General features: G+C 39.7%; 3 protein-coding genes and 1 long non-coding RNA gene across 6 annotated transcripts; 3 read left to right on the top strand and 1 right to left on the bottom strand.

The window, feature by feature from the left end:
• Window positions 1-119,628: 119,628 nt before the first annotated feature.
• On the bottom strand, window positions 119,629-429,969 carry DYNC2H1 (dynein cytoplasmic 2 heavy chain 1). 2 transcript variants are annotated; one of them, XM_081098791.1, is made up of 90 exons: window positions 429,603-429,969; window positions 428,776-428,946; window positions 428,258-428,393; window positions 427,213-427,331; window positions 425,638-425,782; window positions 424,682-424,914; window positions 420,015-420,143; window positions 419,798-419,911; window positions 419,568-419,679; window positions 419,225-419,349; window positions 417,987-418,162; window positions 407,693-407,888; window positions 405,091-405,186; window positions 400,218-400,370; window positions 399,504-399,602; window positions 398,065-398,204; window positions 397,752-397,980; window positions 396,070-396,197; window positions 393,512-393,627; window positions 392,722-392,849; window positions 390,143-390,292; window positions 389,267-389,472; window positions 388,159-388,314; window positions 387,955-388,069; window positions 387,632-387,802; window positions 385,740-386,122; window positions 382,642-382,774; window positions 382,426-382,543; window positions 375,797-375,909; window positions 373,613-373,732; window positions 370,620-370,770; window positions 368,676-368,881; window positions 367,105-367,287; window positions 366,344-366,526; window positions 364,767-364,990; window positions 363,690-363,805; window positions 350,893-351,092; window positions 349,690-349,954; window positions 347,615-347,822; window positions 347,049-347,178; window positions 345,389-345,544; window positions 343,993-344,252; window positions 342,867-343,113; window positions 341,134-341,285; window positions 338,693-338,837; window positions 336,978-337,080; window positions 336,261-336,428; window positions 330,369-330,499; window positions 329,002-329,250; window positions 326,358-326,466; window positions 323,762-323,875; window positions 322,542-322,684; window positions 318,159-318,243; window positions 311,944-312,098; window positions 310,423-310,560; window positions 306,228-306,341; window positions 305,505-305,665; window positions 304,186-304,309; window positions 303,271-303,392; window positions 300,801-300,887; window positions 293,318-293,444; window positions 291,677-291,818; window positions 291,000-291,109; window positions 286,260-286,280; window positions 284,263-284,361; window positions 282,613-282,736; window positions 271,794-271,957; window positions 269,825-269,944; window positions 268,642-268,776; window positions 266,867-267,010; window positions 261,782-261,871; window positions 253,410-253,475; window positions 251,396-251,446; window positions 249,892-249,969; window positions 243,512-243,643; window positions 242,435-242,507; window positions 229,681-229,841; window positions 226,085-226,210; window positions 222,760-222,870; window positions 220,187-220,342; window positions 213,425-213,500; window positions 209,956-210,164; window positions 201,137-201,241; window positions 193,854-193,970; window positions 176,725-176,934; window positions 162,967-163,056; window positions 134,095-134,204; window positions 133,088-133,169; window positions 125,659-125,775; window positions 119,629-120,457 (listed from the first exon to the last, which is right to left on the bottom strand). In XM_081098791.1, exons 1-90 carry the CDS (start codon window positions 429,795-429,797, stop codon window positions 120,299-120,301), a joined length of 12,939 nt encoding a protein of 4,312 aa, XP_080954917.1. In that variant the 5' UTR covers window positions 429,798-429,969; the 3' UTR covers window positions 119,629-120,298. The 2 variants fall into 2 exon arrangements, with proteins under 2 accessions (XP_080954917.1, XP_080954918.1); XM_081098792.1 differs by lacking the exon at window positions 286,260-286,280.
• LOC308524396 lies at window positions 182,671-185,279 on the top strand. Its single transcript, XR_013996404.1, has 3 exons — window positions 182,671-182,748; window positions 183,289-183,372; window positions 185,245-185,279. It is a non-coding gene; the product is annotated as an uncharacterized lncRNA (long non-coding RNA).
• Window positions 429,970-441,001: 11,032 nt separating the features above from the next.
• ZW10 (zw10 kinetochore protein) lies at window positions 441,002-476,483 on the top strand. 2 transcript variants are annotated; one of them, XM_081098794.1, is made up of 16 exons: window positions 441,002-441,176; window positions 444,554-444,688; window positions 450,900-451,001; window positions 451,182-451,259; window positions 452,101-452,260; window positions 453,533-453,685; window positions 454,359-454,550; window positions 459,726-459,889; window positions 460,481-460,663; window positions 463,932-464,170; window positions 467,057-467,128; window positions 469,640-469,809; window positions 470,664-470,794; window positions 471,360-471,491; window positions 472,251-472,453; window positions 475,249-476,483. In XM_081098794.1, exons 1-16 carry the CDS (start codon window positions 441,072-441,074, stop codon window positions 475,367-475,369), a joined length of 2,340 nt encoding a protein of 779 aa, XP_080954920.1. In that variant the 5' UTR covers window positions 441,002-441,071; the 3' UTR covers window positions 475,370-476,483. The 2 variants fall into 2 exon arrangements, 1 of the variants encoding a protein (XP_080954920.1); XR_013996405.1 differs by having other exon boundaries at window positions 441,034-441,176; window positions 472,300-472,453; window positions 475,249-475,650.
• Window positions 476,484-493,202: 16,719 nt separating this feature from the next.
• Window positions 493,203-502,291, top strand: TMPRSS5 (transmembrane serine protease 5; the record flags this gene model as incomplete). The annotated part of the gene is given in 16 exon segments (XM_081100346.1): window positions 493,203-493,273; window positions 493,631-493,701; window positions 494,157-494,189; window positions 494,192-494,350; window positions 497,112-497,213; window positions 497,216-497,246; window positions 497,456-497,474; window positions 497,557-497,651; window positions 498,711-498,781; window positions 498,784-498,817; window positions 498,819-498,874; window positions 500,696-500,749; window positions 500,752-500,866; window positions 501,059-501,128; window positions 501,132-501,239; window positions 502,193-502,291. Coding segments are annotated over 16 exon segments (1,188 nt in total).
• Between the last annotated feature and the right edge of the window lie 74,425 nt (window positions 502,292-576,716).

Genomic DNA, 576,716 nt, shown 5'->3' on the forward strand with positions numbered 1-576,716 from the left:
GAGTTTTTCCTCAATGTCATTTCCCTGTTTCAGGATCTCACTCAGGGTACAACTTTACATTATCATTATGTCTCCCTCCTCTTCTCTAGTCTGTTACAGTTTCTCAGACTTTTCTTGTCATTGATAAAATGAAATTTTTGAAGAGCTCTAGTCAGAGTGTTTGCAGAAACTCAGTTTGGTTTCATTCAATGTTTTCTCGTGTTTATACTGGAATCATGGGTTTCAGGGAGAAAGACTATAGGTATAAGGTGCCAGCTCATCATTTATATCAAGATGATATGCTATTGACATGACTTATTACGGATGATATGAGCCTTGATCACCTGAATGAGATAGTTTTTGCCAGGTCTCTCTGTAATAAAGTTACCACCACTCCTTAACCCTTTCCAAACTCTACTCTTTGGAAGCAAGTTGTTAAGTGCAATGTGGCTGGCTCACATGAGGAAGGTGAGGAGGTAGGCAGGGGTGTGGGGGAGCAAGAGAAGATGAAGAGGAACTAAGCCCTACTTCTTGGAGGTGAGGCATGCCTACATAGATTACCTGAAATTCTTTTGTAAGGAAGAATAATCTCTTCCATTTATGCATTTATTCAACCATTTACTTTTATTTACTATGGACTCATGACTATTTTAGACCTTAAATTATAGTCCAACATACCTTATTGCTAAAATTATTCTAGCTTTGGCCTTTGGGACTACTCATTTTATTTTTGAAAATGTATATTTCTGTAAACAGAGATTTTTGAAGGCTGAAGAAGTTTCAAAGTTTTATTTTTAGAAGTAAGAAGAGATGAAAACTTTGTTTTATAGGAAATGCAAGTTCATGTAATCAGTATGAGCAGTTGATAAAATTAGAAGGATGAATTTTTAGCTTTGTGTATTTATATTTAATAAGAAGGGACAAATAAATCCTTGAATATTTTATCTCTGGTAATTTTCCAATTGGGAGAAAGTATATTAAAACTTCTGATATTATATATCAACTGTAATTAAAAAATTACCAAATAAAAACTTCTAAGAATAAGTTGCATACTGCCACAAAAAATATTTTTTTAGAGTAAGTGTATCCAAAAATGTTGGATATAGTGTTTTGTGTCATTAAGACAAGAATGCAACAAAGTTTAGGAGAGGGAAATATTTAGTACAATATTTAAATGGAAAGGCATTGTTTTTCAGTGGTTTTCACACTGCAGGTCACAACCTATTAGTTGGTTATGAAACCAATTTAGTGGGTCTCAATCAGCATTTTTTTCCCCAAAATTCAAAAAATTCTAATAGATATTAGAATAGAAAATATCAAAGTACATTTATTAGGTTTCTACAGAGAAATAGACCAATAGGAGAAACACATACCATATGTGTGCATATATATTTATATGTATACTAGAGGCCTGTTGCAGGAAGATTCCTGCAAGAATAGGGCTTCCTGAGACCACAGTGAAGCAGAGAAGAGAGCAAAGCCCACCGAGGAGGGCTTCGCTCCCTTCTCCGCTGCCTCGCTCTCTCCCTTCTCCACTTAGCCCTGGGCTCCCTCCCTTCTCTGCCACCTGGGCTCTCTCCCTTCTCCGCCACTTTGCTCCCTCACCAGGTCATGGACCCAAGGCCCTGATCCTCTGGGCAGCATCAGGCGCTGCCGGCCCCGCCTCGCCGGGTCAGGAGTCCGGGTCCTGGGTCCCGAAGGCAGGGTCGCACGCTGCTGGCCCCACCTGCAGTATGCAAATCTTTGTTGGCAGTTAATTTGCATATTGCGCTGATTAGCCAATGGGAGGCGTAGTGAAAGTATGGTCAGTTATCATGTTTGTCTATTATTAGATAGGATATATATGTAATGATATCAATATAGATCTATATGCATCTACTTACAGAGATGTATTTACTGTAAGAAATGGCTCTCATGACTAGAGGCTATTAAGTTCAAAACCCACAGGGTGGGCCACTGGCTGAAAGACCCATCGGTTCAAGTTGCAGTTTGAGGCCAAAGGCATTCTGCGGGCAGATTTCCCTCTTCCTCAGCAGAGGTCAGTCTTTTTTTTTTTTTTTTTTTTCATTAAGGTCTTCAACTTATTAGATGAGACCCACAACATTATGGATGGTAATCTGCTTTACTCAGAGTCACCAATTTAAATATTAATCTCATTCAGAAATATCAGAAGAATATTTAGGCAATTAGAAGAATATTTGTTTTTAATCCTCACCCAAGGATAACTTTTCTATTGGTTTTTAGAGATAGTGGAAGGCAGAGAGGGATGGAGAGAGAGAGAGAGAGAGAGAGAGAGAGAGAGAGAGAGAGAGAACAAAACATTGATGTGAGAGAGACAAAACTTTTTCTTTCCTAAGTATGGATTGTTTTATCTTGATGTTACTAGCTTCAGTGCCTAGCCAGGTGCCTTGTACAAGTAAACATCCAATGAATATTGGTTAAACTAAATTACTTCCATTGACAGGAGTACTGTAATAAAATGAATTATTTTGAGTGACTCTTACTGGTGACATTTTATGTACATTTTTTCATATTCTCCCAATGACTATAAAACAAGAATTATTTTATAAACCAGAAACTAATGCTTAGAAGTTACAAAACTAGCCTATGGTTATACAGTTGAGAGACTACAGAAATTTGAACTCAAGACTGTATATCTTCTAAGCAAATTTTCTTCCCTTTAAAGAAGGGATATCAAACAGGTCCTGACTCTGTGCTTGCTTCAGGCAATTTTGTTGAGAAGTAAGCATTTCCATGAGGCCTCAGCAGAGAGAGGAGTCTTGTCAGGGGAGCAGAATAAAGTATGCACATTTGACATCTTGGCTCCCCATTATATTGTTACAAAAATGGCATGCAAGATGGAGTGAGCAATTTACTCAAGGTCAATGTTCAATCTGATAAAGAGAGAATATTAAATTCACCAATATTCAGGACTGAATATAAAATTGCATTGTTTATTTCTTTCGGGATCTCATTAGCACTTCAGGCAAGTAGTTCAGTTGGGTGTGGGCAGACAAGATTGAGAAATATAACCTTGTCTGGGGAAAAAAAAAAAGGGAAAGGAAAGGAAAATAACTTTTATGATATTTGTTTGTTTTTTCCTTTAAAGCTATCACAGTGTCTTATGCACAAACCCTGTATACATGAGAGCTTAACTCTAAGGCTCTCTTTGGAGTCTATGTTACAAGATTAATTTACAAAAAGATTATTTTAATAGTTCAGCAGAAAAAAAAAATAATGCCTATACGTGAGATCTATGCCGTACTCACATTATCTCAAGTTCAATTCCACAATAAGTTACTAGATATTTCTTTCAAGCCCTAGGATATCTTTTTCCCTCTCCCTGTGTTAGACCATAAGAATTGCTATTTCACCCTGCATATATTTTCCTAATAAATGGCTTATAAATGCGAGAGAACCACTGCAGTTTCCCAGGAGAAAGATTACCTGCAGCCACATTTTATATCTTTTTCTTGCACATTTCTATTCTGTGCTATTAAAGAGTTTGTAGCCCTGGCCAGTTTGGCTCAATGGATAGAGCGTCGGCCTGCAGACCGAAGGGTGCCAGGTTCGATTCTGGTCAAAGTACATGCCCGGGTTGCAGGCTCGATCTCCAGGAGTGGGCATGCAGGAAGCAGCCGATCAATGATTCTCTCTCATCACTGATGTTTCTTTCTCTCTCTCCCTCACCCTTCCTCTATGAAATAAATAAAAATATATTTTAAAAAGGAGTTTGTAAGTTTCTTTTAAACTGTGAGGCTGACTTTAGGTGTGTGCATGGCAGCACTGCATGTCTTCATTGATAATCACAGAACTTTACAGGCAAACTCATTCACCTCCTTGAAATACATGAAGGTGAAATTTTCAAAATATATTAAAATCCATGTCATACATTATTATTCCTACAGTGAAAGCCAAGCAAATAATTAATTGAATTTTCCAAATATGCCCATTAGGAGTTTATCAAATGAGGCCTCTAGTTTAACAATCCATCTCAGGTGAATGATGAGGATGGTGCTTTTATACAAAGAATAGTATTTTACTTCTCTATCAGTATTCACTTATGAGGTGAAATGTGAAAACATCATTGAAATTAATATAATTATCACTTATAAAGCTTACCTCACTATTTTCCATTTCATTTCCTTTAGGAAGTCTTACCTAAAAAAACAAATAGATTCAGTAGACAACCAAGAAAAGAGAGTTGGATGCCAGCTTAGCCAGTAAGAGTGCTGTTATTGGCACAGAACAGGCACTGCTTGCCCATGCCTGTCTGCTTACACAGGTTTCTACATAAGCTATCTGCTCATAGGACCTAGAGGTTATTGTCCTAGCTCCTGTGTACTCTCTTTTACAAACATGTAAAAGGAAAATGGAGAACGTTGTCAACTACAAAAGGTTTATTAATAAAATAAAAATATGAATAAAAGTAGTGTCCTTGCTCAGGCAGTTAATACACATCTGAGATGGCCTACACCCACAAGTGATGGAGGAATTATCATCTGAGATATTTGAAACAAGACTGGCCAGAGCTCTTGGGAAATACTTTATAATAAGGCCAAACAGGTAGAGAGGAATATATAGAGTGATTTTTTTCTTTTGTTCATTGGTGGCTAAGACCCATTTTATAATTCCCATTCATCCCTCCTAAATCAAGATCTGAGAAAAGTCATTCTGATAAAGAATAGCTCTTTAAAGTTATTTTTAAAAATTTAAACTCAGGAGCTGTGGGGACCTGTTTAGAATACACTGTATGCTCAAGGCCAATTAGAGTGCGATGACTTGTCCAGGGTACACCGGATGTTCAAGGCCACTCTGAGCATAGAACTCTTAATCAAAGTGTTCAAGGCTGAGATGCTATACACAGGTGCAAGGACACAGCAATCTCACAGTACACTGCCCAAGCATGCCCTTCTGTAACCCAAATGATTGATGTCACTATTTGACGGAAACCCACAGAGCACATCACAATTTATGAATAAGTAAATGAGCAGTGTGATTTAAATAAGTAATTAATTTATATTTATCACCCATTACAGGGGTCACAATAGTTCTTAAACAATACCTCTATGAAAAATGAATAAGAAAAAGCTTGTAGAAATATTGGTATTATACACAGAATACCATAAGAGCTCAATAAATCTCAGTTTGTGTGTCTTCTTAAATGGTGCAAGTGTTTAAGTTCAAGGCAGGGCTCAGTGTGAACTGATAAAATTGCCACTCAGAATAGAAGCCAACTTGGAAAACTTGGTAGGAAGCCATGAGTTTTCTCTGATCCTTCTTTCCATCTTTATAACCTTGGAAGATGTTTGTACATCTTTTTAGCATAAATAGAAAATCAAATAAGAGACCAGACACAAGCTGTCATCTGACCTCTTGATACACTATGCCCAGATCAGTAATGAAGAGAAGTTTTAGCTTTGCAAGGATATTCAATAGTGAAAGCAAGTAAGAGGGATTTATTCCCTCTTCTGTAGAAAAAATTACATTACTTAGTATTCATCTATGCATGGTGGAAAGTACGTTATTAATGCTGAAAGTAAAAAATACATATATATTTATTTTTAAGTTTTAAAACCTAAGCTAGTCAGAATCCCAAGCTAATAAGAAATGAGCCTTGATGAAAATAAAATATATTCATTTTATTTTGAACTTCTGTATTATTCACTGAGTTTGTTTCTATGGGACATATAAAGATATAATTGTATTAATATTAATAGCTCACATTTATTGAGTTTTTACTATGTCGTTATTTCATTTGATCTTCATAATAATGCTATGAATAAGGAGACCTAGAATCCAGTGATTAAATTATTTGCTCAAGGTTACACAGTTAGAAAGTTGCAGGCTAGGATTTAAGCCGAGCTCTGTTTTATTCTAAACCTAGTATTTATTTTAATATTTTTATTTATTTCAGAGAGGAATGGAGAGGGAGAGAGAGATAGAAACATCAATGGTGAAAGAGAATCATTGATTGGCTGCCTCCTGCATGCCCCCTACTAGGAATTGAGCTGCAACACAGGTATGTGCCCTTGACCTGAATTGAACCTGGGACCCTTCAGTCCACAGGCTGATGCTAGGACATAAACCTAGTACTTTTAATCACTACATTCTACTAGTGAAACTACCAATGAATGAATAAATAAGCAAATAAATGAATAATTCTGACAATTGATCGTTTCATTGACATTATTCTTTCTTCCCCTTTATTGATTAAGATATTACAAATGTGTCCTTATCACCCCAATGTCCTCTCATCCCCCCAATCCTGCCCTCACCCTCACCCCCTGTTGTCCACATCCATCGCTTATGCTTATATGCATGCATATAAGTCCTTTGGTTGATCTCTCCCCCTCACTCCCTGGATATCATATTTCTTATTGCAAAGGTAGCTGCATAAGGCTGTTCCTTCAATAGGATTGTGATGTAGCAGGCATGATATGATCAGCACATCCTCAAAAACATTGACTCTAATTAAACCAGCATAGCTGGGCATAGTTTCAAGGGTCCCAAAGATTAAAGGTAAGATGCCCTTCTTATTTTTGTGCAGAAGCCCGTCATAAATACTCCTCTTGACAAAAGTACAATCATTTCAACACTCTAGGAATCCTGTTATTAATCACCTCTCCTTCAACCTAAATGCCCTTTGTATGCTAATTTAAAATTTCTATGATCTGTGCCCATAGCCCATTCTCTACGCTGCAGAAAGAAGGGTCTGTGGTCTTCTAAGGGTTGACCTTGCAACTGAGACCAATATTTCAATGGGAAAAGGTGTCAAAATGAACCTAGAGTTTGTTCACATCTTTCAGATATCCTATATTACAGAAAGAAAGAAGGGTCGGGGATTCTTTCTGCCAGTGGATCTGAAACTATTGGGATTGTGTGTGTCATTTGCATTTATACAAAAAACCTTTCTTGAACAAATTTAGAATACTTTTTCTCCTCTATTAAGCATATGAAAACTTTCTCTTTGTGGATGTTGATTTCCACTTCCCACTTCCTACCTCCACCTCAAATTTAGAGTAGATTTGGTCTCATCTCAGCAGAGAAAAGCGTAAGGGGTCTAGGGAGGTAGGGTGAAGATGCTGTCCCTCTTACTTTGCCAGAGCCCCGAGTGCCATGTTTGACAGCAGCTCCGGAGCATGCCATTCACATGGCACTTTGTGTGAATAATGCCCCTTGCAGATGTGCAATGTAGTTGCCCTGCCGTGAACTGTCTTAAACCAAACTGTGAAACATGAAGTTTTCCAAAGGCCCATCTTACCTCTTATTCTGTTTCCTTCTTTCAATCGGTGATGGTCTCTCTCATTCCCCATCCGTCCTTAGCAGTCAGCATGTGTAGTTGGCCCTGGCTTCATTCGTTGAGCTGTGATCTTAGGTAAGTTACTTCATTTCTCTTTGCTTCAGGTCCCTGGCTGTAAACTGAGGTCAAGAATAGCATCTACCTCATAGGGTTGTTGTGAGTACTAAAATGGTAAAAGTAGTACAACTGGTGTGGTTCAACGGTTGAGCATGGACCTATGAACCAGGAGTTCACAGTTTGGGCACATACCAGATTGTGGGCTCAGTCCCCAGTAGATGGCATGCAGCAGCCAGCTGATCAGTGATTCTCTCATCATTGACATTTTTCTCTCTCTCTCTCCCTCTCTGAAATCAATAAAAAATATATTTTTAAACAAGGGGGGTGGGTAAGGTATGTGAAGTATCTAGTTCACTGCCTGGCCTTCAAAAGAGTCCATGAATGCTAGCTAATTTTACTGCTATTATCATGGTCATAACAACCATTCAGTTGCCCAACACCACGTACTCAAAACACAAGGAGGTCTTGGCATCCTCTAGTGAAGATAAATGTGCCGGAAGCCGGTCCATCCTTGCTGCTTGACACAGTCGTTGCAGGGAAGAAACATCTGCACAGCATATGTTTCAAGGGACCTGGCGTATATGGCATACTGTTCTTAATATGTTTGCTTCCCTTCTTGGCACTATGTGTTTCAACCAAGGTCACCTCTCTGAGAAAGGTTGTTTCCCCAGGTAGGGATTTTTCCCTGAAGTTAGGGAGGGAATAAAACCTCTTAACTAAGTGCCAGGTGGGTAGTTAATCACTTTAACTATGAACAGTCACGCTTAAGCTACATAATCTTTACTCCCTGGAATGAAGATAAGAAACGCCCTAACATTTGGAATAGAAATTGATAGGATTAAAACCAACTGGTATAAATACAGATGTAACAAAACAATAAAACACAGAACCTGGCTGGAGAACCTAGTGAGAGAACTTGGCTGGGGAACCTAGACAGAACTTGGCTGGAGTTCCTGGCTATAGATCCTGGCTAGGCTGCTGATCAACTGAACGCTGTCTCTGTGTCATTCCTTCTTCGCTGACTCCATCCACACCTTTGGGAACCCCTGGACCTGCTGGGGTTGGATCCCAGCATAAATGGAAAAGTTAGTCAGCTCTAAGGGTTCTAATAGATTATGCAGCCCCATCCCTTTACTTATTTTAAGTAATCTGAAGCACAGAGATGACAAGAAATGCCCTAAAATACATAGCTGGTTATAGGACTGGAGACAAGAACGGAGGTCCTCTGCCTCACAATCTAGTACATTTTTCACTGAATCAAACATTTGGTGATATTGCCATGTGGCCAGCAGGCTTCAGTTATCCAGCCTTCAATCAAGAACAATTTCAATCAGGCATATGTATTAGGCTGATTATAATCAGCTGCTAGGAAACAAAATTCTGATTGATCAACTCATTTTCATCTTCTTCTCCCTAAAATGGGATTAATGAGACACACTTTGACTTATAAATTCATAGCAGTGAAAGGCAAGGGAGGTTAGTTCTGGCCGACTCTCCCAGGTCCCTGAAATGCAGGGCTCACTCTTAGCTGTACCCCCCATTCTCCTGAAGCCAGAGAAAGGGAAACAAACCTGTTAACCTAGGGGTTGTCACATTCAGAGTTGTGTAGTAAGATTCTCTTTGTCTCAATTAATCTCATTGCTCTTGAGAACTCAGTTTAAAATCTATTTCTTCAGAAATTTTTCTCCAACCTCTAGACTAAGTTAGTTCCCCCCTCCCCACCACTACCACTAACATTCCACAGCCTCCGGGGTAAATAAAAAAGGAGTGCTATCTACACTATTTTTACTGGGAGATATTTTTGAAAGGGATCATATTATCACATATTTTCAGGTTGTTTTCCTTTATAACATTTCACCAAAGAATTCTGGTGTTTCTCTGGTCACTGACATGGTGGAAGGGATACAAGCCTAAATTTGTTATTCTGTTCTTTGTCTAACCCCTTTTTCTGTCTTAGAACCCCACATTGCATTTAGTATCCTTGTTATTTAATTAAAAAGCTTGACCCTTTTCATTTTCTGTGATTTGTAAAAATCTTTATTTCTAGCACCTTATCATATGATATTTGCACTGTTTTGGCTACTTCCTTTTCTTAGATTTCTATTCTATTCATTGTGGGTTTTTTTATTTGAATCATTCACTTTTGTCCCCAATTTGTGTAGACTTTATACAAGTGATTTTATAATTATTTAATGATTATTACAGAAATTTTATTTTATTTTTTTTTAAATATATTTTATTGATTTTTTTACAGAGAGAAAGGGAGAGAGATAGAGAGTTAGAAACATCGATGAGAGAGAAACATCGATCAGCTGCCTCCTGCACACCCCCCACCGGGGATGTGCCCGCAACCCAGGTACATGCCCTTGACCGGAATTGAACCCGGGACCCTTCAGTCCGCAGGCCGACGCTCTATCCACTGAGCCAAACCGGTTTCGGCTATTTACAGAAATTTTAATAAGCATAATTAATAGCCTAAATTTAATCAGTGTTAACTCCAATCAGTTCTGTCCAAAATGGACATTAATATCTCTAGGGATTCTAATTCTATCTTGTTTTCAAGCTGCCTAATCCCTCTTCACCTCAGTTTCATCATTTACTAGTATTATCTGGGGCTGATAATGGTGCCTAACTCATAGGGTAGTGTAGGGATTAAATGAGCCAATATGCATCCAACTTTGGTGGCATGTCTCCAAATCTTTCTGTCTTATTTTCTGACTACAGGCTTCTTTGACTTTATTTCTGTGTTGGTGGGAGCTGGAAGATGACTAGTGACAAAGAGTAGAGATGGAGAGAGATTGCACTCTAAGACAGAAAACTCAGAGTGAAGAATTTGGTATGCAACCTTGCCGTGAATGAATACATGAGTGAAATGAAGCAACCATCTAATAAACGCAGGTTCCAGCCAGTCCTAAGAAAAAAAAATCACCCACCAGGGGTGGAGACTTGGGCAGGGCTGCGTGGTTACCAGAGGAAGGGTGTGACTGAATATCCACGTTGAACACTGGGCAGGACTGAGATCCTGTGGCTGGAGGGTGTGTGGCAGAATTCCACAGTAGGCTGCAAAAAAGGTAAAGAGAATGGGTCTACATTCTCCCTGTTCCAAGAAACAAACAAAAAACGATGGTGTCTGTGGTCAGGGATAGGACAATGAAATGCTGAGAATCCACCTCACCATTAGCTTCTCTGTGACATTCAGATAAGTCACAAGCTCTCCCTCCCTTCCTCTTTCCTCAACCTGCTACCTTCTCCAGTCTGCCAGGCTGGGGGCCTTTATTCTTGCTGACTGAACACTGCTCCTTCATCTTGCTAATGATTGCTACCCTTGTATAAGGTTTTCAGCAAGCTCTCTTCCAAGACAATTTAAATTAATTTTGCAAATAAGATTTCACAGAGCATGCATAATATGCTTCGATGGGATCAAAACATATTACATTTACTCTATAGCAAATTAGCAAATTAGCTTTTGCACAGATTAGAAGTTATTATTTTACTTATGCATTTCATTACTTTTCTCTCTTTTTTTAAAACTATAAAAGCTGCCTGAATGATAGCAAGTGTCTTGAATAATACAACATCTTATCATGTTACAGCTCAGTAGAAATTTTTCAGACACATGCCACATGGGTAATACTGAACTATGCAGTTGTACAGAAGTTCATTAAAGGCAAACTTTTAGAAAAAAGGCAGAAAAGAAAATCATATTTTATGAAATATACTTGTAGAGTCCTGGGCTCAGAGTCTAGGAAGAAAAAAAATGAATCTTAGGCTTGTAAGAGTTTTCCAGGGATCTTTAACTCGTTTTGGCATTTATGACAGCCTCATAACTAAGAAAACACTGTTTGGTGTCTTATTCTGTTTCAAATAAAATTATTTTAGTACTTGAAACTAGAATGTGAGCTACAAAGGTACACAATGATACACAACAGAGCTGGTGCTTGCTATTAGGCCTATCAACTTGCCCTCACCACAGCAGATACAAAACATAGCTTCCAAGAGAAGGCAGCTTCCATTCCTGTGATGTCTGCTCTGTGTGAGCATTGGTAGAGCTCGTGAGCATGGTAAATGAGGGCAGCTATTGACTTCCGGTTGTTGTGTTGCTGTGATTTTGGTGCAGTCCTAGTTAGCTATCTCTCTAACTTGGCAAGTAGATGTGATCTATGGCCTCCAGGGAATGGCAGTAGGGTTTCTTTCTGAGTACTGGCTTTGAAGAACTCAACTGTAACCTAGAAAAGAAAGGTGGGTTATGAAAGGCAGGCGGAATGAGAAGTAATGGTTTTTTTTTAAGTTCTTTTTATTTTGGTACAGGTGTCTATTAACATTCCAAACATGGGCACAGCTGCTTCTTCTAGCACTCCCTGCAGGAAAACATTTTTGTGCCTATGATCTCTTCAGGTTTTGAAAGGTGCTCATCCTCAATCTACTAATATAAGATGTCTCAAAATAACACTGGTAGCAGAACAATTTTTTCCCTAAGAAAAAATTGCTCATGAAAACTGGGAGTTGTGTGGTATTGGGTATTCAGAAAGAAAGAAATTTTACTCTACCCTTCTAGGTTCTTCTGGCTGGTGGGAGAATTAAATAGACATGAGACAGATTGTGAGAGAATAACCAAATTTAATTACTTACATTTATACATACAGGGGTTCCATAGGATACGGGACCTAAGGGCAAGGTGGGCAGTTGATGCTTGTATGCCATCTTGAGCTTAGGAGAAGAGGGTAGTGGTTTGGGACTTGACAGGGAAGACAATTGACATGGAGATGGAAAAGCAAATGTTTGGCCACACAGAGACAATGGGTCACACAGTGGACTCCGATCTCTAGGCCTCGCCAAGTCTCCCTAACACACCTATTTCATATTATGCTTTAGTTATCTGTGGTGACAGCTTCCTTCCTGGAATAAGCCCTCTATCTAAAATATTTTAGGGTCAGAGAACAGAAATAAATAAATAAATAAATAAATAAAACTTTTAGGCAGTAAATGGAAGGTCAGTTTCTTTCTGAGTCTTTTGTTTCTTAAAAATAAAAAAATAAAAACTTCATGCCAGAGATACACATGATGGGGTGGCAAATTTTGCCTCCCTACAAGTGGGAACAAAGCCCCCCATACCCCATCCCTCTAACTTCTTAAAAAAAAATCTTGGATTTATTTCTTAGCTATGAGACCTTCGGCAAGTTACTTAAACTTTACAAGCCTCAATTTCCAATCTGTAAATGGGAATAAAATAATGTGTCAACCTATGTTGTTGGCACCAATTCAATGCCCATAGGAATCCCTAATTTGGTGTGCACTGAAGAAGGAAACTTTATTTGGTACGAACAGCTCCACAGTGATACAGCACAGCTGTGAAAACAGCACCGCTATGGAACAGTTTAATTTGAGGGCTAAACCTCTCTTCAGGAGGCAGTTCTACTCTGTTCCACAATGGTCTGCTCCCATGAGACACCTTCAGCAGTTCAGGTATATACACACTGAGTGGCCAGATTATTATGACTGGCCAGATTATTATGACCACCCCATCAGTACTTCATTGACACTTCCAAAAATACTGAATATTGAAAACTTCCTAAGCAAATACTCTCAAGGTTTTATTATTATTATTATTATTTGCATAACTAATTCACTTCATTGTACTGATGGGGTGGTCATAATAATCTGGCTGGTCATAATAATCTGGCCACTCAGATTATATATACTAATATATAGACATGTATTATATATTAGTATATATAATCTTCATACAAGAGAATTCTGGGTGAAATTCTTGGAATCTGTCATCCTCTGGGTCCTAGGTGCTCCAGAAGCACTCAGGAATGAGCCTTCCCATCCCTGCCAAGCTATAATTAATAATAATGGGAACATAAATACATCATTGTAGAACTTTTATCTTTTAAATGTGAGAATAGGAAAAGAAAATAAAGTAAATAATTACTACCCCTCTTTCCTCTCTTTTTTGGTTTAATGTTCACATGCCTCTGTTAGAAAAATTCTAGAAATCATTAGACTCAGCATTGGTACTCTTGACTATAGGTACAGTCTACCAATGCTATCCAATATAATTTTTTGCAGTGAAGGAATGATCCAGTATTTGCTCTCCAAAATGTTAGCTATTAGCCACATGTGGCCATTGATGACTTAAAATGAGGTTAGTATAACTAAAGAATTGAATTTTGAATTTTATTTAAATTAAAGCTTAAATTTAAATAGCCACATATAGCTGGTGTCTCTTGGGCACCAGATTAGTTTTGCCTTAGTGACTAAAAACCTAAAGCAAAGAAAGACTGACATTAGGAGGGAATCCATCTATTGCTTCTACTTTGTTTAAGTTTATTTTTTTAAATATGTTTTTATTGATTTTTAGAGATAGAGGAAGGGAAAGGGATAGAAAGATAGAAACATTGATTGGCTGCCTCCTGCACGCCCCCTACAAGGGAATGAGCCTGCAACCTAGGCATGTGCCCTGACCAGGAATCAAAACAGTGACCTCTTGGTTCATGGGTCAATGCTCAACCACTGAGCACACCCGCCAGACTATTACTTCTACTTTTATCTGTTAAATTGGTCTGGCCCTCAGGATTTATAGACAAAATAAGATTATTGTTCGCTACAATTGTCACATTTCTAAGCAGTGATATTCCAAACAGGATCACATCATTGTACCATTTTTACAAGATTTGACATCAATATTTCAAAACCCAACTTATTAGAATTGCTTGATTATAGTCACTTCCATATGAGAATGTTTACCAATAGGACTAACTTATATTCGAATTATCGGGCCAAGGTACTCAATTGGAGAGATGTTTATACCGGTGTATTCTCACCCTTCCTCCTTTCCTTGACACACCAAAACTTCCATTGTCTATTCCTAAAACACAACTCACTATCTTAAAATGTTTTTAAGCTGCTGAGACCTATGTAATACTTACTAGGTCACGCCCTATTTTAGGACAAATGTCTTGCCTACCCATCTTCACATTGTAAAAGAGAAGATACAAGAGTACACTGAGATTTGTATTGATATGTAAAACTTATTTTGCTAAAAATGAGGAAACTAGCTATTGAGGTGACATCTGTGAGCTGGCGCATTAGAAGGTCTCATGCCATGCAGGTGTGGAGCAAAGTGTACCCTGGCAGGAATAGGGCATTAGAGATGCGGCACTGTATCAGGCTGGCACCAAAGTGGTCTATCTGAAGCATGTAAAAAGTATATACTAGAGCATGCTCACGGCAGTAAACAATTGTCCTCATTCACATGGTGCGAAAAGGCCATTCAGTGACTAGCAGGTTTACTATAGATGCTTTTGGAAGAGACACTGCTACGCTGTTGCATAGTTGTGATTATTTATGTTACTTGTATTTTATTGGAGCACTTTAATATTTTGTTCTTTTGAGCATACACACCAAAGTTCTAGAATTCAAAAATGTGTGTACAAAAAAAACATGCAAACCATTATATATAATAGCTATATTCTCCCCCAAAGAATCATTCTCTGTCATTCTCTGAACCAAATCCATTCTTTTCATCCTTTCTTACAGAAACACTCAACCTCAACTCCCTGCAATTTATTCCCAGAACTTTACCTCTCTCATCTCTCCCCCAAAAACAAGGTCTCCAGCAGATGGGCCAGTAGCCAATTTCTCAGCAATCCTGAGCCAAAAAAAAAAAAAAAAAGGCATAGTAGAGGCTTTCTTAGTAGAAAGTAAAAGAATTCTGTATCCCAGTCATAACTCTTACCAGGGTGTTGGCAAAACAGGATGAGCCGGTGGATCTGGGAGCACCTTTGAATACACACCATTTCCCTATGAAGATATATGGACCCAGGTGCTCCAAAGGGAGGATATCATAAATATCTGTGCATATTAAGATAACTGTGTATATCACCCTGTAATAGGAGAGGGAGGAGCAAAGGCTGCAGGGTAACTGTTCCGAGAAAGACTTCCCCTTCCCCACCTCCCAATGACCTCCTTCCCCAAATAGGAGGGGAACCTGTCCTCTCAGAACTACATAGAAAGAGTCCAAGGAGCCCTTGTCAGGCGTGGAATTGGGGGTTTTGAGGACAACAGAGTCCAGGGGCCACTCAATTGTATTCTCATTTTTTTATATTTATTAAATTATTGCCTCCTTTTCCTAGTTCACCCTTAAATACTGTTTTTTATGATGCTGGAGCTGGGACTCAGAACACTACATTTCTGTTTTGTCAATGGGCCCCCTATTAGACTCTGCCAGTAGGGGGCAGTAGCTGAGGAAGACTGGCCTGCAGGAAAAGGGACAAACACAGGCAGTTTTCTCTTTGCTTCCTGTGGGCTCCTGTAGCCTCCCTGTTACCAGTAGAGTCACCTCAGGAATGTTCTTCCAAGAAGCAGAGGTTCCTAGTAGCCGATGAACCCATTTGGGGATTTTCCAACATTTGCAGGAACCGCTTCATCATGCCTACCCCCTGCCTAGAGACAACAGCATCAGGCGAGCTGTGCCCTCTCCCTGGAGACCTGGGGCTCAAGCCCACAGGGCCTCTCCTTAAAGTTTCCAATAATCCCAACCCTTTATCTTTGTTCCTTCAGCCCTAGGGGTCATATCTGCCTCCTGCAGTTGCCATTCTCTGAGTTTTGTATTTACCCATTTGGTTACCTCTTTATATCTACTTAACCAATTGTTGTATTCAAGTCTCTCTGATCAAGTAACAGGAGTAGTTTCTGTCTCCTGACATTTCAATGAATTCACAGAAGCACAGATAAACTAAAAGTTAATGATTCCTTTTCTAGAGTGACAAGCTGAGTGAGTAGGCTAAGCCATGTGGTGGCTGTGAGTCAGCCGCAGTGGTTGAAGAAGTCCGTGATGACATTCAGTGACATGGAGAAGTCACATGAAAGTGTCCTGAGTTATATGATACTAGAAGCCCAGTGCACGAAAATTCGTGCAAGAGTAGGACTTCCTTACCCCAGTTGCCAGCACCGGCTTCCCTCCAGCACCTGGACCCGGGCTGCTTCACTCCAGCCCTGGCTTTGTCCAGAAGGACGTCCAGAATGACACCTGGAAGGATGTTCGGTCTAATTAGCATATTACCCTTTTATTATTATAGATTTGGGTTGTCTGTTTACTTGTCTGTCTTCTGAACTACAGGCTCTGCAAGGGGAGCAGTAGTATCCATCCATTCTAAGCTCTATCCCAGTGCTCTTTTATATTCGTTGAATAAATGAGTGAAAAGAATTAAACAGTGACATTTTGGGTGATAACTAATTTAACAATATAGCCAAGGATCTCCCTCTACAATAAAAGTCTGAAAATCAGGCTAAATGAAATATTAAATACTTAGTGCAATTCTAGATGACAGCATTTTAACATGTCTAAGGATCTCCCTCTAAATGAAAGTCTAGACTAAATGGAAAAGAATCACTTTAAATATTTAAAGGTGGACACTCCATGTTCCCTTTTTGTGTTTCCAGCATGTCTGCCTTCTCTGTTTCCAGGCATAGTCAGCTGTCTGGGGCCAGTCTTGTAGCATTATTAATTACCTTCCAACATCATTCAACTGTAGCAGTCTTGGCAATCTTATTATCTCAGAGGGACAAGGAGCAAAGATTAGTTGTTTTATCATTTAAGTAATGAGAATTTTACACTTCTCTAAAGAGATTTATGAGAGTAATTAGTCTAAGCAGGAGTCCCTAGCATGAGTGTTATTAGGTGTAATAATTAACCCTAGTGGGGTGAGTTGCTAACAACTTAACAATCATTGAGGATGGCATGAAATGTCAGTTTCAGGCATTTGCAAATACATATAAATGTGCCTTACTAAAAATTGTTTATTAAAACACTAAATATAATTATAAAATTATCAATAAAAATAAGGGGTCAGCAAACTTTATATTTTTATATCTAATCATTCGCTTAGTTTTTCATGTTAAAATACAATTATTTGTCAAAGAAACTGGGGGATGTATTAGTTTGAGTGCTGGTCTTGAATTTAGATCCCAGCTCTGCCAATTATTGAATCTGTGACTCTGGATAAGTCCTTCAGCCTTCTGAACCTCGCGATTCTTCGGCTGTAAAACAAGGAACTGAACTAGATATCAAAGGCCCTTTCCAGCTCTGGCCATCAGTAACTATAGACGACACAGACATTGCTTAAATCAGGCACTCGGAGTTAGTGCCTAGGCCATCCAGGTTATGAACTGAGTTCTTGACCCCTAAAGAGAAAATAAAATTAGGATTTACATGCCTGCAATCTTTATATATACATGATCTTATTTACACTCCTTCTACTAGGAATTATGTCCCTATTATATAGACAAGGACACTGAAGAAACTTGAGGAACTTGCAGATAGGTAAAAGTTTGAGTTAAATAAAATATGTTTAAATATCAGTTCCATTACTTTGTGGATGACATCTGTGAATGGGGATAATCATGTTTTTGCCTTGAGATCCCTAAAAAAATGAGATAATGCATGTTAAGTTCTTAGAAAAATATGTCTCAGAATAAACATTCTATAAGTGTTAGCTATTATTATGATTGTTTTTAAGGTTATAACTACAAAATACCAGTCAAGTTTTGAACCAATGTCATTTTGGTTACAAACCCCATTATACCATCTTGATAAACTGAGAGCTTGGAAAAGTTTTGTGTGTCTTTTTAAATTACTATGCATCTCTCTCTCCTGTTTTGAAACATAACTAATAGGTGAATAAATTAACAAGCATTGGATTTATTGTTTGTTTTAAAACACAAGCAAACATCTCCATGATACTTCATATTTCATTAAATCAGAATCTGTAGTTGATAAAAGGATAGCACTTTTAAGGGCATGTTTAAACAAATTAATCTAAATATAAAACAACTAAAATACTAAAATTTAATTTTAGTTGTTTTGTTTAATTTAACAAGGCCTTTAGTAACACCATAGAAATTACTGGACTTAATTGATAGGGGAGGAGTCTATTGCTTGCTTGCTGAGTAGTAGGCAGCGTGTTATCACTTTTAAACAATGTACAAGTCATTTGCCTGGTCTTTCCCAATTTTGGTCTTTTTCTGAGCCACAAAATGCAGAAAATTATTGGACTGCTTATCTCTCCATCTTCCTAAAGGTGGTATGTATATAACTAGTACTTCAGCAAATTTCATTTTTGGTATTTTTTCAAAAATGGAAAATCTATTCCATCCCACATGCTGTTCTTACAATGTGATAGTGATAGTCCTCCATTGAGAGATGGGATCTACATTTTCTCCTCTTGAATCTGAGCAGGTCTGTGTCTACAGCAGAAATGATGCCATGAGACTTCCAAGGCTAAGTCACAAAAGTTTTTCAACCTTCTTCAACTTGCTTCCTGGTCCTCGTGGAAGCTTATCCTTGGAACTCAACCATCATGCTCTGAGCATACCAGGCAGTCATGTAAAGCTCATACATAGGTATTCTGTGATAACCAGCTGAAATCCCAGCCAACACCGTGTGCCAGACCTGTGAGGCTTTAAGATGACTCCAGCCTTCAACCTTTGAGATACTCCAGCTGACTCTAAGAGGAGAGGGACACGTTGTTTACACTGAGTACTGCACAAATGCAGCTTTGTGAGTGAAATATATAACAATGATAAGAATAAGTATCATTCAAGATGCATTGTATTATATACAATTGGTACCTTAAGGCAGTACAGCTCATTTTTTACTCAAAATCAGTTGAGTAAGCATTAGACAAATGATTATTCTTCTCGAAGACATTATTTTCTTCTACAGTGGTCTTATTCTTCATGCAGAAGGAAAAATAATTTTTGTTCTACCCTTCTAAGTTCTTCTGGCTTGTCTAATAACCAAATTGGCATGAGACAGATTAACAGGTGAAAAAGCACCAAATTGATTATGTACATATGGGTATTCTGTAAGAATATGAAACCTGCAGGCAAATCAGGCAGTTGAGGCTTATATGCCATTTTGATCTAAGAAGAAAGGAGGGTAGTGATTTGGGGCTTTAAAGAGCAGGAAGAAAATTCACATGAAGATGAAAAAGCAAATGCTGGGTAAACAAATATTTGCTGGACCATCTTTAACAATGGGATACAGAGAGGACTTTGATCAAACTGTCTTTGCTTGGTTCCTCCCTGTCACACACTAGTTCATAGTGAACCATAGTTATTTATAACTAGAGGCCCGGTGCAGAAAAATTTGTGCACTCGGGGGCGGGGGGGGGGTGGGTGGGGAGTTCAGCCCGGCCTGTGCCCTCTCACAGTCTGGGACCCTTCGGGGGATGTCCACCTGCTGGCTTAGGCCCGCTCCCTGGGGGAACGGGCCTAAGTGGGCAGTCAGGCATCCCTCTGGCAGCCTGGGAGCCCTCAGGGGATGTCCACTCGCCAGCGAGGAGCAGGCCTAAGCTGCAGTCGGACACCCTTAGCTCTGCTAAGGAGGCGGGAGAGGCTCCTGCCACCACCACTCTGCTGGCAGCCGTCAGCCTGGCTTGTGGCTGAGCAGAGGTCCCCCTATGGGAGCACACTGACCACCAGGGGGCAGCTCTTGCATTGAGCGTCTGCCCCCTGGTGGTCAGTGTGTATCATAATGACCAGTCATTCCCAGTCATTCTGCTGTTAGGGTCAATTTGCATATTACCCTTTTATTATATAGGATGATAGCTCCCTTCCTAGAGCAAGAACACTATCAAAATTCTTTAAGGCAGTTAGGCAGAAGGTCAAAGGTTCTTTCTGGGTCTTTTGTGCCTTAAAAATAACCTACTTACCATAATCAATATTTTTTTAAAAGACATATTTGGGGGTAACAAACTTTGCATCCCCTCAACATTCATATAGTTATATATGTAAAAGATGTAAGCTAATGCTTTGAGAGGAAAAGAAATTCTGAGATTGATTTTAACTTTAAAAACTTTAGAAGATATTAGATTTTTAAAAATACCAGCTTCAGCATTTTTGTGGTCTTCTAAAAAAAAACAAAGAAATAGACTGGTATGATATGAAGTAACCCAAAAGACTTAAATGACCCCTGTAATGGTCAGAGGCCAATGAGAAATGACCTTTGCTCCTATCTGATCATGATCTTCTTTACTAACACTGCACTATGAATTTTCAACAAACTAACCCTCTTTCAGGTAATTCCACTTATTTGTTAGTCCTGTTGATGGTTTCTTTCATTGTGCAGAAGCTTTTTATTTTGATGTTGTCTCATTTGTTTATTTTTTCCTTAGTTTCCATTGCCCTAGGAGATGTATTGGTAAAGATATTGCTACAACAAATGCCTGTTATTTTGCTGCCTATGGCTTCTTCTAAGATTTTTATGGTTTCCCATCTTACATTTAAGTCCTTTATCCATTTTGAGTTTATTTTTGTGTATGATGTAAGTTGGTGGTCTCGTTTCATTTTTTTTGCATGTATCTGTCCAATTTTCCCAACACCATTTATTGAAGAGACTGTCTTGACTCCATTGTATGCTCTTCCTTCCTTTGTCAAATATTAATTGAGCACAATGGCTTGGGTGGATTTCTGGGTTCTCTGTTCTATTCCATTGGTTCATATGTCTGTCCTTGTGCCAGTGCCAGGCTGTTTTGAGAACAGTGCCTTTGTAATATAGCTTGATATCTGGTATTTTGATCCCTCCAACTTTATTCTTCTTTCTCAGGATTGCTGTGACTATTCATGGCTGTTTTTAATTCCATATAAATTTTTGGAGATGTGTGAAATATGCCATTGGTATTTTAATATGGATTGCTTTGGCTAGTATGGACATTGTAATGACGTTGATTCTACTACTCCATGAACACGGTATATTATTCCACTTGTTTATATCTTCCTCTATCTCTTTTTCAACGTCCTGTGGTTTTCTGATTACAGGTCTTTTACCTCCTTAGTTAAGTTTATTCCTAGGTATCTTAATTTTTTTTGTTGTAATTGTACATGGGATTGTTTTTTTAGTTTCTCTTTCTGTGAGTTCATTATTGGTATATTAAAAAGCCATAGATCTCTGGGTGTTAATTTTGTATCCTGTTACATTGCTGAATTTATTTAGTAAATCTAGTAGTTTTTTGATGGAGTCTTTAGGATTTTCTGTGTATAATATCATGCTATCTGTGAATAATGACAGTTTTACTTCAGAATATTGACTTTAAATGCTAAAGTCAGACAATATTAATACATAATTCCATCTATAAAATTATTGCCCAGTATCCATCAAGACCTCTTAGCTCAGCATTGTGTGTGAATTTAATTGTATCAAGAAAGGGTGTTGAATTTTGTCAAATGCTTTTTCTGCATCAATCAATATTATTATGTGATTTTTGTCTCTCAATTTGTTTATGTGATGTATAACGTTTATTGATTTGCAACTTATTGTACCAGCCTTGCATCCCAGAAATAAATCCTATTTGGTCATGGCGTATGATTTTTCTAATGTAATGCTGGATCCAAATTTGCTAGAATTTTGTTGAGTATTTTAGCATCTATGTTCATCAGGGATATTGGCCTGTAATTCTCTTTCTTTCTAGTGTCTTTATCTGAATTTGAAATTAGGACAATGCTGGCTTCATAAAAAGAGCTTGGAAGGGTGCCTTCCTCTTGAATTTTTTGGAGCAGTCTAAGAAGGATAGGTTTTAATTATTCTTTGAATGTTTGGTAAACTCCCCTGTGAAGATGTCGGGACTAGGGCTTTTGTTTGCTGGAAGTTTTTTGATCACTGCTTCAATATCATTGGTAGTTATCGGCCTATTCAAGTTTTTTTATTCTTCCTGATTGAGTTTTGGAAGCTTGTATTTTTCTAGGAATATGTCCATTTTGCCTAGGTTGCCCAGTTTGTTCAAGTAGAGTTGTTCATAGTATTTTTGTACAATCCTTTGTATGTCTGCGGGTTGGTTGTTACTTCACCTCTTTCATTTCTGATTTTGTTTATATGGGTCTGAATTTAATTTTAATAGAGTCACATGGCAATGAAGGATTTGTCCTGAAGTGAAATAGCATTTGACAAAATATAAGAAAGGAGTTTGTAAAAGCAAGGGATAGGCCCTGTCTGGGTGTTTCAGCTGATTAGAGTGTCATCCGGTACATCAAAAGGCTGTGGGTTTGATTCCAGGGCAGGGCACATACCTAGGTTGTGCGTTCATCCCTGGTCAGAATGCAACCGATCAATGTTTCTCTCTCACATCAATGTTTCTCTTTCTCTCTCTCTCTAAAAAAATTTAAAAAATCAATAAACATACCCTCAGGCAAGTATTAAAAGCTAGACATGGCTTGTAAATGTAACAGACATGTGAATAGGTCACCTTAATTTGGTTGATTTGCATGCCCATGGCAGATGACAAAGTTTCCAAGGCACTGAGTTCTTTTCCTTTCTCAGTTATCCAGATGGACAGCACCCTTCTTAGCACAGTACTCAGGCAGCCATGATCAACTGCCTAGGAAGACAAGGGAAGAAGAAACCTATTTGTCAACTCAAACAGGTAGTAACTAATAAGTCATTAGTTTGTTCTCCTGGGATGAGAACATTGTTATAGGGTTGTGCATTTTTGGTCCAAGGTCTTCTTCTCTTGATGTTACCCAGTTTTTAAGTGATGATGGTTTTCCCAAAATTCCCAGCACTCATTCCAAACTGAGTGCTACTCTTCCATATTTCTTTGCAAATAAAACAGGTGTAACTTCTACCATATGTAACAATAGGCTGGGCTCTAACAAGTTAATACCAACCAAGTGTTGCCAGAGATATTGAAGGGCAAGATTTCTCTGTCACTAGTGAGGTTCTTGGGGTACTGACTAGACAAGCATTTTCAGAAGCCCCACAGGAAAGTGAGACGTGGAAAAAGACTTTATTTGCATGGAGTTACGTTTCTCAGGTTCCAAAGCCCGTATCCCTTAGTCTAGTCCTGAAAGAGGTACAGCTGGGGGTCCAGCAGGGCCAAAAGGAAGGCCAGTATCCAGAGCTTCTGTTCCATGTTGCAGCTGGGCTCAATCCAGCATTCAGGCTAATTGAAGTCCATCAGTCCATTGTGTGGGTCCCACATGGCCGTGAGCCACATGGATGGATGCAGGGGAGTGTGCCCCCTATATCAGAAGTCCCAAGAGAGCTAGAGGGCTGTGAGCTAAGAGCCAAGAGAGTAAAGTGCAATTCTTTGTCTAGGAGTTTAAATATTCATGTGTAGTGCCCTTGCAGTGGCCACACCTTTTCTGGCCAACTACCTACTCCCAGGTGTGACTGACAGTCAGGTAAGCACCTTCTTTGCTTTGAAGTTTGAATTGCCTTTGTCCAGTCAATGAGCGGGAAACAAACTTGGAGAGTGTTAAATTAGCAAAGCTGTACTGAAAAGGAAAATGGGAGGGCTTGCAACCTAGTTCAGTATCTGGTTAAAACTGCCGTCTTACTTCCCCACTCTGACTGAACTTGGGAGGAGCTATAGAGCCTAACCCCAGGGCCCTGCCACAGCTGACTTGGGCAGAGCTGTGGGGACCCTCAGGAGCCTGCCACAGGAAAGATATATAGGTCAGAGCCACTCCACGAGTTCAGTTCAGGCTTTGGATCCAGAATTCCCCTGGACTAGCCTATATTATCTAATCTCCCCTTTACATCTTTCCCGTTAAATAATAACCATATTATTACAATGGTATAAACAAGGAGCCAGTCACATACTACTTAGACTTTCTTTGGTGTCTTTTATTGCTAGGTGATGATATTGTACAATATATTGCAACCAGAAAGAGGAAGAAAGTCAACTATGATATTAAAATTAGAAGAAAAAAACAAAAAACATCATACATTACAAATTGTCTGAGCTTAGGTTACTTCTTTAAGGGCAAGGTGAAAAAATTTGAGTTTTAAAACCATCATATACTGTATACCAGTTGTCAACTTAAGAAAAGTCCAAACCTGTAAGAATTTTTTATGATTTTATTTGAGCCTAATTGATGATAATTGCCGGAAAGCAAAATCTCAAGGGATTGAGAAAATGCTCCAGAAAATGGCAGTTTTACCACTTATTTTATACATCAGAATCAAAGGGGAAGACTTAAAGGGGTTGCATGAAATGCATTGGTGATAGATTAGGGAGGCAGGAGAAAGCAAAGCAGAAAAATCTCTGGGATTGAATAAAAAGTGAAACAATAAGTAGACACATACTTCTTTTACATGGATGGAGAAAGGAGAGTTAACAGTTAAAAATAAAGATGATTAGAACAACGGGGGAATTTGTGGTCTCTGAGCTGGTGCAGTGGGTGTGCTTTGAGGAGCAGTGGGTGGGGAAAGGAAATCACTTTTATGTTATCAGGTATGTTATCTTAGATGCAAAAAGACAATAGACAGGCTCTGTTAGGATGAAGATTGACTTTTGTTAGGGATAAATACCACCCTAGAACATGACTACTTACCATGAACTGCTTTTTGTTAGGAAGTTTTAATTTCAGAGCATCTTATGTGGTTATTTTAAAAGGTCTCTGAGTTTGTAAATAAAATGCAGGTCTTCCCTGAGCTTGTCAGGTTTAGTATGTGGCCCCTCTTTCATCCACACAGTGCTTCTCCATCAATAACAATTTCAATTTTGGAATGACACAGACAACCCAATAAAAATAGCAAAATTGTTGGTGTTTCCTTTTAAAAAAAAAATATTTTTATTGATTTCAAAGAGGGAGAGGGAGAGAGAGTAGAAACATCAATGATGAGAGAGATTCATTGATCGGCTTGCTCCTGCACACACCAAACTGGGGATCGAGCCAGCAACCGGGGCATGTGCCCTGACTGGGAATCGAACCATGGCCTGTTTCATAGGTTGACGCTCAACCACTGAGCCACACCAGTTGTGCATTGGTGTTTCTTTTCAATATCCTTATCTTGCTTTTTTCATTGTTTTTTGATCCCCACATGCTCAGAGTTCTTCTACCACTAGTATCCATGAAACCCCAAAGCAGGGTCCTATAAAAAAATGGGGAAGGGAAGTAAAGAAGAAAAAAAAATCATCATTTAATCTCTATAACTTTGTTATAATTCCATAAAATAACATTTTCATGTACATTTTTAAATTAACTTAAGAAAATATGGTTAGAACCTCTGACATCTTGTTAAAACCCTGGATGATGATAGAGTACAATGATGGTTAGGGGAGTTTATTGGTGTGGAAAGGGGAAATGCTCTCTGAATCTTGATTCTGATTGTTTCTGAATAACAGTCTTACTTAAACATGTCTGAATAAGAAATATTACTATGGAGTTTTATCCCTCTCTATGACTTTATATCTGTTTGCCTTTATTTTTAATAAATTTTATTAAAAAGAATATTCTTATAAGGATTGTTATCTAAAATGTAGTTTACAATCCCTTTTTTTAAAAAAAAATATATATTTTATTGATTTTTTTACAGAGAGGAAGGGAGAGGGATAGAGAGGTAGAAACATCGATGAGAGAGAAACACCGATCAGCTGCCTCCTGCACACTCTCCACTGGGGATGTCCCCGCAACCAAGGCACATGCCCTTGACCAGAATCGAACCTGGGACCCTTGAGTCCACAGGCTGACGCTCTATCCACTGAGCCAAACAGGTTAGGGCTACAATCCCTTTTAAGAGAGCTGCTTGTCCTTAGTGACTTTCAGTAGCAAATCAGCAATCTATTTCATAGGCATGTGTGTAGCTGCTTTTAGTTTGGATGTTTTGAATCAGGTAGAATTGCCAAGCATTCATATCCCTGTGTCTGGTTAAAGTCATTCCATGGAAAAGAAAGAGAATCTGTAATGTGAACAAAACCATCAGGCGTTGATCTACCATTACCTAGAGCCAGTGGGCTCTGAATGACCACACCTGGAAAACACAGTTATGACGGGTTAGAAGGGCCATTCTGAGAGTAAAATGATAAAATTTCTAAGACACCTCTTGCATGTGTTCTCATCTTAATTAGCTAGTTATTAATCCTATATAATAAAACCCTAATATGCAAATCGACCAAACAGCAGAATGACTGGTTGCTATGATGCACACTGACCACCAAGGGGCAGATGCTCAATGCAGGAGCTGCCCCCAGCCTGCAGGCTCCAGGCCATCCAAGGCGGGTGCCAACAGGGCCCCCTTAATTGCCCCACCGGTCACCCTACTGAGGGAGGCGACCAGCTGCAACAGTGGGGGACAGGGCCGGCAAGTGGGCAGTGCCAGACTGGCCAAGGCAGGTGCCAGCGGGGGCCCCCCAATTGCCCCGCTGGTCACCCCACAGATTGGCCCTGATCACTGGCCAGGACTAGGGCTCCTACCCATGCATGAATTTCATGCATCAGGCCTCTAGTTTTAATAATAGAAAGAGAGCAAAGGGGAGGCCAGACATTATAAGCATGGTTACAGTTTTATGCTCCCCAGGAACCCACCAGTCCATTCCCTGCAGATCACTAGGGGAAGGGATCCAACATAGGGGAGATGGGCACATGCACAGTGATGTCGGGGTGGCATAAGGAAGGTGCTTGCCTGTCAGTCTAGCCCGGGGGAAATATCATTGGCTAGAAGAGTGGAGCTGCTGCAAGCACATGAAATCTTGGAAGATTAAAATCCCCAGGCAGTTCCCTTTCTCTGGCTTGTTCCCTCTCATTCTCACTTGCTCCATGACCCACACTCATCCTTGCACTTGCTGCCATAGCCATTGGCCTTAAGCGGCCGCATAGCCATGAGACCCCACATGCAATGGACTGCAGCTGGGAACACAAGCTAAGCTAGCCAGATGCTGGACGGCATTGTACTTTGATATGGAGCAGAAATACTGGGCAGTGGCCTTAATTCTAGCCCTGATGAAGATACAGCTGGACTTTTTCTGGGACAGATGGAGAGGAGACTTTGGATGGGAGCCCCCTTAATTTTACATCAATAATAAAGCTTTCCATGAAACCCTTCCTCCCTGGGGGCTGCAGGGAATTCTTTCCCCGAAAACACCCTAAGAACTCTACTCCCACAGATAACAGATAGAAACCAGCTCCATCAATTGCAAAGTAAGCAGTTTCATCTGCTCTAATTAATTTGGGAACAAAAGGTAGACGGCACATCCCAAATGATAATAGTCAGAACAAATTCAGCAGCTGCCTTTGTTTACAGGCTGTGTACACAGAGTCAGATGGAAAGATATTTAAAAGAACAGTAAATGGCAAGCAACATGGATAATGAACTGGATTAATGTAGCAATTAAAGTTTATTAAAATGAAGTATTACCCTTAGACAGAACCTGACAGTGATGTAAAAGCTGAGGATCTGCTTTTCAAAACTGAAGTTTAGCAAAGACAATTTAAATTCCCAGGAGGCTGTAAGATCCATTGTGAACATGTATGGCCATGTCGAGACAGTTTAGGTTTAAGAAGTAATCTTAGAAGAGTGAAGGATTGAGAGCAAAGATAATTAAATATTTCTCATCCGGGGAGGTAGGTGTCCCTTAGACAAAGGGTGCCAGGTGTTCTGCTGATAAGAGTCTTCTGGGAGATAATGCTTTGTTCTTCTCATGAGAAAGAAACTTGTAAGTTATAAATACTTTACCTGAAATGCAAAAACCAAGGAAGTTGGAAGTGTAACATGAAAGGGAGATGATGTATAAATTATTTAACAAATGTAAAATGAGGCATCTAGATGTTAAGAGGGGCTTAAGCAAAATTAATGAACCCATTCTTAGAAGGTAGTTAAAATTATCATCTATATATATAAAAGCCCAGTAACCAGAATGGCAGAACAACCGGTCTCTATGACATGCATTGCAGCGGCCAACCGGCAGATATGGGCCCAAATCAGCCCCCCAACCTCCCGCGGCCCCTACCCCTGGCCGGCCCTGCCCCCAACCAGGTCCCCCCACTGCCAGCCAATCTCCCGTGGCCCTTCCCCTCCCTACCCCTCATGCTGTCAAAATGGAACTTAGGCCTTGAAGTTTTTTCTATTACTCATTGTAATATTGGGGGTCGGGAGGAATTTGGTGATGGGGAGGAATTGGGTGGGGATGGGGAGGAAGTTATGACAGAGAAACTAGCATATAAATTTCATCAAATTGTAGTATTACAGTTTATCAGAGTTTTATTATGAGATCTTCCTTTCTGTTAGATGTTTTGCTATTGTACTTGGTTTGCTATCAGTGGTATACAAGCATGAATCAGTTTTATTTTTCTTTAATCACTATCCCCACAAGTGCTGTGTTGACTGCCTTACCTTGGTGTGGTAGGAGATAAAATTCCTTATGCAGAGAACCTGGACTTCCAAGTTACTTTAGGTTCAGTTAAAAATTTCATGGATTCAAACCTTCCCCAACATGGCCATACTCATGGTTTGAGGAACCTGACCTGGTAAAGACGTGTGTTCTGGATTTTGACTCCTCCTTCCTTAACCTTACCTTGAAGTGGAGAGAAGGCTTTAGTCTGCTCCTGAAACCTCTTTCATCCCCTTTCATAGGATTTTGGAAGCTCACAACTCTAGCTATTCATTAGCATCTCCAGGGACCTTTTAAAAAAACATCTATAGCAGGTTCCTCCTCATCCTCATACAACATTTTAAAGGTAAGAGAACAAGGGCAGGTGTTTGTTATTTTAAAAGCTACTGGAATTGTCCTCTATATTAGTTTTGACTGGTTTTCCTGGTACCATTGACTGGTCATTGATATCCTGTAGGTGGCAGGAATCCAACTGGGGTGGCTGGAGAAAGACCTGTGTTGAGTCTTCAGCTGACCTCCCCATTATGTAAAAAGCAGTAGAAGATTTGGCTCCAGCCTGACCTCTCCAAAGCTCCTTAATTCCCTCTTCTGACACCACCAGAGTGCAATCATTGTCCTCTTGGTGCTGAGGTCTTCTTGCCCCAAGTCTGCCTCTCTTAAATGGTAAAAAGGCTCTTCATCACCCATATTCCATAGTGTCCAGCTGAGCCACAAGACACTCGAGAATCCTGCGTACACACAAAGTGGTGAGTGGGTAAGCAGAGAGCCCCCTTCTGCCCGTTCTCCTTACTCTGCCGACTTTCTCTGAGTGCTTTTCCTCCGCTCAAGAGGGTACATTCAACATAGCCTCTGTGTAAGTAGATGAACCAGTGATGGGATACCATGCTCTGCTTTCTGGGGTATCCCAACCTTTCCAACTGATTTGACCAATACTATCTTCCACTGGTGGAGTGGGGAATTCATGATGTTCTGATTCCAAAGCCCAAGATCTTTCCACTAGGCAGTAATGGAGGCACAAGGAAAATCAGAGCACAGAACACAGAAGGGGGACTGTTCAACTGCATGCCAGAAGCTAATTCCAGACAAAGCCTGCCCATGATATAATCTGAGGGGCTCGGCATTTCTCTACCATTTGCCTTGAGCAATTCTATTCTCTTGGCAGTATTTCTCAAGCATAGATACAATCATTAGTTTAGGTATAACACAAAAGTAAAAACAAAAATCTACTCCTTACACAATTACAAAATACTTGATAAAGTAAAAAAAAAAAAAGGCATAGTTCCCTTCTCAGATGTACAGGCAGTGTAATGGGCTTGTCCTTTGGGGAAATTTAAGATATATAATAATTTTTAATGCTTCACAAAGCAATTATTTATAATGTCACTGTGACAGATTTACCCAAATTTATTTTGCAATAGAAGAATATTTGAATAAGTTAATTATTAGAAGTTTGATTTACACTGACAGGAAAATTTTACCTGTGCAGCCTGGCACTAAATCCTAAAATGTGTCCAGACCTGGAAAAGACTTCCAACCAACATCTCCTCAGGTACACAGCAGTGCTTCTAACTCAGGTAGGCACCTGGAAGACCTGATGACCTGTGAGAAGTGGGCAGTTTCGCTGTGGGGATAGCACAGATATAAGCAATCAAAAATTTAACTTTAAGAAGTAGGTATCACACCTATAGGTAGAATCTCACAAATTATAATAATTTCTATTTTAACAATTAGTGAGAGCACTTCTGCTTTTAGTAACAGTAGGCTAGGCCACTTAGACCAATTCTCCTAGAAAAAAAAAAAAACACGTGGAAAACATAAAGAAAGCATTTTAAAATCATTGATACAGTGGGAATAACAAAGCAGACAGAAAAGGACAGTGGCAAGGTTTAGAAAAGGGAGGAAACATGGGGGGAAGACCCCTGCAGTAGTGACTGTCTTCCCCACACAGGTGTCATATCATTTCTGGACGAAGTGACTGGGAGGTTGAGAAACCAATACTTGTGATGGTCAAGCAGGACTTGGGGAAAATTTGTAATGTAGGTCCACCAGGCAGGAAGGACTCTGGCAAATTCCTCAGCTTTAAGTTGGGACCCAGACCGACACCACCTGAAGCCTGTTTTGAATCAAACTGTGTTAAGGTGATCCACATTCATATCTGCCCCTATTGACCATGCCAAAGCAAATGTAAATCCTATGTGGAGAAAGACGACAGCAATTCTAGAATCTCAAATTATTTCTTCAAATTTTCATGGTGGAAAAACACACCAAGACACAGGTTAAAACTGATAAAACTAAAAAATGGAAGGATAATTTTCAAAGCAGCCATGGGAAAATATAAATTAGTATCAAAGAAGCAAATATCCCATCCTTAGGAAACTATATTAAAGATATACTGTCATGTCCTGGCCACTGATTCTCAGTGGTTTGAGCATTAGACAGCCCATGGCAGGGTCTCGGGTTCGATTCCCAGTCAAGAGCACGTACCTGGTCCTGGTTGGGTCATGTTCAGGAGGCAACCGATCAATGTATTTCTCTCACATCAATGTTGTTTCTCTCTCTCTCTCTCTCTCTCTCTCTCTCTCTCTCTCTCTCTCTCTCTCTCCTCTCTTCTTCCCCCCACCTCCCTTCCACTCTCTCTAAAAATAAATGGAGAAAAAATATCTTCAGAAGATTAACAACAATAACAACAAATGACGATACACTGTCAGAAAGTATATCTTATGCACAAGATTTTTCATTGTGGCATTGTTTGTGATAGCAAATAATTAGAAAAGGAACAAATGTCTACTAATGGAGGACTTGCTGAATAAAGCATGGTGCCTGCACAAAATCCTGCTCTGGGACATCCAGACACTGTGTGTTTCTCAATATGAAGTAACACAACATACACTGCAGCCCTTGTGAAATATTCTTGTCAGAAACAGTTGACCCTGAATCTTATTGAGCCCTTAGAGTTGACTTCTAATTTATAGAATATATGGGACTACAGGAACAAATAAATGACACTCCAAGGAAACAGACAAATCTAGAATGTGGGGAATTCTCCAGGGCAATACATTCAGTTCTTCAACAAGACAATGGTATGAAACAAAAAATGTGGTAGGAGGGAGTTTAAAACATAACAACCAAATAATGTTGTGCAACTTTTTTTTTCTAACTGAAGTAAGTCCAAGCCATTTTAAAGACAATCAGGGAAGTTCAAATAATGACTAAGCAATAGATTACATAAGGGAATTATTGATTGTGTAGGTATGATAATGGCATTGTGGTTAAGTAAGAAAATGATTATGTGTTTAGAGATGCATCCTAAAATATTTGAGGGCAAAATGACATGAGATCTGGGATTTGTAAGAAAACTACAAATGAGAAAAGATGAAGCAAATATGGCAAAATATTGATCTTGATAATTGTTGGATCTGCATTATGGTTATATGGATTCCACTATACTCATTTTGTATATATTTTTAAAGTTTCACAGTAAATTTTTTAAGTGAATATGTTTTCCAGAGATAGAACCTCAGAGTGCCAAAACCATTAGCTATTTATGCAGGCATGCATTCCTACTTCAGATACTTGCATATCATACAAGCTGGCTCTAGGGTACAGTGGTCACAGGCTGGCCAGGCCCTTGACCTTACAAGTTTACAGTTTTACGAACATGAGTGGGAAGGCAGTAGCAGGAAGTGAAGGAGTGCAATAACAGTGCACAGGATGTGTTGGGATAACACAGAGAATGCCCAGCCTGGGACTGCAGTGGGCAAGGGGTCAGGATAAACTTCTCAGGGTGTTATCTATGCTGAGAAGTGAAAGATTCGTAGAAATTAGGGAGGTAAACAGTTCTACCTCATCACAGGCCAATGCTTGGCAAGAGAAACTAAGTCAAGACACAAGGGACAGAAAGAAGGCTATACCTGGTCTTTGGTCGCCAAGACCACTTGGAAGAACAAAAGATGGATCTTCCCTCCATTCCCTCTGCACAGCCATTTGAGTTGTTCGTGTGCAACTGCATGCCTATCATCCTGCAAAGTGGACCACTATTTGATGCCACCTATTTTCCTGTGTCTACTCTGCTTAAGTATACACACAGCATCTTTCACTGTACCTCAGTTTTAGCTACTTGGAAAAGAAAACCATGCCTCCAAGGTGACCTCCTCAGGGCCTTCAATGTGAATTTTGCACAACTCATAAAGTTAGTACTTTGAGTATATGTTTCTGGAACATAATCCCCTTTAGTTATACTCTACCTACACAATTATGCATCATGTGGTAACAAATCAACCAGCACAAGCTTTATTTTCTTTATGCAGTTTTGATTCTAACAACAATCCCATGGTAAAAGCACTAACAGACACATTTTAGAGGTGAAGAAATGATAGTTCAGGAAAATTAAGCAACTTGTCCCAAGTAATGACCTAAGACTTTTGTAAATGAAATCCTTTACCAACACCTGCAAATACATACCCACAGCCTAGGTTCATACTTGAAAGGGCAGTTGAAGCAGAAATGTTGTTGGTAGTTGCCAATACTAGGTATGGGGCTGTGATAAGGGGCTGGTAATTCTACGCTAGTTGGAGACTGACCATTGCTACGGGTCTGGAGTATTTGAATAAAATGTCATATGGTCAGGTACAGGACAGCTTCAGAGAAATGTATTGAACAAGTTAGCAACTTGAATTCATGTTTATCTTCCTCACAAAAACATGCCCTGAATTCACAATCTTACTTTTTAGGAATTGTGTATATGAGAATGTCACCTTCCCTTCTATTTCAGTTTGAGTCAACCCTTATGTTCATCTTGCCACTGGTCTTTGATTGGACTTGACTCTCCTGTGTGGTTCATGAATACATGGCATACTAACCTGGATAAATAGAGACACATTCAATTCCCAGAAGCAGAGAGAATGGCAACAATGATTATGTGGTTTAAATAAATATAGCGACAGTAATGCCAACATAATCTATTCCCATGGTGAAAGTAATTTAGAATCCCTGTTCAGACATCTCCTGCTCTCCATCAATTACCAGATCAGCTAGAAATCACAAATTCAACTGAGCCACCTGGATAATTATAGAAGGTGTCCACGCTTGTGTAACCCAGCAATGCTGGGCAGAAGGCAGGGCTGAGAAAACTCCATTGCTGCAAAACAAACTTTCTCCTGTTTTTCTTTAGCAGCCCCATCCTGATGCAGGGAAGCCTGGAATATGTGGCATTTTCATTTTATTTAACACTAGAGGCCCGGTGCACAAATTCATGCACGAGTGGGGTCCCTCAGCCAATCAGGGTCATTGGGGCTGTCTTACCCAGTCAGGGGGGCAGGACTGTGGGAGGTTGGGGGCTGGTTGGCCAGGGGTAGAAAATGCAGAAGGTTGGCCAGTCAAGGGGGAGTGGGGGGGGACTGCAGGAGGTTGGTTGTGGGAGTTCACTGACCACCAAGGGGCAGCTCCTGCATTGAGCATCTGTCCCCTGGTAGTCAGTGTGTGTCATAGTGACCAGTTGACCAGTCATTTGGTCAACCAGTTATAATGGTTGCTTTGGCTTTCATATATATACTAGAGGCCCGGTGCACAAAAATTTGTGCATTCGGGGGGTAGGGGGGTCCCTCAGCCCAGCCTGTGCCCTCTCACAGTCTGGGACCCCTCGAGAGATAACAACCTGCTGGCTTAGGCCTGCTCCCAGGTGGCAGCGGGCAGGCCCAATCCCTAGGTGCAGCCACTGGTCAGGCTCAGAGCAGGGCCGATTGGGGAGTTAGGGCACCGCCCCCTGTCATGCACAGAGCAGGGCGGATTGGGAGGTTGCGATGCCACCCTCAGTCACGCTCAGGGTAGGGCCGATTGGGGGGTTGGGGCACCGCCCCCCTGTCACACTCAAGGCTGGGTCAATGGGAAGGTTGCAGCGCCACCCCCTGTCACGCACAGAGCAGGGCCAATCAGGGGGTTGGGGCGCTGCCCCCTGTCACACACAGAGCAGGGCCAATCAGGGGGTTGGGGCGCTGCTCCCTGTCACACACAGAGCAGGGCCAATCAGGGGGTTGGGGCGCCGCCACTGTCACACTCAGGGCAGGGCCGATGGGGAGGTTATGGCTCTACCCTGTCACACACAGAGCAGGGCAAATCAGGGGGTTGGGGCGCCGCACCCTGTCACACACAGAGCAGGGCCAATCAGGGGGTTGGGGCGCTGCACCCAATCACACACAGAGCCACAGGGCAATCAGGGGGTTGGGGAGCTCCCCCCTATCAGGCACAGAGCAGGGCTGATCAGGGGTTGGGGTGCCACCGTCTATCACCCACAGAGCAGGGCCGATTAGGGGGTTGGGGCACCACCACTGTCACACTCAGGGCAGGGCCGATGGGGAGGTTATGGCTCTACCCCATCACACACAGAGCAGGGCCCGTGGGGGGGGGGGAGTTGGGCCACCGCCCTCTATCACCCACAGAGCAGGGCCAATCAGGGGGTTGGGATGCCACCACTCTCACACTCAGGACAGGGCCGATGGGGAGGTTATGGCTCTACCCCGTCACACACAGAGAAGGGCCCGTGGGGGGGGTGGGGGGTTGGGGCGCCGCACCCTGTCACACACAGAGCCGCAGGGCGATCAGGGGGTTTGGACGCTGCCCCCTGTCACACTGATCCCGGTGCCGGGAGGCCTCACGGCTCTGCTGATCCCAGTGCTGGGAGGCATATTACCCTTTTACTATATAGGATAGAGGCCTGGTGCATGGGTGGGGGCTGGCTGGTTTGCCCTGAAGGGTGTCCTGGATCAGGGTGGGGGTCCCCACTGGGGTGCCTGGCCAGCCTGGGTGAGGGGATGATGGCTGTTTGCAGCTGGTCACCCACCCTTCAGGGTGGGGGTCCCCACTGGGGTGCCTGGCCAGTCTGGGTGAGGGGCTGAGGACTGTTTTCAGGCTGGCAGGTGACTGAAGCTCCCAACTGCTCCTTTTTTTCTTTTCTTTTTTTATTCTGGGCCAGCTTTAGCTCTGGCTGCAGCTCTGAGGCCTCTGCTGCTGAAAGCAGGTATCTGGTTTGTTTGGGTTCTATAATGGAAACACTGTTTCATCTCCAGCTCTGAGATCCTGGCTGGCTGAAAGCAGGTTTCTGGGGTTTTGTTTAGCTTCTATATTTGTAACAATGTTTCAAACTGCAAGCTCAGAGGCCGGCTAGGCAGGCAGGGAACGTTGGTTTCCTCCGTCACTAAAGCAAGCAAGCCTCATGTTAGCTTCAAACTGCCTGGCTGCGGGCCACCATCTTGGCTGGCAGTTAATTTGCATATTGCCCTGATTAGCCAATGGGAAGGGTAGCGGACGTATGGCTAATTACCATGTTTATCTTTTATTAGATAGGCTAGATAGATGTAGCAGCACTCACCAAATCTGAATGCAGGTATGCTACACTAACAACAGCTTCGACTCTGGGTGACTTATCAATGAGGTAATAGTGAAAAGCTGTAAATGTATATCAAATGCTTACTGCACGTACATTATCTCAAGGCACACAGCAATCTTATTATTTCCATTTTAACAAACCAATACACTGAAGCTTAAGATGGCTCAGTAACTTGTTTAAGCTACTAGGTGGCAGATATGGCTTCAAATTCAGATATTTCTTTGAGTCAAGAACCTGTGCGCCAAACAAATAAGTCATGCAGGCCCACGCACAGTATTTAAGTAGGCTTTGTCTCTCTTGCTGGTCTAGGAAACCCAATGCTACAAGTAACAGGAAGCCCAGTAGTGGCTTAAACACCGGGCATTCATTATCTCACTCCACAAGACGTCAGATGCTGGAATAATGCAAATCTTATTCTGAGGCTCCCCAGCGTCATCTCACTCACATTTCTCCCCGTCACTACGGGTGAGCAGTTCCAGCATAGCTGCCAGTGGAGCTCTCCTCCCACAGCATCTTCCAGAGGTTAGGGAGGGCTTCTCCATATGCCTCTCAGTTTTACAGGAAGGAACGTCATTTCCAGAAGTCTCTCTGCAGTTATCTTGCTGTGCAATTTGCCAGGGTGTAGCCCCAGCCCACACTTAAACTAACGGGCTGCCCCTGATAACGACTTTGCCACTACTGGTTTAGTCTTACTGAAATTTATCACCCCAACCCCAAAGGCTAGGGAGAAGCCCCAAGAAACATATGCATTCCTAATATCAGAAGAAAGTGGAAATCTTTAAACAAGGCAGTCCACAGTGATAGGAGGCGGAGAGAATTGTTGAATCGTCAAATATAGTTGACCACCTTCTCCAGCTTCGGCTACCAATACCCATCCATGGCATTCTTTATGCTAAAAATAAAAGCCTCACACTTAACACTCATTCTTCCATTTCCTAAAGGGAGAACTTCTCCAGTCTCATCCAATTTTGCATCTGGCTCCAGGTTCTGAACATCTGGTTGATGCTCGGTTTTCTTTATTGGTTCCATATGTTCAATTCTAGGGCTAAAAGACAAGTTCTCTCCCTGCGACACAAGTGCACACTTGGAGAAATGGAAGATAACTGTCATAAAACGTACATTTGAACGGGGGCATGATGAGAGGCGATGCCGAGAGCCTGGTGCAAACATCACTGCTCATCGGGCAGGAATAGTGAGGACTCTGCCTCAGTAGCACAGTCAGCTCCCAGGACTGCCGTGGGGAGGCCTGGGTCTGCCCCCTGGGAGGACCTCCCTGTCCTCCATAAAACTGGTTCTGCTCTCTAGGAGGCTCATCCTCCTGACCACATTTGAGATGAGCCACGAGAAACAGATTTCCTGAAGGAGGCACGGATGTAGCTGCTCACTTCCTGTTGGTTCAGGTTTTAGAAGCCTGCAATTTGCCTTAGAGGTTGATCCTTCAAGCTGTTCCACGTCGGTATCAGGTTTTCTTCAGAAACAACAATCTTAGCAGACACTTCCAGTCATTGACATGGGTTAGTAACCACAGGTAAAAGTTTTGATTTGATATGGTCGCTACTTTTGAAAGCTGTGTTTCCCATCCATTGTCTGTCCTTTAACCTCTGCACCCCAACCTTCTTCCTCTCTTTTGATTGCATGGTCTCTGCCTTAAAACTTCTGTCTTTGTTGGAGAAGCTTCCGCCTTTATTCGATCTTTGAAGGCAGACTTACCTCTCTTCCACTAAGAAATAATTAACAATGTGGCATAGTTGCAAGAGGCCTGAGGCACCAACCTAATTAATTTTATCTTCTGATAAATTTCCCGTGTTCCTGCTGCTTCCTAAACTAGCTTTAGCTTGGAGGACTGGGGTGGGCAGAAACTAATACTTTTCCAACACTGCAAGACTTCAAAATAAAAGACTCAGCCTGCTCATGTCGGCCTACATGCATAAAATGTGCAAAGCCTGCTCTCTTTCTTTTTGTTTGTGAAGGGGCCACTTTCAGACAATTTGTCTTTCTTGTAGAACCTTATTGAAGGAGCAAAAAAACAAACAAACAAAAAACACAAACAAACAGCCACAAAATCCCCATACATTGAATTTCCTTACATTTCTTCTAAGCTACAGCCAGATCAGAATGCAATCTGCATCCCCAGAAACAACTGGCAGTTGGGCCAAATATTTTGCAACCACATAACAAGTATTTCCAACTTCACAGACTGGCATAGTGCAGCTATCACTGTCCTCCATTCTATCTGCTTCATTTAGCAAACTCTGTATTTTATGGTTTGTTCCTTACAGCTTTCTGGAACAAAATGTATAGCATACTGATGCTATAAACTTCAAATAACAGGGAGTCTAATGAAAACTCGTTGAAATTATATGAGGCTTATTATCTCAAAAAGTCATCCAGTAACAAGATATTTCAAAGGTTATTTTCATCATCAATAAGGTTATCAAGAACATTCCCTCCCTCTTTCTTCTCCACCACCTTCAGGGCGTTTGCAACTCAGCTTACACTAGAATCTGACTTTAATAGCTCCAGGTATTATCTCCCCACAGAGTTTCATCCAGAGGCAAAAAATAAAATAAAATTAATAGCAGTGGCTCAGTGCATTTCTGTCTTCTATCAGAATGGAAAACTTACCCCAAAGAGTCACCATTTTATCATATTGACCAGAATGATATTCTATGCCTATGCCTGTCAAGTGAATGGAATTCTAGTTACTGGTTTGATCAAATCAATATCCATCCCCTTTAACTAGAAAAGGGCCCATAATACCCAAGAATAATTTTTGTTCCCTAGCTGGTTTGGCTTAGTGGATAGAGCATCAGCCTGCAGACTGAGGGGTCCTGGGTTCAATTTTGATCAAGGGCACGTGCCCAGGTTTCGGGCTCCATCCTCAGTGTGGGGTGTGCAGGATGCGGTCAATCAATGATTCTCTCTCATCATTGATGTTTCTATCTCTCTCTCCCTCTCCCTTCTTCTCCGAAATCAATAAAAATATATATATTTTAAAAAAGAATCTTTTTTGTTAAAAACGCAGGAGGAGCAGTTGTTGGGTAATAACCACATTGTCTAATCACCTAAACTTTTATTTTAGAACAGTGTTTCTTAAAATCCATGGAGCTAGTGTTCTGATTAATACAAACATATACCTGCGCCCCGCTCAGACTTAAAATAACAGATACTCCAGCATAAGGTACATTTAACAAGCTCCCAGGTGATTCTTTAGCACATTAAAGATTGAGAACCACTGCAGAAATCTTTGGGATCTCATGACTCCAATTTATATCCTCAGGTCATCTATATAGAACACTGTCCTGGGTAGATGCTCACTGGAGTGTAATTACTGTCCTATCTGGAAATAGATGAACTCTCTTTTCTCTTCATTTGCTTTATATTTTCTTTCCAGAAAATTTGTCTAATTTCTTTATTGCTTCCTATGGAACAAAGTACTTTAGAAACCAAATAAATGCCATTTTAAAGGGTTATGTTAGTCTTTCTTCTACTAATCTTATTCCCAAAAAAGGGGCTAAGTGAAAATATGATTTTAAAAAAACTAAAAAAATAAAAATAAAAGTAAAATAATTCAGTTTTACCTTAGCCTGTTTGGCTCAGTGGATAGAGTGTAGGCCTGCAGACTGAAAGGTCCCAGGTTCAGTTCTGGTCAAGGGCACATGCCCAGGTTGCAGGCTTGATCCCCAGTAAGGATCATTATTGATGTTTCTATCTCTCCCTTTCCCTTCCTCTCTGAAATCAATAAAAATATTTTTTAATCATTTTTTATTTTATTTTTTTAGCTCCCTTCGATGAAAATGGAGGTAGAATCTAGGCTTGCAGTAAAATGGAGGTAATAACATCATAAAAGTTGATAATTTTTTTAATGTTAGTCATTTGATGGCTTCATAGAACATTCTTCTCCAAGGACAGCTTATTTCCTACTCCACTTGTCATGAAGATCTATGTAAGCTCCTCATCCATTATAAATTCCATTTCATGGGGCAGATGACTGTTTTAAGTGCTAACATAGAGCTTACCATATTCTGGGCACTGTTCAAGTGCTTTATTTATACTAATTTAATCCTCATATTAATTATTTGAGGCATGTATCCTCATTATGTCATAAGCCCCATTTTACTGACAAGAGGACAGAGGAAAAGCATGTTAATGACTTAATCATATGGATGAGGTGGGCATTTGAACTTGAAGTCTGGCTGTAGAGACTGTTCTTGCAACCATGATGCTATTAATGCCTCTCAGCTAACACCACAAACTGTTGTCCTATTAACCACTGATGGCATGTGTTGAGTTGTTAAAATTTTGTAACTAGTTTGAAGCATCTAAAAACCAATAAAATACTTCTTAAAATTATGAATTCTGGCCTTTATTGAAAAATCAGAAGATTCATGCTGACAATATTAGGCCAGGAACATCCCATGGTGACCCATAGTTTGATCTGAGTAGAAAATGTCCCCTTCAAAGGTTCCTTCTCCTGTTTGCTAGAGTTTCTCTCACCTCCTGTTACCTCCTGACACTGAGGCTGAGGACTTATGCTCTTTCTTTTATTATTGTAAAGGCAAGAACCCACCGCTCTAGGTAAGAAAGACCATGTAATATAGTGACTCATTGATTCTGGAGCCAGACCACTTGACTTAAACTCCAGATCCAACGTTTATTATTGTACGGTCCTGAGAAGCTACTTAACCTCTCTATACCTCACATTCCTCCTCTGTAAAATTGGGACAATAGTAACATCCATTTTTATATGAGTTAACATATGTGAAGTGTGGGAAAGTGAAAGACGGACTAAGAGCACCTTTGCTTCAAGGAAATGGAAGAGAGTGTATCACTTTGGAAACCTGAAGAATCTTCTGAGGTATAGAGAATAAGGCTCTGTGGTCCATCTTTCGTGTAGTTAGCTTTCAGTAAAATACCCTAGCAGCACGCTTACCAGTCAGTTACTGAACCGCAAGGCTTACGCAGTAAGGTGATAAGGACAAAGAAATGTGTACATGACCAACAGCACGTATTCCAGGAAGACCTTCCCAACACAACTAGACAGAGAGATGGAGACAGCTAGAAAGGTCCCCAGCCCACTTTTTGAATAACCCAATAGGAAACAATAAGACCTAGGTGACGCTTGGTAAGAATGTTAACCACATAGTACTCAACCAATGAAGAACCGGGAGAGGGACTCTCGTGCACTGGGGGTAAATTGCTTGAGGTAACCACCCCAGGTGTGCCTGTTTAGCCAGACACCCCATCTGGCTAGAAAGCTATTAAAAGTTTCACTTTCACCGCCTTGTGTCTCTGAGTCCATTATTTGAATTCAGACAGGTGAGCATGTTTCTCACCCTAGATGATATTCAGTATGCAAACAAGTGTGTGACTTGGCAAAGGCAGATTGAGTCGCATCCCACTGCATGATCCCAGCTCAACTACTAAAAGCAGGGAGGAGGGAGAAAGTCTCCTTCATCATTCTCCAAGAGTTCCCTGTTGAAGAAGCGTTATGTCAGCGCCACCTAACATAACCCAGGCCTACCACAGCGGAGCCAGGAACTCACAGCCAGTCACTCATGCCAAAAGCCAGGGTACCTTCCACCAGGCCTCCCCATCTCAAATCCTACCACCACGTTGGTATTTATTATAAAATGAATTTACTGCACTTAAAATCATGTTTGAGCCACCCAGTGTAAAAGAAACTTTAGTTCACTTGTAAGTGGAAGAGCCATGTTCCTTTCTGACTCCTGGGTCCATTTTTATATCAGCAATTAAAGATTCATTGATTTGTTTGAGGGGATAAACTTTACTCTGTTTCCACATGTTATGCATTTTTTTCGACTTTATCCAGAAGTTTGAAAGGTATCTGATTGGGCCAGTTTCCAGGTGAGGATGCTATAGGCAGTGATGTCAAGGAAGGTCCCAGCTCCTCCTCCTCAGTCACAGCTTCCACACAAAATGACTACAGTGGCATGTCTTTTAGTGGTTTTAGTAGTGTCCGTAATGAGCATACTTTAACTTGTTCCTTTGTCCCAAATCATCTTACTTAAAACATTATCATCCCCAGTTATTTTATTACACTGAGAAACCAATCATTAGAAGAAAATGTCAGGATGTCTAATGCATCCTCATGCCATTTATATTTTCCAAGAAAAGTGTTGGATGAATAAACTCACAGAGCAAATAGCAAAGTCCTAACTTCATAGCTTGACATTTAAGACTCTCCAGAATCCAGTACCACTATATGTCACTCTAATCCTCACATACACCTCAGAGCACCTGGCAGGAGGGGTTTTCTGACCCCATCACTATTATTGCTTCTTCCAACTTATTCCCAGACATTATTGACTCTAGGGAATATTTCTGGATATTTTCTCTTCACCTTCAAAGGGTTTATCATACCCTTTTTTGTTCTAGCTTTTATTAATTACATTTAAAGTATGTAGCCATAGCCTGGCCCATGTGGCTCACAGAGGTGATGATTTGATTCCCGGTTAAGGCACATGCCTGGGTTGCAGGCTCAATCCCCAGTAGGGGGCATGCAGCATGCAGGAAGCAGCCAATTGATGTTTCTCTCTCATCAATGTTTCTATCTCTCTCTCCCTCTCCCTTTCTCTCTCTCTCTCTCTCTCTCTCTCTCTCTCTCTCTCTCTCTCCCCCCCTCTCTCTCTCTCTCTCATCAATAAAAAATATCTAAAAAATTTTTAATTAAAAAGTAAAATGTGTAGCCATAATTCTGTCCCCGCGCCCCCCCCCCCCACCACCACCACCACCACCAAACCAAGAGGTTCCTGATAGCAGAGACTGTATCTTAGGTTTCTGATTAAAATAGATATTATTTAATAATTTTAGTTTTTCTTTTATAATCTATACTTATCACACAAGCATTTTTTCAAAAGAAGTCAAGAGATAGATCCCTTCACATTCTCCTGTAAAATAATCATTGGCTTATTTTCTATTTGCCATTCTAACTTCACTCCAAGTATGTACATAATTTCACAATGATCAGGTGCAGCATAGATACCACAATAAAAATGTTGTATATTGAATTTCAACTATGGGCCATGTGTTCTCTGATGCACGTTATATACGGTATTTTATTAATAATGAGATACGAGCCATGTATCATCATCATTCCCAGGTCAAAGATGAGAGAGCTAGAGCCAGGTAGGCTACGTAATGGCCTAAGGCAAATGGTGGGATAAACATTCAGGCTCCACGCTCTGCTTTCTTGTCCACTGCTCTATACAGCCACTCCAAGCAATCTTTGTAATCTTCCCATTTTACACTTGACATTGCATCATCAATATTTGCCGTATAATTTAGCTTTTAAGGAGTACTTATATCTTAGCAGTCTAAATCATCTCAGAATCCAAAAGACTGTTACAAAAAAAAAAGGGAAAGAAAACACTAACAAGGAATGTCTTATTCATTTACTTCTTCTTAGAACCTAACACAAAACCTGGAATTGTTGAATCTGTTGATTTGATGTGATCAACTTCCTTGCATCTCTGCAGGAAAGCGTAGAATCCTTGTCTAAGAGGAAGTGTTTCTCCAGGGAGACACACACTTCTTAGAAGAGCTGAAGCATGGTTAGCACAGCCTGTATTCCTCCTTTGTGCAGCCACTGCAGGGCACGACACATAACGGGTGTTTAATGTGTGTTCTCCCTCTAATTCACTTCTCTCTCACTGAATCAGTCTTGGCAAAAACCCTGAAATTTGGGACTGATCCAATAAAACTATTTTTACTGTAAACACATACACTGTCCCACTCTTACAAATTCTTTGAAATCACACGTATTTGTGATGTTGGTGAAGTCTTACAAACCATCTTCCCACTGTCTCTTGCCACCTCTTCCCTCTTCCTTAAAGCCACTTGAGGTGACAAGGAGACATGCTAGGGGCCTCTGGTTTGCTGACAGTGCTTTCAGTCATGAGCGTGTTGCTAAAATCCAGCTTTATGAAGTTGCAAGTAACAAGAAATTACCATGCAGCACATCACCTGGAGTGCCATTATGCAAATTTACAGATGGCTCAGCTGCACAGTTTAGACAAATATTTATCATCGCCCTAAAGCCTGTCTTGCGAAGAGAAAACAGGCCAAGTGGTATTCTATCATTGCACATTCCCTATTTTTCAAACCTGGAATGAACTAGGCCATGTTTATCTAGGACGCTAAAACTTTCTGCATGAAGTATCCTATTAGCCTTTCATAGAGGAAGCTAGTTTTAAGGAAACTTTGATTAACCTTAAGAAGAAAGGAAAATAAGAGAGCTGTCTTATTCCCTTGTTCTGAAAGGCACATTGGAACACATGGGTCAGAATCAGAATTACAAAGAGACAGCTTTCAAGCCATCTAAGGTTCTAGGGGGCTTTTCCCAGAGGGGCTATTCTGGGAAAGTTGGACTTCTTTTTACTGCTTATGTACAAAATGTTGCCATACTTTAAATTTGTGGATTTTGGGGGTTGTTGTTACCAAATGAATCAAACATACAGTTGAATATGTTAATTTCAGAACTGTTACCTTGGAAGGTTATAAAGTGATTCCGAAGAGGCTGCCTCAGTCAGGAGAGTTTGAGAGCCCTCCTTGGAGAAGAGCCTTTACAACCTGTGCACTGTTCTCTCCAGAAATGTCTCTGCCATCGCAGTGCCTCAGTATTTGATTTCTGAATCAGTCAAACAGAATCCAGACCCAACTCTCTCTTATGAATGAAGTGACTAATGGAGCTGGATGACACTTTTGAAAAATCAGAAAGTCAAAATCAAAATAAGGGTGGTGCTGTCAGAGCTATTTCAGCGATTTCTAAAAGTAATTCTTGCTCAGAGGCCCCCAAAGACGCCCCTAACCCTGGAAAAAGAGGGTCAGTTCTTTATCTAAGCAGGAAAAAAATTTGGTGTGTTTTTCTCCCATGACTCAAACCAAAGATAGAACAAAAGAACACCGTGTCACATGCCAGGATGCTCTCTGAGCTCCCAGGAGCAGAGATAGGTGGAATGTAACAACCAGACCTGGGTTCAAACCGCGGCTCTGCGACCACCAGCTGGGTTACAGGAGACATGACATAACCTGAGTGTCTGTGTCCTCACCCATAGAATCAGCTTCATAACAAATACCTCAAAGGATGGTTCTGAGAATTTAAATGTGTAAATAAGTGATGGGCACATATTAATCTCTCAACGCACCTTAGCTGCTATAATTATTATTTCCATAATCAGTTACTTATTTTCATTGGAGTCACTGTTCTCATTGCACTTCCTCACTTAATCCATTCTGTTTTACCTAACTTTAAAATTATTGTGCATAAGTACATCTTAATCACCCTTTAATCCTCTTTAAGGGACTTTGTCACATTACATGATAGCAGTTTTATACACAATGTGAAGATTAGAAAACAACGTTGTTTTTAAAAGAGGTTCTACCACCCTCTACACACAAACTACATTCAGGTCTTCAATACTGTCACAGTATACAAGCTAGTAAAAATTTCTAAATAAATTATTTTAAGATTTTGGACAAGATTGATTGGTTTGCTATGATCACAAGAACGAAAGTGTGGACACTGGACCAGACTGCTGGGACAAAACACTCATAATCGCCCTCTAAAACTGGTCATTAAATTGAGTATAAAATAGGACCTACCGTATAGCGCCAGTGTGAAGACTGGGTGAGTAAAAACACTTTACTTATAAGTAAAGAGCTAGTGGTTGGCCTATAGTGAGAGCTTAATGCGGGCTGGCTCTGATTACTGTTGTTAGTGGTCCATGGTAGCAGAGACAATGGGATCAAATTTATGGAAAAAATAGAAAGAGAAATAGAAATAGAGAGTGAAGATATAATTTTACAAAAAATAGGTCTAATTTTGGTATCAAACATAGTTTGTGAAAGTTCTCTTCCCTTGATTAACTGTGGAATACAATGCAGTTGAAACAGGAATTTTTAGGGGTGAAAAGACAGGTTTTAGGAAATTTTAGAAATCAAGGGGACCATGGAAGAAGCACAGGGCTGCAGACCAGCAGAAGGTCTATTTCCATAGAATAGGGAGCTGAAAAGCTGCAGCAGGTACATTTCCATAGAACGAGGGAGCTGGGAACAGCAAAAGGTCTATATTTACAAAATAAAGAGAAGGAAGCCCTTCATCCAGAAGGAGAAGAAGAAAGCCCAAAGGGAATAGGAAAACAATAAGGGGGGGGGGGGGACTCACATGTCCCATGACCTTTGGGCCCAGGAGTTACTATAGTAACCAGTCTAGGGAATAGTGACCAATCAGAGGGGATATCAAGGCACTAGGATCTGTAGCCTTTATAAGCCACAGGAAAAAGGAACTCAGTGGGACACTTTCCCCCTCCCCACATGGGAGTCTATACTTGTTCTTTAATAAACTCCACCTTTGCTATACCACTTTCTGTCTGTGAATTCATTCTTTGACTCCTGACTCTGGCGGACAAAGAATCCAGGTTCCAGTCCAAAAAATTCTGTATCACAGTGACTGACAGGCACAATATGGAGGGTTACACATGCTACAGACATGATGGGGCTGCCAATTGATAGACTCTCAGACTTTACAGCCAAGTCCAACATGCTCACTTTCAAAATCACTCTCAGTATTCATTAGATATCATGTTAAACATTCCCCCCAAATTATGTTTATATCTGATGCATAATAATTAAATGAATGGTTTAGCAGTAAAAAAAAAAATTAATTTGTGGATACAGCAAAAAAAAAAAATATTACACATTTGTGGAAAAGGAGAAAATTATAAACAGATGGGGAGTTCTGCATCCTGAGTGTAAGCCCCAAGTCTACTAGGAATTAGCTGTGTGGCTCTGGTTTAGTCACTTGTCTTCTGGCCTCGTTTCCCTAGCTATTGAAAGACAAAAAAGGGTGCCAGTGTGTCCCAAACTTTAGTCATCCATAAGGACTTTACAAGTATTGCCGTATTCATCTTATACAATGATATCCTTAAAACCATGGTTTTCTTGCATTATTTAAATTTTTATAATACATATTAAAGTAATTACTTATTAAAATTTTTAAAATAATTCCTTCTTATACAATCTAGAAGCATACCTGGTACAATCTAGAAAGCACTCATTGGGAAACATGAGACGATCAGTGAAGTCCCTTACAATTCACAAACTCAGCTGTGCTATACCTGGTGAAAAAAAAAGGTAAGATAAAAAGAATAGTGTAGAAAAAATAATCTTTAGTTTTGCAATAACTGCATGAGTTTTTTTTAATTTTTCAGTTAGAGGAGCTAGAACCAAGCAAATTATTTCTCTCTCTTTTAGTTAAATCTTTATTATTGAAAGTATTATATATGTCCCTTTTTTCCCTCATTGACCTCTTCTAACGTGTGCCTCCATACCCATCCCCCACCCCAGGCTTTCACCACCCTATTGTCTGTGTCCAGGGGTTATGCATATACCCATACCAGTTCTTTGGTTGATCTCTTTTCATCTACCCTCCCTCCCCTGCCTTCCCTCTGAGATTCCACAGCAAATTATCTCTTAATGTGGAAGTTTTCATCTAATCTCAAAGTCAATGCTTTGACCAGCGTATAATAGATACTGTTAGATGCAGAAAGAAAACGGAAAACCCAAACCACAAGATTGTCCAGGGAAGTGACTCACACCCCTCAGCACAAATGGAGGGTGAGATGGCATGGCTCCATTTCAACCTGGAGAAGCGAGGAGGCATATGTGATAGGAAAGGGAGGTTTTCCACAGTAAGAAATGAAGAAGGTGTGAGGACCAGGGGAAAACAAAATGTTTGCTCCCTGCATTCTCCCACTTCCTGTTTCTCAATTGTCATCTTTGTCATATAAAATTTACTGTCTCAAGTGAATCAGAACACCCTAGTAGGTTGTTAATGACCTTCATAAATCAGGTAAATTAGTTCTTTTTTCTTACCATTTTTCTTCTTCATTAATTTTATGATTAATTTATACTGCTTCCCATGCAAGAGCGAAAATAGGGGCCCTCCCTTTTCTACGTAAGGAAAGGCAAATGGAAACCAAATACCTGACCTCGCCTGGTATCTGCTTCTATCCTTCCTGGGCCTCAAGGCTCCGTCCGTCTCTGTCCAAGTTGAGAATTGTCCACAGGACGGTGGAACTGAAACAGGAATTTTAGGGGTAAAATAGGACAGGTTTAGGAAATTAAGGGGACCATGGAGGAAGCACAGGGCTGCAGAGCAGCACAAGGTATATTTCCATAGAATAGGGAGAGCTGAAAAGCTGCAACAGGTACATTTCCATAGAACGAGGGAGCTGGGAACAGCAAAAGGTCTATATTTACAAAATAAAGAGAAGGAAGCCCTTCATCCAGAAGAAGAAGAAGAAAGCCCAAAGGGAATAGGAAAACAATAAAGAAGGAGGGGTTTTCCATGTGAGGTTTGACCTTTAAGCCTAGGAGTTACTATCCTAACCAGTCTAAGAGGATAGTGACCCATCAGAGAGGATATCAAGGCACCAGGATCTGCAGCCTTTATGAGCCAGAGGGAAAAGGAACTCAGTGGGACCCTTTTCCCCCTCCCGTACGTGGGAGTCTGTATTTGTTCTTCAATAAATCTCCACCTTTGCTATACTACCCTCTGTCCGTGGATTCATTCTTCGACTCTGGTGGACAAAGAATCCGGGTTCCAGTCTGGAAATTCCATTTCAGAACCAGAGGAAGAGTGGAATTTCCCCTCTGAGTCTGAGGTGGTCATTTTATAGAAATGCAAAGCTCAGCACTTTGGGATGGAAAAGAAGCAGGTGAGAGGGAGGGCTCTTTGCTGTCTTGTCTGCTGGTTTACTGAAGGGGCCTCAAGATCTCTGCTGCCTTATAGCCTGTGTCACTGAGCATTGTTGAAGAGGACCTGGGGTCCTCCATAAGTTACCTTGTTAGAGCTATGGAAATACTTAATTTACTTAAATAAATATTTAATTTACCAAGGATGGCAAGGAGAACATGCAGAAAAAATGTCAGCCTCTACATCAGTATCAAAGAAAATCCAGCAAAAAGCTAAACCCACAGATGGACCCTAAGAAAGATTTCTCAGTTCTACTCTCTCCACTCAGCTTCCTTCTCTTCCACTGTGCCAATGTCCCTCTAGAGCAGTGGCTCTCAACCTTGGCTGCACATTAGAATCACCTGGGAATCTTTTTAAAATTCTGATTTCTGGGCCTCATCCTCCGGAAATTCTGTTTCTTTGTTACTAATGTTGTGGCCCCACCCCATAACAAAGAAACAGAATTTCCGGAGGATGAGGCCCAGAAATCAGGATTTTAAAAAGATTCCCAGGTGATTCTAATGTGCAGCCAAGGTTGAGAACCACTGCTCTAGAGAATTGTTCTTATTTTTGAACATAAACTTTATTCATTCTAACTTGTGGTTCATCCATTAGAGAGACACTGAAGATATGTGGGTATATTTTTCCGATGGGTTTGTTTTCTAAAATTAGTCACCTCCCATCCTGAGAGTACACAGAAAGGGACAAGTTACATAGTCGAGGTTTCCAAGGAATTCCCCACATTTTTTGTGAGAGGTACATTTTCCTTTCCCAAAACCTTGAAGTTCCCACGTGAGTGCACATTCTAAAGTGCACAGAGATGGTCAGGGCTGTGCATCTCAGAGAGGCCAAGGTGGTAACACCCAATCACCTCTCTCTGCCTTCCCCTCCCTCAGAAACATTCATGATTCATGAGCCTTGGAGGGCGGGAAGGGGGAGGGGCGGGGGGGTGGGGAGGGCGGGGAGGGCAGTTAATCCACTGACTGTGGACCTTTGTCATGTTTCACTCATTTATTACCTAAAGGTAGAGGTCAGTTGATGCCTTCATTTTATAAATGGGGGAAATGAGGCACAGAACAGGGATAGAATTCTTCTTCAAACTCAAACCTCATGTGGAAGTCATTTCTTGCTCTTCATAAGCCTCATAGCTCCCTCTGTCCTAGTACTCACCCTACCATAATACCATGTGACTATTGTTAGGGTTTAAAGGACATATCAAATCCCATATAACTCAGGAAACAAAAAGCTCCAACTGTGAAGAGAATAACATAACAAAGATGTTTGCTGTATTTACAGCAACCAATTCATCACCATTTTCCAAGCAGCACTTGCTCCTCCAAAATTTTCCATATGCCATCTATACTGTCCAAAATGTCTTTTTCCCTCCTTTCTCTTCGCTTGTTAAGCTCCTACTTATCCTTAAAACCCAACTCAAGTGATCCTCTTCTTCTCAGTGAAGCTTCCATTGGCTTTGACCTGGTTCCCACCGCCCTATGTTGGTAAATTTACTGAAGCAGTTATGACAGTGAATTATAATCATCTGTTCCGATGTGTAAGAACCCCACAGTGCAGAGAGTGTTCAAATTTCATCATCATCAGAGGCACACAGCAGACCCAAGACCTTACCGAGTAAACATAATTCCATACTGACAGACCTTTTAACTCACAATAACCTATCAGGCATAGGAAGCAGGTTGTACAAACATCCCCAATTAGAAAACCAAATTAGACATCACTTGAGACTTGTTGTCAATCACTGTTTCTCTTAAATAAGATGCTAATAAATACATCCACAGCCCAGAAGTGCTGGGGGGTTATCATGTAGAATGAAGCATTGATATGAACCAGGAAAAAGGTGGTAGTGTGCAGGGATTTTACACCTGAAGTTGATTTTAGAGGCCACTTTCACCTCTTTTACGGGAAGACCTCTCCACTGCTTTGATAACTGAACACAAACAGGTACCATTTTCTACCTGTGAATACTAACGAGTCACTTCATTATGTTTTTTTCAAATCTCTGCACATAGTGGTTTGTGAAGCCCATTATCTTCTAGCCGTTGCTTTGGCTGGCGTGAGCTTACGTTAGGAAAGAGCAGGCTATCTTTCCCCAGGTGTTGCTGTGTGTGGAATCACTAAGTAGGTAAGCAGCATCCAGTAAAAGAGATAAAGGTTTTATGTGCCTTCAGAGAAGCAATGTAATGTGAGTTCAGGTAGCAGGCCTGAGTTCTGAATGGGCATAATCAATGCCACCCCTGATGGATGACTGCTCTGTGAGACCTTTAAGAAACACAGCAGGACTATGAGAAAAACCATGGAGATGGGAGCAGCAAAATGAAAGATGTAGCTTTCTCTCTCCAGCTCTCAGCATTAGGTCCTGCTGTGCCAATGCTGAGGCCGTAAAACCCTGGCTCTCACCACTGTGGGGAGGATGGTTTTCAGCAGTCATCACTCATACATAGGTAATTACCTCTCCTCACCCTCCATGTCCCGCTTCTGTGCGAGCTCAGGGTGGGGGCGGGTCACTTGCTCCCAACCGTGATATACTGTGTTGTCCACTTTCCTCTCTGTGTGCTGCCAAAGGCCACCCTCACTGTTCCAGATGAAAGATCTTTCTATAATCATGGTAATTGGTGAAGCAATATGGTCATTAGCCAGCACATAATCCTAGACAAATACACTTAATGACATGCGTAGTCACAAAAATTGTGGGCTCTTTAGATCACAATAGAAGAAGCTATTGTTATGTTTCTTTGAAAGGCTTTTAAGATCATTTTCAAACAGCATGGCAAATAGTTTTCAAAAACAAGTAGGCTGCCAACATCCTTTTGGACACAACTGTGTACCCAGCATGGAATAGTGGAAAAAATGGAAAGTCGGGGATCCGAACGCAGCCCCTTATTAAGCCTGTGACTTTTAGTCATGTTATTAACAACTCAGGCCCTGGTTTCCTCAACTGTAATACAGAGCTACTAGTATTTACTTTCTAAGGCTATCATGGAGATGATATCCGTATATACATAATCAAACACAATAAATAGTACCTTTTAACATGATTAGTTATATTATGATTTTTACTTCATTTTCCCCTAAAGTTTACACCTACATCTAACAAACCATGTCCTCTTTCCCTCCATCATCACTGAGTATGTTTGTAGAAGCACTTCTGGGAACTCTAAACAACTTTTAGTTAAATCTTTAAAATAATACCAAACTTCACACACCTTGTAATTTATAATATTAAGGTACTGTCCTACTTTCCTAACAACTTAGATGGTGAGCAATAAACCTATAGGTTGTGGGTAGAAGACAGGCTCTGCCAATAGCTCACTGGAAGACATGAGACAGTTCTGCCAGCAGCATCAAGCAGACAGACCCAAGCAGGGGCTTGGAGCAAAAGCTATGCTGGAAAGCTCTTGGGCTCTTATTTGTGATGTAGTAAGTACAATAGAGACATTATATCACCAAACATTTGTGGTGCATTCTCTATGTGCCAGGTGTCATTCTAGGCACTGGGATTAAAATAACAGAATCAAGTTTGTACTCTTCTAGAACTTTCCTTCTAGTTGAGGGAAAGACAATGAATAAATACACACATAAATACACTTATCTGCGAAGATAAGTGCTACAAAGAGAAGTCAAGCAGTAAACTGGAGCAAGGAATTGCAATTGTGGGTGGGGAAGGGGATGCCATTTTAAGATAACCATTAAAATAGTTGGAAAAACCTCACTAAAAGGCAATATTTGAGCAGAAACTCAAAGGAAATGAGGAAAAATTCAGGCGGATATCTGGGGAGAGTGTGTCTTGCATAGGAAATAGCAAATGCCTTTGGAAATTTTTGAGCAGAAGAAGAACCGAATATGGCATACATTTTTTAAAAAATCCTCTGGACGCTATATTGAAGGTAGATTTTATATCAACATCAGAAACAAGGAGACCAGTTATGAATTTAATCCAGTAAAGGAGATAGGCCATGCCCAAGGTAACAGTGGGAGACATGTTAAGAACTATAAAGTTTGAATGTACTTTGGATAGCCAAAAGGATTTCCCAATGAATTGGATGCAGGGCATGAGAAAGACATGGACAATGTGAACATATTATGCTGAGTATCTGAGAGGGGGAAGGTGTTGTTTACTGAGTTGAGGAAGATTGAAAAAAGAGTAGGTGTGGGGAGAAGATAAAAGGTTCCATTTTAGACATGTCAGTTCAGAAGACCTATTGGACAACCTCAGGTGGCTGTTGAACAAGCAGTTGGTTATTCAGTCTAGAGTCTAAGGGAAAGGTCCAGGATGAAGATGTGGCTTTGGGAGCCATTAGTGTATACATGATATTTAAACCCATGGTGCAAAATGGGATCACCTAGGGAGCGAACAAAGAATGGCAACAGAAGAAATTTGAGAACTCAAACTTTGTTAAGTAGCCAAAGCAGAATAAAACAGAAGCATGATATGATTAGAATCTCCTCAAATCCTATGCAATATATAAGGGGTTCCAGAATTTCTGCATGCTCTGTGATAGACAAGGCGAGGAGTTGGTAATGCTGGATGGTGAACCTGTAAGAAAAGGTGTCTGTACTGAAGGGTGTCCCAAAATTCACGCAAGAAGTAATTTTGATAGAAAACACAAGTTTATAATTGAAAATTGAAAATTTTTTATTGATTAATAAATTATAGGGTTATGTATGGAATAGCATGTCGGGTAAATGGCCTCCACAGCTTTGCTGGCACATATTGCCTGAACAGCCGCATTTTCGAAGAATGGTCCGATGATGCCTCCAGCCCAAAATTCGCACCAAACGGTGACATGTTGTGGATGCATTTGTTTCTCAACAATCACTCGTGGATTTTCTGAACCCCAAGTGTGACAATTTTGTCGATTAACCAAGCCATCAAGATGAAAATGAGCCTCATCGAAATTCAGCCACATTTATGCAAAACGGTCATGGAAAATTTCAACAAAAGAGTGCGTATGTGCCAGCAAAGCCGTGGATGACATTTACCTGATATGCATTCCCTACATAACCCTATACTGTATAATTTATGAATCAATAAAAAATTTACAATTTTTAATTATAAACCTGTGTTTTCTGTCAAAATTACTTCTTGCGTGAATTTTGGGACACCCTTTAGGAACACGCAGTCCCCAGGTGAGAGCAACAACAAGATACTAGTACTAGGGAGACACTCAGCCCCAACCAGCACCAGGTGGGGGACTGAATCCTTAGGCTATGACTCCAGCAGGATCTGACTCAACCAAGAAGGAAAATCTCGCGAATTCATGAGCCACAAATTTAACCATGAGATGCCGGCCGGACACCACTGACCAGAGGAAAGGTGGTACTGTCTGGGCCTAGAAGATGCTCCGAGGGCCTAAGCGCTTAGCTCTGGGACAGCACTTCCCCTCCCCCATGTAGTCACAGAAGCCTCTCTCCATATTCCCAGATCCATATTGAAGAGAAGCAGAAATGGGGAAAGCATAAACACAGATTTATCTAAAAGACTGAATTACATATCAGGTACTATTTAAATTAGCAACTGAGTTTAATGAATTACACTACATTTAGTATCCCTCCTGCCTGCTACCCACTAAAGGAGGGCTTCTTAACATGATTAGATGAATTATGAAAAATACAGGAGCTGTACTTTCTTTGCATATTTAAAGGTGGTATGTAAATTTACAATCAAAGAAATTTATAAAAGTGTCTTGTCAGCTGTGAAGTATTGAGTCTGAGAGGATAGGAGTGTGAAAAGCCCTGAAATGTCATCAGTTTGGGACCCAGAACACATATTTGGAAGTTAGCATAAGCCTGTGGTTAGTTAGGTAAAACTACTAACAGATGAATTAGACTTCAGTACCTGGGAAGATAACAGAATTGAAGAGGAAATAGTAAATAACTCAGGGAATTAAGAGTCACATCAAATATTATGTTACTAGAGGCCCAGTGCACGAGATTCTTGTGGGGAGGAGGGGGGGTACCTCAGCCCTGCCTGCAATGAGGCCAGCATCCCTCACCCCGGCCACTATGGGCACTGCCATATTAGTTGCAGAGTGATAGTTAATTTACATATTACTCTTTTTATTAGATAGGATATGATGTGGTTAGGGCTTTAAAAGGCAACCATTGTTATTTTCCATGTCTTTAATCAAATTCAAACCAGTCAATGCCTAATAAGCCACATTAGCAGAAAAGCCAAGGTTTATCCTGTCTTAGGAATTACCCATGAACCATGGGAACTTAGTCAAAGGAGTGGTACGCCCTGCCTGTCACCCAATCTGCAGACAGCAGCTCAGAAGACCTAGATGTCAGAATACCTGACCAGGCATCTCAGGTGCATGGCAGAGGTAACTGGATCCCATTCCAAAGGTGTGTATTCCACAGGTGGGGCCGAATGCTCCTCTTCTCAGCTGAACACCTGATGTTCAAGTCCAACTGACGGAGTACAATCAGCAACACACAGAGCCTTTTCGAGTTTCTCTAAAGCAAGATTTATAATGGTAAACTGGTTGACAGAATGTGTAACCTAGATCTCCTCCTTCTGGACCAAAGGCACTGATTTCTCCAGCCACCCAGAGGGTTGCCCACTGATGGCTCACAACAGAGTCCCTGCCCAGGAAGAGTTTCTTCTGTCTAGTGTACGCACCTTTCTCGGAGGTGCCTCACACTCAAGGACTGACGAGGGTGGGACATACAGAGACCCAGCCCCCGGGTCTAAATTTGGGTGACCTCTGAGGAGCATCTCAGCTTCGGAGCTGCTCACAGTGAACTACATCCCAGTTCACCTGCTCCCCTGGCCAGCCCTGCTGGGCCTGCTCCTTTACATGTGTTGTTCCCGAGAGCTCTCCCAGGAACCAATCTGAACACAAATCTCCACCTCAGTCTGTATCCTGGAAAAACCATCCCTGACAGGTGGTTGGAGAACTTTTTATTTTAAAAGTCTTACCCAGTTTTTTCCTCAACTGCATCTTCCATTGCCCAGATTCTGTGTTGGATTAGGCTCCCTCTTCAGAAATGAAACCGTTTCCATTCAGTGCTTAATTTTTGGTCTCTTGATCTTCATCAGGAGGCTGTTCTATCTTCCAATGCTTCAGGGATATAGAATAAAGAATCTTATAAGCCCTGATCAGTTTTTCTCACTGGTTAGAGCATCATCTGGAAGACTGAAGGTCTCAGGCTTGATCCCTGGCCCCGGTTGGTTGTCTCTCTCACATTAATGTCTCTCTCTCTTTCTCTCTCTCTCTCTCTCTCCCTCCCTCCATCCTCCTCTCCCCTTCCCTCCCCCTCTCCCCTTCCCTCTCCCTTCCCCTCTCACTCTCTCTAAAAAATCAATGGAAAAAATATCCTTGAGTGAGGATTTAAAAAAAAAAAAAGAAAAAAAGAATCTAACCAGTTTGCTAATTACAGGTGATTTTACTTCTGCCACTTTCATATCTTGTCTCTGTTCAAACCAAATTATTGAACCTTTAGTAATTCCACTGTGGGACTGAGGCATTTGATGGTTCTCCATTTCAGCTTTTTAAGTTACTCTTACAGATTCAGATAAGCTCATAAAGGGAGCCTCAGAGCTGGAGCCCAAAGAGCTTTCCAGTACAGACACCAATCGCCAAAAACAAGCCCCCTCAGGTTACAATCCCAGCCCAGACACCGAGGCCAAGACTGCCCCACTTGCCAGGGGAGTTCTCTCTTCGGTTTTTTTCTTTCTTTCTTTCAACCTCATTAGGAGCCAGGAGCTTCTAAAACAACAGAGAGTTTTTTATAACATTCATTTCAAACATTTCCCAAGTAAAGGATTTGAAAATCTTAAATGTGTGTCTCCCAAGAGGTTTCAAGGATTAAATCAATTTGCTTATTCCCTACCCAGAACTTAGAAGAGTATTATTATTATAGGGGGAGAAGAGCTTATTTGTCGTCTCTGCCCTGCCCATGACTGTAGAAACAGTGCCCAGAAGGTGAGACCATCAGCAACTTTTGAATGAAAGCTTCTTTACTTAAAAATAATTAAGTCCTTCAAATTAAGGGGTCCAGTAAATTACTAAATATCGAATTCTGGCTGATAACCAACCTTTAAATGGCAAATCATAAATCCCTTAATCTACTGCTTACGCTTAATTTCAATTTTAATTTGTTTAAGTTATTCTGCAAGTTTTCTTAGGGAGTTTCAGTAGAAAATATGGGCTGAACTTTTTTCCTGTGGGGAAAAATTAAAGATTTACAGAATACAAACACAATTTAACTGAATAAATTGTTATGAGGTTTCACAATGGTAATTAAAACTAATGGCATAAAATAAACTCATAATCTTTCTGCTAATAATTACCTTGATTGTTTGACTTGTAAATAGCAGTTCATGAATGTTTATTATTGTTCCCTGCAGTGAATACTAACCTACCCTTGGACTTCGCCTGAGTTGTCCATTTTACCTCACTAAATAGAAACATAGAGAACACTAAATAAATAAGTAGGGAGGGAAGAAATATATGGTAATATATGATTTTTGTTGCAGTTTCCCGTAGGAGGCAAGAGGCTGAATTTCATAGCCTACCCCAATCCCATAAATGTGAACTTTCTTGCTTTCTCCACCTTGGTAAACAGTACCATTTATCCCAAGCAAGAGATGCAGAGATTGTCCCAGCCGTCTCTCCCACACACCAAATCTTCCACCAGCCCAGCGTGTGCCACTTTCTATAGAGCTCTTCATCCTTGCTCTCCTCCCAAGTCCCACTTCATTCCCTTCCTCAGGCCCTCTCAATTCCGGAGTCTCTTACATTCTCGCAATTATTTCCAAACTGGCCTCCTGGCTGCTAATATAATCCACTTCTAATTGATCTTTCTAAAATGCAAGCTTGATCAAATCACCTCTTCCCTTCCCTCTGTAAATCTTTCAGAGGTTCCACATTGACCGGAATAAAATCCTTCTCCTTCTCTATACTGTCCTCACCTGGTACTTACATCTCTGGTGTCGACTCTTGAAAATGTACGTGTGATGCTCGCCCCACTGAGCTCCTTATGGTTCTCTGAATACCCTGCCCCCTCTTTCACTCTGTGTCTGTGACACTCCTCCACCCCTGATTGAATGTTTAAGCACTGTCCCCTTTATAATGACCTGCAATCTCAAATCCTGTGGTACAAATACTCTACTTCTGTGTATTACCAAAGTATCCTATTATACGCCTTTGGCTACATTAGCTACATTACACAGCTATTAGCTAGTTGTACTTCCGTCTGTGTCTTTAGGTTCTAAATCCTTAAGGATAGGGGCAAAGGCTTTAATCCACAGTGATTTGACAGGACCTAGTACTTAACAATTTCTCAGTAAAATTCTGTAGAATGAATGAATAAATGCAACAGGATATAAGTGGTAGTCCAAGTTTATATTACTCATTTCCATCTGATATAATTGCCATTTCAGTCAGCAGAAAACTTAGCACAAAAGTGAAAAAGGTGTTGTATAAAATGTTTCACCATGAAGGTATCCTATCTAATAAAAGAGAAACATGGTAATTAGCATACAACCGCTACCCTTCCCATTGGCTAATCAGCGAGATATGCAAGCCAAGATGGCGGCTGGCAGCCAGACAGCTTGAAACTAACATGAGGCTTGCTTGCTTCAGTGACGGAGGAAACCAACGTTCCCCGCCTGCCTTGCCGACCTCTGAGCCTGCAGTTTAAGAAACATTGTAACAAATATAGAAGCTAAACAAAACCCCAGAAACCTGCTTTCAGTGAGCCCGGGATCTCAGAGCTGGAGTTATACATTGTTTCGATTATAGAACCAAAACAAACCAGATACCTTCTTTCAGCAGCTGAGGCCTCAGAGCTGGAGCCAGAGCTAAAGCTGGCCCAGAATAAAAAAAGAAAAGAAAAAAAGGAGCAGTTGGGAGCTTCAGTCGGCCTGAAAACAGCCCTCAGCTCCTCACCCAGACTGGCCAGACACCCCAGTGGGGACCCCCACCCTGAAGGGTGTGTGACCAGCTGCAAACAGCCATCATCCCCTCACCCAGGCTGGCCAGGCACCCCAGTGGGGACCCCCACCCTGATCCAGGACACCCTTCAGGGCAAACCAGCCAGCCCCCACCCATGCACCAGGCCTCTATCCTATATAGTAAAAGGGTAATATGCCTCCCAGCACTGGGATCAGCAGAGCCTCGAGGCCTCCCGGCACCGGGATCAGCGTGACAGGGGGCAGTGCCCAAACCCCCTGATCGCACTGTAGCTCTGTGTGTGACAGGGGGCGGGGCCCCAACCTCCCTATCCGCCCTGCTCTGTTCATGACAGGGGAAGGCGCTCCAACCCCCTGATCATCCCTGCTCTGTGCCTGATAGGGGGGAGCTCCCCAACCTCCTGATCGCCCTGTGGCTCTGTGTGTGACAGGGTACAGCACCCCCCCCCCCCAAGGACCCTGCTCTGTGTATGATGAGGTAGAGCCATAACCTCCCCATTGGCCCTGCCCTGAGTGTGACAGTGGTGGTGCCCCAACCCCCTGATCTGCCCTGCCCTGAGTGTGACAGAGGGCAGTGCCCCAACTCCCCTATCGGCCCTGCTCTGTGCGTGACAGGGGGGAGCTCCCCAACCCCCTGATTGACCCTGCTCTGTGTGTGACAGGGTACGGAGCCCCAACCCCCCTGATGGGCCCTGCTCTGTGCATGACAGGGGGCAGCACCCCAACCCCCTGATTGGCCCTGCTCTGTTGGTGACAGGGGGTGGCGACACAATCTCCCCATCGACCCTGCCTTGAGTGTAACAGGGGGCGGTGCCCCAACCCCCCAATCGGCCCTACCCTGAGTGTGACTGAGGGTGGCATCGCAACCTCCCAATCCGCCCTGCTTTGTGCATGACAGGGGAAGGCGCCCCAAATCCCCAATAGGCCCTGTCTGAGCCTGACCAGGGGCTGCACCTAGGGATTGGGCCTGCCCTCTGCCACCCAGGATCAGGCCTAAGCCAGCAGGTTGTTATCTCCCGAGGGGTCCCAGAGTGCGAGAGGGCACAGGCCGGGCTGAGGGGCCCCCTCTCCCCCCGGAGTGCACAAATTTTTGTGCACCGGGCCTCTAGTCTATATATATAAAAGCCTAAGCGACCGGCCGACTGGCCAGAAGCTATGACATGCACTGACCACCAGGAGGCAGATGCTCAATTCAGGAGCTGCCAAGCTGCAGTCACTTGGCAGCGGTAGTTCTTGGCTGATGCACCTGGAACCAGAAAGGAGGGAGCCTGATTCAGGGGTGCATCACCAGAGAACTGCCTTCTCTCAATCCAGGACTCCTCAGGGGATGTCAGAGAGCCGGTTTCAGTCCGATCCCCACAGGCCAGGCCTAGGGACTCCACCAGTGCACAAATCTGTGCACTGGGCCTCTAGTACATATATAAACCCATCTACAATAAACTCCCAACTGGAAAACATAAGTTAAACAGGCTATCAGAGACCTAACTTCTCTTACTTTCTGCTCCCTCATGCGTGACTTCCAGTCGCCACTTCTGCCCATGAATGAGACAACAGCTAGAGCTGCATCCATTGCATCCACATTGTAGGCAGCCGAATATAGTTTGCCTCCTTCTTTTAAAAACACCTTCCCAAATACCTCACTCAACATTTCAACTATCTATAATAATAAAAGCATAATATGCTAATTAGACCTGACATCCTTCCAGACAACCTTCCGTATGAAGCTGGGGCTGAGAGGGAAGTCCGGGTCCTGGGTGCCTGCCAGCGGCCAGAGGGAGGCACGGGTCCCGGGTGCCAGAGGGAAGCTGGTGTCAGCAGCCAGGTGAAGGAAGGCCTACTCTTGCACAAATTTCATGCATCAGGCCTCTAGTCATCTCATAACAACATAACTCTATTTAGTTACAAGGGAAGAGGGAAAACATAGTTTGTCATTTAGATACTTTGTCCTGGGTATCTATCCTGTGTCACTTTTAGTAGGAAATCTTCATTAATATGATTCATTGATTTACTTATATTATCCATTTAATACTCACAGCGATCTTATGAGATAGTTCTCTGATTACATCCATTTTCATAGATGAGCTTAGGCATCAGGTACAGAAAAGGAAGTCATTTTCCCAGGTCACACAGTTGACATGTGGAGGTGGTTGTGTACCTAGAAAAGGCATTTAAGAAATGTTAGTCCATTGGCTTTAGGGATCCTTATTTCTTATTTAAAGACTGTGTTTATTAATTGAATAAATATTTACTGAGCATTTACTATTTTCCAGATAATATGTTAGGTTCTGGGGAATATATCAGTGAACAAGAAAGATAAGCCCCCCTGTACACATAGAGTTTACATTTCAAGAGCAGAGAACAAAGATTAAATAAACACATAAAGAGATGACAGATTATGAACAGTACTATAAATAATTTAAATGATTTGATGTGAAGTATATCAGTCAGGATAGGCTAGGAGAGTATGCTACAGTAACAAACTGCCTCTACTTGTACAATGAGGGTCAGCAGGAGACTTCTGCTTAGCCGGAGACAGGCTGAGAGAGGCACCATCTCCACACGCTACAGTCACCTAGGCAAGAGAAGAATGTTGCATGTTTCACAATGATAATTAAAACTTCCTACCAGAGATTTGAACATGGCAGCCAACCAGGATGGCAGGGAGGGAGAGAGTATGACAAAGTAAAGGAGTGAGAGGGGAGTGTGTGGACATGTGTGGTGTATGTGTGGGTGAGTAAGGAACAGATACATATCTTAGGAGTCCTGGGGACTGACAGATTGAACTCTCCTAGACAGGGAGCCCCTGTTACTGCTACGGGAACCCCCCGGCTGGTGTGGCTTTGGTGCAGAACACACGTCATCCTGTAGAGGGGAAGCAATGGAGGCCAGGAATGCAGCCACACCAACATCCAGACTGACCTCAGACATCACCCCTGGACCTTTGCAGGAAGCTGCTTGCCAGCCATAACCCATATGGAACCACCACTGTGCCATGGCAGTGAGCAGCAGAGTACCACACCATGGGTCCAAGACATCTGCAGTGAGTGTGAGCCAGAGAGACCTCCCGAGCTACACCTCCTCGCTGGAGCCCAAACCCAGTGTCCCAGGATTCTGTGATTCAGGACCACGAGCTATGAGTGCAACCAGGCTTACCCCACACCTTGCTTCATCCCTGGTCCCAAATCAGAGCTGCAGCTTGATGCATGCTACACTCCTGCCCAAACAGAGCCCTAACCTGGTGCACACCACCCCCAGCACAGACAGATCCATAGCCCAATGCACTCCTCCCTGGCACAGACAGAGCTATTTCCCAGTGTGCCTACCACCATCCCAGGACAATGCAGACAAAGAAACCTGGTGCACCCAGCTACAGGTCAAGGAGCACACTGCAGATGCACTGCCAGAGAGACCTAGGGTGCCATCCTGCCTTGGGTGCTGGGGCTACCCAGTGAATTGCATGCCAGAGGGCTCTGGGTCCTTATAGGGAGTCATACATCAGAGGAACTGTGCATGCACACCACTGACCTCGAGAATATGAAGTGGACAACTGAGGGACAAGAGCTGTGGGGGAAGGGGTTATGACTCAGAGCAGAGACAATAAAGGTGTGAATCTCAAGGCAGACCCAACCTGTGGGCTAGAGAGTCCCAGATCATTAGACCACTAGGGGCTTTAACCACTCAGACTCCAGGCAGGGAGCCCAAGGCCAGGAAGAGACAGCAAAAATGGGAGAAAAAGAAACAACCCCAAGGAAAGAAAAGGAGGAAGCACCAGAAAAGGAACTAAATGAAATGGAGGCAAACAATATGTGAGAGAAAGAATTTAGACTAAGGACCATAGAGTTCCTAAACCTGGATGAAAAAAATCAACAACATATGTAAGAATAAATAGGAAATGAAGAATGATATAGCTGAAATAAAGAGTACAATGAAAGGTTTGAACAGTAGACTAAAAGAAGTGGAGGACTGAATCAGCAAGTTAGGAGACATGGTAGAAAAACACACCCAATCTGAACAGCAATTGGAGAAAAATATTAGAAAGCAGGAGGAGAGCTTAAGGGAGCTTTGGGACAACATGAAACAAAGCAACATTCATACAATAGGGGTGCAGAAGGACAAGAAGAGCTTGTCCAAAGATAAGAAAACCTATTTGAAGAAATAATGACAGAAAACTTCCCTGATTAGGGGAAGAAAAATCACACAAGCACAGAGAGTCCCAAACAAGATGAACCTAAAAAGGTCCACACCAAGACATGTTATAATTACAATGGCAAATGTTAATGACAAAGAGAGAATCTTAAGGACTGCAAAAGAGAGACGGAAAGTTAGCTACAATGGATCTCCCATTAGATTATAGATTATCAAATGATTTCTTAACAGAAACACATCAGGGAAGGGGATGGAATGAAGTCTACAAAGTGATGTAAAGCAAGAGGCTGAATCCAAGAATATTCTATCCAACTAGGCTACATTCAAAATTCAAGGGGAAATTAGGAGCTTCTCAGATTAAAAAAAAAAAAAAAAGACTAAGGGATTTTATTACCACCAAGCCAGCAATGCAAGAAATGCTAAAGGGGCTGTTGTAAAAAGAAGAAATAGAAAAGGAAGAAGTAACACAGGCATAAAGAATAAAAAAGGGTACAAACAAGTATTATTTTCAATAATAATCTTAAATGTAAATGGATTAACTGATCAAATCAAAAGACATCGGGTGGCTGAATGGATAAGAAAACATGACCCGTATATATGATGTCTACAAGAGACCCACCTCAGAACAAGGGACTCACACAGACTGAAAGTGAAGGGATAGAAAAAAATTTTAGGCAAATGGAAATGAAAAAAAAGCTGAGGTAGCAATACTTAATACTTAATACTTAATACTGAATCAGCAAGTTAGGAGACATGGTAGAAAAACACACCCAATCTGAACAGCAATTGGAGAAAAATATTAGAAAGCAGGAGGAGAGCTTATATTTGACAAAATAGATCTCAAAGTGAAGGCCATAACAAGAGATAAGGAAGGCCACTTCACAATACTAAAGGGATCAATACAATGAGAGGATATAACACTGGTAAACATATATGCACCCAATGCAGGAGCATCCAAATACATAAGAAAACTTCTGGGAGCTATCAAGAAGTTTGAGACAATACAATCATAGTAGGGCTTTAGTAACCCATTTACATCACTGGATAAAACTTCTAGACAAAAAATCAACAAAGAAACAGGAATTCTAAATGACTTACTATATCAGATGGAACTAATTGGCATCTTCAGAACATTTCACCCCAAAGCTGCCGAATGTACATTCTTCTCAAGTGCACATGGGACATTTTCAAAGACCACATATTAGGATACAGGCCAAGTCTCTTCAAATTCAAGATTATTGGAATCATTTCAAGCATTTTCTCAGATCACAATGGCATAAAATTAGAAAACAACTACAATAAAAATAAATTTTAAAAAATCAAGCACTTGGAGACTAAATAGCATGCTATTCAAAAAAATGATTGGGTTACCAAAGATATAAAAAAAGAAATAAAAATATCCTGGAAACAAATTAAAATGAAAACACAACAATCCAAAATCTATGGGACACAGTGAAAGCAGTCCTGAGATGAAAGTTCATAGCACTACAGGCCTACCTCAAAAAACAAGAAAAATGGGTAATAAATTATCTAACCCTACAACTTAAAGAATTAGAATGAGGGAAACAAGAAAAGCCCAGAGTAAACAGAAAGAATGAAAAAATAAAGATCATAGCAGAGAAAAAAAAAAAGATCAGAGTAGAAAAAAATGACATAGAGACCAAAAGCACAATACAAAAGATCAATAGAAAGAAGAGCTGGTTCTTTGAAAGGATAAACAAGATTGATGAACTTCTAGCCAGGCTCACCAAGAAGCAAAGAGAGAGGACCCAAATAAACAAATCAGAAATGAAAGGGGTGAAGTAATAACTGACCCAACAGAAATATAAAGGATTGTAAAAATAATACTATGAACAGCTCTAGTCCAACAAACTGGACAACCTAGATGAAATGGACATATTTCTAGAAAAATACGAGCTCCCTAAACTCAACCAGGAAGAATCAAAAAACCTGAATAGGCTGATAACTATGGAAGAAATTGAAGCAGTGATTTAAAAAACTTCCAGTAAACAAAAGCTCTGAGCCAGATGGCTTCACAAGGGAGTTTTACCCAAGAATTCAAAGAAGAACTAAAACCTACCCTCCTCAGGCTATTCTAAAAAATACAAGAGGAAGGAACACTTCCAAGCTCATTCTATGAAGCCAGCATTACCCTAATATCAAAACCAGATAAAGACAACACAATGAAAGAGTATTACAGGCCAATATCCCTCATGAACATAGATGCCAAAATCCTCAACAAAATTCTAGCAAATCGGATCCAGCATCATATCAGAAAGATTATACACCATGACCAAGATTTATCCCAGGGATGCAAGGATGGTACAATATCCGCAAATCAATAAACGTGATACATCACATAAACAAAATGAGAGACAAAAATCACATAATCATATCAATTGATGCAGAAAAAGCATTCAAAAAATCCAACACCCTTTCTTGATAAAAACTCTCAGCAAAGACAGGGATGCCCACTTTCACTACTCCTGTTCGACATTGTACTGGAAGTGCTAGCCATAGTGGTCAGACAAGAAGAAGAAATAAAAGGCATCTGAATTAGAAAAGAAGATGTAAAAACTGTCATTATTAGCAGATGACATGATATTGTACATAGAAAACCCATAAAGACTCCATCAAAAAATTTATTGACCTAATAAATGAATTTGGTAACATAGCAGGATACAAAGATAAGACCCAGAAATCTATGGCATTTTTATACATGAACAATGAACTAACAGAAAGAGAAACTAAAAAATAATCCCATTTACTGTTGCAACAAAAATATTAAGATACTTAGAAATAAACTTAACCAAGTAGGTAACAAACCTGTACTCCCAAAACTACAGGACATTGAAAAAAGAGATAGAGGAAAATATAAACAAGTGGAAGAATATACTGTGTTCATGGATTGGTATAATCAACATCATTACAATGTCTTTACTACCTAAAGACATCTATAGACTCAACACAATTTTCATTAAAATACCAACAGCATATTTCACAGTCCTAGAACAAACTCTCCTAAAATCTATATGGAATAAATTTAAAAAAGATCTCAAATAGCTGCAGCAATCTTGAGAAAAAAGAACAAAGTTGGAGGGATCACAATACCAGACATCAAGTTATATTACAAAGCCACTCCTCTCAGAACAGCATGGTACTGGCACAAGAACAGACACATAGACCAATGGATCAGAACAGAGAACCCAGAAACTGACCCAAACTAGTATGCTCAATTAATATTTGACCAAGGAGGGAAGAGCATACAATGGAGTCAAGACAGCCTCATCAATAAATGGTGCTGAGGAAATTGGACAGATACATGCAAAAAAAAAAAAATGAAAGTTAACCACCAACTTACATCATACACAAACATAAACTCAAAATGGATAAAAGACTTAAACATAGGACAGGAAACCATAAAAATCCTAGAAGAGTGCATAGGCAGCAAAATATTATCTATAGCTAGTAGCAATATGTTTACTGACACATCTCCTAGGACAGGGGAAACTAAGGAGAAAATAAACAAATGGGACTACATCAAAATAAAAAGCTTCTGTACAGTAAAGAAACCATCCACAAAACAAAAAGAGAGCCCACTGCATGGGCAAACATATTTGTCAATGTTACATCCGATAAGTGTTTAATCTCCCAAATTGATTAGGAACTCATACAACTTAACAAAAGTAAGATAAACAATCCAATCTAAAAATGGACAGAGAACCTAAATAGACACTTTTTGAAAGTGGACATGCAGAAGGCCAAGAGACATATGAAAACATGCTCTAAGTCACTAATCATCCAAGAGACACAAATCAAAACAACAATGAGGTACTATCTCACACCTGTCAGACTGGCTATCATCAACAAATCAACAAATGACAAGTGCGGGCGAGGGTTTGGAGAAAAAGTAACCCTGGTACACTGCTGGTGGGAATACAGACTGGTGCAGCCACTGTGGAAGACAGTATGGAGGCTCTTCAAAAAATTAAAAATGGAACTCCCATTTGACCAAGTAATCACACTCCTAAGAATATATTCCTAAAATTGGAAACACCATTCAGAAACAACATATGCATGCCTATGTTCCTAGCAGCACAATTTACAATAGCTAAGATCTGGAAACAGCCTAAGTGCCCATCAGCAGATGAGTGGATTAAAAACCTGTGGTACATCTACACAATGGAATATTAAGCTGCTGTAAAAAAGAATGCGTTTTTACTATTTGCAATAGCATGGATGGACATGGAGAACATTATGCTAAGCGAAATAAGCCAGTCAGAGAAAGATAAGTATCACATGACCCCACTCATTTGTGGAATATAATGAACATAAACTGATGAACAAAAACAGATTTAGAGACACAGAATCATTAATCAGACTGTCAAACTTCAGAGGGAAGGCAGGGGAGCGGGGTGAGGGAACCAGGGAGAGATAAGGGATCAACCAAAGAAGTTGGGGTCGAGGGCAGGCTGGGAGAGATTAATGGGGGGCATAAAGGAACCTATGTAATACTTTCAATAATTAAGAATTAATTTAAAAAAAAAAAAAACTTGCTACCAAGAAGGAATAGATGGACCCATGTCACTTCTGCTGACATTTGAAGTAAGTGAGTCACATGTTGAGGGGACCCTGTCCATGCACAAGGGACAGAGTAGGAAAACATCCTCCTCTGCAGCTGGAAAGACTGGCATCTTCTCCTTTCAGGGCACTTCCCTGAAGATACTCTTTGTCCCCCAGTTGTATCCCCTACTTAGGGTTTTGTTGGGATATTTTCCTATAAACACAGAAAGAGGCGATCATGCCTGGAGTTCCATCTGGTGTACACTCTTCTCTTTACCGTGAGGGGCTTTGATTATACCCTATGAATCTGTCAATACTATCGCCATAATCTCGGCACCACTGGTCACTTCTTCCCCTAAAGCTACCCACGAAACTCCAAAAAAAGCAACTTGTCATTGTCAAACACTTTTCCTAAAAGTCCGGAGATTGTCTGCCGTCACAGTGACTTTAATGTTTCCTAACACTATAATGTCAAGAAAGGTTGTTTCATGGTATGAAACTTTAATCAGGCTCAGCACTCCACTCTGGAGAATGTTTTATAACCACCAATCCATGTTTTTACTGGCAGAAAGTGTCTATGTTCCTTCTGCTTTCTTTGGGTTCAGTAAGAATGAATTGATCATCTCATTTCTTATGGGGCATAATTGGTCTATATCACTAATTTCACTAAATGGTTTCACTACCTGTGTATTATTGTAATTTTTTTGGAAACTGATAAAATTTGTGGAGCCATTAATCTTCTCATGGAATTTTTCTGCTCTTTGAGTCTCTAATGGTTTTCATTATTTTTTTCTTGTGATATACTTCTCTAATTTTTCTTTATTGCTCTGTGGTTGCTGGTGCATTGCTGTTTTTGTAAAGAACTTTTGAATCTTGGTATACCCTACAGGTTTTGTCCTGATTTATATTCATATTTATGAAATGTTACTAAACAGAATTAATTTAAAGTTGCCCAATTTGAAATATTCTAAGTCCTACTTTTTAAAACTGGAATTGTGCCAAGCACTTTATGTCAAACAACAGGAAAAAGAAAACAATAATCTCCATGTTTCATTAATAAAGTGCCAATGCATCAATTTTGTCCTAAAAAGAACTATTTTAGTATTCAGTGTTTGCACTTTGAGATACTTCAGCTGATGTTCTTTTTTTTAAATTTTATTGATTTTTTACAAAAAGGAAGGGAGAAGGATAGAGAGTTAGAAACATCAATGAGAGAGAAACATCGATGAGCTGCCTCCTGCACACCCCCCACTGGGGATGTGCCCACAACCAAGGTACATGCCCTTGACTGGAATTGAACCTGGGACCCTTCAGTTCGCAGGCCGACACTCTATCCACTGAGCCAAACTGGTTAGAGCTCAGCTGATGTTCTTGGCTCAGTGACATGATTCAGCCTGAATTAAATATTTGTACTGCACACTAGTATTTGCTCATCCAATAGCTATTCTCCCTTTCCTTTTTGTTTTCTATAAGCATAACAATGTTTATATATTTAAGGAATCTTAACCTATTCAAATGCACTAGAAGTATTTTTGGTTGAATGTATTGGGGTGACACTGGTTCACAAAACCATGCAGGTTTCACGTGTACAACTCAATAAAACATCATCTGCCACTGCATCAAGTGCCATTGCCCAAATAAGTCTCTTTCTGTCCCCATTTTCTCCCCTTTGCCCACTTCCACCTACACCCATCCCCGTCTGTCTGGCTAACACCACATTGTTGTATGTGTCTCTGTCATATATATAAAATTTTTTTTTCTTAATCCCTTCACCTTCTTTCATCCAGCCCACCAACCCTCCTCCCTCTGACAGCTGTCAGTCTGTATCCAGACTGTATCCATGCCTCTGTCTCTAGTTTGTTTGCCAGTGGTGCACTTACACAATGGAATACTACGCTGCTGTAGAAAAGAAGGAAATCTTACTTTTTGCAAAAGCATGGATGGACCTGGAGATTATTATGCTAAGTGAAATAAGCCAGTCAGAGAAAGACAAGTCCTGTATGATTTCACTTGAATGCGGATCTATTCTCCCTTTTCTTCATAACAGAATGCAGTTACATTCTGGTGAGCAATGTGCCTTTCTAAGAACTACATTTCCCAGCTTCCTTTGTTGCTAGAATAGCTGTATAACCCAATTTGGGGCCAATAGGAAATAAACAGGAGTCACTGGACCTGGCTGCTAGGTAAGCTACTTAAAGAATAGGCTGACTTAGATGCCTTGCTTACACATTTGCCCTTGATCTTTCCCCTCTTCTTTTATAAACATAAAACAGTTGTCTTGGGTTCATAAAATTATGTCAAACACTAAATTTTCTTAAAGGCAAAGATGTGACAATGTGCATATGTGTGTTAAATTTCCAATCTTTCTCTAGTTTTTCCATTTTATAAAGTTCTATAACAATTTTATGATGAAATATCCTGTTGCAATCTTCTAGGTAGAATTTTTAACCTTTCTTACCTGCATTAACTTTGTTTCGTTGGGGTTTTTGTCTTTTAGTTAATCCATTTGTCGTCGTTAATCATACTGAGCACAGCTGTCTCTTCCAGCGGCGTTAATACCAGTGCCTCACTCTGTCCTCAAGGAAAAGACCCTGCTCTGCACTTACACATTCCTCCCAGAGCATGGCAACAGCTACCTATGATTTACTCTGAAAGCCTGAGTACAAGGACTGATCAGACGATCACTGAAGAGTTCCTTGCGTAGGTCGATATTCATGTGGCAAAGAACAGTTATCCAGCAACTTCCGGGATCTCTGGGCATCTCCATTTCTCCCAAGTATAAGACAATTAGGAGATAAAAGTTTTAAAACTGCATAATTGAAAGGAAGCAAGGTGGTAAGTAATTTCCAGAATAAATGAAATAGTCCATCTTCAGAAGCAGAAATTCTTATACCATTTTAAAAGCTTTTATAGCTTCAAAAAATACTTTGATTAAATCAGTTTTGGGTATGATATCATATAAGTTTGTGACCCATTTTTTAATGGAATGTTTGGGGTTATGTCATGAAACTACTATTCTGTGAAATACCTTTTGAAAAAAGATGACATGCAATATGTAGATACTATATTAATGGTATAAAGAATATTACCAACCATTAAACTAGTACTCTTATTCTCAAAGCTAACAAACTGTTCACCTCAAAAAGAAAAAAGAAAAAGACTGTGGTTTGAGGGAAAAAAATGTGTAATACAATAATATTAAAAATGACTTGCAGTTATGAATTCAAATGTAAACTTTAGGCATAAAGGAATTAGGCCATCTTAAGTATTAATTTCTCTATGAAGACAAGAAAGCAATTCATAAGTTTCCATGACAAATGTATATTCTGAAGATGCCTAGTAAAATGACTAACAACTAGGATGTTTCCTAGTCAATGATTTAAATTATTCCTTCATGCTTGTTTCATTATTCCAGAATTCCAGGGGGAAATAAAACTCAATTTCAAAAATAAACTTTGCAGTTTAAAATGAAAGCAGGCAAGCTTTTCCCTTGTGTAGAAAGGGCTGTTTCTAAGCGGCAATGAAATTACTCAGCCTGTCAAAAGACAGCATTAACAGTCAATGCAGGGCGTTTGCTGAACAAATATCTATAGACGCCTCTTCTCAAGCATCTAGTGAACTTACTGGAAAGTTGCAAGAAAAAAAAATCAAAGTGGTGGTAAATGCCTTATGAACCAGAGGAGTTCGGGAAAGATAGCAAGAGCATTTAACTGGAATGAGTAGGAAGATCTTCCTCGCACAGAAGATTGGAACTGGACTTTGAATCATGGCATCAAAGAAGCAGAGACTCTTAGGTTTGGGGATCCAGAGGTGGTAAACTCAGACTTCAGCCGGTAGAATACACAAAGGAAGTGAGCTGAAGCCAGAGCAGCTGGGAATCTGGGAACTGTGGATAAGTATAAAGTGCCTGCTCTGTCGCAGGAAAGCAACCTGCTCTTCGCAAACCAGTTGTTGCCCAATGGGAATGCTGAACCGCTGTCACATATTTTCTGAGTTCCCCCCCCCGTCCCCCCTCCCGGAAATCTAAATTTTCAAATTTTTATGTGAACCTGGACATTAATCTTGAATCTTAAATACTGACAAATAAATCCATCTGCTTTGCAGCCTGATGTAGGCCAGATTTAGCTGTGAGCAACTACTGATTTGCTATGTCCACTTTAAGGTCATCAGGTCCAACACTTGCTCACTTCAGAATCCTTGGTTCTCCTTTCGGCTTTTCCACCAAGTGGGCCTCCTCCCTCCGACGTAATCCCTTCTGCAATGGGAATCTCCATGCCTGGCAAGGCTAGTTGACTCCCAGAACTTTCTTCCTTACATTTGTCCCCAGCACTGTCCTGCTTATACCTATGTGCTGCAGAGTTCTTCTACAAGGGTGCTTACAGGAGTTGAGACAGTCATTATGTTCTTTATAAATAGTGTCTGGTGCCTTCAACTTATATTCACCTGGCCTGGTTTCAAATTTCTACCACTGTAGATACCTTCATCTCGGTGGATTCAGTGATCTGATTTCCTCACTACATAGCACCCGGAACTAAATGAAGTGGTCTATATGAAGAAGGAATGCTATCACCCATGTTTTTGGTTTTATAGGTTACACGAGTCATATCAGTGCATGGAACTAACACACCTCAAATATTTTAACAGAAAGGGGTTTACATAATATAGAATCATTACCTTTGTTGAAGGAGACCACCAGCTTCACTGGTGGGAGGATATGCCAGAGGAACACCAGCCGGCTTCACTGGTGGGAGGAAATGCCAGAGGAACACCAGCCGGCTCCACTGGTGGGAGAAAATGCCAGAGGAACACCAGCCGGCTTCACTGGTGGGAGGATATGCCAGAGGAACACCAGCCGGCTCCACTGGTGGGAGGAAATGCCAGAGGAACACCAGCCGGCTTCACTGGTGGGAGGATATGCCAGAGGAACACCAGCCGGCTTCACTGGTGGGAGGAAATGCCAGAGGAACACCAGCCGGCTTCACTGGGGGGAGGAAATGCCAGAGGAACACCAGCCGGCTCCACTGGTGGGAGGGAATGCCAGAGGAACACCAGCCGGCTCCACTGGTGGGAGGAAATGCCAGAGGAACACCAGCCGGCTCCACTGGTGGGAGGAAATGCCAGAGGAACACCAGCCGGCCTCACTGGTGGGAGGAAATGCCAGAGGAACACCAGCCGGCTTCACTGGTGGGAGGAAATGCCAGAGGAACACCAGCCGGCTTCACTGGTGGGAGGAAATGCCAGAGGAACACCAGCCGGCTCCACTGGTGGGAGGAAATGCCAGAGGAACACCAGCCGGTCTCACTGGTGGGAGGAAATGCCAGAGGAACACCAGCCGGCTCCACTGGTGGGAGGAAATGCCAGAGGAACACCAGCCGGCTCCACTGGTGGGAGGAAATGCCAGAGGAACACCAGCCGGCTCCACTGGTGGGAGGAAATGCCAGAGGAACACCAGCCGGCCTCACTGGTGGGAGGAAATGCCAGAGGAACACCAGCTGGCTTCACTGGTGGGAGGAAATGCCAGAGGAACACCAGCCGGCTCCACTGGTGGGAGGAAATGCCAGAGGAACACCAGCCGGCCTCACTGGTGGGAGGAAATGCCAGAGGAACACCAGCCGGCCTCACTGGTGGGAGGGAATGCCAGAGGAACACCAGCCGGCCTCACTGGTGGGAGGAAATGCCAGAGGAACACCAGCCGGTCTCACTGGTGGGAGGAAATGCCAGAGGAACACCAGCCTTCCTCACTGGTGGGAGGAAATGCCAGAGGAACACCAGCCGGTCTCACTGGTGGGAGGAAATGCCAGAGGAACACCAGCTGGCTTCACTGGTGGGAGGAAATGCCAGAGGAACACCAGCCGGCCTCACTGGTGGGAGGAAATGCCAAACTTTCCAAAGCAATGGCACCATTTGACATGATGGCCTCACATGACAATGAATGAGGTCTCCGGTTTCTGCACATCCTCAACAACACTTGACACAGTCCATCTTGAGTTTCAAATGCTATGTGTTTAAAAATATTGAAATATGCTTCATGTACATAATACCATAGGAAGAGAGATGAATACCACTGTTTTTCTACTAATATGTCCTTATTGAATTGATGACTTCATTGTTATTACAAAACAAAATAACAGTAATTTTTTTTCCTTTCAACCTCAGGGAGCTACCTCATCTGAGGTTTTGTCCCATCCAAGTCCCATCCATAAACTGAATTATCCACAGGTATCAGGTTTAGCCCCCACTACACTTAATTTGGTACAATCTGTTGTCACCCAACAATGGTGCTCCCCATATATAGGATGACATTGAAGGTTAGCTCTTGCTCAGCCCAATTAGGTTCTAATTTCCTCAGGGATGTATCTCCTGAGAGTACTCGCTCATAAACCTGCACAAGATTTTACATCCTGGAGTTTGTCTTCAAGAACCATAAGACAAGAGTTAGCTTCTCTGGATCTGAGTCCCATGATCCTTTAAAATGAGGATAATATGACTTTCCTTCCAGAATCACACTGAGTGGATATTTGACATTCATCTGAACCTTTTTTTCTGGGTTTAATGAATTGGTAGGAAATAAAAACTGTCTCCTCAGATAAAGAGCCAAAAAATGCTAGGTAGCTTGTTTTTCTAAATATCTTTGATGTCAGCTCTCCAAAGTCTTTCCATTTTCTCAAGAACTGGCAATGCAACAATAGCAGCTGCAGCTAAGGTGTTATAAAGCAGAAATGGCCCCAACTTTAATGGTGCAAGCATCTGCTGTAAAGTTAATTTCTAGCATAGAAGTCGATAATGATCAAAATCTAGTTTTTGATAGCAGAGCTGTGGGTTTTTCTCTTCAGAAGTTATGTGGGATGGGTACTATTCCAGGTAGCTTAGTGTTGAGCCTGTTTCTCCAGCCCTCCAAATGGCTCTGTTGTATTAAAAAGGCAGACCCTATCTGTAATACTTTCAACAACAAAGCTTTAAGGGAAAAAAAGGTAGCCCTCTTTAACAACATCCTTTTTCTATTAAGTCAACCAGAGTTAGCATCTGTTGTTTGCAATTAAATATGATTGAGGATTAAATGGGGTAATCTGCGTAAAACATGCGGCATAATGGTAGCTGCTGAGCACACGTTAGGAATTATGATTTTATGGCCCTTCTACTGTCTGTATGGTTTTCAAACCTTGGCTTTGGTCACTAGGAGGAGTACTTGAGTTATTAAATAGAAAGCATCTAGACCTGTGGCCTACCCTTAATAATCATTCAGTATATGTTGCCCTTTAATCATATGACCATCCCTATATATTAAATTGCTCACTCAGGTTGGCTCTGGGCGTTTGGGGCTTGGACTGAACCAAGGTGCCTTTGTCTTTCCAGGTATAGGTATTGATATGGGATCTGAACCCAGCTCTCCTTAGGGAGACCTGATTCCCAAATGTGCAGTGTTCTCTGGTTAACGGACATTCTGGTGCCAAGTCCTGCCATCAGTCTCTGCCCCAGGCATCGGAAGCTGAATGCTTCATAAATAAGAAAATCGATTTCTCTGTTTACACTCCAGTCACATTTGCATTTGAGTTGGAAATTTTAACATTATTTATCACAAGAAAACATTTAAAAATTGTTGTAGTAAAGTTTGTAAATCAAAGATTTGGAACTTGTCTGACGGCTGATTTCCCAGATTTCATTAGGCAAAACCTTTGTTTCCTAAAAGCTTAGCATGTTTATCTTCACTTCATTGAGACCAATGCAAGCTTTTCCAAGATCAGGGCAACAATCTCTGATGTGGGTCTTCATTGAAGACATGATTCATCCATCTTTACTTTCAATTATGTGAATAAGAAAAATATCCTCTATTAAACTGGAGAAAGAGAATCTCTCCAAGTTTAATCTGCTTGCTTTTCACCCTCAAGCAGAGGGTGTACAGAAAGAAGTGATTCTGAGGGTGCTTACTCTGTTTAGAAGTGTAGATTTTAATAGTCAAATGTGTTTCAGAAAGTAAAATTTTCAATTATACTTTTAAGTGTAAGTGTTGCATATGCTTTGAGTAAGGCCTGATTTTCTCCAATTAAATTAATTTTTGAAATTACAAAGTATTATAGTGGGACATTCTGCTCTGCTTCCTCTTTTTGTGAAGTGACTTATACTCCCTCCCACCACCTTCCCCCACCTCCCGGGCAATGACCTGGGCTTGTCCAGTGAATGGTAGTAAGGCTGTTTGATCTAGTGTCCATTACTATGAGACTCATGATAGTCTCTCATCAAAAACACATTAAGCATCACTATAGATGTGAAAGCTGAAAGTTGTCTCCATTTGTCCTATCCCCAAGTATATATTAATTAAAAACTCAAGGAGTAGCCCTGGCCAGTGTTACTAAGTGATTAGATCAGGCAGGGGTCCTCAAACTTTTTAAACAGGGGGCCAGTTCACTGTCCCTCAGACCGTTGGAGGGCTGGACTATAGTTTAAAAAAAAACTATGAACAAATTCCTACGCACACTACACATATCTTATTTTGAAGTAAAAAAAACAAAACAGGAACAAATACAATATTTGTATTTGCATGTGGCCTGCAGGCCGTAGTTTGAGGATCCCTGGATTAGAGCATTGGCCCAAGCACCAAAGGATTAAGGGTTTGATTCCCAGTTAAGGGCATGTACCTTGGTTGCAGGTTCCATCCCCAGCCTGGCCTGGGTGGGTGTGAGAGGCAACCAATCAATGTGTCTCTCTCACATTGATGTTTCTCTCTCTTCCTTCTTTCTCCCTCTCCTTACCTCCCTCCCTTTTACTCTCTCTTAAAAAAAAAAAATCAACAGAAAAATATCCTCAAGTGAGGATTAACAACATGAACAACAACAACAACAAAAAAACCTGACAGTGTAATTTTTGTTTTGGCAACAAACCCCAACACCAAGGTCCCTGATGACATCATTGAACTTATGAATTAATCAGCCTTAGGTTTATCCCACCTCTGGACTCTGTCTTGTGAGAATAGTAAGTTCTGCACTTGAAGCTAAAAGAAATGAACTGATCCACATAGCATTTTTCTCCACCTCCTTTCAACCCTTCCTCACTTTCCTGGTTTTAAATACCCAACACAGACTTCTACCTTTCCTACTTTGTTTATCCATTCAAATATTTATTGAGTGTTTTCTCTGTTTCAGGCACTCTGCCTTCCATGGGCAGCCACTGCATCAGTAATGCTGTCTTTCTTCTTTATCTTCAGCCTTTCCTTCTCCATTTTTTCCTTACCTTCAAGTCTTACCCTGCCCAACCCCTCAAAACAAAGTCTAAATTATACTATAGCTAAGAACTACCTCTCCCTTTTTCTTTAAAGTCAGACTTATTTTAAGAGCTACATATGGCTCACTAGATACATTCTGACTTTTCATTTGTTCATCAATGTATTACATCTGAAAAGACCTCAATATGCTGCAATGTTTACTCTTTCAGAGTCACCAATGGCTCTAAAGTTGAAAAAAATTATTATTTCTTCTTCCCCCTGTCAGCATTCGGCCTCATTGACCCCGGTGTATGCAAAGCCTCTCCTGTATATGCCACATGGCCACTCTCTGATGGCTCTTCTCCCACCCCATGAACTTCCCCTTCAGTCACCCTCACAGGATCATCCTCTCATCCTTTAAATGTTAGCTTTACCTCTTCTCCATCCTCCAAGTTTGCTCACTCTGCAGGCCTCCCCCCTTTTCATTTCCATTCAGATGGAATTTTTTAAATCACCTAATTTCCTTTGTCATATTAAAAAAGTAATGGTTTTGAAAGTGCTTTCAAATAAGAAAAGTTCTTTATAGCTTATCCTGTAAACAACAAAGGATCTTCATCCATGTAGAGGTTCTTTTTTTTAATATATATATTTTTTTATTTCAGAGAGGAAAGGAGAGGGAGAGAGAGATAGAAACATCAATGATGAGAGAGAATTATTGATCAGCTGCCTCCAGCAAGCTGCAACCTGGGCATGTGCCCTGACCAGGAATTGAACCATGACCTCCTGGTTCATAGGTTGATGCTCAACCACTGAGCAACCCGGCTGGGCCACATTCAGGTTCTTTAGGTTATGTTTTCCCAGATGACAAGTGGGAGCACATTTTTGAAAGGAGTGTCTATGGAGTGACTCCTTAAGTAAAGGCGTGTAGAGAATACAGGTGGTCATCAAACTCACTTTGAATTTTTCAGTATCTAAGGATTATATCATCAGAGGACATTTGGGACCATTTGGGAAGCTACAATAATGTTCAAACATGTAATAATTCTGAATAAAATATAATTCCCTGCCTAATTAAATATAGTACTGAGGTCAAAATCAAGAAAGGGAAGTTTCCAGATACCAGAAATGAAGATAAAACAGAAAGCCTGAGAATTAAGTGGTATCAAAACTGAGATAATAATAGGATTTAGGCCTGAACTATAATGCCCTTCCGAGCCAGGGCATGCGTCTCTTGCTCGCTGGCACCATGAAACTGAGCTACCTGTGTAAACTCAGTGGTCCTGTCAGGCTGGTCTGTGTGTAAATTGGATTCTAGAAGATTTCTGTTTGCCACCCAAGAAGAGAACTTGCACATTCTCTATCAAATCAGGGCCCTGGTTTTTAAAAATAACCCTGAGATATTGTAAGATACATGTCTTAAAAAGTAAGCTTACTAAATTAAGTTTTCTGCTAAGGCCTGACCTTTACAGCATCAATACTCATGGATAAATCTTTAGCTTCTGGTACAAAATTACATAAAGCCTGGTGCAGGCCAGGGGCTGTTCATAGGCCCCAGGCTGAGCAAACACAAAACATTTTGTGAGCGCACTCCCACGAATCTCCAACTCCAGAGAAGATAATTAACTGGAACTGGAGATGACATTTAATAAAAAGTTACAAAGCACAAAAATAAATGAACTATCATGACAAGAGATTTTGTATCATAAGACCTGAAGAATAAAATTATATAAAGGGTTTTTTAAATAAGCATGCTGAAATGTTCAAAGAGACAAAGGAAAAAATAAAAATCCTATGAAAGGACAGAACAGGAAGGAAAAAAGAACAGGCAGTTTGGAAAATAACAAAATATAAATTTTATTAGTAAAAATTCAAAATAAGACTCAAATGGTGATTACAGTAATACAATTTAGGAGAGTCAATGAATTGAAAGGAAAATATGAAATAGAGATAAAACTATGAAAAAGCAGTGAACAAACTGAGAAAATGTAATGAAAAGTTAAAGGTGTGTGTGTGCGTGTGTGTGTGTGTGTGTGTGTGTGTGCGCGCGTGCATATGCGCATGTGCATACTTGTACCAGGATATACACACATGTGTATTGAAGTTCCTGAAGAAGTAAATAGAGAAAATGCAAGAGAGGTAATATTCAAAGAGATAATTAAACTAAGAAATTTCCAAGACTTATGGGAAACATGAGTCCCTAGGTTGAAGGCTATGCTAAGATTTGAACAGAAAAAAAACCCACACCTGGACACATAGTAATAAAACAGGAAACACTCAAAATAATGAAATAAACTTTCAAATGCTGATTTTTTTGCTTAAGAAAACAATGCAAGCCACTGGATTATTAAAAAATCCTTCTTCATAGGTGGGAGTTATATCTAGAATTACATTATACTAGAGGCCCAGTGCATGGATCCGTGCATCAGTGGTTTCCCTCAGCCTGGCCTGCGCCCTCTCACAATCCAGGACCCCTCGGGGGATATCAGAGAGCTGGTTTCAGCCCAATCTCCACAGGCCAGGCTGAGGAACCCCACCGGTGCACGAATCCATGCACCAGGCCTCTAGTATGCATATAAGATCTTTGGTTAATCTCTTCTAGCCCTCCCCTCTCCCCACTTCCCTCTGAGATTCATCAGTCTGTTCCATGTTTCAATGCCTATGCATTGAGCATCTGCCCCCTGGTGGTCAGTGTGCATCATAGCTACGGGTCAAATGGTCGAACAGTCAGACTGTCACTTAAGCTTTTATAAATATACTAGAGGCCTGGTGCACAAAAATTTGTGCACTCGGGGGGGGGGGGGGAGGGAGTGGGAGTCCCTCAGCCAGGCCTGTGCCCTCTTGCAGTCTGGGACCCCTCGAGAGATAATAACCTGCTGGCTTAGGCCTGGTCCCGGGTGGCAGAGGGCAGGCCCAATCCCTAGGTGCAGCCCCTGGTCGGGCTCAGAGCAGGGCTGATTGGGGAGTTGGGGCACCAGGGGGTTGGGGAGCTCCCCCCTATCAGGCACAGAGCAGGGCTGATCAGGGGGTTTGGGCACTGCCCCCTGTCACGCTGATCCTGTTGCCGGGAGGCCTCGCAGCTTCGCTGATCCCAGTGCTGGTAATATATATCCTATATATATTACGCTTTTACTATATAGGATAGAGGCCTGGTGCACGGGTTGGGGCCGGGTGGTTTGCCATGAAGGGTGTCCTGGATCAGGGTGGGGGTCCCCACTGGGGTGCCTGGCCAGCCTGGGTGAGGGGCTGATGGCTGTTTGCAGCTGGTCACACACCCTTCAGGGTGGGGGTCCCCACTGGGGTGCCTGGCCAGTCTGGGTGAGGGGCTGAGGGCTGTTTTCAGGCTGGCGGGTGACTGAAGCTCCCAACCACCCCTTTTTTCTTTTTTTTTTTTTTATTCTGGGCCAGCTTTAGCTCTGAGGCTTGGCTCCAGCTCTTAGGCCTTGGCTGCTGAAAGCAGGTATCTGGTTTGTCTGGGTTCTATAATGGAAACACTGTTTCAACTCCAGCTCTGAGATCCTGCCTGGCTGAAAGCAGGTTTCTGGGGTTTGTTTAGATTCTATATTTGTAACAATGTTTCAAACTGCAAGCTCAGAGGCTGGCAGCAGCAGGCGGGGAACGTTAGCTTCCTCCGTCACTGAAGCAAGCAAGGCTCATGTTCGCTTCAAGCTGTCTGGCTGCTGGATGCCATCTTGGCTGGCAGTTAATTTGCATATAGCCCTGATTAGCCAATGGGAAGGGTAGCGGAGGTATGGCTAATTACCATGTTTTTCTTTTATTAGATAGGACATTATTTCTAATAAATGGGGAATTTAAAGTAACTGAAGTTTTACCATGGGTTTACTAATTTGTAACCAGATTTTAGTTTAGTTGCCACATCCTGACTCACTATTTAATGAAGCTCTCTTTGGCCCTGAAACCCATGCTGCCCTGTGGCTTTATACACAAGTCATCTTTAAGCCATGTTACCTGTAGCTGTCCCAGTCTCAACTTATTTGAACTTTGACTAAAAGCTTTTTGAGGGAGGGTGAGGCAATTCCCGAATTGTATTTACAAAAAGGGATATTAAAATTTCCTTTAAGGACCAACACTTGTGCATTTTAGGATCCAACACCTGTTCGTTTTAGGATCCAACACCCTACACAAGACTCTACCTGCTCTGCTCTCAATGGGCCTCTCCTTAATATTTAGCACAAATGATCACTCTCTCCCTTGGTTCCTTTCTCTTTCCAACTGCTGTTTCTTTCTCTTTCCCTTCAGAGACTCCACCTGTGACCATATTACTTTAGTGGCATAGTAATGGGACATCAGAAAGTATTTGTGGAAGAAAAGATAGATGTGAAGGTGAAAAGAAAGATTTTATCTACATTCCAAATTTCTCAGCATAGCATATGTGATTCTGCCTCATCTTAAATCTCATTTTCTATCTACCGTCTTCCTCCATGAAGGTCAAAATTATTGTTTCCCCCTAAATTAATGATGCTGGCACAAAATAAATGTTGGTTGAATGAAGTTTGTTAAATAACTAGCTGCCTGAAACACTATACTCTTGCAACAAAAATTTTTAATATAAAAGATGTCCCATAGAAAGTCTTCCCACGGGCTGACATGGCTCACCCCTTAGCACTGTGGGTCCTGCTCTGTGGTGCCAGGGGAATAGGCGAGCCTCACACCAGCACAATGCAATTATGTGTTGACTGTGGTAGGAAGTTGAGAAATTCAACTTCATTTTTTAGAGAGATGATTATACTTAGAGGAACTGTGGTTCCTAAATTCTGATTGGGCTTTTGTGTAGAGATGTTGGGGGAGACTGTGATATTTTCCATCCAGGAGCTAGAAACAAACAAAAGCTGGTTTTCCTCTTTTCCTCTTCTTTCCTTTCCCCTCCCTCCCTCCCTCCATCCCTCCCTCCTTCCCTCCTTTTCTTCCCTCTTCTAAGCTCTTATTTTGGGGTTGGCAGGTTTGAGTTCATCATTTCTGAACCCCCAGATATTTCTGAAGAACACTGCATAGGTTATAAACGCCTGGACATGCCAATGCTTCATTCTCCTTTTGTATGTTGCTCCTTGGTCATTAGTACTCCAAACAGATGTTCTGTAATTTTTTATTCTTGGCCATAGCCAATCCCCGTGCCCACCCCACACCTGCCCCCATTGGTACATAAAATGCAGAGAGGAAAGCCATGCAATTATGTTCTCGTTTGAGAACAAAAGAGCACTGATTTGGGGACTGACTTTTATGTTATTCTATAACACTGCTATAAGACAAACTAGAAATGACCAGACTGGGATGAACCCCATTACCTCATCAGGGATCCAGAAGGCTGGAGGTGGCTGTCCCAGGGCAGAAACAGGCTGCAGGCCAAGAGCCCTTTCTCTGTCCTAAGTTACCATGAATCAGACAGTTTCTAACCTGTTTTCTTTCTAACCCGTGACCTTTTTCTAGGAAAAACAGAGTCACCTTCTTTCCATGAGCCTGACCAACATGCCCTGAATCTTGGATCACACAGGGAAGAGGGGGTGTGCTCTTCACCTCTCCTCCACCCTCACCTCTCAAGTCTCTTGTCACCAAAGACTCAGAGAAAGAGGACAAGTCAGCTGTCCCTGATGACATGGACCTGCAGCAGATGTCCTGTGATCTCTGGGGGCTGACTCTATATTCTTAAGGTGGCTTATTTCTAACAACCACTCCCCACCACCACCACCACACACCCTTCCCAACCTAGTCTCCGCTGCTTTCTGCTTCCCTGGTATCTTCCTCCTGGTTTCTCATTAGAAGGCTTCCTCTCAACTTTAGAAAGTGTTACCTTGATTTTGTAATCAAGGCCTTCTTCTTATGGTTGAGGTTCTTCTTATGGTTGGGGTTGGAGAAAGAGGAGGAGGGAATGGTTTAGACACAGTTTTCTGGGTAACATCAAGAATCTGCAAATTGTGTTTAACATACGGAATATAAGATTCGTGTCAGAGGAATATTGAAGAACAGGAGGCTTAATGCTTCCCAATACGGACTTCTTTGTGTCAGAGTTGTGTTTGGAGAAATGTGTTATTTAAATGGCTTCTCAGAAAGATTTGCTGAAACCCCAAGGTTTCCTAGCACAACTGATAATCTGCTATAATCAGTGAGAACAGAGTGGAGGCCAGATGAGAGCAGAAGCACGAAACATACTAATGAAATTGCTTTTCGGAACAATACCACCTAAGTGAAAACCCTTATCTTTTGCAGTAATGCTTCTGCCTCCAGATCCCATAAATATAGCCAGATTCTCTGCTGATGCAGAAATGTGTGATTTCCTCCCAACAGCTCGGAGGGCACTCGGCTGTCGCTGCCAGCGCCTGGAAACCTGTTTTGACATTGCAGTTCCTGCTTTACAGTCTACGAGCTGTTCTTTTCAGCTGGGAGTGAATCGTGCTCCAAATGCAATCTCGTTCTTTCATGAAAACACAGTGTTAAAGCTTTTTTTTGCCTCCTGAGAAAGAAGGGGAAAACCTCCCATAGTAAGGACACCCGGGGGAAGATGCAACTGCGAGGTGTATGCTTCAGGGAAATACAGAGGAAGAAAGAGAGTCCGGGCTGTCTTCCTAAAAAAGTTGTAGCTCCAACCAGGGTACCTGGAACTGGCAGTGAGCAGGCATTGTCCACCCCCAAACGCTGAAAGGCCTCACCCAGCACCCCCACTTCCTCAGCCACCAGACTCCTCTGCAACCCAGATGGGTTTTGTTTTAACCTCTATTATGACTGTATCCTTGCCTCCCCACTTTTCCTCTTTTACCTAATTTATCCTCATCAGTGCTGCTCATTTGACTCTGAAACAAATTGTTTTATTATTTTGGCATTCCGTTTTTTCCCCAGTAAGTAATAGTCATCCCAAAGCTGGACCATAATGTTTCCAAAGGCGGGACTGTTTTGTGTTGCTTCCCTGTAGGTCCTCAGCCACAGTTAGGCTGACCTAGGGCAGTGTGTGGTGGGAAGCTCATTCTCTGGAGAGAAAACATTTGGTGAAGCTGCCTGTGTGAAGTCACTGAATGCGGAACTGGGGAGAGATGGGCACAGTCAGCTCTCACAGGGTAACACTAGCTGGCTGGAGCACACCCTGTCTCACCCATACCCCACTTACAGTGAGCTGAGATTAAATTACTGTATTATAGAAATGTAAACTCAAATTTTAGGTGTTTTCCCAAACTTAATTAAACAATTCCCCCCTTGCTTCATCCAAACCCTCTTTGAGTGGAATGGAAAGTAGTCCAACATGAAGTGCAGCTGATTTTATTTTGCTGATTTTTTTTTTCTATTAGGAATATACTTTCTTGGGGTAGATCTGAATCTATAGACTGATGGAGTATCCTTCCCTCACTCCCCCACCCTGTCCCCACTAATCCTATCTCACTTTCCTATTTTAAACTCCAGTGAGATCAACTGTGGCATACTAAAGATAGCCATGAGTTTGCAACATTCCTACCACTGAGAGATAAGATCTTTGTCCCTCTTCCACTGTCACTGCTTAACCATCTATAATAATAAAAGCATAATATGCTAATTAGACAGGACATCCTTCCACATGTCCTTCTGGGATGAAGCTGGGGCTGCAGCTGCTGGATTGAGGCAGCCGCCACAGCTGTGAGGGAGGGATCTAGGCAGCCGCCTATGGCTGAGATGGAGTGATTCAAGCAGTTGCCCACAGCTGCAAGGGAGGATTGAGGCAGCCATGGCTTCAAAGGCCTACTCTAGCATGAATTTCGTGCATTGGGCCTCTAGTAGGTTATGGTAGAATTGACGCTGTGTCAGTCTGAGTCTGAGCCTCAGGAGAATGGCAGCTACCATTTCCTGGTTCTTGGAAATACTTGCTTTTAAACCCACCTGCCATGCCATGAGGAGACCCAAGCAGCCCCATGGTTAGATTTGTGTGAGTGAACCAAGGGCCCTGCCTAGCTGATAGCCTCTATTGACTGAACTCCCATGTGGTAGCCAGTGCCTCCTTGCTAGCAGGTGAGTGAATCCTCTTGGAAGCAGATTCTCCAGTCCGGGTTGAACTGCTCCAGCTAATGCACATGAAGTGGAGATGCGCTAGCCCCAACACATCTTGACCAGTTTGAACATTTATGAGCAAAGTGAATGACCACTGTTGTTTTGAGTCACTAAATGGTAGGATGGATAATCAGAATATTGATCAACTTCCTCTCTCCCACCCCTTTACCACAATTAGCACATAGAATATTATCTGTCTGGAAGGAACCTCTTCCCCTTCCCACTCTTCCTCTTCTTTCCCAGCCCTCCCCTCCCGTCCCCCACCCCCACTCCATCTGGGTTAAGGGTCCCTCTTCTCTGTTCTGTAACACTGTGTGAATCACTTACCATGCCCTTCAGATCTATACATCTTATCTGAAAACTTTGGGAGTAGATGTGTCTTGAAACTTACAATTTTTCATACTTTAGGAAGGTAATGTGGTACATGTAATGGATCTTCTATAAAGTTTGCAGTTGGGTTTACAGCACCACCTTATAATTCAAACCAGTAATAGGCCCTGGCTGGAGTGGCTCAGTTGGTTGTGCATTATTCCTAGAGGGTGTGCAGGAGGCAGCTGATTGATGTTTGTCTCTCTACGTCTCCCTTCCTCTCTCTCTAAGAATTAAAAGAAAAAATTAAAAAAAAAAACAGTAATAGTTCATTCGCGAAATATAAAAGGTTCATATTAAGTGGACTAAATAAAAAAATATAAATAGAAAAAATAAATAGGCTTTAGGAATTTCAGATAAGACATTGTGGACCAGTATTCTAGATTCCAGGTCAATTATCTCTCTCTGGGCATTAAATCATTCAAAGACAGGAAATGCTGCCTATAAATAGCTCTTCTGCCTGACACATTATAAGGTTCCCAAAAGAAAGATGCTGAATTCAACACACACACACACACACACCACCACCACCACCTCTACCACTACCACCACCGCCACCATCATCTCCACCTCCATCACCACCACCACCTCCACTTACACCACCACCACCTCTACCACCACCACCTCCACCTTCACCTCCACCTCCACCTCCACTTCCACCACCATCACCACCACCACCTCCACCTTCACCTCCACCTCCACCTCCACTTCTACCACCACCACCACCACCACCACCACCACTTACACCACCACCACCTCTACCACCACCACCTCCACCTTCACCTCCACCTCCACCTCCACTTACACCACCACCACCACTACCTCCACCTCCACCTCCACCTCCACTTCTACCACCACCACCACCACCACCTCCACCAACACCAACATCACCTCCATCACCATCATTACCACCACCTCCACCTCCATCACCACCACCACCTCCACTTACACCACCACCACCACCTCCACCAACACCAACATCACCTCCATCACCATCATTACCACCACCTCCACCTCCACCACCACCGCCACTTCTACCTCCACCTCCACCACCACCTCCACCTCCACCTCCACCACCTCTTCTACCTCCACCTCCACCTCCACCTCCACCTCCACTTCTACCACCACCACCACCACCACCACCTCCACCAACACCAACATCACCTCCATCACCATCATTACCACCACCTCCACCTCCACCACCACCACCTCTTCTACCTCCACCTCCACCTCCACCTCCACCTCCACTTCTACCACCACCACCACCACCACCACCTCCACCAACACCAACATCACCTCCATCACCATCATTACCACCACCTCCACCACCACCTCCACCTTCACCTCCACCATCACCTCCACTACCACCTCCACCACTACCTCCAGGGTTATTGACACAGCCTATAGTTTTGGAGGCATGTTTATTTCTGGAAAGGCTGCTAACCAGAAAACACCTCGTACCTCTTGTTTTGGACTTATTTGGATCAATTTTCTGACCTAAAAGTTCTCTGGTTAATTTTAATATTTGGTGATGGGTTTGATTGAGAAGGAAAATGAGGTTATCATAAACAATAAGATGAAAATATAAACCACTAGAAAATGAAAACCATGATATATCTATAGGACAGAATTTTACAACTGGTGTGCCCCAGAATGTTTAAAACATGCAATACCTGACTACTTAGGAGCAATGACTTCTCTTCCCTTAAATTGTCAAATAAAACAAATAACAACAGCCAACACAACAATAGTCATCTTGTGTGAATGAATCCAAATTATACCTATTTTTTTGTCAGATCAGCCAAAAATATATTTTTGGTGTGCCACAGAATTTTAGTAATTAGTTTATGTGTGCCATGAGATAAAAGGTTGCAAATTAGTGCTATAATATATAGTAGTTGTTTCATGTCCTGTATGCTACTTAAACTTCATTTAGTATTCATGGATTAGACAAATTTTTTTTTTCAAATCAAAAACTATATTTCACTTACTATGTGCTTCTAGGTAAACAAACTCTCAATGGTAAGGCATTGAATAATCCTCTCAAAAGAAATGATTGCATTACCCATCTCTAGCTCCTTCGCTCAGGTTAATATGCATTATCTCAGTGTTTAATTGAAGATAATGAATTTTTACCACCTGAGAATGAAACACTCACATCCTGGATTTTGCAACGTCATCAAACGCTTAAATATTAGCCTATTAATTCATCTACGAGGATTCCATTTTCATATGATTGATATTTGAATTGTTTAGTGACAAAACCAAAGCTGTGTCAAACTTTTAATTAAATTCATTTTTTAATCATCTGAAGTACAAACAAGAGATGAAAGAAAAGAAATGAAGAATTTATAGAGCTTGAGCCTTTCCAAATTCCATTCATGTCTGAGTAGATTTGAGGAATTAAATGGGAGAGGGGCGGTGCACACAGCCATGATTGAAATGGGCTCCATTTGAGTTTCTTTTGACCTAGGGAAGATCACAGAGTTAGGATTCTTTTGCTATCTTTATGAAAATTGGCAAAGAAAATCACTTACCAACCATTCCTGGCTTGCAAAATCAGGTTAATTAATCAGCATCCTTTAGACCAGGGGTGGGCAAACTTTTTGACTCTCGAGGGCCACAATGGGTTCTTAAACTGGACCAGAGGGCCGGAACAAAAGCATGGATGGAGTGTTTGTGTGAACTAATATAAATTCAAAGTAAACATCATTACATAAAAGGGTACGGTCTTTTTTTTCTTTAGTTTTATTCATTTCAAATGGGCCGGATCCGGCCCGTGGGCCGTAGTTTGCCCACGGCTGCTTTAGACATTGCTAGTTTCATATGCTAATTTATATCAAACAGCTATTTGTAACAGGCTCATTTTTTTCTACACCAGTTGAATATTCCATTTTTTAGTTGAGCTCACCACACACACACACACACACACACACACACACACACACACAAATACATTGGTCCTGGAAATGGTTTCTATGAACTCATGATCACCAAATATCAGGCCTACATGAGTGAAATGAGAACAGGATCTGTATAAAACAGTACAGGCAATGAGAGTGCATAGTGAATGCCTGCCCCACTCTGTACTAGATGCTGTACCAGACATAACAGGTGATTTCTATCACTAGCAATCTTTGTGTTTGAATACCATTTCTTCCCTTTTCTTTTTCATTTCATTTTACATATAGATTTCTATGTGTAGAATTTCAGGAAACCCTTTGAAAGAGCAGTAATGGGAAACCACAGAAGCAGAGTTGGTTATTATCCAAGAAGCTGCAATCTGAAGCTGTTAGTTTTCCTACTTAAATTATTCTAGAATGAGGAACTGACTGTGTGACTGGATATAGCCAGTTACTAGCTCAGCCCCTGTTATTTACCTCCCACACACAGATCATGTCTTGGGTCTCACCATTTTAACCTCAGGATCTACTTGTCTAGACATTTTAAAATCCTTTAGCCACCATTATTTATTATAGAGTCAAATGGAATAAAAGGATATGTGAAGTTGTCATTTAGAAGAAAAATAAATCAATAGAACTGCTAACTATTGAAATCAGTTAATGAGAGTGGTGAATAAAAAATGAAACTGTCTCAAAATTAAGCTTAATAAACCTTTATTGTGAGAGGTATGTATCTGGCTGACATAAAAAGCTGGAGAAAACAGTTTTATATCTACAAATGTATCTGTCACATGTTCTTTCACAAAAGTCACACAAAATGCATAACTTATGTGGCTAGAAAGAATAGACATAAGGGTCAATACATTTGAAAAATGTGAACTTAATACTTAGAATCTTAAAATTTGATGTGTTCAAGCTTCTTCCTTGAAAATTACATTTGTCTAAATGGAATACTATGCTGCTTTAAAAAAGAAAGAACTCTTACCATTTGCAATAGCACGGATAGACCTGGAGAGCATTATGTTAAGTGAAATAAGCCAGTCTGAGAAAGATAAGTATCACATGATCTCACTCATTTGTGGATTATAATAAACAACATAAACTGATGAATAAAAATAGATCCAGAGACACAGAAGCATCGAACAGACCATCAAACCTCAGAGGGAAGGCGGGGGTTGGGGGGTGGGAGGAGACAGAAGTAAGAGATCAACCAAAGGACTTGTATGCATGCATAACCAATGGACACAGACAGTATGGGGGTGAGGGCCTGTGCTGGGAGGGGGTGGGAGGGGGCGGGAAGAGGTCAATGGGGCAAAAAGGAGACATATGTAATACTTTCAACAATAAAGAATTTTTTTAAAAAAAGAAAATTCCACTTGTCTACATGTATCTCTCTCACATAGTGCCAACATCTTTTTCTGGTAAATGAATACATTAATGTTACCTGACAGATTGCAAGTGTAGGGAGATCCCAATAGAAGGTGGATTTCCTGATCACTCCCAGGGTAGCACCAACCTAGAGACCAGAAAACCTATTTATCAAGACAAAGAATGTGGCTTTCTGATTTAAAGATAAGAGTGAATGAATTCAGCTACACTTGTGGGTTTCTTACATTAATTACATTGCTCTTTGACATCACAGTAAAAGTGTGGCATTTCTCCATACATAGAAGGCTCATGGGTTATTTTTGTGTGGTCAAAAACAAGTTTGTAGCCATGCCCAGAGCAGCGGCTGCAATAGCAGGGAAAACGAGTCATATACTTTAGAAAAGATTTTTAATGTAAATAAAAAGATTGTCATCATTTTCAAGTTCCAGATTTGTGGTTAGTTTCTGAGCATACAATGTTTCTATCCTATATAATAAAACCCTAATATGCAAATAAACTGAACGGCAGAACGACCGGTCACTATGACGCACACTGACCACCAGGGGTCAGATGCTCAATGAAGGAGCTGCCCCTTGGTGATCAGTGTGCTCCCACAGGGGGAGCGCTGCTCAGCCAGAAGCCAGGCTCACAGCTGGTGAGCACAGCGGCAGTGGTGGAAGCCTCTCCCGCCTCCGCTGCAGGCGGGCAGTAAGGAGCAAGGGGTCCTGGACTGTGAGAGGGATGTCCGACTGATGGCTTAGGGGAGCAGGCCTAAGCGGGCAGGCAGACATCCCCCAAGGGGTCCTGGACTGTGAGAGGGTACAGGCTGGGTGAGGGACCACCCCCTCCCCCAAGTGCACAAAATTTCTTGCACCAAGGCTCTAGTTTGTTAATATTAGTATATCATAGCTCTCCAGAGAAATAGAACTAATAGGATGTACACTATACAGAGATTAGTTATAAGGAGTTGAATGATGGTGCCCAAGTGGTTCCAACAGCTTCAGGCACCAAGTTGGAGGCTTAGGAGAGCCAACGTTGTGGTCTTAGTCTGAAGGCCAACAAGCTAGAGACCCAAGAAGAGCCAAGGTTTTAGTGCCAGTCAAAGGCAGGAGAAAACTGATGACCCTGCTCAAGGCAGGCAGACAGGAGGAAATTACCTCTTATTTGAGGGAGAGTCAGCCTTTTGTTCTTTTCAGACCTTGAACAGATTGGATAAGGCCCACCACATTAGGGAGGGCAATCTGTTTTACTCAACCTATTGAGTTAAAATGTTAAACTCATTGAAAAACTCCCTCATGGAAACATCCAAAATAATGTTTGACCAGATATGTGGGCATCCCATGGTCCAATCAAGATAACACATAAAATTAACCATCACTATTAGTATAATCTTCCTCTTATAATGCCTTCTGGAAATTGGAAACATGATCAGAGTTGGTGAAGTCAAGTATCCATTCCAATGTTGTAAATAGGAAGAGCTAAGAACCCAGGACTTGAAGAACATGCAGGAGTCCATGGTAATGGAGAGAAAGTCAGGAGAAGGAGAGTCTAGGATTCCAGAAAAAGAGGAAGTCATTGTAGCCTTACCAACCCCTCACATAGCCAATTTATGCAAAGGGAAGAGAAACATTTCAAGTTCACAATTACATTTACAGAGACTAGCTTAAAAATAACAAATCCTTGTACTATAGAATTGACTTGAAATATGCTTATCAGGTAAAGATCCAAACACAAGTCTATCTTAGCATCCTTTTACTGCCTTTATTAAGCATTTACCAAATATAATAATTATATTGTGACTTTGAGGAGATTTATAACATAAATCATAATTTCATTCCCAAAAGTTTCTTCTCTTCAAATCAATAGGACCAATATCACTGCATATAAATTGCTAAATATATTGAATATCACTTTTGGCTAACTATATTGAATATCATCTATTTATTTATAATGCATCATGCAAATGATGCCATATACCAAGCATACAAATTAGGTTGTAGCTTGTTAGACCCTCTTTTAGAGAGTAAGATATACAAGCAGTTCTCATCTTTGTTATGTAATGTGTTCTTAAAATGTATTTTAAAAGTGACATATTCAAAGTCAAAGAGAAGAACTTTGTGCATTTGTGTGTTGGTTATTTCAACAAAAATAAAACATTATAAAAGTCTTGATAATACCTTGCATTTTAGAAACAATGTTCAACACATATTTCCAACATTTCACTTATTTCTAATTTTTAATTTTGTTCCATTTCTTCATAATTAATGTAGTCAGCTTAATTCATTAAGCATCTAATTGAGGCTAAAAAGTCACTGCTTCAGCTTATCTAATGATAATCTCAATTAGGTTGAGTTTATAAGTACTGTGCTATTTAATGCTGGTGTAAGCATTTTCATTTCTCCCATTATACACTTATTTTAATGAAATAATAAGGGCAAACAGCATTGAAATATCCAGATAACTGTACAAATAATACTAAACAAAGACTGCTAACTATGCAATAGCTCAAAATGCTTATCAGCTAAGGGCAAAAGTTTGCGTTTTGATGAAAGGCAGTTGGGTATTAATGTGTAATGTGTGAAAGGGCAGGTTTCAAAGCCTATCATATGGAGGGCCCAGGGAGCCATTCCTTAACCACACCATAAATTCAGCAGATAGTCCATAAGGTATTTACATCTACTCTTGAGGGAGGTGTTTAGGGAACATTGGGTATTTTTATTTCAATAGGATAAACCTCCTCCAGCCATGATTATTCTGAATGGTAAGCACATGCTTTAAAACAAAGATCACAGCTGCACATGTCCAGAATATAAGTTTTAACAAAGTAATATTTATTAAGACAGCAAAGAATAAATATAAAGATTTTACATAGCATGGAGTACTAAATAATAAATTGTAGAAAGCACACCTGTCACAGGATGTCTCACTTAACCCACTGAATCTCCAGTCAGGAGCTGCTGTGCTGGCGGGGAGTGAGCATCGGACACCCACTTAGAGCAACATACCCAAACACAAGGATGCGGTTCGAGAAGCATGTTCTAAAGTTGGCTTAGCATTACTTTGTTTTTAGTGGACAGCATCTCATTGATTTTTAAACTTCAAATAATATGAGTCGGGGGTTTTATGTTTGTTGAAAGAGATTAAATGTTAAGAACTACTGAGAAATATTGCACTATTATCAAACAATTAGAGGCCCGGTGCACAAATTTGTGCATGGGTAAGGTCCCTCGGCCTGGCTGGTGATCAAGGCCTATCTGGGGGCCGGCTGGCTGGGGGTAGGGACCCCAGGAGGTTGGCCAGCCAGCCCCTCCTCCAATCCGGGCTTATCAGGAGGGCTGGCTGGCACGGGGGAGGGGCCACAGGAGGTTGGCTGGCTGGGGGGAGGGGCCACGGGAGGTTGTCAGACTGCAGGAGGTTGGCTGTGGGAGCACACTGACCACCAGGGGGCAGCTCCTGGTTGAGCATCTGTCCCCTGGTCATCAGTGCACATTATAGCGAATGGTCGACTGGTCCTTCTGGTCATTTGGTCGTAACGATTGCTTAGGCTTTTACATACAGATGACACTTCAGGAGCATTTCTAAGTTGCCAAAAAAATTGATATAGGCAGATTTTATGTAGCATATTGTATAAAGGCAAGAGTAACATACAATTTGTCAAAGAATCTACCGGGAATCTTGCCCAGGCCTTGGCACGAGACTAAAATGCAGTATTTTAGAGAAATTTAAACAGAGCTATTCTGCATGAACTGGGAGTAGGTTGGGGGTAGAAGAAACTCCATTGCATAAATGCTGAAATATTACCCCAGATTCATAAATATTTGTCTCTGTCTTCCTATTTTTCTATCAGTCCATCTTTATTTGTCTTATTTTCAAAGTTCCCTTTTCCCACTTGTGAAACCATCAGAGACCTAGAGAGACATAAATGGAGCCTCTTATCTCCTTTTTTTCTGACACATTTTAGCAGAGATGTTTCCTCCACGCTCAGGGTCCTAGCCGTGGCCCCCAACTGTTCAGCTAGCTGGAGGCTGCACACAGAAGTCACAGACTGAACAAAACAGCCCTGACCCTACCCTCATTATGCACCTCTCTTGAGGCTGCACGATGGGAAACAGATGGTCTGGCTGCAAAGCCACAGATGCCAATCAGCTACACCTTCGGCAAACATGTTCTCTCGTCAGGCCTTTCAAATGGCATCTGCTTCTCCCTCCCTGTGGGCATAGGTACTAATTCAAAACCTCCTGTACATTTCCTGTTGCACGTGGAGTTTAACAACATGCTCCCAGAATACAATTTCCAGTCTAAAATAGGCCAGCTTACCCAGGCCAAGACAGAAAGGCAAGCCATCGGACTTAGAGACTAGTGAAGGGCACGTGTATGTTTGGTGTGTGTGTGTGTGTGTGTGTGTGTGTGTGTGTGTGTGTGTGTGTGTGTGTGGCTGCAGTTTGAAAGGAGATGCAGTGAAGCTGAAAGGGGCAGTGACAGGGCTTGTTGCTTCTAGTGTTACAGAGACTGGCCCACCAGCTGAAGGGGAAAATACATAACACTGCTAGACTAGAAGGTTATGGAAGAGAATATACCCATTCATAGGATGTCCAAGAACAGGCAAAACTAGCTTTATGTCATTACACATTACTTTATCTTTTCTAGAATTTTACTTAAACGGAATTATACAGATAAAACATGCATCTTTTTTGGTTTGATTTTTTTCAATGAGCATAATTATTTTCATTCAATTTTTTTAAATTTTTTAATTTATTGTCTAAAGTTTTACATATGTCTTCTTTTTCCCCAATTGATCCCCCCCCCCCCGACCTCAGCCATTCCCACCCTGGGCAAGCCCCCACCACCCTTCATTCATATTGTTGATATCAACAGCTCATTTCTGTTTATTGCTGAGAATTATTGTGTTGTGTGAATATACCACAGTTCATTCTCCCTTTCACCATATGATGGACACTTTGGTTATTTTCAGCTTATGCTTATTACAAATAAACCTATCGTAAAGATTTGAATACAAGTCTATATGTGGACATATGCTTTCATTGCCCTTGGGTAAATACCTAGGAGTGGAATGGCTGGGTAATTGGGTAGGTTTATGTTGAATTTCCTAGAAAAAAAATGTCAAAATGTTCCAATTCACTTAATAAGCAAGATGTTGACCATCTTTCCATGTGCTTATTTCCCATCTGTATATCTTATTCAGTGAAGTGTCTGTACAGTTTTTTTAATCTGTTTTCGTATTGGGTAATTTGTTTTTTTGTTAAGATGTAAGAGTTCCGTATGTATTTTTTAAAGTCCTTTGTCAGGTTTATGTTTTCCAAGTATTTTATCTTAGGTCAATATTTGTTTTTTCATTTTCACAAGAGTGTCTTATGAAGAGCAAATATTTTAACTTTTTATGAAGTCCAATTTAAGAATTTTTTTCTTTTACACTTCAAGCTTTTGCTTCCTTTAACAAAAGCTTCACCACACTCAAGACTACTAAGAATCTCTGTTTTCTTATGTAATTTTATAGTTTTAGCATTTACATTTAAATCTATGGTCAATTCTACTTAATTTCTGTACCCTAAAGATAAGTAAGGTCAGGCTCATCTTTTTTATTTCCTGCATAGCTGTCCAATTGTCCCACACCTTTCATTAAAAATTTCTTTCCTCATTGAATTGCCTTGATGACTTTTTTAAAAAAATATGGACTGTATAATTGCATTTATTTCTGGATCAGTAGTCTGTTTCCATTATCTATATATCTATTTTATTCCATAACAATATTGTTTTTGATAATTATAGCTTTATAATAAATCTTAAAACAAAGTAATGAGTTTCAACATTGTGCTTTTAAAAAATTTGTTGACACTGTTCTAAGGCCTTTGATTTTCTGTACAAATTTTAGAATAAATTCTTAACATTTTTACAAAAAAAAAGTCCTGCTAGTATTTTAAGGACTGCGCTATATCAGTTTGGGGAGAATTGGCATCTTAACAATATAAAGTTTTCTGATCTATAAACATTGCTCCATTTATTTGGGTCTCATTCAGTTTCTCTAGAGAATATTTCTTAGTACTTGTGGACATGTCTTGCTCATATTATGACTACTAACCTGTTAAGTGGGGATCATAAAAGCCCACATCCCTTAAGGTTATGGATTACTTAAGAGAATGTATGAAGAGTGCATCATAAGCACGCAGTAACCCCACCACCAGCGCCACCTGTCGGACAATGAAAAGAAAAAAATATTAAAGATCAGATATTTATTATAAGTGATATTTAACCAAATAATGATTTGGTAAATCTAGTCTGATTCCAAACTTGCTTTCTTAATCACTATACTTTCTGTTTCCTAATCAAAACCAGTGATGCTCAGCCTTACAGTATGCAGGTAGGGTTGTTTGTTAATGGTATTTTTTTCAAGGGTTAACTTTAAAACCTTTCTGAACGTAAGTAGAAGTACGTTTATTGGCTTCTCCAATCTCTCACTTCAGAACTCCACCAATGCACATCCCTTCATCGTCTCTGCTCCCTCCATCACACACCACATTGCAGTCATTTAAATTAAACTCTGTGGTTCTTTATACAGTTACTCTTTCATTCAAAGCAATTCTTTCCAAATGGAATTGCTAGCATAGAACACCTTGTTGGACCTTCTTTAAGGGACTAGAATGGGATGCCTTCATTCTTTAAACATGAAAAGGTTAGAAGAAGATCTGTAGTACATTTTGGGTGATGAATTTCTAACACTACCCCCATAACTTAAATTACTAGTACTTACTATCTGCTATAGCTGAATTGGGCTCAGTTTGAATAATCTATTTAATGCTCTTGATGCCATTACATGAAAAGGGCACATTCTGTTCTTTCATGTGGTATAAATTTCCTCCTTTCTGTGGATCCCCAGGGTTGAGTGCAACAGTGGTTTGTAGGCGCATTTCAAAGGCGTGGCTCAAATGCATGTTTCCCATTTAGAACCTTTAAAAAATTTTTGTCACTGTGTATGTTATGTAGGGTATTTATCTTGAATATTTCTAATGAAACAGAAAATGACTCGTCCGTTCCTGGCAGCTTTGTGTATTGTTAATGTGAAATCAATTTCTGCTTTAGCTATTCTACCAAGGAAAGTAATTGTCTTCTCTTTCTTGATATCTCTCTCTGCTTTCTCAAGGTTACTTTGCCAGTTTCAGGCCTCATGACAGATGGGGGAAGAAGGGAGGGGCCCTCAGCGGTACAACTTTCATCCTCTCTTGGATGAGAAGTTCAGCAAGTTCACAAGGACATATGGTGCTCCCAGAGTCCTCTGGCTTGCTGAGAGCAAGGCCTGGAAAGAAGGTGTGTGGGGCATGTAGTGACAATACAGGTCAGCACAGGGATGCAGCAAAAATAATCTTTCTCCAGAGGATTCAAACTTGACTTCTTGACCATATAATACTCACAGGCTAAGAAAAATTTGGTAAGTTAAGCCTCATGTAAGTTTGCCCCAGATTTCTCACTCAAATACCAAAATGTCATCCCAATTGCACACGGCCAGGGTAAAGACTGAGTTATAATATCCTTAATCCCTTCTCTCACATCTCCTGAAGTTTTCCAGAACTCTGAATCCAGTCATTCTACCTAACTCTATTTTCACTGGGCCATTCAGTCAGTTTATTTTACTATGTACTAGGGATTTCAAAACAAGAAAGTCAATGTCTTCCACTCAGGCATCCATAGCCTAGTTAGAGAGTCAGACTGTGGTCAAACAATTCAGACTTTGAAATCACAGTCTGTCTTTAAATTTTTGCTTCATTACACATAGCTATGTGACCTTGGATAAGTTACTGGTCCAAAAGCCAAGGTGAGAACTCACAGTGAGAGGAGACTGTTTTGGGACATATCTCTAGATCATTTATGGCCAATAGGTCTTTAAGCTTCAGTTTCCTCACCTGTAATATGGAGATAATAAGTCACCTACCTCGTGGACTTGTAGTAAGGATTAAAGGAGGTAATACAAAGTGAACACACCGTACTGCTACTTACTATTACCTACACCACAGAGGGTAAGGAGGCCTAGATAGCTGGTTGAGGATACATGCCTGAGATCCAAGGTAGCAATTGAACTGCAACCACAAAATTTCTAAAGGTAAAGCAGAGGAGAAGGAGGAAACAGATTTGGCAGGATAGTCTTTCTTTTGGAATCCAGCAAAGGAAATAAAAGAGCGGACAGTTTGACAAGTCAATATAGGAAGGGGAGTCAGACACCAGACTGAGGAGAACTCCCCAATGACACAAGAAGAGTCTATATACTCAATTCATTAGGCAGTGGGAAGCCATTAAGTGTTTCTAAGTGGGAAAAGGATATGACAATGGAAAGTTGAGGCAGGTGACCATTTTCAGGGGTGGGGAACCTGTTTTCTGCCAAGGGCCATTTGGATAGTTATAACATCATTCATGGGCCATACAAAATTATCAACTTAACAGTTAGCCTGCTATATTTGGTCAAACATTTAATTAACTCACCCCTGATGTCTTAGCAGGGCCAGACCAAATGATTTCATGGGCCTTATATGGTCCATGGGGCAGATGTTCCCCACCCTTGGCTTAGAGGGTTATTACAAGAATCTAGTAAGGTAGGAGAGAGGCCTGAACCAGAACGAGCAACTAGGTGACAGAAAAGGACAATAATGCTCTAGGGCAGTGGGTGAAATCAGGGCTGCTTGAGGGCAAGGATCCTGCTGACTCATCTGAAGCTGCTTATGGCTGGCAAATACTAATAATTTGACAAATATGTGTTGAATGAAGAGAAGAAGGAAAATAATAAATGAAAAATTAATGAAGATCTAGAGGTAATAAGCGGGATAGTGAACCATAGCATGAAACAATTCAAAATTAGGATGAATATTTTCCTACATCACTAAGGAAGAAAAGGTATTTTTCATTCAATTTCCTGCAGCAGTCAGGGTTTAAAAAGTATATAAGCATATCTGTGTGTGTGCAGGCATGCACTGTGTGCTAGCAGATCATGATTTATAACAGCTGGAGAGTGAAGTCTTGTAAATGGTCATTTATTTAATTATTTATTTATTTATTTTTTATTTTTTTATTTTTTTTCAAGGCAAATCTCTTTACTTCTGCAGAAAGGTGCACACACACATGCTCTGGGAGCACACACACACTGAGCGGGTGGTCTGCTCGGGCTTTTATTCCTGACTCACGTGATCTGTCCCTCACTCTTGATTAGAAGAGCTTAGGCTCCCAGTCTGGCGATTGGCTAATTTAAAGGAAGGGGTTGACCTTTGCCATTTCAAAATGGCGGCCTCAAGGGGAACTGCAAGTCACATGAGCCAAGTTGGCAGCTGCCTAAACTCCCTTCTTTGACAGAAAAGATTACTTGTGTATTCTCACAATTCCCCCCTTTTGTCATTTAACTCTTTTCTTCAAACTCAGCTAACATTCATTGACTTTCATGCTCTGCAGTGTCTAAGAGATTATTTTGATGTTTGGTCAATGTGGTCTCAAACAACCTTTAGATAAGACCTCTCATACATGGGATAATATAACATCCCTTCCATTCTCCGAACCATTGCTAAATCGGAGAAAGGATCCTCAATTCCAGGATTCTCAGCTAACTCATCAGCTAGAGTACCAACCCCTACAGGGCCTTAGTGATGGTTTAGTCTGGAGCTGTGTTGTCAGGGATAAATGTAAAACACAGTCCCCCCAACATTACACAAACTCCTCTTTTTCTGCCAGAATCACATCCAAGGCCAACCTATTCTCCCAGGTCATCCTGTTGGTGGCATCTAGTTGTTCAGCTATACCTTTAGCTGTGTCTTGAGTATAGTTAACAATCCTTTGCTGGTTATGGTAAATATAATTAATCCAGTCCACATTCTTTTTCACAGTGGACTACCAGAACAAGACAGATTCAAACCCTGCGGCAATCTGATTTCTAGCCTTAAACTCGTTTGGCACTCCTCCTGGAACCCCAATGGGATCTGTGTAAATATAGGGATCAAAGGAGCCCCCTGGACTCTCTCTCTCTTCTTCCTAGTCTGTCTGTCTGTTGAAAAGGTTTACAATATGCCAAAATGAAAGGGATAACCAGTTGTATCAGAGCGCAAGTTCCACTCCAACTGCTGGGCAAGGCCCCAAGTAATGGTCCCTCACAACACCACCAGACATCAGCATGGGGTATTGACAGTGCAGAATTATTGGCTTCTGAGGTTACTCAGCCATTTACACATCCAGATAAATTTCCCATAAACTCCCAGTACTGTTGCGCCGATACCTTGAGAGGCAGGAGGTATAGTTTACATCAGAAGATGGGGGCCGGATGGTTTTGTGGAATCCCTGCTCTTTACCTCTGTTGGATGGGAACAACAGGGAGAGAGTCTTACAGGGAGCATTTCCCCAGGCGGTTTCCTCCTGATACAGGGCAAGCACATATTCCATCCTGTTACTGTCTGAAGTCCGTCCAAATGAAAATGGGACCTCTTGGGCCTCTAGCCTTCTTGCTGCACAAGTGTAACAATTGCTTTTATTTAGGGCACATACAGAATATTTAATCTATTCCACCCAGGCATCAATTCCCTTATAATCTATTTCTATTTGCATGGTGGTGACAGTGGCCTAGGGGATCTTGTCCTGTGACATCTATTCCTAAATCTAGTCCTAGCTGAACTTTTGGCCTAAAGGCTGAAATATCCAAGTCATTCAAGTTATCTATAACCAATAACTTAACTGGGTAAGCATGATCCAGATTGTACACATTGTAAGCCCCTGCAATTTTCCAGAGCTCTAAGGCAAATAGAACTCAGTACATGATGATTATTAAGACAGCTCACAGTTTTTAGCATTAATTTCAAGGGGCTATGTCCTGGTATAGCCATCCAAGTTGAGGTGTATCCACCCAGAGAAGCTGGTGTGATGATGGGTCCAACCTCATTCTGCAGTCCAAATAGCAGCCTTTGTGGTGAGCAAGACAAGGCAGAGTCCTTCCCAGGAGGGTTCCAACTTGTTTCCCTTCCAACTCTTGATTAGAATGAACGTAGTCTCCTGGTCAATGGTGATGAACTGGGAGCTCAAGAGGAGGGTTTTGAGCCAGGAGGCCTTCTAACCTATGCGACATTAAAGAAGAAGAGATACCAAGTACATAGTCTTAAGAAATTAGTCCCTAATCTCCATTGTAGGAAGATTTTGAGGCATTCTAGGGCCTATTGCAATCACCTAAGGCCAAATCTAGGTCAAGAAAAAAAAGTTTAACTCCATTTGTCCTTAGGTGTGGTCAGCAAATGACACTAATTGGATTTCTGCTATCTGTCTCCCTGAGTACGTTGATATAAACCAGTGATGGCGAACCTTTTGAGCTCAGCGTGTCAGCATTTTGAAAAACCCTAACTTAACTCTGGTGCCATGTCACATATAGAAATTTTTTGATATTTGCAACCATAGTAAAACAAAGACTTATATTTTTGATATTTGTTTTATATATTTAAATGCCATTTATAAAAGAAAAATCAACCAAAAAAATGAGTTTGCCTGTCACCTCTGACACGCGTGTCATAGGTTCGCCATCACTGAAGGTTATTTGCCCTCTGGTTAGGGAGGCAACATGCAAATCATTTACTCTTAAGTGTCCTTGGTTTAGGGAACATGGGATTTACTAGATAGCTCCAAATTGCTGTTTAACCACCTCAGTTTCCCTATTCTACTTATCCTGGATTACTGGCATGTGTCATTTATATAACTTCCTTTCATCATTTCTCTTTACAAACATTACCCTTCCTCACAAAACTTACAACTTTCAGAACCCACTTTTTTCCTTCAAAATGACACCAAAACCATAATTTCTTTCCAATTAGAATTATTAACCCTTAGACACCTTAATATTTAAGTGACATGAAAGTAATTAACATTCCTCAGATTAGCAATGTATTCACATTTTAAAAGACTTAGAAAGAATAAGATTCAGCCCTAAATGGTTTGGTTCAGTGGCAGTGTCGGCCTGCAGACTGAAGGGTCTCAGGTTCGATTCCAGTCAAGGGCATGTACCTTGGTTGTGGGCACATCCCCAATAGGGGGTGTGCAGGAGGCAGCTGATCAATGTTTCTCTCTCATTGATGTTTCTAATTCGCTATCCCTCTCCCTTCCTCTTGTAAAAAAAAAAAAATCAATAAATTCTTTTTAAATTTTAAAAATAATAAAATACAAGACTTATTCATTAACAGATTCAAATCCATCCTCTGGTTTCTCCATATGAGGCAAATTCAGATTAATATTTCAGTATCCTGTTATTTCAGAATACCTTGATATTTAATAATTTTTACCATTTAACCCAGCAAATTCTATGTTTAGGGGGATATATATATATCACTGATATATATATATCACTATGTTTAGGGGGATATATATATATATATATATGATATATATATATATCATATATATATATATCACTGAAAAGCTTTATCACAAACCCTTTATTTTAGTTACATCAATTTATTATGTCTTAATAATTTTGAGATTTTTAGAGCCAATTATTATTACCCAAGGCATTTTCTTAACAAATTTTGTAACAGGGATTACTCACGGGCTTATTCTTTATAAAATGGGAGTGCCCCTCCACCCCCACCCCTGTTACTTTACAGCCTGCTGGAGGATACTTCTGCAAATCTGCTTCTCCCAGTGTTAGGAGCAAAAATCTCAGAATTGTACACCCCCTGGGGACCTGGGAGTCAAACTTGGATTCTCATTCAAGAATTGCCCACCATCGTGGAAACATTAACCTTGTTGCCTAAACAATGAAGTCCCGCCCTAGCCCGAATTGCTTACTTCCTCATGCCTGTAATCCCTACTTCCCCAGGTCAAACTAAGTCCCCCAAAATATAGAAAGCAAGCAAAGTAAATCGTAACCAAACTTGCATTACAGACACACAGACAGAAATCTCACTAGCTAGGAGTTTCTGGCAACTGACGCCCTGAGAGGCAAAGCAGGAAGAGTCCCCAAGATTAAGAACTCTTGGCAGCTGCTGAGATATTCCTGCCATCTCTGCCACGTGTTCAGCCTCGCCACAGTAGCTGGGTTCCCCCAACGCGGGACATGCTCCACCTTTAAATAATTTAAACCAAACAAAAAAGAGACACAAAACATCAAAGAAACACTCTTATATAGGCATGCATGACCCACAGACAGCACAGAATGCCCTGCAGAAAAACAGTACTAAAGCGGAACACTATTTCCTGTCCATGGTTCTGGGACTACCCTTCCCCAGAACCTCAGCATTCTCCCAATGGACTATTTGTGGAATGTATTCCTTAGGCCTAGAATTTTTGTTTCCTATCCTCAGAAATTCCCTTGTGACTATGTGCTCAACCTCCCATAACGGAGATTCCTCGCACTCCCGAGATCTACTTTGTCCCTCTCTCACCACTTCCCTCATGGGAGAACAGAACCGCAGATCAGAACTCCACACTCATTTTATGTCCAAGACACATACCAATCACATATACCCAACCTCTGAGGATACTCTGTCACCAAAGTAGGACTCAGTTCATTTTCCCTGCCTTGGATCATGCATGAGGTTACTGTGGTTCTTGCTTATTGGGTCCTTCCCATGTTGCTGGCTGACTCTCTGTCCTGAGCTCGCAGGCAGCCGGTGGGTTAATGTCTGCCCCTCATCACTAAGGCTACCACAACTTGGGAGCAGGGTGCAACTCTTCAGGAGAGGGGTCCAATTGCCCCCGTAGTGACAAATGGAATCCTGGACAAGCCCCCAAATTATTAGAAATAAGCCAAGCCCCCAAAATCAGGGGTCCTGGTAGAACACAAAGGATACTCGGGAGTCAGACAGCAAGGCAAATGTCTTTACTCCCGCAGGAGGGTGAGCACGCACAGGTCTGGGAGCACACGCACATCTGTAAATTGTCATGTAAACCCCCCTTATAAATCAGACATTGACCTCTTCTGCATTTCTCAAAGACTATAGCAGAGCCACCTGCTAACTAATCCCTTGCCTTTGCTCTAACTATACTTGACGGCAGTACAATATCCACCAATTTTACACCCTATCCACAAAATTCCACCAAAACCAAACCCCAGGAGGTAAAGGAGAGTTGTTTCTCTCTGGTTTCTTACTAGCCAGGGCCACTCAGATTGCAGCAGCATCTAGTGGTTAGACCCTGGGTGTTCTGCCACATTGGAAAGACCTAGAACTGCCCTGCCTGGGTAACTCAGTTGGTTAGAGCATCATCCTGATACCCCAAGGTTGCAGGTTCAATTCCTGGTCAGGGCACATGCAAGAACCAACCGGTGAATACATAAATATGTGGAACAACAAATTGATGTTTCTCTCTCTCCTTCCCTCCTTCTGTCTTCCCCCCTCTCTAAAAATCAATAAACAATAAAAAGGCCTGGAATTTCAATACTGATGCTTTTTAATTTTGAAAGCATGAATAAATCACTCATTTTCCCACCCCCCTCCACTGTAAGATGGAGATAACATTTCCTGCCTTGACAAGTTCTTGTGGGAACAGAGCATGATGACAATGATTGAGACGTCTAAACTCCAGGCCCAGTTCTGTGTGTTCTCCAAATCCTAACTCGTGTGATCCTGACGCAGGTGCTGTTATTTCCCCACATAGATACAGTGAAAAATAAATATTCAATTAGTGACTCCAATCATTTTTTATGCATTTGATCCCACAGGATGGGGCACCTTTTAGTCTCGCTGCTGTTTATCATGTCACCACAGCCTGTCACTCTCCGAATACAGTGTAGAATCGAGCAGACAACATATTTTACAATTGCTTTAGTACAGGACCTAAATAACTAAATAAGATAAAACAAAATAAAACACGAAAATAAAACATTTATCCTAAGAGCACCCTATTTTTCTTCCTTCGATGATTCACCTAGAGTCCATTGCCCTGACTCTGTGTTGTGTTTTGATGTAACACAATGAGAATATATCACTCCTGAGAGCTGGAGGGCCTGGGGAAGGCAGAACAGCTGGGAGTGACCTGCCCTCACAAGAGAAGCCCCTGGAGCTCAGACACTAGATTATTCTCCCCAGGGTGCCTCCAGGAAAGCAGTGTGGGCACCGGCCTTAGTAAAGGGGACAGGGGTGGGCTTAGCTACAAGTAATAGAGAAGGTGGCTGGAGGCTGTGCACCCACACAAATCCACAGTGACACTGCCTGGAAATATAAAAGCTGTGACCCAACACAGTTCCAGGGGTGACAGGAGAAGGCAGTTCCAAGTCTGGAGAGAGTAGGGCAGGCACAGAGCAGGGAGGCCAGAGGGCCCCTGAGCCCATGAACAAGAACAACCCTTGTTCAGTCTCCGTGACTCGAGTGATCTGGGGATGATGTGCTCCTGGAACTTAAACCCCAGAGATGTAACATTTAAATCTCGTGTTAAATCTTGGGTTTGTGCCTTTGGTTCAGGAGAGCCCAGGTGTTCAGTGCTGCATACGTGTGCTTTCCGTAACAAGGACCTCAGCCTTTGCACAGGTCACGGTTCCCAAAGGGTCCCAGACAGAGGAGAAAGGGAAGAGAGTAACATGCTGAAAATGGCGAGTGGTCCCCAGGGATCTGTGCTGGCTACCTCAGCTTCCCATCCCACATCCTCTCTTCTGGTTCCTTGTGGGTCTGATGACCAGCTTTCTTACCCGATGACTGTGCCACCTTCATTCCATGAGGCAAGTCCTACCCACTGAGGCAACACAGAGTGCAAGGAGCACACAGTCCTGCCTTCCACAGGTTTCTGATTGCCATCCGCTAGTAGAGTGGTGGGAAGAGCACTTGACGAGGAGTCAGAGACCCAGACTCTGGTCCTGATGCCAACACTTTCTAGAAATGAGCTTTGAAACATTTATTAGACTTATTAAGAGGATCAAATAATACTAACAGCAAGCATGTACATAAAACATAATCCATGCCAGGCATTGTCCTAAGTGATTTTTATATGTCACTTGACTCGTAAACAACCCTATCACATATGTACTAATATTACCCCATTTTATAGATAAGAATCTAAGGTACATAAGGATGAGTAACTTGTGCATAATGACAAAGCTGATAGGGAACAGAGGTGGGATTTGAATTCAGATTGTCTGCCTCAAATTGGGTCCAACCACTGAAAACTATAAAATGTCATTGAAATGAGGCATCACTTTCTACAAATTGGGATGCAGAGAGTTGAGGGACATTGAAGAACTGACCATGGCCCTGGATGGTGTTACTCAGTGGTTAGAGCGTGGGCTTGTGCACATAAGGGTCTGGGTTCAATTCTGGTCAAGGGCACATACCTGAGTTGCAGGCTCAATCCCCGGCCCTGGTTGGGGCCCATGTGAGAGGCAACCAATCAATGTGTATCTCTCACATTGATGTTTCTCTCTCTCTGTCTCTCCCCTCCCTCCCTCCCTTTCACTCTCTCTAAAAATCAATGGGACAAATATCTTCAGGTGAGAATTAACAACAACAACAAAAAGAACTGAATGTGAACCAAGCAGCACAGATTCACCAGCACTCGCACTGCAGTGCTCACAGCCTGGAGCAGTGGTTCTCAACCTGTGGGTCGCGACCCCTTTGGGGGTCAAATGACCCTTTCACAGGGGTCGCCTAAGACCATCGGAAAACACATATATAATTACATATTGTTTTTGTGATTAATCACTATGCTTTAATTATGTTCAATTTATAACAATGAAAATACATCCTGCATATCAGATATTTACATGACGATTCATAACAGTAGCAAAATGACAGTGATGAAGTAGCAACGAAAATAATTTTATGGTTGGGGGTCACCATCACGTGAGGAACTGTATTAAAGGGTCGCGGCATTAGGAAGGTTGAGAACCACTGGCCTGGAGGGATGCTGCACAAATTTTCACAAGGGCTTCCAGCTCCTGGCATTTCCTCATAAAAGCAGTGGAGGCGTTTTGAGAGCACTTGCCTTTGCATCGCTGTCCTTGGCAACACAGGCGCAGGTGCCTTACTTAATATGTGCCACACTGGCTTTTTCTCACACAGACTTCCTGCCGTGGGAACAGGGTTTGGAAGTGGTGATTTCATGTCCGTTATCCAAGTAGAAAGAGCATGTCCATTTATGTGTTCTTCGGCGGTTGGCAAGCTCCTTGCCCACATGGTTGCTCGGAAATCAATCTACAGTGAGGCAGATGAGAAGGCCCTCCCTCAGAGCCCAGCAGTCGGAGACAGACAAAGCTTGGCTAGTTGACTGTCAGCCGAAACACACAGGATTTGTTCGTAAGTGGGCCACACAGCAAGGCTAATACAGATTCTGGGAAAACTAACTGCACTGAATTTGCTCGTGTTTCATTTAAATCTTACGTTCAACTCAAAGTAAGACATGGTGGGGTTATGTTGAAAGAATTGAAAAATTATTGCGAAGATGTACAACTTGCATATGGTTACGGAGTCATGCTCATTCGCTTTTTGGAGGAGGTGCATTTGCAGGTGTTGGGCAATTGTATCAGGAATACACCAGTGTTGCTGTTTTGGTAGGTAGAGTTTCACTCAGGGCAGATGTAGATTTAATCAGACCAGGAACAAACAGATTCTTATTTTCCCAAATGCAACACACACTCTCTATGAATAAGTGTTAGGGAGTTGGGCCGGAGTTGGGCAGTGAAGTAGACTCACTCTCTCTCCTGACATGTTTGAAACAAATATTTCTCCCCGACCCCATGTGACCCAATGCCCTCAGGGGCAGCCCTGCCAGTGCTGATGGAACGAGAGGCCTGACACGTGATGGCCCAGATTTGCTTGTCACCTCCAGCATCATTCATCCTGGCCCAGTGCCTGGGCTGCACTGATTTCCTTGGAGTGGCAAGCAAGGCAGAGCTGCAGTCTTGATGCATCTGAGACCTCTCTGCTGGCCCTGAGGCACGGGGTTGGGATGAACTGTGCCTGTGTGGACCCACTCCAGCTTCACTGAGATGCGGGTTGTCAGTCAGCGGTCTCCTGGGTGCTGAATTCTCACTTGAGCTTTTGTATTTAACGGGAAACTCAGAATTCTCTCACACTCTGGGCTTTCAAATAAAGTTCAAATCAGATGTAATTTACAATTTTATAAAGGCTATGCAATATTGTCCATCTCTGTAAGTAGCTCAGAAACAGAATTGCCTTTAATGATAATAACTTCTCATTCTCACATTTGCATTAATGTGTGCCCCTAACAAGATAAAAAACATTTCTCTCCTGAGCACATCCATGCGGGGGTTATGCTCATGCATCTCAGTGTCCCCAGGGATCAAGCTGCCTTGACTTAACTTCTGTTGTTTTAAGGGCAATTTGAATGCATGAGACTCATCGAAACACAGATGTATTCTGCCTATCCTTCCAAAAAACCAGCAGTTAGATTACAACAGGCCCTGATTAATGTGGGGCCTGCGAGGAGATGCAAGCCAACGTGTGCCTAATTGTTTAGCAACAAACACAGGCCCCATCCAAAGCTCTGGAAGTTAGCATTCAAATGTTGCATCAGAACACAGGCACCCAACAGTCCACATATCCTACTGTGTCCCTGTAAGATCACAAGGCTGCTTTTTATAAAATGATTGTTAGTGGAGGTCTGTGGGTTTTTACCAAGGTCTTTACAAATTTCCAGTGTTGCTAGTTTTATACATACATTGGAATTTGATGTCAGTACCACTTAATCAAGCATAAAATCCACATCTGGGTCGAACAATTTCCATAGGAAAGATGTGCTAACACAATACTAAAACCTGTACTAGGTGAGTGTGAGAGTCTTTGCATCCTATTTTAAAAACTGTACTCCAATAAATTCAATTAAAAAAATCCTTTAAACATGTGTCAATATGTAAATTTCTGACTTCAATGTGTTGACCTATTATTGAAAAACAACTGGACTTTCCTAGTAGCCCCTAAAACACCCCAACACCGCCACCTTAACGGGGGTGGGGGGGCCGGAGGGGGTTGTCCCTGTTTATACAACTGCTGATCTGAGAGGTCAAATAAACATATAAACATGAAAATTTTAAGGAGGATCAGTCAGGCGCCACTCAAGCAAACCACAACAATTCTTGAAGCAGTCATACTTTAAGGGAGGGAATTGTTTAAACAGACAAAGGAAACAGACAGGGGAGCTAAGGGAGAGGCTGGGCTATGAGAGCCTGTAAGCTTGAACCACGCAGCCGCACAGCAGCTGGGCTCAGAAGGGCTTGGTCCAATGCTCTGCTGTCATCGTCTCATAATTCTTAACACAGGCTCCTCATTTTCATTTTGCATTGGGCTCCACAAATAATGCAACCGCTCCTGGTATGAATTGCAGAAAATAGCTCTCTTCTTAGATCAAAATGTTCCAATACCAGCAATTTCATATGATTCAACAACATAAAGGCTGTGGAAATGGGACTCAAAACACCGGGAGGAAAGCATTATCTAGCTGGCGCTGGAGTCTCTGAGGGTCCATGAGACTGATTCCGGGAGGGAATAAAACAGATGTGAAAACACTGCCCCCACCAGGAACAAGCCCCATTGCTGGGGAGGACACTGACAGGAACAGCAAGCACAGGAATTAGTGTGTCCCTTTCCCAACTCTAATCTCCCTCTCATGTCCACTGTTGGCAAACTGAATGAGGAGACACCTGGCTCAGGCCCAACTTAGAAAGGGCCCTGACCAGTATGGCTCAGTTGGTTGAGCATCCATCCCATGCACCAAGAGGTCACTGGTTCGATTCCTGGTGAGGACACATGTCGAGGTTACAGTCTGGATCCCTAGTAGGGGCTGTGCAGGTAGCAGCCAGTCGATGGTTCTGAGTCGGGGGCGTTTTCCTGAGCAGGATGCAAGGGTGGTTTCTTTCCCGGGTTCTTGTCCAGGTGGATTGGAAGAATGAAGCCACGGACAAAAGGTGGCAGATTTATTGGAAGCAAGTACAGCCTCCCACGTGGGGAGGGGGTCCCGAAGGGAGTAACCCACTAAGCCCCTTTTCCCTAAGGTTTAGAAAGACAGCAGTGCTTTGTTTCTTGATGCTCCTTCCAATTGGTAGAATATTAATTAGCTTCAAAGCTCAAACCGCACATGGTGGTCCCCTCCTTCTCCCCCGCTTCAGTGGTACAATTCTCCCGTCTCCTGTGAAAACCTGTTTTCCTCTTTCTCCCATTTGTCAGCATTTCTCTATCCCCTGTGAAAGTTTGTCTCCTCTTTCTCCCCACACCCTGTGGCTTCTCCCTATCTTCGGTGAATGGATGGCTTCCTCTCCCCTTATCCTGTGGCACCTCTTTTTTCTCTGTAACTGTATGCCTTCGGGTGGCTCCACACCCCCAACCAACTACGCCAGTGGTTCTCAACCTTCTGGCCCTTTAAATACAGTTCCTCATGTTGTGACCCAACCATAAAATTATTTTCGTTGCTACTTCATAACTGTAATGTTGCTACTGTTATGAATCGTAATGTAAATATCTGATATGCAAAATGGTCTTAGGCGACCCCTGTGAAAGGGTAGTTCGACTGCCAAAGGGGTCGCGACCCACAGGTTGAGAACTGCTGAACTATGCCTTCCTCCCCCATAGGACCCCTAATTCTTAAAACTCCCTAAACCTGCCTATTTTGCCCCTAAAAACTTCTTTCATTTCTCTATCATCAATGTTTCTCTCTCTCTTTCCTTTTCTCTCTCTCTCAAGAAAGGACATATTAAAAAAAAAAAATAGAAGGGTGGGCTCAGAGCCCAGAGACAATAGCTGCCTTAGACAATACCTAACCAACACTCCTCAAAACAAGGAAAGAACAAGAGTCAAGTCCAGAGGAACCTGAGACATAGAGACTAAATGTAACGTGTTATCTTGGATTAGATCCTGGAATGGAAAAGGACATTAGTGAGAAAACTAGTGAAAGCCACATAAAGTCAGTACTTTAGTTAATAATAACATACCAATGTTAGTTTTTTTATGTTATTGTGATAAAGCACCACAGTAATATATTCGCGGTAGGAGAATCCAGGTGTGGTGTGGTTTGTATTTTCTATAAATCTAAAATTATCCAAAATAAAAAGTTTATCTTGAGAAAACATATTAGAACCAATAAAAAAAACAGTTAAGAATAGCATCCAAATCACAAGTTACACGAATATTAGCAATAAAATAAAAATTAAATGTACATACAACAGTACAACTACTAAAATTTTTAGGAAAAAATATAAAATCTATAAAACTAGTGAGACCTGAATATATTGAGTGTGGTGGCATATCCTTGTAAAGGAAGATTTAATATTTTTTAAAAATTACTAAATCTTTCCCAATTAATATATAAATTTAACTCAATTCCAAAAGTACATTTTTATATAACGGTACAGAATGATAATAAAGATCATATTTAATAACTAATTTGAAAATACTGACAATAAAATTTTGAAGAACAAAGGAGACTTACCATGCCAAATATTAGAACTTATCCGTAATTTCTAGTAATAAAAAATATGACTCAGGAATAGATAGAAGTAGGTCAGTGCAACAGGTCAGAATGTCCAGGAACAGATCTAGGTCACTTAACAGATGAAAAAGATGACATTTTGGTTAATTAATTCATATTCAAGCCAACAATTTTCTAATTAAATCAATCCAACAAATATTTGAGAAGTGCATAGTAAGCATCAGATACTAACATACAATAAAGAACATGATAAGCTAAGTCAGTCTTCAAGGATTATTCATTCTAGTAGGTGAGAAAGACAATATGCAAATATGTAAACAGATATACAAAATATTACCAGGTAGTGCTATGAAGAAAAATAGAGCCTGTTAAAACTGAGAATAACAGAGGAGCCAGGATGCCCTCTTTGATGAGGTGATATGTAACAGAGATCTGAGCAAAGGGAATAGTTAATCTTAAAGACATTTGAGCAAAAGGTATTTTTGAAATAGAATAAAGCAAGTACCATGACCCAAAGGTGGGTGAACCTTGTCGTGCTCCAGGAGCAGAGAAGTAAGAAGAGGCAAGAATCACAGAAGAGAAGTTTGGAAATGTTGCTCAGAGTGTGAAATCTCCTGCTTTGCTGGCTTTTACTCTGACTGAAACAGGAAGGTGCTGGAGGCTGTTTGAGTAGAGGAGACTTGACTTGTTTTGTGAAAGAATCACTATGACAGTTTTATGGTAACAGACCATAGGAAGTCAAGAATGAAAATGAGGAGCCCAGGTAGGGATCTATTGCAATATTCTAGAAGGAAAAGGTATCATGGTGGCTTGGACTAACTGTTAGAGATGGTAAGAAGTTGGATTCTCAATATGTCTTGAAAGGCAGAGCCAGCTGGACATATTTATACAATAGATTTAGGATTTGGTAGACAGAGTGAAATCAGGACTGATTCCAATGATTTGGGGCTGAGCTACTGGCTGAATGATACATTTACCTAAGATGGAGAAATTAAGAGTGGAACAGTGTGTGTTTGTTTTAAATTGCTGGGGAGCAGTTGGTGAGTTCAAGTTAAAAGTTTGATTATTTTCTAACATTCAAGATAGATGTTGAGAAAACATTAAATATGAATCTAGAATTCCTAAGAAAGAAGTAAATTTGGGGCTCATCAGTTAGAGAGGAATCCAGACAACTAAGTCTAGCACACCTCCACTTAGGGGTTGAATGGAGAAGGTTCATTTATCAAAAGAGACTAGGAAAGAGGGACCAGTGAGGTGGGACAAAAGGCCAAGTGAGCAAAGGAAGAAGGAAGGATCAATGTGTTAAATTCAGCTGAAAGACTGAACAAGATGGAGACGGGGGCTCAATCTTTGGGTTTAGCGATATTGAATGAGTTTCCTTAAAATATGAATAGCACAACCTGATAATGAGACAACACTGAGTTTATTGCTTTCTGAGTAAAGGAGAGCATCATCTGAATAAATTAAAAATTAGTCGCCCAGCTGGTGTTGCTCAGTGGTTGAGCACTGACCTATGAACCAGTTTGATTCCTAGTCAGGGCATATAACCGGGTTGTGGTCTAGATCTCCAGTGTGGGGCGTGCAGGAGGCATCCAATAAATGATTCTCATCATTGATGTTTCTCTCTCTCTCTCCCTCTCCCTTCCTCTCTGAAATCAGTAAAAATATTTTTAAAAAATTATACATGTGCTCACATCATATACAAATATTTGGATTATCTATTGTGATAAATTAAACCAAAATACACTAACTTTTTGATTAATATAATCTTGAGGTTGTTGTGAAGAGAGAGAGTTCTTAACTGAGATAGGAAACCCAGAAACTATAAAGGAAATAGACAGATTTTATCTCAAACACTGAAAATTTTTATATGGCAATAGACCTCTGAACAAAGCCAAAAATTAAATTTTAAAAAGAGAGGGAGAGAATGGAAAAATATAGTTAGAAAACATATGGTAAGCAAAGAGTTAATAGTACAACTGTATCAGAAAGCCCTTCATATTAGTAAAACAGATACAGAAAGAAATCTAGTACAGAAAACCTGGCAACATACTAGAATAGAAAATGTATGAAAGAGAAATGGCAGATATTGAGTAAATATACAAAAATGTGCTTAATCACACTAATAGTTCTTTTTTAAAAATGTTTTTATTGATTTTAGAGAGAGGGAAAGGGAGAGGGATAGATAGTAACAACTGTGAAAGAGAAACGTCCTTGGCTGCCTCTTGTGCACCCCCTACTGGGAATCGAGCCCACAACCTGGGCATGTGCCCTGATCGGGCATCGAACTGTGACCTCTTGGTTCATGGGCCAATGCTCAACCACTGAGCACAGAGGCACACCAAAAGTCTTTTAAAGCAAATTAAAACAATAATGACCCATTGTTACTACCAATTTGAAACAGTTAAAAAGACTATGATCACATCCAGTACTGATGAGGGTGTAAGAAAATAAACCATCTCATTTACTGTTGGTATAAGGGTGAATGGCTATTTTCTTTTTGTAAATTAATGTGGCAGTATCTGCAATTTGATTCTACAATTTGTTATGGTTATCTAACTTAGAGAAGTAAAAATATATATACTTATAGTAATATTTATTAAAGCATTGTTTTAACAGAAAAAAATAGAAAAAAAAAACATGAATTCCATTAACATAAGACTAATAAAATAAATTATACTAAGTAGATTTAGTTATTTTGCAACCATGTATAAGTAACGACCAGTGAAATGTCTATGATACATTTTCAACAGGTTTATCTATACTAATAAAAGGGTAATATGCTAATTAGGGCAGATGTCTTCCAGACAAAGCCACAGCAGCTGCAAGGCCCACGGCTCAGGTAGCCGTGGGCTCAGGCAGCCATGGGCTCAGGCAGCTGCGAGGCCTGGAGCCACACTCAGGCCTCACAGCCACTGCGGCCGGCAGTGGCAGCAGCAGTGGGGTGATGGGGCGGTGCCTTCCCATGATCAGCCTGGTTGCTTCCCACAGGGGGAGGCCAGACTGTGGCTTAGGCCTCCTAAGCAGTCAGTAGGACATCCCCTGAGGGCTCCTGGACTGTGAGAGGGGGCAGGCCAGGCTGAGGGATCCTCTCCCCTCGCCCCCAGTGCACCAATTTTCATGCACTGGGCCTCTAATTGATGCATAATCCACAAACTACAAAACTCACCCATTTAAAATATACAGTTCAGTGGGTTTAGTATATTCACAGATTTGTGCACCATCACCACTAATTCCTTTCTATTACCTTAAAAAGCAGCACTGTATTCATCAGCAGTCAATCTCCATTGTCCTACTCTCTTACCATCACCAAATCCAGGCAACCACTCAGCAACTTTCCATCATGGTGCTATGATCTGAATGTCTGTGTCCCCACAAACTTCATATGTTGAAACCTTAATGCCCAAATGCAATGGTATTAAGAGGTCAGGCCTCTGGGAGATGCTTAGGTTATGAGAGTGGCATCCTCATGAATGGAATTAGTGTTTTTATGAAGAACAGTCAATGTTATTTTAAAATGCTCCTTGAGCTCAAGTTTTGGTATGTCTAAAATGTGGAGTTTGTCTTCTATGAAAGAGAGACAGACAATAAAAAAGAAGTAAACAATAACTTTGAAGGATGTTGATAAGTGTTGGGGGGAGAGGGGGTGTGAAAGCATGGTGAGAAATAAAAAGTGACAGAGTTGCAACGTTAAATAGTTACCAGGGAAAGTCTCACTGAGAAGGTGACCTTTTGAATATATTCTCATATAACTAAATATTGACAATATTACTGAATTCTTATATTGCATGCAATTTAAATAATGTTAATGAAACAAATGTTAATGTAACCATCATTCAGATGAAGAAATTAAACATTGACAATCAAAACTAATAAATAAAATAAAATGCTCCTTGAATTTCTTAAAACAGATGGCCATAGTGAAAAATGGAGTATGCCTCAAAGTAGCTTCTAATTTAAAATCTGCCAGGAAGCACTTGATTGACAATTGAGGAGCTGAAGTTGTTGGAAGTGAATGGTTCTTTGCCATTATTCCTGGTCATTGATCTGCTACACAGCTAGCAGGAAAGCTCAGCCTCGAATGTGTAATTGACTAAAAACCAATTACTAGGATGACATCTTAAAGCAGTTTTCCGTGTGGACAACAAGAGCCATTGCTAGCACTGCGAGAATCAGAACATTTGTGACAATTAGGAAGAAGCGCCTCTCGGGGACTGCAGCTCTACCCTGGAGGGCTCAGATGGGCAAGCCAGCTGCAAGTTGGATTTTAGGACCCCCAACCCTCAGCAAGCACAGACGGCACAATCAGAGGCAATGGCCCTGGCCAAGCCATCAAGGCTACCAAAGTAAACTAGAGGAAGGAAAAGCAATCTGACTCTTCTGAGAATGCTGAAGAAACAGGAGACAGCAGACACAAATCGGCGTTTCAACCAGTTCTAATCCATCATGTAGGTTTTCGCATGAGACAGAAGAATGAAATAGCTAATCTGATGAGAATACCTGTCATCTATTTTCAGGAAGATAGATCACAGCGACATCATGAAACAAGAAGAGAGCAGGACAAATTCCTTGATTAAAAAAATGCTCATTGGAATCACGAATAGTAGGATTCATGTTTCAAAACCAGATTAATGGAAAAGAAAATACACTCTGTAAAGATGTACAAACCTCAAAAGAAATAACAAAAATGACAAGTCAAGAGTGGATGGCAATGTTACAGAAGATAGGACACGAAGAAGCAACCCAAAATTAATTGAATTTCCCAAAGGATAATACAGAACAAATGGGAAAAATTTATCAAGGGTATATTTGAAGAAAACTCTCCAGAACTTAAAATTACTCTCAAACTTAAAAACTTGAAATCGATATCTAGGTTCCAGAAGGAAAATAATAAGCATCAGAACACATGTTAGTGACATTCTTAATCTTTAAGAAAAAGAAATTCTTATCTTTGAACTAAAATTAAGAAAAAAATTATTTGCAAAAGTGATTTTTTTTAAAGTTACTTTAATATGTCAGCATGACTAGAAGAAACAGGTTTGACATTTCTTAGGAGAGATGTGATACAGTGCTATAGAAATAAAAATAATGAAATTTCTAAGTAGCAGAAAGGCATTGATTGTAAATCTCAAAAAATTTTACCTTCTATTTTTTTAATTCAAAAAAGGGAGTTGCAATCTATAAAGTAATGTAGCATTTGCCTTCACTATTTTGTAAAATTTGTTCCTAAGGACCACAATAATTAACTAATTGCAGAATCCAGTAGGCAGTTTTCACTCCAGATTTTTCTATGAAATTTGACTTTTCTAAAGAATTTGAAAATACTACCCACTTCTTCCTTGAAAAAACTGTCTGCCTCAGATTCTATAACCTCTTTCTACAACAGTGACTGTCAAAACCTGAGAAGTTCATGAGGGGGTAGGAGCAGGGAGGAGGGAATTAATGGGGGAGAGACATCTACACTTTCAACAATAAAGATAAATTTAAAAAAATAGATTCCCAGGTTTCACTCCCAAGTGATTCTGATTCTGAAGCTCTGATCTGGGCCCAGGAATCCTGTCTTTTAAATAAGCACCCCACGTACATTTGAGCCTGCAGACAACTTTGAGAAATGTGCTCTTAGTTCTCTTCCATCCCACTGTTGATTCTCACTCTCTCTTTAGTTCCTCTGACACCAGCCTCCTGAAAACAGCTGGTCTTTAGGGTTTACCCTGATGATGCTCCCCATTCTCTGGTGGGACTTCACCCACTGCCATGCTATCAGTTGTCACTGGTTTGTCAATGACGTCTAAGATCTTTCCTGGGCCTTAGGTTTACATTTCCGTTTGTGTTTTGGACATTTACACACAAATATTCTGCTGCCACCTTAAAATCAAGATGTTCAAAGCCCGATTCATTAATCTTACATCCTTGAACCTGCTCCTCTTCTAACATCACCTGGAACCCAAGTAAGACACATCAGCTTCCTCCACACCCCACAAAACAGTAATCAAATAAATTATTATTTACCATTACAAATACTACGTATAAGGAATGTAAGACTGAGGAGCTATCAGAAGATGTTCCACAAAGAGACAATGAGTATGACTTTCCAGCCTCTCATTTTGCAGATATCAGAAGGGCTATATGCCAGGATGCCCTGCAGTACCTTACAGCCCCCCACACACCACCTCATCCACATGGCAGACTTTTAAGCTCAAATGTCACCTCATCAGTGATGTACTTCATGCCTAACATGGACAGCCTGTCACTCCCTACGTTTGGACTCTTCTTTCTTGCTCTCCTTGGCAGATTGCCACTTTGGTGTCTGTCTACATCCTTGTAAGGAAAAGAAAAAAGGGGTCTCTCTCTCTCACTCTCTCTCTCTCTCTCTCTCTCTCTCTCTCTCTCTCTCTCTCTCTCTCCCCTTTGCTGTGGCCTTCCACAATTTATGAGAAGCACCTGGTAATTAAATCCCAAGATTGTTAGCTCCTCTGATTCAAACAGCCCCTCTGTTCAAACCTGCAAGACAAGATAAGTGACTCTCAAGGCTACAGTTTTGCATCCACCTCCTCCCTGCTGTTTTTACAACACAGGGATAATTGCACCAAGGAGTCTCTAATTGGTAGAAAGTTCCCTTCTCCCCTCCCCTTCAAGCAAGCCTCTTTTGAACTCCTCATAATGTTTACTCTAAGCATGTTTTACAGGCTTGAAGAAAATACTGATAACTCCCTAGGACATCTGCCAGACTGTCTTCTGAAAAACAAACTATTTTCAAGACAGCCCCTGATGTCTGCTCAACCTCAGCCCCAAATCCTCCTCCTTTCCTTGTTGCTTAGCAACAACCAGGGCTTAAAAGGGGAAGCTGCTTTTTGTTTCTTGCCCTATTTTAATTAGCAATGCACAAGCCCTTTGTGGAAAGTAAAATAAACTCCCTCTGCATCTCTTCTTTTAGTTGTGAATTCTTCCTCAGCCTGCGTCACTGGCCAAACCCTAACATTTTGGTGGCCCTTATGGGAGCTGAAATATCCCTGCTCATTCCTGTGAGTGTGCTCGGTTCCAAACGGACGTGTCAGCGAACTCAGCTGTGCTGGTCTCTTCTTTCCTCCAGGGCAGGAGGGCTGGAAGGGTGAGTTTTCTCCTGTGGCATTTGACCAGTTTATCAGCTGAGCCAGTCACTTAACCAGTGTTTCATTTTTCTCATTAGTAAAATGAACATTAATAATGAATCTGATATCTGTGCATCTAGGTATGTATCTATGTGCCTGTCTGCCTATCTACCTACCAATCTATTTATTTATTTACCTTCCTACTTGTCAATCAACCATTTGGAACAGTGCCATGATGTAGTCAGTGCTATCTAAGCCTTAATTATTATTGTAATTATATACCAGAGGCCCGGTGCTTGCACCCTCTCGCAGTCCAGGAGCCCTGGGGGGAGGAGGGGTGTCCGATTGCTGCGTGGGAGAGGCTCCCTTCACCACCTCTTCACTTGCCAGCCACGAGTCCGGCTTTTGGCTCAGTGGCGCTCCCCCTGTGGGAGCGCATTGACAACCGGGGGGCAACTCCTGCATTGAGCATCTGCCCCCTGGTGGTCAGTGTGCATCATAGCAACCGGTCGTTCCGCCGTTTGGTATATTTGCATATTAGCCTTTTATTATATAAGATTGATCAGATACAATCTATTAGTTTTGAACAAAATTCTACAAAGGACAGCTATTTGATTAAACTGTGGTTTGTCTTGTGAAAACAAAATGGACTTTTAACACTTTAAATATAGAAAAGTGTGAGATTATATTTTATAAAATAACTAGAGGCCGGTGCATGAAATTCGTACACGGGAAGGGTGGAGGGTGGTGTCCCTCAGCCCAGTCTGCACCCTCTCCAATCTGGGACCCCTCAAGGGATGTCCGACTGCCTGTTTAGGCATCGGACATTGGACCTACATGGGTAGTCAGACATCCCTCTCATAATCCAGGACTGCTGGCTCCCAAACACTCGCCTGCCTGCCTGCCTGCCTGATTGCCCGTAATCGCTTCTGCCTGCCAGCCTGATTGACGCCTAACCACTCCCCTTCCAGCCTGATTGACGCCTAACTGCTCCCCTGCCGGCCCGATCACCCCCAACTGCCCTCCCTGCCAGTCCGGTCACCCCCAATTGCCCTCCCCTGCAGGCCTGGTCGCCCCTAAATGCCCTCCCCTGCTGGCCATCTTGTGTCCACATGGGGGCGACCATCTTGTGTGTTGGAGTGATGGTCAATTTGCATATTACCTCTTAATTATATAGGATTAGAGGCCCAGTGCACAAAAATTTGTGTACTCGGGGGGAGGGGGGTTGGGAGGGACCCTCAGCCCGGCCTGTGCCCTCTCGCAGTCTGGGACCCCTCAGGGGATGACCACCTGATGGCTTAGGCCCGCTTCCCAGGGGATTGGGCCTAAGATGGCAATCAGACATCCCTCTGGCAGCCCGGCAGCCCTCGGAGGATATCCTCTTGCCAGAGGGGAGCAGGCCTAAACTGCAGTCGGACATCCTTAGCACTGCTGAGGAGGCGGGAGAGGTTCCTGCCACCACCGCTGTGCTGGCAGCCATCAGCCTGGCTTGTGGCTGAGCAGAGCTCCCCCTGTGGGAGCTCACTGACCACCAGGGGGCAGCTCCTGCATTGAGCGTCTGCCCCCTGGTGGTCAGTGTGTGTCATAGTGATCAGTCATTCCTAGTCCTTCTGCTATTAGGGTCAGTTTCCATATTACCCGTTTAATATATAGGATAGAGGCCTGGTGCACGGGTAGGGGCCGGCTGGTTTGCCCTGAAGGGTGTCCTGGATCAGGGTGGGGGTCCTGCTTGGGTGCCTGGCCAGCCTGGATTATGGGATGATGGCTGTTTGCAGCTGGTCACACCCCCTTCAGGGTGGGGGTTCCGCTTGGGTGCCTGGCTAGCCTGGATGAGGGGATGATGGCTGTTTGCAGCTGGTCACACCCCCGTCAGGGTGGGGGCTCCGCTTGGGTGCCTGGCTAGCCTGGATGAGGGGATGATGGCTGTTTGCAGCTGGTCACACACCCTTCAGGGTGGGGGTCCCCACTGGGGTTCCTGACCAGTCTGGGTGAGGGGCTGAGGGCTATTTTCAGGCTGGTGGGCGACTGAAGCTCCCAGCCTCTTCTTTTTTCTTTTTCTTTTTTTATTCTGGGATTAATTTACCTTCTATAGCTGTCACTGGAGCTGAGAGCAGGTTCCAGCTCTGAGGCCATTGCCGGCTGAAAGCAGGTACCTGGGTTTGTTTAGATTCTATAATTGAAACTCTGTTGCCATCACTGGCTGCTCTAAGCTCTGAGGCCGCGCTGGCTGAAAGCAGGTTTCTGGGGTTTGTTTAGGTTCTATAATTGCAACATTGTTTCATCCGGAGTTCAGAGCTGGGCCACGGCAGGCGGGGAACATTGACTTCCTCCATCACTGGAGTAAGCAAGCCTCATGTTCATGTTCGCTTCAGTTGCCTGGCTGCCGGCCGCCATCTTGGCTGGCAGTTAATTTGCATATCTTGCTGATTAGCCAATGGGAAGGGTAGCGAAGTTATGGCTAATTACCATGTTTCTCTATTATTAGATAGGATTATGATGCAAATGTAATAGACATCATTTATTACTGATTCCTTATATATACTATTTTAAACATCTTACCTAAAACATTAAATTATTGTGCTATTATTACCCATAAAAATAAAAACCAAATGAGATCAACAACATAGGGTAACTATACGCTCATATTTTGAACTAACAATAAATTCACCATGTATTTTATTTAAATTTTAAATAATAAATGTTTCTTTTGCTAAGACAGCTTTTATCGCCATTAGATTTTATTGATTTTTTAGAAATAGAGCTGCTCCACACTGAATCCACTGGTCTTGGTTGCCTCCACATGGAATATCCACGTTGGTTACCACACGATCCCTTTCAGCACTTGTGTAAACAGGCAAAGATATGCAATCATCAGGGGAATATGGGCCGTACACACCCTGTTTAAAAAAAATTAATTTTTTTTTTTAAATATAGCAACATACTGTTTGGAAGATGATCATTAGATAACCAAAGAGACAAACACAAAATCCTCCAAATAAGTTTTACTTAAAATTTTATTATGAAGTGTTTTAAAATAAAAATTACTATAATAAACCCCCATCATCCAGCTATAACACAGAAAATTTTATCTATAAATATATACATATGTCTAGAAATAAAACAAAAATATCACAATACTATTATAATATTTGAAAATATCAATTATCACATATCTATTATTTCATTATCCCATAAATTTAAAATATTTTTATTAAAGCCACAATTCAAATAAAGCTCATACTAGCACTTTGTTGACATGACTTCTGAATTTATAGGTTTTTCCTTCCTTGCAATTTGCTGAAGAAACTATACCAAAGATTTCACACATTCTGACTTTTATTGGCTACATTCCCATGGAATCATGTTCACCTATTCCCTGTACTCTTGTAAACTGGATCTGAGCGTAAGCTCATATTCAGATTCAGTTTTTGGCAAAACACTGCATAGGTGGTACTGTATACATCCATCAAGAAGCATATATGTCTGGTTGTCTTCCTTTTTAGATATTAGGAGCCATGGTGATCATTATTACATTCAAGATTATAAAATGATAATTTCACTCTATTATTCCTTCTTCATTTCCAGGCAGGAGTATATTTATAGATAGGAACCTTTACTTACCGATTTTTTCTAATTACCAAGGGACAATTCATAAAGTCTGGATAAATGCTATCTAATTTCCTTTTATTTATTTGTTTTTAAAACAATGTATTTATTTCATAGTGTACTCTAAGGGTGGTATCTGATTCCCTCCTCCCTCCTTTTTTAAAACAGCATTGTGAACTAGTAGATTTGATGCAGCTACTGCTGAGCTTCAATGCAGTGATTATCTTATTGATGTTTAAATTGTCAATCTTTGTGCAGTAGGAACTCTTAAGTTGTCTCCTGGGTTTTTTATGTCCTGTCATCTTTAATAGCTTCCTTGCTTTCCAGTATGTCAATATGATGTAAGCTCGTCTTTTATATTTCCTGTCCCAGAACCCAGTTGTTCATACTCTGAAGATCTTTGGTTCTTTTAATGAGAAATAGTATTAGAGATCATTATCTGGGTTCTGAGCTAGAAATGGTCTATCATTCTTCTAGGATTTTTCAGTGACTGGAGATTAGAAATATGAATTTTAAAAAATCACAAGTTCATAATAGTGTTTCTAATTTTAATCTAGGATTAATGTTTTTACTGAACTTATATAATTGTTTTCATCTAATGGAATATTACTTATTTTTTTAGAGTTGGAGTGAAACTTCAAAGTTAAACTCATTTAAAAATTTTAAAAGTGACAAATCAGAAAGCCATAGAGAATTCACCATGGCAACCTAGTTAGGAAGCAGCAAAATTGTCATAGATAGTGCAGTTGAAAAAAAGTTTTGGCATATGAATATTAGCACCTAAATACTCTGTTATTCTGTTGCTTTTCAGAATGGAAGACAATAGCATTTGTGGAAAGAACTCATTTTTGGGCTCTGGAGGACTTGTCCAGGAGCTCCTGGCCTAAGCAGGCTATGATGAAAGAGAGATTACAACACTCGCCCACCTAATGGAATGCTGAAAGAATTGATAATGTATCTAACAACTCAATATAAAGTATTATTTATCCACATATCTCTAATTCTTTAGACTGCATATACATGCCTTTTCCTTATTCCCTACTAATTTTCAAATCACTAGAAAAAAAATCCCAGCATTTTAGGATCTACTACATGTCACAGATAGCACTAGAATAAAGAGAAATGAAAATCAATTATTTTAAATATTTTCATCAAGAAAAAATATTTTTTTACGTCTAAGTGGGCACTATATGAAATTTCTATTACCTTTTCCAATCCTTTCTCCCTCTCCCTTTCTCTCTCTCTCTCTCTCTCTCTCTCTCTCTCTCTCTCTCTCTCTCTCTCTCACTGACTTTTCTGGTTCTTGATATATAAAATTACTTAAGTCCTTTTGAAAACTCATTTATTCTTAACATTCCTAAATCTTAGTCTGATTTGCATATAATAAAATTCATTCTTTAGGAAGAATCATTGCCCAAATAGATAAAACACCATCTACCCTGAATCTGTCTAATTTCTCTTGGTTTGTATTAAAGATTCTGTGAGTTACTCATGCATTCATTTAACAGTATTTTATATGAAAATGCTGTGTCTAGAATTATACAGGCTAAGCATTTCATATATACTCAGATAGAGAAAATAATAACCTTCTTTGAAGCTTAAAATTTAGCTTAGGAAACAATATATACATGAAATGTATAGTATATAATTTTTGGAAAAATAATTACCTCAGAAAATAAAATACTACTCTGGGATATGTTAATCTTACAAGAATTAATAGAGAGATTCCTGGTTGGGCCTCAGAAAAAAATGTAGGATATGAAGTAAAGGGAATGTTCAACCATTATGAGCTACTGCCTAATCTCTCCCCTCTTCTCCAATTCTGCTTAGATGGCAAAGCTTTAGGATTCAGAGTTTTCTGTAATTTTTATAACACCTTAGCCATTCCTGAAGTTAATATCCTAGTGCAGGGTTTCTTTTGAAGTGCTGCTTTTAAATTCTTTAGCAAATAGCAGACAAACATTACATATTTGTTGGACCGAAACTATCTGAATCTATGAGTGACTATTTATATGCCCAGGAAAAGTCTTAAATTATCTTTTTCTACCACCTGATATTTGCTTTGCTTCCCATAGCTTCCAGGGTCAAAAGTGAAAACAGAAGCATCATATTGAAATGTTCACAATGCTCTTCCTTTCTCCTCAGGAGATTTTCTCTGTCTCTCTTCATTTTAACGCCAAGCCACTTTCCCTTTAAGTCAGGAACTTAACAGAAATGCAAAGTTGTTTCTTTGTGTATTCACTATCAATTTACTGGTTCAGTATATACTTCCAAATCTTTTTAAACCTGCTTTGGGTTGTAGGTGTTTCTGTTTGTTTAAAGTGAGGGTAAAAATATTTACATCAAAACCTACAGTATTTTAAAAGTAAAACACCGCAATTATTTCTTAAGATTTTGCTTATCACTTCTCAAAATCTCTTAAATGTTATAATCTTCTGTAAAAAAAAGTTGAATAGCCTTGCTCTTAGGTCACCAATTAATAAATTATCACAGTAGTGGAGCTAGTACGTGGGCATTCTCGCTGTTAGCACAATACCTGTGTTGCTGGAAGTTTCATGAATGTTGTTTAACTAAATTACATTCTTATGACACAGAACCTTCTTTAATATGTTTATTAAAGATATTACAGACAAAACATAAGGCCCCACTAGGCTGAAATATTTGGATGAAACTAAAAATTTTTATTAATGACTATTAACAAATATATTAAATGCTCAATTAATGCTAAATAGCAGATATACTAGGAAGACTTCAAATAATTCATCTTATAGAACATGTAAACAAGTTAGTTTGATGTAAATAAATTTTAACAATTAAAATCTAGATATTATGATTAATCTTAAATGGTTAATGCATTCATATATCCTACTTTATTAAACCAGAAAGTGGTCCAGCTAGCTCAGTCAATAATGAGGCTAACATTTGAAATTTCATACCCTTGCCCATGGGAAAGTAACTTAAAAGTGCATACGTACTACAAATACCAGGCAATAGGCTACTATTTGAAAGAAGACACTGCACTGACAAAGGCACGTGGTGATATTAGGTATCATTTAGCCAACAAATCAAAGAAAATAACAAAATAAAACAAAAGCCAAAGAAAAAAATCCCCCAAAAAGAAAACAAAATTACCTAGTTTAATTATGTTAACTATTTTACCAATTTCAACTCAATTTTCCAACAATGAGTATTTTGAGAATTTGTTCTGTCAAGAATGTCATAACAATTTCTTTATTACATTATTTTTTAAAATGTATTTTGGTAGAGAAATACTTCCCTCATATTTTTCAATAACATGAATCTAACAACATTGTCTTCATAAATCCTTAAAGAAAAAAATACTACGATGTAGAAAAGATAGTAATTAAAATATTCATTTTTTAAAAATCAGAGTGCACACAAGGCAGCATATATCTTCTAATATACATGCTGATAATACTAGTATCTTAATATATATAAAAGTAATGTATATAGCCCGACTGTCATGACTCAATGGTGGAGTGTCTTCCTATAAACCGGGAGGTCACAGTTCTATTCCAGGTCAGGGTACGTGCCGGGTAGAGGACTCGATACCCAGTGTGGGGCATGCAGGAGGCACCCGATCTATGATCTATGATTCTCTCTCATCACTGATATTTCTCTCTCTCCCTCTCTCTCTCTCTCTCTCTCTCTCCCTCTCCCTTCCTCTCTGAAATCAATAAAAATATATTAAAAAAAATAAAAGTAATGTATAGGTTGCTTATGTGAGTGGCTTATGGAATCAATTTATGGTAGTATTTTCCCGGAAATGAAATTTTTTCTGGAGTTGAATTATCAATTTTGTGTCTGTTGGATCCAATATTCTGTCTGTTGGGTCCAATATGGTTCAGGCTGGCTGAGGACTCCTATGTTACTCTGGGGCTGATGAACCCTAATAGCATTCTTTACTGGAAAGATAGAACACAGGCAAACTGACATCCTGTGGAATGTCAAACCAGGGCATCATCCCAGACTGTTCTATAAGATCAAGCAGTGTTTCCCTAACTGTAATATGTGGACCAGGAGCTCCAGATGAAGGGTGGGATGTAGGTGCAAGAAAAAGTGTGTTAGGTAATCTTTGGCACTCTTTGGAGTATTTCATAGTCTCAAATACATCATGAATTTCCAAGGGCAGGAAATACTGTAGTTATTAAATTTGTTTAATAACTTAGTAAACAATTTTTCACAAAGAACCATTATGAAATAATGTCATCTAGAATAATTTTTGGGATATATTTTGGAGAAAGTCAATGCCCTTTATGGACAAAACCCCCTAGGGAAACCTTAATTTAGACCTATATTAATTTAACCACTAGCATTGAACTGAAATTAGAACAACTTTAGAATCTATTTCATGAACAAATGATATATAAATAAGTGTGAGTATAGGTTATATTATCTTAATGAAAATAGAAAAAAAAATCCAAGAATGAATTGATTAACTTAAAACTTGTACCTACTAAAAATATATTACCTGTGGAATCCAGCCCATAAAACAAGGGAGAACTGATGATACACTTGGAGAATCATGCTGATTTTCAGAAAGTCGATTCCCATCAAAACTGCATCCTTCCAGGCACAAGCCACTAACCTGCCATGGAAACACATAAAACATTAAAGTCTGGAGGAAAAAATGGTGGCTGAATAGGCAGACATGTCGCGTACCTCGTCCTGTGGCCAGACTGGAAAGACAAGTAAATCAGATAACATCCTCCCGGAATTAACAAATTAGACACAGCTGAGGAGACAATTGGCAACAAGGAAGGGCAGAGGATGCCTGGAGAATGGTGGGAACAGAGATGTGGACTTGAGAGAGGCAGCCGGCCAGAGGCCCAGGAGGGTGAGGAGGAAGCTGCTTTGCACCAAAGCTGTGTCCCTTAGCGACAGGTGTAACACTGAATTGTGGAAAGGGAAGGCCACAGGGCTCCCGGCAGCCAAGGAATCAAGCCCACAGCTGTGAAAGGCTGAGCTCGAGGCCTGGAGCAGCACGGTGCTGCGGGGAGAGAAACCTGCAGTTTCATTGTTGTTTTGGTTTTGTCTTTGCTTTTTAATCTCTAAACCCAACACAGGAATTTTCAATTGCAAACACTCGCCCAAGGCCTCAGCACAGGGAGAAAGACACAGACTTGAGGTGCCTGAGGTGGGGATTAACAACAACAGCAACAAAAAGATTAGCAAATCGCATCCAGTAATATATTAAAAAGATCATACACCATGATCAAGTGTGATTTATTCTGGGGATGCAAGGCTAGTACAATATCCTCAAATCAATAAACACAATACATCACATAAACAAACTGAAAGACAAAACCACATGATCATATCAATTTATGCAGAAAAAGTATTTGATAAAATCCAAAACCTTTTGTGGATAAAAATGCTCAGCAAAGTGGGAATAGAGGGATCATACCTCAACATAATAAAAGCCTTATATGACAAACCTACAGCTAATATCATACTCAATGGACAAAAACTAAAACCATTTCCCCTAAGAACAGCAACAAGATAAGGATGCCCACTTTCATCACTGTTTGCTACAGTATTGGAAGAGTTAGCCATAACAATCAGACAAGAAGAAGATATAAAAGGCATCCAAATTGAAAAAGAAGAAGTATAATTGTCATTATTTGCAGATTACATAATTTTGTACATAGAAAACCCTAAAGTCTACATAAAAAAAAAACTACTAGATTTAATAAATGAACTCAGCAACGTAGCAGAATACAAAATGAATACCCAGAAATCTATGGTATTTTTATACACCCATAATGAACTCACAGAGAGAGAAACTAAAAAACAAACAAACAAACAAAAACCAATCTCATTTACCATTGCAACAAAAAATTAAGATACCTAGGAATAAACTTAACTAAGGAGGTAAAAGACCTGTACTCCCAAAACTACAGGACATTGAAAAAAGAGCTGAAGATATAAAGTGTTCATGGATTGGTAGAATCAACATCATTAAAATGTCCATACTACCCAAAGCAATCTATAGATTCAATGCAATACCATTAAAATACCAACAGTATATTTCAAAGACCTAGACCAAACTCTGCAAAATTTATATGGAATTAAAAAATACATGGAATAGCTGCAGCAATCCAGAGAAAGAACAAAGTTGGAGGGATCACAATACCAGATATCAAGCTATACTACAAAGCCACTGTTCTCAAAGCTGCCTGGTACTGGAACAAGAACAGACATATAGACCAATTGAGCTTAACAGAGAACCCAGAAATTGGCCCAAGCCATTATGCTCAATAAATATTTGACAAAGGAGGCAAGAGCATAAAATGGAATCAAGACAGTCTCTTCAATAAATGGTGCTGGGAAAATTGGACAGATATATGCAAAAAAAAAATGAAACTAGACCACCAACTTAAAAAACACACAAAAATTAACTCAAGATTGATAAAAGACTAAAACATAAGACAACAACCATAAAAATCTTAGAAGAATCCATAGGCAGAAAAATATCAGACATATCTCGTAGCAGTATTTTTATGACTACATCTCCCAGGACAATGGAAACTAAGGAGAAAATAAACAAATGGAAGTACATCAAAATAAAAAGCTTCTGCACAGCAAAAGAAACCATCAACAAAACAACAAGAGAGCCCACTGCATGGGCGAACATATTTGCCAATGTTATCTCCAATAAGGGTTTAATATCCAAAATTTATCGGGAACTAATACAACTTAAAAAAAGGAAGACAAACAATCCAATCAAAAAATGGGCAAGGACCTAAATAGACCCTTTTCAAATGTGGACATATGGAAGGCCATGAGGCATATGAAAAAATGTTCAAAGTCACTAATCATCTGAGAGACAAAGAGGTACCACCTCATACCAACCAGAATGGCTATCATCAACAAAAGATAAGTGCTGGCAAGGATGTGGAGAAAAGGGAACCCTTATGCATTGCTGGTGGGAATGCAGACTCGTGCAGCCACTGTAGAAAATATTATGGAGTTTCCTCAAAAAATTAAAAATGAAACTCCCATTTGACCCAGTAATCCATTTCTAGGAATATATCCCAAGAAATCAGAAACACCAATCACAAAGAATTTATGCATCCCTATGTTCATAGCAGCACAATTATAATAGCTAAGATTTGGAAATAGCCTAAGTGCCCATCAGTAGATGGGTAGATTAAAAGACAGTGGTACATCTGCCCAATGGAATACTATGCTGCTGTAAAAAAGAAAGAACTCTTATCATTTGCAACAGCATGCATGGACCTGGAGAGCATTATGCTAAGTGAAATAAGCCAGTCTTAGAAAGACAAGTATCACATGATCTTATTCATTTGTGGAATATAATGAACAACATAAACTGATGAACAAAAACAGATCCAGAGACATAGAAGCATCGCATAGACCATCAAACCTCAGAGGGAAAAGAGAGGGTGAGAAGGGAGCATAAGAGATCAACCAAATGACTTGTATGCATGCATATAAACATATCCAATGGACACAGACAACAGCAGGGGGTGAAGGCCTGTGCAGGGAGGCGGGGGCGGGCTGGGAGAAGTCAATGGGGGAAAAAGGAGACATATGTAATATTTTTAATAACATTAACAAACTTAAAAAAAGAATACCAAGTAAAGTAAGAATAAAAAGAAATAATAAAAACATAAAAATAAATAAAATAAAATTCTGAGGCACACAAAAAATATTTTTTGTCAATCTGACCAAAAAAAAAAAAAAAAAGAAAAAGTCTGAAATGTCAGAAGTGAATGTATTAGATCTTAAAGAAAGGTAACACTTTACATTGTAACTACACATTCCAAATAATATAATAACAAATATTGTAGTATTTTATATGAGAATAAAGAAGACGAAGACCTGGACCAGTGCTTACTGTGAACTTGCTTTAGACTGAATTCTCAATTTTGGTAAAAGTTTTAGAAAAAAATACAAGTTCCATCAGTTATATAAATGCAGAAATATAATGGTAAAAGCCAAAAAATTATTCTTTCTCCAGGAGGGGAAAGAAAAGCATAATTACAGAACAAGAACATGATTGGAATTTTAATATAATTTTTTTTAAAGAACAGAAAAAAAAATTCAGATAATTTGATGCAAATAATTCTTGATATGTCATGCAAAGCTGAAAGAATTAAAAAGAGAAAAAGTTCATCTCTTTTTTCAAATTAATCTTAATATAAATTTAAGAAGTTATGAAAACAAAAATATAATAATTTTGGTGATTCCATTTCATATTTGTTTGTGTTCATTCTTTCAGTTTCTGCTGTATTAATCTATCCCGAGTTTATCTAAAAGCAACAAATGTAAAGTCAGTATTTTTTATTCAGAAACAATCTATGTTCTCATAAACTTGATAGAAAATATAAACAAATCTTACAAAATTACATAGTACCTAAGTTTTAACATACTAAATGAAAGTATCATAAAATTTAGAGTCACAGTTAACACGTAAAGTTAGTAGAGGTAAAATCGTTTTCCGCTATATTACAGTTTGAGAATGGTTTAGGAACAAGGAGGTACTAGGAGAATCTGCCTTGACAGTTTTGAATAGCAAATTTTACAGCTGGGTTGCTGTACCATGGAAAAGAAAAGCAATTGTTTCTTAGTGAAAGAGCTGGGATAAGAATATAATTGGTTAATCCTTAAATTCAATATTCTTCCTATATAGCATTGATGTGATGCTATACAGGCCACTTCAAGAGTTTCTCAAGTCATTTTGCTCCTGAAAAAATGTAAATTTAGTGAGTGCCTAGTAATTTCAGTGCAAGAAACTCCCTAGGTAAGGTAGTTCTTCTAAGGCCTCTTCTAGAAATTTTATTAAGTTTTAAGCTCAATTATTTCAGAAAAGCAATTTATAAAAGCAGTCCCTATTGGTAGTGCCACAACTTGACTATGACCTATGCATATTCTAAGATAGAAACTCCTTTCCTGACCAGGAGGTGGAAGGGTTTCTGGAGACTATTTCAATAATTGGTACCACTGTCCATGCATTTGCTTAATCAGACACCTGGGAAACATTCTTGGCTCCTTCTCCTAAACTTCACACATGCCACCAACTACCACTTCCTGCCACATCTAACAAAGATTTTCTCTCTATATCCTCTATCACTAACCTATTTGAAAATTTCAGTAATTTGCAGATTTAAAGACATTCTTATTGCTGAAAATGCGATGAAAACATATACTAAACTGGTACTATACAGGAGTGGGAGTGGTATCAACAAACTATATCCTCATTGCTACTGGAATTCTGCATTAAAAGAAGAAATAAAAGCAGATAAACCCCAGATATTACTTTTAATACTGAAAAAAATCATTTAGAGCAGCGGTTCTCAACCTGTGGCTCACGACCCTTTGGGGGTCAAACGACCCTTTCACAGGGGTCACCTAAGACCATCAGAAAACACATATATAATTACATATTGTTTTTGTGATTAATCACTATGCTTTAATTATGTTCAATTTGTAACAATAAAAATACATCCTGCATATCAGATATTTACATTACGATTCATAAGAGTAGCAAAATTACAGTTATGAAGTAGCAACGAAAATAATTTTATGGTTGGGGGTCACCACAACATGAGGAACTGTATGAAAGGGTCGCGGCATTAGGAAGGTTGAGAACCACTGGTTTAGAGGATATAACAAATCTCCAGGCAAATGGACTTTATAATATCAAACTCAAGAATTCGGCCAGCTTAACTTCTAGCTGCAACAGGACGAAGCTAAGGAGCCAGCTGTACTAAGTGCAGAAACAACCCTGAAGGAACAGAGCAGAATGTGAACACCCAAGAGAAAAGCATAAGGAAGTGTGGTATTCATCCTGGTTTCCTGGCTCAGACTCATAACCAGATAAAGTGACTTCTTCCCAGAAAGGGAGGAGGAAGGGAGAAAGCAGAGGAGCCTAAGAGCATCCACATTAGTAAATCTCTCTCCACACAGAAGAAAACAATGAGAGTGGGAAATAAGAACTCCCCTCTAACAATATATTTAAAATACCTGGAAAACTGCCTGATACATAGTAAATGCTCAAAAGTATTAGCTATTATTGTTCATTAATCTAATCCATCTCCTAATTTCTAGACATTTATAATTATTTTATATAGTGTATCCACTTAAGTGAGGCAAAATAAAGGTTTGAGTGGACATTATCTGAAAAATTCTGGTCAAAGAAACTTTTGCCTACAATATTCAATTTGCAAAGTATTTTCCAAAATTATGTTAGATCAGCAATTTTCAACCAGTGTGCTGCAAGAATTTTAAAACATCTGCACAAATGTACTATTTGGGTTAAATGAAAATAATTAAGTGAAAGGCATCTAAATGTGCATCTCTGTCATAATATAATTTCCTCTAATTATTTTTGTTTTGCTTAGCTTTCAATTTAACAAAACAGAAACTGAATAAAATCATTAAACAAAACAAAAAATCTATACTCAAATAATGTTAGTCATACTTGAACCTCTGATTAAAACACCTGAAGATTTAAAATAAAGCTTGGTTTTCTTCACAGTTTCAAAACATTTTAAAGGGATAGTGGGGATTAGGTTGGTCACAATTGCATAAGTATATTCCAAATAACTGATTACCATAACCTAATCTACTTTGAAAGGGCTGTTCATACATATAAGGTCTTACTCAACTGTTCTCACCTCTGAAGGGGTTAGCAACAGTAATAGTAGTAACTTTGTTCACTAAAAAGATAATTAAGCCATTAACTTATTTCATATATGATATTGCTTTTCCTGCATACTTCCGATTTTAAGTTGAATTTAACTTGGATTTAACAGTGAATTTCATGATAAACTCAGTTTTATTTTGATAAGTTATTATATGGCTTTATTTGCCAGAACCCTCCTTTTAAAAATTAAAAAATATGTCAAACACACATAAAGTCATAAAAATATTTTAACTATATATTTACTGCTCATTTTCATTAGACTTTAATATGCAGCCATGCTTATTCCATATTCCCAAGCAAATAAACCATAATGAATACAGCTGAAGTCCTCTGATATATCTTATCTTTCCTGTTCCTCTTCTGCTCTCACCTGACCCAGTCATTACCTTGAATTTAGTTTTTCATGATTCTTTAATATACATGTATCCATAAACAATAAATAGCATTTTTTCATATTTCCAATCTGTATGCAAATGGTAACATAATGCATTATACTATTTTGTAACCTGCTTATTTCCTTCATCGAGACTGGTAGGAAGGGCAGAGGCGTGAGAAGGTTGGTCGCACTGTTATGGGTGGTGGTTGAGATTACGGCTATCTCAGCTGCAAAGGCCCTCCCCCCCCCCCACCCCCATGCCGAGGAGTATGGGGTCTCAACATCATAGCAGACTCATCAGCCCTGAGCAGCAGAGCAAGGAAGATGTGCCCACATAACATCTGGTTATAAGACAAGTTCAGCAGTCTTCAGTTGGTCATTCAGGTAGATTGTTTTACATTTTAGTTGTAATTCCAGTTTGTTCCTAGGAGTAGGTGAATGTAACTTCCAACTACTCCAACTGTCATCTTGGATCTCCTGGTCTATTTTTATATGTTACATTTATATATTCTTTATTACATAGCAAATATTAATTGAATTTTAGAAAAGATAATCAAACATAATTTCAAAATTTGTATCATTTTTTTTACCAAAAGCTTTATTTTCAAATATATTGTATCCCTAAGATTCTTATTTTTGCATTAGAAAAGATTATATTGTGTACAAGTTGTTTCATGCTAAATCTTAATTATGCTGATTTTTCACATAGGTAATACAATCTAATCTATCTCTGTGGGTCTTACACTACAAAGACAGGTGACTTTGAAATTGGAGTTATAGAATCTTTTCATCACAGCAGCCAAAATATACATTTTAGACTTACAAAAACATTTAAAATTAGTTTACTACCTTAATCTGCAGCTTGGCCTCTTGCAGTCGACCTTTCCATGAAGCTACAAATTTAAGGCTATCCACAGAACAACCCATTGCCCTATAAAAGTAAAGCATCAATTCAGAAAGAAATAATATTCAGTAAGAATATGAAGATAAATACATTTCTATTTATTTAAAATTTTATAATGTACAAATAATAAAATATCTTAAGTCAGACTTCACACTAAGTTCTTAAAGTTAACAGGCTGTGCAAATTCCTTGAGGATAGGGCCTTTATCATTTTTATATCCTCCATTTTGACCATCAGCCTCAAATTCAGGCATATGATGGGTGTTGAATAAATGTTATTAGCTGAATGGAAATGTTTATAATGATCCTGAGGCATTATAAATTAAGATCCCCCTGAATAACTAAACAACAACTAAATTTTATCCAATATATTTTTGGAAGTGTCTCTTTTTCCCCTCATTCTATCTTATTAAAAATTATGTCTACATACAAGATGATAATCCAAATGTTATAAAAAAATAACTTGATCTTAATCATCAAATACTGTTCCCTATCAAGAAGCCTAATTAGCACTGTCCAACAGAATTTTCTGGAAAGATAAAAACATTTTCAAGCAGTCCAAAATGGTAGCCACTAGCTACATGTGGCTATTTGAGCACTTCAAATATGGGTAATATGACTAAGAAGTTACATTTAAAATAATATTTAATTTTGATTCATTTAAATTTAATTAGCTCCATTAAACTTCTGCCTACCATATTGTACACAAAAGATCTAGATAAATAATCAAAAATTTTAAAAAGTTAAATTTTACCTTTTTTAATTCTAATAAACAAAAGTTATGCCTTTTAACTAGTGGTAAACTGAATTACTAAAGTTAAGTATTAGGAAATAATAATACAACTATCTGGATTTAACAATTACTTTATTTCTTCACAAGGGAATGCGATCAAAAGTGAATAAAGGAAAGTATAATTACCCTCATGGACAAACAACTATTTCATTTTAATTACCTTGCAGTTTCTTGGCGAAGAGCATTGAGGAATGTGTCTGGGTGGAAGAGTTCTGATAGGTCAAGTGTATCGGAGAGAAGAGCCTGTTTTTCAGCTCTCTCTACCCAGCTCTAAAGAAGAAAAAAATACACAGGCATACATTTTAAAACTTTGTAAATTTGAAAGATAAAGAAATCTATTAACGGATTATTATGCAGAGGTCATTTTCATCTTAAAACTAATGCAGTTTCCAAGTGATCTGAAATGATGGGGGGACGGGGAGAGAAAGAATTCCACTGAACATTATGAGCTGTCACAGTTCTGATATAATATCCATTCATCACAAAAAAGCTTCCTTACACAACTTTTTCTTGGTACAAATCTACTCAAAATAAAGCCAAAAAATGAAAATTAATCTAAGATACAGGGTTGCAGTTTGGTTGGCAGGTCTCCCATGACGACTCACCTCTCAAATGTGCACAACTGGGTCTAACTCCAGAGTCCCCAGGGTCCCCAAGTCCTGGCAATGCAAACTGAGCTAGGATTCCAGATCTAGATCTGACAGTCAATTTGCCACTTTACTAAATCAAGTATTAAAGTGGAGAGTAACGTCCAGGAAGAAGTAGTTTTTTGTTAAATGGTGTTTTTAAGTAGTATTTTCTACTTATCTGCCATTTTGTAAATCAAATTACACTCTGGAGACATATACATAAAGTATGTTTAATTAGTATAATAAAAATTGCCATTTGGAACAAATAAGAAAAACAACAGGGAATTTTGTGCAACACTTATTATATGCTTTTCATGTGCTAACCAATTTTATGCTTGCTACAACCCTGAAAATTAGTATTAATACACCATTTCACAATGAGGAAATAGAGCTATGGTGAGCTTAAAGTTGGGCCCAATGTCATATAGTAAGTGCTGGAGCCAGTTATAAACTCAGGCAGCATTATGTGGTTTGCTTTTCTGTAATATTTTCTGGAGGTGCTAATGTACCCTAAGAGGTAGGTAGCTTACTGATGATTGCTGAATCAGTCTGTTTTTCAGTTGATGTACAGAGATGATACCGTAAAAACCATGCAGAATTCTCATTTGCTAAGTAACTCATTATTCATGCTTTATAAACAGTCTGGGGTGGGGGGAATTGTGTTAATTTATCACAATGTAGAAAGTCTGTGTTTCATGTATTGTAACATCCTGTTATAATACATGCATTTACATCTGTCAGCCAGGTCTAGAATGGGAGAAATTAAAATCACCAAAGCTACAGTATTTGTCTTTTATCTTAATGCATTTGACTAGGTCTCCGACATTGTAGCAAAAATGTTCCTATGTCTTTCCAACCAGTTAAAAATAAGAGTTTAAGAATATGTAACAGACTTTAGAAAGAGATCTGTTTAACAAAGAATAATTATTTCTTTGTGGATGTTATCCTTTATGATAATAACAGTTCATAAGTATCTATTTTTGTTTGTTTTAATCCTCACCCGAGGATATTTTTCCAATGATCTTTTAGAGAGAGTGGAAGAAAGAGGGAAAGACAGAGAAACATTGATGTGAGTGAGAGAAACACATCGATTGGTTGCCTCCTGCAAGCACCCTGACCAGGTCCCTGGCAGGGGAGGAGCCTACAACTAAGCAAGGTATGTGCCCCTGACCAGAATTGAACCTTCGGATCCTTTGGTCTACAGGCCGACGCTCTGTCCACTGAGAAAAACCAACTACGGCCCTAAGTATCTATTTTCAATTAAATAATTTAAAATTATGCGTAACAAATATTGTTATTCCCTATCAAATAATTTCATTATATTATCTGTCTTCTATTTTAATTACCTAAACATAGTCAACAAATATGCTTGCATGACCTATTTTGATTGTATGTAATATTTATTCCTGTTATTTTTAAAACAGTTGTCTTAAAAATATTTACTCTATGAATATTTCAAATTACACTATTATTTCATTAGAGTCTTTAAAATTAATTTTGAATTCAAAAACTCCAAAAGCGTGTTTTCCAGGAATGGGTGTTCAAATTAATTAAAAATTAGAGTGTGGCTGATAATCAGATTTTTACTTCATTAAAGTTTTAATTAATATAATTATTTTTCACAAATAAGAGAATGAATTGAAAATATTAACACAGTGATAGATTGTTTATATGCTTATTGAAACATGTAAGATAGGATCATCCTTAATAGTTATGCAAATTTAAAAACTAAAATGTAGTTGTAAAGAAAAGCAAAATGAGGCATGATAATGCTCAAATGTTAGTTGCCAGATGAATAAAATCTTAGTAGGAATGTATTATATCTATATCTATATCTATATCTATATCTATATCTATATCTATATATGCCTAATATGCAAATTGTCCCCATGGGAGTTTGATCAGGAGACCGATCACTCGCTATGGTGTGCACTGACCATCAGGGGGTGGTGTGGAATGAAGGAAGGCCCCGGCTGGGAGCTGGCAGCCAGGGAAGGAAGGCCCCGATTGGCCCTGATCACTGACCAGGCCTAGGAACGAGTTTCATGCATGAATTTCGTGCACCGGGCCTCTAGTATTTCTATAAAGCAATTTGATGAATTGTGCCAAAAAAATGGGTCATATGCTTGCATGACCTATTTTGATTGTATGTAATATTTATTCCTGTTATTTTTAAAACAGTTGTCTTAAAAATATTTACTCTATGAATATTTCAAATTACACTATTATTTCATTAGAGTCTTTAAAATTAATTTTGAATTCAAAAACTTTTTAAAAATTTTCAAGCCATTTTACTCAGTAATTCTTTTTCTTGAAATGTAAATTAAGGGAATAATTAAGAGATTATCACACATTGTTTGCTCATTTAAAATTATTAATAATATTATGAAATTAGAATAATGAGACATCTATATATATTAAAGCCTAAGTGACCATTATGACCAAATGACCAAAAGGACAGGTAGACCAGTCGCTATAATGTGCACTGACCACCAGGGGGCAGACACGCTCAATGCAGGAGCTGCCCCCTGGTGGTTACTGCGCTCCCACAGCCAACCTCCCATGGCCAGCCAACCTCCCATGGCCAGCCAACCTCTCCTAGTCCCTCCCTCTGGCTGGCAAACCTCCCGAGGTCCCTCCTCCCACCCCTACAGCCCTGGCTGGCAGCCGGCAAACCCCAGCCAGCCCTAGCCAGCCTGGCCCCTATCGGGATTGGGTGAGAAGGCTCCGATGGGCCCTGATCACTGGCCAGGCCTAGAGCCCCCAAACATACACGAATTTCTAGTTATAGAATAACATATTGTAGAAAAGAGAAATTAGCTAATAACAAATATTAGCTAGTTAAATTATGGTACATAAATATAATAAAAATTGCATAACAATAAAAATTCATATTTGAAGAATATTTAATGACACTGGAAAATGCTCATGACCCAATGTATTTACCAGCATGTAAAAATGCATACATAGTATGAATCTAATTGTGTAAAAACATTATTTGAATATGTAGAACTAATATTGAAGAAAGCATATCAAAATATATCATTTCAGCTGGGTCTGGCCTACAGCCTATTAATGATGATCTTTACTCACTTATATAATAGCAATTATCCTATCTAATAAAAGAGAAACATGGTTATTAGCGCAGACCACTACCCTTCCCATTGGCTAATCAGAGTGATATGCAAATTAACTGCCAGCCAAGATGGCGGCCAGCAGCCAGGCAGCTTAAACTGAACATGAGGCTTGCTTGCTTCAGTGACGGAGGACTGCAACATTCCCCGCCTGCCTTGCCGGCCTCTGAGCTTGCAGTTTAAGAAACATTGTAACAAATATAGAAGCTAAACAAAACCCCAGAAACCAGCTTTCAGCCGGCTGGGATCTCAGAGCTGGAGTTGATACAGAGTTTCGATTATAGAACCGAAACAAACCAGATACCTGCTTTCAGGAGCGGAGGCCTAAGAGCTGGAGCCTCAGAGCTAAAGCTGGCCCAGAATAAAAAAAGAAAAAAGAAAAAGAAAAAAAAGGAGCAGTTGGGAGCTTCAGTCCCAGCCTGAAAACAGCTCTCAGCCCCTCACCCAGACTGGCCAGGCACCCCAGTGGGGACCCCCACCCTGAAGGGTGTGTGACCAGCTGCAAACAGCCATCATCCCCTCACCCAGGCTGGCCAGGAACCCCAGTTGGGACCCCCACCCTGATCCAGGACACCCTTCAGGGCAAACCAGCCAGCCCCCACCCATGCACCAGGCCTCTATTCTATATAGTAAAAGGGTAATATGCCTCCCAGCACCGGGATCAGCGGAGCCGTGAGGCCTCCCGGCGCCGGGATCAGCGAGACAGGGGGCAGCACCCAAACCCCCTGATCGCCCTGCGGCTCTGTGTGTGACAGGAGGCGGGGCCACAACCTCCCTATCTGCCCCGCTCTGTTCCTGACAGGGGAAGGTGCCCCAACCCCCTGATCGGCCCTGCTCTGTGCCTGATAGGGGGGAGCTCCCCAACCCCCTGATCACCCTGCGGCTCTGTGTGTGACAGGGTGCGGTGCCCCAACCCCCCACCCCACGGCCCCTGCTGTGTGTGTATGACGAGGTACAGCCATAACCTCCCCATCGGCCCTGCCCTGAGTGTGAGAGTGGCGGTGCCCCAACCCCCTGATCGGCCCTGCTCTGTGGGTGATAGAGGGTGGCGCCCCAACTCCCCTATCGGCCCTACTCTGTGAGTGACAGGGGGGAGCTCCTCAACCCCCTGATGGGCCCTGCTCTGTGCATGACGGGGGGAGCTCCCCAACCCCCTGATGGGCCCTGCTCTGTGCATGACAGGGGGTGGCGCCGCAACCTCCCCATTGACCCTGCCTTGAGTGTGACAGGGGACGATGCCCCAACCCCCCAATCGGCCCTACCCTGAGCGTGACTGAGCATGGCATCGCAACCTCCCAATCCGCCCTGCTCTGTGCATGACAGGGGGCGGCGCCCCAACTCCCCAATCGGCCCTGCTCTGAGCCCGACCAGGGGCTGCACCTAGGGATTGGGCCTGCCCTCTGCCACCCGGGAGCAGGAATAAGCCAGCAGGTCGTTATTTCCCGAGGGGTCCCAGACTGCGAGAGGGCACAGGCTGGGCTGAGGGACCCCCCCCTTCCCGAGTGCACAAATTTTTGTGCACCAGGCCTCTAGTCCTATATAATAAAAGGCTAATAAGCAATTTGTCTCCTCGGGAGTTCAACCAGCCAAGAGTTCGACCACCCGCTATGACATGTGCTGACCACCAGGGGGAGGCGCGGAACAAAGGAAGGCCCCAGCTGGCAGCTGGGTGAAGGAAGGCCCTGATTGGCCCTGATTGCCGGCCAGGCCTAGGGACCCTACATGTGCACAAATTTCGTGCAGTGGGCCTCTAGTTTAGTATAAAAATAAAATGCATTAGTAAACTGATTCTGTCTTACTTTGTTTTAATGCTCTGTGTTCCTTGGGAGAAAAAGTGTTTAAGGCAAATAACAAGTAATTTAGATAATTATTGTTCTCAATGTCTTTTATATTCCTGCAACGTTTTTACAGAATTTATTTAGTATAAATTTAGGGGCTTAAGAATCTGAGAATAAATTCATCAAGAATTAAAATCTAATTTATCCAAAATAAAAATAATACAGCTAGTCATTGTTTTGACTGCAGTAAGCCAAACATTAAAAGTTATTAGCATGTTAATAACTCAGGGTATAACAAGCTTTTCAATTCACTGCATGAATTGATGGCAATAAACTGTAGCTCATCAGCAAGGTAAATTATCAGGAATTATACTGGAATTGAAACCTCAGAATCATTAAACAAACAAAATATTTCTTACTGAAGTTTGTTGTACTAACTTCAAGAAATAGTTGGTATACTACTATAGATCTGCCATTCCTCGAGTTTCATTTTTTCCTAACCTCAAACCTGGTTTATATTATTATTATTTACATCTTGTGCATTAATTAGTTTTACTAATTATATTATTTAAACAAAAGAGAAAAAGTAAGTGATTTTACCCCCAAAGTTGAGTCTTTTGAGTTTCAATCTTAAGTCATCTTTGAGTAGACTTCAGAGATGAAAGAAAAAATCTGTCTGGAGTTCAAAAGAACAAGATGGTGTTGAAACAGTTTCCTGAAGCTCTAATCATTTTGATTATATGGTCCTTAAAAAATAATTTCTTGCCTCATGTACTCCATTAATAAGGTGACCTTGTCTACCAATTTTAGAGAACTGTTTTAAAACATGTCTTTAATACATTGTAGTTAAGATTCTATCCATTAATGGTTGGCTATCCATTTACATTGACTTTAATTCCTCATAGCATTGCTCAATTTTGACTTGTTTTGTGGTTTGACTTTTATTTAGCTAAATTAGTATCAAATTTTCATTTTGATCTATTCTTTGACCCAAGAGTTACTTAAAGTAGGTATTTAATTTCCAAATATTTGAAGATTTTCTATAAATTGTTATTTATTTCTAACTTAATATTTTTTTATCAGAGAGCATATTTTCTGTGGTTTACATACATTTACAGTAGATTATTCCAGATTAGTTTGATCTATGTGTAGATCTACTGTGGTAAATTTCTGTGTACTTAAAAAGAATGTATATTCTGCTGTTATTGGTTGTAATCTATAATAATAAAAGGGTAATATGCTAATTAGACTGGACGTCCTTTAGGACAAAGGCAGGGCCGGAGGGAAGCCAGCCCAAGTCCCGATGCCAGAGGGAAGCCGGGGCCGGCAGCCAGGGGAAGGAAGGCCTACTCATGCACAAATTTCATACATCACATCTCTAGTGTTCTATAAATACCAATTAAATTAGCTAATAATGTCTCCAGACCCATCCATACTGTCTCAAAGGGTAAGAGATCCTTCCTTTTTCAGCTGTATAGTATTCCATTGTGTAAATGTACCTCAGTTGTTTTTTAATCAATTCATCCACTGATGGGCATCTAGGCTATTTCCAAATCTTAGCTATTGCAAATAATTCAGCTATAAACATAGGGATGAATATATTCTCTCTGATTGGTGTCTTGGAATTTTTAGAATATATTCCTAGAAGTGGAATCACTAGGTCAAATGGAAGTTCCATTTTTAATTTTTTTGAGGAAACTCCATAATGTTTTCCAGAGTAGTTGAACCAGTCTGCATTCCCACCAGCAGTGTACTAGGGTTCCCAGTTTCTCCACATCCTCACTAGCTCTTGTTCTTTATTGATTTATTGATGATAGCAATTGTGACAGGTATGAAGTGATATGTCGATGTGGCTTTAATTTGCATTTCTCTGATGATTAGTGACTTTGAGCATTTTTTCATATCTCTTGGGCATTTGTATGTCCTCTTTGGAGAAGTGTCTATTCCAGTCCTTTGACTATTTTTTAAATGAATTGTTTGTCTTCTTTTTGTTAACTTGTATGAGTACTTTATATATTTTGGATATTAACCCCTTTTTAGATGTATCACTGCCAAATATGTTCTCCAATATAGTGGGTTTCCTTTTCATTTTGATGGTGGTTTCTTTTGCTATTCAGAAGCTTTTTATTTTGATGTAGTTTCATTTGTTTATTTTCTCCTTTGTCTCTCTTGCCCTAGGAGATGTATCTGTGAATATTTTGCTACATAAGACATCTGAAATTTTACTGCCTATGTTGTCTTCCAGGATTTTTACATTTTCATGGCTTATATCTAAGTCTTTTACCCATTTTGAGTTTATTCTTGTGTGTGGTGTAAGTTGGAGGTCTAGTTTCATTTTTTGCATGTGTCTGTCCAGTTTTCCCCACACCATTTATTGAAGACATTGACTTTACTCCATTGTATTTATTGCCCCCTTGGTCAAATATTAGTTGAGCATAATGGCTTGGGTTAACTTCCGGGGTCTTTGTTCTGTTCCATTGGTTTATATATTTGTTTTTGTGCTAGTATTAGGCTGTTTTCATTACAGTGGTTTGCAGTATTTTGATGTCTGGTATTGTGATCCCTTCAACTTTGTTTTTCTTTCTCAATATTGCTCCACTATTTGGGGTCTTTTTTGGTTCAATGTCGATTTTTGGAGTATCTGTTCTAGTTCTGTGAAGTATGCGTTTGGTATTTTAATAGGGATTGTGTTGAATCTTTAGATTGCTTTGGGTAGTATGGACATTTTAATGATGGTAATTCTTCCGATCCTTGTTTATATCTCCCTCTATTTCTTTTTCCAATGTTCTATAGTTTTCCAAGTATAGGTCTTTTACCTCCTTGGTTAAGTTTATTCCTAGGTAACTTTTTTTATTTATTTATTTTTATTTTTTTGCAATGGTAAATGGAATTGTTTTTTCAGTTTCTCTTCCTGAGAGTTCATTATTGGTGTATAAAAATGCAATCAATTTCTGAATATTGATTTTGTATCCTGCTACTTTACATAATTCATTTATTAAGTCTAGTAGTTTCCTGATGGAGTTTTTACAGTCTTCTATGTATAGTATCATGTCATCTGAGAATAACAATAATTTTACTTCTTCCTTTCCAATTTGAGTGATTTTTTTCTTTCTTGTCTGATCACTGTGGCTAGGACAGCCGTGGGCAAACTATGGCCAGTGGGCCAGATGGGCCCATTTGAAATGAATAAAACTAAAAAAAAAAAAAAAAAGACCATACCCTTTTATGTAATGATGTTTACTTTGAATTTATATTAGTTCACACAAACACTCCATCCATGCTTTTGTTCCGGCCCTCCGGTCCAGTTTAAGAACCCATTGTGGCCCTCAAGTCAAAAAGTTTGCCCACCTATGTTGAATAAGAATGCTGAAGGCGGACATCCTTGTCTAGATCCTGTTCTTAAGGTTTTTCCCATTGAGTATGAGGTTACCTATAGGTTTGTCATATATGACCTTTATTATGTTGAGGTATGATCCCTCTATTCCCACTTTGCTGAGAGTTTTTATCAAAAAAGTGTGTTGTCTTCCAATTTGTATATATGCACCCCTATGTTCATAGGAGCTCAATATACAATAGCTAAGATTTGGAAACAGCCCAAGTGCCCACCAGCAGATGAGTGGATAAGAAAAGCTGTTACATTTACACAGTGGAATTACTATGTAACTGTAAAAAAGAAGGAACTCTTACCATTTGCAACAGCATGGATGGACCTAGAGAGTGCTGTGCTAAGTGAAATAAGCCAGTCAGAGAAAGATAAATATCACATGATCTCACTCATATGTGGAATCTAATGAACAAAATAAACTGATGAACAAAAAAAGATCCAGAGACATAGAACCATGGAACAGACTGATGAATTTCAGAGGGAAGGTGGGGATGGGGTTGAGATGGGGGGAGGGGGAGAATTAACCAGGGAACATGGTAATTGACCGTACCTTCGCTATACCTCCCATTGGCTAATCAGCACGATATGCAAATTAACCACCAGATGGCATATACCAGCTGGGAGCGAAGCAAGCCAGGCGGCCGAAAACAAGCCAGACGGCAGAGGTGGGAGCAAAACAAGCCGGGGGGCAGAGGGAGGCGGGAACGAAACAAGCCAGGCCAGGGGGTCGGGGGAGGCGGAAATGAAACAAGCTGGACATCCCCCAAGGGGTCCCAGACTGCAAGAGGGCACGAGCCAGGCTGAGGGGACCCCCCCCCCACCCCCAGTGCACAAATTGTTGTGCACCAGGCCTCTAGTAAGTATATATACATAGGCCATGGACACAGACAATAGTGTGGCAAAGGCTTGGGAGGGGTGGGTAAGGGGAGGAGGCGGTCAATGGGAAAACAACAACAACAAATAGAACAAAGTGGACATCTGTAATACTTTCAACAATAAAGATATTTTTTTTTAAAAAAAGGGTGCTGGATTTTGTCGATGCTTAAGCCAAGCATATCAAGACAAATATCACATAATCTCACTGATTTGTAGGATATAATGCATAAAATTAATTGACCAACAAAATAAGATCTGAAGCATGAAGGAATAGAACAGACCAACATACCACTCTGTGGGGTTGGAGGAACTAGAAGAAATAAACCAAAGAACTTATATGCATAGCCCATGGATACAGACAATAGTTTGGTAAAGGCCTGTGCGGAGGGGCTGGACTGAGAGGGCTAAAGGGGAGGATGAGGGACATCTGAAGTATTATCCTATGTAATAATAGACAAAGATGGAAATTAACCGTACCTCCGCTACACTTCACATGGGCAAATCAGCGAGATATGCAAATTAACCACCAACAAAGATGGTGGCCGGCAGCCACGCAGCTGAAGCGAGCAGGAGGTTTGTTTGCTCCAGTGATGGAGGAAGCCAAGGTTCCCCATCTACCACGGCTTGGCTCTGAGCTCCATAAGCAACAAAGCTGCAATTATAGAAGGTAAACAAACCCCAGATACCTGCTTTCAGCAGGCCGTGGCCTCAGAGCTGGAGCAGCAACAAAGTTTCAATTATAGAAGGTAAATAAATCCCAGAGTTAAAAAAAAGAAAAAAAGGACAGGCTGGGAGCTTCAGTCGCTGGCGGGCTTGGCCAGCCTGAAAACCCTCAGCCCCTCATCCAGACTGGCCAGGCAACCCAGCAGGGACCCCCACGCTAAAGGGGGTGTGGCCAGCCTGAAAACAGCCATCAGCCCCTCATCCAGGCTGGCCAGGCACCCCAGTGGGAACTCCCACCCTAAAGGGGGTGTGGGCAGCCTGAAACAAATCATCAGCTCCTATCCCAGGCTGTCCAGGAACCCCAGTGGGGACCCGAACCCTAAAGGGGGTGCAGGCAGCCTGAAAACAGCCATCAGCCCCTCACCCAGGCTGGCCAGGCACCTAAGCGGGACCCCCACCCTGATCCGGGACACCCTTCAGGGCAAACCAGCCAGCCCCCACCCATGCACCAGACCTCTATCATATATAGTAAAAGGGTAATATGCAAACTGACCCTAACAGCAGAAAGACTGGGAATTACTGGTCACTATGACACACACTGTCCACCAGGGGGCAGATGCTCAATGCAGGAGCTGCCCTCTGGTGGTCAGTGAGCTTCCACATCTGGGAGCTCTGCTCAGCCACAAGCCAGGCTGATGGCTGCCAGTACAGCAGTGGTGGTGGGAGCCTCTCCTGCCTCTTCAGCAGCGCTAAGGATGTCCGACTGCAGCTTAGGTCTGCTCCCCATTGGCAAGTGGACATCCCCCGAGGGCTGCTGAGCTGCCAGAGGGATGTCTGATTGCAAGCTTAGGCCCAATCCTCGGGGAGCAGGCCTAAGCCAGCAGGTGGTCATCCCCCGAGGGTTCCAGACTGGGAGAGGGCACAGGCCGGTCTGAGGGACCCCCCACCCCCCGAGTTCACAAATTTTTGTACACCGGGACTCTAGTCTATATATATAAAAGCCTAAGTGATGGTTATGACTGGTTGACCAAACGACTGGTTGACCAAACGACCGGTCGACCAGTCGCTATGATGTGCACTGACCACCAAAGGGCAGACCCTCAACACAGGACCTGCCCCCTGATGGTCAGTGTGCTACCACAGCCAACCTCCTGCGGCTGGCCAACCTCCTGTGGTCCCTCCCCCGAGCTGACCAGCCCCAATCACCCCAATCGGGACTGGGCGAGATGGCCCTGGTTGGTCCCGATCATCAGCCAGGCCAAGGGACCCTACCCATGCACAAATTTGTGCACCAGGCCTCTAGTCAACAATAAAAAAACTATTTTAGCCCTAGCCAGTTTGATTCAGTGGACAGAGCATCAGCCTATGGACTGAAGGTCCTAGGTTCAATTCCAGTCAAGGGCACATGCCGGGTTACAGGCTCAATCCCCAGCTGGGGTGTGCAGGAGGCAGCCAATAAATGATTCTCATCATTGATGTTTCTATCTCTCTCCCCCTCTCCCTTCCTCTCTGAAATCAATAAAGATATATTTAAAAAAACATATTTTTAAAAATTAGCTAATAATGTTGTTCAAGGATCCTATATCCTAAGAATTTTCTGTCTACTTATTCTATCAATTATTGAGAGAGATATTTTGAAATCTCCAAATTTAGTTGTGGATTTATCTATTCCTCCTCGCAATTCTAACAATTTTTACTTTTTGTATTTGAAACTTTGTTATTAGATGTGTAAAAGTTTAGTATTACATTCTCTTGAGGACTTGATTACTTTATTACTACAAAATAACCCTCATCTCTTTGAAAACCATTTTGCTTGATATAGTTGCACAAGCTTTCTTTTGATTAGTGTTATCATTGTATATCTCTTTTCATCTTTTTACTTTTAACTTATTTGTGTCTGTATATTTAAAATGCAATACCCAGTACTGGCAGGTGTGGCTCAATTGATTGATCAATATCCCATGCACAGAAAGGTTGCAGAATCAATTCTGGTAGGAGGGCATGCAGGAGATAGCCAATCAACAACATCTTGCAATTATATGATCTCTCTCTCTCTCTCTCTCTCTCTCTCTCTTTCTCTCTCCTCCCTTCCTCCCTCCCCCTTTCTATCTCTCTAAAAATCAATAATTTTTAAAAATCTTTAAAGTGCAATGCCCTGATGCCTAATAGCCATAACAGTTAGATTTCATTTTATCACATCTGACAATTTTTGCCTTTTAGTTGGTAGCTTTGAAAATTAATTCAATGAGTAAAATTATGGCTTTAATAGTAATATTATCACATTAGTAGCATAACATAATTACATAATAGTTATCACAGTAGAAGCCCGTGTTCTTACAATAGCACACAAGGCCTTCATTGCCTGCCCCTACCCCAATTTCCACATCCCTCTACCAAATTATAACCTTCTAACCTTTGACTTCTCTGACCATCTTTTCTTTGTTTGGATTCCTTCAGTCACAATGGCCTCCTTTCTCAAAGAACTCTCTGCCTCCGGTGCTTGTTATTCCCTCAGCTTGAAACTTTCTTCTAGCAGGTGCAATTCCCTTACCTCTTCAAGTCTGTTCAAATACCACCCTATCAAAGATGTCTTCCCCAATTCTACCATTTTAACAAAACTAATTTTTTTAATATGTTTTAACTTTACATATAAAACTCTGTATGCTATTAGTGGGAATGAAAGAAAAGAAATCTGTGGTCAAGTTAAGTCAACACCTGTTTTTATCATTGATTGGTTTAAATTTCCATGAAGACTTGTTTGGTGTTGCTTTGGCTTTTGAGAGAGGCTTCAACATTATATGCTTCTAAATACATTCTGATGTTCTTGGCCAGTGGTCGGCAAACTCATTAGTCAACAGAGCCAAATATCAACAGTACAACGATTGAAATTTCTTTTGAGAGCCAAATTTTTTAAACTTAAACTATATAGGTAGGTACATTGTTATTAACTTAATTAGGGTACTCCTAAGGCTTAGGAAGAGCCACATTCAAGGGGCCAAAGAACCACATGTGGCTCACAAGCTGCAGTTTGCCGACCACGGTTCTTGGCCATTCTCATCTCCATCAGATGTAGAGATACTCTGAAAGCTGCCTTAACCAAAGAAATCTCTCTTTGCTCTACCCCACTCCCAGTGTGGACCTAGCAGGCTGGATAAGATTTTGTATTAATCTACATTTTCCCTCCTAAGGCATAGAAATCATATTTGGAAATGAAAACTTGTTTTTATGGTAATTTAACCTTTATTTGTTTTAAACTCTCCATACGGTACTAACCATTTTATGGAATGTGAATGCCAGAATTATCAGAGTAGAACTGCAGCCATAGGAAAATGAGATGATATTTTCTTGTAAGACATATTTTTAGAAATAGTATTAAATAGACTAGGAAATTTCCCTACACACTGATTTATAAACAGAACTTGATATTGCTAAATGGTATTGTAGAAAAATATATGCACAACATGAACACCGGTATTTATTTCAGTGGAAAAACTATAGATACCACAGTAATCCCCTCCCTTTGCTTATTATTTCTTTAAACTTTATGTCCTAATTTTTCTACACAATATTAGTATTTTCTTCCTGTTTTAACCCTTGGTATAGTGAGTACAGAACCTGCCTCCACAGGGGTGGGAAAGAACATTTTTGATGGATTTGCAAACTCTAGCATTTGTTAGGCATTCTTTATAGCTGCCACTGGTATCTCAAAAGACTAAGATTTATTCTCTATTTATCAGGCAATTGCAAATAATATAAAAAAGAAAAACAATAATTCTCAGTATTTTGGGTCCTACTTTATTGATTATTATCTGGATTGTCAAAAATATGTGGCAAAAATATTTATCAAAAATGTCGAAATAGCAGAAAAAAACCCAACCCAAATTTTTAACAATATAGGTAAGGAACAAACCAAAAAAAACCTCACCCAAATTAATGAGATAATGAAAGCAAACGAAGCATAAATAGTAAAACTAGGTACTTATGAAATTGAAAGCATGTTATACATTTCTCATTGCTTAAAAAAAAAAAGTAGCTATGATAAACCTTTTAAGAAGAACAAGTCTGACCATGTGGTTTAGTAATGAATACAAATTCAGGGACAAATTAACGTTTAATATGAATTTGGTAAGAGCATGATGACTACCTAGAAGGCTTACTTCTTTTAACTCTATAAAGTCCATTGGTCTAATTTTAAAAATCAGAACCACTCTCTGATTGGGTTCTGTTAATGGTCCCTCACACTGTGTAGCTGACTAAAAACAAACAAAAAAACAAGACTGAGAGAGGCTAGTAAGCCCAGCAAGCGGAATGGAGAAACTGAGACACAGTTTGCAGACATCTAGTAAACCCCATCTTCCCTAAACCAAGGACACTTAAGAACAAATGGTTTGCACTTCTCATCCCCAGCCAGAGGGTAATTAGCTTAAATCACCCAACTCAGGGAGACATTTAACAGAAATCCAACTAGTGCCATTTGTGCCAACCACACCACGGACAGATGAAGTTAAGGGAATAAATATCATTCTGGTACATCAGCATAAAGCTAATGAGCATTCTATTCAGATTCTCCCCTAAGACCTCCCATAGATGCCCAACCTTTACACAAGTTCAAAAGGAAAGTCCTAGCCCCTCTTTCCCTCCCAGGAGCATGCTCAGCACCTTTCCCTTTCCCCTCTGCTTCCCCATGGACGTGCCTCTCCTAAACTCTAACGGACCCCACGAGGCTTGTAACCAGGGAGCAACGGTCAGCAGCAGATCATCCTGGGCTAAGCCCCTGAACCTGTGCCAAAGGTCCGCTTTTCTCTGACTCCTTACTGAGCCAAAGCAGCCCAGCCTAGGCCCATGTCCCCACCTCGTCCCTCTCCTGTTGCTTCTTGTATCCTAGGTCCTTCCTTGTGTCACTGTCTACAGCTTTAATAAACATTCTTTAAATATCACCTTGACTTGTGTTGTGAAATCTTTCCTGCACAAAGTCAAGAACCGACACGATACCAGATGGCCTTAGGCAGACCCTAGCAGGGCCAGCACCCCTTTCTGGTAACAAAACCTCAAGCTGTACAAAGGAGCTGAGGAAAACTTCAACATCTAGAACTGTTCTGGAATGAAATAGCTTTTGCTAGCTCCTTTATTTTATTAACTTAATAGACATGGTCTTAACTGATGAGAAACAAAATATACATTTATCTTACCTTTAAAGAGGAAAATCTTTACTCTTCTTCTACAATTAATATATGCACCTATTAGAATACTGGAAAGTCTAGCTAGCAAGATATTTTTAATTTGAAAATAAAAATCAAGACCATAAATCTGGGTTTCTAGACTCAAATGTTTGACTCAAGGAAGTGTTATTTTTCAATAGAATCTTGTGATTTTCTTTCATCACCTTGTAGAGAAAACTTTGGGGAAAAAATTAGATTACCTTTGTTGTTTTATTGACTTTTCCAAAGACAGGAATGAGTTAAGTTGCATGGGTTAAACCCAAACAGGGTTCACGAAGACCCTGAACTACCATGAGAAACATGGTTACTAAGAATGGCCTTTTGCAGAGTACTTAATTTTTAGTGTGACAAACCAAGGATCTATGCAGTTCACCCTATTTGCATGTCTCTTTCTAATGATTAATTATAATTCATAATTTATGATTAGTCCAAGTTCCTATTTAAAGCCAATCCTTTTTTTTTTTTAATCCTCACCAGAGGATATTTTTCCATTGATTTTTACAGAGTGAAAGACAGAGGGAAAGACAAGACAGAGAGAAATATCAATGTGTGAGAAACACATCAATTGGTTGCCTATTGCATATGCCCTGACCAGGGCCTAGGTGGGGAGGAGCCTACAACCAAGGTATGTGCCTTTGACAGGAATTGAACCAGGGACCCTTCAGTCAGCAGGCCTATGCTCTATCCACTGAGACAAACCGGCTAGGGCTAAGGACCTTTTTTTTTTCTTTCTTTCTAAGAATTCTAAATGATTCTAAATGATTTCATTTTTTTCTTGTATTGTTAATTTTTCTAAAATGATTTCATATTTTTTCTTGTATTGTTAATTTTTCCATCTTATTGGATACAGATACGGTGAAATATCCCCCATATTAAAAATCAGACATAACCAAAACTAAATAAAAAACACTCTCTTGGTCCTTTACCCCTTCTGCTACCATCTTATCTATCTGTGCCACCCATAACAAAACTTAAAAAACTGTCTAATCTCACTTATGGTGTTTGACACAGTTGATGACTTTGACTCTTAAAACACTCTTCTTTCACTTCTTTCTTTCAAATATATTTTTATTGACTTTTTACAGAGAGTAAGGAGAGGGATAGAGAGTTAGAAACATCGATCAGCTGCCTCCTGCACACTCTCTACTGGGTACGTACATGCCCTGACCAGAATCGAACCTGGGGCCCTTCAGTCCGCAGGCCGGTGCTCTATCCACAGAGCCAAACCAGTCAGGGCTCTTCTTTCACTTCCTGATCACCTCAGTTTCCAAGTCTTCTGTCTTCCTAACTAGTACTACTTGATCTTCATTATTGACTCCTCATCATTAGCTGGATTTCTCATGTTGGAGTGTACCAGGGCCCACTATCTGGTCAGTGTTTTGGTTTTAAAGACTACCTTTATATGCTAGTAACTCCCAATTTTAAATCTCTTACTCCAACTTCTATACCCTCCATCTAATTCTATGACATTTTCCTCATAATGTCAAAAATTTATCTAAGCTTAACATACTCAAATCGGAACTCTTAATTTGTAAAAGCATCTTCTTCCCTAAGAAACCTGCTCTATCACCTTCAACTCTGGGGGAAAAAAATCAACCAATTGCTCAGGCCAAAACTTGGAAATCATTCTTCACATCTCTCTCTGATGTCCCACAGGCCTAATATAAAAACTCACCATTTCTTTCTTCCCCAGTCTCCTCCCCCCCGCCCCCCCAATTTTCTGAAATCCTCACCTGACGATATAGTTTATTGATTTTTAGAGAGAAAGGAAGAGGAGAGAGAAACATCAATGTGATAGAGAAACATCAACGAGTTGCCCCCTGTATATACCCCGACTGAGGATTGAACCTGCAAACGAGGTATGTATCCTGACTGGAAATTGAACCTGCCACTGTTTGGTGTATGAGACAAAGTTCCAACCAACTAAGTCACCCGACCAGGGCAAAATTCACCATAATTTACCAAAATTTACCTTCACATCCATCACCCTAATCCAAAACACCATCATAACCTCACTTGGATTAATGTATTCTCCATGCACCAACAGAATAAGTGTTTAATCCTCTAATTGCCACCATCCACTGATTTCCCATTCACCCAGACTAAATTTAAAGTCTCTTACCAAAGCCTCCAGGAACCTATGGCATGGTCCCTGGCGATCCAGTTATCCTCATTTCCAGTAGCACTGTTCTTTATGTATATGTTGTAGCCACCCTGGCTTCCTTTTTATTCCTTAAGCAAGAAAAGCACATTCTTTTCTCAAAATTTTGCATTTGCCAGTCTCTCTGCCTAGATTTATTTCCACCTAGATATGTCCATGGTTTTCTTTGTTATTTTATTTAAGTCTCTGTTCAGATATTGCCCATTAAGAGCGGCCTTATTACCTGACAACTCAAACTAAAGTGCTACCCCCTCCTACCCACTCACTTTCCAGCTCCGCTAATCTACATTTTTCATTATAGATTAAATGAAAAGCTTAATGATAACCTAATGATAATGATGATAAATATCAGGCAACATCTGGTATTTATTAGAAATAAAGTCCAAGTTTGCTTCAATATTTGAACAACATCTATTATTTGCTTCACTTTCTGGTTGGCTCAATAAATAAATGCCTACTTTAAAAATGTTCTGACATTCTATAAATCAGCGGTTCTCAACCTGTGGGTCGCGACCCCTTTGGGGGTCGAACGACCCTTTCACAGGGGTCGCCTAAGGCCATCAGAAAACACATATATAATTACATATTGTTTTTGTGATTAATCACTATGCTTTAATTATGTTCAATTTGTAACAATGAAAATATATCCTGCATATCAGATATTTACATTACGATTCATAACAGTAGCAAAATTACAGTTATGAAGTAGCAACGAAAATAATTTTATGGTTGGGGGTCACCACAATATGAGGAACTGTATTAAAGGGTCGTGGCATTAGGAAGGTTGAGAACCACTGCTATAAATAAATAATATAAATATTTGTATAAGCACAAATGTTACTACCCTATCTAATAAGTGTAATAAAGTTACTAATGTCAATAAGGCATGACATTTAGATTTATTTAAAATATTAGATTCTTTACTATCATATTTAGATAGGCAGTTTTATATGCCACTTAGAGTAAAAATAACACCTTATGTGCTTACAGATTGAACTATTTTAGTCTAAATTATAGTTATGTATTTATTATTGCAAGAGTAAATTTTTAAAAATAATGATTATAAAAACTTAACTTTATGTTAAAAAAATTAAGAACTCTATAGAGTTCAACAGAGAAAGAGATTAATAATAATACAAATATTAAAAGAGAATGCAGCCCTGCCAGTTTGGCTCAGTGGACAGAGCATTGGTCTACAGACTGAAAGGTGCCAGGTTCGATTCCAGTCAAGGGCACATGCCCAGGTTGCAGGCTCGATCCCTAGTAAAGAGCATGAAGGAGGCAGCAGACAAATGATTCGCTGTCATCATTGATGTTTCCATCTCTCTCTCCCTTTCCCATCCTCTCTGAAATCAATAAAAATATTTTTTAAAAGAGAATGCAGTAAGTAGATAAGAGTAAGGAATAATGTTAGAAAGATGTTAGTCAAGAAATGGTGATAAAAATTTAACTAACAAAAAGTATAATAAAAAATATTTGGCTTGCTGAAATCTAGATTTTTGTAAAATTGTTTGACATATTTATGTTGCCAACATTAGATAAAATTACTTTTAAGAACAAAATTTATTGTCGGTTATTTAGTTCTACATAACTATGAATACCTCAAGGGGAAGCCCTATCTTGTGAGGATGAAATAAAAGTGAAATATCTCAAAAGGAATATCCTTGCCATCTCAAAATTTCTCAAAGAGGAAAAATATTCTGTGGATATTATCCACAAAAATATTCAGTATAAACAACCTTCAATCCAGATGTATAAACAAAAAGAAAAAAAAAAACTGGGTACATCAAATATTTATTTTTTCACTTATAAAATATCAAAACAAGACATTAAAAAGAATACTCATTTAGGAACAATTTGTTAAATTGAAATTTTGCATCCATGAAGGTTTTAAAAAAAGCTTGACAAAATCATTGATATAGATTAAAAGCATTTTCAGGACACAAAATACGAAGAATTTTGAGATTTGTTGAAGCTGTGGATCCTATACTCAAGGTTATTTCTAGCAAACATATTACTGAAATACATTTTCCTAAACTATTGTACTGTATACAAATAGCTATCAACAGTTGCAAATAGCTATCAACAAAGTGAATGTGAACAGGATGCAACCTGTCCACGTTTCTCTCTCACATCGATGTTTCTCTCTCCTTTCCTCTATCTAAAATCAATAAAATATCCTAAGGTAAGGATTAAAAAAATATAGCTGCACAAACCAAGGAAAGCCTTGAAGCACTATTTTTAAAATAAGGGCAACAACATAGCAGATATTACTAACAGAATCACTCTTTACTTGAAAATTAGTTAGAAACATCGATCAAACTAAATCTTTTACAAGATTACAAGAAAGTAATCTTGCTAGAACCTGCTGATTCTTTAAGGAACCAAACTTGTCATAAGAGTTTAAGTATTCTCTGCATGTTTTCTGCTGTAAAGACCCACTTATTATGCTAGCCCAAGAGGAGGATGAAATTGCTATGCAAGTGATGAAAGCTGAGATGCAGATAAAAATTCAGGGAAGATTTTGTTATGTTGAAAGCCAATTATGTTGCTGTACTGTCACATTTCTAGAACCAAGATTTATCTTCTGTGAACAGAACAAATAGCATGGTTTATGGGATTGCTTCTATAACACTGAGATCATCATAGACCATAGACTACTGTTTAGTATTCTAAACGTGCAAGGTAGTTGGCCATAGGCAGAATTTATTAGCTCAGTGTTTTGAGAAATTACTGTTCCCATATAAAATTTGATGCCAAAAATTTTGTGATACTACTGCTATAGCAATATCTATATTTTACTGGATAAAATTTCAGATATATATGGCAAGTTCATTTTATGATGATAATAATCCAGTTTACAGTTTGGCTGTATATTAATCATAAATCTCAGGTTTTGGGCCATGATGTATTTTTCTATGCAATTCCAATATTAATATACTTATCTGTTTATAGTATCTATCACCTTCACTAAATATAGAGATTCCTGTTGGCAAGAATCTCATGTTTTCTTCTCTGCTGTGAATTTCCAGCACTTTGAGAGGTGGGTGACACATAATAAAAGCTTAATAAATATTCACTGAATGAATAAATTAATTAATATATAAAGAACATACATCTATAGATCTTCTAGTTGAATATAATATGTAAAAATAAGGATGATGGGAGTTTTAGGACAGATACAGACTCCTTTTCCGATTTTGTTGTAAGTCTTTTTATGAATGATTTTATTATCTACTATGTGTAAATACTGTTCTGAGGACTGTGAGAGTTACTAAGATGAGTTGGGAAAATAAAGAGTTTTCTTTTTCAAGAATGCAAACTACTGCAGAACCTTCAAAAATAGAGTAAGGCACCTCAGAAAAATAAATAAAAAACAAACTGTAATTTAAATAAGATTACTCTTAAAATTTTGAATCTTAAGACAAAATAAAAATCTTCAAATGTTAGATTGAAGAGTAGGGTATAAACCAGAATTTTCATTGGATAGGTTTAGATCGAAGCAGAAATCTCAGAAATATATCATGGGTACTATAGATACATCTTGGGGGGTTAAATCATGATGATTGAGAAACATGAAATAGATTTATGTCAGTTAGTTTGAGAATAACCCAAAGATTGACTGAATCATTCATTTATGCAACAGAAATCTATTGAAAAACCTTGTGCAAGCCAGTGTTCTACACTTTTGGATAGAACAGTGAATGAACAAAAATATCTGCCCTTATGAAGCTTCCATTTTAGTGGAAGAATACAGAAAAAAAAAAAGTTAAATGTATAGAATAATAGATAGAAATTTAGGCTATGAAGAAAAGTGAAGGAAAGAGGATAAAAGTACCAAAGAAGGGGCAGGTTGCAATTTGGAATAGGATGATCAAAGAAGGCATCACTGAGAAGGCGATGTGTGAACCAAGACCTGCAGGAGGTAAGAAAACTTTCTGGCAGATTTCTGGGGAAGTGCATTCCAGGTAGAGGAAACAGCAAGGCTAAAGTTCTTCAGAGGGCATGTGCCAGGTTGTTCACTGAATGGCAAGGACACAGTAAATGAGTGAGCAAAAAGGAGGAAAGGAAATTAAGAGGGGCAATGAGCCAAATCTTAACTTGTAAGTTGATGTAAAATTTTTGTTAAATGAATGAGCTGAGAAGTCAGGGGGACATTCTCTAAAGGGGTGATATAATCTGACTTATGCCTTAACCAGAACATTTAGGCTACTTGGTTGAAAACTAATCAGAAAGGGGACAAGGGTGGAAGCAAGGACCAGTTAGGCAGCAGCGGCATTAATAATGACTCCAATCAAGGGAGTAGCAGTGAAAGTGGTGAGAGATATCGCTGAATATGTTTTGAACATAGAGGCAAGATGATTTTTTTCTGGTAGAATGGATGCAGAATACTCAGAAGAGTTTACAATGGTTCCAAGACTTCTGGCCCATGCCACAGAAAGGGTGGAGCTGTCATTTACTTTTCTGGGTATAATTGTGGGTAGTACAAGTCTTTTGGTAAAGGGGTGGAGTTCAGTTTGGAATATGTTCAGTTTGAGATGTTGATTAAACATCCAAGTGAAAATACTGAGTATGCACCAGAGTTAGGAAAGAGCTATAAATCTAAGGATAATCAAAGTTAGAGGGGATTCAAGATTGTGCGATCACTGGATGGAGTATAGGTAGAAAGAATCAGAGGGCTGTGCTCCAAAAAATCCAGCATTAGAGATGATGTCGAAGACAAGCCAGTGAAGCAGACAGATAAGAAGAAAATAGAAGAGTATGGTGACCAGGAGGCCAACTTAAAAAAAGAATTTGGAGGCAGAAGGTGAATGCTACAGTTTGATAAAAACTCCAGCATTTCATCATGAAAGGGCACTTCAGTGTGAATACTCTCATTTTCCATATAATTTTCATAAACTATTTAACTACTCTTGAATTTGATGTTTTATTTTTACCATCTTTAAAACTAGAAATAATATCCACCTCATTATAAATATTACTACATTTAATGTAAAGTGCATTTATGCCTGACATCCAAAATGTGCTGTTCTTACAAATGTTCATTTTTCTCCTTCCATACTTCATTTGATCACTTAAAATTTTTGAATATATGTTTGAAGTGGTGTATTGAAATAAAAGAAAATTACGTGAAGCTCAAATTTAAGTAACTACTATATTTTACTGCTAGGGAAGTAAGAAGAGCTATAAATATGGACCCAAAAAGGGCATAATGAGACACAGTGCTGATTTAGAAATGCTAGTCTGGCTCCTTAGAGATTGTCAGGGTTCAAGAGGAAGAAGTAAGAGCTAGAAGCTCACATATTTTTTACCTTCAGTGTCTTTGAAGTGGGCAACGAAAGAAAAATGCAATGTAAAAAGCGTTTAAAAAGCAATATACGTGGCTAAGGTAACAATAAAAATCTTAGTAGACATTCTAGAAACTATGAGACTGAATATTAATTTGAACAAAAGACAAAATGCAGCATCTAAAAAGAACCTTAGGAAAACACGAGTGAAGGAGGTGTAGGGGCTGATACCTAAACTTGGGAAGAACCTGCTTCCCAGCATTGCAGAGGGGGAGGGCTTTGAAGGAAGCTGCACAACAGCACCATCTGGTACACAGTGCCCTAAACTTAGGCCTAATGCAGACGTAACTCAGGCCATTGCAGGGACCAATCTGGGGGTAGTGGATATAAGGAGACAACCTAAGTGATTCTAGGTTGAAGTACTACTGCTATTTACTCCTATTGTACTGTACTTTCTCCAGCATTTTAATCGTTGTTACTTATTCCGTTATCTTTCTTTCCTGATAAATTGTAAGGATAGTTCATGTGTCATACTGACTGGCGTTTATTAATAACAACAACAACTAACTCTATTTATTACTTCAATCTCCCCAGACTTCAAGGTCCCTAATGGTTGATATAAACAATTAGATCCCATCATAAGAAGGACGGATGGCAGAATTTGGTACTATGTAAATGGACCAACCACTGGCTGGCTTGAGTTGGGCCAAAAACATTGAGTAGACTTGAAGAAGTCACTATAAATTTTGAAATGAAAAACATGGACCCTAAGCAGAAACCCAATAAAAAAAATGAGCATGAAAGCTTGCCATTGATACATGGTACTCCAAGTCGGGTTAGCAAAGGTATAAAGGGGAGATATTTAGGAGTCCACTAAATATGTCTAGAATACTGGGTCTGTTTAGCATATTCAACTCTGTGTAACAGTACAGGGTATTAAGAAAAACTCACATTTAATTAGCTAACCAAGAGTTAAAAATAAGATATACTAATAAAACTTATAGTCTGAAATATTAATAGTTTCATATTTAAGCATGTTACAGGCAACAGCAGTTTCAGTTCCCCTTTTTGCCAGCCTCAATCATAGGCATGTAGCAGATGCTGATGGCTAGCCAGGCCTGCAACTTCCTATCCCCAGATATTAGCAATAAAACCTGCACAGAGAAAAAAATGCTAGATGCTGACACACACACAAGAGAACATCAAAACCACCCAACATCTGGAACATGAAACTACAAGTTGCCAGAATTCTTTAGTTCCCTGCTTCCCACAACCTTCCTATAAAGAAACCCTTTGCCTACCCTGATGTATTAAGATAGGCTTTGGGACAAGAGTCCCCCATCTTCTCAGGCGACTGGCATTTGAATAAATCTTTTTATTTTTTTCACCAGAATCTGTCTCACAAGTTTGGCTTTGGTGGCAGCACGAAGTCAAACCTTAGTTTCAGTTACAACTGGGTACTGGAGATAAAGATCTATGGATCCTAGCTTAGAATCAATTCACGAGCTGGGTTGGAACAAAAACTGGAGATGTAGAATCAAGGAATCCAACTGTGAAAATTTGAGAATACGAAGACAGAGAAAACAATAGCAAATGCTGGCACCATAAGATTTATGAACTGGATACAGGACATGCTGACATTTAAAATGATCAACACAGAAGAATCAGCATATACTGGGGAAATGGGTTATAGGAGCTATTCTGCAGCCCAACAGAAAAACAGAGAGAGGAAATCAGGAACCAAAGAAACTTTCCTAAGATGTTATTTCTGAAGAATAGGCAGAAAATTTGAAGCTGGGAAAATAATTCCAGGATTACAATAGGAAATAACTTATCTAGTTGATTTATTTGTTCATTCCTTAGTTCATTCATCTATTAGCAGACAGTATACTGGATACTGGAAATACAGTGAAAAAAAAAAAAGATCTTGCTCTAAGATCTTACGGAGTGGAGAATATAGAATACAAGACTCTCTTTGGCTGAGATTCTTTGAGTACCTAAGGGTTCTCTGGCTTTCTCTAAATTACCAGCATTCAGAAGAGAGTCTTAAACCTTATTCCAACTAAGATTCTATCCATATTGGGAAATGATCCCTCTAAAGCAGCGGTTCTCAACCTGTGTGTCACGGCCCCTTTGGGGGTCGAACGACCCTTTCACGGGGGTCGCCTAAGACCATCGGAAAACACATATATAATTACATATTGTTTTTGTGATTAATCACTATGCTTTAATTATGTTCAATTTGTAACAATGAAATTGGGGGTCACCACAACATGAGGAACTGTATTAAAGGGTCGCGGCATTAGGAAGGTTGAGAACCTTTTCGCCTTAGAATCAAATATAATTCCTTAATATATTATCATGGCTTAGCCCTTCCTGCCCCTTGAGCTTACTCTTTGAATCTCCCCCCACCCCCAACCCCCCACCCCCACCCCTTCTCACTCTCTATGCTCTCCTTTTAGTTACTTGAAAGCACAAGACTTATTCTTGACTCTGGCCTTTCTCTTGTTTGGCACATTCTTCCCTCTCTTCCTCGCTCGGTCTATTTCTACTAAGTTCTCCACTTAAGCATCACTTCCCTGATCCCATGTAGGTTAGGTGCTCCTGTTATTTGCTCCCACAAACTTCCTTTTCCAGGAAGTTTATTTTTATTCAGTTGTTTATCTCTTCTGATAAACTCTAAGAATAGGTCCTTGGGACATGATATATATATATATTTTTTAATATATTTTATTCTTTTTTTTTTACAGAGAGGAAGGGAGAGGGATAGAGAGTTAGAAACATCGATGAAAGAGGAACATTGATCAGCTGCCTCCTGCACACTTCCCACTGGAGATATGCCCACAACCAAGGAACATGCCCTTGACCGGAATTGAACCTGAGACCCTTCAGTCTGCAGGCCGACGCTCTATCCACTGAGCCAAACCAGTTAGGGCAGATATATATTTATTTTATTTATCATTCTACATTCAGTCACCTCAGCACAGTGTTTGACACCAATATAGGAACTATGGTAAATCAATTTACTAACCACTCCATCTCCAGTACTTGATTCAGAGCATAGCATAAAATAGCTGTTTACAACATTTTTGACTCAATGAATAAATAAATGAATGCCACCCGTAATCCCAGTCAGTCTCACCTTATTTTCACAAAACCTCTGTAATGAACAGGCACTATGCATGACACTCTCAGTAGCTTGCTCTGTTTCTCTATATATTATGCCTTAAAATGAAAGGCTCTGGGATTTTAAACTTCATCTGGAACTGGGCTCAAGCTGCTGTATATCTGTTTGGATTCAGTCTGATCCTTATCCTATATAATAAAGAGCTAATATGCTAATTAGGCTGGATGGTGGAATGACCTTCCGGAACAACCAGTGGGTGGGGGTGGGGGGAGGGGAGAGACAGAGCTGTGAGGCAGCTGGGGCCGTGAGGCAGCCTAGCACGAATTTCATGCATCGGGCCTCTAGTACTTTCATAAGAACCCCAAAGCAGGCATTTTCCTTTAATAATAGGACTTCTAATTTTCCCTGTCTACCATGCTCTCATTCCTTTCTTTCACACCTAAGTAGCTACATTGCTCCTCTAAACATCACCAGCTGCTCTGATATGTTTCTATGAAACAGAGAAAGCACATATGAAAACAAAGCTCCTAGCAGACCCTGAAACGGATGGCAAGTGAGCCCCAAACTTTAAAGCTTAACCTTAGGGAAGTAGATATCTTTGTACATTTATAATTGAAAAAATATTAAGGTCTGAAAACAAAACAATAAAAAGAAACCCTAAGTGGTGATAGAAATAATGAATATTACATATTTCCTGTTTGGAAAGATAGAAAATAAGCTATGATTAAGCCTGAAAGTTATTTGAGGGTTAGGAGGGCATGTCACATTACAATAAAGGCTAAATGGCTATAAAGCTTTTAAGAAAATTACACTATAGAATATTTTTCAGTTTTGATGACCAGTATTCAATACATTCAATATGAATAATCATGTCAGAAAAACATAAAAATGTAGGTAAAATTCTTTTCAATATTAATTTCAGTATCAACAATATATCACTATGTACACATAGTATAAATATTAAATGAACTTAAAACACATGGTGTAATATAGGATACTAGTTGCAGCAAATATAGTTTTTGCTCTTTATAAAAATAATCTAAAAAAAGCAAACAATACTGACATATATATATATGAAGTTATAAATTATCATAGCTGTGCAATTATAACATACAAGACCTTCAGAGAATTTCTACATTCTTCTAAGAACACCCATTGGCTATTTGCCCTTCCTCTCTGCCTTCTCCATTCTCCTTCCCTTCTTTCCCTTCAATTTTTCAGCATTTATTGAAAGATGATGTCCAGGCATATACACAGCAGGCATATACACAGCTAATTTTAATCTCATTTTCATGTCCAGTAACTTTTCCTCCAATAATACAACAACTTAGAGACTGGTTTTACTAGAGGCCTAACAAACATTCAGATGAGTCCCGGCCCCAACAGAGGATCCCATTTGTAGGCTGGCAGGATAGAGTATGAAGAGAAGAAAACAACAAAACACCGCCTGGTGGAGGTGTCTAGACAGATGAGAACAGATGGAATCAAGCTCTGAGGATGAGCCTTCAGCGGCAGAAGGTCAACTTGCTTTGTATTAGAAGAGAAGTGAGGAGGGTGGGTTCAACTTAGGTGGGAAGAAGTGCAGGAATTTTCAGGTGGTCATAGTGCATAGCTTGCATTTTCTCTGTAAAGGGAAGGTGTTCTGCTTAGGAAAAGGGGAAGCAGCATGGGGGTCTTCAGAAAAGTAATGAAGGTTTGAAACCTTCGTTGTGGAAAACAGCAGCAATGCTCAGGGTACACCCAATGCTGAAGCCTTCATATCTGAAGTTTCACTAGTAGAGCTCGGCAGCTGGTGCACTGACAGAGACCGATCCAGTTGAATGGTTCTCAGGAAAGATAAAGCATGGAGGAAGTCAGTGAGGGTCCTGGGGAGAGACTGGGTTAAGTATGGGCTGTGGTTCCACGCTGGCCTGGGCAGGATCAGGAAAGAAAGAGACAGACTGGGAGAACACTGAGCAGGAAGGGTCTGGAAAGTCTAAGGCAGCGAGAAAGTAAGAGGGAAATGTGCTTGTGGTAAAGGAGGGATATGTACCTTCTAGGGCTCAGTGATGCAGCACAATGAGTGATGACAAGGTTAAAGATGCTGACAGGAGTGCGCACACCTAACAAAAGCATGGGTGAAGACTGCTGCACCTGGAAGGACACTAATCAAGTTACTCATATGATATTAGAAGTTGATGTGATTTAAAAAAGGCTGTTTGTGAAACAGGTGCCACAGCAGAGGATGAAGTACTCAGACATCAATGCAAAGCCTCAGGCAAGGGGGATACACTGCATGCACCAACCAACGTGCACCATTTATTATTATTAAAATAAAATCACTCTTCTTCCCTCTATATCATCCCCGTTCTATTGAATTTTCCTGCAGTTACCTAATGGGATCACTCTGAAAAATAATTGATCAATTTGAGGGGAAAAAAAAGAAAAAGCAGCTCTCTATTGGGGAGTGGGAGGGGTTGGAGAGAGAGGAATAACATTCCCTAAAGGAAATCAGTCACAGCTGAGTCAGTTTCAGTTATTCTCTGTATAATCCATCTGTATTGTAGACTTTTCTCTAAATTCTCCAAAATTATGAAAAGACACAAAAAGCAGAAAAAATATACTTAAAATGGTATATAAAATAACAGATGAGAAAATAAAAATTAAATGGTTGTTTATGTACAAAATCATAATATTCTCACTAGTTGCTAGCAAAAAAGTTATCTCAATGTGTGTGTATAATACAACAATTGCACAGTCATGCAGTGAAGTTACTAAGTGATTTAGTCTTACCTGTATTGCAAGGGCACGAGAGACAAGCCCTCGGAGGTACTGTAAAGGGTCTTCTGGGCCTTCCCACTTGCTCTGCCACGTGAGAGGACACTGCAATTTAAAAAGGGTCCAAATTAAGCTTATATACACAATATTATATATTTTCAATAGCCAAGATATGGAAGCAACCTAGGTGTCTTCAGACAGATGAATGGATAAGGAAGCTGAAAGTCAGCCATAAAAAAGAATGAAATCTTATCATTTTCGACAACATGGATAATCCTAGAGAGCACTATGCTAAGTGATAAAAGTCAGACATGGAACAGCAAATACCATGTATATGGTATTAACTTATATGGGGAACCTAAAAAAAAATACAAACAAACTCATATCTACACTAATAAAAGACAAAGATGCAAATTGACCATACCTTCACTATGCCTTAAGCCACGCCCACCAGCCAATCAGAGCGACTATATGCAAATTAACCCAACCAAGATGGCAGCTGGCAGCCACGGAGCTGGAGCAGGCAGGAGGCTTGGGTTGCTCCAGTGATGCAGGAAGCCAAGCTTCCCGCCTGCTGCGGCTGGCTCTGAGCTCCACTCAAGGCAACAAAGTTTTAATTATAGAAGATAGGTAAACCCCAGATACCTCCTTTCAGCCAGCCGTGGCCATGGAGCTGGAGCAGGCAGGAGGCTTGGTTGCTCCAGTGATGCAGGAAGCCAAGCTTCCCGCCTGCTGCGGCTGGCTCTGAGCTCCACTCAAGGCAACAAAGTTTCAAATATTGAAGATAGGAAAACCCCAGATACCTCCTTTCAGCCAGCCGTGGCCATGGAGCTGGAGTGAGCAGGAGGTTTGGGTTGCCCCTGGCGATGGAGAAAGCCAAGCTTCCCGCCAGCCCTGGCCGGCTTTGAGCTCCACTCAAGGCTACAAAGTTTCAATTATAGAAGGTAAATAAATCCCAGAATGAAAAAAAAAGAAAAGAAAAAAAGGAGAGGCTGGGAGCTTCTGTCGCCGAGGGGCTTGGCCAGCCTGAAAATGTCCCTCAACCCTCACCCAGGCTGGCCAGGCACCCCAGTGGGGACCCCCACACTGAAGGGGGTGTGACCAGCCTGCAAACACCCATCAGTCCCTTACCCAGGCTGGCCAGGCACTCCAGTGGGGACCCCCACCCTGAAGGGGGTGTGACCAGCTGCAAACAGCCATCAGCCCGCCATCCAGGCTGGCCAGGCACCCAATCGGGACCCCCACCCTGATCCAGGACACCCTTCAGGGCAAACCAGCTGGCCCCCACCCGTGCACCAGGCCTCTATCCTATATAATAAAAAGGTAATATGCAAATTGACCCTAACAGCAGAAAGACTGGGAATGACTGGTCACTATGACACACACTGACCACCAGGGGACAGATGTTCAATGCAGGAGCTGTCCCCTGGTGGTCAGTGCACTCCCACAAGGGGAGCTCTGCTCAGCCACAAGCCAGGCTGATGGCTGCCAGAACAGCAGTGGTGGCAGGAGCCTCTCCCACCTCTTCAGCAGCACTAAGGATGTCTGACTGCAGCTTAGGTCTGCTCCCTGCTGGTACGTGGACATCCCCTGAGGGCTGCCGGGCTGCCAGAGGGATGTCTGACTGCCAGCTTGGGCCCGATCCCCCCAGGGAGCGGGCCTAAGCCAGCAGGTGGACATCCTCCGAGTGGTCCCAGACTGCGAGAGGGCATAGGCCGGGTTGAGGGACCTCCCCAAGTGCACAAATTTTTATACACCGTGCCTCTAGTGTGTGTGTGTGTGTGTGTGTGTGTGTGTATTTGTTAAAATATCTGAGGATATTTTTCCATTGATTTTTAGAGAGAGTAGAAGGGAGTGAGGATGGGGAGAGAGCGGGAAGAAAACACAAAACATTGATTTGAGACACACAGTTTTTTAAACCCAAAACACTTTTTAATATTAAAACTAGAGGCCCGGTGCACAAAAAATCTGTGCACTCAGTGGGGGGTCCCTCAGCCCGGCCTGTGCCCTCTCGCAGTCTGGGACTCCTCGGGGGATGACAACCTGCTGGCTTAGGCCTAAGCTGGCAGTCAGACATCCCTCTGGCAACCCAGGAGCCCTCGGGGAATGTCCACTTGCAGGCGGGGAGCAGGCCTAAGCTGCAGTTGGACATCCTTAGCTCTGCTGAAGAGGCAGGAGAGGCTCCCACCACCACCGCTGTACTGGCAGCCATCAGTCTGGCTTGTGGCTGAGCAGAGCTCCCCTATGGGAGCAAACTGACCACCAGGGGGCAGTTCCTGCATTGAGCATCTGCCCCCTGGTGGTCAGTGTGTGTCATAGTGACCAGTCATTCCCAGTCGTTCTGCTGTTAGGGTCAATTTGCATATTACCCTTTTATTATATAGGAGTGCCTGGCCAGCCTGGGTGAGGGGCTGTTTGCAGGCTGGCCACAGCCCCTTCAGGGTGGGGGTCCCCCCCTGGGGTACATGGTCAGCATAGGTGAGGGGCTGACGGTCATTTGCAGGCAGGCCCCAGCCCCTTCAGGGTGGGGGGTCCTGCTGGGGTGCCTGGCCAGTCTGGCTGAGGGGCTGAGGGCCATTTTCAGGCTGGCTAAGCCCCCCAGTGGGGACCCTCACCCCATGAGGGTGTGGCCAGGCTGGGTGAGGGGCTGATGGCTGTTTGCAGGCTGGCCACGGCCCCCAGCCACCCAAGCTCCCAGTGGAGGCTGGTTGGAAGCAGGTATCTGGGATTTATTTGTCTTCTATAATTGAAACTTTGTTGCCATGAGCAGACACCTCAGCCAGCTCAGGGCTGGCAGGAAGCTTGGCTTCCTCCATCACCCGGGCAAACAAGCCTCCTGCTTGCTCCAGCTCTGTGGCTGCCGGCCGCCATCTTGATTGGGTTAATTTGCATATAGTCGCTTTGATTGGCTGGTGGCCATGGCTTAGGGTGTAGCGAAGGTACAGTCAATTTGCATCTTTGTCTTTTGTTAGTGTAGATTGAAATCAAAGTAAACTGTACATAAATTTAGGAAAGATTAATAGGCCCTGGCCAGTGTGGATCAGTGGATAGAACATTGGGCCTGTGCACTGAAGGGTCATGTATTTGATTTCCAGTCTAGCGCAGGTACCTGGGTTGCAGGTGTCATCCCTGGCCTGGTAAGGGAGAATACTGAAGGCAACCAATCAGCATGTCTGAGAGACACACACTGATTGACTGCCTTCTGTGCCCTGACTAAGGCCAGAAACAGAACCTACAACCCAGGTTCTGACCCTCACCTTGGAATCGAACCTGTGACCCTTAGGTTCATGGGTCAATGTTCTAACCATTTAGCAACACCAGCCAGGGCAACAGACTCATATTTTCTGAGAATAAACTGATGGTTGCCAGAGGGAGGATGTGTAAAAAAGGTACAAACTTCCAGTTATAAAATAAATGTCACAAAGATATAATATACAGGCCAGGGAACATCCTATCTAATAATAGACAAACATGGTAATTAACCATACCTCTGCTACGCTTCCCATTGGCTAATCAGCAGGATACGCAAATTAACTGCTAACAAAGATGGTGGCCGGCAGCCACGCAGCTGAAGCGAACATGAGGTTTGCTTGCTCCAGTGATGGAGGAAGCCAAGGTTCCCCGCCTGCCACGGCCCAGCTCTGAGCTCCAGAAGCAACAATGTTTCAATTATAGAAGCTAAACAAACCCAGATACGTGCTTTCAGCCGGCCACGGCCTCAGAGCTGGAGCCGGGCCTCAGAGCTGGAGCCGGCTCTCAGCTCCAGTGACAGCTATAGAAAGTAAATAAATTCCAGAATAAAAAATAAATAAATAAAAGGAGGCTGAGAGCTTCAATCACCTGCCAGCCTGAAAACAGCCCTCAGCCCCTCACCCAGACTGGCCAGGCACCCCAGTGGGGACCCCTACTCTTAAGGGGATGTGACCAGCTGCAAACAGCCATCAGCCCGCCATCCATGCTGGCCAGGCACCCAAGCGGGACCCCTACCCTGATCGGGGACACCCTTCAGGGCAAACCAGCCTGCCCCCACCTGTGCACCAGGCCTCTATCCTATATAGTAAAAGGGTAATATGCAAACTAACCCTAACTGCAGAAAGACTGGGAATGACTGGTCACTATGACACACACTGACCACCAGGGGGCAGACGCTCAATGCAGGAGCTGCCCTCTGGTGGTCAGTGCGCTCTCACAGGGGGGAGCTCTGCTCAGGCACAAGCCAGGCTGATGGCTGCCAGTACAGCAGTGGTGGTGGGAGCCTCTCCTGCCTCTTCAGCAGCGCTAAGGATGTCCGACTGCAGCTTAGGTCTGCTCCCCGCAGGCAAGTGGACATCCCCCGAGGGCTTCCGGACTGCCAGAGGGATGTCTGACTGCCATCTTAGGCCTGATCCCCTGGGGAGCAGGCCTAAGCCAGCAAGTGGTCACCCCCAAGGGGTCCCAGACTGCGAGAGGGCACAGGCCGGGCTGAGGGACCCCCTACCCCCGAGTGCACAAATTTTTGTGCACCGGGCCTCTAGTAGTCAATAATATTGTAATAACTTTTTACAATGACAGATGGGTACTAGACATATAGTAATGATCACATCATAAGGTATATAAGTGTTAAATCACTACGTTGTACACCTGAAACTAATATAATATTGTATGTCAACTGTATGTTAATAAAAATAAATTTTTTTTAAAGTGATAAGATGCCACTTCTGAGATTAGGTTACAAAGTACTGTGATTCCTGCCTAGCTCACTCTTACTCTCCCCCTTCCTCACTCTAAGTGAAAAGTTACCGAATTGTGAGTGCCTCATAAAGATGTCCATAGAGCAAAGAACTGATGTGTTCAGTCCACAATCAGAGAGGGCCTGAGGCCTGCCAACAGCCATCTCACAGATGCTCTTAGAAGCTGTGAGATCTGCAGCACTGATTGACCCTGATTGTAGACTTGACGGAGACCACGAGACAACTCCCAGCTAAGCCTCACCCACAGAAGCTGTGCCATAATTTTTTGTTGTTTTGTGCCACTAAGTTTCAGGGCAATTTATTATGTAGGAGTAGATAACTAAGAGAATTAATGGTATCAGTCTCAGGTGTAATACATTAATTCTACCACTGGTAAGTCCTTATTCAGCCATTCAGCATTACTTACTGAGTGCCTACAATGTAAAGGCATTATGAGACCCTTAATGTTATAGAGCTTATAATTTACTGGGGGATAAAGAAAAATATATTATTCAATATAGGAAGAATATTACATAGTGTTGAATTCTATGTAGAGACATACAATATGATAAGTGATATAAGTAATATGACATGATAGTGATATGATAGAAGACTATGGGAATAAAAGAAAAATTGTAGTCTTTAAATAGCAACAGAAGAAAGGTAGAAAGAACCAATAAAGGAGATATACCACTAAAATCCCTTGTGGTGCTTTACTAATGAGTTATAGATCATGTCTGCAGTTCTTAGGATAAAATAATTTAATCAAAGAATTCTTAAAAGAGGTAGCTGAAAAGCTCTGAAAGTAGTATTGGATTTTGACTAAAGGTAGAAAGAACTGGAGGGAACTTTTATAAGCTAACATTTATTGAGTGCTTACTCTCTGTTAGCAACTGTGCTGAATGCTTGATGGGCACCATCTCATATAGTCCTTACAATAATCCTCAGAAGCAGGTGGTATTGTTACTTCCATTTGACAGAGAGAAAACAAAACACAAAGAAACAGCCGGCCCCAACTCACAGGCAGGTAAACGGCAAGTCCAGATGTGCACCCAGGCAACTTGGCTCTAAAGCCGGTTTGCCAGCATCAATACTGCCTTCAACATATTTCCATTTTTATATTGCTCCACCTATACCACACCATTTGAAATTAAACATAAGTGATAATAAATATTATTTGTTACAAATCTACTCAAAATGAGAATTAAAAGTATAATCATGGGCAAACTAAGGGTTAGAATAGGTTTGTTTAACTAAACTTGAAGTTTTTTAACAAATACATGGGAAACTTGAACACAGGTCTAACCCGAAATGTAACATATTTTTGGTATCCCATGTTTTTCATGAAAGATATCATAGAAGCTGAACAGGATATGAGCAGGTTATTCATTTGTTCATTCACTATTTCAAGTTTCCATTAATTGTTTATTCAGCAGGCATCTATTAAATAGCTGCTATTTGGAAATATTTTGTTAGATGCTAGGGATACAAAGTTATAAAACAACTAAAGGCCTGGTGCATGAAATTCTTGCACTGGGGTGGGGGGGTTTAGGAGGGAGGGTGATCCCTCAGCCCAGATTGTGAGAAGGTGCAGGCCAGGCCAAGGGACCCCACTGGTGCATGATCGCGGCCTGGGAGGGATGCGGGAGGTTGGCCAGCCAGGAAGAGACCACAGGAGGGCTCCAGGGCATGTCCGGCCCCACTCACTCAGTCCTGATCGGCTGGACCCCAGCAGCAAGCTAACCTACCAATTGGAGCGGCTTCCCCTGGTGGTCAGTGCACGTCATAGCAAGTGGTTGAGCAGCCTTTGCATATCATTAGCATACTATGCTTTGATTAGTTGAATGGCTGACCGGATGACTGGACACTTAGCATATTAGGCTTTTATTATATAGGATTCCTGTCCATAAAAGGTTGTGCTAAAGGGGGAAATAGAGAACAAAAGAGACAGCTACAGATGATACTGTAAGTTTTCTGATCATGACAAGCACTGTTCTACAAAACACAAAGGTGTACCCACCTTTGGTGTACCCACCAAACTGCGTATAAGGGCAAGAGTCAGGAAAAGCTTTTCAGGAGAGATCATGCTTGAGGTGAGTCTCAAAAGATAAAGAACTTATAGTCAAGTAAAGAAAGACAGCAGGAAAAGGAAGGCACACAAGTAACGAAAACACAAGGGACCTGGAACAATGATTTAAGGAGGAGACCAAGAAGTGTTTGAATGTTGTTTTAAGGAGTTTAAACTGGAAAGCAATGCTAACCTAAATTAAGCTTCACCCAGCAAAGTGACACAATCAGACTTGGGTTTTAAAACGATTACCCTAGTGAACTAGGGAGAGCAGGCTTAGGGGAGTGAAACTGCAGTCAGGGAAGTCTGGAAGCTGCTGTAATATACTAGTAGGCATGGACCAATGCGGACCTGCACGAGAAGGATAGCAATAGCAAGCACTTCTGCAGCGCTTACAGGGGCAGGCACTGTTCTAAGCATTTACTTATTGTTAGGTCTGATCAAATAATTGAATCAATACCCGCTCCCCTAGGAACTGGCCTTTAGACCACTTCACAACTGATTCCATTTCTCTGAGCCACATTCCACTTGCTAAGACCACATTCCACTTGCTAAGACCATTATCCTTCCCCTCCCGACCTTCCCAGGATCCAGATCTTCCCAGAGAATTCTTCACCCAGCAAAGACTGGCTGGAGTCCTTTAAAACTTCTGACTCCCTGTCCCTGCATGCTGGCATCATTTTGGGGCCCAGCCCATCTGGTATCCAGATGACCTAACAAATTTGTAATTCTTTACCCTTTGGGCTTTATGTGTTCCTCCTTCAGCGACCCTAACATTTGGTGCCGAAACCCAAGAGGGTTCCACGGGAAAGGGGAGCCATTGCCCCGGCTTTGGTCACCCTGCTAGGCAATGGCAGCTCATCCTGGACTTACCTCCAAATCCTACCCATGGTGACACGATCGCAGGCCTCAATTAGTCTCCCTCCCTTGTGGGCCCTCCCAAACCAGCCAAGGACGGTGCCAGATTGGGAGCCTCTCCTTTGTCATTGCTGGCCCTCCATCCCACACAGGCCAATTTTCCACAGTCTCCAGTCTTCTGGTCTTCTGCCCACTCACTCTCACTGACTTCTCAAAAGTCCTCTCGTCTCGAAAGTCCTAGCGCTAGGCCAGAAGAGCCCTCAGCCATTCGACTTTGGGTCCTTCTGGACTGGGGATGCCCAGTCTGGAGGGTCACCCCTCATTTCTCATGGTGATCTGTTTAGCAGTGGGGATGCCTACCCTAAACAGTCCCCTTTGGATTTGTGGCCTGTCACTCATCCTCCCTCTCTCGTGGACCACACTACACTCCCACTGCACACTCATGGGGGAGATCAGGCCCAAGCACCTCATTTTCTTTGTGACACTGTTTGGCCACAACATAAACTAGATAATACGTCTCAATGGCCTGAAAACGGCACTTTCAATTTTAACACATTGCGCAATTTATTTACTATTGTTTAAAATCCTCACCTGAGGATATTTTCCCTTTGGTTTTCAGAGAGAGTACAAGGGACAGAGACAGAGAAAGAAACATTGATGTGAGAGAGACACATTAATTGGTTGCTTTCACATACACCCCAGCCAGGGCTGGGGATCAAGCCTGCAACCTTGACTGCAATTTAAGCTGGGACCCTTCAGTCCCAAGGCAGATGCTCTTTCGGCTAAGCCAAATCGGCTAGGGCCACATGGCACAATTTAGAGAACTGCTGTCATCGCAATGGAAAATGGTCAGAGATTCCTTACATCCAAGCCTTTTTCACCCTTCAGTCCCCACCCTCTCTCTGTCAGTCCTGCTCTACCCATCAGATTCTTTTCCTTAACACAAAACATCATACCCCTAACATTTCTAATCTGAATCTACTTTTGACCCAGCAGACCACAGACCTTCACCCCCTTACACATCCCCTCCCTTACCTGATGTAGATTCCGAAAACCCAGACCCTCCTAACTAGCAACCACCTCTCCCCAGGCTCCTGAGAGCCCAAATTCTGAGAACAAGAGCTCCAATACAGACTTTTCCCCACCTAACACTCAATCTCGGGCACCCAAAGACTGGCTTCCTCAACAGCCACTTCTATTCCCACTCCCATTCTACCCCTGAGGGAAGAAGCAGGAATTGAGGGTACTGTCTGGGAATACATCCCATTTTCCATGTCCAACCTTGCACAGACGGAGAGGAATCTTGGGTCTTTATCCATCAACCTGACCACCTTTCCCAAGGAATTTGAGTACCTGACCCAGTCCTATGACCTGACCTGGCAAGACATCTATGACATCCTGTCCTCCTCTCTCACCCCAGAAGAGAAAGAACACATTGGGGTAGGAGCTCGGGACTATGCCCATGGCCTCCACAGACAGGACAAGGTGGCCAACCCAGCTGATGCTGAAGCGGTACCCCAAATTGACCTGAGATGGGACTATCAGGATAATTCTCCAGGGCACCAGCTCTGTAGCCATATAATCACCTGTGTCATTGCCGGACTCAAAAAGGCTGCTCATACTAGTAAGATGGTCAACTATGAAAAACTGGTTTGCAACCCCCCCTCAAAAGGCCTGGTTAACCTAGCCTTTAGTCTTTAATAATAGAGATGAGGAGACCCAAATCAAAAACGAAAGCGAGATCAGGCTAAAGGTGAGGCCCAGAAGGAGGCCTTTCAGCTCCTAGCCACTGCTCTCATGAACCCCAAACGAAGTGCCGGTCCTCCTACCGAGGGTAAGTCAGGGGCTAAACCTCCTTCAGGCCGATGCTTCAAATGCAACAAGGAAGGACACTGAGCCAAGACATGCCCAAACCTGAGACCCCCACCTAGTCCCTGGCCAAGGTGCGGAAGGGAAAGCCACTGGAAATCAGACTAGTCTGGCCCTCCAGGACAGAACTCAGCCAGTCCAGCAAGGCCACCCTCTGGATCCGGTTTGGAGCTTCCAGACCTCCGGGGACTGGCCACTGTAGACTGAAGCTGGCCAGTCCCTGATAAGGCCCCACAGACATACATCATCAGGACAGAGCCTCAGGTAGTGGTTATGCTGGCAGGTAAGCCAACCTCTTTTTCTTTTTAAAAATAATTCGTTATTGTTGAAAGTATTATGTCCCCTTTTGTCCCAATTCCCCTCTCCATCCGCCCCCACCACCTGCCCCAGGCCTTCACCACCCTCTTGTCTGTGTCCATGGGTTATGCATATATGCATACAAGATCTTTGGCTGATCACCTTCCACCCACTCACCCTCTCCCACCTTCCTTCCGAGATTCTGCACTCTGTTCCTTGCTGCTGTGTCTCTGGATTCACTCAGTTCATCAGTTTATTTTGTTCCTTAGATTCCACACATGAGTGAGATCATGGGATACTTGTCTTTCTATGACTGACTTATTTCACTGAGCATGATACTCTCCAGGTCTCTCCATGCTGTCTCATAGGGTAAGAGATTCTTCTTTTTACTGCTGCATAGTCTTCCATGGTATAAATGTGCCACACTTTTTTATCCACTCATCTACTGATGGGCACCTGGGCTGTTCCCAAATCTTAGCTATTGCAAATTGTGGTTCTATGAACATAGGAGTGCATACATTCGTTCTGATTGGTGTTTCAGGTTTCTTAGTATATAGCCCTAGAAGTGGGATCACTGGGTTAAATGGCAGTTCCATATTTAATTTTTTGAGGAAACTCCATAATGTTTTCATTAATGGCTGCACCAGTCTGCATTCCCATCAGCAGTGTACAGGGGTTCTCTTTTCTCCACATATGTCAGACACAGTAAAGAAAATATCAAGTACTGAACTACTTCCTAAATTACATTAATTCATATCAGAAAATATTGAACTTGTCACATTCAAATTTAACAAAACATTAAATTTTTATCGTAAAATAAATGCGACAGCACTGGATTCAGTTTTTGGTAAAACTCATTAGAAAGTGAAATGTCAGAAACTAATTTACTGATATTGTCTTAGTTAAAGTCAGCCTCATCTCATTTGAGTTTCCCCAAACACCCTGAAATATTTCCAAAGACACTATCTACGATATAATTGAAATGTGCTTTGCAAAACACATTTTTCATCTTTTGAAAGAAATTTAACAAATTCATTTTCATGCAAATTATAAAAATGTTTAAAAAATAATATTTCAGAGGCTGCATTTCTTACTTCAAAGTGTAATGTACAATACATAATTTAATAAATTTATAATGATATTGTCTACATCTTACATAAACACATTTTAATTAAGAAATAAGTCAATTGATCCTATCGCTATGCAAAATATGTAAATACTTAACAGATCTTAAAGGGTCAAGGGAAGAGGAAGAAATGTTATAAGGAATTAAACATCAATGACCTCTCTCTAAAATATACTTTGGCTTAATCAAGAAAAGTATTTCTTATAACAAAGCCCATTTAGTTTTTTGGTATCTTTCAATATGATTTAATGTAAGACACATTGTATTACAATCATAGAAAATAATTTAAATTATTCATTTTTTCAAATGCTGTGTTAAAGGTCACCCAGAATGATTGACAGTAGAAGTGAAACAAACAAAAAAAGGGTTTGCCAATTACTTTTTATATTCTTCATTAATATCTTACAGAATCCTCTCGAACTACTCTATTCCATGCCCTAACCACCTGTTGAGATGAACAGAGTAACCTATATGATGTTCCTACATCTATAAAATCATTTTGCACAATACCACCAGATGAATACCCTAAGAGCTATTCTTTACACAATAAAATTCCCCAATGTAACAGTAACAAAAACAGCTAACAGTTGTAGGGTGCTGGCCATCTGCCAGCACCTTACTCATAATTTAATTTAAGTCTCACAACTGTCCCATGAGGTGGGTACCTTTACTACTCTAATTTACAAATGAAAAAAGTAAAGTTAGAGAGGTTTAAGGGACCTGCACAAAGTCACACAGCCACTAAGGGATAGAACAGGATTCAAACAGCAGACCTATTTTCGAGGCCACATTCATAGTCATTTTGCTACATTATTTCTACATAAAAACATCCTTATTGCCTACAGCATTTAATTCACTCTTTTCTTTGGCATTAAAGACCTCAAAATCTAATTTAACTTGAATTTTACTATACTTCACTGTATATCATATTCTTATAGTTATTCTCCTAAATTATTCCATACCAAACAATTTACCCTTAAAAGCATTAGTTCATTTTAAAGAAACAGACTCTCGTGAGTATTTTCCTTTGGTATAAATTTAAGTAATTTACATTTATTATGGTAACAGACCTGCCTTGGTTCAAATCCTGACTCTGCAACCATTCTTTGTGTGAGTCTGGCCATGTTGTTTAACACCCTTCTGCTTCAGGTTTCTCACAATAAAATTGGGATAATAGTAATACCATCTAGTAGTTTTATTGTGGTGATTAAATAGGTAAAGTTCCTCAAAGTCTCAGAATGCTTTCCCACTGGTTTCTTCAGTATATCAAAGAGCTTTCATGACTGATATTATGCCTACTTTCAAATTAAAAACAGATTAGTCATAATTTGTACTATAATACAGTACAACAATAGTTTGATAATCACAGTTGATTAATAGCAATAGTAATCTATAGACAAAGGAAAAACTAATAATGCAAAGCTGATTTTATTTTAAGGTAAAGGAAAAGGAACACAAGGTTGTTAGAGCAGGTCTTTTTGTATATATGGAAAATAATTGGGTATTGTGAGGGACTGACAGTTTCTATACCTCAAAATTCATATGTTGAAGTCCCAATCCCAGATATGCTATTTGGAAATGAGGTTTTTCAAAGGTAATTAGGTCATAGGGTGGAACTCTCCTGAGGGGATTAGTGTGTTCACAAGAAGAGGCAGCAGAGAGCTTGTTCCTCTTTCCCTTCTGCTCACGGAGGGCACAGCAAGAAGACGGCCATCAGCAAACCAGGAAGCGGGCCCCACCAGGCACTAGATGTGCTGGCAGCTTGATCTTGGATTTCCCAGCCTCCAGAACTATGAGCAATAAACTTCTGTTGTTTAAGCCACCCAATCCATGGTTATAGCAGTCCAAACTAAGAAAGAAAACTTTTTCATATTGATGAGAAAGTATAGGAAGTTCTACAAAGGCTATCTTTTGTATTTAAACAGAGAAGGTCTCTCAGGTGGACTATCAGAGGTTTCTCTATATTGAAGTAAACAGCAGGAGAAAACACACAACTGTTTTCTTTCTAGATTCCTACAGAGCCCTAGTGAAATCTTCTCTAGATGCCAAATTCGGTGAAGTTTATATTCTCCAAATAGCTAAAGTTGATCTACTATAAAGATTCTGTTTCTATCCAACAAATCTGAAACAAGTGGATTTTACATTTAAAATGGCCCAATTATTTAGCAAGAGACATGATGATTTCTTTTTTTTTTTCTGCTAAAAGTAGCCTGATTTTCTAAAAGTAGCTCGATTTTCTACTGGGTAACCATCCTTCCCTTTCTTGCAGTGTATGTGTTACAGATGAAGCTGAATCCATCCTCAGCTCCTGGGAGAGGCATTTGGCTGAAGCCCTAGCCAATGGGACCTGTGCACACTCTGCCCCCCGAATCAGTATGGGAATAGACATAAAACATAAGGCATGCAGTTTGGATCAAAGCTAATACCAACATTTTTGTTTGAGTTATGAGGAAGCAGATGTTCTTTTTGTTCACATGGAGCTCAGAAGACATAAGACTCAGGCTGCTAGAATCCATCCTGTATAGAGGGCCTGCCCCAAAGTGAAATCGCACTTGTGCACACACACACACACACACACACACACACAATGACTGGATAGGTAGATATACCAGTATAATACAAGCTGAGATCCTAATGACAATTTTAAGTTCCTTCATTAAGATGACTTAATGACAGTTACCTTGGATTCTTCAGTTACATGAGCCAATTAATTCCAACATGGCTTAAGCTAGTTTAACTTGGGTATGCTGTTTCTATTAACTATGAGACATCTGACAAATATGCACATAATAGAAAGGTGATTTATAAAATAATGAAGTAAAAACACATACTTAGTACTGGCTTACCTTTTGGTTTAATAACGCACTTGCCAATTTCTGTACTTCTGAACTCAGTAAGGTTGTTCCTCTGATGACTTTGCTGAGAGCAGCAAGAGACTGGTGAACACTTTGTACTAAGCGAATGGCATTGAACTGTTCGAGAACGATGAATGATAATATTGGAGATCCTTGTCGGTCATTAGGAGGAGACACTTTCTGATGAATCAGGTTTGAATTCTAAAAGAATAACATATTTATTGAAAAGTAACATAAATCATTGATATATTAAAATATGTAAAGCATTATTAAAACCTTTTGTTCTTCTAACCTGTTTTGAAATACTAGTACTCTTATTTTATGAATGGCCACATTTATGAAATCTGTAAATACACAGAAAGGGAATTCTGAAGTTCACCAATGTTTAAGTGGTAAGGGAGTGGGAACTGAGATAGGGGGTGGGAATTTAGAAAGAAGAACTATATTGAGAAGCAGTAGTCAATACAGTAGGAAAAGTGAAAATAATGGCATCCTATAAGCCAACGAAAAGAGAGCAAAATAGTTACACTCCCACTCCACTAGTATAAAGAGAGCAGAATAATGGCTTTGAAATAAAATGTAAATGGACATTTAATTTGAAAATTATCAGTATACTGGGTGGGCAAAAGTAGGATTACAGTTGTGAGTATGCAAACAGTTGATTTTAGTATTATTATATTATTTATATTACAACTATAAGCCTACTTTTGCCCTACCCTGTACATATTGGAAAACCACACTAAAGATCTTGTACTCAAGATATATATATATATATATATATATATATATATATATATATATATACACACATATAGATATATAGATAGATATAGATGTATAGATAGATAGATATAGATATGGATATGTATTTATTGTTATATCTACACATTAACAGAAGCTCTGATACATGGAATGCCTGGGCCTCTCAAATAAAAAACAAAACTCAAAGAATCCAATGAGACCTGTGCACATCCTGCCCCCAGAATCAGTTATTAACAAACAGTGGTTACGAGGGGAAATAATTACCTTCTTTCAGTTTTCTAAAACTGTCAAAGAACTGACAAGAGATAAAATTGGGAAGTCCTGTTCTCTCACTTGCTATCCATTACCCTAATTTTCCCTACAGACTGCTTACAATCCTAGTTTAAGGATCCCTTCTCTTTGTTCTAATAGTTGTCACATTCATATTTTCTGTGAGAGCACTGTATCTTCTTATTTATTTTCTTAACAATTCAAACGTGTGTTTTTTAAATATATTTTATTGATTTTTTTTTAAAGAGAGGAAGAGAGAAGGACATAGAGTTAGAAACATCGATGAGAGAGAAACATTGATCAGCTGCCTCTTGCACACCCCCTACTGGGGATGTGCCCGCAACCAAGGTACATGCCCTTGACGGGAATCGAAACTGGGACCTTTCAGTCCACAGGCCGACACTCTATCTACTGAGTCAAACCAGTTAGGGCCAGCACTGTATCTTTTTAGCATGATAAATAATTTAATAATACTGTATAATGATCTATTATGGCCACTACCATTAAATAAATCATCATTAAATAAACTTTATTGGTATAAGATCATTTGTAAAGGCAGAGTTTTAGGCTATGAGCTCGAATTTAGGCATTTTTATTTCTATTATTGCTATATTTAAAAAATTAATGCTGCTAAAATAATTTTTGAGACACACATAAATATACATAAATGTACACATTAAAGTAAATGGCAGTAAACTTAAAACTGAATTTAAAAGAAAATAAAAGTATATTATCAAAATTAATTAGATTACCCTTTAGGTCAAAATTGAATTATCTATTTGAATCAGAGCATGCAATAAATAATACTTAACACATCTCCAAACTAAATCAACTAAGTAATAAAAATGACATAAAATTTGTCCATAATCCCTGATATTAAAACAACATCTCTGGAAGTGAATATGTGGTGTTTAAATATTTATTAATCTTGAGCTAAGCAAGATTAGCAAATAATAATTTAGTTTATCTAAAAGATTTTGTGCATTTTTATCCATTATATTAGGCTGATGTGACTAATTTGCACTGTCTGCACTGTTATTTTATAGAACAAGAACACCCAAACTTAAATGATTTATGCAAGATTCTATTTATCTGCAATCCAAAAAAGTACTAAACTTTCTAAGAAGTTTATTTAGGAGAGTAATGATCAACATAAATTGATGAATGAAAATAGACCCAGAAACATAAAAACATAGACTGTCAAACCTCAAACCTCAGAGGGAAGGCAGGGGAGGCTCAAGGGGGGAGGGAAGAGATCAACTGATGAACTCACATGCATATGCATAACCCACAGACACAGACGGTAGGGTGGTGAAGGTTTGGCGGGGAGGGAGATGGGAGAGGGCAATGGGGGGAAAAAGGGACATATGTAATACTTTCAACAATATTTATTAAAAAAATTAAAAACTAGAGAATACTTAAAATTCAAATAAGAGTTCAAGTAAGCCCCAATGGTCTAGGATGTGTAGTAAGTGTCAAATAGACGCTGGATTTCAAAGACTTAAGAAAAAAGGGAGTAAAATATCAAACTAATATTTTATATTCATTACATGCCGAAATGCTAATATTCAGGATATATCAGGTTAAATAAAATGTATTAAAATTAACTCTTCCTTTGAACTTATTTCAATGTAGCTATTAGAACACTGAAGATGACATATGGGGCTACCTTTTGCATTTCCCATCATATTTCTACTGCACAGTGGTCTGGAGACTATCAAGTAAAGGACTGTAAGTTCAGCAATAACAAATAAACAGAGTAAAAACACCATTCAGCTGAGTCTCAAAAAGTGAATGACATATGAAAGATGACAAAAAACTGTAAAGAAAAAATGAAAAATTAGGCAAGCTATAGTATAACCTGCGATAAATTTATAAGTGGGAAAAATATAACACAGCAAAATATATTACAATATTTTAAAAACATAATCCACTTCCTAAAGACCTTTACAAAATTTTAATAAAAAATAATGTAAAATACCCCAAATATTAAAATAAATGTAGGTATTTTACATATTCTAAAAGGATGAAGTATAGAGAAGATTCATAGCAGTAGTAACATGTTAGTGTTACATAATTTTAAGACAAAATATCAAAGTAAATATTATTTATAATTCAAATATAGCTAAAAGCACCATGAGTAAATTACAACATCTAAACTGCATGATTTTTGGTGGAACTACTGAGGCGGAACAGTCATAACTTTAGTCAATTGACTATTTTAAGAAAAGCTTTTTTTTTTTAATGAGTAAATACAATCAACTGAATCATGTACTTTTTTAAAATATATTTTTATTGATGTCAGAGAGGAAGGGAGAGGGAGAGAGAGATAGAAACATAAATGATGAGAATCACTGATCGGCTGCTTCCTGCACTCCCTTTAATGGGGATCGAGCCCGCAACCCAGGCATGTGCTGGAATTGAGCCCAGGACCCTTCAGTCCGAAGGCCGGTGCTCTATCCACTGAGCCAAAATAGCTAGGACTGAAGCATGTACTTTTGAAGGATGGCTTTAACATTTTAAAGTTCATCTTGTCATTAAAAAGCTAAGAATAGTCAGAGAAAATCTTATCTATGAAGCTGCTGGAGGAAAAGGTTATAGGATATTTTAAAACTTAACTTTTATGCAAAGAATATCTTTTAGAATTAAAAAAAAACAGTCTAATTTGGTGTAATTTAGGTGTGAATCCAGAATTTCTGTGTTTTACTGAAATAGTTTTCTAAGTGGGATGTTATTTTAGACAAGTAAAATGGGTGACACACGGAAGTAGTTATATTTATATATATAATTAGATCTTTTAGAAAATGGTTCTCAGAAAGAATTTTTCTCATGAAAGGAAATTCAAGCAACAACGAGATGAGGGGTTAGCAAATTTTTCAGTAAAGTTGCAGACAGTAAATATGTCAGGCTTTGTGTGCCATAAGGTCTCTGGCATAACTACTCAACTCTGCTGCTATAGCGCAATCTCTTTCCTAATAAGTCTCTGGAGTGGAAACAGCCTTTCCTAATTCTAAATCCATAAAGTTCAGGTGGAATTGACTCAACTGAACTCCAGAAATTAGTGTGCAACTTAAAGCATTCCATTTTCCTGACCACAGAGATTGACTCAAGGAAGGGTATGTGGCCAAACAAAATGCAATAGAATTTTGCAGTCATTTTGATAATAAAGACAGGATCTCTATGAAAAATAATGCCAACAGATAGAAGAGCAGGGCATATGTGTGTATACATATATGTATACATATGTGCACAAGTATGTATATACACACGTAGTATATATAATCAGTTTCAGTAAAGCAGCTCTTTCAGAATACTTATAATAATTATATGTATTACACATATAATATATATGTAACTCGGTCCTGATTACATCCTTTCAAGTTCCTTGGGACAAGCTGTGACTAAAACAGCCATGGGTAAACTACGGCCCGTTTGAAATGAATAAAACTATTGAAAAAAAAGACGGTACCCTTTTATGTAATGATGTTTACTTTGAATTTATATTAGTTCACACAAACACTCCATCCATGCTTTTGTTCCGGCCCTCCGGTCTAGTTTAAGAACCCATTATGGCTCTCGAGTCAAAAAGGTTGCCCACCCCTGGACTAAAACCAATTTAACACTTTTTCAGTTATGTGAGACATAAAGTGCCCTTTTTAGGCCTATGCCAGTCTGAACTAGGTTTTCCATCACTTGGAATCTAAAGAGTCCTGATTAATTTAAGTTTAACTAACTCTTGTCCCAAGTATTCATAATCAGAATAGTAAAAATTTTGACATATTTGCATTAAATTATGTCTATCCAGAAGTGGATTTCTGACACAACTGTGGAAAAAAGAGGGTAGGAAAGGGAATTAAAAAAGTAAAGAAAATACTACGAGTTTGGTGAGTTCAAAGAGTTGAAAAATCTATATAGAATTTCTGGAAGCCCATTCCCCAGGACTGGCTGCTTTATTGTTTTGTTTTATTGTCCAGAAACCAGTTATTAGCAAACAAACAGAACTTAGATCTAAACCTCGTAATAACTATTCCTTTTCATACCAAATTATCAGGTGGATCAAAGGAAACCAAAGCATCATGTTTTAATACTCATTTTATTTAGTTTAGTTCCAATTAAAGGTATTGTATTTAAAGCAGAGGTCAACCAGGACAAGTGTGTGCTAATTACCCAACAAACTGTTTAAATCAGAAATGTTGAAGACCTAAAATAGAAGGCAAAATAGCTGGTGACTAGTAGACAAAGGAAAGCCAAGGCTGTGAAAGACTGAGGAGGGGAGTATGCTGAGTTGATGAATGGAAAATGATATTGGAAGCTATTATTACATCTTTCTAAAAGAAAAACGAGAGCCCTAACCAGTTTGGCTCAGTGGATAGAGCGTCAGCCTGCGGACTGAAGGATCCCAGGTTCGATTCCGCTCAAGGGCATGTACCTTGGTTGCGGGCACATCCCCAGTAGAGGGTGTGCAGGGGGCAGCTGATCAATGTTTCTCTCTCATTGATGTTTCTAACTCTCTATCCCTCTCCCTTCCTCCCTGTAAAAAATCAATAAAGTATATTTTAAAAAAAAGAAAAAGAAAAACCGAAAGAAGCTAGCAAGTGAATAAAAAGAAGCTTTTAAAATGTATATTATTGGTTATTATTATATGCCTCGAGAATTTCATAGCTTTTATTTAATATGCTGTAATATTGATTAACACCAAACCCAGTAGTTACCCATGGAGAGAGAGGTATACGACTCGCAGACATCACTGTGAAGAGGACTTTAAGCTTTGTCTGTATCCCGTTTCTTTGAGAGAAAGTCATTATTCATTATAACTTGGGTATGTGAAACAAAATGGCAACTTTTTTTGAAAACTAGATTATATTAAAATGGCATATTACTAAGACTACATTTATTTCTAGGTAAGTATATTTTACAGGCTATCTGCTCCGAAAGGTGGCCAGAGGAATGCTGCTGCTGTTCTGTGAAGCTACCATAAAAGAGGTAATTTAGTAAAAGACTAGATTACAACACAATCTCATATTAAAAGATCTAATGCTGTCCGTAATATTTACAATGCTTAATTTTGTTATGTGAATTTCACCTCATTTAAAATAAAAGTCATGAGTAAAATAATGAATGTAGGGGTTGACAAACAGAAAAAATATAAAAAGAAATTCATCATACAGCACTGGAGATTGCTAGGATGCCAATTCATTACTCTAGAAATTGGTTTTTAAAATTAAGCATTTATCCTGACTTTCTGCTATGAATTTTACTTCATGGTAAATTCATAGTCCTAGTGAAGGTAGGATAGCTCTTCTAAATAAAACTTGAGCAAATAATTTCAGAAGAAATTAGAGAATTAGAAGCTTTGACACCTTATTTTAAAAAATCAATTAAAACTATCAGGTGGAAGATTGATAGGGAAATTTATATTGAGGTGACTGTCACCATTAGAAATCACTGATCAATTAGCATCATGCTAAGTGAGATGAACAGTCATATGTGCCTCTTTTTTAAATATATTTTTATTGATTTCAGAGAGGAAGAGAGAGGGAGAAATAGAAACATCACTGATCTGCTGCCCCTGGATGCCCCCTACCGGGGATCAAACCCACAATCCAGGTATGTGCCCTTGACAGGAATCGAATCTGGGACCCTTCAGTCCACAGGCTAATGCTCTATCTACTGAGTTAGGACATATGTGACTCCGTGATATGATATAGTATAAAGAATTCAGCTTCACCTATGAAGTACTCATGTAACAATCTTAACATACTCAGCCTTCAAAATTAATTTCAAACCTGTCGCAATTTGAGAGGCAGGAGAGCAAGTAACACAACAGCCAATGAAGCAATTCAGCTAAAATCAGAATATCTGGCATTACAGCAAAGACATATGACATGATTTCTTCAACTAGCCAGCATGTGATTTAAAATCCATGATATAAGGAAGGGAAGGGAATTCTAGATTTAGAGAGATATAACATTCATACACAGTATGTAGCAGTTGTTTGGATCTGAGTTCAACTGAACTATTAAAATATAGTTGGAGACAGAACATTTGTACATGGACTTGTATTAAATTAAGGAATTATTGTTTCTTTAGTAGGGTGTGTTAATAACATGGTAGTTATAGAAGATGAAAATTCTTTATTAGGATGCATACTGAAGTATCTAGGAGTGAAAGGATATGGTATATGCAATTTGCTTTGAAATGCAATGAAAATTAAAGCTGTGCTGCGTATTATCCTTTCCACCTCGTTTCCTCTGGGTCTTCTCTACTTAGCTCTGTGACCAGAGGCTGAACTTATTGTTTTATAATAAAGGACCCTTCTCCTCTAGATTCCTTCAGTTCAGCCAGAGGCAAGGGAGCATTTATTATTCTGAGCTACTTGCTTCTGGGATCCCTCCCTGCTGGGCTACAGGATGGCACTGTCCCTCTGCTACTCCACAACCCCAACTGCAGCAGCTCTTGTCAGGCAGCCCCTCCAACAGAGACAGTCACAGCTCTTGTTTGATTAACTGCCCTCCCTGCCAGCTCAGGCGCAGAAGTCTTAGATGTTCACTGCTACTGCTAATCCTAAAATGCTTCACTGTCCCTTAACTTCCTTCACCTTCTCCATTCCTGTGTAAACTGTCCCTGCATTAACTCCTCTTCCATGACAAACACCAAAATATTAAAGAAGACAGTCACAATGAAATTTTTAGTAACTTGGCAATACTAAAAACATACATATACAAATTTGTGGGATATAGTTAAAAATGATAATATGGCTTTCAGTGCTTACAGGAAAAAGAGGGGGTGGGGGAATTACTGAATCAAACAAATCAAGAGACAGAACATTACAAAAAGAAAAAATAGAATAAAAACCAAAGGCAGTACAAATGAAAAGGCACACCCTATTCTTGGAGAGGAGATAATATGCCTCAGCTCCAATCAACCCAGCTTTCTATCCTTTTTGTGTGTCTACTTCTCCTTTTCCTGCTGATGTCCTGTGGGTTCCGCCAAATAGGATTTCTAGAGAACAGAAAGCAGGAGCAGGAACAAAGGAACTATGTCCTTCTGTGGGAACCCTGTTCAGAGTACGCCGGATTGTCAAGGCCAAGTTGCCAAGGCCAACTTACCATAAGCAGGTCCAAAAGCAAGGACACAGTGATTGTACTGTACGCACAGTGCAGGTGTGCCTGTCTGTAGCCCAAGTATTGATGTCACTATGTTGGCAAGAAGCCTCTTTTGTCTAAGTTGGTATAAAGTGTGTTACTGGCCAGCCAGTGCACAGCTACTTGGTTGGGCTACTTCGTGTAGCCCCTATGTTGGAGGCTGCTGACTTTATATAGGGCTGTGTGTGTGTAATGGCTCCTATGTTTGCTGTAACTACTCTGTGTGGCTGCCTGCTTTATGGACTGCTTTGTATGATGGCTCCTTGTTAGCAATGGCTACTTGGGCTACAATAAAGATTCTCGACTTCTTGTACCTTCTCCGTCTCATACCCAGTGTCCGAGGAGGTCCAGTTCCTGGCAGAGAAGGACCTGTTGGCATAGTCAAGCAGGATCAAGGAGTAAGTACTCCCACAATTGGCGCAGTGAGCAGGGTATCTTCCCAGCTACAGCTTAACCCCTGGCAGCAGGTGGTTCCATCTCTTAATAAATCTAGCACCTCTATCATAGTGCAGGCGCACATCAATAGATATTTGATGAATGAATGAGTAAATGAACAAATAAAAGAATGCCGACTCCTTTTTTACCCAAGGGAAAGCTAAGAAAAAGTTAGTAAGTGATTCAGCTAAGATCCTTTATTTACTTAATGGGAAGTTTTTAGAACCTAGATGACTATTATATACTTTTCATAAAAAATTTCTTTTCAGCCCTAACCGGTTTGGCTCAGTGAATGGAGCGTCGGCCTGCAGACTGAAGGGTCCCAGGTTCGATTCCAGTCAAGGGCACGTACCTGAGTTGCGGGCACATCCTCAGTTGGGAGTGTACAGGAGGCAGCTGATCGATGTTTCTCTCTCATCAATGTTTCTAACTCTCTATCCCTCTCCCTTCCTCTCTGTAAAAAATCAATAAAATATATTTAAAAATTTCTTTTCATTGCTTAAGTGTAATTATTCTTTTAAGTTTACCTAATAATTAATCATAACCTGATAATAATGATTTAAAAAACAGGAATGTGGCATTAAGTTGTTTCACTTGAAACATTTACATGCATAAATTTCAATACTCTCCAAAGTAAGAGAATTCCTATATCTAATTACCATATATTAACTTGCCTAGCTTAAAATGTAACTCTTATGGAAATTATTATGCAAGTTATAAATTAGTACTATATAAAAATGGAGAGAAAAGTGAGTAACAGCTGAAAAGGCTTCTATAAGATGCTGGCACTTTATCTGGCCAATATTAGTTTAGCAGATCTAGGAAATTCCAGAAGGAAATAGCACCTGGAAGTCCTCATAGACAGAAACCACAGTGGTCTGTTTATATAACACTGAGATCTGCCTCACTATGGAAAAGGCTTAGAAATAGGTTCTATATGGATCCATGCTGTGAGAAAAAATACTTTCTTCAGGAAAATTAATGTGATAATGATATGAAATATGATTTGGACCAAGTTTACAGGGTGTCCCCAAATATACAGAGTGCCCCCAAAAATGTATATACTTTGAATGATTATAAAGTCAGTGTTTATGAACATACAGTTCACTTTTAAAATTTAAAAGAATCTACAGAAATGAATAATTGTTTTTGTCAATGCCAGTTTTCAAATAGATGACCAGGCACTGCTGATAACTGAAGCAATGGAATCACAAAGATCAAGAATCACTGTTCAGTATTTGCGTGTCCTCAATTCATTGACTGTTGCCAGTTTTATACTGTAAACTTTATCTTTTATATATCCCCATAAAAAAAGGCTAGTAGCACTTTAGGATAAATTTTCTTTGTTCAAAGCTTAATCTGGCTTCATCCGTTATTTCAAATCAGTTAAACCTGAAAAGGAGTGAAAATTAAGTGAATTATCAGCTGTTAAAGTGTGTATACATGTTTCGGGGACATCCTATATGTTAGAAGGAAAGTCAAATTCAGAATTTTCTTCAATAATCCACATGAGAAAGAATTAAAACCTAAATTATGACAATAGCTTCAGGAAAGAGAAGATAGGTAATAGACAAAATATTATAATGATGAAATGTAACACACTTGATAGATTAATTTGGCTATTATAAATTTAATATAATAACTTTGAAAAGAATCTATATTTACCGTGGAAATGAGTCTCCCACTTCAGAATTCTGTCTGACAAGAAGACACGGAACCCAGAAAAAGGCACAAGAAGAATAGGAAATGCCTGGGAGACACAGGTGCTTGGGGACTTATTGAGTGGGAGGATATAATAACCTACCACTGAAGAGGATTGAGTGACATGGTTGCAAAGAGTTTTTCGGTGAAAAACTATTCTTTTCACATTACCTTGATTGGATCACTGTCCACCATATTACCACCTCAGAGCTATAAAAAGCAATATCAAGCACCAGCCATAGACAGCAGTGTCCTTGATGTTACACAGCACACACCCAGCGCCCGTGGGGCCCAGGCTGAAACAGGTGGAAGTGAATAGGTTAGCTTTTGAAATTGTAATTTCTCAGAGAATCAAAACTGAATACATGGCAAAAAAATAAAATAAAATTCACATATATACTATGGTGAAAATTAAGGAGATCAGAGATAGAATATTCTAGACCAAAAATCAGTTATTAAAAGGGAATCATATCAACAGAAAATTCTTCAATAAAAAGACAACTGAGTAATGTTTTCTAAGAGTTCAAAGAAAAGAATTAGGAAGCTAAAAATGGATCTGTAGCTATACTCCCACTCTATCAGTTAAATGTGAATATGAAATAAAGACATCCTCAGATGTAAAAACCCTTAGAAACGTTACTACAGGAAGAACAACATTTTAAAATAATGTTTTGGAAATCAGAGGTTACTCCCTCTGCGCCAGATACCACTGAATCTTTTCATTTCAATGAGAAGCAAATTTTGGAACACTGAGAAAAGTGTTAATGGATTCACATGCTGTTTATTTCTTCATTAAAAGCAATGCTTACATTATATTCAGCCCTCTGCTTAAAAGTAAAACTCTCAAGTATGTAAGGCAGCAGCTCTCAACCTGTGGGTCGCGACCCCTTTGGCGGTCGAACAACCCTTTCACAGGGGTCGCCTAAGACCATCCTGCATATCAGATATTTACATTACCATTCATAACAGTAGCAACATTACAGTTATGAAGTAGCAACAAAAATAATTTTATGGTTGGGGCACAACATGAGGAACTGTATTTAAAGGGCCAGAAGGTTGAGAACCACTGATAGCCATCACAGTGGCCTGAGAATCTCTCTCTCCCTAGTCTCCCAACGACTTGACTTCATTAGCTCACTGAGTAAGTAAAAATTGTTCTCTTTAAACAACAGGAAAGCTCTCTCCTTAATTAGAGAAAGATGAAGAAGCCAGTCCCAGAGGGAAAAACTTACAGCAGGCAACTTCATACATATTCATTCTCACCAGGAAAATTTAAAAAGTAAAATGACTTTTGGCATACCTTACATTAAGGAATGATGATAATAAATCTATCAATATATGTATTCTATTGTTTGTATAAAATGAAGGGATTTGGTGGGGAGCAGGTTGAGGTGGGGTTGGAGACAAAGAATGCTTAGGGTTACTGAAATTGACCATTATAAATATGTGAGTCATAAAAATTAAAAGACAAAGAAGTTTGTGTTAAGTTTTCATGAAGTTAGAACTTTCTGAACTACATGTGCCCACCTCTGTAAGGAAAGAACAGGGAACAATCACCCCATCCTATGAAAATATAAAAGTAAGCTCACATGTTATTGAAGCAACTGTTCCCCCAAGATATGAAGAAGAAAAAAATCATTATTTGTACGTTGTATATTGGTGTTAAATGCTGTGTGTAAGAATGTAAAATAATTAGTTTTATTTTTATATTTTATACTTTTAAAACTGGAATTATATAACATTACTTTTTCCTCTAATATCAGTAAGTATAATCAAAAGAATAAAAATAATGTACTTATTCAGTAAAAATATTAAAATTCAGTTAATATTATATGTTAGTCTAATCTCTGTTATACTTTACTGAAGATAACACAATAAATCTCTAGATTTAGAAGTTTTAGAGACAGTATAAAAAAACAGTATAACAACTATAATAAAGTTAACATTTATTAACTATTAAGTATCAGGCACTATCATAATAATGTATTTAATGCTAATGACAATGTTAAAAGGTAGTAGTTTTCAACCCTAGCCAGTTTTCTTGGTGGTCAGAGTGTCACCCCAAAGTCTGAGGGGTCTCGGGTTCAACTCTGGTCAAGGGCACTTACCTCAGTGGCAGGCTCAGTCCCTGCCCCAGGTGGAGTGAGTCTGGGAGGCAACGAATCAATGTGTCTCACATCGATGTTTCTTTCTCTCTCTCTCCCTTCCACTCTCTCTACAAAAATCAAAGGAAAAAATATCTTCGGGGGAGAATTATAAAAAGCAATACAATAAAAAGCAGTAGTATTCATAAGCCACAGATTTTGCTATTAGGTTTTATACTTTTATAGTCATAATAAAAAATTAAAAAATAATTTACTAGTTAGTGAAATGACACTTTTCATTCAACATTTTTCCTTTGACAAAGGCAACAACAACAAAAAAAACTAAACAAAAATAAAACTGTATCCATCTTATAAATACTTAAGTGACCTGATAAAAAATGTGATTAGATTTCCTAGATTTCTAACTTTCAAAGATGATTTTAAAAAGAACTTTTCAGAATGATGGAGAAAAAAAGTGGTTTAAGATTTCCTTTCAGAATCCATTGATTTAGTGGATAAATAATGAAATTAATGAGTATTCTAACAATAAGGTGTAGGAATCATGAAACTCTAAAAATTTCGTGTGATGAAGCAGTATGCACACATCCACATTCAGACACATACAAGTGTATATGGAATAGTGTACATTTGAAGCACAAAACAAAAACACTAAAAGTAACAACATTTACCAGAACTCACATTTAATCATTCATAAAAATACTCATCATCATTATGCTAGAAAAGTAATTAATTTAAAACAATCTGATTAGTACTTGATTGAAAACCCTTTGCAAGTACAATCTGCTTATGATTCTAAGTGACATCCTTCTAAAGACCTGTTCTTTTATCTAATTAACACAGGCTTCTTAGGTAATTATATCTTTAAGATAAATATTAGAAAGCATATGCTTTTCTTCTAGACTCTTTGTATAGTTATCATAGGGATATCAGATTTCCAAAATATAAAAACCTTAAGAGCAATTTCAACCTAATATTATTTTTTAAATCTGCCTAATAACAGCTAATATTTATTGAGCACTTAACAGAGGCTAGGCACACTTCTAAATACTCAGTATTGACCAATCTACTAATTATAGCAGTCTATTACCCCATTTTACCGAGCAGGCAACTAGGCAAGGAGAGATGAGACAACATGTGCAGTCATATCTAGAAGAGGCAGAGGCAGAATTTTAAACCAGACAGTGGAATTCGATAGTCCATGCTTTACTACGTTATACTGCTTTAAGAAAAAAATGGTCAAATATCTCATTTCTGTCAAAATTTAATAAAACTTTATATCACCTTGAAATGTGGTTTATAATAAACAACAGTAAAACTATATTACACTAAAATTTCAAACTATATGAAACTAAACAAACACTCCCCCGCCTAAGAACTGGAATTTGCTATTCTAAATGGCACACTGATTCTGCCTTCATTATGAAAATGATCCTTATATTCAATCCAAACATATATTAGGAATATTTCATTTTAATCATTTCATTTTCATTATTTCCTCCAAATCCACCTGTTTTGTGTTACCACCTGAGAAGACACTGACTACTTGCTCCCAGTGCCATGACTACATTTTACCCAAAAGGAAATTGAAACATGCTTAGTTCCTACAAGTTGTAAGTACTCCTCCCTCCCAAGCTGAGAGCCCTGGCACCCTATTCCCACAGCTACTGTCTTGCACTCAAGACAACTTCACAAAACTGTAGTGGTCTGTCTTAACTGTTTCTGTTCAAGATTACGATAAAACAAGTTCATGATTCATAATAGCTGCACTTTAACTTCCTTTCTTTAGTTTCAACCAATTTGAACAGAGGTTAAACACATAAAACCAAGTATTTTAAAAAGTACACAATACAAATTCTTTGCAAGATCAAACTTTCTGAAGGAGAAAAAGGGTAAAATGTTCCCTATATGCACGGGCAAGGAACCTCTTTTCTACCAAGGGCCATTTGGATATTTATAACATCATTCGTGGGCCATTCCAAATTATCTGCTTAAAAATTAGCCTGCTGTATTTGGTGAAATATTTAAATAACTCACCCCTAATGCCTTGGCAAGGCCAAACCAAGAGATTTCAGATTTCGAGGGCCTTATACAGGCCTTGGGATGGACGTTCCCCACCCCTGCAGTAAAGGATTATGCCACTAAATCTACTTAGTGCGCCACCTCAAATCCCCTTCCTTGGATTTATAAACAAGGTGAAAGGCTACAAACCAATAGTCCAAATTCGAGTGATGACTTAAACTCACTACCACCTTTTTCTAGTTTCAATTTGAACAACAAATGTACTTATGGCCCTTATCTGAAAATATAGTACTTATGGGTTCCTAATCTGTTCAGCTAATATGAATAAAGAGCTAAAATTTCTGGGTTTTAAGTATTTTTAGGAATCTTCAATAATCTCCAATTATTAATTTAACTAAACTTTAAACGGTCCATACATATTTTTAGCTTACCAATCTAAAACATGCTATAAATGAGAGAGAGAGAGAGAGACCGACCAGCAATTAGTGTGGTAACAGTCATGAATCATCCCTGTCCTGAGGAGGCAGTATCTCAGGTGGAGACCCTGGGCAGGGCAGTGCTCTGACTTCTACCCCTCCCTGAAGTAGGAAACTGATTCTCGCCTGCAGGGCCTGTGGATGGGACTCTTCAGGTCTCCACTTTCTTATGAAGCTCCTAATTCACATAAATCTTACCTATATATATATATATAAAACCCTAATATGCAAATAGACCGAACGGCAGAACAACCTAACAACTGTTTGCTATGACGTGTGCTGACCATCAGGGGGCACACTCAGACCATGGCAGGCATTGGCCGTGGTGGGATGGTGGAGCAGGTGAGCAGGGGCACCAGACCAGGGCGGGGCACCAGTTGCTGTCATCGAGGCGAGCCTCTGGTGGTTACTGAAAATTCTTTATTCCCCCACACCATAGTCCCGCCCGGTGCTTACACCTTCTGCCGACGCTGGCCTGGCTCGGAACCGCTGCCAGCACCTGGAGCTGGTCCCGATTGCTCAGGGCCATCAGTGGGTGTGAGCAGCAGCTGCCGCCCAATCTCCCCTGAGGGCTTCTCCTCCTCCCACTGCTCCTGAGGAGCAATCGAGGCAGCAGCTGCCGCTCACACCTGCTGCCGGCACTGGCCCCAATCGCTCTGCGCCTTCAGCGGGTGCGAGCAGAGCCCGTGTCAGTGCCACGGAGCAGGCGGGAGCAGCAGTGGTGAGAGCAGCGGGGCTGCCAGGGGATCAGGGACTATGGTGGGAGGGGCCAAGCGGGGGCGGGGAGGATGGGTCAAGACCCACCCCTGTGCCCACCACAGCTTCATGGCCCACAGTTCCTTTCAAGATGCACAAATTTGTGCACTGGGCCCCTCGTATTAAATAAATTTGTATGCTTTTCCCTTGTTAATCTGTCTTTTGAAACAGGGACCCAGCTGAGAATCTAAAAATGTAGAAGAAAAGACATTTTTTTCCTCTCCCACATTACGTTGGTATGACTGGATTTTCTATGAAATATATAGACAGAAGTTGCACCTTAAAGCCAGATCTAATATGAGAGAAAAACATGACCAATGAAAATTCAGACATAGAGACAGAAAAAAATTGTAAGAGTTAAGGTGACAAAATCGTGGAGTAGACTTCACTCTTTCTTGAACTTGGAAACTGGGTCAAACAAGTTTACTTATAATTCGGAGGAAAGGAAAGGCTCTGACAGATACCTGGACTGTGACTCTAAAATGTCAGATGAGATCTTTGTAATGATTAGGGTTACTTATACATTAGGTTTTGCTATTTAGTAAGGGATAGACTTAGTCAATTATTCAAATCATTCAATTTCTATCTTATTCTCTAAATGAAAACTGAAAAATTTACATTATTCTCAGAATAAATTACTCTATTGTATAATATAATAAATATACATATGAATACATATGTTTGTATGTGCGAACACATTTTAAGAATTCCATGGAAAATCACCAGAAAATTAAAATTAAATAGCCTGTCAGTTTTTTAAAGTTGCTGAGAAGAAGCTGAGTCTTGACAAGGGGAATATTATCCAAACATCAAGATAAGAGAATAAATTGCTCAAGGAGAAGAACAAACATTTGTGTAAATGTGGTTATTAATTTAAAGATAAGCAAAGGTTGGTTTAAAAAAGAGAGGGTAAATAATAGCAACTTTAATACAAATTGGTATGAAGAATGGAAATCAGGGTCATGACTTCATAGTCATGATAGATAGGCATTTTTATAATATTACTAAATGTTCAATTTACAATATTATATTGTTTAATCCCAGAGAATAAATCCTTATTCAATAGCATTAGCAATTATAATACCCTAAGGCTTTGCCTAGTGAGCAAATATTCTATCATTTTTAATATAACATACTCTACATTATAAAAACAAACTGAATCCAGTTGATGTTATTTTTCCTTAGCACTCTGACACCACTGAAACACTTCCCCTTTAAAAATAGTCAGTGACTTTAAAGAAAGAGGACAGAGAAGACAAGGTGTGACCAAAAATATAGTAGGTATAGAAGATGACATGTCAGATGACTAGAAAAAGACAAATTACACTGGTGACACTGCTTCCTTGGCTGATCGACTTCTATTGCTATTATTTCCCCCATCTAGTTCCAGGACAACATGGACAATTTGTAGATAAAACAGAAAAATATCAGAAGGATATTCCACTACTAACCTGGTTTAGTTTCTTCCAGAGATTGAGGACAGGAGAAAGTTCATTAGACCAGATTTCTCTATCAAATTTGCAACCAGCTGTTACTGCTCTGCCCAAGATCCTCAACTGTGAAATAACCTGAAAGAACAAAATAAATAAACAGCAATAAATGAAAATGACTTCAGTCAAACAGAAATAGCATAGGTACAAAAGTGATACTTATTTTATAAAAGTTGAGACAAATATAAATAAGTTTTAATCCCATTATCTTTGTTCACTTGACTTAGTATTTTACTGACTTATTTAAGTAGATAAAAAACAGCCCTAACCAGTTTGGCTCAGTGGATAGAGCGTTGGCCTTCGGACTCAAGGGTCCCAGGTTCAATTCTGGTCAAGGGCATGTACCTTTGTTGCGAGCACATCCCCAGTAGGGAATGTGCAGGAGGCAGCTGATGGATGTTTCTCTCTCATCAATGTTTCTGACTCTCTATCCCTTCCCTTCCTCTCTGTAAAAAACCAATAAAATATATTTTAAAAAAAGAATCTAAAAGTAGTATGGAGGATCCTAAAAATATTAAGAATAGAGTTACCATATGACCCAGCAACCCCTCTTCTGGGAACTAGCCCAAAAATTTAAAGACATGTATTCACAAACATATTTGAATATGTTCACTGCAGCATTTTTCACAGTGGTCAAGACATGGAAACAACCTTAATGTCCTTTTACAGAGGACTGGATAAAGAATATGTGATACATATATATACAATGGTATACTATTTGGCCATAAGAAAAATTGAAAGAACTAAATAAATTGATTAACAAAATAGATCCAGAGTCATAGAAGCATGGAACAGACTGTTGAATCTGAGAGAAGGCAGGGTGGGTGGGTGAAAGAGATTAACCAAATAACTTATATGCATATATGCATAACTCATGGACACAGACAATAGTGTGGTGAAGCCCTGGGGTGGGGGTGGGGGCAGGAGCTAGTTAGAAGGGATCAATGTGGATAAAAGGGGACAACTATAATAATTTCAACAATGAAGATGAATTTTTTAAAAAGGAAAGATGAAATAGTGCCATTAACAACAAAATGGATGGCTCTTAAGAATGTCATGCTAAGCGAAATAAGTCAGAAAAAGTCAAGAATCATATGATTGATTTACATGTGAGATATAAAACTGAAAGCAACAAAAGAACAAGTAGAAAAACAAACAGAAACTCATGGACACTGACAACAGTGTGGTGGTTACCAGAGGGAAGAAGAGTAGGAGAGTAGTAAAGAGTAAGGGTGTCAAATATATGGATGGAGACAGAAGACTATCTGACTTTGAGTGGTAGACAGATATACAGATGATGTATCATCGAATTGTATACTTAAAACCTACGTAATTTTATTAATCAATGTTACTGTAATAAATTTAAATAAAAACAAAATGGCAGATTATAATGTCTCTTTTTTGAAAAGCTGCTTCTTTAGCCAGAAATCTCCAATTATCCATTATTAATAACCTCTGATCGTTTCTATCTGCTCATTTCTGAAATTCAAATATATTTTAGTTTGATTGGTTAAATTTCATAATTTCAAAATGCTGATAAATTAAAGATAGTTTTTTTGAAAAGATGAAATGATAAGATAGCAAATATCATAGCAAACTGTATAAAATAGTAAAACAATTTTAAATAATTACTTGTTGGTAAAAATAATCAAAAACAGTTTTAAGGCACTGTATTCATTTGGTGTTATCATCTTAATGTTTCTTCTACTCTTAAGACTCGAAAGAAGTATAGGTCAGGTAGTTAAAGCAAGGTAAACAAGTGTTCCCTATTTAGGGCTTTCACTCCTGCAACATCCTTGTTATCAGGTTTTTATCATAATAACCAAAATCAATTCACTCACATTTTCTTTTCTAAAATAGTGTTTAATGACTTCTATTTCAATAACAGAATAAAATTCTATAATAATCTAGAATTTTACCAAGTATGCTAAGTATTACAGATATTGGGGAATGTGTATAAAAATCAGTGAAGTACCCATATTTCTTTGTAAATATGTCAACTAAATATTAAAACTGCTTATCTAACATAAACAAAATAAATCCCCAAACCCAGGCATATGTTTTCCTAAGCGAGTATTTTAAACATCAATATTTGCAGCATGTTGACTACTTTTCTGTTTCACTTTTTGAGAGATGTTGGTTGTTCTTCCTTATTAAGAGATTGGACTATATTTCATATTTTGTTGAGTTCTTGTATTACTGAAGTTTGTAATAAAATATGAGCCATATATCTTCAAAATGAATGCACTACTTAATTGTGAAAAATCCACAATCATGCTGGTAAACTCAAGTTTCTTCTAGAGATTTTGATTGATTCTCTAGTCTTGAAAAAACTGTGGTGATTCAGTGTTTCATTTTCTTTGTTTTTCTGATAAATTATTTTCATTTGCTCTAGCTGAACTCTACAACAGCAACTAATTTATCAACTTTGCTAGACTGCAAAACATCACTAGTTGGTAGTCAGAAGAAGAGCTATTTTAACACTGGAAACATTTTCTATCACTTATTTGTGTTTTAAATTTGTCAATTATGACAGGAAACAAATAAGAATGCAAAGAGATGTCTGAAGGGAAAAAGGTTCAAATATTTCTTATATGTAATGTTAGAACTATTATAAGAATAAAATGTTTGCCAGACTAAAAATGGTCATGTTTTCTGCATTAGAAATATAACAGGTGAGGTTGCTTTTCTTAATCACAGTATCACATTACATTGTAAACTTTAATGAACAGAGCATAAAAAGGGAGTTCAAATAAATAATAAAATATTTTTATAATGAAGATAGGACTATAATTTATAACAATGTACTGGCCATCTTTTGTTTTTAAAAAACTTACATATTTGTCTCGTTTATAAAGCACAGAAAATAAAATGTCTTTTCATTATTCACATTTTTAAGCAATTAAAGTACTTTATTCAATATTGTCATGCACACTGCTTAACAACACGGACATGTTCTGAGAAATTAATCATTGGGGAATGTGTCCTGGTATGAACATCAGAGTACTTACATAAACCTAAATGGCACAGACTACACTCCTACTATGTGTATATACAAACCGAAAGGGTACAGTCTATTCCTCCTGGACTATAAGCACAAGGGAAAACGATGTCATCAAAAGATGCAGTAAACATGAGATGAATGATGCTGTTGCCAGCATAACATGGCATCAGGGAAACAATTTTATAAGTAGAAATAATACACTCTAAAATAATAATAAAAAGTACAGTACAGCAAATAATAAGTCCAGTAACAGTCATTTATTAGTCTTATCAAACATTATTTACTGTGTGGGCTATGCTTTCATAAGACTGGAAGCACAGTAGGTTTGTAAATACTGGCACCAATCACCACAAACACATGAGTAATGTGTTGTGATATGATGGCTACAATGTCACTAGCCAGTGGTCGGCAAACTCATTAGTCAACAGAGCCAAATATCAACAGTACAACGATTGAAATTTCTTTGGAGAGCCAAAATTTTTAAACTTAAACTATATAGGTAGGTACACTGTTATTAACGTAATTAGGGTACTCCTAAGGCTTAGGAAGAGCCACACAGAAGGGGCCAAAGAGCCGCATGTGGCTCATGAGCCGCAGTTTGCCGAACACGGCACTAGGCAATAGAAATTTTTCAGCTCCAATATAATCTTATGGAACCACTAATCTTATGTGGGCCGTTGTGGACCTAAACTTCATTATGCAGTGCAAGATTATACTATTCTTTTAAAATTTTATTCAAAAGGGATAAAATTTCCTATGAACAACATATTTGCATCACTTCTTCCATGTTCTATTCAGACTGAACATAGTGTATTATGCCTTGGTATGTTTCGGGATATCTATAAGGTTGTAGAGAAGATGTCACTCCTATTCCACCTGTCCTCTTCCAAAGAACAATGGAGACATTTCAGGAATACCTCTGTTTTTCCTGAACAATAGGTGTGTTTTCAGACACTAAACCATATATACAATTGTAATTTCCTTTTTAATTTGGATATTATAAAGCATACAGAGAAAATTTTAATCTAACATAGAACTTAGAGCATGGGTTTGTTTTCTTTTGGTACAAACTGTTTCCCTAGTTTTATATTCTTTTCCTTTCCTAATATTCTTTTTAACTAATTTCCACAACTATTGATTTTACACTAGTAAGTTATTTATATTTTTGTAAGTCACCTCCATTATAATTCTTCTGGGAGTGAGAAACAATATAGATTTTTGAAATAAACATATCCCCAATCTACATGAGTAAGTGGATTGTGAAAGAAATTAAGTAAATTATAGTGTTGTCTCAGGGATTATGGCAGACTCAATGTCTAAAGAAAATTTTGTAACAATATGCTTAAAAATTATTAATAAACAGTAATATCATCAAAAAAAACTGTTAAAATTTATGACTCAAGTACAAGAGATATTAAGGGAAATCTTAAAATGTTAAAGCCAAAGAGGCAAAACTAATCTAAGGGGCCATAGGTTGTTTTGCTTGTTTGTTTACTTCATATTTTAAACTACTTTTAGACTTACAGAAAAATGGCAAAAATTGTACAGAAAATTCCCATCATATATTTCACACAGCTTCTCCTAATGTTAGAGCCTTACATTATCACAACACAATGATCAAAATGAGGAAATTAACACTGGTACAATACTATTAACCAAACTACTATAGGTGAATTTTTCCAGAAATGTCCTTTTTCTGTTTCATGAGAATGTCACATTATATTTAGTAGTTATATAACCATAGTCTCGCCCCAAACTGTGACAGTCTTTCCTTGTCTTTTATGAACTTGGCCAGTTACTTTGTAAAATGTCCCTCATTTAAAGTATAAGGTCCACATTTCCAAAGACAGGAAATAGAAATCCAGACCTTGAAAGAGCAGCACCCAATACAGTAATTAGGAAACAGCATGCCCCACAGAGGGAGCACTAGGGGAACTTGATTTCTTCTGCCTTGGCTCTGAGATGATAATGTAGTGTGTTTGAAATACTATAATTATGAACATTCACCACCCAAAAATGTCCACATATCAAAACTTATGGAACTACAATGAATAAAAATCTGGAGGATAATTATAACAGTAAATGTTTATGTTTGAAAAAAAAGCAATGCTGAAAACTGAACAAATTAAACAAATTATGAAGTTGAGAATGTATATGAAAGCAAATAAGAGCAAAAAACTTTTAATAAAATAAAAAATACACACTAGACCAGATAAAAAAGTCGTTTACTAAAAAAGACTAATAAAATTATGAAACTTCTGACTAAACTGAGTGATATCTAGACAACAGATTAAGTAAGGGAAGGAACATTTTACTTTAAAATTATACTATTAAAAGGAATAATAGGGTTAAAAATGGCAGCAGAGTACAGTACATGGATGCTGCACGGACATGCTCCCAGGAACACACTGGAATTACAACTAAAATACAGAAAAACTTCCTGAGTAATCAACAGAAACCTCGCAGGAGAGAACCCTGACACCCAAGGACCGAAAGTGGAGATGGCATAGAGACTGGTAGGAGGGGCGGAGGTGTGAAAGTGCTGGCCTGGTGCCCACAGACAGCAACTTAAGTCCTGGAGAGATACCTCAGCTGTGGGGGGTTGCCACTGAGAACTCTGGGGTCTAATCTCCAACAGAGAGCACCAAACTGAGGAGGGACCCACATAACATCTGGCTCTGAAAAGCAGCGGGGTGCTGTCTGCCAGGGAGAGAGAGCTGAAAATTCAGGCACCCTCTTAAAGGGCAAACGCACAAAATTCCCTGTGGAGCCACCCACCTTTGCTCTGGCAGAGGGAGGGTGGAGTGGACTGGAGCTGTGAGAGCAGAACCCAGGACTGGAGACTCGGGGGATAGAGCTCAGAAGGCCGACACCCCAAGTTTCCTGGACTGAGTCATTCCCTCACACAGTGGAGGACATCTTTCCCACATACACATTTGCCTTGCCTGGGAGGGGGGGGAGGGGGGAGAAGACAGTTGACACACCCTATTGGAAAACACCTTGTCCTGAGACTATTTAAGAGATTAAAAATAACAATTATCCTGCACTAAGGATGTCCAACTGATGGCTGAGCCGGCTTAGGCCCCAGGCTCCCGGACTACAAAAGGCACTGGGCCTCTAGTGAAATATAATTCACAAGAGAACAGTAAGATAGATGCCTCAATCTTTCCCCTTAATTGCCATTTTTCAAATGAAAAAACATTTTTATTTCTTACTAAATGATAAACCATGAAACTAAAAAGTCAAGTTCATAATATTTGTAAGTCGTAAATATAAAATCATTGTGTACATTACAAAATTAAATAGGCTTATAATGTTTTCCAATCCACTTGCTTTATAGAACTCAAAATGTGACAAGTGTTCAAACATAGATTTTACTATAGTTAGAACTCAGAATGTAATACCCTGTGTAAAAAGTTCATACTATATTACCTCTTTTGGTTGATGGTGTTATTTGCAAAGTTGTAGTTAATAAACATGGTCTTGAAATATGAGTTAATATGTTTAAACAGAGGACTAACTCAGAGAAAAGAGCATTGTAAGCTGCCTGTTATCAAAAACTGATTTTTCCGGGAATGTCTGACTTCTCTAATAATTGAAAAATCATTTGAGTCAGGATAACTGCAGGTGCTGAGCATGAGGTACCACATCTGCTGAGTTCATGGAGGCCGTTCAGTGCAATGTTACTAAGAATATTACACCAGGAATTAATCCTCAAATGTTGGCAATTAAAAAAAAATGATTACATTTTAAGAATAAATATAACACATTTTAAAATTTTTGCTTTTAAATTACTGTGGAGTCCATGAAAAATTTCTAGGATGTCAAAATATGCTTAGGAAAAAAAGAATATGTAGCTAGCACTTAAAAAAAATATGTAGCTCTTATAGAAAAATCAATGTTACTGTTATAAAACGCCCTTTTATAAAAGAATTAATTATATAATTAATTGCATGAATTACATTTAAAGTAACTTGAAATCACAGGAATAAAACAAACATATTTTGGATGAAACTGATAATGTTCAATGATATTTTACTAATTTTAACAAATGTATTAAGACAGAACTATTTGGTTCATTTAAAAATTTATTCAAGGTAAGAGTGGAATATATTGCATTAAATAAAATAACATTTTAAAATAAAAATTTGTGGGGTCTATAGTTTTAAATAAATTAATGTTATTTCTTTTAGGCTCAGTAGGAACGTTTTTTCTAAAAGCTCATCTTTTCTTAGGTTACCTGAGAACTGATCATGCGTTGAGAAGAGCGAGCGATATTGGCAGGCAGGCCGAAGAAACTAGGTTTGTCATCCTCTGGGAGCTTTTCAATGACAGCACGATAGTCCTAAATATAAAAAAGGAAAAACAATTTTTCAAAAAAGATTGAACTTAAATCTATTGAAATCCCAGACAATGCTGTGAAGTATTAAATTATTACTTATTAACATACATTTCTAGATAAATCTCGCTTTCAGTTTGTATCATCTGTAAGTAATATTCTTTTTACAGCACAGGTGGACTTGGAGAGTATTAGATAAATGAAATAAGCCAGTCAGAGAAAGACAAAGATCACATGATCTCACTTATATGTGGAATTTAATTAATAGACTGATGAACAAAATGGAACCAGAAGCATAAATACATGGAATAGACTGGCCGGTGCCCAAGTTAGGGGTGACTGGGTAAAGAAGATGAAAGGATTTGCTAAAGAACATATATGCATAACCTATGGGCATGGACAATAGTTTGGTGAAGGCCAAGGGAGGGGAGAAGGGAGTGGGTGGATGTGGCAAAGGCAGGGGAAAAGGGGGACACCTGCAATTATGTCAACATTAAACATTTTTATTTTTTATTTCTTTTTAAATATATTTTTATTGATTTCAGAGAGGAAGGGAGAGGGAGAGAGAGATGGAAGCATCAATGATGAGAGAGAATCATTGATCAGCTACCTCCTGCATGCTCCCTACTGGGGATCGAGTCCGAAAACCAGGCATATGCCCTTGACAAGAATCAAACCCGCGACCCTTCAGTCCGCAGGCTGACTCTCTATCCACTAAGCCAAGCCAGCTAGGGCAACATTAAAATTTTTTAATTAACAGAAAAAGAAATATAGCCCAGCCGGTGTGGCTCAGTGGTTGAGCATCAACCCATGAACCAGGAGGTCACAGTTCAATTCCCAGTCAGGGCACATACCCGGGTTGCCAGCTCAATCCCCAGTAGGGGGCATGCAGGAGGCAACCAATCTATGATTCTCTCTTGTTGGGGGCCAGATGTAAGCTGGCAAGGTCCTTGCACCTGCAGGGGCTAGCAAGGCTGGGACCCTTACCCGCACAGTTTTCCCAGACTTGTTTGGATGGCGATTATCAGTAGAATGAGAGCAACATTTGTAGAATGAGAACAGTCTTTCATAGCTTACCAAGAAGTCTGTAACTATTTACTGAGATATGCTGTACTGAGACCTTGTCCTTCTGCTGTATCTCTCCCTTAGAGATTAAGAGGAACAAAGAATACATTCCTCTTGACAGACCTCCGATTCAGTGCGTTGTGTATAAATAGGATTGTATAGCTAATAAACTCGCTTCAGTTCTTCGAGAATTGGGGTCCTCCCGACCCCGCTTTCCTGTCTTTCTTTCTTTTCTCAATTCCCACCTCCCTGCCTCAGCCCGGCTCAACCCTGTCAGGCTGGCCCTGACAGATCTGGCGCCCGAGCTAAGGGACTGAGGAACTGGGAAAAAGACGGTGAGGAACTCCGTCGGGCTTGGAGAGACGACGTGAGGATCTCCTCCGGATAAAGAGTGCACTCGTTAAGGTAACGGAGGAGCAATTTTTTGATAATCGGGAGTAAAGCATGGGGCAATTAGAATTTAGAGAAAATGCTCTTTATAGGCAAATGTTAAAGTTTATGTTCAATAGTAGAGGAACTAAGGTTAATGACAAGCAAGTAGAAAATTTTTTAAAATTCATTCAGGAGGTCTGCATTTCCTTATGGAATTTAATACGGGATTATTTAGATCCCAGGCATGACCATAATCAACCATCTCTTAAGCCAGAAAAAAGGGAGAAGCCGTGTGATAGCACAAAACAGGAGTCTAAAAAAGACAGTATATTAAAAAGAAATAATGTAACTTTTAAAGATAATTTAACTCCTCAAGATGAGGAGGATTTTGAGGAAGCTGCTGCTCTCTGTCATGATGATAATACAGGTATTGTTCAGGCAAAAGAGGAGGAAGAATATTTTTCTGCTGGAACTGAAGAGGGTAGTAATATAGAGAATATGTTAGAACACTTTTTAGAATTATTAAAGCTTCTTGGCAAGAAAAAGAGAAGCCGCGGGGGCCGTTCCCGCCGCTCTCCGCTGCCTTGTGCAGCACCAGTTCCTAGGAAAAGTCAAACATACAAGTGTTTTACTTGTGGAGGAACAGGACACATAGCAAAACAGTGTCCTTCTAATAAAGGGGTTAATAAAGGAAATGGCAGAGGTCCCAAACAACCTGGACTATGCCCTAAATGTAAAAAAGGAAAACATTGGGCAAATGAGTGTAAATCTAAGACAGATATCCAGGGACATTCTTTGCCTCAACACCAGTCGGGAAACTACCAAAAGGGGCCAGCCCAGCCACGGCAAATAACAGGGGCATTGTCTATTTACCCTCCTGTCCCTGTGCCGTCTCAAGGCCAGCAGGCTGCACAGCACTCAGCCCGCCCCAGAGAGCAAAATAGATACAAGAGCTATTCCGAGCAGCCCCCGGGAGTGCCGGGCTGGACCTTGGGTCCATAGGATTAAGACATTCTGTCTGTCCTGGGTGCTGCCCTTGCCTACTGAAATAAACAAAATATCATTAGATTTAAAACCTCCCACATAGAGAAGAAATGATGATTTCCTTGCATTTCTGATACAGCTACAGCAAATGCCACCGGATCTGAAATTTAAAAATACATCTGGGATTTCTGTACACGTGTAAAGAGAAAACTGGCTTGGAACTAAGGCGCGCATTGTCCGATTTTGGACATTTAGATAGAGTTTCAAGCTAAAATCTCTTTACAAATATACAAAATAAAACCCAAGACTGATTTATTTCCTAAGAAAGATGGCAAAATTTAACCCAAAGAAAAAAAGATGCTGGCTAGATTCTAGCAGCAGGATTGGCATTTCCATAATAAAGAACAGTTTTTAAGTACTAATAAAGAATATTAAAAGGTTAATTTCAAGGCCAAAAAGGAAAGTTAGTAAAATTGTCTCTATTAAAAGAATTTACTAAAGAATATGCCTTAAAATAATAAATTGAATTTAAATCTCAAGAATTATTAAAATATACTAATTATAAAAATCTAAGTAGCCCAGGTAAAAGACGGCTACGCCCTTTAATTAAGGCTGGCTTCCCAAAGCAGTTTCTAATAGAGGAAGGGCTAGCCTCCCTTCCCCCAACAGAGCAGGTAGGCCAAAAATTTCCTGCCAGTGACAACTTTAAAAAAGAGGCTTGCTTCTCAGTTTCCCATCCTTAATAGAAAGAATGTAACTAATTTGTATTTTAATAGTTACCTGTTTTCAGTGAATGGCACCCCAAGGCTTAGGAGTTTACTAAATTAAATTAAATATTCTAAAATAACAAAATGCTAAAATATTAATCTAAATGTCCCTCACAAAAAATCTAGAGGATAGAATTAAATCTATTGATTATATCATGTATTTTTGAAGTTTATTCTTAAAAATGTTACTGATTAAGAAATACTAAATATTTAACTTGCCAGCTAAGAGTCTAAAGTTCTGGTTACATAAATTGGGAGAAATCATATAATTATAATAAAATTTCAACATTTATCTAATTGAAAAAAGAGGATAAATTCTATAATCCCAACCAAAATTTTTAAATACAAAGATCAGTTTTAATTTGATATCTCTTAATAATTATAAAAGGTATATAATCTTTAAATTATATATACACATATATATTTAATAGTTTTTTAAGTTAGATTTCAAAACTATAATCAAGGAATGACTTTAGGACATTTCATGGGCCCTGAAATGTTTTCAAAAGTTTATTCTCTTTTCTTAAATGATTTTTTAATAAAGCCAATTTAATATACTTGAAATCACATAGAAAGCTTTATAAAATAAATATTAATAAATATATATTTTAAGTTTTTGCCTCTAAGAAAGGGCAAAACAAGTTATCTTATTTAATATTTCTTAAAATACAGCAGTAGAATTTTAAGATATAATTTAAAATAACAAAAGCTCATTAATAATTTTTAATATTTTACAACAGCATATTGTACATTTATCCCAAAACAAACTCACAAATTCCTTAAATATTTGGTAGCAACTTAATAAGAACATAAAAGGATTTAATCACTTCCACTGTGTGGAAGGCCCCCTGGGAAGGCACTTAAGCATTCTATATTGACCTCTCTTGACCCTTTTTACCAAAGGGGGTCTCTCTTCCAATTGCCCACAGCTGTTACCTAAGCTCTTTGTTCATACTGAGGTTGTAGCCTCATGGTGGCTGGTACCATGGATCTGTCTCTTGCCCAATGGTGTAAGCTGGGCCCTCTCTAGAGAAGAAATCTGGGTTCCTCATGATCAATGCCGGGGCCCCAACAGCAGGCGAGGGGATCCAAAGGCAGTTACTGGGCATGGAGGCCACAGGGGCATATGCTACCAAGGAGACAGAACTAAACCTCACATCACCCTGCTTGGCCCTGGAGGATGGCTGGTTAGTCAACGACGGGTAAGACCCCTCTGGGAGGGGCAACCTAAGACAGGCACAGTCGCAGGGGGCCTCAGGGGAGAACTTGGGGGTCAACAGAGGTGGGGCAAAGATCCTCACCCCCCCCCCCAACTATACAGGGGCTTGAACACTCGCCCCTTCTGAGGGAGGTCTCCTGCCCCCATGGCTGCTGCGCTTCCCATGCCCAGCTCAGATCGGGACCCAGATAACAGAAAGAGACTTAAACCAGCCGAAATCAGTACCCAGATAACAGAGACTTGGCTAACAGCAAGTACCCTATATCTAAATCTAGCTTAACACCAGGAATGCTCAGGGCCTTCTCAAGGATGCAAAATAATCCTCTCCATTAATATTTACAATATAAACTAAGATTGTTATTAAAGTATTAAATTTGACAGTAAAATAATAGTCAAGTTTTCAGATTAAATTTTACTAATTAATATAAGTAATTATTCATAAAGTATCAGCCAAAATTTTCATTTCATGGACAAATTGCTTAACATACTATAAACCTAAAGCAGTCATATTTTTATACAAAAATTAAAATTTAAAGTTATCTAGACTGCATTATATAATTTCCAAAAACCTCCTAATATTAAAAAATAAAAAAGGAGGGATAGTGGAATAATAAACTGTTAAGTAAATGATAACCTGTTAAGTAAATGCCTTAATTGCTTTAATATTTTTACTTGAAAATTAATTTTTTTCATTTATAATGCTAATAGCAAGACACCCATGAAAATATACATGGTGTCAAAATAAGCCAAAGGAAAATCGTTTGGACAAAAATTAAAAGAATCCCAAGTCTAAATTATAGATATGATTCCTTTATTAACCTTTGGTCGAGAATACATTTGTATATTTTCAGAAAACAACTCCAAGACCATGTGGATTCCTGCAACAGAGAGGAATTATCAGGACTGCTCCAGCCACAGAATAGCAGTGGCCCCGTGAGACAATGAGAAGAGAAGCAGTCCAGAAATAAAGATGGTGAAGACACCTTATCATGCTAGCAGTCAGCAGCTGTGCGTTGCTACAGGTTGCCCAGGACCAAACCAGAGAGGGTTGAACCTGCATTGCCACCATTTGTCCACCATCCAGAACTGAAATATTACTGCTGACATGTACACATAAAAAACTGTCGGACACTGAAACATGAACTTCGCCTAAAAAAACAAAGAAGGGGGATCTGTTGGGGGCCAGATGTAAGCTGGCAAGGTCCTTGCACCTGCAGGGGCTAGCAAGGCTGGGACCCTTACCCGCACAGTTTTCCCAGACTTGTTTGGATGGCGATTATCAGTAGAATGAGAGCAACATTTGTAGAATGAGAACAGTCTTTCATAGCTTACCAAGAAGTCTGTAACTATTTACTGAGATATGCTGTACTGAGACCTTGTCCTTCTGCTGTATCTCTCCCTTAGAGATTAAGAGGAACAAAGAATACATTCCTCTTGACAGACCTCCGATTCAGTGCATTGTGTATAAATAGGATTGTATAGCTAATAAACTCACTTCAGTTCTTCGAGAATTGGGGTCCTCCCGACCCCGCTTTCCTGTCTTTCTTTCTTTTCTCAATTCCCACCTCCCTGCCTCAGCCCGGCTCAACCCTGTCAGGCTGGCCCTGACACTCTCTCATCATTGATGTTTCTGTCTCTCCCTCTCCCTTCCTCTCTCTGAAATCAATTTTAAAAAAAGAAATATTCTTTGTCATTACTACCGCCTCACATTTAAATTACTTGATACTATATTTTCTTATCCTAACTTTCCACATTCAAAGGAACCCTGAATTGATTAAAACAAACATATTTAAGTGGCTACACTTAGTATGTGTAAGATGTTGTGTAGAATGTTTTCAGGAAAGCCCTGTAATTATTTTCGTTGTGACCTACAAGAGTGTAGTTCTGCTTATATCAGAAATAAATATTCTAGCAATCTCTTTCTTTTCATTTATAGACACCCAGAAGTCTATATGCAAACACTCTGGCCTGCAAGCACTGCTCTGAAATCACTTTATCATAGGCATTTCCTCAGTTTTCAGTTAGCTGATGAAATGCACTGACAATCGATCGTTTAATCCCAAGAATTGCCATGAACATTGCAGACATGATTTGGCAAGTGTGCATCTAGATGGGCAAGTAAGAGTATCTATCGACAGGATTGACTCAGTTCGGCCCAAAGATGGAAATCGTTTTATTTTTATGAAGAGACAAGCCATTTTAAGGCAGGTACTGTATATGCATATAAACCGTTCTTGCTAAAGCAACGATTCTTGGTGAAGACACTCATCTTCCGCTCCCTGCACACCATCATCTTTTTCCTGTTCTTGGCAGCTGCCCCTGAAGTATTTCCAGGGAAACAATCAGATTCCAGGAAGCCCAAGACCTAGAAATATGTCCGATTTTGGAAAGACATGCTATGCTGTTCTTTGAAATTATTCCTTTCCTATAGTTCAACATCTGTAATCCTCCACAAGGACTCCAAGCACAATGTGTAAGCATATGCATGCATATGAGTGTAACCTTGTATACACGCACGCATTTGTAAATGTGTATGTGCAGGAGTGTGTGTGCGTTTGTGTTCCCCTATTCCTGGGAAGCTTTTGGATTCCTCCTCCTACCTAGGTCAATTAGAAGGCCAAACACTGATTCTCATAAATCATCCTATAAATATAAAACTATTATTTTATTTGTGTTTATATACTTTGTTCATTTCAAAATAGCTGTGAAATTGTCTCATCTAGACTGACTAGAGCAGCCGTGGGCAAACTACGGCCCGCGGGCCGGATCCGGCCCGTTTGAAATGAATAAAATTTAAAAAAAAAAGACCGTACCCTTTTATGTAATGATGTTTACTTTGAATTTATATTAGTTCACACAAACACTCCATCCATGCTTTTGTTCCGGCCCTCCGGTCCAGTTTAAGAACCCATTGTGGCCCTCGAGTCAAAAAGTTTGCCCACCCCTGGACTAGAGTCTTCTCTTACTTAGGACTCTACACAGACATGTTTCCTAAATAACAGGCAACATCCAGGCTGATTTATCCCCACTTGAACACAAAAGTATATATAACAAATGATAGCATTCATATAAAGCAAAACTAATGTAGGCTGTTAGAAGGAAGCCTAAGGAGGAATTATGGGGAGGTGATGAAGATGTTTCTTTATCCCAGTGCGGGTTACACTCATGTGTTCAATGTATAAAAATGAATTGCAATCCCATGTATGATGTATACTTTTCTGTATGAATTTTGTTTTTCAATGTAAACCTCGAACAATAGAGATGGAAGACTTTTCGAGTACATTTTCTGAAGTAGATAAATGATAAATAAGCATGTGATATATCTATTTGCTCATTCACTCTAAGGTTCTCCCACGAGAAAGTGAACTCGGCAGATGCATCAGAATCCACAATGTCTGGAGCAGGGCTACCACTGGGCAAATGTTCAAAGTATATTACTGAATAATAAAAAAAACAGATGGGATATTTAGTAATATAACATATAAGATATAAGAGTAATATGTTTAATATAGGTTTTCAAGCTTTTATTTTTTGATAATTATATTACTGAAACAAAAATTTTTCTTGAAAAAATGACAGAAAAAGGCACAACAATAGTAGGAGAAAAACTATATAATTGTGTGTATACATATTTATATCTTTGTAATTAATGAACATAGATATAATTATAATACTCTAATAAAAATACTATTTGGGCATTTATACAAATATAGTTTTGAGGTAAAATAAACTAGAATTGAAGTATTTGGACTATATTTAGTACTATTTTCTGGAAAAGGGCGCTGCATTCTAGGAGGTTTTCATAGAATGACTCAAAGCAAAAAGCTAAACCTGGTTAAAATAAATAGACATACACAAAAGTGTTGCTATGAAAGCCAGATAATATCTTATATTTTTAGAGCTGCTTTAAATTTATAAGCCAGTATATGAAAATAGACATTTGTTAAATATTTTTTTAATTTCGTTAATATTATTAAACATATCAGAGCCCTCATGCCTACTAGGAAGTAGCATATTCCCCCACTCCAGATCTTCAGAGAAGTTCTACATTTAAAAATTTTCCTTTGCTACTTCCTTCAAGATTTACCTACACAGTATATGCTATGATCATCAGTCAATCTTCAGTAAGTATCCAAAAGCGAAGGGACACCTAGAGTTTAGAGAATCAGGCTGCATATTGGTATAACAAATAACCCACATTTGTGAATGATAATTACTTGTGCATTTAGAAAGAAACAACATATATTTAACAATATAAGAAATAACACAAGTATATATCTGGTAATAGATTGACAAGGATTAATTTTACTTACCAAAATGCTGCAGGATTTTGGCAGAGATAAGGTATATGGGAAAATGCTTTTCTTGTTCATTTCGTTTAATACATCAATTACTGAAGAATTAAAAAACTGTTTCAGGTATGATTGAAGAACTCTAAGGTCAAAATAGTTATCTATACGTCCTCCATAAATAGCATTTTCAAGTAAACCATGAACAAATTCCCACTGCACATCTTTGGTACCTATAATTTAAAAATACTTTTATTAGCTTCATTTCTCAGATATTAGAAAATTCTTTTAAATATTCTAAAATATCAACTAAATTCCAGACTCCAATTATATGGAAATATAGACTATAACAATATATTTAATTCAGGTAAGTCATTTCTTAAAATGCTCAGTAATATTAATATGTCCATTAATAAATATTATTATTAATAATTAATATTCAATAATCACACAATGGCTAATATTTTTGAGAGATTATTAAATAAAATAAAAATTTCCAAGTGTTTTACATAAATAGATTCACTTAAGAATCATAACAAACAGAACTGTTACTATTATCCAATTATACAGATGGAGAAATTGAGATACAGGGAGGTTAAGTCACCAAAATCAGAAAATCCCATAGATCTGGAGCAGGGGTGGGCAAACTTTTTGACTCGAGGGCCACAATGGGCTCTTAAACTGGACCGGAGGGCCAGAACAAAAGAATGGATGGAGTGTTTGTGTGAACTAATATAAATTCAAAGTAAACATCATTACATAAAAGGGTACGGTCTTTTTTTTTCTTTTAGTTTTATTCATTTCAAACGGGCCTGATCCGGCCCAAGGGCCATAGTTTGCCCACGGCTGATCTGGACTGAAATGAGGTACTTTGAAACCAGAGTCATATTCTTATCTGCCACACAATACTGTTCCTTAAACTGGAAATTCCTTAGAAGAACATATTCAAAACATAATTTTATACAATGATGAACTTAGTTCATAAAGTAATCCAATTAATAGGGAAACTACTAAACACCTTCACACATTATAGTCTCCTCAAAGTCATGATTTTTATAGTCAACTGTCCATTTTCTATTCTAATAGTAAAGTAATGTAGTATAAAAAAAACCACAGGGGACTTTTCTATAAGCTTCCATTTTGCAACAGAGATATCCTCTTAAAAAAATTTTGTTTTCAAGGAGTGATGATATTTTTTCATTGATTTTTAGAGAGACAGACACCTCGATTGGTTGCCTCCCACAAGTGCCCCGACCAAGGAGGAGGGGAGGGTTCAGACCTGCAACCCCAGGTTCTTGCCCTTGACTGGGAATCGAACCCCTGACCCTCTCGTCCACAGATCAATACTCTAACCACTGAGCAATACTTGGCCAGGGTCAGAGATATCCTCTTAATCACATTTCAGTGGTAATGTTAAAATGTGAGAATTATATCTTAGGTATGAGTAAATATAGGAAACACAATTATATTTAAACTAGCTAGTTAACATCACTGCTAGCCTTACTAGTTCAATTTCATTAAAATTTTATAATTCAGAGATTACAAAGGTTGATGCCAGTGTTACTATAGCCTTGGGGCATAGGTGATTTAGGCTGCCTCCTGCAGATCTAGGGCCCCTCTAGGGTAGAGGACTAATTAAAGTTGTTTTCCACCTATATCTTATTATGAATAATGGCTAAGTAGCTACAAGGGACTTCAGCAGGACTTCCCAAGTAAATTCTGATGTTCAGCAAATAATACACTAGTAATGCATATGTCATTCACTCATTCATTCATTCATAAGTAAGTCATACAAGACATACAGAAACATTAATATACCTTTCAACTTAAAAATACAAACAGCCGTCACAGAAAATATTTTATAGAATTTTTATTAAAAATGAAAATACCCATTATCCTCAAGACACATTTTATTTTGTTTAGGATATGAGAAAATAAATAGAACATAAATTATAACATAGCAATAGTAATAAGTCAATCATTACTGATGGCTTACTCAATACATTAAATGTACTAAATGTTAAATACTTTATCTAGTATTTCTCATTTAAACTTCTCACAAGTTGAATCAATTGAAGTAGTACCTACTATTATTCTTATTTTACAGATCAGGAAACTCATACTTAAAGGTCAAGAAACTTGTTGAGATCTCATAGCTACATAATCTCTACATCAACTGCCCTCTATAATTAGAACTTTTTCTCGTTTTTGTATTTAATTCTACATTTGTGGAATTCTCTTAATATCAGGAAATTTTGTAAATATAAAATCATACAGTTAGATTTTTACCATGACATTTAATATTATTTTAAAGTATCTGCCTCTTATTCACAACAACTCAATGATGTGGTAGGCATAAAAATCATGTGATGCTATTAATTCCAATAACAACCTTGAAATATACTGATGAACAAATCATTCAAACTCTGTTCTCTGGTTTCCTCATCCTAAAAGGGTACTAATAATATTTGCCTTATAGTGGTATTATAAAAATCAAATAAATTTTCAAAAGCATTTTGGAAAATTACCAATCTCTGTGCAAGGTAAAGTATTAGTACATATCCTCCAGAAAACTCTCTGTCAAATTAAAACAATAGCTCATGGAAGTCAGGAAAGTAGTTCCCCTTGACACAGCATGGGAAAATGTTGAGTAATGTGTGACAAGAATAGGGGAGGTGCTTTGGGAATGTTGGTAATGCTGTTCACTGATTTTGGATTAGTTAAAATTTATAAATATTTATTGAGTTGAACATTTGTATGTACTTTTCTGATGTACAATTTTAAAAGATGGCTAAATAAACAAAAAACTCAGGATACTATTTGGCATTAACTAATAGTTATTGCTTGATGACGTGGGAAGAAGTAAATAGAACCATCATGTGATTTGGACATGAAAGGAACAGAAATTTTCAAAGCACTGGATAATTGAGGATGAGAAAAATAAAAGAATCCATGGTGACTCATAGGCTTTGAACTAAACAATTACATGAATGGTGGTGCCATTTACTAAAATGGGGCAGACGCAGGGAACAATGGTTTGGCAAGTTTGCAGGTTGGGATGGGGGAAAAGGGATCAAGAGTTCTGTTCAGGACATTTTTAAACTTGAGATTCCTATCAACATAATCTTTTTAATCCATCATTGTCTAAACTCTAGTGTCTCCTTGCCTGGGCCCTACATAATAAACTTCAAGGGCTGTTTCTGTCTTCATGAGGCAGAGAACTGGTGGCCTCAGGGGATTGGATTATGTGATCTTGTTTGCTTTTTGCTTCCTAAAGGCTACAGAGCAATTAGATCTCTTAAGCGTTATATCAAAAACAGTGACCACACTAGATAAGAACTCTCAGAACACAAGCATGGTGGCCAGGACATAAATCACAAAATAAAAAGCAAGTTTTATGAAAGAAAGTTAAGTCACTTTTGAAGAAACCATGATGTTAATGTCAATTTTTTTTCATTAACAACAGATAAAAATTTTCATCACTAGAACCTACCATCAAAGAGCCTGTCAATAATGTTGTAACCAGCCCGAAGATCTGATAAAGAAAACTCATAAAATTTGGTCCAACCCTATATAAAGAAAATTTAAAAGTATTAAAGAACTATAAGCAGTGTTCAAAGACATATATATATATATATATATACACACACACACACACACACACACACACACACACACATATCATAGTCCTTACATAACTTAAAAACAATGTTCAATACATGCTAAAAATCCAATTCTGACAATTTTAATAAAATAAACAATGAAGCTAAAGTAATAGTCATATTTTAAAACAAAAGTATTTATCTCCATAGCATGGAAAATACTTTATAATACCATAAAGCTGTTATCATTGAAATATGTGGCAATAGAGTTAGAGAGAGAACAAATTGGCATAGTAAATTTTGAGTCTACATACTTGGTACACATTTAGTTCCCATAATTTTAAAACTTTATTGTTGAAAGTATTTCATGTCCCCTTTTTTCTCCCACTGACACTATTGATCTCCCCACTCCAGGCCTCCACCACCCTATTATCTGTGTCCAAAGGTTATGCATATGTGCATACAAGTTCTTTGGTTGATCTCTTCCTACACATCCACCCACCACCAGCTTCCCTCTGAGATTGCACAGACTGTTCCATGCTTCTATGTCTCCAGATCTATTTTGTTCATCCGTTTATTTTATCCATTAGATTACCATATGAGTGAGATTATGTGATACTTTTCTTTCTCTGACTGGTTTATTTTATTTAGCATAATACTCTCCAGGTCCCCCTCTGCTGTCTCAAAGGGTAAGAGAGCCTTCTTTTATATGGCTGCATAGTATTCCATGGTATAAATGTAACACAGCTTTTTTATCCACTTATGTACTGATGGGCACTTGGGCTGTTTCCAGATCTTAGCTATTGTAAATTGTGCTACTATGATCATAGGGGTGCATACATTTTTTCTGATTGATGTTTCGGGTTTCTTAGGGTATATTCCTAGAAGTGGGATCACTGGGCCAAATGGTATTTCCACATTTAATTTTTTGAGGAAACTCCATACTGTTTTCCACAGTGGCTGCACCAGTCTGCATTCCCACCAGCAGTGTACTAGGGTTCCCTTTTCTCCACATCCTCACCAAAACCTGCTGTTTGTAGATTTTTTTTATGGTAGCCATTCTGACTAGTGTGAGGTGGAACTTCATTGTCGTTTTAATTTACATCTCACTGATGATTCTGACTGAGCATTTTTTGCATACGCCTCTTGTCCATCTGTATGTCTGCTTTGACGAATACATGCAAAAAAATCCACTTAGGCCCTTTGCCCATTTTTAAATTGTCTTACTTTTGTTAAGTTGTATGAGTTCCTTATATATTTTAGATATTAATCCTTTATTAGATGTGTCATTGCAAATATGTTCTCCCATCCAGTGGGCTCCCTTTTCGTTTTGTTGATGATTTATTTTGATGCAATCCCATTTGTTTATTTTCTCCTTAGTTTCCCAAAATCTGTGCTCTTGAGAAGGTACTTAGACGCAGAATATGTGGGATTTTCAGTAGTTTTTAGACCTCCAACTGGATAGGTCAAATAAATATTTGGCTGTATAAGCTGAGAACTTAGAGAATTAGTATGAGTTGGATGTATAAATTTGGGAGTCACTATCTGGATATTGTGAAAACAAAAGAGACTTAAATTACACTCACTAAGTTATATCCTATCTATATATTTAAAAGGCTAATATGCAAAGTGTCCCCTCGGGAGTTCAACAGGGAGACTGGGAGTTCGATTGCTCGCTATGATGTGATGTGTGCTGACCACCAGGGGGTGGTGCGGAACATAGTGGGCGACCAGTGGTGGCAGCGGGGCACTGAGGGAGTGAGGGAAGAAGGAGGCGGGGAGGTGGGAAGGCAGGGAACCTGATTGGCCCTGATCGCTGGCCAGGCCTAGGGACCCTACCTGTGCACAAATTTCATGCACCAGGCCTCTAGTAACATGCATAAAATAAAAGAAGTTAATTTTGCAAACCAAATATAACCCTGCAATAAGTAATCAATAAATAATCTTAGCAAAAAATAATCTTTTACTAACATGAGAAATAAAACCTGAGTTGAATTAATAGTGGATCTTTACTAATGAAAGTTGGCATTTAAAAAAAAAAAGCAAAACCAAATGAGGAAAATAAGCAAAATAGAGAATTTATAGAAATACATATCTGTATGACCTGGTCTCTATTAATTAATGGTATTCTCTTTATTATTTGCTTTAACTCCAATTTTATGATTTTCATGAGATCAAATTTAGAGTGTTAAAAATATGCCATTTTCAATTTGTGTATATGATAGTGAATTGCTATATTATCTATTAGGGGCATTTGGTATTTATAATATTTATGAATTTTAAAAAATACACATATATTTTGACCCAAACATTTCACATTTAGAAATTGGCCATCAAAAACAAATGCCAAAAGAGGCAAGTATAGGCAAGTATTTTGTAATAGCAAAGATAGAAAAGAATACACATGCTCAATCAGCAATATAAAACTGCTTGAAAATACATTATTGACATAATGAACATAAATATTTTTAAATTAAATATATATATAGGCACTAACACTTAAAAATCTCTAAAATGCATTGGTTATTAAAACAAGCTACAGAACTATATTTGTAATGTGCTGCCATTTGAGTAAAAAAGAACATGAATGTATATAAATACATAAAATATGTTTGTATATTAATTTAATACTTCTTAGGGACACCCCAAAAATAGTGAAGAGTTGATGCCCTGGGAATAGATACAAGATAGCAGGAAGACAGAATGGGGAAGTCTACAGTTTTTTAAATATTTTTATTGACTTCAGAGAGGAAGGGAGAGGGAGAGAGAAACATCAATGATGAGCGAGAACCTTGATCAGCTGCCTCCTGCATGCCCACTACTGGGGATCGAGCCCAGAGCCCATAACCCAGGCATGTGCCCTTGACCAGAAACGAACCCGAGACCTTTTAGTCTGCAGGCTGACACACTATCCAATGAGCCAAACCAGCTAGGGCAGGAAGTCTAAATTTTAATAGCAAACTTTTTCGTAGGTTTTTAATTTGTAGTATATCATTTAATAAAAAATAAAATCTAATTTCATTTTTAAAATACAATTTTTCTTTTATTAAAAATATATATTTTATTGATTTTTTACAGAGAGAGGAAGGGAGAGGGATAGAGAGTTAGAAACATCGATGAGAGAGAAACATCGATCAGCTGCCTCCTACACACCTCCTACTGGGGATGTGCCCACAACCAAGGTACATGCCCTTGTCCAGAATCGAACCTGGGACCATTCAGTCTGCAGGCCGATGCTCTGTCCACCGAACCAAACCGGTTACGGTGAATTTTTCTTTTCTTAATAAAAGTGCATCATTATCACTATACTTCATTTGTCCATCAGGATTAACTGATCCATTAGTGCGAGGGAAAATGTCAGAAAAATTAGGGGTAAAGGCTTTAGGCAGCGGTTCTCAACCTGTGGGTCGCGACCCCTTTGGCAGTCAAACGACCCTTTCACAGGGCTTGCCTAAGACCATCCTGCATATCAGATATTTACATTATGATTCATAACAGTAGCAACATTACAGTTATGAAATAGCAATGAAAATAATTTTATGGTTGGGTCACAACATGAGGAACTGTATTTAAAGGGCCAGAAGGTTGAGAACCACTGCTTTAGAGAAAGGTGGGCCTGGCCATTTCCAACCTCTGTATTTTTTCAGGTGTAATTCCTTCAGCAAGCTAATTATCATTGAGATCCATTGTCTTATTTTGTAAAATGAGAAAATTAAGCATACTCTCCCCATAAATGTAGTATGTAAATTATATGAATTAACACACTCCTGTTATTATTTGCTACTTCATGAGTTTGACAAATTTCTGACAGACTATGTGTTAAGCACTTTTGAACATACACTATTTCATTTAATCCTCACAATAAATATAAGCATAATTATTATTCCCAACCCAAGTCTGTAACTTCATAACCTATGCCCTGATATTGACATGTACCTGAAACAGCGAGAGGGAATAAAAAAGAGGCAGGTAGAGAGGGAAATTTGAGGAAAGATTATTTGAACAGAAGTAGACAAAGTTGAAAAAGGATGGGAAAATTTTAAAGATGAAAGAATGATGCAATTGGTGGCTAAGATAGGCATTTGACAAGCAGGACAAATCATTGGTACCAGCTAGGGCTGCCATGGCAATGTGGTCTGCATGTGGTAACAGGAACAGCTAGGGCCTATGTGAGAAAGAGCCTGATGAATTCAAAGACCATAAAGAAGTCGTGTGTGCCTGAGGTGGAAAGAACAAGTGGGAACAGGGGCCTGAGAGAAGGTTGAAGACATGGGCAAATTTTTCCTTTTGGACCATGGTAAGAAATGTGCATATTTTCCTCCAAATACAATAGAAAGATATTTGGTGGGTTTAAGAACAGCAACAAAATAATCAATTTTATATATTAAAAAATTCTGGCTGCTAAATGTAAAAAGTTAGAAGAGTTGGAAGGCTATCTTAGAAAGTAGTACAGGTGAGAGGAGATAAGGCTTAGAAAAATGGGAAGGAAATATGATGAACTTTTAGAAAGTACTAGTAGAATCAATAGGACCTGATAATGAACTGGATAGGGAGACTAAGAAAACAACCTCAAGAACAATCCTAGGTTACTTTGGAAAATTGGACAGATACATGCAAAAAAAGGAAACTAGACCACCAACTTACATCATATACAAGAATAAACTCAAGATGGATAAAAGACTTAAATGTAAGTCGGGAAACCATAAAAATCCTAGAAGAAACCTTAGGCAGCAAAATCTCAAACTTCTCTCATAGCAATATGTTTATCGATACATCTCCTAGGCCAAAGGAAACCAAGGAGAAAATAAACAAATGGGACTACATCAAAATGGAAAACTTCTGCACTGCAAAATAAACCATCAAGAAAATGAAAAGGGAGCCCACTGTATGGGAGAACATTTTAGCAATGATACATCTGATAAGGGTTTAATTTCCAAAATATATAAGGAACTCATACAACTTAACAAAAGGCAGGCAAACAATCCAATAAAAAAGTGGACAAAGGACCTAAATAGACACTTCTCCAAAGGAGGACACAGATAGCCTAGAGACAAAATAAAAACCTTCTGCACAGCAGAAAAAACAATCAACAAAATGAAAAGAGCACAGTGTATGAAAGAACATATTTGGCAATGATACATCTGATAAAGGGTTAATATCCAAAATCTATAAGGAACTCATACAACTTAACAAAAGGAAGACAAAAAACCCAATTAAAAATGGGCAAATAACCTAAATAGACACTTCTCCAAAGTGGACATACAGATGGCCAAGATACACATGAAAAAATGCTTAAAGTCACTGATCAGAGAGATGCAAATGAAAACGACAATGAGATATCACCTCACACCTGTCAGAATGGCTACCATCAACAAATCAACAAACGAGCTGGCGAGGATGTGGAAAAAAAGGAACCCTTGTGTACTGCTGGTGGGAATGCAGACTGATGCTGCCTCTGTGGAAAACAGTATGGAGTTTCCTCAAAAAATTAAAAATGGAACTGCTATTTGACCCAGTGATCCCACTACTAGGTATATATCTTAAGAAAGCAGAAACAGCCCTGACCGGTTTGGCTCAGTGGATGGAGCGTCAGCCTGTGGACTGGAAGGTCCCAGGTTTGATTCCAGTCAAGGGCATGTACCTTGGTTGCGGGCACATCCCAGTAGGGGGTGTGCAGGAGGCAGCTGATCAGTGGTTCTCTCATCGATGTTTCTAACTCTCTATCCTTCTCCCTTCCTCTCTGTAAAAAAATCAATAAAATATATTTAAAAAAAAAAAAGAAAGCAGAAACACCAATCAGAAAGAATATATGCACCGCTATGTTCACAGCAGCACAATTTACAATAGCTAAGAGATTTGGAAACAGCCCAAGTGCCATCAGCAGATAAGTGGATAAAAAAGCTGTGGCACATCTACACAATAGAATACTAAATGGCTGTAAAAAATAAGGAACTCTTAACATTGGCAACTGTATGGAGGGACCTGGAGAGTATTTTGCTAAGCGAAATAAGCCAGAGAAAGACAAGTGTCAGATGGTCTCACTTATAATATGGAATCTAATAAACAAAATAAACTGATGAACAAAATAGATCCTGAGACATGGAAATATGGAACAGACTGACAAATATGAGAGGGAAGGGGAATGGGAGGGCAGGAAGAGATTAACCAAAGAAATTATATGCATATATGAACCCATTCATACAGACAATAGTGAGGTGAAGGCCTCAGGGAGGGGGGCAGGCAGGAGTAGGGTGAAGGGGGGTCAATCAGAGTAAAAAGGAGACATCTGCAATACTTTCAATAATAAAGATAAATTTTTTTAAAAGTAAATGAATATCAATGCCTTTTATCAAGCGGGATATGCTAAAGAAAAAGCAGGTATGGGGAATTCAGTAGTTGATCTTTGAGATACCTGTTAGACATAAAACTATAAAAATTATGCCTAACAATCACTGAAGGCTTATGATGGTTAATTCATTGTCCTAAACATTTTAATTCAAAGAAATATGAACTAGACTACTATATACAATTCAGGAGATTAACATAATAGATTATGAATCAACAGCCACATTATGAAGTAATCCTAGCCATTTATACTAAACTAAAAAAATAGATATACAACTTATAATATATCCAAGACTAATCCTACTTACCTGTGGAATATAATTTCTTCTCTCTTGACATGCAGCATGAAACCATGCAAAACTGAAGAGAGCATTAGCTCTATGTAGATTACCATTTTTGCTAATTTGCTCAGGAGTCCAAGATTCATAAGTACGCATTAAATTCTTCTTTAAACCTGGAGGTGACTAAAGAAAGGACAATAGACATCATATTATTTAAAAATAAAGTAAAACAAAATAGTATTTAACACATTTGAGAACATATTGTAATGAAAAAAACTTTACAGCATTACCAACTTGACTTAAATTATTTTATTACTGTGTTATTTCAAAATGTACAAATATAAAACTCCTTACACCTAATAGTTCATCTCTAGTATAAATCCAAAATAATTTTTGCAATTAAAAAACCCTATAAACCAACAATATTCAAAATAACCAATTAAGTTTTATATGATCATTAAGGTATTTGACCGAAATGATTTCCAACATAAAAATACATACAAATAATTCAACTAATTACTTAAAGAATGTCTGCTACAAAGAACAGTCATTCCTTTTGCAATCCTTTTCATTTTTTTTCTTAAATAAAAAATTGTATTTAAAAGTAAAAGAAAAATACTATTGATTTACTAAGTACATAGGCAAATTTTCACTTTTAAAATTAAAATGTTGTCCTGGTTGGTGTAGCTCAGTTGGTTGAGCATTGTCCCATGCACCCAGAGTTTGCCAGTTCAGGACACATGCCCCAGTTGTGGGCTCCAATCAATGTTTCTCTCTCTTTCTTCCCATCACCCCCCCTCTATCTCTAAAAATCAATAAAAACAGATTTAAAATAAATTGAAAATATCTGTTTATGATACATTTATAAAATATTATCATAGAATAGGCAAATTTTTCTGAGAACTATTCAGTAAAACAAGAGATTAGCCTGGCTAGTGTGGTTCAATGGTTGAGTGTCAACCCTTGAACCAAGAGGTTACTGGTTCGATTCCTGGTCAGGGCATATGCCTGGTTTCCAGCGCAACCCTAGAGGGGGACATGCAGGAGGCAGCCGATTGATGGTGTTTTTCATTGGTATTTCTATCTCTCTATCCCTCTCTCTAAAAAAAAATCAATAAAACATATTTTTTTAAAAATAAATAAATAAAACAAGAGATGAATAGGAAACTGAACCACCACTTGGAATTTTTAAAGATACTATTCTATAGATTAGGCAAAATAGATAAGTTATATATAATTTTTAAAAATCATACACAAATACAGACTATTTGAAAAATAACAAAGTGAAAACATTAATATGTCAAATTATGAGTTAAGAACAAGGATATACTCCACTACAATGTCAGAAACTTAAACTAATTTCAATATTAATGCAAGTAAATATAAAGCAATTAAGCATTCAACATAAGAAATCAGCAAAGACAAATACAAATCTAAGGAAAGCATTAAGAAGTAAAAACAAAGAAAAAAGTAGCAAATTCAGTGAACAGAAAAGACAAGTATGACAATGGTTATTTGAAATAAATTTTTAAAAACACAACTAATCAAAAAAGAAAAGAAATGTAACAATTTTTAAAAATTATAATTATGTGTGCATATATATCGCAATAATTTTGAACATAATGCACTATGATATTTCCTAGCATAAAATTATCTACATTGATACAAGAAATAGCAAACTCATAAGTGCTTAAATAAAACGGAAAATTTTTAAGAAAATGTAATGAAATTACCTCCAAAACAGGATCTTGGATAAGGCTGAACTTTAAAACATTCAAGGAACATTTTTCCTAATATATTAACTCTTCATTAATTGAAATATTTACTGTATTCTTCCTACATTCCAGGTATTATATGATAAGAAAAAAGAAAAAAAATAGATCCCACCCTTATGGCTCATGCAACCCAGTTCTAGAATGTAGTTTAGTAGCAGAGTATAAGGGGAGAGTAGCTGGAGAAGATTCTGCTGTATCCTACACTAAAAAATGGTTAAAATGATAAATTTCATGTTATATGTCTTTTATTATGATAAAACAAAAAAAAAATATAAAGTAAAATTGGAAGAAAAATTTAAATGTATTTTTATAAATGCCATCATATGATATTACATATTTATGTACTAGAGGCCCAGTGCACGGATTCGTGGGTCCCTTGGCATGGCCTGCGGGGACTGGGACACCGGCAGTCCAACTGCCCAGGCTCCTGCCTGCTGCTCCGGCTCATCCCAGTCCTGCTGCGCCTGCTACCACCACTGCTCGGTAGGCTCACTGCCACTTCATTGCAGTCTCCGGCTGTGGTGACCAGCCGTGAGCCCTGCGTCTGGCACCTGTTGGTCAACTGAGTGGCACTCCCGCTGTGGGAACACACTGACCACCAGGGGGCAGATCCTGCATTAAGCGTCTGCCCCATGGTGGTCAGTGCACATCATAGCAATCGGTCAAACAGTCAAATGGTTGCTTAGGCTTTTATATATAGAGATATTATACCTCACCTAAAGGTAAAGGGAAGTTATGCATAACAGACAGTTGTTTACAGAGCTTTGGAAGGCATGTAGAGATTGCTGCACTTAGACAACTAGTGGTTCAAGTTTTAAATCTTACCTCATAGGTTATTTTCAAACTTGACTGTAATAAAATAGGAGTAAAGTTGGGGTGAACTTCTGCAGTGAGCCAAAGACGAAAGGTATCTTTTGGTTGAAGAGTATTCAACTCCTTGTTTATAAAACAACAACAATAAAAATCTACTTAAATACATACGCAAATTTCCATTTTATAAATATACTATTACTAAGTAATTTTTTTACTAAAATCTTTCTGTGATATCCTGATATATTTCTTCATGTTCTGATTATATTTACTTTAAATATACATCTTCTCTATTATTAGCTTGGATAAGGTAAGAATTTGGACCTAAACCTAGGCCATCAGGCTTGAACTCCAAATTCTGTCACCACTTGTTATTTGACCTTGGGTTCTATGAGTTACACCATCGATAAGCAAGGATACTAGTAGTACCTACCTCATACTATTAAGAAAAACACTTAAGCCCTAACCGGTTTGGCTCAGTGGATAGAGCGTCAGCCTGCGGACTGAAAGGTCCCAGGTTCGATTCCAGTCAAGCGCACGTACCTTGGTTGCGGGCACATCCCCAATAGGGGGTGTGCAGGAGGCAGCTGATTGCTGTTTCTCTCTCATCGCTCTTTCTAACTCTCTATCCCTCTCCCTTCCTCTCTGTAAGAAATCAATAAAAAAAAAGTATTTAAAAAAAAAGAAAAATAAAAACACTTAAAACTGTTTAATACCTAGTAAGTGCTAAGTAAGTATTAGCTATAATTGCTGTGTCTAAGTTGATAGTCATCTTTAGGCCTTCAGATTCTCATTGCTTTAGTTCATGCTTCCAGGAAAGTTGTATAGTGATTAAAATGTATCAATTAGTGTATCATATTGCATATGATAGAAATCGAAAACTTAACCAAACAAATTCATCTGTCCATGCTGCATGCTTTACACTATTCAATTTTTTATGCCTATGTCTTTACTCATCATATGCTTTCTGCCTGTTATTCTCTTTATAACCTGATGAATTCTTACCCATTTGTCAAAATATAATTTAAACATATTATCTTAGGGGAATATCTTCTTTAACTCTTCACTACAACAATCCTAAGCAGAATTAATGAATTAATTTTACATTCTGTAAATTATCTTCTATAGTATGAATCACACTACATATTAATTACTAATGTGTTCTCTCTCTTCTAAACTAAGTTCTTAGAGAAAAGGTACAAATTTTTATGTAACCAGTACCTAGGACATTTCTTGGCTTTTTTCTGTACTCAGCAAGTGTTTATAGAATGAATTAATGAATACTGATAAATACTGATAACTCTAAAAAATATTGATAAATACTGGTAGCTCTAAAAAAGAATGAAGTCTAAAATTATTTTAATAAATACATGTGTAAATACTAACATTCATTAGTAATGTGAAATTTTAGAATTAAGATGACCAAAAAATGGCAAAAAAAGTGACCATAAAAAATATTGTTCTTGCTTAAAATCCTATGAAATAAAATGTGCCTATACCTAATAATGATTTAAAAATGTAAAGTTTTAAAATGTAAGTTTTATAATGTCAAACTATAAAGCTTTGCCTTGGGTTAGCATGTTTTGTAAAAAAATTAATAGAAACAATGTATTTGTGACATAGTTGGATAAATAAATTTGTAAATTTACATCCAAATAATTCATACAAACTTCCCAAAAGAAGAGTAAATTTTTATAATTTTTTAAACTTTTGTAATATAATCTACCCTATATACTTCAAAAATTCTAATTAAGTAGCCTAAGCCGGTTTGGCTCAGTGGATGGAGCATTGGCCTGCGGACTCAAGGGTCGCAGGTTCGATTCCAGCCAAGGGCATGTACCTGGGTTGCGGGCACATCCCCGGTGGGAGATGTGCAGGAGGCAGCTGATCGATGTTTCTCTCTCATCGATGTTTCTAACTCTCTATCTGTCTCCCTTCCTCTCTGTAAAGAATCAATAAAATATATTTAAAAAAAAATTCTAATTAAGTAATCAGTTTAATTATATTTTATATAAATTAATAGCTATCAATATACTGTTTAGAACAGAAAGCAAGATTCTAATATTCACAAGTCTTCTTTACACATTTTAAAACATCTTTCATCAGACATAAAATTTATCTTTTCATACATTAGTAATTTTTACAGAATATTGTATTAGTAATGAATATTTAAATATTGATATAAACAGCAGTTTCAAAATCTATACGTTTTGTTGATTATAAGTGAAGAATCATCATGTCCATCGATTCATTTACTCAGTCATTAACTCGTTCTTCAAAGATTTATTGATTACCTATGTTGCGTAAGGTGCTACAGTTGCTATCTTATTAGGACTATACACATTTTTAACACATCACACAACTCTGCTAGGGCCTCCCTCAAGACACTCTATTCTGTTTGATTCTGTTCCAAATAATACTTCTCTCAGATTAATTAAATTAATTAATTATTAATTCCTCTGCTAAGGACCTCCTTTGACTATGTCCAAGGACAAAAGTTCCAAGCTCTTTGCAAGGTTCTCAGGGTATTCCGGAACCTAGCCCTTTCCTAGACATCTAACTCCATTGCCCCACACTCCCCTACCAAGCCCGTCTAGTATATTCAAGGACAGCTTCTTTCCTGGTACTGGGCATGAACATAATAGTCGTCGAGGTTGATCTGGGTTTGCATTTAAAACTACCCAGCAATTTGTTTCATCTTAAGATAATTTTCATGTTGGGGCCACTGAGTTAAGTGAAATGGTTATTTCGGATTACATCATGGTTGTCTTAGCAACTAGGTTGTTTGTTCTACAGGTCCCTCTAAACGTGTCTACATCTTTTCTCCCCATACAGGCACAACAAAACAAGAGCGTAAAGAAAAAGTTATGTTATATATTAAATAGATATACAGTCCTTAAAGCACTTCCTTATTTTTCTTCTGAAAAAAATTCTCTAAGTCTCCCTTCAGTCATGATTAATAATTTCCTGGCTTTCCTTAAATGCCTTTTAAAACACATTTTTATTGACTTCCTACTAAAAGATCCATCTTGGTTTGTACACATGTACATATTTTAAAAGAAAATACTTAACAGATTTCAAATTTCTCAAATACTAATTTTTAAAATATCATAAATAATGCATGATATATTTTAATGCTGATGTCCCTTGAATATTACTGAATTGTGTATATTAGATGTACAGGGTATGACCCCAAAAACGTATATACACTTTAACAGCTGATAAATCAATTTTGAAAATGAAATGTATTTTAATAAACACTGCCTTTGTAATTATTCAAAGTTTGTATATACATTTTTGGGGGGACATCCTATATTATTTGTACATCTATTGAATCTACCTTTTCCAGAACAGGCAGCCAAGATACCACAAGATGTAAGTTTTTCAAACAGAGCCAATCTCCATTCTGAGCACATTCTTTTAGCATTTGAATTGCTAAATCAGCTTGACCTTGACCCATGGCAATCTGCAGAAACAAAACAAAACAAAAAACTAAAAAACAAATCTCATAACATGTTGTAACATGCAATCAGGGTTCTCAGTTTTTAATAGAATATATCAGACTCCATAGTTTTCTATTTACTAAAATATATTATTATTATTATTACTATTATTATTACAGGTTTGCAAGCTATAAAACAGTATAAAATAATTGAATAATCTTTTGTTCCTTATCCCACCATTTCCTGTAATTTTTACCCTCTCAAAAGAAAGGCCTTAAATTTTATTTTTAATGTAACTATAGTCTCATCGAATACTTTGAAATTTACTTCTCTGAATTTCTCCAACATTGCATATACTTGACTCTCAACCTACTGGTCTAGCTATTTAACTGTCTCATTCACTGGCTGGCCTTTCATCATCTAGCAAATCCTAACATGTCAGTGAGCCTCAAGACTACACTCAGCCCTCTGCTCCTCTATTGTTTCTCAGAGAGAGGAGATAGGAGGAGAGAGGAAATGAGAAAAGAGGAGGGGAGAAATTAAAGGAAGAGAGGGAATGAGAATCCTGACCTCACCGGAATTCCATTCCAATTTTTTCAATCCCTTTAGTCCATCTGCACTTAGAACATTCAAGTAGAAGAGGCCACCTTATACAATAGAAACTTCATAGCATTAAAAGTATTCGAGCAGCCGAAACCGGTTTGGCTCAGTGGATAGAGCGTCGGCCTGCGGACTGAAGGGTCCCAGGTTCAATTCCGGTCAAGGGCATGTACCTGGGTTGCGGGCATATCCCCAGTGGGAGATGTGCGGGAGGCAGCTGATCGATGTTTCTCTCTCATCGATGTTTCTAACTCTCTATCTCTCTCCCTTCCTCTCTGTAAAAAATCAATAAAATATATTTAAAAAAAAAAAAAAGTATTCGAGCAGAAGCGGTTTGACTCCAGATTGTATTCAGCACTTAAGATTTCTCTATTATTAAAAGGCTTGGACAAGGTGACTACTTCAGTCTAAGGTTCTTTAAAATGTAGTCAAGAATCTAATATGGCTACATGCCTCTTACCATATCAAGTCTAAAATACTCCATGTTTTTTAAGGACAATTAATATAATACTTGTATATTAATATAGCTATATCTGTGTACATATGTATATACTTTATAAGTATACATATATTGGGAATCCTAGCTCTAATACTTTACTAGGTACATAGTCAAAACATTTATATAAATGGAAAACTATTTTAGAGAGAGAAGGAGGGAGGGAGAAAGATAAAATTTTGTTTTTCAATTAGACTATAAAGTCTTTGAGAGTGGGAACAATGTCTAATTCATGGCAAACTAAAGCATACAATAAAACAGGTAATAAATACTCATTTATTTTTTTAAAATATTTTTATTGGTTTTAGAGAGAAAGGGAAAGAGAGATAAAAACATCAATGATGAGAGAGAATCATTGATTGGCTGCCTCCTGCACGCCTCCCAATGAGGATCAAGGCAGCAACTTGGGCATATGCCTTGACTGGGAATCAAACCGTAACCTCCTTGTTCATAGGTCCATGCTCAACAACTGAGCCACAACCAATCGGGCTTCTTTTTTTTAATTTCTTTTTTTTATTTTCAAGGTCTACTAGTAACCTGGAACTAGCAAATAGGAGGGATGAAACAAATACTGGTTGAACTGTTTCAATGCACATACTAGTTTGCCATTTATTTAGTTTTTTGTTTTTATTAATCCTCACCCCAGGATATTTTTTCCTTTGATTTTTAGAAATAGTGGAAAGGAGGGATGGAGAAGAGAGAGTGGGAGAGAGAGAGAGAGAGAGAGAGAGAGAGAGAGAGAGAGAGAGAGAGAAACACTGATGTGAGAGAGATACATCGATCGTTTGCTTCCTACACATGCCCTTTACCGGGAATCAAACCCAGACCTTTCAGTCCACGGGCCAGTGCTCTATCCACTGAGCCAAATCAATGATGGTTAGTTTGCCATTTTAAATGAAATGAAGGAATGTACAACATAATCAGAGTAAAAGGACATTTTGCTGAACTGAAATGGTAACTCAAAATAGAAAATTCAAAAGTTTCCATAAGTCATAAGTTATGTGAAAACACCTTAAAGGTTCATGAATCCTTAGGAGATATTATAAGAAAAAAAGTTTTAAAGCAAAGCAGGAAAATGAAAAGCACACCAAAAGAGAAAAACACACCAGTTTCTTAAATAAAAAAATAATTTGCACTAATATGTTATTAGACTTAACATATATATTCAGCATAGTAACAAAATTTTTAAATAACAGAAGTATACATAAGTATATACATATTTAAAGGTTCTCCTACATTAAACAATTTTGCAAGCTCAGTACACAAAACTCAAGAAGTTTCAATATTCAAACCTACTGTGAATGCAAATAGTTGTATCTTTCTACTAACAATGCAACCTATAGAAACAGGCTCCCCTTCCTCAAGACACCTTATTGATAATTGAATACTATTCTAATAAGTATGTTAACATAATAAGGACTAAATAAAATTTTCTAAAAGTTAGACTGTGCAAAATCTGCACAACTGAGCCTAACTGATATTTTGCTATCATCTATTTATGTTCCTCAAAACACTCTCTTCATTTTTGGTTGCTGTGAAATATTTGCTTTTTAAATCATTATTATTTTCCCAGTGAAAAAGGTTTACTTATTCATTTGTTAAAAATTGAGGGTAAATCGATTTTCAAACTTGCATGCAAACTGAACTGAAAAAAGTAGGTAATCTGAACAAATTAAATCTTCTAAATATACCTCAGGAAAAAAATGATATTATATTAGATAATTTATTTTAAATTTATGTACTTCTTTTATTTCAGTTTTTGTAGGTAAATATTGTTGTGATTTGTTGTAATAGTATCCTAGTAAAATTTTAAAAATTATTCAAATGTAGTCAAATATATTAGTTCCAATTACTGCTATAACAAATTACTACAACTTAAAGCCTTAAAATGAGACAAATTTATTATCTTTCCAGACTTCTGAAGGTCAGAAGTCCCACTGGTCTAAAATCAAAGTGTTTGGTTTGAAAATGAAATTAGTATTAAAAGGGCTGTTCTCTTCCCAGAGCTTCTAGGAGAGAATCTTCCCTGCCTTTTCCAGCTTCTACAAGACCCCTAGATGTGTTTGCTCTTGGCCCTCTCCTCCACCTTCACAGCAGCAGCATAAAATGGCATTTCTCTGACCTTTGCTTCTATCATCCCATCTCTGACCTTCACTTGACCTCTTCTGCTTCCCTCTTATAAGAACCCTTGTGATTATATTGGGCCCACCTGGATGACCCAGGATAACCTCTCCAAAATTAACTTAATTACATCTGCAAAATTCCTATCACCATGTAAGGCAACAAATCAGGAAGTGGACACGTTGGGAAAACTTTATTTGGTTTACTAAAACAAAACATGTCTGTTTCACTAATAGGATCAAGTATGTGTAAAATCAGCAGGGTAAATGCACTCACCTGGTGATAACACTCTCCGCTTCTCTCAGCATTAGCAAGTTCTTGAAGTTCCTGAGAAGGATCAGCACCGGGAGAAATAATGATCAAGATGGGTTCAATTTCTAGTGTCTCCTTGTATAAACGTTTGAGATTTAGAGGAAGTGGGGACAACTCTTTCAGACCTAAAAGACATATTAAAGAAATTTAAAAATAAAATGGTCAGAGAACTATCTATTAAAACTAATTACATAATATATAACAGAGAGTAATTACATGAATTATAATCCCATACATATTAAAGTTTCACCCTCTAAAATCATTCACACGCTAGTAATAACTAAGATTAATTGAATACTTAAAGTGCCAGGCATTTTACTAAATGCTTTAGATCCTTATCATCTAATCTTTACTACACTACAAGGTATCTCAGTGACCACATTTAACAGATGGAGAAGCACAGAATCAGCATTGTGGTCTATAATATACATTTTCTCCCTACAGGAGATGACCCAGCCATCCATCCACACAGCTTTCCCTTCCTGTATGTGATAACAGAGCACCTACTCTGTGCAATGCATATGGGGAATCAGATTTCTACATGGTCTGGTAAACAAGTTCACTGTTACGATACAGGATAAAGTTACTTCTTATGTACATGTATTAAGAGAAGAAAAAGTGGTATAGAATGAAAAGAATGTCTAGTTTGCCCGACCAGAATGGCTCAGCATTGACCTATGAACCAGGTGGTCAAGGTTTGATTCCCAGTCAGGGCATACGCTCGGGTTTCGGGCTCTATCCATGCAGGAGCCAACCCATCAATGATTCTTATCATTGATGTTTCTGTCTCTCTCTCCCTCTCTCTTCCTCTCTGATATCAATAAAAATATGGTTTTTTTTTAAAAAAAAAAGAATGACTAGTTTACAGATAGAAATATATAGCTCTCAGTGTACGTTTGCTAGCCGAGTGCAAATCACTAAAACATAGTCTTGGTTTTCTTAACTATACTTATGGCAATGTAATAAGAGGTATTTTCATTCATTCAAACATTCATTTATATAGGCACAAACTCAATACACATTCAAGACCAATTAAATGCACTGCCTGATAAAATATATCAAAGTCTTATAACTGTGCCTGGCCTTTGATTAATTTAAATGACAATAACCAATGTAATAAATAATTTAGGATATGAATGCAGAAGCATGTACAAGGACTTTCATTTTGGCTGCTGATATTAAAAACTGGGGGAAAGACATCAAGGAGTCTAACTGAGTAATTTCTGGTAGCCTTATAATGCAATTAAAGTTACAAAAATGGAGATTTACTGAAAAGGAGATTACTCAACAGAGCAGACAACATGATTCCATATTGGAATGTATACACATCTATGGGCCTAAAAAGAATAGAAAAATATATGTAAAAATATTAACCATGATTATCTCAAACTGATGGAATAACAGATCTTTATCTTTTGTTCTATATCTTCTCATAGACCTCTAATTAGATGTATTGTGTGATAAAAATGTCAAAATATATATAAATATATTTCTCATAAAATAACTATGAACTAAAATGTGTTTTATTTGGAAAATATATGCCAATATATTTAAAATTTTAAATGTGGATTACCATATCATTTCTTTTTTTAAAAATATATTTTATTGATTTTTTACAGAGAGGAAGGGAGAGGGATAGAGAGTTAGAAACATTGATGAGAAACATCGATCAGCTGCCTCTTGCATACCCCCGACTGGGGATGTGCCCGCAACCAAGGTACATGCCCTTGGCCGGAATCAAACCCGGGACCCTTCAGTACGCAGGCCAACGCTCTATCCACTGAGCCAAACCAGTCAGGGAACCATATCATTTCTTAATTTAACAAATGTAAACTGTAAACTCCATTAAGGCAGGAATCATATCTACTTTGTTCATCATTTTCTATCCAGAGCCTACTATAAATTCAATTATTACTTCTCTGGTCAAAATTCCAGAGAAGAGAAATACAGGAGCAAAAGTATATTTACAGTTGTTCATATGGAAAATAATACAATAATTAATAAATAACAATACAAGAATAAACTCTGTTTCACGTTCTCACAATGGAATTTGCCCCACCCTGTATATGTTCAGTTCATTTTATACAACATTTGAAAGTACTGAAACACTTTGGATTAGAGAAAAAAATCATGAAAAATATCACACCATTTAAAATAACACAGGTGATACATTCATGTTACTTGGAATTCTCTGTTAGCCATTCATCCCACAAAACTCCAATAAAATCTCCACTGCATTTTAAGTGAACTGATTCTGTGTATAATTAACAAAACCGTTGGTTTTATTAACTCAAGTAATACCATTATAATTGCAGTGTGAATCATTCAAAACTATTTAATAAAATTAAAGAGCCCAAAATCTTCATTGCACTGTGAATTATCATGGTATAGAACTACTTGTAAATCACTGATATTATAATCTGACCATTCCTCTGTAAAGTAAATCATTTATTTTGAAAGAAAAATAAAAAACTAAAAATAGTTAAAGAAATAATGTAAACCTTTAACATATCTTACTTAGGTAAAATATTGAGATAGTAAAAAAGAAATAATTTGCAGTTTAAAAAGAAGAGACTATAACTCCTGCACTTTTCAAGTACCTAAATAAGTAGAACATTAATATAAAACTATTACAGGTGGTAGGTATGAGATTCATGCTTCCTCATTCATCTCATCTTCTTTAACAAAGAGACTAACAAGCATCAGATGTACAAAATTACTCTTCCTTTATTGGAGAGAAAAGACAAACTCTAAAAATGTACCACTAACATCAATAAAAAGAAAGACAATCAGCAATCAATATCTAACTGAATACGTATTAACCAAGTGGGAAAATACTCTTTAAAAAAGAAATAATACTCAAGCCTAAAAAATAAACAAACCAACAAACCAACAAAAAACATTTATGGTAGGCAGAATTCTAAAGCTATCCCTTCAAGATTCCTATCCCTTGGTTGTTCAATCAAACACTAACCTAGGTAGTGCTGTGAAGGGACATTGCAGATGTAAGTGGAGCAATTGAATCACTTGGGATCTTAAAAACAGAAAATATTTCCTCCAGCTAAAGTCAAAGCGATGAAGCAGAAGAAAGAAGCAGGAAAGGTGAGCCAGACGAAGAGATCAGAGATGTGAAGCATGAGAAGAAATCAATCTGCCAAGTCTGGCTTTAAAGATGGTGGGAGAGGATGACAAACAAAAGAATGCGACTGTCCTCAAATGTCAGAAGTGGGAATGGGAACCCCAATCCTACAACTGCATGCTGCTGAATTCTGTGAGGAGCCTGAATGAGTTTGGAAAAGGATTCTTCCCAGAGCCTCCCAATAGCCAATACCTGGATTTAGCCTTGGGTGACTTGGAGCAAAGGAACCAGGTGAGCCCACCAGCCTTCTGACCTACAGAACTGTGAGATAATAAACGGGTGTTGTTTTAAGCTAATTTATGATCATTTATTACAGATGCCATAGAAAATGAATGTCCTTCCTTTCCTCTTATACACAGACCTCACGAGACAGGTTGAGCTATGGAAGCAAGGTACCTGGGACTGGGATGGGTTGCAAGCATGAATAAGAGATTGTAAAACTAGGAAAATTGCAAGGCTCAAAAAGGCTTTTTGGAGAACTGTTGAGAAGTTTCTGATTCCTATAGATACTGCAGCACCTTCCAAGAACATGTCTTGTAATACTTAAATACACAAAGCATAATATTTTGCTCATTAATAACAAATCAAAATTAAATCAGAATTTTAAAAGGCATAATCATTGCATTTGGTAACAACTATTTTCAAAAAACTAATGTTGCAGATTTGGCTAGCACATAAGGCTTGATTTATAGGAGTAAAGTGGCATGCCTAAAAGATTTGAGGAATGCTCTAATAACTTAAATTTGTAAATCAAAACTACTTTCATTAACATATTTTTAAAATAACTATTTTAAAATTTATAGATTATAAAAAAGGATTGCTAAAACTTAATAAAAATCTTTCCATGCAAGTGATTTTTTTTTCTTTATTAAGGTATTACATATGTGTCCTTATCCCCCTATTGCTCCCCCCCAAGTCCCCCCAACTCATGCCCTCACCCCTTTGGTGTCTGTGTCCCTTGGTTGGGCTCATATGCATGCATACAAGTCCTTTGGTTGATCTCTCCTCCTTACCCCCACCCTCCCCTACCTACCCTCTGAGGTTTGACAGTCTGAGCGATGCTTCTCTGTCTCTGTTTTTGTTCATCAGTTTATGTTGTTCATTATATTCCACAAATGAGGAGATCATGTGATATTTATCTTTCTCTGACTGGTTTATTTCACTTAGCATAATGCTCTCCAGTTCCATCCGTGCTGTTTGCAAATGGTAAGAATTCCTTTTTTTTTTCAGGAGCACAGTATTCCATTGTGTAGATGTACCACTGTTTTCTAATCCACTCATCTGCTGATGAGCACTTAGGCTGTTTCCAAATCTTAGCTACGGTGAATTGTGCTGCTATGAACATAGGGGGACATATATCCTTTCTGATTGGTGTTTCTAGTTTCTTGAGATATATTCCTAGAAGTGGGATCACTGGGTCAAATGGAAGTTCTATTTTTAGTTTTTTGAGGAAAATCCATACTGTTCTCCATAGTGGCTGCACCAGTCTGCATTCCCACCAGCAGTCCACGAGGGCTCCTTTTTCTCCACATTCTCCCAAGTACTTGTCATTTGTTGCTCTGTTGATGATAGCCATTCTGACAGGTGTGAGATGGTACTGCATTGTCGTTTTGATTTGCATCTCTCTGGTGATTTGTGACTTTGTGCATGTTTTCATATGTCTCTTGGCCTTATGTCCTTTTTCAAAAGGTATGTATTTAGGTCTGTTGCTCATTTTTTGATTGAGTTGTTTATCTTCCTTTTGTTAAGTTTTATGAGCTCCCTGTAAATGTTGGAGATTAAACCCTTATCAGTGATAACATTGCAAATATGTTCTCCCATTCAGTGGGCTTTCTTATTGTTTTGTTGATGGTTTCTTTTGCTGTGCAGAAGCTTTTTATTTTGATTTAGTCCCATTTGTTTATTTTCTCTTTAGTTTCCATTGCCCTAGGAGCTGTATCAGTGAAGATATTGCTACGACATATGTCTGAGATTTTGCTGCCTCCACATAAAAATCCTCTAAGATTTTTATGGTTTCCCATGTTACGTTTAAGTTTATTTTTGTGTATGGTATAAGCTGGTGGTCTAGTTTCATTTTTTTGCATGTATCTGTCCAATTTTCCCAACACCATTTATTGAAGAGGCTGTCTTGACTCCATTGTATGTTCTTGCCTCCTTTGTCAAATATTAATTGAGCTTAGTGGTTTGGGTCGATTTCTGGGTTCTCTATTCTATTCCATTGATCTATATGTCTGTTCCTGTGCCAGTACCAGGCAGTTTTGAGAACAGTGGCTTTGTAATACAGCTTGATATCTGATATTGAGATCCCTCCTACTTTGTTCTTCTTTTTCAGGATTGCTACAGCTATTCGGGGTCTTTTTTTATTCCAGATGAATTTTTGGAGAGTTTGTTCTAGGTCTGTGAAATATTCCATTGGTATTTTAATGGGAAGTGCATTGAAACTATAGATTGCTTTGGGTAGTATGGACATTTTAATGATGTTGATTCTACCAATCCATGAACACAGTATGTTCTTCCATCTGTTTATGTCTTCCTCTATCTCTTTTTTCAGTGTCCTGTAGTTTTCCAAGTACAAGTCTTTTACCTCCTTAGTTAAGTTTATTCCTAGGTATCTTAATTCTGCATATCAATTGAAGTAGAAGTAGCATTTGACAAAATCCAACACCCTTTCTTTTAAAAACCCTCAGCAAAATAGGAATAGATGGATCATACCTCAACATAATAAAATCCTTATATGACAAATCTTCAGCCACCATCATACTCAACGGGCAAAAACTAAAACCATTTTACCCAAGAACAGGAATGAGACAGGGATGCCCACTTTCACCACTCCTGATCGACATAGTACTGGAAGTGCTAACCATACCAATTAGACAGGAAGAAGAAATAAAAGGTATCCAAATTGGAAAGGAAGACATAAAACTGTCATTATTCGCAAATGACGTGATGCTGTACATAGAAAACCCTAAAGACTTCATCAAACAATTATTAGACCTTATAAATGAATTTGGCAAGGTAACAGTATACAAAATTAATGCCAAGAAATATATGGCATTTTTATACACCAATAGTGAACTTACAGAAAGAGAGATTTAAAAAACATGAGTGATTTTCAAGAAATTATATTTGAAATCAAATCTCTAAAATTTGGTTTAAATGATATAGTGTTTGTCATTCTCCAGGAAGCTAAAATTTTAAAACTTATTCATACAATAAAAACTGTAATTTTATATAAAACTACATTAATAAAATCACTTGACCAAATAAAGTCATCCAACCATACACCATTTTGATTGGGGGGACTTATAATCTGATACATAGAGCACCTGAATTAATCTGAAAAATAATCATATTATTTTAAATCAGAACAAATATACTTATGTGAATAGGGGTTAAGTTTCTTATATGTGAAGGGGGGCGTTAAGTTTTTCTTAGGTTTCCTTTTCAAGGCCTGTGTGAAGGTATTGGGGAGGTGACTCAGCTGTGAATCCAGCAAGCAGAACCGATAAGCAGGGTCAGACCAACCCACCAAGAGTCAATACATCATCATCTCATCATCATCATCTCATTGCCTGATGACTAAGGACTATAGCTGAAGTCCATTCCCAGACTCACCATAGCCTCTTCCCCTATATAATCCTGTCCCTGCACCTTGCTGGAAGACAGGATTTGAATGCTTGTAAGTGCTCTATCTTCATGATTGGCTAGGCTTTTCAATAAGAGCCTTATATGATTCAACCCTGCCTTCGTTATTGGACACAGCGACAGGCAGCCTGAGTCCAACCCTGGGTTTCCTGGTAACAGTTTTGGAAATATATTAAACTTTGAAAGTATTTGAATATGTGACTCTCATGAGGTTTTTGCTTAATGCTGTTAAACCATAAATGTCATTTAACCTGGAAATTACATAGTGCCATAACAGAAATATTCCAAAGAGTTAGTAGAGATTCAAAATACAAAGTCAATAAAATAAGTCATGTGTGGTATGCAACAAAGAACATATATTTAAAGACTAAATGGGTGATAAAAAAAATAGATTCTTTAAAAACACTCTGAAAATGTCCTTGATTTACTTAAACTTGTATCAAGTCACATAAACAGACAATAAATATATAGATAAGCCAGAAATACATCAGATAGTGCTACTATGTAGAGAATTAGTGTTGGTACAGATTAGGTGGCCCAGAAAGACCTTTGAAAATGCAATGTTTTAAATTAATACCTGAATATACAGAGCAGCCATCCATGAAAAAAAAAAAGAAGAAGAAGAAGAGGAAACAGAGCAAACAGAGCAAATGCACAGGGGGGAAGCAAAAGGGGTCTGGAATGAGGTCAGAGAAGCAAGCAGGGCCAGACTGTGTGGGGCCTTTTAAGCTTGTATACAAAATCTGGATTTTATTCTCAGTGTTTGAAGAAAAATTTGGAAATTTTATGTAAAAAACAAGTATGATTTAGTTTAAGTTTTTGTTTGTTTGTTTGTTTTAAGATCACACGGCTTTCTAGAGTGAATAGATTGGGAGGGAAGCAAGAAATGAAGTAGGAAGACAAATTAGGGAGTCATTGATTTAACAAACATTTATAGTGCCTCTATGTTCCTTCCAGAGCTGTTTAAGGCATTGGGGGCACAACTGTGAACAAAACAAAATTTGTTCCCTCATGTGACTTATGTTCTAGTTGGGGGACAAACAATTAAAAAAAATGTATAATATGTCAGGTCCTGACAACTGTTACAGAAAATAAACAGAGTAAGGGGGATATAGAGAGCCAGGAAAGAACAGGTAATTTTTACATCGTGTGTTCAGGGAAATCTTCACTGAAAAAGATGACATTCGAGCAGAGAAGTGAGGGAGGTAACTGGGGGTACAGCTCTCTTGCAAGAAGGAACAGCCAATGCTAAGGTCTTGAGATACAGAAACACACTTGAGGCACTAGAACAGGTGTGGGGAACGGTGGGCCCGCAGGGTGTGTAAGGCCAGAGAAATCATTTGGTCTGGCCCTGCCAAGGCAACTGCAGGCTGGACTCAAAATTCAATAAATCTAGGCGCTTTTTTCATAGCAACATGAATTTATATTAAGTGAATTATATTAAGTAAATGATGTCATAAATATTCAAATGGCCCTTGGCAGAAAATAGGTTCCCCATCCCTGCACCAGAACAGGAAAAAGGCCACTATGCTTGGAAAAGACTGGGCAGGAGTGAGAGTGGTAAGATTAGATACGAGGGGAAGCAAAGAGAAAAACGACAGGGAGGTAAGAGCCTGTAAGGACTCAGAAAGAGGAGACACCATCAGAAGAGGTTGAACAGAGTAATATGATCTAACATATTTCAAAAGGCACTTTGGCTGCTGTGTTGAGAATAAACTGAAAGTGGGGAAGAAAAGAGGTCTGAATGGCAATAATCTTGCTCATATGATAGTGGCTTGAACAAAGTGACAGGTGGTAGTGAAGGTGTGAGAAGTGATGGGATTCTGGATACCTATATTCTGAATATAGAAGAGCCAAACATAGCCAAAGCTAGGACAGTAATTAAGGTGAGAGATGATGGTAGTCTGCATTAGGGTTAAAGTAATGACAAAAAAGGAAATGAGTCAGAGTAAATTTCAGAGTGAGAATTAAAAGGACTTGCTGATAGATTGTGTATTTAAAGTAAGAAAAAAGAGAAAGGATTACTTTCAGGTTTTTGGTTTCAGCAACTGAATGGATGCTAGCATAGACACATGAAAAGTTCTGTACTGGTCATGTTAAATTGATGATATGACATTCACATGCAAACATCGAATAAGCATTTGGATATCTGAGTCTATAGAATTCTAGGAAGATGTCAGGGCTAGAAATAACAGATAAAAGAGTTAGTAATTCATGGATGACATTTATAGCCAGGGACTAGGTGAGGTTACCTAGAGAGAAAATATGTAACAGTGAAAGGGAAAACAAACTAACACTATAGTGGAAGGAAGACCACTCCAATATTTAGAAGACAGGCAGAGAAGCAGCCAGGAAAGGAAAGTGAAAAATTTCCCTAAAACTGTTGAGGTATGAAAGGAGAAATATAATGGTCAAGAGTTGAGTAAATGGGTTACTGCAGTCTCTGATTACGGACACACTTTCAACATGTTTTATAGCAAAAGGAAGTAAAGAACTAGGATGGTAGCTACAGAGGGAACAGGGTCATGGGAGGTACTTTTAAGACAGGTGATACTAAAATCTGTTAGTTTGCTAATGAAATGATCCTGTTAAGGAGGTGAAATTGATAATGCAGGAGAAGAGGATAATGGTAAGAATACAAAAAACAACAACTTAAACAAATGGGCTGGCCTTTAGTTGGAACAAGGGCATTCATTCATAGTAACAGCAGTGAAAGAATGAATATGAGTACCAAAGCAGGTAGTATATAGATTTGTTGGTGAGAAATAAAGAATTTCTATCTTATTGCTTTTATTTTCTCAAAAAGGCTACTTCAATTAGCTAACTTAAGTAGTAAATATAGGGATAGTTGATTTTCATATTTATTATACACCTACTAGTATGCAAGTATTATTCAATTCTTGCTTATATCTGGTAACATATTACATTCTTCAGTTACAAGATAAAGTATGCTTATCAACATTTTTAACATGGACACTAATATCTTTGTTCAACTACTTTATTCTTCAGAATCAAAAAAGTTACGTATTTGTAGCTCTTAAAGGAATGTACTTTATAAGTTACTTAAATATGAAAATTATTTAAAACAGATAATATGTAAGCTTATTATAATGGCTATCTATTGTTTTGTACCAGCAGTTCTTCTCGGAACTGGTGACAGCCCCTTCCATGACTTCTTTTGGGGAAACTGCTTTTCCATATATGAAGTCTGGAGGGAAAGTTCTCTTTAATCACAAGCTTTAAAGTCTATCCCAGGCAATCAGCAGCCCTATCCCCCAGCATATATATGAACCCAGAGGCTAAGGTCGACATACAGGTAAGAATTAAACAAACGTCTAGAAGGAACGTGAGAGACAGAGAAAGGTAAAGACATAGAAAGAGAGTAAAACAAAGGGGTGATGGCAGAAAGAAAAAAGGACCAGCAAGGGTGAGGCAAGAAAGGAAGCCTCCCCACGTTGTTTTGAGTCCATGAAACCAAGCAGCCCAGAGGCCAGCCCTACCTCTACCTTTCTGGTTATACTTTCTCCCTTTTTCCACTTACGTGAGTTTGAGATGGGTATCTGTCATCTGCAACGAAGAGTTAGATGGATAAACACTATGACCAATGTGAGTAAAATTACCTAGTGAACAAAGAGCCTATAACAAATGAATAAACAGGGGCTTTCCTCTCCATGCTTAAGGGAAGAAGAGCACAGAGTATGTCCAGACCCATTTCCATATATACATTGCCAGCCAACCCAATGATCCATCTAAAGGGAGCCTCAAAATATGTGTGTGTATCCGCGTGTATCTGCATATTCCAGGGAGGGTGAAGTGGAAGACAGTGACTACGTGAAAAGTTGGGTTGGTAGATCTTACGCACTGAACTGTTTTTCCCATAAAAATAAGTGTTGAAGTACTAAACCCAATACCTCGGAATGTGATCTTTTAAGGAAATAGGGTCATTACAGATATAATTAGTTAACTTCAGATGAGGTCATACTGAAGTAGGGTGAGTCCCTAATCCCCTATGACAGGTGACCTTACAAGAAGACAGCCATGTGAACATGGAGACACACAAGGAAAATGTCATGTGACAATGAATGCAGGGATTTGTTAAGTATCAACAAGCCAAGGAAGACCAAAGATTTCCAGCAAACCACCAGACAAGGTAGAGGCAAGGAAGAAGTCTCCTACAAATTTCAGAGGGTGCATAGCTTTGACAAAAGCTTGATTTTGGACTTCTGGAGTCCAAAACTCTAAGAATAAATTTCTGTTGCTTGAAGCCACCTAGTGTATGGTACACTTAGGAAAACCCTAGGAAACTAATACAGTAAGTTAGAATAGAGATGGCTATGTGCACGGAATAACTTTAAGGTTTAACGAGACTGTTTTATATTAGTACCCACCAGCAACATTCCTCTACACTGAGAATAAATATTACTCATTCAGTATTTAAAAAGAACACAGGCTTTGGAGCTGGGTTTGAGTACTGTCATTTATTAGCTATGTGATCTTGTATCCTCATCTTTAAATGGATATAAAAAGAGCCCCTTCTAGGATTGCTGTGAGGATTAAAATAGCTGACACATGTATAGCACTTAGACTAGTACCTGGCATATAGTAAGAGCTATTTATGTTTAACTGTGATTATAATCATTATGAACAACATTCATGTTTAAGTGAAAGTGTGTGGTCACTAGAGTAAAATTGATCATCTGAAGATAAGAGACAATTTCTCAAAATAATATCCAGATATAATCAATTATACCAGCTTTATTAACTAACAAAAATGATTATTCAATACTGTAAAGTTTTACAATGATAAGCCTAGAAAGACCAGTATATTCTTTTAATTTCAGAAAACTCTGCACTAAACTTCTTTTTTTTAAATATATTTTTATTGATTTCAGAGAGAGGAAGGGAGAGGGAGAGAGACGGAAACATCAATGATGAGAGAGTATCATTGATTGGCTGCCTCCTGCACGCCCCCTACTGGGGATCAAGCCTGCAAACTGGGCATGTGCCCTGACTGGGAATCAAACCTGTGACCCCTCAGTCCGCAGGCCAACGCTCCACTGAGCCAAACCGACCAGGGCTAAACTTCTTTATATGAGAAAACCAAATATATATATATATAATCTCAAATGTTAGGCTTACATGATTGGAATATATTTATAAAATAGTTTCTATCTAAAATTTCATATACGTATATACAAAATTAAATTGAAATGAAAGATCTAGAAAAATTATCAGCACACTATTTTAACTGTGCCAGACTTTTCATTTCTAACATAGTTCTACAACCTCCGCAGTTTAGAATAATAAAAATCCATTATTCTTGGATGACTCTACACTTCAATTAAAATACTTTTCATAATCTTTTCTTAACATAGTTTTTCCAAAATTTATTGCATAAATGGAAACATGATATAGTTTATTATTTCCAAATGAGTAACCACTTTTAATTCTGCAGGTAAGATGATCTGAAAGACTTTAAAAATGTATTGAACATTTTGTTTATAATCTGAAAGATATATAAATTTTCATTTTTTGTTTTTTAAACAGAATTAAAATAACTCATTTAGAAGGCTTCTTTTCCTAAGCCTATGGTATCTATATGTTTTACTTTGTCTAAAATCAAACATTTGATTCCCTGCTTTAAATTACCAATCTTGGACATATGTCTAAATGTCTACTGTGCTTTCATAAGAAAACAATTTTAAAAACTTAACTACATATAGGATGTCAATTATGCATTAAACCTGATACACATTAAATATGGTCAGATCCAACACAGAAATTATTTTTTAAGCCAGGTGGAGATTGTAAAATAAGCAGAATGAAGAAAATAATGCCGGTAATCTGCTAACCTAAGGTCAGCAGGAAATAACCCGTAGGTTAAACACGGAAGACTCGGTCAGTGGTCTAATTCTGGGAAAGCAAAACCCTTACCCAGAGTCCTGCACACGAACAGAGCCATGGCGCTCTGCAGCCTGTCGGGCCTGAGGGCCTGCACCACCAGGACCTAAAAGCAAAGGGCAGGGCATTTTAAGTAATAAAGTTCCTAAAATGGCTTTCCTAACTAAACAACAGTGAGGTCAATTAATTCCACAAATGTTAACTAAAATATGTGAATACTTATCACTGTTGTATATTATTTACTACCCCTCAAACTGTCACAATAGGTTTATACTAAGGCCCATCGTTACAGGCAAAATATTACAAAAATCCATTATTTTCTCAAACCTGTCACCAGAAGTAAACATCAGCAAGTAATGATCATAGGGTTATCTGCTTCTTCGGGATCTAATAACAAAAAGCCAAATGCCAGGTGAAAATAGGGTACTCTAGGTAAGGTACTTCTGATGACAGCAGAACAGAGGCCCAAAAATCTTGCCTAAAGTTTTTAATCACCATTTTTATGCTGAATCATATATACATTTTCTAATAAAGGTGTGTTTTTTTTCTTTTTGTATTTTTAAACATGTTTGGTAAAATAGAATTCACCAAGGGGATACAAAAGGGACAGAACCACTTCGAGGAACTGGAAGGGTCACTTCCAGAGTACCAGCTCCTAAAGAGCTTTCCAATTCTTAGCCTTCACTTCCCCAAAACACTGAGTGGGACCTATCAGCAGGTTTCATCATTCTATTTAAAATACGTGAAAAAAAATTACCATATTCCTCGCCATGAGATGTTTTCCCTAGAACGTGCACAATGAGTAGAGAGCCTATAAAGCCTACACCTTAATTTCTTTCTGTAAGTGATTTTCTCTGTTGCAAAATCACCCTTGGGTCAGAGTCAGAGGGAGTAAGAAAAGCTACTGTGGGAAACACCACATTCAGAAATATTGCCAGTGATTTCATTATCCGGATAAGATGGCAAAAGCAGAAGGGCCTTTCTCATATGTGCCATGTCAGGGTGATGTGGCACCCAAAGGCAGAGCTTTCACTTATTTATTTATTTTCATTGAATTTGGCTTCTGAACAAGAGTAATGTTAAATACTTTTATGCATTTAGATAACTTACCTGCTGAAATAAGGAAACTTTCTTTGCAAGAACAGATGGAAACTCTTGCTCACACATTGAATGATGATAATACGTACGCCACAGATCTGCATCTTCAAAGCAGAGGGTCTGGTAAAGACTGGGGAGAGCAATCTGAAAAATAAGAATAACCACAGAGTGAGCTACAAGTCAACATAAATACGTATGTACGTGAATTACTAAAAAAAGAAATGGAAAGTAATTACTGATGGATATTTATTACCTGTTTTCTACTTTATGTCGGTTTATCTAATCATTTCTAGGTCAGAAATAATATGGTAGACTTATGCAACCCATAATTAAATTACAGAAAATATTTCCAAAAGAGTACTACATCAATACTTGTAAGTTAATAAAAACTTTATTTTTTTCAGTAAAAACATTTGTACCTATCCATCTCCACTTTGTGGAGAAAAGAATGCTTTACTTTAAAAAAAGTGCAGCCCTCACCAGTTTGGCTCAGTGGATAGAGCATCAGCCTGTGGACCAAAGGGTCCAGGGTTCGATTCCAGTCAAAGGCACTTACCTTGGTTGCAGGCTCCTCCCTGGTCCAGGCCCTGGTCAGGGTGCACGCAGGAGGCAACCAATCAATGTGTTTCTCTCACACTGATGTTTCTCTCTGTATTTCCCTCTCTTCCACTCTCTCTAAAATTCAATGGAAAAATATCCACAGGTGAGGATTAAATAAAAATGAATAAAAAAATAAATACAAGTTAAAATTTTTTTAAATTATTCTTTAAAATATATATTTTTTTTTCCAGAATTTGGCTTCAGAGAGGAAGGGAGAGGGAGAGAGAAAGATAGAAACTTCAGAGAGGAAGGGAGAGGGGGAGAGAGAGATAGAAACATCGATGATGAGAGAGAATCATTGATCGGCTGACTCCTGCACGTCCCCTACTGGTGATCAAGCCTGCAAGCTGGGCATGTGCCCTTGGCCAGAATCTAACCTGGCACCCTTCATTCCACAGGCTGACGCTCTATCCACTGAGCCAAACTGGCTAGGGCAAGTTAAAAACTTTTAAAACTTTTCTAACAAGTGCAGATTTTTAAATTGAGATATACTGTAATTGACATATACAAGTGCAAATTTTAAGCATTGCCACAAGTATAAAAGTATGTCAAATTTCATTTCAATATAAAAATCCTTAACAAAGCAAAATTTTTAAACTATATTCATTTCTGCCCCTATTCATGAACATGTTGCTTCCTTTGCCTCTAAATGTTCTAAATTTCTACTCAGCATTCAATATTCAGCTTAAACAATATCATCTATCAGAGATTTTTCTCAACATATTTATTTCCTCTACCTCAAACAGTATTCTCTCTTCCAAACTTTTTCAACAGTGATTTACAAGGTCAGAAATATAAATGTGTATAGATGGAGAATTTCTTTAAATGGTGAATTTGGAAGATTTATATTAAAATTTCATGTAATATAAACATAAATCAAGCATTTAAAAATGCTTTATCCAAATATCTTTATTCATTTCTAAATAATCAGTTATATTGCCTAAACTTCATTATTGTAACTTAATAAAATTAAACTTACACAGCAGAAAATTAACTAAGCATACTTTAATTTTTTTCAATAATGATTTAAGCCTATTAGGATAGAACTTGATGGCTGCCTATTAACTTTAATGGCAATTACTGTATAAGGCCCCACCACCAATTTATGTGTGCTACATGTATAACCATCATGTATTTGGTTAGAGAACTGAGATAGATTATACACATTTAGCAAGCTCTCAGCTGCATGTTAGACCCCGGGTCTAATTACCAGGGATACAGGCCTACTATGGCATCAACCACATCACAAGGTAATTATTGTTTTATTCTCTACAGTGTAACTTCATTCAATGTAGAGTCTTTTTATATTACAAAATATTTGTCATTCCACCAGCACTCTGTTAAATAGTAGCAGGTACCAAATAAATGATTAATGAAAACAACCAATGATATAATACAGAATCCATTTATTTTATTCAACAAATATTTATGAAATAAAGGCGGTAAGAAATAGTGGTAGAACCCAGGCCAGGTGGCTCAGTTGGTTGGAGCATCATCCCATACACCAAAAGGTGATGGGTTCAATTCTCAGTCAGGGCACATACCTAGGTTGCAGGTTCAACACTGGGCCCTAGTTGGAGCACGTACGTGAAGCAACCAACAGATATTTCTCTCTCACATTGATGATTATTCTCTCTCTCTCTCTCTCTCTCTCTCTCTCTCTCTCTCTCATCAATGAACATGTCCTGGGTTGAGGATTTAAAAAAAAAAAAAGTAGTTAAAAGCTCAGACTCTGCAGCAAAAAGCTCAATTTCAAAAACTGAATCTACCTTCTAAATGACCATACGCAAGTGACTATATCACTTTGTGCCTTGGTGTCCTTATCTGTCTAATGAGGACAATATAGTGTGGCTATCTCATTATATTATGGAATATATTAAATGAGATGATAATCTATTTTCAAATTCTGCAAAATGCCTTGAACATAATCACCCATAAATGCTAGCTATTCTTATTGTATTTGCTATGTGCTGCTGTACTCTTATAATAATTGTGAAGAACATCAGGGGAAGGAAAGCAAGAATGGGAACATATATATAGATTTTGAGAGAAATGTGTTTTTCATTACCCACAAAAACACCTTGGCTTGTAAAGAACACAGATGGAACTGATGGGAGTTGGGCTTTGGAACTTTTTCCTCCCTATGCTGATCCTCACCATCCAAATACACTGAACACTGGGAGGAGGGGAGAGAAAGAGATGAGGAGGGAAGGGAAGGAAGCAGAGAGAGAGAACACTGTATTTGGAAAACCTAGATATTATAGGCAAGGACTTTGGTGTCAGAATGCCTGAATTAAAATAATTAGCTCCAACACTTCCCAGCTATTTAACTTCCCTGCAGCTTAGTTTCCTCTTTCCTAAAACAGACATAATTATGACCGCCTCATTAGGTTATTGTGATGGTAAAATAAGATAAAGCATCTATAGTATTTAGCATGATGCTTAGCACATAATAGGTCCTCAAAAACATGTATGAACTTTAAAATAAACCTTAGTTTCATTCATTTAGCACCTTACTACTGCTGATGCTCATCTCTCATCTGTAAAAAGAGTTAATAACCACCTTTTAGGGGTTTTGTGATAATTAAATGAGGTAATTCATTTGAAAATGTTTCGTAAACTGAAATGACAACAAGAAAACACTAATGTATACTATAAACCTTTTCTTTTTCTTTTTTTTCTTTTTTCTTTTTGCTGCCTCTCTCAAATTTTGATGTCATGTTTTCGTTCTCATTTGCGCCTGTTACTTTTCGATCTTCTATTTCTTCTTTCACCCAGTCTTTGTTTAGCACCATGTTGTTTAATCTCCACATATTTGTGGTACTTTTCCGCTTCCTTTTTGTAGTTGATTTTTCCATTTCAAAGCATTGTGGTTGGAAAATATCCTTGGTATGATCTCAATCTTCTTAGGTATGTGAGCCTACTTTTGTGTGTGTTGAGAATGTTCCGTGTGCACTAGAGAAGAATGTATATCTTCCCTTCTGTTCTGGGATGAAACACTTGGTAAATATCGATTATGTCCATTTGGTCTAATGCATTATTTAAGGCTAATATTTCCTTACTGATTTTCTATTTGGATGATCTGTCCATCACTGTCAATGAGGTATTCAGGTTCCCTACTATAAATTTATTTTTGTCAGTTTCTCCCTTTAGTTCTGTTAGTGATTGCTTTATGTATTTTGGTGCTCTCTGGTGGGGTGCATATATATTAATAAGTGTTATGTCTTCATGATGTATTGTCCCCTTTATCACTATGAAATATCCATCTGTGTCTCTTGTTATCTTTTATATCTTGAAATCTATTTTGTCTGATATAAATACAGTTATACCTGTTTTTCTCTGAATGCCATTTTCCACCCCTTTGAGTCTGTCTTTGCAGCTAAGATGTGTCTTCTGAAGGCAGTTTATCCTTATTTTATTTGCTGATCCATTCCATTACTCCTCTGTGTCTTTTAATTGATGAGTTAAATCCATTTATATATATATATATATATATTTTAATTGATTTTAGAGAGGGAGGAAGGAAAGATAGAAACATCAATGATGAGAATCATGGACTGGCTGCCTCCTGCACGCCCCCTACTGGGGATCAAGCCTGCAACCCAGGCACATGCCCTTGACTGGAATGGAACCCGGGACCCTTCAGTCTGCAGGCCCACGCTCTATCCACTGAGCCACACCAGCCAGGGCAGCCCATGTATATTTAGAGTGAATATTGATATATGAAGATTTCCTATAGCCTATAGATTTACCTTTTTTATTTTATTGTTGTCACACTTACAGATGTTCCCATTTCCCCACCCCCATCCCTTGGCCTACCTCTGCCAAGCCCCATCCCTTCCCTGTGACCATCAGCCTATCTATGAACCTTTTCTGAATGTAGAGCTCCCTTTCCTAAATGGTTTGCATTTCTTTACTTAAATTGTAACATTTACTTAACTTGTAATCTTTACCAAGTGTAACCTCTCAGTAGATCAACTGTTCAAGCAATAATTACCTGTACCCTGTTGATTATTATTACTTTTGCCATTAGGAGTACATGAGCTAGTTCAAGGTCCTGTCCAAAAATCCAGAATTCCCTTCAAATTCTCACTATTTTTTATTTTTTCCATTTTCTTATAATTGTTTAAAAAAATGTTTCCTTCAGTAGGTGATAAACTCCTACAAAGTAGGAACTAAAACTTTTATGTATCTGAACTCTTCATCCTCAAAGAGCATATTATAAATAGTTAATACATATTTTAATCCTATGGAATACATGAACAATGCAAAATTACCTTATCCATGCACCATTAGCTTGTCTACTCATAATCTTAATAGGTCCAATCTAAAAAGTATTTTAAAAAATTTAACCATGCATCTGGTATTTAGTCAGTATCCACTAAATAAACAAAAGAATAAATGACTTGGGTTTTGCACTAAAGTCAGGGAAATAAAGTTTAATAAGGCAAGGATCCTAATCTCAAAGATCCTAGGAGAAAGGCAGACATGACAAATCATTTTATATCATTATGGTAGGTGCTATGATATGGGAATGTTCAAGATACCATACCAGTATATGTCAATAGAAAAGATACAATGGAGAAATCAGGTAAAAGTCACAGAGGAAGTAATGCTTTGGGTAAGTTCTAAAAAATAAATAGACATTTCACAGTAAAAACAGTCAAAGGGCATTTCAGGGAGAGGGAATAATAAAACTAGCATATATAAGAAACACTGAAGATATGGACTGGAAGTAAAACTGAAGAGGCAAGTAAAGATTAGATTGTGTATCATCTTATATGTTATCCAAGAAAACTGTGGGTTTTATCCTATGAGTGATAAGAGACCATTAGAGGGTTTTAAATAGGGCACTAACCATACCATAAATAAACTAAAACACAAAGGATAGACTAAAATGGAGAGGTCTGAGATTAGAAGTAGGGTCTAATTGCTAAATCAAGTTGAATAATGACAGCCAAAATTAAACATGACTGCAAGCATGGAGAAGAAGTGAGGATGAGAGATATATAAAAGATGAATAGAAGTGGCCCAGTGCATGAATTCATGCACAGGTGGGGCCCTCAGCCTGACCGGCAATTGGGGCCAATAGGGGACTTCTCGCTCAGTCTTGATCAGGGCAGTCAGGCCTGGGAGAAGAGCCACAGGAGGTTGGCCAGCTGTGGGGAGGGACCACGGGAGGTTGGCCGGCTGCAGGAGGTTGGCTGTGGGAGCGGACTGACCACCGGGGGAAGCTCCTGCATTGAGCATCTGCCCCCTTGTTGTCAGTGCACATCACAGCGACTGGTCCACCAGTCGACCAGTCGTTCAGTCATAATGGTCGCTTAGGCCCGTGGTTGGCACACCACGGCTCACGAGCCACATGCGGCTCTTTGGCCCCTTCAGTGTGTCCACGAAGTTTCAATCGCACTGTACGTGCACACCTGCACGTGGTATTTTGTGGAAGAGCCACACTCAAGGGACTGCAGTTTGCCGACCACTGGCTTAGGCTTTTACCTAGCATATTAGAGAACCTTATATTTATTTATCCTTATATTCTCTATGGGTATACAGCATAGAACCTTGTGCAATGTAAAGACTCAAGATGTATATGTTGAATGAAAAATGAAAATTAATTGTTTAATAATGAGTTAAAGAATTAGAATAATTCTTTGATATTCTTTTACCCAGAGATTTTTGTCATATTCACAGAAATATCAATATTGACTATGAATAAGTAGCAAATAAAATATACACAGAAATAACTCCAATATAAAAAAATTTAAATATTACACACAGTAGAAAATAAATACCTTCAATGTTGCCACTGCCCAGCTTCTTTCCTGATCTACCCAAGATGGAAGCTGATCACGTATTCTTTGTTGAGAGTCCTTTAATAAGAGTAATTATTTTCCTTGGTATATTAGATAAAATTCAGACAAAAAAATTCAACAACTAACTCAAGTTTATAAACACAGTTTTTTAACAGTTCATTCTATATATTATTTCTTTATTTTACATATTTTACAAGTCAATATTGTAAAATTCTATACTAGGTATAGATAACCATTTAAACAAATGTGTCAATGTAAGAACGGCCCAAACCTATAAGATTTTTTATGATTGTATTTAAGCCAAACTGACGACAACAGCCTGGATGCAAAATCTCCACGAACTGAGAAAATGCTCCAGAGAATGGCAGTTTGCAGTTTATTTTACACATTATAATCAAAGGAGGAAACCTAGGGAGAGTTACATGACATTCACTGGTGATAGACTAGGGAGGTGGGAGAAAGCAAAGCAGGGCAATCTCTGAGATTGGATAAAGAGTACACAGAGAGACACACACTTCCTTCACATCGGCAGGCACAGGGCCGCTAGCAGCTAACATTTACAGCACAGAGAGGAGCTCTGTGGTCTCTCTCCCTGCTCTGGTGGGAGAGCGTGCCCTGAGGGGTCAGGAAAAAGGGGGATTACTCTGACAAGAGTTATCTTAGATGCAAAAAGACAATAGACAGGCTCAGTTAAGGTAAAAATTGACTTTTGTAAAGGAAGATACTGGCCTAGGACAGGACGACCGACCATGACTTGCTTTTAGTTACGAAGTTTTAATTTCAGAGCATCCTATGTGGTTACTTTAGGTCTCTGAGTTCGTAAGGCCAGCCATTCAGTTTGGCTTAAATAAAATCATAAAACTCTGAGCTCGTCAGGTTTAGTATGTGGTCCCTTTTTTATCCACAGTTGCATTCACTTTCTTATGCTTAAAACTTTAGAAAAAACTCAAAAGTAATAAGAAACTGGCATAATATGTTACTTTTATTACATCTTACATTTCAGATATAAGCTAGGTTTTGCATTACGGTTTAGGTATGTTCCTTTGAAGAATAATATTATCCATTACATGTTCAAACAGAAAATTACTAGTCAAAAATCTGAATTTGAATAAAGTTAACAAAAGTTTTTAAAAGTAATTTTTAAACTTTAGTTATATATAAAAATTTTTCTAGTCATAATGCAAGATTTGATTTTCTTTGGATTATATAAATAGTCTTGGAATAAAACATATGTACTGAAAAAAAGAAACTACATTGATTTCTTAGTATTTAATTAATATTATTCTAAAAAAATTTGTCTTCAAGGACAAAAAAATATATTTAGATCCATCTATAGAAGGATAATAGAGACAAGGACATAATCCTCTAATTAAAGTAATTACAACAGTAACTTAAAACTGCTCTGAAGCAGATTATATTTCATGAAGTCTAAGCCAGAACAATTTTCCCTAACAGTAGAATAATTTTATTATTTTTTACTTACAGCTTTCCGCAACATGTCTCCAACAACCACACCTGTAAACGTATCCCATTCCTATTGAATAAAAATATGAGTATGAGGAACACAAAAAACATAAAAATGCTAACCAATTAACAAAATTTTCTTAATAACCCTGTAAGATGGCTTACAATGCAGCTAAGGACATGTAAAACAAAAGCAAAATCAAACAAAAAAAACCCTTTCACATCTTCACATTTCTAGTACAATACTAACATTATGAATATTGATATATTAATATGAAATCTAGAAATAATATAATTAAAACAAAAAACTATATTATATGAGTCTCAATATCTAAAAATGTAAATCTCATGTTCAATGAGCATTTGTCACTACCTATTAAGTTTTGCTATTATAGGCCATTTCTCACTAATAAGTCAGCTATAAGGTGCACCAAAAGTTTAAATATTGTGTATGTTGGGTAAAAATAGAAAAAAGTTCTTCTGTTAAATTATCTTTTCCAACAGATAGGGAGAAGACTGTCATATTCCTTTTTTTTTTTTAATCCTCATAATCAAAACTGATCAGCTGTTAAGAAATCAAGTGCTCTAAGAAAATCTGTCTTCACCCTGGGTTCCCCCAATCAGATAATAATGGGGCACTACCGTATTTCTTACACATTGGTCAGTAAATAAGGCCAAAACATATTAAAATTTGAAAGCAATATGGAAACACTACCAAACTAAGATTCTCCCTGCCTTCACCCAGCCGGCTCACTCTTCTTCCTAACATTTTGCAATATGAGTCAAAGAAAAATGTTCTCCTTTCCCAAAGATAATTTACTCACATTGCAGAAGAAAAAAAATAGGTAATTTAAGTCTTACAAAGTGTGGAACATATTGATCACAGTGAAAAACATTAACAGCAGGAGATTAAGGCATCAGAGTTACTAGTAGAAATAAAAGGAGTCAAGTTAATAAATTCAAGAGAAATATGTAAGTCAGAGCATGTGGAGGTAGAGAGAAACAAAGATCAAACATAGGCCTGCAACTTTTAACTACTTTAATGAGGGAAATGCAGAACATAATTAAAATCTGGTCAAGTAGAATTAAAGGTTATTAGGTCAAGGTTGCCTTCTCCCTCCCTAACTAATGGACTCTCACTTTATGATTATGGCATAATGAAAAAATGCAAAATTTTTTAAATATTAGAAGCACACAGGGTAGATTAGTTAGCTCTAGCTTGAAGGAGGTTCTTTTCAAGTTTGAGAGGGGATTATATGGCAGTCCAGAAATGAAGTCATAGACAAAGAAAATAAATTATACATTAAAAGATTAACATAAACCTGCAGGTGCAAGGGAGCTAGCTGCCCATCCTTTGATTCCCACCTGTGTCTCTGAGCAAGTCAGTAAAGATCTACACAAATAAAAGAGAAACATGCAAATTGGTGTCACTCTGCTATGCCCACCAGCCAATCAGGATGAGTATGCAAATTAACCCAACAAAGATGGTGGTTAATTTGCATATGCAGACCCAACGACAACTGAAGACTGAAGACAACTGAAGACTGAAGAGGCTTGGCTTCTCCACTGTGGCCAGAGCGAAGGCCTGGGTCCCGGGTGCCAGAGGAAAACCAGTGCTGGCAGCCAGGGGAAGGAAGGCCTATTGCACAAATCTCTTCGTGCAACGGGCCTCTAGGAATAAATAATGTAGTATACCCATATCCTTTTGTTTTTTATATTTATCAGTTCCACTGCTTAGACCAGGAATATAAGAAGGCTAATTCTTCTGGTGTCCTGAGTAAGTGGATGTGGGTTTAGAAAAATCTATGCAGTGTGGGTAAGTTACTTACATTTCTTTTTCTGCCTTATCATCACTTCAGAATATTGGGCCCCCTGAGAGGGGAGTAGAACTTTCAGCACCTTACACTAAATTTCTAACTTAGTAAAAAAACTAATAGGTTGATATATAATTTCTACCCTAAAGTAATTTCTATTCTATCTGTACATTACCAAACTTCTATGTAACTATATTTCCTCCTTCACCATTCACTTACATTTTCTTGAAAATGTTCAGGATGCATGCCCCGGACAAAATGCAATGCGAACATCAACTGATCAGCCTGAAAGGAATAACAGATGTTATCTTGCTTTTTCTAAATTAGTGGTTTTGGAAAAGCACAGTCCTAAAATTTTGGTTCCAAAATATGTATTCTGTCTTCAAAATATTTTTATAAATATAAGAATAACATTTACATAGAACAACACTTCCAAGTTGGGGGTGGAGAGGATAGAGAAAGTGTGAAAATTTTTAAAGTGCTAAGGATTAATCATCATTTACATCTCATTAAAAATAAAACAGATCAAACAGACTGTCAAACTACAGTGAGAAGGCTGGGGAGGGTTGGGGGGCAGGAGGGGAGGGGGGTAAGAGATCAACCGAAAGACTTGTATGCATGCATATAAGCATAACCAATGGACATAAGACACTGGGGGGTAGGGGAGGCCAGGGGATTGTCAATTGTATGTAATACTCTTTGTAATACTTTAATCAATAAAACAATTTAAAAAAAGAAAAGAAAAGAAAAAGGAAAAAATAAATAAAACAGATTTATTTAGCTAGTAGAAATCCAATTGTGATGTCTGAATTAGTCTTTACTAACCAGATCATTTGTAAACCTCTCATTCTTGCATTAGTAACCTTCAATCTCTGATTGTGTATGTTTAAATGCTCCTAAATAATCTATATACTGCTAAATCAAGATATTTTATTCCTAGAAATGCACGCAAAGGGATCATGAAAGTACTCCTAGGTAAGCAATAAGAATATTCACTGCAGCCTAGCCAGTGTTGCTCAGTGGTTGGGCATTTACCTATGAGTCAGAAGGTTATGGTTCAATTCCCAGTCAGGGCACATGCCTGGGTTGCAGGCTCCATTCCCAGTAGTGGGTGTGTGGGAGGCAACTGATCAATGATTCTCTTTCATCATTGATGTTTCTATCTCTCTTTCTCTCTCCCTTCCTCTTTGAAATCAATAAAAATATATTTTTATAAAAAAGAATATTCATTGCAAGATTGTTTACAGTGGAGGAAGAACTGAAACAACCTAAATGTTCAAAAGTCTACCATGAAAATATTCAAATCAAAATAGCATAACCCATATTGTGGAAGGAGGGGGAGTTTGTTAATAAACATAAATGGATATACTAGAGGCCCAGTGCACAAAATTTGGGGGTCCTTCAGCCCAGCCTGCACCCTCTCACCCTCTCAATCCAGGATCCCTTTCACAATCCGGGACTGCTGGCTCCTAACCGCTGGCCTGCCTGCCCAATTGCCCCTAAACACTCGCCTGCCTGCCTGATCACCCCTAATGCTCACCTGCCTGCCTACCTGATCACCCCTAACCACTCATCTGCCTGCCTGCCTGATCGCCCCTAACCCCTCTGTCTGCCTGATCGCTCCTAACTGCTCACCTGCCTGCCTACCTGATCACCCCTAACTGCTGGCCTGCCTGCCTGATTGCCCCAACCACTCACCTGCCTGCTTGATCGCCCCTAACCCCTCTGCCTGCATGCCTGATCACCCTAACTGCTAGCCTGCTTGCCTTATCACCCCTAACTACTCTGCCTGCCTGCCTCATCACCCCTAACTGTTCACCTGCATGCCTGATTGCCCCTAACCACTCTGCCTTCCTGCCTGATCACCCCTAACCACTCGCCTGCTTGATCATCCCTAACTGCTGGCCTGCCTGCCTGATCGCCCCTAACCACTCTGCCTGCCTGCCTCATCACCCCTAACTGTTCACCTGTCTGCCTAATCACCCCCTAACCACTCTGCCTGCCTGCCTGATCGCCCCTAACTGCTTGCCTGCCAGCCTGATCACCCCTAACTGCCTCTGCCTTGGCCCTGCTGCTGCAGCTTCGTCCAAAAGGACATCCGGAAGGTCATTCGGCTGTCCGGTCTAATTAGCATATCATGCTTTTATTATTATAGATATCTGCAAAAATTTTGAAAAAATAGATATCAAATTTTTATCACCGATTTATTTTTGAGATTATAGCCTATTTTTATTTTCTTCTCTTTTCTTAGGTGTTTATACTTTTAAACTTCCTAAAATAAGCTTATATCATTTCTGTAAAAAAAAAACAAAAACACACACACAAAAAAACAGGAAATATTTGTTTTAAAAAAAACATCTATTGAAGCACCATCTTTCAAAGGTTTAATCTAAACATTTTATTTGGCCTTTCCCATACTGTAAATAATACTTTATATCTAATATATGTTTATGATTATAAATACAGATATAGATCAATATAAAAGTATTAAGTGTTCATGGATTGGTAGAATCAATATAATCAAAATGTCCATACTACCCAAAGCAATTTATAGATTTAATGCAATCCCCATTAAATTACCAACGGCATATTTCACAAATCTAGAACGAACGTTCCAAAAATTCATCTGGAATAAAAAAAGACCCCGAATAGCTGCAGCAATCCTGAGAAAGAACAAAGTAGGTGGGATCTCAATACCAGATATCAAACTGTATTACAAAGCCACTGTTCTTAAAACAGCTTGGTACTGGCACAAGAACAGACATATAGATCAATGGAATAGAATAGAGACCCCAGAAATCGACCCAAACCACTATGCCCAATTAATATTCGACAAAGGAGGCAAGAGCATACAATGGAGTCAAGACAGTCTTTTCAATAAATGGTGTTGGGAAAATTGGACAGATACATGCAAAAGGATGAAACTAGATCACCAACTCACACCATACACAAAAATAAACTCAAAATGGATAAAGGACTTAAACGTAAGACGGGAAACCATAAAAATACTAGAGGAATCCACAGGCAGCGAAATCGCAAACATATGCCGAAGAAATTTCTTCTCTGATAATGCTCCTAGGGCAATGGAAACTAAAGAGAAAATAAACAAATGGGACTACATCAAAATAAAAAGCTTTTGCACAGCAAAGGGAACCATCAACAAAACAACAAGAAGAGCCACTACATGGGAGAACATATTTGCCAATGATACCACCGATAAGGGTTTAATTTCCAACATTTACAGGGATCTCATGAAACTTAACAAAAGGAAGATAAACAATCCAATAAAAAAAAAATGGGCAACGGACCTAGATAGACACTTTTCGAAAGAGGACATACAGAAGGCCGAAAGACATATGAAAACCTGCTCAAAGTCACTAATTATACGAGAGATGCAAATCAAAACGACAATGCGTTATCATCTCACACCTGTCAGAATGGCTATCATCAACAAATCAACAAACGACAAGTGTTGGAGAGGATGTAGAGAAAAAGGAACCCTTCTGCACTGCTGGTGGGAATGCAGACTGGTGCAGCCACTGTGGAAAACAGTATGGAGCTACCTCAGAAGACTAAAAATGGAACTCCCATTTGACCCAGTGATCCCACTACTAGGAATATATCCCAAGAAACCAGAAACGCCAATCAGAAAGGATATATGCACCCCTATGTTCATAGCAGCACAATTCACCATAGCTAAGATTTGGAAACAGCCTAAGTGCCCATCAGCAGATGAGTGGATTAGAAAACTGTGGTACATCTACACAATGGAATACTATGCTGCGGTAAAAAAAAAAGGAACTCTTGCCTTTTGCAACAGCATGGATGGAACTGGAGAGCATTATGCTAAGTGAAATAAGCCAGTCAGAGAAAGATAAATACCACATGATCTCACTCATTTGTGGATTATAGAGAACAACATAGACTGCTGAAAAGGGACAGTCCCAAAGACTGAGAAACAGCGATCAGGCTATCAATCCCCAGAAGGAAAGTAGGGGAGTGCGGGGGTAAGGGGAAGAGATCAACCGAAGGACTTGTATACATGTATATAAGCCAAATCAATGGACATGGACAACAGGGGGATGGGAGCATGAGTTTGTGTGTGTGGGGGAGGTTGGGGGTTAATGGGGGGGATGAGGACACATTTGTAATACCTTAACTAATAATAAAAAAAAAAGAAAAAATAAATAAAATGGTAAAATAAAAATATATATATATATATATATATATGTAAAAGTATTAAGATACAGTATATACAAAAAAAGACCCTCCTGTAAATACTGCCAGTAAGTGATCTCCTTGCCTGCATGAAAAGCACCCCTCTGAAGGGGAGTTATGGGGGGAAAAAAGAGGAACAAATGTAATAATCTGAACAATAAAGATTTAATTAAAAAATAAAAAAATAAAAAATAAAGAAAATAAAAAAAAAGAAAATCACCCCTCTGTAGAAAAGATAGAATGTCTTGAATAATACAATACAAAAGAATTATTTTATAAAAGTATATGTTGTATATGCTTGTATATACATAGCAATACTCACTAGATATCTATTAATCAAGTAAATGAAAAACAAACATATTTACAATAGTGAGTCAGTGAGTAAAAAATATCCTCAAAATATAAAAACTGGAAGCAGATGGCCATCAGTCAGGTGTGCAAGAAAAAAAAAAAGTTACAACCAACTACCATCTGCATGAAGTAGCTACCATTTGACATAAAATATTATAAAAAGCAAGGGAGATGGATAGTGTTCTTAGATATTAGAAGATCAATGATTAGCTGGATAAGCCATATGATGCTTATTTTATAAATTAATGGATACTTAAAATGATTATAATAGCACCCTTTATCTAAAGTAAAAAAATAATGATTAAGATAATATATATTACTTTGAAGCCTTTATCACTTAATAATATAGTTAATTCTTTACTATATTCATATATATACACAAATTCATACACAGTATAAGGGGACAATGAATTAGCCCTTTCTTCCTTTGAACTGAGGAAAAATAATGTAGTCTCTAGTGTTAATGGAAAGAAGGCAAGGCTCTGGCACTCGGTGATTCTCTGATTATCTACCAGAGCTGGTGAGCTAATTGTTGATGATTACTGAGGCCAAACTCCAAAATGCTGTCAAAAATAAGCATGTAATATGTAGTCAATAAATAGGTAATGGTGGTTACCCTTCTCTTTGATTTTTGGTCACAGAAGACACCTGACCTCAGGGGGAAAAACTTCTATTAATATCTCACCAAACATTTTTTGTATACCATTTCAGATCTATTTAACACTTCCATGAGGAAAGGGAAATAGTAAGAATATATGCTTTACCCACCTTCCTTCTGACCTTTTTGTATTCTAGCCCAATATAGTTGTAAATTATCTAACATTCCAACAACTTCTATGATAAATCTGGATGAAGAAATGTTAAAGGTACTAACTCATAAACAGTTTTATTATAATCATAAATTTTGTGAAACTAAATATGTTACTTATCCTATAATCATCTAAAATATTTAGGTTACTAAAATTAACACTTTTTATCTCTTTAAGAAAAAGTAAGTCATAGCCAAAAATCTAAACTGAAATTGCTAGACAGCTTTCTATATTTGGTTTACTTTATTAAAGTCTAAAATTTCTGCTACAAAACAAGTCAATCATTTTCTATTCCACACAAGTTGCTTTCACTTCAGTGTGATGTGAATACTAATAACCAGCCTCTCTCCAGTTCGGAGTCACTGCTGCCATACTGCTGTCACCAACACAGCAGCAAAATCAGCACGGAGGAAATTCCGGCAGCCAGTTTAATGTGCTGCTGAGGGCTAAAACCCAAACAGCTTTCACTAAACTATGAGATCAGTTCTATCCTAAGTAATATTATACTGTTAAGTCTTAGAAATATACCTTATTGCTTTACAATTACTGTGCTTTCTGATTTTTTATTCTCCACTGCAACTCTACAGACTGCTCAATTCATGTTTAATAAGTTTCATGTTGCTCATAATAAAAATGTGAGTTTTATAAAACATTCCATCATCAATTAAAAACATGTCTTAAGAATTATAAACCATAGCTTTTTTAAAAAGTGGTTTTAGCTGTTCACAATAGAGAAGTATTAATATAGGCAATGAAAAATTCCAATTAAGTACTAAAAATGTTAAGAATGTTAAACCTTACAAACTCACTCCAATTGCATCAAAATGTTGAGTTTATCCTAACAAACACATTTTTAAAAGTTAAAGTAACTTCAAAGAAATAACCCCCAGTACACTTCATTAGTATCGTAAAATTCAGGGGTGGGGAACGTCTGGCCCATGGGCCATATAAGGCCTGCAAAATCATTTGGTCTAGCCCTGCCAGGCATTAGGGGTGAGTAAATTAAATGTTTGACCAAATACATGAGGATGATTTTTAAGTTGATAATTTTGTGTGACTCATGAATAATGTTATAAATATCCAAATGGTCCTTGGTAGAAAAAAAGTTCCTCACCCCTGTGTCTTAAATCATTTCGATATTGAATGCTTATTATATCCGGAATACTTATATTATTAAAAATAAAATAAGAATATATAAACCGATATAGAAATACATAGATTAGAAACAAACAAGAAACTCCTAATAAGTTACTAAAATTTTTATTTAACTGGGGTCCAAAACTATGTTATTAATAAAGAATTACGAAACATCTTTCAAAAAAAAGCTACTAATTTTTGGAATAAATAAAAATATTATATTATCTTTTGGCTTAAAAATTTTCAAGAATAATATTTATTTATAACATATCTACTTTCAAAACATATTTGGGGGCACCTTAAGATAATCGTAGCTCCATAATATTTTCATAAATCACAGCCTATCTCAGTGCAGAGGTCTTAAAAAGCATTAAATATATTATTAGGAGAGTGACCAAAATGAAACTTTGCAGTCTTAATATGTTCACTAAAAAATAAAAAAGATTAAAGCCACACTAAAAAACTATCATACAATTCAATAATATAGAAATGAAAAAAATAAATCCAATGATAAAAAAATAAATTATAAAAACAATAATTACAACAAAGTAGACTTGTTCTATAAAGCAAAGCTTATTCTTCAAAATGCCAGGATAAAAGACAAATATGGCAAACAGACAAAAATGGCAAATTATAGAGAATTTTAAATATAAGATATTTATAAGACAAAAATGGCAAATAATAGAGAATTTCAAATTTACTTATAAATTGCACTTGGTAAAAATTAAAAAGATGGTTAATATGCAGGATTGATTAGGACACAGGGAAGGAGAGAGCCCCCTTACTCTGTGGAGGAGAGAATTAACTGGTAAACTTTTAGAAGGCAATTTGATAACATTCAACAAAATTTCAAGAGTGTTTATCCTTGGACCAGGAATTACACTTTCATCGAGAAATCTACTGAACAGAAATACCAGCTTACACATGTATATAAAGATGAATATACTGCACAGGATTTCACTGTCATTCATAATTTCAAAAAATAAGTAATCTAATATCCACCAATAAAGCATTAGTTACATGAAATAGCATATAACCATATTTGGAAATATCACAGAGTCACTAAATATATTGAGGTTAACATATTTATGCTTATGGGAAGATCTTCAGGACCTACTGCAACAAAAGATGCACTACAACAGAATATATAGTAAAGAAAATAAAAAAACTTTATCTATGTATTTGCACTTTGAAGGATTTATTCTGTCTCACATAAAGATCCTCAACAATATCATTCTAATCATTAAAATTAATATCCCTTTCCAAAGAATATATTAACTATATATTTTTCCAGATTTTCTAAGAAGCCTATATAATTGGCCCACAATAACTCTATTTCTCACTTAGCTGTCCTTACAAAGTTCTTCTTCAACATATCTTAAGCTATATGCAAAGACTGATATTTTTTTAAATTTCTAAATAAAAAGCCCTTGTGTTTTTTATAATATTCAAAATATCTAAAATGTTTCAATGTATAATCCTCTGGGGACCTTATAATATGAAGACTTCTGTGACAAATTTCTCTCAACTCAGAATCAAGCATTAGTTTACTTCCTAATACCAGGAATAGGAGACAATTTTGTCCCTAGCCCAAAAGACATTTGGCAATGTTCAGAAATATTTATTATAACAATAGAAGGTAAGGAAGTGCTACTGGCATGAGTTGGTAGAGGCCGGAGAATGCTGCTAAATATCCTAAAGTGCACAAAACAGTCCTCAACAAACAATACTGTGGCTCAAAATGTCAATATTGTTGAGTCTGAGAAACCCCAGCTAGAAACTGACCTACATAATCCATCCTAGTTTCCTCCTTCAGTGGCTACTGGAATTCCGGGAACTAAGTCAGCTAACCAGCGTTTGCTCTGCCTTCTTCACTTGTCACTTTTCTCCCTATTTATCCCAAAAGGCTGCAAGACATTCTAGTCTAGATAGTAATGAATATTATTCTGGGAAAATGTCGGAAATGCCAATCACATAACCTTCCTTGTAGGCAAACAGTTATATAATTTAACTGTAACACTCTATTAAATCAAGGGTCAGTAGTATTTTATAAGTGAAAAATATAACATTTCTTACCTTAAATAGACAACGGCACACATATTCATATACCATCTGTTTTAATGAGCTGACCAGAGATTGGATTCGCTGTTCTGTGTTTTCAGAATCCTGTAGATTAAAATTTGAAAACTGAAAATTTTTGAAAATTTATGAAGATTTAAAAGGTAGCCCCATAATTTAATCACACTTATAAATTATCCCTCCAGAGTCAAAGCTGATTCTGGAACAACAATTAACTTTGGCAATCAAACTTAAAGGACTAAACAACTAAGTGCATTAAACTTGTATACTAATACAATAAAAATTGATATCTTTTTCCTCAATGTATAGAAACCAGAGATCCAAAATGGTGTCACTTATGCTAAAACCTATGACACCAAGTCTTGATTTAATACCCGACCTAATTGCAGTTATGACCTTTACCGGAAATGTAATCTTAACCAACCAGGGTACAGTTTTCTTTTGGTCAAACACGAGCAAGGTAATCTGTCACGCAGGCATAATTTCTTCCATGCCCCACAGAGGAAGAAGAGGCGATCTGCGCGTAAAAGCCCTGCCATGTCCTGGACTAAAAGATCTTTTCTTTTCTTTTCCTAATAGAGTCCTTGCCCCACCCTTCTTCCTATAAAACCTTTCCATTTTGTACACCCCATCAGAGTGCCCTTCTACTTGCTAGATTGGATGCTTCCAATTCATGAATCACTTACTAAAGCCACTTAGATCTTCAAATTTACACAGTTGAATTTTTTTGACAGTTAAAACTTCTAATAAGTGAAAATTACAATCAGTCATCAATTATACAATATGAATTAATTTTGACCATGCCACTTTGATACTGGAATTAAAAATACTACATTAGTCTGTGTTAAAACCATCTCATTATTTATATTATCATTTACCAATCCAGCTCCAACACAGTATGACCAGAACCACCCTATAAAGAGTTGTCTCCTCCTATATAATAAAAGGCCAGCCACCATAAGCATAATAATTGGAATGACCAGAGACCAGAACCACCACGCCCCCTCGCAGGCTGGCCCCGCCCCCAAGCAAGCGGTTAGAGCAATCAGGCAGGCAGGCAGAGTGGTTAGGGGTGACCAGGTAAGCAAGTCAGTGGTTAGGGGCAATCAGGTAGACAGTCAGCACCTCGCAGGGCTGGCCCCACCCCCCAGCAAAGAAAGAGGGAGGCCCAGGCCACCTGGCGGCAACTCTGTGGCAGGTGTGTGGCTGGCCAGCAATCGCCCTGCAGAGGGAGGCCCAGGCCAACCAAGCCATTCCAACCCATGCCTGTTGCCTGCAGAGGGAGGCCACCGGTGGTGGGGGGGTGGGGAGGAAGTGCTGCACAGATGGCAAGCAGTGGCAGTGGCGGGGGTGGGGCCAGCTGCCTGCAGCCAGGGTAAGGAAAGCCCCAATAGGCCCTGATCTCAAGCCAGGCATAGGGACCCTACCCGAGGGGTCCTGGATTATGAGAGAGCGCAGGCTGGGCTGACGGACGCCCCCTCCCCCTCCAAGTGCATGAATTTTCATGCAGCGGGCCTCTAGTCCTCAATATAAGAACCTAACTATCTAAATCCTTTCCCTCCATATTGAATAGAATGAGCAATAACTTTGATATTGGTGCTGCAAAAATTCATACATACCTTTAGCGCAGTGGTTCTCAACCTTCTGGCCCTTTAAATACAGTCCTCATGTTGTGACCCAACCATAAAATTATTTTCGTTGCTACTTAATAACTGTAATGTTGCTACTGTTATGAATTGTAATGTAAATATCTGATATGCAGAATGTATTTTCATTGTTCACGACGCACAGGTTGAGAACTGCTGGTCTAGAGGATGCATCCAGTGGTGTCAATGGGGTATGAAATTCCACCACTATAACTGTATTGCTGTCATTCTCACCCTTGATATCTTCCAGAAGTTTTCTTACGTATTTGGATGCTCCTGTATTGGGTGTATATATGTTTACCAGAGTTATATCCTCTAATTGTATTGATCCTTTTATTATGAAGTGGCCTTCCTTATCTCTTTTTATGGCCTTCACTCTGAGGTATATTTTATCAGATATAAGTATTGCTACCCAGCTTTTTTTTTTTTCATATCTGTTTGCCTGCAAAACTTTTTTCCATCCCTGCACTTTCAGTCTCTGTGAGTCCTTTGTTCTGAGGTGTGTCTCTTGTAGACAGCATGTATATGGGTCATGATTCCTTATTCATTCAGCCACACAGTGTATTTTGATTGGAGCTTTTAATCTATTTACATTTAAGGTTATTATTGATAGCACTTGTTTGTCGCCATTTTTCTTCTTTATTCCTGTGTTCCTTCTTCCTTTTCTATTTCTTCTTTTTACAACAGTCCTTTTAGCATTTCTTGCATTGCTGGCTTAGTGGTAAACTCCCTTAGCCTTTTTTTTTCCTAAGAAGATCCTGATTTCACCTTCAATTTTGATAGCTTTACTGCATAGAGTATTTTTGGATTCAGTACCTTGCTTTGCATCACTTTGTAGACTTCATTCTATTCCCTTCTGGCCTGATGTGTTTCTGTTGAGAAATTATTTGGTAATCTAATGGGAGATCCCTTGTAAGTAACTTTCTGCCTCTCTCTTGCAGCCCTTTTCTTTCTTTGTCATTAACATTTGCAATTGTAATTACAACATGTCCTGGTGTGGGTCTTTTTGGTTCTTCTTGTTTAGGACTCTCTGTGCTTGTGTGATTTTTTTCTTCCCTAAGTCAGGGAAGTTTTCTGTCATTATTTCTTCAAATAGGCTTTCTATTCCTTACTCCTCTTTTTGACCTTCTGGCAACCTTATTATGCACGTGTTTCTTTGTTTCATGTTGTCCCAAAGCTCCCTTAAGCTCTCTTCCTGCTTTTTAATTGTTTTCCAATTGCTGTTCAGATTGGGTGATTTTTCTACGCTGTCTTCTAACTTGCTTATTTGGTCCTCCACTTCTTCTAGTCTACTGTTGAAACCTTCCATTGTGTTTTTTATTGTTGCTATATTCTTCATTTCTCTTGATTCTTACATATGTTGGTGAATTTCTCATCCAGATGGTTGAGCATCTTTATAACAATTACTCTGAATTCGTTCTGACATATTGCTTGCCTCCATTTCATTTAGCCCCTCCCCCATTTGTGGCAATTCCTACTTTTCTTTCCTTCTTTGTCTTCCCATTTTTGCTGTCTCTTTATGGCCCTGGGCACCTTGCTTGGAGTTTAAGAGTTGAAGTCCCTATCAGTCCAATGGTCCAGAAATCATTATCCAAGAGGCTGGCTCTGCCTTGAATCTCACACATTTATTGTCTCTGCTCTAAGGTGTACCCCCATCTCCCACAGATCTGGTCCCTCAGTTGCCCACTTCAGGTGCTCGGGGTGGTGGGGGCGCATACACAGTTCCTCTGGTGTGCAAATCCCTGTGAGGACCCAGAGCCCTTTGGCATGCAATTTGTCTTGCAGGTCTGCCACCCATAGCAGGGTGGCACTGTGGGTCCCTCTGGCTGTGCACTTGCAGCACAGTCCTGTGGCCCCTAGCTTGGCACACCGGGTTGCTCTGCGTTGCCCTGGAAGTGCTCTCCTGTGGGTGAGAGAGGGGTGCATGCTGGATTGCTCTGGGTAGCCCCAGCAGGCCTGTTCTGGGGTTTGGGGTGGAGCCTATGATGGTTGCTCTGGGTCACAAAATCAGAGCTCTCCTGTGGCCTGGATTAGGTTGCACACTGCATTACTCCAGGTTCCCCTGGGAGCAAGTCCCTGTGCCTGGGGTGGAGCAGGAGCAGGTTGCTCTGTGTTACACAGTCAACGCTCTCCTGTGTCCCAGACTGAGGCACGTGCTGGGTTACTCCAGGTCACCCCTCCCAGGGCCCAGTGTGGAGCTGAGGCCAGTTGCTCTGGGTCACACAATCCAAACTCTCCTGTGATCCGGGATGAGGCGTGTGCTGGGTTACTCCAGGTAGCCCCAGGAGGACTGTTCCAGGGGTCATGGTGGAGTGGCCGCAGGTTGCTGTGGGTCGCACAGTCAGACCTCTCCTGTGGCCTGAGTGAGGCACGCACTGGGTTGTATGGGTTTTTTTAATGTTTGTCTTTAGTTTTTGTTTTATACTAAGAACATAAATCATTAACATAAATCATTATGTCAATCTATATATATAAAAGTCTAAGCAACCATCCAACTGGCCGGTAGGTATGACGCACACTGACCACCAGGGGGCAGACGCTCAACACAGGAGCTGCCGAGCTTGGCAGCAGCGGTTCTTGGGTGACACAACCTGGAACCAGAGATTAGGGAGCCCGGTTCCTCACAGGGCCCTGCGATTCCAACTTCAGCTGTGGATTATGCTGTTGCTAGGCCGTGTGATTCCACCTTCAGCCGTGGGTTATGTTGTTGCTGGGGCATTGTCGTCCCCTAATTTGGTTTAGTGCCAAGCTGCAGTGACTTGGCAGTGGCAGTTCTCGGGTAACAAACCCCGGAACCAGAGAGGAGGGAGCCTGATTCCTTGTGGGGTTGCACGATTCCACCTGCGGCCATGGTTTATGTTGTTGCTGGGGCACTGCTGGCCCCGAATCTGGTTTAATGCACACTTGGGTTTGCATTCCACACACTGTATGGCAGCAACTTTGCAGAGTGCCCTCTCACACTCAAGGGCCCCTTGGAGGGTGATGGAGAGCTGGTTTTAGCCCAATCCCTGCAGGCCAGGCCGAAAGACCCCACCTGCCAGAGGGACCCCACTCACTCTGCAGATGGCCTTTGAGCCATGGCGCCACCCCAGGTGCAGCTGGCCAGAGAGGCAATGTGGGAGGTTGGCTCCAGGGCATGTCAGCCCATCTCACCCAGTCCCGCCCCACAGACCACCTTCTAATTAATTTCCTTTCAATGTGCACGAATCCATGCACTGGGTCACTAGTATTAACATAAAAGCAGAAGACTGTTACATTGGGACAGTTTGTTAAGAACATAAAAAGGAGGTACTTTCTTCTAAAAGTAGTTTAAAACTGTTACATGCGGTCTTTTGAAATATAATTCCAAACAAGTTTGCTCAGAAAATTATAAATTAATCACCAGTAAAACAGTCTGTCTTATTCAGGCTCAGCTATAGGGTAACCAATAGCATACCTGTTTGTTTTGCAGAGCTCTCTGGAAAAGTCGAAGAAATGCAGCCAAACTAAAACGGTACATGTTATTAATTTTGGACAAGTCAGAGATAATGAAGTACATCCTGCTGGCACTCTCAGCCAGAGGAAGATAGGCATCCCGCTCCTGTGAATCATTGGTTGGGAGAGAAAAAAAAAAAAAAAATACAAAACACCTGAGTAATAGTGTTTTACTGCCACCTACAGACCACTATGCATATATCCAGCCACAGCTTTACTATTTCTACATACATCCACTGAATGAAGATGACAAATCATAGAATGTTATAACAAAAAGGACTAGCAAGATCTGGTTTTCATTTTTATGAAATTGAGGGAAATATATTTTAAATACGTATCTACCCCACATATTACTAAGCTGGAAGTGGTTCATGGGTTGATATTAATGAGGACATTGAGCACTCGTATTAGGGGAAGAGAGTAAGATGGAATGGTAAACCATTGTGATCACAAAATAAACAATGCAATTTCACATTTCAAAAGGGAACCAGTTTAGATAATTCAAGAGGGCAGGACAGTAGTACTAGGCTATCCCTGTAGAAAAAAAAAAAAAAAAAAAAAAAAAAAAAAAAAAGGCCTATGAATGTAGTGTGTGGGACTAGTTCCAGCAAGATTACTGATGGAACTAGAGAGAAGACTATAACAGGTGGCCACATTAAGATAATAAAGCATCTAGCATTGTTCAACATAAGTATAGAAAGAGTTAATAACCACTGTTGCTTTGATTCTGACTGAAGGTAAAGGATTATAAAAAATGAGAATCATAGGATTAAATGGCCTCAAGGTTCTGAGTGGAACTCTGAGAAGGATCTCCATCAAAGCCCCAGGTTTACAAATATGATGCTGGTAAAATTATGTGTGTGACTCAGCAATGCCTGTTAAGAAAAAGAAAGCAAAGAAAGTTTAAATTCCTTTAGGTATAGAATGACAACCATGACATCTGCCAAGTTTAGAGAAGGTGGGGAAACAAGATTGGAATCGAGCTGTAAGTTTGCTCTTATTCTAGTTTCTATAGAGCTCTTGCCAAGATGAAAAAGGTAATAATATATAATTATAAAATTTGAGCAATAGATGAAAAATACTGAACTAAAAATTTGAAAACGTTATTGAAGTAAATGGAAAAGAATGAAAGACGGTCAGTTAGCAGCCTGCGATACATAACATTAATCTGCTTGGTTGTCTTATTTTCTTCAAGCAGAGCTCAGTCAATAGAATGCAGAAGAGGAAAAAAATGTATTTTACTGAAAGGAGGTTGGAATTTTACAAAAGGAAATGTCAAAAAACGTTTAAAAGATTCTAACCATTTGTAAGAAAACAGTGCAGACCCTCATAATCACATAGTCCAGGATACACAGGTAAAAAATGTTTTTAGTAGAAAAAAAAGCTTGTAACTCTTTTAACTAATGGATTTCACTTGCCTTAACTTCTGTTTCAGGTGTGCAAAGATGCTTTAATAGTCATGTTCAATATGCTCATTTTAAACTCTAGAACTTCAGATAACAGTATGCCTAACACGAGTAGAACCCAACAGGGTATACTGACCAGCAGTCTTATCCTCAAGGCCAAGATCTCATCACCCTCTCTGTAATACTAAGAATCAGATCCAAGGCTCTGGTTTTATTAATAGCTTTCTTTTTTTGCAATCACCCTTACCCTAAAGTCCTTATTGTACATTTTTAAAATTAACATAAAAGCTTATAAAAACAGGCTATAAGATCAATAAGAGGGAATAATTACTTGATCAAGAAAAATTTGAAGTTTGTAAGATTCTTTAAGTGACTCTTGAATAAGTGCACTGCTTGCTTTTGTCTGGTTCAAAGATTCAATCAAATCCTTATTTTCCAAAATATTGCCTTGAGATGTGGCAAGTGTCTGTAGAAAAATTAATAAAGTAATATTAATGTTATCATACATATTAAAGTAATCAATTAACTAAAATTAACTTGATGATGTTTATGAGAACCTATGTTATTTTAAAACAATTTCAACATTTTATAGCCTCCAAGAATGATACAGTGGGGCCTTGACTTACGAGTTTAATTCGTTCCGTGACAGAACTCGTAACTCAAATTACTCGTATGCCAAATCAAAAAGTGAACGAGTGAGACACGTGATGCTGGGCTGATATTATGGCGTTCACTGTGACGTTCGCTGAGCCAGCTAGCAGTGGGGTATCTGAAGCTGGCTCGTAACCCGAATTTTAGCTCGCAACTCAAAGCAAAAAATCGGCCGAGAGACGGCTCTTATTTCGAAAAACTCGCTATTTGGGACACTCGTAAGTCAAGGCCCCACTGTATAGAAAATTTTTATACTATATTATCAAAGCATTGCATATACATTAATTTATCAATCTAATAAAAAATACTTAATGTTACAAGTTAAATTATAATCTCATGCTACCTTTTAATGCTTCTTGAAATTCTGAGCATGTAAACAGATAATTAGTGAAATGATCCAATATAAAGACAGTGTTTATTAAAAATTGCTTGTCTTAAACATTATTTTCTTAAAATTTTTTCACCACCATTTATCCCCCTTATACCTTCTTCCACCTCCACTAAACCCCCTATTCTCCTCCCCACAATCACCATACTGTTGTCCAGGTCCATGAGTTGGTTCTTTTTTTCTTTTCTTTTTTGCTAAACATTATTTCTTAAAATTTTATACTCCAAAATATCTAGTTTTTTTGTTTGAATTTTGGTTTTAAGATATATATTGATATGTCTTTGACACAACTAAAAACATGCTGAAGGTACTATTAATTTTAAAAAAAACTTACTAATATATTTACTAGTATATTTATTTACTTACTAGTATATTTACTTACATACTAGTATATTTATTAAATATATTTACTTACCAGTATATTTATTAAAGAAAAAAGGTAATATAATAAATATCTTGAATAATTAAATTTTACCTCTAAGAGAGATTCCTCAAGCTTGGCTAACTGTATTTTCTTATCTTCTTCCTGTTGTAATAGTTTTGTTTTCTGTTCCTCTAAATCAGGTTTTTCATGCTGAATAGTTAGAGCCAAAAGCTTAAAACAAATTTTAATATCAAGGTTATTCTAGTGATATAGTTTAAAGAAAACATAATAAAATAAAAACTTCCCACAAGCAGGCCTTAAGTTTGACCAAATCCTACAAGTATTATGATACTATGTACCTCACATGATTCTTTCTGGTTATATATATATGAGACACCTTCACAATTATTTCTGACAAAAAATAGTTAATCTGATGGATAAAATGTTAAATATTACAGGATGGTAGAGGAAAATGCATTATTTAACATATCCATGTGGAATATTTAATTCTAAAATTAGATTACATATATAAAAAGTATAGAAGCTACTATTTTTAATGGTTAAGTATTCACATAAAGAAGTGTAAGATATCTTACTTAAAACACTATATCATCAATTACCTAGTATGGCTATAATTAAAAAATAAATAATAACAAATGTTGGTTAGAATGTGGAGGAAGTGGAACACTCATATGTTTTTGGTGAGAAAGAAAAACAGCTCAGCGACTTTGGAAAAGTTTGTTCTTCAAAATGTTGTTACCATAAGAAAAAGCACTCCACTAAAAATCAATGAATTGTACCCTTTAAATTGGTGAACTAACTGTATAGCATGTGAATTAAATCTTAATAAAGCTGTTCTTTTTTAAATGCTGTGTCAAATTCTTAATTTTGGAAATTCAAATTAGGGAATGACACTGGTATGTCATAAATCATATAATCAAAATAAACTATATAAGCATTGTCTCTTAGTTTTTGTTAAATATCTAAAGAGCGACTTTCAGCAATTACTATGGAGAGCTTTTATTATTTACTTTTTAAAAATACTTTTAAAATTGATTGCAGAGAAGAAGTGAGAGGAAGAGAGAGATAGAAACATCAATGATGAGAGAGAATCATTGATGGACTCCCTCCTACAAGCCTCACACTGGGGGCTAAGCCCACAACCCAGGCATGTGCCCCCACCAGGAATCAAACCATGACCTCCTGGTTCATAGGTAGATGCTCAAACACTGAGCCATGACAGCTGTGCACTATGGAGAGCTTTTAGGCAAAAGGAGCAATTTTGTCAATTAATTCTGCCAAGTTTTGAATAATTGCCCATTGTTTTATTTATGAGATCATCATCAAGTAAATCCAAAAATAATGTTCATAGAAATATATGTGGTGAGTCACATAATATGGTAAGAAAAATATTTTATAATGAAGGTTTTAAAATTACAATAAAGTGAAAATTATAGCAAATAGACATGCTATCATATAAATCAAAAATCTAAGATTGTTAGATAAATAAAAAATAGGACGATATTCAAAAAATCAACAGGTATATGTTTAAAGTGAAAAAAATAAGTGAGATAGTATATAAATAAATGTCTGGACATTAAACTTTATTTTGAAATCCATGCATCAATAAACCATACCCAGAAAATGTGAATTCAAAGGTGTGTATGCTCCGATGAAGGAAAAAAATTGAGTGGGAATCAAAGACCCTCAACTAGCTAAGTATGTCAATTAAATGAAATTTTCACATTTAAACTTCATCTTTTACAATTAAAAAAATAAAGTAGCTGATCGTAATCTCTATGATTCTTCCCTCTCTCGAATTCTACCATATATGATGGAAACGAAACAGACTTAAAATTAAAGTTATACTGAAAGAATCAACAATTTGACTTTAGCAACAAATGCACACTTCTAACACAAATAATACATGAAATAAAACCAAATGATTTACGACAACTTGAAAGTAATTTTCAGAAAATTAAATGCTAAACAGTTTAACAAAGTAGCTTCCCATTGAAAAAGTCTAATGAGTATATAAAACTACAAAAGATCTCCAAGGTAAATTATGATAGATGGATACCTGTCCTCGTAATCCACTTCTTGTAGTAGTAAAGTTAACCTCAGTAACAATGGAAGCTGCATCCGGTGGAATGAAGGGATTTGGGTTTCTCGTTGACAAAAAAAGGCGGAATTCTTCATTGTAATCAATAATTTTGTCACCTATTTGTACCACATAACGAGGTCCTATTTTTTTTAAAAATGACACAATTAGTTGGCCTTAATATCCTGTGTTTTGCTGTATGACATTAAAAATAAAATTTCCCAGTAATTCTAAATAGTTTGTATTACAGACTTTTCAAGAGTTCAAAAGAGCAACAGTTAGACTACCCAAAACACTACTAACCAGATGCTTTATTAGCTGACACTTATGTAAGCAATAGTAAGTCATACTCATTAAGATGACCCCAAGATATTGAAGCACCAAGAGTATCTACTTATATTCAAGATGGTTTTAGTGTTAACTATATGTTTCATATTCCAAATTTTTCTGAAATTGATTACAGATTATAAAAAATTAAAAACTCTCTATTATATATTATTCTCTATTGCTAAATTCATCAGTTAAAACGTGTTTATTATAACTAGTATTGAGGATGTGATGCTTGGAGATAAAATGAACTGGTATAAGCCTAGGATTATCAACCCATGAGTAATTACAAAGTTACCATTAATAACATAAAAAATGATTTATTCAGATTGCCATACACAGGAAATTCATGACAAGAAGTTAAACTAAGAAAAGTAAAGTTCTGCCTTAAAAAGGAGTGCATTCTATACAATAAAGAGCTAATACGCAAATGGTTGTCATGCCCTCACACGGTCATGCTGTAGCGGCTCAGACACTCAACACTTGGGAGAGAGCAATGGGGACCAGCCAGGCACAAATGAGCTCATGAGAGAGGAATGGGGACCAGCCAGTCTGCGTCCCAGGAGAGGGACAAGCCGCCTGCCCCACAGTCCCGGGCGCCTGCAGCTGCAGCCTGGGGGAAGCCTCCTGCCCAAGGTCACCTGTGGCTGAGGACAGCCCAGGTAAAGCCGGCCCAGATCCTGGGTGCCTGCGCCAGCTAGAGAGAGGGAAGCCTGGGTCCCAGATGCCTGAAACCAGCTGGAGGAGGGAATTCTGGGTCCCAGATACGGGGCAAGGCAGAGGCAGTTAGGGCTGACCAGGCCAGCAGGGGAGCAGTTAGGGGTGGTCAGGCAGCCAGGCAGAGGTAGTTAGGGGCGATCAGGCAGGCAAGAAGAGGGGTTGGGGTAATCAGGCAGGCAGGCAGGCGAGCGGTTAGGAGCCAGTGGTCCCAGATTGCGAGAGGCAGTTGGACATCCCCCAAGGGGGTCCCACATTGGAGAGGGTGCAGCCGGGCTGAGTGACCCCCCCCCCGCCCCCATGCATGAATTTCATATACTGGGCCTCTAGTTCTAAAATAGAAAACAATAATATTCATTATATAACAGATACAGAGATATTAATCAACAATTATATCCATAACTTATTATTTTAAATTGACAACAAATAATTGGTTTTTTAATCCTCACTGAGGATATTTTTCCCATTAATTTCTAGAGAGAGTAGAATGGAGTGGGAGGAGAGACAGAGAAACAGTGATGTTAGAGAAGCACATTGATTGGTTGTCTCCAGCAACTGAGGCTGGGGAACCTGCAACCAAGTTATATACTCTTGATGGCGAATCGAGCCTGCAACACTTCAGTCCACAGGCCAGTGCTCTAACCACTGATCAAACTGGCCAGGGCATGATATTTTTTAAGTAAAAAAAAAACATATCTTCACAGATTATTTTCAAAGGTTAAGAAAAACATTAAAAAAAATTTTTGAGACCAGAATAAATTTTATGGGCCCAGCACGCTTCTGCTGCAACACTCTGCTCTGAGAACAGAATAAATTTTAAAATTTTACTTAAAAACTTTAAGTTAATGTGAAAATAATTCAAAAAGCAGTTTGTGATAGAGGAAAAAACAAAATCAAAATAACACTGTGCTTTAATCATTATTAGAGAAATACAAATTTAAAAGCCCAATATAATACCTTTACAATAACTGAAATGATTCACGAAAACCTAAGCAGAATAAATGCAAAGAAAACAAACCCTAATGCCAGCAGAGTCAAACCACAGGAGACAAATAAACATTTTGAATGAAAAATAAACATTTCAGGGCATCCAGAGAAAAATGAAACCACTTACAAGGGAGCAACAATAAAACCAGCAGGCTATTTCTTAACAGTAATGACATCGTAAGACAATGGAATAAAAACTTTAAAGTGCTAAAGAAAATAACTGTTAACCCAGCATTCTGTAACAGACAGAAATAAAATACTTCAAAAATGAAAGAAAAAGAAATTTATTTCTAGTGGGCCTGCACTAAATTAAATATAAAAGTAGCTAAAACTGGTTTGGCTCAGTGGATAGAGCATCGGCCTGCGGACTGAAAGGTCCCAGGTTCGATTCCGGTCAACGGCATGTACCTGGGTTGTGGGCACATCCCCAGTGGGAAATGTGCAGGAGGCAGCTGATTGATGTTTCTCTCTCATCGATGTTTCTAACTCTCTATCTCTCTCCCTTCCTCTCTGTAAAAAATCAGTAAAATATATTAAATAAATAAATAAATATATAAATAAATATAAAAGTAAATCCTCCCCATAAAAGAAGGCGAATCTAGATAGAAATGAGGAGATAAATGGAAAAAATGCTGAGAGAATTTAAGAACACTAGAAAGGGTTAATACATATAAATATAGATTTTAAACACAATTATAACATCATGTGGAACATGAAAACGTATCACAACAAAAATGAAAAGGCAGGCAGAGGGTATGTGGAGTTAAAATGCATTCCTGGCAAAGTGGGAAAGTACTTACTTGTATGAAAATAATAAGTCAAAGATGTGTATTGCTACATGTTGTAGAGTAACCATTAAGAAATCATTAAAAAATTTGACCCAAAAATCAGGTTTATTAGAAAACTACACCAGTTATTGCATGAATTGGTTAACTATGTTAAATTGCATTACAAATATTACGACTGCATGATTAATGAAAATGCAAGTCAAATGCTATATACCACTGATGAGAGGCATACTTTATAAATAAGACCAACAAATAATTGAAAGTAAAAGAATGGAAAAGATTTATCATGCAAACACTAGCCACCCAATATTATTGTAACCATTCTAATGTCAGGTTCAAAAACATGAGACATTTCTAGAAATAAAGGACATTTAATAATGATATAGGAAATAATAGAAGAAATCACCTTTCCAAATATGAATGTATCTAAAACATAGCTCTAAAATATTAAAAGCTAAAATTGACAGAACTAAAAGCAAAATGGACAAATTCAAAATCAAGGAGATGCTAAGATATTCTCTCCATAGAAAAAAAAACATAAGAAAAACAGTACAGACGTGGAAGGTACATTTACCACTGCAACAAAAAGATTAAGATACCTAGGAAAAAATACAACCAAGGAGGCAAAGGACCAGAAAATTACAGGATGCTGAAAAAAGAGATAGAGGAAGACATAAACAAATGGAAGAATATACCATGTTCATGGATTGGTAGAATCAACAACAATTAAAATGCCCATACTACCCAAAACAATCTATATATTCAATGCAATCCCCATTAAAATACCAATGGCATACTTCAAAGACCTAGAACAAACTCTCCAAAAATTCATCTGGAATAAAAAAAGACCCCAAATAGCTGCAGCAATCTTGAGAAAAAAGGAACAAATTTGGAGGGATCACAATATCAGACATCAAGTTTTACTACAAAGCCACTGTTCTCAAAACTGCCTGGTACTGGCACAAGAATAGACATATAGACAAATGGAACAAAACAGAGAACCCAGAGATTGACCCAATTAATATTTGACAAAGGAGGCAAGAGCATACAGTGAAGTCAAGACAGTCTCTTCAATAAATGGTGTTGGGAAAATTGGACAGATAACATGCAAAAAAAAAATGAAACCAGACCACCAAATTATACCATACACAAAAATCAACTCAAAATGGATAAAGGACTTAAACGTAAGATGGAAAAACCATAAAAATCCTAGAAGAAGCCATAGGCAGCAAAATAGCAGACATTTGTTGTAGCAATATCTTTACCAATACATCTCCCTGGACAATGGAAACTAAGGAGAAAATAAACAAATGGGACAACATCAAAATAAAAAACTTCTGCACAGCAAAAGACACCATCAACAAAACAAGAGAGCCCACTGCATGGGAGAACATATTTGCCAATGTTATCTCTAATAAGGGTTTAATCTCCAAAATTTATAGGGAACTCATACAACTTAACAAAAAGAAGATAAACAATCCAATCAAAAATGGGCAAAAAACCTAAATAGACACTTTTCAAAAGAAGACATACAGAAGGCCATGAGACATATGAAAACATGCTCAAAGTCCCTAATCATCCAAGAGATGCAAATCAAAACAATGAGGTACCATCTCACACCTGTCAGAATGGCTATCATCAACAAATCCACAAACGACAAGTGCTGGAGAGGATGTGGAGAAAAAGGAACACTCGTGCACTGCTGGTGGGAATGCAGTCTGGTGCAGCCACTATGGAAGACAGTATGGAGTTTCCTCAAAAAACTAAAAATGGAACTCCCATTTGACCCTGTGATCCCACTTCTAGGAATATATCCCAAGAAAACAGAAACACCAATCAGAAAGGGTATATGCACCCCTATGTTCATAGCAGCACAATTTACCATAGCTAAGATTTGGAAACAGCCTAAGTGCCCATCAGCAGATGAGTGGATTAGAAAATTGTGGTACATCTACACAATGGAATACTATGCTGTTGTAAAAAAAAAAGAAGGAATTCTTACCATTTGCAACAGCATGGATGGACCTGGAGAGCATTATGCTAAGCAAAATAAGCCAGTGAGAGAAAGATAAATATCACATGATCTGACTCATTTGTGGAATATAATGAACAACATAAACTGATACAAAAATAGAACCAGAGTCATAGAAGCATCGAACAGACTGTCCAACTTAAGAGGGAAGGCGGGGGTGAGGGGATAAGAGATCAACCAAAGAACTTGTATGCATGCATATGAGCATACCAATGGACACAGACAGGGATGGGGGGGTGACGGCATATGCTGGGGGGGGGGCACCCGGGGGTGGTCAATGAGGGGAAAAGAAGACTTACGTAATCGTTTAAACAATACAGAATTTAAATTTTTAAAAAAGACATAGAAGATAATACAATTAACAAACTTGACTTAATTGACTTTAGAGAAAATTAAAGCAACCATTAGCAAAATTCACATAATTTTCAAGAGTACATAGAACATTTATGAAAATAATCAATGTCAGAGCGAGAGGTTCAACAAAATTCAAAAACAAACAAACACTTCAGAATAAGTTTTCTGACCACAATAAACTTAAGCTAAAAATCAATAACAAAAAAGGTAACTAGAGAACTTCCAACTCCTTGGAAATTAAACACCACCAAAAAATTGCTAATTAATTTATAAGTCAAAGAAAAAAATCAAAACTTGTAGTATGAAGCTAAAGAAGGACTTAGAGGAAAATTTATAGACATAAATGCATATATTAGGAGGGGAAAGACTGAACACCAATATTTTTAATTTCCATCTCAAGAATACAGAAAAAATGAACATACAAAATCTAAGGAAAATAATAGAAATAAAATAATAAAGAGTAAAAATCAGTTTAAAAATACAACAGTCATGGAATGGAATGGACAGCATAGGGAATATAGTCAATAATATCAGATAGTCAATGTATCTTTGTACAATGATGAAAGGTTATTAGACTTGTCATGATCACTTTGTAAGATATAAAGATGTTAATTCACCACTGACCACCTGAAACTAATACAATATTGTATGTCAACCACATTTTAATTTTTAAAAAATTATATGAATATATTATTTCAAGCATAAGCAATTATATATTTTTCATGATTGTCAATGAAAATATTCTATCAAATTAAATGAGACATGTATATGTGAAAAAAAATAAAATACAATAAAGAAAATCATTGGGGAAAAAGGAGACACGTAAAACTTTAGACAACAAACAAAGAAAATCAACAGTTAAAAGTTGATATTTTTAAAAAATTAGTAAAAAATTAGTAAACCTTATCAAGATTGATCAAGGAACAAAGAAAAAATTACCATTATCAAGGAAAAGGATACATCATTACAAAACCAAGAGAAATTAAAAAGATATGACAATATATATAATATATTTGACAATATATATAATATATACATAGATTTGACAATTTGGATGAATGGACAAATACCTAAAAAATAACTTAGCCAAAGCTGAGACATGCACAAAATATACACTATAAACAAAACAAAATAAAATCAATGCTGAAAGAGCATCCGCTCAGGTTTACTGGCATTTGCAGTTAAAGATAGATCATCATGGGAAACTGCACTTGCACTGCCTTAGTAAGAAGGCACTGAGGCGCTAGTTATAGGATTTAGTAGACTTAGATGATTTGGGAATGGTTCAAAGAAAGTGTATTTTGCTGGGGAATGAGTGCCATCAGAAAGAGCAAACAATCTATGAATGGTATCAATAATTTTCATCTAGAAGAGGAAAGAAATAGAGTAAGACTGTTATAATTGGTAACAAAGCAAAAGACACTCAAATTAGCTGGGAGAGAAAGACGTTTGGTTATTTTTGTGATGTGGAAAGTATTCTTGTTTTCGTGCTCAGGCTTGATTATGGTTGATTATGGGCATTGAGTGACATATCTAATGTTAGAAATGTGAAATGCTTTACGTTCAATAGAACACCATGGCCAAGCTATTAGAGCCAGGCCAGTTCCCAGCCGTCAGTTACCAGGTGCTGCTCTTTTTTTTCCTTCTCATTTATGCAATGTTCATATACAAGCAGAACCTATCTATGCTATTTAGTCAGGACTGTGGTTATCCTTGTTGGGGAGAGTGGTAAGTAAGAGCTCTTCTGGAGTGCTGATAAAGCTCTGTATCTTAATCTGGGTGCTTAAATATATACTAGAGGCCCGATGCACAAAATTCGTGCAAGGAGCTCGGCCCTCATAGCCCTCCACTGCCTAGGTCCTCGCAGCCCCTGGCTTTGTCCGGAAGGTTGTCCGGATGGTCGTCCGGAAGGTCATCCGGATGGTCATTCTGCTGTTTAGTCTAATTAGCATATTAACTCTTTTTTATATAGGATACACATTCATTTATATTTCAACAAAATATTAAAATTGAAAAGTAACTGGTTTTCTCTAGTTAGTGGGACTAATAACAAGGAGGGGAAGGACAAAACACCATTGCCATTATGTACTATACAATTATGTAAGCATGTATTATTTGGATATAACATTTTAAAAATTCAAAGTAAATGGCTTATTGTCTAAAAAAGACCCTTGTTTATAAGCCCCATATCCTACTCTTAGAAAATATGAGATGTAAAACTATAAATCCAACACATTCTTAACTGTAGAAAGTCTTCATTTACATTGGAGTTAACCTATGCTGGAGTTAATTTCGACCAATTTTTTCATCAGGACACAAAACCTTTACTGTAGTTTAGAGAACTATGAAGACAGAATGATTGGGTACAAATATAAGATTTGGCCTCCTGTCCTTTTTCCAGAGGCAGTCTTAACTTACATGTCTATTATCTTAGTTTCTGAATCAGGTTTGAGTATATTTTGTTTTGTTTGGTCAACTTGTATAATAGATGTGGACATTTGGGGTGATTGTATATAAGGATATATTCATGCCATGCTGAGACTAACTAAAATATATCAGTACAGCCCGGCTGGTGTGGCTCATTGGTTGTGTGTGGACTCAGGAACCAAGAGGTCACTGGTTTGATTCCCAGTCAGGGTACATGCACAGGTTGTGGGCTCGATACCCAGTAGGGGGTGTGCAGGAGGAGGTAGCCGATTGATGATGCTTTTCTTTCATTATATTTCTCTCTCTCTATCCCTGTCCCTTTGTTCTTTCTCTAAAAAATCAATAAAAACATATTTAAAATATATATCATATCAGTACAGAGATTCTTGGGTCACAACCAGTGAGCTAGTTTAGGGTTTCTCAACCTCAACACTATTGACAATTTGTGCTGGAAAATGATTTGTTGTGAGATGCCCTGAGCATTTTAAGATGTCCCTGGCATAGAACTCTTGTATTGTGACAATCAAAAATGTCTTCACATGTTGCCAAATGTAACCTGGAAGGCTGGTCTGGCTGTGTTTATAGCAGTGGCCTCCCAGATCCAATTGGTCTAACAAAGACATACCCACATGGAGATCCACCCTCTAGAAATAGATATAACAATTAATCACAAACTTAATTCAAATACATATGCCCATATGAAGCAACCATGACTAAAGTTAAGCATCTGGACTAAAAAAGCCAACGATGAAGTTCAGCTATCATTTGTACTATAACTCCTGGATCCATACACAAACCCCACATGGAAATGAAATAAATGTAATGAACTGGAATGATAATGAAAAATACTTTTGACATATATTGTTAGTAAAACTTGAACTATTTGCCAACTATACCAGCCTCACTGGTCTTCAATTAACTACCAATTGCAAATTGCCATATCTACCTTCTGCAAGGGCTGAACAATTAGGCACACAAATCATAAAGTAAAAAACAATGAGAAATTGAGGAGGAACTGCACCTTGCTCATTTTTATTATCAATATACTAGAGGCCTGATGCGCAAAATTCGTGCAAGGAGCTCAGCCCTCGCAGCCCCGGCTTCATCTGAAAGGTCGTCCGGAAGGACATTTGGAAGGTCGTTTGGCTGTCCAGTCTAATTAGCATATTATGCTTTTATTATCAATATATATTTGAAGGATTTTTGAATAGAATAAATTTGAAGAGGAAAAGCATTTTCTATTCCCATTATGGGTACCTGCTTTGATCTCAGTATGCAGAAAGGCAGTTCATATTGCATAGATTAAGGACACTGTTATGTAAATGAAACTGGACACAGACTTTGTTTATGTGGTTCTGAGACAGCCATCCACTGTCCCCTAAGGAAATGTATGATGACAAAATGGCAATTCATGAAGAGCTCAACACTATGGAAAAGGACAGTCTGAAGTATACTCAAGGAGAATAACAGACTTCAAAGAATGCGATATGAATGCATCCAACCATGAGGCAAAAAAAGTAAGGTAGGTACCAAGATTAACTAACACCCATATGTTATAAAATAAACAAATTGATTAGAATAGTCCTGCACAACTATCTGGAACAGTGGTTCCTAATGTGACCCAATCATGATGCGGAATATGTCACTTTTCACCAGATCCAGCTTCGCAGACCTTGTTAACACCCTTTCTCAGATACTGCTAAAACCTGTCACCAATCAGGGGGTTTATATTTAATGAGCCCTCGAGGGCCAGAACATAGACTAAAAAGAGTCATATCCAGATGGCATAAAAGGGTCATTTACATACACACACACACACACACACACACACACACTCATCCTTAAATATAGCATAGCAAGAACTAGCTCAGCAAATCTGAGTTAACGCAATAAAAACAGACTGAGACCAGAGACTGAACTGTGAAAGTAACTCCACGTTACAAAGGCAAAAGACCCACTACTAGAGTTCATTTCACAACATATCAATGACTGCCAGGCCAAACATACTGATTTGGGGGATAATAGGTGATCAGCAAACAGTGCATGCTTTGCTATTTCATTGCTTTGCCCTATTTTCTCCAATTTTATATTTAAACCTTGTAGTGCTACCAATGTGTGTGGTATAAGTATGTGTATGTATATATGTATAAGTACAGATCCGTGTACGTATGTGTATTCATTTTGCATGACATACTTTACATTACTTTCTAGTTGACAAAGTCTGGGTTAGGTACCTATGCAGAAAAGAGGTAATACAACAGTAGTGAGACTGCTAGTCTTAGAAAGGCCTGCTTACAAGGTAGGCCCATAACCAGAATCTGGGAATTTGGATTTTGTGAGGGTTCTCACTAATCCCAGATCACCTAAGAGTGACTCGCTGTACTTAAACTGCTTATGTAAAAAATGTGGTTTATGATGATCACCTACTTTCCTTCAGGGCAGCGGTTCTCAACCTGTGGGTCGCAACCATCGGGAAACACATATAGCATATCAGATATTTATATTACAATTCATAACAGTAGCAAAATTAGTTATGATGTAGCAACGAAAATAATTTTATGGTTGGGGGTTACCACGACATGAGGAACTGTATTAAAGGGTCGTGGCATTAGGAAGGTTGAGAACCACTGCCTAGGGAGTCTGGAACTTTGCCATGCACCAGGAAGAATGTAGCCTCCAATAAAAATCAGCTTCCAATAAAAACTCTGGGCACTAAGTCACAATTCAGCTGTCACAACTCAGTGCAGGGGGATTAGCACGTCCTGGGTGACTCCAATGGAAGAAGACTCTTGGAAGCTTGCACCAGACTTCACCCTTCACCCTATGTGGCTGTTTTCTTTGCTGATTTTGCTTTGTATCCTTTCCCTGCAGTAAGTTTTAGCTATGAATGAAACTATGCTGGGTCCTGTGAGTCTTCCTAATAAAACACTGTACCCAGAAATAGTCTGGGTCTGGGAGATGCGCAACACAGTGACTCTTCAATAAAGGCACTTTAAGAATTTCTCTACTTGCTGTTACTATTAGACTCTAATGACATTACAATCAACCTCCACAGAAACTTTCTATTTCCTCAGATTCAGTGGCAAGAAAAAAAAGTCAGTCAGTTATAAAGTTAATTACTTTGAAAATTTAAAAAATTACTATCTGGAAACTGTCAAATATTTACCTTGAGCAACCAGATCCCGCCTCAATAATGGATAAAGAACAGGTTCTACACTGTCCATCTCTTGTATAATAAGAGTTTTCCCAAAACGTACTGCCAACTCAAGAGCTGTGATAAAGTTGCTATCCTAAGAGAAAAAAAGTATACATATTAATTCCTTCATTTCCTTAATATTTATAAAAATCCTTACAGATAATAAATGAATATATTAACAGGAATATTATGAATATTTTAAAATGTAATATGCATGTTAACAATTCAAATTATTTATGATTGCTTTTCTAATTATAAGTACTTAGGAATGAACCATTTTAGTTGAATAAATTATCAAATAAATTTCATAAATAATTAAAATAGACATAAGAAAAATAAAAGATTTTTACCTTAACAATAAAAAAGCTTTTTTCAGCCTTCCATCACAAATTTCAAATTGATGCAGAAACAACTTTTCAAATTCTATGTGCAATAAGTTATTCATCCTGTACTTAATAAGAACTACTTTGGTTAAATTCTAGTAAACTTTTCTTTGTGTAGTATGCCTAATCATGGTGAAAAGAATTTTTAGACAAGATTCTATAACCATGCAAGAATTTTAAGGCTTCCTGGCTAGGAAAAGAGCAGTTTCCAACATCACTCCTGACCTCCAACTGTGGTTAAAATAAATTAAATATTTGAAATAATAACTATTAAGATCTACTGCAAACCACAGTGACATTAAAGTATTTTGTGTATTACCTAATTTACAATTATTCTCAACACACAAATAAGGTCAATATCCCCATTTTATAAATGAAGTATGTTTTAAATTTTTCAATCACCTAAAAAATATCTATTAAAATTAATCATACAACTAGCCCTTCTTCAAAATGAAAAAAAAAACCTGGCCAAAAATTATTTTCTTCACAAGATAAATATGACAGTGAGAAGTGATAACCTGAAAGAATATGATTAAATTTCATTGAACATGTGTCAAATCTTAGGACACATCAAAGATATTCTTGGTCAGTTATAAGAACAATAAATTATAAGAGACACTGAGAGAAACTACAAGTATATTAAAAGTCCAGGAAGTTTTTCTCCAAGCTCAATTAGTAACTAATTTGTATAAGATCTTATACTCGTGTCTTTAAACATAATTTAGTGTAAGTGCTTATTGCTTGTCTCTCTAGCCCAGGACTGGGGAACATCTGACCTGAGGGACGTATAAGGCCCAGGAAATTATTTGATCTGGCCCTGAGTTAAATGTTTGACCAAATAGAGCAGGCTAATTTTTAAGTTGATAATTTTTTATGGCCCATGAATGATGTTATAAATAGCCAAATGGCCCTTGGCAGAAGAAAGGTTCCCCACCCCTGCCTCTAACCTATTAGACTGTCATGTCCATGAGTGCAGGAAGTGTGACTACTTTACTCACCATTAAATTTCCAGGACTTAGATCAGTGTCCTGCACTTAAAAGAAATCAAACAAATATTCTTATCCCTTTCTTACAAATTAAAAATCTGAAGCTTCGAGAGTTACATTCTTTTCCCAGGTGCCACACCAGGTAAGTTAATAGGACTCAGCTTTGATCCATGTTTTCTGATTATAGACACAGAGTGCTTTTCACCATAAAACGTCATTACTAGTTGGTATCTAAATTATGTTATACACACCTGCTGGTTAATAACTTCCAAATGTGAGTCTTTCAAATGTGTTTTTAACCATTCTGTAGCTTGGGAAGAAGGGTCTATAAGAAATGGGCACACTCGACTCTAGTTCAAAAGAAAAATTAGAAGTTTTTATTAAATGGAAATAATTTCCTAAAAATTATGAATCAATTACTGAGTTAGTTTTTCTCTTAGTCTTTGGAGAATATAAATATACAACCATGAGGAAGAATTAAAGGTACAGTTCTTAGCTGTACCAGAGGCCACATTAATAAATTTTAGAGTTATCAGTAATTAATAATAGATAATAAAATTAAAATCACAGTAAAGTAAATACAGTCTCACTTACTACTAAGTAACAGACAATGTAAATTAACAACATAGTAAGCAAGAGCTCTAGACAACCAAGTTACTGCCTAACTTTATATATTCTTTGGTTGAATAAACAATAAAGGCCTTAAAAGAGAAGTATGAACTAATTACAAAAGTATTACTGAAATAATTATCAATATAATGGCTTATATTTAAAACATTCATTCTTATAAAGTGTTCCATAGTTAATATTACAATAGAAGTGCCCTAGAAGAAAAAATTACATGTTATAATTTAAGATCTAATGCAGTGGTTCTCAACCTTCCGAATGCCGCAACCCTTTAATACAGTTCCTCATGTTGTGGTGGGTGACCCACAACCATAAAATAAAATAATTTATGCTACTTCATAACTGTCATTTTGCTACTGTTATGAATCGTAATGTAAATATCTGATATGCAGGATGTATTTTCATTGTTACAAATTGAGCATAATTAAAGCATAGTGATTAATCACAAAAACAATATGTGATTATATATGTGTTTTCCGATGGTCTTAAATGACCCCTGTGAAAAGGTCGTTTGACCCCAAAGGGGTCACGACCCACAGGTTGAGAACCGCTGATCTAATGAATTAGGAACTAAATTCATTACAGAATACACATCACTAATTAAACTCTGAAACAAAAGGAAAGTTAAAAGCCAGTGAACATGCCCTATACACAAAGCCACTTAGCAGTTGAAAAGAAGCCATATATATATATATATATATATATATATATATATATGAAAAATTTAAATATATGTAAATTTAAGTCATCTAATAATCATTGTTACCTAGTCAATCAGAGTTAAATAATAATGACTGATTTAGTTTTTCTTAAATTTTCATTTATCTGAAAACTGTAAGCAGGTGTGTGCTATAGGGAGAAGATACAGGAAATCAAAGCGAAACAAAGACTTAGAACTGGGGTATGCCTAATACTAAGAACAAGATGTTCTTTCAGTGACATACCAAGAAGGAGGCGGGTAGTGGGGAACATATGCCCCAGGGATGAAGAGCATTTTATCAGCAACATTGTTTAAAACTGCCAGCATATGGTGATAATAAAGAGCTGACTGAGTTTATAACAGTTTTATTAGGGCTTTAAAGTTCTTTCCAGACAATGCACACATCCTTTTTTAAAAAATTTTATTGATGTCACAGAGGAAGGGAGAGGGAGAGAGAGAAACATCAACGATGAGACAGAATCACTGGTTGGCTGCCTCCTGTACGCCTCCTACTGGGAATTGAACCCACAGCCCGGGCATGTGCCCTGACAGGGAATGGAACTGAGACCTCCTAGTTCATAGGTCAATGCTCAGTCACTGCGCCACACCAACTGGGCAATGCGCCCCTTTTTGCTTGCCCCCAGAATGGCCTGCTCTCACCACAGTTCCCTCTGTGTCACTGCTTATGACCTTCACCCAAACTCTATTTCTGAAAGTTTCACTTATTGCTCCATCATGTAAATCTGCTATTCCCAGCAAAATGAGATGGTTAGTAAAGATCCTATTAAGTATTACCAACCTACTACACCTAGGTTTTAGATCTTACTTTATGTTAGCATTCATTAGCAAACATTTCTCAAGTCTACTAAGTTTTGACTAACCATGAACATGATTATTTTAAATGTCTTAAAAAAGTCTTACCCATGACTTCAAACCAATTATCTGATGCAAAATAAGAAAAAAGAAGACAAAGTTTCAAAAAATTATGTTTTTAGAACAAAAAACATTTTTAAGAATTTCAAAGAGTATTTATAGGTTTGTATTCATTTATTTATACTTCTCTGGAGAGATTTAAATAAAATCTCTAGGGTATATTTTAGGTCTGTGTTGATTAAAAGTAGTTAAAATCTACATTTAACAAATCATAATAGGTCCAAAAATATTGACTTTTATTCATTCATGTATTCATTTACCTACCAGACGCTGCATAACCACCATGGTAAGACAATGTGAGTGATAAAGAAATTAATTAGATATATTCTTACCCTTAATGACGTCACATCTAATAAAGCAGCCAAAAATAAAAATTCTATAATGGAAGACTACACAATATTCTGTAAGATCGCAGGTGGAGTTAGGGGAAGCTGCTGGTAAGCAATTCAAGTTAAACTAAGAAAAATAAATTGGACTTATTTGGCAAGGAGATGAAAAAGCATTTCAGGGATAGACAGGAGCATGAAGGAGAGAGGAATAAAAAGCCTGGGTACATTTGCAAAACTATCAGTAGTTTGGCACCATAAGAGTAAAAAGTGTAGGCATAGATGCTGCATACAAAATGGCAGGAGTAATTTCAGTCTTTCTGATCATGAACTTTTCATGGCATGTTTAAGAATAATGAAATTTTTATACTTCAGGAAACTGAAAGTCACTCAAATATATTAATTTTGGAACTGTCATGATGAGATTAACATTTTAGAAAGATCACTAGAAAGCAGTAAAGGAAGTGCTATTGGGGGCAAGGGACCAACTAGTATAATAATGTATTTAACCAGGTATAAAATGATGAAGGCCTTAAATGAAGCCATTGGTGGTGGATGTAGTTAGAACAGAATAAAATCATTATACATTTGAGAAATAGATTTCACAAGACTTGTTGGATAAGTAACTAAATGTAAAATTAAAGTGAGGATGACTTGCAGATTTGCAACTTTTATTACTGGGCCAAGATTGTGTAATTTCCACTGGTAGGAAATAAATGAGAAGCACTTTAAAAGCAGTGGGGTAGGAAGAAAAAAAGTATTAGAGTGGATAGCTATCTTTACCTACTTTTCATGTGCCACTCAATGTATTTCGGATAGGATTATCAATCTAGCACTGCACTCAAGGGGCGAGCAAGTGACCCAAGCTAACAATCAGAATCATTTTGGGGTGCTGACATAAATGAATTGGGGTGAGAGGGGAGGACAGAAAGGTGAAGACATATCTTTAGTCTGGGAACATATACTCTGATAGTGGTAAGTCTATAGTCACTAAGAGCCGTTCTTAATACCGGGTAGAGAGAATCTGAGAATGAATCCATCTCTTAAGAGGAGAGAGAGCAATATCCTGGTAAGTCATTTGAATTCTAAAGCCACACCCAATCTTTTGAACCTCTCAGTTATTTAAAAGCATGTGTTACTTTTCTTTTTTTTTCTTTTTTTTGTAAATGAACTGTACTTGGCCACTGAAAGATTCTTCACTAAACTAATAATATTAATAATAATGATTAATAAAGAGACAGAGCTTGAGCTAGCAAGGAAGGGAGCTCTAGATAATATCTAACCTTAGGAGCTAGAACTAGAGGTCAGGAGCTCCGAACAGAGGGCAAATGCGGGAGATACATAATATCTATTTATATATATTAATTCTTCTCTCCCTGGGGAGGGGGAGGACAGGAATGGGCAGTGGATATTTTTGGTAGAGATTATTTTAAAATATCTAGGATACTCTATTTTATTTTTATTACCTATAAGCAAGATAAGAATAGAAACATTTTTATAAGTAAAACTGAGATTAGCTAAGAATTACATGAACAGGAATAATAGAATACTAATAAGTTAAACATATACAGAAACACACACATGTAAAGGTATGAGAGGCAGTTCTGCAGCACAGACTGGTTTGATAGCAGAGTTTGAATCTTGGCTCTACCATTTGACAGCTGTGTGACCTTGGACAAACAACTTGCTTCCATGTCCATATCTACAAGATAGGGTTGGTTTGAAAATTCAAAAAAGTAAGTACTTAAGTGCTTTACCTATATAAATTGTAAAATAGTAATATAGACACAACACAGAATGTACTATACAAATGTTGATGATTATTAATCTGAAAAAAATTCCATATGTGATTTAACTTTATAATTTTTTATTCTTTAGACTAATAGTAAATTAGTCTGCATTTCCTTATCATACTTTGGCAGGAAGGAGAAATAATCTCAGAAATTCTAAGTGGTTCAAAGAAAATTAATTTGAAACTGAACTGTATGTACAGTAAAAATCAAATATTTAATATATCTCTACACAAGAAAAATGGTTAATACTGTAAGATTTAAATAAAAAATTATAATACTATGGCATTTAAATTAACCATCTTTCCATCTTCTTTTTGGAAGCTTATCACTCATACTTCTCTACTTTCTAAAAGTCTTATACTCTTCATTATCCTATTCTAAAAAATCATAAAATTTATCACCCAAACCAACACGCTTTTGGGAGTAAAAGGAAAACTATTAAGATAACATCAGGACAAAAGGCATAAATCATGGCAATCCAGGACATACAATCATCATGACCACGTTCTTCTCCTGCCCCCAAGGACATGGGTCATATAAGCTTTCAGTTATTCTAATAAAACTAATTCTCATTACAAGGCCAATGATGGATAAGTATTTGACTATTTCATCTCCCAGACAATACATGCACTTACTTCAATACTTAACCCAAATATGAGAAATTCAAGCATCTTTGAAAGACATACAGTGGAATAATTGCTGACAATGAGTGGCTACAGCCTTAAATGTGGGAAAGCCTCCACTGAGAGGGAGAGTCTCAGAGAAGCGCAGGTATAGTTGGTGAGGAGATGCGATACCTGATTCAAAAATTCATCTCATTCATTATGCCTGGCCATTCTTCTCAGGGAAGACTTCCCAGAAATCCAGTTTGCGTGTATTTACAGATCTAATTTCACATATATCACATGGTGATGTTCATGAGATGTTATAGACATGTGTTATCTGATCACACCCTAAATTGTAGCAGCTTATTCTAAATCTAGTATACTTTACAACTGAGACAGAGTATTGACCATAATGGCAAATTCATTTCAACAAAATAATTAATTGCCATAATAAATTTTTCCAAATGGTTTTATTGTCATATGAATGCATATAAGTATCTATAAGAAACTTGGAAATATTAAATGTAAAATAAACCTACATAAGCTTATTCTTGCAATTATTTTCAAAAACAATTTCTCCTGTACTTATTATAAAAGATAATTCAGAATACAAAAGTATTTTCATCAATAAAATTAAATTATCAATAAAAAATAAAAATTGTGATAAATATATCTTATCTAAAGGCTCATCTACCCCTGATTTCTTATAGAATGAAAAAAGGAGAATGCTTAAAATGTGTTTTTCAAATCTGCAAATGATTGCTTTCTTAGATTACTAAAAAGAAAGAACTGATTATAAAACCTTAGAGAAGGAATAACTAAAATAAAAATCACATAGTTCGCAATAATATAATGAATTTATTGACATACACAATTAGAGTTTCAAATCTGTAATTCTAGTGTGAAAAATAATAATGAAAGATGTTCCAAAATAAATTACAGAACAAGCCAAATCAAATTAAAAGAAGACAAAACTGTTTAATCTTTGATCAGCAACTTCTCTCCTGGTAAGATGCCAATGTATATCAGCTGATTAATAGGATTAATCAAAACAAATTATCCAAGAATGAATAGAGCCCACAATAAAGATCTAATAATACTTAGCTTATGTTACCTAAAGATAGTGTTTTCTTTGAGACTCTGGAGTTATGGAATAAGGAAATGGTCTGTGGGCAGAGAGAGGGGCCACAAAGTGGAAAGAGAAAACTGTAGTATGTAGTATAAACTATTAAGATAGAAAGAATAGGGGGGGAAACATCACATAATCAAGGGGTGGAAATCATCTTCCAAGTTCTATAACAGAAAGGTAAACCAAGTTAATGGTAAAAATCAAAAGTCATTTAATGAAATGATCTGTTTGTATATTTGATTTGAAATTTGTTTTCACATTCATTGCTAATCCTATATAATAAAAGGCTAATATGCAAATCGACTGAACAGCGGAATGACCACCAGGGGTGCTAGCGATGGTGGCGGGAGCCTCTCCTGCCTCCTCAGCAGTGCTAAGGAGCAGCGAGCAGGCAGGTGGTAAGGAGCGAAGGGTCCCAGACTACAAGAAGGCGCAAATCGGGCTGAGGGATCCCCACCCCCTGCCAAGTGCATGAATTTTGTGCACTGGGCCTCTAGTAAGGTTATAATAGTTTCAAGTTTAAATGACTTTTGGGGAACACACACTGTGAGACAATTTTCCAAAAAATGCATATGATCATCTCTAACTTATAACCCCAAAAATTTTAAATAAAAATATAAAAAAATCGTGTACACTAGGTGAAGGAACCATACAACCAAATGAATCAGGTATTCCAAAAGTATTTCTATTACTAACTGGGAGTTCAATGTAGAATATTTAGCCACCAAAATAGTGACACTTTATAAACTTTTAAGATAAAAAATAAGTTATACTAAAAATTATAGAATCACCAAGCAAAATACTCCACTTCTGTGTAACTAGGAAAGCATTCAAAAGAAAAACATCTGATAAGAAAAGTAAAATTGATTTATTACCTGTAGGATAACAATAGCATTTTCTATGGAAAGATCATCTGATGGTAGGCCTTCACTTTTCCAGATTAACTGCTCACTTTCAGTACAAAGAAATCTCCGCAGATCAAATTCTGAAAAGTTAAAGATATCAATAATATAACAAGCTTGTATTTGACAAGTGGGAGGGGATACAACTATTTAAAATACACTCAGAAAAATCTCACAATTATCTTTAATATTAAATCTATTCTTCCCCATTTAACAGCAGACACTAAGGGGAAAATAGTACAAAGAAACGGAATTCAGTTAATTTATATTTTATCTATTAAATGAATGTTTCACAACTATAATAATTTGTGAAGAGCAAAAAATTCATAAGGAATTTTTCAGTTCTTGCCTCTCATCTTAAGATATGAAATTACTGTAATAATTAAACTAATAAAATGTTTAACTGTACTCATGCATATACCAAAAAAAATTCAGTGGTCTCAGTGTCATACAGTGATTTTAGGAATAGAAGAATCATCATAACAAAACAATTCTCAGGACATTTGTAGAATTCAGCAAATCTAAAGTAGCTACTATATGTTTTAACTTACAGATACTTTTTTCTCATTTAAAAAAGTAAAATGACAAAAACCAAAAGATGCATATTTAGTATACTAAAATTTCAAATTCATGAATAACTAAATACAAACTTTCAAGACAAGCTGACTTGGTCCATTCTTCCAAAAAGGTTTTTCTCAAACCCTCGGGAGCAGCAGAAAGATATGTCATAAATGCAGCAGCTAGTTGAGCTCTTTTTGGAAGAGTATCTAATTCCTCCGTTATCTCTGCAACCTAGAAAAAAAGAGAGTGATGTATGGATATGTTTTAACTTGGAAAAAATGGCAGCTTCAAAAGTTAGAGTTTTAACTATAGAGGGGAAAAAATCATTTATGGGTTAAAGGTAATAACCCCTGTCTTGAATAAATTGACAAAATGTAAAAATATCAACAAAGCTTTCAATTCTGCTGATCTTAAACAAATGTGTGAAATCCCAATATATTTGTAAAGATTAACATATTTTATCATTGAATTTTTCTAATAATTTTAACAAAAGCAGAACTTTTATTCCAAGTATAGTTAAATATGTACTGTGTGAATTAGCATCATTTTGTAAAATACAATTAAGATACAGAGAGTATGACAAAGGCACAAAGCAAAGATAAATCTTTGAGACTCATTACTTAAAAGCATGGCTGGCTAAAGCATAAGTTTGAGCAGAAAATGTAGCAAAACAGAAGTAATGGAAAAAGAGAGGCAGTGATTGGAGGGAACAACATTGTGGAAGGTTTCCCATGCCATGCGAAGGAGCTTCTATTTAACGTGTGGTTATTATGAGCCATTGAAAGTGTTTAAACTGGGCTGTGAGTGATGGTATGGATTGGGTTTTAGAAAAATAATTAAACTGACAAATGAAGAATGAACCAATTAAAGGGCCAGATAGGAGCGAGACAAGTTGGGAGAATTCAGGATAAAAAAAAAGAATTGTCATTAAGGAAAGAAGACAAATATAAGATATATTTTCAAATGGATTATGACAAGTAAATAAGGAAGAGGAAGAGTCTAAGATAACTACATGTTTTTAGTTTTAATGCCTAGAAGAAAGATGCCTATGAGATACAGGAAATCATAGAGACTTGGATAGAAAAATAAAATAAATCTAAACATATGAGTTCCTGAGACAGTTAAATGCAAATATCTAAAGTACAGTTGGAAATATGAATTTAAAACTAAGCAGTCTAGAAATATAGCTCTGTTCAGCATCATTATATAGGTGATACTCTTCTGGATGAAATAACCCAGAATAGTTGCAAAGAAGCTAAGTGATAGGATACTGGGGCCAAACATTTCTGAATGAGCAGATGGTGAGAATGTGGTGAGAGAGGGAATCTACAAAACAAACAAAAACAAGAGACAACCTTTAACGGAGTGCTTCAAGAAAAAATAAATGGCTAACAGTGTAAAATCCTAAGATCACTGCACTGGTAAAGGTAAGTTCCAAAAAAAGAGTACTCCATTTTCCATCAACTCTTTTTCATCCCTGCCCCTCCCTTCAATAATATAGATAACAAAGAGGAATAGGTTGCTTTGTCTAAAATCCATTCATATAAAGATACTATGCTTAAAGATTAATTCACATAACAGCCATTAACATCTAGATCATTTTTTCTTAAGCCACCCGAAAGTTAATGGATATTTCTCTACTTTTTATTTTTTTAACAAATAGATTACATTATAGATCTCCTGTATTTTCAAGGAAGCCCTTATTTTTGACGTTTCTTTCTCACACAAACCTGTGCAGTCCATCTCTTGTGTTCTCTATCAAGCTGATTAATTAAGACTTCCGCAGCTTTAATTGTTTCTTGTGCTTTGCTTACTTCAGCTTCAAGTTTGGCAGCCTCTGAAGTCCTGCTCTGAAATCTGTGAAAACATTAAAGGCAAAGAAATGTAAGAGAGAGTTGATTAAATTAACCTTAGGCAGTAAAGTGAACTTTTATATAAGAATTTAATTAATGATAATACTAATAGTATTTGTGTTCAAAATATCATTCATCAAATAGACACATATCCATATATACATACATATATATACATACATATATATACATATTATATATATATATATATGTATAATTCATAAAGGGCATTAATTCACTGTACTACTTCTCCATATGACATTCAAGACCCAGTTATAAGATTGATCAAATTTATCTTTTCAGTGTTATTTTATTCTGTTCTAGTCCAACAAAACTATAGGTAAATATCTGAGTATTTATTCTCAGAAAATGCTCTATCCTTCATCTGCTATGCCCTTCTTCAGGATGTTCCATTTTCCTAGAACACCTTCCATCCCTTCCTTATCCCTTTCTCACTCCTCACTCTAATTTCCTTAAATATCTAGCTATCAAACATATAAATAAAATTCACCTCAAATAGCCAATCCAATATATATTCTCTTCCTACATGCCCATTTACCCAAATTTATAACTTAAAATTTTTTCCTTAAAAAATACCTACACGATTTATAGTTTTATTAAATAAAATAGTAATATTGCACATGAATACTCAGTCCTTCAACAAATACATAATTGCTGATGAAATGGCAGGACATGGAAACTTATTTCCAAACAGATTATTAGACAGGTCTCACCTGGATGTGTCTATCTTGATATTAAGTTCCTTGAACTTTACAGTACACTGTATTGCCTCTTTAAGTACTTTTTCCTTCTTCCCTTAAACAAGACTCTAGAACTCATATGTCCAATATGGTAGCCACTAGCAACAGGTGACTACTTAAATTTAAATGAATGAAAATTAAATAAAATTTGAAGTTCAATCCCTCAGTCATATTATCCACATTCAAAGTTCTCAATAGTAGCCACGTATCTTTAATGGCTACCATAGTGGATAGCCAAGATTCCAGGTCAGGGCACATACATGGGTTGCAGGTTTGATCCCCTGTTGAGAGCATACGGAAGACAATGTTTCCCTCTTCCTCCTCCTTCTCCTCTTCCTCCTCCTCCTCCTCCTCCTCCTCCTCCCCTCCCCCTCCTCCTCTCCCTTCTCCTCTCCCCCTTCCCCCTCCCCCTCCCCCTCCTCCCCTCTCCTCTCCTCTCCTCTCCTCTCCTCTCCTCTCCTCTCCTCTCTCTCTCTCAGCATGTCCTCAGGTAATGATTAAAAACAAAACAAACAAAAACATTACTACCTTATGCTAACTACTCAATAAATACTGGGCAATTACCTGAATGTTAAGTACTGATTCTGAGCATATGATACACACTATTTTTCTCATACTTCTTTAATTATACCTGGAAGAACATGATGTGATTTCTTTCCTGTATTTTCTATAACTAAATATGTAAATACTAGAGGCCCAGTGCACAAAAATTGGTGCACTTGAGGGGGATGGGGGGGTCCCTCAGCCCCAACTGTGCCCTCTCGCAGTATGGGACCCCTCAGGGGATGACCACCTGCTGGCTTAGGCCCGCTCCCCAGGGGATTGGGCCTAAGATGGCAATCAGACATCCCTCTAGCAGCCCGGCAGCCCTCGGAGGATGTCCACTTGCCAGCGGGGAGCAGGCCTAAACTGCAGTTGGACATCCTTAGCACTGCTGAATAGGCAGGAGAGGCTCTGTACTGGCAGCCATCAGCCTGGCTTGTGGCTGAGCAGAGCTCCTTGCATGTGAGAGCACCCTGACCACCAGAGGGCAGCTTCTGCACTGAGCGTCTGCCCCCTGGTGGTCAGTGTGTGTCATAGTGATCAGTCATTCCCAGTCCTTCTGCTGTTAGAGTCAGTTTCCATATTACCCGTTTACTATATAGGATAGAGGCCTGGTGCACGGGTGGGGGCCGGCTGGTTTGCCCTGAAGGGTGTCCCGGATCAGGGTGGGGTCCTGCTTGGGTGCCTGGCCAGCCTGGATGATGGGATGATGGCTGTTTGCAGCTGGTCACACCCCCTTCAGGGTGGTGGTCCCCACTGGGGTGTCTGGCCAGCCTGGATGATGGGATGATGGCTGTTTGAAGCTGGTCACACACCCTTCAGGGTGGGGGTCCCCACTGGGGTGCCTGGCCAGTCTAGGTGAGGGGCTGAGGGCTGTTTTCATGCTGGTGGGCGACTGAAGCTCCCAGCCTCTCTTTTTTTTCTTTTTCTTTTTTATTCTGGGATTAATTTACCTTCTATAGCTGTCACTGGAGCTGAGAGCCGGCTCCAGCTCTGAGGCCGTTGCCGGCGGAAAGCAGGTACCTGGGTTTGTTTAGATTCTATAATTGAAACTCTGCTGCCATCACTAGCAGCTCTAAGCTCTGAGGCCGTGCTGGCTGAAGGCAGGTTTCTGGGGTTTGTCTAGGTTCTATAATTGCAACATTGTTTCATCCGGAGCTCAGAGCTGAGATGCGGCAGGCGGGGAACGTTGACTTCCTCCATCACTGGAGTAAGCAAGCCTCATGTTCATGTTCGCTTCAGCTGCCTAGCTGCAGGCCGCCATCTTGGCTGGCAGTTAATTTGCATATCTCGCTGATTAGCCAATGGGAAGGGTAGTGAAGTTATGGTTAATTACCATGTTTCCCTATTATTAGATAGGATAGCAATAATTATTTCCAGACTACATAGAGGAAAACAGTCATAGTTTTAGTCTGATGAATTTCTTTCTTGGTACAATAATTTCTATTTCTTCCTTAAGAAAAAAGTAAACATAACACATCACTTGAAAACAATGTGATCACATATAAAGTGTTAGTTTCATAAAACTGAAAGCAAACAATAACATCCTATCCAATAATAGACAAACATGGTAATTAACCATACCTCCGACATGCTTCCCATTGGCTAATCCAGGTGATGTGCAAATTAACTGCCAACCAAGATGGCGGCTGGCAGCCACGCAGCTGAAGTGAACAGGAAGCTTGCTTGCTCCAGTGATGGAGGAAGCCAAGGTTCCCCGCCTGGCGCGGCCCAGCTCTGAGCTCCGGATGCAACAATGTTGCAATTACAGAAGCTAAACAAGTCCCAGATACCTGCTTTCAGCCAGCAGCGGGCTCAGAGCTTAGAGCGCCAGTGATAGTAACAGAGTTTCAATTATAGAAGCTAAACAAACCCCAGATAACTGCTTTCAGCCAGCCACGGCCTCAGAGCTGGAGCCGGCTCTCAGCTCCAGTGACAGCTATACAAGGTAAATAAATCCCAGAATAAAAAAAAAAAGAAAAAGAAAAAAAGAGGCTGGGAGTTTCAGTCACCCGCCAGCCTGAAAATGGCCCTCAGCCCCTCAACCAGATTGGCCAGGCACCCCAGTGGGGACCCCCACCCTGAAGGGGTTGTGACCAGCTGCAAACAGCCATCAGCCCCTCATCCAGGCTGGCCAGGCACCCCAGTGGGGACCGCCACCCAGAAGGGGGTGTGACCAGCTGCAAACAGCCATCAGCCCCTCACCCAGACTGGCCAGGCACCCAAGCAGGACCCCCATGCCGGGGTCCAACCCCAGCAGGTCCAGGGGTTCCCAAAGGCGTAGACGGAGTCAGCGAAGAAGGAAGGACACGGAGACAGTGTTCAGTTGATCAGCAGCCTAGCTAGGATCTCCAGCCAGGATCTCCAGCCAAGTTCTGGTCTGGATCTCCAGAGAGGTTCTGGTTAGGATCTCCAGCAAAGTTCTTCTGTCTCTAGGTTCTGTGTGTAAGTTCTGTGTGTAGGTTCTGTCTCTCTTGGTTCTGTCTTCTAAGTTCTGTCTCCTGTTGTCTTGTTACATCTGTATTTATACCAGTTGATTCAATCCTATCAATCTCTATTACAAAGGTTAGGGCGTTTCTTATCTCCATTCCAGGGAGTAAAGATTATGTACCTTAAGCGTGACTGTTTGTAGTTAAAGTGATTAACTACCCACCTGGCACTTAGTTAAGGAGTTTCATCCCCTCCCTAACTTCCTGGCACTTAGTTAAGGAGTTTCATCCCCTCCCTAACTTCAGGGAAAAATCCCTACCCGGGGAAACAACCTTTCTCGGAGAGGTGACCTTGGTTAAAACACACAGCGCTAAGGGGAGCAAACATATTAAGTACAGTATGCTATGTACGCCAGGTCCCTTGAAACAGCAAGGATGGACCGGCTCCCGGCACCCCCACCCTGATCCGGGACACCCTTCAGAGAAAATCAGCTGGCCCCCACCCGTGCACCAGGCCACTATCCTATATATTAAAAGGGTAATATGCAAACTGACCCTAAAAGCAGAAAGACTGGGAATGATTGGTCACTATGACACACATTGACCACCAGGGGGCAGACGCTCAATGCAGGAGCTGCCCTCTGGTGATCAGTGTGCGCCCACATGGGGGAGCTCTGCTCAGCCACAAGCCAGGCTGACAGCTGCCAGTACAGCAGTGGTGGTGGGAACCTCTACTGCCTCCTCAGCAGCACTAAGGATGTCTGACTGCAGTTTAGGTCTGCTCCTCGCTGGCAAGTGGACATCCCCCGAGGGCTGCCGGGCTGCCAGAGGGATATCTGATTGCCATCTAGGCCCAATCCGCCGGGGAGCAGGCCTAAGCCAGCAAGTGGTAACCCCCGAGGGGTCTCAGACTGCGAAAGGGCACAGGCCGGACTGAGGGCCCCCCCTACCGCAGAGTGCACAAATTTTTGTGCACCAGGCCTCTAGTATATTATATTTCCTCACATACTGTAGTCCCCCTCCTTCCCCCTGGCTCCGGGGTTTTTCTTTCTACGGATTCAGTTACCTGTGGCCAATCACCATCCAGAAATATTAAATAGAAAATTCCAGAAATAAATAATTCATAGTTTTTCAATTGTGGGTGTTACAGGGTAGGGGACGGAGCCATGGAAGGGTTACAGAATGTTACAGAATGTGCTGAGGGGAGGAAATGGGACATGAGAAATTGAATGTGCTCGAAGGGAGGGGGGATGTACGAGGGAGGATTGTGTCAGGGTAACCGTGGAAGCAGGATTGTGTCAGGGTAACAGTGGAAGAAAAATTGTTAGATTGTCTTAGAAAAACAATGAATTATGATATGCTCCAGCCAGGTGTGACTCTGTTTACCCCCTTTGTGCTTGTGAACTCTTTATGAACTTTTAATAGAATGCTCTGTAGTTGATTTTTAACACTGCTTTACTATATAAAGATCATACTGCACCCTTGGTCTCTGCCACATGCTGCAAACCTTCCCAGAGGGGGAAGGTGCAGGCTGTGATCAGCTGGCCAGCTTAATAAAAGGCTCTTAAATTTAAATTCTGAGTCAGTGGTCTATCTCGTTGAGCCAACCCATAACAGTGGGCCATTCTGAGTAGTGTGATGATGTCTCATACCATCCAGCTCTGTCATACCCGGGAAATTAATCAGTCCTTTGTCCAGTGTATCCATGCTACACATACTACTCACCCTTAGTCTTTTAGTAGCCATCTGAGTTATCAGATCGACTGTTACAGTATCACAGGGCTGTGTTCAAGTAACACGTATTTTACTTAATAATGGCTCTAAAGCAGAAGAGTAGTGATGGTGGCAGTTCGGATATGACAAAGAAAAGCTGCAGCTCCGTTTAAGTGAAAATGTGAAAGTTCTCGACTTAGAAAAGACAAAAAGCTGTATGCTGAGTTGTTAAGATCTAAAGTAAGAATGAACCTTCTACCCATGAAGTTGTGAAAAAGGAAAAGGTAATCCATGCTAGTTTTGCTGTTGCATCTCAAACTACAAAATGTATGGCAACAGTGCATGATAAGTGCTTAGTTAAGATGAAAAGGCACTAAATTATTGACTAGAAGACATGAACAGAAAACGTGTTCTGAATGATGGCAACAAGTTATACCAGAAAGCAATGTATATATATATAAGAAGACTCCAACAAGGGACCCCCTGGAACTAGTGACCAGATTCACACAAGTTTTATTATTGTACTAGAGACCAGGTGCATGGAAATTCATGCACTGGGGGGGAAGAGGGGATCCCCTCAGCCCAGCCTATGACCTCTTGCAGTCTGGGACCTCTTCGGGGATGTCCAACTGATGGCTTAGGCCTGCTCCCTGGGGATCAGGTCTACACTGGCAGTCAGACATCCCTCTGGCAGCCCTGGAGCCCTCAGGGTATGTCCACCTGCTGGCTTAGGCCCACGGCCTGCACAGAACAGGCCTAAGCCGTTAGTCGGGCATCCTTAGCACTGCCACGGAGGTGGAAGAGGCTCCCGCCACTGCCACTGCACTGGCCAGACATGAGCTGGCTTCTGGCTGAGCAGCGCTCCCCCTGTAGAAGCACACTGACCACTGGGGGCAGCTCCTGCATTGAGCGTCTGCCCCCTGGTGGTCATTGTGCTTCATAGTGACCAGTCATTCCCGGTCATTCTACCATTCAGGTCACAGTCATTCCCGGTCATTCCCCCATTCAGGTCAATTTCATATTACCCTTTTATTATATAGGATTATTATATAGGATATTGTTATAAGTGTTCTATTTTATTACTTGTAATTGTTAATACTTATTTTGCCTAATCATAAATTAAACTTTATCACAGGTATGTATGTATATGAAAAAACACAGTATAAATAGGCTTCAGTGCTATCCACAGTGTCAGGCATCAATGGGGCATATTGGAACATATCTCGCACTGATATGTTCCATTTCCCAATCTTCACAATTATTTTAAGTAAAATGTTCCCACATTTATAATAATTGCCATACTAATATTTTCTATCAGACACTAAATAGCAATCACAGGAGCCCAGAGGTACATGAAAGATTTTAAGATTAATAATATTCATAAGTGGTCCTTAAATTTGAGTATAATATTGCACAGAGAATATCTTTTCAACACCAAAAAGCACAAAGTTAAAAGAATAGACTTTTTAAATGTCATCATACACTGTCATGGAAGATTATAGAATAGCATCATCTGAAATAAAGGAGTCTAAAACTTTAAAGTCAAAACAATAAGGAAACGGGAATACCAAATGTAAACACTCTCAGTATTAACTTATTACATTTGATTTATCTTGCTCAATTTTCCAATGCTTGGGAGTAAATATATATAATATATATATATATATATATATATATATATATATATATATAGTGATAACTATATCAATGGAGACGTAAATATTTTTGTTCTTATCATAAAAACTTTTTTTTAAAAAGGAATACCTTCTATATTATTTTATACCTTTCCCATTTTTAGAGTGATAAATAACAAAAAAAGGTGAAAATAGTAATTATAACTAAGATTTTCAAAAATAAAAAAATAGTTGAAGTATATTTTCAAATATCCAAAATGCATTTTAAAATTTAACTTACTTCTCTTTAAGTTCTGATACTTTTTGACCAACAGAATTAAGAAGCTCCTCTAGTTTCCTTTTTCTGTCTTCAGTTTTCTTCAAATTTCTAAAATATAATTGAATTTTATAAAAGTTATTCTATTTTAGATACCAACAAAATACAGCACTAGCACCTTAAAATGTAACTTTGAAGTAAATAAATGACAATGAAAACTATTAATAATCCAGTAATCATAATACCTTTACTTAGAATTTGATATGAAAAGCAAAGCTAAAATTAAAAATGTACCTTCTGACTTAGCCATACCACTTACAGAAGCCTATCTTTAAAAATACTTGTATATGTAGATCTCGGGATAAAAATGGTAAACATAGTCAATTATCTACTATCTCTTCTAAAACTCTATGGAATGAAACCAAGGGAATAAAGATATACATGTACAAGAAGAAAGATAATGAAAGAGAAAAGTAATTCAATAAAATTTTGAAAGGTGATAACATACCAGAAATGCCACACAAGTTAAATGGCTTCAGGAAGAGAAGCTGAAAGAATTCTAAAATGCAGACAACAGGTACCTCTAAAACGCTCAGGAAATGCAGACAACAGAGGATTAACAGTCATTATTACAAAGTGTTTGACCTCAGACTGCCTCCCCCACTGAAAGCGTACTATCTTCTTAACACAATCCTGGAAGTCAAGCTTACACCCCTCATCCACCCCCATCCATCCTACCCACACCCTAGGCAGAAGCAATGAGGATTCTTCTACAGAAATGACTGGCCTCTTTCCCCCAAAATACCCACAAACATTGAGAGTGCTATCAAATGGCCAGGCCACACTGTTGCATGCTGCTGGGCATTTGTGCATTGCACAATCTCCTGGAATTATCAAAACACAGACTGATATCCTGGCTGATGTGGCTCAGTTGGTTAGGCATCATCCATGCACCAAAGGGTTGCCGGTTCCATTCCAGTCAGGACACATGCCCAGGTTGTGGGCTCATCTCCAGTAAGGGGTGTGCAGGAGGCAGTCGATCAATATTTCGCTCTCACATCGATGTTTCTCTCTTTTTCCCCCTCCTTTCCTCTCTCTCTGAAAATCAGTAAAAATTCTTTTAAAAAAAACCCATGAACTGAAAGGCCTCACTCTGCACCCCACACGTTGTATCTAATTCAGTAAGTCTGACTGAAGCTCAAAAATGTGTACTTTTAACAAGTTCCCAGGTGACACTGCTGCTTCAGGAACCACACCTGGAGAACCACCACAATAGAATAAGGCCTTCAAAATTGTGAGATCAAATTTTTTCTAGCCCAGTGTTCTAAACCCAGCCTAATTATTGATCACATATAATAGTATAATATAGATAATGTTAGACATTGAAAGATCTCAAAACATTTTTCATCCTATTTACCTTTGATTGGGAAGCTAATGTGAAGGAGGTGCTCTAGAAAAATGGACTAAACTAGGAAAGAGAAAGGCAAGGGCATTAATAAAAGAATGCAATCAGAAAAGAGACAAAGGTAATTCCCAGAAAAATGGTGAAGTGAAATCTCAAGATAATAGCTGTAAGCACCAGGCCTAGGGAAGAACTAATTCACATTGAAACACAAGGGAAAAGGCTCCAGAATGGGTAATGCTAAGAAAAAAGTAAGTAGAACATATAGATTCTGAATATGTTTTAGGGTCTGACAGGAAGACTGCGAATGAATATGTGTATGTACACAGAAAAAATAACCAACTGAATAATCTGAGCTAATTGTTAAGAACAACAAAGAGGTGTCCAAGAAAGGAAATATAAAACATGTCTCAGCTGTGGAAAACATATAGTCAAAATAATGTATAAATGTAACACAAATATTTCACAAAATTACATTCAGAAAATTATAAAGTTTAGGGGGCTAAAAAAATCTCCTTATCTAGAATAAGAATAATGTCAAAAACTGAACAATCAAGAATATAACATACCTCTTAGTCTGCATAAGAACAAAGGAGATACAATACAATGCTGACCTAGTAACAGCAAATTGATATTTTTAAACCCAAAAAATAAATGGTTAAATTTTCCCCCTGCCTTCCCAGAGAATGTTTAAGAAAATACACACTAAACATTTCCTAGAACTTCGAAGGTAAAAACAAATATAAAAGCCCACTATTTCCAAAACCTACTTTTTTTTACTTTAATATTATCCCTCCATAAAACTTTAGCTCTTTCTAAAAGAACTTCTACCAACTTATCCTTCCAACAGCATAATAATGGCAGGGAAAGTTATTGGTTCTTCTTTCCATCTCCTTCCAATTGGTTTTCCTCTTCTTGGTCTGATTAACGTTGAATTTGTAATTAGTTGACTCCTTTCATATGATTTAATGTTTTTAGCTTCCTTTTTAGATATAGACAAGAAATCCTAAATAAGTCTTAATAAGATAACTAAATCATCAAATCGATGAAAATAAATCAAGGTTAGAACTGTTGGTATTTCCTGTCACTTACGACTCTAATCGTGCCTGCTCCGTTTCCAAAGGCTGGATTCGCTCCAGGACGTGGGAGTACTGCACGTTGGCTTTGACCCAGGCAGCCAAGGGAGCCGCGGCAGTGCTGGCACGCTTGGCATTCTGAAAAACCCATCAGTTATCCAGCTTCTTAACTTATTTTCAAGTAATAACAGAATTAATTCTAGCATATTTTACTTAAGCATTTATTTCACAAATGAAGGTTTTGATGTAGCTAAAATAAAAAGAAAGTGAGTTGCTATTTGATTAAGTATGTCTCACTTCTTGCTTAAAAATCTTTCTGAATCTCGTACAATCTTTAATATAATGATGTTTTATCAACATATTTAAGTATTCTATTAGTCAAATTTGTAATGACAAAGTCTGTCCGCAATAATGTTTAAGCATCAATTCTTTCTCTTCTCTACATGGAATGCATCTTTATTAAATAAAAGTAATTTCAAAACATGGCTTTTCGTGTTAAAGAAGATGTATAAAACATTTTTAATAAGGGATCTAAAAAACATACCAGAATCATGGAGTTTAAACTATTCACTAAAATTAGATACAAGTATCCTAACACAGACATCTATTATTATCTGACAAGTACACAGGAAGAAAAAAAACCATACCAGGCAAGCTGGACCTGATATGGTAGACTGGGACCTTACCACTGACAGACCAGAGTAAGATTTAAAAATCACTTATGCTAATAAATATGCACCACGCCCCAACTTGGATTCTAGTCTACCTAATTCTGACAGTAAATGCTTACTACCTATAATATGTATAGCTTACTTAAAAAAACTTTTAGTTATTAGACAATCTAAGCAATTGATAATGTCATCACTTTTTAATTTGCAGGATATTATAAAGCACTGAAAAGGAATTTATGGCATAACTTTAAAAAAATTACCTTTGGATCAAAAGATCCTTTATTTTTATGAAGAAGTTCTTCAACACTGTCTCTTATTTCCTTTGGAATATTTCGTGCATCAAAAGTTGCTATGTCTTCTCTCACACCTCTTTTTGCGAGGAAGCTAAAATTAAAGCGTATTATTTTAAATGAGGTTAAATAAAATTTGCTAGTTCTTACAAAAATATCAATTTAACAAAATAGCGTATGTAATAATTATAATCTATTAGCTAACAAAAAATAGGGGACTGAAGTATGTAAGCTTTAAATGGATTATCCACATTTTTTATAAACAAGGAGGAACTACAAAAAGCTGCACAACAAATTTCCTAATATTCTGTGAATAACCTGTAGCCATGAAATAAGAAATTACAATCCTGTTATTCTACCTACATCCCTTTATGTGAACTACTTGGTACTCATATGTTCTAGGATATGCAAGAAATTTTTCTGCTTTCTAAGATATTTAAAGTGTTCTCTGAACCTAAATCTCCTCTCCCAACTCCAGATAGAAAAGGACTTTACTACCAATCTAAATCCTAAAATGTAACTGAATACCATAACAACACTGCTATAGTATAAAACCTGAAGCTGCATTGTTGTCTATTTAGTTAAGAATCAGTTTTTCCTAGTAGCTTGGACAGCGTGGCTCAGTGGTTGTGTCAACCTATGAACCAGGAGGTCACGGTTCAATTCCCAGTCAGGGCACATGCCCAGGTTGTGGGCTCAATTCCCAGTATGGGCGTACAAGAGTCAGCCGACTGGTGATTCCGTTCATTGATGTTTTTCTCTCTCTCTCTCTCTCTCTCTCTCTCTCTCTCTCTCTCTCTCTCTCTCTCTCTCTTTCTCCCTCTCTCTTTCTCTCTGAAATCAATAAAAATATTTTTTTAAAAAACAAAAAGACTCAAGTCTTTCCTAGTATACATTTTTCTTGTGTTATTTATGGAGCTTTCACTCCCTCTGACTACACCAAGAGTGCCAAACTCTCTGGGCTAGTGACTATATTTTCTTCATCAGTAAATGTCAGTAAACACGATGTGAGTACCAAATAAATGATCATATCTTTTGAGACATTCTTAAAAGATTTTAAGGCTTTCCTGTTCTCCTCTTTTGATACTTTTAACAACTACTTATGGAGAAAGAAAAACGTAGATCTTGATATATTGTTACATAGAGTATCTTGAGATATCAGAGCAAAGTGTGAAACCAGATAATTAGATGAAGTTCAGTGTGAGAAACAAAATAACAAATATTTTAAAATATAAAGGAATGTGTAATTCATTGATGAAATAACATTTTTCACAAATTCAAAAACTTACCTTTTCATGCTCACCCAAGATGTATCAAAGATACCCATCAACCTTAAAACTCCTTCAAGAATGTCTCTGATGACATCAGGGGGCATACGCAGTGAGCGAATTTCTGAAAGAGATTCTGGCTTAATGTTTCCAACTGCTAGTTTCGCTTCATACACTAGAGGCTAAAAGACATAAAGGGCATTTTCAACTTCAAAACATATACATAAAAAAATTGTTAGCTCATTACAAATCATTGCATATTTGTCATTTTAATAAAATGACTCTAGTTAAACATGCTTTCTCTTCCAATATCAAAATGCTTTAAAACATAAAGTACAAAATGTTCAAGTCAAGAAAGTAAGAGTCCTTGCCATAACAGCATCACTCTCATCTGAAAGATCTAATTTGTTTTGAGACAAGTTGCCAGTTTCAAAGCTCTTTATATTCTAAGACTATTTAGTTAATTTAGTCAAATCTCCAGAAAAGGAGCCTAAGAGTTTGTCTTAATTTACCTACAACACAGTTTTTTCCTCCACAGTCAAAACAACATGATTCACAGGAAACAGATTATTTTTTTTTATTACCATCAATTAATTTGCTTAATTCTCCTGGGAGAATTCCCTTCCTGCTTCTTTTACAAATAATATTCTAGTTACAGCCACATTTGATGCTATTAGAAAATAACTTCAGCAAATAATGTTTAAACTCCTATATACAATTGATAGTCAAAAATGTTAGTCTTACCTGTACCTCTTTTAATTCATCATCAATTTTGTTTTTTCTTTCTTCAATTTTAACAACTTCGTCTGCTATTCTGTGCTTCAGTTTTTCAAGTTCTGTCTTTTGCTCACTTGCATCCTACAGAAATATTTAAATGGAATCCCCACAAATTTTAATGCACTCGAAATTTAAAAGCATGATACCTAAAATATAAGTTTTTTCAAAATGACATTTTCTATTAAATGATTTTCTAATTTGACATCAGAATTTCTAAAGAGCCTGGAAAACCAATGATACAATATACTCTATTTACTATCAGGAAGTTCCTATGCTTTATATGTTTTAATTTTTTTGGACAGCAAAGCACTAAATGCTTATTATATATAAACCAAACAAGGCAGAAATACATGAATTAGAAAATGATTATAATACACATTTAACACTTGCAAAAAAAAAAAAACCACCCAGAGAGGTTAGTACTATTATGCTAATTTCATAAATGAGGAACTAAAAATGAAGTCTTCTATAATTCTAATAGTAGAGACTAATAATTCTTAAAGACTACAGTATATTAGAAGTTTCTATACTTTATTTTAGAGAAAAATTAATTGAAATCATGACAATAATTTGATGACAAATATATGAACAAAATTAGTAAAAATTCAAAGGACACTAAATTTTATATATATATGTATGTATGTGTGTGTATATACACACATACATACATATATATATATTATATGGCTAATATGCTAAGTTTCCAACCGTTCGACCGGTAGCTCTGACGCACATGATCACCAGGGGGCAGATGCACACTGCACAGGCATGGAAACATGGAACACACTGATCAATCTCAGAGAAAGAGCGGAGGAGGGAGCGCGGGAAGAGATTAACCACAGATTTTATATGCATACTAGAGGCCCGCTCAGCCTGGCCTATGCCCTCTCACAATCCGGGACCCCTCAGGGGATGTCGGACTGCCACTTTCGGCTGATCCCCGCAGGCCAGGCCTAGGGACCCCACCACTCCATGAATCCAAGCACCAGGCCTCTAGTATATAAATAAGACACGAATTATTTGCTTGCTCCTGAAAGCAAAATCAGGGGTCCTACATACATAAAAATGCTTAAATACTATGAATGTTTGTATTTGTTTTTTTTATAATAATAGAAAAACCAAAGAGGAAATTAATCAAGAAACCTATCAAAAGTCCTTACAACAGTGGTTCTCAAACATATTATAATCATTCAGGAAGCTTAAAAATTAATGCCTGGTGTCCTATTGCCAAGTATGTTGATTTACTTATTCTGGATGCAGCTAGGCCACAGATATTTTTAAAGACTTCCAAGGTGGTTCCAATCTATAATCAAAATTGAGAATCACTGAACCAACCAACTTTTCGTATATTCCACTCTTTTCTTCAGGTGCCTTACACATCATCAGCTCAATCGAATTTTCTACTTTCCACAAGCACCTCTCCCTTTGTATCTGCTACCATTCCTAAACAGGAAAAGTATTTTCTTTATCTCCACAATCAAAATCTTCTTTAAAGGCCCAGCTGATGTGTTCCTTCTTTTATTAAATTTCTCTTCCAAATGGAAGTTACCCTTATTCTGAGTTCCTATTATATTTAATTTGTACATGCCTCATGCCACCAACTTTAGAAGTTGCACAGTTTGGTATTTAAGCTGTCTCTCTTTTTTAAAAAAAAAATAATAATAAACAGAAATGTCTGTTATTTACAATTAATCAAAATTATTTAACTTATAATATGACATACACACTTATTCTTCTGTCAGCCAATACAACTAGCAACAGTCTTAGAAAAACCTCTTTTTAGAGTATCCCAGAGAAAAGAGTATTACAGCAGTCAATGTATATCACTCTTGTTCACTAGTCTGAGAGAACACAGACACCATAGTGTTGAATATTTTCATTTTATAAATACACAATTACTATTATCCTTACTTAGCCTTTACTTTTTCCATATTTCAAATCACTCTTTGAAGTTAAGAGGTATTTGACAGATGTTTTTCATAATCAAAATTGCCTGCTGCTTTAAATAAATATTTATATTAATTTGGTCCTAAACTGCCTTCAGAAAAAAGTTTTACAATATGAAAATTACATTTGATTTTCTGATACATCGCTTACCAGGTCAGGGACTCAAAATTATCTTGGAAACACTGAATATGTACATAACCATCAATTATCTGGAAATGTTAAAAATTTCCCATATGCCAATGAATCTATTTTGACCTATCAGGTGAACTATCCCTTTCATTATGTCATTCGAATCAGTCCAGACAACCCTCTTTTAGAACTCACAATATGTAAGTCCCCTTCCCATATTCAGATTTCCAATGAAGATGACCAGACGAAAAGGAAGCCCCTTTTGTGAATAGTGAGAAGACAAAATAAAATATACTATATTTGAGAAAAAGGAAATATCATAAAATATCCTCTGAGAGCTAAGTTACAGATACTGCTACACTGAAACAAACAAAAAAAAAGAACACTCCCAAAAGGGAACATTTAGAGGTTTAAAAAAAAAAAAACTTCTTGAAAAATAATATGACAGCAGAAATGAAAAATTCAGTAGGAGAATTAGAAAATAAAGTTGAGGAAATTAAAGCAAAACTATAGAGAAGAAAACAGGTTAGAAAACAAGAAAATTACAGAGCTGGCCGAAACCGGTTTGGCTCAGTGGATAGAGCGTCGGCCTGCGGACTGAGAGGTCCCAGGTTCGATTCCGGTCAAGGGCATGTACCTCCGTTGCGGGCACATCCCCAGTAGGAGATGTGCAGGAGGCGGCTGATCGATGATTCTCTCTCATCGATGTTTCTAACTCTCTATCTCTCTCCCTTCCTCTCTGTAAAAAATCAATAAAATATATTTAAAAAAAAAAAAAAAAGAAAATTACAGAGCTAGACCAGGAAGCTCCAAGACAAAATAATAAATATTCTAAAAAGCAAGAACAGAGAAATGAAGGAAAAGGAATTATCACGAAAATAATTTAAGGAAATTACCCATACATTTCCAGGTGGATAGAACCCACATGGTATCTGATACATTGAATGAAAATAAACCTAAACCAAGGCAGAGGTCATAACTTTCAGAGCAAGGAAGACAAAGATCTAAAAGATTTCAAGGGAGAGAAAAAAAACAGTTCACTTCAAAGGATCAAGAGCTAAAATAGCTTTGAGTGTGCCCTGGCTAGTGGGTCAGTTGGTTGAAGTGTCATCCTGTACACCAAAATGTTGCAGCTCAATTACCACTCAGAGCACGTACCTAGGTTGCGGGTTCAATCCCAGGTCGGGGTACATAAGGAAGGAAGGAAGGCAACCAATCAGTGTGTTTCTCTATTTCTCTCTCTATTTCTCTTTCTCTCTCTCTCTCTCTCTCTCTCTCTCTCTCTCTCTCTCTCTCTCCTCTCTCTCTCTCTCTCTCTCCCCCCCCCCCACCTCAGTAAAAATCAATATGCCCTCAGGTGAGGATTGAAAAGAAAGGAGGAACCAAAAAGGTAATGTACGAGAGCATCATGAGAGGATATGAAGACATAAAAGAATACCTGGACAAAAAAAGAAATATTTGTGTAGATGGTTGTAAAGGAATGAAAAAAAAAAGTAAAAGAAATATTTGAAAGGGTTTAACAAAGAAAGGCAATGACAAAAGGGAATACAATTAAAATATTAAAAGATCATGAAAATATAAATAGAATGAATAAAGACTTATTTTATAAATACTGAGAATATAAAGACAGGGAAAACCCATGAAGCTTAACGAAGATAGCTTTTTTAAAAAAAATACGCACCTAAGGATATGTTCATTGATGAAAGAGAGAGAGAGAGAGAGAGAGAGAGAAAGAGAAAACAATTTTTGTAAAAATAAAATATCAACTTAACTAGCAGAGGGTAAACAAATAAAATTGCTCATAGGCAAATCTATACAAATTTAAAATGTTTATATTTTTACATTTATGGGTTATAGATAAATTATTATATGATGAATTGAGGAGAAAATAGTTAACATTTAAAACAATGTGAAAATACCATGTTCTTTTACAAAAGCTCAAGTACACAATAATAGTAGTCAGACTCAGCATAGACAAGCAGTGTTTTCAAGTCACTTAAGTGAAAAGGTTATTTCTCACACTGATGAACAATCAGGTATGAATGGGCTCCCTATTGCTGGCATCCCTCTGCTCTCTGAACATCACCTGCATTGATACTGTGATCTCCTGAAGGGCAGCATCCGCCTCGTCTTGCTTAGTTTTAAGTAACACACTTTGTTCTCCAGCTTTTCTGTTCAGTTCATCCACAAGAGCTTTAGCTTCATTTAGTTTAGATACACCAGCCTATATTAATAAAATATTGATTGGCAATATTTTTTAAAAGAAATTTCAGACACACACAGCCTATAATCTCAAGCAAAAATGCAAATGTGCACATATAAAACATTCACAAGTAAACTTAATTTTTTTAAATGGCAAATTATACTGATTTATTCAATTGTATAACCATTAAGATATAGTAAAAGACTCCAAAGAGGCTTAAAAAACAGATTCTTAAAGCATCACAATAAAGCTAAACAGATCAACACATATTTGATAGCTTAAGCACGAGGTTTTTATCTATTGTAGTAGATGAGAAAGAAAATAGAAAGCAAGAAAAAATTCAGCAAATCTTTCCCATTTTCAGTCTCATAGATGGTGGTAAAAGAATTCATGGGCCATTTTTTGTATACTGAACATTTGGACTTGTCTGTCTAATACCTATATTTTTTATAAGACATTGCCTCACATGTGGTTCTGGTGGGTTATTCTTCAAAATCCTTGCCAATTCTTTGGGTGATCATTTGACTCTGGCCTGGCAATTATGGTATCCCACTGCCCATGAACAATCCAAGGAATAGACATGAAAAATATTACCTCTTTTCTATGACTTGGGTGTTTGTCAGAAAATTTAGGCAGATAGTAATGGCAAAAAAGGAATGTAACCAATATTTATTAATCCCCAATATAGAGGACAGGCATTGTACTGGTTCTTTAAATATATCCTTTATCTAATACGCACACACACAACAACCACTGACCCAACTAAGCTGCAACTCAGCAAGCTTAAGTGATTTATCCACAGAAGTCTAGAGAACTAAATCAAGAAATTAACCCTCTCAAAGCATGTACAGTTAGTGGCTTAAAATAAATAAAAATTAATCATTAGAAAAATGGATAAAGATACTATAAATTAAGATAAATTCTAGTTTATTACACTAACAAAGAGAAGCTAAAACTTTAAAAAGAAAATGCTGACAACTTCTGAAGCTGGCATTTTAATGCCACATTTTGCTTAAACTCTAAAATTATAAAAGAGGAAAATATTCAGGAAGCACTGAGTGACATGGCTAGAAAGTTTTATATAAAATATAACTTGAATGTTTATTATAAAGCATAATCATGGCTATGTTTTAATCAATAATAGGTACTTTAGAATTTTTTAAAATGCTTTCATGTGATAGGGACTTTTAATGACAGAAACATAAGCTATAATACCACAAAAATACCATACAGTTAAGAAGAGGAATAATTATTGAATCAAAAAATATAAAAACATTACTACAATTTAGTGGGCAATACAAACAAGGCATTTAATATAGTAAAATGTTTACTTATATTAAATATATACCACAGAAAACAAGGATTGTTGTTCTTATAGATAATTCAAGATTACCAATATTTTACCTGTAAATGACTTTGCCTTTTTAATAATTCCTTTTTCTTGCTGCTACTAATGGCAGAATATACATGTAAGAAGGTCATATATCGGCTTGGTGTAGCACCATATGCTTTACAAGATTCGTGGATTAATAAAAATGATTTTAAAAAATCAGGATCAACTAGAAAGAGATAGAAAACAAAAATTACTTAATATATGCATGATCCATTAAGAATTAGAGAAAATAGGCTGCATGGACATGCTCCCAGGAATAGACTGAAATTACAACTAAAATACAGAAAAACTTCATGAATAATCAACTGAAGACTCGCAGAAGAGAATCCTGATACCCAAGAACCAAAAATAGAGACTGCATAGAGACTGGTAGGAGGGGCAGAAGGGTGAAAGGGCTGGTTGGGCACCCATAGACAACAGCTGAAGTTCTGGAGAGATATTTCAGCTGTGGAGGATGCCACTGAGAACTCTGGGATCTAATCACCAAGCTGGGCCCCCCAGCAGAGAGCACTAAAATTGAGAAAGGTACCCACATAACATCTGGCTGTGAAAAGCAGTGGGGCTGCTGCCTGCCAGGGAGCAACAACTGAAAATTCAGGCACCCTCTTAAAACGCACAAAATTCCCTGTGGAGCCACCCACCTTGTGCTTAGGCAGAGGGAGGGCAGGGTGGACTGGAGCTATGAGAGCAGACACCACAATTGGGGACTCACAGGTTAGAGCTCAGAAGGCAGAGATGACCAGTTTCCTGTACTGAGTCATCACCTCATGGAACAGAGAACACCTTTCCCACACAAACATTTGCCCTGCTTGTGGGGGCGGGGAGAGGAGACATTTGACCCACCCTATTGGAAAACACCTTGCCCTGAGGCCACTTAAGAGACTGAAAATAACAATTAGCCTCCAGGAAGAAGCAACTGCTCCATCCGGTTGAAAAAAAACTCTCACCACTGAGGACAATTACCTGGGGGCAATTCAAATCAAAATCCTATCAGTCTGTAGGCAGAGCCGGTCTCTGGAGGCTTTGAGTCTTTGCCTGATCGAATTAGCCAGAAACAGCATATGACACTGTCCTGAACTAGAGACTGAGAGGTATAGAGGATCTACCTAATAAACAGTCACAAACCCAAACAGACAGCCAAAATGAGGTGACAAAGAAACAACCCCCAAATGAAAGAACAAGAGAATTCTCCCGAAGAGATAAATGAATCAGAGATAAGAAATTTATTTGAAACATTACCAGCGGTTCTCAACCTGTGGGTCGCGACCCCTTTGGCAGTCGAACGACCCTCTCACAGGGGTCACCTAAGACCATCCTGCATATCAGATATTTACATTACAATTCATAACAGTAGCAACATTACAGTTATGAAGTAGCAACGAAAATAATTTTATGGTTGGGGTCACAACATGAGGAACTGTACTTAAAGGGCCAGAAGGTTGCAAACCATTGCATTAGAGTCCTTATTCACAGATGACATGATATTGTACATAGAAAACCCTAAAGACTCCATCAAAAAATTATTAGACTTAATAAATGAATTCGACAATGTAGCAGGATACAAAATTAACACCAAGAAATCTACGGCACTTCTATACACCAATAGTGAACTTACAGAAAGAGAGACTAAAAAAGTAATCCCATTTACCACTGCACCAAAAAAATTAAGATACCTAGGAATAAACCTAACTAAGGAGGTAAAAGACCTATACGCAGAAAACTACAGGACACTGAAAAAAAGAGATAGAGGAAGACATAAACAGATGGAAGAACATACCATGTTCATGGATTGGTAGAATCAACATCATCAAAATGTCCATACTACCCAAAGCAATCTATAGATTCAATGCACTCCCCATTAAAATACCAACAGCATATTTCACAGACCTAGAACAAACTTTCCAAAAATTCATCTGGAATAAAAAAATGACCCCTAATAGCTGCAGCAATCCTGAGAAAGAAGAACAAAGTAGGTGGGATCTCAATACCAGATATCAAGCTGTATTACAAAACCACTGTTCTCAAAACAGCCTGTCACAAGAACAGACATATAGATCGATGGTATAGAATAGAGAACCCAGAAATCGACCGAAACCACTATGCTCAATTAATATTTGACAAAGGAGGCATGAACATACAATGGAGTCAAGACAGTCACCTCAATAAATGGAGTTGGGAAAATTGGACAGATACATGCAAAAAAAATGAAACTAGTCCACCAACTTACACCATACACAAAAATAAACTCAAAATGGATAAAGGATTTAAACATAAAACGGGAAACCATAAAAATACTAGAGGAATCCACAGGCAGCAAAATCTCAGACATATGCCAAAGCAAATTCTTCACTGATACTGCTCCTAGGGGAAGGGAACTCATACAACTTAACAAAAGAAAGATAAACAACCCAATCAAAAAATGGGCAATGGATCTAAATAGATACTTTTCAAAAGAAGACAGAAGAAAGCCCTAGCTGGTTTGGCTCACTGGATAGAGCGTCGGCCTGGAGACTGACGGTTCCCAGGATCGATTCCAGTCAAGGGCATGTACCTTGGTTGCAGGCACATCCCCAGTAAGGGGTGTGCAGGAGGCAGCTGATAGGTGGTTCTCTCTCATCGATGTTTCTAACTCTCTATCCTTCTCCCTTCCTCTCTGTAAAAAATCAATAAAATATATTTTTTTAAAAAAAGAAGACAGAAGAAAGGCCAAGAGACATGAAAACATGCTCAAAGCCACTAATCATCCAAGAGATGCAAATCAAAACGACAATGCAGTACCATCTCACACCTGTCAGAATGGCTATCATCAACAAATCAACAAACGACAAGTGCTGGCGAGGATGTGGATAAAAAGGAACCCTCGTGCACTGCAGGTGGGAATGCAGACTGGTGCAGCCACTGTGGAGAACAGTATGGCGTTTCCTCAAAAAACTAAAAATGAAACTCCCATTTGACCCTGTGATCCCATTTCTAGGAATATATCCCAAGAAACTAGAAACACCAATTAGAAAGGATATATGCACCCCTATGTTCATAGCAGCACAATTCACCATAGCTAAGATTTGGAAACAGCCTAAGTGCCCATCAGCAGATGAGTGGATTAAAAAACTGTGGTACATCTACACAATGGAATTCTACCTGGTGGTAAAAAAAGGAGTTCTTACCATTTGTAACAGCATGGATGGAACTGGAGAGCATTATGCTAGGTGAAATAAGCCAGTCAAAGAAAGATAAATATCACATGATCTCACTCATTTATGGAGTATAATGAACAACATAAACTGATGAACCAAAACAGATCCAAAGACAAAGAAACATCAATCAGACCATCAAACCTCAGAGGGTAGGTAGGGGAGGGTGAGGATAAGAGGGAGAGATCAACCAAAGGACTTACATGCATGCATATAGGCTTAACCAATGGACACAGACAACAGGGGGGATGAGTGCATGAGTGGGGGGTATGGAGGGTAATGTGGGGATAAGGACACATATGTAATAACTTAATCAATAAAGAACTTTTTTTAAAAAAAATGTCCATACTACCAAAAGCAAGCTATAGATTCAATGTAATCCCTATCAAAATACCAACAGCTTATTTCACAGACCTAAAACAAACTCTCCAAAACTTATATGGATCCAAAAAAGCCCCAAATAACCATAGCAATCTTGAGAAAGAAGAACAAAGTTGGACCATCACAATACCAAGTTATACTACAAAGCCACTATACTCAAAACTGTATGGTACTAGCACAAGAACAGACATATAGACAAATGGAACAGAACAGAGAACCCAGAAATCGACCCAAGCCATTATGCCCAATTAATATTTGACAAAGGAGGCAAGAGCATACAATGGGGTCATGACAGTCTCTTCAATAAATGGTATTGGGAAAATTGGACAGATGCATGCAAAAAAAAATGAAATTAGTCCACCAACTTACACCATACACACAAAAAAACTCAAAATGGAGAAAAGACTTAAATGTAGGACATGAAACCCTAAAAATCCTAGGAGAAACCATTGGCAGCAAAATCTTAGACATCTCTCGTAGCAATATCTTTACGGATACACATCCTAGGACAATGGAATCTAAGGAGAAAATAAACAAATGGGACTACAAAATAAAAGCTTCTGCACAGCAAAAGAAACCATCAACAAAATAACAAGAGAGCCCACTGCTTGAGAAAACATATTTGCCAATGTGACATCCAATAAGGGGTTAACCTCCAAAATTTATAGGGAACTCATACAGAAGGAAGATAAACAATCCAATTAAAAAATGGGCAAAGGACCTTAATAGACACTTTTCCAAAATGGACATATGGAAGGCCAAAAGGCATATGAAAAAATGCTCAAAGTAACTAATCATCCCAGAGATGCAAATCAAAACGACTATGAGATACCACCTCACAGAGGATAGTATGGCTCTCATCAAGAAATCAACAAAGGACAAGTGTTGACAAGGATCTAGAGATAAGGGAAACCTCATACACTACTGGTGGGAATATAGGCTGAGGCAGCCTCTGTGGAAAACAGTTTGGAGTTTCCTCAAAAAATTAAAAGTGGAACTACCATTTAACCCAGTTATTCCACTTCTAGGAATATATCCCAAGAATTCAGAAACACCCATCAGAAAGAATATATGCACCCCTATGTTCATAGCAGTGCAATTTACAATAGCTTAGATCAGTGGTTCTCAATCTTGGCTGCACATTAGAATCACCTGGGAATCTTTTTAAAATCCTGATTTCTGGGCCTCATCCTCCGGAAATTCTGTTTCTTTGTTACTAATGTTGTGGCCCCACCCCATAACAAAGAAACAGAATTTCCGGAGGATGAGGCCCAGAAATCAGGATTTTAAAAAGATTCCCAGGTGATTCTAATGTGCAGCCAAGGTTGAGAACCACTGGTTTAGATTGTTTTTGGAAACAATCTAAGTGCCCATCAGCAGCTGAATGGATGATTAAAAGGCTGTGATATATCTATACAATGGAATACTACACAGCTGTAAAAAAGAAAGAACTCTTATCATTTGCAACAGTATGGGTGGAACTGAAGAGCATCATACTAAGTGAAATAAGCCAGTCAGAGAAAGATAAATATCACATGATCTCACTCATATGTGGAATATAATGAACAACATAAACTGATGGACAAAAATAGACCCAGAGACATAGTAACATCTAAAAGATTGTCAAACCTCATAGGGAATGCAGGGGTGGGTGGAGGAGTGGGAGAGATCAACCAATAAACTCATATGCATATATGCATAACCCATAGACACAGATAATAGGATGGTGAAGGCTTGGTGGGGAGGGGATTGGAAGGGGCAACAGGGAGAAAAAAGAGACATATATAATACTTTCAACAATAAAGATTTATTGAAAAAAAAGTTTAGGCTTCTAGCGAAATACTCTAAGCAATAAGAAGGTGTTCAGATCACTGGAGTCAAATATCTATATATATAAGTCTAAATGACTGTTACGACCAGTTGACCAGTCACTATGATGCGCACTGACCACCAGGGGCAGACGCTCAATGCAGCAGTTGCCCCCTGGTGGTCAGTGCGCTCCCACAGCCAACCTCCTGCAGCCCCTCCCCACCCCCCAACCCCCCAGCCCCTGGCTAGGCAACCTCCTGGGGTCCCTCCCCCCAGGCCTGGCTGGCCCCCCAATAGGTTTCTATCACCGGCCAGGCCTAGGGACCCCACCCATGCACGAATTCATGCACTGGGCCTCTAGTATAATTATAAGTTTCTTAAATTCAAACAACAGATATTCTGTTAGGTCCTACATGAAATTACAAAAATATTTATTTAAAAACAAACAGGGCGCCGAAACCGGTTTGGCTCAGTGGATAGAGCGTCGGCCTGCGGACTGAAGGTCCCAGGTTCGATTCCGGTCAAGGGCATGTACCTTGGTTGCAGGCACATCCCCAGTGGGGAGTGTGCAGGAGGCAGCTGGTCGATGTTTCTCTCTCATCGATGTTTTTAACTCTCTATCTCACTACTTTCCTCTCTGTAAAAACTCAATAAAATATATTTAAAAAACAAACAAACAAAAAAACAAACAGGGCTTTAAAGTTTAGTTTTGATCAAAAGAAATATAACCTTGTTAGCTTAGTATCATTCAAATTCATAATCATTGTGAATCTTTAATGGATCTGTAACATTAGATGGCCATTTAAGAAATATAAATGATTTAAAATCAATTTCATTAAAAGTACCTGAATATTTTTTCTTATCTTCTTTTCTTTTTTTTTCACCATATTTTTCTTCACTACCTGTTTCATTGAATAACATTTCAGGTATCTAAAAAATGAAGAGCATTTCTGTAAACCTCAATTCAGTATGAAAAAATTTTAATAAATGCAATTATCAGAGGTTAAAAACCTTCAACACAGATACACACACGCACATACACACATACACAATGCACACACAAACAGCAGTATCAATTGCACTTTTCTTCTAGGATTTTTCCAGACTAAAAGAAAAAAATCAAAATATATACATCTTTAGAAGACATGATTTCCTAGACAAGATTTCACACATATCAACCATTAATTGATTGAAAAAAATGACACTTAAGAAAAGCTCCTGCCAAAACCGGTTTGGCTCAGTGGATAGAGCGTCGGCCTGCGGACTGAAGGGTCCCGGGTTCGATTCCGGTCAAGGGCATGTACCTGGATTGCGGGCACACCCCCAGTAGGAGATGTGCAAGAGGCAGCTGATCGATGTTTCTCTCTCATCGATGTTTCTAACTCTATCTCTCTCCCTTCCTCTCTGTAAAAAATCAATAAAATATATTAAAAAAAAAAAGAAAAGAAAAGCTCCAATATCTCACTTAAAAGACAATTAGACTGAAATGAAGAAAATCACAATTAAGATTAAATTAGAAAATAATCACAAATGCCATTTAAAATCGCATAATAATTAAAATATGTGGCATAAAAATAACAAAATGCCTTCATGGCATAAAGCGATCCTAAGGGTCCTTTTTCTTTCTTGAATAAGAAATAACTAAAAGTATATGAAAACAATTTAATAAGTGATAATGCTAAAAACTATTGCCTAGTTATAACTAGGTTTATACTACTATCACAAATAAGAAAATAAAAACCTCATAAACAGATCATTATTACTACATAAAGTATGGTAATCTTATAACATTATTACTATTTTAAAATATATAAAAACTCTTAGTTTCCTGGAAAAAAATAAAGCAATAGAACTATGAAGTTTTAAAATTAGGCCAAAAAGCTTCAACTTCTTTTGCCTAATTGTTAACATTGATACCAAGAGAAAACATAAGTAATTCACGTAACTAGGTCAAAAATCATTTTCTGAATTTCTCGGGCTGAATAAAATGTAAGCCAAAAGATTCCTGAACTAATGGAGGGCTTAAAAGGGCCATGACTCCCAAGCCAGAGAATTATTTTCTCAAACAGCTTCACTGATTCTGACAAAATGCTTAAACCTCTGTGAGAATATTTTAAATTTACACTTTTAAACAAATGGAAATGTTTCTTTGAAACTTGCTTTCTTTAAATAAATCTATTTCTTATGTTAGTTTGTGGCAAACATTTCACAACACACACATATATCAAAGCATCATGTTGTACACCTTAAATATATACAGTTCTTATTTGTCAACTAGAGGCCCGGTGCACGAAATTCGTGCATGAAGTGGGGGGGTTCCCTCAGCTCAGCCTGCACCCTCTCTAATTGCGGACCCCTTGGGGTATGTCCGACTGCCGGTTCAGGCCCAATCCCACAGGATGTCCTAAACCGGCAGTCAGACATCTCTCTCACAATCTGGGACCACTGGCTCCTAACTGCTCATCTGCCTGCCTGCCTGATCGCCCCTAACTGCCCTCCCCTGCCGGCCTGGTTGCCCCTAACTGCCTCTGCCTGCCTGCCTGATTGCCCCCAACTGCCCTCCTCTGCTGGCCTATTTGGTTCTGATTGGTCAGTTTCTATGCCAATCAGTGTCAAAAGCTCCTCCTCCTAGGCAGGCATTGGCTCTCTACAGCACCCAGATTTGGTTCTGATTAGTCGGTTTCAATGCCAGTCAGCGTCAAAAGTTCTGTCTCCTAGGCAGCCATTGGCTCCCCACAGCACCCAGATTTGGTTCTGATTGGTCGTGTCCTATACCAGTCAGCATCAAAAGCTCCACCTCGTAGACAGCCATTGGTTCTTCACAGAAACCACAATTGGTTCTCATTGGTCGGTTCCTATGCCAGTCAGCATCTCCAGGCCTATCACTGGGCCTGATCAGAGAGGTGGGGCTGAACAGCAGCCCCTGCCAGAGGCTGGGAGAGAAAGAAAGGCCTGGCCTCTGGCAAATCCCAGAAGGAAAGAGGGAGAGAAAGAGTAAGGCAAGTACTGATCAACAGCTGCCACTGAGGCTGCGGATCAGACCTTGCCTCTCTCTCTGGGTCTCAGCCCCCTGGACAGTCAGTGCTAGGTCACCAGGCTGCAGCAGGGCAGTCAGTGCTGTGTTGCCACAGCAACCCAGCGCTTACTGAAGGATTTCCAGGTTGGTCAGCCTTCGGTGGTGATCAGTCGTTACAACCCTGGGCTTTAATATATTAGAATTATATCTGAATAAAAGCCAAGGGGAAAAAATGGTCTATTCATGAACAGTATCCTACATTAGCAAAGTTGTTCTGCCCAAATTCTCCTATATTCCCTTTTGCCTCCACTTTTCCTCCTGGAGATAACAATAGCACTTTCTAAAAATTGAATGGGTTATTAACCCTACGATCTCCTATTAACACCCTCACCTCTTAATTCCTTGAACTGCTCTCTGTTTTCTTATCCACTATCTTGTTCTCAGCCCATCACCTGCACCCCAAATGGTCATATCAAGACCTTGTCATTAAAAATAACCAAAATCATTCCACAATCTCACTTTCAAACGTCCCAGTCTTCCTCCACTACACTCTTATCTTCCCAGCTCATTCCCTTCACAATGTCAATAATCCTTAGACCCCATGGACTCCTCCAATCCATTAATTTGACCATCTTTATACTGTCATTCACTATCTTCTCATTATAATTTCTCAAATCCCTTGGCCTTCACTTGCTTTGTTATACACAAGTAGCAAAGCCCCAATCCTGGTTAAATGACAGTCACACCTTATTGGAGGTCTGCACTTATGAGTGCTCATGTGACTAGAGAAAAACACACAACAATGCTGATTGGCCTCAGTTGATCTCCATGATCACTAACCTCTAGAGAACCCTTAGTGCTACCTACATATTATCCTAAACCTTTCACTTTTTTACTCTTCTGAACTGCTATCTTATTTATCCTCGAACATAACTTCAAGACTCCAGAATCTGTTCCTTCAACTTTTCTCTCAACTAGTAATCATTCTTCCTATTTCACTGAGAAAATAAAAACAATCAGAAGAGCATCCAAAACTTCCCCAAACTGCACCTACCCTTGGACCTTTGCCCTTGTACTCTGCTTTCTTTCCTGTTATTATGGATGACATTTTCATTCTCCAAGCAAAGACCAATCCTTAATCTTTTCATCTGTGCCCTGGACTCATATGCTGTCCACTATCAATGAAATTGCTCTAGCAAATTTTTCCTGTCTTTCCTGGAACATAATTTTTGCATATAAACAGGCTATATAATTTGTACCATCTTAAAACAAAACAAAACAAAAAAACCACTTCCTCCAGTTACTGATCCATTTCTCTCTATACAACATAATTGGTTAAAAGAAATAACCATATTCAGTGTCTCTAATCCTCTCTTCTTATTCTTTCTGAAATGTATTCCAATATGGCTTTTTCTACTACTAATTAAAACTGCTTTATCAAAATCATCAATGACCTCCATGTTGTTACACCCAATTTTCAGGCCTCATCTACTTTCATGAGTCATAGTTAATCCTTCCTTACTCCTTTGAAATGTTATCTTCACTTGGCTTCCAGGCTTCGATTGTCTTCACACTCTCCTGGTTTTCCTCGTATTCTCTAGTAGCTCCTTCTCAGTTTCCTTGGCTGGTTCCTCCTCATCATATCAACTTCTTAAGGTTGAAGTACCCCAGGGTCCAGTCCTTGGACTATTTCCTCTTTTGTGAACATTCAGTCCTTGGGTGACATCATTCAATCTCATAGCTTTAGATACCACCTATATCTGATAATTCCCCAATTTTTATCTGTATGCCTGACCTTTCCCCTGAACTCCAGATTCATATATCCAGCCTTATTAACCTTGCATTTTGGGTGTTTGACATTTCATATTAAACGCAAATAGCATAGCAATGATAGATATTTTTTCAAAAAATTATTTTATTTAAAAATTGCTAATATCATTACTATGATGTTTTTATTATAAGCTAGTCTATGATAGGCTAGTAAAATTTTTTAAAGTACAACAGACATTCATGTGGTCTTTAAGAATATAATCCTCAACCCAAAATTTTAGACTCAACTGAACTATCATATGAAGAAAATAGTGTTATCTTCAGACATACAAGAGATGTTCAGGGCTACAATTAAGAAAACCAAAGGAAAGTTGTGAAAATCAGTAACTTAAAAAAAATAGGCTTATATTTTTTTATATCCATATTTAAATGTTAAACTTACTTTCTTCATGCTGCTATCTGACCAACCTTCCATCCACAATACCTGGCATTTCTTATGCAATGCTGGATTACTCTCACAGTTTATTGTGAAGTTTAAATTTGCAGAATCCATTATCAAGACAATATGCAAGTTTTGCTGAATTCCTAAAAAATATATAAGAAAATTAAAATTATGGAATATTACAGCAACAATAATTGGGGAAACCAACATATGGTCTGGTTTTACGAATTTAACATTTCTGAAATAGAATATTAGGAGCTATTTATTTAAAAAGCACAAGCTATGAAACAGCATTAGAGTATGATTTTTATTTTGGTTAAGAAATACTTGTGTGTGTGTGTATGTGTGTGTGCATACTAACAAAAAATATCCAGAAGGATATTCATGAAGAAGATACTATATTGCTGTTTTGTATGTTATTTATCAAATGTGATACTAGATTCTATTTTATAATTTTTCTATCAGACATTTTTGTTTCAATATTCACAAGCAAAATTGATATCTGGTTTTATTTTAAAATACATATTTTTCCCTGTTTCAATATCAATGTTATTTTCCTTTCAAAAAAGAAATTTGGAGACTTTCCTAAATTTTCTATGTGCTGAAATAGTTTAAAATAGCATTGGGATGATGTTTCTTAAAGGTGTGGTAGAACTGCCTTATAAACTTGAAGGAGAGGGAAAGAAGGGTAGCTCTTGAACAACTTTTTCTATTTCAACAATATTAAAGGTTCTTTTAGAAAAATAAACAAGGCAAATATAATAGTAATATGTGGGTGGTATTATTACCTTTATTTTTACGTATTCAATTTTAGATATATATAGTACACATAAAACTATTCCTTGTAATAATAGCAGGTTATTAAGTTTAAAAAATCTATAGAGTCTGGCACAAACGAAATACTTCATTAATTCTCTAAGATAGGAAGTACAAGCACTAATTTTACCACATGAAAATAAAGGCAGCAATGTACATTACCAAACTTTCATTCTTTCCTTTTGCTAAAATTGTGCTAAAATATTTTTATTATAGGTTAGCCTTTAAGCTATATTAATTGTTTTTTTCTAAAAGCTCCACAAAAAAAGAAAAAAGTATAAATTACTAACTGGACCCAATATTTAAGAGACCTTTGTAATCTATAGAAAATAAAGTAGATTAAATGAATATTTATTTCACATGAACCAGAGTTTGAATTGATTAATCATTTAGATGTCACTTACTATATGTGAAGTAATTGAAGGTTGGTCCAAAAAATCCATCCTGTGAAGCCTGATCTTTAAGAGGCAACAGCAAGGGCTCTAACTCTTCAAGGGTATAGAGTCCGGGAACTTCACCTACAACAGACAATTACATTTCTTTTGAATTTTAGTTGCATTACACTAAATCAAGAATACATTTTCCATACACAATGCTTTTTCTAATTTTGTATTAAATAATCTGCCCCTATTCAATCTTTGTTTCCAAAAATACACAAACCTTATCATTTCAATATTACTCACAAATCTACATCTGCTGCCTTCATTTGATAAAATTCAAATTCCTAAGCAAACCATTCAAGACAGTTCATGATCAATCCATGTATCTGGCTTTCTAGGTTCTTTTTCAACACTCCTCCACAGGACCTTGTGTTCCAGCTTCAATAAACTTCTTCGTGGCCCATAAATATAATGAAATGCTCCCTCTTTCTGGAATATAAACCTACAGTTTTCCTCTGCTCCCTATCTTCCCCCAAAATTAGTGTTTATCTTTCAAGATATTACTTTGTCAACTGCTATTCCCACGAACCTTTCCTTACTAACCCTATGCTAAGTAAAGGACTCTTTTCTCTTTCACATAATATCCAAACATATCACTGGTTAGCATTTATCACACCCTTTAATAATAAACAAATTACTTCCCTACCCTGCCAATTAGATCCTGAATTCCCAGAGGACAAATATTTGATCACATTCAATATTAACGGTAGGGCACTCTTAGCAAAGTATCAGGAACCCAAATATTTGTTAGGTAAATAAATAAATAAGTGAATGGATGGATAAATAAACTTGTACTCAGTATCAGAAGAACTAATCCACAAACTGCTACTAGCCAAAAGATTGATGAATGGCAAATGAAAGCTGATGAAGACTACAAGCATTTGATAGAGGGCCTGAACCAGGTCTCCTATGAATGCAGTATTTAGCACTGGGTCTGGCACATAATGGGTGTTTAATAAATATTTGTTAAACTAATATACTTATAGTTCACAAGAACCTATAAAATTAAGTAAAAATTCTTTTGCTATACATCCAAAGCACTGCATTCATGTAGGGCTCATCACGGTTTGATTTCCACTTTTCTTTAGGCTCAACTCAGAGGTATCAGACCACTCACCATTCTGCAAGCTTGCACATATTCAAACACATGCAAACATGTACCTATTTCATGTCTTTCTCTAAATTGCAGCCATACAAAAATACTTTTGATTCCTTAAGTTTAGCAAAAAAAGCTGGCTCTGCTTATATATTATACACAATGGGGAATAAGAATTTGAAATAAAAAGAGAGACAAAGGCCTAATGAGTACTTTCTCTGGAAGTAGTTTTCAAATACATTTTTTGCCAAAAATGTTGGCAAAATAATTACTGAATTAATGTTTATCTGGATGTTTGCTTTCACAAAGAAAAAGAAAAAAGTAAGGCTGGTCTACTGTTTCATCTCAGAAAAAATGAACAAGGTCTCCATCTAGTGACGGACGACTTAAGCAATATGTAAGAATAAGAATATGCACCTTAAAAATAAAGAGGCTATTCTATAAAAAGACCACAAGCATTCAAACCTACCACTTCCACTGTGCCATTACCCCTCAATTCTTTTAACAGAAATTGAACTACCGCTTGTCTAACTAGCTTCCTGGTCTATCCTTCTCATTTGGACACTAAAGTATACTAGCAGATACTTCATATTATAAATTAAAGGTGTTTTCTTTCAATCAAATCTGTTAAATTCTAAAAAAAAACTACATTATTCAAAGCCTACCTCGCATGATATAAAACAAGTATTTATTAATAACTGAGTGAAACATGAGCATCATTTAATTTTGTCCTTGGGTCCCCATAATGGAAGAACCTATGCAGTTGAAACTCTTGGTCCAAGTTTAAAACTAAGCTACCACATACCAATGCTGTGAACATAATTATTCATTATAAAGAGATTCTGAAAAATAAAAAATGTGAGAAATTGCATGTATCCTTCCCAAGAAACTATCAAAAAGGTTAGGAGGTTCCAGAGAACACAGGAGTATACCATGATTTGAGAAAAATTAGATCCCATATTATCTGTATTCACATGTCCATATTAAGGCCATACCATATCCACTAAACATGGACAGTGAGGTTCTACAAATATTTTACTGTAAATTATATTACATATTTCCTTACATACTAGTTATTTTATTTTTGTAGATTAAATTTCTACAGATAAAAAAAATTGCTATATCAAAGGTATGGTACATTTTTTAAATAAGTCAGTACTGGTTGATAAATTTCTCAAGGGGTTATAATAGATCACAGACCAACCAAAAGTGAGTAAGAGGGCCAATTTTTCAGCATATTCACCAATATTCAATGTTAAGAATCATGTTTATATAATTCTTCAATCTTTTGGTTTTACAGAAATTTCTCAATTCTCCTGCTTTGAGCATGTTTAACCCCATGTCATCTTAAGAAAAGCTATGCCAAAAATTCTCTGAAACATAATTTTGCACAAGATAATTTTACTGGCATATTTTTTACATTATTATAACTTTATTTTCTATGAATAGAAACCATCCACTTACCTGAAGACAAAAGGCTATTGATCATCTCCAAAAATGCAGGATGCACGAATTGGTGATCCTCAAGAAGTAAAACCACCTGTTGAGCTTCGACGCCTGCGAGATGCAGCACCTGCTCAAAAGAAAGTGTTCTGGGACAATTAAATATTTTTGGAATACTTAAAAACTTTAATTCTGTCTTTAAACTTAGTCACATTATTTCTTTCTTTATTTGTATATCCGTAATCAAAATTAAAAATCAAATGTTAGCTATACAGTTAGGAAAGTAAATCTAGTGCATGAACAAATACTATTTGGGGAAAATTTTAATTTTTTTTTTTTACTTTTATGTAATACTAGTGCCCCGGTGCACAGATTCATGCACATTGAAAGGAAGTTAATTAGAAGGTGGCCGGCAGGGCGGAACTGGGTGAGAAGGGCCGGACACGCCCTGGAGCCAACCTCCTACAGTCCCTCCCCAGCCGGCCACACCTGGGGCAACACTGCAGCTCGAAGGTGGTCTGCAGAGTGAGCGGGGTCCCTCCAGCAGGTGGGGGTCCCTCAGCCTGGCCTGCAGGGATCGGGACAAAACCAGCAGGCCAACATCCTCCAAGGGGTCCCAGAGTGCGAGAGGACACTCTACAAAGTTGCTGTCGCTTCAGCAGCTCTTGCGTTGAGCATCTGCCCCCTTGTGGTCAATGCACATCATACCTACCGGCCAGTCAGCCAGTTGCTTAGCCTTTTACATATATATTAGAGGCCAGTGCACAGGTGGGGGCCCTAGGCCTGGGTGGCGATCAGGGCCTATTGGGGCCATCTCACCCAGTCCTGATTTGGGCCAGGCCAGCCGGGGCCTGCCAGCTGCCGGACAGGCCCTTCCCACTGCTGGACAGGGCCAGAGGGCTTGCTGGCTGCCGGACAGTGCCTGCCGAAAGGGGGGAGGGACGGGGGGAGGGATCATGGGAGGTTTGCAGGCTGTGGGGAGTGACTGGGGGAGGTTGGCTGGCCATGGGAGGTTGGCTGTGGGAGCACACTGACCACCAAGGGGCAGCTCTTGCATTGAGCATCTGCCCCCTGGTGGTCAATGTGTGTCATAGCGACTGGTCGACCGGTCATTCTGGTCGTTCGGTCATAACGGTTGCTTAGGCTTTTGTATCTATAGACATATCTATATGTCTATAGATATAAATTATTGTTGATAGTATTACAGATGTCTCCTATTTTCCTCCCTTTTACCCCCCTCCTCCCAGTTGCAACCCACCCCCAGGTCTTCACCACTCTATTGCCTGTGTCTGTGGGCTATGCATATCCTAGATAATAAAAGGGTAATATGCAAATCGACCGAACTGCGGAACAACCGGTCACTATGATATGCACTGACCACCAGGGGGCAGATGGTCAATGCAGGAGCTGCCCCCTAGTGGTCAGTGCGCTCCCACAGGGGGAGCGCCGCTCAATCACAAGCTGGGCTGACGGCTGGCAAGCGCAGTGGAGGTGGTGGGAGCCTCTCCCGCCTCTGCGGCAGCACTAAGGATGTCCAACTGTGACAAGGATGTCCAACTGCAACATTAGTCAGTCGGATATCCCTCGAGGGCTCCCAGACTGCTAAAGGGCACAAGCCAGCCTGAGGGATTTCCCCACTGCCGCCGAGTGCACAAATGTTGTGCACGGGGCCTCTAGTAAGTATATAAGTTCTTTCGTTTATCTCTTCTCATCTCCCCAACCCCACATCAAAGTCAGTCTGTTCCATACTTCCGGGCTTCGGGTCTTATTTTGTTATTCAACTCATTTTGTGCGTTATATTCCACAAATAAGTGAGATCATGTGATATTTGTCTTTCTCAAATTAGCTTATTCCACTTAGTATAATATTCTCCAAGTCCAGGTCTTTTACTTCCTTGGTTAAGTTTATTCCTAGGTATCTTATTTTTTTGTTGCAATGGTAAATGAGGTTGTTTTTTTAGTTTCCCTTTCAGAGAGTTCATTATTGGTGTATCAAAATGTCATCAAGCCCTAAACGGTTTGGCTCAGTGGATAGAGCGTCAGCCTGTGGACTCAAGGGTCCCAGGTTCGATTCCGGTCAAGGGCATGTACCTTGGTTGCGGGCAAATCCCCAGTAAGGAGTGTGCAGGAGGCAGCTGATCGATGTTTCTCTCTCATCGATGTTTCTAACTCTCTATCCCTCTCCTCTCCTCTCTGTAAAAAAATCAATAAAATATATTTTTAAAAAATGTCATCAATTTGTGGATGTTGATTTTGTATCTTGCTACCTTGCCAAGTTCATTACCTAAGTCTAGTAGTTTCCTGGTGTTGGCTTTAGGTTCAAGTACAATATCATGTGAACTGCAAATAATGTCAGTTTTACTTTCTCTTTTCTGAGTTGGATGCCTTTTATTTTTTCTTCTTGTCTGATTGCTGTGGGTAGGACTTCCAGTACTATGTTGAACAAGAGTGGTGAAAGCAGACAAAAGATAGAAAGTCATTCTTACATGTACCCACATATAGCCCATATAAATTCCTCCTTTTATTTCTTTTATGTCCATCTAACGTTCCATTCTGGGGTACCTGAGGGTTTGAAATTCTAATAGGAAATATTTTTCCTATCTGTCCATAATATGATTTTCTAATAAACATGGGAAAATCAAATAAAGCAAAAGATTGTAACTCACATGTTTGAGATCATTTTTGAACTGTTTGAGTTCATATCCTCTGGAAATCTTTGGGGAGAACAGCACTGCTCCATGCATATGACTGACTAAAGATGTGATGGTCCGACGGCCTACACCACTGCGTCCTGCTAACAGAAGTGAACCTCCGGGAAAGCTCAGCACTCTATCTATCCGAGACATATACTCCAGGACTTCTTGGAAAAGTAAAATATTTAAATTCTGGTTATCGCGTCCATAATGAATAAGACCCTTTCAAAAAATCACAAAGAAAAATTTATAATTACTATAAGTCCCAATTGCATAATAAAAATATTAATATCTAGCTTAAGATGTTAACTTTTAAGGCACTCCAGAAAAGGAGTTAAGTGACTACATGTATTCTCACACTCTACATTTTATTTATGCAATAATCCAGCTTTACGGCACTTTCTAAGGAAAAACTTATATGTCACACAAGTTCAAGGGTCCACAGTAACCACCTCCTCTTGGACACAATTGCTATAATTAGTAAAAAGCAGTGTGAGCTGTCAGATTCATTATAAAAACTTCAAAAGACCTTAAATTTACCAGTTGTTACAAATCAAATCAAATCAGTGTGCAAGACCAGGTATAATAATCCTAAAACTCCAGAAACTAAGTGCCTAAAAAATACTATGTGAACTCTTGTTCTTCAAGATGAGTCAAAATCCCACACACAGGAAGGATGCACTGCCAGGAGCTACGTGACACAGTGAAGAGAGAGAGAGAGGACAACTAGACCTCACATACTTAACTGTAAACATTTTCAACTTTGCAACATCCTTTCCAGGCAAAGCAATCAATTCACCAGACCATTGAAAACTTTTCTTGATATACAATCCGGGCTAATTTCCAATATAAATATTAATTTTTAAAGCTATCATATGTAATACTGTTTCTTCTTCTTTATTGTAATTAAACGTAAAACAAAACTGCCAAGGGCAGTGCCATTCAAAGGTTCGGTGACCCAGCAGCATCAACATCACCTGCGAGCCTGTTAGAAATTCAGATTCTTTGGGCCCCTCCTACTGAATCAGACTTCCTTGAGATGGGGCCCGGGAGTCAGTATATTTTCTAGTTCTTATGCTCACTAAAGTCTGACACCACTGCTCTAGGACGATATACCAATTAATATAAGTGCTTATTCATATTTCCAACACCATGTGTCTTAGCGATTTTATGTTATCTGTGTAAGCACATGCGCGTGTAGTTAGACCTGCCACAACGAACCATTTTCCAAAATAATCAGCTTTGTATATTTTATAATCTTGTACTCCAAAATCTTTCAATAAATATTTTTAAATTGACTACAATAATAACCAAATTCAAGTTCATAACTGATATTATACCTTTTTAATAACATCCTTGAGTTCTGCAGAATTTAGAATTCCAAGTGGTTTTCCATGTGGAGGCAATGGTTGTCCTGGTGGAGCCCTTGTTACTGAATCATGTCGGGCTCCCCATGTAACATAGAAACTATCTGTAGAAATAAAGGATATTGTTTTAGGCTTGTTATTTGAAATGGAAGCATCAGTAAAGTACATTGCTCATTAAATTATTTTTAAGTTAATTAGTTCAAATAAGATCATATGCAAAAAGGCAAAGATACATTATTTTAAAGTGTGCCTTGGAAGACCAATGAAGATAGTAAGATAAAAAGTCTTAAACTGCTAGATCACTCTACCTGAAAACTAACTGATGGGATCCCTATTTTATCTTTGCATCCCTCTTCTCTTACCCCCCAAAATGACTCCCTCCCAACTTTCCCTATTATTCCCCTTCTACTCTGTCCCATTTTCCTTCTCTTTCTCCAGAATCTCCATGTGAAATTTATAGAATAACAATAACATAAAATTCACAATAATTAAAATAATCTCAAAACTCTCCTTGAAAAAGAACATAGATCAATACTGCTAATAGCTCTAACTTCTAAAATGAATTTTTAAAATTAACCGAATTTTAATTAGAAAACAAAAATCCCACAGACTTCCCGGAAATTTATCTATAGCACTGTCCCTGTTACCATTCAAGAAAAATCTGTTCACCACTCTATCGAACATTTCCCCTCCCAATTCCTCTGGGAACTGTTCATCAAGGCAAACAAGGTAGCCTCCTTGTCACATGCCCAACTCAACCACAGCTTAATCTTTCCTAGACCCAAGGTACTTCATGTTCCTCTCCTTCACAATCACATTTCTTACATTACCGTATTATTTTTCTTACATTATCTTCTACCTTCAGAAACCACTAAACTAAAACTCTAATCTGGGAACAATAATACCATCCTAATCACCAAGTCCAAATCTTTTATTGTGGTCATTTTTTTGTGCAGCTTCTTTCTGAGCCATTCTTATTGAATGTACTTATCAAGTCAAAATCACTACTTTTTTTTTTTTTTAATCCTCAGCCAAGGATATTGTTTCCATTTTTAGAGAGACTGAAAGGGAGGGTGGGGAAGGGGAGAAACAGAGAGAGATCCATGTGAAAGAGACACATCCACTGGCTGCCTCCCCATGCACCCTGGGGGGGGGAGGGGGGCGGGGGGGGGGGAGCAAACCCACAACCAAGGTATGTGTCCTTAACAGAATCGAACCCTCAACCCTCCAGTCTGCCAGCCAACTCTCTAACCACTGAGCAAAACCAGGCAGGGCCAAAATCACAACTTCTTTTCTGTTTTCTGTTTATCCCTTATATGTTTATTTTCCCTCAGATCTAATTCAGACTGTTATTCTTTAATTCTAAACATTCCTATTGAATAATTTAAGCCTATTCTGTTGCTTAAATTATCAATTACTTACATACCCAAAACCCATCCACTATCTCTAGGCAAGTCTCCCCAGCTTCAGTTTAGTCCCATGTTTCTAATTGCTTAACAGACATATAATTCATGCATTCATTAATAAACACTCACCACACATCTGTATATAAACACTGTGTTTTGTTAGAGATAAGTACTAAGACAAACATGATCCCTACCTTTATAGAGCTATAAAATTTATGGTAATTCCCAAAAGACACTCAAAAAGCTTGCAAACATTCATACACACATCTAAAATTAAACTCCTTATTTTTACTCCTTCTCATTTCTCCCCTAGACTCTGGTAGTAGCATCCTTCCCTTGTATCCCTGTCATAGGTCTCTGCCCCCTCAACTATATCCTCACTGCTACTAAAATAACACACACAAAACAAAATCTGATTGGTCCATAACACTCCAATATCACAGATTCCCACTGCCAAAACAAACACGATTCTGCTAATCAAGGCCTTCTGCAATCTGGTTGCACTGACTGCTTGAATCAGGGGTCCTCAAACTATGGCCCGCGGGCCACATGCAAATACAAATATTGTATTTGTTCCCATTTTGTTTTTTTACTTCAAAATAAGATATGTGCAGTGTGCACAGGAATTTGTTTATAGTTTTTTTTTTAAACTATAGTCCGGCCCTCCAAGGGTCTGAGGGACAGTGAACTGGCCCCCTGATTAAAGAGTTTGAGGACCCCTGGTTGAATCTTCTGTCTCCCTCTCTGCCCCATTATATACTCCAGCTTTCTCAAGCCTTGGGTTCTTTACATATTCTGTTTCCTGTCTGGGATGCCCTTCTCCTCTTCTTCACTTAATATAGTCAACTTTTGCCCTGGCCAGATGGCTTAGTTGGGTGGAGCATCATCCCAACTGATGCTCTATCCAGTGAGCCAAACTAGCCACAGCTAGCTACAGCAATTTTGAAAATGAATAAAGCAGAAGTCGGTCTAACCAATTTAAGACTTATGTTACTACAGCAATCAAGACAGTGTGGTATTGGCAGAAGGACACACATACACATCAATGGAACAGAATAGAGAACCCAGAAATACACCAACACAACTAATTTTTTACAAAGGTACAAAAGGAATTCAAGGCAGAAAGGTAGCCTTTTCAACAAATGGTGCTGGAACAAGTGGACATCCATAAGCAAAGAAGTAAACCTTGACCTAAATCTCATTCTTTTTTTTTTTTTTAATCCTCACCCAAGGATATTTTCCCATTGATTTTTAGAAAGAGTGGAACAGAGAGGTAAAGACAGAGAGAAATATCGATGTGAAAGAAACACATCAATTGGTTGCCTCCTGCATGAGCCCCGACCAGGGCCCAGACTGGAGAGGAGCCTGCAACTGAGGTATGTGCCCTTGTATCCTTGACCAGAATCAAACGTGGGACCCTTTGGTCCGCAGGCCATCGCTCTATCCACTGAGCAAAACTGGCTAGGGCTAAATCTCATTCTTTATACAAAAATTAACTCAAAGTAGACCATTGACTTAAAACATAAAACTATAGGGGGAAATCTTCAGAAACTAGAACTAGACAGAGTTATTACCAGACACCAAAGAGCCTTTAAAAAAAGTTAATTCATTGGGGTTCACAAAATGAAAACCTTTTTACCTGTGAAGGAACCTGTTAAGAGGATAAAAAGACAAGCTATAGAGTGAGAGAAAATATCTGCAAACCACAATTTGACAAAGGACTGGTATCTAGAATAATTATAACTCTCAAACTCAACAGTAAAAAAACAAAATAAACACTCTAATTAGAAAATGGGCAAAAGGCATGAAGAGACATTTCACTGAAGAGGTTATACAGATGGCAAATGAGCCCATGAAAAGATGTTCAACTAAATTAGCTGTCAGCAAAATGCCTATTAAAACCACAAGGACATGAATACACACTTATCAGAATGGTTAAAATTAAAAAGTGACAATACCAAATGCTGGCAAGGATGCAAAGCAATTCTATCACTGATATATCACTGATGGGAATGTAAAATGATAGAGCCACTACAAAACACCATGGCAGTTTAAAGAACATAAGCATACAAGTACCATACAAGCCTACAACTGTACTTGTTAGCATTTATCCCAGAGAAACAAAACTGTATATGTACACAAAAACTTGTATATGTGTTTATCACAGCTTTCTTCCTAATAGCAAAAAACTTAAAACAACCCAATGTCCTTCAACAAAATGCTTAAAGAACTGTTAGTTCATCTAAATACCTACTTGGCAGTAAAAAGGAACAAACTAATGAAATATGCAACAACCTGCATATGTATATCTCCAGAGAATTATCCTGAGTGCAAATAAGATTATTGAAATGGCAATATTAAAGACAGAACAAACTGGTAGTTTCCATGGGGTGAACTACAAAAGGGTAACATGACAGATCCTTATGGTGATGTTCTGTATCTTAAGTGCATCAATATCAATATCCTGGTTGTGAAGTTGTACTATAAGTTTGTCAGATGTTACCACTGGGGAGACCCAAGTAAAAGACACATGTGCTCTCTCAGTATTAATACTCACAACTGTATGTGAATCCATAATTATTTCAAATTAAAAATTAGTTTTAAAAGTTTCAAGGTAGCTTCCTCAAAAAAATTATTATTATATACCTCTTATCAAGCATTTATCCCAAATTATTCAGAAAAGTTGTACTAATTGTAAAACAATGCTTGCTGTATTGTAATTATCAGTTTAACAATCTACTTACACCAATCTTTGTGGCATCTGAACACATTAGCAATAGTTATAATTGCAAGCAACGACTTTCATATCTGTATCTGCAATCAGATTACAAGTTTTTTTTTTGGCGTAAGAATATGTCTGGTTTATTTTTTTAAGTCCCATCATTAAGTTTTATTAGTAAATTGATATTTCTCTATATGAAAATCTTATTTTCCTAGATCTAACATGTATGAACCCTTCATTGAAAAGTAAATTATTGAGGACCAGCTGGTTTGGCTCAGTGGATAGAGCGTTGGCCTGTGGACTGAAGGGTCCTGGGTTCGATTCCAGTCAAGGACACATGCCCAGGTTGCAGGCTCGATCCCCAGTAGGGGGCTTGCAGGAGGCAGCAGATCAATGATTCTCTCTCATCCCTGATGTTTCTATCTCTCTATCCCATCCCTTCCTCTCTTAAATCAATAAAAATATTTTTTAAAAAAGAAAAGTAAAATACTGAGAAAAAAAACCATATAATATTTTTGTCCTACATAGGAGACTCTGAAATATACCAAATTCTAGAGAATTCAGATACCTAATAAGACACTGATATCATCTAATTCCCAAAAGATATGCCAGTTTCTTCATAAAAAGAAATTTTCAGACTAAGAAAAAAATGCACCATTTAAGAGCCAAAGGCTTTTCACACTAAGCCATGACACTACAGGCCACAAGGGCATAAACCCTCACTGAAAATCAAGCCAACCAGGCTTCTCTCAGCATTTCAACCTACCTTAGGTTCTCCTGAACTTATTTTCTGATTTCAAAACTCAAGAAGCACCTAGAAAATTACTCCTAGCATCTCAACATCCTTCTCATCTTCATAATTTCGGCTTATGTAACATGACCCTGGGACCAATATTGAATCCAGAAATGTACAAGGTGGGGCAAAAGTAGGTTTACAGTTGTGAGTACACGAAACAGTTTATTCTTACATTATTATTTATTAATTATTGTATTATTTTCCATACAAACTATAAGCCTTACCTGTGCCCCAGGCCCTGTATAGAATGTATTATATAAAATATTTTTGAAGCCTCGCTTTACAATCTGATAGAACAGAAACTCATTTTGTAGCTTAAAAGTAGTTATATTAAGAAATATTTCCACAATACGGTCCTTTTTTATCAAAAGTCTTTTCACCATGATGATTTTGATCACATGCATTATTCCTATAGCAATTTTCAAAATGCAAATTTGTTACTAAGCAGTAATAATTGCAAATGCAACATAGGTGCTTTGACTATGTGATGTTATGCTTTGTTTACCATAACAATGAGTGAAGCTATTAACAAAAATAAGTAGTTCTGTGCTGACATTATGAACAGTGACAGGAATGAGAATGGCCATTACTTTCAAGCTAAAGTTCTCTATAATCAAATATGGATTTTCACAATAATTTTTAAGTTTCATACATATATAACTATTAAAAACTTCATTAGTAAAACTCCTTCAGGGAATACAATTTTGAATTGCAAATATAAAATGCTATGGCCAGATCCCTTTCTTCCCCCAGAAAAACAATTATTGTCATCATAGTTTGTGTGGAATATAATTACTGACATCTAGCAAAAGATAACAGAGCAACCCCTGATGATTAAAATTATCCGAAATTTTTATTTGTTGACATACACAATCATGCTACTAGTAAACTGAAGTTCTCATAACATTTATATATTTACACAAACTCAGTAACTATATTACCTGCCATATTGTCTAATACATCTGACCCCCAATCTCCTTGAAACACTGATGTTAAAATGTTGTCAAATAAATGAAGTTCCTTTGCACCAACAATTTTGTCACGAAATAAACGCCGTGCTTCATATGCTACAATTTCTAATACATAATCTAGTGGATGGTTTGATGATCCTAAAAAAGGCAAAATTTTCTTTAATTGTAATAAAATTGAAATGACTTAAAAGTGGTCAGTTTCAGCATATTATTAGAAATAGTGAAAAATCTACATACCATCATTTTGGCACCAGACAAATAGAAAAAAAGAGAAAAAGAAATTTAAATTCATTGGGTTAATGAGTTGGTAAATTTTTCTATTATTTAAAGTTAGGCACTATTATCTCTAGTTGTTCAATAAAAATATCAATCCCAAAAAGCATATGAAATATGATTTGGTTACAAAGAATAATAATTTAATTTTTCCCAAAACCATGTTTTAATCATGGTAATCATAAATAGTTTATATGAGAAAACATATAAAATATTATAATTTTATTTTTAATGTTCATTTACATTACATTATTATTTCACTTACAGTTTTTTTAAATACCATAAATAGTTACAATATTCATTTAACGTAGCTATTACAAACAATAGATAGTGTAAAGATACACACAGACACACAAACACTCTATGGCATTCTAAGAAAGATAAGTGATTTGAAATCATGAAAGCAAAACTTACCTCCTTCTAAGTCATATCTGAATAAGCCAAGAACCCACTGGGTAAGAATGCAAGGAGTAAAAATATAGTGACTATAATCGTCAACTGTAAATTTGGCCCGCACCTGTAAAAGAAAATACAGTAAATCATCTGACTACTTTTCAGTTATGTAGACTCACAGAAATGCCAGTTTCTACCAGTGGGTGGGACTGTATTTCAATGTAATTGACTTCCTTAGTTATCTTGTATATTATATTTTATGAAGTTAAAAACATTACATAAGAAGTGTTGTTCATAGGCTTTGACAAACTGCCAAAAAATAAAATACTAATAAAATAAAATGTTAAAAAGTGCTTCTAAAGAAAGAAATTCAAACCTAAGCTTTATGAAATGGTGATTGTAATTCCAAGGCACTCACAGATCCAGGTAAGACCCATTTTCTAATTGCAGGAACCACAGAGCTAGTTAACTTATGTTCAAGAAGCCATTGAACTTTTAACACATCAAAGTTTCACTCTCTAATAGATAACCAGTAAAGAGCCTGTCCCTTCCTCCCTATGGACAGAGCCACTGCTCTTATTCTGGCCTTGATCATTGAACATTTGAATTAAATTTTTAAAACAGAAGGGATTTATTGCTTTCTAACTTATCTTCCCTACTTCTACTTCAATACTATGAAAAGCAACTTCCACAAACACTTTCCTAACTTTCATACACTATTCACTTTACCCAGGAAAACCTTTCATCTCCAGCCACTTTGCAAATTTCTATTCATTTTTCAAAATTCAAATCACATTTCACCTCCCCTTAACTACCACACACAACAAAGTCATATATTCCTTCTCTACACTTTCTCTGTACCTTGTGCATACTGTTGTCATACTTGTGACACTGTCTTAATAGTGTATTTGTATGACTAGGTCCCTCATTAGACTGTGAGACTCAAAAGAACAGAGACTCAGTCATCTTTGCATCCCTACGATTAGTGCGGAAAGAGACTGTACTCAGTAAACGTCTTCTGCCATTCTTTTTTTTTTTAATATATTTCACTGATTTTTTTACAGAGAGGAAGGGAGAGGGATAGAGAGTTAGAAACATCAATGAGAGAGAAACATCGATCAGCCGCCTCCTGCACACCCCCCACTGGGGATGTGCCCGCAACCAAGGTACGTGCCCTTGACCGGAATCGAACCTGGGACCTTTCAGTCCGCAGGCCGACGCTCTATCCACTGAGCCAAACCGGTTAGGGCATCATCTGCCATTCTTAATGCCTGTTTTCAAGCATCATCCCACTCCATCAAAGAAGGATACTATAGACATTTCCTCACAGGTAACAAGGAAAACAAAAAACAAAACAAAACAAAACAAAAAAACATCAAACACTACCCTTGGGATTGAAGCTGGGAGATAGCAACTAACAGAACTCAAGAGAAAGATCTAGTTTTGGAAAAAAGGTGAACTCCATTTTCAATTTGAGCTGATAGAAGAATAACCATCCATCCACTAATTTATTCAGTCAATATTTTCTGGGTGTCTACTTGAAACTGCCAGGGAATACAATAGTGAATAAAGCACAAAGAGCATCTGCCCTCACAGAGCTTACCCTCTAGTTAAAAGGTCTAACAAACAACAGGAAGAGAAAGTCTGAACATCAACAAAGGGCAAGATTAAAAATAGTCCTTTGAAGTGATACAAACAGACATGAAAAACACGATGTACTATAGATAAACATATACCTGCTCATACACTTGTACCATAGATCCTGCTAAGAGAGAAATTTTCGATGAAGAACCCCAAATAGAATGATTCTTCAAATTTTTATGTAAAACTGGTTCCAAATATGCCCCATAAATTGTCTGTAATTGTTCTCTTTCTGGGTAACTGAAAAAGAAAGTTAAAATAAATATTTTTTAAAAGAAGCTGAAATAAATCATTAAATTATTATTTTAATGTTAGGTTACAGCAGTGGTTTTCAAACTGTGCTGCTTTGAGACCTAGTTGCCTCCAAAATTTACTCAGGAGCTAAGGCCAAGCTCAAAGTCCATATTCTCACGTCAACCAAATTAGATCCCTAATTATCTGTTGTAAAATACTGAGGGTCCTACTTGAGGATTCCAACAAAATTACTTAACAAATATAACTGATAGAAAATCACTGATCTTTAGAAAATGGTAAAAGGAAAATTTTCCCTAAGATAAGGCACTTTGAGTTATGAAGAACCTGTACATAGAGCAGTAATCCACCTCAGAACTAAAAGTAGAACTAATACAACAAATAAAACCAAACTCTCCCAAACTAAAATCTCATTTTTTAAAATATATTTCTTTATTGATTTCAGAGAGGAAGGGAGAAGGAGACAGAGCTAGAAACATCAATGATGAGAGAGAATCATTGATCGGCTGCCTCCTGTACGCCCCTTACTGGGGATTAAGCCCACACCCCAGGCATGTGCCCTTGGCTGGAATCGAACCTGGGACCCTTCAGTCCACAGGCTGACGCTCTATCCACTGAGCCAAGCTGAAATCTATCTTAATACAGCTGAATCGGTGGCTGTAACATTTTTGAAAGAAGAATGTTAATATATGGTTACAATTAGCATGAAAACATAAAACCTAGATTTTATAAGGCAAAATATATCAGAGAATGTAGTGCCATAAGCATAAAATTGCGAATTCCTGTAACAGTTATGGACCATGGAGACGGGTAGATGTATTATTAGAGTAATGCCATCAGTCACAAACATAACCTAACTTTACTTTCTTCAGATTTAAATTATCTGTTTATGCCCTTAGCTGGTTTGGCTCAATAGAGAGTGCATCAGGCTGCCAAATGAAGGGTCCTTGGGCTCGATTCTGGTCAAGGGCACATGCCCAGGTTGCAGGCTCAATTCCCAGTAGGGAGGGTGCAGGAGACAGCCAAACATCACTGATGTTTCTCTCTCTCTCTCCCTGCCTCTTCCTCTCTGAAATGAATAAAAATATCCTATATAATAAAAGTGTAGTATGCAAATTATCCCCTTGACCTGGAGTTCGTACAGGAGTTCGACCAGGGGGCTGGGCCAGCAAGGGGGAAGAGAGGGAGGCCCCAGCTGGTGGCAGCAGGAGGCCCCAGCTGGCAGCGGCAGTGGCAGATGGCCGGGGGGAGGAGGGCGGCCCCAGCCAGTGGCAGTGGTGGTGGCAGCAGGCGGCCAGGGGAAGAGAGGAAGTATCCAGCCGGCAGCCAGCAGCTGCTAGGGACCCTACCACTGGGCTTCTAGTCTATCTTCTATATTAATAAAAGGGTAATATGCGAAATTAGACCAGACATCTTCCAGATGTCCTTCCGGACAAAGCCACAGTGGCAGGGGCTGAGGCAGAAGCGGTTAGGGATGATCAGGCCAGCCAGGGGGAGCAGTTAGGGGGTGATCTGGCTGGCAGGGGAGCAATTAGGGGCCTCAGGTCAGCAGGCAGAGATGGTTAGGGGCAATCAGGCAGGCAAGTGAGCAGTTAGGAGCCAGAGGTTCCAGACTGTGAGAGGGATCCTGGATTGGAGAGGGTGCAGGCTGGGCTGAGGGGGTGCACAATTTCATGCACCAGGCCTCTAGTATATATATATATATATATATATAAAAGCCTAAGCAATGGCCAACCAGTCAACAGATCACTATGACACACACTGACCACCAGGGAGCTGACACTCAATGCAGGAGCTGCCCCCTGGTGATCAGTGCGCTCCCACAGCCAACCTCCCATGGTCCCTCCCTCTGGCAAGATGGCCCCGATCGGCCCCAATCACCAGCCAGGCCGAGGGACCCCACCCGTGCACGAATGCATGCACAGGGCCTCTAGTATTTTAAATAAATAATCTATTTAGTTATCTTTATAAAATTTAATAGTGTTTTTGTTTTATAAAATCATAAAACATTTAAATCTAAAATGTACCATTTTGATTCCTGATATTGCTATTTTAGAACAAAGAAAATATACAATAGTTCTATTTTATTTCTAATATATAAGAAGTGTTGATTAAAAAAGCCTTTATCCTAAATTATTGCCTATAGTTTGAGAAGAGCAGGAGCTTAAGTTTAGACTATTTGTATATGCTACATTTTAAAGAAATATCACTAATGATACCTTTAATAAAATGCAAATATGTCTCCCCAAGTTAAAAAATAAATTTAAGACACTAAGATACATACTCTATAGCACAAAGACGAACAATAGAAGTAAATCTGGTAGTAAGTTTATGTCTTCCCAGTCTTCCTCCAGCTGACATAGATGCCACAATTTGAATATTTTCTAAACCAACCCATTCCAAATTTTCATCATAAAATCCTTGATATGTCAATACCTATTTGAAAACAAATTTAAAAATAAGTTTAATGCTTAAGATTTTCTAATTATGATATATTTTTGCATAAAATTCAATTATTTCCAAATGTAATCATCATCCTCTACCTATCTCAAGAATTAAAAATTGAAATATACTTTAAATTCTTATATCATTGAAAGATAACACTGTTCAAGACTGTTCAGACTGTCAAACCTCCGTGGGAAGGCAGGGGAGAGGTGGAGGGGGAGGGTAAGAGATCAACCAATGGACTTTATGCATGCATATAAGCATAACCAAAGGACACAGACACTAGGGGGGTGAGGGCATGTGCCAGGGGGCCAGGGAGGTAGAAGAGGGTTGTTCGGGGGAGGTCAATGGTGGGAAAAGGAGACATATGTAATACTATATGTAATACTTTAAACAATAAAATAAAACTTTAAAAAAAGAAAAAAAGGCTGTGTTCAATGAATGTTAGCTGAATTACTATCTTTTCAAATGCTTTCTCTCTAATAAACAGTAAAATCCAGATGATAGTATAAATCCACCTGCAATTATTTTTTTAAAAGTGAAAGAAATCAGAAAAAAGTATAAGGAAAAAATTTTTGGTTTGTTTGATAAGTATTTTATTCTTTTTGCAGTAATGTAGTAAATGTAGACTTGCAGATATATAAGCATATAAGTTCTAATTTAGAATTTAGGGTTTCTAATGTGATGTAAATCAGATAAAGAAATAAAATCTTCCACACTGACTGAGAATGTATGGCCTCCAAAACCTACACAGGGAGAGAGGGAGACTAATGAACTAAAGCAGCCAGAAGGGGCATGCCTGAGGAAGTCTAACTGCTCTCAGAATGCAAACCTAAAAAACTGAAAACTTCCCCAACTCCAGCACCATCCTCCGCCTCTGCTTTCCTCCTTTTAGGAATGAAGGATATGTAATAGGTATAGAGCAGTGGTTCTCAACCTTCCTAATGCCGCGACCCTTTAATATAGTTCCTCATGTTGTGGTAACCCCCAACCATAAAATTATTTTCGTTGCTACTTCATAACTGTAATTTTGCTACTGTTATGAATCGTCATGTAAATATCTGATATGCAGGATGTATTTTCATTGTTACAAATTGAACATAATTAAAGCATAGTGATTAATCACAAAAACAATATGTAATTATATATGTGTTTTCCGATGGTCTTAGGCGACCCCAGAGAAAGGGTCATTCGACCCCCAAAGGGGTCGTGACCCACAGGTTGAGAACTGCTGGTATAGAGTAAAGGCTGCTTTTACTCTTCTTGTCATATATCAACTCGATATAATACTAACTTCCACAGGGAGGAAGATCAAAGAAAGTAGACCTGGAACAAAACTGAGATGCCTCAAAAGTTTAATTTCCCATGACACATGCTAGATAAAACTGACTCTAAGGAAGAAAGCAGAAATTTTTCTAGAGTGAAGGAAGGGCAGGGACTGGATGGATGTGAGCAAAGGTGGGGAAAATGGGGATATCTGTAATAGTGTCAACAATAAAAATAAAGTTAAAAAATTAATGAAACTAAGTTGGTTTACAATTATATCAAAACACTTCAAGTGATAAGGCTTACCTGTTGTAGAAAAGCTACCAAAGTACTGGTGCCCCATTTGTCAAGTTTGGGTAGGTTGATATCTTTTAAGTACAAAACAAGTCTTTCACAGTCTTTGGGTCTGTATACTCGACCAGTATTAGTACTGATTACCATGCAAGTCTGGCTCAGTTTCTGCAGGAGATGTCGAGACGTAGTTTGTGCACTACAGTGAACCGTAGCAATCTGAGTGGACCGGAGTTGGGAAAAGGCATACCTCAGCAGCATCCTATGGAAGGTGTATGACATTTGACTTTGAAAATACAACCAATAAAATACTTTTTATATTCAATATAAAAGTTCTCTTTTATAAATATTTCATTTTCTAAAATATGTATGATGATGTTTAAGGAGAAATGGTAAAATGGATATGGTAACTTTCTAATTTTTAGACTGGAAAAAATATATTCATATTTTAAGGCAATCCTGGGATTCTTTCAACAACAACAAAGTTTTCAGAAATAACTTCATTTCATAAAGTATATATTAAAGATACCAACTGTTTCTCCACAGTTGAAGAGAATATTTTAAGATATTAAGATCTCCAAGTTAGGAAAAATTACTATGAGTTGATAGAATTTTTTAATTACTACTAGAAATGTGAAACTAATAATCCTTGTCTCATTTATCTCCAGAAACTATACTCACAAACACTAAAAATGGGCTGGATTCCACTGAATAAAAAGCTATTTTCAAATAGAGATCTAATGTCAAAATTCACTTTTTATAAAATAAAGCAAATGCTAATTTGTAAGTACATCGAAGGTATTCATTTTTTGTTGTGATTTTATGAACAGATTCTTTTATAAGTATCTTCTAGATTATTCTCTCTCCATTAGAAAATATATAACCTGGCAGAGAAAAAAAACATATTATTCTCCATAGTCATATTATTTTTACAAGTAGTGGCAATGAAAGAGTCCTTCATGAAAATAGAAGTGCTAGTTTAACATAAATAAATAAATAAATAAATAGATAGATAGATAGATGAAAGAAAGAAAGAAAGAAAGAAAGAAAGAAAGAAAGAAAGAAAGAAAAGCTATTAAATCATTTTAAAAGAGAAGCACAATTCACAATGTACACCTCCATCAACATTTTTTGCTCTTACCCTTTGCCACATCCTTCTGGTCCTACAAGAATAAATGGCTGTTTAGTGTCAGAACTTAACCAGGGTTTGAAATAATCTAGACCTCGCTGCATGTCAGGAGTCTGGATGACTGGAAGTGTTTGGACATTGCTGAAATCATCAGCAGTCAAATTTTCCGGCTTCTTCGACACATATGATGCTAATCGACCTTGACTCGGGTCATAGTAGGTGTCCATTGGTTTGTGAGCATCTGGAGGAGATTCTCGTGCCCAGTTAAAAACCTTAAGAGGAAAATTTGTGACAGAGTATGTGAAATTTTAATTCTTAAAAGTAAATGTCCCAAAGAGAAACATCTTAGTTCAAACAAGTTCACATACTATAAACCTACTAAATATCTTTTATCACTAAAGTAACATTTTATCTCAAATATTCCCTAAACAATCGTTTAAGCAAATAAATAAATGTCAGTACTTTACATATACACCAAGGTATAAAAATATTCATTTTTAATTGAGTTCTTATGAACACTAAATTATAAATTACACAATGTAGTAATCCTAGACCCTTCATTTCCACCATGTTCAATCGCAATGTTACCACCATTGTTCATTGCTCTCTACCTGTTATTCCTCTTTCTCACTTTAAAAACTGTCATTTTCCAAGATACAAAGCAGAGTTAGCTCCTAATGGTACTTTTCAACGTCTTTATTATGAGCTTTGGCAAGAAGATATCTGCCTAAATGCAATATATCTTATGGCATTCAGTAGTAACAATGAGAAATAGTTGGCAACAGAATGACCATGGAAAGGGAAACAATAGAGAAAGTAATAAATGATGATATCGAAAAAGAAACAAAATGATAAAAATTAAGAAACATAATGTTGGAGTCAACTCAAAGGAACTTATGTTCAATTATTTCAACTAAGGCCAATAGAAAGAAATCCCTTACCATGTAGAAATCAGTTTTATAAACAGCTTAGGTAAACTATATCTTTACATTTATTTAAGTATTTATAATGATTAATACATCTTAGCAATCCTAATGCTAAAACTGTTCTGGTTAAACAAATGGTTTTAAAAATTTATTATTCTAAGATTAAAAAGAAATAATTATATTTATTCACATAGCAAAGTAGGTTCAAAATGTCTAACAAAAAAGATTTGTTGCCAATTTTATTCTATTAGAATGTAATTATATAAAATTTTAATAATATAAAATACAAACTAGTTCAAAACAGAAATATAAGTATACATGCGTAAGTATGTACATGTATTTAAGTGCATTATTATTCTAGTGAATGCATAATTTCAAAATTAAAAGTTCTGTACCTTATAGTTACAGGTAATTTTGGCAATTAAGAGTCAATGAAAAAATTTTTTTAATGTGCACTGAATATAGGCTTTAAACTGTATTACCTCTCTGGTGAATTCCAGGCGTGATTTCATATTCAGATTTCCACCAAGTCCCCTTATGAGATTTATAATAAATTGATCATGATCTTTGCATCCATGTAGATGTGACAAACCATTCATCACAGTACCAACCAAACTTGTTTCTACCACATAGTCATTCTGTTATTTAAAATCCATGGTATAGACAAAAGGCAATTAATTAGTCAACTCAGAACATACAGATTGGCATTCACATATCTTTTCTAAGAATCATCTTTAAATGTATCCCTCTTTTCAACTTGTAGAAAGTTTAGATTTCATTCAATTTATGTATAAAACACAAACTTTGAAAATAAAAAGTAATCATAAAAAACACAACTATATATTTCTAGCTGTAACTATTAGAATCCTCAAATAGATACATAGTTTGTTTACTTCCTAAACAAAATATAAAGGAAAGGTAAATTAATGAGCATTGGTATAAAAAGAATAGCTTCTTATTTCCTCTTACTACTAAAAAAGAAGCTATAGGCAAGGGCTAGATATGATGGTACTGGACAAGAAAGCTAGTAAAAAGCAAGCTTAAATGAAAAAGCATTTGGAACTTTCTCCCTAGCAGAATTTTAAAATGAAACTTTTGGACTGAGGTCGTATAGGTGATTTTGATCTGTGGTCCTCTAGGGCCCCTGTGTAACTGCCAGGGAGTTAGGACAAGAAAGGGTTCTCATTAATCTAAAAGTATTTACTAAGAACCAACTATGCACAGAAACTGCATGCAGTGCTAGGTATTTTTTTAAGAGTGATCTAAACGGAGTACTTTTATCATAGAACTCAAGTCTAGCAGAGGAAGTGGTTAACAAGTTGTGGTAAGAGCTATAGAGTAGCAGACCAGTGTTTTGAGAAAGGGTAAGTCAGATTGAGGGTTCAAGGCCTCTTTGAAAAAGGTGAGTGACATTGATATTAACATCTGAAAAGTGAGATCAGGCCATGCAACATATGCCAAGGTAAACCATTGATATAGTTAAGGAATTAAAAGAAGTCTGAGTAAGCAAAGGAAAAGTGTTTTAACCTAGAGAGGCAGGCAAGGGCTCAATGGTTGAGCAATGACCTATGAACCAGGAGGTCATGCATGATTCGATTCCTGGTCAGGGCACATGCCCAAGTTGCAGGCTCAATACCCAATAGGGGACATGCAGGAGGCAGCCCATCAGTGATTCTCTACCACTGAGGTTTTTCTCTCTCTCTCTCTCTCCCTTCCTTTCTGAAATCAATAAAAATATATTTAAAATAAAATAAAATAAAATAAAATAAAATAAAATAAAAAATAAAATAAAATAAAATAAAATAAATAAAATAAAATAATAAAATAAAATAAAATAAATAAAATAAAATAAAATAAAATAATAAAATAAAATAAAATTAGAGAGATATCCCAATACACTGTATTCAAGATTTTTAGGTAAGCAGTGCAAGATATTGAGGATGGGAGAATTAAAGTGTTTTAAGACTAACATAATGAAGCATTACGCCAAGAGATATAGGACAGCAATGAAGACACCTACCTGTTACTCCACCCCCATATTCTGACAGAGCTCTACTAAAAGGCAACTATACGTAAACCACACTCTTAATCATTATACTTCTCACCTACATGATTAATTGTGAAATATGATAGTTAACTTACCTGTTTTAGAACCCACTGTAAAGCTTTTTCAAAATAATCTCCAATCCAGTTTTCAAGATTATTCCTATGTTTAGGAGGCTGATTCCTCAACCAAGATTTTATCAGCGAATTAATATCAGTCTCTTCATCACTAAAACAGGTGAACAAACATGTAAGAAATTATTTAAGAAGAAATTGTCAATTTATTTTCAAAATAAATTTCTGGTCCAATAAACTAACCACTCCGTATGTATCTGCTAGTGTACAAGAGTTGATTTCATGTACATATGTTAGTTACTTCTCTATATTCCCATACATGAAGGTATCATTTTCATAAATAAAGCAAATAAATTTCATCTGTATTACTATAAATATAAATTAAAGAATTACATTATTTGCAACATAGCAAAAAAGTAGACTAAACCCATCCTACTCAAAGTATGGTCTGCTTGTTGGAAACACAGAATCCCAAATCCCATCCCAAACCCACTAAAGCAAAATATTCACTTTAACAAGTGGCTCAAATGCACATTAAAGTTCATGGAAATCTATCTCAGCATCTTAACACAGTTGCTTTTATGGTTTACCTAAGAAAGATCATTCCCATTCTAGATATTGTGGCTGGCGAGGCACAACTTAAATCATGAGTTTCAAATACAAAGTTAACATTTGGGCCAAACTGAATCCTTTCCCCACTGGGCATAGTGAGCAGTCGATTGTCATCCAGAACCGAATTCAGAGATTCTATCCATTCAGGATCAATATCACCATCACAGATTATCCATGAGTTGACATCTATTTTCAAACCATAAAAGTAAAGATAGGATAAAAATATATGCAATGATAATAATTAAAAATAAGGAATAAATAATTCTCTTATTCTTCAGAAGTGATTTCCATAAAGTATTACTTTATATTACTGAAGCTAAATATAAAGAACAAAACATCAAACAAGTTGAAATTTTTTACATAAGTGTGCACTACAGATGTGCTGGAGACCCCATGGATTATCCTGGCTAAGCTGGCCAATCACCTTATATAGCATGTGATAATATTCTATTATCTATGAACATACGGAAATGAAATCTCTCTGAAAGAAAACATGGTGTGCAAGAATTAAGTATTTCTATTTCCTTAACTACGTCTTCCACCATGTCATAAGAATATATGAATGCTTGCTATGTAATATCTCTTTTAGAAAATATTGAGAACCCACTCTTTAGAGAAATTTTAAAAATTCATTACTGTCTAAGTTTTTGATATATAAAAAGGTGACTTTAAGGGGAGAAGTAGTGAACAAGTATGTATATGTCTTTCCACAGGAGAAATCTTTTTTATCCATTCCTCTTAAAATGAGAATGATTTCAAGTTGTATTTGGACCTTTAAAACAAGTCAAAGAGAAAAGTACCAACAACAAAAGTGTGAGAAAGCCCTGGCCAGGTTAGTCAATTGGGCACATACCTAGGTAACAGGTTTGATCCCCGGTCAGGGCAGGTATGGGAGGCAACCAGTCGATGTTTCTCCCTCACATGGATGTTTCCCTCTCTCTTTCTCCCTTCCTCTCTCTTCAAAATCAATAAAAACATGTCCTTGGGTGAGGATTTTTAAAAAGTGTGAGAAAGAGTATAGGTAATATCTGGTTTCTAGTTAGTGTAATATTATTGACTACATTGAAAATGAAAAGACTATATTGAAAATCCCTTTCAATGTGTTAGATTTCTAAACTTTTCACTCACTGGCTTAGAAAAACAACTATAATTAAATTATGAACTAACAAAAAGTAGGGAAGTCTTCACTTGATTCTGGCCAAAAACTCTCTTAACCACCAAGCCAAAAAATTTAGACCTTGAAGTCTACTATTTTACAACTTAAATTTTCAAAATTATTTAAAACACTGTATTCAAACTGATGAGTTAAAAGTATCTGTAAAGATACCAATTTTAATCCTCAATAAAAATTTGTCATCTTGCTTATTTATGAGGCATTATGGTATCAATTCAGCAATCAAAAAGTGTGTATTTATTCAGTAAATTAATCTAGTTGTGAATTTCAACTCACCCAGATTACTTTGAGTTCCTATTATAATAAAAGTTGCTACAGAGTATAGGTCAAAATTATAGTATGTCTTGGGCCCCTCCAAAGTAAAATACCAATATACATCATTGAAAGGCAGTTCACAGCCCTTACTGGTGTGGCTCAGTGGTAGAGCGTTGGCCTTTGCATTGAAAGGTTGTGGATTCGATTCCCAGTCAAGGGCACTTACCTGGGTTGCAAGCCTGATCCCTGCCGCTGGTCTGTTTGCTCGTGGGAGGCAGTCAATCAATGTGTCTCTCACATCAATGTTTTTCTCTTCTCACAGCATTATACACAAGATCTATTATCCACTAAAATTAAGTACAGCACCAAAACCAGTTTGGCTCAGTGGATAGAACGTCGTAGGCCTGCAGACTCAAGGGTCCCAGGTTCGATTCCGGTCAAGGGCATGTACCTGGGTTACGGGAACATCCCCAGTGGGAGATGTGCAGGAGGCAGCTGATCGATATTTCTCTCTCTTCGATGTTTCTAACACTCTATCTCTCTCCCTTCCTCTCTGTAAAAAATCAATAAAATATATTTTTAAAAAAATTAAGTACAGCAATGATTCACACAACAAAGACCAACCTTGAGGTTCTCGAACTACTTGGCGAGCACTATTTGTCAAAACACCATCAGACCATTCCCTTGTATCCATGTCAATATGGCCTAATAATTGATGTCTAGGCATAGCTTTAGGATTCATGGTATATTGCTTTACCACTTTGCCAATTTTAAAAAGTGCTGCCCTTAGCATTCTCCATAGAGTTGATTTTCCAGCACCACTTGGGCCAACAATAACAACTCCCATCCTCTGGCGTAATTGTTCATACAATTCTAAAGCTTTCTTGACCTAGTAGAAAAGAGCATGGTAAAAAATGACTTACAGTACACAATATACACATCTCTGCACTCATTCTATAACAGTTATTATATGTAAATTAAGCCTTTGATTTCTTCAGTGGAAGATAAAAAAGCCTCAAATAAAAAAAAAATATTCCTAAGTAAATCTGAACATATATACAATGTGATCTTTAAATCCAGTATTTCCTTAAAAAAACGTTTTCTAAGTTATTTGACAATACATGTTTATTTATTCTTCTCTCACTCATTCATCAATATAGTATATTTATTACTTTATTCACTTGTTCATTCATTTATATCCTGTGTCCCTCAGAAAAAAAGAGAAACAGGGTGTTCATTTTAAACATGTACTTGTGCTACATAAAAAGACCTTCTAAAAAGTACTGCTAGGAAATTGACAACACTAAAATAAGTGATGAAGGTGAACATCACCATTTTATATATAACATTCATATAAAATGGATCTGTTATATGCCAGGCTCTGTAAATGGCACTAGGAATAAAATGGTGAGCAAAAATAGACATGAATCCTGCCTTTCATGGAGACTACTAGCTGATGAGGGAGAATCAGTATTAATCAAATACAAAATGAAACCCTAAACAGATATATATATAGGGTATCCAAAAAAAAAGCACATACACACTTTGGATAATTATAAAACCAGAGTTTATTCAAATAAATTTCATTTTTAAAACTGCGCTGTTAAAGTATGTTTACATTTTTTAGGGACACCCTGTATAACAAGAGTAATGAAAGCAGGTAACAAGGTGAACTAATCTGGACCTAAAGATCAGGAAAGGCTTCCCTGAGCAAATAAGATTTAAGTGGAAAGACGAAAGGTAAGTTGAAAGATAAAGAAAATATAGGTAATAAGGAATTAACTAGTAAAAAGGGTCAATATAGTATAAAATATTCTTGACAGTTACCTGATTGGGTATGATTTCATAATTGGCCTCCTCAAAGACTTGCTGTAATGCAGCACTCAGTTCATCATATTCTACTTCTTTAAAGTCAATTCCAGGAAACACATCTTTGATCAGTGCATCAAACCGAGTGCAATCAGCAAATGTAAACTTTGACATAGTGTTAAGCCTCAATGCTTGTACCACAATATGACTTTCATTAACTAAAGAAAAAGTTTCATTTTAAAATTATTAGTTATGAAGTTAATGATGATAAAAATAGTGTTTAAGTGCCTTAATATACTGTTAGTAATTAAATGATACACTAGAATTTAGTAACATTTAAAGACCTAAGTTATGTGAATTGATAAGTCTACCTTATTATCTTTTGACTGATGAAAAATAAGTATCAATAGGTAGAATCATGAACCCTTTTCCATAGAATCTAAATCCCAGGCATTCTCAGACATTAATTAATATTAAAAATTATTATCATTTACATTGGCATAGTACTTTACTACTATGATATAAACCTTATAACAACTGTGTAAAGTAAGGAAGTATTACTAGTATTAGTCTAATTTTACACATGACAACATTAAATCTCCAAGGGTTTAATGACTTACCGGAAAATGCACAGCAGTATTATTTTATACAGCTGGAATTTAAACCCAAACCAACTAATTCCAGATTCAGATATCCCTCCAAATATACCAATATTGCCTCCAGATATTTTATGTACTATGACTAAAAACTAACAAAGCAAAAATATTTTATCAGCCTTGCTCAAAACTGACTCATAAACCTACTCTTAAACCCAATGTAAATATTAAATGATTGCAAGCTTCTTATTTTTTCAAGGATATCAGCTGCTGATTGATAAGAAGTATACAAATAGGAACTATTTTTAGCCTGGTATTTCTATAAATTGTTTAACGTTTCTATGTTTAAGTATATACAAAGAGGTTTGGCTGCACTAGAGATTATTTCAAGCACTGAACTCACAAATAAGTCATCTTTATTTACTGCAAGTATAGTTTCAATCTTTCTTAAAAATCATCAGAAATAGGCAACTGAAAAATGCTAATAGAATCACTTGACCTGGCATATGCTCACCTAATAATATAGCTAAAGTACCTTCCTTTTTAAGATGTACATTTTAATCATTTAGAGTCCAAATAGGTAACTTCATGTAATCTTTTTTCCTATGCTGCCTTACCTTCTTCAGTGTTTTAACTTTTTAAATTTTTTATTTTTCAATTTCAGACACACAATATTACAGTAGTTTCAGGTGTGCAACCAAGTGATTAGACATTGACGTACATAACTTTCTAAGTGATCACCCAATAAATCTGACATCATTCATAGTTATTACAATATTATTGATTATATTCAGTATGCCATACTTTACTTCCCCATAACTATTCTGTAACTACCATACGTACTTCTTTACCCTGTCACCTTTTCCACCCATTCCCACCCCACTCCCGTCTGGCCTGGCAATCGTCAAAATGTTCTCTGGGGGGAGAAAAAAGGCGGCTAAAGAGGCAAACATGTCATGCACCTCGTCCCAGAGCCATACTGGAAAGGCAACTAAATCAGAGAACAACCACCCGGAATTAGCAAATTGGACACAAGTGAGGAGATAATTCACAACAAGGAGGAGCAGAAGACGCCTGGTAGGAAGGGAGATCTGGGTTGGAGAGGGACACAAGACCACGGGGCCAGAGGGTGAGGAGGAAGCTACACTGCACAAAAGCCGCATCCCCTGGCAACAGGTGTAAAACCCACCTGTGAAAAGGAAAAGACAAAGGGCTACTGGTGGCTGGCGAATCCAGGTAGAAGACCACAGCTGCGAGGGCTGCACCCTGGAAAACAGCCCAAACAGTGCAGTGCCGGGGGCAGGGGAGAGAAACCCGCCGTTTTGTGGTTGTTTTGCCTTTCTTTTGTCTTTGCTTTTATTCCCTAAACTCAGTACACAGGCCTCTTCAACTGCAAACACACCCGCGGATGTGGTGCAGATTTGTGGCATCTGAGGAGAGGCTGTGGAGGGAAGCAGGGCAGGGAGAGGAGACTAGAAATCCAACATTAGGACATTCATAACCTTCCAAACCTAAAGGGCCTTTTCCTCCCAGAAGAGCTAGTCCCTCCCAGTGGCCTCAAGGTAGGGAATACAGCTTGTTCCACCCTGCCTGCATTCTGAGCTACACAAAGGGAACACAGGCTCTGAATAGCCCCCAAAGAGCCCTCAGTGCCTGGGTTGGAAGAGGGGCCTGTCAGGCCCTCTCTTCTGGGAACCAGACTGATAAAAACTTCAGGTTGCCAGCCAATCCCACTGGTCTCCATACAAGGATCTCTGACCCACCAAGGCCAGAGTAATACTTTGGGACACTCGCAGAGGAGTAGCTCTGGGTGAGGGGAAAAACATCAATCTACTAGTAATTCCCAGAAAGCAAAACAGCACCACGCCCACCTAAAGCCCAGTCAGACACTTGAGTGACTAAGATTGAGAGCGGGCAGACAGGTAAAGAGGGCAGATTGGTCCCACCTGCATGCAGCCAAGGCCTGTGGAGACAGACACAAACATAGGAACAGTGGATCACTTGGAGATTCAACACAGTGCTGAACGCCAAAGACAATGCCTGACAGTGGTCAGCACCTAACTGCCTAACAGGAAGACCAGAATTGTCAGATGGAACAGAAGAGTAGGGTCCTAAACCAGCCCCTCTGTGGCATTAAAACTAGGCTGACGCAAATGACACTTCACTTTTTTACTTTTTATTTTTTTCTTTATTCTATTTTTATTTTTTTGTTATGACTTATCTTCTTTTATTCATCTTTTTCTTCCTCACTTCTCCCTTTTCATTCTGTTTTTCTTCTCCCATCTGTTTAGTTTTTCTCTTTCCATTCTTTTCACGCCTTGTTAAAAATTATCTCCTTCATTGATATGTTGTTGTTATTGCAGACTCTGTTGGCTTATTAATATATCTACTTTCCTCTTCCCTGCTCCTACTCCACTTGTCCTTCTCTTTTCTCTTTCTTCACTAGTCATTTTTTCCCCCTCACCTATCTTGCTCTTTTCTTCTCCTAATTTTTAAATTATTTTCACTTCCTAAATTCAGGCCTATCTGATCTCTCCTCTATTCTCCTTTTCAAAGAAAGAAAAATAAATAAATAAACATTTTATTTTATTGTTTTCTTCTTATCCACTCACCCTCTTTCTCCCTCCTCTATACTAAACCATGGTCTTCCCCTATTCATCCAATTCCTTAACCTTATTTTCTGTATATATAAGCTATACCTCTACAGATTCTGCCCCCCTTTTTTCCAGGTATTTTTTGTTTGTGCTTGTTGGATTATCAGTTCTGTGGTGTTTTCTCCCCATATTTTTTTTCTTTTTCTTCTTCTTTCCTTTTTCTCTTTTCTCAATATCATTTTTGGTCTCTTTTCTCTCACCTAATTCTCTTTTCTCTGGTGGTCACTTTTATTGGGGTTATAGGTGTCTTGTGTACAATCATATTCTGTTACTTTTGTATCGTGTCTTGTCATGTTGTATTTTGTGCAGTTTGGTCAGCACCTCCACAACGGTTGGCATGATGTAATAGAGAGTGAACCATATAACCAGATACCCTGAGAGGAGACCCCATCCACGAATGGAACAATAACATTCAAGACCCAACTCTATCAACAAAACCCAAATATGTCAAGTAGGCGGCATCCCGAGAATACCCAGCCCATAAGACCTGAGGGACTGCACCACCAGGTGCAGCATCTACTACATATGATAAATTCAAAAAATATGGGTGGCATAGCAGTTTGATCTAATACACAGAAACAAACACAAAGAAACAGCAAAAATGGGAAGGCAAAGAACCAACCCCATGTGAAAGAAAAAGAGGGGTTACAAGAAAAGGAAATAAATGAAATGGAGGCAAGCAATTTGTCAGAGAAAAAAATTCAGAATAATGAGAATAAGAATGCTCAAAAGGCTGGATGAGAAATTCACCAACATGTGTAAGAATCAAGAGGAAATGAAGAATGACAGAGGTGCAATAGAGAATACAATGGAAGGTTTCAACCAGTACACTAGAAGAACCTGAGAACTGAATTGGTGAGATAGAAGACAAGGTTGAAAACACACCCAAACAGAGCAGCAAATGGAAAGAAAAAAAACTTAAAAAGCAGGAGAAGTCTAGGGGAGCTTTGGGACCACATGAAACAAAACAAAATCTGCATAATAGGAGTTCCAGGAGAGGAAACTGAACAAGAAATAGAAAACCATTTGAAGAACTAATGACAGAAAACTTCCCTGACTTTGGGAAGAAAAAAGTCACACAAGTCCAAGAAGCACACAGAGTCCCAAACGAGAAGAACCTAAAAAGACCATCACCAAGACACATCATAATTAAATTGGCAAACATCAATGACAAAGTAAGAATCTCAAAGGCTGCCAGAGAGTGAAAGTAAGTTATCTACAAGGATCTCCCATTAGACTATCAACTGATTTCTCAACAGAAACACATTAGGCCAGAAGGGAATGGAATGAAGTATACCAAGTGATGCAAAGCAAGGGAATAAAACCAAGAATACTCTATCCAACAAGGCTATCATTCAAAATTGAAGGTGAAATCAGGAGATTCACAGACAAAAAAAAAAAAAAACTAAGGGAATATATTACCATCAAGCAAGCAATGCATGAAATGCTAAAGGTACTGTTGTAAAAAGAAGAAATAGAAAGGGAACAAGCAACATAGGCATAAGGAATAAAAATGGCAACAAACAAGTGCCTATCAATAATAACCTTAAATGTAAATGGATTAAGTGCTCCAATCAAAAGCATAGGGTAGCTGAATGGATAAGAAAACATGAGATATATACTGTCTATAAGAGACCCACCTCAGAATGAAGGACTCACACAGAAATTAAAGTAGAGGGATGGAAAAAAAATTTCCAGGCAAATGGAAATGAAAAAAAGCTGGGGTAGCAACAGTTATATCTGACAAAACTGAGCTCAAAGTGAAGGCTGCCATAAGAACAGATAAGGAAGGCCACATCATAATAGTAAAAGGATCAATTCAACAAGAGGATATAACTCTGGCAAAGAGATATGCACCCAAAATAGGAGCACACAAATACACTAAAAAAAAACTTCTGGAAGAAATCAAGGGAAGGATCAACAGCAATACAATCATAGTAGGAGACTTTACTACCCCATTGACACCACTGGATAAAGATGCTAGAGAAAAAAATCAACAAAGAAACAGCAATCCTAAACAACTCACTAGATCTGATGGAATTAATTGACATCTTCAGATATTTCACCCCAGAGCTATGGAATAAACATTCTTCTGAAATGCACCTGGGACATTTTCAAAGATACAGCACATATTAGGGCACAGGTTAAATCTCTACAAATTCAAGAAGACTGAAATCACATCAAGCATCTTCTCAGATCACAATGGCATAAAATTAAAAATCAAGTACAATAAAAAACAATCAAACACATGGAGGCTAAATAGCATGCTGTTAACACGTTAAGCGCCCAATCAGTCACTGGTGACTGACACTATACTTTCCATCCGGAAAACAAAACAGGCTGGGCGCTTTAAACAATGAATGGGTTACCAAAGAGATCAAATAAGAAATAAAAAAACATTCTGGAAACAAATGACAATGAAAACACAACAATCCAAAATCTATGAGGCACAATGAAAGCAGTCCTGAGAGGGAAGTTCATAGCACTACAAGCCTACCTCAAAAAGACAAGAAAAATAGTAGTAAGTTTTCTAACCCTACAACTTAAAGAACTATAAAGAGAGCAACAAGAAAAGCCCAGAGTAAGTAGAAGGAAGAAAATAATAAAAAATCAGAGCAGAAATACTAGTAAATGGCATAGACACACACACAAAAAAAAAAAAAAAAAAAACACAAAAAAACACAACAATACAAAAGATCACTAGAACCAAGAGCTCATTCATTGAAAGGATAAACATGATTGATGGACTTCTAGCCAGCTCATCAAGAAACAAAGAGAGAAGACTCAAACAAAATCAGAAATGAAAGAGTTGAAGTAACAACTGACCACACAGAAATACAAAGGATTGTGAAAAAGGACTATAACTCTACTACAACAACTAAACAACCTAGACCAGTGGTTCCCAACCCTTTTTGACCATGCCCCACTTAAACATCTCTAAAATCCCCCCTGTGATATATAATTTTTATTATTCAAAAAGTGAACTCCTATTCACGTGGAGGAAGAATAAAAGGCCATAAACTTGGTCTAAACAACCTTCCAACGAACATGGCATCCACGGAAGAGAAAAATAAAATAAAAGGAAAGTTGAAGTACTGAGGAAGAAATAACTAAAAAATTGTTAAAAAAAATAATAATATACTGTGATATGGAAAAATAGCAAATCAAGTCTCAACATATATAATGCAGAACTGAAATGCACATGTCACAATATATATTTATATACTGTATATGAAGCCCCTAGAACAACAGTTCTCAACCTGTGGGTTGCGGCCCCTTTGGCGGTCGAAAGACCCTTTCACAGGGGTCGCCTAAGACCATCTTGCATATCAGATATTTATATTACGATTCATAACAGTGGCAACATTACAGTTATGAAGTAGCAACGAAAATAATTTTATGGTTGGGTCACAACATGAGGAACTGTATTTAAAGGGCCAGAAGGTTGAGAACCACTGCCCTAGAACCATAAGAAATTAAAAAAATTTGCCGTTAATAACTCATTCTTAAACCCCTTAAAAATCAAATTACCCCTTTACAAATCAAATTGCCCCCCTGCGGGATGCGTGCCCCACATTCGGAACCACTGACCTAGACAAAATGGACATATTCCTAGAAAAATACAATTTTCCATAACTCAATCAGGAAGAATAAAAAAAAACTGAATAGGCTGATAACTACTGAGGAAATTGGAGCAGTAATCAAAAAACTTCCAGCAAACAAAAGATATGGTCCGGATGGCTTCACAGAGGAGTTTTACCAAACATTCAAAGAAGAACTAACATTGATCCTCCTCAAACTTATCCAAAAAATTCAAGAGAAAGGAACACTTTCAAGGTTCTTACTATGAAGCCAGCATTACCCTAATCCCAAAACCAGATAAAGACATTACAAAGAAAGAGAATTACTCGCCAATATCCCTGATGAACATAGATGCTAAAAGCCTCAACAAAATATTAGTAAATCGCACCTAGCAATATATCCAAAAGATCATACAACATGACTATATGGGATTTATTCCAGGGATGCAAGGCTGGTACAATATTAGCAAATCAAAAAACATAATACATCACATAAAAAAAACTGAAAGATAAAAAACCACATGATCATATCAATTGATGCAGAAAAAGCATTTGACAAAATTCAACACCCTTTTTTAATAAAATCTCTCAGCAAAGTGGGAATAAGGGATCATACCTCAACATGATAAAAGCGTTATATGACAAACCTATAGCAAACATCATGCTCAATGGCAAAAACTAAAACCATTTCCCCTAAGAACAGAAACAACACAGGAATGCCCACTTTCACCACTCCTGTTCAACATAGTATTGGAAGTGCTAGCCATAGAGATCAGAAGAAGAAATAAAAGGTATCCAAATTGGAAAAGAAGAAATAAAACTGTCATTATTCACAGATGACATGATATTGTACATAGAAAACCCTAAAGACTCCGTCGAAAAACTACTAGATTTAGTAAATGAATTCAGCAATGTAGCCTGATACAAAATTAACACCCAGAAATCTGTGGCATTTTTATACATCAATAATGAACTCACAGAAAGAGAAACTAAAAAAAAAAACCCCATTTACCATTGCAACAAAAAAATTAAGATATCTAGGAATAAACTTAACAAAGGAGGTTAAAAGACCTATGCTCACAAAACTATATATAGGACATTGAAAAAAAGAGATAGAGGAAGATATAAACAAGTGGAAGAATAGACTATGTTCATGAATTGGTAGAATCAACATCATTAAAATGTCCATACTAACCAAAGCAATTTATAGATTCAATGGAATCCCCATTAAAATACCAACAGCATAGTTCACAGATCTAGAACAAACTTTCCAAAAATTCACATGGAATTTAAAAAAAAAAAATGAATGTCTGCGGCAATCTTGAGAAAGAACAAAGTTGGAGGGATCACAATACCAGATATCAAGCTATATTACAGAGCTATTCTCAAAACTGCCTGGTACTGGGCACAAGAAGAGACATATAAACCAATGGAACAAAACGAGAACCCAGAAATCAACCCAAACCATTATGCTGAATTAATATTTGACAAAGGAGGCAAGAGCATACAGTGGAGTCAAGACAGTCTATTCAACACTCTTTTTTTTTGGAAAATTGGACAGATACATACCAAAAAAAATGAAACTAGACCACCAACTTATACCATACATAAAAATAAACTCAAGCCCAAGCTGGTTTGGCTCAGTGGATAGAGTGTCAGCCTGCGGACCAGAGGTTCCCAGGTTCGATTCTGGTCAAGGGCACATGCCTGGGTTGCGGGCTCATCCCCAGTTGGGGGGTGTGCAGGAGGCAGCCAATCAATGATTCTCTCTCATCGTTGATGTTTCTATCTCTCTCTCTCCCTCTCCCTTCCTGTCTGAAAGCAATAAAAATATATTTTAAAATAAAAAATAAACTCAAAATGAATAAAAGACTTAACTATAAAATGGGAAACCATAAAAATCTTAGAAGAATCTATAGGCAGCAAAATATCACACATATTTCATAGCAGTATCTTTACTGATACATCTCCTAGGACAATAGAAATTATGGAGAAAATAAACAAATAGGACTACATCTAAATAAAAAGAAACCATCAACAAAACAGGAGATCTCACTGCATGGGAGAACATATTTATCAATGTTACATCCAATAAGGGTTTAATCTCTAAAATTTATAGGAACTCAAAGAACTTAACAAAAAGGAAGATACCAATCCAATCAAAAAAATGGGCAAAGGACCTAAATAGACACTTTTCGAAAGTGGACATACAGAAAGCCAAGAGACATATGAAAACATGCTCAAAGTTACTAATCATCCAACAGAGGCAAATCAAAGCGACAATGAGTACCATCTCAAACCTGTTAGAATGACTATCATCAACAAATCAACAAATGACAAGTATTGGTGAGGATTTGGAGAAAAAAGAACCCTTGTACACTGCTGGTGGGGATGCAAACTGGTCCAGCCACAGTATGGAGTTTTCTCAAAAAATTAAAAATGGAAATTCTACTTGACCCAGTAATCCATTTCTAGAAATATATCCCAAGAAATCAGAAACATCAATCAGAAAGTATATATGCACCCCTATGCTCACAGCAGTACAACTTACAATAGCTAAGATCTGGAAACAGCCTAAGGGTCCATCAGCAGATGAGTGGATTAAAAAACTGTGATACATCTACATAATGAAATATGACACTTCTGTAAAAAAGAAAGAACTAGGAAGGATGAAATAGGAAAATGATGACTGCACTTTTTGACTCTAAAAGAGACTAAATCTTCAAAGAAACTAATAAATATAAATATGGGTATCAACTCACTGATAAAATGACTTATGTGACCCGAGGGCTCAAAACAATACCATTGTAATTAGCTAGTTTATATATCCTATATAATAAAAGCCTAATATGCTAAGTGTCCGGTTGTCCAGTTGGCCATTCAAGCAATCAAAGCATAATATGCTAATGATATGCTAAGACCACTCAACTGTCGCTATGACGTGCACTGACCACCAGGGGGCAGACAGTCAACTGGTTAACCAGTCGCTGTGACGCACACTGACCACCAGGGGACAGACACTCAATGCAGAAGCTGACCCCTGGTGGTCAGTGCACTCCCACAGGGGAAGCGCCGCTCAGCTAGAAGCCGGGCTCACGTCTGCTGAGAGCAGCTGCAGTGGTGGAAGCCTCTCCCGCCTCCAACGCAGCACTACTGGGCAGCGGCGTCAGCCTCAACGGGGCTGGGATGAGAGGAGCAACAAAGCTGCGCTCAGCCCTGGCTGGGGTTCCTCCTTGGCCACCTGCCACTTTGGTACTACTACATCCCCTGAGGGGTCCCGGATTGCAAGAGGGCACAGGCCAGGCAGAGGAACCCTACCCGTGCACGAATCCATGCACCGAGCCTCTAGTTATTAATAATAGGAAGGGGCAAAAGGAAGGTCAGACATTATAAGCATGGCAATTTGGGCAGCTTCACCAGGAAGCTGCAGTTTTACACTCTCCGGGAAACTATTGACCCATTCCCTGCAGTTTGCAGGCAAGAGAGATCAAAGGGGAGACAGACAGATAGATGCATGAGTAATAAAGTTGGAATGACATAGGAAAGATGCCTGTCAGTCAAAACTGGGAACAGAGATCACTGGCCATAGTGGGCAGGGATAATGTAAGCCTGTAAAAATTTGGGAAAATACAATTCCCTGGACAAAGGAGCTTGCTCATTTGGGAGCCCTCTCTCTTGGCTCTGTGGTTCCTTTGGCTTTGCTCCTGCCCATGTTCCCCCATAGCTATGTTGCCCTGTGGACCCCAGATTCAAAGAACAGATGAACTGCAGCAGGGAACATGACGTAAGTTAGTCTGATGCCAGATTGAACTCTCGCCCAATCTGAAGAGAAAGCTCTGGGCAATAGCTTTGATCCTAGCTCTGCTGAAGCCACAGCTACACTTCTTCTATAGCGGGACAGAGGGAAATGGGACCTTAGAAACTCAGGGATTTAATTCCGTGCAAATAAAAATTACTTGTTCTCCTGAAAAAAAAAATGTTCTCTGTATTAATGAGTCTTTTTCTGTTCTGTCTGTTTGTTTTGTCTTTGTTAGATTCCACATTTTAAATCATATGGCATTTGTCTTTCTCTGTCTGACTTATTCACTTAGCACAATACCCTCTAGGTCCATCCATGCTGTTGTGGTAATTTCATGTACTTCTTTTTTCTATGCTGTCTTATTTTTATAGTGTTTTAGCTTGGTTTTCAAAAGCAACCTTTCATGAAGTTACTCTTCCCATGGGTGGGAAGAATCATTTATTTTATATAAATGGATAAAAAGGTGGTAAAGTACAATAAAATATATATGAATGTATACTAATCTAAATAAATGATTTAATAAATACATAAATGGGGAAGAGGAGTTTCAAATATTCCCCTGCCAAGAGGTGGAGCTATTCTTAGCCTCTCCACTTTGAAAGTAAGCTAGACTTAGTAACTATTTTCCAAAGCATGGAGTAAGAAAGGGGGAAATACTAACCTCAGGGTAGAAAAACCTGACCAACACTAAGGTAAGTGATGAAGGTGAACATCACTAGTGATATCATGTAGTCAGTATGTACCCACAGATGTGATGTGATATGATGAGAAGGGCACTTTATCTCTTGGTATTCTTCCCAAATATTAATAACTCAGTCTAATCATGAGAAAAGCATCAGAAAGAAAAAAAAAAGAATGAGGAATAGTCTACATATATATACTTTGACTAGGCCTCTTGAAGACAGTCAACATCATGAAAACAAAAACAGACTGAGAAACTGTCTTAAGCAGAGGGGACTAAGGAGACCTAACAACTAAATACAATGTGGGACCCTAGATTCAACGATTCAATCCTGGAACAGAAAAAGGATCATAATAGCAAAACATCAAGTGAAGTCCAAGTTTAGTTAATAGTAAGGTCACTATGTCAGCTTCTTCATTTTGACAAATGTACTGTAGTAAATAATATGAAACAATGGGAGTGCTATCTTAGCAAATTTACTGTACATCTAAAATTATTATAAGTTAGAAGGTATTTTTTTATATTTTTATATTTTTGAGTTTTTTAAAAGGTTACTTTGGTATATTATCTCTTTGGAAAAGAAAATATCCATGTGTTTCTAAGATTTCTGTTCTTATTTAAAGACTAGAAAAATTCTTAGGCTCTACTCCAGACCTACTAAATCAGGAACATTGATTTGAAGGTAAGCTAGATAGTCCAGTGATGGCGAACCTATGACACGCGTGTCAGAGGTGACACGCAAACTCATTTTTTGGGTTGATTTTTCTTTGTTAAATGGCATTTATATATATAAAATAAATATCAAAACTATAAGCCTTTGTTTTACTATGGTTGCAAATATCAAAAAATTTCGATATGTGACACAGCACCAGAGTTAAGTTAGGGTTTTTCAAAATGCTGACATGCCGAGCTCAAAAGGTTCACCATCTGTTTTAACAAGCCTCTAGGGCAGCGGTTCTCAACCTGTGGGTCGCAATCCCTTTGGCGGTCGAACAACCCTTTCACAGGGGTCACCTAAGACCATCCTGCATATCAGATATTTACATTACGATTAATAACAGTAGCAACAATACAGTTATGAAGTAGCAACGAAAATAATTTTATGGTTGGGTCATATGAGGAACTATAGTTAAAGGGCCAGAAGGTTGAGAACCACTGCTCTAGGGGATTCTAAGAACATTAAAGATTGAGAACAAGTGGACTAGACTATTCCTCTATATATCACAACTATTTAATATTTAATGCACATTTTAAAACTTTAGGCAAAAAACTAGGGAAAATCCTAGTAAAATAAGTAGTTCAATTGAAAAATAATATATCAATATTTCTTTATTAGTTTTGATAAATGTACAATATTAACAACAGAAGAAACTAGAAATGGCTTATTCAAAAACCCTATATACTCCAAACTAAAGTATTTATAACTTTTCTATAAATCTAAAACTATTCTAAACTAAAGCTTATTTAAAAAAATAAGATTATATTTAGAATAATGAATCAGACCTTCTTGTTTAATGCTAGTTTTCTTCAGTTGTCTGAGAAGATTTCCACTTCCTCTCAGAACTGTCTTCAAAGCTCTCAAACCCCAGTCATAATGTTGTTGAGGTGTCAAAAGTTCCCTTAAGTAAAAACATGAAAATCATAAAGCTTCAAACAGCTATCAGGAATTCCTTTTATCATCATATCCAAAGAAATACAGAATGTAACTAATGACAAATAAAAATGAGTACTGATATCTCATACATTTATATAAAAGACCCAATCACAAAATTATCACTCAAGTAAAATGTTGAAGATGAATGGTTCATAAACTGGCTATCTCCCCCACACACACACACACACTTTATTTAATTTAAATTTTATTTTTCAATTAAAGATTACATTCAATATTATTTTGTATTAGTTGTATTAGGTGTAAAGCATAGTGGTTAGACATTCACATACTTTACAATGTCCCTTCCCCCCAATATTTTTAGTACCGACCTGGTACCATACATAGTTAATACAATAATATTGACTGTATTCCCTATACTGTACTTTATATCCCAATGACTATTTTGTAATTACCAATTTGTACTATAAACTGGCTAAAATCTTAATGATTATACAATTACCTGTTTCCTTTATTCCTAAAGTTTTTAGTCAATCTATCTAGCTCTCAAGCTCTGAAATTCTAGTTGTCACTACCTTTTAAATGATATGGACTAGAATTCTCAATTACCCAAAGAACCTAAAAGCCAGTCTCTATTACCAAAAACAAGACATAAGAAAGACTCCCTCCAAAGAATAAGTTTTCAGTGGTCAAATGGTAAATAAGATCAATAAGTGTCATTTAGCTGGAGCACTCCAAAAATTTTTTTTCCTAATAAAGTGAGATTAGATCTCTAGTATTTACGAAAAACAAGTAGTTTAGGTCCAGATGTTTTAATTACTTAAAGTAAAATCTTTCCTGTCACACCTTAAGTACAATCACCAATATGAAAATCATTGAATAAATTGGACAAATGAGAAAAACGGTCACTAATAAACATAATCAATCATTGGAACCACAAAATATAAAAATAAAACATAAAAACTCACCTAGATAGATTGAAAATAGCTACCAATTTCCTGCCCAATACTTGAGCATCTTTAAAGCCTTCTGAATAGAGAATAACTTCTGCAATGAGCTCATTGTCTGGACGAGACATGGCTACTGGCCGGAAAAGCTGTTTAAGATTATCAGGCAGTTTTTGCCTTCCTCCATATCCTTTTCCAGCAGGATTCATAGTGATAAAAATGCCAGAATTCGAATTTATTTCTACCTGAAAAATTAATTTAAAATACAGGGATCAAATATCTGAAACTATAAATATAAAACATTACCAACAGAGATTTGTGACATATTTCTACACATAAATAACTTTGCAAAAAAACTAACAACTAATGTGCTAACCGTCTCCTTATTCAACATATAATAAACTCCTTAGGAATCATACTGCTTTATAGAGGTTCTTTATAATCAGTTTTTTGAGGCTAAAAGTCTAGACGATAACTAGTTTGCATGCCTATTCATTCATGCAACACATGTTTACTGAAAGCTTTCCTTGTGTTATAATTTGCTAAGTACACACAGACAACACAACTCTGAACTAAAGTCAATAATAGTTTATTCCCTTCTAACAAAGAAGCAATCATAGTGTAATAAATGCTTTGACAGGGAAGAGCAGAATATCAGAAGAGTACCTAGTAGGGGCATTTCAACACAGCTCAAAGAATAGAAGCTAAATTAGAACGTGCAAACTATGAATGGGCAATTAGGAAGTAGAAATATCTAGAGTAGAAAAACCTGGCTATAAAGGAAAGAAAAGAGAACGAGCAGTGATTGGAACAAAAGATGGATTACATTTGCTTATGTTTTAGTTATATAACATTATTATGTATAATATATTAAGAAGGAAAGATTTGATTATGTTTAAAAGCCAATGAGGAATGGGTCCAGGAAGGAAGGCAGAGGGGATGACTCCAAGCAGATCCCTGGGAAGCCGATTCCAAAGCACAGGTGGGAAGATAAGCACTGGCTGAGAGAAAGGACCACTCTTTCTCAGTAAGAAGAAGAAAGGAAAAGGAAATATGGAAGAAAATAAATTTTGATGATAAAGAGCTAAAAACTTAATACTTTCTCAAGAGTTTAAACATCATGTAAATAACATGTGAATAATTTACAACTGGTCTTACTTTTGTGCCCTACCCAGAAAAACTTGTATTGTGAACATATTATTATAGATAAGAGGATAAATGTACAGTTCTTTTAACTTTCAGTGTGTTCAACATTACTGTAATAGAACCTACTTCAAAGGATGTGGTGAGTATGAAATGAAACAATGCATTAAAACACTAAGCACAGTACTAGCACAGACTGATGCTCAATAAATGTTAGCAAATATTATAATTCAATTATTCTAAATAGTTTGAAAGTTAATTAATGATAGAATGAGACCCAAAAAAGGGGGAGAAACCTCAGAGACAACTCACAGGCAAAAAATGTTTAACACATCGGTCACAGATTAGAAACAGGGGTGCCAGGAGAAATAAAGATAGAATACTGCCTGAATACAAGTGATGGCAAAGTCTTATAAAATGTTTTAATTCTTTAAATTACAAACATATTTTTATACCTCTTTGCCAAGAAGCTCACACACACTTCTATGATTCTTCAAAGCATCTTGAATTGTCTGGATCTGCATAGAAACTGCTGATAGTACAGCTTCTTCCAGTCTGTTGAATTCATCAAAACAACCCCAGGCCCCACACTTGACCAAACCAACAAATATTCGTCCCATTGACTTTACATCGATGCCCTTAAAAATAACAGTAAAAATTATATTCACTAAAAAGCAACTGAAATTGCTAATAATAATTTAATAGTTTATTTCATTTACTCATAAGGTAATCATTTGACATATCTCTGCCTCTTTTGCTCTAAAAAATAGAGATTAAACAGCTACTCTTTCAAACTCAGAGTGGTTTCAAGGAGTAAACAAAATAATTCAGGTGAAAGTATTCTGAAAAGTACACAAAACTAAACAAATACTATTTTTGCTTTGGTTATTCTTTAAGTCAAAATACAAATCCTACACAAAATATTTTTTAAATGAATTTAAAATTTTCCTTTTCTATTTACTATTCTCCTTACTAAAATCTTTTTCTAAACTCTAACATAAAACTGTTTCTTTATAATAATTCTCTTTAGAAAAGTTTTGGGACTATACTACATGCAACCTTTCTCCATTTTACTTTTCAAATAAAACAAATTCTATTTTCAAGCGATTTAAAAGTAGAGTGATTTTAAATATAACTTTGATATATAAGTACATGAAAACTAATCCAACCATCTAACTAGTTCACTATTACTTAGCTGGATATTTATTTATTCTACCTCATCACAATTAAAAACTAAAACTTGTCTTCCAAGAAGTCCACCCAACGCTTTGACTGATTCAGTTTTTCCAGTTCCAGCTGGTCCGTAAGGATTTCCTCCAAGTCCCATCTTCATGGCTTGAGTGAGAGTTAAGTAGCACTTGTCAGTCAGTGGAGTATACACCAGCTTGGGAGCATTACCCTACACAGGGGAAATATAAGGTTTTTAAATGCATGTTCTAATTACCATTTACAAATATTTACACAGTGTGAAATTCTTCTTAAAAAGATAAAGAGGCAACAAAAAGATTAACATTTTTAACATAGAACAGTATCCAAAATATTTATAATGAAAGAAGCTTTCGAAAATGCAAACTGGAATTAAACTTAATTATTTTCAAGCATGTATTTTTATTCTTTCCTCAATTAATGTAATGTTAGGTTTTCCAAACAGTCTCTTGAGTTTTCTATAATAGTACAAAAACATACTTCTAAGGCAAACAAATCCAAAAATATATAATAATCAAGTATAAAAAGGCATTTTGTTTTGTATTTTAAATTCATGTAAATTATTTCCTTAAATTTTATAACCTTCACATATCAGAATTATTTGGAGACCTCAAAGTGTAATTAATTTGAACAGTTTCTTATGAAACAATTTTAACATCATATAATTTTCAAATTCTCTACTAAATTTTAGGGAAAACAGATTCCAATTCCAGCTGCAGTTTATGTTTTTCTTTAGTTTAGGTAGACAGATTGGGTCTCAAAATGCATTTCCTTTTTGAAAGAGCCAATTGGCAACTCTCTGACATATGCTTACTTACATAATTGCCAAATTTTTCTGATGATTGATTATGATAAAAATAAGGCAGAAAGGATTCAGATGCACTTATTTTTAGAAAAGGATATATGAGTTAGGTTATTTTTTCAGAAGTTGTTTTACCTTGAAAAACAAAAACGTTTAGTAAACCTATTTTAACATATTTAAAACTGCATAACATTGTCCTTGCCGAAACCGGTTTGGCTCAGTGGATGGAGCGTCGGCCTGCGGACTGAGGGGTCCCAGGTTCGATTCCGGTCGGGGGCATGTACCTGGGCTGCGGGCGCATCCCCAGTGGGAGATGTGCAGGAGGCGGCTGATCGATGTTTCTCTCCCATCGATGTTTCTAACTCTCTATCTCTCTCCCTTCCTCTCTGTAAAAAATCAATAAAATATATTTAAAAAAAAAAAAAAAAAAAAACTGCATAACATTGTCCTTGTATAAGGAGGCACAAACCAAATCACTTCCATTGGGGTTGCCTATATTCAATTCTTCTTCAATTGAAGATATATCTCAAATTCTATATAAATGCTACTCTAAGAAAAGATACATTTAGAGAATTCAGTACAATGCTGCCATTATTTTAACTTTTTGATAAAGAGAATGATTTTTTCCAATATAACATTTTTTAATTATGATGAAACAGAAAGAAAACATTCTCGAAAGTTATAACTAAAATAAAAATAAATCTTTCATCCAAAAGAAAATTTCCTCAAAGTAAGTAATTTCTAACAGAAAAATAAAACATTTCTGCCACAAGTCATACCTGATACTCATAAGTATACTGAAGTTCAGTATCCACCATTTGAACATAACATATATCATCACTTTTCATATAGAATCTAACTTGTTTTTTCCAAGCCCAGTCTTCAATTGTATGAACTTGAACTTGGTTCAACTGTTTCACCACATCAATATTATGAATAATGTCAAGGATTAATGCTTTAAGTTTAAGCTCCATAATGCCAGATTCTATATACAAATAAATATAATTGGAGAAAATGTTAGCCTGTGACTTACATACATTATGATATCTTTATACAGGGGATTTCTTAATTAATGTAAATGGTAAATTCATGATATATTTGAGTGGCACAGTAATATAGAGCATAATATATATATATATATATATATATATATATATATATATATATATATATATATCTATATATCTCAAATCCACCATCTGTAAGAAATAATAATTTTGTATGTGAAACATCGACATTCACTAGGAAATGGGTTCTGGTTCCTTATGAAGGAGTAAGCACACCCTGCCTTCCTTCCCTCTGAATGCAGGAGTAAAAAACATGGGCAACATGCACTGAACTGCTACTTAGGACCCTGAAAAGTCAAAAGGATTAGGCAATTGAGGAAGGTCAGAATTAGAAGTGCTATCAAACACACACAGAATTTACCTTTTGCTTGTTTCCTCTCCGTATCCCTAGGCCTGACCAGTGCAGCCTGAAACCCAGATTGCTGTAGACAGGGAGTCTCCGGGAGCAGGAGTCTCCAGCAGGAAGCTACAGTGCTGGCAGTTAAGACCCAGAAGTGCCTAAAACTCTCAGGGAAGGGAGCACTCCTCTGAAATCAGAGAAGCTATGATCCTGAAAGAGTAGGACAAACCGCTGCTGCTCTTTTTCTCTCTGTGTTCTCCCATCAATTGGCCCACATTATGAGTGTGGTCATTGATAGTGTGCAGGAAAGTATAAAGTATATGAAACCTCAGCTTTCTGGCCAGAGGACCAAAAAGGGGGGCCCAATGGAACCAGAAACTACTGGGAAGACCATGGAGAGAAAAGAGATTAGAAAAACGACCCTATAAACTTGCTTATGAATTCAGGCTCATCTCCAAACTGTGCAGGTCTCATCCTCAACATCAAACCAAAGACTCTGAGAACTGGCCACTACATCTAGATGGTTCACACGTGCAGATCTATACTAGCACAGTAGATTTGGAAAACAGAAACGACAATGGAACCACACCCACAGAAGGTTTGCTGGAACTTGTGGCCTGAACCAAATATGATCAATTGCTAAATGAAAAATATCAACATTGATATTTTAATATTACATTAATCCAGGGGATTCAAACAAAATCCAGACTCTATAACACAATTTTCAAAATGTCCAGGATACAATCCAAAATCATTCAACATGCAAAGAACAAAAAAAATCAAATCACATAAGAAAGATGGAAGGAATAAAGACATTCTCAGATGAAGGAAATCTATGAGAATTCATAGACAACAAACAATCCTGCTCTAAAAGAATTACTAAAGGAAGTTCTTCAAACAGAAGGAAAAAGGTACAAGAAGGAAACTTGGAGCATCAAGATGAAGGAAGGGCAACTGAAATGGTAAGCATCTAGGTGAATATAATAGACTATTTTTCTCTTGAGTCCTTTAAAAATGTTTGATGGTTAAAGGCAAAAAAATACAATATAATCTCATGGAGTTTTCAATGTATGTAGATGTAACATTAAGTCAACACCAAGATAAAAAGTGGGATATAAAGAAAACTATATTATAGTAAGGTTTCTGCATTTTAAGTACAATTTAAAAGTTACATATATATATATATATATATATATAGTAACTTCTAAAGTAACGTCCAAACTAGATAGCCAGAAACAATAAATGAATTAAGATAGAATACCAAAAAGTGTTCAAATAACTGAAAAGTAGGCAGAAAATAAAACGTTTTCCCATACCAGTATTGCCCGAATCTTCAGAACTTGTGTCGATGTCAGTATAGTGCTCTAACTTATTTACTAGTTGTGCTTCAATCTGATGAAGGCTGTGATCTTGGATAGCATTTTCTACATCTTCAGTAAATTTAATCTGCTCCGCCAAGCATAATATCTATTAAATTAAGAGAAAACATATTTTTAAGAGGTGATTTTAGGAATATTTTATCAACTCAAGAAAAGAAACCCTTTTCCCCAAAATTTCTATTGTATTGAATTTCTGTACCTGAATGCCCTTTTGGTACCTCAAATATTAACAGAGAATGCAGCCCAAGCTTACTTCTCAGAACTCATACTATCTCCCATAGGCCTATTTGGTGGGTCCTAATCTCACCAAGCTTATGGTAAGAGAAGGGACTTGGTACTTTCTTCCCCTGACTCTCCTCATAAATGGGTTCTTTTCGACCAGTAAGATGCAAAGATAACAGAGTATGACACATTCTATTTAATAAGTAATCTGCTAGCGTCCCAAATAATCTCTCACTGTATTACTGTAGTCTGCCATTTCAAATTCCAATTTTATCTTAAATTAAGATCTGTCCTATCTTTCAGTCTAACACGCAAAAAACAGAAACTAGCTCTAGATCAATATAGGTATCTTACCTTTATATAAAACTGGAGACGCTCATCCTGCTTCAGAGGCTTTCTTTAATATAGCAAGACTACTAATAAAGTCAATTGTACATTTAAATACCAGTCTTTGAAAACTTATATTAAAATAGTTTGATACAGTTCTTAGACAAACAAGGTAAATCAATATCCTCCTTTAAATTAAAGGCATAATCCACCATCATATTAAAACAGCAAACCTATTCACCTATTATTATTGAACATATTGTTTTTTGTGCTATATAAATTTCAGCATCCAGATGAATATCATCAAATGCTTCTATTAACAGGTTAAGTCATTTAGTTATCTACATATGCATTTTATAATTTAGTATAACAGGCTAAGCTACTGTCTTGCTCTAACTTAAAACATTGTGTAAATATCATATTAGATTCATTTATGGAAGAGAAAGCCAATTAGTAACTCTTTCCAGGGCAAAGTTATCTACCATACTTTGTTATCTGCCAAACTCACCAGCTTCTTTAATCAGATATATGGTGAAGCATTTAAGCATATCCAAATCTGCTTTTTTGTGAAAAGACTCTGCTCTTTATTTTTCTTACTAAAATATTCACTCACCACCTCCACACTAATACTGATACATGTGAATTTTTTTCAGGCAATACTCCTGAATTTCTGTACTATAAATACACATAAATCATCTCAATTACTAACAGTCTGACATACAATTTCTGTGAGAGACTAACAGAAATGATAGTCAAGATACACTCTTAAAAAAATAGAAGAAAAAAAAGATACACTCTTGGCTACTTCTAAAGTCACGTTACCATTAACATATGTGCATGGGCACTAATATTATTCATTAGAATGTAATGATCTCTAACAGTGCTCTGCAAACATTACATGATCTAATCAAAATGAGTTGGCAATGTCAGTATTATTACATTCTCTTAACTAAATGTCAAAAAGAATCACTCAGAGAATAACTGGAAAAGGCAGGATTTGAACCCAAGGCTGTCAGATTCTTTCCACTTACCCTGCTACTTCCTTCCCAGACCAGAAAGTGAATTCTCAGATCCTTACAAAAATACCTTTAAAGAACTGAATTAACAGTATATAATAACCTGTACCAGACATTCATGTGATGACTTATATCATTCTATCCCCTCATGGAAATGCTCTTGACATACTTTTTCTTAGCATACCACTAATAAACTAGAATTCGTTGTTTTGATAGATTAATGAACAATAGTGGACCCTTGAACAAGATGGGTTTGAACTGCATCAGTTCACTTATACACACGTTTTCAAAAAATATGGGGTGGGGCAAAAGTAGGTTTACAATTGTTCACATGGAAAATAATACAATAATTAACAAATAATAACACAAGAATAAAATCTGTTTCATGTACTCACAACTGTAAACCTACTTGCCCCACCCTGCATAGAGTCAGCACTTCATATCCCTGCGTTTAGCATCAGGGGATTCAACCAACTGTGGATCAAAATACTGTTTGGTGCCATTTTATATAAAGGACTTGAACATCCTTAGATTTTGATATTTGCAGTCGGGGGCAGAGGGGTGGTGAGAGGGTGGGATGGGGAGGTATTCTGGAGCCAATCCTTTACAGGTAACCAAGGGACCACTGCAGATAATTTTTGGGGGAGTCAAAAGTTACATACAGCTCTGGCCAGGTGGGTCAGTTCGTTGGAGTGTCATCCATACACCAAAAGGTTGCAGGTTTGATTTCTGGTCAGGGCACATACTTAGGTTGCAGGTTCGGTTACAAGTTCAATCATGGGGGGCTGGGAGGGATGTATGGGAGGCAACTAATATATTTCTCTTTCTCTCTCTCTCTCTCTCTCTCTCTCTCTCTCTCTCTCTCCCTCTCTCTCTCTCTCAAAATCAATAAAATCCCTGTGAAAGGGTCATTCGACCCCCAAAGGGGTCGCAACCCACAGGTTGAGAACCGCTGTCTTAGATGAGTCCATGGGAGCGGGGGGGCGGGGGAGTCAGTGTTATCTATCCTGTGCCCTTCCATCAATGATGGACTAACATCAGGAAGGAGGAAGCTACTACATGACTGATTCTCCCTCCACATTCTATTCCCCGCCGGCCTGGCTGCTTATATCTCAGCATGCTTTCTGCTTGAAAGAATCGAATTATAGCAAATTAATGGAGATAGAAGAGAACTTCACTATCATGCAGTTCTTCCCTCACATTTTACAGATGAGGAAACTCAGACGCAGAAATTAAGCAATTTGTCAATGATAACTGTTAGATAAAAGGAGCACAGAGATGTCAGTTGTTTGAGCCCTGGGACTCTACTCTAGGTCAGGGAGCATCCCAGGATGCCATGTTCTCTCCAGACATAAGCCTCCTTACCTGTGATGGGAACAAGGATGAGTCAATTGCACCTTGAGAACTTCGTCCAGCAGTAACACATTCTGTCAACAACTGTTTCAAAGTCTGCTTCATTTCCAAGGCCAAAGCATTTAACCAATTCTAAAAATAAAGTTAGAAAATAATATATGCATATCATAAAACAGATATATAATCTATCTTTTTAACTTTCACATTTCATCTGTTTTTATTTTTTGTAATCTTTATTGCTGAAAATATTACATATGTCCCCTTTTTTCTCCCATTGACCCCTTCTAGCCTTCCCCCACACCCCCGACCCAGGCCTTCACCAACCTATTGTCTGTGTCCATGGGTAATGCATATATGCATACAAGTTCTTTAGTTAATCTTTTCCCACCACCCACCCTCCTCCGCCTTCCCTCTGAGGTTCCAAAGTCTGTTCCATGATTATATGTCTCTGGATCTATTTTGTTCGTCAGTTTATTTTGTTCATTAGATTCTACATCTGAGTGAGGTGTCATGTAATACTTATATTTTTCTGACTGGCTTTATTTGCTATTGCAAATGGTAAGAGTTCTTTCTTTTTTACTGCTGCATAGTATTCCATTGTATAAATGTACCACAGCTTTTTTATCCACTCATCTGCTAATGGACACTGATCTACTTCTAAATCTTACCTATTATAAATTACACTGCTATAAACATGGGGGTGCATGATTAATAAAAGTATAATAAATAAATATTTATGAATCACTACTTACTTAACTTTAAAAGACTATCATTTGCAATAAAATCTAAGAGTAAAAGCTGCAATCTTAAATAGCTTTTCATTACTTACTTTAACTCTATGTTCTAGTTTTTCTATTTAACTTTAGAGCTCTTTCCAATATTAAAAACAATATGATACTTTACTCAGCTCCAAAGCCACTGAAGCAAAAGAGTGAAGAACTTTGTCTATGCAAAGCTCATCATCACAGACACTTCCAGACTTCAGTTTTCCTCTGCTGGAAAATTTGCTCTAGTCCAATTCTAAAACTTAAGCTCTTCCTCTCTCTGCTCATCTAGTCTCAATAAAACTACAGGAAGGAAAACAACAGCAGAAAGCAACAAAACTCTTTACCAACCATGGGCGCTATTTTATAAGTACCGCGCGCTAACCGATTGCGCAACTGGAGCTCCGACCAACCATGGGCGCTATTTTAAAATACTTCTGTGCTTTCAATCACCTGATAAAATGTTGAGGCCCAATCAGGAACAGTCCTTTGGCTAAACTGTATAGATACATGCATGATAAGACATGGCCTTTGACTTCAGTTGGAAAATAATTCTGGAACCTAAAAATTATAATTTAATGTGATGCAATCTACTGCTATTTGGTTTTAGCTATATACCTGTAATAGGCCTTTGAGAATTCACTTTCAGTCCTAAAGAACCAATTAACTATAGCTATTCTGCAAATGCACTAGCTGCAAGCTTACTAATTCACCTTAATCATCTTATACAACTCATTTTTATTAATCCTCACCAAGGATATTTTTTCCATTGATTTTCAGAGTAAGTGAATGGGAGGGGGAGGAGGAAGAGAAACAGAGAGAGGAAAGAGACAGAGAAAAACATCAATGTGAGAGACTCAACGATTGGTTGCCTCACACACACGCCTCAAATGGGGCCGGGGATTGAACCTGCAACCCCGGTATGTGCTCTTTACCAGGAATCAAACCCAAGCCTTTAGTGCAGGAGCTGACGCTCTAACCACTGAGGTTGCCATCCAGGGCCATACAACTCATTTATAAAAGAAAAGAGAACTAAGACTTATGGAGTACTTATGTTCCAAACACTACATAATATGCTTAAAGTCAGTTATCTCATTTAATTTTCAAAAGAAAGCCTTTACAACAAATAATGAGATTCCCATTTTACAGATAAGAAAACAGATTCTAAGTCACATAGCTAATAAGTTTTGTAGCTAAGATTATTATCCAAGTCTTTTTTACTCCAAGCAAAGGCTCTTTCCATAATTATATACTGCCTTCCAAAGATTAAAAATCCGTATTCCCTTTAATATCAAATCATTCTGAATAAAACAAAAAAACAAATTATTTTCTAAATTAACCAACTTTACCCTACAAATTGACTAAATAATTTTTATATAAAGTTCATACACTTAATTCTTTTAATTTTCATACATGAAAAAGAATTACTTACCTCTACATTATCTGATAGAAGAACTTTATTTTTTAAAGGTACAACTTCGCCCTCCAAAGATTTCATTGCAATTATATGTCTTGACTCATTATCAAAACATACACTATTAATACCTACATTATAAAAGCAACAATTTAAATAAAAAATGATTATTAGAAATCATATATGGTTATCACATAATATATACTTCATAAAAAATATGACAATGCAATAGAATTATGTTAATTTTAGCATATAATGTAATACAATAGCTTTTAATAACCAACAAGAGGAAACAACCCAAGCCCATCAACAGGTAAATGAATAAACGGTGATATATTCAAACAATGAAATGTTATTCAGTAATTTAAAACAATAAAATATAAGGTTGGTATCTCAAAACATTGTGAGAAAAAAAAGTCAGACACAAATTAGTGCATAAGAATACAGACTGATGATTCAACTGATTTGAGGCAAAAAGATGAGAGAAAGGGGGAGGGCAAATAAGACTGCCCTTCCCCAAAATTTGAATATTTGTTTAATATTTAACAACAACAAAAAGCCTAAATACATTAACTAATTTTGATCCCAGAAAACGCTATAAGTTATTATTTTCAAATTTTCAGAGCGGTAACAATTAATTAAAACTGACTAATAAATAGTACAGGTAGAGCTTGATTGCAAGCCTTCTGATTCCAAGAGCTCTTTCCACTACCGCCCACAGCCCACAGTTATAAACATCTTAAAACTTCATATAGACAGTGGTTAATACTTCTGCAAAGCACCAGAGTAAATATTTTCGGTTTCTACAAGCCATGATTCTCTGTATCAACTAACCAAATCTGTGCCAGTAGCATAAAGTCAGCTATAGACAATAGCGTGATAGTGTTATGAGTGTGACAGTGTGCCAACAAAATTTTCTTCTAAAAACACTGGCAGTGAGAGATTAAAAATGGCAGCAGAGTAAGTGGATGCTGCACAAACACGTTCCCAGGAACACACTGGAATTACAACTAAAATACAAAAAAACTTCCTGAATAATCAACAGAAGACTCACTAGAGAGAACTTGATATGCGAGGACCTAAAGTGGAGACTGCATAGAGACTGGTAGGAGGGGCGGAGGCGTGAAAGGGCTGGCTTGATACCCACTGACAGCAACTAAAGTTCCAGACAGATATCTCAGCTGTGCGGGGTTGCCACTGAGAACTCTAGAATCTAATCCCCAAGCTGGGCCCCCAAGCAGAGAGCACCACAACTAAGAAGGGTACCCATGTAACATCTGGCTGTGAAAAGGAGTAGGGTTGCTGTCTGCGAGGGAGCTACAGCTAGAAATTCAGGGAGCCTCTTAAAGGGCCAACATACAAAATTCCATGTCGAGCCAGCCACATAGTGCTTAGGCAGAAGAAGAGCAGGGTGGACTGTAGCTGAGTGAGAAGAAGCCAGGATTGGGGACTAAGAAGTTAGAGCTCAGAAGGCAGACACCCCCAGTTTCCTGTGCTGAGTCATTCCCTCCTGCAGCAGAGGACATCTTTCCTAGATAAATATTTGCCCTGCCTGGGGGGAAGACAGTTGACCCATCCTATTGGAAAACACATTCCCCTGAGGTCACTGAAGAGACTGAAAATAACAATTAGCCTCCAGGCAGAAGCAACTGCCCCACCTTGTTGAAAAAAAACTCTCGCCACACCTGAGGACAATTGCCTGGGGGCAATCCAAATCAGAATCCTATCAGGCTATAGGCAGAGGCGGTCTCCAGAGGCTTTGAGTCTTTGCCTGATCTAATTAGTTAGAAACAGTATTTGACACTGTCCTGCACTAGAGATTGAGAAGCATATAAGATCTACCTAATACACAGTTAAAACCCAGACAGCCAAAATGAAGGGACAAAGAAACAACCCCCTAACGAAAGAACAAGAAAATTCTCCAGAAGAAGAGATAAATGAAACAGAGATAAGAAATTTATCTGATGGTAAAGATGCTCAAGAGCATGAGAAAAGATATAGTAACTATGAAAAAAGAACAGTCAGAAATAAAGAATGACAAAACACAAATAAAGAACACATTGGAAGGCATACACAGCAGATTAGGGGAAGCTCAGGATCAAATTAGTAAATTAGAAAACAGCATTGAAAAAAATCAGAGAACCAAAAAGAAAAAAACAATTAAAATACATGAGGAGAGCTTAAGGGAGTTGTGGGACAATGTGAAACATAACAATATTCGAATAGCTGGTGTAACAGAAGAGGCAGAAAGGGAGAAAGGGATAGAGAATGTGTTTGAAGAAATATTGGCAGAAAACTTCCCTAACCTGGTAAAGGAAAAAGGTCACACAGGTTCAGGGGGCACAGAGAACCCCAAGCAAGAAGAACCCAAACAGGCCCACGCCCAGACACATCATAATGAAAATGCCAAAAATTAGAGACAAAGAGAGAATCTTAAAGACAGCAAGAGAAAAGAAAACTGTTACCTACAAAGGAGCTCTGATAAGGCTGACACTTGATTTCTCATCAGAAACTCTACAGACCAGAAGGGAATGGCATGAAGTACTCAAGGTAATAGAAACAAGAATCTGAAACCAAGATTACTATATCTAGCAAGGCCATCATTCAAAATAGACAGTCAAATAAAGAGCTTCAATGACAAAAATAAAGTTAAAGGAGTACATCGCCACCAAACCAGCATTACAAGAAATGATAAAAGGGACTGCTGTAATGAGAAGAAACAGAGAGAGAAACCTAGATATACATATTTAAAATGGAAGCAAATAAGTAACTATCAAAAAAAACCCTAAATGTAAATGGATGAAATGCTCCAATAAAAAGGCATTGGGTAGCTAAATGGATACAAAAACATGACCCAACTATATGCTGTCTACAAGAGACCCACATCAAAACAAAAGACACACAGGATAAGAGTGAAGGGATGGAAAAAAATTGTCCATACAAATGGAAAAGAAAAATAAGCTGGAATAGCAATACTCATATCCGACAAAATAGACTTTGGAATGAAGGCCACCACAAGAGACAACAAAGGTCACTACATAATACTAAAGGGATCAATCCAACAATAGGATATAACACTGGTAAACATTATACACCCAATATATGAGCAACTAAATATATTTTAAAAAACTTTTAGACGACTTTAATGGAGAGATCAGCAACAATACAGTCATAGTAGGGGACTTTAACACCCTTCTGACTTCACTGGATAGATCTTCCAGACAAAAACTTAACAAAAAAACATTGACTCTAAAGGACACACTGGATCAGATGGATTTAATTGACATTTATAGAACATTTCACCCCAAAGCAGCAGAATATACATTCTTCTCAATTACACATGGATCACTCACAAAGATAGACCACATGTTAGGACACAAAACAAGTCTTTACAAGTTTAAGAAGACTAAAATCACATCAAACAGCTTCTCAGATCACAGTGGAATGAAATTAGAAAGCAACTACAGTAAAAACACCCCAAAACACTCAAACACATGGAGGCTAAGTAGAATCTCTGAGACACAACAAAAGCAGTCCTGAGAGGGAAGTTTATATATGTCAAACCTAAAGCCAACATCATACTTAATGGGCAAAAACTAAAAACATTTCATCTAAGAACAGGAATAAGACAGGGATGCCCACTTTCACCATTCTTATTCAACACTAGAGGCCCAGTGCACAAATTCATGCATTGGTGGAGTCCCTCGGCCTGGCCAGCAATTAGAGCTCAACAGCATGAGAAAAGATATAGTAACTATGAACTATTGAGGCCGTCTTGCCCAGTCCCAATCAGAGCCAACTGGTGCCGGCCAGCCGGGGGGAGGGACTGTGGGAGGTTGGCCGGCCATGGGAGGTTGGCTGTGTGAGTGCACTGACCACCAGGTGGTAGCTCCTACGCTGAGCGTCTGCCCTCTGGTGGTCAGTGAGCATCATAGCAACCGGTCAACTGGTCATTCGGTCAACAGGTCATAACAGCCACTTAGGCTCTTATATATAGATATTACTGGAAGTGCTAGCCATAGCGATCAGACAAGAAGAATAAATAAAAGGTATCCAAATTGGAAAAGAAGAAATAAAACTGTCATTATTTGCAGGTGACATGATATTGTACATAGAAAACCCTAAAGAATCCACCAAAAAAACTACTGGATTTAATAAATGAATTTGGCAATGTAGCAGTATACAAAATCAACACCCAAAAATTGATGGCTTTTGTACACACTAATAATGAACTCACAGAAAGAGAAACCTAAAAAACAATCCTATTTACCACTGTAAAAAAAAAAAAAAAATTATGGTACTTAGGAATAAACTTAATCAAGGAGGCCAAAGACCTATACTCAGAAAACTACAGGACACTGAAAAAAGAGATAGAAGATATAAACAATTGCAAGGATATAGTGTGTTCATGAATTGGTAGAATCAACATCATTAAAATGTCCATACTACCCAAGGCAATCTACAGATTCAATGCAATCCGTATTAAAATACCAACAGCATATTTCACAGACCTAGAACAAATACTCCAAAAATTTATATGTAATCAAATAGACCCCAAATAGCTGCAGCAATCCTGAGAAAGAAGAACAAATTTGGAAGAATCACAATACCAGATTTCAAGTTATACTACAAAGCCAAAACAGTCTGGTACTGGCATAAGAACGGGCATGTAGATCAATGGGACAGACAGAGAACCCAGAAATCAACCCCAGTCATTATACTCAATTAATATTTGACAAAGGAGGCAAGAGTCTACAATGGAGTCAAGACAGTCTCTTCAATAAATGGTGTTGGGAAAATTGGACAGATACATGCAAAAATGGAAACTAGACCACCAACTTAAACCATACACAAGAATAAACTCAAAATGGATAAAAGACTTAAATGTAACTTGTGAAACCATAAAAATCCTAGAAGAAACCATAGACAGCAAAATCCTAGACATCTCTCATAGCAATATGTTTATAGATATATCTCCTAGGGCAAAGGAAACTAAGGAGAAAATAAACAAATAGGACTACATCAAAATAAAAAGCTCTGCACAGCAAAAGATACCATCCATAAAACAAGAGAGCCACTGTATGAGAGAACATATTCAGCAATGACACATATGATAAAGGATTAATACCCAAAATATATAAGGAATTCATTCAACCTAAAAGAAGGAAAACAAACAATCCAATTAAAAAATTGGCAAAGGACCTAAATAGACACCTTTCCAAAGAGGACATACAGATGGTCAAAATGCATATGAAAAATGTTCAAAGTCACTGATCATCAGAGAGATGAAAATTAAAACAACAATGAGGTATCACCTCACACCTGTCAGAATGGCTACCATCAACAAATTAACAAATGACAAGTGCTGGCAAGGATGTGGAGAAAAGGGAACCCTAGTACACTGCTGATGGGAATGCAGACTGTGCAACCATTATGGAAAACATTATGGAACGTGGAATACTATGCAGCTGTAAAAAAGAAGACTCTCTTAACCTTTGAGACAGCATAAGGGACCTAGAGAGTATCATGCTAAATGAAATAAGTTAGTAAGAGAAAGACAAGTATCACATGATAGCACTCATACGTGGAATCTAAGTAACAAAATAAGCTGGTGAACAAAGTGGATTCAGAGACAAGGAAGCATGGAACAGTGCAAAATCTCAGAAGGGAGGCGGGGGAGGGTGGATGGGTGGGAGGTAATCAACCAAATACCTTGTATGCATATATGCATAACCCATGGACACAGACAATAGGGTGCTGAAGACTTGGGCCTAGGGGTGGGGGTAGCCTGGAGGGGGTCAATGGGGGTAAAAAGGGAACATATGTAATACTTTCAACAATAAAGAATAAAAAAAAAAGTTATAACTTAAAAAGAAACTGGCAGTGAGCCAGATTTGGCCTGTGGGTCTATAATTTGCTGATCCCTAATTATAAGTAAAGATAAAGAAAAATTTTTATTTCTTAAAGTTAATTTGAAAAATATGACTCTTTTCTAAAAAAATGAGATATTTTAAGAAAAAAATAATCATCATTATTTTTGCAGCAAAGCAATTCCATTTGCAATTACCCAGCAAAACTGATTCAACAATGTCAAAGAATATGGCACTATTACTCTACACTTTTTTTTAAGTAATCTTACCTATTTCCATAGAGTGGTTATTATCTATATACAAATAATTCCTAAGTTTACATCTCCATCCCAGGTATCTTTGCTGACAATAATTGCCTATTAAATATCTCCACTTGGATATCATTCAGGAGATCTTGAACTCAGTAATGAAGGGACATGTTCTCCTTCACTTCCAAGCCTCTGCAGAACCTATTCCCTCTGCCTCCCCATCTTTCTTCTAACTAACACCTACTAGTATACATTCTTCAGTCTCATGTTAGAAGTCACCTTCTTTATGATGTCCCAAAACTGACCTAAATGCCTTCATAGATGCAGATATAATGCCATTTACTTATATTGACCATGGGAACTGTCATACTATATTTATCAACTTACTAATTTAGCTCCCCTACTAAACTATAAGTTCTATGTGTGTATGAGCTGTATTTTATTCAATAGTCTACCTAAGAGTCTAGCATTATGTCTGGCAGATAGTTGAAACTCAATAAATATCGGTTGAATAAATGTTGAATCTTACCAGCAAACAGCTTCTTAAGGTGAGACTGAATTACTGAAGGATTGGTAGACTGGCCCAATATTTCTAACAAGTCATCATCACCAATAAAATAAAATCTTGGAAATGCTGAGCGTTTTTCCTAATAAAAGTAAAACAAAAAAAAATAACCTTTTCTTTTCAAAAAAGTACTGTTAAGTAGTTTACAATTTATTACATAAATATTTTTAAAAAACATGCCTCCAAAAATTCATTTAATGATTTCTGACATCTTTGTAGCTGATCAAGTATTTTCAGTAGACAATTTCTGATTCCTGCATGAGTAGTTAACGTTGTAACTCTGTTGTCTTTCTTGATGTCAGTCATTATTGATCTAAGCAAAGAAAATAACAGTCATTTTCACATCTATTTTAACAGCTTTTTGGCTGACATATATTGAGATATTTATTAACCTGCTTAAAACAAACACAAACTAGAGATAACCCTATACAACACCAACACATAATTATGCTGCTAATAAATAATGCTAAAATTAATAATACCCCATTACCATTTTTAACTTCCCATACTGCAAATTCTTTCATTTCATTTATTCGCTAAACAAACATTAAGCCCCACATCATGGAGCTATTAGGCTAGTGACAGAGAAAAACGTTAAATGATTTCTCATAACATTTCAATAAAGTTATAATAACTGCTAAAAAGGACATTACAAAGTACTAGTAAAGTGGCTAATAGGCCAACTCTATAGCTTCTCGGAGGAAGTAATTTAAGCTGAGATGATGAATAAAAAGAGAAGTCGGTGATGACGAGGGAAACCGTTTCTGGCAAAGATCCTGGAAAGCAGCTTGGAATGCCTGAGAAGCGACAGGCTCAAGGCACGAATGCAGAAAGGAGAACAGCACGAAAAAAGGTAGAGAAATGGACAGGGGGCAGATCATTTTTCATCCTTAGAGCAAAAGGAAACCATTTTAAAGTTTACTTAAAGCAACAAAGTAAAGAAATGATGAAACTTCACTTTTTAAAAAATTATTCTGGCTGTTGTATGAAAAACTTGTTAAGCAATGACAAGAATAAGTCAGAAGGTTAGGCAGTACTCAAAGTTAGTGACAACAAAAGTGCTTTAGAATAAAATTTTAAAAGTAGAAATATAAAGGGCATATTAAACTATAGTAAGTGAATTAATTGGGTTAAATTTGCTAATTTAATAGATTTGAAAAAGGCATGAGTTATCAAAGATGTCCATTCTATTTCTGCTTTGAGCCTTTAGGTGGTACCATTTATTGACACAGAATCTAAAAGAGAAAATATCTGTGGGAAAGGGATAAACTCATCATTTTAATTCTGATATTTCTCAGAAAAGAAATATGGGCTTAATATAGAGGTTGAGAAGACATCAGGAAATAAAAGGAGAAAATAGAGTGAGAAAAGAACCTAAGGCTGAAAGCTGGAGATGTTTACATCTCAATGTTTTGAGAGGGCTCAGCACTAGGAACTAGGAGCAGAACCAGAGAGACAGGCGGAAACAGGAAAGGACAGCGTCACAGAAGCCAAGGGAAGAAACTCTATAAGAAAAAAAAAAAATTTGCTTAACTCTATTAAATACTAGTCAGAGATAAGAAAAATGCCCAATAAATTTACAATAGCAAAGTTGTGACTTGGTGACTCAAGGAAATATTATATATATATATATATATATATAGAGAGAGAGAGAGAGATAGAGAGAGAGAGAGAGAGAGAGAGAGAGAGAGAGAGAGAGAGAGAAAGAGAGAGAGAGAGAGAGAGAAAAGAGAAACGAGTTCAAAACAGTCCAGGAAGCACATGGCTGAATGAGAGAAAATAGCTGCTCAGAAATCTACACTAATAAAAGAGAAACATGGTAATTGGCGTACGACCGCTACCCTTTTCATTGGCTAATCAGCGAGATATGCAAATTAACTGTCAGCCAAGATGGCGGCTGGCAGCCAGGCAGCTTGAAACTAACATGAGGCTTGCTTGCCTCAGTGATGGAGGATTGTTGGAGGAAACCAACGTTCCCGCCTGAAGCTGCAGGCCTCTGAGCGGGCAGTTTAAGAAACATTGTAACAAATACCGCCGGACTTCAGTCAGCAGATTCGCAACATTGTAAGCAAAGGCCAGAAACCTACTTTCAGCCGCGGAGGCCTAAGAACTGGAGCCAAGCCTCAAGGTAAAGCTGGCCCAGAATAAAAAAAAAAAAAAAAAAAAAAAAAAAAAAACAGAAAAAAAGGAACAGTTGGGAACTTCAGTCACTCCTCAGCCCCTCACCCAGACTGGCTAGGCACCCCAGTGGGGACCCTCACCCTGAAGGGTGTGTGACCAGCTGCAAACAGCCATCATCCCCTCACCCAGGCTGGCCAGGCACCCCAGTGGGGACCCCCACCCTGATCCAGGACACCCTTCAGGGCAAACCAGCCAGCCCCACCCAGGCACCAGGCCTCTACAATATATAGTAAAAGGGTAATATGCCTCCCGGCACCGGGATCAGTGTGACAGGGGGCAGTGCCCAAACCCCCTGATCGCCCTGAGGCCCTGTGTGTGACAGGGGGCGGGGCCCCAACCCCCTGAGCAGCCCTGCTCTGTGCCTGATAGGGGGGAGCTCCCCAACCCTCCCCCACCCCCACGGGCCCTGCTCTGTGTGTGATGGGGTAGAGCCATAACCTCCCCATCGGCCCTGCCCTGAGTGTGAGGGTGGCGGCACCCCAAACCCCTGATCGGCCCTGCCCTGTGGGTGATAGAGGGCGGTGCCCCAACCCCCTGATGGGCACTGCTCTGTGTGTGACGGGGGCAGCGCCCCAACCCCCTGATTGGCCCTGCTCTGTGTGTGACAGGGGGTGGCGCCGCAACCTCCCCATCCACCCTGCCTTGAGTGTGACAGGGGACGGTGCCCCAACCCCCCAATTGGCCCTACCCTGAGCGTGACTGAGGGTGGCATCACAACCTACCAATCAGCCCTGCTCTGTGCATGACAGGGGAAGGTGCCCCAACTCCCCAATCGGCCCTGCTCTGAGCCCGACCAGGGGCTGCACCTAGGGATTGGGCCTGCCCTCTGCCACCCAGAAGCAGGCCTAAGCCAGCAGGTCGTTATCTCCCAAGGGGTCCCAGACTGCAAGAGGGCACAGGCCGGGCTGAGGGACCCCCTCTCCCCCCCGAGTGCACAAATTTTTGTGCACCGGGCCTCTAGTAGCTATATAACCATAGAGAAAGAATTGGAATACACAGATGATTCTAATAATGAAAAAGTAATTACTTGCATTAAACACCTTATAATATGAATAAAAACTGCCATATGTGTCTATGTCTTAGGTAGTTGTACTGACCTAAAATCTTCATCCACTCTATTGAAGCGTGCCTGTTCTTTTGGCAATGCTCCACGGCCAAAAATGGGCTCCAAATACACCCACTTTCTCTGAATATGGTTTAAATTCTGCAGGTACTCATCTAACTGTGCAAGTTTTCTTTCCCAAATTGACACTTTATCTTCAAATCCTTTATAATAAGGAGAATCCTTTAAGGACTGAAGAAGGCATCTATTATCTCCAACTTGATTTACTATATCTTTCCAGTCTTTAATCAGCTTGATGGTTCGTTTTTGGCTGTCTTCATAATCAGTCAATGTAAACACTGCTCCAACTCCCCAAAGATCAAGTTCACGTAAAGCTTCTCTGATTGTAACTTCACCATGTGCCCGACTATTTAAATCCTATTTAACACAAAATATCCATGTTTATTACTTCAACATTAATCATCACATAAATAAATTGTAAGAAGTCTAATTTATAAGATGATATATTTTTCTGTGGCTATATTTTAGAGGGTAAAAGAGAATTACTGGCTAATGTATCCATGAATATCAGATACAAAGTACCCAGGTTCACATGGTTAAAGTTCTGCACCTTATGTTTTCCACTTCTAACCAAGAAAAACAGAAAATTCAAGCATTGCCCTAACTGGTTTGGCTCAGTGGGTAGAACATCAGCCTGCAAACTGAAGGGTCCCAGGTTCAATTCCAGTCAAGGGCACATGCCCAGGTTGCAGGCTCCACCCCAATAGGCAGGAGGCAGCCAATCCATGATTCTCTCTCATCACTGATGTTTCTATCTCTCTCCCCCTCTCCCTACCTCTATGAAATCAATAAAAAAAAATTTTTTAAAGAAAATTCAAGCATCCATCACAAAATACAAAACAATCAGATTTAAAGTTTTGCATGCCTCAGACATTGTATGTAACTTAAGTGTTAAGTTCTGATACATCTAAAGTGATTAGCAACCATCCTGATTTATCTTCTACAGCAGTCGCATTTATAACCTCATGAATATCTAAATATGTTCCAGGGTTATCAACAAACATACATTTTAGGTAGGAAATAGATCAATTTGACATTAGGAGTCCTTTTATTTTTATACTAGAGGCTCAGTGCACGAATTTGTGCACGGTTAGGGTCTCTCGGCCTGGCCAGCAATCGTGGCCTATCAGGGGGCTGGCCAGCCGAGGTGAGGAACCCCGGGAGGTTGGCCGGCTGGCCACCTGCTAGGGACCTATGGGGGGCTGGGGGGGGGACAGCCAACAGGGGGGAGAGACTGTGGGAGGTTGGCTGTAGGAGCACACTGACCACCAGGGGGCAGCTCCTGCATTGAGCATCTGCCCCCTGGTGGTCAGTACGCATCATAGCGACTGGCTGACTGGTCGTTCAGTCATAACAGTCACTTAGGCTTTTATATATATAGATTGACTGGGCAGAACAAAACATAGAAAGTCTGCCACTTAATGATAGAATTATGACAAGTTTTACTTTTACCTGAAACCTTTTCTAATCTGAGTGGCAAATTGGCTGTGGGTTTGACTCCATTAATTTTTGTATCCCTTACCTTTTGTTTATAATATATCCCATGACTTTAAATGTATTACATGTAAAATAATTTGTATTTTATTTTTTTATTAAAGCTGACTCCCTTTTTAAAGTAAGACATTTTTATTTCATATATTTTCTCTCAAATAAGAGGTTTATATTATTGTTTCTGTACTCTCATATACAGTGCTAGATATATTCAGATGTACTGCTACTGAAAGAATGATGGAATAATGGAACATTGCCACTACTTAAAGGGAAGAAAAAAATTTAACTTGCTTTTTTATTAAATAACCAAATATAAAGCAAAATCACATGCTAAAAAGGTCGGATATGTAAGATATTTATGAAAGTGATTCTTACTTTAAGGTCTGAAGCTTTGGCAACAATTGTATCAGCTAATCTGAGAAGATCACCAAACAGTAATTTCTCTAGACTAGTCCCCCTAGGAAGGCCAAGTAGACGAAAAAGGTCAAGCCAATGGTCTGGAGAAAGATGTTCCCCTCGCACATATTTCAAGATAGGAATTACCATCTGTTAAAAAAGGGGGGGAAAAAGATGCATGTATACATATATGAGCAAAATGCAAATTTGTATTTACTATTAGGTATAAAAATTTAATTATTCATCTTGTTACTACATAATAAAAAGATAATTTTTAAATAGAATGAGTAAAACTATCTTACTTTATATTTGTCGACTTCTGATTGTAATTTCACGGTCATTACTGAATGTTCTTCAGCTTTTCTTAATTTGTCATGCCAAGTCATCAAAAATTCCTCAAACAGATACGTCTTAGTCCTATAAAATACCAGAAACACACCTTAAAACTTACATCCCAAAAAGCACTACCAAATCATAAAAATCTAAATATTATTTATGAATCAAACCGAAAAGTAATCCAATCTTCATTGGCCATTTCCTGAAATCCTTGCTGAAACTCCTCATAAAGAGCCCAAATTTGTGCACAGCTCTCAATGTCTTTAGAAATGCTGTATGCCAAAGAGAAGTTAGGCTCTTCTAGTCCAAAATGCTGGCAATCATCACTATTAAAAAATAATGAAATATCATTACATTTTAAAAGAAGGAAAATTGTTAAATATCATTATTTAACTGTATCCCCTGTGTGTGTATGTGTGTGTGTGTGTGTGTGTGTGTGTGTGTGTGTAAGCTTGTGTGTTTGATAGTGGAGGTACACAGTGGGATACTATGCCAACTTTACCTGAGAATTAAAGTTGGCATGAGCTTTTACTTAGGCATGATCTTTTCTAAATTCATTAATATGCATTTTTTACAAGAGAGTCAAAGCAAAGTTGGTAACATATATATATTTTATGTGCATTATTTGTTATGTAATATGTAATTTACATTCATAATTGTATATATTTATGGATTAATATGAGAATATTCTCAATTGAAAGGGTTAGCTTTTAGAATATAAGATATCCTTCATTTAATTGGTGTAAAACCATTTAATAAGTGTGATACTAAAACTTCTACTCACCTATGAAAGCAATTAGTTTATGGCTACATTTGCCTAAATAATCAAAAATAAAACAATGCTCAAATGTAATACTTTGTATCATTATAACATAACACAATAAATTTTTAATTTGAGGTCTCTTTTTATTATTTTACTAGTTTCATTTTTTTCCTCTGAGGCCTGAAAGTAATTTTATATATTCATTTTATATATTCCTTTAAAAAAAATGAGATCACAGAAAGTAAGTATTCCAACTCCCTACTTTAACTTTTCAATAAATTTAATTTTCTGTTCTATTTTTAGACCTAACCAGAATTTGCTTTTCTTTTAGTATCCTTTTATAATCTAACCACAACTCCTAGGAAAGCAGTAGCATGATCACTTATTATTTGTATCTTAAACTATTGAAATTTGTAAGGAAAGACAAAGATAACAGATATAAGAAAATTACTAACTTAATATATAAGATTTTTTTCAAATGAGTACTATCAATTTTAAAGAAAAAAAAAACATACACCAGCTTTTTTCTTATGACTTCAAGATCATCAAACTCAACTTTCTTCTCTTTTATTAACTTTGCACTTTCATCGAGGGTATTTTGCTGGCCAGTGTCAATAACATCATCGCCGGGCTTTAGTTGGTCCCAACGAGCTTTAAATTTTTCCAATTCTTGATAATAGATCTGAAGACGTGATCTCACATTTCCTTTCATCACTTCAATCTATAAGCCAACAGAGTTTATATAATTTAATTCAGAGTAAAATCTCACTTTATTTTCACATTTTTATTTCTATTTTCTATTTAAGTGAAAAATATCAATACTAACATTTCAAATGATTTTTAATTAATTCAAGTGTAAAAAAATAATTCAGATGCATAAAATTAGACCACAAATTTAAATTAAGAGATAGTTCACAAACATCAACATTAGGAAATCATTCATGTGATTAACAGCACTCACTAGCAAAAAGCTAATGTGATTAAAAAAAAAAAAAAAAAGGTTGTTTAATGAGTGCCAGTTGTTCTACCTGAGGGCCTTTCCCAATCTCCCATACAGCTAAAGGGCATAAGATTAAATTCTGGTCAATGGGATATGAGTGCAATAGATATGTGCAACGTCCAGGTTGTACCCTTAACAGATACCATACACAGCAGTAAACAAATTAATTCATAAGAAAGTATAAAAATAACATTACATGTATTCTTGAATGGCAGTAAGTGAAGATAAACTACGTGAAAAGATCATCATAAAGTGTTTCATTATATAGAAATACTGAGGGAGTCAATTTAATCAGCAATATAAAATTCTTATAAACTTGAACTACAATGCAAGAAATCTTGTGAGAAAAAATTAAGTTTCCATTTTAACAAAATGACTAAAAGGATCTTACCTGATCTTTAATCATAAGTTGGTGGCTTTCCATCATCAACTCAAATTTATCCCACTTAGCCTTCAGATTGCTAATTGTTTCTAAACCTCCGCCTGCCACAGTTCGTAAAAGTCTGTTTTTATCTTCAGCTTCTTGAAATAAAGGCAAAATCTAAAGGTCAAAGGAATGAAAAAAACATCACTTTTTTAATTCCATTCATTTTAATTTTTATTTCATGATTTGCTTTTTAAAAATCAAGATTTGCTTTTAAATAATTTGTTAAATTCCTGGATATAAAGTTTATAATGTTTATTTATTATTATTATATACAAACTGAACCAAGACAGCCTGACATTAGAAATTTAAAAAGTAGACTAAAAGTGGTAACATGAGGCTGAATAAAACTATAAATCCATAAAGATAATACTATAGCTATTCAAAGTAAAGTTGTTATTATAAATGTTGTATACATAAGAAAATGCTAAAAAGGTTTCTAAAATAACTAAAATTAATGGTTACCTAAGAATATAAGTTAATTAAATGTCCTACTTAATAAAGAAAGAAAAGCCCTGAAAAGGGGTACTTAAGAAACTGACAACTGAAGAAGTAAAATCAAGCTCCTGCATTATGTTTCTACTCGAAATGTCCTGAGTCATGTAGTTAGCAACTTGTTCAATGGTCCAGGTATAGGAATAGGTGCTAAACTGCTTGAAGTGCTTAAGTTTTTTAAAGCACTATAAAACAAGTGTCCTATAAATTAATACTGTACTTTTACTAATGAACAAAGCAATAATATCCATAGGAAGATTTTTTAATCACAGTGCTTACATAATAGACAATATTTGCTTAGAATGATCTGCCTCAAAATCTCAGCCTGGTTTGTTTGCTGCTTATCTTCCAGGTCTCAGTTCAAATGTCATCTGTCTGAGAAGGTCTCTCATGACCACCTACCCAGCTGAGCATGCTTGCTCTTTCACTTCTCTTACTCCTTCTCCCCATTTTCTCCTCTCCCTCTTCTTCTCCTCCCTTTCCCTCTCCCCTCTCTTCCCCCACACATGAATGTGCATTCCATGAGAACAGAGCATGTTCACAGCTGCAATCCCTACTCCTAGCACAAAGCCTGGAATACATCTAGCGACCCATACATATCTGTCAAATAAGCAAATGAGTGAGTGCCTCTGTGCTTTCACTAACTGCCACTCCTCATAATTCCATTCCTTCTTTAGGTAATTCCTTCTACTAGACAAATACATTGTTTTATTTGCCTTTAAACCCTCATTTATACCATTAAGCCTTATATATCATAAAAAATGTTGTAATTCCTCCCACCATGAAGATATATTACTTTACTCACCCTTAAACTCTCAATTTTAAGTCTAACACATAGTAGGGACACATAAAATTTTTATTCTGATTTGAATTATTTCTCCTCCTTCCTCTAAACATAACTAAAATCATCCATAATAAGTTTTATAAAACTTTGGCTTGCCTCTTCTGGACTCTACCTTTCTGGATATGTTGTTTAAATCTTTACCACTCTGTTATCTTTGTCTCTAATTATGAGCTCCTCCATTGTGTGTGTGTGTGTGTGTACGTGTGTGTTTCTCATTCAGCTCTAACTTTACACTTTACCATGCTAAAATTACAACCCTTGAAGTAGCAGCATGAATTATTTAAATTTAGTCTTATTCTAATAATCCACATCATAAAATACACTGCAAATTTTTCTGAAGCCAATAATAAGCATTTTTTCATTGTTGACAGTATTACATATGTCCCCCATTTTCCCGCTTTACCCAGGCCCTGCCCCATCCCAGGCCTTTAGCACACTGTTGTCTGTGTCCAAGGTCTATGCATATCTACACTAATAAAAGAGAAACATGCAAATTGGTGTCACTCTGCTACGCCCACCAGCCTATCAGGAAGAGTATGCAAATTAGCCCAACAAAGATGGCGGTTAATTTGAATATGCAGGCACGGAGCAAAGACTGAAGACAACTGAAGACTGAAGACGACTGAAGACTGAAGAGGCTTGGCTTCTCTGCTGCGGCCAGAGCAAAGGCCTGGGTCCCGGGTGCCGGAGGAAAACCGGTGCCAGCAGCCAGGGGAAAGAAGGCCTATTGTACGAATCTCTTCATGCAACGGGCCTCCAGTATGCATATAAGTTCTTTAGTTAATCTCTTCCAGCCCCCTATCACGCTCCACTCTGAGATCTGTCAGTCTGTTTCATGCACCCATGCCTCCGGACCTATTTTGTTTATCAGTTTATTTTGTTCATTAGATTCCACATGTAAGTCCGATCATGTGATATTTGTCTTTGTCTGGCTTATTTACGTAGCTTGGCATAATAATCCCCAGGTTCATACATGATGTCACAAAGAGTAAGAGATCATTCCTTTTTAACACTGGCATTATTGTCACTGTTTCATTATACCAACATAATATCACATGTCTAATCATGAACTAACCATTTGGACTAGATTATATGGACGTCATTATAATATTGAAATTATATGCTATTTCTAAATCGCCACAAAAAATACCTATTTAAACATCTCCAATAAATAAGATCAATTTTAAACTTTCTTTGTAATTCTCACCTGTGGCTTCTGTTCTTGTAGTTTACTATACTGCACATTTGCATTACCTATCTCTTCCACAGACTGGGGCATAATTGATAAGATTTCCATAGCTTCACTGACAAATGCATCAATTTCATGTAAATGAGCTGAATAGGTAACATTAAAATATAAGAAATGTTATTATCAACAAAAATATTCATTTACATAATTTCTAAATCAAGAAGGATTAGAAATACTCTAATAATATACATTAAATCCTAAATTATAATTTGCTTTCATAAAACTTAATTTCAAAATGTAGAATAAGCAAGGAAATTTATTTTCATGAAAGTTGATTCACATTGTACTCTAAAATTTTGAGTAAAAAGTTAAAATATACTCATTCTTAGTAAATTTTACTCAAAATTAGGAAATTTTTCAGTCTTTTAAATAATATGCAAAAATATCTCAGTTTAAAGAAAACAAGAAACAGTGTAATATATTGTAAAATAGTAGTCATTTGAAGAAGAAGAAGAAGAAACACATTATAGCAGAATTATCTACCTTTCTCAGTAACATATGTAACAAACTGATACTAGCTCAGATCCAAAAAATAAAAATGCCTTCAATTTTTAGATCTCTTAGGAGTTGAACATGGATTTTACTGCTGTCTTAAGAAGTTATCATTTTAAGCACATTTCATAATACTTTCTATATCAGTTTTTATTTTAATTTTCACTGAGAGTCATACTTCATAACTATTAAAGTATATGTATTAAAGTACATGCCTCTATATTATAAAATTATGTAAAAATAAAAATGTCTTTACCCTGGACAGACTTCTTCAAAGAAAGCACAAGCACATCAAATAACTTCTGGATGAGGTCATCAATCACAGTCTTCACAGGGCTACAATTAATATTTAAGCAGTCTACCTTGACAGCACTGGAAAATGCCAATGGACACATTTTAACATGAAAAAAAGAAATTAGAGAAAAAGACTCACATTATAATATCATTTCTGTACATTTCTGTTACATTTGAAAATGTATTTCTGCAATACATTTTCAAATATAACTCAAAAGTATTAGTATGATCTTTAAGCACATTTACATTTCATTTAGAAAAAATGCCATATACATACTATTATGAGTTTTCATTTATTTTGTTATAATATTACAGGTTTTGGGGTTTTTAAAAATATTTTTATTGATTTCAGAGAGGAAGTGAGAGGGAGGAAGATGGAAACATCAATGATGTCTACTGGGTATGGAGCCCACAACCCAGGCATGTGCCCTTGACCAGAATCAAACCCAGGACCCTTCAATCTGCAGGCTGATGTTCTATCCACTGAGCCAAACCAGCTAGAGCTATAATATTACAGTTTTGATCACCCATCATGTTTATAAAAAAGGCAGCAATTACAAATTACTAATGTATGAACATGAATATACTTAAATATTCATAAGATATAATTGTCACAGCATGTAACATACATTTTTAAAATACTTATAAAATATATTCACTATTCTACAAAGTATAAACAATAATGGTAAGGGAAAGAAAATAAGGGTAGAAAGTGAATATAGATTATTAAACAAAAAAATAACATTTATACCTACCAAAATAACAAAAATATAATGAATTGTTAATTCATGTGTTCAATTGTGTCGGCGAACAGAACTCTCAGATTTATTGGCAATAGTTTTTAAAAAATGCAACTTTTTCCCAGCCAGTGTGGCTCAGTGGTTGAGCATCAACCTATGAACCAGGAGGTCACAGTTCGATTCCTAATTGGGGCACATGCCAGAGTTGCAGGATCGATCCCCAGTGTGGGATGTGCAGGAGGCAGCCAATCAATGATGCTTTCTAATCATTGATGTTTCTATCTCTCTCTCCCTTCCTCTCTGAAATCAATAAAAAACATATATTTTTAAAAATGCAACTTTTGTGAAGAGCAAATGAGCAATATGTATCAAATACTTTTAAAACAGGCATCATGCTCTTTGTCTTAATAACTTCACCTTCAGAATTTATCCTAAGGAAATTTTCAGGGCAGACTCCAAGATTATATACAAATATTAATTATAATAGTGAAAAATTAGAAATAAGCCAAATGTAGGAGTGACTAAATTATTATATATTCACACAATTAAAAACCACATTTTTGAGAACTAGGTAATAACATGGAAAAATACTATTGAAATAGTGTTAAGTAAAAATAGCAAAATATAGTATGATCCAAATTTTCTAAGTACATATACTAATATGACAAAGTGGGTGGGAAAGGTACTTTATTTTCAGAGCTTTAAAGTTGATAGTTACAGAACAGTCAAGGGGGTGTAAAGTTCAGCATAGGTAAAATAGTCAAAAATACTATAATTACTATGTATGGTGTCAGTAGGTACTAGTTTTATCAGGGTGATCACTTTGTAAGTTGTATAAATGTCTAATCACTGGGTTGCACACCTGAAATTAATACAATCTTGTATATCAACAGTAATCAAAAATTTTAAAACTATTTTTAAAAAATTACAAAACAAATGCAGTATTTTAATAATCAGGAAAAATGGCATGTGTTTTTAAGAACACTAATTCTTTGCACGGTACTCTCAATGCAAATTTTAATGTTCTAAACAAACAGGTTGAATCAGACTTGTTCACCTGAGGAAAATCTCATATAAGGGCTAAATTATACAAAGTTAACAAAAAAAGTCTGTCTTCCTCATCTTTGTACTCCCATAGGACAAAATTCTACATGTTATAAATGCTCACTAAATATTTATAGAAAGAATAAAAAAATGAATTAATAAAAATAGTACTTTCCTTTATAGATACTATATGCACAATTGAACAAGGCCTTTCATAGAGCTTACTATAAAGTGGTTCCAGTTATATGAATTTCAGATAGTGAGGGGGATATATTCTCAAGTAACTGGTGATGAGATGCCCCTCTGAGGGCTTCCTCCACATCTAGGGCAATACTAGGTGCAGCACTGTACTGTGTGCCTCCCGGGCATCTGGGAGGAAACAGAGCAGCACTAAAGCAGAATCGAATGTCATTAGTTTTCTATCCTTTGCTGTGCTCTCAGCAGTAGCTTCTTAGCATTCTTAGACAGTGCCTATGCGTATCAAATATTAGATCCTCATGCCAAATCCGTATAGAATCCTCCTCCCCAATCTAGTCTAACCAAATATGTTCCACCAACAGAGTCTCAGAAGAGAACCTTCTCAGTGTCAGCAAGCTCTACTCAGATGCTATTCAAGTGTCACAGCTGAGCTCGAGGAGGTGTGAAACTGACTTGACTTCTTGCCACTAAGTGAAGAGTACTGTCCCATGGCAAAGCTGATCTGGTACAAAAGAACTATCACTTTAACTTCTAATACCTTGGAAGTCGTTCTACTTCTTTTCCTTTTATTTTCAGTGCTTTAAAATTTTTTTCCCAATCATGAACAGTAGAAAGATGCTTTTCCACGAGAGCTTCCATATCAACTTGCCCAATTATAATCCATTCCTAAAAATGAAAAATATCATTAAAGAAATAGTACTAATAAATTAACATTCTAAAGTTTATGGTCCAACTATTAATATACATTAGGGTAGAACAAATAAAAAGGGACAAGTGTAATTGTAAGTAAATTTCAACTTAAGTATATAAATACAATCATTACTATGCATCTAAAGAATGAACAGGGGAAACATCTATATATATAAAAGCCTAAGCGACCAAACTACCGAACGACATTTAATCAGTCACTATGATGCGCACTGACCACGAGGGGGTAGACGCTCAATGCAGGAGACGCCCCCTGGTGGTCAGTGTGATCCCACAGTTGGAATGCCACTCAGCTGACTGACGGGCACCAGACTCCAGGCTCACAGCTGGTGAGCGCAGCTGCACAAGCCTCTCGTGGCTCCACGGCAGTGCGCTACTGAGCAGCAGCAGCAGGCGCAGCGGGACTGGAATGAGCAGGAGCCGCATGCAGCCCAGCCCAGGTGCTCAGGCTCCTCCCCAGCTCCCTGCCACTTCGCGTACTACTACATCCTTTGGGGGATGTTGGATTTCGAGAGGGCGCAGGCCAGGCTGAGGGACCCCACTGGTGCACGAATCTGTGCACCTGGCCTCTAATGACAATATAAAAATAGAGTGATCAGCCCTAACCGGTTTGGCTCAGTGGATAGAGTGTCAGCCTGCAGACTGAAAGGTCCCACGTTTGATTCCAGTCAAGGGCATGTACCTTGGTTGCGGGCACATCCCCAGTGGGAGGTGTGCAGGAGGCAGCTGATCGATGTTTCTCTCTCATCGATGTTTCTAACTCTCTATCCCTCTCCCTTCCTCTCTGTAAAAAATCAATAAAATATATTTTAAAAATAAAATAAAATAAAAAATTTCTTAAAAAAAAAAGAGTGATCATAAAATTTTGTTGAAGAGACCTAAAAAACCCTTACTTTATATTCTCTTATCAAATTTGATATATACTAAGATAGACTCACTACTTTTAAGCCAAGAGCCACTCCAAGCTTCAAATCTGAAAATATTCATATTCAATTTATTCTAGAAATTTAAAAAGCAGAAGCATTGCAGTGGCAGTTAAAAACCTGGTTGAATTCCTAGTCATAGTCTTAGAATCAATATCAATGAGCAATGAATGCAATTAGGGCTTATCTTTAGAGTTAGTGGTAATAATACACTTAAACAAAAGCAAAATGTTTAATCACATCATCTCAATTTCATTCACTTCAAAGGCTTCCCTCCATGGATTGCTCTTGTTCCAAAGAATGAAGAAAATGATATATTTCCCTAAAAGGAATTAAAATTGGCACAACATTCCAAGTTGACAGAATAATCTTTTAAAAAGCTACTTTCTCAATCTTCAAATAGTCAAAGAAATAAATCATCTGTCACAAAAACCTACCCTGTATAAGAATCCTTAATCCCAGCTTTCTGGTTTGCGATATTTTTATTTTATATCACACAATACAAATTATTGGTTTGTATATGTAATACTAATTTAACCAACCAGGTGAAATATTATAACAGAAAGATGAAAAATTACATGTTCCATACCTTATGTTGGTGTAAAACAGCCGACAATCTCCTAAATAAATCTTCTGCTTTTCTGAAAATAGTCAGAAATCCACTTGCATTTCTATCAATCATAATAGAAAAAATAGATTCATCTCCTGCCTCACCCACTCCCTTAAACTGATTAGGAATGCCAATAAATCTCTTCATTTCTCTGTAATATTTAGCACGGATTTCTTCAAAAGGAGGCCTGAATTGTAAACGTCCTTGTCTGCAAGTAAATAAGTAACTTTAAGATGTAAGTTATTAGAAAATTTTAGAATGAAAAATAAACTGGATTTCAAAAAAATCTTACTTGTACAGTAAGTCTATATTAATTTCGGGAAGATTCTCATTAAGTGCTTCTAAGCCCATCTGATACTGATGCTCCAGAGCTTTGTACAGCTGATGATTCCAGTGCAGCTTCCACGCATGCATGTCACTTGCCTGGAATCCCTAATATGTTATACATACATTTTTTATTTAAAAATTAGGTAGTAGAATGAGGGTTAATGCTTTCATATCATATAGAGTAAAATTATAAGCAATCAAAAACTTATTTTTAAATATCTTAAAACAAGCAACTCCTTAATTACTACTTGTAGTATGAGGTTATATAAAGTCAAACAAGAAAATCGCTAATCTTCATGTTTATAAATGGAATACAAAAATCAGTAAAATTTTTTAAATTAAGTTATAAATATAGTAGATTTTATAATCAGACTTTATATTTACAGTAAAAAGAACAACAGTGTTTTTGTGAACTTTTTAGTCCTTTTTCAAAAGTCCCCATCGAGTATAGCTCTTTCCTTCCCTTCTCACGCCCTAAATAAAACTTCCACATTTTAAAACATGTTAAGTTTAAATATTAAAATGCTCAGGATAGCTTATATAATCTTTTGCTTCCATATAACCATAAATATATCAATTTTAACACTTTAATGTTTGGGGTTTTTTCTTAAAGTTCTAAGAACTAAAAAATATATGCAGCCCAGCCGCGCATAGGTCAGTGGTTGAGCTTCCAACTGTGAACCAGGAGGTCAGGGTTCGATTCCTGGTCAGGGTACATGTCCGGATTGTGGGCTCAATCCCCAGTAATGGGTGTGCAGGAGGCAGCTGATCAATGATTCTCATCATTGATGTTTCTATCTCTCTCTCCCTCTCCCTTCCTCTCTAAAATCAATAAAAATATATTTTTTTAAAAAATATATATATATATATATATATGCAAATGTGTAAGACACCTAACTCATATTCAACCAAGATCCCACATACTATATGTGGCAGGCGCTGTGCTAACTGCTTTTCTTTACATCATTTCTGATATATAAAAATGTGAATGGAACTGAAATTTTGCCCAAAAAAGGAAAAAGTTCTAATACAGAGTTATTTCAATCATTAGGCTTCTGCCTAAACTTAACTTTGTGTTCTACAGATGTCACAAGTACCTAAAAGAAAACTAATAAATGATAAATAGTTAAGCACCTCTTCAGAAAAACTATGAACTCTGAGTTGAGAGATTTGGTATTCCATAAGACAAATAGAAATTTCTTATATTTTTAAAAGTGAATGCATTGTTATTTTATGGTCTTTATGTACAATTCAATCAAATTCTAAATTTATCAGTAATTCATTAGTAAAGGTTTATAAGTAACCTTGATAAACTTTTCAGCAATTCATATATTAAATTCATATATTCTCTGGAACGGTCATATTTCAAAGTGTAGACATATTTCAAAGTAAAACATACTCTACCTGTGCTTCTACACTTGCTAAGCCAGTTCTCAATTCCTGTAATCCATCTTTCCAACGCTGTTGTTGCCGAAGCAGGTCAATATTCATAAGAATTACCACCTGTTAAAAATTAGAGCAGTCTCAAAGTATCACCTGAAATGGTAACTTTTCAGTGGAAAAACTGGACAGACATGACTTTAAGTGATCCAGGTTAACTCAACCTAAAGTATGACATACCAATACCTGATCAATGCACTGAGAAAGGCGAAACAGCACTTCGGTGACATTCCAGCCCAAATGGCATAATGCTAACTTAATCATGAGAAAATACCATATAACCCAAATCTAGAGATATTCTACAAGGTCAGTGACAAGTACTAACCAAAAGTTTCAAGGTCATGAAAAACAAGCAAAGACTGAGGAGGAGAAGACTCCAGAGACTCAGCAACTAAATGCAAGAAGGGATCCTGGATTGGATCCTTGCAAAAGAAAACGGAATAGTGGAGAAACTGCAAAATTCAAAAGCAGCTTATTTCCTAGTTTTGTTAACTCTAACATGGTTATATAAGTTCTTAACAGAGGACGCTGGACAAAGCGTAGTATAAATGAACTCTGTTCTATTTTTACAACTTTAAGTCTCAAATTATTCCCAAGTAAGAAGTTATTTTAAATTATATTCTAATTACTTTAAACAATACTATTCATAGCTCATTCAATTTTATAAATCAAGTATACCTTTTCACAAAACGTAGTGTGCCATTTTCTCAGCTTCCTATTTTCAGTGGCAAGTCGGTCAGCAGCACTTTGGAGCTTTTGGATGTAGCCTTCTAACTCACCGGGATTATCCCAAGTAATCTGTGACTTTCCCCCACTTCCAGTTTTTGAATTCTAAGGTACAACAAATGGCATTTAGTATTTAAATGCATTACTTTTTCCCCAAAAAATTCCATATTCTACATCATAAGTCCAATAATTCCTAAAACCGACCTGCAATAAAAAGAGCATAATATTCCCATTTTATAAATGATAAGGCAATCTGATCAACATTGAGTAGCCTCATTCCTTCCAGGTTCTCCCTCTTACAAGCAAAAAACCCTGTACCTAAAATAACAATCATAGGAAAAGTGAAAGGCAGAAATAAGAAATAGACAGTGAACAAATCTTGCAAATTAAGGAAAAGATACCTTTCCCTACTGTCTCCATAGTTCCAGGAAAGGACACTGGAGACGCCTCCAATCTAGAGGGTCAGACAAATAAAGCTCCAGAAAACGCCTATTTCTTCTCATCAAAGGCCTAGGAAAACAGTAGCCTACCAGAAAACCCTTTTAGCAATACCCACCCTGCTCAAGCCAACACCAATAAAAAACACCTCTCTGATATTTCAGTGAGACCAAGTAGAGAGCTGATCTTCCATCCCCTGCTTAGCAAAAGCAGGCAGCACTCAAACTCGCCTGCCAAGGTAATGTCGATGGGCTGAACTATGCTACTTCTCATGAGTTTCCTAAGTCATATTAGATTATTGAAATGAAAATTTTATAACAACATCTGATGTTGTGCTCTGCATATGTAGAGGGATACTTAAGACAAATATGTAAGAGGGGAGAGGATAGAGAGACATAATAGAAGGTTTCTATACCAATTGAAATAGTAAGGTATAGCAAGTTTCTGGAATATAGAAGAGCCTCAATAAATAGATAATGAGTAAATGAAATTAAACAATCCTATATAATAAAAGCCTAATATGCAAATTGTCCACTCAGGCGGTCATTCCACCAGGAGTTCAACCGCTCGCTATGATATGCGCTGACCACCAGGGGGCAGTGCAGAACATGGCAGGTGTTGGCGACACAGTGCTGGTAGCAGGCGGCAGTGGAGGTACTGCCGGTCCTGATGGACCCTGATGAGAGCGGGACCATGGCGGGATGGTGGAACAGGTGAGCAAGCAGTGCCAGGCCAAGGCGGGTGCAAGTGGGGGCCTGACAGACCCACCGATCGCCCTGCAGACAGTGACCAGCAGTGGCGGAGGGGGGCAGGGCCACCGCCTGGCTCCCAGGCGCTAAGGGAGCCAGGTAGGGGGCCAAGTCCAGATTGATGGCTCCACAGATAGGATGGTGGAGCAGGTGAAGGGGTGGCGCCAGGCCGAGGTGGGATGCCAGATGGGGCTACAGGGCTGTGAGGCTGCGGCCATGAGCTGAGGCCACAAAGCTGGGGGCGTGAGCTGGGGCCCGATCTCTGTGGGGAGGGGGGTCTCCCAAGGGACCCCACCCATGCACGAATTCGTGCACTGGGCCTCTAGTTATATAATAAATTCAATAAAATACTCTGTGAATCAGTTCTAAAGCATTTATTGATAACTAGAGGCCCGTGTGCACCAGTGGGGTCCCTTGGCCTGGTCTGCGGGATCAGGCCGAAACCGGCTCTCTGACATCCCCAGAGGGGTTCTGGATTGCGAGAGGCGCAGGCCAGACCAAGGGACCCCACCGGTGCACGATCGGGGCCAAGGAGGGACACAAGAGGTTGGCCAGCCAGGGAGGGACCCTGGGAGGGCTCCAGGGCCTGTCCGGCCCATCTCGCTCAGTCCCGATTGGCTGGACCCCAGCAGCAAGCTAATGTACCAGTCGGAGTGTCTGGCCTCTGGTGGACAGTGCATGTCATAGTGAGCAGTTGAGTAGCCTTAGCATATCATTAAGATATTACGCTTTGATTGGTTGAACAGCCGACCGGACGACCAGACACTTAGCACATTAGGCTTTTATTACATAGGATTATTACATGGAACCTAACATTATATTCCTTGAGAATATGAAAATAGAATCCTTCCAATATGCTACAAAATAGTGAGTGGTCAGAGAATTATTACTATTTTTGTTATTGTTAATCCTCACCTGAGGATATTTTTCTCATTGGTTTTTTGTTGTTGTTTTTTTTTAAGGGAGTGGAACAGATGGGGAGAGACAGCGAGAGAAACCGGGGCCAGGGATTGAGCCTGCAACCGAGGTACATACACTTGACCATAATTGAAACCACATCCCTTCAGCCCAAAGGCTGAGCCAAACTGGGTATGGCATGGCCAAAGAATTACAAAGAACGTCAGTGTTCTCTCTCCTCCTATCTCAGTGTTTTATCCACCACTATGTCTCATTTAACATGTTACATATAAGTATTTAGTCTCACAACCCAATTTCTTAATATGAGTTTTCTCTTCAGAAATATGAAGATATTATTTTCTGTTGTTGTTGTTAATTCTCATCTGGGGATAGTTTTTCCATTGATTTTTAGAGAGAGTGGAAAGGAGGGGGAAATACAAAGAAAGAGAACCATCAATGTGAGAGAGAGACATCAATTGGTTGCCTTCCACACACACCCCAACCAGTGATGGGGATCAAGCATGCAACCAAGGTATGTGCACTTGACAGGAATCTAATTCACAACCCTCAGTCCATGGGCCAATGCTCTAACCACTGACCTAAACCAGCAAGGGCTCAAGATATTATTTTGAATACATTTATTAGAAAAGAAAAAGCTCTAAAAGCTTACAATTAAAATAACCAATGGACACAGACACTAGGGCGGGGAGGGCATGTGTTGGGGGGTGGGAGTGGCCAGGGAGAGGTCAATGGGGGGAAAACGAGACATATGTAATATTTCAATCAATTATGAATTAAAATATATATATATATATATATATATATATATATATAGTCTCTATATTAGGTGAAAAGATCAAAATAATAAAATATGATCCCAATTCCAAAAAGTACACTTTTAAATATACATAGAAAGCAAAGTTTAAAAAGCTATACACCAGACTGTTGAGAATAGCCATCTCTTGGTGGTAAGATTAGAAGACCGTTTTGCTTTGTTTTGTTTTGTTTTTCTTTTTGTTTACCTAAATTTTTTAATTTTTTCCATTATAAACTTTTATTGAGCTTTGGCAACAGGAAAAATGGTTTTTATAGTAATATCTGTAAATTTTTTATAGGTTTTATATAAGTTTGTGTATAGATTTCATGTAGATTTATATAACTTCTAGTTCATTTTACGCCTGAGTACTAGTGTGCAGAAAAGAGTTAACGTAGCAAGTCTGATTATCATCCTGAAAAAGCCTACGTAAGAGATCAGCCCTTAACAGGCCGCTGGGAACCTGGCGTTTGGGAGGGTTCCCACCACGCTAATTTTAGGAGTGGCTCGCGGTACCTAAACAATACGGTTTATGCTGAACGCTTGATTTTCTTCAGGGGACCGGAATTTTGGTACATACTGGGCTGAAGAATCCTACATGACCAGCCCCTAATTAAAACCTGGGCACTACGTTGCTAATGATCTTCCCAGTAAGACAACAGTGCACTGTGTTACAACTTGTTGCTGGGAGAATTAGCCCTGTGTGACTCCACTGGGAGGACTCTTAAAAGCTCCCACCTGGTTGCCCAGGTCTTCACCCCACGCACACTGCTTTTCACTGATTTTGCTTTGCAACCTCTCACTGTAATAAATTACTGCTGTGGATCCTGTGAGTCCTCCTAACAAATCACAGAACCTGGGCGTAGTCTTCAGGACCATGACACAACTAGTTATCTACTTTCAAGTAATACTTTCAACAATAAATATTTTAAATTTAAAAAAAAAAAGAATAAAAGGGTAAAAAAAAGAAAAGAAAAAAAAGAATAAAAGGGCATATTCTTCTTCTACATAATTTTTCAAATATATCATGTTTAAGAACACTAAAAATGTAGATTTCAAAAGACTAACAATCACATAGTAACATCTACATTTAAAATTGTTGTGGGTGTTCCTAATTTCATATGTGTGAATATTTCAATAAGCATAAAGAGCAAATAAATCTTAAATTTGTGTCTTTGTTACTGGTTCATAAAAGCTCATTTATAATTAAAGATATTAACCATTTGTCATGCATTCCAAATCCAATGCCATGTTATTATTATTGTTTAACTGTGGAGTTTTAATTTTTAGTTGTACAGAAGTTGTGTACTGAAATAAAATCATGTTATTTTTTTTAAGTAAATAAATAAATAAAACCAGTTGTAGATGGAAAAGCACTAGTCTGTATATAAGGATCATGTCATACTTCAGTGAATAAGTAAATATAATAGCATATGAATTATATGTTATATATGTTAATTCTAAATCAACACAAAAATGTGAAACATAACCATTTAAATCTACAGTTGGAAAAAAATGTTACTTGTTAAAAGTGAAGGAAATCATTGGAGAGCAAAATAAAGCCTTAGATCACCCTAGTTGGTTTGACTTAGTGGATAGAGCGTTGGCCTGTAGACTGAAGTGGCCCGGGTTTGATTATGGTCAAGGGCATGTACCTCAGTGCAGGTTCCATCCTGACTGGGGCAAGTGCAGGAGGCAACGAATTGATGTGTCTCTCTCACATTGATGTTTCTCTTCCTCTGTCTCTCCCTCTCCCTTCAACTTTCTCTAAAAATCAATGGAAAAATATCCTCAGGTGAGGATTATAAAAATAAAAAGCCTTAGATCAATGGCTATATTGAGCTGAAGGATATACTAAAAAATCTAAGAAATAAGAAATACTTCACATGTAAAAACTAATTATAAAAAACATAAAAAGTCCATTTACCTTAATTATCTGTTCAAATGCTAAGGCAGATTGTAACATCATTGGTCTCTGACTCTGAATCATCTGCTGATCGATAGAATTATAAAAATGTGCCACCTACAAAGTAAAAGTTCAATTAGCAAAAGTCAGTAATAAATAGTGTACTTAATTTTTAATTTTTCTTCATTTTTTGTTGTCTGAATGGAAATAATAATTTTTCTCAATTCTAGGATTTAAAAATAGACTTTTTTCATCTCCATTATTGTATTTATGCATGTATTATTTATACACAACAAGCAAATATGTGTTGACCTCCTATAATTGCCAAGGCATGTCCTGGGGGCTAATTAAACAAAGATTATAAAACCTAGTCCCTGGACTCAAAAAGTACAGTCTCACAGAGAACACAGAGGAAACCAGAAAAGCATGGTAAGTGCTAAAAAAAAACAACAACAACCTGAACTCTTAATCCTTGCAACTCTCCAAATCTGCTCATTCCTTTTCTAGTATATAACACAATGATTTATACATTTCTTAGACCAAAAAACATGTATATTTGCATTGTCCTTACTCTTCTCTCACATCCCACATTAGTGAAGTCTATTGACTATATACTTTGATAATTTATATTGAATCCAACTTCTTCACCCCCCTCCATCAATCCCATCCCACTCCAAGCACCCTCATCTCTTGGCAAGACCAGTAAAGCAGTCTCCTAACTGGTCTACTTCCCAGTAGGGCCTCCTATTGTCTATGCAAAGTCTCCAAATCAACCAGAGTGGTCCTTTCTTAAACATAAATCATACACCTTTTGCAAACTCAAAACCTTCCAATGACTTCCCAATACATCTGAGAAAAAGTCCCAAATCAGGAAAACTGGAAGCAACAGAACATATGCTATTACAACAACCTGGAAATTCTATTATCTATCCAACATCCTACTACTCTAGCTAACTGTCTACTCATAAGTAAAGGTATATATAAATAGATTTTCCCAGTTGTTCTTCCAGGGGTAAATACAAAATACTATATAATCATTCATTCATCTTTTGAGCTCCTATTGTGTTAAGCTAAATACTTAGGATACAAAAGTGAGCAAGACTCTCTGCTTTTGAATATGTAGTCCCTCTCTGAAATGATCACCCACCTCAACCCCTTGTGCTCTAAATAAAACATATACTATATACTCTTCCAGACTCACATCAAACACCATTCATTCCTCTGTAAAAATTTATCTGATACTATGTCTACCTCTACCCAGGAAAATAATTGAAAACTACTACCTCTCTGCTCTCACCGGACTTTGTGAACATCTATAATATAGTACTCATAATATAGTAAATACTGTATTGTTATGTTCACATATCTGCCGTCACTCTATGAACTGTACTGCAATACATATGGGCTTTGGAGTCAGAAAGACTTGGTATCAAATCCCAGCTTCATAACTTGTTAGCTGTGTGGCACTGGAAAACCTGTTACAAATCTGATCCCAATTAGACTAGTCAGATTAATATAAATAAGGCATCTACCAGAAGGTTAGTATTTAACGACAACTCAATGTTTAGTTTGCTCTCTCCCACTAGACCAGTGGTTCTCAACCATATTTGATTTGCACCTAAGGCTGCATTTGGCAATGTCTGGAGATATCTTTTATTGTTAGGACTATGCTCATGCTACTGGCCAGAGATGCTGCTAAAAACATCTTACAATGCAAAAGATGTCAGCAGTTGAGAAACCCTGCACTAGTTTATGACAGTAATACGTTCATTCTTTTATCCTCACTGCAGTATGACTTGGGGTACAGGTGCTCAATTAATCTTTGTTGAAGAAAAGAATAAGTGAGAGACCAAATATACAAGATACTGTCCCTGGCTTCTAAATCCTAATAATCAAGAGAGAGAATTTTTTTTAAAAAACAAAAAGTGATTTGCACACTGCACAAATAAGGAACAATCAACTAAAAGAAGATACAACAAAGAGAGTGAGTTTTTAGTTGAGGATTAAGGGAAGACTTTGAGTTTTCTAATCAGAAAACACAGATATCAGTGCATGGAGCCACGCTCAAGTTTCATATAATCATGAACCAGTGCAATATGAGGGGAAAGTATAGTAGTGAAGGTCACAACCAAGAAGGTTAGTACATAATTAAGAAGGGCCTTGAATACTGTGCCAAGGACATAGTCAATAAGGTGATAATAGTTGATTTTAAACTGGTACATGATATGACGGTAATGAGCTGAACAGGTAGACTGAGGAAATAACCAAGAACAGAGACCAGTCCATCAGCCTGGTAATTCTCTAAGAACCTGCCCCTTGAAAGCAGGCAGAGAGGACTCCCTTTAATTAGAAGGTCCTTTAAGACCCATGCAAGTAACATGACAGAAAGATGAACAACAGAGAATATAATATTCTATTTTTCTGAAAGCTTATAAAATGAAAAGCAACAATACCTTAAATTATTAAATGCCTATAGCATTTACAAAGCAAATTGTGTAGCAAAATCAATTTCACAAGAGCTAATGGTGTCATTCTACTAGCCTAAAAAAATAAAAAGTAGAAAACAAATATCCAAATATAATGAACTCAGAATAGCCGTGTTTTCAAATACATAATTTCATACTTGTTTAAGAATAATTGCTTGCTTGCAGAATTTCTGTGCAATGTTTGCAACTTGCTGTATTTTGGCAGGAATAACAAAGCCAAGTGCAGAAAGCTGACGAACTTCTCTCAGAAGAATCACCAACCGATCTGAATAATGCACTTTTAATGATCCATCATTAGAATCCAATTCCATAATTCTACTGTTAGCCTCAATACTACAAAACAAAATGAACGACTTTTTAAGTTTCATGTTCTCACTCTTCTGATTAATATATCTAAAGTTAATTCAAGGTAAAAAAAAAATTAATTATAGTTTCAACTTTTCTTTTTTCACATAATATCTCACAATTCAGATCTTGATAATAAACTATAATAACTAAAATATAACAATATTTCAACCAAGCACTTTTGAATTCAGAAAAATCAATCTCTCAACTTTCAACTAAGATTCAAAACTGACATATATACCATAAAGAAAAAAGGTTTTGATTCATTTTCTAAAAGTTTTTTTTTTTACTCCTCTTACTTGTTTCTTTAATACTTTTTATTATTATTATTACAGAGAGAGAGGGAGAGAGATAGAAACATCAATGATGAGAGAGAATCATTGATTGACTGCCTCCTGCACGCCCCACACTGGGGATCGAGCCGGCAACCCAGGCATGTGCTGTGACAGGGAACTGAACCGTGACATCCTGGTTCATAGGTCGACATTCAACCACTGAGCCATGCCAGCCAGGCAGTTCTTTAATACTTTTACTAAAGGATCATTTAGGAGTAGAGATAACCCAATGTTTCACTTCTCTACTCTTGGTTTTACTATCTAAGGACTGTCCTTTCTTTATGTTTCTTGTAAAGGATATAATTGCAAATTTTACACTGGGACACTCAAATCAGCAACAATTGTAAAAAGTAAGCAGAGCTAAATTAAGCATAAAGTATTATATTTTCATGACCTTTCTTTCAGGATCAGGTTTATATAATGCTCATTTTAAGTCACTTCCACAATTAAGAGATCTTTCAGGACTAAGAAAGGAAGCTACTAAAAAGCAAAGAACAAATCTAGCCAGCCTATTTAATAACACAAAAAACAAGGCATACTTTAAAATGAATTGAAATTATTTAGCCAAAACTTTTCTATGTGAACATAGAGCCTGTAAGAAAATTATTATGGTGGTCCATTTTGCTTTTATTCTCATCTAATCTTCAAAATTAGGTTCCACATACCAGGATATCCTAAAATATGTTCCAAAACACACTGACTCTCTGGGATAATAATGAGTTTTACAAAAAAAAAAAAGTGGAAGTAAGGGTATTTCATTGTCAAATGGGAAACAAATACTGGGTTGAACAAAGTTACACCGGATCTTCCCAGCAGGTGTTGGTCCTTTGGTATAGGATGGATCTCCACCAGAGCCATAGTGAAAAAAGTGTGCATATATTCCAAACTTAGCTAACTGAAGAAATCTTCCTTCGTTTTTTGGCCTGGAACATCTCTCCTATTTTAGGTTCAGGATAGAAAGGAGAAAAGTTAAATGACGTGAAGTTATAATCATTTTGCCCTAGCACCTTTTGGTTCTTCTATTCTTCCTCCAACACCAAAATCCAAGATAAAAGGGAAAAAATTATTTATTCAGTTTAAGAAGCTATCACTTATGGCCTAGTTGTCCTTCTTTGCAATATAGGGAAAATAAATGGAGTTTCATATTATAAAGTTACTTTTAGAAAGTAACAAGTTTCTAAAAATTAAAATATGACAAGTTTCTAAAAATACAAACAATTATATTCTTGGAAAGTGTACCAGGACAAAGAAACAATGATATTTCTAGACCATCCTTTTTTTTATTCATTTTTAAATGTATTTTTTACTATTGATAGTATTTCAGATATCTCCTATTTCCCCCCACTTTCCCCCCTCCTCCCAGCGCCTACCCACCTCCCCAGGTCTTCATTACTTATTGCCCATACCCATGAGCTATGCATATAACTATATAAGTTCTTTGGTTTATGTCTTCTTGTCCCCCGATCCCCACATCGAAGTATGTCAGTCTGTTCCATGCCTCCATGTTTCAGATCTCATTTTGTTGGTCAATTCATTTTGTTCCACAGATAAGTGAGATCATGTGATATTTGTCTTTCTCGGTTTGGCTTATTCCACTTAGTATAATATTCTCCAAATGCATCCATGCTGTCCTAAAGGGAAAGAGATCCCTCTTTTTTACAGCTACATAGTATTCCATAGTGTAAATGTCCCACAACTTTTTTATCCATTCATCTACTGATGGGCACTTGGGCTGTTCCAAATCGTGGCTATCCTATCTAATAAAAGAGAAACATGCAAATTGACCATACCCCCGAACGCTTCCCATTGGCTAATCAGCAAGATATGCAAATTAACTGCCAACCAAGATGGCGGCTGGCAGCCAGGCAGCTGAAGTGAACAGGAGGATTGCTTGCTCCAGTGACGGAGGAAGCCAAGGTTCCCGGCCTGCGGCAGCCCAGCTCTGAGCTCTGGATGCAACAATGTTGCAATTATAGAAGCTAAACAAGCTCCAGATAGCTGCTTTCAGCCGGCAGCAGGCTCAGAGCTTAGAGCGGCAGTGATGGCAACAGAGTTTCAATTATAGAAGCTAAACAAAGCCCAGATATCTGCTTTCAGCAGCCGAGGCCTCAAGCTGGAGCCAGCCTCAGGGCTAAAGCCAGCTCTCAGCTCCAGTGACAGCCCTAGAAAGTAAATAAATCCCAGAATAAAAAAAAAAAGAGAGAGAGAAGAAAAAAAGGAGAGGCTGGGAGCTTCAGTCACCCGCCAGCCTGAAAACGGCACTCAGCCCCTCATCCAGACTGGCCAGGCACCCCAGTGAGGACCCCCACCCTAAAGGGGGTGCGGGCAGCCTAAAAACAGCCATCAGCCCGTCATACAGGCTGGCCAGGCACCCAAGCGGGACCCCCACCCTGATCCGGGACACCCTTCAGGACAAACCAGCCGGCCCCCACCCGTGCACCAGGCCTCTATCCTATACTACAGGCAGGGCAGGACAGCGCAAGCTGCCATCCGGGCCCCATGTGCAGCCTTGGGCAGTGGGCATGAGCCCCACCCCCAGCCGGGACCCTATGACTATTGGAGAGCAGGAAAGTGCCGCTGGGCCCTGAGTCGCTGTGGTGATCCAGCCATTGGTAAGTAGAAAAGAGCGGCCTGTAGACAGCCCCCAGCTGCGCCTGATCAGGGAGCAGGAAAGCCCGGCCTGCGGGAAGCCCCAAGCTGCACCTAATTTGGGAGCAGGAAAGCCCGGTCTGAGGGCAGCCCCCAGCTGGGCCTGATCCAGGAGCAGGAAAGCCCAGCCTGCGGGCAGCCCCAAGCTGGGCCTGAAACAGGAGCAGGAAAGCCCCCAGCTGGGCCTGCTCCCCGGTCGCCATGGGGATCCGGGAGCAGGAGAGCAAGCCTGGCCTGGGGGCAGCTCCAAGCTGGGCCTGCTCCCCGGTTGCCATGGAGACCTGGAAGTGGGAAAGCCCGGCCAGTGAACAGCCTCCAGCAGGGCCTGCTCCCTGTCGCCATGGCGATCCTGGAGCAGGAAAGCCCAGCTTGCAAGCAGCACCCCGATCCTGGCCATAGCTCAAGGGAGAGTACAACATGCAGTGGAGGCCAGGAGTCTGAGAGACCAACACAGAGGGCTCCTGCTCCAAGCCTCCATGGTGTGGCTGGGGGCAGGCCCCCAGCAGACATACACACACAGTGCCTGCTCTGAGCCTCCAATGTGGCTGGGGGCAGACCCCCAGTGGGGACACACACACACACACACACACACACACGGCAATGGCTTCAAGCCTACATGGCGCGGCTTGGGGCAGGCCCCAGCAGACACATACATACACACATACACACACACACACACACACACACACACACACGACGCCTACTCCGAGCCTCTGCTGCCAGACTGTGGCCATCAGTAGGACATCCACTGAGGGCTCCAGGACTGTGAGAAGGGCAGGCTGGGCTGAGGGAACCCTAAACCCCCAGTGCACGAATTTCGTGCGCCGGGCCTCTAGTATATCTATAATAACAAAAGCGTAATATGCTAATTAGACCAGACAGCCAAACGACCTTTGAGATATCATTCCAGAAGACCTTCCAGATGACCATCCCATGACCACCCAGGCCACTGGCCAGCAAGGCGATCAATTGAGGGGCTCCACAATCGCCCCAAAGAGGGAGGACCAGGCCACCAACTGGCATGCTGCAGCGGCTGAGCAGGGCCTCCTTCTGCGGGGGCGATCCATCACAGAGCCCCAGTCCGGTGGGCAGGGCCTACCTCTTTGGAGTGATCAATCTCAGGTCTCCCGGACTGTGAGAGGGCACGAGCTGGGCTGAGGTAACCCCCCTCCAGTGCACAAATTTTGTGCAACAGGCCTCTAGTTATAAATAAAGCGTCTATGAACACAGGGGTGCATATATTCTTTCCCATTGGTATTTTGGGGTTTTTAGGATTTTTTTTCCAGAAGTGGGATGACTGGGTCAAATAGAAGTTCCATTTTTAATTTTTTGAGGAGACTCCATACTGTTTTCCATAGTGGCTTGCACAAATGAGCATTCTCACCAGCAATGGACTAGTTAGTGTTCCCTTTTCTCCACATTCTAGCCAGCACTTGTTGTTTGTTGATTTTTTTATGATAGCCATTCTGACAGGTGTGAGGTGATATCTCATTGTGGTTTCAATTTGCATTTCTCTGATGATTAGTGACTTTGAGCAGTTTTTCATGTGTCTCCTGGCTATATGTAGGTCCTCTTCGGAAAAATGTCTATTCAGGTCTTCTGTCCATTTTTCAATTGGATTGTTTGTCTTCTTTTTGTTGAGTTGTATGAGTACTTTATATATTTTGGATATTAACCTCTTATCAGATATATCATTGGTAAACATGCAATGGAATTCCTTTTTCAATTTGATGGTGGTTTCTTTTACTGGGAAGAAGCTTTTTATTTTCATGTAGTCCTATTTGTTTATTTTCTACTGTTTACTTTGCCCTAGGACAATCAATGATGGTGAACCTTTTGAGCTCGGGGTGTCAGCATTTTAAAAAACCCTAACTTAACTCTGGTGCCGTATAGAAATTTTTTTATATTTGCAACCATAGTAAAACAAAGATTTATATTTTTGATATTTATTTTATATATTTAAATGCCATTTAACAAAGAAAAATCAACCAAAAAAATGAGTTCGCGGGTCACCTCTGACACGCGTGTCATAGGTTCGCCATCACTGCCATAGGAGATGTATCCATAAACATACTACTATGTAAAGATGTCTGATATTTTACTGCCTATGTTTTCTTTTATTATTTCTATGGTTTCATGACTTCCATTTAAGTCTTTTATCCACCTTGAGTTTATTCTTGTGTATAGTGTAAGTTGGTGATCTAGTTTTGTCTATTTGTATGTGTCTGTCAGGTTTTCCCATCACCATTTGTTGAGACACTGTCTTTACTCCATTGTATGTTCTTGCCTCCTTTGTCAAATATTGACTGTAATGATATAGGTCAATTTCTGGGATCTCTGTTCTGATACATTGGTCTATATGCCTGTTCTTATGTCAGTACCAGGCTGTTTTGGTTATAATGGCTTTGTAGTATAGCTTGGTATCTGGTATTGTGATCTCTCCTACTTCATTCTTTCTCAAGATTGCTGCAGCTATTCATGTCTTTGATGGTTCCAAATAAATTTCTAGAGTATTTGTTCTAACTCTGTGAAGTATGCCATTGGAATTTTAATAGGGATTATGAATATTGTACCAGCCTTGCATCCCTGGAATAAATGCCACTTGATTATGATGTATGATCTTTTTAGCATATTACTGGATCCAATTTGGTGAGGATTTTAGCATCTGTGTTCATCAGGGATATTGGCCTGTAATTTTCTTTCTTGTGTTTTTATATGGTTTTACAATTAGGATAATGCTGGCTTCATAAAAAGAGCTTGGAAGTGTTCCTTCCTCTTGAATTTTTTGGAATAGTTTGAGGAGGATATGTGTTAGTTCTTATTTGAATGTTTGGTAGAATTCACTCATAAATCCATCCAGTCCAGGGCTTTTGTTTGCTAGAAGTGTTGAAATTACTGCTTCAATTTCATCAGTTGTTACTTGCCTACTCAGGTTTTCTGATTCTACCTGATTGAGTTTTGGAAGATTGTATGTTTCAAGGAATTTGTCCATTTTACCCAGGTTTGCCAGTTTGTTGGCATATAGTTGTTCATAATATTTGCTTACAATCCTTTGTATTTCTGTGGTGTCCACTGTTATATCACCTCTTTCATCTCTGACTTATTTGAATCCTCTCTGTTTCTTGTAGAGTCTGACTAGGGTTTTATCAATCTTGTTTATCTTTTTAAAGAATCAGCTCTTGGATTTATTGACCTTTTGTACTATTTTTTTTTTTTAGTCTCTATGTCATTTATTTCCACTCTGATCTTTATTATTTCCTTCCTTCTACTTCCTCTGGATTTTCTTGTTCTCTTTCTAATTCCTTTAGCTTTTGGGTAAGATAGTTTATTAGTCCTTTTTCTTGTTTCTTGAGGTAGGCCTATAGAGCTATGCACTTCCCTCTCACAACTGCTTTCACCGTGTCCCATAGGTTTTGGTTGGTTATGTGTTCATTTTCATTTGTTTCCAGGAAGTATTTTTCTTGCTTGATCTCACTGATAACCATATTCATTGTTTAATAACATGCTATTAGCTTCCATGTATTTGAGTGTTTTTGAGTATTTTATTGTACTTCATTTCTAACTTCATGCCATTGTGTTCTGAGAAGATGCTTGGTATTATATCAATTTTCTTGAATTTGTATAGACTTGTTTTGTGCCCTAGCATGTAGTCTATCTTTGAGAATGTTCCATGTGCACTTGAATATACATTGTTGCTTTGGGGTGGAATGTTCCATAAATATCAGTTAGATCCATCTGATCTAGTGTGTCACTTATGGCCTCTGTTTCCTTGTTCATTTTTTTTTAAATATATTTTATTGATTTTTTACAGAGAGGAAGGGAGAGAGATAGAGTGTTAGAAACATCGATGAGAGAGAAACATCGACCAGCTGCCTCCTGCACATCTCCTACTGGGGATGTGCCCGCAACCCAGGTACATGCCCTTGACCGGAATCAAACCCGGGACCTTTCAGTCCGCAGGTCGATGCTCTATCCACTGAGCCAAACTGGTTTCGGCTCCTTGTTCATTTTTTGTCTGAAAGATTCTCAGTAGGGTATTAAAGTCCCACACTACAACTGTATTGCTGTCAATCTCTCCCTTAAGGTCTATCAAGAGTTTTTTAATGTTCTTGGGTGCTCCTACATTGGGTGCATATATGTTTACAAGGGTTATATTTTCTTTTTGAATAAATCCCTTTACTATTATGAAGTGGCCTTCTTTGTATTGTTATGGCCTTCATTTTGAAATCTTTTTTTGTCTAATATGAGTATTGCTACTCAATGTTTTTTATTTCCTTTCCATTTGCATGGAATATATTTTTCCATCCCTTCACTCTCAGTCTGTGTGTATCTTTTTTCTGAGGTGCATCTCTTGTAGACACCATATATATGGGTCATGTTTCTTATCCAGTCACCCTATGTCTTTTGACTGGATCATTTAGTCCATTTACATTTAAAATTATTATAGATAGGTATTTGTTTATTGCCATTTTTATTTTCTTTATGCCTATGATCCTCTCTCTCCTTTTCTTCTTCTTAAAACAGTCCCTTTGACATTTCTTGCATTGCTGGTTTAGCGGTATGGTACTCCTTTAACCTCTTTTTGTCTGAAAAGCTTTTTATTTCACCTTCAATTTTAAATGACAGCCTCGCTGGATACAGTAGTCTTGGATTCAGGACCTTGCTTTTCATTACTTCTAGCTTTTCATCACTTCCTTCTGGCCTGGCCTGAAGTATTTCTCTAGGGAAGTTACTTGACATTTTAATGGGAACCCCTTTGTATGAATTTTCTCTCTCTCGAGGCCTTTAAGATTCTTTCTTTGTCTTTAACATTTGCCATTTTAATTGTGATGTGTCTAGATGTGGGTCTCTTTGGGTTCATCTTGATTGGGATGCTCTCTGCCTCCTGAACTTGTATGGCATTTTCCTTCACCAGGTTGGGAAAGTTTTCTGTCATTATTTCTTTAAACAGGTTCTCTGTTCCTTGCTCATCCTCTGCCTTTTCTAGTACTCCTATAATGTGAATGTTGTTATGTTTCATGTTGTCCCAGAGCTCCCTTAAGCTATCTTCCTGCTTTGTAATCCTTTTTTCTATTTGTTGCTCCAATTATGTATTTATTCCGACCTTGTCTTCCAAGTCACTAATTCGATCCTCTGCTTCATCCAATCTACTTTTAATCCCTTCCAGTGTGTTCATGTCAGATATAACATTCTTCATTTCTGTCTGGTTATTGTTAATGACCTCTATATCCTTTCCATGCTGTTGTAATTTGCACTAAATTCTTTTAGCACCTTTATAACCATTATTTTGAACTCTGTTTCTAATAGGTTGCTTACCTCCATCTTATTTAATTCTTTTTCTGCACATTATTTCTCTCACTTGGAGGTTGTTTCTATGTCTCCCCTTATTAGCTATCTCTTTATATTTGCTTCTATGTTTTAGATAGAACTGCTATGCCTCCCAGTCGTTGTGGGATGGCCCTATGTAGAAGGTGTCTTGAAGTGTCCAGTGGTGTTGACTCTGTTCACCTGAGCTGGATGCTCTAAGAATGCCCCTTGTGTGCATTGTTGGGTTCTCCTGTTGTAATTGAGACCTGACTGTTGATGTCTCATTATGGGAGGGAGCTCCCCTCTCACTTGCTGCCAGTGAGGTTCAACCCCAATGTCTTCATGCCACCTGTTCAGTGGTCAGGGACTCCTCAGCCCAGAGGCTGGGTCTGCCTTGAGTCTCACACCTTGACTGACCCTATTCTGGGTTGTACTTCCTTTCCCCCACAGAGCTGGTTCCACAGATGTCAGCTGCAAGCACTTGGGGCCCTGCTAGCTTTTGCCTTGCTGAGCAGTCTGGGATGGTATCTGTGGGGTAACCCAAACTGCTGTTTCTAATTAGATCAGGCAAAGACTCAAAGCCTCCAGAGAACCACCTCTGCCTGCAGTCTGATTGGATTGAGTCTGAGTATCCTCAAGCAATGGTCCACAGGTGGGGTAAGAGGTTTTCCAACAGGGTGGGACAATTGCTTCTGCCAGGAGGCTAATTGCTATTCTCGGTCTCTTTATAGGCCTCAGAAACTCCACAGGGTGGGGCAGAGGATTATCCATAGTGTGGGTCAACTGTCTTTCCCCCAGGCAAAAACATCAGGATAGTACAGGTTTACCTGAGAAAGATGACCTCTGCAGCGTGAGAGAATGACTCAGCACAGGAAACCTGGGTGTCTGCCTTCCAAGCCCTATCCCCAGATCCCCCAACCCTGGCTTATATTTATACAGCTCCAGTCCACTCTGCCCACCCTTTGCCAAAACACAAGGTGAGTGGCTGCAGACAGAATTTTGTGTGTTGGCCCTTTAAGAGGGTGCCTGCATTTCCATCCCTCTATCCCTGGCAGAAAGCAACCCAGCTGTTTTCACAGCCAGATGTTACGTGGACAACTTTCTCAGTTCTGGTCCTCTATGCTGGGGGGGCCCAGCTTGAGGATTAAACCCCAGAGTTCTCAGTGGCAAACCCCAACAGCTGAGATATCTCTCTGTACTTCAACTGCTGTCTGTGGGAGCCCATCCAGCCCTTTTGTACCTGTGCCCTTCCTACCAGGCTCAATGAGGTCTCTGCTTTCTGTCTATGGTTACCAGGGTTCTCTCCAGGTAGTCCTCAGTTCATTTTTCAGGATGGCTCTTCTGTATTTTTGCTGTATTCCAGTTTGGTCCTAGGAGCATGTCTGTGAGCTTCTACTTACTCTGCCACCATTTTTAATCCCTTTAGGCCATCCATTTTAAACTCCCATTAGAAAAATTAGGTTGACCAACTAAATTACATTCAAAACATATATAAATACCATTAAAACAAACAACTTTAGAAGAAGGAAAGCCTAATTCCAAAAATGGAATCTGCAGTTCTGGGGAATAAACCTGAGAAACAAGGGGGAGGCAGTCAACTAACTACATCATGAAATTGCCAACCCCAATGACTGAAAGGTTGATAAACAAAACCTAACCAAAAAACGTAAAGGAGTAGCAGCAAGTGAGAAGAAAAAAGAGAGTAGAGATGATTAATTCCATCTTGCCACTGGACTAATAACATAAGAAAAAAGATTCTTGTGCAGATTTCACTGTTTAGTATATTAAAACTTACCACAAACCCGATCTAGAATCAGACAAACCAGACTGAATATCCCTGGACCAATCATCAAATTGTTCTTGTTCATACAGTTTAAACTGATCTAAGAGATCTTCAGCACTTCGATGGAAAGATCGATATCCTGATGAGTCAGACAAAACAGCCTCTGCTATCTTGATGGTATCATCCACCTTAATAAGCCAAATTACAAGAATATTTATTATTTAAAATCTAACAAAATTAGCATAAAATAAGCCCCATTCTCTGATCTTAGAAATTATTTTCCCATTCATCTATAAATAGTATAATAGAAGATTTTCCAGTGAATATAAAAATATCAACCCCTGGTTTGCTTCTAAATTATACAACCTCAGGACAGCAAAACACAGAGGAGAATGCATACAAGGCATAATCTGAAGGTTAAAATAAGGGAAATTCAGGTGAAACGCCAAGAATTTTGCAATACTCCTAAATATATTAAACATCAGTTTGGACCCTTTGCTAAATGCTCTGGTTAATATCTCAAACAATGATTAGTGCAATTTGAATGGCAATTTAAAGAAGAGACATTCCTTTCCTTCATAACTGTACAAAGAACAATGTAGCACCTCAGAAAGCTGACAGAAAATTAAGCAGCACCAAAGTAAAACATCAAAAATACAAGCTTGAATAAGTAAAAATCTCAAACATGTTAGCCTTAATAGTACCCTATACCTGTGCTCTTCTCTTGAATATTTTTTACAAAGACACTTACCTGGAAAACTGCAATTGGAATGACAAATGGTTTGATAATTATCTCTACACAAGGAATGAGAAGAACCATTACAAACTCCTCAGCACACTTTTTTCAGAATTCTACTTTTCACATAAAAATTTAATGGATATCCAAAGAAAAATAGAAAATGTCTTTTAATGTTTTCACTACAATTCTAGCATGGTTTCTATATTAATTTAGCAGACTTTACAATTATTGTTCTTCAACTTTTATTAAAATAAATACCTTCATGCCCTGACTGGTTTGGCTCAGTGGATAGAGCGTTGGCCTGCGGACTGAAGGGTCCCAGGTTCGATTCCAGTCCGGCTCCCGGCAAGTCAAGGGCATGTACCTTGGTTACAGGCACATCCCCAGTAGGGGGTGTGCAGGAGGCAGCTGATTGATGTTTCTCTCTCATCGATGTTTCTAACTCTCTATCCCTCTCCCTTCCTCTCTGTAAAAAATCAATAAAATATATTTTAAAAAAATAAATAAATACCTTCAGTTCCAACTGGCGAACCCAAACTATATTATTGACAACCTCTGAAAGGTTTTTGCCAGAAAGTGGTCCAGATGCATCACCAGGAATTCCTCGGCTCCGGTTCTCAAAATCTAACCGAAAATCTATAAAATTTAAATCAAATAAATGATTATACACATTTAGCAAAGATTTCCTAAAGGCTTTTGATGTTCCAAGAACTATGTCAAATACTGTAGACAGAAAAATAGTACGAGTTGGTCCCTTAATGTAGTCTTAATCCTAAATGGTAAACAACATAGAAAAAAGTGAGCTACAAAAATATTTTCTCCAGCAAACACTATATTTTCTGATAAACTTTTACCTTTAACTGAGTCCACAAGCCTTGCCAGTAAAGTTTCTCGTTCTAACATCAATTCTTTGCTTATAATTGGACGCTTCACCAACTCTTTGTATTTCAGAAATGCTTGAAGAAGCTAATATAAAATAAAATAAGTATATGTTTATCCCAAGTGCATTAACTTGGTATATACATATATATCTCCTAAAATAGCTTAAAGAAAGTATTAATTTTTAAATATTTCAGTATTTTACCTGTTGTGGACTATCTTGAATTTCTGAAATATAATTTTTCAATTTTCCTGCTATTTTTCGTTCCACAGGTATAATAATTTTTTCATATTGAGACACTGCAGCTTTCCACAAAGGCTAAACAAATTGTCAATATTGTTAGACTTTAATATCTAAAAAATCTGCCTTTAAAAAGAACAACACAAACAGGAAATTATATTTAGAAACATATATATTCAACCTCAGTATATGGATTATATTGCACTGGATTCAGGCCAGTAAAAGGTTCAAATACTCGAGCCAGGATTTTCTCTTCACTAGCAGGTAAAAAATAGAGAAGCTTCTCATGAATTGTTCTAACATCCAAGACCTAAAATAAATATTAAAAAAACAAATTTATTTAAATAAGTAAATCTGCACAAATAGGTCTAAAACTTAAAGATACTGAGCAAGAATTTCTTTACCTAGGTCCTAGGAAATGAAAACTGAAACTATAATTTTGAGAATTACTCCTAATCAATATTCAAAGTGATGCACAAAGACATACTATGGCAACACATCAATCAGTGTGCTCAAATCTAGTGAAAAATATAACATCTAAATATTTAAAAATGTGCTTAAAGCTCATTTATATTATAGCTCCTCTCCTCCTTATCATAGTACTTCTGACAGTCATAATTCTGCATTAAATTGCAATTCTGATAATGAAACAATATTAACAATTCTATTATGTACCATTTACAAACTATAGGAAAACAAATTATTATATTTTGTATCTAAAATGTTCCCAATAATCAAAAGGTAATCAAAAAGGTTAAGTAAAAACACCATAATCTTCCATTTGAGTAGGAAATAGCTGTACAAACTCATGATTTATTTTTATCTTGCTAAACACAAAACACCAATTTAACAAGCCTTCCAACAGAAAACGCCTAAAAGCCTTGATAACTAAGTAAAATTTAACACTTCCTCAACCAGAGTTTTGTTGCTCAATACCATTTTTTACTAAAAAGAGCCAGACTCTTGGGAAAAATTACTAATTCCAGTATGAGACAGAAAACATAAAAGATGGACTAATACATTTTGGGGGGCTTGAAAGTAAGGAAATTGTCAAAGAAACACTGGATTCATGAAAAAATGACACAAGAGCCAACTTACAGGGAGCACTCACTGCCCACACATAAAACAATGTAAATAAAATAATAATAACTATAATGGATGGAAACATAAAATATAACAACTCATGGGTTCATAATAATTCTTCTAAAAAACATTTCACTGATTACCAATGGAACTTACTATGATACTAACTTATTTATTCATTGTTTTTAAAAAGTGATAAAAGAAGTAACTGTCTACAGCTAATCCTACACAACTTTATTTCAGAGTAACTAATAAACTAATGAGGAAAAACTTCTTCCACCATCACTAACAAATGTAGAAAAAAACAACAGAATTAGAAAGTCCCCATTTTATATTTCCTCGTAATCATTAATGGCTGCTAAAATCATTAAGAAAAGAATGGAGAGCATTATAACAGATGGGTCAGGCTAAACATACCTGAACCCACATATCAAACTTAAAGTTGGAAAGTACCTGTAAAGCAGCTGAGACAATCAGAAAAATTGAACACTGGTTAGATATAAAATAATGTTAGGAAATTGTTATAATTTTGGTGGATGTGATAGTGGTATTAAGGATGAAAGTATATGATTTCTTGAAATGGCTTTAGGAGAACCAAGATGGCGGCATAGGTTAACGCAGGAGTTTGCTGCCTTGAACAACTACTTCAAAAGTGAAACCAAAAAACGGAAGGGACATCACCCAGAACCACAGGAACGCTGGCTGAGTGGAAGTCCTACAACTAGGAGGAAAGAGAAACGCATACGGACACTCAGAGGAGGCGCAGTGCTGAAGTCAAATTCTGAGGTGCGGAATGCGCGGAGCGGGCTGGCGGCGGAGGGAGGGGTTGGCGTTTTCAATCGGGAGGGAGTCGCAGACTCTGAGCTCCAGATACAGGCGAGTCTTTAGGGACCCAGACTCAAACGGGAGAAGCGGGACTGTCTGGCTTCGGTCAGACCGAGTGCAGCTTTCTCTCCGAGGTTTGCAGCCATTGCTGGGACTCAGAGAGGCAGAGCCCCTGGGGACAGGACTGAGAGCCGCCATCACTGCTCTCTCCAGCCCACCCTATTGATCCTGTGCGACCCGCCCCGCCCAAGCCCTGCACAGAGGCATTTGCCGGATAGCCTCAGGCAAAGGCTAGATTAGCACCTCCCTAGAGGACAGAAGTTCTCTCACTGCAGAAACAGCTGATTCTCATAGCCACTTGGCCTGGAGGTCAAACCCTCCCTGGTATTAGCTACAACAATCAAGGTTTATAAGACTGCACACAAAGACCACTAGGGGGTGCACTAAGGAAGCATAACAAAATGCGGAGACAAGAAACAGGACAAAATTGTCAATGGAAGATATAGAGTTCAGAACCACACTTTTAAGGTCTCTCAAGAACTGTTTAGAAGCCGCCGATAAACTTAATGAGATCTGCAAGAAAACTAATGAGACCCTCGATGTTATATTGGGGAACCAACTAGAAATTAAGCATACACGGACTGAAATAACGAATATTATACAGACTCCCGACAGCAGACCAGAGGAGCGCAAGAATCAAGTCAAGGATTTGAAATGCGAGGAAGCAAAAAACACCCAACCGGAAAAGCAAAATGAAAAAAGAATCCAAAAATGCGAGGATAGTGTAAGGAGCCTCTGGGACAGCTTCAAGCGTACCAACATCAGAATTATAGGGGTGCCAGAAGATGAGAGAGAGCAAGATATTGAAAACCTATTTGAAGAAATAATGACAGAAAACTTCCCCCACCTGGTGAAAGAAATGGACTTACAGGTCCAAGAAGCGCGGAGAACCCCAAACAAAAGGAATCCAAAGAGGACCACACCAAGACACATCATGATTAAAATGCCAAGAGCAAAAGATAAAGAGAGAATCTTAAAAACAGCAAGAGAAAGAAACTCAGTTACCTACAAGGGAATACCCATACGACTGTCAGCTGATTTCTCAACAGAAACTTTGCAGGCCAGAAGGGAGTGGCAAGAAATATTCAAAGTGATGAATACCAAGAACCTACAACCAAGATTACTTTATCCAGCAAAGCTATCATTCAGAATTGAAGGTCAGATAAAGTGCTTTACAGATAAGGAAAAGCTAAAGGAGTTCATCACCACCAAACCAGGATTATATGAAATGCTGAAAGGTATCCTTTAAGAAGAGGAAGAGGAAGAAAAAGGTAAAGATACAAATTATGAACAACAAATATGCATCTATCAACAAGTGAATCTAAGAATCAAGTGAATAAATAATCTGATGAACAGAATGAACTGGTGATTATAATAGAATCAGGGACATAGAAAGGGAATGGACTGACTATTCTTGGGGGGGAAAGGGGTAGGGGAGATGCGGGAAGAGACTGGACAAAAATCGTGCACCTATGGATGAGGACAGTGGGTGGGGAGTGAGGGCGGAGGGTGGGGCGGGAACTGGGAGGAGGGGAGTTATGGGGGGGAAAAAAGAGGAACAAATGTAATAATCTGAACAATAAAGATTTAATTAAAAGAAAAAAAAATTAAAAAATAAAACAGTTGCTTTAAAAAAGAAAAAATATTCACTCATAAAATTATCCAAATAATAAACCCCTTACCAGTGTTTCATTCCAAATTCCCATTCATTTGGAAGAATGACGGTATTTGCGATTGTTTATCTAACTTTGCACCCATCACTATGAATGTATTATTTGCAGTTATTGATGCTCACACTACTACATTTTTCTTGCGATCAACATCTTTGAGAGGGCTGGCAGGTCTTTAAAATGATGCAGACACTCTCAAGGATACTCACTGGACTAGCCCTTCCCAGCTTGTCCAGTCAAAAAAAAAAAAAAAAAAAGAAATGGCTTTAAAAGTACTCTAGAAAAAAAATAAAAGGAAAGCAGGGTAGACAAAGATGGAATAAGAACTAAATAATGTCAAAGGCTGTTGAAATTGAGCAGTGGATACATTGGTATTCATTATACTATTTTACTTTTAAATATGTTTTAAGTTTTTCATAGTGAAAAAGGTTTTTAAAAATCCCAAAAAATCTATGGTTCCCATAAGCAGAAAAGAAAAAAGTCAGCTTTGCAATCTTTTCATATTCTCATTTTGCTTATCCCTTCAAGCTAAATATATGTCCTATGCTGAAATTCAGAAGTAATGAAAATTAAGCAGCTATTTCAAATATTTCCACTGAGTAACCCCCTAAAAAAGCTGTACTGCTTACAAACAATTTAATAGCCAAGGGAATATCTGATAGCTTACATATATGGACAAGTGGGCTGATTATCTTTTTTATAACAAAGAACAAAAAAAAAAAAAAACAGAGGCTCACAATTTACAAGTTGAACACACACCAAAGAAAAAGAAAGGCAGTGGAAACCAGCACTATCACACCAGATGACTGTCATAAACTATTTCACATGAACTTTAACCCTATTCTCTCTCAAAAATATAAAGAGTTTCTATCAGATGTAGTGCTTATAAGTTATAGAATACATTCATAAACACGTGAGGACCTACTTCACACTTAAAGAAAGAAGCCAAGCCCTGGCTGGTATGCTCAGTGGTTAGAGTGCCAGCCTGGGAACAGAAGAGTCTCAGATTCCATTTCCAGTCAAAGGCAAGTACCTGGGTTACAGGCTCAATATTGGCGGGAGGAACCAATGGAGGTGTCTCTCTCACACCGATGTTTCTCTCCCCCTGCCCCCCCCCCCTTCCACTTTCTCTGAAAATCAATGGGAAAAATATCCTCAGTGAGAATTAACAACAACAAATAAGACAAAGAGCCAAATAATGAAATGATACCTCTTCAAGGCGTTTGCCAAGTTTGTCAAGTGTTTCAGGGAAATATTTTTCATTTTTCCATGGATGAGGAACATAGCGCTGCCACACCTGACCTGTTAGATGATTACAGGCGATCACCCACTGTTCACAAATTGAAATACCAGCTTTCAGATTTTCTTTCACAAGATAATAAGGATCTTCCCATAGATTCAAAGTTCCCAACTTTCTCTGAACAAATCTTCCAAATGAACCACCTAATAAAACATAAAGCAAGCTTCTTAATGGAAATGTCTTTTTACAAAATAATTATAGAATACATAACTACAACAAAATTAACATACAAATTAGTAAACTAAGGTTCTATGAAATACCACAATGCACACCCTTAGACTAGCACTGTCAATAACAAATATTAAAAAAAAAACAAGTATTTTTGCATCCTGCAATATATCATGTAAATCTTTAAAATGTAGAAATATATATACCTTTTTTTAAAGGCTGCAGAGCCTACCATATGGATATAGCATGATGTAACTAATTCTCAATTGCTATTTGTTACAAACAATGCTACAATAAATATCCTTATGTACTTGTCTAATATTTTCTCAGGATAATAATGAGAAGGACATTTTCTGAGTCAAACGTATTTGCACTTTTAATATTGAGAGATAAGCCAATGTAATATTAAAGAACTTTTTAGTTCATTACAAAATAAGTTCTAAATTAATACATGCATAGGGACTAAAAATATATGTAAATTTAGTTATATTAATGGTCAAAGAATTTGACCATAATTTAAATTAACCAACTATACACAAATAACTATTTAAATAATTATGCATCATTTGCTTTCAGAGTTACTTGAAGCAACAATTATTACTTTCAGAAGCATTTTTAGTAAGAACTTAAAGAAAAAGCAACAGAAAACAAAACAAAACAGGCTTCCAAAATTTCAAAAGTTCATTCTTTCCTGGTACCTATGATCTCTAAGAGATGTAACATTCGCGACTCTGGATACTGCTCATGCTCCGTTTGTCGCCACACGTCATCAACAACATCCCGAGTCGTCTCCACCAAGTCAGCGACTTCCAATAAGGACAGGCTGTCCAAGTTATAAAACTCCTAAAGCCAAAATGCATTCATTTTTAAACATAACCATTTCTTTACCTCGGGCAATATAGTCAAAATGTTCTGACTTTATCAACTGCTACAACTCTAACATTTGCCATATTATTTTCTCCTTTTTCTATCAGATGATATACTATTATACAAATACATAAATTTCTTCACAATCATAAATTTCATGAAAGCCGCCAAAACCGGTTTGGCTCAGTGGATAGAGCGTCGGCCTGCGGACTGAGGGGTCCCGGGTTCGATTCCGGTCGGGACCTGGGTTGCGGGCACATCCCCAGTGGGAGATGTGCAGGAGGCAGCTGCTTGATGTTTCTCTCTCATCGATGTTTCTAGCTTTCTATCTCTATCCCTTCCTCTCTGTGAAAAATCAATAAAATATATTTAAAAAAAAAAAAAAAAGATTTCATGAAAGCCAGAAAAAAAAATAAGAACTGCAAAAAAAATCTATTCATTTAATTGTAACTTTGGCCTAATTTTCTTTAACTTTGGATGCATTTATTTTATTTACCCAAATAAAAGTAGCCATAATGCCATATATACAATACCCAATGTAGTTGGCATATCTCCATTCATTTACTGCATTGTATGTTACCAATAATACAAGGTTGATTATTCTATATTTCATCACTGTTATAAAAAGAGTTTTAAATTATTTCAAATACTTCATTAAAATATTTTTGAAATAATACTGGAAACAAATAGAAAATTACTTTATTTTTTAAAGAATAGATTTTTTATAATCATAATTAAAATGGTGACTTATTTGATCTCTCTGTAGATACATCAAGGGATAATCAATCAAATAAGTAAAAAACTAAGGCTTTTTAAATTATAAGTTATTTCAAAATGCTAATCGGAATAAAGTGAACATTCTTTCAAAAGAACATATATTACCTCCATATAGATAAACCTCTATTAGTGTTTTAGGTTTTTGTTTTTCCCTATCTACCTGCAGAAAAGTAATTACGTTTGAGAAAAATATTTACTAGAGATTACAATCTAACTTTTAAAACTTTTAGATTTTTTTTAATGCTTTTATTGATTTCAGAGAGAGGAAGGGAGAGAGACAGACAGAAACAGCAATATTGAGAGAGAATCATAGATCAGCTGCTTCCTGCATGCCCACTACCAGGGATCTAGTCCATGACCCAGGCAAATGCCCTGATCTGGAATAGAACCTGATCTCCTTGTTCATGGGTCAATGCTCAACCACTGAGCCACACCAACTGGGCAAAATGCTTAGATTTTTAACTTGTACTCATATTAAATACACATCTTAAATAAACCTTGTTATTTATGAAGGATATATTTTTTTTTAACCATTAAGTAATGATTTTAAAACAGATAAATTTATTAAGCGTACAATTCTAAAGTACTTTTATCAAAAACCTAACATATAATATATATGAATTACATACTCTTGAAATTGTTTCAAATAATTCTTTAAAATAACTGGCTCTTTCTTTACTAGTCTGTTTATTTCCACGATGAGTTTGTTCTATCCAAAACTGGAACTCATCATTTGGTGTAAGAATACCTGAAAAAGTCAAAAGGAAAAAATATGTCAATTGAAAATGAAAAGCCAGAAAGTAATTTGGTTTATTCACAGATTTTAAATATTTCCTATATTCTTGAGGATGCATTGAAAAAAATATTTTGCAATTTCTATCAACAGAAAGTTCTTATTTGAATCCACCAGAAATAATAACAGCACCAAATTTATACTTCACATCAAGTTTATTGCTCAGAATGATTCCTGCATGCTTTTGTAAGCCAATCAGACCTATACTGTCAGTCTACTTACATCTATGAATTTGCTTCTCAAACACAAGGCTTTCCTAAATCTAATTCCAAAATCATTCTTGCTACTGCATATTACCAAACTGGAGATGATTATGATTTAATCAATCTTTGCAATTTAATTTCAAAATACAAGCAAATTAAAATAGTTTTACTTTTAAATGTGCTTTTAAATTTTCCAATGAACTAGACGATCTCTACTTGCCTAATCACATGCTGGAAATAAACGCACTATTCTTTCTGAGTCTGTGAAATTAAAAAAGCATTTAACTTACTAATTAAGCAATAAATACATTTTTCCAATATTTTAAAATAATGACTTATGTATGTCATATAAGTAATAATTTATCTATAGGAATAAAATTATAATTAGTTTCAGATAAAATACGTTTTAAAATAAAAGTCAATGCCTATTATCTTTACAAAGTATACAATTAGGGTCAATCCTCATTATTCAAGAATCAATTATATTTTCTATTTCTATGAATTGCACATTGTTAAAGATTACATTTTTGTCTTCTCCAAATCCATATAAATCTATTCACATAACAGAAGCTCAGGCTCAGCGAAGACCCAAACTTGTGGAAATAAATCTCTGAAGAAATATATTAATTTACTTATAAGATAATTGTTTTTTTCTTTGATTAAGCTATCATTATATACCTCGTGTGTCATCTTCCTTAAATTTCATTTTTGATAAATTAGTGTCTGATCTTCGTAGAACTATACCCAATCCATCTTCTAGTTCACTCAAAAGATTCTGAAGTTTGGGATCAAAATCTCTACTCCATTCCTGATCCTAATAAAAACAGACAAGAGCAAACATTGATCAAAAGCTTGCCAATCAAATTGACTTCCTAAAACACTACCAAAGAACTAAGCCCACACATGCTTATTTCACTCAAAGCTTGGCACCACCTCTGTCTCATTAAGGGAGAAAAAAAGTCATAATGGCAACGTAAGAGCAGTTTATGCATTTCTCCAATTTTCATCAAAGCTTACTTTAAAACTTTTTTAATTAAAAGAATATGCGCTTTAATTAAAAAAATTAAAATACTGATGATATTAACAGCATATAAAGTAATACATTTCTATTTATGAAAGTTTTTATCAAAATCATCTAAGGTAAAAAAAAACAAAAACAACAATAACAACAATGACTATACAGCTACTTTACTCACCTTTAACAACATTGGTGCAAATACCTGCCGTACTGCTTGATAAAGGGAATTTATAGGTGATTCTAACATAGATGAAACAAGAATGTTGTTATGTAGGTTCTGATCAGTAATCACTTCCGGTCTCAGCTTGAAAAACACCAGCACTTTATCCTTGGTGTCAGCAGAATCAATCTAAAGTGTTAAATAAATGATTTTTAATGTTATCTTCATAAAAGTTAATTTTTAAAAGAAATGCTCCCTAAAATATTGTGTCCCTGTAATGTTATCCCTTGGGAAAATAGTTAATATAAAAATAATTATATAGCATATTACAACCAATCTATCTCCACTCCTTAAGAATAAATAAGACCTGGGCTCTGCCCTGACCGGTGTGCTCAGTGGTTAAAGCCTCAGCCTGCATACTGAAGGATCTCGGGTTCGATTCCGATCAAAGGCACGTCCCTGGGTTCCAGGTTCAACTCCAGCCCCAGTTGAGGTGCATGCGGGAGGCAACCCATCAATGTGTCTCTCTCTCTGTGTATCTCCCCCTCCCTTCCAGTCTCACTATTAGACTCGATGGCGGAGTGTCCTCAGGAGAGGATTAACAACAACAGAAAATGGAAACTTGGCAAATTGGATATCCATTCACTAACTTAAAAAACAAAAAAAAAGAATATAATTGTTCTGTTCGGGAAACCTCCTTTGGTCAGGTGGGATGCAAGCCGCGGGGATGCCAGCGTGGAGACCGCCTTTGGCTCCTGGAGACCAGGAAGGCTGGAGCGGGACCGGCGTCGCTGCGGGTCAGATGGGGGCAGGCAGGGCTCAGGGCAGGGTGCAGGGAGCCGTACCGCGTTAGAAAAGGACATGCCGGCGTCGGAGCGCTGCACCCGGAGGAGCATCTGGTTCCCGTCGTCCAAGAAGTTGTTGATTTCAGGACTGTGGTGCAGCAGCGGCTGGTCCCAGGGCTCCGAGTCCACTCCAAAGTAATTCTGGGTGGTAGTGAGGATGAAAAGCTTCCGGACGTCCTCGGCCCCGCCCGCCATCACTTGGCAGAAGGGGAGAGGGAAGGGCGCACAGGAAAGAGAAGGAAGAAGAAACCTGCGCGAGGGAATGGGGAGCCAGGCTCTGCTCAAAGCCGGAGCCCGCGAGGGCCTGCAACGCTTCGCGGGAGCCCGAGCAGTCGCTATGGCGACGGAGCGCTGCGCGCCGCCGCGGACGCGCAGAGACGTCCCCTCGGGCGCGCGCACGCCAGGCTCCTGGAGCCCATCGACCACTTCTGCGCGCCGTAGCTGCTCACCGCAGTCATCGATCGGGAGGGATTGCAGCAAGTTTGTGGCAGCTGGCAAAACCCGCCTTCGGTTCTTTCTCCCGGTTTCCCCTAACGCGTTGTTAGGAAAGACACCTCTAGCGGTCAAGTGCTGCTGCAGCGGGGCCTGGCTTTGGGAGGGCTCGGTTCCAGGGCTGGGTTCCTCTCCGCCCGCACCCTGAACAAACCACTCTCAGAGCCGGGTTGCACAAATATAAAGTGGAACATACTGATGCAGAATTTTTGGACTGGAACCCGGATTCTTTGGCCGCCGGAGTCGAAGAATGAATCCACGGACAGAAGATGGTATGGCAAAGGTGGAAATTTATTAAAGAACAAGTACAGATTCCCACCTTGAAGCATCCATCTTATATAAAAACTGCTGTTTGAAATTTTAACCCTTTATTTCTGGCTTCTGTAAATGCCTGCTGGCTTAAATAATAAAGAAAATAAGGCTACTCCCATTTCGGAGAGGCCATTAAACCTTCTGATTCTTAATGAATAAATAATATATATCAAACACATATATACATGTGTGTATATATACGTGTGTCAAACTTGCCATTGAGTATAGCTCAGAAAGCTGAACAAAATAATCTATAATAATAAAAGGGTAATATGCTAATTAGACTGGACATCATTCCAGACGTCCTTCCTGACGAAGCCAGGGCTGGAGGGAAGCCAGCCCAGGTCCCGGGTGCCTGCTGGCAGCTGGAAGAGGGAAGCCAGGGTTCCAGGTGCCGGTGGGAAGCCAGTGCCAGCAGCTGGGGGAAGGAAGACCTACGCTTGCACAAAATTTTGTGCATCGGGCCTCTAGTAAAAAATAATGTTGGCCAAAACCGGTTTGGCTCAGTGGATAGAGTGTCGGCCTGCGCACTGAAGGGTCCCGGGTTCGATTCCGGTCAAGGGCATGTACCTGGGTTGCGGGTGCATCCCCGGTAGGAGATGTGCAGGAGGCAGCTGATCGATGTTTCTCTCTCATCGATGTTTCTGACTCTCTGTCTCTCTCCCTTCCTCTCTGTAGGGAATCAATAAAATATATTTAAAAAAAATAATAATGTTGAGCCCTGGCCAGTGCAGCTCAGTTGGTTGGAGTGTCGTCTGGTACACGGTAATGTCTCAAGTTCCATTCCTGGTCAGGGAAAATAGCTCGGTTTTAGGTTTTTCCCCCAGTTGGGGCACAAGTGAGAGGCAACTGATCAATGTATCTCTCTCATGTTGATGCTTCCTATTAGGAGAAGAAAAAGGCCTCTTTTTCCCTGCTGTAACCTTTCATAAGCTATGAGAAGCATAGCTTAATTAAACCCCAAGATTGTTAGCTGCTCTGTTCAAACTGAGGAACAAGATGAGCTACTCTCAAGGCTGCATTCTTGCATACACTTCCTCCCTTACTGTTTTCACAACCCCGGGATAATTAGTAGAAAGTTCCCTACTGTCCTCCCAGGCCTCATGAACTCTTCATAACTTTTGCTCTAAGCATGTTTTACAGGCTTAGGAAAAATACTGATAAGTGGGGCCCTGACCGAGTGGCTTAGTTGGTTGGAGTGTCGCCCCATCTACCAAAAAGGTTGGATGTTCAATTCCTGGTCAGGGCACTTACCCAGGTTGCAGGTTCAATCCCAATCTGGGAGGTATGGGAGGCAACCAATCACTGTTTCTTTTCCACATCAATGTTTGTTTCTCTCTCTCCATCTTTATAAAATCAGTGGTTTCTAGGGTTAGCGGGGAGAGTGGGATGAATAAGTGAAGCACAGAGGATTTTTAGGGCAGAGACTATATTCTGTATGATCCCATAATGATGGATACATGTCATTACACATTTGTCCAAACCTATGGGATGTACAACACCAAAAGTGACCCTAATGTAACCTATGGCCTCAGGGTGATTTGATGTGTCCTTGTAGGGTTCATCCATTGTATCAAATGTACTGTCTGGTAGGAGGTGTTAATAATGGGGAGGTTTTGTATTTGTGGATGGAGGGGGTATATGGGACCTGTATCTTCTTCTCAATTTTATTGTAAATCTAGAACTACTCTAAAAAGGTAGTCATAAAAAAAAAAAAAAAAGGCTAGACCCATGGTCGGCAAACCGCGGCTCGCGAGCCACATGCGGCTCTTTGGCCCCTTAAGTGTGGCTCTTCCACAAAATACCACGTGCAGGCGTGCACATACAGTGCGATTGAAACTTCGTGGCCCATGTGCAGAAGGTGGTATTTTGTGGAAGAGCCACACTCAAGGGGCCAAAGAGCCGCATGTGTCTCGTGAGCCACGGTTTGCCGAGCCGCAGTTTGCTGATCACTGGCTTAGACAATGGCTACTGGAGATTAATAGCTTAAAATGAATTTTGTTTTTAAATCCTTTGAGCTTCATTAACTCATTTTCAGAAAATGGCATACTTAGATGGTCTTACTCTCTCCCCCTCCCCAACATAAAACTCTTTAGACTTAATAGATTACGTGTAGATTTTGTTTATAAAGACCCATGGCTCACCTTTGTGCTTCTGGGCAGTTCGCCATGGAGTGAGCTGTTGCAGACCTAGTTGTCCAGACCTGGGTGGGCCAGATGCTCGCTCGGGGTGGGCCCTCAGGAACTGTAGCTCTCTGTCCCACTCTCCCCATCCTCTCTAGTCCACATCCTTGAATAACTTCCCAGGAAGGGGAGGAGAAAATCAGAAGCAAACTCTGTGTGCAAGCAGATTTGAGAATGATTATGTTCTACCCCTACTTGGTTGGTAATGTGGCAGGTTTCAGAATTTAGGTTCAACATAATTTCCCCCCAGAACGTTGAAGGTGTTGCTCCATTATTTTCTAGCGTCTCATGTTGTTTGTGAAAAATCAGATGCCAATGTGGCTCTTGTCACTTCCTGTTTGGAAGAGATGTGGGCCTTTTTCATTTATTGTGCTGACCTTTTTTTTCTTTTTTTGCTATTTTCACTGTGATTTAATTAATACTGATACAAAAACATTACCTGTTAATTAAAAAATATATTTATACACTTTTCCTAAGCAATTTCTAGGATGATAGCCTGTGAAATATTGGCACATCCTGCAAACACTCACACACACACACACACACACACACACACAGGGGTGCTGGCGCTAGCATGTTTTAATAATGCAAAAAATATATATGTTTTTAAAAGGAAACAAATATTCACCATTTGCATATTGGTTACATAAATGATGCCCATAAAGCCCTTGAGAAGTGTGAGGGATCTAGAAGCAGCAAGGCTCAGAGGTTAAGGTGCTTGAATCACCTGGGGGGCTGTGACAGGCAGATCCTGACTCGGGGTCTGGGGGAGCTGCTGCAGGACCAGACTACCAAGTGGGAAGAGCCCTCAGCCCCATGACCCAGAGCAAGAGGGAAACTGCACACAGTGGACCCCATTTTGGTAAAAAGTAACAGTGAGGTGGCTAATGTCTGCATTACATAGTCCCAGGCTTTTTGTATTTGTGGAAGGAAGAGCTTATGGAGGGCTTCTTTCTACATTACATAGATAACTATAGTACTTCCATTTTTATGGTAAGCAGAATTATTTTTGTCTAAGAAAAAAATTTTAATAATCAATAAATTGATTCATTGAAACAAAAATAAAATTGTAAATCCAAGTGTTATGGGCTGAATGCTTGTGTCCCCAAAATCATATGTTGAATCCTAATCCTCAGGGTGATGATGTCAGGAGGTGGGGACTTGGAAAGTGACTAGGTCACGGGGATGGAGCCATCATGAATGGGATTAGTGCCCACGTAGCAAGGGACCCCAGAAAGCTCTCTTTCCCTTTCCACCATGTGAGGATGCAGCGAGAAGATGCTGTCTATGAAATAGGAGGAGGGTCCCCTACAGACAGGGAATCGAGGCTGGGGCCTTGATCTCAGATTTCAGCCTCTAGACAGTGAGACGTGAATATCCACTGTTTAAGCCACACAGTTTGTGATGTCTGTTACAGCAGCCAGAATGGACTAAGGCACTGAGTTAAAGGTTACACTTTACATTGTATATTATATTACTCTTATTAGGATATTCATGCTATTATTTTTAAAGAGTCATCAGGCAAAGCCCCAACCAACAGTTTTTTTCCAGGCTGGAGGACAAGTGCCTAATACAACAGCCTTAATTCTGTCTGTCAATTCTGACCCACCTGGGTCAGTCCTGCACACAGCACGGTGATCTTTTCCAAATGAAGATCCATTTAGGCCACTGCCCCCCACCTCACACCCCTCTCCCCCACGCTTGTCAACCTAAAACACTTTGAGGTTCCCAGTGCTCCCAGAATAAACACAAAACCTAGCAAGAGTCACCAGACCTTTCGTGTCTGAACCTGCCTACCTCTCCAGCCCATTTCTTACATGCACAGACACACGTAGGAACACACACACACACACACACACACACACACACACACACACTTATGCGGGCACACCAACAGTCTGGCCTTACCACTTGCCTTGCAGCACACACATCAGCATGCGTCATTAATGGACTGTTTTATGTTTGCAACCAGCCCTTCACCAGGACCAGAGAAACAAAGCTTCCTGTCCACCAACTGCCCTGAATGCCTGGGGAGGGGACTTGAGGAGGGCGCTGACATTCATTTACTGGGCAGCTGCAATGTGCCAGACCCCTTCTAAGCCCTCTGTGGGAATAAATGGATTTAATTCATTTTGTTCTGTTAAATGAGGTGGTAGAAAGGGAGATTGACTCCCTCTTCCAAATTAGCACCAGAGAAACCATTGAATGAGCGAGAGACCTGGGCTCCAGGGTGTAAAAACAGAAGGAGGACCCTGCATAGACTTGGGTGGTGGGTGGCGAGGGTGCTGAGTGTATGCAGCCCTGGAGGAGGTGGGCACAGATGAAAGACAAGCTTTGTATGTCTGCTCTTTCCTCTCCTTGCACAGCCCTGCACACTGGTCCCCAGGCCCTCTGGGCAGAAATCAGCCATGGCCCCATAGTCAGGGCATGGGATGGGAGCTACCTAGGGATGCAGGGGTAGGCCAGTGCACCTGGCACCCCCTCCTCATGCGCCTCATACACCTAGACTGGGAGCTTCAGCTGGGAGTCCCTTCTCCCTACCCCCTGGTGCTTCTCTCCAGGAGCTGAGGAGACTGTGGTCCAGGCAGGTGGGCAGCGATCAGAGCTCTCCACACTGAAGCTCGTTCAGCCTACAGGGCTCCCACCTCAGTCTGTGAAATACTTATTCCCAGAAAGGTGTGGGCAGGGTGGGTTCCTTCTGGGGCTGCAAGAGAAAATCAATCCAGGTCTCTCCCAGCTTCTGGTGGCAGCCACCTATCCTTGGTTCCTTGGCTTGGAGACCCATCCACCCACCCATCACTGAGTCTCAGTCACATGGCCAGTGAAGGAGTCCAAATTCCCTCTTACAAGAACACCTGCCATTGCAGGTAGGGCCCACCCAACCCAAGACCTCCTCTGAACTTGATTACATCTGCAAAGGCCCTATTCCCAAATAAGGTCACACTATTTCCCATAGGCATGGGTTTGGGGACACTGATTCACCAGAGGAATAAATCAAAGACCACTACCCCAGGAGAAGTATCACATAGCACATTGAGGCCCGAGATTGAGTGGAAACACAAGTCTCAGAGGAGCAAGCTGGGTCTGAAATTCCCCATAAATATGGTAAATACACACAAAAACAACTCGACACATTTTCCTATGGGTACGCTGGCACCCAGGTAAATGCAGCCACTGTGAAAAGGTTCATGCAGGGTTCCTTTTGTGGCAGGTTGTGAAGAGGCCTCTTGTCCGTAACCTGTAGGGATCTCCTGTATGATGTGAGAACATATGTCTGCACTCACCACCAAGTCAGAGGACCACGTGTTCTGAGAGTAGACACATTGCAGCTACATCTTTCTGACACTGCCACCAAGCCCCTCACTGCTCTCAGCTCTCTGCCTGGAAGTACCACCCCTGCCGGAAGTCAACGTAGGTGCATCTGGGAGATGGCCTGTTCAGAGGTGAGAGAGCTTCGGACTGGTGGCTGCTGAAGGTGCAAGGCGCTTGGCCTCTGGAAGTGTGGAGGTGTGTGCAGGTCTTGGGGAGGTGAGCAGGGCCTTGAAGCAGCTAAGCCCGCAGTGAGGAGTTCATGCAGGCGACCTCTGAGGGACTAAGTGCTCACTGCAGGTAGTCAGTCATCTTGTTTCGAACTCTGTGTGCTTCTTGGACTTGTGTGAGTTTTTTCTTCCCAAAATCAGGGAAGTTTTCTGTCTCTATTTCTTTAAATAGGTTTTCTATTCCTTGCTCAGTTTCCTCTCCTTCTGGGACTTCTATTATCGGATATTGTTTAGTTTTGTATTGTTTGAAAGCTCCCTTAGACCAGGGGTCCTCAAACTACGGCCCGCGGGCCACATGCAAATACAAATATTGTATTTGTTCCTGTTTTGTTTTTTTTTTACTTCAAAATAAGATATGTGCAGTGTGCATAGGAATTCGTTCATAGTTTTTTTTTTAAACTATAGTCCGGCCCTCCAACGGTCTGAGGGACAGTAAACTGGCCCCCTGTTTAGAAAGTTTGATGACCCCTGCCTTAGACTCTCCTCCTGCTTTTTAAGTGTCCCCCCGACCCCCCAGTTGCTGCTCTGCTTGGGTTTTTCTCTACCTTGTCTTCTAGCCCACTGATGCAGTCCTCAGCTTCTTCTATTGTACTGTTGATACTTTCCATTGTGTTCTTTATTGCTGCTATGTCATTCTTCATTTCCTCTTGGTTCTTCAATTCCTCTTGATTCTTACACATGTTGTTGAATTTGTCTTCCATTTTTTCAGTGTCTTTATAACCATTGCTCTGAATTCTTTCTCTGACAAATTGCTTGCCTCCATTTCATTTATTTCCTGTCTCATGATTCCGCCTTTTCTTTTGTATGGGCGTTGTTTCTTTATCTCCCCATTTTTCTGTTCCTTTGTGGTTGTTTCTATGTATTAGATCAAACTTCTATGTCACCCAGTTGTTGTTTTTTTTAGTTTATCTTATATAGTAGATGTTTTGTGAGACCCAGAGGTGCAATCTCTGAGGTCTTCTGGGCTGGGTATTCTAGGGATTTCCCCTACTTGGGATATTTGGGTTCTCTTGGTGTAGTTGGGTCTTGAGTGTTATTGTCCCATTTGTGAATGGAGTCTCCTCCTAGGTGTTTGGTTATGTGGCTCACTCTTTACCACGTTGACCAAACAGCACAAAATACAACCTGACAAAACACGAAAATCAGCAGAAAATGTGAATGCACTCACAACACTGGTAATCCAAATAAAAGTGACCACCAGAGAATAGAGAATTAGGAGAGAGAAAACAGAGCAAAAATGATATTGAGAAAAGGAAAAAATGTAACAGAGAAAAGAAAAAAGAAGGGGGGAAGTGTTTTGTGGTGTCATAGCATGTGAGTGAGCGTTAATCTTTACGGCAAAACACAGAAGAAGATAGGGATTGATTTACTAGAGACATGAATGTTGACCAATGTATTCCCCTATTCATATTTAGCAGAGGTGCAGGACAGCCAGCAAGGAGAAACCAGTATCCTGATTGATTTGCATGATGTCTCAACACCTAAACAGTCTGATTAGATCATCAGTGATGTGGTGGTGGAAGGAGGAGAGCAAAAGCATCTGGAATATTCTTTTTTCTTTTAGGTTTTATTATAGGAAAATTTCAAACATATACAAAAGCAGAGCAAATGGAAATCTCATGTCCTATCATCTACTTTAAAAATTATCCACTTAAAAAATTATCCACTTATACCAATATTGTTTCATCCTTACCTGCACCCACTCCCCCTTCCTTCATACTATTTTGAAGCAAAGGGGACACGCTTTCAAAATTTAGGCTCCTTCTGCTGCTCTTGTAGCAACCACATGTCCTAATCAAGATGATGGCAAAATATAGATCCCTGGAAACACTGTCTGCTTGTATTATATATCATCCAGATTTGTGTTTGATACTTTCTTCTTGAAAACAGGCATGCCACATGTGTGTGAGCCATGACTGCAGTGGGATGGTGGAGCAGGTGAGTGGGTAGTGCCAGGCTAAGGTGGGGTGCCAGGCAGGGCTACGGGGCTGCAAGAAGGAATCCTTTCAGACATTGCTCCTTATTTCCTTGCCTTTTCTTCAGAGCCCTTTATTGATGATTTGTGAAAATCTGTGAGCTGGGAGATATATAAGCCAAGATAAATATGAACCACGAAGGAAGTCAGGTTAGTGAGGGGAAACAGTATCTATTTATTTATTCATTTCTTTTTATTTATTCAAGTATTCATTCAGACCTGCAAGCATCAACTGTTTACGTGTAGTAATCCCACTCCATTCCTGATGCCCTTTCTTCTCCATCCTTAGCCTAACTCTGGCTCTTCCCTGCCTTCTCCTGGAACCCTGAGGAACAGTTTATCCAGTGGCCTCTTTGTCCCAGGATTGGAGGAGTTTCTGTCATGCTTGTGGGTACCCATAGATCTGTTTCCTAGAAAAAGATACCAGAACCTCAACCTCAAAGTGACACCTCCATCCCGTCTCAGTTCAGATTCCTTCCTACCGTGAAGCCTCCCTGATTTAATCAGAGACTGAGTGCTCCCCCTCCTCTGCCCTTTGTACCTTCCTCAGAGGTAGATTATATTCTTTTCCTTAAAGAGTCCTTACCTCCCATAAAACTGTATAAGATTTAGGACCCACAAACTTTGGATCCATCTCTCATCTAACTCCAAAATAGCAATAATCATATTTTCCTGGGATTATTGACTCACATGTTTTGGATTCCCAGCCTAGCCCAGTATCTGCCATATAGTAGTTGCTCAATCCTATACAATAAAAGCCTAATATGCAAATTGTCCCCTTGGGTGAGAGTTCGACCAACCTGGAATTTGACCACTCGTTATGATGTGCACTGACCACCAGGGGGCGGTGCAAAACAGGGCAGGTGTCAATGATGCAGTGCTGGCAACGGGCAGCAGTGGAGATGTTGCTGGCCCCTATGGGCCACGATGAAAGCAGGACCGCGGTGGGATGGTGGAGCAGGTGTGTGGGCAGTGCCAGGCTAAGGCGGGATGCCAGGCAGGGCTACAGGGCTGCAAGGCTGGGGGTGTGAGCTAGGGGCCAATCACCGCAGGTCACCCTGAGGGACCCCATCCATGCATGAATTTTGTGCACTGGGCCTCTTGGAAATATATAACACATGTTTTCAGGAATTTTGTCTGCAGGTCCTTCTTTCACTGGGCACTTATTATTATCAGTATTTATAATTTAAAGTGAGGCTGACATGTCTACCAAACAGAAGTTAATTTGTTTTTCAGGAGAGGAACCTCCTAGGATGTCATGACTGTGCTTTTTGCCTCCTGTATCAATCCCAGTTTCATCTCATTTGCTCATGTCACAGGAAGCTGCCCTTGCCTCACTAGGTTAAACAGATTGCCTCACAGACACTTAAAATTGACAAGGGCCTGCCCTGCCTGCGTTGCTCAGTGGTTGAGCATGACCTATGAACCAGGAAGTCACGGTTTGATTCCTAGTCAGGACACATGCCTGGGTTGTGGGCTTGATCCCCAGTGTGGGGCATGCAGGAGGCAGCCATCAGTGATTCTCATCATTGATGTTTCTATCTCTTCCTCTCCCTTCCTCTCTGAAATCAATAAAAACATATATATACTAGAGGCCCAGTGCACAAAAATTTGTGCACTTGGGGGGGTCCCTCAGCCCAGCCTGTGCCCTCTCACAGTCTGGGACCCCTTGGGGGATGTCCACCTGCTGGCTTAGGCCTGCTCCCCTGGGGATCGGGCCTAAGCCGGCAGTCAGACATCCTTAGCGCTGCTGAGGAGGTGGGAGAGGCTCCTGCCACCACTGCTGTGCTGGCAGCTGTCAGCCTGGCCTGTGGCTGAGCAGAGCTCCCCCTGTAGGAGCGCAATGACCACCAGGGGGCATCTCCTGCATTGAGCATCTGCCCCCTGGTGGTCAGTGTGTGTCATAGTGACCAGTCATTCCCAGTCACTCTGCTATTAGGGTCAGTTTGCATATTACCCTTTTATTATATAGGATTGACAAGGACCTTAGTATCAACATCTACTTGGGGTCAACTCTCAAAGAGAACTTTTTTTAAAAATTAAAGATAACATTTTAATTAAAGCAGTGCATGCTTTAGCAGTAAAAACAGATAAACAAGGAAAGAGAATAAATACCATAAGTCCACCACTCAGAGAGAATAATTTGGTATACATCCTTTACCTCTACATATGTATCTATGCCTGTTTATTTTTATAAAAAGGAATCATACTGTACATATATTATGAACTCTCAGTATGTAACATAGTTAAATAATGAAATAACTTTTAAAAGCTTTTTATAAAATTGACTTGTATTCTCTGATAGAATGTGCTGAATATCTTGTTCTAGTCCACACAGTCCTAGGTAATATAAATACTATACACAGGTAATGTGTTATGTAGATGTAATATATGTATATGTACAAAGATGTAATATACATGTATATGTGTGTATAGATGTAATATAAACGACAAGACTATGCAATTATAGGCGGACTTTTATTTAAAGGACACGACGCCGCTTCTTTGCACAACTCTAGAGGGCACCATTCATTTAGACTCTGATGGTCAGTGAATATTTAACGAAAAAAGTTCAAGATGGGCTTGTCGGGTCTTCTGGCTAGGTAAATTTCATAGGTAAGCGTTTTGAAATGGAGTAAAGTTCAGTTAGGAGCGGTTAGTAAAAAAAAAACATTTTATTTATTTCTTCTAGTGAAAAACCGTGGGAAAAAACTCAAGCTTTGAAAAGTACAGAAAAAAAAACCGCGTCTCCTAAGTTTGCTACCTACGAGACGCCGTGGACAATACACGCTAGGAGAGTTGCGGTGCCTCCTGGGAGTTGTAGTGCTGCTGCCGTCATCCTTGCAGCGGTCAGGACCCCGCGAGACTTCATTTCCCAGTAGGCTGCGCACCCCGGCTGCTGGCGGGACCGGCGCTGCCGCGCTGGCTGCGGAGAGTGACTTTGTGAGCGTCTGTCCCGGTCGCGGGGATGGCTTCGTTCGTGACGGAAGTTCTGGCACACTCGGGGAGTCTGGAGAAGGAGGATCTGGGCACACGGATCAGCCACCTGACCCGGCGGGTGGAGGAGATCAAGGTGCCGGCGGGGAAGCCGTTGGCTGACTAAAAAGGGACGCGGGATCCTTGTGTGACGGGACGGAGGGGAGCGGGGCTGAGGGCGGACAGCGTGGGTGCGGCCGAGTCCGGTGAGGGGCCGGGTGGGAAGCATGAGGGGCAGGAAGGCTGGACCTCCATGGGTTGGGAGGAGTTTGGAGGGGAGCCCAGGTGAGGGTGGGGGCCGAGGCGGCCTGGGTCGGAGGAGAGGCAGCGGCGATGCGGGGGAACGTCGGTGAGGAGTTAGGTTGGGGAGCCGGTGAGGGACGGCGGCGACCGGGAGTCGGGGTCGGCGGCCGCCGGGGTCCGCGGAGGAGCGTGTGGGAGGGAGAGACGCGGGTGAGGACTCCTCTCCGCCCCGGAGCGCCCGGTTCCTGCACCCCCTCTTCGTACGGGCTGTGGGTGAGGAGAACAGCTTTGTAGGACCGCGCCCTCCTCCTCGCCGAAACTTTCCTTGGTGACAGCTCTCCCCCTGTTTACCTCCTCCCCGTCCCTGCTAACACCTATCCTCCTGTTTACCTCCTCCGGGTCCCCGGGCCGAGGCCGCGCCGAGGGTTAAAAGCGCGCGGATGGCTCTCTGGGGCCCTGTGTCTGGAGACGGAGACGGACCGGAAGGCGTGCAGGGGCCCCCGGTGCCGCCGCGGGGGCCGGGGGTGCGGGCCCCCCTCGGCCGCTGGCACTTACACCCCTGAGCGCCGCGCACATCGGGGTTAGGGCGGCAGGTGTGGCGTGGACCAGGAAGGCGCAGACATGCCTTAGAAAGGGGTTCCTAGGGTTAAGACCCGTGTCTCCGGCATCTCTTCCTTGCGAAGGGGGTGGACCTTTTCCGCGCGTTCATCTGCTGGAACGAGGACGGGGCTCCCCCTGCCTCTCCCTCTCGGGGTGTCTTTCCCCACCTGGACCTTCAGCCCGTGGGGAAGTACTGCCTATTCTCCAAGCAGGCCCGCCTTGCCCCCTCCTAGCTCTTCGATTTTGCGTATGTTGCCATTGCTCCGCCTTTTACGTGTCGTTTGACCCATTTTTCCACCTCAGATGTGTTTTTCTGCGTGAGAAGGATCCCCTGGGGGACTAGAAGCAGATGCTGAAGACATCCAACTGGTACTCCGAGTATCAGTGTGGTTTCTCTCATCTGGACCCAGTGCGCCTGCAGGGCTCCATCTCCCTGGCTGCATTGCATCTCTCTGTTCCGGTTGCTTTCGTGTGTCCTGCCTGTCCTACCAAACGGAACCTACATGTGGGCAAGCATGATTTATTCTGTGTCTCCCAAAGCCGTGACTGACTCAGTGCAAAAAGCGTTCAGGATGTTGTTTATCATTTGAATGAAAAGAGATGATGGGACGCATCCACTTAGGGTTAAACGAGGCCTTCAGTTTTATAAGTGAGAAGCTAGAAATTCATAAATTGGTTGCGCTATAGATTATGGATTTAATTTTTCCATTTGCTCTCTTTCCAGCTAGATGTCTGCTTAAAATCGGTGGCTATCACCTGAGCTGATAATAGCTCACCATGAGCACTTCCGGCCCTGCCTTTCTCCACACGAGGCTCTTTGGCCCCTTGAGTGTGGCTCTTCCTAAGCCTTAGGAGTACCCTAATTAAGTTAATAACAGTGTACCTACCTATATGGTTTAAGTTTAAAAAATTTGGTTCTCAAAAGAAATTTCAGTCATTGTACTGTTGATATTTGGCTCTGTTAACTGATGAGTTTGCCGACCACTGCTCTAGTCTATTGTTGGATCTCTGTATATTATTCTTTTTTTAAAAAATACATATTTATTGATTTTAGGGAGGAAGGGAGAGGGAGAGAGAGATAGAAACATCAATGATAAAAGAGAATCATTGACTGGCTGCCTCCTGCATGCCCTATACTGGGGATCGAACCCGCAACCCACGCATGTGCCCTGGACCGGAATCAAACCTGGAACCTTTCAGTCCACAGGCTGACACTCTATCCACTGAGCCAAACCAGCTAGGGCTGTATACTATTCTTTATTTCTGTCCGTGTATGCTTAATTTCTGACTGGTCCTTTCCATTTTTTTGGCATTCTCACTAAGATCCTTGAAGGTCTCACTAAGTTCCTTGGAGGTGTTTACAAGATTCTTGAGTAACCTTATAACTGTGGTTTTGAACTCTATCCAGTAGTTTGCTTTCTTCCGTTTCTTTCATTTGTGACATGTTTTTTTGTCTCTGCATTTTGGCTGCTTCCCTGTTTGTTTCTATGTATTGGGTAGAGCTGCTATGTCTCCTGGAATTGGTAGAGTGGCCTTGTGTAGTAGGTGTCCTATAGGGCCCAGGGCTCAGCCTTGCAGTCATCTGAGGTGGACACTCTTGGTGCACCCCTTTGTGGGCTGTGTGCACAGTCTTATTGTAGTTGAGCCTTGATTGCTGTTGGTATCACTGAGAGGAATTGACCTCCAGGCCAGTTGACTGTGTCTACCATGGAAGAGCTGCTGTGCAGGAGACACCCTTATGGGGCAGGACTTGCTTCAGGGGGCTTTGGTGCTCACTGAGTCTGCCCCTTCAGTGTGTCACTTATGGATCTGAGGAGTTGTAATCTGGTATGGTCTCACACTGACCACTGGGTACACTTGCTTTTGGATCTCCAAGGAGGTGCAAAGTCAGCCACTGCCTGGGCCACCCAGCAGGAGCTACAGAGAGATCTGCAGATTCCTTCTCTTTGTATGGGTTTGGAAGTGCCCAGACGAGGCCCAGCTGTGAAGCAAGGCAGGCTGCTGCTGGTGCTGGCCTTGTGCCTTCTTTTGATAGCTTTGGGGCTCCCTAACCCAGTTACAGCTTTTTTGACAGGTTTTAGGCTGAGAAAGGACAGGCCATTCATATGCAAAAGCCACTGTGCACAGCTTGAGTGGGGTTGTAAATTGGGTGGGGCGGGGCCTCAGGGAAAGTCCAGGGTGGAGCAACAGCAGTGGCTGCCAGTCAGCCCTGCACCGGGGAGGTCCCAGCACAGGAACAGTGGCCATCCCGAGCACCTGCGTCTGGGAGAAACCCACCCCCGCATTCCTGCCCTAATTCCAGACAGTCCAGTTTCTCCCCGTATGCAAGTGGGAGCTTGTATCTCCCTCCTGATTAAAAAAGTGGCACACCCGGGTGCCAGCCCATTCCGCGCCTCCGCACCTCCTATCAGTCTCAATGCGCTTTCTTCTTAACCTCTCTAGTTGTAGTACTTCCACTCAGCCAGCTTTCCCGCGGTTCTCGATGATAGTTAAGTATTTTAGTTGTAATTTTGATGTGGTTGTGGGAGGCAGCAAGTACAGGTGTTTACCTATGTCCCCATCTTGGTTCTCCACATTTTTATTTTTAACAGAGTTCCCTACTCATCATATTGGAATGTTTCTGTCTTATAGGGTGAAGTATGCAGTATGATTAGCAAGAAGTACAGTGAATTCCTGCCCAGCATGCAGAGTGCACAGGACCTGATTACCCAGGTGGATAAGCTGTCTGATGATATTGACCTGCTGAAATCCAGAATAGAGAGTGAGGTAAGAAAAGTTTGTTATATTGAGTAGGTTTGTAGGGAGGCAGTTCAGCTTCCTGATTCCTGAGACAATTCAGTTCTGTACAACTTTTCGAAGCCTCACTTTCCTTGGTGGTAGATGGAAGTTAAATTAGATTATTTTATTTATGTATTTATTTATTTTTTAATCTTTACCCAAGGATATTTTTTCCATTGACCTTTAGAGAGAGAGTGGAGCGGGGGGCAGGGGAGGGAGAGAAACACAGATGTGAAAAAGACACATTAATTGGTTGCCTGCTGCATTCACCTCGACCAAGGATTGAACCTGCAACCCAGGTACGTGCCCTTGACCAGGAATCAAACCTGTGACACTTCTGTGAGTGGCCCCATGCTCTAATCACTGAGTGACACGTCCAGGGCCAAATACTTAAATCTCTGATGGCCAACAATCTCTTATACCTGCAGCTGGCTTTAACACATTCAAGCTTCAGCACTATCTTGGCCTTCTGGCAGGTTGGCCTGGTTTGCCAGTCGCCACTCTGCTTTGTGTGGAAAGCCACTTTCACTGGACACACAGAATACTTGCCCATCTAGTACTGTGTCACTTTGGGACTAGTGCTTGCTAAAGTTCTTATCGGAAGTCTGGCAGGTTTTAAGAATGTTTAGTATGTTAGCCAGAGTGATGTCATCGCAATGAGAAGCAAGCCATTCTGGAAACAGAAATATCTGCTTTATAATTTGAAAATACATTTTCCCCTTACATTATCTCACCAATATTTTTCCTATTCAGTTTCCTTGTAGGAAAAAGGCAGTTGAAAGAAATCAAACTGGTACTCAAAATATCAGTTTGATGTCTTCAGCATCTATTTCTAAATTATCATTCAGTGCTCATTGGTATCCAAAATCAGGATGTTGAGGTATTCTAAAGGTCTTTAAGAAAGACACCAAATCTCTTCTCTTTGTGAAAGTCATTAAAGGACGAAAGTGAACAGATGTGTTTTCAAAATTCTCTCTAAAACTTGCATCACAAGTGGGGAAACTACTAGTTACCTGGAAAAATCTGTTTAATAGCTAGTATACCACTCATTCTCATTGAAGTTTTAATAAAAATAAATCTGTTACTCTACAACTTTGGCACAGTTCAACTAATATTTTCCATGTGTATTTGTTTGATCAATGAAGTCAATAGTGCAATATTGGACTGTACTTTCAGAAATGAAGTGTCTGAAACAGGAGATTAAAGGGCTCTGTATCTTTTGCTGGCCAGATTATGGCTGGTGAAATTTATTCAGTTCTGGTTGTTTTATTTTGAAAGATGGCTGCTCTAAATGAGAAGGTCCAGGCCTGAGCACCATACCATCTGAAGAACAGTGAAAGAAGCTGAGGAGTTTTAGCTTTAGTAAGAAACTTTCAAGATTTGTAGCCCTATCGTACAGGAGAAAGATTCAAGTGTATGGCTAGAGAAGAGGAATTACTTTGAATAGGTAGATATTATAAAGGGGTTTATCCAGTCATTTGGTATATTTGTTTAACATCTATAATGTGCCAGGACACTGACAGTTGCAGTGCTAGAGAGATTTTATTTTAAAATGTGAATCTTAGCCTGCTATAGATGAGTAAAATAGCATGATATATACTAAATTGTAATAATGCAGTTAGAGAGAGGAGATGTAGCTAAGAATGGCTTTCTCCAGGATATAGTGTCCAAACCAAAATCTGAAGTGATAGATAATTAGGCAGAAGAGTTAGGAAGAGTGTTTTAGTTTGACAGAGGGGGCAGCATTGCAGAAGCATGGGAGTAATGGAGAGATGTCACTTTGGAGAGTTGCAAATATTCCATATGACTGTTTAGAGGTTTTGGTGGGAGGGACATGAGATGAAATTAGAAAGGTAAGCAAGGACCTTGTATATCAGTGTAGGTCAGGGGTGGGGAACCTTTTTTCTGCCAAGAGCCATTTGGATATTTATAACATCATTCACAGGCCATACAAAATTACCAACTTAAAAACTATCCTGCTGTATTTGGTCAAACATTTAATTAACTTACTCCTAATGCCTTGGCAGGACTAGACCAAATGATTTTGCGGGTCTTATACAGCCTGCAGACCAGACATTCCCCACCCCTGGTGTAGGTAGTGTGGATGTTGTCTCAGTGGGACTGTGGAAGCAATGGAGGATTTTAAGCAAGGGTGACATCAGATTTGAATTTTAGGAGTCCCATTTTGCTTGCAGTTTGACGAAAGGACACCAGGAATTTGAGAGAGGGAAATCAGAAGGCAGTTAAAGTAATCAGGCAAGAAAACAGTATGATGTTTCCTCAGAAAATTAAAAATGCATCTCCCATTTGACTCAGTAATCCCACTTCTAGGAATATATCCCAAGAAATCAGAAACACCAATCAGAAAGAATATATGCATCCCTATGTTCATAGCAGCACAATTTACAGTAACTAAGATTTGGAAACAGCCTAAGTGCCCATCAGCAGATGAGTGGATTAAAAATCTATGGTACATCTACACAATGGAATACTATGCTGCTGTAAAAAAGAAAGAACTCTTACCATTGGCAACAGCATGGATGGACCTGGAGAGCATTATGCTAAGTGAAATAAGCCAGTCAGAGAAAGATAAATATCACATGATCTGACTCATTTGTGGAATATAATGATCGACATAATCTAATGAACAAAAATAGATCTAATTCTAGAGACATAGAAGCATTGAACAGACTGTCAAACTGTAGGGGGAAGACAGGGGAGGGTGGGAGGCGGTGGTAAGGGATCAAAGGACTTGTATGCATGCATATAAGCATAACCAATGGATACAGTAGTGGGGCGGCAAGGGCAAGTGCTGGGGAGTGGGAGCTGGCGGGGAGAGATCAATGGGGGAAAAGGAGACATATATAATACTTTCAACAATAAAGAATTTAAATAAAAAAACAAAGCTGGGAAATATGAGAAAAATAAATAAAGTAATCAGGCAAGACAGGCTGGTGACCTGCTCTGAAGTCAGTGGCAGTGGGGATGGAGAAAAGTGGACCAATCCTATTGACATTTAAGAGAATTGGATCTTTTGGACTTGTTGATGTGGGGAGTGAAAGATGGAGGAATCTAGGATAACTGGGGAACTTGGTAATTGATGCCATTCATTACAATAGAGAATCTAGAGAAGGGATAGGTTTTTGTAGGGGAAATGAGTTTAAATATAGGGTCTCTAAGGGGTATCCAAATGGAGTTGCACAGTTGAATTGTATTAAGATAAAGGGTAGACTATTGTAAAGAAAGAGAGGAGGAGAGAGAGACAGTGTGAGAAAGTGAGTGAGTAAACTTGAAATGCAATGGCTCAAACAAGATACATATTTTTAAATTGTAGTAATCCAGGCTAGCAGTCTGATTCTACAACCTAGCGCCTAGCTACTCCAGTAGTCTGTGTCAAGGACTGTGGAAGAGATCTGAGATTTTAACTGTTTGCAAGTCAGTGTTAGCCTGCCACTGTTTCATGAATGCTATTAGAATACATGAGTCTCCTTGGGTGTGAGATGAAGGATGGTAGTTTATTATTCACAACAGTAGCCACAGTTTGAGCATTTTTGCAGTGTCCCAAGCCCCAGTTCCTAAAGGGTAGTGTGCAGTGGATTAATTATAGAAGAGAACTGAGTTTAGGGAACCTGGGTAGTAAGCATGCCTGCTTTTTGCTTTGGAGGAAAAAACCATCTCTTATTTTCTAAGTTGCTTAATACACAAACATCCTTGAAAAAATAGTCTAGGACTAAAGACTAGTTATTGCTTCATTTACAAGATAGTGTAGAACTGTGAGAGAACCCTAAATAATTGTTTTCCAGCTGTGTGTAGAGAAGCAGAATTGGCAGCTTTTAGTGGCTTGTTGGAAACTGAGGCACTCAGGCCCAACCCTGACCTACTGAATTAGAATCTGCACTTTAATACAATTCACCAAGTGTTATGTATATTCTTTATCGTTTGAGAGCATGACTAGGATTTTGTTGTTGCTTGAATGGTTGAAGTTGGTCTTTACCCATGTGCAGATTATAGCTGTAGGTTAAGGGCAAAGAGAATGCATAGAGAAGGCACACCTATTTTCTTAAGATTCAGACTTGGAAATGGTGCACATCATTTCAGCTTATATTCCATTTGAGGCTTGGTGCATGAAATTTGTGCACGGGTAGGGTCCCTAGGCCTGGCCAACAATCTGTGGGGCGAATGGAGGGACAATTGACGGGATGATTGTGGGGGGAGGTGCTGGCACCCACCTTGGCCGGCCTGGTGCTGCTTGCTTGCCGCCCCTGCCCCCCTGCTGGTCCCCTCCCTCTGTGGGGTGACTGGCGGGGCCCCCACTGGCATCCTCCTTGGCTGGCCTGCGGGCTGGGGGCAGCTCCTGCATTGAGCGTCTGCCCCCCTGGTGGTCAGTGCGTGTCATAGTGACCAGTCATCCCACCAGTGGTTCCACTGTTCAATCGATTTGCATTTAAGTCTTTTATTATAAAGGACTAGAGGCCCGTTGATGAAGAGATTCATGCAATAGGCTTTCCCTTCCCCTGGCTGCCGCACTGGTTTTCCTCCGGCACCCGGGACCCAGGCCTTTGCTCTGGCTGGAGCCTTCAGTCTTTGTGGCCCCGGCCAGAGCCTTCAGTCTTCACTTCGTGCCTACGTATGCAAATTAACCGCCATCTTTGTTGAGTTAATTTGCATACTCTCCCGTTTGGTTGGTGAGTGTAGCAGAGGGGCGGTCAATTTACATGTTTGTCTATTATTAGCTAAGGTTGGTAAGCTCTTAGAGCCATGGTCACAGCCAATTGTGAGGGACACTAGAACATTTAGTCTAGTTGGGTAGTCATGTGTTGCTACTGTGGGAGAGTGGGAAAATGGATTTTAACATGTTAAGTGCCCAGCCTGTTTTGTCTTCTGGTCAGAAAGTATAGTGTCAGTCACCGGTGACTGACATGGGGCTTAACGTGTTAATGAACAGCTTGCACATCACCCCATCCAGGTACATGTTAGGGTTAGGAAAATGATGTGGACTTGAGATAACAGCACTTAGAAATATGAAGTCATGGGAATGGATGAGGTTGCCCAGAGAGAGTATATAGCGTAGTGTTTCTCAACACAGGCACTATTGATATTTGGGGCTGGATAATTCTTTGTTGTGGGAGCTATCCTGTACATTGTAAGATGTTTAGCAGTATCCCTGATCTCTACTCTCTAAATGCCAGAACTCCTTCAGTTGTGACAAGCCAAAATGTCTCCAGTCATTGCTAAATGACCCTGGATAGAAATAAGGGAAAAAAAGTTTATATTTTGGGAACCACTGGTTCAGAGTAGGAAGTGGCCAGAGGGGGAATGAAGCTCCCAAAAGAAAATGAGAAGGAATGGCTAAAGAAAAGGAGGAAAATCAGGGAATGGTGGCTCAGAACTAAGGGAAGGAAAGTAACTGTACTGATAAATGTGTAGCTAAAATTGATGACACATGCTTTGGATTTAGCACCAAGGAGTTGATTGGCACCAATTGTTTTGGAATAATTTTGGGGGAATGGTGGGTGTAGAAACCAGATCAATGTATTATAGAGTGAATGAGAGGTGAGAAAGTAAGGACAGTGAATATGGGTCACTCTTGCAAGAAACTTGTTTGTGACAGGATGGAAAGAAATAAGGTAGCTACTAAGCAATAGCATGATTGCTGAAGTGGAGGAAATTTTTTCTTAAAAATGGGAGAGATTTTAACACATAAGTCTGATGGGAGGAGCCATGCATTAGTAGGGTATTTCATGAATGAGGGGTGAAATAGTGAGAGAGAAAGATATAACAAGGAAAGAAAATAATTGATATTGCAAAGTTCCTGAAAAGGTGGGACAGAATGGGAGGTGGATTCTGACTCAACAAAAGAAAATCTTTCTAAGAGCTGTCCTCCTGTAGAATGAATTGGCAGTGGGGATACCTTTCTAGTAATCTAGATGAGTGAGCTCAGATGAGATAACGGCTTAAACTAAGAACAGATTTTGACACAGGAAACTCTGTTCATGGGGATGGGCATTCCTGAAGAGGAAAAGGGTTTGGACTAAGTGGACCACTTAAGGTCTCTTCCTACTACATCCCAATCTTAATTAGCATTTAAATTTCAACATGAATTATATTCACTTAATAAGGCTTATTGATTAGCTATGGATGCTTTATTTATTAGATATAGTATAGCTTTAAATATACTTGTCTTTGATGTGTGTATTAGGTCCGCCGGGATCTTCACGTATCAACTGCTGAATTTACAGACTTGAAGCAACAGTTGGAAAAAGACTCAGTAGTCCTAAGTTTGCTTAAACAGCTACAAGAGGTCAGTAACTTCAAATTGAGCTTTAGTGTTTTGGTGGGGAGAAAGTAATTTTTTTTTCTTGGTCTCATTAAATGTGTATCTCTTGACTATATGGTATTTTTCATAATTTGAAAACAAGCAGCCAGACTTAAAATAATGGGTATATAAAATAAAAATACCTAATAACTACTTTATTTTCAGTTTTCTACAGCTATTGAAGAATATAATAGTGCATTAGCAGAGAAGAAGTATGTCACTGCTGCTTTGCGTCTAGAAGAGGTATCAAATACTTTCTCTAAAGCAGTGGTTCTCAACCTTCCTAATGCTGCGACCCTTTAATACAGTTCCTCATGTTGTGGTGACCCCAATTTCATTGTTACAAATTGAACATAATTAAAGCATAGTGATTAATCACAAAAACAATATGTAATTATATGTGTTTTCCGATGGTCTTAGGCGACCCCTGTGAAAGAGTCGTTCGACCCCCGAAGGGGTCGTGATCCACAGGTTGAGAACCGCTGCTCTAAAGCATGAACAGCCCTAGCTGGTTTGACTCAGTGGATAGAGCGTTGGCCTGTGGACTGAAGGGTCCCAGGTTTGATTTCAGTCGGGGACACATGCCCGGTTGCGGGCTTGGTCCCCATTGGGGGGTGTGCGGGAAGCAGTGGATCAATGATTGTCTTATTATTGATGTTTCTATCTCTCCCTCTCCCTTTCTGAAATCAGTAAAAATATTTAAATAATAAAAATAAAGCATGAACAATTAGTACTAGCCCAGTTTTTAGCCCATGTTCGTTCCATATATTTCTGGCCTGCGGTGATGGGGCCGAAACCAGCTCTCCGACATCCCCCGAGGGGTCCTGGATTGTGAGAGGGACAGGCCAGTCTGAGGGACCCCACCGGTGCACAGTCCGGGCCAGGGAGGGATCTCAGGAGGTCTTCAGGGCGTGTCTGGCCCGTCTCTCCCAGTCCCAATAGCTGGGCCCCAGCAGCAAGCTAACCTACTGGTCAGAGTGTTTGCCCCTCGTGGTCAGTGCATATTAGGCTTTTATTATATAGGATATTCTAATTGCCCTGAATCCAGATGGAATGTTTAATAATGATTCCATTTCACTGCCAGGCACAGAAATGCTTGAAGTTACTAAAATCCAGAAAATGCTTTGATTTAAAAATGTTGAAATCTCTCAGCATGGAGCTCACCATACAGAAACAGAACATACTCTATCATCTTGGCGAAGAGTGGCAGAAGCTGATTGTGTGGAAGTTCCCACCATCAAAAGGTGCTGCTGACCTCAGGTGGACTGCTTTGCTTAATCTGCCTGGACCTGTTCAGCCTCTGAATATTGCTAATATTTGTATTGGTAGAAGAGAGATCTATTAGTCTTGCAAGTTTATATTGAGTTCTCATATTAGTCCAAGTGTTTGTTAGGATTAATTCATCCGGGTCTCTAAAGTGTCCTCACTTGATTTTCTTTACACCTCTCTGTCCCTTTCAGTAGGAAGGAGCAGAGAAGAGAGAAGATTATTGGGTGGGTGGGGTCCATGTGGTGAAGGTATGTAAGACCACACAGAGCTTCCACTGCATAGTAGGATGATCTCATTCCCCACAAGCCCTAATCCCAACCATCTCTCTTGCCTAGAAAGCTTAAAGAAGCTGTTCAGCCATTCTCTCTTGCTGAAGAAAGAAGATGGATTAATGAGACAGGGATTTGACTCAATTTTTCTCTGTCTTTGAGGGAAAATAGTGACAAAATCATGAGATGGGGGTGCTTTGCAAGATGAAGAAATAGTATAACTCTGGCCCTGGCATTTATTTATATAACTATTCTCAGTCCCTCTGCCCACCTCTGGATGTGAGACCCATTCAGTTTGTCTTGTTTACACAAAAGTGAAACCTCTGAGGGTATACTAGTATGTAAAGGACATGGCATTAAACCTGGTATATTTTCCAACACTGAATCTTGAAATTTAGTCTGTTTCAGGGGATACCTCACAGTCTCTTCTTGTTTCCTTTTCCACATTCACTTTGGCCTACACAACACACACACACAACACACACACGTATTTTAGTTACCTATTTTAAAAGAAAGAATCTGGAAATTTTTAGATTCTATTTCTAAGCAGACTGTAAAATTATGAGAAGATAGCAGATGTATTTTTTTATAACACACCATTCCTGTTAAACTTGTTTGACAGATTATTCTCTTTACTTGGCAATAAAGAACAAAAAAGAGGAGGTCTTATGTGAAAGCAGGGTCTTGCTTTCGCGCCTTGCCTTCTTTCGGTCATTCAATACATATTTAATAGCATTTATTATAGGCACATCATCTGCTTTTGCACGTAGTTTGATTATTTGAACATACTAAAAGTGCAGTTTTCTGTTTTAAAATGATGTCAAGGACATACATGTAATAATTAACGTTTGGTTACATTGGAAGTGTGTTGTAGTACAACACATATTTAGGAACTGAGTAGAGAATGGGCCCTGAGGAATAGAAGTAGGAATATCTTGCATTGCTGAGACAGCTGATATTTTTTTCCCTTTTTCTTAGATACCAGCAACTTGGAATCTTGCTTACAAACACAACTTCACTTATGCACTGAACAGTCTCAAAATGAAGAGAAGCCCCCTATGCCACCAACCAGCTCTGTCCTCTTGGCATTTTCAATTCTTGGAGAGCTACATACCAAGCTTAAATCATTTGGTAAGGGACACTACGTTGTTTCATTTACATGAAATCTCAGAAGGTCCATTATTAAAGGAATGACAGAAAATATTATAAAATATTCTCCAGCCGAAACCGGTTTGGCTCAGTGGATGGAGCGTCGGCCTGCGGACTGAAAGGTCCCGGGTTCGATTCCGGTCAAGGGCATGTACCTGGGTTGCGGGCACGTCCCCAGTGGGAGATGTGCAGGAGGCAGCTGATCGATGTTTCTCTCTCATCGATGTTTCTAACTCTCTATCTATCTCTCTCCCTTCCTCTCTGTAAAAAATCAATAAAATATATTTTAAAAAAATAATAATAAAATAAAATAAAATATTCTCTGGATAACATTGATGATAGATCGTAGGGTTTGGCCTCATAATTCATCAAATGGAATTGTCATAAGCATTTGCCTTTTTCTTAAGGGCTTAGTTACTTTTCTTTGTTTTATTTTTTAAACTAGCTGCTGCTGTTTATCTGTTTTTTTTAATAATTTAAATAAAAATCTATAGATAATATGAGAAACTTAAGTGGGAAAACCTTCAGTGTATAATATATGGTGTGTAATGTTATATAAGTATTTTTGTTGTTAGACTCAAAGATCTTTTTTTTACATAGTTTTATATAAAAGTTTATTCTAGTGATTATTATGAGTGTTCATATAATTTTTCAGGGCAGATGCTGCTGAAGTATATCCTTAGGCCTCTGGCATCTTGCCCCTCCCTTTTTGCTGTGGTAGAAAGCCAGCCTAACATCATCATCATTCGTTTTGAATCTGTGATGACTGACTTTGAGCATCCGTCACCATCTGAAGTTTTTGCAAAGGTCAGACTGGTACTGGAAGTGCTCCAGAAACATCTTCTAGGTATGTATCTCCAAGGGCTTTTTGTATTTTGGAAAAGTCATGGTTTTTGAAAGTAAATATTTGAAAGTAGATAAAATGACCGCAATCTTAGTGGAGCATTAGAGGTGAGTAGGTTATGCCATGGGAACAAAGTAGTTACCTTCTTATATCTTGCTCTACTTTGTATTTCTTCTCTGCCCTATGTTGACAGGTAGGGTTATCAGTGTTACCCAGATTCTATATTTGTAATTCTTAGTTGAATTCTAGGATGCCCTTCTCTCACTTGACTTCTAGTAACCTCACATTTTGGAACTCCTGCTTTTATTATAGGAGAAACAGAAATGAACCAAGTGCTGGTTTACATATTTTAGTGGGAAAATCCCTTCATGTGACATAAACAAACTAGGGATAACGTAGGAAATGAATGACATCCAACTGAAACTATTGTTTAGGTCTTTATATATTCACATATGAAATAACCAGTTTCTGTATTGCTTAAATGATTTTTTGGTTGTCATACTAATAAAAGTAAAATTTCTTCTGGTGTTTTATTTTAATACGTTTTTGTGTTTGTTTTTTGTTTAGTCTGTTTGACATACCTTTTTGCTTTTCTCAGTTGTCTTATTGAATAGTTAAATCAAGCATTCTTCCTGTGGAGAGAATGAAACAGAAATTCTAGTATAGTTTATATGCCTTCTTGGCAGTTATATACTAGTACATAGGGAATAAATATGCTAGGAATTTTTTCTAATTTTGATAGTAGAGAATAAAAAATCTCAAGGCTTGTATAAATTACCAAAATCCCAGGTAGTTTTCTTGTTCCTTCACTTACGGAGATAATTCACTTTTATTTTTATTAGATATAAGCAGTGTTTTAAACAAAATATCCAAGGATTGAAAGAAAACAGAAAAGTGATTCAATCCAAATATCTCCTCTATAACACTCACATCAATTGTCCATAAAACCAAGCTGAGCACCTTTAGTGAGAGGATCATTTCCTCCTGAGGCATTTTATTCTACTTTTGGGCAACTCTGAGTACTATGAAGTTTTTCTTTATTTTTCTAAAAATCATATCTCCTTTCTATATTAAATACTATTTCCCAAAACACGCATATTGTACATTAAATCTTTAGTGTAGTGGTTTAAAAATGTATTTGAAATATATTGCCTTGTAATGTCTGCTTTATTGATGCTGTTTCTATTATATGGAGCTGTGTAGAACAAGTCTAATTCTTATGATACATGATGAACTTTAAAATTCTTTACAGGAGCTGTTATTTCCCCTACATCTTATCACCAATATAAACATCCTTAAGGTTTATTTTGAATGACATAGTTTTAAGTTTCCCTTTATCTTTAATGATAACGTGAATATATTCCATTTCTTCAGTAGTCCTCTTGCTAAGGTATAGTGTTCAAAACGATGAGTATTCTAGGTGTAGTCTTAGCCAATTCAGAATACTGAATAAATGCTCCCCTTCTCAGTTCCATGGTTTTTACAGTATAGCCAAAGACTGTTATTACACAGTTAACTCATTGAGCTTAAGGTAAATGTAAGTCCAATGTCATACTCAATGTAAATTGCTACTTTTTTTATCTAACACTTGTACTTGATTTTTAAAAAATTCACCGTAATCTTCGTTAACTTTTTCTTGATACAGTGTTATAGTGTTTACTATTCCTACTTTATCTGAGTGCATAATTGTTAGTCATGTTTTCTTATAGTTCAGTCTAAGTCAGTAATGATACTGTTGCCTGAAATAGGCCCAGAGGGGGTGGGTGTTGTGGGGAATTACAGTAGAAATCACTTGACAGTTTGACCCTGTTCCATTAAATTAATTAGTACTCAACCTGTTTTTTTTTGTTTGTTTTTTAATTGAATTCAGAGAGGAAGGGAGAGGGAGAGAGAGAGAGAAACATCAGTGATGAGAGAATCATTGACTGCCTCCTGTACACCCCCTCCTGGGGATTGAGCCTGCAATCCAGGCATGTGCCCTTGACTGAAAACGAACCCCGGACCTTTTAAATCCATAGGCTGATGCTCTATCCACTGAGCTAAACTGACTAGGGCCCATTTTTTTATTTGTAAGTTTTCTTAGTACCTAGGATATGTAGAGCAGAAGACAACTTAGTATTGGCAGGTGCTTTTCTAATATCATTATGCATTTTAGGCTTTAGTTTCTCCTTTACCATGTATTCTTTCCCTTCTGGCTCAGAGAGCATCAAATCATATTTAGATTTCTTAGTTCTTTTTGGAATCCTCTACTTTCTTTGGGTTTTACTTATTCTGAAACTTCGTAAAGGCTTTGCCCAGTCTTTTATATTTGAATATGTATTTTTTTCTTTCATATTTTCTTTATTATTAATCATGATATACCAACAACAAAGAAGCTTTTAAAAGGGGAGAATGAAAATTTTTTTAGAAAGAATTTGGCAAATGGATAAAAAGCCTTAAGATGTTTTATCCTTTAAAGTAGGATTTCAACCTGTAGGATTCGGCCCTAAAGAAATAATCAGTCCAAATCAAATGTGTGTGTGTGTGTGTACGTGTGTACGTGTATACGTGTACGCACGCACATATTTCACAAATTCATATTTATATTTATTTTTGTATGAGTCTGAGGGAGGAAGAATACCAACCAAACTTAAAATGTGTCACAGGCAAGGAGAGAAGAAAGTTAACCTTCTGGGTGTGGAGAGGGTAAATTTGGGGTTTTTCTTTATAAACCTTAGTAGTGTTAGTCTTGTGACAGCAAGCATATTTTGCTTTTGCCATGATTTTCTAGAAACTAAATTACTAAAATTTAGGAAGAAGCAGAAACTCTGAGCATACAAATAATTATCGAAGAAATTTGAAAGGTTGTTAAAGACTTGGCACTAAAAAGGTCACCATTAGGCACCGAAGGTTTATGGCTAAATTCTGTGTGTTCTTCAAATTACAGATAATCCCTTTTTAAAGTAAGCTCTTTGGCCAATAGAAAAAGAGGAGAAATGCCCTACTTAATTTTTAAAAAACCAGCCTAGCCCAGCTGGCGTGGTTCAGTGGTTGAGTGTCGACCTATGTACTAGGAGGTCACTGTTAGATTCCCGGTCAGGGCATATGCCCAGGTTGCAGGCTTGATCCCCATTGTGAGGTGTGCAGGAGGCAGCTGATCAATGATTCTCTCTCATCAATGATGTTTCTGTCTCTCTCTCTCCCTTCCTCTCTGAAATCAATAAGTATATATTTTAAAAAAAACAGCATACATTTAATACCAAAATGTAATAATGCTTGCTTACTCACAAATTAATCACTATAGAATGATTTTACCTTTGATTTATAAATGCAAACATTAATAAAAATTAAATAAATCCAATAGTGCCTTTAAAAAGGACACATTCTGACCAAGGGTTTATTTTAGGAGTCCAAAAGATGGTTCAGCATAAGAAAGCTATCAAACAGTTCATTATGTCAGCATGTCATTGCATCATTAGATATGGAAAATATGCCAAAATTTAGTGACATTTGCCAATAAAAAACTAAGCAAAATAGGAATATCATCATTTTTAATAGTTTGGTGAATGTTTATGATGATCTGAAGGCGGGGCAAAGGTGCAAAATGGTTTATATGGTGTGAGCCAAACTTTCTTCTCTGGTATGTTTGCATATATCCATTCAACAAATATTTATAGAGGAAGGCAGTGTACTAGCTGCTTATATCACTTGGTAAATGCATTTAGAGCTGCGGTCTAGGTCAGCATTGTCTAATAGAAATAAAATGCAAGCTACATAATGTAATTTAAAATTTCCAGTCGCCACATAAAAAAGTTAAATGGAACATGAACTTCCAATTTAATAATATATTTTATTCCAATATATCCAAAATATCATTTCAATATATAATCAATATAAAAATTATTAATAAGCTATTTTATATTTTTATATGAACTTTTCTAGATCTGGTGAGTATTTTATACTTAAGTGCATCTCAAATTGGATGTAAATTTTCCCTAGAAATACTTGGTCTGTATTTAGATGTCATAAAATTTACAGTTGAAAAAGTAAGTTCCATGTCCAAGTTGTTCCAAACATACTGAAAATTTAGTTGAAAAAGTAGGTTCTATTTCCAAGTTGTTCCAGATATACTGAAAAATTTCCAGGAGCTGTGTTGAGTACCAAAATAATCATTTTCCTATATTTTCACCTACACCAACAAATTTAGTTCATCCCTTTTAAATGAACTAATTTGACTTTAAAGCAAAAGTATATCAGTTTCAAAACTGTGGCTGAGTTAAGGAAATTCACTAACCATGAACCAACTTACTATTCTTAACATAGAATTCAAAGCAGTTTTGCATAAAATTTTAAAAAGTTCTAAATTTATCAATATCAGAAAAGCATTCTTTGAATTCTTTTGTTGGTATTTTTGACAGCCAGTTTACAATTCAAATCTTCTGCATTTTGAGTTTTGTTAGAAAAATGATATCATTATTGATCTGTACTATGAAAAGGTTTAATTGCAATATCAATTCTTATGAGGTCACAAATAAGTTTTCTTTCCGTGGAACTTCACATTTAGTTTGTTCGTATGCAATGTGATCTAAATGGAAAACATTGCCATTTTTTATCTCTGATTATTAAATATTTGGCCAGCATTTTGTTCCAAGAATATCTTGAAGATAAGTATTTCTTAGTAGAATAGTGTATTCTAACTATAATTCCCTCAAGGTATACTATAGAAAAGGTATTGAAGTATTCTGTTTACTAGACTAAATATACAATAATGTAATGTGTTTACTGGTATTTTACTAGGATAAAAACTCAGTTCCTTTGCAGAGATGAAAAAAGTATTATGAAAGAATGGGGATTTTATTCTAAACTAGTTTCAACTTTATGCAGAATTTCTGAGTACTTTTCATAGAATCAGATCAGTACATTAGCAGTAGATGATTATAATGTAGGTGGCTTAATACCTTATTGTTATAGAATACAGGCAGAAATACAGTGCAGATGATTCATTTGAGCAGTGAAAGATAAAATAATGATTGTATGTCATGCTTTACCCCCATGCAATCAGTTGAGATAGTTATAAAATTATCTGTGCCATTTTCTTCCCCATCATCTTACAACTAAAGAATTCTAGAACACTAAGGAACTTGAGAATAATCTAGACTATGAATGGTTTCTTATTTAAACTTTTTCTTTTGAATTCAGATTTGCCTCTTGATACTGATCAAGAAAATGAGAAAACACCTAAGATCATATTGGCTGAGATGCTTGGTGACATGATCTGGGAGGACTTGTCTGAGTGCCTCATTAAAAACTGTTTGGTTTATTCTATCCCAACAAATAGCAGCAAGTTACAGCAGTATGAGGAGGTAAGAGCAGAGATATCACAGGAGATTTAAGAGATTAGCTTCTTATTGGTGTCAGGGATTTTGTTGCTGTTTTTTTTTTTGTTTGTTTGTTTTTTAGATCTTTAGTTCTTTAGTGACATCTTTAAAAAAATTATTAATAAGGAATAGAAGCAAATTCCTCATAACTTCCTTTTTCTCCTGGCTTCCTACCATTTGATTGGGAAGCACCTTCTTACTAAGTGTATTTTCTTTAGTAAGATACTTTTGAAAAACAATTATTCTTGTATTTGTACTTGTATCAGTTATAGTAGTTACTATGTGGCACTGCTTTCTCGTTTCTTTTTACTCTTTCCTTGAACACTAAAATAAGTATATTTATTTTAAAGGTCTTTGTACCTTAATCAAATAGAATCAGAAATTTCTATTGAAGATACTCTTCCTAATTAATTTAAGGCAGGAAAAAAAATGTCTGATAGTTTTATTCCTAGTAATTGATGATTTGTTCTAAAACTTAAATAACCGGTTGGTCCTGTTCTTTTCATTGGATTTGAAATTTTAATATTGAAATGGAATATATGTATATAATTATTGTTTTTTTCTTGTATTTGTCAGATCATACAATCCACTGAAGAATTTGAAAATGCCTTAAAGGAGATGAGGTTTTTAAAAGGAGATACTACTGATTTGCTAAAATATGCCCGTAACATCAATTCTCATTTTGCTAATAAGAAGTGTCAGGATGTGATTGTGGCGGCTAGAAACCTAATGACCTCTGAAATTCACAACACTGTGAAGGTATTGGGGTTATGGTATATTACAGTGTTCAGGAAGCAGCTCCTTTCTGAGATGAATATGTTAGACTGGAAGAGGGCATGACAGTTGCTGAGCTCATGGTGGGAGTTATTAATCTTCTGAATGTTCGTTTTCTTACTTTTAAAGTGGTCCTACTATTTACCTCTTTCATAGGGTATTGTGAAGTCCAGATAAAGTAATGCACATGAAAGCATTATATAAATTGAAAAAGTCTACATAAATGTAATGCACTACTATTGTTGAAATTAGGTAATATGCCAACCTATACGTTTTTCTCAACTTCATTACTTAATTTTTAGTACACAATTTTGGGACAGGTAGGCTTTATTTATGTCCAGAGATTACATTCTATTGTGAAAATGTTGACTTCATCTTTTAGGCATTAGTTTTGAAGTTAAAATAATAAAAAAAATGTGAACTATGTAAAGTGTAAACAAATTATCTGCAAAGTTAATGGACTGCTTAATTTGCATTGAGGGTAAGTTACTCCTTTGATCTTAGATATTTCTGTGTGTTCACTTCTGTTTTATTTTATCTTCTTACCTTATAAATATAAAGTAATATTTGGTAAATGTAAGGAATTACTAGTTTAAAACAACACATTGACTAAGGTAATCTCTTAATAGAAAATTGCTCAGCTATTTTTCTTCTATCACTGCAGGTACTCTACTCTTTTTCCTTCTATCCCTTCGGCCATATTCCATCGTCCTTGGGAGTAACCTGTTACTGTGTCCATTTTAGCTAGCCATTTGAGGGCATAGATAGTAGTAACACATTTTGAGGTAATTTTGGATTGTTAGGGGAGTTGAAATCTACTGATTACCAGGAATTGTGCTGTGGGTTTTTCTAACATAAATATCACTTGATTATGTAACTCTTCTGCACAAAACCAGTGGCTTCCCATCTTATGTAAAGAAATACCCAGTAACCTTACAGTAGCTATAAGACCTTACATGATCTGTGCTCCTGTTGCCTCTAATTCCAGGTACTATTGTATTGGGCTTCTAATATTGCTGTTTCTTGAATTTGCTAAGACCACTGGTTGCAGAACCTTTGAGTCTCTTGTTCCTTTTGTTAGGAACATTTTTACCACAAGTCATGCTACATGACTTGCTCCCTTTCCTGACCATGCTTTAATATTGTGACCTCTGCCCTGGCCAGTGTGGCTCAGTTAGTTAAAGCATTGTCCCGTGCACCAAAGGGTCATGGGTTCAATTCCCGGTCAAGGCACATACCCAGGTTCAGGTCCAATCTCCAGTCTGGGTGGGCATGGGAGGCAACAGTCAATGTTTCTTTCTCACATTGATGTTCCTCTCTCCCTCTCCTTTCCTCTCCAAAATCAATAAAAACATATCCTTGGGTAAGGATTAAAAAAATAATCCTCCTACTCTAGAAAATAAGCTCCATAAGGGAAGGGTTTTTTCCTTACTGTGTATCTCCAGCACCAAGAAAATACCTGGTGCACACCACTATATACCCAGTATTCAGTAAGGATTTGGTAAATGAATTAATATATATCTCACTTGCCTCTGTCATAACTCTTTGATGTAAATAGGATTGTTACTGTGTTGCTCTGTGACTCTGAGCTAAAATATTTCAACCTTGTTGGACCTCATTTCTCTTTTCAGTAACATGACAAAATTGAACTAGATAATTTCTAAGCTTCTTGTTCAACTAATTCTGACTTTCTATAAAACTATTATTTTTTCCTGAGTGCCCAAATCCTAATACGTAGCTTCTTCTAGATCAGGGTTTCTCAACATGGCACTGTTGATAGTTGGGACCAGATCATTCTTTGCTGTTGGAGGGTTGGCCTGTAGGAAGTTTAGTGGCACCCCTAATCTCTGTTCACAGATGCCACGAGCAACTTTCCTGCTGTGTTAACCAAAAATGTCTCCAGACATTGCCAGATGCTCCCTTAGTTAAGAACATCTGCTGTAGGTTCTAACCTGGTTCTTTTTCTTGGCATGAAGGCCCTGGAATTAGATACTTTAAACTGCCCAGCTTTGGAAAGCTCATCTTCCTTTTTTCATAAATCATTTTAATTTAATTTGCCTTTCATAGTCTTCATCTAAATTTTCTCTAAAACAATTCCCTATGTGTACCCACTATTTTCATAAAACATCTAAAGTTGTTTTTGTTGTTTTGTTTTTACATTTTAACCTTACAGGTGTCATATTAGATCTTATATTCTTCCATCTTGAGGTTCCCTCACCAGCCTCATGAAGTCACTGTTTTGAGTCGTGTATTCTGGGTCCACTAGTTTTCAGACAAACATTGGCATTTTCCTAAACATCTCTATAATTATACTTTTTCTTCTGTATTCTGATGTTAGCCGTAATTTTGACTAATAGGTCCCTGACATTTGTATTCTTATATAAACTTCATAACAGCATTATGAAGTAGATACTATTATACTCTTTTACAGATTTGGAAGGCAAGTCTGATGACTTAAACATTTTTATCATACTGAACTTTTTCTGTCATACATTTTCTGTAGAGGTCCAGTATATGAAGAGCAGAGCTGCTCTTCTTGCAGTGGGATGAGGGAACCTGCTGCTTCTACATGCTTAATCTCTCCTTTTTTTGACCCCTAGGGCATCTTTAAGCAGCAAGGTTTGAAAATCATATTTCAGTACAGTTTTTCTTTCTTGTACAATGAGAAAATTAAAGTCCAGAGAGGTTAAATGACTTTGTCAAAGTTAGCGTAAAAAATATCACAGATGTTTCCAAATTAACAGCCTAGTATTCTTCCCTTTAGTCTTGACTAAGTCTGGGAATTTTCATTCATGTAAGTGTTAGAGAAGCTTTATTGATTTTGTATTTTCACCAAATTAGTGCACAGAAGAATTGGAAGAATTATAGTAAAAAGAATTGCTTATTTCTGGGGACATGCTCTCAACCTAAGATTGAGCAGTCATTAAAATACTGCCATGTAGAGGAAGGGAGAGAATAGAGAGTGAGAAACAAAGATGTGAGAGAGAAACATCAATCAGTTGCCTCCTGCACATGCCCTGACTGGGTATCAAACCCGAAACCTAGGTATATGCCCTGATCAGGAATTGAACCCGCAACCTTTTGGTGCATGGGACAACATTCAACCAACTGAACCACCTGGCCGGGGCTGTACTCAAATCTTTCTATTACCCTATAGAGCCATAGCTTTATCATCATATCTTATTCTTCACTGTATGCTTGCATTTGAATTATTCTGAGGATAGTGCTTTTTCTTTTCTATGTTGAATCTTAGATTATTCCTGACTCTAAGATAAGTGTGCCTGACTTACCCACCTCTGATGAGGATGACAAGCTACAAATACAGAAAATGTCCACAACTCAGTACAATGAAATGGTGAATTTACAGCCTGAAAATACATTGGACCAACATTCCTTTTCTTTGCCCACTTGTCGCGTTAGTGAATCTGTGAAGAAATTAATGGAACTTGCTTACCAGACTTTACTAGAGGCAACAACCAGTAGTGATCAATGGTAAGAGTTCTGAGTTGTGGCCGAAACTGGTTTGGCTCAGTGGATAGAGCGTCGGCCTGCGGACTGAAGGGTCCCGGGTTCGATTCCGGTCAAGGGCATGTACCTGGGTTGCGGGCGCATCCCCAGTGGGGGATGTGCAGGAGGCAGCTGGTCGATGTTTCTCTCTCATCGATGTTTCTAACTCTCTATCTCTCTCCCTTCCTCTCTGTAAAAAATCAATAAAAAAATTTAAAAAAAAAAAAAAGAGTTCTGAGTTGTGTGAACATGGCAGTGACTTTGTTAAATATTTATCTAAACTGATATTTATTAAGAGAATTAGCTTGACTCTTTTGAGTTTGTTTGTTTTTTTTAATCCTCAGCTGAGGATATTTTTTCCATTGACTTTTTTTTTTTTTAGACAGAGTGGAAGGTAGGAATTAAGGGGGAGAGAGAGAGAGAAACGTTGATTGGTCGCCTCATGAATGCGTCCCAACCCAGCAGGGGGTTGAACCTGCAACTGAGGTATGTGAACCCATGATCCCTTCTGTCCACAAGCCGACTGAGCAAAACCGACCAGGGCTCTTTTGGGTTTTCTTATCCCATTAGTTAATTAATATATTTTTTTCTGAAAATAGTGCAGCACACAAATGTATATTAACAATTGTCTTTTCAATAACATCTTATAGCAAGGTGTAAGAATAGAAACATGTATGGATCACCTAATGGGTTTCCTTGATGTTAAAAATTGTTAATTTTTTTAAAAAATATATTTTATTGATTTTTTTTACAGAGAGGAAGGGAGAGGGAGAGGGATAGCGAGTTAGAAACATCGATGAGAGAGAAACATCGATTCAGCTGCCTCTTGCACGCCCCCCTACTGGGGATGTGCCCGCAACCCAGGTACATGCCCTGGACTGGAATCGAACCTGGGACCTTTGAGTCCGCAGGCCTATGCTCTATCCGCTGAGCCAAACCAGCTAGGGCAAAAAATTATTAATTATTTTTAATAGAAAGCTATTTAATTTTAATTTTTTATTTGAATTGAATGATATTACATCAGAAAGCATGTGTAAGGAATTTAGAATGCTACCTGGAAAATGATTAATACTCAAATGTTTATTATTGGTAGGAGTGGTAATAGTGATAGTTTATCATCTACTCCAGCCTGCTCTAGCCCCTTAGCTTAACATTTATGTTACCTTTTGAAATCTAGGCCCTAATTAATTTACATTTTAAACATTTATTTTCTAAAGTGATAATAGTTTGTTGGGTACCCAAAGAAAGAAAAGAATGGAATGTATCAAAAATCACCTTTTCAGGATGATTTCTAATGTGCATTGTAAACAGGGTACCCCAAACTCTATTTCGCATATATTGAATTTCTTTTTGTAAGCTTTTTCCTATTCCTAGACAAAATTGAAGAGAAAATGATAGGCCATAGCCAAAGTTGATTGCAGAACAGAATGACAAAAGCCTCTTCAGTTTGTATCTATACGTAGCAGTTTTTTACTTCTTGTCCTCATAGCAGAAAACACCTTTATTAGTTAGGGCTGGACTTAATCATACTGCATCTTCAGATTGGCTTCCAGAGTTTCAGTTTTTACCTCCACATTCACACAAACCCCTTTATTCTATTCTGCTCTAGAAAGAACACGTTTACCAAATACTTCCATGACTTTAATGAATCATTATATTCACAAGTCCTTCCAGTTTTAAATATAAGTAGGAAGAAAAATACATGTAAAAGGAAGTATATTTTCCTTTGGCAAAATAAATATGGGAGAATACAGAATACCCATCATATATATATATATATATATATATATATATATATATATATATATATATATTTGATTTCAGAGAAGAAGGGAGAGGGAGAGAGATAGAAACATCAATGATGAGAATCATTGATCAGCTGCCTCCTGCATGCCCCCTACTGGGGATCGAGCCTGCAACTTGGGCATGAGCCCTTGACAGGAATTGAACCCAGGCTGATGCTCTAGCCACTGAACCAAACTAGCTAGGGTGACCCAACAATATTTTTGTATACTGAATGTCTATGGCCATTCTTTCACTAAAATAGTTTTTAACAGGACAAATAAAATCACAACTACACTGCAATAACTCCTCTATTATTAAACCTCAAAGAATATATGCAGCAAAAATAAAATAATCAGGTATTATAGTAATCAAGTAGCAACAGTATTTGGGGGTATAATAACCATAACTTATTTTTCTAAATATTTGTGGCATTCTTGTGACTTATTCAAAGTACATAGTTTTAAGATACTCTTACATAGAAGTAAGTGCAGAAACCTTATATTTGCCCTTTCTGAGTACATTTTAATAAATAATCTTTAGGTATTCTAAGACCAGATATAAAGGGCAAAAAAAAAAAAACACCTTGAGGTTAGATTCTATTCTAGAAATGTTGATTCATCTCCTTGCATTGGGGTAAGAAGGAGAAAAGGTGAAAGCTGAAAGTCAGACTGATTCTAAAAGAACCAAGTGAATGCCTTATTGATATCTTGCCCTTTGCAGAGTGCGTCAGTGAGTAGGTAACATTTGCTTGAGGCTTAGCTCCATTTGTTACTGAAGGGATACTCTGGGTCCTGGCAGAAAACAAACAAACGGGTAAATGGAAAAAGGCTTTGTGTTGAATGCTGCAATTCTTAAAATTATTAAGAGATCCAGGTTTTTAGGACTGCAGTCTAGTTAGCAAATACTGACTGAGAGTATATTTCCATCTAGATGAGTGGTGTTTTCAGCAGTGACCAAGGCAGGTATTCGCTCAAATTGTCGTTTTAGCTGATGACTCTCACTTAGTTTAAGATACACTTAGTTTAAGTTTTTTTTCTGTTTCCAATATATCCTTATGCGTTTCTATTGAAATTGTTTTCCTCTTAGTGCTGTTCAACTTTTCTACTCAGTGAGGAATATCTTCCATTTGTTTCATGATGTTGTACCAACATATCACAAGTAAGTACCACTGTATCTCATTTCTGTAAGATTGTATGTCTGAAATGTGTGTAAGTCATTAAAACCAGTGATCTTATTTCCCACCAAAGATATTTTGGGTACCAAAATTTTTACAGTGAAATGCAGTAAACCATTTAAAATACATGTTTAAAGGACACAGGTCATTTATTAATAAGTTAATAAGGGTACTGTAATCTTGCAATATAATGGGTGATGCAAATTTAAAAACTTTACCCTGTTTTTATTTATTTATTTTTATATTTTATTGATTTTTTACAGAGAGGAAGGGAGAGGGATAGAGAGTTAGAAACATCGATGAGAGAGAAACATCGATCACCTGCCTCCTGCACACTCCCTACTGGGGATGTGCCCGCAAACAAGGTACATGCCCTCTACAGGAATCGAACCTGGGACCCTTGAGTCCGCAGGCCGACGCTCTATCCACTGAGCCAAACCGGTTAGGGCTACCCTGTTTTTGATGGTAGATGAAAACTGCCTCACTTTATTTGGTTACAAAACAAAAGGCCGTCACTCCACATTGCTATCTAGTAAACATACTACATTTTCTCTTGGCTTTGTAGACTTAATACCACAAGGAATTGCCATTTAACTGTCAGATATGATCAGCTACTCTTTCTAGTTATTTTAGGCTATATTTAGTTAATGTCGTGGATTTTTGAAGTTTCTTTTAATATTAATCTGAAAAGTTATAACTTTAAGCCTCCAAGAGCTCTCTCTATTATCCACATTAAGTGTTTTGGATATCTTTTATGAAAGTTTTAAATATTACGTCAGCACAGTTATTCATTAGTTGAGGACTCCTGGTTTCAAAAAACAAAATTAGTTTATTATTTGTAGTATTTTTAGTTCAGATTTTTGAATATTGAGATGTTTTTAAGTAGGTACACCTGTTGTTTTTGTTATAAAAGAAAACACTTATTGTGAACCTTATTATTTTTAGTTATATTTTCTTTGCTGTTTTAAAATTTTTATTTCACTGTCTACTTAGTCAAGTAAAGGAGAAGAGAAAACATCTCTGGGTCAGCTGATAGCCATGTTTTTTGAGTTTCAGAGATAGTTGGTTTAGGAGTCCATGCTTAGAAACATTTTTCATTCTACTGTGAAGTTAGATTTACTTCTGTATGATCTTGGAACTCTGTGCTGGACCTATGGTTTACAAATTTGAGTGTGCATCAGAATTACCAAGAAGACTCATTATAATATAGATTTCTGGATCCCATGCCCAAGATTTCTTAATTCAGTAGGACTGAAATCAGGGCTGTAATTTTAAATGAATTTCCACATCATGCTGATGTTGCTTGTCAGGGGACCACAGTTTGAGAACCACTGTTTTAGATGAGGGTTCTCAGCTTTGGCAGTATTTTAGAATCACTTATGAAACATTAAGAATATGTATATTTGCCTAGGTCCTATCCCAAGAGATTTTGATTCATAGGTCTGGTTTAAGACCCACACATCTGTGATTTTTTAAAGCCCTATAAATTTTTCTGATGTGTAGCCCAAAATGAAGACAACTGTCTTAGATTGTTAGTTTCTGACTTTGTATAGTTAGCCTGACATTAATAAAATCAGCAAACTAGGAAGTATTAGTTGAGAGACTGCTGAAGAGGATATATAGCAGAAATACAAGACAAGATCTCTTCCCAGGCTAGGTAGGGAGATTAATATGTGTGGAAGATTTAGAGCAGTGGTTTTTGATTTTGTATGAAAATTAAGATTACCTGGGAAGGTTTAAAACATAAATGCCCTAGCTTCATTCAGAGATTGTAATTTAATTTGTATGGGATTGAAGTCTAAATATATGTTTATATGCTTAGAAACATTTTAAATATATTTTTATTGATTTCAGAGAGGAAGGGAGGAGAGATAGAAACATCAATGATGAGAGAGAATCATTGATCAGCTGCCTCTTGCATACCCCACACTGGGGATCGAGCCCACAACCTGGGCGTGTGCCCTGACCAGGAATTGAACCGTGATCTATCTGGTTCATAGGTCAGCGCTCAACCACTGAGCCATGCCGGCCAGGTTAAATATATATTTTAAATTTCCCAGGTGACTAACCTCTAGCCAGTTTTGAAAACTAGTGAATTAGAAAATAGTTGAGTGCTTCAGTATATAAATAAAATAGGAATTTGGAGAAAGAGGAAGTCTATTTCCACAGACTGATCAGTGTTAAATTTCAAGGGATTTATTATGTATATCTATGCTAGGTTTCCAATACAAAAAGTTGACAAAGGGAAACATCTTAATTCCCCTACTCTTTCTTGTTTGTTATTCACTGGGATAGTTTTGTAGGATAAGGTCACACTCAGGCAGAACAACTTCTCTCTGATTGTAAGTTGGATGATGAGATTATATCTTATGTTCAGCATTTATACAGCAGACAATGATTAAAACCTAGAAAGAGTTAAAAGAGTAGTAACTTCATCAACCCCAACTTCAATAGGAGGTGATTTCTTTCTTTTTCTACCCACTCTCTTTAACTAGGGAGAACCTTCAAAAACTTCCCCAATTGGCTGCCATTCATCATAACAACTGTATGTATATTGCTCATCACTTGCTGACCCTCGGGCATCAGTTCAGATTACGTCTTGCCCCCATTCTTTGTGATGGCACTACTACTTTTGTGGATCTTGTACCTGGCTTCAGGAGACTTGGTAACTGATATCTTAAATTCAGTAAAGCACATTGATTATGCAGCTTCTCAGCCTGGTATCTTTGTAATTTATGAATGAGGCAGTTAGAAGTTAGGTGGTGGTCCTGAGCTCTGTTGGAAAGTAGGAGGGCATTTAATTTGCAAGTATTACTAGTTATTTAATTTTATAAAGTGAATGTACCCTTTGTGGAAGCATTACTTTTTCTTGACATGATTTCATGATACATTAGAGTTCCAAAGTGCATTGCTAATGTGCAGTAAATTCACCAAATCTGAGTTATGTCAGTAGGATGACAAATAATAAGAATTGTATTGTGACAGTTCCATTAGCGTTGTTGGTAAGAGTTCGCTGATGTCAGTGCTTGTTATTTTGCAAAACCTCAAGATAGCTCCCTCTTCTTCTACTTCTCTTAGCTTTACTTGGGATTATGAAAAAAATCAAAAGACATGAAATGTGGGATAAATCAATAATTTTGCTATAATGACAGCCTAAGAAAAGCAGAGACTCTATAATTCACTTAGCTTTTCAATTCCTGACATTCCTTCGGTGGTATAGATCTTTCAGAAAATAAGTAGCTGCTTCTATCTAAGTTATTTTTCTCATCTGACTCTGGACAAGCTATTGGGAAAGACTTACTATCCTGAGGATGGGTTTGGAGGAGCTGGCTAATGTATTAGAAATGACTGTCTCTAGTAACCTTAGGGCAGCTTTATGCTTGTTTGCTAGATAACAAGCAAGTGTTTTCAAGTAAGCAGAACAGATACATAGTGCATGCTTCTCTCCTCTTCCACACTAGTTTTGCAGTGTGTAATTGAACAACTGTTAGAATTCTTTATTCTCATTTCTCATTATAGGGACAGAATGTTTTTTGGCCCAAATGCGGGCACAGAAAGGAGAACTTTTGGAAAGATTATCAAGTGCTAGGAACTTTTCAAGCATGGATGATGAAGAGAACTATTTTGCAGCAAGTAAAGCAATCCGTCAGGTGGGAGGCTGTTGTTAGCTCTGGAATTTGTTTTCTATCTTTAGATATCCCCCTTGTTTTTTAAACACCAAAAACTATGTAACAGACAGCTCAGTTTATTCCACACAACCCTCCCTCATTGGACAATCTGGATACCTTTTGCAGTCATATTTATGATCGTTCCCCTGCTGCCCCCACCCCCCACCCCCCCCCCACCCCCCGCAAGTCAACAGGAAGCTACCTTCCCATCAAGTCATCTTGTGACAAGTTTTAAGTCTGTCATAGCAAATATTTAACCCATGAACTTGGGTTTGGGAAATTTGAAATATTAGCTTTCATCTTAATGCCCCTCTTTCCTACGTGATTTATTTTTTTAGTGTCATTTCCCTGTCCTCAGGATAAATTTGTTTTTCATCTAGCAGGCATATCACTAAGGTTTAATATTCAAGAAGCACATATTCTTGGTTACTTTACCTCACCTTTATATGCTGCCTCTTCTCTCATAAACACACAAATGATAAATGTAAATCTGGAAAGAAGTTGCAGCAATCTCTCTTTTATGTAAATAGCTGTATTCTCCTCACAGGTCCTGCACCAACTGAAGAGACTTGGAATTGTGTGGCAGGATGTCCTGCCGGTGAACATATATTGCAAGGCTATGGGGACTTTACTCAATACAGCAATTTCTGAGATTATTGGCAGAATCACTGCCCTGGAGGTAAGAGCTGTTAGATGGCTCACCAGACTTGATATGCATTGCTTGTCCTAGATTGTCACTTTACTAGGAATGTGTTGTTGAAGTCTCATTTTTAGTCAACACAGATGGTAGAAGAAATTGTTCATGTTTTATGTCTAATTCATAGTTTGTATTTTTTTAGTTTTGTCTTAATTCTTTCTTGCTCTAGAGACTTGCTAATGTCTCGCTTTTATAGCCATATACGAAGATAGGATTACACTACTTTTCCATCTAGCATCTGCGTAAATTATGAATGAGAAGGTTGGAAACAGTAGTCCCAAGATGGACTGTAAAGTATGAAGTCATGTATATTTAATTTGCAATTAAATTAAATTAATTTAGTAAAGTGAGATGCAGTTGGGATTATATATGTGACCCTACAATAGTTGCCTGGACTCTGCTATCTCATGCCTCTAAAGCATACATTGGCTCAAACCTTGTTTGTAATAACATCCCCTGCTTTGCAGCAAGCTGTGCTACATTCTACAGGAGAAATGGGCTTTTTCATGCAGGCAAACTAAATTACTAACAATCTGTTGAAACATATTTTGTGTCACTCTAGCTGTAGGAGTATTGTCAGAGAGCTGATGAAATCTAGTGTGCAGTAAGAGGTGCTAAATTGGTTGGAAAACATATTGCTGTTAGCTGACTGTCTGGACAACATGCACCAAAGATCGGCCCTTTCCTTACTACTAAGCTGGCCCAATTCTATTTTGTTGTGTTCCATTTGTGCAAAACCAGGACATCTCTACTGAAGATGGTGATAGATTGTATTCCTTATGCAAAACAGTGATGGATGAAGGACCCCAAGTATTTGCACCTCTCTCTGAAGAAAGCAAGAACAAGAAATATCAAGAAGAGGTTCCAGTCTATGTGCCAAAATGGATGCCATTCAAAGAACTGATGATGATGTTACAGGCCAGCTTGCAAGAAATTGGGGATCGGTGGGTAGAATGATCTTTTCACAGTTTTGAGGAGTATTAGTGCCATTGAGAGCAGTGCTTCCTTTCCTTCCCTCCCCTCCCTCCCTCCCTCCCTCCCCCCCCCCCTTTCTTTCTTTCTTTCTTTGCATGGGGAGATTATTTTATGTATTTAATTTTTTTATTTTTTTAATTTCTGTTGACATACAATATTATATTAGTTTCAGGTGTACAACATAGTAATTAGATATTTTTGTAAGTTACAAAGTGATCTTCCCAATAAGTCTAGTGACCATCTGATACCATATATAGTTATTACAATACTAGAGGCCCCCACTGGGGTGGGGGGAGTGTCCCTCAGCCTGGCCTCTCACAGTCTGCGACCCCTTGCTTCTTACTGCTCGCTGCTCCTTGGCGCTGCTGCGTAGGCGGGAGAGCCTCCCGCCACCATTGCTGTGCTTGCTAGCCGTGAGCCGGCTTCTGGCTGAGCAGTGCTCTCCCTGTGGGAGCACACTGACCACCAGGGGGCAGCTCCTGCATTGAGTGTGTGTTCCCTAATGGTCAGTGTGTGTCATAGTGACCAATCATTCCACCAGTCATTCTGCTGTCCGGTTGATTTGCATATTAGGCTTTTATTATATAGGATTATTCTCTATTTTTTAATGTTACCCAGGAAAGAACTTCCTATTGAGTAGCAGTAGTTGGGACCTTTACATTATCTATCATAGTGTAGATCTCATTACCACTTTTTCATATTTGTTAACATAAAGACTTCTTGTTTCATATAATTGTGGTCTTGAACATGTTGCTTTGGGATGCTGTACAAATGAGCTTGGATTTGTAAGAAGTACACCTTCTCACACCTATATGGAAATTGTTGCCCATTTTAACCAACAGTAAATGCATCTTAACATTGGCTTTGACACTTTAACAGAGAAGTGACTTTTATTTGTATTATTCAACTCAAACCATTGTTTAATTGACCAGTTTTTCTGCAGGAAGTACAGTAGGGTTAGAGATTAAGCACTGTACATATAGAAAAGGTATACTTTTTCTTAATATAATAGATGATGTTTCCTCTCACCACCATCAGTTAACATTGCTGTCCCAGTGTTTGTATGCTGTCTATATCATATCACACTGAATGTGCGGTGGGTATCGATACTGCAAAAAACAGAATAGGTTTAGGTTAGTTACACATCCATGGATGCTTTTATTATTGACTTGGTAGATTATTAACCAGTATGCATACCTTGCTCAGGGAGCTCCCTGAATAGGCCTTAAAAGTCCATCTCCATCCCCATAGCTACTTGTTTATCTGTTTTAGCTTTATTTCAGATCCCCAATTATATTAGACCTAAATGGGTCTAAATTGTTCTCAGCAAATATTGTCCTTTGTAAAACACTATAAATGAGATTTCTATTTGTAAAAAAATCATATCAAAATACTTCTAACTTATATTTAATACAAAATTTGTTTTATTTATTTGTTATTTACAAGTCCTTAGTGGGTAATAAATATCTTTAGGTAAGACTCCAGAAGGCAGCATATAAGAATTTTTCTTTTGCTGTTCAAGGGCCCTCTTACAGCCTAAGAATGATCATTAATTCCTTGTTCTGAAAAAAATAATACTTTCACATCATAGCTTCCTTTTCTTTCTGCCTAGGAAGATTTTTTTTTTCTTCCAGAGATTTCAGTAAATATATAAATAATATCTAATTGAGAATTTTTTTACCTTCTGTTGTATAGTTTAAACATTTTAAAATTATAAAATATACATATGAAAGAGCATAGTATATATAACATATACTCATAGTTTAAAGAAAAGGAATAAAGTAAATGTTCACGTACCTATTACCCAACTTAAGGAAAATATTACCAGTGCCTTTGAAGACCCCTGTGTTCCTTTCCAAGTGCTCCCCACCAGAGGTAACCACTATCTTGAATTCTGTGTAATTTCCTGGCCTTTCTTTATAGTTTTACCACATTTGCACATATCCCTAAACAATATATAGTTTTCCACATTTGCACATATTCCTAAACAATATGAAGTTTAGAACTTTCTATAAGTGGAATCTCCTTTAACTTGCTTCTTTATAGTTTTTAAATTTATTCACAATGGTGTGCATAGCTGCAGTTCATTTTCACTGCTGTATCATATTCCATTATACAGATATTTTGTAATTTATTTATTTTCTTACTTCACATTTACATCAGTATTTGGTATTATCAGACTTTAAAAATTTTTTCTAATTGGTGTGAATTTTGCTCATTGTCATTGTAATTTACATTTCCTTAAATTCTAATGATGTTGAGCATCTTTTTATTGATCCTTCATGTTTTTCCTATTGTAAAATGCCTGTTCATATTTTTTGCCCTTTATTCTAATGGGTTGTTTGTGTCATTATTGACTTATGGGAGTTCTCTATGTATTTTTTATACCAATTCTTTCTAAGTTGAATTTTGTTGCCTATGATTCACTTTTTAAAGTAGTTACAGATCCTAATACTCTATATAAACATATGAGGATGTGGTCATGATTGTCAAGTTCCAACAGGGCTTAGTGAGTATAGAATAAGGGAGAATAGTCTTACTTCCTGACGTCATCTCTTTATCTCTCTGTGCTGATACTCAAATGCAGCCAGAAAGCCAAAGAGGTCAAAGAGATTGATTGGTAGATCCATTAAGAAGGGGAAGGATGCCAGGTTTTGTTTTATTTCTATTAAGACAAGCATTTGGGATCACATAAGCATTTTTTAAGTCTTGCTTATACTTCAGAGACATAATAGGAAAAAGAATTTTATCTTTTATTTTTCAGGTGGGCAGATGGAAAAGGACCCTTGGCAGCTGCATTCTCTTCCAGTGAAGTAAAAGCTTTAATCCGTGCCTTGTTCCAGAATACAGAAAGAAGAGCAGCTGCTCTTGCTAAGATTAAATAAGCACCATTCCTAAGAAAGCCATGTCTTGACTATGTGGATTCCTCTCTTGACATAATTACTTCTTTAAAGACTTCATGGAATCACCCATTGGTTTTGGTGAACCAATATGTAATGGAAGAACCTGGCCTCCAATCAGGGAATCCAGGAGATTCCAAGGGTCAGGGTACAGAATTTGTGAGCAAATGGGAGATGTATTTTGGGAGGTAGGGGAACATATTTGGCCTTGTAGGAATTAAGACTTCCTTTAACATTTCTTTCCAATAAATAATGCTTTGAAAGGGAGTGTCTTTAATAACATGGGAACTCTGACAAAAGAGACCAAATTTTCTTATCTTTTCTGCTATTCTTTTACTGACATTTATGATCCTAACAGAGGGCTCACTGACTTTTTATCTTCTTCATAACACTATCTGATAATTTCTCAGAATCCCTAGGACTCCTAGGACTTTTAGTATAAATTTTTGCTATTTTAACAATTCTATTTTAAAGATATTTTTTATTTGACAATTATAGTTGACATACAATGTTATATTAGCTTTAGGAGTACAACATAGTAATTAGACATTTACATATCTTACAAAGTAATCTTCCCTATAAGTTTAGTACCCATCTGACCCTTTACATCGTTATTGACAATATTTTCCCTATGCTGTACTTAACATCTTCTTGACTCATTTTATAACTGGCACTTCTTACTTCTGAATCCCTTCAACTTTCAACCCATCTCCCCAACCTCTCTCTCATCTGGCAATCATCAATTAGTTCTCTGTATATATTGGTTTTTTTCTGTTTTGTTGATACATTTATTGTGTGTTTTTAGATTCCACATGTAAGTGAATTATATTGTACTTGTATTTCTATTTCTGACTTATGTCACTTAGCATAATACCCTCTAGGTCTATCCATAATGTAAATGGCAAGATTTAATTCTTCTTTATGGTTGAGTAATGTTCCATTGTATAAATATACTACAGCTTCTTTATTCTCCTGTGGATGGATACTTAAGGTGTTTCCCTGTCTTGGCAAATGTAAATAATGCTGCAGTGAACATGGTGCATATGTCTTTTCAAATGAATTAATGTTTTGAGTTTCTTTGGATAAATACTCAGAAGTAGAATTTCTGGGTCATATGGTAGTTCTGTTTTTAATTTTTTTGAATCTCCATAACTGCTTCATAGTGGCTGCACCAACCTCCAATCCCACCAGCAGTGTGTGAGGCTTCCCTTTTCTCCACATTCTTATCAGCATTTGTTTGTTGATTTATTGATGATAGCCATTCTGATAGGTGTGAGGTGATATCTCATTGTGGCTATAATATGCATTTTTCTGATGATTAGTATGTTGAGCATCTTTTTATGTCTGAATCCTTTTTGAAGAAATGTTTATTCAGGTCCACTGTCCATTTTTTAATTGGAGTGTTTGTTTGTGTTAAGTTGTATGAGTTCCTTATATGTTTTGGATATTAACCACTTATCAGGTATATCGTTGGCAAATATCTTTTCCAATTCAGTAGGTTAATCTTTTCATTTTGATGGTTTTCTTTACTGTGCAAAAACTTTTTAGTTTGACGTAGTCCCGTTTATTTTTTTCTTTTGTTTCCAAAGTCCAAGGAGACACATCCAAAAACATATTACTAAGAGTGATGTCAAAGAACTTACTGCCTATGTTTTCCTCTAGGAGCTTTATGGTTTCAGGTCTTACATTTCAGACTTTAAACCATGTTGAGTTATTCTTGTATATGGTGTAAGAAAGTGATCTAATTTCAGTGTTTTGCATGTGTCTGTCCAGTTTTTCTAACACCATTTATTGAAGAGACTGTTTTTACCCCATGGAATATTCTTGCCTTTATTGCCATAGATTCATTGACCATATAGGTATAGGTTTATTTCTAGGCTCTGTATTCTGTTCCATTGGTCTATGTGTATGTGTTTATGCCAATATTATGCTGTTTTGATTACTACAGCCTTGTAGTATAGTTTGATATCAGGTAATGTGAGGCCTTCTATTTTGTTATTCTTTCTCAAGATTGCTTTGGCTATTTGGGGTCTTTTATGATTCTATATAAATTTTATGATCATTTGCTCTATTTCTGAGAAAAATGCCATTGGTGTTTTAATAGGGATTGCATTAAATTTATAGAGTGCTTTGGGTAACATGGACATTTTAATGGTGTTAATTTTTTCACGAGCATGGTATGCCCTTTTATTTATTTGTATATTCTTCATTTTCTTTCTTCAATGTCTTACAGTTTCCCAAGTACAGGTCTTTTCCCTCCATGGTTAAATTTATTCTTAGGTGTTTTTTCAATGCAATTGTAAATGGGATTGTTTTCTTAATTTCTCTTTCTGATAGTTCATTATTGGTGTATAAAATACAATTAATTTCTGAATATAAATTTTTTATCCTGCTACTTTACTGAATTCATTACTGTTGATCTCTCCTGTTATGTCTGTCATTATTTGCTTTATATATTTAGGTTTGCCTGTATTGGGTGCATCCATGTTTACAAGGGTTATTTCTTCCTGTTGTATTGATTCCTTTATCATTAAGAAATGTCATTTTTTGTGTCTGATTATAGCTTTTGTTTTAAAGTCTATTTTGTCTGGCAAATATATTGCTACTTCGGCTTTTTTGGTTTCCATTTGCATGAAATATCCTTTTCTATACTTTTACTTTCAGTATGTGTCTTTCTTTCAATCTAATGTGTGTCTCTTGTAGACAGCATTTTTTTTTTATGGGTCTTGTTATTTATTCAGCTATCCTATGTCTTTGAATTGGAGCATTGAATTTATTTACATTTAAAGTGGTTATTGATAGGGACCTAGTTATTGCCATTTTATTATTCATATTTATCCCTTTCTTCTTAAAGAAGCCCCATTAACATTTCTTGTATTGCTGCTTTGATGGTAATGAACTCCTATAGCTTTTTCTTATCTCTCTGATTTTAAATTATAGCCTTGCTGGGTAATCTTGGTTGTATGTCCTTGCCTTTCATGACTTTGAATATTTTTGTGCCAATTTCTTCCGGGGTGATGATGGTGGCACAAAGTTTCTCTTAAGAAACTGACTGACTGTCTCATGGCAGCTTCCTTGTAGGTAACTACCTGCTTTTCTCTTGCTGCTTTTAAGATTCTCTGGCTCTGGCTGGATGTTTCAGTTGGTTGGAGTGTCATCCCATACACTGAAAGGTTGCATATTCAATCCCTGGTCAGAACACTTACAGGAGGCACCAGTCGCACCAGTCGATGTTTCTCTCTGACTTCCTCTCTAACTAAAAAAAACACACACACAAAAACATATTCTCGGGTGAGGCTACAAAAAGATTTTCTCTCTCTGTCTTTAATCTGTCATGTTAATTATATTGGAATGGGACTGTTTGGGTTAATCTTTTGGGGGACTTTGTGTGCTTCCTGGACTTATATGTCTATTTCTTTTCCAGGTTAGTGAAGTTTTCTATCATTATTTCTTCAAATAAGTTTTCAGTTCCTTGCTGTCTCTCTTCTGTATCCCTATGATGTGAATGTTGGTATGTTCAATGTCATCCCAGAGGTTGCTTAAACTATCCTCATTTTTAAAATTCATTTTCCATTTTTGATTGGATTTTTTGCTACCTTGTCTTCCAAATCGCTGATTCAATCTTCTGCTTATCTAATCTGTTGATTCCCTCTAATGTATTCTTCATTTCAATTACTGTATTCATTTCTGACTGATTCTTTTTTATGGTTTCTCTCTCCATTTTTATGTTTCCTATCTCTGTTAAAGTTTTTACTGAGTTAATCTACTCTTCTAAGTTTGTTAAGCCCTTTATAACCAGTGTTTTGAACACTATATGGTAGATTGCTTGTCTCCATTTCATTTAGCTCTTTTTCTCACTTTTTTTCCTGTTCTTTCATTTGGGATATGTTTCTTTGTCTCCTCACTTAGGCTGACTCCTTATGTTTGTTTCTGTGTAGTAAGTAGATCTGCTCCATCTCCTGATCTTGGTAGAGTGCCCTTAAGTGTCCTCTGGGGCCCAGTTGCACAGTCTCCCTGGTCACCTGAGCTGGGTGCTCCAGCAGTGTCCCTGTGGAGGTTGTGTGTGCCCTCCTGTTGTAGTTGAGCCTTGATTGCTGTTGGCATGTCTGTGGGAGGGATTGACCCTCAGACTGACTGGCTCTGAGGGATGGTGGTGATTATAGTTGACAAACTTGTGCAGGGAGTGACCTCAGGGACGTTTTCATTCAGCAGGGGTCTGGTGCTTGCTTTCCATTGGGTGTTTCATTTCTGGAGGTGCTTGTGTGGTGGTCTTGTGTGGCCTTGAGCTGACCAAGGGGCATGTTGGCTCTGGAGCCTCTTGTGATGGGAGCAGATGGGTTATCTGCTCCCTGTGCCCGGCCTGGAGCCACCTGGTAGTAGCTACAATGTGATCTGCAGATGATTGCTATCTCTGTTGAGCTTGAAGGCTCCAGGGAAAGACTAAGCTGAAATTCTAGGCTAGCTGCCACTGTTGCCAGGCTTGTGGCCACCTAGCCAGAGGTACTGGGCATGCCGAGGTCATACACTTCTTGTTTGGGGTTTGTGAATCTGTGAGAGATTTTAGAAAGTCCTCAGTGTGACCTGAGACAGGCCATTTGTGTAGAAACTCTGCTGGAAGAAGTTTGGGCCAAGTGCTCGACTTGGCATCCCAGAGGATCCCCAGGGTGGGAGGATGAGCAGTGTTAGCCAGGTTGATGGAGATTCAGATTTGGTGCCCACTTTCACCTGCCAGCTGGTTTGGGGGAGGGCTTAACAAAGGAACAGCGGCATCTGCCAGCACTTCTGTCCTGAGTGAGATGCCCTGACGCCTGCCCCTCCGGCCCTCACCCTGATGCTAGTCAGTTCAGTTCTCTCCTATGTCTCAGCACTTTTCAAGCTGCTGCCCCAGGGCTGCAGCCAAGAGTGAGTGAGTCTGCAAGCAAATATGTCTGTGCCCAGACCCTTGAAGAGGAACACCTGGGACTTCAGCAGCCCTCTTTCTTATTCAGCAGCCCTCCCTACTGGCTCTCACAGCTAGAAGTTATGGGGACGTCTTGACATTGGAGTCCTGGGCTGGGGAACCCATTGTGGGGCTCCTCAGGGGAACCTCCATAGCCAAGATATCCCTCCTGTTTCTTAACTGCCACATTGTAGGTGTGGGGCCTGCCCATTCTCGTCTCCATTCCCCTACCAGTTTCTTCATGGCTTCTTCATATAATCTCTTTATGGCTTCTTTATTATCCTTAGTTATAGGACTTCTGTCCAGCTAGATTTCAGGTGGTTCTGACTGATGGTCTGTAATTTTGATGTGGTTGTGGAAGAAAGTGAGCACAGCATTTACCTACTTTGCCTTTTGTTATTATTAATCCTCAAGGATATTTTTCCATTGATTTTTAGAGAGTGGAAGGGAGGGGGAGAGACAGAGAGAGAGAAACATGATGTGAGAGAGACACATCGATTGGTTGCCTCCCGCATGCGCTTCAACCGGGGCCAGGGATTGAACCTGCAACTGAGGTACATGCCCTAGACCAGAATCAAACCCATGACCCTTTAGTCCAAGGGCCTATGCTCTATCCACTGATATAAATCGGCTAGGACCCTACTTTGCCATTTTGAAACCTCTGTAAATTCTGTTTTCTTGGTTGGGTTTTTTTTGTTTTTGTTTTGCCTTCTCTAGCTCCACTGTTTCTGTACATTATCAAATGGCAAAGATATTTTTTAAATTGATTTTAGAAAGCTGGTGATAGAGAAAGAGAAACAAACATCAGTTTGTTCTTCTACTTAGTTATGCATTCATTGGTTGATTCTTATATGTGCCTGACTGGGGATCAAACCTGCAACCTTGGCATATCAGGACAATGCTCTAACCCCGTGGTCGGCAAACCGCAGCTCGCGAGCCACATGCGGCTCTTTGGCCCCTTGAGTGTGGCTCTTCCACAAAATACCACGTGTGGGTGTGCATGTACAGTGTGATTGAAACTTCGTGGCCCATGCCCAGAAGTCGGTATTTTGTGGAAGAGCCACACTCGAGGGGCCAAAGAGCTACATGTGGCTCGCAAGCCGCCGTTTGCTGAGCCGCAGTTTGCCGACCACTGCTCTAAGCAACTGAACTACCTGGCCAGGGCAAATGGCAAAGGTTTAAACTTGCCAGTGTTCTTTCAGCATGTTTGTGCCATGAGACACTAACTCTGGGCTCTGTAGCCCAGAGTTTTACTTGGTGTGCATAGGTCATCTGTCAACTTACTGTGTGTTTAACTCTTTGCAGCCGTTGGGGGTATATATTACTTTAAAGTTGTCCTGGATCTCTGTAGTGTTCTAGGTGTGTCTTTTCCTACTGAAATATGGTTTCTTCCTGCGAAAAGAGGTTGAGGGTGTGCTCTTCATGTGCTTTTGAGGAAGATGCTGTCTGGAGGAAGTTTTCAATACAGTGAGCATGGTTCCTTAGGCCCAATGGCTGACCCTGGGCACACATAGCAAATGGTTTATCCTCCTGCAAGTGTTCTTCTGCCTTTGCCCTTTCATTCTTGGTTGTGGCTCAGCCTGTAGTCATTGTGGTTGCTTAGTTTTTCTTTTACCTATTTAGGGGTCATAGAACAAACAAGAAGGGGACGATTGGTTTTCTTTGTATAGCAGAACTCGGCTGTGGTTAATGACAAGCTATTTGTCTATACTCAGCATGTCCTATGAGGACTCACTGAAAAAAAAAATTTCCTGAAGCAACTTTAGTTTTTTGAGAACAAAAGCTCTTTTTTGAGAGAGGAGGAATGGGCCATTTTTACAGGTAAAGAAAATAATTGTTTTTGAAAATTCACACAATTTCAGGTAGCATTCTTTTCCCAGCAACTGAGAGAATAGGGAACTAAGGATAGAACTGAAATGCATCACAAGACTATCAAACAGAATGGCAGATTTCTTTTGTTCATAGAAGCTATTCTTGTTGCTTGACAGGTATAGTAATTTGGGCTTGGGATTTCTTATAATTGAAAAGCTCACTCCTCACTCCTTCTCTCCCAACAGTAGCACAGAAAACTGCATTACAGTTTTTTTGAGACTGGTAGAATCTGTCCCCCGGGACACTTCCCCTAATGAACAGTTTGAATGCTGTGGCAGACAGATTGGGGACACTCCATCCTCTTCTCTGCCAAAGCAATGGTGATGATTAAGTGGATGCTCATCCTGAGTAGGGATGAACCACTTGATGGAGCACGTGGAAGCTGGATCATGCAGCTCTTATAGGGACTTTGAAGGTACCTATTCTGATTAGAACTTGAGTTGAAATGGAAGTAGAACCACATCCCCATAGAAAGAGCTTATAGGTTATGGGAGAAAGGGAACTTTAAGACACTCTACTCATTTAGTGGGTCTTTGGGCCAATGGAGAAATCTCTTTCCAAATAACAATCAGAACTACACAAATGACTGAGAAATGAAGTTCAAGAAAGGTTCCCCAAGATTAAATCCATAAGGTGACTTGAAAGTGGCTCCTGCTATTATGGGGATACTGAATATGATTGGTGACAAGTTTCATGGTTGTCTTGCACAGGGTTTCTCTCTAAAACGGAGGTCCTCCAGATGGCACCCTTTCCTCAGGCCTGGGAGCGGCACTAGACATGAAGGCCTGTCTGTGGAAGTGGAAGCCAGGGAGTGTGGCCATTTTATCCTGGCCTTCTGATCTGGCCTTGGTCGTCCCAGGAAGGTCATTCATTCTCTGAACAGCATCTGTACTACATGCTGCAGTGTTGCTGAACAGGCACTAGTGAATAGGTCAAAAGGTTAACATTGTTAAAGGAGTTGTAGATATTCCCTCCCCCATGCTTGCAAATACCTAGGTTATCACTTAAGGCAATAATTCCCAGCTTTTTGTGGGATTTTATTCTATCATTTATCTGATTTCCCAAGATTATGTCTGTCTTCTAAAGTTCTGAACAGTGTACATATGCACGTGTGTGTGTGTGTGTGTGCGCGCGCGCACACACACACACACACCCTATGATATTTTTGTCATAAGAAAACTAGGCCCAAAAATGGTTTGTTTGTCCAAGCCCCACTGCTAGTTTGTGTTTTGGATAAATGAAGTGTATAGGAGTAACTTCTTAGTGGAGCAAGGTAGCTACAAATGCAGGGAGGGGTAAGGCTATTAGAAATTGCTTTACATACAAAAAAGTCTTGGCAAGAAGTAGTCTTTTTAAATTGGGTTTTGATGCTCACATTCTTCCTAATTATAGACATGATTTTGAACATTTGTGATAACTTCCTCCTAAAAATAAGCATTTTGCTGAAGCTTAAAATTTCTCGAAAGCTCCAATTTTGAGAAGTTTGTCAATTATGTTGTTTAGACCAGTGGTTTCCAATGTGGGGCCCTACAGGGGGGCAATTTGATTTTAAAAGGGGGGGAGGAATTCGAGAATGAATTATTAACAGTGAATTTTCTGCATTTCTTATGGTGCTAGGGGCTTCATATACAGTATATAAATATATATTGTGACATTTATGCATTTCAGTTCTCTATTATATGTTTTGAAACTTTATTTGCTATTTTTTCATATCACTTCATATTATTATATTTTTTAACAATTTCTGAGTGATTTCTTCCTCAGTACTTCAACTGTCCTTTTGTTCTTTTATTTTTCTCTTTCATGAATGCCATGTTCTTTGGAAGCTTGTTAGGACCACATTATGGCCTTGCAGGCTTCTTCCATGTGAATAGGAGTTCACTTTTTGAATAATAATTATATGTCACGGGGGCGGGGTGCGAGGCGGGGCGTCAGGATTTTGAAGATGCTTAGGTGGGACATGGCCAAAAAAAGGTTGGGAACCACTGGTTTAGACAGAAATTTCTCACTTTGTCATGAGAAGTTTGGTTAAAGTTTTGTGAGGTCACATGATATAACAAGATAGCCTTAGATGTTTCAAAACCAAGTTTTTAAACCTCTGTTTAGAGGTTGGGGAGGAGGGCCATAATTCTGAAGAGCTATATATAAGTTCTTTACTCCTCAGAAATCAGGCACCCTAGATTTCTTATGTAGTGCAAGAGAGTGGGATGGGAGTCACTGGGTCTTAGCTCCTGCAGCTACTGAAGAAGATACTAGCACCAAGGCCAAGTATGCCTACTCCCTCCCCTGTCTCTGCCTTGTAAGCAGTTAAAACTTCCTACACTCATTCCACTTAACATTTACTGGGTGCCAGGTAAGGCACTAGTCACTGAACAGCTCCACCCAAACAAAAATTCCCTATCCCTATGGTGATTTAAATTGTAGTGACAAAGACAGGTAATAAAATAGATACTGTGGGTGAACATTTTAAGTGTTATGGGAAAAACGTAAATGTAGAGTGGTAAATGTGAACTCTACTGGAGTCCCAGGAGTGGGGGAAAGGAGTGAGCTGCCGTTCTGCATAGGGGGGTTAGAGCACACCTGGAGAAGGCGAGTAAGCTGTGTGGGTACCTGAGCCAAGACCTTGTAAAGCCCTCAAGTGGGAGGAGTGTGCCCGATGAACTCACAGAATAGCCGAGAGTAGGAGAAAGGAGGCTAGCAAAGTAACGAGAGGAGGGGGGAAAGGTTGTATAGAGCCTTATAAGGATTTAAAAAAACAACAGACTAATGGGAAACCTTTAGTAGCTTAAAAAAAACCCAAACTTTAAAAAATGGAAACATAAAAGTAAAATAATAAGGTGAATGCATCACATGGGTACTCATCACCCAATTTTTGTTTCATCTGTACCCTCCTTCCCTGCCTACCCTTGCTCTGGCAAACACACACTAGAATATTGAAGTCACTGCCAGACAGCGTATCATTTCAAATTCGGGCTCAGTTTCTTTTGAAGCTTTTTCCTTTTGCATCCTTCTTTCAGCTCTTGTCATTCCCTCTCTCCTCTGCCCACCAGAGTTGTCCTCTAGCTGCTGGACTCCCTTTTTCCTCACCTTGAGTACTCACGCTGGAACCACTCTGCTCCCATTCCCTGAGCACGGTTCCCACATAGCAAACACTTCAGATGCAGTTGGCAGCTGACTCATGCCACCATGCCCCTTTGAGTGCCCCTTCCCTTGCCCCTGCCATTTGCTTCAGCTAACTCACCCACCCCTAGTTCTGGGTGGTCAGAAGGTGCCCAGGAAAGACTTTCCTTTTGCTGATTGTTTCAGTAGAGCAGATATCTGCCCTCTTACAACCAGATTCTGGTTCCTTTCATGGAGAATCCAGCAAACATGGTGACTTGGCTCCAGCTATTACGTCCTAAGCCTAGCTGTTGGCTGGAGTGTGGACTGGTGTGGTTTAAGGGAAGGCAACCCCCTTTCCTAAGGACTGATGGAGTGGAGTGTGGGGAGTGGAGCAGCCCCTTGTTGTCTTCTGTCTTCCACATTCTCTGACTTTAGAGATGCTGCTTTAAAAGAATATTAATTGTTTCAGTTGCATGAAGGGCTCCATTTATGCTTGATTACCATACAGTATGATAAAAATTGAGCATAACATGAAATGTCAGCTTAACTTTGTTAGAAAGTCCATTTCATTTCAGTACTAAGCTCTGTTCCTCAATCCATAGTATTAATAATTTGCAATGTCTGTATCTTCATTATTATTAAACAAAAAATTTAGGACTTCTTGATCACCATTCACCTGGTTAGTAATCTGTTCTAGTAAAAGTAACCAAAATTAACTGGTCTGAAATATTTTTTATCCCTTTTTGAAAATTGGGATGTTTTCTCATCTCAAGGACTGGCACATGATTTGTGATTACATCTGCAGTTTAAGTCCCAGCAATATCATTCATCTTAGTCTAGGATGGTGAACTCTTTTCAAACATAGGTTAGGTTTTCTCTTTCTATCTTTTCACCTATCTTGGGCTTAATTTCCCTCTCAAGCATGTTTAGTCCTTTCCAGGGTGAAGATAATTCTCCTGATAGGGAACGTGGAAGCAAAAGTGTGATAACATCACATTATCAACTCCAAGTATAGCTGAACTCTTTTCTTACTTTTGTTTCCCTCCCTGCCCCCAAAATCCTTTGAAATGTTTTCATAAATGTCAACATATTCTGTACTTTGATCTTCCTGATATTATTTTTCTATGTCCAGCCCATTCTTACATTTTTGTCTATGAAGGACCTGTTTGTTTTTGTTTTGTAAAACTCATTACTGATTTCCATTTGCACCTTCACTCCTGTTTTTTATTGTCTTATATGGTCAGATTTTCCACTTTGAACAGTTCCTCCACCTCCATTTTCACTCATAGAATGATGTCCCCCCTTTTTTTAAATTATAAAAAACATTTATTTGAGCAAAAAGGAGCTGTAGCCTGGGAGACACAGATTCAGGTAGCAGCCTAAATTGTGTTCTTTGATGTCTTTCAAAGTCTATGGATGTGAGGTGATTTCTGGCCTTTTTCTATGCTCTTTGAAATATGCTTCCCCAAAGCCAGGGCCTGTGCTTAGGCCATACCATTTCTTCTTGGCCTCTTGTGCAATTGGCAGTTGCTCTCTACTGATGTTTTGGGAAAAGAGTTCCCTTCTTTGACTTTCTAAAAAGCAATTATTTATCAAGACAATTAAAAAGCACATTGGACATTCTGGATTTTAGCAGAGTGGGAACTCCAGCAGACTTACGGAGAGCTGAAACCCCGTCTGGCTGTGTCAATTTCTTGTTTGGAAAAATATCAGCTACCTCTTCCACCTGGTGGGCAGTGCTGTGCTGCATACATGTGGCAGTATTTCTAATTTTCTTTCTGTTCCTCTTTACCCCAAGTGCCTGGTTGTTTAACATTTACTTTGTCAACCTATAAGAATGTAACTTGGGATCTCTGAGAACTCAGTAGAATCTTGATTTACTGCTAGCAAAGCAGTAAAAAGGAAAGAATAGGTCAGTTAGAAGAGAAGCTGACCTATATGACAACTTTTTTTTATAAAGACAAAGTCAGTCTCATTAAGAAAGGGGTAATATTCTTCCATGAAGTACAGATAGTAAACACCTTTTCTGATTTGCACTGAGTATATTTGTGGGTACAGGGAACGGGGACGTGACAGGTTGGAGGGAGAAGTGCCGGGGCTGGGCTGGATTCACATTGACTTGGGTTGCATACTCAAGCCTGCATTTAGCTCTGGGACCTGGGACAAGTTATTCATTCTCAGACCCAGAATCTTCATTTGTAAAACGGGGATAATCTGACGGACCTCGTGGGGCTGCTGAGAAGATGAAATAGACAATCTCTGGAAAACACAGCACAGCGCCTGGCACAGACATATTAACTCTAGTGTTAGCACTTCTCAGTGCACACAGTTGGGAGTTTAATTATATAGGTAGTTCTCCAACGACATGAATTCTGAGGGCAGGGATGGTGTCTCATGCTTTCCTTCATATGGAGCTGGACAGGATAAGCTAAATAAATAATGGGTTAATTTGAGGTCAGCCCCACATAATGTGTGGCAACATGGCCTAAATAAAGAGAACGGGGCACCTGTGTAGCAGAGCTGGCGTGTCCTTGTAAATCACCCGTGAGCCCTCTCACATGGGGAGGATTTCATTTTGGGCCCAAGAGAGCTGCTTTCCTTGGCTGTGGGGATCTTTGAATTTATGTAATGTTTAGTAAAGCCTGGAATTTATACCACCTGGAGGCACAAATTACCTTTAGTTCTTGCTATCAGAACTCTTTAGAACCAACTGAAGCCAGGATAGTATCCCTCAAACAGCCCAATTCTGCAAGGCTTCCAAACCAGAAAGATCAAAGTACCCCAGTGCACTTGTAATTTAGAATATTTGATTTGAAAAGTTAGTTTGTGTCAAATATCAAATGAAACACACGTATAAACAATAGTGGCCTTTTCCTTCTGCAGTGTAGGATGTAGTCAATCATTTGGCAATTTGATTTTGGCACACTATGAACTATTTGTTAAGCCCCATACTCTGAGCTGCAAAAGCTTGGAGAGGATTTTTTTTTCTCTTTTACAGGAAACTTAAATTTACAGGACCTGATGTTTATTTCACAAACTTGTACTACTGTATTGACAAATATTTAATGTACTGAGCTCAATGGCTATTGCCTTGTACATTTCATTTAAATGATGTTTTGTTACTCTAAAAGTGTGAGTGGTCCATTGAAGAAAGAAAAGAAGGGAGGAAAACCTTTGCAAACAGATGACATGGAACTCAATTTCAATTTAGAGCAAAGAGAGGAAGAAGAAATACAACCAACCAAATATTTTTTTAGGTCCTGACAGATTATAGGCTAACAAAGTTTCCATTCAGAAAAAACATCTGGAAAACTATGAAAAATTTCAGAATTGTTTAAGTTGAAAGCCCTTTAAAATGCCACAAATTCATAATTATTTTTAAAGAGAAATCTAGATAGGTGATAACGTAAATTGTGACATTTTTACAAATGGTTTTGCCTTAGTTTACTCAGTGGGGGAGGGGTGGGAATAAGAGGAAAAAGGGGATGTGAAATGAGAAGCAACCTCAGTAATCAAGAAAGTGGGCATTTGATTAAATAAATAAAATGAAATAGCAATCACTGAATGAAAAAATAAAGAAAAAGAAAAGTTAGTTTGCTTTTCAGGAAGACAGTCCAGCAGATGTCCTAGTGAGGTGTCTTATCAGTATTTTCCCCAAGCCTATAAAGCATACTTAGAGCAAAAGTTATGATGAATTCAAAAGAGGCTTGTTTGAAGGAGAGTGGGAAGAGAACTTTTTACTGACTATAGACTCCTTGGTTCGAATTATCCCTGAATTGTAAAAATAGCAGGGAGGATGGGTATACAAAAATAGAGCCTTGAGAGTAGCTTATTTTGTCCTTCAGTTTGAACAGAGGGGTTGTTTGAATCAGAGGAGCTAACAATCTTGGGGTTTAATGGCGAGGTACTTCTCATAAATTGTGGAAGGCCACAGCAAAGAAAAAGAAAGGCCCTTTTTTCTGTCCTACAGCTCCTTTGCAAAGTGACTCATTGTCATCAGCATTTGGTAGGTGGTCAGAATTTACATTGCAACTACCCCTAGTTGCTGAGGGGCCATATGCAACCTGGATCTGAACAAATCAAAGCTGTATGTTTTCACAGTTAATCCTAAGAACACACCTGTGAGGAGGATATTATTGTCCCTATCTGACAGATGAGGAATCAAGGCTGCGAGAGGCTAAGTGTCTTGCCCAAGGACACAATGGGTAATACAAAGTCAGGGCCCCAACTCAGGTTTGTTTGAGTCCAGGGGTCATTCTGCCTCTATGTCTCAGATGTGTTCGTTGGCCAGGGCTACAATAGCAGAGTGCCAGACACTGGGTGGCTTAGAGACCAGGTGCATCACCTCCTAGTCCAGAGGCTAGACATCCAAAGTCAAGGTGTTGGCAGGATTGGTGCCATATGAGGGAAGGATCTGTTCCCTGGCTTATAGGTGGCCATCTTCTCTGTCTCTCTAGGTCATCTTCCCTCTGTGTGTGTATCTCTGTCCAAGTTCCCCCTTTTTAAAGGGTACCAGTCATCTTGAATTAGGGCCCATCCTAATGAGCTTCTTTTAACTTGATTACTTCTGCAATGACCCTTCCTCCAAATATGGTCACAGGCTGAGGCACTGGGGTTAGGACTTTAACATATAAATTGGGAGGGAAGGGGGCACAGTTCAGCCTATAACATCAGATAAATCTAAGGTCACACACAGCAGCTGTGCTGTAGACACTTGGTTTACAGTGACAGGACTTTTCCTGTTGTCCCTCATAGCCTTTGTCCATTTTATTTAATCTGTTAACAGCCATGAACACAGCCACCTTCCAAGGGGCCTGCTCATTGGAGGAGCTTCAGGTCAATAAAGCATTCAGTGGGCTCTAGTTTAATTAACCAGTTACTGCCACAGCTTCTTGGTAACCTGGATCCTGGCTGGCAGAGCTGAGAGGGGCCTTATCTCCTCCATGACTGTCCCCTCCTCGACACAAGAAATACTCTCCTTTCTCGGGCTCACTAGGTGCTCTTGCCTCTGAGTTTCCAACTTCAATTTTCTCACAAAGCTCCTCTATTACATGACATGGCGAAGGACTCCTCACTGAGCCTTTAGATCCCAAGGCCAGCATTCTCACCCCTGTAAGAATGCTGCTCTGACCTCAGCACCTTCTCACACACACACCCTTTTCCCAAAGAACAACTTTCTTTACTGCAAAACTACAAGTGCTTACTTAACAGTCCAGCTACTATCAGAAGCTGAACTCATTATCACCCAAACCTTAGCATGTTATCTCTAGGTGAAAATGTAGCAGTTTTAAACCCAAGCAGCTAGAGGCCTAGGAACAGGCTGCTGGGCCTACTTCCTCCTCCTCCCCTGCCTTTTCTCCAGCCTCATATGCCTATACATAATTTTCCAAGTCTTTTGCAATTTAAAAACTTTGGAACATTGCTGGATTAAATAAACATCTAAATATTCAAGTTTCAAGTTCACCTAATTTTAGCTTTTATTATAGAAAATCTATAAAGTAAATTTAGAACTGTTAATATAATGTCTTGTGCTTTGTTAAAGATATATTTCCTAAAAGTGAGAATGTTCATAAATGTCAATCTAAGAAATGCTGGCTGTTTACTTTTTGATTATTATTGGAATGTTAAGGTTTAGAAATTATATGGTTTTAATAATAGAGGACATAAGGCATGGACATACATTTTTAAAGGAAAAAGAAAGTGAGAAAGTTGTAAGAATGTTTATGAAAGTTGTAATAAGATTTGTGAAAGTTATAGGAGGTTTGTAGAGAGAAATATTAAAAGGAAATTATATAAATAACACAAGCCAGTTAGCCAGAACAAGCAGAATAGGGAAACTGAGATAGTAAAACAGCAGTCCACAGCCATCTAGTAAATCCTATCTTCCCTAAACCAAGGACACTTAGGAATAAATAGAGAATAAACCTCATTTTGGTATTTCAGACTACAACCCTCCAAACTAATGTTTCTTTCCTTCCATTAGACCATTTGTCATAACTCATATTATTCTAGCTTTTACCCCAGTAATACTAAAATGTATAAAACAGTTTGTCTCTACCAGGTTACAAGCCCTATTTGTACTCAGGAAATACCACCCCTAGATACCATCACTACTACCTTTTGTGCCCAGGCCTCATCGTCCCCCTGACCCCCAGAGCAAGGACAATAGGCCAAGTACAGATGTAAAAACTCACCAAAAAAGAAAGCTCCAGAAGCCCAGCAAGGGACAAAACTGGAGAAAACAGGAACCTCACCCCAGGGTAACCTACCTTTCCATTAGCCTTCCCGGAGAAAAAATAGCCCCTCTCGAATATCCGCCGAATGACTAATGAGTTATATACCCAGGCTTCCACTTTCCTGCAGATTGTTAGTGACAACATTCCCCCGCCTGGCACAGACTCTCCCGTCCAAACAGTGCAAGATACTTTCAAACTCATTACAGACCTCTGGCTCCAGGGTGATTTACAGGATTTCTCTCCAGATCACATCTATTTGTTTACCTGCATAGTGCTTCTGAACCTCGAAGATCTCTTATATCCTTAAAATAGTCCCCCTACTAGCCCTTTAGCCAAAGAGGGAGGGGTTTAACTGCTAACACCTCCTATTGTTTTTATCTAAACTCTACAGGTCAAATAAAGGAAAAAACACAACACATTCTACAGAATACTCAAGGGCTCAAAGAGATCAGTCAGGACAGCATAGAGCAGCCCATATGGTCCAGCCTACAAGCAGCTCTGCCCAAATTAACCTGGGTTTAACCCCTTTTGGGCCCCCTGACACTATTTCTCCTCCTCCTCCTCCTCTTCAGGCCCTGCATTTTCAGGATAGTTACCAAATTTGTACAAACAAGATTATAAGTCCTAGTTAACCAGACAGGGCAGTTTGTCCTTACCCAGGTAAAGGGACCCTACCAGCCTATACCCCAGGAAATAATCTGAATTTACTCCTTAGGCATCCACAACATCCCCTCTCATGCAGGAAGTAATAAAGGAGAAACGGCAACCCCATCCCTCTTCTTTTCCTTTATATGTACCCTTTAAGACGGGAATGAAAGGGTTAAAGAGAATGAAATGGGGGAGAGAAAAACTTACTGTGCTTAGCAGATATCTTGCAGAAAGCTTGCAGCCTTGAACACCGCATAGCTCAGATAACCAGGAGAAACCTGGCATTGGGAGGAACCAAGGATGTCAGCAGAATGGCTTGCAACCAGCAAGGATTCATAAAAGTCTGCCTCCTCCTTCAGTCTCTGCTGACTCCTTTTTGTCGGACTCAGCCCACCTGCACCCAGGTGCCTGAAATTAAAATCTCTTTTGATACATTATGGCCTCATGTCATAGGTACGTGACCCCGGCCCACTCCAAACCTTTCCCTTACCTTGTGCTGTGTTTCCATGACTCATCTTCAGGACTCACATGCTGATTCCTGTAGGCGGTGGTGCTGGAGGCTCACCTTAATGCATCTTGAATTCCTTGCAGCATCCCCCACCATGGCCTGTTCACTTGGGCTAATGTTGTTTCCTGAATGAAGGGGTGGATGGTGCACTTCTTCTGAGATAGGAGGGAACAAAGAAGGGTGGGATCGTGAGGCCTGAGGAGGGATGTTGAAGGATTCAGCAGATGTCCTCGCTTGTGGGAGACAAGTTTTGGGGGTGAAGAGCGTAAGCTTTGGAATCAGCCCAACCTGGGTCAGGTCACTGCTCTGAGACTACTGGCTGTGAGAGTGAGCTGGGTGGGCTTAGGGGCTCAGGGAGAGCAGAGGCCCGGAGGAGCACCCAGGGGAACACATGGGAAGTCCCCAAGATGGAACAGGGCTTGCCAGCAGCAGTGAGGACACAACTGATGTGCAAGTGGCACTGTAGTAGGCTGTGGGGGTCTTGAGAGCCTGATGCTGGGCAGCCAGACCCCCATGGAGGAGGGCCCCGGACCTGGGATCTTCAGATCAAAGCCAGGAGATGCACTGCAGAGGCCTGAGGCCCAGTAGGCCAGACTGGGCTGTAGGGGAATAATAGGGTCAGAGAGCCCCCTGATTCTCTCCTCCCCAGACCCCCCTTGGGTCAGCCCCAAATGGTTGACGGCGAGAGGCCATCTGGCTATTCACCTTAGATCTGACATTGCTCTTGGTTTCCCATTTTGCCGAGTGAGTGGGCTCTGAGGGCTTCGGGGGAGAGGGGGAAGGGAGAGGTGTCAGGAGCAGTCGGACAAACTCAAGCTGCAGCTCAGTGACTGCCTGGCCCCGTGGTGGTGACTTGGGGTGAGGCCGGCAGGCAGGAGCAGGGCACCCAGTCCCTGCTCTGCATCCCCCACAGTCTCCTGGGCAGGGCGCTGGTGTTCCAGGCAGTGTGGCTGTGCAGTGCTGGGAGACCGGGGACTGCTGGCTGGTGTGAGTGTGGGCTCCTGGCTTCTAGGTCAGCGCTGGGCCCTCCAGTGTCTGGGGAGGGTCGGGGCACAAGCTGTAAGGGATGCTGGGAGGAGGAGTGGGCGTGAGCAGGGGTGAAGGCAGGTAGATGAGCGAGTGCCTTTGTCTGCTCTGGGTGCACAAGGGGAGACGGGGGAACTGCAGCAGGAGGCTCTACATTCCAGTCCGACAGGGAGAAGTGCAGGGTACTGGGGTGAGTGATCCTGGGAGGCCCCGCTCAAACATCAAGACAAGACAGCAAGCGCTGCACCTCTCCTCAGCACCTCTCCTCAGCGTGCTGGGTGGGGGACCTGCCTCAGGCAGGGGGCCGATGAGGAGGCCCCAGGCAGCTGCTTTTGCCTCCCTCTGCCACAAGTGTCTTGTTATGCCCCTCGGCCCTCCTGTGGGAATCTCTTCCTTCCCCAGCCCCTCTCTGTGACCTTTCCTTGTCCTTGTGCTCCGAAGTGCTGTGTCTGTGGCCAGTGGCCTCGCAGCCCATCCCGGGACCTTGCAAGATGAGGAGATGACTTTGAGCTGCTCGGAGGCCAAGGGTGAGGAAGCCCTGCCCTCCTCGCTTCCCAGCACAGTGGGCCAGCCAAGGCCTGGGGACCCCTATCCCACCCTTCACAACTCTGAGACCCCCTTCTGGCCGGCGGAAAGCACACCAAAATGAAGGGCCATGACTCCCCTGCCACCCATCTGCATTCCTCCTCTGGTGGGAGGGTGGTGACACCGGCCAGTGTGCGGAGCTGCTCTCTGATGGGGCTGTCAGCACTCCCAGGGTCTGTCTTGGTCTTGAGCTGGGGCAGGGCCAGGAGCCCAGGCTGCTGAAGGGGTGGCAGCTTGCTGTTTGGGGCAGAGTGAGCCAGGAGTGGAGGGGAAGAGGAGCCAGGTATGTGGGAGACAGCGTGCCACGGGCAGGGGCCCCCTTGTGGACTGGGAACATCACTATGCATTGTCTCCCCCTCCCCCCAACACTGGCCTCTCCTCTCTAGGTAAGGGCTGGGGTCAGAAGGTTTGATGCTGCTGGGGCTGGGGTAGAATCAGTTACAGAAGTTAGAACTAGCTTGGAGCCTGCCTTTTGGGAGCCGAGTGACTGTGGGCATGTTGCTTCTTGGAGCTTCCAGTTCCTTCTCTATGAAGTAGAGATAAACCTATTTACTGCATGAAGTTGTGAGGATAACCGAGCTCACCTATGAGAGGCTAGCACAGAGCCTGGAAGAACAGACGCTCAGTAAGTGGTGGCCCTCACTGGTATTGTCACAAGGCTCGAGACCAGAAGACATGGACTTGGTCCTGGATCGTCCTGGGCAGCTTATGTGACCTTGGGCAGCTTATGTGACCTTGGGCAGCTTATGTGACCTTGGGCAGGTTATGTGACCTTGGGCAGCTTATGTGACCTTGGGCAGGTTATGTGACCTTGGGCAGCTTATGTGACCTTGGGCAGGCCTATGTGACCTTGGGCAGGTTATGTGACCTTGGGCAGGCTATGTGACCTTGGGCAGCTTATGTGACCTTGGGCAGGCTATGTGACCTTGGGCAGGCTATGTGACCTTGGGCAGGTTATGTGACCTTGGGCAGCTTATGTGACCTTGGGCAGGCCTATGTGACCTTGGGCAGGTTATGTGACCTTGGGCAGGCTGTGTGACCTTGGGCAGCTTATGTGACCTTGGGCAGGCTATGTGACCTTGGGCAGGCTATGTGACCTTGGGCAGCTTATGTGACCTTGGGCAGGCTATGTGACCTTGGGCAGGCTATGTGACCTTGGGCAGGTTATGTGACCTTGGGCAGCTTATGTGACCTTGGGCAGGCTATGTGACCTTGGGCAGGTTATGTGACCTTGGGCAGGTTATGTGACCTTGGGCAGCTTATGTGACCTTGGGCAGGTTATGTGACCTTGGGCAGCTTATGTGACCTTGGGCAGCTTATGTGACCTTGGGCAGGTTATGTGACCTTGGGCAGCTTATGTGACCTTGGGCAGGTTATGTGACCTTGGGCAGCTTATGTGACCTTGGGCAGGTTATGTGACCTTGGGCAGGTTATGTGACCTTGGGCAGGTTATGTGACCTTGGGCAGCTTATGTGACCTTGGGCAGGTTATGTGACCTTGGGCAGGCTATGTGACCTTGGGCAGGTTATGTGACCTTGGGCAGCTTATGTGACCTTGGGCAGGCTGCTTAACCCCCACGCCTCAGTTTTCCCTCTCGGAATGGGAGGGTGGGGACACCCCAAAGGCTGCATGATGCCGAGTGAAGGAGCACATTTAAAAGCACTTGGTTAAACACACAGCTGAAATGCTGCACAAATAGGCTTATTTTGTTCTCAGAACGGACCTCATGTCCTGGGAGCAGGGAGCCTGACACTGAGTGACCCAGACACTATCCTTAAGGTCTCTTCAGATCTATAATGGCCAGGCCCAGCTGCCCCTGCCCACCTCACTCCTCTCCCCCCCGGAACACACCTCTCCCCCACGGCACACACCTCTCCCCATGGCGCACACCTCTCCCCACGGCACACTCCTCTCCGCATGGCGCACACCTCTCCCCCCCGGAACACACCTCTCCCCCACGGCACACACCTCTCCCCATGGCGCACACCTCTCCCCCCCGGAACACACCTCTCCCCATGGCGCACACCTCTCCCCATAGCACACTCCTCTCCCCATAGCACACACCTGTCCCCATGGCGCACACCTCTCCCCATGGCGCACTCCTCTCCCCATGGCGCACACCTCTCCCCATAGCACACTCCTCTCCCCATAGCACACACCTGTCCCCATGGCGCACACCTCTCCCCATGGCGCACACCTCTCCCCATGGCGCACACCTCTCCCCATGGCACACACCTCTCCCCATGGCGCACACCTCTCCCCATGGCGCACTCCTCTCCCCATGGCGCACACCTCTCCCCATGGCGCACACCTCTCCCCATAGCACACACCTCTCCCCATGGCACACTCCTCTCCCCATGGCGCACTCCTCTCCCCATGGCGCACTCCTCTCCCCATGGCGCACACCTCTCCCCATGGCGCACTCCTCTCCCCATAGCACACACCTCTCCCCATGGCACACACCTCTCCCCATGGCGCACACCTCTCCCCCACGGCACACACCTCTCCCCATAGCACACACCTCTCCCCATGGCACACACCTCTCCCCATGGCGCACTCCTCTCCCCCACAGCACACACCTCTCCCCACACACCTCTCCCCTATGGCTTTCACCTCTCCCCCATGGTGCACACCTCTCCCCATGGCACACACCTCTCCCCACGGCGACCACCTCTCCCCATGGCACACACCTCTCCCCATAGCACACACCTCTCCCCATAGCACACACCTTTCCCCATGGCATATGCTTCCTCTACGGCACATGCCTTTCCCCCATGGCCGGTGGGACATGACTGTCATGCCCTGTTTCAGTATCTTTCAGAATAATCACAGAGGACTTCCTGCTAGAAGTGCAGGTGGGGGCCCGACCAGGCTGGCTCCTGGTCTGCTGCCAGGGCTGGAGCCCTGCCCTGGGGTGCGGATCTGCCAGAGCCTTGGACACCTCAGGTGACTGGGGCCAGATCTGGGCCTGGGGAGAGGGGGAGCTGGCAGGCAGTGGGACCTCTGTCTGTCTTGGTGGTCAGCATGCTCAGGGAATGGCAGGCGGTCCTTCTGCGCCTCTCCTGGCCTCTGGGCACTGTGTCTCTCCCCTGAGGACCTCTGCTTTTGAACAAGCCTAAATCCCAGAAGCGATCATGGTCACAGCCTTGCTCCAGCACCATCCTGGAGTATCTTGTGCACGGTCTAGTTACTGACCCCACCACGCATGCTGCAGTTTAAAGCTGTTTCCTCTGTTCTCTCCTCTTCTTCTGCCAAGATTCACCACCACAAGGGAGTTCATCTGTCTGACGTCAAGCTCAGTCGCTGGCAGGAGTTTTCTCAGCTCTCCCCTGGCCTGGGAGGCCTCCCGGGGTAGGTGCTGCCGCCCAGGTAGGGCTTCTGAGGAGGTTGAGTGGGGTCCCTTACTTCCTGGGGGGAAGTCCAGCAACAGTCTTTCTGTGCTGGGAGCCTGGGGGTGATGACGTTGGCTGTGTAAGGGGACAAAGAGGAACATTTCCCAACCAGAAACTGCGCACTCAGCTCCGCGAGCCTGCCCATCCGAGGGTCAGACCTTACCCTACTTGCCCCTCACAAGAACTGCAGGATAGGTTGTTCTTGTCCCAGGATGTCACATGGTATTCTTATTCCCACTTTACAGGTGGGGAAATGGAGGCTTGATGAGGTAAAGGGTCTTGTCCAAGGTCACACAACTAATAAGCGTCCAAACCAAGTGTTGAAACCAGGCTCCTACCTCCAATCTGAGTGCCACATTTTATTTGGATAATTCTGATGTCTAAGGAAAGAGGTCTGGCACTGGCTAAGAACTGCTCGAAGCCTGGAGACACTCCAGAGAAGAGGGCTCTGGAGTCGAGGGGACCCCTCCCCAAATCCAGGCTGTGGGCAGGGGCTGAGCGGTCTCCACTTTGCCTGGACTTCCTCCAGCTGCGGACTGAGCATCCCCCAGCGCTCTAGAGCCTCACACCTTTGCACCACCTTCTCTGATGTCTCCTCATCTTAGCCACCTGAACAGGCACAGGGACTAGGGGTGGACTGACTCCGCCAGGAGAGCCAGGAGGCTGTGGGTTTGGGAAACCAGAAGAGACTAAGGATCCGGCTTAGTCAGAATATCACGCAAGGCCCTTCGACGTTTGTTGTGAAAAGTGGAGAGAGCTATGCAGGAGCGAGGTGGGGGTAACTGCAGATGACTCACAGTGTTTCCCTTCTCTATCCATCAGGACTGGAGCACTTATTAAGCACCGGCTGCATGCCCAGTGTCTTGCCAGCTGCGAGGGGAGACTAAGAAGCATGGGTTCTGGGAGCTTGCAATCTGTGGTGGGGGTCCCCGCTCTGGCCGGCTCCTCCACCCGCCACCTCACTCACGTCAACTTTTTCTGCCCTTGCTTCTCCGGTCAGCGTGGCTCCTGTGTGCAGTTTCAGGCTGGCCCGCCTGTCCAGCTGGCGGGTCCATGCGGGGCTGGTCAGCCACAGTGTGGTCAGGCCCCATGAGGACCTGTGGTGGAGAGGGTCATCCCCCACCCTCTACAGTGCCCAGAATTACTACTACGATGTTGCTCTCCTACGGCTCAATTTCTCAGGTGAGTTGCTGGCCCTGGGCGGCAGGTGCAGGCTGTGGTGAGAGAGAGGCACACGCTGGGAGGGCCGGCAGCGGGGCTGACTTCTGAGGGTCCCTCCTAGCGCTGTAAACGGTAAAGTATTCAGTGCATTTGGTGACCATGGTGAATTTCAGCATCAACCTGACCTGATGTTGCACCAACTCTCCCACCTGCTCTTGTGGGGACGGAGGGCTGGCCCTTTTCATGCTGGGCTGCGGCGGGATTTGCCTGGAGGTCCCTTGAAGAGCTTTGCGGTTGTTTCATCTACCAACAGCCGCTCCACCCTGTCTGCAGACCTGTGCCAGGTCCCAGCCACCTGTGGCATGTTACAATTAATAAGATTTCTTCTATTTTTCCAAATATTCTTTCACTCATTCCTCATAACAGTCCTGTCGGGTAGATGAGGCAGGTGTAGACAGATAGGACACCAAGTTTAGTGAGGGAAGTGACTCTCAAGTCCATGTGACTCCAGGGCCAGGGCTCCTCAGCACACACGTGCACATGCACACTCCCCTATAAACACATACACTCACACAGTACATGCTCACGCACACTGACTTCCATGCACACGTGCATTCCCACGCACACATGCTCACACCACAGACACTCACAATACTCCATACACACTCATGCACACTCCCATGCACACACACTCACACCAAACACACTCACTCCTGTGCACACACTCACACTATACACATTCATGTGCACACACCGGCAAACACTCAGCACTCCTCCATCCCACTGCTACCTGTACCCTGGGGTTTCCCGAAAAGAAGTTGTTGCTGTATTTCTTTCATGTTATTATATGTGGGTACTCTCTGAGCTGTTGTTCAAGAGTGACTGTTTGTAAATTGACTTAAATATACTTGAGAGGAGAGTTTTAAGTTCTTACCTGACTGGAGAGCCGAAGTTACTTCCAGTGAATAGATCACCACAAAGCACACAGAGAGCAACAGAACAGTGTTCTGGCTCCCGCCAGGGGCTGCCAGCAGAACTGCTCAGCCGGGCCTGCTCTCCGTGTTTCAGTGCAGGGTGACAGGCATTGAGAGAGGCACAGAGGGGCACCGGATGGAGTCTTCCTCCTGGACGTGGTTGGGAGGACTGAACGAGAAGGGAAAGGGAGCTACTCTCTCCCCAGGTGCCTGTGTTTAGTTAACGCATGCCTGCATTCTACCTGAGAACATGTGTGGGCTTCACCTGTCGGGCATTTTGGGAACAATGTCCCAAGAAGCCAAAACACTCTGGGGAAAACCCCAAATGAGTTCACAGTAGGACAAGCTGGGTACAACCACCCAGGAGAATTTGCACTTTTCCTCAGTGCCCGGGTGGGAGGTGTGCAGCCTGTACTCAGCTCTAGAGGGCGCCATACCACTGCACTCTACACATCGTCCTCTGTGTGAGTGGGACCCTGGAGGTGGTACAGGGCACCACCCACACAGACGCCCGGAGGCCTGGCTGGTGGAGACCAAGAACCAGGACTGTTTGAGAAGGGAGGAGGACCTGCCAGCCCTGGCAGTCTCCCCTGTGTGGGTCTCTCTGAGAGAATAACCCCCGAGTTTGCCCTAAACTCAGGCCCTGTACTTTTGCTCTCCTTGTTCCAGCAGTGCCCAGGCCTCAGCATTCGGGGGGCATGTGTGAGTGAGGTCTCCTCCTCCTCTTTACGCCCAGCCCCCAAGTACTGGGGACACTGTGCTCCAAGGCCTCCGCGTTCCTGGGCCTTGCTTTGCACCCTGTGGCCTTGCTCTGTGCCCCTTCCTCTTCACGTCTGCCTCCCTTCATCTTCACGTCTGCCTCCCGCAGCCCATGGCTGGGACACGCTGCAGGACATGGTAGTGCTGCTGCTCAGCAACCAGCTCTCAACAGCTCCCGCGTGTATAATGGGGGTGCCCCCCCCCCCATGCTGTGTGTCAGCTACCCGGACAGGAGAGCTGATGCCTGCCAGGTGTGGCAGCAAGGCGGCCAAGGAGGAAGGTGGGGGCGGGGTCTTGCTGGGGCTGGGTCCCTGGCCTGAGCAGCGGGTCTAGTAGGCTGAGGCAAGACGGGATCTATGCTGGAAGCAGGAGGGACCAGAATGGAGGGTCTGCTCCCCGGGAAGGCCTGGTGCCCCTTCACCTGGAAGGACTGCCTGCCTGTTTCTCTGGTCTCTGTGCTTGGACCCTTCAGGGGGATAGCAAGGGTGAGAGTGGGGGGTTGGGGGGCAAGGGGGAACCTGGTTTGCCCAGATGGGGGCACGTGACACCTCAGGGGGGTGGTCAGCTGGGGCCAAGGCTGTGCAGAGCCCAAGCACCCTGGGGTCTATGCCAGGGTTGCTGTGCTTTTGGACTGGATCCATGACATGGTGCGGGTGAGTGTGGGGCCAGGGCGGGGAGGGGAGGTTTGTAAAGGACCTGTCCCTCAGAAACTGTGGCCCTTACCCCTTAGGCCTGGGCCTGGCTGGGGTTGGGGAGGGGCAAAGGAATGCTCCCCAGAGTAAGAGGAAAAGGAAATGATGCAGAGAACGCTGAATCCACTGGATTTCTACCCATGTAAGCCCTGGCTGGGGAAAAGCAGACCTGAGTGTGTTGTGATAGCCCCGATCTGCCACTGACCGGGTGACCTTTGGCAAGTTCCTAACTTGGTAACCCTCTGTTGCCGGGTAATAGCCATCGTGGCGCCCTTGCATGCTAGCTAGCGTGAGGATTAAATATGGCAAGAGCTGTACACGGCCTGCGGAGTCCTAGGTTGGAGCGAGGGAGCCTGGGCTTCTCTATGGACGTACTGATGACCACCACTCGCCCCTGGTTTCTAAGGCAGTTACGAGGGCCTGCATTCCCCACGCTGGGGGCAGAGCTCAGCGTTTAGCAGTTTGGGTTTGGCAACTCATTCTTGTGTGACACTGGGCAAGTCACTCACCTCCATCTGTTCCGAGGGAGGGCCTACTGAGATAATGTGTATAGAAACACGTTATTTGTATCCAGTACGGTACAAAGGCAGGGCGCGGCGAGGGAAAACTCTGCAGGTCGGGCACGGGGTGGGTGGCGGAACACAAGCTTGATGGATTACGGGGACACGTGCCTCCAGCTCCTCACTCAAACCTTACAAAAAGCCCAGAGAAGCGAGTGTTGTTAGCCCGCTTGATAGAAGTAGAAGTGCAGGTTCCGAATGGTTAAGTGATTTATTAAAATAAAAGTTACTCCGCTAGTGGGGGGGATCCAGCTCCCTTCTCTGTCAGCTCAGGACTCCCTCCCCCAGCCCTGCCCTTTCCTCCTCCTCACTGCAGAGCAGCCTCCTGTTTTGGGGTCTCTGGCAGGCCCACAGATGGAGGAGAAGCGGACCCCGATGCAGAAGATATGGATACATGTATCCTATTACCGCACACGACACAGTGGCTACCCACTGGCCAGCCTCTGGGGGTAGGGCCTCTCCCCTTGGGCCCCGATTTCTAGACCCTCCATCTCACCAGAGAGCCCCAGCGACAAGAGGAAGGATGGTCAAGGTTGGGACCATGGGGGAGCTGATGGACGTGGGGGAGGAGCTGGAGAGGAAGAGGCTGCTGGAAGCAGCTGGAAGCTGCCTTCTGCCCGCTCCCCTCCCAGCCCCTGTGCCCATCACTTGGGAGGATGCCCAGAGATCCCTGGGGGCTGCCTCCTCCCTGTGCTCTCAGGTGGGCGGTGGTGAGAGCAGTGCCTCCTTAGAGGAGCCCCTGGCCCTGGAGGCTCCTGGGAAGATGGGGTCAAGGCTGGACCAGTCCAGATTAAGCCCATGGAGTCAGGATCCTCCCCACTCTCCACGGTTGGTCTCACCTACTTCCTGTTCTTACCTGGCTCTGACTGGCCCTGCTGGGGCAGGGGTAGGAGTGGGGACACTGGAAGGACACTCTGGTTGGTGTTGGAATAGGGAGTTGGTTTTAAATGACAGTTCTGTGAACTGGTCCAAGGAGTTCTTTTATTAAAGGAACTCCTTTAATAAAAGGGTTGTATGGTCACCCTTCAGTCTCTCTCTCTCTCTCTCTCTCTCTCTCTCTCTCTCTCTCTCTTTTGTAGAATTTCAATTTCCCTTTCATACATGTTTCTTAAAGCTCTGGAACTGACTCCTGCTCATCTCTCTAGACTTTTGGCATGTACTTATTTAATTTTTTACATTTGTTAAATCTGTGTGCAGGATGCTGCCCAGCCTACTCGGTGCTGAGATGATGCAAGTCTGAGAAACACGTATGTCTGCTGTCTCAGGGAGTTCTGGCTTCCCCACAAGACCCATCTCTCCTTAGCTCTTAGCTCCTGTTCCAGAACCCAGCCTTGGGGCTTGGGGAGCTTTCCTGCTCAGCACTTTCCTGGTTAAGCTTCTCCCAGGCTCTTCTCTTGAGCAATTGAAATGCAATTGGCATCTTGTTTCTAAAAACTGCAATGGATTTTTTATGGTGCTTACCCAAGGAAGTGCAATTAGCCTGTAGCAATAGCACAGTGTTTCCATGAGTTTATCAGCATGTTTAAAGGAGTGGTAGAAATGAATATTCATTCCTGGAGGGTCTGCTTCCATGTTCTGAACCAGGGCCTCCTGCATTGTCTCTGGATCGGGGAGGGGCTGCAGGTCTGCTGGGAGCAGCCGCCAGAAGGGTTGGTAAACGCTAAGCAAGTTCCAAGCGCCTCTTGTTGAGTAAGTCCGGGCCTCTCTGTGTGTGGGAGGCCTGTGGTCTCCTCCTGAGGACGCAGCATCTCACCGGCCTGGGCACAGTGCCAGCCTCTGAGGCTTTCCCTGGATGGCTCCTGGCTGCCCTGTCCGGGGAGAGCCCTTCTCTCTTCCATCGCTCGGTCCTGCTTTTCCTAGAAGGGCTGCTGCGAACAGAGGCAGCCCTGTCATCCCTCAGAACGTTCCTCAGGCTCTTTTCTGCATTTTGTTTTTGCAAGTGCTGGGCTCCCCCACAGTAGGACAAAACAGAAGATGGTTTCCCTCAGTCTTCCCATTGTTTCTCTCTTGCTTCTGCCCTCTCAAAAGAGAACCCACCTGCACCTCCCCCCACTCTCCCGCCTCCCTCAGCATCCTGGGTCCCTCCTGACCTCCCCACTCGGGCAGCCCAGAATACATCTGCATTATCCCCACCCTTGGCCCTTGCTTCCTTGGCCCCTGCTTCCTGCTAAACTGATTGCAGCCCCTGCGACTCTGTAAACTGCACCTCAACTCCCCCACCTCTGGGAAGGTAGCCTCCTACTCCTGAGGGTGAGGCTGGCTTTCTTACACATGCCAAGGCTGGGAGAGGGAGAGGCGGCACAGCTGGCACAGTGCCCGGAGGCCCCGGGAGAGCAGTCTGGGACCTGCTGGACGGTTTCACGTGAGTTGGTGCTGGAGAGACCGAGCTGGAGGCTCACAGGATGGAGAGCAGAGTCCTGGCTCCGGAGGGCGCAGGGGGCCCCCAGACGGCAGGGGCTTAACAGGCTGGGCCCAGGCTCCTCAGCTTCCCCTGCCAAGGTCCCTCTGGCTGTGGCAACCGTGGTGGAGAGTCTGGGGCTCTAGCCACCCGCAAATGTGCTGCCCTGAGCTACTGACTCAGCCTCCCTGGAGTTTGGTCTTGCACCTGTCAAATGAGGGGTCTGGGTCAGGTGACCTCCACGGGACCTGCCTTGTCAGGCCAGTGTAACTCAAACCTCTGGCGTCTCTGAGACCTCGGCTGGCCCATAGCTTCCAGCTAGGACCCTTGGGGAGCAGAGCCTGTCCCCTGGGCAGGTCCGAAGGAGCAGGTGTGCTCCAGTTCAGGCCACACAGGATAACACTCCAGCTCTCCCCTCCAGGTCTGCCCTCCGGGTCCCTGGGAGCAGGAGTTCCCCACAACAGATGTTAAAGCCATTTGCCCCTGTGCCCTTCTGCCCAGTGTTTGTGCCCTGGCAAGGGTTTGAGTACAAGTCAAACCCTTGATCTGGCATGGCTCTCAACTGCTCCCTGGCTCCTTCCCCACCCCAGGCTCTGTGTGGGGCTCCTGAGCCTCAGCCTCTTTAAACCAATGAGGGAATTTCCTCCTCCCTCCTCGGAGACCAGGGCACTTTTATTCTGAGCCTTTTCCCTGGATAGTTCCCAGCTGGCCACAGAGCCCTCTGCCCACCAGCACTTCCCCACACATGAGGCGGAGCAGTGAGGGAAGTTTCGGCTTTCAGAACTTCGCAGGCTTGGGTCCATGCCTCCTCTGTCCCAAGCCATGTGCCAGGCCTGGGAGCTCCACTTCCAGGTCAGCCCAGCACTATGGCGCCCCCTGGGCTCCCACTCAGTGAAAAATACCCAGGATGATTCATGATGATCCCCACTCAGGTGCCTCTCAGAAATGAACCAAAATAAACATGAGGAAAAATTCCAGTGTACCAACGAATCAGAACAATCTCACAGAGCAGAGTTCAGTAAAAACTAAGGTGAGTCCAAGCTAATTAGAAATATGGAAGTATTGGGGCAGGGAAAGGCTGTGGGAGAGGAGCTGGAAATGAATCCATGTGCCTTTTGGAGAGGCCTGGACTAAATTTGGAATGAATTGTATTCTGCTGCTCCCTCACCCCCACCCCCAAAGTGCTTGTGTTGAAGCCCCAACCCCCAGTGTGACAGTATGTGGAGGAGGTAGGGCCTTTAGGAAGGTAATTGCGGTTAAAGGAGGCCATAAGGGTGGGGCCCTGACCCCATAGGACTGGTGTCCCTATAAGAAGAGGAACCAATATCAGAGCTCTCTCCTCATGCACACAGAGAAGAGGCCACGTGAGGACACAGCAAGAAGTTACCATCTGCAAGCCAGAGGGGAATCCACCCCAGAAACCGACCAACCCAGATGGCACCTTGATCTTGGGCTAGGAGGCTCTATTGTTTGAGCCCCGCAGTCTATGGTATTCTGTTATGACAGCCCTAGCAGACTAATAGGAAACTAAATCAGCGAGGGAGTGCTCTTAAACAGAACACATCCAAGAGCAAGCACAGGGTGTGCTCATAGAGCCTGTCACTCAGTCAGGTATTCGTGGGAGGCATTTAGGAGAGCCTGGGAGGGGAGAAGAGAAAGGCGCTGGGCAGGAGCCCACAGCCTGAGCTCTAACCTGGCCTCCATCATGAGTTAATGAACCCCACTCTCACTGGAACCCCGCTAAGTTTGTATTTTCTCCTCTACGTAATGGAACTGATGATATATGTCCTGCTTAATTGGCAGAGCAGGTGGGAAGACCAAGTAAAATCAAACAATGAGAAGGCTGTGAAGGTTGCCTAGAGCGAGGCAGATGCAAAGGTTGTTTCTCACCTGCGTTGACCAATCTGCCAGTTCATGTTCACCCAGTCAAGCGGGTTTGCTCCGTTCTCCCATGCCCATCCAAGCCTTGAGCCCCCAGGACTGAGTACAATAGTTCTGCCTCCAAGGTATGCATGATCTAGATGGAGGCAGACACTAAAGACCAGCTATCTCTTTTATTTGACAAAAGAGGAAAGATGTGGACGACTTTGGGGAGTTTGCTATCATTACTTTACAACCATTTACAGATAGATGTTTGTTGCCAAGAAGGAACTGATGTGGTGGATGTAGACATTCCCTACCTACTATCATTGTTTTAAGAAAACCAGTGGAGGCAAATGATGTTTCGATCGTAACCTCAGCAGTGTGGTTTCCATACCAACCTATTTGTGCAGAATAAAAAGCCCGACGAAAAGCTGCCTCTAACTCACAAGGTGGCTAGCCGTGGCTGAATGGTGGTTTAGAGAAAACACGGGGCCCGCCCCATGGTGCCCAGCCAGAGCGTGTGCGGGCCCACGCACAGGCACACAGCACAGACAGGTAAGCCACCTGGTGCCCTCCAAGCCGTCACATCAGGCTCTCTGGAACCCTGGGCTCTAGCCCTGGCCTGTTACTTCATGTCTCTGGGTCTCAGTCCCTCATCTGTACAATAGAAGTCACACTGCCTCATAAGTTTTATTGTCGGGAAACTGAAATGAGATCAAAGGTATAATTATCTCAAAAGAGCAAGAGCCGAGTAGTCGCACAGGCAGTCCAGAACATGGCTTCGTGTGGCGGCTTCTTCCATGCTCCCAGAAGGTGGCAGGCCTGGCATGAGAGGCTGCGTCTAGTTTTGTGCCCACCTTGTCAGAACAGTCACCTTAGAGGACCCAGCCTGTCAGATCTGTCCTGCTGGCCTCGGACCACCCCTTCTTCCCTCCCTCCCCACTCCCTTCTCACCTCCTGCCTTTCCTTCTTACCTCTACCTCTCCAGCTTCCTTTCCTTCTGTGGAATTGCACACCACGTGTGGCAGATGTAAAGATAGATTTGATCACAGTAGAAGCTCACAGTCCAGTGGAATTTAGAGACACCACCGTTCAGTACAGGGGCGGGAGTAAGGCCAGACTGGTTAAGGAGAGTCTGCTTAGTTGGGCCTTGACTGATGAATGTCAGAACTGAGCTGGGGCAGCGGAGGGGCTGGGGCTGGGAGCGGAACAGAGAACAAGGGCATTTTGGCCAAGGGAACAGCATGAAATGCCTAACTTTCCTGGGAAATAGCAAGTAGTTTTGTGTAGGTAGTTCTATGATTGTTGACCTGGAGCAGGGTCTGACCCAGGGAATGTATGGAGCCAAACAAGAGTCTGTACTTTGTCTCATGGGAAATAGGGAGCAGCCACTGGAAGCATCAAGCAGGAGAGAGTCACTGTCATGTTTAATGAGAGTATCTGAGTGTGTAACTGAGAGGTTACTCTGAGAGAGGTGTTCAGGGCCCGGGGGCACTGGTATACCTTAGAGTAGGGTCTCAAACTCCTCCTAAAGATAAGATCTTTATTTGAAACTCTTAAATATACGAGATAAAAAGCAATGTTTTATTAGTATGCATTTATTTTATAATTTCAGATTGGTGATGCCTACTTGGTATAAAGTCAATGTGCATGATGATGTCGTTCTGATGAGCATGGAAGGTTGAAGTCAGGGCTATGCATCAAATTCCAGAGTGACAGCAGCTGCACACATAATGGTGTAATTGCAAGCTGTGAAGAAAAGGCACAGGGTAACATGAGGGACCAAAATAAATAATCAAATCTGGATTAGAGTCAGGGAGGCCTCTGACGATGTGAATTCTTTCAGCTAAGACCTGAGGGACAGTCAGCCAGGCCAGGCATGCGCGCTGCACACCTGGCTCAGAGTCCGCTTGTAGGCACAAGGGGCAGCATAGGCCTGAGGACTGGGGATGCTGGGCTGACAGGTGAGGAGGAATGACAGGGCAATGTGGCCTGGGAGGGGGTCTGAGGTGGCCGGGGGTCAGAACATGACAGGTCTTAGGGGACTTGTAAGGGATTGGGACATTTGTTCTTTTTCTTGGTGCGAGTGGAACTTTTTAAGCAGGGAAGGATGTGAGCAGGTTTGGTTTTGGATTGTTCATGCTAGTTCCTGGGGGAAGGGGGGAGCTAGGCTGCAAGGGGACACGGGTGGGAGCTGAGACTAGACTGAGTCCACTTGAGAGATGATAGTTTTGCTTGAACTATCAGGAATCAAAGGGACAGAAGATCTCTCCGTTATTGCCATGAACCTGCATATATAAATGGATTGAGATATAGTTTGGCGACAGAATATTCTGGGCTTGGTGAAAGAATGGATGGGTGGCGGGCAGGAATGAGGGAGAAGAAGGTGCCTAAGACATACCCTGGGCCTCTAGCTTGAATAGCTGGAGAATGGGAATGTCATTCTTAAGACAGAAAGATGGTGGGGAGAGCAGATTGAGGGGAGCGCAAGTGTTCTGATTTGGACCTACTTGGCACGAGGTGCCAGCAAGCAGCCCCAGAGCAGGGGCTGGAAGTCCGACTCTGGGAGTCTGAACAGCTAAGGCTGAATGATCTGGAATGGGGTGGGCGCCGCTTGAGTGGACACTGGTGCTCTATCCCGTTGTGGGACTATGTGACTGCCTCGTCGTGGACTCAGAGTTTCTCCAGGAGCGACTCCAGAGCTACAGTGGGGAAGGCTTGGGGGAGGGGCTGCCAGTTGAGGCTGGTCTCACCTCCCTCCCTCTAGGCTGACCACATGCCTCTTAGAGGCTCTGGGTGTCCTGGAGGATGACCTCTGAGGCCCAGAGGGGAGAAAGTTTAGACCCACTAAACCACACCACAACAACGCTGAAGATACTGTAAATGGCTCAGCATCCCCAGGTCTGCTTGGAAGTGAGGAGACACCCCCATCTTCTGCGGCATATCAGCTTCTATGTTCTCAGAATCCCAGCTGAAGCCTCAGTGTTGCTGCCCACAGACCTCCAGCCGGAAGCACGGGGAGGCAGGTAAGTCTGCCGCTTGGGCCGAGTGGCTGAGACCAACAGGACAAGAGAGAGCTGGCCAAACAGCCAAGTAAAGCTAGTTTTCTTTTGAGACTCTGGGCCTAGTTCCAAGTACAGTGATCAAGTATCCGGAGGAGCAAAGAATTTGTCCTGGGCCAGGGTTGTGACGAAAAGTCCCCACTGCTGGGGGCACTGCAATGCTTTCTACATGTTTCTGCCTCTGGGTGAGGGATGCATAGCTCAGGCCGGTGGTTACAACCCCAAACCCACACCAGTCCCAAAGAGAAGGCAATGCTACGTGTGTGTGTGTGTGTGTGTGTGTGTGCATGTGTGTGTGTGTTGGGGTTCTGAGGAGGCTTGGAGTGTAGCATGGAGGGATTTTAGCTGAAACAGAGATGGTGGTCTGGGGCACTTTGAAGTCTTTAATGGAAATCTTTCATGTGTAAATGGTCCATATTTATGTCTATAGACCCAGCCTAGTGCTAGCAATTGGTAAACATCTATGCCATTGTACTGTGCACTGCTTTGTGGGGAGAAGGTAGAGGAGCTCACAGGGTCCCTGGAGAATTAATAGTCCCTGCTCTACCTGGCCCAGGCGTGGAGGAGGAGGAGGCCTCATGGGGCCAGCAGCAGAGGAGGCTGGAATTTCCCTGGGGGCTTGTTGAGGAAGAGGGGCATCCAAGAAGTAAAAGGGAGAGGAGGAGTGGACAGAATGGGGGATAAGGGCTGACAAAGGAGAGCAGAGAGAGAGGGATGAAAGATCCCTGATGGACATCGTAAGGCAGGGGCAGATGGGTGCTCTGGCCAGCAGCAAGGGGGACAGACATAGCAGTTCCACGCATAAGCTCCTTTCCTGCCAGGTCCTTGGAGGGCGGCATGGGAGCTGGAATGGAGACTGCTCTCTGAGCTGGTGATTTCGCTGGCAAGGCCACTCAGCAAACCATGGTTGTATAGACCTTTCTTAGCAAACATCCCCAAATATCTCTGATGTCATGTCATTTTTCAAACCAATATTTGTAGCTTTAAGTCTCACCTTCATTCATTCATCCACCCATCTATGTACTCATTAACTAATTAAAATACCACATATTGAGTGCATTCAATATGCCAGGCACATACTAGGTACATGGGTTAAAGCAATGCAGTCGTTCTCAAAGTGTGATCCCAGGACCAGCTATGTCGGCATCACCTGGCCTGTTAATGATCTCTGACTGCCTTACAAGTTTCCCCAAAACTTAGTGGCCTAAAACAACAACCATTTAGGATCCCTCATATTTTCTATAGACTCTAGACCGGGGTTGGCAACCTTTTTGTGAGCGCGTGCCAAAACCAGCAAAATCTCTGACTCAAAATTCTTCTGCGTGCCAACCCTAATTTTTTGAGAACATGTTACGCCTACTTGATATCTCTTAAGGTGTACATATATGAAGAACCTTGAAGAAATAATGAAATTCATTCGAGTGACAAAAACACAGTCTATGATGATGAAAAATACATTTTTTTTTAATGTATACATGTACATTGATAGTCCGACAGAAAACTTTATGACTCCGTTTGATATTATCAGTGGGACTTTTGCTGCTGCATCACTGATGATAGAGATTTTTTTTAAAATATATTTTATTGATTTTTTACAGAGAGGAAGGGAGAGAGATAGAGAGCTAGAAACATCGATGAGAGAGAAACACCGATCAGCTGCCTCCTGCACATCTCCCACCGGGGATGTGCCCGCAACCCAGGTACATGCCCTTGACCGGAATCAAACCTGGGACCCTTCAGTCTGCAGGCTGATGCTCTATCCACTGAGCCAAACCGGTTTCGGCACTGATGATAGAGATTTTACATCAGGTTTATATTTCGTGACCTTCAGAGATATGCGTGAGCTACTACTTTCATCCGTCAGGCTACTCCTATTATGAAACTTAACAAAATTCATCACTGAGAACAAAGATTCACAATTGTAAATGGAACATTATAAGAGAAGGTTTCGCATGCCAGCAAAAGTTACTGGCGTGCTATGTTTGACACACGTGCCAGGGGTTGCCCACCCCTGATCTAGACTAAAGTCTCTCATGAAATAGCAGTCAGAATCCTGGCTGAGGCTGCAGTCACCTGAAGTCCTGAGAAGGACCGCAGAGTCTGTTTCCGAGGCAGCCCGGTCACCTGCTGGCAGGTTGCTGCTGGTTGTTAGTGGGAGGCTTTAGCGCCAACCATGAGCATCTCTCCACTCGGCTGCTTGACTGTTCTCACCACATGGTGCCGTCTTCCCTCTGAGCGAGACACCCAGACAATAAGTACCAAACTGCTATTTCTTTTATAACCTAGTCTTTGACGCCACACACCATCACTTCCACAATCCCCCGTTGGTCACGCAGGCCAACTCTATTTAATGTGGGAGGAAACCCCACTAGGAGTTTAGGAAGAGGCAAGAATCACAAGGGCCGTTTGTGAGATTGGGAACTTATTAGAAATGCCAAGTCTCAGCTCCAACCCAAGACTTACTGAGTTAGACGGTCTGGGAGGGGTGCCCTGCAGGGGGTGTTTTAGTAGCCCTCCCAGTGATTCTGACGCACAAAGCCTGGGACCATGGTGGTGATGTATGCAATAGTCCCTGCTCTCAAGTTACTCATGGCCCAGCCTAAACAAAGAAGCAACCCTGAGACACTGCTGTAGGAAACACATGGGAGAGGTCGGCGCCGTTTCCTAGCCTGGAGTTTAAGGTCAGCTTAACCTGTGTTGTTCTGACCCTCTCTCTCATTCCTTATTCATGTATCTCCCACCAGGGCCTCTGTGGTAGTCTGGTCTCTTTCCTGTCCCCATTTCCCCACATTGTGCTCATTCTCTCTTCTACGAAATGAGCTGTTCTAGATGTGACAGCATCTGTGTGGTGCCTGACACATAATGGTTGCTCAGTAAATGTGTCCTTGATTCCATGTCCCTTGTTCTGGATTTTACACTCAGAAGAGTCAGAGCCTATCCCCTTCATCTTGCCAAAGTCTAACCTTTCGTCAGGGCCCAATGAAGGGCTCCATGTTCCTGAAGCTTCTCAGACTTCATCTCCCCTAGTTTCTCCAGAACCTTTGAGCACTGGCTCATATAGCCTACCCTGATTCCACTGGTGCATTTTGCCTTATATTTTCCCCCTAAGAGTCTCCATTTCTAACAGTCTTTCAGCTCTTATCATGATCTGAAATTGCCTCATTTACTAGTGTTTTCTTGCCACTTTCTATCACCAGCACCTAAGGTCTAGCCCTTACCTCCACCAATAGGCTTAAATCACCACGCTTCCCACCCAGGGCCCCTGTGACAGACAGCTTTCAAGGTCAAATACATCTAAGTTGGTGTCTTGGCTACGAGTTCCTACAATGTGCATGGTACCACAGTAGGTCCTGGAGAATGGGAGAGAGTTCCCTTTTCAATGCTGGTACCTGTGGAGCCTTCCCAGCTCAGGGCGGACACATCATGCAGCCAGATTCCTGGCATGGCCAGCACGCAGCCGGGTAGCCCTGGACAAGCCCTCTTCACTGAGTTGAGCTTCAGTTTCCTCATCTGTGAAAAGGTGTTCATAGCTACTCATATCTGAAGTGCCATAAATACCTAAGTAAAAATGGATATGGCAGAACTAAACCATGAAGTTTTCAAGAAGGTGAAAGCTAACGCTTAAGAGTTGTTAGTTATTTTACACTTATTTATTAAATGCTTACTACACATTAGGGTCTGGTCCCTGAATATAAAATGATGAAAGAAGTTCCTTAACTACCACTTTACATTTTGCAAGGCTATCAGGAAGAACAAGGCAGGGCAGACAGCCCCCCTCTGAGGAAGGGGCACAGACTGTGTGAGGGCGGAGAGGTGGGCGGGCAGAAATTAAATCCCAATGGGGCCAGTGCACAGGTAGCTCCCTAAGTCCTTCCGTTTCCATTCCCCGAAGGACCCCTGCACAGTCCTCAGCTTCGGGGAAGCCCATTGCTGACCAGTGTGTCCCTGTGGGGCCAGGAAGAGAGGGCAGTGATGGGTGGGGTCTCCGTGGATTCCTCTGAGTCTGGTTTCATGGAGAAAGGGCCTCTTGGAGAGCCTTGCCTCAGCAGCCGCCATCCCTCCTCTGGGGCCATCCCTCATCCCCATCTTCCTTTTCCTTTTTTAAGTGTGGCAGCCGGAAGGGGATGTACTCAAATGTCCCTCAGGTTGCTTCTGCTATGAAAGCAGGTGAGGCTCTGACGGGCTCCAGGACTGATTCCCCTGCAGCTGGCTGAGCTGCAGATGACACATGCTTAGCAACGTCACTTCAAAGCCAGCGTGGAGAAGGGTAGTCATGAAGGTAAAGAATTGCCACTTTGGCCCTAACCGGTTTGGCTCAGTGGATAGAGCGTCGGTCTGTGGACTGAAGGGGCTCAGGTTTGATTCTGGTCAAGGGCATGTACCTTGGTTGTGGGCACATCCCCAGTAGGGGGTGTGCAGGAGGCTGTTGATTGATGTTTCTCTCTCATCGATGTTTCTAACTCTCTATCCCTCTCCCCTCCTCTCTGTAAAAATCAATAAAATATATTAAAAAAAAGAATAGCCACTTTGGCAAGGATCTGGTTGAGGGCAGACACGTCCTAGTGGTTGCTTCTAATAAGCTCTGTTTATACACCTGAACCTAATACAAAATAGTATTGAATGTAAACTATAATTGAAATATAAAAACAAGTTGTGTTTGGCCCTCTCTTGCTAGGTGATGCTCTGGGGGTCCCTCTGGGCAGGCTGGGGAGGAAAGCAGCTACCTGCTCGCCTCTGAGGTACCCATGTTCAGAAGAGACACAGCCAGGTGTAGCGGAGAGGGCACTGGAGTGAAGCCAGGAGAATGCACATCACCGCAGCCCTGTCCCAGTTAGCCAGTGGCAGTGGCCAAGTCCCAGAGCCTCCTGGGAAACTGTGTTATCTGTGAGATATGGAGGGAGGACGAGGGTGATCTCCAAAGTCCCCTCCTGCCCACGGGGTCTTGAATTATAGGAGGAGCTTGTTTTAGACCCTGTGACTTTATGAGTTCTGCCTGACTCCTCCCAGTACCGCTCCCCTTCCTCACAAGCTGCAATTGCTTAGCAGGTCAGCATCCCCTCAGGAAGGATTCACTATTGCCCAAAAGGAGAGATGAATACTAATAGTCTACATGTAATGCTTTATGTCCCATTTCTTTAAGAAAAATGTAAATGAAACACTATGGCAATCTTTGGGCACTATCCAGTCCTAGACTTCATGGCTCGTCTACATTTGGGCCTGTGTTAATGCCCAAGCTTAAACTGATAACTCTCCAACCCAATGCCTCTGTAAGGTAATAGTGTCCACTGTGGACTATCGCTGAAATGGTTCATTCTCGGTCATTAAGGAATTTAACTCCATTTGTCAAATAGCTACCGAGCTCTTATCACAGGTAAAACCCTGTCACATATATTGTAGGCAACAAGGAGAACAGAGCATTCTCTTCCTTAAGGACATAATTTTATACAAAGTGTATTTTATACACTGATGGTTCCAGAGAACAATCATAAGTCTGAGCATCTTAAGGTCTTAGCTCATTGCCTTTACTGAAACAGCAATGAATACTTCTTTAGTTAATGCAAAATGGTGTATTAGTCATCATGCTAAGCATTTTGTAGGGATTTTTATCAATTAGTTTTCACAATAATCCTAGATATGTGGACCTAGATATGAGGTCCCAGAGACCTCAATTAATTTGCCAAAGTCATAGAACCAGTAATGACAGAACAGACTGAAACCAGGTCTGCCTGCCTCTAAAACCCATGAGTTTATCACATGAGAGGTCTGCTTTGAGTAAAGTTGACAACCCAGAGAGACTGATTGAGAAATGGAGTGAGTGAAGAGTGAGCACTTTAAAGATCAGACAAATTGAGGGCCTTTGGAGCAGACCCTGAGTGGCTGCAGGGATTGTAGGCTGCCCCCTTTACCTCACTGAAGGGGGCCTATAGCTGGGTAGGTAACTGTCCTTTGGGTCCCTTGTAGTTCTAGTCTGCTCTTGCCTCTTAAAGGGCCCCACTCTCATTGCCAGCACATATTCACCCACATCTACTTTTTAATTTGAGTGGAGCCTCAGCTTTGAGTCAACCAGATCATTTCTCTTTATTTCGTCTTCACTCCCACCTCCGCCCAGGCCTACAGAAGCCATTATGCTATCCATGTCCTGTCTGAGATCCCAGATACCCTGGCATAGTCCTCAAAATTACTCACTGATCTCCTTTCCAGCCAGCAAAGCAGGAGACAGCCCAAGTTAGGGCCCTCAAGCCTCTGTTAGCACCTTCACCCACTCTCAGAGGCCCTGCCACGCTGAGGAGGGAGCCAGGATCTGGGAAGCACCAGGCAGTGACAGCCCTTCCAATGGGCCTCCAAATCCACAGCAGTGGGAATGGAGAGCTCTGCCTGGTGCCCCCTGGCACCAGCCCCTGACAATTCTATGAAGGGGCTGACATCTCCATGGGCTGATGAGGAAGTCTGGGAACTCACCACAGACCACGCAGCAAAAGTAAGGACCAGCCTTGGGCTTCTTGTCCTCCCTCCTTCGTGCTACCTTTGTGTCAGGCCCAGTTCTTTCTGACCTCTGCGGCTTCCTGCAGTCTCAGAACGTTTGGAAGACTCATTCTCACTGAGACGGGATGAAGATATGGAGGAGAGTAGGGGCAGGGGTGGGGGGGTGATGCTGTAGAGTGGGGAGGAATCGGGGCACGTCTCTCAGAGGATGAGTGGCACCTCCTGGGGCCCTGGAATTGCATGTTGACCCTGGCAAGCTTTGTTCTCAATGCCAACCAAGGAGAGAAGGCAAGAGGGAATCTGACTCATTGAGAGCTTGCTACGGAGTGCCGGCGACACTAGGGCCTTTATACACGGTCTATCCTTTGACTGTAACAATTAGCTTCTGAGTTGGGTTTGACTACTCCCATCTTACAGATGAAGAAGGCTAAGTAACTGAACCATATCTCACAGCAAATGGTGGAGCTTGAATTTGAACCCAGTGTCTCCTACTTCTAAGCCCATGTGGCTTCCCCAGGAGAGGGTGTTCCACACCTGGAGCTTTTCATTCCTGTGTGGCATGGCCCCTGCACTTTCCTCCTGCTTCCCGGCTGCCTCCCTGCAGCTGGCTCAGACTGGTGCTTCTAGGGTTGGAAGGAGAATCCCTTGTGCATGCACATGTGTGTATGTGTGTGCACGCATATACACTCACATACAGCACACATGTAAGGTGTTGGGAGGATGGAGAGGAGAAGGAAGACTTCTGACCCTCAGATTTAGGGTCTCTGCACAAATGTGGGGTCTGTGGGGTCTGCAGAGATGCCGTCTCCCCACCACACCACCAGCTGTCCTCGATGCCCAATGTCTCTCCTACTTGTCAAGTCCAGACTTCCAGACAGCAGTCCCCGGGCTGCCCAGTGCCTTGGGGTGGGGTTTGCTGATGGGTTACAGTGATCCCAATGGGGATAATTTCAGACAGATTCACATGTGGAGCAGTAGCAAAACCAACTGTATTTTACTCAATTCCTCCTTCTATGTGCTAAAAAGGTTTGGGGGTGGGGGGACGGGGGAGGAGAAGGACTCTTTCAGAAAATTATACCCTGCATCTCCCTTTCTGCTGCTCTTAGGAAGTAATTTAATATGGAAATTCGAGCCCATTATTGCACATTTAATTACCCACCAAATGAATGACATATTTAATGAAAATGCAAAATCTTTCCACATGTGTAAGATTTCCAGTTTGTGCATTTCCAGACATGTTGCAAAATAATTCATTAACTAGAAATGTGTGCTGCTGGGACTGCCTCAGGGGAAAAGCAGGGCCAGGGAATGGGGCCAAGGATGTGGGAGCCAATTAGTTCATGCCTGCCCTGGGGGCAGAGATAACCCAGCATCTGCTCCAATGTGGTCTGAGGTGCAGGCCCCTCCTCACCAAGTGTGGGGGGGAAGCAGCAATGGGGCCAAGGGGCCAGGATGGACTGGTCCAAAGCTGAGTGGGGAGAAGGGGGTGGGGCTACTCATCTCCAGCTCTCTCGCCACCCCTGGTTCCCATATGCCCCATATTGCAGCCCCAGGTAATATGCAGAAGCAGCTGTCGGTTGTGTGGGAAGAGTTTTGGATAGTTTGGAAAATAAAACTGTCTCTGAGGTAGTTATTGGGGCACAGGCTCTATCATCCCCCCTCCCCACAGCAATGCTCTAGCTGTGTCCTCTCTGGCTTTGGCTCCAGGCTATTATTATATATGAGGGATATTTGTTCTTTCACTCAACCAGTCAACATTTGTGGACCATCTGCTGTTTGTGGAAAATCTGCTTGTTAATTCAGCCACACAAACAACCAAGCTTCTTATTAAATGCCCATTATACATTCATTTCCTTATTCACTCATTTATTTTAAGCAATGAATTAACCAGCAAAATATATTGACTACCTATTGTTCACTTATTCATGCAACCAACTGACAACAAAGTACCTACTATTTGACCACCCATACATCTATCCATCCATCCATCCACCCATCCAACCAACCAACAAATATTTATTGAATACTAAATCCTATTTATCCATGCAATCCACAAACATATACAAAAATTAAGACACAAGCCCTGCCTTCAAGGAGCTTAGAAACAAGTAACAATGTTAATAGCTAACATTTATTTCACATTTAATTTTTCTGCTCAACACTGTGCTAAATGCTTTATATATATTAACTCATTTGCTAGCACAGGTACCATGAATAAAGAGGCATAGAGGTTAAATAAATTTTTGAATATTACACAGCTTTTTTGAGTGATAGAGTTTCAGGATGTGAACCCAGAGAGACATATTGGAGAGTGTGTATTCTCAACCATGAATGGGATAGTAGGCAGGTACATATTGCACAGTTCTATGGGAGAAGGAAGAGATGGATTGGCTAGGCCTGGAGAAGATAGAGGAGTTGGCATTTGATCTGGATCTTAAAGGAGGCACAGGGTTCTGTGAGCTAGAGAAGGGCAGGAGAGGCATCTCAAGCTGGTCAATGTTGGAAACTGGGGAATGCCAAGACACCATTTCTACCCTCAGGAGCTTTCACTCTAGCAGGGGAAGTAATACATGGACATGAATAACTTCAGCACATGTCATCGTAGGGATAGTATGAGATGGTGAGCGATGAATCATACCAGTGGTACAAATGAAATTTGTAGTAACCGAAGGATGAATTCTTCCAGTTGGTGGTGATCAGAGATGAAATCATGGGGAGACAGTGTGGGAAGAGCTCAGGAGATTTATCTCAGTGCAGTGGCGGATGCAATGGCGTGAGTGCACTCCGCCTATACAAGCTTCCTCGGCACACCGGGAAGTGGCAGCGCCCGCCTGAGTAAGACCCCTAGAGCCCCTACATAGTACCCTATCTTTCCTACCATTGGTTGCCCTAAGGATGTTGTAAACTTCTGATTGGTCCAGAAAGTTATATATATCCCTGTACTTAAACAATAAAGTTCAGATCTGCGTCTTGAACCTGATCTCCGGAGTCGGGCATGCTTCGTTAGGACTCCGTCGGCCTCAGCCCCGCGGGACCCCCTGCCTCAAGACAGAGCTTAAGGCAGTCCTTGAATCGAAGCTGAGCAGGATTTCTTAAAACAGAGATGGGGCTGGGAGAACATTGCAGCAGTGAAATGTCATGGGAAGACACAATTGGCTAGGAAACAAGTGTTGTCATTTCAGGCTTATTTATGTGAGCAGTGAGGGAGGATGTTTCTAGAAAGGGCTTGAGTGGTCATCTAGGGAGATTAGGCTTTATTTAGGAGGCAGTAGAGAGAGCCCCTATAAATTTTTGAATAGAGATGCCCAGTTGGCATGGCTCGGTGGTTGAGCGTTAACCTATGAACCAGGAGGTCATGGTTCGATTCCCAATCAGGGCACATACCCGGATTTTGGTCTTGATCTCCATTGGGGTGGGGGTGTGTATGCCAGAAGCAACTAATCAATGATTTCAATGATTCTCTCTCATCATTGATGTTTCTAATTCTCTCTCCCTTCCTCTCTGAAATCAATAAAAATATATTTTTAAAAAACAGATTAAAAATAAAATGGTTTCGCTCTAACTGGTTTGGCTCAGTGGATAGAGCGTCGGCCTGCGGACTGAAGGGTCCCAGGTTTGATTCCGGTCAAGGGCATATACCTTGGTTGCGGGCACATCCCCAGTAAGGGGTGTGCAGGAGGCAGCTGAATTGATGTTTCTCTCTCATCAATGTTTCTAACTCTCTATTCCTCTCCCTTTTTCTCTGTAAAAAAATCAATAAAATATATTTTAAAAAAATGGTTTCAGTGTCTATCAATTACAGTTTGATTACTCCAACTCTTGTTTAAATCCAAGGTAATGAGGGGAGAAACCTTATTCTTTAGATATACAATCCATTATTCCTTAGATATAGGATCCATGTGTAGTAGCATTATGTTTTGTTTTTGTTTTTGTTTACACATCAGTAAAACATATATATGCATAAATATTTTAAAAATTTAAAGGGGGAGAGTGCTAATTATTTTTTGCCCTCTTCTTTGTATATGGCAGGAGAAGAAATCCCACAAGCTGCATCACCCAGCTCTCTGGTTGGCCAGCTTCTGGTGAGGTGAAGACAATAGGGGCACTGGCAGTAGATCTAAGTGGGGGAGGAAAGAGAGGTCAGGAAACAACTTCACTGCTCCATCCTGCTGATCATAGCTGTGTCCCTCTAGAAATATACATTTAATATGTTTTTATTTTTCAATTACAATCAATATACAATATTATATTAGTTTAAGGTATACAACATAGTGATTAGATGTTTATATAACTTACAATGTGATCACTCTGATAAGTCTAGTACCCATCTGACACCATACATAGTGAGTACAATATTATTGACTATTTTCTTATGCTGTATTTTACCTTCCTGTGACTGTTTTTATAATTAAGAATTTGCACATCTTAATCCCTTCCCAAGATATACATATATCTTCTTTATCTATTTATCTATTTACTAGAAGCCTGGTGTACAAATTTGTGCATGGGTGGGATCCCTTAGCCTGGCTGGCAATCAGGGTCGATCAAGTCTGTTGTGGGGGAAGGACCATGGGAGGTTGGCCGGCTGTAGGAGGTTGGCTGTGGGAATGCACTGAATTGAGCGTCTGCCCCTGGTAGTCAGTGCACATCATAGCAACCGGTCAACCGCTTGTTCAGTTGACTGGTCTTAATGGTTGCTTAGGTTTTTATATATATAGATTATTATTTCTTTGCCTTCTTATAGAAGTCTCTTTAGCATTACTTATAATACTGGTTTGGTGATAATAAACTCCTTTAACTTTTTCTTGTCTGGGAAGCTCTTTATCTCTCAATTTTAAATGATAGCCTTGCTGGGTAGAGTAACCTTGGTTGTACGTCCTTGCTTTTTATCACGTTGAATATTTTGTGCCGGTCCCTTCTGGCCAGCGAAGTTTCTATTGAGAAATCAGCTGACAGTCTTGTGGGAGCTCCTGGTAGGTAACTAACTGCTTTTCTCTTGCTGCTCTTAAGCTTCTCTTTTTAACCTTTGCCATCTTAACTATGATGTGTCTTGATATGGGCTTCTTTGAGTTCATCTTGATTGGGACTCTCTGTACTTCCTGGACTTCTATGTATATTTCCTTCCAGAAATCTATATTTTTGACATTCAATCTAGGTAATTTTAATATTCAGGTAGGTCTGGTAATCATTGGTCTCTATTGCTTACAAATCACTTTCTTGTTTAATCTTGTAAATGAAAACAATACTATTATCTATATTTTACAGTTGAGAAAAGTATAACTCAAAAGTGTTGTGATGTGTCCAATGTCACCAACTTTTAAGAAGAATAGCTGGGATTAAAATCTACACTTATAGGTCCTGGTCAAAATGACAGAGTAGATAAGTGCTGTGTTCATTGTTTCCCATGACAACATCTAAATTACAATTAAATTATAGAACAATCCACCTGAGAACCAGCTGAAGATTAGCTGAACAGAAGTCCTATAACTAAGGATATACAGAAGAAGCCATGTCAAGATTTGTATTAGGGGTGGAGATGCAGAATGGACTGGCCCCACAACTGTGTAAAAGTCAGGAGGGATATCTCAGCTTCAGAGGTCCTCAATGAGGAGTGAGGAGTCTTAGCCCCACACCAATGTTAAGAAGAGAAGTTTCCACAACATCTGGCTGTGAAAATCAGCAGGGATTTTGTCTGTTCGGGTGAGAGGGAAGGCTCTGGGAACCCAGGCATCTTCTTAGAAGGCCAATGCACAGACTCACTTAGTCACAGGCACTCATCCTGGGCTCCAGTGAAGGTACAGCAGCTTAGGGGCTATGGAGACACACAGGGAGAAACTTAATTGTGTGGCTTCAAGGCAAGGGCTGGAAGGACAGGTACCATCGTTCCTGTGTTGAGCCTTTGTCACCACACCCTGGCAATTCCATGAGATCTTGCCCCACCAAACTCATGCACCACCAGAGACTCTTTCAGTAGAGGGTAGCTGCCCAAAGCCCACACTGTGGTCTTTCTTTAAAACTTTCAAAAGTACCAGGCCCCAGGGCAGGGGTCCCGCTTGGGTGCCTGGCCAGCTTGGATGAGGGGCTGATGGATGTTTTCAGGCTGGCCACACCCCCTTCAAGGTGAGGGTCCCCACTGGGGTGCCTGACCAGCCTGGATGAGGGGCTGAGGGTCGTTTTCAGGCTGGCCTGCGACTGAAGCTCCCAGCCTCTCCTTTTTATTCTTTTTTTTTTTATTCTGGGATTTATTTACCTTCTATAATTGAAACTCTGTTGCTGTCATTGGCGCTTCCAGCTCTGAGGCCGTGGCTGGCTGAAAGCAGGTATCTGGGGTTTGTTTAGTTTCTATAATTGAAACTCTGTTGCTTTCAGAGCTGTTGCTTTCAGAGCTCAGAACCGGGCCGTGGCAGGCAGGGGACCTTGGCTTCCTCCATCACTGGAGCAAGCAAACCTCCTTCTCGCTTCAGCTGCATGGCTACCAGCTGCCATCTTTGTTGGCAGTTAATTTGCATATCGCCTTGATTAGCCAATGGGAAGTATAGCAGAGGTATGGTTAATTACCCTTTTTGTCTTTTATTAGATAGGAAATATAAGATAGAAAGCAAAAAATAATCAGTAAGAAATGAAGAATACAATATCTGGAATAAACAAAACACTAGAAGGAATCGACAGCAAGTTAGATGAAGCAGAAGACTGAATCAGCAATTTGGGAGACAAAGTAGCAGAAAAATACCTAATCAGAACAGCAAAAGGCAAAAAGAATTTAAAAAGTAGGATAGTGTTAAGGGACCTCTGGGACAACATCAAGCATAACAACATTTGTATCATAGAGGTGCCAGAAGGAGAAGAGAGAGAAAGTAAGGGTGTGAGAACCTATTTGAAAAACTAATGATTGAAAACTTCCCTAACCTAGTTAATGAAATAGACATAAAAGTCCAGAAAATGCAGAGAATCAGAGATGAGATGAACCCAGAGAGGCCCACTCCAAGATACATCATAATTAAAATGGTAAAGGTTAAAGACAAAGAGAGAATCTTAAGAGAAGCAAGAGAAAATCAGTTAGTTACCTACCAGGGAGTTCCCATAAGACTGTCAGATGATTTCACAACAGAAACTTGCAGGCTAGATGGGATCAGCACAAAATGATCAAAATAAAAAACATACAAGCTATGGCATAGGTTATCCCTCCTACCGCACACTTTCTCTACTTTGACTCCTTTAGTAGAGCCATCTTCCACTCATTCTTCCTTACATCCTCTCCAATGCCCATGTCTGGGTAAATGTCCTTACTTATCCATGCTTTCTCACTGTCTTGAGTTACCCCACGAGGACACCTGCCACTCTATAGGGGAAGGCATGAGTGTCATCTCTGGTTGGATAGGTCTGTTCATGGTCCATGTCCCTGGGTTTTAGCCCAAGGGAAGGAAGCTGGTAGCTGTGACTGAGGCTGCTTCTCTGCTTTCATATTGAGGCTGCTTGATTAGTAGATCGCCCTAAAAGAGGCAGCTTCTACCCATGAAGAAAACCAGATGTTTACCTGTGGTTGTTCCTGGGTATCACATGGATTAGGGGGTTAGGACCTATGTGGGGCATGATGGTTAATTTTATGTATCAATTTGGCTGGCTAAGGGATGCCCGGATAGCTGCTAAAACATTATGTCTGGGTGATTGTGAGGGTGTCTCTGGAAAAGGTTCGCATTTGAATCAGTGGATCGAGTAAAGAAAACCACTCTCACCTCTGGGTGGGCATCATCCAATCCGTCAAGGCCCGAATAGGACAAAAGGCAGAGGAAGGGTGACTTTGCTAACTGCCTAAGCTGGGAGGTCCATCTTCCCTGCCCTCTGACAGCAGTGCTCTTGGTTCTCAGGCTTTCAGATTCAGACCAGATATAAGCATTGGCTGCGATTCTCAGGCCTTCAGATGCAGATGGGTCTTCTCAGCCTCCCTAACTGCATGATCCAGTTCCCCTAACAAGTTTCCTTATATATAACCTGGTTCTGTGGAGAACCTGACTAACATGGGATGGGGGTAATATGTATTTTTCCTTTTATGTGTCACTTGAGTCTGGCACCATGGTCAATCGACTCCTCTCAGAGCTCTGCATTCAGGTAGGGTGGGAGAGTCATCAGACAGCCCATGTCCAGTCATTCCGAAAGTGGGAAGTCCAAAGGAGGTATTTTGGGTTGGCTTCATAGAGAGGCAGCAGGCAATCCCTCTGCCTGATGGCCTGTGTCTGCTGGTGAATGTGCTGTCTCGTTACAGGTTCCATGGAGCTCATCTTCCCTGTCCAGGTAGAACTTAAAAGCCTGTTGGAGCAGAGAATCCTGGGACAGAGAGGGAACATGTCACAGGAGTATGTGGCAGAGTCATCCCTGGAATTTCAATTACCTTATCTCCACACTATTATATATTTACATATCCTAATGATAAGCTTACACATTTCAATTAGTATGTAATTATGAGTTCTATTACTTAAAGAAAAATACTTGGGGATAATTACACAATTATTAAGTACAATTAGAAAATGACATATCATTAAATTTAGAAAGGCTTTTGAAACACTTTTACCCTCCCACCCCACCCTCCTGCACAAAAGATTTCTTGTATTTATTCTCTCTCCTCTTTTCTTCAAGTACAAGTGAAGCCCAGTTCAGTCTAATGTGAACAAGGGGTGGATATTCCCCTGGAGGAACCAGGGACATTGGGTATGTAAGCTCTCATGACCTTTTGGGGGGTTAGGGACATCTCTTGACTTTGGAAGCTCTACCTGAGGTTGTGGAATCATGGGGACATTTTTCCAGGCCCTGGGTAGGAGTTGTCTAATCTTCCTTGGTACTCCATCAGCTGGGAGTGCAGAAAGGAAGGGAGTAGGTGGGACCCAGCAGTTCCAGTGGCTGCGAATGTTGCAGGAGGCTGGGTTTTTGACTGTGGCAAGAAACAGATTATTGGAGGTCATCTCTGACATGGCTGCAGCAGTTTGTCATTTTGAAAGCATTTTTACTTTACCCAACTCATTCAGTTCTCAGCACCTTCTGATGGAGCAGGAAGATAGGGTAAGATTTTTTGTTTCCCTCTTGGAGCTCCTTCCTTTGATCTCTATGTCTTCACACTCCTGGCTTTTGTCTTTTTTTGGGGGGAAATTTTCTCCATTTTCCCTTCTCAGTCTTCTTCATTGTTTCTTTTTCTAATTGGCTCACAGATTACATTTCATTATTCTTTAGAGTTCCATTATGTCTCTTGCTCTCTCTTTGGCAATTCAAATGGGTTAGAAGGAGCAGGTAGGTGAGGTTGGGCGGTAGCTGGGAAAGCATTCAGATGGGGCTGAAAAGTCAAGGTGGCAGAGACTGGCCACTGTGTACACACCCATTTCTCTTTCTCTGGGGCACATAGTTAGTGTGCCTTTCCCAGACTTCCCTGCAGCTATGGCTGGCGTGGAACTGTGGGCAGGCTAAGGTATCTTACTTCCAGGCTTGGCCCATAAAACTTCTTCTCAGTCCTCGACTTTCTCTTCCAGCATCTGCTGAATATCAATGTCCAGGATGACATTCACAGTCACCTTGAAGAAGGCAGGGACCCAGCCATCTCCAGAGCAGAACACTCATATCACTCTCCTCTTGTTACTATTTAGAGTTTGAGCAAGAAAAACATTTATTGCATGAAATCATTGAGATTTCTAGGTTGATCTGTTATAGCAGCTGCCTGTAAATGAAAAGAGCCTTACTAATATGAAAGACAATCTGAACCTTAAAATGTGTATTGGAAGGATTTTCGTCCTTTCTTCTGGTAGGTCTAAATAGGAACCCACCTTATATTCAGAAGTTGATAAAATTGGTTGGTCAGAGGATGTCTTAGTGTCTCCCTGACACCCATACAGCCTTGGGGAAGCTGACCCCACCCTCAGCTCCAAGGTTGGGCCTAATGGACCCAAGTATAACCCCACTCCCTCATTGCAGGAATCCAGGCCAATGTGAATCCTGGCTCTAGGATTTGTTTAGGGAGGGCTATTATCCAGTTCATCCAGTGAGACAGGGCGAGTTTTCTGGGAAAGACGCTTCTTCAATCTTAAGAGAGAGCCACAGAAATTGTGTCACCGATGAGCCCAGAGTTCTGACAACAGAAAGGCAAATGTCCAGACCCTGTCTAAGCAGTGAGCGTGGGAGTATGGCCTGCCCCTCAGATCTGAACGTCCTGGTCCCTGTGCAGCTAGGTCCCTATTAGGACTTATTCATTACCATCTCTTACTATGCTTTCAAACTCACTGATAGTAGTAAAGATGCTTTTCAACTGAAAGTTTCAGAAATTCCAACTGAAGACAACTAAAACAATAACATGGATTTATTTCATCATGTGACTTAAAAAGAGTGGGGGTGGAGCTGGGTTCAAATGTGGCTCTTGCCCTTTTGTTTGTTTGTTTTGTCTGTTTTGTTTTTGTTTTTAGATGCTCTTGCCATACTATCTCTTCTTCAGGCTGGCATTCTGCAATAACCCTGTGCCTCATAGCCATTGAAAAGGAATGAGTTGACACCAGGACTTTCTGATTGATGTTTTAGGCCTTCTCAGTTCTCTGGGCACCTGACTGTAGACCTCTTAGTTTACTCCCACAGATGGCTCCCCACTTTCATCGTCTGTATCTTACTATTTAAGTCTCATAAGAGTGACATATTTCCCTATTTCCAAGCTTTGGGCAGAATGAGCACCTCTCTGTGGCTCCTCTGCATGGCCACCATAGGTTGTGACTGATCTCATCCTCTCTCATGGCTTGAGCCATCACCTGTCCATTGATAACCTCAAACCCACAACTCCATGGCAGGCTCCTCCACAGGCTTGTCTCAGTCTTCTAGCTTCAAGCACCTGCTGCACAGCTCCCTGTGCACACCGGCACGCACCTTGAGCACAAAGCGTCCCAGTAGGAAACTCCTCATCTGCTAAAGAGTTCTCTGACTCAGTTCATGCTGAGTTAACCAAGTTAACTCAAATGTGAAACCTCAGCACCATCTCTGCCTCTTTTTTTTTTTCTTTCCTCTGACATATCCAATGGATTGTCAAGTGCTCTGATGACATTCCTAGATAAGTTTTCAATCTTTGACCTCTTCACTATCTCAATGGTCATAATTTTAGCCCAACCTCTTCTATTTCACCTGGACTACGAAGGTAGTTCCTGACTGGTCCCTCCACTTGCTTCCAGTCTTATTCCTTTTAAATCCACCCTGTTGACTACCCCAACCTTTCTACAATACAAATACTCATTCTTAGTTTAAAATCTCTTCATTGGCTGTCCATTACTGCTAAAGAATAAGATCCAAACATCCTAGCATGATATTCCCCGCCCCCCCCCCCCCCCCGCTTGGGCAATTTTGAGTTATTTTATATTTATTGATTGATTAATTGATTCTTTATTGTTGAAAGTATTACATATTCCCCCCTTTTTCCCCCATGAAGCCCCCCAGCCTGCCCCTGGCCCCCACCCTATTGTCTGTGGCTATGGGTTATGCATATATGCATACAATGTTCATATGGTTGATTACTTCCCACCCATCCACCCTCCACCACATTCCCTCTGAGATTCCACATTCTGTTCCATGCTTCCTTGTCTCTGAATCCACTGTGTTCATCAGTTTATTTTGTTACTTAGATTCCACATATGAGTGCGATCATGTGATACTTGTCTTTCTCTGACTTATTTCACTTAGCATGATACTCTCCAGGTCCCTCTATACTGTCTCAAAGGATAAGAGATTCTTTTTTATTGCTGGATAGTATTCTATGGTATAAATGTACTACAGATTTTTTATCCACTCATCTACTGATGGGCCCTTGGGCTGTTTGCAGATCTTAGCTATTGTAAATTGTGCTGCTATGAACATAGGGGTGCATACATTCTTTCTGATTGGTGTTTCAGTTTTCTTAGGATATATTCTTAGAAGTGGGATCACTGGGTCAAATAGCAGTTCCATATTTAATTTTTTGAGAAAACTCCATACTGTTTTCCATTATGGCTGCACAGGCTGCATTCCCACCAGCAGTGCACTAGGGTTCCCTTTTCTCCACATCCTTGCCAGCACTTGTCACTTTTTGATTTGTTGTTGGTAGCCATTCTGACAGGTGTGAGGTGATAACTCATTGTCATTTTAATTTTCATCTCTCTGATGATCAGTGACTTTGAGCATTTTTTCATGTCTCTTGGCTATGTTTATGTCCACTTTGGAGAAGTGTCTATTTAGATCCTTTGCCCATTTTTAAATTGGATTGTTTGTCTTTCTTTTGTTAAGTTGTATGAGTTCCTTATATATTTTGCATATTAACCCTTTATCAGATGTATCATTGACAAATATGTTCTTTCATACATTGGGCTCCATTTTTGTTTTATTGATGGTTTCTTTTGCTGTATATATACTTTTTATTTTGATATAGTCTCATTTGTTTATTTTCTCCTTAGTTTCCTTTGCCCTAGGAGATGTATCCATAAACTTATTGCTACGAGAGATGTTTGGGATTTTGCTGCCTATGGTTTCTTCTAGGATATTTATGGTTTCACAACTTACATTTAAGTCTTATCCATTTTGAATTTATTCTTGTGTATGGTGTACGTTGTTGGTCAAGTTTCATTTTTTTTGGCATATATTTGTCCAATTTTCCCAAGACAATTTTTTGAAGAGAATCTCTTGATTCCATTGTATGCTCTTGCCCCCTCTGTCAAATATTAATTGAGCGCAATGGCTTGGGTCGATTTCTGGGGTCATTATTCTGTTTTATCGATCTATATGCCTGTTCTTGTGCCAGTACCAGGCTTTCTTTTTATTATGGTGGCTCTGTAGTATAACTTGAAATCTGGTATTGTGATTCCTCCAACTTTGTTTTTCTTTCTCAAGATTGCTGCAGATATTTGGGGTCTTTTTAAAATTCCATATAAATTTTTGGAGTATTTGTTGTAGATCTCTAAAATATGCTGTTGGTATTTTAATCAGGGTTGCATTAAATCTGTAGATTGCCATAAGTAGTATGGGCATTTTAATGATTCTGATTCTACCAATTCATGAATACGGAATATTCTTCCACTTGTTTATATCTTCTTCTATCTCTTTTTTCAATGTCCTATAGTTTTCCGAATATAGGACTTTTGTCTCCTTGGTTAAGTTTATTCCTAAGCATCTTAATTTTTTTGTTGTTGTTGTTGCAGTGGTAAATGGGATTGTTTGTTTAGTTTCTCTCTGAGAATTCATTATTGGTATATAAAAAAGCCATCAATTTTTGGGTGTTGATTTTTTATCCTGGTACATTGCCAAATTCATTTATTTTTTTAATTTTATTTTTTATTGATTTCAGAGAAGAAGGGAGAGGGAGAGAGAGAGAAACATCAATGATGAGAGAATCATTGACCGGCTGCCTCCTGCACGCCCCCTACTGGGGATCAAGCCTGCAACCCTGGCATGTGCCCTTCACTGGAATCAAACCTGGGACCTTGCAGTCTGCTGGCTGACGCTCTATCCATTGAGCCAAGCCAACCAGGGCCAAATTCATTTATTAAATCTAGAAGTTTTTTGGTGGAGTTGTTAGAATTTTCTATGTACATTATCATGTCATCTGCGAATAATGACACTTTTACTTCCTCCTTTCCAACTTGGTTGCCTTTTATTTCTTCTTCTTGTCTGATCGCTGTGGCTAGGACTTCCAGTACTATGTTGAATCAGAGTGGGAAAGTGGACAATCCTGTCTTGTTCCTATTCTTAGGGAAAATGGTTTTAGTTTTTGCCCATTGAGTATGAAGTTAGCTGTAGGTTTGTCATATATGGCCTTTATCATGTTGAAATATGCTCCCTCTATTCCCACTTTGCTGAGAGTTTTTGTCAAAAATAGGTGTTGGATTTTGTTGAATGCTTTTCTGCATCTATTGATATGATCATGTGATTTTTGTTTTTCAATTTATGTGATGTATCACGTTTATTTGCGAAATTTGTACCAGCCTTGCATCCCCAGAATAAATCCCATTTGATCATGGTGTATGATCTTTTTAACATATTGCTGGATCTCATTTGCTAATATTTTGTTGAGGGGTTTAGCATATATGTTCATCAGGGATATTGGCCTGTAATTCTCTTTCTTTGTAGTGTCTTTATCTAACTTTGGAATTAGGATAATGCTGGCCTCATAAAAGGAGTTTGGAAGTGTTCATTCCTCTTGGATTTTTTTTGAATAGTTTGAGTATAGGTGCTAGTTCTTCTTTGAATGTTTGGTAAAATTACCCTGTGAAGCCATCTGGACCCAGGCTTTTGTTTGCTGGGAGTTCTTTGATTACTGCTTCTATTTCATCTGTTGTTATTGGCCTATTCAGGTTTTCTGATTCTTCCTGCTTCAGTTTTGGGGGATTGTATTTTTCTAGGAATTTGTCCATTTTATCCTCATTGTCCAGCTTGTTGGCATATAGTTGTTCATAGTATTTTCTTACAATCCTTTGTATTTCTGTGGTGTCAGTAGTTACTTCTCCACTTTTGTTTCTGATTTTGTTTATTTGGGTCCGCTCTCTTTATTTCTTGACTAGAGGCCCAATGCACAAAATTCATGCAAGGAAGGGCCTTGGCCCCTGCCCCCACCCGTAGCGACAGCGGCTTTGTCCAGAAGGAAGGATGTCTGGTCTAATTAACATATTATGCTTTTATTATTATAGATGAGTCTGGCTAATGGTTCATCAATTTTGTTTATCCTTTCAAGGAACCAGCTCTTGCTTTCATTGATTTTTTGTATTGTATTTTTAGTCTTTATGTTATTTATTTCTGCTCTAATCTTTATTATTTCCTTCTTTTTACTTACTCTGGGCTTTCCTTGTTGTTCTCTTTCTAGTTCTTTAAGTTGTAGAGTAAATAGTTTATTGTTGATTTTTCTTGTTTTTTTGAGGTATGCCTGTAGTGCTATGAACATCCCTCTCAGAACTGCTTTTGCTATGTCCCAAAGATTTTGGCTATTGTGTGTTCATTTTCATTTGTCTCCAGAAAGTTTTTGATTTCATTCTTGATCTCATTGATAAGCCATTCTTTGTTTAATAACATGCTATTTACCCTCCATGTATATGAATGTTTTGGATGTTTTTACTGTAGTTGATTTCTAATTTTATTCCAGTATGATCTGAGAAGATCCTTGATATGACTTCAATCTTCTTGAATTTGTAGAGACTTGATTTGTGTCCTAACATGTGGTCTATCTTTGTGAATGATCCATGTGTACTTGAGAAGAATGTATATTCTGCTGCTTTGGGGTGAAATGTTCTATAAATGTCAATTAAATCCATCTGATCCAGTGTGTCCTTTACAGTCACTGTTTCCTTTTTAAATTTTTGTCTGGAAGATCTACCAGTGAAGTCCGCAGGGTATTAAAGTCCCCTCCTATGATGGTATTGTTGTTGATCTCTCTGTTAAAGTCCTGTAGAAGTTTTTGTACATATTTAGGTTCTCCGTAATTCTTAATCCCATAAAGGGATTCCTCCCCTCCTAAGTCCCCTACTTTCTGCTTTTAAAAAATAATTTTATTTTTTACCAGTTGCCAAGACAGCAGTGGTGAGTGTGTCAATGATAACAAAGAGCCCAAGGTCAAGGTGCAGCCTATAAGAGCAATGATTCTAAATAATTGCAGATCTGGCTATGCCATTTGTTCTCTTATCCCACTTAAGACTATCCAGATTCTTCTCATCCCTCACTACCCACCGCACCCCCTTTCTGTCCCAGCTTCACTAAACTTCTTTCATTGTCATAGAATATGGCAATTGTCTCTGTCACCCGCAGGCCTTAGGGTGAGCTGTCTGAAACACCCATTTATTCCTCCTTTCATGGCCAGTTTCTTCTCTTCCTTTATTCTCAGTTGACATGACTTCCTCCTGGACCCCTTCCTGGGTGTTAGGTCTATGTCCTTCTCTGTGCATGCTCAATACCTCAACATGTGTGTTTCTGAGAAAACTTATCAGATGTTTTATGATAACATACTTGCTTATTTATTTCCCCATTAGAATAGTGTTAATAGGGCAAAGACTGCTGAACCCCTGACAGCTGAATGAATGAATGAATGGAAACCTGTCCGCCTGGAGCTATCTGGGCTTTTAAGAGACTCAAAAGATGAGAAACTAAGATGGCGGCATAGATAAACACCGGGAAATAGTCGCCTCCCACAACAATTGAAAATTAGCCCAAAGGACGGAGCAAACATCGTCCAAAACAACAGGAAGGCTGGCTGAGTGTAATTTCTACAACTAGAAGAAAAGAAAAGCACACTGAGAGCCAGAGGAGCTGCGGAGGCTGAGTGCAGAGGTACGCGGCGGCTCGCGCGCACGGAAAGGGGGTGGCACCTGAGGACGCGGCTGTCTTTTTGAATCACAAGCTCCCGACTGCTCTGATCTCCGGTTCCGGGAAGTCTCTGGGGACCCAGGACTCATACGGGCAGAGGCTGCTCTCTCAGGCGGCAGCGGGCGAACTTGGGGGGCCGCTTTCCCTCAGAGGTGCTTGCAGCCGTTGCCAGGACACTGAGACGCGCGACTCTGGGCGCGGAGAATCAGCCATAGCTTCTTTCTCCGGCCTTTTGACTCCCTGAGGCCCCGCCCCACCCGGGCTGCGGCAGAGGCTTTTGCATGTGAATGCCCCAGAACTTTGCAACCTGATAATTACCTAACTGCAGCCGGGCCAGCCAGACCCGGAACTTCCAAGAGAAGGCCCAAGGCCCCGCAGCGGCTTGCATTGCTTCACAGCTGAGCCTCTTCGTGGCGGCTCCGGCTGTGTGGCCTCAGGCAGGGGCTGAATTAGCACCTCCTTAGATCCAGGAGCCACTGTACCCAGTGGTCAGAGGAGGACCATTCTCCCACTTCAGACACAGCTGCTTCCCACAGCCAATTGGCCTGGAGGTCAATTCCTCCCAGTGATCCTACAACAATCGAGGCACCAAGAGTGCACCAAGAGTGTCCACCCCAGGTAACTGGGGAGGCTGAGCCACTGGGCCCTACAGGACACCCGGTGCGCAGGCCACTCTATCAACACAGGGAAGCAGCCAAAATGCGGAGACAAAGAAACAGGTCACAATTGGCAGAAACGGAGGAGGCCAGACGACTGGATATAGAGTTCAAGGCCACGTTTATAAGGTTTGTCAAGAATTTTATGGAAACCGCCGATAAATTTAATGAATCCCTCAAGGAGTATGGTGAGACCATGGAGGTCATGAAAAAGGACCAATTAGAAATTATGCATACACTGACTGAAATAAAGAATACTTTACAGAGACCCAACAGCAGACAAGAGGATCCCAAGAATCAAGTCAAAGATTTGAAATGCAAAGAAACAAAAAATACCAAACCGAAAAAGAAAAAAGAAAAGAGATTCAAAAAATATGAAGATAGTGTAAGGAACCTCTGGGACAACTTCAAGCGTACCAACATCAGAATTATAGGGGTACCAGAAGGAGAGAGAGGGCAAGATATTGAAAACCTTTTTGAAGAAATAATGACAGAAAACTTCCCCCACCTGGTGAAAGAAATGGACTTACAAGTCCAGGAAGCGCAGAGAACTCCAAACAAAAGGAATCCAAAGAGGACCACACCAAGACACATCATAATTAAAATGCCAAGAGCAAAAGATAAAGAGAGAATCTTAAAAGCAGCAAGAGAAAGACAGTCAGTTACCTACAAGGGAGTACCCATACGACTGTCAGCTGATTTCTCAACAGAAACCATGCAGGCCAGAAGAGAGTGGCAAGAAATATTCAAAGAGATGAATAGCAAGAACCTGCAACCAAGACTACTTTATCCAGCAAAGTTATCATTCAGAATGGAAGGTCAGATAAAGAGCTTCACGGATAAGAAAAAGCTAAAGGAGTTCATCACCACCAAACCAGCATTATATGAAATGCTGAAAGGTATTCTTTAAGAAGAGGAAAAAGAAAAAGGAACTCTTACCATTTGCCACAGCATGGATGGAACTGGAGAGTGGATAAATACCACAAGATCTCACTTATTTGTGGAATATAATGAACAACATAAACTGATGAACAAGGACTGATCCAGAGACGGAGAGGCATTGATTGGACTGTCGGGCCTTGGAGGGAAGGTAGGGGAGGGTGGGGGCAAGGGGGAAAGATCAACCAAAGGACTTATATGTAAGCATATAGGCCTAACCAATGGACACGGACAATAGGGGGGTGAGGGGGTGAGTGGGGAGAGGGGGGGTAGAGGGTACACATATGTAATATCTTAATCAATAAAAAATATTAAAAAAAAAAAAAAAAAAAAAGAGACTCAAAAGATGGTGACTACTAACATTTATAGTTCCTGGTGGGGTGGTTCTTAGATTTCACCCCCTTTCCTCTGCCATCAGGTTACAAAGTCCCCTCATACACAGAGCCAGTGTGCCACTGGAGGGAATACCAGCCTCTTCAGGGATTCTTGGAAGCTCTGAAATTGAGTGTTTTTGTTTTCCCTTTCAGCATCTGTGAAAGCAAGGCATCCCTGGGGAAAGGATTGCTTTTAGCCTCAGAATAATGGCTTGCAGAATCTCCCCAGAGCAGGCTTGTAACAGAACAACTCACTTTATCTCTCCTCCCACCCCCGCCCATTTGATATTTTTCTGCTTCCTACCAGTTAATGAAATCATTTGAGTTCGGCTGCAAGCTCTTGGGGGAGAGTAGCATCCCTAAGGTTTGTCCTATTAGCTCTGATAGAACTCCTGGGCCAGGAGAGGGTGGGCTGGGCGGACCACTCGGGGCTGGCTCTGCAGCTCACAGCTCTTCTGCTGGGATGGGGGTGAGACAGCTGTTCCTCTGAGCATGTTGAAAATAAACCACTGTTGATATTCTGGGGAAGACCAAGGTGACAGGCCATTGAGGAAGTTTCAAAGCCAGCCCATGAGGCGGGTAAGGAAGTCAGTGCAGGCTGAGTTATTTGAAACAATTGATCCCCTGAAATCCACAGTGCTCGCAGTGACCCAGACTTGTTCTCCGGGATCTCAACTGGCTCCGTTTTGGCCCCAGGCCCCAGCGGGTAGCAGGGTTACTACGGGATTGAGTTTGAACTAAACAGTACGGCGTTTGAGCTTATGTCCCTTGTGAAAACAATACCAAACATGCACAGATTTGTCTGCCTTTTTTCCAATCACGCATGGAGTTTATTATGACATGGTGACGTGACCGGAGTGTGCACTGCCAGTGTCTGCAAAACATAGGATTTGGTAGTAACGGTGGTCAATTTGCTCTCGATCTCTTTGGTTTGGTGAACACATTTTTTTATAATGTGCCTAGTATTTATTTTTGGTTGGGAACCATGTCACCTCTAACAATGCAGGCCTGGAAACCTACAAGTCTTTCTCTTCTTGGCTGGTAACAGGATGTGATGAATTCCAAATGTCAATATCTGGAGCCAGCTTTTTGTGGTGCTTTGTTAAGAATGCTGGAGTACTCTGTGTATCTTCATGAAATAATAATAAGGTAAAGAATTCTGCTCTGACTTCTTCAGAGGGGAGGGAAGATCTCTGGGATTGGGAATAAGAAGTAAGAAATCCTGCCTGGAGGCAAAGGTCTGCAAGAGGGAGCAAAGACTCTTGGTTGAGAAGATGAGTGAGATCAGCCCCAGAGAGAGCCCTTTCAAGGCAGGAGAAGATGACAAACTCAGCTTGGACTGAGAGAAGGAAAATTCCCTGAGCAGGAAAGTGAGGACCAGATGGAAGTCTTGCAACAGAGATGGTGGTTCCCAGGCTGAACAGCTTGAACTCTATGGCTAGAATTTAGGGACCTTTAAGGTTGAATTATCAGATTCCCCTCTCCCCCACATCCCCACACACTTAGGAGGAAACAGAGGCTTAGCCAGTTGAAGTGAGCAGCCTTAAGTCACACAACTAATTAATGAAGGTCAACAGAAAGCTACTTGTATTTCTTTGGGGTTGTAAGTAGGGGTGGGAGAGAGGGTGGTTTAAAGGAAGCCTCAGAGAACTTATATGCATTTATAAATAACCTATGGACAAACAGTGCGGGGAAGGTTTGAGAAGTGGGTGGAATCAGGGGAGGGGAATTCAACTGGGGGAAAAAAGGCCTCTGTAATACTTCAGAGAGTGACATTGGACTTGGTGGAGAGTGCCCAGGCAGGCAGAGGGGCGCAGGGCTTTCAGGATGAATAAATGGGTTGCTTCCTTTCACATGCTGGCATCTGTCAAGTTCTAATTTTTCTGGCGTAGATAAAGACTTTTTTTTTTTTGCTATGGTAACTTGGAAAATTTTTTTAAGTAGGTAAAATGAAGGAACTCTGCAGGGAAGAATAAAATGATTTCTCAAGATAGGCTCAGGATACACAGACCTAGGTTTATACAGATTAAAGGAACTATTTCTCTCACTCTCATGATGTATGTCAGAAGGTGTAGTGCAGTGATGGCGAACCTTTTGAGCTCAGCATGTCAGCGTTTTGAAAAACCCTAACTTAACTCTGGTGCCGTGTCACATATAGAAATTTTTTGATTATTTGCAACCATAGTAAAACAAAGATTTATATTTTTGATATTTATTTTATATATTTAAATGCCATTTAACAAAGAAAAATCAACAAAAAAATGAGTTCGCGTATCACCTCTGACACGCATGCCATAGGCTCGCCATCACTGGCGTAGTGGCTTAAATGGCAGCCCCCCACCCCAAATTGTCCCATGCTCTAACTCCCAGAACCTGTGAACTTGGCCTTAGTTGAAACAATTGTCTTTGCAGATAGTAGTTAAGGCTCTTAAGATGAAATCACCGCGGATTTAGAGTGGACCCTAAATCCAATGACAAGTGTCTTTGTAAGAGAAATGAGAGGGAGACACAGATAAGCAAAAGAAGGCCATGTGAAGACAGAGGCAGAGGTGAAAGGGGTGCTACCATAAGCCAAAGCACACTTGGAGCCATCAGAAGTTGGAAGAGGCAGGGAAGGATTTTCTTGGAGCCTTCAGAGGGGGCATGGCCCTGCTGACACTCATTTCCAGAAATGTGACAGGACAAATTGCTGTCGCCATAGCCACTAGTTGCTTGTGGTAGCCCTAGGAAATTAGTACAGGAGGTGGCCTTCCAATCCCTCTATTCCTTTTGACACCTTACCTTCTTTCCGTTGTCTGTGGGCTACAGCACCGCCAAGTTTAAACCGGACCCTCTCTGACCGTCACTGACCACCCAGACTCTTCGGAGTAAAGCTCTAGCATCTCAGGTAGCAGCAACGGGTGATGGTTAAGACTACAGGTTCTGAAGTAGGTTTGTGTAATCTTGGGCAAGTTATTTATTCCTGCGCCTTGATTTTCTCACTTGTAAGATGGGAAGGATAGTTTTACCTAACTTCATAGAGAGTTGGTAAGAATTGAAGACACTTATATATTTAAAGTCTCTATAGTGTCTATTTAGACCACTTGGAAGACCTCGGTCCCCATTTTCCATATTCAGTGATTCCAGGAGCTATTTCAGTAAAACAAACTGACATTCTTAAACAAAGGGCCGTGGGTGACTACCTTTATGTTGGAGTCCTTTACAAAGACCACTGGGAGCCCTTGTAATTGTGAAACATGCTGAGAAAGGGGGAGCAGTAGTTGACAGTCTCAGTAGTTGCTCTAAAGGGGGGAGTTAGTGGGCCTCTGTGATAGGTGGCTTTAGGGGAGAAGTTAGTAAGCAAGGCTTGCCTTAGAATTTGTAAACCAAGTGAATTACTGGAATAGTCAGTGGTCTTGTCTCTGGAACTTGAGTTGAAATGGAATTACTGTTAAATCCTTTTCCTCATGATCTTACTATCAAGCTTATGAGACTGCATGAGTTGGTGTTAAAATATTTTTATCTTAATTTGTGCTGCAAGACATGGTTTCATGCCATTGCTCTATTCTGCAAGTCATTATACAGCTTTTCAATTTGTGGTCTGGGTTTTATTTCTTACCTCTGAGGACAGGAGAATCTGATTTCCAAAGAGCTGCTTCTCCTTTGATTCGGTCCAGGAAGAAATCCCTAATGGAAACAAGAATGACTGTGTGTCCCCATTGGAAGCCTCCCCTTCGCCCCCTTCTCATGCTCTACCAGAGAAAGTCTCACTCTGCTTGCTGAGGGACTCCATGGACCAGGCTTCCATGACAAAACATAGGATGTTCCATTTGTGTTAATTTTATATATCACAACACTTCCACCACCCAACACTCACTCTTATCACCCACCACTTCCCCTGGCATAGCCCAGCCTCCATCGCCATCATTCACCACCACTTCACCTCACTCCATTCTTTACCCCCTCACCGTCCCACCATCTCAAGCAGCACCACTTATTAAGCCAACACTATGTCCCAGGAACGGTGCGATGTGGTTTGTAACCACTGTGTTGTTCAATTTCCTCTGCAGCTTTTGATATGGATTAGTGGTTCCCAGTTAGAAATATACTGATGGATCCTAGCTCAGAAGTGCTGAATTGGAAGTTCTTGGACGAAGGCTTAGTTCTTGGATGAGCCTTGCCTAGGCTCACTTCTTTCCTGGCTCTTTCTTTCCCATAATGTTTCTAGAAAGCCAGAGAAGCCCCGCCCAGGCTCTCTCCTGTTGCTTCTTCTACTTTAAGCCCTTCCTTTGTTTCACTGTCCCCAGCTTTAATAAACATAATCTACTTACGGTGTGCTCTTGTTAGAGCGTGCCCACACCTTGTATCTCTGCTCTTTTTCTCCCCAACTCTAAGGGACCCCGCAAGACTTGCAAGTAGGGGATCAGTGGGCAGTGGCAGCTCACCCCGAGCTAATCCTCTGATTCTGTCTCCAAGGCCCCCTTTTTCTCTGACTTCCTAGTGACCAAATAGCAGCCCGTCCTTGGCTCTCTTCCTCTTCTCCTCCTCCTCCTCCTCCTCCTCATCCTTCTTCTGTTAATTCTCACTCTAGGACATATTTTTTTCCATTATTTTTAGAGAGAGTGGAAGGGAAGGAGGGAGGAGGAAGAGGAGGAAAAAGAAAAGGAGAGAGAAAGAGAGAGAAACATTGGTGTGAGAAAGACACATTGATTGGCTGCCTACTGTATGCACCCTGACTGTGGCCAGGGACCAAACTTGCACCCCAGGTACATGCCCTTGACTAGGAATTGAACCTGTGACCCTTTGGTGCATGGGCCAATACCCTAACCACCGAGAACACTGGCCAGGGCAATGGCTCACTTCCTTAACTGTGACGTTTATTTCTCAGTGAGCCAAAGCAGCCCTGCCTAGGCGCTCTCCTGTTGCTTCTCCTACCTTAAGCTCTTACTTTGTTTTACTGTCCCCATTTTATTATTTAATTATTCATTTATTTTTGAGAGAGAGAGAGAGAGAGAGAGAGAGAGAGAGAGAGAGAGAGGGAGAGAGAGAGAGAGAGAGAGAGAGAGAGAGAGAGAGAGAGAGAGAGAAACATCAATTGGTTGTTCTACTTTTAAAAAATACATTTTTTTAATTGAGTTCAGAGAGAGATAGAGAGAAACATCAATGATGAGAGAGAATCATTGATCAGCTGTCTCCTGCAAGCCCTCCACTGGGGATCAAGCCCAAGACCTGGGCATGTGCCCTGACCAGGAATCGAACTGTAATTTCCTGGTTCATGGGTCATTGCTCAACCACTGAACCACACAAGCCAGGATGTTCCCAGACTTAACAAAACATACTCTCAAAATCACCCAGACTTATGTGAAATCTTTCCTACACAAAGTCAAGAACCCACACACTACTGGCTAGCCAAAGGCAGACCTTCTCTGAACTCAGACCCTGTCTTTTTGTTTCTGAATAACAGTCTCCAGGTTGGGAAACGGAACAGAAATAAAATTCTTCTCAGAGACAGATCAATGCAAGCCCTTGATCTGGTCTCTTTTGCATTTTCTCTTTTGTAGTATTTTTGAATACTTAATATGTTCTAGAGTCAGAGAACCCAAAGGAAGATTCATAGATAAGAAATGAAAAATTATATTGAGTAGTCATTTAATCCCAAAGAAATCCTTAAGGATGGAGACTCCCTCTGATTTCTGAACTCCCCTTACAGCCTTCTCTTTTTCTTCCTTCACAGGGCATCCAGTCTCTGAACCAGGCGGCAAGAGCCAAGGCCCTTGCTTACCACTGGCTCTCTTGTTTTATTGTGAGGACCATGGCTTCAAAAGCTTGTCTTCTTTGGCTCCTGGCCATTATCTGCTGAGGTCACCTGAGAAGGCCAGTTCTGTCATTGTGGCCACCAGTCTGTGAGGGCCTGTTCTGGGGCTCATCCAAGCCCTTGCTCCAGGAGGCAAACTGCAGATGGTTCTTCTATTTTTAGATCCTGGGATGTTTCCCATGAATGAGCCAGTGACCTGGAAGAGTCAACTGCCTCCAGTCTCTGGTTCTGACTCCCTCATTTCCCTTCATTGTTCTACCAGAATTTCTCTCTGTCTGGGGCATGAATTTTCCTCTGACTAAGGATGAAATGACCCAGAGTTAACTGAGCTGGACCTTGGTTTGGGGACACAAACCCTGATGTACCAGGTATTTGCCAAGACTGTGGCTACTAAAACGTGTTTTAGGCACAATGCACTGGACTGCTAGTTACACCAGGAGTCTTTAAATTTGTCATCATGCTTTCCTATCAGCAAATAATGTTTGAGCATACACTCCAGTTTTTGCCTATGTATTTATTCATAAGTTCTATACATGTAAATTTTACTGATATATATATACTAGAGGCCCAGTGCACAAAAATTTGTGCACTGGCGGGGGCGGGGGGGGGGGTGTCCCTCAGCCCCACTTGTGCCCTCTCACAGTCTGGGACCCCTCGGGAGATAATGACCTGCTGGCTTAGGCCCACTCTCGGGTGGCAGAGGGCAAGCCAAATCCCTAGGTGCCTGCCCCACAGACCCTGGTCGGGCTCAGAGCAGGGCCGATTGGGGAGTTGGGGCGTCACCCCCTGTCATGCACAGAGCAGGGCAGATCAGGAGGTTGCAATGCCACCCTCAGTCATACTCAGGGTAGGGCCGATTGGGGGGTTGGGGCGCTGCCCCCTGTCACACTCAAGGCAGGGTCGATGGGGAGGTTGCGGCACCACCCCCTGTCACGCACAGAGCCGGGCCGATCAGGGGGTTGGGGCACTTCCCCCTGTCACTCACAGAGCAGGGCCCATCAGGGGGGTTGGGGTTCCGCACCCTGTCACGCACAGAGCAGGGCCCATCAGGGGGGTTGGGGCTCCGTACCCTGTCACACACAGAGCAGGGCTGATCAGGGGGTTGGGGAGCTCCCCCTTGTCACTCACAGAGTAGGGCCGATAGGGGAGTTGGGGCACCACCCCCTGCCACACACAGAGCAGGGCGGATCAGGGGGTTGGGGCACCGCCACTCTCACACTCAGGGCAGGGCCGATGGGGAGGTTATGGCTCTACCCTGTCACACACAGAGCAGGGCCCTTGGGGGGGGGGGGCGAGAGTTGGGGCGCCGCACCCTGTCACACAGAGGGGCAATCAGGGGGTTGGGGAGTTCCCCCGTATCAGGCACAGAGCAGGGCTGATCAGGACGTTGGGGCGCCTTCCCCTGTCACGAACAGAGCAGGGCAGATAGGGAGATTGTGGCCCCGCCCCCTGTCACACACAGAGCCGCAGGGCAATCAGGGGGTTTGGGCGCTGCCCCATGTCACGCTGATCCCGGTGCTGGGAGGCATATTACCCTTTTACTATATAGGATAGAGTCCTGGTGCATGGGTGGGGCTGGCTGGATTGCCCTGAAGGGTGTCCTGGATCAGGGTGGGGGTCCCCACTGGGGTGCCTGGCCAGCCTGGGTGAGGGGATGATGGCTGTTTGCAGCTGGTCACACACCCTTCAGGGTGGGGGTCCCCACTGGGCTGCCTGGCCAGTCTGGGTGAGGGGCTGAGGGCTGTTTTCAGGCTCGCGGGTGACTGTAGCTCCCAACTGCTCCTTTTTTTCTTTTTCTTTTTATTCTGGGCCAGGTTTAGCTCTGGCTCCAGTTCTGAGGCCTCTGCTGCTGAAAGCAGGTATCTGGTTTGTTTGGGTTCTATAATCGAAACAATATATAACTCCAGCTCTGAGATCCCAGCTCACTGAAAGAAGGTTTCTGGGGTTTTGTTTAGCTTCTATATTTATTACAATGTTTCAAACTGCAGGCTCAGAGGCCGGCAAGGCAGGCAGGGAACATTGGTTTCCTCCCTCACTGAAGCAAGCAAGCCTCATGTTAGTTTCAAGCTGCCTGGCTGCCGGCCGCCATTTTGGCTGGCAGTTAATTTGCATATCGCCCTGATTAGCCAATGGGAAGGGTAGCGGACGTGCGCTAATTACCATGTTTCTCTTTTATTAGATAGGATTAGAGGCCTGGTACACAAAATTCATGCACGAGTGTGTGCTCAGCTCAGCCTGTACCCTGTCCAATCTGGGACCCCTCGAGGGATGTCCGACTGCCCGTTTAGGCCCGATCTCGGTGGAGTCAGGCCTAAACAGGCAGTAGACATCCCTCTCACAATCCAGGACTGCTTACTCCCAACCATTTTCCTGCCTGCCAGCCTGATCACCCCCTAACTACTCCCCTGCCAGCCTGATCGACACCTAACTGTTCCCCTGCTGGCCCAATTGCCCCTAACTGTCCTCCCCTGCAGGCCTGGTTGCGCCCACTGCCCTCCCCTGCTGGCCCAGCCACCCCTAACTGCCCTCTCTTGCCAGCCTGGTTGCCCCTAACTGCCCTCCCCTGCTGGCCTGGTCACTCCCAACTGCCCTACCCTGCTGGCCTGGTCGCCACCAACTGCCCTCCCCTGCTGGCCATCTTGTGTCCATATGTGGGCGGCCATCTTGTGTGTTGAAGTGATGGTCAATTTGCATATTACCTCTTTATTAGATAGGATATTTGATAGTCTTTCCAAGTTAAATTTTAAGACTTTAGTGGAAAGATAGCCTTGGGACATTTCAAGAGCCCTGGAATGATTCAAGGATTTATTCTCTCTTCTTAAAAGGAATATTTTTGAGCTAAATTAGGTCGATCTAATATACTTGAAATCACGTGGGAAGCTTTATCTAATAAAAATTAATAACTGTGTTCTATTTATATACATATATATTTTAAATGTTATAAAGATTTCAACCTCGCCGAAACCGGTTTGGCTCAGTGGATAGAGCGTTGGCCTGCGGACTGAGGGGTCCCGGGTTCGATTCCGGTCAGGGGCATGTACCTGGGTTGCGGGCATATCCCCAGTGGGGGATGTGCAGGAGGCAGCTGATCGATGTTTCTCTCTCATCGATGTTTCTAACTCTCTATCTCTCTCCCTTCCTCTCTGTAAAAAAAATCAATAAAATATATTTAAAAAAAAAAAAGATATTAAAAAAAAAAAAAATTTCAACCTCTAAGTGAGGGCAAGGCAAAATTGCTGAATACTTCTTAAGCAAAACCAAATTATTCAGCAATGGAATTTTAAGACAAGAATCCTCCGGCAGCCAGCTCTTTAGATAGGCTAGGGGAGGGGGCATCATTTGTACTTCATAGGTCAAATGTATAAGTTTGCTTGCTTTGCTTTTTTAATAAAAGTACATACTTTAATTACTTAATAAATTAGCTTTTTACAATATAATCAAGGTCTCATATAATCTCATTTATATGAGAAGCCAATCCTATCTAATAAAAGACAAAAAGGGTAATTTACCGTACTTTCGCTACTCTTCCCATTGGCTAATCAGTGAAATATGCAAATTAACTGCCAACAAAGATGGTGGCCAGCAGCAATGCAGCTGAAGCGAGCAGGAGGCTTGCTTGCTCCAGTGGTGGAGGAAACCAAGGTTCCCGCCTGCCACGGCCCGGCTCTAAGCTCCGAAAGCAACAGCTCCAAAAGCAGCAGAGTTTCAATTATAGAAGCTAAACAAACCCCAGATACCTGCTTTGAGCCAGCTGCGGCCTCAGAGCTGGGAGCGCCAGTGACGACAACAATGTTTCAATTATAGAAGGTAAATAAATCCCAGAATTAAAAAAAAGAAAGAAAGGAGAGGCTGGGAGCTTCAGTTGAAGGCCAGCCTGAAAACGACCCTCAGCCCCTCACCCAGACTGGCCAGGCACCCCAGTGGGGACCCCCACCCTAAAGGGGGTGTGGCCAGCCTGAAAACAGCCAACAGCCCCTCATCCAGGCTGTCCAGGAACCCCAGCGGGGACCCTCACCCTGAAGGGGGTGTGGCAAGCCTGGAAACAGCCATCAGCCCCTCATCCAGGCTGTCCAGGAACCCCAGTGGGGACCCTCACCCTGAAGGGGGTGTGGCCAGCTGCAAACAGCCATCAGCCCCTCCCCCAAGCTGGCCAGGCACCCAAGCAGGACCCCCACCCTGATCCGGGACACCCTTCAGGGCAAACAAGCCGGCCCCCACCCGTGCACCAGGCCTCTATCCTATATAATAAAAGGGTAATATGCAAACTGACCCTAACAGCAGAACAACTGGGAATGACTGGTCACTATGAAACACACTGACCACCAGGGGGCAGACGCTCAATGCAGGAGCTGCCCTCTGGTGGTCAGTGTGCTCCCACATAGGGGAGCTCTGCTCAGCCACAAGCCAGGCTGATGGCTGCCAGCACAGCGGTGGTGGTGGGAGCCTCTCCTGCCTCCTCTGCAGCACTAAGGATGTCCGACTGCAGCTTAGGTCTGCTCCTCGCTGGCAAGTGGACATCCCCCGAGGGCTGCCGGGCTGCCAGAGAAATGTCTGATTTCCAGCTTAGGTCCAATCTCCCAGGGAGCAGGCCTAAGCCAGCAGGTGGTCATCCCTCGAGGGGTCCCAGGCTGTGAGAGGGCACAGGCTGGGCTGAGGGACCCCCCCCACCCTGAGTGCACAAATTTTTGTGCACCGGGCCTCTAGTATTTTTATTAGCAATCAGGTCTTAACAAAGGCCAAAGTAAAAATTTGCATACATATGCAAATGAGCACTAACCAAAAAGGAATGCTGTTTAAAAGTAAATTTTAAGCTTAATAAAAAGGAGAAATTTTAAAATCTCTTCCACTACTATTTACAAAGTAAACTAAAAGTTATTATTCAAGCATCACACCTTATCATTAATAAGACACCATAAGTAAAAAGAGTGTTACTTTTACTTGATATGTATACATTACAGTATTGGTCAGCATCTGAAAAGCATTTATTATATAGGATAGCTCTACAGTAATATATCAAAGTAATATTTGTTGCTCTGTTTAAAAGAAAGAAAAAGTTTTTTAAAAGAAACTCCCTAAATGTGGCCTAGAAATTACTCTGGGAGAAAAAACAGAAGAAAATGCCCTTCAAATATTTAGAAAACTGTAATTAAAAATCAATGCATTAGGCCTCAAAAAAGAAAAGTAAATAATTTACATTTTGCCTCCCTAAACAAAGCTTATATCAATATACTCAAAGACTGATAGCAGAAATCCAATTAGTGTCATTTACTGTCTGTACCCAAGGATAAATGAAGTTCAAAAATAAGCCTTATTTCAGACTGATTTAAATTGGCAAATTGAAATAAGTGAATATTCAGGGGAACTTAGTTGTACTAGGCAGGAACCTATTCCTGGAGCATTAACTATTTTTTACTAATGGTTCATCTCATAGTAAAGCTGCTTATCATGCAATAAGTTCAAGGAATGTCCCACTTGCATGTTCCCAATTTAAAACAATAAAAGGGGGGATAGTAGAGTAATCTCCAGTAAGTAAATTACATCAAGCCTTAATTACTTTAAAATTTTTTTCACTTTAAAATTTTTTCGCTTGTAATGCTGATGGCAAGACACCCATGGAATTGTACTGGTATCAGTATAAGCCAAAGGAAAATTGTTAGGTTAAAATGGAAAGATCCCGAGAGTCTGGTTTATGGAAGGGTCCCTTTATTAATTAACCTTTGGTCGAGGATATGCTTGTGTATTTACAGAAAACTCCTCCAAGCCCATGTGGAAACTTCAACAATGGATCCAAGAGAGGAACTGACCAGACTACTCCAACCACAGATAGCAGTGGGCCCAAGCAACATGCTGACAAGACAGGAGAAACAGTCTAGAGATGGGGGATGATAAAGACGCCTTGCCATGCTAGCAGTCATCAGCTGTGCATTGGTGCAGATTGCCCTGGACCAAACCAAAGAAGGTCAGACCTGCATTGTCATTTCCCACCATTTTTCTACCATCCAGAACTTGAATAGCATTGCTGTCATGTCACAGGGAACAGTGATTGGGAAGGGGACTCAAAGAACTGATGGCCCAGAAAGGAGCTTATTGCAAACTAGTTCCTTTGATGCCTGGCAGCAATTTTAAAAGGACACGCAATAACTCAATCCTTTTCATTGAATTTTAAAATCTTAAAAGGACCCGAGCTCTGCAAGCAGCATACTCCTTTCAACATCTATTAAGAAAACAAAAAAGGTGGAGATGCTTGAAGCTACCCATTGTCTACACCAGTGATGGCGAACCCATGACATTTGTGTCAGAGGTGACACGTGAACTCATTTTTTTGCTTGATTTTTCTTTGTTAAATGGCATTTAAATATATAAAATAAATATCAAAAATATAAGTCTTTGTTTTACTATGGTTGCAAATATCAAAAAATTTCTATATGTGACACGGCACCAGAGTTAAGTTAGGGTTTTTCAAAATGCTGACATGCCGAGCTCAAAAGGTTCGCCATCACTGGTCTACACTATCATGGAAGTGCAGCAGAGAACACAGAAGGCTGATGGACCTTGGGCTTTAGCAAGGGCTAAAAGCTATGCATCAATTGTTCTGTTGAGACAATGGTGGCTCAAAGCAATCCCCCTAACCTGATAATCTTTTACTGTTTACCAAACCTTACCTTTGATATGTGTGTTTGCTTTGCTAAAGGGCAAATGTATATTCCAGTAAATAAAAAGCTATGGGTCTGGAGATTCAGGGAGCCACTCCACTAGAGAGTAGGCCTCTGCCTGACTCGCCCCAATAATTTTTAAATCTGTATTTCTTGTCTAGTATATCCATTTGTGCATCAGCTTCTTCTCCAGATCCTGAATCCTCACTGCAAAGGGTTTTGGCAGTCCAATTGTTTATTGAACTCTACTTTTGTTTTCTTTCTTTTGTTTTGTATTTGGTCTATTGTTCATTCTCTAAGCTCAAGTGAAAACTGTAGCTCATTTGTTTTCAATGGTTATTTTTTCTGATAAGTGTGTTCATAGTTGAAATTTTGTTGTGAAGGCTGCTTAGCTGTGTCTCTTAAGTCTGGCATGTGCTCTTCTCATTATCCTTCAATTCCAAGTATTTTTTATTTTCACTATGCTTTCTAATTTACCCAGTATTTATTTAGTAATATGCCAGATGTACAAGGCTTTAAAGCTATTTTATTAATACTTTATTATTTTAATCCACTGTGTTAAGATAATAATATGTATAATGTTGATTTGTTGGTGACTGTTGAGGCTCTTTTTGTGATCTGGTAAATTGTTTACATGTTCTATGAGCTTAGTATCTTTAAATGTGCTAAAAATGTGCTTTCTTAACTTAAGGGTTGATGTGATGTTCTTCCCACTTCCCACTTTCCATATAATTATCATTTCAAGTTTATGAGTCATGAGTCATTGGAATGTTCTCTCTCATTGCTTATTATTTGTCTGCTTGTTCTTGCAGGTGGTTGCAAAAGTTTCTAATTAAAAATTTTATGTGTTTCTCCCTGTAGTCATGCTGTTGCATTTTATGTGTTTCTTTCTGTAACTATGCTGTTGCATTTTATATCTGAAGCCATGTTTTAAGGATATATATGTTCATAATTGTTTTATCTTTCTGACTTTGTTTTCTTTTAAGAAACATCCCTCTTCATGATTCTTTTTGCCTTGAATTCAATTTTGTTTGATACTAAATTTTCTCCCTAGTTTTATTTGGTTCTCCCTAGTTTTATTTAATTGTCTCATACTTTTTCCATCCTTTCATTTTTTTTTTTTTTTTTTTTTTTACTATTTGGTCACATTTTGTTTTAAGAATATTCTTTTTACAAAACATATTGCTGAATATTGCATCTTTTAAAAAACAATCTGTGAGTCCCTATCTTTTGATGGATCTTTAATCCACAATAAGCTGTACTAATTACCTAGAACTGCTATAACAAAATACCACAAATTGGGTGGCTGAATACAGTAGAAATGTATTGTCTCACAGTTCTGGAGGCCAGAGAGGCCTGAACTGAGGTATTTTAGGGACATGTTTCCTTTGAATTCTGTGGGAGAATTCTTTCTCGCCTCATCTTAGCATCTGGTAGTTTGCTGGCAACCTTTGGCATTTCTTGGCTTGCAGCTGAATACAGTGGGGCCTTGACTTACGAGTGTCCTGACTCACGAGTTTTTCCAGATACGAGCCGTCTCTTGGCCGATTTTTTGCTTTGAGTTGCGAGCTAAAATTTGGGTTACGAGCCAGCTTCAGATACCCCACCGCTAGTTGGTGCAGCGAACGTCACAGTGAACGCCACAACATCAGCCCAGCATCACATGTCTCACTCGTTCACTTTAAGATTTGACATATGAGTAATTTGAGTTACGAGCTCTGTCATGGAACGAATTAAACTCATAAGTCAAGGCCCCACTGTAGTTCTCTCCCTTTGCTGTCATATGGCTTTATCCATGTGTCTCTGTTTTCTTATAAGGACGTTCATTATATTGGATTAGAATCCCCCCTACTCCAGTATGACCTCATCTTAATTTAACTAATTACATCTGCAATAAACTTACTTTTAAATAAGGTTACATTCTGAAGTGTGGAAATTTAAAGCTTCGGTATATTTCTTTTTGGAGGGCACAATCCAATCCATAACACAAATTTTTAATTTTATTTTTAGTCATCTTATTTATAATTTATACTTACTATATTTTACTTTTCTCTCTTTTCTTTATTCCACTCTTCTCTCATTAAATAGACTTTTCTTTTGCTGGTTTAAAAATCCTGAATTCTATTTTATGCTCCTAGTTGTTATTATTTAACATATTAAAATCATAGTCATGTTTATGTTTTCTCATCAATTCTCCATCAATTTTTATTCTCTAGAACAAAATAATTAACTTTCACTTTCCACTGGTCTCACTCTGAAACAATTGTTTTGTTTTTAATATATTTTTATTGATTTCAGAGAGGAAGGGAGAGGGAGAAAGAGATAGAAATATCAATGATGAGAATCATTGATTGGCTGCCTCCTATTGGGGATCAAGCCTGCAACCTGGCAGGTGCCCTGATCGGGAGTCGAACTGGTGACCTCCTGGTTCATAGTTTGGCATTCAACCACTGAGCAACACTGGCTGGACAGAATATAAATTCTTGGCTTGAAGTTCACTTATCTGTGTTCCAATGGAATCCATTTTTATTATATATGTCATTTGTTGACGTCTGCATTTCAATGATTAAAATTTTTGTACCCAATGTTTCTATTTGATTTTTGTTTCTAACTGCAATTTCTTAACATTATTCTTCCTTTTCTTTATTAATTATGCTTATTTTAAGTGATTGATGTTTTCATTTCATTAGTTCTAATTTATGTTGCATCAATTGTACAGTTTGCTGTTTTTTTTTTGTGTGTGTGTGTGTGTTTTTACAGTGGTATTGCTTCTCGGATGCCTGGTAGTTTTTGCCTGTGCGTTTATTTTCCCCTGGGAGCACTAGCTTTCTTGACTTGAGTTGTTAACTGGGGAAGAGACCACGATCTGGGCCTCAGCCTGAGCTGCTTCTGTTGAGTTAAGAAAGGAGGAGGCAAAGAGAGGCACACAGGTCCTGGGCTTGCCTTTCTCCTTTCTGGCCTCTTGCCAGGGCCCTGCTTCCTGGGAGTCGGGCAGATTCCTGAGCTCTCCTGTTTTTGAGGACTGGGTTCCTGATTTGTAACTGGCAAGCTCCAAGAATTCGGAGCATGTGGGGAGGAGAGAACTCTCCAAGCAGCTGCCGTTTCCTGTTCTTCACCTCAGTCAGGCTCAGCTGCCTCCTGGGCATTTCTCCCACTCATGCCTGGTTTCCTGGCAGTTGCAGTTTTTCTGTCCTGTGGGGGCTGAGCGGGGCCATGATGCATCCTCACCATCTTTACTGTGGTTCTTCATATCAGTACTTTCCCACTGGCTGCTGAGGTATCTCCAGGGTTGGGGAATAGAGGAGGACACCCGTAGCCTGCTTGCAGCTCCACACCTCCACTCACTGTGCTCCCTGGTACTTCAGAGCATTCTGCCAACCCCACCCACCTCCAGGGAAGTGTTCGCATCTTACAGTTGCCCTTCAGGCAGCAAGGCTGTGTCGCTGTGTCTCCCTTGGCTCTGCTAGCTAGTTAGTGCTTCTTCATCTGCTTTCCATTTCCAACAGTGTCCTCAATCTCCCAGTCTCCTATTGACTCCTCTCCAGTTCATATCACCCAGTGTGTTTATAGGATCTCCCTTCTGCTTTACCTTCATTTGTAGGATTTCAGGAAGTCATACTGAAACAGAAGTCCTCTAATAGAAAATATTTTGAGAACTAAACAAATGATTCTTTAAGTTTTCCTAGAAGAAAAAAATATGGAAGGATAGTCCAGAAAATTTTGAAGAGAAAGGACTCAATATATTACTGTAGAGCTATCCTATATAATAAAAGCCTAATAGGCTAAGTGTCTGGTTCCAGTTGGCCATTCAACCAATCAAAGTGTAATATCCTAATGATATGCTAAGGCCGCTCAACTGCTCACTATGACATGCACTGACCACCAGGGGGCAGACGCTCCAACCAGTAGGTTAGCTTGCTGCTGGGGTCTGGCTGACTGGGACTGAGTGAGATGGGCCCACACGCCCTGGAGCCCTCTGGTGGTCCCTCCCCGTCTGGCCAACCTCCTGCATCCCTCTCTGGCCCTGATCATGCACTGGTGGGGCACCTCGGCCTGGCCTGTGCCCTCTCACAATCTGGGACCCCTCAAGGGATGTCAGAGAGCTGTTTTCAGCCATATCCTGCAGGCCAGGCTGAGGGACCCCACTGGTGCACGAATTCTTGCACCGGGCCTCTAGTAGGAGATAAAACACTATAGTATTGGCATAAGAATAGAAAGCAGCATATTATAGTAAGAATGCAGATCTGAGAAAGATATGTAATATGTATTTAGTTTATGAATAAGAAAATGCTTTTCTGATCAGTAGGGAAAGGATGAACTATCCAATATCTATTGCTGGTAAAACTAGCTGTCTGTTTAAAAATAAAATTAATGTGGACTCCTGATACAGGTCTCCTTGTAAGATATATTGAAGACCTAATCCTTGGTATCTGAAAATGTGACTGTATGGTTAATTTTATGTGTAAACTTGGCTAGGATATGGTGCCCACTTTGCTGGTCAAACACTATTCTAGATGTTGCTCTGAAAATATTTTGTAGATGTGATTAACATTTACAATAAGTTATCTTTAAGTGAAGCAGATGTGAGTGGGTCTCATTCAATCAGTTGAAGGCCTAAGAAGCTAAAACAGGTTTTGTGCAGAAGAAGGAATTCTGCCTCAAGACTGTAACATAGAAATCCTAATAACCTGTAAACCTTCAAGTAATCCCTTGAACCAATTCCTTAAAATAAATCTCTTTCTCTATTATATAATATACTAGAGGCCTGTTGCATGAAAAGATTCGTGCACTGAAGGGGGGGTCCCTCAGCCCAGCCTGCCCCCATCTCTGTTGGGTTAATTTGCATACTCATTTGATTGGCTGGTGGGTGTAGCGGAGTGACACCAATTTTCATGTTTCTCTTTTATTAGTATAGATACTAGAGGCCTGTTGCATGAAGAGATTCGTGTAATAGGCCTTCCCTTCTGGCTGCGAGCACAGGTTTTCCTCCGGCACCCGGAACCCAGGCCTTTGCTCTGGCCGGAGCCGCCTTTCGTCCTCCATCTTCACGGCCCCTGCCAGAGCCACCTTCTGTCCTCCGTCTTTGCAGCTCCGGCTTACCTTCAGTCTTCGCTCCACCGCTTGGAGCCTACGTATGCAAATTTGCATATCGCGCTGATTAGCCAATGGTAGGTGTAGCGAAGGTACAGTCAATTACCCTGTTTGTCTATTATTAGATAGGATAACATAATATATTCTATATAATATATACTATATAATCTATATTATAAAAGGCCTGTGGACCTAACGCTATAACAACCAAAGACTGGTGCAGGTGGGCGGGGCTGTGTGATTTTGCTCACTGGGTTTCTAGTATGTAATATATAAATACAAACATATGTATACTATGTGTGTGTGTGTGTGTGTGTGTGTGTACAAAACGGATTTTATAGGTATAAACAACTTAAGATGAGATCATTAACATGGGCCTAATCCAATATATATGCCTGGTGTCCTTATTTTTATAAGGACAGGAAAACTGCCAAATGAAGACAGAGATGCCCAGGGAGAATGCCAAGTGATGGCAGAGGCTGAGGCCAGAGTGATGCAGCTGCAAGCAAAGAATGTCGAGGACTGTGGCCACTAGAAGCTGGAGGAGGTGAGGAAGGATTCCACCCAGAGTCTCAGAGGGAGCGTGGCCTACCAACACCTGGATTTCAGACTTGTATCTTTCAGAACTGTGGACAATGAATTATTATTTTTTTAATTTAAATTCTTTATTGTTTAAAGTATTACATATGTCTCCTTTTCCCCCCATTGACCTCTCCCCAGCCATTTCCACCTCCCAGCACATGTCCTCACTCCCCTACTGTCTGAGTCCATTGGTTATGCTTATGCCAGATGGTCTTCTTGGGAACCCTGGTCCATATGCTAGCACCTTGAGTATAAAGTTCACAATAATAACACAAACTGTAACAGGTTCTGATCAGTATTCTGGCCCTAATAGCAAAACTCGTGGGTTCTACCCCTTGGTGGAGCTCACATTTATTGTCCCCACATGAGGTGATGGCACACTAGCCACTATTGCTTGTGCCGTCGTGGCAACTACATAGTTAAGCCTGTAAAGTCAGCCCCACTGTCTGTTCTTATGGCCAAAGGGATACTTTGCCCGGTATCTGAATCGAGCTATATAGTGTGTCAGTATCCAAACAGACAGTCACAGCTGTTCATGTAGCAGGGTTCCCCCCTACTTGACCCGTCCGTGTACCCACATGATCTCCAGAAGGGGTGGCGTACCCTCTCAGAACGGACTAGGGAGCTTTATTCCTTGTCAGGGTCTCATATGTCACAGGACCCAACAGGGTTTGCAATTCCTGTGTCAGAGGGTAAGCACCACTACCCTCTGTTCTAAATAGCCCCCCCCCCCCACTTTGCTAAAGTTGTGATTTGTGCCACCCCCGCATGGGCGTGGTCACACAAGCCTGTAAAGGCAGCACACACAGCTGCCAACTGTCTCTCCACAAGAGAGTAGCTCCCAGTTTCTTTCCATAACTGGGACCAAACCCTGATGGGTACCCTTCTCTACCCCCTTGGGTGACTTCCCTCTTGGCAGTGAGGCACCCTATACTTCTTCTGGGGTTCAACCCCACGTTGTTCCCTTCTGGGACAACTGACACACTGGCTGTAATAACGGCGCCAAGTGGGGACTGGACGCTCACCAGTACTCTTAAAGACCAAACTAGGTGTAGACCAACATAGGTCTGCAACAACTACTGGCAGCCGTGTTCAAATTCTGCAAGAGAGTCAGAGGTTAATATGTTATTAACACAATGAAACCTCGGCACCGTGGCCATCCCAAGCAGCCAAACCCCGTGCAACCAAGCCATGACACGTGGTAGGGCTATGCAAACATCCCTGAGGGAGGGCAACTAAAGTCCACTGTCGACTTTCCTGTGCAAAAGCAAATTGTCCTTGACGCTCTGGAGCTATGTCTATGGAGAAGAAGGCACTAGCCAAGTCTATCACGCAGTCCTCTGTAAGCCACAGTCAGTTGCCAGGTGCCGTTGGCCTGTTCACTGGTCACACCGGAGAACTGCAGGGCCTGTGTGTATGGGCCAAATGATCCTTATCTTCTCCAGTCAACACAGTCTGTCCAATCTCCCTAAGATGCACTCTGGCATGGGAGAGAGTGGCCTGCCTCACACACGGAAGCTCAATCCCCGTGAAACAGGGCCCACACATCTGTTCCCGTTACTGCAGAGCCAACTGCAGCTAGCTTGTTCAACATGTGGCCTCCGGGGCCCCCAAACCCAGTGTCTTGCCTGTCCCTTAGTCTCTAGGAGATCAAACTCTTCTCCGGGAGAGTCTAAAGTCCTGGAGGCGCTGAGGCCCAGGGGGAGTGCCTTCCCTCCACACTCCGTGTTAACCCCTGCTGCACTGGCAGCTGCCTCTGTAGGGCCAGTAGCAGTCACTGGACCACTGATTTATTGTCTCCCTTTTAACCCCTGCAGCCAGCGCTGCTGTGAGACTTGTCTTTTTATGTGCATTACTCACAGCATGGCAGCTCAGGGCATCAATCCCTCACCCCCCTCACTCCCAGTGAAAGTTCGACCACAGCAGCAGCAGCCTCACTGTTGCGCTTGCTCACCTGGAGTTGCTCTGAGCCCTCATCCAGCTCCCTCCCTATCTGTTCTCACTCCAGGAGAGCAGCCCCTGGAACTTAGGAGGCAGCAGCCTCACTGCTGCGCAGGTCTACCCAGGTGCCTGTGAGCTCTGCTCCACCTTTCTTCTGCCTGGTTCCAACAGTGGCTCAGTCTCTCCCAAGCTGGCTGCTCCTTGCTGCTCTTTGGGGATCCAGTCTGTCAAGGACTGCAGCATCTTTTCTGCTGCTACTGGCATTACCTTGACCTGCTTCCAGTCCTCTAGGGGTGGGATATATGGAGCACTTATCCCAAAATCTTGTTGAAGCCAAGTGTCAGAGAGCACTCACTCCTCCTTGAACCTGCACATACTTCTGAATCCTGCTCACCCTGCTCACAGCTCCAAGTGTTGGGAACACGGTTTCTCCTTTATCCTCTGTTCACTGTGCCATTGTTGGAGTACTTACTCCTCAAATCCTAGGTCCTTTATCCTGCCCACTACATCAAGTGCTGGGTCTGATCCCCTCTGCCAGGGACTGGATCTTCTTGGACCCGGGTATTCGATGGAGAAGCCATGAGAAGCTGTGGGTATATAAGAGAGTCTTCATTATAGCCCAAGTAGTCATTGTTAACAAGGGGCCATTAGACAAAACAGTTCTTCAAAGCAAAGTTCCATACAGTAGCTGTACACCGGCTAGGTAACAAATCATCTTGCCTACAAAACAGCAGCAGCCTCCAACATAGGAGCTAGCCTGACCAAGCAGCTGTGTCAGCCATCATCTGAGCCCCCTGCTAAGCAGCTGCACACCTGTACCCACATTAGCAGCCTGCTTGTCAGTAACATGCTTTAATACCAACTCAGACAAACGAGGCTTTTTTCCAAATAGTTATCTCACTATTTGGGTTGCAGAAGGGCATGCTTGTGCAGTGTATACTGTGTCAGATTACTGTGTCTTTGGTTCTTGCACATGCATATAGCAAAGTCGCCTTGAACACCTTGATTAAGATTCCTGTGCTCAGAGTGACCTTGAACATCTGGCATACTCTGAACAGGGCCTCCGCACTCCAATTGGCCTTGAGCATCCGGCGTACTCTGACAGGGTTCCCATAGGTGCTAAGTGCTTTATTTGTCAGGTTTTATCATTGTCTCTGTTTTGAGGGCGAGGGAGGGAGAATGGAGCCAGTAAAAGGCAGAGTCAAGATTTGAACCCACAAAATCTGAACCAGAATCTACAGGAGAAAAATAATGTTGGGAAGGGGAGGGCTCTGCTATGAAAGACAGAAAATCAAGGGCCAAAGGAAGAAAAGTTAGCTTAAGTACATGAACATTCAGCAAGTGAGTGTGACAAAGGCACTGTGAACAAAATTAAGAGAAGAGACAGAGAAAGAATATTTTCAATATATGTAACAGACAAATGAAACAGCTACTATAACTCAAAGAAGAAAAATAAAATAACCTAACAAACAATAACAAGGGACATAAATAGATAAAAAGAGTAAAAGTGGAAATAGATAATAAACACATAAAGAGCTGTTTAATCTCACTAACGATCAGGGAAATACATATTAAAACGACACGTTACTTTTGCTTTTTAATTTGGCAAAGAGTAACATGATTGAGAATGCTGTTTTACTGATGGGCTACTCTCCACACTAACGGTAGGTGCTAACTTGGTAAAGGCTTTAGGTGCTTAATTCTACAGTGAGCATAATAATAAAAAATGCACATTCCTTCAGTCCCTCTGTTGTCATCCCCCTCCCTATTGTGCACACTCTACATTTCTATATCATCAGGGCTTATGATTGCAAAAACTAGAAATGGACTTGGGTAATTTAAGCAGAAAATTGGTTTCATGGGGAAATATCTGGCAGTTGGTAAGTTGGTAGACAAGCTTGGTACCCAAGTTCAGCAGTCTGGCAGGAGCCAGTGAAGGCTGGCGCTGAAGACCCAGCAGTGCTCATGCCTCAGGAGAGTCTGTCTGCGTGCAGACACTGGCTCTGTCACCACGGGACTCGTGGCCATCACTCCTCCGCTGTCATCACTGCTGCTGCCACCAGCAATCTCTGTCTTTGAGCCTCGGTATTACTCTCTGCTGATTCACAGCTGAGGTTACATGTTCTCACCGTGGTACCAGGGGCAGAGCTAGGGCATGCGTGGCTTCTTTTAGCTTTTAAAGTAGAGCTGGGGGGCTGCCACCCATGTGGACTTATACTTTGAGTGGTAAGAGTATTTATATAAAGAGCAGCCCAAGTCAGCAAATGCCTATAAATGGATCTACCTGTATCAGTCAGGGTTCTCCAGAGAAACAGAATATGTACTGAGCCCTGAACACAGAGGTTAGGGCACTGACCACCCAATGCAGTAAAAAATCTGTGTATAAACTTTTGACTCCTCCAAAACTTAACTACTAATTGCCTACTGTTGACCAGAGCCTTACAAATAACATAAACAGCTGATTAACACATATTTTGTATATGCATTATATAATATATTCTTACAATAAACATAGAGAAAAGGAAGTGTTATTCAGAAACTTATAAGAAAAAATCCATTTACAGTAGTTATTGAAAAAAATCTGTGTATAAAATTTTCAACTCTGTTCAACCTGTGTTGTTCAAGGTTCAACACCCACCCCAACCCCCATCCCCCATACACACACACACAGACACACAGACAGAAACAGACAAAGAGGGGGGAATTTATTATAAGGAATTGGTTCAAGAGCTTGTGGAGGCTAAGAAGACCTAAGATCCACAGCTGGAAAGCTGGAGACCCAGGTGACCCAGTGGTGTAAGTTCCGGTTGGAGTCCAAAGGCCTGAGAGCCCGGTGATCTGATGGTGTAGGTCCCAGTCTGAACGCTGGCAGGCTGGAGACCCATGACGGGCCAAAGTTTCAGTGTGAGTCTGAATACAGGAAAAGATCCACGTCCCAGTTCCAAGAGTCAGGCAGGAGGAGTGTGCTCTTATTCAGCCTTCTGTTCTATTCAGGCCTTAAACTGATTGCACGAGGCCCACCCACATTGGGAGGGCAATCTGCTTTACTCAGTCTACTGAGGCAAGTATTAATCTCATGCAGAAACAGCCTCACTGACACACCAGAATGTCTGTGCACCCATAACCCATTGTTGACCCATTAAATGAATCGTCACACCAATATTGTGGCCACACAAGATTTATATACTCTCTTTTCATATTTCCATTAAACCACTCCCTGCCAAAAAATATTTGGCTACCATCATGTAACTATCCCATGCATAAATCAAAAGCACTAGATTTCTCCCTAAAAGGGAAATAGCCCGGGGTCTTATCAGTTACCACACCAGATCTTGGTCCAGGATCTCTGGGTCATGTGCATTCCATCTCTCATTTTCACTATCCCATGTCTATAGTCTATAAACTGGCATACTGGAGGCAGCTTGTACTAAGATTTTTTGGAAGCTCGTTATTAAATACAGCCACTATTCGAAATTAAATTACATACACATACAGCAAAATTAATTATATTAAAAATAAAGGTAGTACATACTCAAAACTCACCACTTTGTAATTATTATACTCTTACCTATGCTCTTGAGGTAATTGACATCTGTATTGTATCTGTGTGGTGGAAATACTGTAACATGATGTTCTACTGAGCACCTCTTCTCAACTCTGTTCAATAATATCGCGCTAGTAGGATGAAATCAGCCACAGTGCAAGTATTTATACAACAAAAATGGGCAAATACGATAAACCAAGGCTTTTCTTTGGGGTGGGGAGTGGATTTAATAAAAAGTGATAGAAAAATGTCAATAATGATGATTAAACTTAATTATGCATCACATTTACTAGACTGTTCACTGTGAGTAGTACAAAAATTGAGAAAATAGTCTTCCAGTATTTGAAAACTGTTATCTGATTTAGTGGTGTTGTTTTCATGCTGTTAACCAATGAGTAGAGTCTGACACAGATCTTCATTGCTTTACTTCTACCTTATTTGTTAACATAAATGAAAATATAAACCAACACTTATGTCAGAATTACTTCAAATTCATCATCTTTAATCAGAGATTGGCAACAGATACAAGAATTTGGCAAAAATCAATAAAAGCATTCTCTGGTGAATCAATGGCTAAATGGAATTTGCATCTAATATATTGCATATTTATTATTTTTGCATATTTATTATTTGCAAATTGTGTGTGATACTTTTTTACTAAGTAAAATTAATAATAAACTTATGTATGCCATGATATTGTGATTTATAATAACAAATATATAGTATTTGGTCTTAGTCCTATTTTGAGCACAGAACTCCTAAGACCCTTAGAATTTCCTACATGATGAGAGCAACAAAGATGTCATTTGTTGTTAATGAGATGAGTTTTCGACCCAGCTAAGGTTGGGGCTAGTTGCCGGGAGAACCAACCTGTGATTTTAGAAGGTTGGAATTTTCAGTTCCATCATCCACCCACCTGACTTCAGGGAAGAAGAAAGAACCTGGAGGTTGAATCGATCACAGTGACTGATGATTTAATCAATTGTGCCTGTGTAATGAAACCTCCATAAAACCTCAGAAGGATGGGGTCCAGAGAGCTTTTAGAGTGGTGAACACCTGGAGATTTAGGGAGAGTAGCACACTCCAAGAGAGCATGGATGCTACAGCCTTCTTCACATACCTTGCCCTATGTACTCTCCCATCTGGCTCTTCCTGAGTTGTATCTATATAATAAAAGCCTAATCAACCATTACAGCAGAAAGACCAGAATGACCAATCACTATGATGCACACTGATCACCAGGGGCAGCTCCTGTGTTGAGCATCTGCCCAGCTCAATGCAGGAGCTGCCCCCTGGTGGTCAGTGTACTCCCACAGGGGGCATGCCACTCAGCCACCAAAAACCAGGCTCATGGCTGGTGAGTGCAGTGGCAATGGTGGGAGTCTCTCCCGCCTCTGCAGCAGCGCTAGGGAGCAGCAAGCAGGTGGGATTTAAGAAGTGAGGGTCCCAGGCTGTGAGAGGGCACAGGCCGGGCTGAGGGGACCTCCCCTCCGCCCCCGGGGCATGATTTTCGTGCACCGGGCCTCTAGTCTTTTATAATAAACCAGTAATCTAGTAAGAAAAAATTTCTTGGAATTCTGGAAACTTCTCTAGCTAATTAATTGAACTCAAGAAGGGGGTCATGAGAACCTCTGATTTATAGCCATTCGGTCAGAAACTCAGGTGACAACCTAGACCTGCAATTGGCATCTGAAGTGGAATGGGGCAGTCTTGTAGGACTGAGCCCTTAATCTGTAACCCAAGAAGGGGGTTGTTGGACCCTCCAGTCTATAGCTGGTTGTTTAGAAGCATAGGTGAGAACCTGGACTTTTAATTAGTATGGGAAGCAGAGGGCAGTCCTGTGGGACAGACCCTTTAACTCATGGAATCTGACACTAACTCTGAGTCAACAGCATCAGAATTGAGTTGAATGGTAGGGGGAATTGCTTGGTGAGGGGGGAACCTCCCCTACATCTGAATTGGTGACCAGAACCTATTTAATGCACATATTTTGTTTTCTGGAGAGCTAGTTGTTAAAAATTTTCCAGGACCACCAATGTCGGTGGATTAAATTATGTTAACTACCAACAACACATCAATATGAATGAATCTTTCTCAACATAAGTGAAAAACTTAAATCCCAAAAGATTAAATACAAGATGACAGTCTTTTTATAAAGTTAAAAGTAATTTAAAACCACTTTTGAAAGAAAACATATACTAACAAATACTAATGTCTATTTACATCCTCTTGTCCTTTTTAATATTTTTTATTGTTGGGTTGTAAGAGTTCTTTATATATTCAGGATACTAGATCTTTATCTGATTTGTATACGTTTTCTTCCATACGGGGCTGCCTTTTCATTTTCTTGTCTCCTTGACATTTGCTTCATCCTCTTTGAAACTTGAACTAGAAATCTCCCTGGAAGGAGACTTGTTCTTTAGTCCAAGTTTCAGGGCTCAGGGGAGCCAAGAGTCTCCGAAGGGAGGAAACAGTTAACCAGTTAATCAGGGGAAGCAGCAGCTTTCAGGTGGAGGATAATTAATTAAACAAAAGTTCTGAATTCAATCAAGGGCCAATTTTGGCATCTGCAGAGATTCAATTAGCTGTGATCACAGCCTCAGACTGGAAATGTGTTGCCTTGGGGCCCTTCTGCCCCCTGCACATTAGTGTCTGGAGTGCCTGGTGCGGGCAGGGCCTTGCAGACAGCTCAGACCAGGTGGCCTGCAGCAAGAGCCCAAGAGGCCCAAGTGTAGCCATGATGCTGCAGGCTGTGTTTTGCAGCCTGGAAAGGGGCCCTTTGCCCTGCCTGAGCCTAGATAAGTCTCCGAAAGATCTGCGGCCAGGAACTTTTAGTAATTTGAGTAAGGAGCTCTCCTGCTAAGTGAAATCCATCTACTTCCCTTTAGCAATTGTGTGTTTCAGCTCCCAAAGTCCTCTCCTGGGCAGGCAGAACCTTCACCCAGGCCTTTTCCTAAGGGATGTCTTGAAAACACCCAGAAAGAGCTGCAAGGGGGATGGAAGTTTTTAGACAGCTCTGAATGGGGTGTGAGAAGGCCCTTTCTCTGGCAATGGTTCTGGTTTTTAACCAGGCATTGAGCGCCATGTGCCGTGGCATCTCACAGAGTAGATAACACACTTATTGAACACATGAATGATCACTGTTGCAGTCTTCATTGTATGTATGAGGAACTGGGGCTCAGAGGGGTTAAAAATCACATGAATGCCAGGACTTCAGATCCTGTGTTTTTTTTCTATAAAATAAGCCTTATATTGGAATAAGGTTAAGAAATTGCGAGGCTCATGTAGGAATGAAGCACAAAACTGCTCACCAAAACTTAGTTCCCTTCCCTCTTCCTTGATTTCTCTGATAGTCCAATCCACACTCAAGCTTCTGTAGGGAAAGTCTGATTCTTCTTGTTGGCTTGGAATACCTTCTCCTCATCTCTTACCTCCTATCCTTTAGCCCCTCTTCTCTCTGTATCAAAACAAGGCCTTTAAAAGCAGCTCAAAAGTTGTCTCCTCCCGGTAGTCTTTGCAGATTGAGCCCACCAAACTCCCCTGTCCCCCAGCTGCCTGTCAGTCTTGCTATGCCCATTGCAGGGCTGTAATATGCATTCCTTCCCATTCACACCAAAACTTGAATGTTCACAGCAGCATTGTTCATAATAAGCAAAATGTAGAAACAACCCAAATATCCATCAGCTGGTGAACGGATAAACAAAATCAGCATATCTATACAATAGAATAGTATTTAGCCACAACAAGGAATGGAGTACTGATTCATGTGTGCGAATCTTTTATTCTGTCCCTACTGTGGCTGCCCCAAGAGCAGGGCCTGAGACTTCTCCACCTGTGTTTCCTTTGTTTCCAGCCCTGCTGCCCATGGACTCTGGGAAACAAGAGCTAACCACCAGGGTGGTCTCTCCAGACTAGGCCACCTGCAAGGCCCACCGCAATACGGCGATACAGGAGGAAAGGGATTTCTCCTGAAACAGAACTCTGATCCTCAAAGGGTTTGGCAACCATGACCACAAAATGATACAGGAAGGGAGAGCCCTGGACCAGCTTGGGTAGGAAACCCTCCTCATCATCCCCTTCTCAGATAACCAAGAGTCAAGGCAATTTCCACTTTTCAGTTATATCTTTGGGCAAGGACCTCTAGTTTTCTCATGTACAAAGGACTAGAGTGTAAGATCCTTTAGGGCCTGTCTCATATATCTTCCAAACCCCATAGAACTTAACACAGTGCCTGAACACTGCAGGTGACCAACATGTTCTCACTTGTTTGAATGGTGCCAAAAACCTACCTCATCCACCTTACAGGGTGTTTTGAATGTCTAATGAGGTGGTGCAAGTGAAAGACCTTGGAAGGCTTTGCAGTTGTCATGGATGGAGAGACCAGCCCTGTCCTGATCAAGCCCTGCCCTGATTAGTCAAAGACTGGCCTTTTGCATAGAAGCTTTAAATATCTTTTATATGTCAGTTTTGGTAGTTGCCAAAAATTAGAAGCAACCCAATGGCCGTGATAGGTGAATGGATAAATAAGTCGTGGCGTATCCATATAATGGAATGCCACACAGTAAAATCCAGAACCGACTACTGATGCAATTTGATACAAGTGTACAATTTCACTCGTATGAAATTCTAGAAAAAGCAAACTAATCTATAGTGACAGAAAGCACATCAGTGGTTGCCTGAAGATGGGGGAAGAGGGAAGGTGGATTACAAAATGGCACAAGGAAACTTTTGGGTATGATGGAAATGTTTGCTGTCTTGATTATGGTGATGGTTTCACTGGTGCATGCATATGTCAAAATTCATCAAGTTGTGCACTTTAATTTTGTGCAGTATCTTATACTTTAATTAGACCTCAATAAAGCTATTGAAAAGAAAGATTAGTCTGGGATGATTTTCCTCTTGATGCTGTCTTTCCCCTCCTATTTCCCTTCAAGAGAAAAGGTTCTGAGAGGCAGGCGTGTGTTATCCTTCTTTTCGGTGAAGAGGGTGGGGACAACTTCCTTGTAGAGTTTACTCTGTTTCTTCCTGAAGTATTATACCTAGCTGGACTGCAAGGAAACAAGCTTTTTCTAATTTACTCTTCTCTCTGTGCCTTCTACCTTCTGAAGGTTTTGGTTGATGGCTTTGATAGATTTTTGGATGGAGGACAGGATTGTATAGTGGCTCATCCCAAGCTAGTCTTGGATCCAACCTTTAGGACCATAAATCGTCCATCACCCTGTCCTCCAATTCTCCATCCACTGGCCTGACTCCATCACCTGCATCTCATCTAAGGTCACCATCACTGAGAATATGACATCTTAATGATAATTTTCCCTGAAACATGGCACTGCAATTTTAATCAGAGACTACTCCACATAAAACCTCTAGCTTCTCCAAAAACTTCGGGCTCTTTGGGAATGGGAGCTGGGGAGGAGTAGATGATTATAAAATCTCTTGACTTTAGAGATCACTCTGTTCATCCAGAGTCAGTCCCTGGGCCCACACAACCAATTTCAATTTCATTTAATGCCTGCCACACTTCTCTAGCCCATAAATCCCTCAATCCTTTCTCAGATGGCTGCTTGGTTTTGCTAGTGTTCTTCTGGTTTACCAACCACACATTCCTGCAGAGAATAATAACACAACAGTTTCAACAATCTTCAACAATGCAGAGACCTTGGGAGCTCTCTGAATGTACTTGCATAGCTAACATCATGCTTACCTTCACACCAAACTGGGAAGGTGGGGATGGGTACCTCATTAAGTATATGTGGATAGAGGGTCAAGGGACTCAGCCCATACATCATGAAGAAAGACCAGATGAGCGTTTCTATCATTTATCTCCCGGGGGGGGGGGGGGCTTTCTCCTCTAGTCTAGCCCCTTTTGCTGCACATGGGAGAGGGCAGGGAGCTAGTAGTAATGAGGCCTCTGCTCAGTAGCCTGAGCACCATAAAATAGGCTGGAGGCCATGCTTCCTTACTCAGCCTAGTGCCCTAGTTCGTCTGATGCCTCAGGATGGACACCCTCTCTGCCACAAATACCACTTCAGCTTCCAGGAGCTGACCTGTACTTCCCTTAAACAGGAATGCTGATCTTCTGCATTCTTTTTTTTTTTTTTTTTCATTAGAACCCCCTAACTGCCATACAGATCCCTCAAGGGCCTGTCAGAGAGGACCTGGCCCATCTTGGCCAAAGGAATCCTAGATAATGACAGAGGAAGTCTAGAAGAGAGTGTGCTTAAAGAGTCTTGACTATCCCATAGAAAGGGCCTCTGCAGATCCCAGTGTGCTGAGCGAGCTGAAGCAAGGCATGACTAATTCTAGGGCTCAGGGTTTGGAGGGCAGAGAGAATGAGTGAGATTAATGGCTACCTCTCTTCCAAACAGGAACACTAATTGGAATTCAGGGCACCACACCATAAAACAACATCCCAAAGATAGGAAAGAGGTAGAGAAGGCCTCTAAGATGATTCAGAGATGAGGAGGATCTGTGTCAGAACAGATCCTGAGATGGTGGAGATTGGACATGGGCCTGGATGGTGCTCTTTGACGTTCAGCAGAGGGAGGCAGAAGAAATGCTATTTTATACAGTGGCTCAAAGCAAGTGGAACTTCCTTTGTCACTGACTTTGTGCAACCTGAAAATATAGTAAAAGTCCAGAATTTTAGGCTTAGAATGACCTTCTGGACTTAAGAGGCCAGATGAATTATTCATGGGAAAGCATTTGGAGGGATAATGTCTGAATGGGGTAGCAGGAGAAGGACCCCACTTATTCAACAAAAATGACTAGATATAGATTCTAGAACCTTCTCTAACCTTCACTAGTTGCGTGTTCTCTGTCAAGTAGCCTAAACCTCTCTAGGCCTCAGTATCCTTTTGTGAAACCTGAGGATGTTAACTGCATCATGCGTAAGGGCTCTCCCAACTCCAATAGTCTAGGACAGTGGTTCTCAACCTTCCTAATGCCGCGACCCTTTAATACAGTTCCTCATGTTGTGGTGACCCCCAATTTCATTGTTACAAATTGAATATAATTAAAACATAGTCATTAATCACAAAACCAATATGTAATTATATATGTGTTTTCCGATGGTCTTAGGTGACCCCTGTGAAAGGGTCGTTCAACCCCCCAAAGGGGTCTCAACCTACAGGTTGAGAACCGCTGGTCTAGGAGAATGTGGTCCATGGGCAGGGAGAGATGGCCGGAGTGGCCAGGGTGGCTGATGAAGGAGGTGAGTGGTATCAGAAGTAGCCTCCATGTGTTTTGCTTAGAGAATACCTCCCACATGAGCACCTTCTCCAAAAAATAACCACTGGGTGATGGTCAGAGACCTGAAAGCGTTTGGGAAGGACTACGCTCTGACACAGTATGTCATCCTTTATAGACTTACTCAGTGGTATAAATTAGAAGGCAAAACGGGAGACACTGGTGGAATAAACAAACATTAGAACATGACAAACCTGGGCTTGAGTCCAAGCCTTGCCTTTTACTCATGATGAGCAAATTACATGACTTTTCTGTGCTCAGATTTATCACCAATAAAATTAGGATAATAATACATTTCTCCTAGCGTTATGGGAGACATAAATTAGATAATGTATATAAAGCAGTCAGCACAATTCCAGGTAAATTGTAAATCCTCATTACATGTTATTTCATATTATTCTGATTAGTTCACAGCAGCTACAGTGGGAAGGGAGACAGCTCCGTTCAGCCTGGATGGGCTGTGTGATGCTCCCTCTCCATGCTGGGCCTGTCTCTCTGAATGATGTTGCAGGTTCCCATGAAACTTTAGAATCTGAAGCCTGTCAAGTAGCAAGATGGTTATTTAGTTAATTAAAGGTCTAAGAAAGAGCTGAGAAGCTGAGACAGGCATTGCAGAAAAAGAGAACTTCTTGACGAATGCAAATCAATCCATGGGGCAATTGAAGTGTAATTACATTTTTGCTGCAATATTTATGGAGATCATTTATACTTCAGTAGACTTACATTTAAATTCACATGCCTTTAAAGAAAGAGTTGGGAGAATATTAAATGTTCTAACTAATTAAATAATGCAACTAATTCTAAATATGCCACTGGTATCCACTGAGCTACAGAAGAGAAATGGCCCCAACAATTAATGTGGTAAATGCTGATTTCCTTAATAGAGTTGGACCATTTGTAAAAAGAAAGTGAATATCAATAGTAATAAATGATCTTCTTGTCTGAATGAAAATTAGCTCTGAAAAATGTTGCCATTGTACATCCTGGAGGTTTTATTTGTGTCTCTGGAAAGAGGAGTTTCTTTGCTAAAACACTACATAAAGAATTTAACAATTGTTGAATAGCTTAGTATTCCCTCATATGTCTCTGACACTGGTTTGGAAGGTGATGTTGCTCTGTTGCTAGAGACCAGGCCCACTGGCCTGGAGTTCACAGCGGACTTGAATGGAGCATACAAGACACTGGTGACAGCAGAGCCAGGCTGGGGTTCCTGATGCCAGCATAGAATTTGGTAATGGATTAAAAGGTTTGGGGAGGGGGTAGGAATGGACATAATCAGCTGCATGCTACTGCCTAAAGCAGGGGTCCTCAAACTAGGGCCCGAGGGCCACATGCAAATACAAATATTGTATTTGTTCCCATTTTGTTTTTTTACTTCAAAATAAGATATGTGCAGTGTGCATAGGAATTTGTTCATAGTTTTTTTTTTAAACTATAGTCCGTCCCTCCAAAGGTCTGAGAGACAGTGAGCTGGCCCCCTGTTTAAAAAGTTTGAGGACCCCTGCCTAAAGCAAGGGTGGGGGACCTTTCTTGTGCCAAGGGCCATTTGGATATTTATAACATCATTCTTGGGCCATACAAAACTATCAACTTAAAAATTAGCCTGCTATATTAATTGGTCAAACATTTAATTAGCTCACCCCTAATGCCTTGGCAGGGCCAGACCAAATGATTTCCAGGGCCCTATATGGCCTGCAGGCCAGATGTTCCCCACCCCTAGCCAAAAGGGTAAAAAATAGGTTGCTAAAAGGCAAACACCAAGCCCCAGGACAACCCTGCACCAAGACTGGAATAATAAAAGTGGAGGGGGGAGTGTGATAACCTGGGACCTCTAAAGGCCTGGGGCTCATCTCTCCTATAAGCCTATAACCCCTTCCAGTTTTCCTGGTTGCTGGTGGTGTCACTGCCTCCAGTGCCCTTTGCTTATCTTTTAAACCGTTTGAGTTGACCTTGCAAAATGTTTAGCCTTGATCCGGAAATGACAAGAGATCTGGTCCTCCCTATCTTCCCACAGACATTCCTTCTTACACACAGGATGCATCTGTGTGAGCCTGAGTATCCCTGGGCTCTAGGAGCCAGATACGCAGGAGTCCCTCACTCCCAGGAAGCCACTGTCAGGAGTTGACCACCACTAGAGAGCGGGTGAAGAAAGCCTGAGGGAGGCTGCAGTCATTGGCGGCCTGCCAATCAGATTTTTGAAGGCCATGACCTGCAATTTATATACTGGGCGGTGATATATCTTATGGATAAGAGCACAGGTTTTTGTCTGTTTGTTTGCTTTTTGTGCCGAGCCAGCTCAGCCAAGGGTTCAAAAGCCTGCGTGAGGGCTGCGAACGTATGAAGAAATGACAGATAAAGAGAATAAGCTTGGTCTAGGTGGATCTTCCGGTGCCTGGCTGAGGCCACAGAGAGAGATCCAGAGGCAAGCTGAGCCTTTATTTTATAGCCAGAGGTAAACAAGGTAGTGGTCACTATTGTTACAATGTTCTTGTGAGTTTCACTTGTTTTGGCAGCACTTGCTGCACCTCCCACAGCCCATTGGCTACCTAGGAAGGATCTAGGGAGCATCATAAGGTCAAGCCTAATTATGCTAAGAGGACTGTGCCCTCTAAGTTGGGACTTGTTTATGGCTTTGCCAACAGGTCAGTCCGAGGCTTAACCCTATAGCCGCCCCCTACATTTTAAAAAAATATATCTTTATTGATTTCAGAGAGGAAGGGAGAGAGAGATAGAAACATCAATGTTGAGAATCATTGATCAGCTGCTTCTTGCACACCCCCTACTGGAGATCAAGCCCATAACCCGGGCATGTGCCCTTGACCAGAATTGAACCTGGGATCCTTCAGTCCGCAGGCCAACGCTCTATCCACTGAGGCGAACTAGGTAGGGCACAGGTTTTAATTCAAATGCTACCTGAGTTTGAATCCTGCTGGTCAGATTACTAAAACTCTCTGAGTCTCAGTTCCTTAATTTGTAGCCTGAAGCTAACAATACCTTGTTACATGATTGTGGGAGGAAATTATGGGATAATCTATATATATACAATGCTGGCTCATAATAAGTGCTCCTCAAAGGGTGCCGATGGCTACAACTATTCATCTAATCTACCTGGTATTTTGCATAGTACCTGTCACACAGTATTTGTCAAATATATTTATTTGATTGTCCCTGGGGTCCAGTTGGATCATGGAGAGGATGGTGGGACATGGGGCATCAAGATGATGGGGAAGCAGCAGGCTCCTTGCACAGCTGGAGTTCTGTCGGAGGCTGCCGGCTAGATGGAGCTGGCAGTTCTAATGGATTTAGATGTAACTGAGAAGGCTAAAAGGCTAATTCCAATGTAACCCTGATATTTGGGGGGGCTAGCAATCTGAACCTAAGCCAGCAAGCCCAGTGTACATTCTTGATAACCTATAATTAAGTCATTGCCCCTTTCTCCACAAACTGGTCTTGTAAGACATGTTACATAAATGCGCACATTTTACAGAGGCCATAAACCATGACACAGCCCCTGGAGGGGGGTTATCAGTGCTGGTGCCAGGCCAGGCCCTTAGGTATGGTCTCAAGACCCCCAACACCTGGGCCTTTTTGCAAAGCCTGCAAAAGGTCTGGAAGTATAATCCATATTTGGGGGACAAAGGCATCAAAAGGGGATAAAAGAGGGGCTTCCACCATATTGCTTTGCTCAGAATTTGAGAGGCAACATCCTCTGAGTCTGCTGGTGTAATAAAGCTGTGCAACTCTATTTCTTTAAGCAGTGCTTGGTTTTTCTCCGGTCTTCTATAATATAACCATCACTGGTAAAAGAGAACATTATAGCTGGAAGGGAGTTTATCAGCATCCTCCTTAGTTTACAACGGAGAAAATGAAGGCTCTGAGAGGGCCCTGAGCAGCTCCATGTCACATATCAAGGAAATGGTGTTTCCTGATCCCAGTTCCTGCTCAGCCCATTGCCCATGTGGGCATGGCTCCTTAAGGAGTGTGGCAGGTCTCAACTGAGACTGAGGTCTGACATCTCCAATTGTTCATCATCCAACCTGCCCGTGAGATGGACTGCCTCAGTCCCAAAGAGCCCAGCAACTGTTCCCAGCACTTTCCAGAACCCCTAAGGTTGCAGGTGTTTTTTGTGGTTTTTTAAGCTCTGCTGGAGCCTTCCATGCTCTGATCCTGGAGAAGGAGGCCCCGGGTGCAGCCTTCTGGGATGAACTCTCTGCCCTACCTCAGTCTCCCCATTTGGGCTGTCCCCACATGTCTCACTGAAGGAGTGAGATGCTGCTGAGGCTGTGATGTGAGTTCTTTCAAGTTCACCTTTGAAACAAGGACAAGAAGTTAGGCTCCAGCTGGCTGAGCTCTGCAGCTGAGACTGGCTGCTGCCATCAAAAGAATAGAGCCTTCATTCTGCAGGAGGGCTTGCATGATAATTGGGTTTTTGCCTCTCAGGAATTGGAAAGGTGCTAATCTAGTGACTCATGAGCTACAGATATCTCCCCCCACCCCAAATGAAGCTGCATCACGTTTTCTGAGTGCCTCATCTTCTTATTTCACTGGAGAGGGCAGGCTGGGGCTTAGCTGTAGAGGCAAAGCCCCGGTTGTCCTGGCAACCCTGCTGTAGTAACCCTATACCCCTGCCTCCCCTCTAAACAGCCCATTGCAAACCCAGCCCCTGCCCAGGCTCCTGGGAAGGGGGAGCTGGCATGTGAATGAGTTTGCAAAGGAGACAGTCATTTCTAAATTAGTGTTAGAACTTCCTAAGGTTGGGTGAGTGTGCAGATGTGAGTGCACATGTGTGTATGTGCATTCGAGTTTAGGTGTGAGGGCTCATGTGGGTTGGCTGACAAGGTGGGCTGCAGCAGCATGTAAGCAGCGTGTATTTGCACTTGCATGCGCCCGGATGAGCCCTGCCTGGATGCTGCAGTTATTCTTCTGGCTTGGGTTCTGATTACTTTTGCTTTCTCCATCCAAGGCATATCTTTTCAACTTTTAGGGACCAGAGTTGAATCTTGAGACCTAGCCTTTGTGTCCGGGTACCTGGGGCAGAGGGCTGAGCTGGGTCTTGCTAATGAAGAGGAGGTGGTTTCAGTTGGGGCCCCTTTGGATACAACCCCTTTACCAACCCCTGAAGAGGCAGAAAGCTGGACTCTGACCCTGCTGGGAGGCCACCTGGGACTGCTCAATACCTGGATGCCCTCCAAACCCACCCTTGCAGCCCCTCTGCCACCCTGCTATACTCCCTTTGCTTGGGTACATCCCTTCCTACTCCTGCCTCCTGTCCTCTTCTCATGGGATCCTGCCCCCTATGCAGCCCCCAAACTTGGTGTACCCCAGGACCTCTAGAGCCCAGAAAGGGAGAGGTTTCTTTCAGCAAAGATTCTCCCTATCTTCCTTCCCAGCTCCTCCCAGCCTGAGTCACAGTACCCCTGAGGCTCTCCTCTCCTCCCTCCCACTCCTTTCATTAACTTCACTGAAGCTAATAATCCTGCTGGCAATTCCATTGTCTCCTCTTAATTCCAATTTCCTTTTGTCTCAAGAGGCAAATCAGCAGAGTGAAACGGTGAAGAGGCAGGCACAGCCTCCCATGTATTAATTAGGGGAACATTAAGAGGTGATATAAACACACCTCCGGCATTGGGGTGCTGCTCCTGCCTCCCTCTCCCTTCACTTCTTCCCCTCCTAAGCTCCAGCCGGATCTGGAAGAATGTCCCAGGTTAGAACCTGCCCGTTGTCATGCCTGCATTCACTCCTTTACTCCCTCATCACATCGGTCACAGAGTCACAAAGACTTACCTCCTGAATGTGCCTCAAACAGAACTCCTCTCCCCATGGCCACTCTTCAGTCCACCGCCCGCTCATACCTGATGGCGACGCCTCGAACTGGCCTCCCTGCCTCCAGCCTTGCCCTTGTCAAGTCCTTTTGTAACCAGACAACCAAGGGGTCCGGGCTGCCTGGCACTACTTGAGCCAATTAAGCAGTGACAGGGTTGAATCATATATGAGCGTTTATTCCAATCCTGCCGGCAGTATGGAGAGCAGCAAGTCATCCACAAAAATCTGCTCTGCACCTCACCACAAACCAGCTGCTTATATTGGGTAGGGGGACAAAGATTACACGGGGAAGTTGGCGAAAGGTAATGGGGGCTGGAGATTTGCAAAGGCCTGCAGTCATGCAAAGGCTGGGGTCTTTAAAGGGCCAGTGATATGCAAAAGGCTGGGTTCTTCAAAGAGCTAGTGATATGCAAAGAGCTGGAGATATTCAAAGGGCTAGTGATATTCAAAGAGCTGGGTGTCTTCAAAGGGCTGGCAGCTCTGGTTTCTGCAACCAGGTTGTTAATCTTTCCATGATAATAGGCAGCTCCCTGATGGGGAGGATGGGCTGCATTTCCTGGTGAGCTCCCAGGTCCCGATTAGAATGTGCCTTCTTTAATCAGAATAAAACAATCACAGCTAATAGAGCATGATTGATATTTCTTACAATTATAGCTGGTCCCCCATATTCTATTTCTGCCCCTATCCATTTTTATCATCTCATATGTATGAGATTAGTTTCAGGTGAAAAAATCTCATTCTGCTGGCCTGTATTTGCTTCTGCCTTGAAAGCAGTTCCCAGGGATGGAATACAGTGAATGCAGGATCTAAAAAGAGGAAGACATTGAATACAGCAGCAAACAACCAGACTACAAAAATAAACAGGAGAAAAATTTAAAAGAACTTCCGCAACCCAGACAGGTTGGGTAGCCAGGAAGTTAGGTTGGATAACAAACAAACAAACAAACAAACACGCAAAAAAGTACACCTTCTCATTGTTTGTTGTTTTACCTTGGAGATGGCTTCCCTAATTTGCTGAACGTTGTTTTCTATCAATTGAGAATTTTCAGAAAGATTAAAACAGCACATTCCTTTAAATTCCTCACAACCGTGGTTATGCAGCAACAGCAAATAATCTATTGCTGCCCGTTTTCTAGAACTGCCTCCCTGACCTGGCTCAGCTCTTGATTTATCCCCCGGATAGCCCTGGAAGGGGCATTCAGAGCTTTTACCTGCTACAAGCCAGCTGGGGCACTTCTACACTAAGGGGGCCTACCGCTGCTGGCATAACAAAAACGGTTGAAGCAATGTAGTCAGCAGGGCTCCACAGGCGGAGAGCTTCGCTGCAGTCCGGTGACATAGCCATGAGAAGGTCTCTTTTGGTTTGAACCCTGAGATGTTTCTGGGCATAAATACTGTCAGTCGTCCAAAGGAACAAGGCCCCCAGGTGCTGTTGGCAGGAATATACGGATAAACAGTTATCCTACATATCAGAAGTCAACTAGCCAGCAGCTCAGTACGTCATTACCATTAGGGCGGGTGAAATTATCAGAACAATGCATATTGTAGGTATTAGATACTGAAAGACAATAACCAGAACACTCAATGAAAGTCACTCACCACAGGAAGCCACTGCAGCAACCTTTAGAGAAAACATCCCTGCATCCCTTTCCCAGACAGTGGATCCCAACGTATAAAGGTCCTCATCTGTGACTTTCTTCCCAAAATGAATAGATGAATTCTATGTATTAGCAATAGGTGTCCCAACTCTGCCGAGGCAAAGTGTAAAGGTCCGTCTGCATAGGTTCTTCCATTGCCGGCTTCAGAGCAGTTGGAATAGTGCGATGCACATCTCAGGGCCCTGTCCATTTCTCCTTTGGTTGGCGCATGGTTCTTGCTCTGCTGATGTCTGCCTGACTGCTCACCATATATCTCTTCAAGGATCTTGGCTCTGAAATCTTTCGTGGGAAAGGGGCTTAGGGTGTTTTCTGAAGCTGCTTCATGCTGACGGGGGACAGAAGTTTTCTTAAAGAGTCAAGAGATCCTTGCTCTCTGTCAGAGGGACAATGAGGCCTGGGCACAGAAGGAGTTGGCAATGGTGTCTAGAATAGGGCTTTTAACCTGGTGGAGACACTGTGTTATAACATTTAGTGTTATTGGGCAAAAGTTAGAACAGTAAGTCTTATGACAAATAGTCTGGTGGAAGGAAAAAAAAATTTCAGTTCTAATAATGTCCCTATTAAAACACCCCCACCCCACCCCCCAAATCACCCTCATTTTTATTAAGGAGCCAAATTCAGGCCAATTTATTAACTGTGTTAAGTCTAGTTGTAATTTGGCCAGATTGTTTGCATGAACACAGTAAGAATAACAGTTGACATGAAGGAACCTCAAATGCAAATTAATAAGTGAAATAAACCAATGTGACAAGGCTACATATTGTATGATTTCAACTATATAACATCCTGGAAGGCAAGACTATAGAGACAGTAAGGTTAGGAGTCAGGGATGGGGAGGGATGAAGAGGTGGATCACAGAGGATTTTTAGGACAGTGAAATACTCTGTATACTATAATGTTGGATACATATCATTATACATTTGTCCAAATTCAGAAGGTGCAACATTCAGAGTGAACCCTAATGTGAACTGTGACTTCAGGTGATTATGATGTATTGGTATTGGGTTATCAATGGTAGCTCATGGACCACTCTGGTGAAAGATGTTGATAAGGGGAGAGAGAAGCTATGCATGTGTGGGTCGGGGGCATATGGAAAATCTCTGTAAATGTCTCTGTTTTGTTGTGAACCTAAAACTGCTTTAAAAGGTAAAGTCTTTTAAAAAATATATATTTTTATTGATTTCAGAGGGTGCCGGAAGCTGTTCCATCCTTGCTGCTTGACACAGTCACCGCAGGGAAGAAACATCTGCACAGCATATGTTCCAAGGGACCTGGCATATATGGCATACTGTTCTTAATATGTTTGCTCCCCTTCTTAGCACTATGTGTTCTAACCAGGGCCACCTCCCTGAGAAAGGTTGTTTCCCCGGGTGGGAATGTTTCCCTGGAGTTAGGGATTAATGGAACTAGGGAAGGGAATAAATCAGTAAAACCCCCTAGTGTTACAGAAATACCGTGTGCTACTTATGAGGAACTCAGACTAAGACTGTTAGCAATAAATTTAGGACTTGCTAAGCCCACATCCCCAGAGGTCTACCCACCAGAGGAAGTACCAAAGCCTATGCCTCTAAAAACCCGCCGACACAGGGCAGTCCCAAGGAAGACCACCAGCAAGGCTAAAAGGACCAATATCAAACAGTTAAAGAAATACTGCTGCAAACAATGCGGGCAGGCTCCTTATCTAAAAATCTTATTTGAGTCATTCGAACAGAAAGACTTAAATTAAGTGCCAGGCAGGTAGTTAATCACCATAACTACGAACAATCACGCTTAAGCTACATAACCTTTACTTAGGCCACAGAATAGGAAAATCTCCTTCAGTTATTTCCTTATAGCTTAACAGTAGAGCAGTAGAATAGTGACCTTGGAATAGAAATAACAAACTAGCCCTTATAATGAAACACAGAGACTAACCTTTAGAATAGAATGTAGAAACATAGACAATAGATAAGATAAAAATCAACAGAGCTAGATAGAGATAAGATTTTTAGCAAAGTCAGATAAGAAAACAAGGAACTGTAAAAGGTCAAAGGAGGACCCAAAACATACCATGATGTCACTATAGAGGCATGCTTACAGAATCAAATAGTATAAATACAGCTGTAACAGGACAATAAAAAAACAAACAAACCTGACTATGCTGATCATCTGAACGCTGTCTCCGTGTCCTTCATTCTTCGCCGACACCGTCCACACCTTTGGGAACCCCTGGACCGCTGGGGCTGGACCCTAGCAAGAGAGGAAAGGAGAGGAAGAGAGAGATAGAAACATCAATGATGAGAGGGAATCATTGATTGGTTGCTTCTTGCAAGTTGGACTGAGCCCGCAAGCCAGGCATGTGCCCTTGACTAGAATTGAACCTGGGACCCTTCAGTCCACAGGCTGACACTCTATCCACTATGCCAAGCCATCTAGGGCTAAAGTCTTTTTTTTTTTTTTTTTTAAGTTTTAGCCACTCCTCCTATTGGGAGGAGCCTGCATCTCCTTTCCTGAACCTGAGTATGACTGTGACTGCTTTGGTCAGTAGAGTAACAGCGGTGGTGATGCTCTGAGGCTTCCGAGGCTCGCCATAAAAGAAAGGGCCAGCAGCTGCTTGGTTCTCCTGAACAGTCACCCCTGGATATTTCCTCTGAGGGTACTCCTCCTTGTAACCCAGCTAATACACTGTAGGAAGCCCAAGCCAGACAGGGAAGCCCCATGTAGACCTGGAAGTCCCAGCTGAGCCCAGCCTTGCAGTCATCACAGCCCAGCTACCAGACACAAGAGTGAAGCAGCCTCCAGGTGATTCAGTCCCTGCTGTTCATGTCAACCCCAGCTGTTTCAGTTTCTCAGATAAGGGCCCAGATATCACAGTTCAGACAGAATCCATCCCTGCTGTTCCCTGTCTGAATTCCTGGCCCATAGATTCTCTGAGCATAATAATATAACTTTTGTTTATGTCACTTAGTTTGGAGTGGTTTGTTACACAGCAGCAAATAACTGGCGCATCACAACAGGTCAGAAGGTGTAGGAACTTGCTTTCTCTGAAACTAAATTTTCCCTTCATTTGCAGGCAAGGTATGGGCTGCTGGGGAGTAGGCACGATTGGCCTATGGCAGGGGTTTGCAAACTGCGGCTCTTTGGCCCCTTGAGTGTGGCTCTTCCACAAAATACCATGTGGGGGCGCGCACATACAGTGTGATTGAAATTTCTTGGCCCATGCGCAGAAGTCGGTTTTCGGCCTGGGCGAGTCTATTTTGAAGAAGTGGCGTTAGAAGAAGTAGGGGATGTCAGTCGGTCAGGTGACGGGAGACGCAGCGCAGGTGGCCGTGGGATATGCAGCACCGGGAGGTACATTGTTTTGAGGTACGTTCGCTGAGGTCGACCCCTCCCAACTCTCCCATCCACACTCGTCTATCTGAAACAAGTATACAAGACGAGTGTGGATGGGAGAGTTGGGAGGGGTCGACCTCAGCGAACGTACCTCAATCAGATGAGGATGTTTTTAGCAAAGGCCAGCTTAGGAGTCCCCTAATTAAGTTAAGAACAATGTACCTACCTATATAGTTTAAGTTTAAAAAATTTGGCTCTCAAAAGAAATTTCAGTCGCTGTACTGTTGATATTTGGCTCTGTTGACTAATGAGTGTGCCGACCACTGGTCTATGGGAACAATCGCTAGGCCTGGTGGCCTGGCCAGTTTACCTTTCCTTCCTGCCAATCACTTGGCTAAAATGGGATATAAATGGTGCCACTCATCACCCTTCCTCCCTTTTCCCTCCCTCCTTCTTGCTGTCTGAAGAGGGCTGCTCACTGCATTCAGAGCTCAGCAATGTGCAGAGTGAGGAGGACCTGCCTCCCCCCTCCCCGTCCAGGCCTTATCAGTATCTGCCTCTGAGCCAGCTCTTTGGGCAGTGATGGCGAACCTTTTGAGCTCGGCGTGTCAGCATTTTGAAAAACCCTAACTTAACTCAGGTGCCGTGTCACATATAGAAATTTTTTGATATCTGCAACCATAGTAAAACAAAGACTTATATTTTTGATATTTATTTTATATATTTAAATGCCATTTAACAAAGAAAAATCAACCAAAAATATGAGTTCGCGCGTCACCTCTGACACGCGTGTCATAGGTTCGCCATCACTGTCTTAGGGGCTACTAGTGTGTCATTTACAAAATGACTGCATTGCTCACAGGAGAAGATAATTGCAAGTGACAAATGCCCGTTCTGACAGGCAGATTTTTCTGGGGCAGGCAGGTCTGCTACTCTGCCTCCTGCATGGATGCAGATGTGGTGTGAATGAGTGGGGGGGGGGGGGGCGGTTGGGACACACAGTCTGGGACTGAATGGGGAGGATGTCGAAAGGAGTGTGTGTGTGTGTGTGTGTGTGTGTGTGTGAGAGAGAGAGAGAGAGAGAGAGAGAGAGAGAGAGAGAGAGAGGAGAGTTTGGGAAGGGCTCTAATCTAC

Source organism: Myotis nattereri, assembly GCF_964212035.1.
Source record: "Myotis nattereri genome assembly, chromosome: 9".
NCBI classification, from domain to species: Eukaryota; Metazoa; Chordata; class Mammalia; order Chiroptera; family Vespertilionidae; genus Myotis; species Myotis nattereri.

Coding starts and splice junctions, on each gene's coding strand:
- DYNC2H1 (XM_081098791.1), bottom strand. CDS start 429,797: ATGGCGGGCGGGGCCGAGGACGTCCGGAAGCTTTTCATCCTCACTACC. Junction 427,332..428,257: donor TAAGGAAGATGACACACGAG/GTATATAATGAT, acceptor TGACTTTTTCAG/GTATTCTTACACCAAATGAT. Junction 367,288..368,675: donor AGTATACTTATGAGTATCAG/GTATGACTTGTG, acceptor TCCCCTGTGTAG/GGTAATGCTCCCAAGCTGGT.
- ZW10 (XM_081098794.1), top strand. CDS start 441,072: ATGGCTTCGTTCGTGACGGAAGTTCTGGCACACTCGGGGAGTCTGGAG. Junction 460,664..463,931: donor AAATTCACAACACTGTGAAG/GTATTGGGGTTA, acceptor GTTGAATCTTAG/ATTATTCCTGACTCTAAGAT. Junction 469,810..470,663: donor ACCTGGCTTCAGGAGACTTG/GTAACTGATATC, acceptor TTCTCATTATAG/GGACAGAATGTTTTTTGGCC.